The sequence below is a fragment of the Balaenoptera acutorostrata genome, chromosome 7, assembly GCF_949987535.1.
Source record: "Balaenoptera acutorostrata chromosome 7, mBalAcu1.1, whole genome shotgun sequence".
Taxonomy (NCBI): Eukaryota; Metazoa; Chordata; class Mammalia; order Artiodactyla; family Balaenopteridae; genus Balaenoptera; species Balaenoptera acutorostrata.
In genome coordinates this window covers 101,193,840-101,770,555 of record NC_080070.1, presented here as the reverse complement: position 1 = coordinate 101,770,555, position 576,716 = coordinate 101,193,840, and the positions used below count along the sequence as shown (strand labels likewise).

General features: G+C 38.0%; 9 protein-coding genes and 3 non-coding genes across 24 annotated transcripts; 4 read left to right on the top strand and 8 right to left on the bottom strand.

Moving 5' to 3' along the window:
• The first annotated feature begins 42,414 nt into the window (after positions 1-42,414).
• SLC26A3 (solute carrier family 26 member 3) lies at positions 42,415-71,837 on the top strand. The gene is made up of 20 exons (XM_007180898.2): positions 42,415-42,539; positions 43,051-43,190; positions 44,394-44,504; positions 44,757-44,929; positions 46,303-46,467; positions 48,195-48,347; positions 48,811-48,893; positions 52,907-53,054; positions 53,165-53,278; positions 53,385-53,462; positions 57,842-57,937; positions 58,932-59,038; positions 60,344-60,413; positions 60,505-60,597; positions 61,926-62,021; positions 65,289-65,522; positions 66,965-67,019; positions 69,669-69,811; positions 69,935-70,000; positions 71,814-71,837. Exons 1-20 carry the CDS (start codon positions 42,415-42,417, stop codon positions 71,835-71,837), a joined length of 2,274 nt encoding a protein of 757 aa, XP_007180960.2.
• Positions 71,838-78,039: 6,202 nt separating this feature from the next.
• Positions 78,040-94,765, bottom strand: CBLL1 (Cbl proto-oncogene like 1). Of its 5 annotated transcripts, none has more exons than XM_057550349.1 (6): positions 94,644-94,765; positions 88,673-88,840; positions 85,771-85,871; positions 85,279-85,362; positions 84,143-84,216; positions 78,040-81,559 (listed from the first exon to the last, which is right to left on the bottom strand). In XM_057550349.1, exons 1-6 carry the CDS (start codon positions 94,690-94,692, stop codon positions 80,524-80,526), a joined length of 1,512 nt encoding a protein of 503 aa, XP_057406332.1. In that variant the 5' UTR covers positions 94,693-94,765; the 3' UTR covers positions 78,040-80,523. The 5 variants fall into 5 exon arrangements, with proteins under 5 accessions (XP_057406332.1, XP_057406333.1, XP_007180959.1 ...); XM_057550350.1 differs by lacking the exon at positions 94,644-94,765 and adding an exon at positions 93,580-93,901 and having other exon boundaries at positions 85,771-85,868; XM_007180897.3 differs by lacking the exon at positions 94,644-94,765 and adding an exon at positions 93,580-93,900.
• A 27,028-nt stretch (positions 94,766-121,793) lies between these two features.
• Positions 121,794-170,040, bottom strand: SLC26A4 (solute carrier family 26 member 4). Its single transcript, XM_007180896.1, has 20 exons — positions 169,877-170,040; positions 168,290-168,429; positions 161,529-161,639; positions 159,664-159,848; positions 158,897-159,061; positions 153,607-153,759; positions 153,418-153,500; positions 149,062-149,209; positions 146,856-146,969; positions 142,942-143,019; positions 142,705-142,800; positions 141,115-141,221; positions 138,802-138,871; positions 133,867-133,959; positions 132,846-132,941; positions 131,986-132,216; positions 129,951-130,005; positions 126,202-126,347; positions 123,914-123,997; positions 121,794-121,830 (listed from the first exon to the last, which is right to left on the bottom strand). The coding sequence occupies exons 1-20, from the start codon at positions 170,038-170,040 to the stop codon at positions 121,807-121,809; spliced, it is 2,343 nt and encodes a 780-aa protein (XP_007180958.1). The 3' UTR covers positions 121,794-121,806.
• Positions 162,913-162,984, top strand: TRNAE-UUC (transfer RNA glutamic acid (anticodon UUC)). The gene has a single exon. It is a non-coding gene; the product is annotated as a tRNA-Glu (tRNA).
• A 25,987-nt stretch (positions 170,041-196,027) lies between the features above and the next one.
• BCAP29 (B cell receptor associated protein 29) lies at positions 196,028-236,958 on the bottom strand. Of its 3 annotated transcripts, none has more exons than XM_007180893.2 (8): positions 236,841-236,958; positions 236,247-236,353; positions 232,910-233,010; positions 226,846-226,996; positions 225,604-225,739; positions 220,453-220,585; positions 201,428-201,528; positions 196,028-197,155 (listed from the first exon to the last, which is right to left on the bottom strand). In XM_007180893.2, the coding sequence occupies exons 2-8, from the start codon at positions 236,336-236,338 to the stop codon at positions 197,120-197,122; spliced, it is 750 nt and encodes a 249-aa protein (XP_007180955.1). In that variant the 5' UTR covers positions 236,339-236,353; positions 236,841-236,958; the 3' UTR covers positions 196,028-197,119. The 3 variants fall into 3 exon arrangements, with proteins under 3 accessions (XP_007180955.1, XP_007180957.1, XP_007180956.1); XM_007180895.2 differs by having other exon boundaries at positions 220,477-220,585; XM_007180894.2 differs by having other exon boundaries at positions 236,751-236,878.
• LOC114237822 (small nucleolar RNA U109) lies at positions 216,584-216,713 on the bottom strand. Its single transcript, XR_003623306.1, has one exon. It is a non-coding gene; the product is annotated as a small nucleolar RNA U109 (small nucleolar RNA).
• A 2,561-nt stretch (positions 236,959-239,519) lies between the features above and the next one.
• DUS4L (dihydrouridine synthase 4 like) lies at positions 239,520-255,084 on the bottom strand. Of its 5 annotated transcripts, none has more exons than XM_028166156.2 (8): positions 254,981-255,084; positions 254,401-254,500; positions 249,274-249,410; positions 245,596-245,717; positions 243,196-243,313; positions 242,017-242,139; positions 241,016-241,242; positions 239,520-240,318 (listed from the first exon to the last, which is right to left on the bottom strand). In XM_028166156.2, exons 3-8 carry the CDS (start codon positions 249,387-249,389, stop codon positions 240,059-240,061), a joined length of 966 nt encoding a protein of 321 aa, XP_028021957.1. In that variant the 5' UTR covers positions 249,390-249,410; positions 254,401-254,500; positions 254,981-255,084; the 3' UTR covers positions 239,520-240,058. The 5 variants fall into 5 exon arrangements, with proteins under 5 accessions (XP_028021957.1, XP_007180952.1, XP_007180953.1 ...); XM_007180890.2 differs by having other exon boundaries at positions 254,869-255,072; XM_007180891.2 differs by having other exon boundaries at positions 254,985-255,072.
• Positions 255,085-255,115: 31 nt separating this feature from the next.
• COG5 (component of oligomeric golgi complex 5) lies at positions 255,116-540,279 on the top strand. Its single transcript, XM_007180888.3, has 22 exons — positions 255,116-255,250; positions 260,358-260,497; positions 263,956-264,013; positions 268,721-268,775; positions 268,875-268,944; positions 292,963-293,083; positions 394,381-394,511; positions 415,943-416,108; positions 422,725-422,837; positions 423,091-423,168; positions 439,971-440,052; positions 464,816-465,020; positions 472,009-472,170; positions 474,130-474,229; positions 501,810-501,920; positions 503,388-503,450; positions 512,158-512,261; positions 515,967-516,204; positions 521,944-522,020; positions 531,815-531,941; positions 532,373-532,452; positions 539,958-540,279. The coding sequence occupies exons 1-22, from the start codon at positions 255,157-255,159 to the stop codon at positions 540,070-540,072; spliced, it is 2,490 nt and encodes an 829-aa protein (XP_007180950.1). The 5' UTR covers positions 255,116-255,156; the 3' UTR covers positions 540,073-540,279.
• TRNAE-UUC (transfer RNA glutamic acid (anticodon UUC)) lies at positions 265,386-265,457 on the bottom strand. The gene has a single exon. It is a non-coding gene; the product is annotated as a tRNA-Glu (tRNA).
• On the top strand, positions 312,164-314,108 carry LOC103005639 (syntaxin-11-like). The gene is given in 2 exon segments (XM_057549908.1): positions 312,164-313,000; positions 313,003-314,108. Coding segments are annotated over 2 exon segments (936 nt in total). The 5' UTR covers positions 312,164-312,897; the 3' UTR covers positions 313,836-314,108.
• Positions 326,893-328,210, bottom strand: GPR22 (G protein-coupled receptor 22). The gene has a single exon (XM_007180887.2). It carries the CDS (start codon positions 328,193-328,195, stop codon positions 326,894-326,896), a length of 1,302 nt encoding a protein of 433 aa, XP_007180949.1. The 5' UTR covers positions 328,196-328,210; the 3' UTR covers position 326,893.
• Positions 540,280-541,002: 723 nt separating the features above from the next.
• On the bottom strand, positions 541,003-571,698 carry HBP1 (HMG-box transcription factor 1). Of its 3 annotated transcripts, none has more exons than XM_007180885.3 (11): positions 571,655-571,698; positions 562,429-562,612; positions 560,063-560,291; positions 557,075-557,213; positions 556,445-556,556; positions 556,244-556,356; positions 553,643-553,799; positions 552,812-552,956; positions 545,502-545,819; positions 543,215-543,356; positions 541,003-542,112 (listed from the first exon to the last, which is right to left on the bottom strand). In XM_007180885.3, the coding sequence occupies exons 1-11, from the start codon at positions 571,667-571,669 to the stop codon at positions 542,095-542,097; spliced, it is 1,572 nt and encodes a 523-aa protein (XP_007180947.1). In that variant the 5' UTR covers positions 571,670-571,698; the 3' UTR covers positions 541,003-542,094. The 3 variants fall into 3 exon arrangements, with proteins under 3 accessions (XP_007180947.1, XP_007180948.1, XP_057405887.1); XM_007180886.3 differs by lacking the exon at positions 571,655-571,698 and adding an exon at positions 571,498-571,517; XM_057549904.1 differs by lacking the exon at positions 571,655-571,698 and adding an exon at positions 565,762-565,782.
• Between the last annotated feature and the right edge of the window lie 5,018 nt (positions 571,699-576,716).

Sequence of the window (576,716 nt, the reverse complement as noted above, 5' to 3'; positions counted from 1 at the left end):
GTAAAGCAATTATACTCCAATAAAGATGTTAAAAATAAATAAACAAATATTAAGTGACTGACCAAAAAAAAAAAAAAAGGATACTCTCAGGAGAGTTAAAAGGCAACCTGCAGAATGGAGAAAGACATATATTTGATAACCATCTAGTATCCAAGATATATAAAGAATTCTTACTACTCAACAACAAAATGACAAACAACCCAGTTAAAAATGGACAAAGGACTTAAATAGGTATTTCTCCAAAGAAAATATACAAATGGCCCACAAGAACATGAAAACAGAAGATATTGAACATCATCGGTCATTAGGGAAATGCAAGCCAAAATGACAATGAGCACTTCATACACACTAGGATAGCTATAACAACAACAACAACAAAAGAAAATAACAAGTGTTGACAAGAATGTGGAGAAATTGCAACACTTGACATTGCTGGTGGGAATGTAAAATGGTGCACCTGCCATAAAAAATTGTTTGGCAGGTCCTCAAAAATTTAAACACAGAATTACCATATAACCCAGCAATTCCACTCCCATAAAATACTCAAAAGAATTGAAAACAGGCATTCAAACAAATACTTGCCAATGAAAATTCACAGCAGCACAATTCACAATTGCCAAGAGATAGAAACAACCCAAATGTCCATCAACAGATGAAGGGATAAACAAACTATGGTATATCCAAACAATGGAATATTATTCAGCCATAAAAAGGGATGAAATATTGATACATGCTACAACATGGATGAACCTTAAAAACATAATTCTAACTGAAAGAAGCCATACATAAAAGGTCATATATGATTCCAATTATATGAAATATCTAGAATTGGTAAATCCATAGAGACAAAAAAGCAGATTTAGTGGCTGTCAGCGGGGAAAGGGAAGAGACTGCTTAATGGGTATGGGGCCTCATTTGCGGGTGATGAAAATGTTTTGGAACCAGACAGAAGTGATGGTTGCACAACATTGTGAATGTACTAAGTTCCATCGAATTAGTATGCTTTAAAATGATTAGTTTTATGTTATGTGAATTTTACCTCAATTTTTAAAAAGTCCACCGAATAGACTTTTGGGTAGAGTCAGAACAAAGAGATAGTCCTGCCAGTTCCTTACTTCTACATTTTATGAAGAAAATATAAGCTATATTCTCTGGGCATTTAAGACGAGGGTAGAGCCCAGGGAAACACTGTATTTTACATTAGCAAAAGGACCTTTATGAAATGTTTTGCTTTGGAATCCCCAAATTTCTAGTTATACTGAGAAACAATGATGTCATAAAATGACACATGAATAATCTTAGGAAAGAATAAAGGGATTGAATAAGGAGGCTGGTACATATAAGAATTTGTTGACCGTACAAAGGAATGAGAGCATAATATTCCAAACTGGCAAGAGGTGGGGTGGCAGGAGAGGGGTAGTAAGTCTGCTTCTGTTACCAAATAGAAGTTTCATTGCTTAAGGGACTGAGGGGGCCACAGGGAAGAGGGATTGCTATAGAGGAGGGTTGGGCATTGAAGATAAATGCTTGTTTGGTTTGTTTTGTTTGTTTGTTTGTTTTGGCCATGCCATGCGGCTTGGTGGATCTTAGTTCCCCAATAAGGGATTGAACCCCAGGCCCTTGGCAGTGAAAGTGCAGAGTCCTAACCACTGGACTGCCAGGGGATTCCCTGCTTGTTTTTAATTCTATAATTTTCTCACCTGCTCCAAGTCAGGTCTAGTTCAGCAAAATTTTAAGAATAATACTTAGGTTAAATGCTCAGTCTGTTATTTACTGAGCACGTAAAGAAAGGACCAATCTAAGACATGATTTCTAATAATCCCTTAATTCATTATTTCTGGTTCAGTCATGACAAAGGGTTAATTGTGCCTTCAGCTATTTATTCTTACTAGTGAAAACTAACATTTACCAAGCACTTACTATACACTCAGGTGCTACACTAAACATTCTCCATATGATATCTTGTTTTACCCTCTCAAGTATCCTTTTATCCTTTCATCAATCATCCTCTCAAATATTGCTTACAAGCTCATTTTATTTGTTTTGTTTGCCTGTTTGTTTTTTAAATTATTATTGAAGTATAGTTGATTTACAATGTGTTAGTTTCAGGTGTAGAGCAAAGTGATTCAGTTTTATATATATATATATTCTTTTTAGATTCTTTTCCATTATAGGTTATTACAAGATATTGAATATAGTTCCCTGTGCTATACAGTAGGCTCTTGTTGGTTTCTATTTTATATACAGAAGTGTGCATATTTTAATCCCAAACTCCTAATTTATCCCTCCCCTGCCTTTCGCCTTTGGTAACCATAAGTTTGTTTCCTATACAAGCTCATTTTACAGGTGAGGAAAGCGAAGCAGAGGGGATAAGTAGCTTGCTCAAGGTCACAGAGCACTGTTTGGATTGGAACCTGGGCAGTGTGATTGCAGAGCCTTGCCTTCACTAGACAATCTACTCCTTACTTTTCAGCAATTTACATTTACTTGGCTACTTTAAAGAACATTAAGATATGTAATAACAATGAGAAATATGAGAAAATCAAAGTATCTTCTCAAAGATTCCTTAAAATTCTCCATTTCAAAATTACAATAGAAAATTATTTAAAATAATCAGTTTATTACCCAAAGCATAAAAGCATGTGAGTCTACACTGATATAAATAAACACGTGGATAAATGAATAAATGGAGAAGGACTAGCTCTTACCTCACAGAAGATTTCAATTAATAATCGTAGGAGAAATGAGGGAAATAGAAAATCATCATTAGAACACCAGAGTAATAAATGCTGTATGCAAGATCCACAAACCGATACTAAAATCAGTGGGTGCAAGTTTAAGAAGAAACAAAATATTTACGTAGTCTCAAATTATCTCTTTCCCAATCCCCCCGCAAAAAATTATAAATTACAAAGGTAAAAATAGTAATAAATAGTAACCATACAGTGGAGAAACCTGGCAGATACCACCTTAACCTCATGATCAAGCTTAACACCATCAGTAATAAGACGTATCTATTTCATGTACCCCAATATGATACACTAAAAGACATTACTTCTATGGTATTCTCCCCAGTAATGCATAACCTCAATCTAAGAATAATTTCAAACAATACTAGAAAATATCAGACAAACCAAACCGAGGGACATTCTGAATAACTGACCAGAACACTTCAAAAGTCTCAAGGTCATGAAAGACAAAGACTAACTATCACAGATTGAAATGAAGGAGACATTACAACTAAATGAATGCCATCCTGATTGGATCCTGGAACAGTAAAGGACAAGAGTAGAAAAGCTGGTGACATCCGAATAAAGTTTACTGTTCAGTTAATAGTATTGTACTAATGTCAATTTCTTCGTTTGGGTGATTGTACTGTGGTCATGGAAGATGCAAATTGAATGTTCCAGCAGAATACAAATGGTAAGCCATTGCAAGAATACACTGGATATTCCAAGCCTGGGCCAAGATAATATTTCTAAGGAACATATTTCCAAACAACCCTCCCTGCCACAGTCACCCCTTGGTTCATTGGCCGATAAACTATAGTCCACCCCAAAATACAACCCCCCCCACTGCAATCATGACAAAACATCAGCCAAATTCCAGTTGAGGACCATTCTACAAAGTATCTGACCAATACTCCTCAAAACTGTTAAGCATTGCCCTGCTTAGTTTTTTGTGTCAATTTGCCTGGGCCAAATTAACCCAATTAATTTTAATAATATATTTTATGTAACCTGATTACATTCTCATTTGGTATTAAGTTTTTAAAATCTAGTGCGTATTTTATACCCAGCAACACTCATCAATTCAGACAAGCCACATTTCCAGTGCTCAGTAGCCTCATGGGACGAGTAGCTCCCATACTGGACAGGACAAGCTAGTTAAATAACGCATGAAGTTTGGGTGTGGGCATTCTTAAATGGAGTTTTCTTTTTTCTTTCTTTTTTTTTTTTTTTTTTTAAACCAGGGATTGAACTTGTGCCCCCTGCAGTGGAAGCGTGGGGTCCTAACCACTGGACTGCCAGGGAATTCCCTGGAGTTTTCTTCTTGTATCAAAATACAATGTCTATGTGGTGAAGGTCAACTGGGAGTCAGCATTGGACGTTATTGACCAACATATCTTTAGACTGGATTCCTCAATGCCCTGGTGGAAGTTGATACTTACAGCCTAGATTTTCTCTTCAAATGGTTATTACTGACACTGCCTTTGGAGCTTCTGTACTTGACCAATTCCTTTTCTAAAGTCTATCCAAGCAGCTATAATGCCAGGCCAAATTTTGAACAAGAGGAGCTTGTCTTTCATGCCATCACAAGTTTCCCACGAATCCAGCTTTCCAACTCTTAACCACATTCTACATCACCTCTTTCCTCCTGAGAAAACTTAGGGTCCTCCTATGTTCTCTCTGTCAAAATCAACTAAGAATCAGAAATTTATCAAAATGCAACTGTAAAGGCTGACAACAACTAGAAGCATTGCATCCGCAGAGAAAATTTGTATCTTCTTGAAAAAGAAGAAATTTAAAACCCTAAGCAAAAAGATTCAAATATCCACTGTGGAATTACAGGTTTTTGGCAGAAGCAAGTAGAAAGATCCCTCAGTGTTTCTCTACTTCCATTGCATAGATCAGGGTTCAGTGAACTACAGTCCCAGGGGCTAAATCTGCATGCTGCCCTTTTTGTTCAGCCCACATTTTTAAACAGTTGGGGGGAAAAAATTCAGAGAAGAAGAGTATTTCGTGACAAGTGAAAATAACATGAAATTCAAATGTTAGTACTCATCAATAGTTTTATTGGCACACAGCCATGCTCGTTCATTTGCATACTGTCTATGGCTGCTTTCAGCTTCCACAGCCAAACTGAGCAAACTCTATGGTCCACAAAGCCTAAAATATTTACTATCTGTTCCTTTACAAAAAAGTGTGCTGAGCCCTGGTATAGGTGATTGTCCACATCACCTCCTTATAGGTATATAGTTGTGCATCTAAAACACTTTTCTTAGAGCTACAAAACAGGTCTGTGTTAGTCACAGAATCATAATTTCATGCCTGTTTTACAGAAGCTTGGGAAATCTGTTATGTGAATAAATTATGTAAAAATCTAAACTGTCCATTAAAGACACCCACAATAACCAGACTGGCTTCACATTATATGCAGAAGGATGTTTCTACATAAGGATTACAGCAGCTTTCATACTTGTCAGCCAAGCTAGAATCAAAGATTATAATAAGTGCTGCTGCCTGGGTCTCCCTCCTTTTCTCCTTCCCTCTCTCCCTCTCTTCCTCCTACCTCCTTTCCTTCCTCCGTCTTCCTTTTCTTTCCAATCTAGCTTCTCCACAGCTCAAAGAGGAGAAGGAGCACCTCCACCTGATAAAGAGGTCCCCAAAGATACAGAGATCTTATTTTGCACAGTCTGTAAGAATTGGAAGGAACTGTTAGAAAGTTAAATGCTCGACAAAATGCTTTAACAATCTCTGAGTAGTATTTTCTCACAGTATTGACTTAGTTCAACCTAAGCCTGAGCAGAGACTAAATGACTAATTCAAGAACAATATGTGTAGAGTCATCACACATATGTTCACAGGGTAAGTGTTTTACCGGGTGAGTATGTAAATGGGATTGGCAGGCATGTGATAAACCTATGCACTAATAATAATTATTACCCTCACAACAAATCTATAAGGTAGATACTATTGTTTTCTCTGCATAAAAAAGAAGTCAAAACTTAGAGCTTTTTACCTGCCCAAGGGCACACAACTCATAGGTAACAGAGCCACAATTCTAAGCTAGGTTTGTCCATGTCCTGGCGTAACCTTATTAAGTGTATGAATGTGCCCTTTTTTTCCCTCCCGCATATGTATTTTCATGTTGTATACTTTTCTCTCAGATGTATACAACCTTTCTCCTAGAGCGCCTAAGGCATATCAAGGACATGAATGAGGTAGGGAGCGGGTGAGAATGTGAGTTGGGATTGTTATAACAGGAAGGCCAAAAAAGAGAGAGAGAGAGCGAGTTAATATTCAGCTTCCAACATCCAAAATCAGATTTTTAATTCCTTAGCAAGACAACAGGCTTGAAAGTCAGGCTTTGTCAACAAAGAACAAAATTTTTCTAAATTCTCTTACCTCTTCCTTTGCCATATCAAGAAATGCTATTTGGAAGACTTGATCATAGACTTTCACAGAGGAGAGGTGTAGGTAAAACAGAAAAGCCTCCTCTCTCTTCTCTCAGTGGCCTGTGGCGAGAAGAGCAGAGTTGTAGTGGCAGGGAGAGATGTGTGTCCCAATCTTCCCTCTCTGTGCCAACGGCCTTGAGAGAAGAGTACCAGTAGATAGGGTGAAGGGAAAGCCCAAATCTGAGGGGTTTCCGCCCTGCTCTCTGCCGAGGGCTCTGGGGAAGAACCGCCTAGGAACCGCCCTGCACCTGCCTGGAGGCCGCCATGTTGAAGCAAATTCAGGAGGCAGCGCGGTTCGGCAGGGGGGTGGGGGCCCACTCCAGTTCCCCGAAGGGTATCAGTTCCCACGCGAAATATTGGGGTTGGGGGAACAGGGGTGTGTGTTACAGACATGAGTTTAAAGACTGGTTGAGGAATTTGCCAAAAGTGTTGGTGTGCAAAGACCCCTCAGGCCCAGTGAAGACCGAGGCAGGGCCCAGGTGTTGGCGGTGGAAAGGGCTGCCTAACCAAGCCGAGAGAGAACACCACAGCCTCCCTTCAGCCGTGGACACTGGTGGAGTACCCGGGGGTTGGTCTGTCACCCTTAGCAGTTGCCAATCCAGGATGTAGCTCTGAGGACCTCACCCTTCTCCACCACAGACACTCCATCACACTCCTCCACGCCCAATCCCCCAAAACGCTTAGCACCAACTGGAAGAGGGGGGCCAGAAATCTGACAGACTGAGCACTGTCCCCAAAGAAACAATATGTTAAGTCTAAAGAGACTAGTTAGTTAGGCTAAAATAGTTTTGCTGAATGCAAAATAGAATTTTCCCACTAACAAATACCATGGGGGGTTATAAAGGATCTCAAATAGGCTATCATTGTCCACAGTCAAAATCTGAGCATAATGTGAGTAAATTTGTCCAACCTCACAGCCTGTGCTCTAAACCATCACATTTTACTGCTAGCATATGCTAATGGTAAAACTTTGGTCAAAATCTTAGGAAAGTGAAATCTTTTAACATTCTCCAAGCATATTTCTGGGCTGAAATGGGGGCAGAGGGTATATAATGTGTTATAATAAATAATAACAATACCGTTCTCATTGAGCAGCTGTGAGAATTGAGGGCTTAGAACAGAGCCTGTCGGGAAGTGCTACATGTTTGCTATCATCATCGTTATTATTTTCTATGGTAACCATGATGGATATTGCTGGCTGACTCCCTAGCCTCTGTGTGTCCCTTTCTCCCACTGGGTAGCAACCACACAGTTTAATTGGGATTAAACCCAACCCCAGGCATGGGTCCTGATTACTGCATGCATCAGGGTAATCCAATCACACTTGTCAGAGTGATTGGTGTAAGAGTGAGCAGAGATCCTAAGTTGGTTCAATCAAAATAAAAGCTGGGGGGCTTCCCTGGTGGCGCAGTGGTTGAGAGTCTGCCTGCTAATGCAGGGGACACGGGTTCGAGCCCTGGTCTGGGAAGATCCCACATGCCACGGAGCAGCTGGGCCCGTGAGCCACAACTACTGAGCCTGCGCGTCTGGAGCCTGTGCCCCGCAACGGGAAGGGCCGCGATAGTGAAAGGCCCGCGCACCGCGATGAAGAGCGGTCCCTGCACCGCGATGAAGAGTGGCCCCCACTTGCCGTAACTAGAGAAAGCCCTCGCACGAACTGAAGACCCAACACAGCCAAAAATAAAGAAATAAATAAAGTAGCTATAAAATTAAAAAAAAAAATTCATTGGTTTAAAAATAAATAAATAAATAAATAAAATAAAAGCTGGGGCTTCTATCCGATGTTTTGGGAGGAACTCTCTCTCTTTCCTTTGTATAGGACAGTGAGCGAACTTGTGATTTAAAATTGCAGCAGCCAACTTTGTTACTATATTATTTAGGATACATTAGTGTTTCTCAAATTTTTATGGTTTAAGGATACTTTTGCATGCTTAAAAATTATTGAGGACCACAAACAGCTTTTATTGATGTGAGTTATATTTATCAATATATACTGTATTAGAAATTAAAACTGAGAACTCGAAAACTATTAACTCATTTGAAATCACAATAAAAAGACTTCTTTATATTAAAGAAAGTCTTCTTTAATATAAAGAACATAGTTTTAAATGAAACAAAACACTAAAATTTCCAAAAAAAAAATTAGTGAGAAGAATGGCATTGTTTTTGTATTTTTGTTAACCTCCTTAGTATTCAGTTTAATGAAAGACAGCTGGGTTCTCATAGCTGATGCATTCAGTCCGTGCTAATAACACATCATCTATCCTCTGGAAAACTCCACTGTATGCTTGGGATAAAGGCAAATAATGTCTAAGCATTTGTATTAGTTTCCTGTTGTTACTGTAACAAAATAAACTTAGCTGCTTAAAACAACACAACTTTTACCTTATATTCCTCAGTCAGAAGTCCAAAAATCAGCTTCACAGGGCTAAAAACATGGTGTCATCAGGGACGGTTCCTTCTTGAGGCTCTAGTGGACACTCCAGTTCCTTGCCTTTGCCAGCTTCTAGAGGCTGCCCACATTCCGTGACCCGTGGCTCTCTCCTCCCATCTTCAACGCCGGCAATGTTGTGTCATCATGGCTTCTCCTCTGACTCTGCTCTCTTATTTCCTTCACTGATTATATTGGTCCCACCTGGATAATCCAAAGTACTCTCCTCTCAATATCCTTAACTTAATCACATTTGCAAATTCCCTTCGCCATATAAAGTAACATATTCACTGGTTCTGAGAATTAGAATGTCAACGTCTTTGGAAGATCATTATTCAGCCTACAACAGCATTATTACAAAAATAGACTTGACCTCAGGGATCCCCTAAAAAGGTCTCAGGGACCCCAGGGGTTCAGGATGGATGCTCTAAATAATAGTGGTATAAACAAAATAGGAGTTTTTCTTTCCCATATTATAGTTAAAGCATAAGCAGTTCCAGACTGTCATGGCAGTTCTGGAATTCCCTGGCGGTCCAGTGGTTAGGACTCGGCACTTTCACTGCCGTGGCTGGGGTTCGATCCCTGGTTGGGGAACTAAGATCCCACATGCTGGTGATGCAGCCAAAAAAATAAAACAAAAGAAAACTGTCATGGCATTTCCAGTGTCAGGAATCCAGAATCCTTTTTTTTCTCTTGTTCTGCCTTAACATGTAGGATTCAAGATGGTTTTGTCCTCAAAAGGGTTGTCTTCATCTGTATAATTCAGTGTCTCATTACCTTGTCCAAAAATCTATCCAATAGGAAGGAGGATAAGGGTGGAAGGAGCCCGCCCCCCAGCCCCCAATTTCTAAAAGCAAGACTCAGAAATCACATACATCCCTTCTGCTCATATCCTGTTGGCCAGACCTGGTCATGTGGTCACACCCAGCTGCAAGGGGGCCTGGAAAGTTAGCCGTAGCTGAGCCATCATGGATCCAGCCAAAAATTCTACTGGAATCGAGTAGTCTCTACCTCAGTTCTCGTGAGGAAAAGTTAACCTGATGATGGAGGACAGCAGAGCCAAGAAATTGTCAAAGAAATGAAGCCAGATCAAACCTTACGTGAAACCTACCTTTGAACTTTTCAATTGCATGGGCTATTACTTTTTTTCTTTATGTCAAAACCTCTTTGAGTTGGGGTTTCTGTTATTTGCAGCCAAGAGCTGTCTGCTTCAGTAACTACATAGTATTTCCCCAACCAAAAAGTGGGAATACAGGATTTTACAAGTTCACGTGTGCTGCAGGGACAATGAGACAGGTGATTTAAAATTGGAGCCATGGCAAAAAAATTTGGGGGTGGGGGATGGGATGGTCACTAGTTTTAATACTAATTTAGAATTATTTAATAATAATTCTACTTGTAACACAGGCTCCTTATTAGCTAAAACTCCAACCATAAAGTTTTTTAAAGAAGGCTTGAACACTATGGATTAATGAATCAAACTCTTTTACCTGGATAAGCTGTAGAACTATAATATAAGGTGGCATCATTCAACACAAAACTAAGGATCTTATTGGGGCTGGTACAGAGTCTTCATGGTATCAGGAACCTGGCTTCTTCCATCTTACTCTACTTCTCTAGAGTGGTTGCCTGTATTCACGTGATCCAAATTAACTCACTATCACATCTGAAGTCTCATCAGGAAAAAGGAAAGGAAGAGCATTCGTTGGCCCTCTAAGGAGCATGGATTTTTGTGCAGGAAAATCATCTATCACTAATCCTTTAGATTTTACTGAAAAATACATAAGAACATAGATAAGGGTAATGGCTCACATAATGTCTTTTGAATTTTAAAATACTGTTTTATTCTCAAAGCTATAAATAAAACAAAACATTGAATTACCATAGATACGGGAAAATGTTGAGGCGAAGGCGCACTTTAGGCAGTCAAACCACATTGGATGATAAGAGACAAACCATAGCAAACTTATCAGAAAATTGCATTGAAATAGTGAGAGGCTGATTTCTGGTAAATGAACCAGGGATCTTGCAACTGGTACCCATGAAACTCACTATAGATACGGGAGTGTCCAATTCACACTCTTGGATGTCAAACTTTTCCCTTTATAGACACAGAGAAGAAAATGTCTAAAAACTTGAATATGAGAAGATGAGTTTTCTCAAATTAACAGGAAAGAAAGAATAAGAACGAAAATGAACATTTGCAGGCAGGAAAGGGTTAACAAAGGGTTCTTAGCCTTCATCCCTGAGCCTGGTCTCATTTAATATCTTAATAGCATGCTCTGGAAGAGGGACCACATAATCAAAACTTCATTTATGACAACATTGTGTTGGAGAGGGAAAAGACAACCCAGTGGGACCAAACACAATTTGGAGACTTTTTTCAAGGCTCTATAAGTGTACAAAGAAGTAGATGACATTTGGGCTTGATAACTCATTTAAATTAAATGTAAGATAATGGAGTGGAAACTTGAAGAATCCCAACATAGAAGTGGAGCCCAGAAAGGAGAATCCCACAGCAAGAGGAAAGAAAAGTAAAGGAACAGAGGTTGGCCTAGGCAGCTACTGGGAGGAAAGAATTTCTATTTTACAAGGTGACCAACCGTCCCAGACACCCACCTAGAAGTTAAGCCTCGCACCTGGTCACCTGGACACCTGGACACTTGGCATTAAGAGCCCAATTTGTCCAATGAAGAAAATGAGATTCAGGGAGATTAAACGTACTTGCTTGCTTGCTTCACCTCTGATGATTTTTTTGTTGTTTTTGTTGTTGTTGTTGCAAACAGGAGGATTAAATTAATCAACACTAAATAAAAGCCACCTGCACATGGCAACCCTGTAGACTCCTTGACCCCTGCGGTTCTGACCTGAAGCTGCCGCACATGTGAAGAATCACGTGTAAAAACGGGCTGTAAATAATTGAAGAGGAATTGCACCCTGTAATCAAATCTCTTGAAGGGCATTGAGGAGGATCCAATTTATAATTCCCAGCTGTAGCTCTAGTGACTCCTTTCTCTCCTCCCTAATTCCATCCCTGATTCTCCTGGGCTCTGCATTTATCACCCCCACCGGGGCCTCAACTCTCACCCAGCCCAGCTGGCTTTTGCTCCCCTATTCTCTTCTCTGTTTTGTATTCTTCTTGTCACTTAGACTTTTAAATTTTATACTCGCTGGAAGAGGTCTTTCAGGCTTAGATTTATGGCATGTGTAACTGTGCATACATCAAAAGGAAAATGTAAGCGAAAAAAAATCATTAAGATATGTTCCAGGCAGGGGGACTTCTCTGGTGGTCCAGTGGTTAAGACTCTGCACTTCCACTGCAGGGGGCACAGGTTCGATCCCTGGTCAGGGAACTAAGATCCCGCAAGCCGTGTGGCACAGCCAAAAAATAAATTAAAATGTGAAAAAAAAAAAAGATATGTTCCAGGCAACAACAACTATGTCATCGTTGCCACCTTCTGACAGCAATTGTAAGACATTCTGATGTCAGAGTAAAACCCCTGTGACCCGCCACCTTGCTGAAGCATTCCCAACACTATTGGAGGCCTTTGTGTCCACCTCCGTGACCACTTCTCCATCCTTTCCACCCCCAGAGGCAGCCATTCTCCTGGATTTTGTGTTTATAATCCCCTTGTTTTACCAAATACGTAACCTACACAATACATTGTTTGGTCTTGTTTTTGATCTGCTTCATTAATGGAGTTATATCATTAAAAAAATGTAAGGTAATGAATTTCTGAGCTAACAATTATGTCTCTGTGGTTCACAATAGCCTGTCCTCTGATTGGGGTTGCGTTACGCGCTGGGTTAGCTTGGATCAGAAAAGTGCAACAGTAAAATAGATTTTAATGTTACTGGAACAAAAGAGAAAAGCCTACAGGAATCCTGTTTCCTATTTTTAGAAGTAGAGCAATGCAGCAAAGTCAATTATTAATTAGTACTAGTGAATTTTGTCAAGAAAACGCCTCCATTTTCAATAAAGGAAGTCATTTTTCCTTCCTTTTCATACCCAGTTGCCCATGATTTATGTGTTCTTTCCCCCTCTGGTTCTAACATGTTGATTACCTGGTAAAGAACACAGTAAAGTTGGCAGTACTTGCCTATTCAATTGCTTCATAATGAACTCAAAAAACATCCAATCATTATAAATACTAATAATACTAGAAGCAGCAGTTCTTAAACTTACAATGGGTTGCATTATTCAAGACAGTATAATAAATCAGCAGATTGTGAATCAAATCTGATTTTCTCATAGGAACAATGCTGTAAGAGCAGGGTTATGTTTGTAACCAAATGCCTCATGCTATACACTATTTTTTTTTTTTTTTTAGAAATGACCACAGTATCGCATGTAGTTAATTCTGAATTATATGCCTATATACTACACAATATACACTTTTTTAATGTGTACATAAATCAATTGCCAATGCAGTCCAATAACCAAAGTATAAGAATTGTACTTATTCACGAAGCCCTATGGAGAATTTTGGCAAGACGAGCAGGGAGGCTCTGAGGGACCAGTTGAGCACGCCTAGAAATGATTGTGCTTGGGACTCAGGAGCAAAGAGCCTCCTGGGAAATGAGCTGTGTCCAGTGAGGTAAGCCTCACACAGTAGAATGGGGAGTGCCCAGTGAGGGCGGCATGAGGAAAGGAGAGAGAACCTGAGGTCATAAATACCTGGTCCCACCAGATGGTATCTCCTTTCACCCAAGCGTTGGTTGGTTCTGGGAACCTCCTCCAAGGCTTCTCTGCTTCACTCGTTTTCGCTGGGTCCTCTGTTGGGCGATAGGAATAGCAACGTCTGCCTGTCCCATGAGCACATGCGGAGGAAAAATGGAATGTTTGCATCACGTCCACGAAACCCTTTAAAAATCTTCAAAGGTCAGTGCTATTTAAACAGATACAAAAGGTAAAAGGTTATTATAGTTTCTCTTCTTATCTAAATCTATTGACAAAACCAAAAATTCCATCTTTACTATCTCTTGATTGGCTTTGCTGTTGACAAGTAAAATTGGGGTGGTGAAATGCGACTTGCATTTTTATTGTGCATATTTCCATAAAATGTAATATCTTTTTTTTTACAATGAACATGTGTAACTTTTGTGCCAAAAGAAATAAAAATAGAAAATGAACATTGGAAGGAGAGTATAGAAACTTGGGCCAAATTAAGGGAAAATTAAAAGAACATGAGGTAGCTATGATAGGGCAAGATCTTTTTTTTCTTCCAGTTTTATTGAGATGTAATTGACATACAGCACTGTGTGAGTTTAAGGTGTACAGCATAACGATGTGACTTACGTACATCATGAAATGATGACCACAGTGAGTTTAGTGAACCTCCATCATCTCGTGTAGATACAACATGAAAGAAATAGAAAAAATTGTTTTTCCTTGTGATGAGAACTATTACGATTTAATCTCTAAAAAACTTTCGTATATAATGGACAGAAGTGTTAATTATATTTATCGTGTCATACATTATGAAAGTTTTTCATACAAATTAAAGTTTGTACCTTTTAAACGCTTTCATCCAATTCACTCTCTTCCCACTCCCACCTCTGGTAATCACAAATCTGACCTCTTTTCCTATGAGTTTGCTTGCTTGTTTTTGAAGCATAATTGACCTACAACACTATGTTAGTTTCTGGTATATAATATAGTAATTTGATATTTACATACATTTCAAAATGATCACCATGATAAGTCTAGTTGTCATCTGTCACCATACAAAAATATTACATAATTATTGACTAAATTCCCCACATTTCAAACCTGTGATTCATTTATTGTGTAACTGAAAATTTGTACCTCTTAATCTCCCTCACCTGTTTCCCTCCCCACCAATTCTCTCCCTTCCAGCAAACACCTGTTTGTTCTCTGTATCTATGACTGTTTCTGTTTAGCTGTGTTTATTCATTTGTTTTGTTTTTTTAGATTCCACATATAAGTCAAATCATACAGTATTTGTCTTTCTCTGTCTGACTTATTTCATGTTGTTACAATGTCAAGATTTCATTTCTTTAATGGCTGAAGAATATTCCATTGTATATATGTACCACATCTTCTTTATCCATTCATCTACTGATGGCCACTTAGGTTGCTTCCATATCTTGGCTATTGTAAATAATGCTGCAATGAACATAGCGGTGCATATATCTTTTCAAATTAGTGTTTTCATTTTGTTCAGATAAATACCCAGGAATGGAATGCTGGATCGTGTTGTAGTTCTATTTTTAGTTTTTTGAGCAATCTCCATAATGCTTTCCCATAGTGGCTGTACCAATTTACATTCTCAGGAAGAGGGCATGAGGGTTCCCTTTTCTCCGTATCCTTGCCAACACTTTTTATTTGTTGTCATTTTGATGATAGCCATCCTGACAGGTGTGAGGTGATATCTCTTTGTGGTTTTGATTTGCATTTCCCTGGTGATCAGTGATGTTGAGCATCACTAATGGTGATGGGAGAGGCTGGGTCAGATCGCTGGCTATGGGGAGCCCAGGGGTCCCAGGGCTACTGCTGGCCTACTAGTGGGTGGGGCTGGGTCCTGGGCCCTCAGGTGGGCAAAGTCAGGTTCCCATGTGGCCAGGGAGGCTCGGGGAATCCAAGGTGGCTGGCCTGCTGGTGGGTGGGGCTGTGTCCTCATCCAGCTAGATGCTTGGCCTGGGACTAAAATATTCCCTCCCCTCCAGTATAGGGGTTATTATTTCCATTTTACATATGAGGAAATTAAAGAGTGATTAAGTGGCTTGCCCAGGTCCTCATGGGAAATAAGTGGCGAAGAACCAGGACCAGGGCAGAGGTTGCCTTACAGAGGGGAAAAGATGAAGTTGAGACACTGAAGAGAAAGAAGGGGATTTGGAGACGCTACAACACAGTTAAAAATGAAAGAGAAATCAAGGCTGATTCCAAACCCTCAAGCTAGGTTGATAAGGAGAGTGATGTGGACAAAGTTGGGGAAACCAGGAGATGAATTTGTGAGAGAATGAAGTCATTTTATTTTTTGTTATCAATAAAACTGTAAGTATTTTCAAAAAACTGGCAAAACAATATGGTGTATATTGAAATGTACAATCCTCAGGACTTCCCTGGTGGTGCAGTGGTTAAGAATCCGCCTTCCAATGCAGGGGGCACGGGTTCGAGCCCTGGTCCGGGAAGATCCCACATGCTGTGGAGCAACTAAGCCCGTGCACCACAACTACTGAGCCTGCACTCTAGGGCCTGCAAGCCACAACTACTGAGCCTGCATGCCACAACTACTGAAGCCTCCGCACCTAGAGCCTGTGCTCTGCAACAAGAGAAGCCACCACAATGAGAAGCCCGCGCACCACAACGAAGAGTAAGCCCGCACCCAGCAACAAAAACCCAACGCAGCCAAAAATAAAGAAATTTATAAAAAAGAGAAAAAAGAAAAGTACAATCCTCTTCCTCCTCTTCCCCATCTCATAGCCTCAGAACATAGTGACTATTAGCTGCTTCTTGTGTGTTCTTTCTTGAAAGTTTTTTTTTTCCACAAATATGACCATACTCTACCAATTCTTATTTACATTGCATTGAATAGTATATTTTTAAGACAGAGCTTTCCAGAGCTGCCTTATTCTTTGTAAAAGCTACATAGTATTATATAGTATTTCACTGTATGGACATACTATGTTTAACAAGTCTTTCCTGATAAGTATTTTGTCTGTATTTATTGGGATTGTTTTGGTAGGGTGTTGTTGCTGCTATTTTTTTTAATTTTATTTTATTGAAGTATAGTTGATTTACAATGTGTTAATTTCTGCTGTACAGCAAAGTAATTCAGTTATACATATATATATATTCTTTTTCATATTCCTTTCCACTGTGGTTTATCACAGGATATTGAATATAGTTCCCTGTGTTATACAGCAGGACCTTGTTGTTTATCCATTCTCTATATGACGGTTTGCATCTGCTAATCCCAAACTCCCAATCCATCCCTCCTCCCAATGCTGCTATTATTGTTTGCAACTACAAAACATTCCTGCAATGCAAATTCTTGTACGCAATTATTTTTACATATTTATGGACACATATCTCTAAGCTAAATTCTTAGACTAGAAAAGTTAGGTCCAATAATATGCTTTTAAAATTTTAATAAACATCTTTTAAATGTTGATAAATATTGCCAAATAAATCACATGCACTAATAAACATCTTGTACTCACGGAGCACAGACGGCCCTGATTCTCCACACTCTGATTAGAATGAATATTTTCAAACTTTTTGTCTTGGCAGACTGACACATGAATAATGTAACTGTATTATAGTTTTAAGTTGCTGCATGAAATTTTAGACATTCTGAGTTTGGGGACCTGCAGGGTCGCTTAAAGGGAGCATTCATGTAGGCAGCTACAAGTATAGGATCTGCATTTGAATGAGTGGGGAGCATAAATGCAGATTTTGGAATCACAAGCATGGAAAGAATAAAGTTCTCTCCAGACTTGTGGTTGCCAAGGGGGAGAGGGAGTGGGGGAGAGATGGATTGGGATTTGGGGATTAGCAGATGCAAACTGTCATATAGAGAATGGATAAACAACAAGGCCCTACTGTATAGCACAGGGAATTATTTTCAATATTCTGTGATAAACCATAAAGGAAAAGAATATGAAAAAGAATGTATATATTTGTATAACTGAATCACTTTGCTGTACATCAGAAATTAGCACAACATTGTAAATCAACTATTCTTCAATTTTAAAAAACAGCAAACAACAACAAAACAAAAAAAGAATAAACGTCCCTCAAAGAGTGACTGTATTGAAGTATAGTTGATGTACAAGATTATATGTTTCAGATGTACAACATACTGATCCACAATTTTTAAAGTTATACTCTATTTATAGTTATTATAAAATATCAGCTATATTCCCTGTGCTGTACAACGTATCCTGGTAGCTTATTTATTTTATACATAGTACCTCTTAATACTCTACCCTTATCTTTTCCCTCCCCCCTTCCCTCTTCCTCACTGGTAACCACTAGTTTTTTCTCTATGTCTGCGAGACTGTTTCTTTATTATTATAACAAAATTAAATTTAAAAAATAATAAAGTATACAGGAAAATGTGCATAGGTTATATGCAAATTCTACACCATTTTATATAAGAGACTTGAGCATCCACAGATTTTAGTATCTGTGGGGGAGGTCGGGGTACTAATCCTCCGTGGATACTGAGGGACAACTGTATATGTGGTTTAACAAAATATAATGGATATTTAGGGTTTATTTAAATAAACAAATAAATAAATGACTATTTGGAAGACCACACACACACACACACACACACACACACACACACAAAGAGTGAAGGCAGAGTTAGAAAAGAAGAGGAACAAAACTAAACCCTGGGGAACCAGAAAGAAGATGACGGAAAGAAGAATTGGCTATAAGGAGACTAATAAGAGACAAGAGAATCAAGAGAATTTAAGATGATAGACAGCAAAGGAGGAGAGTTCCAGGAAGGAAGTGAAAAGTATAACATGTTACATGAAGAACAAGGGAGATGGCCAAGTAGGAGCCCTCTGATTTGGCAGAGAAATGAAAATGGATTAATTCAGTCTTATTATTATTCAGATGTTGGGACTCTTGTGGACAACATCCATGTTAGAAACATTGACTGTTTACTAGAAAACCATCACCATGATGAAGCTGGTACAAAACCCAGCCAGCTCTTTAAACTCCCCCAAAGATGAAGTTGGCTCACTTCCAGAATGTTATATAATCTGACAATAAAGTAGAATGTATGACCAGTATGGTCATCCAATCCCAGTATACTCTGCACACTCATTCTTTTCCTGGAGTCCCACCTCTGAAATGAAGACCAGCACTGGGAGGGAGGCAGAGAATGATGAGGACAGAAGGTTGTAATGTTATATTTAAACACATAAAATGCAATCCTCCATTCCAATATTGCTATAAGAAATCTTATACTACTATACATAATAAAACGAGTTGAAATAACAAACAATAAAGGAAATGCGACTTATGCTTGGAATGAGAGTCATGAACTCTAGGTGACTGTTTTCAAGTTTGTACAAAGTGTACTTCCTGCAAATGTCTCAGAATCACCTCCCACTCCCTTTCTCAACCACCCCCCACCCCCCATTTATATCTGAGGATGACTTTGCCTCCTCTAGGTCACTCTAATCCATACTCTTCCGAAGGAGTATATTCTACAGGATGGCTTCTTCTTTCCCTTTGTACTCTTTTCTAAATCTGATTAGTAATTACTAGTTTGTTTACTCTTTTCTCTCTGTTCTAAAATTTGAATTTCCCTCTGGGGTCTGGTCTCATCTTGACTCCAAGAGGGATTAATAGAGGGATTCATATTAAATTAGAAATTATTTTCTATGATGGATTGGAATCCTTTGGGGGTCAGTCTCTATGAAATACAAAAGAATAACTGTCTCATTTCCTAACTCCTCAAGGAAACAGAAAAAGATGATCTAGATGGGCCAATTGGACCTTTGGAAAGGCAGCCTGGGTTCTATTAGAAAAATCAATATGATTTGACATCTAGACATAACGGTAAACCTCAGGGAGGTGAAATTTTGTTGTTCTCTCCATGACCAAGAGATTTGCCTCCTGGTATAATTTCTTCCCACTTTGTCAGTGATGACTGGGGATGCACCTGCATTATGCCAGGGAATTTGTTTTGATTTATTCAGGCAAACACTTGATTGGTCAACTTAGAAGAAGAAAAATCAAGTTAATTATTTAATTTAATGAATCAACTTACTGTTCTGCACAAATCGATATAACTGACAAATCAATGTAGCCACATTATTAAATCTGTGAACTCTGCTCTATAATTTTTCATATTTCTTGGCTTTTGAAAATCTGATGAAAACTGGACCATCTTCCCTGAAAAATTCACACTTGTACACTCACACACACATACACATTTTTGCAGAACTTTAACAGAGTCCCTGAATCCCAACCACAGATCTGGAGGTACCAGACAGGCACTGCTGGTTTCATTTAGCTTGAGTTTGACTCATGAAAATTTTATCCAGAGGCTTTTACCTCTAGTAGAGTTCAGTACAGCTGGAAGGCCATGCCTTCTGGTGTTGTAGAATAGGGTGATACGGGGCTACTAAATATAAAAACAGCCATCTCCAGAGGGTTATGAGTCAGGAGGTATCACACCTGAAACAACCTTGTGCCTAGAAAATTGGTGGTTTCAGAGAACACAAACATCAAATCACTGATTTTTTTTTTTTTACAAATGCTTATTTTCTTCTTAAGCAAATTTCTTTCACTTTAAATTAGAACTAGAATTAAAAAAGATTTTATCTCAACCCAAATATGTAACTGAGGTCAAATTATGATTTAAGCACAAATCTCAAATTGGTTTTCTATTAAAAGAGAGATAGGTAATTCTAGTCTTTCATATTTATGCTTTATATCAGTATGCTTATTTGTTTAAGCACTCAGCAGCCTTAACTGAGCGCTGGCTATGTTCCCAGCACTGTGCTAGGTACTAGGGATAGAAAGGCAAATAAATAAAAAACAGCCCATCTTCAGAAAGTGGGAGAATGTTGAAAAACCAAGAAAAGTATTTAATTCAAGGCATCAGGTCAGTTACGAGGATAAAACTTGATGGGAGGGAAAAAGATTGGTTTCCTAAGGTATATGTAAAAATCAATACATTTGTTATATTCAGGCTCAACTGTTACTAATTTTTTAAGAGTACCTCTAAGTTATAATCATATGATGGTCATAAAAATAATTTGCTAACATATACCACCAGAGCTTCACTCTGTAAACTTGGGCAAACCTTTTGAGGAATATTCCTTATTTTGTTGTTTGAGGGAAAAAAAAAATTTGCTTCTTTTTTTTTTTTTAAGAAATAAAACAAATACCCACCTAAAACTGAAAAGATCAATAATACCAAATGTTGGCAAAGGTGAGGAGTAACTGGAATTCTCATACATTTATGATGGGAATTTAAATTGGTCAAATCACTTTTGGAAAACAATTTGGCAGTTTCATATAAAGTTAAATATATTTCTATCCCCTGACTCAGCAATTCGCCTAGATTTTTACCTGATAGAAATTAAAAACATGTGTCCAAAAAAGACTTGTATGAGAAAGTTTATAATTGTCCCAGACGGGAAAAACCCAAATGTTTATCAAAAAGAGAATGTACAAACAAATGCTGGTATATTCATACAATGTAATACTATTGAACAAGAAGAAAGAATGGGTGACCGATACATGTACAACATAGATGAACCTTAAAAATATTACGCAATGAGACAGAAGCTACACACAAAAGAGAAGATACTGTATGTCCCACTTATATGAGGTTCTAGAACAGGCCAAACTAATTGAAGATGATAGAAATCAGAACAGAGGTTGCCTCTGGGTGTTGGCTGGGATTGACAACAGAAGAAAAGGCAGAGAGATGTAACATTGCTGGCTTTGAAGAAGAAGGAAAGAGTTATGAGCCAAGGAATGTGGGTGGTCTCTAGAAGCTGGAATAGGTAAGGAAATAGATTCTCCTCTAGAGCCCCAGAAAGGACCACAGACCAATCAACACCTTGATTTTAGTTCAGTGAGATCTATCTCACACTTCTGACCTATAGAAGTATAAGATAATAAGTTTGTGCTGTTTAAGCCACTAAGTTTGTGGTAACTTGTTACAGGATCAATCGAAAACTAATACTAATGGGTATATGCATTTGTCAAAACTCATCAAAATATACATTTTAGATCTGTATGTTTCACTGCATGGAAATGATGTCTTGTGATGAATTGAATCACGTCTCCTGAAAAGATATGTTCAAGTCCTAGCTCCCAGTACTTTAGAATGACCAGTATTTGAAAATAGGATTATTGCAGATGTAATTAGTTATGATGAGGTCATAGAAAATAGGATGAGCCCTTAATCCAAAATGACAAGCATCCTTAGAAAAAGAGGAGAAGACCGAGACACACAGTGAGAACACCATGTGATGACAGAGGCAGAGACTGGAGTGAAGCAGCTGCAAGACAAGGAATGCCAAGGATTGCCATCCACCAGAAGTTGGAAGAGGCAAGGGGGGATTCTACCAAGCGTTTCACACAGAACACAGCCCTGCAACACCTTAATTTTGGACCTTTGGCCTCCAAAACTGTGGGAGAATAAATTTCTGTTGTTTTAATTCACCTAGTTTGTGGTACTTTGTTAAGGTGGTGCTGGAAAACTAATACATATTTTAAAAGAAAAAAAGAAAGAAATCTGCAGTAAGAAAGAAAATATTACAGATACAGTTGAAGCCCTCTTCATAGTCCCCGCCCCCCCAGTTAATTTGCTCCCTCTCACCATAGAGGTAACCACTATCCTTAATTTCTTGTTTATCACTCTATTGCTTGTTTTTATACATTTGCTGTGTATCTATGAATCATAAACATTTCACATGTTTTTAAACCTTATATAAACAGAATCATGTTGTAATTTTTCTTTCATAATTTTTTTCACTTGATTTGTGCTTGTCAGATGAGTTCGTGTTGTCACATGCAGCTCTGATATATTAATTTTCATCATTGTACGGAATTCCATTGTATGAACAAAGCATAATTTCTTTATTCACTGTTTTGTAAATGGGCTTTTAGGATATTCTCCCCCACCACCCTTTTTTTTTATCACTATTACAAACATTGCTGCTATGAACATCTTGGAACACATGTCAACGTTTCTTAAGGATGTATACCTAAGAGTATTATTGCCAAGTCTTAGAAAACGTGTATCTCCAACTTGACAAGACAGTGCCAAGCATCTCTCTGAAGTGATGCCCCAATTTACACTCACACCAATAGTATGAGTTCCCATTGCTCCATATGCTCCTCTGTGACCTTTGGCATTTTCAGGCAAAAGAGATTTACCATGAAGCAAATGAAGCTTAAGGACATTTCATTAGCTTGGGCCCCTTCAAAAGGCCCATAGCTAACTTTGTATTTGTAATTTTGTATTCTTTTTCTCAAAATGAGCCCCACAAATTGCATAAGCTTCAGGGTCCACCAAATCTAGTTATAGTTTCATACCTGCTGAGAGGTGTGAAATGGATCTCATTGTGGTTTTAATTTACTTTTCCCTGATTACTAGTGAAATTACTTGGGTAAAAGTGCAGACATGCTTACTTCTATAGAAAACAGTACATTCTATTGGACTCACATAAGTAAATGCTTTTTCTGTATTCAAAAGCAAAATTTTCCTAAAAGGCTGTGGTTTTTTTAAAGTAACTCTTTGTCTTGTTTCTCAGCAATTACTTTGTATTTTAGAATCTAGCCATATAGCCAAATTTGGCAAGATAAGCCCCGTATGAAGAGCATATACACCAGGTTAAACCCTGCTCTCACACCGATCTTTTGGGGAGCCCATGCTGTGGGTCACCTCAAGTAAAGCTCACATTATGAAGTCTTCCTGACAGGCCACCTGGTAAACCTCCTTGGATAGGATAAATATGGATGCACTCCATTACATACTCTGGTTTACCATAAGGAATTTTCCAGCAGGCTATGCTTTATACCAGTGAGATATAGATATTGGTTGTGGGAATTACAAAAATGAGTGAGTTTGCCATAACTTTAATTTTCTGGGTTAGAAACATAAAAACATGAAATGCTATTATTTTAAGAGATATACCTATCCCTACAATAAGGAATATAACATGTCTGCCAGATCCGATTTATAAAAATTGAAAAATATTAAATATACTAGAAACTCAAACCCTTGGAAAGCACAAAATAACCAACTAATTCTGGATTTACTTGATATACCTAGTTCAGTAGTATTTTGTTGAAAAAAGTTAACATTGAATGTTCATTAAAATGTACTCAAATATACATTACAGGGTTTTCATAGTTTTTTCTTAAAGCAGTGACATTTTCCCAAATAATTTAAAAGTGATCCTCTTCCTAATGTAATGTAGTTTTCACAAGTAGTGTGTTTATTTGCTATCCTTACTATATTTCCAAATAGAATTAAAATGTTTGAGCATGTCCTTTTCAGAAAGTTATGAAACTAAACAAAAATAATTTTAAATGCTCATTAGAATGTGTCTGAATGCTTGTTATGCCCCTTTTTCTAGGATTCAAAACTTGAGTCATTATTCAGAAATGCTTTTTAATTTTAATTATCTTTAAATCTAGAATCAAGTGAAACATATTAAATACTGGGTCCAGTTTTCTTCCATCTTTCAGAGCTTCATGGAATAAGAAACTTACCTAGTACAAACGGATGATTAAATATTTCCGGGCAATGCAGAGATAGTGAATAGATTATGTATCCGTGGACTTCACATCAGTCCAGCAGAGTCGGAGTTCTGCACATTAGAAATGGAATGGGATCAGCCTAACATGGTTTGGGGTCGGTTTTCTTTTGCTGTATTTTTTTGAATGGGGATGGGGGCCCAAGTGTCCTTATGAAGCTGTGGTCGACAAGAGCTTGTGGGAGAAGCTCCAGCGTTCTGCTGCATTCCTGCATGTGGCAACACAACAGCAAGCACCAGTTTTTAATAGAGTAGCCCTCACATTAAATAAAACCATCATAGACTATATTGTACAGTTATGTTGCTAATTTTCCTTTGATATATAAAATATTTTAAGCTTTTTTTTTTCTTGGTCAAAAGTGGTAGCATCTTAATACAAATAAAAACCTTTTTGTGGTTGTAAGACTTAGCTTATAAATCATTCAGATTGAAGTGAAAGTTCACCAGGTCATTGTTAATGACTTAGTCTATTAAGAATATACGTATTTTTGTAAAGTAAAAGCACTTGTAGATATTTAATCAGTACTATATGTCGGTTTTGCAGAAATAAAATGCTGCTTATAGATTCTCTTTGAATATTTTTTATTTTTGTGCTCAAATGTGTTTTCTGTTGATTTATGGAATGTTCTGTACAAAGCTGTATGGTTGTACTGTTGGGCTAGATACTTTTGTTTTTTAAGATCTGGACTTAGCCAAGTATATGTGACCATGTTAAAAACAGTATCTTTGTTATTAAAAATGTGATTGCATAAAAAAATAGTCTGATTACTAGTGAAATTACTAATGAAATTACTAGTGAACATCTTTTCAGATGTTAGTTGGCACTTCAAGTTGTCTGTAAGTTGACAGTTTGTATTGAGTTTTTTTTTTTTTAAGGTAATTTTAAATTTATTTATTTATTTATTTATTTATTTATTTATTTTTGGCTGTGTTGGGTCTTCGTTTCTGTGTGAGGGCTTTCCCTAGTTGCGGCAAGTGGGGGCCACTCCTCATCGCGGTGCGCGGGCCTCTCACTATCGTGGCCTCTCCTGTTGCGGAGCACAGGCTCCAGGCGCGCAGGCTCAGCAGTTGTGGCTCACGGGCCCAGCTGCTCCGCGGCATGTGGGATCCTCCCAGACCAGGGCTCAAACCTGCGTCCCCTGCACTGGCAGGCGGACTCTCAACCACTGCGCCACCAGGGAAGCCCTGTATTGAGTTTTTGCCTTTTGTCTTATTGACTTGTAGGAGTTCTTTATATACTCTGGACATTAATCCTTTAAGACTTAATTGGGGCAAATATCTAGTTTGGAGCTTGTCTTCACTATTGTTATAAGTGTATTTCACGTTTTAATTTTAATGGAGTAGGATTTATCAATCTTTTTCTTTATGATGAGCACATTTTTTGTGACTTGTTTAAGAAATACTGTTAGCCTAAGGTTATAATGGTATTACTTTGTCTTCTAAAAGTTTAAAAATTTTGCTTTTTACATTGAGATCTTTAGTCAACTTGAAAATTTTTGTGTGTGTATGGTGTGAAATTGGATCTGTTTGATTTGTTCCGTGTGGATCACCAGTTCTCTTAGTACCAGTTATTGAATAGTCCATCCTTTCACAGCTGTAATGCAACATCAATCATATCTCAAATTTCAATATGTTTCTCGGCCTTCTGTTCTGTTCCGTTGGTATATTTGTCTCCCATAGCACAAATAGAGCACTGTCATAAGTACTAAAATTTTGTAATAAGGCTTTACATCTGGCAGAGTATGTCTCCCCACTTTTCCTTCTTCAAAATTGTCTTGACTTTCTTGGTTCTTTGTGCTTCCACACAACTATTTCCATACATGTATTATTTATGACAAGTATTTCCAGTCCTATACAAAAAAAAACTTTAAGATTTTTGTTGCAGTAGCATTTAATGTAATACATTAATTTGGGGAAAACATCTGCATGACACTGAGTCCTCACATCCATGAAGATATATGGCTTCATATTTTTCTCAGGTTTCCTTTCCATCCCCTAATGATGTTTTACCATTTTCTCCATAAAGTTCTTATATGTCTTTAGATTAAATTTTATTCCTAGTGACTTTGTCCCCACGGTGAGCCACAGCCACCCCCTGCCTCTGCAGGACACCCTCCAACACTAGCAGAGGGCAGACAGCAGAAGCAAGAAGAACTACAATTTTGCAGCCTGTGGAAGCCTAAACCACATTCACAGAAAGACAGACAAAATGAAAAGGCAGAGGACTTTGTACCAGATGAATGAAAAAGATAAAACCCCAGAAAAACAACTAAATGAAGTGGAGATAGGCAACCTTCCAGAAAAAGAATTCAGAATAATCATGGTGAAGATGATCAGGGACCTCGGAAAAAGAATGCAGGTAAAGATCGAGAAGATGCAAGAAGCGTTTAACAAAGACCTAGAAGAATTAAAGAACAAACAAACACAGATGAACAATACAATAACTGAAATGAAAACTACACTAGAAGGAATCAATAGCAGAGTAACTGAGGCAGAAGAACGGATAAGTGACCTGGAAGACAGAATGGTGGAATTCACTGCCACAGAACAGAATAAAGAAAAAAGAATTAAAAGAAATGAAGACAGGGGCTTCCCTGGTGGCGCAGTGGTTGGGAGTCTGCCTGCTAATGCAGGGGACACGGGTTCGAGCCCTGGTCTGGGAAGATCCCACATGCCGCGGAGCAACTACGCCCGTGAGCCACAACTACTGAGCTTGCGCGTCTGGAGCCTGTGCTCCGCAACAGGAGAGGCCGCGATAGTGAGAGGCCCGCGCACCGCGATGAAGAGTGGCCCCCACTTGCCGCAACTGGAGAAAGCCCTCGCACAGAAACGAAGACCCAACACAGCCAAAAATAAAAAAAAAAATAAAAATAAAAAAAATAAAAAAAATAATTAATTTAAAAAAAATCTAAAAAAAAAAAAAAAAAAAAAAAGAAATGAAGACAGCCTAAGAGACCTCTGGGACAACATTAAACACAACAACATTCACCTTATATGGGTTCCAGAAGGAGAAGAGAGAGAGAAAGGACCCAAGAAAATATTTGAAGAGATTATAGTCGAAAACTTCTCTAACATGGGAAAGGAAATAGCCACCCAAGTGCAGGAAGTGCAGAGAGTACCAGCAGGATAAACCCAAGGAGAAACATGCCGAGACACATAGTAATCAAATTGACAAAAATTAAAGACAAAGAAAATTATTGAAAGCAACAAGGGAAAAACAACAAATAATATAAAAGGGAACTCCCATAAGGTTAACAGCTGATTTCTCAGCAGAAACTCTACAAGCCAGAAGGGAGTGGCACAATATATTTAAAGTGATGAAAGGGAAGAACCCATAGCCAAGATTACTCTACCCAGCAAGGATCTCATTCAGATTCGACAGAGAAATCAAGAGCTTTACAGACAAGCAAAAGCTAAGAGAATTCAGCATCACTAAACCAGCTCTACAACAAATACTAAAGGAACTTCTCTAAGTGGGAAACACAAGAGAAGAAAAGGACCTACAAAATCAAACCCAAAACAATTAAGAAAATGGTCATAGGAACATACATATCGATAATTACCTTAAATGTGAATGTATTAAATGCTCCAACCAAAAGACACAAGCTTGCTGAATGTATACAAAAACAAGACCCATATATATGCTCTCTACAAGAGACACACTTCAGACCTAGGGACACATACAGACTGAAAGTGAGGGGATGGAAATAGATATTCCATGCAAATGGAAATCAAAAGAAAGCTGGAGTAGCAATACTCATATCAGATAAAATAGACTTTAAAATAGAGAATGTTACAAGAGACAAGGAAGGACACTACATAATGATCAAGGGATCAATCCAAGAAGATATAACAATTATAAATATATATGCACCCAACATAGGAGCACCTCAATACATAAGGCAACTGCTAAGAGCTATAAAAGAGGAAATCAACAGTAACACAATAATAGTGGGGGACTTTAACACCTCACTTACACCAATGGACAGATCATCCAGAGAGAAAATGCACAAGGAAACACAAGCTTTCAATGACACAATAGACCAGATAAATTCAATTGATATTTATAGGACATTCCATCCAAAAACAGCAGATTACACTTTCTTCTCAAGTGCACATGGAACATTCTCCAGGATAGATCACATCTTGGGTCACAAATCAAGCCTCAGTAAATTTAAGAAAATTGAAATCATACAAGAATCTTTTCTGACCACAGCACTATGAGATTAGAAATCAATTACAGGGGAAAAAAACATAAAAAACACAAACATATGGAGACTAAACAATATACTACTAAATAACCAAGAGATTACTGAAGAAATCAAAGAGGAAATCAAAAAATACCTAGAGACAAATTACAACGAAAACATGATGATCCAAACCTATGGGATGCAGCAAAAGCAGTTCTAAGAGGGAAGTTTATAGCTATACAAGCCTACGTCAAGAAACAAGAAAAATCTCAAATAAACCATCTAACCTTACACTTAAAGGAACTAAAGCAAGAAGAACAAAGAAAACCCAAAGTTAGGAGAAGGAAAGAAATCATAAAGATCAGAGCAGAAATAAATGAAATACAAACAAAGAAAACAATAGCAAAGATCAATAAAAATAAAAGCTAGTTCTTTGAGAAGATAAACAAAAATGATAAACATTTAGCCAGACTCAAGAAAAAGAGGGAGAGGACTCAAATCAATAAAATTAGAAATGAAAAAGGAGAAGTTACAACAGACACCACAGAAATACAAAGCATCATAAGAGACTACTACAAGCAACTCTATGCCAATAAAATGGACAACCTGGAAGAAATGGACAAATTCTTAGAAAGGTATAACCTTCCAAGACTGAACCAGGAAGAAATAGAAAATATGAACAGACCAATCACAAGTAATGAAATTGAAAATGTGATTAAAAATCTTCCAACAAACAAAAGTCCAGGACCAGATGGCTTCACAGGTGAATTCTATCAAACATTTAGAGAAGAGCTAACACCCATCCTTCTCAAGCTCTTCCAAAAAATTGCAGGGGAAGGAACACTCCCAAACTCATTCTATGAGGCCACCATCACCCTGATACCAAAACCAGACAAAGATACTACAAAAAAAGGAAATTACAGACCAATATCACTGATGAATATAGATGCAAAAATCCTCAACAAAATACTAGCAAACAAAATCGAACAACACATTAAAAGAATCATACACCATGATCAAGTGGGATTTATCCCAGGGATGCAAGGATTCTTCAATATATGCAAATCAATCAATGTGATACACCATATTAAGAAATTGAAGAATAAAAACCATATGATCATCTCAATAGATGCAGAAAAAGCTTTTGACAAAATTCAACACCCATTTATTTATTTAATTAATTAATTTATTTTTTAACATTTTTATTGGAGTATAATTGCTTTACAATGGTGTGTTAGTTTCTGCTTTATAACAAAGTGAATCAGTTATACATATACATATGTTCCCATATCTCTTCCCTCTTGCATCTCCCTCCCTCCCACCCTCCCTATCCCACCCCTGTAGGTCAACACCCATTTATGATAAAAATTCTCCAGAAAGTGGGCATACTGGGAACCTACCTCAACATAATAAAGGCCATATAGGACAAACCCACAGCAAACATCATTCTCAATGGTGAAAAACTGAAAGCATTTCCTCTAAGATCAGGAACAAGACGAGGGTGCCCACCCTCACCACTATTATTCAACATAGTTTTGGAAGTCCTATCCATGGCAATCAGAGAAGAAAAAGAAATAAAAGGAATCCAAATCAGAAAAGAAGAAGTAAAACTGTCACTGTTTGCAGATGACATGATACTATACATAGAGAATCCTAAAGATGCCACCAGAAAACTACTAGAGCTAGTCAATGAACTTGGTAAAGTTGCAGAACACAAAATTAATGCACAGAAATCTCTTGCATTCCTATACACTAACAATGAAGGATCAGAAAGAAAAATTAAGGAAACAATCCCATTCACCATTGCAACAAACAGAATAAAATACCTAGGAATAAACCTACCTAAGGAGGTAAAAGACCTGTATGCAGTAAACTATAAGACACTGATGAAGAAATCAAAGATGACACAAGCAGATAGAGAGATATACCATGTTCTTGGATTGGAAGAATCAATATTGTGAAAATGACTATACTACCCAAAGCAATCTACAGATTCAATGTAATCCCTATCAAATTACCAATGGCATTTTTTACAGAACGAGAACAAAAAATTTTTTAATTTGTATGGAGACACAAAAGACCCCGAATAGCCAAAGCAGTCTTGTGGGTAAAAAATGGAGCTGGAGGAATCAGACTCCCTGACTTCCGACTATACTACAAAGCTACAGTAATCAAGACAATATGATACTGGCACAAAAACAGAAACATAGATCAATGGAACAAGACAGAAAGCCCAGAGATAAACCCACGCACCTATGGTCAACTAATCTATGACAAAGGAGGCAAGGATATACAATGGGGAAAAGACAGTCTCTTCAATAAGTGGTGCTCGGAAAACTGGACAGCTACATGTGAAAGAATGAAATTAGAACACTTCCAAACACCATACACAAAAATAAACTCAAAATGGATTAAAGACCTAAATGTAAGACCGGACACTATAAAACTCTTAGAGGAAAACATAGGAAGAACATTCTTTGACATAAATCACAGCAAGATCTTTTTTGATCCACCTCCTAGAGTAATGGAAATAAACAAATGGGACCCAATGAAACTTAAAAGCTTTTGCAAAGCAAAGGAAACTACAAAGAAGACAAAAAGACGACACTCAGAATGGGAGAAAATATTTGCAAACAAATCAACAGACAAAGGATTAATCTTCAAAATATATAAACAGCTCATGCAGCTCAATATTAAAAATACAAACAACCCAATCCAAAAATGGCCAGAAGACCTAAATAGACATTTCTCCAAAGAAGACATACAGATGGCCAAGAAGCACATGAAAAGCTGCTCAACATCACTAATTATTAGAGAAATGCAAATCAAAACTACAGTGAGGTATCACCTCACACCAGTTAGAATGGGCATCATCAGAAAATCTACAAACAACAAATGCTGGAGAGGGTGTGGAGAAAAGGGAAGCCTCTTGCACTGTTGGTGGGAATGTAAATGGATACAGCCACTATGGAGAACAGTATGGAGGTTCCTTAAAAAACTAAAAATAGAACTACCATATGACCCAGCAATCCCACTACTGGACATATACCCAGAGAAAACCATAATTCAAAAAGATACATGCACCCCAATGTTCATTGCAGCACTATTTACAATAGCCAGGTCATAGAAGCAACCTAAATGCCCATCGACAGACAAATGGATAAAGAAGTTGTGGTACATATATACAATGGAATATTACTCAGCCATAAAAAGGAACGAAATTGGGTCATCTGTAGAGACGTGGTTGGATCTAGAGACTGTCATACAGAGTGAAGTAAGTCAGAAAGAGAAAAACAAATATTGTATATTAACGCATGTATGTGGAACCTAGAAAAATGGTACAGATGAACTGGATTGCAGGGCAGAAATTGAGACACAGATGTAGAGAACAAATGTATGGACACCAAGGGGGGAAAGTGGCAGGGTTGTGGTGGTGGGATGAATTGGGAGATTGGGATTGACATATATACACTAATATGTATAAAATGGATAACTAATAAGAACCTGCTGTATAAAAAATAGACAAAATAAAATTCAAAAAAACAATTTATTCCTACTTATCTCTGTATCTTTTGTTGCATTACCAATGGTATCTTTCTATTACATTTTTAAATTTGGTTATTGTTAGTATATAGGAATGCTTTTGATTTGTCTTTGTTCAGCTTGTATCCATAAACCTTTCAAAACTCTCTTATTTGTTCTAAAATAAATAATTTTTCATCTGATCAATGGTTCTGAAATTCTATTTTTATATGCAACGTTTTCCAGTTCTCTCAACAACAAACCTAAAAACACAATTTGATCAATGCACAGTAGGTCTGAATAAATGCTGTACTTTTCTTTATTGAGGTATAATTGATGTACAATATTATATGTTTCAGGTGTACAACTTAGTAATTCACAATTTTTAAAGGCTGTATTCCACGTATAGCTATAAAATATTGGCTATATTCCCTGTATTGTACAATATATGTATTGTGCAATATATTGTAGCTTATTTATTTCATATATAGTAGTTTGTACACTGTACATTTTTCTTTAAAAAAAGCAGTATTATGTACTTTAAATGATGACACAACTAATTCAGTTACACAGTTAGTACATGTTTGAGCCAAATTTAAAAATACAGGTTAGATTAATTTAGAATAAACTCTAGTGACTTGTCCTAATTCTTTTGGAATTTTGTTGTACCAAATATAATTCACTCATTTAACCGTCATTCAACCAGTTCTGTGGTAGATTCATTCTAGGTACTGGGGACAGAATAGTGAATAAGACAGTCAAGGTCACTGCCTGTATGGAGCTTTTATTCGAACGAGGGAGCCAAACATTAAACAAGTACTTGCAAAAATAATTGTTTATTTTTTAATTATGATGATACTTAGGAAAGTACAGGAGGCTATGAGAGAAATACCACAAGAGGAATTCACTTAGATTTGGGAGTCAAAGTGCTTCTCTCTGAGGAAGTGATATTGAACAGCCAGACAGAAAGGGAGGGAAGAGAGCATTAAAGCAGAGGAAACTATGCCTGGAAGGGGCGGGCAAATTCAGGGCTCTAAAGACGCCACTATGGTTGGAAGGAAGAAAACAATAGGCAAAGCAGAGCCAGATGAGGTTGGAGAGTTGGGCAAGAGGTTATCATGCAAGACTTTGGAGGTCTTTTATCCTACGTACCATCATTAGTTCCCTGAAGAGTCCCAGCATGAAAAGATCATTCTAACTATTGGGTGGTAAAGAGACTGGGAGGGCTAAGAGAGGAAGCGAGAAGTGCAGCAAGAGGCTCTTGCGGGAGATGGTGGTGACTTAGGCTAGGGAGGCAAAAGTGCGATGAAAATTTGCGATATATTTTGGAGGTAGATTCAGCAGGACTTGGTGATGACGCATTGGCTGGGGGTGGGGCGATTGTTTGTAAGAGACAGTGGCAAAATGACTCTCAGATTTCTGACATGACTTGGGTGGTGGGGTTCTTTACTAGAATGGGGAAAATTAGAGATGAAGCAGATTTGGGAGGAAAGATCAAGAGTTCAGATCCGGACGTGTCAAGTGTGAGAGGCCTGCGGGGCCTCTAAGCAGAGATATTGGGTACACAGTTAAATATGTGGATCTGGAGGGCTGGACTTAGAAATCTGAAAGTCCCTGGGAGCCACGGGACTCTTAGAGTAAGAAGATAAAGAGAGAGAATAAGATAGGCTGGGACCTGGGACCCGTATCTACCAGAGTGCTTGCATTTGCATCCAGACAAACGTCCCCTCTAGCAACAGAATACAAACTATAAGGGACTAAAAATAACTGCATGCACACGCAGATGGGGCAAATTATGAACAGTAAGATACAAAAAGGCCACAAACCAACTGCCACTTCCGAGGTGCCGGGAATAAAAGCAGGGTACTGCGCATGATCCCTGCACACAGCACCCCCAAGGGGATGGGCAGACCAGCCAAGCCACCCCTCCGGTCCGACCCAGACTCACCAACTCACCCCTATCCTTGTCCCATTTAAGGAGCCAGCCCGTCCTCCTCAGGGAGCGAGCAAAGGAACCTGTTACTTGTTTTTGCTCCCACATGCTGCTGCAGCAGGGGCCCCAGTAAAGCCTTGCCTGAATTTCTCCTCTGGCCTCATCAGTTTCTATTGAATAAATAGTCCAAGGACTGAAGCTGGTAGCAAGAAGAGAAGGGAGTCCAGGACAGAGGGGAATGCCTAAAAAAAAGAAAGAGTTGGATAGAGGAGGAGTTGGCAAAGAAGCATGAGGTGAAAATGGGAAGAGGTGTGATTTTTTAAAATTAACATTTTAAAAAGAGAGGTTTTCCAGGACGAGTAGTCAGCACAGTCAACTGCTGAGAGGTTAAGTAAGATGAGGATTCAAAATACTCATTGGAGTTAACACCGTAGGGTTTGCTGCCCTTAGCAGGAGTGGTGGCGTAGGGTTTGCTGCCCTTAGCAGGAGCGGTGGTCAGGGCAGAAATTAGAGGGAAAACAGAGGCCTGTGGCCTGGAGTTAGGAGAGCTTCCTAAGAAGGGCCTTTATCACACCATGAGTTAGCCTGTGCACTGCTCTTTTGCATCTCATGGGCGTTCTTTGGAGTGATCCAGCCAAGAAGTAACACCTCTCAACTCCCATCTAAACTGGTAGGTAAAATGTCAGGAAGATAACCCTTGCTGAGATTTTTTTTTTTTTACTTCTATATACACATAGGCTGTGCAAATCTCTGCAGACCAATGAAATCCACACACACACATACAAGTGCAATGAGAGGTATAATCTCACAAGGAACTTGAGGAAGCTGTTGCCATCATCCCATCTGCTGATCAGAGTCTCAAAGGTCAAGACCACACTGGAGTCTTTCCATTGTTGTAAAAGTTAATGAAAGTTAATTATTAAAGCTGACAGAAAGGTGATTTCCCCACTACCTTACATAACCTATATATAGACATCTCTATACATATGGATGCGTGCAGACCTAAGTGGATGGACACTGCCTCTTAGAACTGGGCTATTTTCCACCATCGCTGAAGGACCTCAATGAGTGTATATCAGGTAGGAAACAAATATATGATCATTTTACTCAAACTGGTTTTCTCTTGCAAATGTTATGTTTTTTGATCAAAGCCTATTCAAAAGTTAGGGTTGCATTCTTGAGTTTATTCCATGAGCAGGAAATTTTGAATGATACCACTAACAGTAGGCTAAAAATGTTAGTCTGGAGCCCTAGCAATGTCATGTAAATACCTGAGTAGATTTTGACATGACCAAGTAAATGTTTGTATGCACTGTTAGGGCTTAAATAGCCTTTTCGTTGATAGCAGGGTTTTTTGCATTCATTATTCACATATTCCTTTAATTCTGCACTCAAACCTGACTTTATTAGTAGACCATCTGTTCTGAAGTTTGGCAAATAAAGCAAGATTTTAGGAAAGGTTTTTTTCCAGGAGATAGAATGATCTGTTAGAAGGTATTGAGAAAAGACTTTTGGTCCAAAAGTGAGGGATTTAACTGCCAGACACTCCAGAAAGTCCAAGAAGGGAAAGCGGGGCGGGGTGGCCGGGAGAGAAAAGGGAAGAGAAACAAGTAGGACAGACAGTAAAAAAGAAAGAGAAAAAAGTTGCCACTGGAAAGTAGCAGAATGTCACATGCCATGAGTAATATCATACCAGCAGGAGTACTTTTCCTATGGATTACCAGTCCTAACAGGAAAATTTATTTCATTCTTTAAAGTGTCAGAAGAAGATTACAGGGAATTCCCTGGCAGTCCAGTGGTTAGGACTCTGTTCTTCCACTGCAAGGGACACGGGTTTGATCCCTGGTAGGGGAACTAAGATCCCAGATGCCATGCAGTGCGGCCAAAAAAAAAAAAAGATTACACAATATTCTTTAAACGTGAGTGTGAAAAACAACTTATTAAATCTTTGGATTAGATAGTTCTCTTTTCCAAAGAAAATGTGTCATTCAGAGAAACAGTGTAGTGAAAGTTGGCCACATAAAGATCATTCGTACTAAGAAATGAGGAAGCAACTATTTGATTTCAGACAAAAGTATTAAATAGTTTACAGTGGGTTAACACACACCTTGCCTCCTCCACCTGGATAAATGAATGAGTAGGTATATAAATAAATGAACAAATGTCTCAATAGCTACTAAATAGCTTATACTTCACCAAGGAACAAAACAGTTCACAAAATGAGAAAGGATGTTTTTTAATTACTAGAATAAATGAGTAATAACTTGGTCCAGCTTCTCTCCATGATGGAGGTCCTTGGTTATCCAAACAAGGAGAAAAGAGCCTTCCTCTAGCCTCTGTTCCAATTTGTTGAGTAACAAAGGGGAGAATAAACCAGTTCACTTCAGTGAGATTGAACTCCAGGCTATCCAGGCTCACATTTTGTGTATGTGATGTTGAGAGCAGGAGCCTGGCGGGAGGGGCTCTTCTGCACAAGGGCAAGAGCACTGTAGGTACCTCGTCTGGAGCTCTGTTCTCTTGTCTTGTCTCTCTTGGGGATCACGGCTCATGGGCATCCCCACATCAAAAGGCAGAGAAGAGTGTGGATTGGAGAGAATCATTTACAAGACCTGACTTCTTGTCCTGGCCCTGTCACTTGCTAGCTGTGAGACTTGGGAAGTCTTATATCTTTTCGGACCTCAATTTCCTGGTCTGTAAATTGGTGATAATAACGCCTACCTTCTCTGCCTACTTCACAGGATAACACTCAAGAGAGAAAAGTGAAAGTGCTTAGAAAGATGCAAAGCCTTAGAGAAAGTCAAGGGATTCTCTTTATTATTTTGAGAGCCTTGTGGGTCTGAGATTCCTTCCTCTGGCACACCTTAACATTTCTCTAGCAGTTCAGCCTTTTGGCCAACAAAATCTTCTGTTCCAGTATTTGGCTGCTAGCCTTTGAACATGATGTGTTCACCCCCCACTGCTTTTTCATCATCTCTTTCAAACTTACCTGTTCTTTAAGGTCTAACTCAAGACCCACAGTCCCTTGATGAAATCTTCCTCAACGCCAACCCACACTCACATCCCTTCTGCTTACAATTTGTTATCTGTACCAATCGTTTTGGGCACTCCTTCTATGCAAGTAAACTGGAATTTAGGACTACATAGTTTCTATATCTTTTGCTTATAGTTCAGTTTATTTCAACAAACCTTTCTGAGTAATTACTATGGTACAGGTACTATGCAAAAGGGAAAAAATGATTAAGATTTAGACCTTGTCCTTGAGGAACTGAGTCTTATTGGAAAGAGAAACTTATCAACAAATAATGACAATACAGTACACTATGGGAGAGAAATACACACCACATGTGTACAATAAGGAAATGATTAACTCTTTTTAGGGGATGCCATGAAGGCTTTACAGCATTGTCTTATCTTACACAGGTACGTTAGGAACAGAGTTCCTAACAAACAATAGGACGATAAATGCTTGTTGAAGGAACAAAGGAACAAATCAATGGTCAGGGACAGCTGAGTATTTTTAAGGATGAATTGGAATTTACCAGGTGTTGGAGGAGAACACAGATAAAGAAGACAATGCATGTAAAGGAATGGGGGGAGGGGGTGTTAAATATCATGGTTTGTTAAGAAACTGCTGTAATTATGAAGGAGGAGTGAAGAGTCTTGAGGTAGGCCAGAGCCAAGATATGCGGGGCCTTGTATACCATGCTAAGAAGCTTAGATAGGAGATGCTTTAACATTATGTTAAAATAAATGGGTGGGAATGGAAAAGCTCGAATTCTGGAGAAGTCCAGAATAAACACAAAATTGTAGAAAAGATGGTGGCACTAGCATTTTCAGACAGGTTCCAGCTGATTGTCATGTAAGGTCTACTCAGTTATTAAACTCCATCCTGAAACTATTATCTGTGCAATTAAAGCTAAGAAGTCTCTCCTTACATACCTCACTTTCAGTCTGGACAACAGTCCTACCAGGGAGGTAATGACATCCCCTTTCACCATGAGAAAAACTAAGGCTTGGAGCACTTGCCCATAGCAACACAGTGAAGCAATAACAAAGCAAGGATGTGAAGGCAGGTCTACTTAGCTGCCCAATTCCCAATCTTTTCTGTTGCACCTCCCAACTCAGTTAGGTTTGACTGAGTTTTTCAGCAGATGGTCAAGAATGATAATTGCCAATAAAAAGAATTGTCAATAATAACTATAGTGCCTGAACTAAGATTAAGATAAAACTGAGTTAAGTTCCTAGAAGATAAGACCACTATAAATCTGTGTCACATACACAGATTTCTTGAATAAGCAATACAAAATACCTGTTATGTTCTTGCCCACTATGGACACTGCACTAGAGCTGTGTGAATCATCCATATTATTGTGGCAAAAAAAAAAAAAAATCTTTGGGACTCTTTGGAGATACTGCCCCACACCCTCAGGATTCTCATTCCAGTCCCACCACCTTTAATTGTCTTCTATGTCCGCGCATCCCCTCTTCAGGAGAAGACTGTGACTTCAAAAGCAATCTGGAAGGGTTTGTGAGATGCTCATAGCTTTCCAAGGATCATGACTGAAGGGTGGAAGGAAAACAGGAGTGCTTTTTATGTTCTAAATGATACTGGACACATTTATTTCTCCCAAAGAGCTACCAGGTTCAACTTCACATCTATACCGTAGCTTAATTAATTACCTTACTGTGTTTCCAAAGTGGCTGAAGCACACAAGAACCACAACATTTAACTAGAAAGTACAGCCTTTCCCACCTCTGACCCTTCTGACCTTTCTTCATCAGGATCAGCCTCCGCCTCGAGCTCTCTTCACCCGCATCCTTCCCACTCATCCCCAGCCCAGTGACTCCTAACCACCACTCTGTCCCTTCTACGATTTTGATGCCGTTATCTCCCCGCTTCCATTCAGCTTGACATCATCCAGAATGTGGATCTACGTGCACTTGATTTCTGGTATCTTTTTGGCTGCGGAGTGGGGTCCCTCTGAAGGTGCTCACCAGAGCCGTTATTCTGCTTGTTCTCCCATCTCTCCCCCAGACGTAGCTGTCAAGACACGGCTGTTTTTCCCATTGTCCAAGGACCAATTCATGAAATAGGCCTGGCTTACCTCTGGTTTTCCACCGACTGGCACAGGGGTATTTTGAGATCTGATGGAGGGGTGGAGTCACTGAGAGCCAACCTTGTGCAAGGGTGGTAGAGGTTATCTACCGTGACTGGGGAGGGGCTGGGAAATATTCCGCACACCTGCTTCCCTCCTGGTTTCAAGTTACCACCAATTAAAGAAAAATACTAGCATTGCTTATGAGCATCTTGGTTCAAATTAGTTTCCCACAGAAGGGGCAGACCCCTGAAAGACTAGAACACTGAATGGATAAATGCTGAGACATGCAAAGGTCATGGCCATCGACACTGCTCAGGGGAGTGGGGCAGGCAGAATGGAGGTGCCCAGGTAGCTGGAAGCCAGGTGGTGACACTCAGTGCTGCGCTGCAGGTTGCAGATGGGTGGAGCTTAGGGGGGTTGGGGGATGGGTAATGCACATGACTATCCCTAATTCCTAGAAATATCAAAATGTTATTAATAAATCACAATACTTAAAATGGAAAAAACTGAACTTCAGAAATTAATCCCAGGACTAGATTTCTGCTCAGAAAAAAAAAAAAAAGCAGAGAAAGACAAACGTGTATGACTAAGTCACAGGAACAAGATATGTAGGTATATGTATGTATGTGCATGTGTCTATGTATGTAATTTATATGTAATAAAGGCCAAAAAATTAAAAAGAACACATCATAGGAAAGGAAGCAAGACTGGAAATGTACACAAACAAGGCTTAAAGTTCAAAAATTATTAAGAGGAAAAGTGCCTGAGAATGAATTTCAATCCCCCAAAAGCCACTGACACCCTAAGAAACCCAGAGAAAAATTTGAGGCATGAAGATAAAACAGAACATGAAAAGGTATACATTAATAAGGGTGTAATATTTGAAATTGGAATTGATTCTAGGAACCAAGAAAAAGTTTTCCAAGAATTTCTGGGGAAAAGGTAACATGTTCAGGTTTGTTTTCTTTTTTAAGTTAAGAAAAATCACTTTTGAATTCCTAACTAAAGTAGGTCATTCTCAAGAATCTCAGAAATGATGAACTGGAGAATGACATTAATTTATGAGTATCTGGAGCTTTTCTCAGCAGAGGCACCATTGGGGTGGTCGATTTAGTGGCTCAGATGGTTGGTTACATGCGGAATATTTTTTCTTATAAGCTTTTTTTTTTGCTGCACCACATGGCACATGGGATCTTAAGTTCCCTCTGCTTTGGAAGCATGGAGTCTTAACCACTGGGCCACCAGGGAAGTCCCTGGTTACAAGTGGAATATGAGGCAGTAGCTTTTGGGAGCAGTGATGGCAGCTAGGGGAAAACCACAAGATTGGAATTGTGGCCCTCAAGCTCTCTCGCTCTAAATTCTGGGAAGATTTCTTAAGCCACCCTGACGCCGGCCCTCGAGCACTCCCCTTGTAGTCAGCGCTTGGGCATGAGGTGGTGGCATTTCCCAGGCTGTGGCAGGATGGCCAGAGCTCAGGCCTTTGACTCACTAAAGAGCCAGGGCATGGTCATCCTCAGGGAAGGAAACTTCAGAGAGATGTAGTTATATCTGCCATCATTGTCACTGGCCAAAAAAATTAGACTGCGACTTAGCAGAGACAAAATGTACAGCAGCAAAAGGAAGAAAAAAAGCACTTTCAGGATCTTTCTTAAGGAAGAGAACTAATGAGTTTCTGTGAACAACTTGATGAAAATATGAGTAAAGTAACAAAATAGCAGCATCTTTTTTTTTTCTGTCCACGGCGGCATCTGCCAGAAATAGAATGCACAGTACCCGAGTCATCTTCATCCTAAATTGGCTACGTTGGGGAATTCCCTGTCGGTCCAGTGGTTAGGACTCCATGCTTCCACTGATATGGGGGCCAGGGTTCAATCCCTGGCCGGGGAAATAAGATCCCTCAAGCTGCTCAGCACGGCCTAATAATAATAATAATGTTGGCTAGGTTACATACCTCAAGGATTAAAGCTCTTCTTGAAGACAGCCTTTGCAAGAGACCTAAGGTGTCAAGAGTCACTAACGTGGGATAGATCTTGTGTAAACGTCCCAACCATATGGTTGGTAGTTGGCAAACAAGGACAAAAATCCGCGCTATGCACAGCAATGAGTAAGCCAACCCCCCCTTCACGTACAAGTTCTTTTGATAATGGAAAGTACTATATAGTTAGTGGGATATAACACCTGGAACTGAGTGTAGAGAGGTGGGAGAGGGAATAGAAATGAGAAGCAAGGAGGACAAGCAGCTTGGGGTTGGAGGAGGCTCAGAAAGAATAGCAAAGGCGGTCTCACAGTCATAACAAAGTTCACAGGGTCTCAAATGTTGGAGGTCAAGCCAGAGGCTGGGGCAGAAACACCACACTGTGGTCAGAGAAGGTCAATAGAAAGGACGTTGGAGGAAGCTAGGGAATGGGGTGGGGAAAGAAATGGGTGTCAAAGAGAGATCAGGTGGGGTCAGAAATTGAGGCCAGCATCTGATTCCTGGTTATAACTTGAGCTCTGCAAACATGCTAAAAATCTCTTGAGCTTTGGAAAAGCACCATGTAACCAGGTACAATCTAGTTTGAGATAATTCAATTAATAACTATGATACAGAACCAAGATTAGAGGGCAAAATGCTAACAGTTAGTCAGAAGGTTCTTCAATTCTGTTCACACTGGACAAAAGAGAAGCTGCATGTTGTAGAAGAAACAGCAAAGTCTGAAAACAGAAGTCCCATTTTTGACAGTGTACTAGCTGTATGACCTGAGGAAAAGATTCTTAGATTTTTATGGAGACTTTTCTGTGCTATTTATTATCTTCTCATTTGTAAGAAGATGACAAGAAGAATAATAATAATTGCCTCAAAGAATTGTGAGGGCTAAATAGATAATGTGCATAAAAAAACTTTTGCAAAACTGATCTTTTAACTGTAATAAAAAGGATTGAGATAAGAACCAACAAATTAACAATTTTGTGCAGAAAATGCAAATAGTTAAAATAAGAACTACCATTTAGTGAATGCTTGTAGTGTGCTAGATGCTTTGAAGCAATGCTAGATGCTGTGAAAACATTCTCATTTAATTTTCACCATCCCCTTGAAACGAGTATTATTATTCCAAGTACACAAGTGAAGCTCAAAAAGGTTAAGTAAATTGAGTAGTTTCCTCAACTACAAATGATAAAACTCTATTTAGTTCCCAGAAATAATAAGAAAATACCTTAAATGGGCAATATCCATGAATTTCACAAATTAAAAACATTTTATAATGTATTACAAAAATTCTGATGGGTCAAATGGAACAGCCTTGACTAGAGTTAGGGGCAATGAATAGACTTTAAATCTAACCTGTCCCAGTACCCCCAGTGCCATAACTTTGGAAACATTGCTGAAAAAAAATTTTTTTAAATAAATTCCTTTCTTGAGATCTCGCTTTACAAGTCAAAAATGCACTCACTGGTTAGTAAACTGAGTCAATTTCTATTGCTTTTTGGCAATCTTTTAAAAATAAATCAATCAAAGCCCTTGCTTACTTATCCGACGGAGCTGTGTCCAGCTCCTTGCAGTAAAAAGCGATTATCACAGTCGCAAAACACAATCTAGGTCCCTTAATCCAGCCTCTTTTGATCTCAAAAGGTGGTAACATTCAGTTCAGAGCTCACTCATCTGTAAATTGCATCACATTATCTCCGAGTTATTTAAGAAGCAAGCTCTGTTTGGTTTCAGGCATTTTTAACCTGCTAAAGGCAAGAAGGGTTTGCCACATAGTTCCAAAGGTCTTCCACTTACCACAACGGTCAGAGAAAGCAGAATGATCGAACCCATCGGGAATCAGTACGTCGTGGCCAGGCCAGTGTATTCCGCAAATGCTTTTGGGGAAGAACATAAGAAGAAACACAGACATCGTAAGACACTTCTGGATCACCTCAAAAAGTGGTTCCGGTAAGATATTTTTTTAAGGTACTGGCATTAGGAGTAAATGAAGCACTTTCTCTGAAATTTTTAAGCTTCCAAGCTCTTCTTTCTAGCCCACAGTCTCCAAAGTCTTTTTATCTTTGGTTTCCAAACCTCCTACTTCCTGCCAGGGCTGGAAAAGTAGTCTCTGAAATGAACACCAATCTCAGCTCTCAACACAATCTCTCCATATTAGAGGACTGATAGATGAGGACAGAGGAAAATTCTCCATCAGAGTGTTGTAAAGTCAAGCTGAGGATGACAAATAGTTTCTATTGTGGCTAAAGAAAAGCAACATTTTTCTTAAAAAAAAAAAATCCTTCGGTGGTGGTCAATCCTTTGGTGGCAGTTGATGTGGGTAGGGAGGTGAATGTTAGTGGGAAAGTTAGTGAAATGATAATATATTATTATCTTTACCAATTTTCCATTTACAATAGGTACTAAACTTAAAATTGGATATTAATAACTGAACGGTGGCTTTCAATGTTTTCAGCTGTTCTGCACAAAAGGCCAAGAGAATTGCCCTCTCTTTGTTCCCCATAGCATCTTGGTTGCCAGCGTATCACATAAAGGAATGGCTCCTCAGTGACATTGTTTCTGGAATCAGCACAGGGCTGGTGGCTGTACTGCAAGGTAACTTTTTTTTTTTTTTTGAGATATAATTCATGTATCATAAAATTCACCCTTTTAATGTGCACAATTCAGTGCTTTTTGTGTATTCACGAGGTTGTGCAACTATCACCACTAACTAATTGCAAGACATTTTCACTACAACCATCCCCCAAAATCTCTTGCAATCACTTCCCATCCTCACTCCGTCCATCCCTCGGCAACAACTTTCTGTCTCAATGGATTTACCTATTCTGAGCATTTCATGCAGAGTCACACAATATGTCGTCTTTTGTGTCTGGTTTCTTTCACTTAGCATAATGTTTGCAAGTTTCATCCATGATGTACGGGTACTTCATTCCTTTTTATGGATGAATAATATTCTACTGTATAGATATACCACATTTTGTTTGTCCATTCATGAGTTGATGGACATTTGGGTTGTTTCCACGCTGTGGCTTTTATGAATAATACTATTATGAACACTTGTACACAAGTTTTTGTGTGGACATGTTTCATTTCTCTTGGGTATATACCTAGGAGTATAATTGCTGTGTCATATAATAACCCACTAGCAATGGTGAGGGTTCGAATTTCTCCACATCCTTGTGAACCTTTGTTCTTGTCTGCCTTTGTTATTTTAGCTATCCTAGTGAGCATGAAATGGCCTCTCTTTGTGGTTTTGATTTGCATTCTCCCAACGACTAATGATGTTGAGCATCTTTTCATGTCCTTACTGACCATTTGTACCTCTTTGGAGAAATGTCTGTGTAAATCTTTTGCACATTTTAAAATTAGGTTATGTGTCTTTTTATTGTTGAATTGCAAAAGTTAATTATATAATTCTGGATAATAGACCCTTATCCAAGATACTATGTGCAAATAATTTCTCCCTTTCTGTAGGTTGTCATTTCACTTTTTTGATAGTATCCTTTGAAGCACACATTTTTACATTTTGATGGGGCCCTGTTTATCTGTTTTAAATTTGGTTGCTTATGCTATAGGTGTCACGTCTAAGAAACCCATGCCTGATCCAAGGTCACAAAGGTTTACACCTAAGTTTTCTTCTGAGAGTTTTATAGCTTTAGCTCTTACATTTACATCGTTGATACATTTGAGTTAATAAAATAATTTTTAAGTTACAATCTTAAATACTTGAAGAACCTAATGAAAACTTCTATGATCCCTTTGCATGAAATAAGGACACTGATGCTTGTGTATTCACAGGTTTAGCATTTGCCCTGCTGGTCACCATCCCCCCAAGCTATGGGTTGTATGCAGCCTTTTTCCCAGTCATAATCTACTTTTTCTTGGGCACTTCTAGACACATATCAGTGGGTAAGTGAACTACTGGGCTAATTAATGCTCACATTGCTTTTCTTTATGAATGCCATTAGCCACGCATTGTATCAATTCCAAATTGTGCAGAATCCAGGAGAGGAGTCATAGTTTCTTGTAAGAATTAGGACTGGGGCTTGGGGAAGTAGACCAGAACTCCAGACAGCAGTCTTTTTATATGCTACATTATGGCTGAAAGACAACTGTGCTATAGGGAGACATAATGATTACAACTCGCCCTCTCTTTATTAGGTCCATTTCCAGTTCTTAGTATGATGGTGGGAGCAGTAGTTGTGAGATTAACCCCAACAGCCAATACAGCTGATCCGACAGTCACTTATAGCTCAGTGGCTAATGATTCATCACTAGATGAGCATAAGGTGATGGTGGCTGCAACGGTCACAATTCTTTCTGGAATCATCCAGGTGAGTACTCTGTCACAGAATCTACCCTCCCCAATTTATGTGTCCTGACTGGTACACATCTTTGTGGTTTTTCTCCTTCCTGCCACCCCTCCCAACTCTTCCCATTAGTTTACATGCCTCCTTCAGTGGCCCATTGGAAATAATTTAAGAAGAGTCACTCACCACAACCAGAAGTGAAAAGGCAGATCTACTTTGCAAAGATGATTGAACGTGGGTCTAGAGAGAAGGAAAAACGAGAGTGGGGAGGCACATGTGGTGAAAAGTGAAATGCTGAGTTCAATAATATACCTGGGAATTTATATACTCACTAAACAGAACTCTATGCAATAGAGAAACTGGAAGCTTGGGAACTTTTTTCTTTCTAATTCCTCATTGACTATAGTCTATTTGGAAGGGATGGGTGCTTAGCACTTTGAATTGTCCGTGTCAAAGATTTGGAGAAAGCTGAAAAGGATTATGGAGGGGTTTAAAGCCTCACTCCCAAGCCACACCCCTGTCACCATGCCTGGATTATGAAAATGTCCCTATCCTCAAGGTGTTAGATAGTGAAAATGTCAGACTCCTCAAGAAATTGCCTAAGTTTACGGCTAATGATATTAGTAGTTAAGACCATTCCTTAAAGGAAAAGAAAAAAAGAGTCAATTCAAACCAAGACATAAGTGGTGGGTCTTCTTGACCAACAATGGGGTCAATTCAACAATGGGGTCCGAGTGCATCTCTGATCCTAGTGCCTTTGCAAACTCACAGCTCAGTTTGCATTCCAGGGACAGGAGTGGAGAGGTAGGCCAAGCATCTGTCCATTTACTTTCTTGCAAAATCCTGATGCTTTGGGGGAATGAACCACTTTTGCCCTCATTTAAAATCAAGCACTTTTGATGTCATTAGCAGTTACGTATTTCCTAAAGAAAGTCAAGCAACTTGTTTGAGGGAACCTGAATGCATGCTCGCCCATGCATGCGACAGCAGTTGTAAAGGGTAACTGAAAATTCCCTGGGAAAATTTATGAGGGCTGATGCTAGATAAGATTCTGCTATGAAAGGTTTATGGGTGAGTCTCCTAAAGATACCACGCCTTCAAAAGAGGGAAGAGAAGAAACCTGTTAGTTCTTGGGGGTATACTGGACTGATGTGATATGTGAACACCATGTAACATTCCACCTTGGGGTGAGGGGGGTGGTGTTGGGATGAGGGAGGGAAGCAGAGGGTGGTACCTTGCATGGGAGGTTTTCCAGGAAGCAACAACACTTGCTTCTTCAAGACACAGGAGTGGAGGCTGAACCTCCACATGTTGAATCATTACAGTAGCTGATCCTTCAGTCTGCCGAGGTGTTCTCTGAATCTACACTAACAAAGGCTCTGGCTCTCTCTTTGCAGTTGCTCATGGGGGTTCTGCAGCTGGGCTTCGTGGTGATTTATCTGTCCGAATCCTTAATCAGTGGCTTCACCACAGCTGCCGCTGTCCACGTTTTGGTTTCCCAGCTCAAATTTATTCTTCAGCTGACAGTCCCAGCACACGCTGATCCCTTTTCAATTTTCAAAGTAAGTATTCCTTTCGCTTAAAAAATATGGAAATACACGAAATTCACTATCATGTTTCCAGGAGAACTTTCCTTTCGTGCCTTTGCTGCAGGACTTACCTATAACTTCCAAGAAATCAATGGGCTGTGAAATGTATTCACATTAAGAAAAAGTGGCAAGGAGAACAACACTGAAAATCTACCACAGCTACCATATACCACATCAGCTGATGTGAATAACAGAAATTAACTACCACTTCTCTTAGATTTGAAACTTCAGTATGTTTAAAAAGAAAAAACATCGATGCCCATTATTAAAAGTTTGTCCCAAGTTTTAAAATCTTTCTCAAAATCTTATTTTGAAAGAAATGTGCTGATTGAGTGGAAGTGCTTCCCTATTTCTAAAAAGCAGGTCTTGTTCTCTTAGAATTGAAGTTCTTCCGACTCTTATGCATCCCTGTTTATAAAACAAAAGGAAATTGGCCAATATGTAAATAGAACAGTGGTTCTTTCTTCTCTCCTCTAAAGGATGTTCTGTAGAACGGAGAGTGTTCTTAGTGCCTCTGAATTTATGTATTTTTGTCCTCATTCTTTTTTTCTTTCTGAGGCTAGCTACAGGTTTGTCTCTTTTATCTTTTCAAAAATCCAGCTTTTAGTTCCATCGATCTTTTCTACTGTCTTTTTAGTCTGTGTTTCATTTCTTTCCACTCTGATCTTTGTTATTTCCTTCCTTTTACTGACTTTGGGCTTGTTAGTGCTTCTGTCAAGACAGTCTTTGGGAATCAGAGACAAACTCCCTCCAAATTGGAACCAGCGCTCTCTCACTCCCATCCAGAGCTATTCCAGAAGTGGAGCCTTTTGGGAACCATTTGGGATCCAGTTTGGACCTGCTTGAGCTGTCTGGATCCCACAGATATGGCACCCAACTGGCTTCGAGAATTGCACGGCTAGCCAGGAAACTAGTTTCCAAAAGTGACGGAGAGAGTCAACGAAGAAATATGAGGGGTCTGGGGCTTCCCTGGTGGCGCAGCGGTTGAGAATCTGCCTGCCAATGCAGGGGACACGGGTTCGAGCCCTGGTCTGGGAAGATCCCACATGCCGCGGAGCAACTGGGCTCGCGAGCCACAACTACTGAGCCTGCGCGTCTGGAGCCCGTGCTCCGCAACAAGAGAGGCCATGACAGTGAGAGGCCCGCGCACCGCGATGAAGAGTGGCCCCCGCTTGCCACAACTAGAGAAAGCCCTTGCACAGAAACGAAGACCCAACACACAGCCAAAAATAAAAAAAATAATAATAATAAAAAAAAAAGAAATATGAGGGGTCTGAACATTAAAAAAAAAAAAAGCCAGGAATTAAGGGGATACATGCTAAGAAAAACTACCAGAGGTCAAAGGTAATTCCCTGAACAGAGCAGTAGTGTTGATTGTGACGTAAAAAAGATGGCAACGAGACCTAAGAGCAGAAGAGACCAGTTATAAAAATGTGAAAAACATCCAAGAAAATTCAACACTAGACGAAGAGCATCCCTAAACCAGTGTGGTGACAATGCTGTGCTGACTTACCCTTCTCGTATCTCCATGCTAGTCTCTACAATTACTCATGGCTAACATGAGCAGAACAGGGAATTGCTATCCATCTGTCAGTCGTTTCACGTCTATGTTTATTTTTATCTATTTGGAATTAATTAAGCGTTATATCCAAATTACACATTAATGTAGCACTTGGGTGTTTTTTACTTTTATACTTTAGGTACTGATTTCCATATTCTCACAAATAGAGAAGACTAATATTGCAGACCTTGTGACATCCTTGATTATCCTGTTGGTGGTATTTGTGGTTAAAGAAATAAATCAGCGCTACAAAGCCAAACTTCCAGTGCCTATTCCAATTGAACTCATCATGGTAACTGATCGTCTCAAGAGTTTCTTTCATAATTCGTTAGTCTTGTGGTTTTATGTCTAAAGCCCTTCACCGTCTATAGATCAGGAGGTTTTAGTGGGACCGGCGACCTCTCTGCAGTTTCTGGGTATCATATTTAGTATGGTTTTCTCTTTATTCGGAATTTAATAACTTGCTTTGATGATTTGGGGTTTATTCTTTCCACGTAAGACAAGGATGGGGCAGAGAGCAGACCTCTGAGAATCCTAGTGAGAGACCCATTGGAATGGAGCTGTGGTTCTCAGCTTTGGTGGTACATTAGAATTGCCTCGGGACTTTTTAAAAAGTAGCCAAACCTGAGCTTGAGATTCTTATCTAATAAGTCAAGGGGAGGCTTTTGGCAATGGTATTTTTTTTTTTCAAAGTAAGACTCTTAGTTACATCTCCCATTTCTAACTTGCAACTTTTCTAATTTGCAACTTTGCAGACTGTGATCGCAACAGGTGTGTCCTATGGCTTTGACTTCAAAAACAGGTTTAACGTGGCCGTGGTTGGGGAGATGAAAAGTGGGTAAGTGTCTCTCTTATTATGGCATCTCCAAGCACTAATTAGAGAGTAAGCAGTAGTGACGAACGACTCCAAGCTGAAATGCATGAACCCAGCTCAGAACCCTCCCTGTATCTGGCATCCATCATGCATCCAGGAGGAGGTCTCACTACTCTCCTTCTAGGAGGGAGTCACAAAGGACATAGGGTCTGCAGTTCTTAACATCAGAAAGTTTCTCTGTGTGGAAGAACTCACAAACCAGAAGACAAGGGGCTCACATGCAAGAAAAGTGAGATAATGAAAGTAGAAAAATAGGCAAAGTAAACTTGCTCCTCCCCTTAAAAGGAACCGAGGGAAACCAGATTTCCTTGGCCATAAATTACTATAAACAATATGTAGTGTTTTGTTTGAGGTTACTGGAGCCAAGTTCCGACAGTTCAAAGGAGACACTGAAGGAATACCTGCCACACGCTGCTTGAGCAATCCAGATGGGCACACTCTGTCCTTTCTGAAGATCAAGTTCAAGACAAGCCCAGAGCAACTCTTAGCGCTGCAGAAGGATGGGAGGCACAGCTTGTACAAGGAATTTGAAAACGTATTCCATTGCATTTATTGGATTGAGGAGGGAGATCCAGTTTTCTGCTCTTTCCTCTCTCTGCCCTCTGGTCATAGCATCAATTTCTTCCAACTTGCTTACCAAGGAAAGGTGGTATTCCTGTAAAAAAAAAAAAACCCTCCCTCCCTCCCCATGCTTAGGAGTATTTGAGAATTATTCCAGGAATCAGCATTTATATGCATTGCATTGTTGACTTAAAACTAACTAAATTCTATTAAAAGCAAATATATAGGGCTTCCCTGGTGGCGCAGTGGTTGAGAGTCTGCCTGCTAATGCAGGGGATGCGGGTTCGAGCCCTGGTCTGGGAGGATCCCACATGCTGCAGAGCAGCTAGGCCCGTGAGCCACAAGTACTGAGCCTGCGCGTCTGGAGCCTGTGCTCCACAACAGGAGAGGCTGCAATAGTGAGAGGCCCGCGCACTGCGATGAAGAGTGGCCCCCGTTTGCCACAACTAGAGAAAGCCCTCGCACAGAAACAAAGACCCAACACAGCCATAAAAATAAATAAATAAATAAATAAAAATTTTTAAAAAAAGGCAAATATATATTTTTAAACAAAAAATATTTTTATCATCAGATAAAATTGTTACATTTGTAATATTTGGATCACAAATATCACTTTTAATTTAAATGGTAGAAATTAGGCTGAAGCTGAAAGACTATTTCTAGGGTTTCTCTCCACTCTGCAACTTTCAAGTGATTATGCTTTATTTAAACATCTTGGGAGACACAAACTAGATAGATAAGTAGATACAAAATTAAAGAGGATCTTGCCAGAAAGGTTTTGAAATAAAAGGTAAGAACACTGAGTTACAATCTTAGAGACATTACTTAGTAAATATATTTTAAATGTCAGTGGACCTCCCTCCATATTGTGTGTGGGTGGGGAAAGGGGTAACTCACATTTATAGGTCATTACACTCTACAGAGAGGCAGTGTAGCCCAGTAAGCAAACTCATGCTTTCTAGAGGCAGAGTGCCTAGGATTTACTTCAGACTCACTTCCTGATCTTGGGCAAATAAACTCTGTGCCTTAATGTCTTTGGCTGTAAAAATGGGGCTAAAAATAGCATAGGTTATTACATAGGGTTCTTGTAAGGATTAAGTGAGTTAATATGTGTGATGTCCTGAAGTGCCTGGCCTACTGTAAGTGTTCAAACTGCATTACTGCTGTTCCTAATTTAGCACCTAAATTAGGTACTAGGCACTTTACACGCTTTTTTTTTTTAATTAATTAATTAATTAATTTTATTTTTGGCTGTGTTGGGTCTTTGTTGCTGCGCCTGGGCTTTCTCTAGTTGCAGCAAACAGGTGCTACTCTGCGGTACGCAGGCTTCTCATTGCAGTGGCTTCTCTTGTTGCGGAGCACGGGCTCTAGGCACGCAGGCTCAGTAGTTGTGGCTGGTGGGCTCTAGAGCGTGGGCTTCAGGAGTTGTGGCGCACGGGCTTAGTTGCTCCGCGGCATGTGGGATCTTCCCAGACCAGGGCGTGAACCCATGTCCCCTGCACTGGCAGGCAGATTCTTAACCACTGTGCCACCAGGGAAGCCCCTACATGCTTTTTACAGGCCCATTTTTTCTGAGTGATAATCGAGTGAGCATTTTAAATTTCTGATGATTGCAAATAGAAGATAACTGGAAGGTAACAATTGCTAATTATTGCTAATCTGTTATTAATGAATATGACACCTTGAAGTGACTTTGTGAAGCCACATACACTGAATGCAAATAACTTGGCTGAAGGAAAGAGATCATTGAAATAGTAAAGGAAACACAAAAGATATATTCAGATTCCAGAGGGACCCTGTAATAGTAGCTTACAGGTACTTTGTACTTCACAGTGTGTCAACAGTAGTCACATTCATTATTTTATTTGACCCTCCCACAAAAATTATGAAGAAAAGAGAACAAGTGTTATTATCATCACTTTACAAATGAGGAACCAGGGTAAGTAGCAGAGCCAGGAAATGAATCAAGTTTTCAGATTGTAAATCTCCATCACACCACTCTGCCTATGGTGATTAGTGGCTAGAACAAAAGAATAATAGCAGGCTTCTGGTTATTTTGGTATAAAATGCAAATTATAATTGTACCACTGGTTTTAGATTATATATAATGTTCCAAGCTAACTTTCTGATTTATGAAAGCTGCAGAATATGAAATAATAGTACTTCTTCAAAATTAGAGCTAAAAATTTATTAACATTCACAAAACATGAATAGCAATTTAAAAAGAGTTGAATGGACCCAATTAACTTACCTCCAATAAGTTTTAGGTCAGAAACAGATGTTTATAGGAGCTGAGCATTTTAGTAAATTGATGTTGAGTTCGGGATATTTGGACTTTATAATACAATTAGTAAATATTATTTAACTGCTCTAAGTTCATGAGGCACAGGCACAGGAGTATCCTCTGTGACTTGAATGTTTCCCTGACACTATCTCACTTTAAATGGAAACCCGCCCTCCATCAGGGCCACAGCTGGCTCTAGAAGTTCTGTGGAGTGCGGGGCAGAGTCTAATGCCCATCTGTTTGCTAAGGGTTTTCCATGAAAAGTTATCATTATCAATGAAGGGAAGAATTTCTTGCTTTCCTTCTCTCAGAATTGTGTTTGCTCAAAGAGCCTTCATCCATGGATAGCTATTGGAGGCATAATGGGTGATACTTTGCAACCCAATGTAACAATACAAGTGGGATCTGAGACATTTTGCACAAAGCTTATATTGATCTAAGTATACACTATAGTGTGGCTATGCTAGCAAAATCATATCAGATTTATCACTATCACTGGACTAGATTTACACTCATATCAAATACAGGCAGCATTGCTTTTCAACAGTAAGGTAACAGATTCCAAGGTTTTCAGTGGTGCTAAATTCTTGCTAGTCATACTCCAAAGGCACAACTCAGCCTAGATTGCATTCATTCATTCGTTGACTTGCCCAACAATTACTGACCACCTGATATATGCTGTGAAGGACCATTGTTGGTCCTGGTCATAGAATAATGAACCAGTTACAGCCCCTGCTCTGGGTCTGGATGGAGAGTTGGGGGAGAGAGGGGCAGGGATGGAAACAGGAGGCATCAAGAACTGGGGAAGCATAGAGAATCTTGCCTAACCCTGACCTTGGGGGTGAGACAAGACTTTCTGGAGGGAAGGATAGGGACAAGGGGAATGGTTCAGGGAGAGGCAACAGCAAATTAGAAGCTTTCAAGGTGAGAGATGATGGGTGATGAGAAACAAAGAAAGCTTGGTATAGCTGGAGTATAAATTCTGGGAAAATGGTAGTAATTAATCAAGATGTGGAGGAGGGGTAATTGGGACCTCACTAAGGAATTTGGACTTTTCCTGAGAACAAATGGATACCGTTGAAGGTTTATAAGCAGGTTGGTGACATTCTGACTTGCTTAATTTCAATTTCAGGTTTCAGGCCCCTATCACACCTAATGTGCAGACTTTCCAAGATACCATCGGAGACTGCTTTGGCATTGCCATTGTTGGCTTTGCAGTGGCCTTCTCTGTGGCCAGCGTCTATTCCCTCAAATACGATTATCCCATTGATGGCAATCAGGTAAATATAAACCGACGCCGGGTCTAATTAGGCAACTTTATATACTATTCTGCATGCATAATATCAATGGTGCTGCGTCTAAAGAAGATTCTTCCTTGTTCTCCCATCAGGAGTTAATCGCCTTGGGAGTGGGTAACATATTCGGTGGATCGTTCAGAGGATTTGCAGCAAGTACAGCCCTCTCCAGATCAGGGGTCCAGGAGAGTACAGGAGGCAAAACCCAGGTATTGGAGGATGTTTGCTGTGAGGGTCATCCTTGCATGAGTCACTGGGGATGCGGAGCCCGGGGGGAAGTTGAGTCTGTGATGAGAATTGCTCTCATTTTCACAGATCGCTGGCCTTCTCTCTGCTGTCATCGTGCTGATTGTCATCCTAGCCATTGGATTTCTTCTGGAGCCTCTGCAAAAGGTAGCACTCCTCTCTCGGACTGCCATCTCTCTCCTTTGGGTGATGAATCAAGGACCCTGGTTCTTAAACTGAGGAAGCACAAACTAAACTAGGGAAAATGAGTATCTGCAAACTCTCAGGTACTCTTCTTAGCCAATACTCTGTGGGCCAAAACTATTTCTTTTTCTCCTGGCACTATCTTATGAATGTTAGGAATGCAAATATCCAACAACTCTACCCTTGCAACTCATACTCTGCCTTATCAACTCTCCTCTTCAACCGCTATGTTTGTAGCCCCAGATATAATTAATGTTTACACAGGAAGGCATCCTGGCACTGCAGCTTCGATATGGATTGACTAAAGTGAAGATTTTCTTAAAGGTTGAGGTCATCAGGGCCTCTACTGAATTCAGAGAATGGTGCTATCAGCCACACAACCTGCTCTTAGGAATACGCCCTGCAGCTCCCAGAGTTTGGTTTGACTCCAAGACCAAAGCTGTCAGATTGCTGGATGGGAGCAAACGGCTAGACTTTGACCTTGTACCTTCACCTCATGCTCCTCTGTCCATCTCTCCTGAACTGTAATTTTTGAGGGTGTACTTTAATGCTTTGTCCACAGTGGCAGCATCCAGGTTACAAAAATAACAGCGGGCCCTAGAAAATACAGGATCTGTAGGAAACCAGATGATGGTCAATACCTTGTTCTTTGTGGTGTTAATTTGACTTTGAGGCAGTACAGGGGGCACTGGCTCTAGTCCTGTAGATGTACTTCTAAGCGGCTCAGCTGCTTATTATCTGTGTGTTTTGGGCAGATTGCTTAACCTCTCTGAACCTCAAGTTGCCCATTTGTAAAATAGGGAGGGAAATAGTCCCCACCTCACAGAGTTGTTGCAAAAATTGAATGAAATAATGCACATGAAATATTTAGCCCAGGGTGTGGCACATGATAAACACTTAATAAATGATAGCCTTTTTTTGGTTAATTTTATTTATTTTTGTCTGTGTTGGGTCTTCGTTGCTGTGCAGGGGCTTTCTCTAGTTGTGGTGAGCAGGGGCTATTCTTCGTTGTGGTGTGTGGACTTCTCCTTGCATGGGCTTCTTCTTGTGGTGGCTTCTCTTGTTGTGGAGCACGGGATCTAGGCACGTGGGCTTCAGTAGTTGTGGCATATGGGCTCAGTAGTTGTGGCTCGCAGGCTCTAGAGCGCAGGCTCTGTAGTTGTGCCGCACAGGCCTAGTTGCTCCGCAGCATGTGGGATCTTCCCGGACCAGCAATCGTACCCGTGTTCCCCTAATTGGCAGGCGGATTCCTATCCACTGCGCTGCCAGGGAAGTCCCAATGCTAGCCTTTATTGTAAAGATTATTATTGTTGTTGTTATTCTTATTCTACAAACATCCTATTATACCTCTGACTACAAAGGACATAGAGATAGGACACAGCCCACCAAAGTCTGTTGGTTGTTATCTAGGCCTTTTTCCTTGTTGGTTGGTAGCTGGAACATGAGTTTTGTCCAAGGTTTCTGGAGTCCCAGTGCAGTTATCCCGAATGTGGCCAAGCAGAGCACAGTACTCTTTGCTAAAATTATGCGTTCTTCCTATGCTAACCTACTGATTTCCAGAGGAATGGCAATAAAATGGGTCAAAAAGTCACCACCAAAGAAATAATGTGTATAAGAATGTATATCTCAATAAAAATAAATGCACACACAGCTCCCCAACATAGAGAATTCTGCCCTGTGTGCTTCCTCCCATGTGTATCCCTGGGCTCTACCTCACCCACTTCAATTGGGAGAAACTAAAAAAACAATTGCCATTTAAAATCCTATCTCTTGGGCTTCCCTGGTGGCGCAGTGGTTGAGAATCTGCCTGCTAATGCAGGGGACACGGGTTCGAGCCCTGGTCTGGGAAGATCCCACATGCCACGGAGCAGCTGGGCCCGTGAGCCACAATTGCTGAGCCTGCGCGTCTGGAGCCTGTGCCCCGCGACGGGAGGGGCCGCGATAGAGAAAGGCCCGCGCACCGCGATGAAGGGCGGTCCCCGCACCGCGATGAAGAGTGGCCCCCGCTTGCCGCAACTGGAGAAAGCCCTCGCACGAACCGAAGACCCAACACAGCCAAAAATAAATAAATAAATAAATAAATAAATAAGAAAATCCTTTAAAAAAAAAAAAAATGACAGTAGACACATTGGCAGCATAGAAGCAGGTCAAAAATTTAAAAAAAAATAAATAAATAAAATAAAATAAAATAAAATAAAATCCTATCTCTTTCGTGAATAAACCACACCAACGACACTGTCCAGGATGCTAATCAAAGGCCCTACTTTGTAAAGGAACCATGTGACAATTCCTTCTTAGACCATTGTGTCTGTAATGTTTTTGTTTCATCTGAATAACTGGTCTGCTTCTTTTTATCATATAAGGACAAAATAACCCTTCATGATAGCTAAGAATGAACATTCCTTGAGCGCTTACTAAGCATCAGCAGAGTTCTAAGCATTTTGTTTACAATTAATCCTTTATATCAGTTACAGTATGGATACCTGGTTCCTGGTAAAATGATTCCCCTTTTCCTGTCTACGGCTTCTCAGGGCTCTGTAATCTTTATTTTTCTTTAAAGGGCTCTATTGTGTATGTATTTCACTGTAAATTGTTGCAATGTTTTTTTAATTTTTAAAAAAATTTAAATTGAAGTATAGTTAACTTATAACGTTGTATTAGTTCCAGGTGTACAGCAAAGTGATTCGGTTATACATATATATGTTGTTTACCCATTTTCAAGTTGTTTTTCCATGGAATACTGACCAGGTGGTAAATAATGCCTAATGAAAAGAAAAAATATGTCTCTTCTGCAGGTGGTACTTGACATGTTTTATAGTAAAGTCCCCCAAAGCAGCAGGCTTATTGCACAGAGTACTGTGAACCTTTCACACAGCTACCATGGCGGGGGGCAGGGCATCTACATAGCTACACTACAATATCAAAACCAATACATTCACATCAGTACAGTACTGTTAACCGGATTACAGACTTTATCCAGTTTCCCCCATTTTTTAACTGGCGTGCATTTGTGTGTAATTTCCTTTTTAAAGTCACTTAAGACAATATTTAGTCTTCTAAACAACAACCTCTATTCTCACAGTGAGTAAATGAGCTAGTCAGGCATTAAATTATAAACATAACTTGTGAAAATAAAAAATGTCTAGATCAGTTAAACTATATTTGAGATAGGAAAACACAAACTGTGTTTGGTTTTTCTTTGTACATTTCTTTTATGGTGTGAAAGTAGTCAGTATACAAACTCCATAGTCCATTCAGAATCGAACAGCTGAATTGGGGGCAGGGGTTGGGGGCCTGTTCCTACCATTGTGTTAAAACCCAAATAAGGAAGAGAGCGTGCCATTCAGCATTTTTCACCTTAATTATCATAATTCCTGCAAGACAAATTATCTCATTTTGGCATGCCACGAAACAGAAACTTGAGCTTAGCTGACCACCCAGACCCTTCTTTTGACTCTACCGTTCAGCGGTATCACCATCAGGCCTCTTAAAGGAGGCCATGTTACTGCCTCTTCCACTCATTAGTTCACCCACTCATTCGCTGAATAATTATGAAGCCCCTCCCACGTGCATTTACCACAGTAGGTTCTGGGGATCTAGCAGGGAACAAGACAGATAAGGTTCACACTGTCCCAGAGAGTCGGCCTCAAATCTTTGCGAACCTCTCTGTGATCTTCGGATTCCTCTTACTAAATGACATGATTACTGATCATCATCCAAGGTTTGAATTCTGATTCCAAGACCCCAAGCTCCCCAAGTTTTTTTTTTTTTTAAAGATTTTTTTGATGTGAACCATTTTTAAAGTCTTCATTGAATTCGTTACAATATTGCTTATGTTTTACGTTTCGGATTTTTGGTCCCGAGGCATGATCTTAATCTCCCCGACCAGGGATGGAACCCGCACCCCCTGCATTGGAAGGCAAAGTCTTAACCACTGGACCACCAGGGAAGTCCCCCCAAGTTTTTTTTTGAAACAAAGAGCAACCCCCTCTCCCTACCTACAGTAAATAGACATACACTAGACCACCTCTGCTTGGGAAGAATTTCTTTTGGTCATAGGTCTTCAGATCTGCCTTTCTCTGACCCAAGGTACAGGCAAGTAAATGCTATCAGATCATCTATGGCATGTCCCTGTCACTGTGGTGGGGACAGAATCATGGCTGGGGACAGCTCACAGTCCCGGGGCTGGTGTATCATGCATGGCATTGCACACCAGAAAAGGGTGTATCCTTTGATAGGCCTTGAGGCCCTTGAAAGGACTCACTTATTTACAACCTTCACCTTTGCTTCTATATGGTTACTGGATTATCTCAAAGTACATCTGCTCTTTATGTTTTTCACAGTCTGTCCTGGCAGCTTTAGCGCTTGGAAACTTGAAAGGAATGCTGATGCAGTTCACAGAAATACGAAGATTGTGGCGAAAGGATAAGTATGACTGTGTAAGTAGAGGCGATGGTATTTGAAAGAGAGGAATCAGAATGACATTTTAATGCCGATGTAAAATGCATATTTATATTGTAAACAAAGTGAAATTTTGTTTCTATCTATCTGTTCAAATAACCTGAGTTTGTTTTATTTGCTATCTTGAAACTACATACTCTAATGATTATTCTCTGGGATTTTAATGTAAAAGGATGAGCTACTTACAAGCAGGAAATGGTCCATGAAACACAAGGAGAGAACTTCTTAGATCTGTTCTAAAAATTCTTGCAGTCACCTCTAACACCACAGAAACTCTCTGAATCGTAGGGTATGCATTGCTTCTGTTCTTCATTACATCATATGTTAGTTTCCAGAGAATCTGTGAAGAAAAATTCTGAACATTCCTTTTGGAAACACTCTATAAAGGCTCCCCTCGCTCTCAACATGCCTTGCTATGAGAAGCCCATGTCCCTAATTATATCAGGGTCAAAGTCTGTGGTGTAAAAAGGCTTGTTAACATAGCCTATGGTACTTAACAAGCATAAAGTAATAAACCACACTTGGTTTAGTTTCACTGCTGATAGATCAGTGTTAGGGATTTTAACACTTTTTTGGCATGCTAGGAGTCTGGTAGAGACAGTAGCCTTTACTTAAATCAGCAGGCCAAAAGTAAGAGATTAGTCCAGGCTCTACCAATTAATTTGCTGATTTTGACAAAGAGCAGCTGGTTCTGGAATTTTCGCTGTGACAGATTCGATCATTTCCTTAACTGGCTCAGGGATGGGATTAGAAATGGATACACTCTCTTGGGATTTTTGAAAAGATTTGCTTGTGTTCCTGCAGCTCAGAACCCGAGCCAGCAGAAATGACCTCAAGGCAGGTCCCTTCTGCTGTGCACTCCCAACTTCTGCTTTGGGCCCTAGAAGTTCATGCTTTCTTATAGCTCTGGACCTAGGACACTGTACTTAAAGGAGAGTAAACTGTAGCGTATGTGTTGCCTTCTTTCGACAGCTAATTTGGGTCATGACCTTCATCTTTGCCGTTGTCCTGGGCCTCGGTTTAGGCCTGGCTGCTAGTGTGGCGTTTCAGCTCCTGACTATCGTCTTCAGGACCCAGTTGTAAGTGCTCATTGTGCTCTGCATCTTTGCAGGCTTTGACCTGCCCAGGTCGGAGGAGAAAAGAACCTGTCACTTGTTAAGGGAAAAGCAGTTTAGCTGATAGGTATGCAAATCTATCAAGATTGGCTAAGTCTGGGATTTCCCTGGTGGTCCAGTGGTTAAGACTCCACGTTTCCACTGCAGGGGGCGAGGGTTTATCCCTGGTGGGGACTAAGATTCCACATGCTGTGCGGTGTAGCCAAAAAAAAAAAAAAAAAAAAGAAGAAGAGAAGATGGGCCAATCTGTTCTGCCTCACCCCAAGGCCTGAAGGTGCAAGAATGGCCCAGCCTTAGAGCATCAGCCAGATCCCGCCAGTTTCTGGTCTGCTCCCTGCTTTGACACCAATTCAAAGAAGTCATAAATCTCTGAGTCTGTTTGCCCAGCTGTAAACTGGTGGTAATTCTATTCTGAGCAGGTTTACTGTCTTTGTCTCAGACTTGTTAAACGTGGGCAAGTGTTTCGGAGAAGATTCTGAGATTCTCCATGTCTGGGGGAGTGTTGTTGTTCCTCTGGATGGGTTGTTAGATTGGACTCCCACCTGAAAATCAAGGAGCTGGATTAGAGAACTTCTCAAAGGCCCCTCTCATCCCAAAATGCCACAAAAGCTACTTAGAATTCTTGATTTTTAACAGAATTCCAAACAGAATTCCAGTCCAAACATCTTTGGATTCTTAAATCTCTGCCATGTAACGTCACCACCGTGTGGTCACTCAGCCTATGTTGGATTACATGGCATGACAGAGAGATAAGGCTTGTTGGGATCTAAGGTGTTCTGGAACAGAAGGTGTTATCATAGTTAAGGTTGATCCTGGACTGATGGAACACATTTACATTGAAATGTTCCTGCACTTTTTTATTCACTTATATTTTCATTCATTTCTTGGGGACCCATCAAACACAGAGACAAACTGAGTGGTCATAGGCAAATCATAATACTTCTCCATGTCCTTATCTATACAACAAGGTGACTGTATCTGCCTTATTTCACCCACTAACTGATATTCAGAATCAAAATGGCAAAGCATATGGAAGTGCTTTGTAAACTGGATGTGGTAAATGGGAGGAGAGGCACAATTCCAGGAGCTGTGGGAGGGTCAGTCAAAGAAGGTGTTTGCCCTCCAGGGCATGATGGCGTGAGGATTCCCCAACCTTTAAAATTTGGAAAAGTGAGGCTGCTTTGGGATGCTGGGAAAACATCGACGTTAGCCTCATAGGCCTAACATATATGCATGAATGATTCACTTGGTGTTGGTTTTTCCCTACAGTCCCAAATGCAGCACGCTGGCTAATGTTGGAAGGAGCAACATCTATAAGAATAGAAAAGATTACTCTGAAGTAAGGAAAATTCATTTTTTTCTTTGATTTGCTAAATGATATTAATATAAATCTAATGGGCACCATCTAATATGACTTCTCTGCCTTACAGATGTATGAACCAGACGGCGTGAAGATTTTCAGATGTCCATCTCCTATTTACTTTGCAAACATTAGTTTCTTTAAGCAGAAACTTATCGATGCTGTAAGGTTTGGGGTTATTAATTTTTTTTTAATTCCACTGAATATCTAGGAAAGAAATGCTTGTTCTGTAACAGGAGTGTCATTCATTTCACATATGTTGAAGCTGGGTTGTGTTTGTGTTTTTGTATCCTATGTCCCAGGGCAGGTGGAACTACATTATAAGGGGTCCATTAATATGTTGGGAAATTAGACTCTTTGTATAAGGTCCAATATAGAGACCCTTTTTATTAAATTCTGCTATAAAGTAAAAAGATTTACCACAAGATTTTGGGCCACTGGTTTTTAATAGATGGTCTCCTACAGATTTTCTTTGGGAATCAACTTCAGAAACAACACAAATCCTTAATATTTGACTGCATCATTGAAGAGATTCAGGATAGCAAATGAATACTTATAAGTGAAATGAATAAATATAATATAAATGAATATTTAACACTAAATAACAACTAGTGTCCCTGGTGGACTGGAGAGAAGCTGACAAAGAAGCAGACTTTAAGGTTAAGAAACAAAAGCTCAGCACTCTTTCACATGGCTTCTGGTCCACTCTGTACCTTGCATAGAGCTTGTGCCTTAAACCCTAACGATTTTTACTCATTTGTTATGCATCAAATATCTTTCTACCCAACAATTTTTTTTTTTTTACAAAAATGGGATCATACTGTGTATCTGGCTTTAGATACTATCCTTTTCACTCATCTTTCCATCTCACTACATTTTTTTGTCAATGATTTTTTTTTTACATAATTTGATACTCCTTACTTATTACTCTGGAGCTAAATATTACCACAATAAGAACACATTTGTTTTGAAAAGGGGAAAAATGAACGTTACCCTCAGATCTAATACTAAAAGTATAAAATAAGATATATAATAGTAGATATTATAAAATATAATCATATAAATTTTAATAGGATAAAAAGTATCTAGAAGCAGGATACTAATTAGATGCCACTCATATTCAACAAATAGAAAAAATAAAATAAAATAAAATTCCCTAAGGGTTGTGTGGGCCAAAACCAAAAACAAAAACTTGAAATAGAATTTAGACCCATTAATGGATACTTTAGGGATAAAACCTGGATGGTACAGAGGTTTTTGAATGTTAACTGCATACAGGCTGAGCACACCATAGGTCTGATACAATGCTCTCAATGATGATGTTTGGACCACTTTTAAATTTTACTTCGAATATCTGCTTTATGTGCCCCAATCCCTCAACCCATCCCACTTAATTATGCTATATAAGTAGAATTATGCTATTAACTAGAATTATGCTATATAAGTAGCAGAATATTCAGCATTCTTGTAACACAGCAATGGGCTTTTCAGGTTGGCTTTAGTCCACTTCGAATTCTTCACAAGCGCAACAAAGCTTTGAAGAAAATCCGAAAACTGCAGAAGAAAGGCCTGTTGCAAGTGACACAGGTAAGCTTCTTGCCCACATTTCTGCGTATTATAGCTAAAAGCTTAGTAAAATGTAGTTCAAGAGGTTGGTACCATTCCTTTAAATGAAATGCCGGGTAAAAAAGGTACTTTGTGTGTCAATTAGTGTCATGTTTTTAAGGGTCTCCTTAAAATTGTATTCTCCTAAGAAATTTTTATTCTCCAAATAAAACAGTTTACAATCCCATCACTTGACCCAACTTTGAATCTATGCTTCAGAAATTCACTACTTATCCTTGACATACAGTGTTTTGTTTTGTTTTGTTTAACATCTTTATTGGAGTATATTTGCTTTACAATGGTGTGTAAGTTGTTGCTTTATAACAAAGTGAATCAGCTATACGTATACATATATCCCCATATCCTCTTCCCTCTTGCGTCTCCCTCCCACCCTCCCTATCCCTCCCCACCCCGCCTAGGTGGACACAAAGCAGCAAGCTGATCTCCCTGTGCTATAGGGCTGCTTCCCACTAGCTATCTATTTTACACTTGGTAGTGTATATATGTCCATGCCACTCTCTCACTTATTCCCAGCTTACCCTTCCCCCTCCCCGTGTCCTCAAGTCCATTCTCTACGTCTGCATCTTTATTCCTGTCCTGCCCCTAGGTTCTTTAGAACTTTTTTTTTTTTTAGATTCCATATATATGTGTTAGCATATGGTATTTGTTTTTCTCTTTCTGACTTACTTCACTTTGTATGACAGTCTCTAGGTCCATCCACCTCACTACATATAACTCAATTTTGTTTCTTTTTATGGCTGAATAATATTCCATTGTATATATGTGTCACATCTTCTTTATCCATTCATCTGTCAATGGACACTTAGGTTGCTTCCATGTCCTGGCTATTGTAAATAGAGCTGCACTGAACATTGCGGTACATGACTCTTTTTGAATTATGGTTTTCTCAGGGTATATGCCCAGTAGTGGGATTGCTGGGTCGTATGGTAGGTCAATTTTTAGTTTTTTAAGGAACCTCCATACTGTTCTCCATAGTGGCTGTATCAATTTACATTCTCACCAACAGTGCAAGAGGGTTCCCTTTTCTCCACACCCTCTCCACCATTTATTGTTTGTAGATTTTTTGATGATGGCCATTCTGACCAGTGTGAGGTGATATCTCATTGTAGTTTTGATTTGCATTTCTCTAATGATTAGTGATGTTGAGCATCCTTTCATGTGTTTGTTGGCAATCTGTATATCTTCTTTGGAGAAATGTCTATTTAGGTCTTCTGCCCATTTTTGGATTGGGTTGTTTGTTTTTTTGATATTGAGCTGCATGAGCTGCTTGTATATTTTGGAGATTAATCCTTTGTCAGTTGCTTCATTTGCAAATATTTTCTCCCATTCTGAGGGTTGTCTTTTCTTCTTGTTTATGGTTTCCTTTGCTGTGTAAAAGCTTTTAAGTTTCATTAGGTCCCATTTGTTTATTTTTGTTTTTATTTCCATTTCTCTAGGAGGTGGGTCAAAAGGATCTTGCTGTGATTTATGTCACAGGGTGTTCTGCCTATGTTTTCCTCTAAGAGTTTTATAGTGTCTGGCCTTACATTTAAGTCTTTAATCCATTTTGAGTTTGTTTTTGTGTATGGTGTTAGGGAGTGTTCTAATTTCATTCCTTTACACGTAGCTGTCCAGTTTTCCCAGCACCATTTATTGAAGAGGCTGTCTTTTCTCCATTGTATGTTCTTGCCTCCTTTATCAAAGATAAGGTGACTATATGTGCATGGGTTTATCTCTGGGCTTTCTATCTTGTTCCATTGATCTATATTTCTGTTTTTGTGCCAGTACGATACTGTCTTCTTTTTTTTTTTTTTTTTTTTTTAATTTTTGGCTGCGTTGGGTCTTTGTTGCTGCGCGCGGGCTTTTCTCCGGTTGTGGCGAGCAGGGGCTACTCTTCATTGCGGTGTGTGGGCTTCTCATTGTGGTGGCTTCTCTTGTTGCAGAGCACAGGCTCGAGGCACGCAGGCTTCAGTAGTTGCAGCACGTGGGCTTAGTTGCTCTGTGGCATGTGGGATCTTCCCGGACCAGGGCTCGAACCATGTACCCTGCATTGGTAGGCAGATTCTTAACCACTGCGCTACCAGGGAAGCCCAGTACTATACTGTCTTGATTACTGTAGCTTTGTAGTATAGTCTGAAGTCAGGGAGCCTGATTCCTCCAGCTCCAGCTCTTTCTCATGATTGCTTTGGCTATTTGGGGTCTTTTGTGTTTCCATACAGATTGTGAAATTTTTTGTTCTAGTTCTGTGAAAAATGCCATTGGTAGTTTGATAGGGATTGCATTGAATCTGTAGATTGCTTTGGGTAGTATAGTTATTTTCACAGTGTTGATTCTTCCAATCCAAGAACATGGTATATCTCTGCATCTGTTTGTGTTATCTTTAATTTCTTTCATCAGTATCTTATAGTTTTCTGCATACAGGTCTTTTGTCTCCTTAGGTAGGTTTATTCCTAGGTATTTTATTCTTTTTGTTGCAGTGGTAAATGGGAGTGTTTCCTTAATTTCTCTTTCAGATTTTTCATCATTAGTGTATAGGAATGCAAGAGATTTCTGGGCATTAATTTTGTATCCTGCTACTTCATCAAATTCATTGATTAGCTCTAGTAGTTTTCTGGTAGCATCTTTAGGATTCTCTATGTATAGTATCATGTAACCTGCAAACAGTGACAGTTTTACTTCTTTTCCAATTTGGATTCCTTTTATTTCTTTTTCTTCTCTGATTGCTGTGGCTAAAACTTCCAAAACTATGTTGAATAAGCATGGTGAGAGTGGGCAACCTTGTCTTGTTCCTGATCTTAGTGGAAATGGTTTCAGTTTTTCACCATTGAGAACGATGTTGGCTGTGGGTTTGTCATATATGGCCTTTATTATGTTGAGGTAAGTTCCCTCTATGCCTACTTTCTGGAGGGTTTTTATTATAAATCGGTGTTGAATTTTGTCGAAAGCTTTTTCTGCATCTATTGAGATGATCATATGGTTTTTCTCCTTCAATTTGTTAATATGGTGTATCACATTGATTGATTTGCATATATTGAAGAATCCTTGCATTCCTGGGATAAACCCCACTTGATCACGGTGTATGATCTTTTTAATGTGCTGTCGGATTCTGTTTGCTAGTATTTTGTTGAGTATTTTTGCATCTATGTTCATCAGCGATATTGGCCTGTAGTTTTCTTTTTTTGTGACATCTTTGCCTACAGTGTTTTTCTTGGTCACAGTTCTTATGCATATTAGTATCCTCTCTTGCAGAAAGGATATATATGTACTGTTGATGGCTTTAAAGATTCTGACGAAGAGCTGGACAATGATAATATAGAAGAACTGGATCAGCCCATCAATACCACAGACCTGCCCTTCCAGATAGACTGGAACGCTGATCTTCCTGTCAACATCGTGGTCCCTAAAATCAACCTCCACAGCCTCATTCTTGACTTTTCAGCAGTGTCATTTCTTGACATTTCTTCAATGAGGGGTCTCAAAACGGTAATTTCTTTTTTCTGAATGGAAACAGCTAATCAGTCACTAAAGGTAAAAAAGGTGTATTTGTGGAAGGATGCTCCTTTAGATAACACATGCTTAAGTAGAAGTAAATTTTAATCTTAGAATATTTCATGGAGGGAGTGTTCAGAGACCTCTTTAAAAGTGCATTTCCCATGAGACTGCGTATAATTTCTAATGTATGCTTATAGACAACACTGCTCATAATCCTATTAAATTCCAATTCTGCAGTGCCTTCAAATCTTTGCAGGTGTTGTATCTAAATTGTCCTGAAATAGAGAAGGTCTTGGGAAAAAGTGGAATAGTGGGCCTTTTGTTTTTATCCTCATCTGTCATAAGCCAGTGAGATTTCACTTGACTATATAACAATGTGTGGGTTTTTTAAAGTAGATATGCAAAAGAATAAATGTCACATGTGATTTTAAAACAGAACTTGTAACAATCAGGTTGAAGGCTGTTTGCACAGTTTCGTCAGCATTTCTAAAATAATGAGTTTCTAACAGAAATGCAGAAACAGATATCAAGAGAATTTAAGAATTCCAAGTCCCCCTCTTTTGCTTGTTTTGTTTTTTTTTAAATAGATATCTGCCTACATAAAAACTGACCTAAGATCTATTAAGTATAGGTGAACTGGATATAAAATTCAAAAATAGGATCAATTTTATTTCCTTCAAACTTATCTTTAAAAGAAAATCTAAACATCACATAACTTTTGAGACTGCTTGCCTTTTCTTTTTCTTTGCTTCTGTCTGTTTATTTTAGCTTTGGAGAAAATACACATAAAGTTTATGTTTTGATCTTGGCAGTATAGCACAAGGGACGGGGACTCTGCCTTAGGTTTCCTTGGTTTCCTTAAGGTCCTAATTCTTACTTCAGCCCAGTAGAGGCTCTAAAAGTGTTTACTGATGATAATAGTGATATTAATGATCGCTAAATTGATCAACAGTACAAGCTACTTTTCTTAACCTTATATGACCTTTCTCATATCACTACTGGCCTTTGTTCTTAGCCTAGAGACCAGGAAAACGGATAAAGATTCATTGGTGCTAGATACCTCCAGGCACTGTGGACAGGAATAATGAACAATGTGTATGGGTCATGGGGTTTTTTAACTTTTATATAGATAGAAAGCTCTAAGTCAAGATCATCCCATAGAAGAAACTTTTAAAATTAAATCAGAGTTCATCTTGTGAGTCAAGGCAGAACATTTTCCCATCATCCTTCCTTAGAGTTCTTTCCTTCGGATTTCTTTCTTTCTGTCATAGAGCCTTGTTATTAACTTTAGTATCTCTATACTATTGTCTCTTTTCAAAATGTAAAAGGCTCTGAAAGCAACATATCACCCTAAGACACAATTATGATAGTTTTCTTTATGATTCTGACAAGTGAAACTGTTCCCTAAGGAAGATCTACTTTCTTTTTAACAGATCTTGCAAGAATTTATCAGGATTCAGGTAGATGTGTATATTGTTGGAACTGATGGTAAGTTGTTTTGTTTTTATATTCTGACAATTTCTTCACTGCTAACTCTCAATCTAGACAGCTTCTCCAAAGAACAGGCACTTTTTATGATCACCAAGAAGGAAATCTAATTTGTAGATTTCCAATAGAAATCTCTAGGGAAACAGCATCTTTATATTTGAGTTGTGTCAATATGTAATTAACTTTACAGTTTGAATCCTAGTTTAACAGGCAGCAAAGGAGTGAATATGTAACCACTGTTTACCCTAAACTTCCTAGAAAAGTAGGCTTGTTTTCTCTTTTCCTCACCTCCCTTGATTCATCGGCCCATAATTACCTGGTTTCTGCTTCGCCTCACTGATGAGGTTGCCCTTGCCAAGGTCATCAATGATGTCCAGGTTGTCAAGATCAACCACCCCCATCCCAGCCTCATTCTCTTGGAGCTTACTTTAGCATTGACCCTTTCTTTAGCCTCTGTCTCCCTGACTTCTGCAAGACCATTCTTCTGAGTCCTCTCCCACCACTCTCAGAGCTCCACAGTGTCTGACATTGGTTCCTCTCCACGCCGCAGTCTTGCCCAAGGTTCAAACCTAAACCCTATAGTTCTAATTCTATCAACTCTTTCTAAGTCAATCTCTTAGCATGCTTATGACTGCAAGTATGTCTACAGGTTAATGAATCTGCTAACTACACCTTCAGCCCAGACCTTTCTTCTGAGCTGCAGACCCACATATTCAACCATCTGGATGTCCTCCAAGTACCTAAGATACATGTATTCAAAACTAAATATATTGCCTTCCCTCCCCAAACTACTCCTTCTCCTTTTCTATCTTGATCACTGCATCACCACATACCCACCCAGTTGCCCAAAGTAGAAATCTTGGAGCCGTCTTTAGTTTCTCCTCCCCATCCCTCTATATTCAGTGAGTCACCATAAATATTCCCTACTGAATCAGTCTCTTCCTCTCCATTTCTACAGCCTTAATCCAGATCCTTATCATTTCTCATCTAAGTCCTCTGCAAGAACTAATCAGTGTCTTTGTCCATGCCTAGAATATTCTCCCATCCCATTTTCTGACTCATCCCATTAATCTTTCTCATGAAACTTATAGTCTAGTGGGAAAGCCTGATAATAAACAAAACGATATTTCAGGTAATGATAAGCACTGTGAAGAAAAGAGCAGGGTTAAGAGACATAGAGCCACAGGGGTAGTGCTATATTAGACAGGTGATCAAGGATGTCCAGTAATGCGACATTTGAGCAGCGACTGGAATGAAGTGAGGGAGTCAAACTTGACAGTATCTTGGGGGAAAGCATTTTAGGGAGGGGGAGGACAAGTGAAATTGAGGGAGGCGTGAAATTGGCATCTTTAATTTTTTGCCCTCTACTGGCTCCTATCCATAAAATCTACAGATATACTCTAGTTTCAAGGCTTCCTTATAATTAAAAATATTCTCTTAATCTCAGTAACCCTTTAACCTCTTAAAACAATTTTATTCTTTCTCCATCATCCCAAGTTTTTTAAGATTGTCCTTTCCTGCTTCCTCTGCTGCCTGGCATCCCTCTTGGTCCTTAACTAAGATCATCACCTTCCCTCTCACTGCACACCACCACCCACCTGCATCCTGGATTCTGGCAACCACAATGCCCTCCTCTCTCCCTCTCCCTCAGACACTGCTAGGTCTTGTCGATGTTGAAAGTTTGCCTCCGAACAGACTTTCCCACCTCCACCCTTTCATACCTTCTCTTCATCCTTCTTTCTCCAGGTCCTAGGCATTCTTTTAAACAGTATCTGCTTCATCAAGTTTTCCCAGAATCCTGCCAAGAGGAAACAACCTTTACCCTTCTTTCTCTGAATTTCCATAGCACATGATCTGTGCCTCTCTTATTCATTCTTCAAAAATGTGAGGACCTACCTTGTGCTAGGCATTATTTAAGACCCCAAAAAAACATTAAAGAAAAAAATCAGATTGCTTCCTGCCTTTATGATTCTACAACAATCTCCCTTTCATTAAGATAGTATATAAGTTCTCTACCTTCACTCCAGGACAAGATTCATGTCTAACTTAGCTTTTGATCCTTCATATTACCCAGCCAGAGCTTTGCATATAGTAGACATGATGTAATATTTGCTTATCTGTGCAAACAATGCTGGTTAGTGCCTACAAGAACAGAATTCCTCAAAGATGACTGGAGAGGTAATGTACGGTGCCAAGGAAGATGTTTTCTGATAGCACCCAGCAGCTTTGGGAAAAGGGATTAAAGTAAGTAACTAGTAAATCCAGAACCATGGCACTGGTCCATGAGTATATGTTCTATTTTGGCAGAATCTCAGCTTTTAGTAATAAGCTACATTTGATGTTCCAGTCATTAACGAGGGAGATTAACTCACAAGGCTCCTGCCTAAAAGTTTTTCTCATTTGAACCTTTTCCTTCCTTCTTTTTACATGAACACATTATATGTGTAATTTTCTTAGAAAGGTGTCCTTTAGTTCCAGAAGACATTGTACTAATGGTACACTGGTATCGTACCATTGCAACCCCTAAACACTTAACCAAACATCAGTGAAATGCACATTTGCAAATGGAAGTTCAAATCCCCGACCTCAAGGAGAAACCCATAGCCAAACAATTACTTCTTCCTGTTATTCTTTCTTTCCTCTCTTCAGATGACTTCATTGAGAAGCTTGCACGGTGTGAATTTTTTGATGATGAAGTCAAGGACTCAATATTCTTCTTAACAATCCATGATGCTGTTTTGCATATTTTGATGAAGAAAGATTACAGTACTTCGAAGTTTAATCCCAGTCAGGTACCAGCTTTTTGGCGACTTTCACATTTGTATAACCAACCATCTGTGCTTCTTAAATTTCCCTTTATTTTTCAACATTAAAAAAATATATTCCTAATCCATAATTCCATCCTGGTTTTCCAGGAAAAAGAAGCAAAACTTGATTTCACCATAAACACAAATGGAGGATTACGTAATCGGGAATGTCAGGTAAGATTCCTCAGCAGGTTTACCTGTATCTAGACATTAGGACAAAAAACTTTTTAAAATAGTGAGGCCTCTTCCAGCACACTGCAGGAAGTCCAGCACCTGTTTGAGCCTCTGTGCCTCATCCCTACAAAACTGAAGCGATAACAAAAAAAAAGAAAAGAAAGAAAACTGAAGCATCGTCAATCTCATAGGGACTTTGGGGGGAAATAAGCTCAGACCAGTACAAAAAAAGGATGGAAAATAGTGATACTCGATCTCTCAGCACAATACTGAGCATAGAGAGAGAGAACGTTTTATGTTTTCAAAGTACTTACAACAAAGATCTTATTCTGGTCTTGTCAATCCATGAGGCAGGGAAGGAATCACTGTTTCCATCTACAGATGAATTCATGACGGAGCTGAGAAGCTAATGTACACCTCCTGACCCCCAGATGCATGGGAAGCCCCTAGACAGTGCCTAGCCCAGCACTGAAAGTTAGGTTCCTTTACTTGCTTACTTGAAAGAGTTGCCAAATCATCATTTAACTGGATAGTGCCATTTCATTCTAGAATATTCATTTCTAGAATATTCACTACTATAAGGGACTGTCTCTAGTTTGGGAAAAGCAGAACTACAAATCAAAATGGGTGTCTGCTGTAAGGCAAGTATATGGTAGGTGCATTACATTCATGATCTCAATCTTTACAACAATATGCAAAGAAGATATCTTCATTTCACAAATGAGGAAATTAGAAGGGCTCAGAGAGCTTAACTAATTTGCTTAAGGTCACACACCAAAGTGACAACAACAGGATTTGAAGCAAGATCTGTCTGATGTCAAGATCTATGTTCTGCACATTATGTTATACTGGCTGTATCCTTTGGTGAAAAACTAATGGATGTGAGGGTCCTGGGAAAGAATCTAATGATTGTCTTCAAGTACGGGAAGTGGCTGGTGGTATTTCTCTTATTTGAAGAAAGGTCTAAGAAGAATAGCAAAAAGGAATTTAAATTAGAAATGAAGCAATGTATAGCATAAGATAAGCCTGGATGATTATTAAGAGTTTTATCAAACAGAAAAAGGTTAGATGAAAAAGCCATTCCAGAAAATTAGACCTGGTGGGGGAGAGGAGAGCCATGATTCTGTTTCCCAGGGCTGTTTTCCAGAAAACCCCACATCTAGCACCTTGCCTGAGGCCCCCATAAACAGAGCCTTACCAGAAACCCTCTGCCCAGTTGTTGGATTCAGAATTGTCACCAAGTTTTAAAGGATCAAGTATAGGAACAGAATTTAAATCTGATGTCCAATCAAAGCTTTAGAACCAACTGTCAAACAGAATGTAGTAAATACCATCCTGTACCTGTTTCCCTATATTTAAAAAAAAGAAACATTTAACACGAGCTCTTTGCATTACTTAGAGGAAGATAAATCAGCAGTCGTGGTTAGGCCACCAGTGGTGATTCATGTAAAAGCTGAGTGTCCCTGACCAGCACACATAGCCCCTTGGAGTTTGTATGGTCCCTGTAACAAATGTGAAGAAATATATTACTACAACACATTATATTGTTATTTCGGTTAAGTTAAATTAGGCCTTTGAAAGTACACCTCTATTACAACATGGCATCACATGGTTCTATGTTAACCAAGTAGTCGTGAAAGGTATTTGATCATTAAAACTGAAGACAAAAAACTTGTTGGTGACTCTGGTAAGTTCTAGCTCCCAATTTTAATCAGATTGACCACATTTACTCTTTTTAAATACAAGATATGATTATTAAGAGGGATAGAACTTAACAAGTCTTTTAAAGCAAGAACTTTCTGTCTTCTTCCAGGTACCCATTGAAACAAAATTCTAATCAAAATATAATTCAGAGGGATCCTCATCTGACTGTCACATAAAGAACAACTTTATACCCAGAAAGTTATTGATAAGTTCATACATTGTATGAAGAATATTTTTGTTTGAAAGAAATTATGTTTCAAACTTTGGAACGAGATTGTTCTAGCATGGTATATTTTTCACATATCTAGTAGGCAATTATGTAAATACTCTTAATTTTATACCTTGTAGATTTATCAAAGGAAAATTATTTTGTTTGTACGTATTTTTATAGCACTGACAGATTTCCATCCAAGTTACTACCTTTGCGCATATTTTGCAGTGCATTTGCACCACTGCTTTGAATCTTGTAATTTGTATAGTTCATACTAATATATATCCATTTAAAAAAATCAATTGTATAGTGGGTATGTCTTGCTTTGTTAAATTTCTTGTTAGCTTTCTGAAACATGCTTGCTGTGGGTCCTCTTTATAGTGATCTGACTGGAAACCTGCTACATGAGAATCTTCTAAACCCTCTGCAATGAGACTTCTTTGCCCAGATTTTATGATTACTATAGCTTTTTAAAGCACTCAACCTCCTATCCAGATTTAGATACAATCCTTCTAATGCCCTATCTGTAACTATAACTAGTTTTTGACTCTTTCTTCACTGCTGGTCATTATTTGTAACTCACAGGGTAACAGCTCTAGAGCTCAATTCAACTGGAGAATGAGATTCAGCATGTTTCTCTTTTTTGCTGGAACTGTTCTTGGTGCAAATTTGTATTTATTTTATGTAATAGAAATTAAACATCATCACCAACAGAAAAAGATTCAGTGGCCTCTGTTCAACATCAAACCACTTTGTCAATGGGAAAAGTTGCCTCAATTGTTTTAGATCTCACCTTTGAATGTTTATTGTCAAAGTACCCTTCTATCCTTTGTTAATGTCTTTACTGAGAGGGCTTGTCTACTGGACTTAAAACCAATTACAGAAAAATAAAACAAAAGGCTTATTTGCATAGCTACTCTTAATTAAAAACTAGAATGTCAGCACTCTTTATAGCAACGTATCTTAAACTTTTTGAGTCATGGACACCTTAGAGAGCCTCATGTACCCTATGGACTTTGGGAAAAAAATACACATACACATATACCTTTGTATATGATGCCCTATGAATCTCAGGTTAAGAGCTCTTCCTTTACAGAGGGCAGGGAGTAGAAATTGAAAGCATGAGCCTATTTAGTTGGTCATTTGGCTTGGGGGTGGGGCAAAAGCCTTACATAGAATTGTCACTTATGTCTGCATCTTCCCAAGCAAAGGTGCCCTCTACCCTCTTCTTGCCAACCAAAATGTCATAGAGCAGGAAGAAGCACTCCAATTACCATGCCCCCATCACAATCCATTCAACCTTAACATCTTGAGTGAGGTTCACTTATCCTCATCCTTAAATGTTTTTTTTCTGAGGCCTCTAAGGTGGATATGCTTTGGGTAAGGGGTATGCATGGGGCTGGGCCTCTATTCGCCTGCCTCAGAGCAAATATCAGAAATTGACCAGGGCAAAGACTCTGATCCCTGATTTAGGAAGAGGCCAAGAGATTGCGTTGGAAGATAAAAATAAAACTTATGGGACTTCCTGGTGGCGCAGTGGTTAAGAACCTGTGTCTGCAGGGGACACAGGTTCGAGCCCTGGTCTGGGAAGATCCCACATGCCGCGGAGCAACTGGGCTCGTGAGCCACAATTACTGAGCCTGAGCGTCTGGAGCCTGTGCTCCGCAACAAGAAAGGCCGCGACAGTGAGAGGCCTGCGCACCGCGATGAAGAGTGGCCCCCGCTTGCCACAACTAGAGAAAGCCCTCGCACAGAAACGAAGACCCAACACAGCCATAAATAAATAAACAAATAAATAAATAAAAATAAGAGAGTTCTCTGTTCTGCACTCCCCAAAAGTGGAAAAAAAAAAAAAAAAAGAATCCGCCTGCCAATGCAGGGGACATGGGTTCAAGCCCTGCTCCGGGAAGATCCCACATGCCACGGATCAACTAAGCCTGTGCGCTGCAACTACTGAGGCTGCGCTCTAGAGCCCGCGAGCCACAACTACTGAGCCCGTGTGCCACAACTACTGAAGCCAGCGCGCCCAGAGTCCATGCTCCACAACAAGAGAAGCCACCACAATGAGAAGCCCGCGCACCGCAAAGAGTGGCCCCCGCTCACTGTAACTGGAGAAAGCCTGCGCGCAGCAACGAAGACCCAACGCAGCCAAAAATAAATAAATAAATTTATAAAAAAATAAATAAAACTTACAAAAAATAAAACTTACACAAATCAGAGCGAGACTGAAGGGGAGAAGATATCCAGTGATGAACTGGGAGACAGAACCACTTGTGAAGAAACATACATTATTGAAATTAAGACAGGTTGGAGCTCATACATACATGTTGAGTAGTTTATCTTCAAAATCATTTTCTAATGCTAATTTATGCATTTGATACATATTCTTGTTTAAACACAGTAACTTACCAGTTAGAAATGTAAATGAAATGTCTTAAATGCAAGCTGGACCACACACTGCATAAACAAGAGCAGAGAGAGGAATATTTCATATTTGTCTGCCATCTTCATCTGGACAACTACATGTTAAAACTGATCTACTGATCTTCTCCCCCTAATCTGTTCTACTAGCACCTTTCCACCTCAGTTAATGCCAACTCCAGCCTTCCAGCTGCTCAGGCTGAAAATTTTGTTAGGAAATTCTATTGACTCTACCTTTTAAATATGTCTAGTATCAACTCATTTAACTCTGAAAATAGCCCCCCTAAGATAGGTACTATGTTTATCCTCATTTTTTAGAAAAGCAAAATAAATCAAGGCTCAAAGAGGGTAAGTAATTAGTCTAAGTTATATATACTTGCTAGTTCTATAGGTAGTAGAACCAGAATTCAGTCTAGATGGTCTGACTCCAGAGCCCAGGCTCTTAATCATTAGGAAATACTACCTCTTCAAAGAAATAAAAACCTATCTAAAAACTGATCTAGCACAAGGCAGGACTAAACTCAGGAACAATATAGGTGCATTCTGCAGATTTGTTCCAAAGTCACTTATTTAGCATTGCACAATTAAATATACCCAGAAAAGCTATTAGGAAATATATTATTAATTTCAGAATCAAATAAATTATCTCTCATTATGGTTGTATATCTGTATACTTTTGTAATACATTTTTTAGTGCTTTTCCCCACCCTGGCCACTATACTTTGAAAAAGAACATAATAAAATCTTTTGAGGAAAATTCAGGGGTTACTATCAAGAACAATTCCTGGGTAAGTTAGAAATGTAAGCTCCTAATTAGCAGGGATCATATCTAGTTGGTTCATCATTATATACCCATGTCCATCATACATAAGTGCTTAATTTACATACATAAATTTTTATTATATGTATATATATCTCCATCCTTCCACAAGTCACCCACTTCTTTTTTTAAATATTTATTATTTATTTATTTATGCAGGCATGCGTGCATGCATGCCACGCTGGGTTTTAGTTGTGGCACCCAGGATCTTCGTTGCAGCATGCAGGCTACTTAGTCACAGCATGTGGGCTTTAGTTGCGGCATGCGGACTCTTAGTTGTGGCATGCAAACTCTTAGTTGCGGCATGCATGTGGGTTCTAGTTCTCCGACCGGGGATCGAACCTGGGCCCCCTGCATTGGGAGTGTGGAGTCTTACCCACTGGACCACCAGGAAAGTCCCTCACCCACTTCTTGATACTTATGTCACCACCATCATCTCTTGTGAAAATGATTAAAACAGCCTTCTGACTGGCCTTCCAATCTCTGCTTCCCTCATCTGTTCTCAACACACAGCCAGAATAATCCTTTTAAAAGAACCAGATCATTCCACTCCTTTGCTCAGAACCCCACAATGGTTTTCCATGTCGGAGTAAGGTCAAAATCTTTACAATGGCCTAGGAAGCCTGTGATCTCCCCATTCCCACTGTCATTACCTCTCTGACCTCCTCTTACTACTCACTCATTCCATTCCAATCTCCTTGCTATTTCTCAAATACGCCAGGTGCAACCCCCTCTTTAAGGCCTTTACAGACTGTGTCCTCTGCTTGGAAAGTTCTTCCCCACATAATATACGTGGCTAACTGTCACCTACTTCAAATCTTTGCTCAAATGTCATCTTTTCAATGAATTCTACCCAGACTGCTCTATTTTAAACTGCAAACCTACCAACACCCCATTATCCTTACTTTCCCTTTATTCTCTAGGATTTTATCACACTTCTAACATGTTACATAATTTAACGAAATTTATGGTCATGTCTCTAAAGACTTGTGCATCCAAAGTGATTAGAATGGTGTCTAGCCAGATATCATATTGCTTATATGCAGAATCTAAAAAAAATTAATACAAATGAACTTATTTACATAACAGAAACAGACTCACAGAGAACGAACTTTTGGTTACCAGGGAGGAAGGGTGGGGGGAAGGACAGATTGGGAGTTTCGGACTGACACGTACACACTGCTATATTTAAAATAGATAACCAACAAGGACCTACTGTATAGCACAGGGAACTCCGCTCAACATTCTGTAATAACCTAAATGGGAAAAGAATTTGAAAATGAATAGATATATGTATAACTGAATCACTTTGCTGTACATCCAAAACTAACACAACATTGTTAGTCAACGATACTCCAATATAAAATAAAAATTTTTTTAAATGGCATCTAGCATGTAAATGTTTATATTTCACATGGTAGGTGCTCAGTACCTATTTGAGTATAGGCCATGAAATACTACATTTACCATGGATTAAGGTGCTTAACCAGAGGATGGAGCCTATTACTTAGTTGTCAGCTCTGCAACTAAAACAATTCACACACCAAAGTTATAACATGAGTTATCTCTGGAAGGGAAGTGTTAATTGTGGTAGTGGTCAAGGGGATCTTTATTTGTAATATGACATATTTCTCCCAAAAGACTTACTGCTTGTATAATTGAAATGAGTGCAAATTTTAAAACAAAAAAATTAAAGATTTTGAAAGTAACACATAGGAAGAAAAGTAAAGGGAGCAAGATTTTTCAATCTGAAGGAAGACAAAGGGAGAACAATTTTAAACGTAGATTAATAGGAAATGGGCTTAAATACAATATGAAAGTTGGTGCTAACAACTACTTGGAATAGCAATGAGACATTCTCAGGACATAGATTAACATTTCAAAATGGTAGATTTTTAAAAAGACATGGTTCCACCCAAGTGTTAGAGCTAAACCCATGACCCACCATTGTTCATTTAAATCCTGTGATTCTGTAATGCCTAAAAATTCAAATTCTAAGGGAGATGAGAAAATTAAGGTTTGATACTAAAATGTTGCTTTAAAAATTCTGCCTTAATACTTTTTCCCTCAAAGATGGAAAACTGAAGGGGCATGAATCAAAACAAAAAATGTTTGAAAATTCAAATGTTTTTATTAGTATCATTACCAAGTATTTTAACTGGCTTACCTCTCTTTCCCCTTTAAACCTAGTATATCCAATATTGCTTTATTAGATTGTGCATATATTGTAATAAGTAAAGTCTGCTTGGTCTAGGCCACAATTGAACAGATTACACTTACAAAAACCAGTGAAGAAAAATAAATCCACTTCAGTCAGAATATAGTATGATTATGTCAAACCTCAGCTAACATCAATATACAAATTTGATGGCTGATCTAATAGTCAGAAAAGTTTTTGTTTCAGGTACTTGTGAGATTTTTCCACGTACTTGAAACGCTTTTTCAAGAATGTTACGATATGTCTATACAGTTTTTCCAAAAAGATGTATGAAAGATACTCTTCCAGTATGTTAGTAAGAACAAAGCGTAAAGCAGCTCTGTATACTTCATACAGTAAAGTCACCTATTTTGAGTTTAAAAATATGGTCAAATTATCCTTTGCATTTATATTTCAGTGGTAGTATTTATACGATAAATTGAGCAAGTGGTTTTTACAGGGCAAGATGGATATTAAGTAGTTTCTTAGTCTTTGCAACTGATATTTCCCCAAAATACTACAGAATACTCTGAACAATCATACCACTTTAGAAATATTAACGTTCAACTTGCTGGTTTTAACCTCCAAAAACATGAATCTATTTTACTGTAAAAGCTGTATCAACATGAAAAACTCTGCGTTCTCCCAAATGTGTCATCATTAGGTAAAAATTCATCTAGGCAAAATAGTATTTATGCTTTCATTTTATTGTTTTTAAGAATTAAACTGCCACCTCAGTAGTCTTAAGAGCAATATAATGAAATATACATACATTTAATTTAGACTTATGTCCATCATAGCTTCAAAGGCTTCCCTGAAATAAGGCTGGGATTCACATCTTTTTCCTTAAGGAAAGAAACACTAACAGTAATTTTGTTATCCTTCTACCCACCCACCCTCATTCAAACAATAACTGGATGAATTCAAGTCTAACACCATTTTAAAAAATTGTCTGCTACAACACATTTCATGTGATCTGCCTTCCTGCATAACACATATTTCTTAAACCTAACCAAAAAGAAATCATTTTTTAAAAGCCTACAAGAATTCTCTTAACATGTGGAATTTTATCATATTAATTTTTTTGTCCAATACATAGGCTAAGTGGTTTCATGCCACATTCAATTCTAGTGAATTTCATTAAAACAGGTGAGCTCTTCATAAATAGTTGAGAAGCTTTAAAGTGAATTCGGCTATTTCCTATTACATGAAACCAAAAAATGGTCCTGGATTTTCAACAAGAGTATTTTAACAGCTCCTAAATAGGGCCATGAAAAGGAATCAAGTTTGCACAGTCCAAGTACCTACAGTAATATGATAGACGCACTCACCACCATTTCATACTATTTCACTCCCATGCTTCTAATAACAATTTCTCACTAGAAATATTGCATTAACAACTGGACTCTCAAATTGCTAGGTGTGAAAAATCACGTACTTTCACTTAAAAAGAAGTGTATTAGTTATTTTCAGCTGGTCAAGGTTGAAAGGGCCATTTATATTAATTCTAACTTCAGCTCTAAGTTCATAGATGACTTTGCATCTGATTATCCAAGATGAGAAGTTGTTTTGCCTGTTCCTGACAGAATTAAATGGTAAATTAGCAATCAGTTCACCCTTTGTCAAAAAGAAATGTTCTAAATTTATACACTACAAACTATTTAATAAATGGCATCTGCATACTACACATTTCATGTTTATATGTTATGCACCATTTTACGGGGGAGGAAGTACTTCACAGGGGTTTATTCAAAGGATATATAGTAATATCCTAAGAGTGTTGATTTATACATATGAGTTCTGTATAAACTGTAAGTGGTCATCTCAGCTGGACTGTAAGAAGCCCCTATAATGCAAAAGCTGACTCCGAAGACACCTTATAAAGCACTGAAATTCACAATTGAGATTACTTTTCTTTTCTCCAATACAAAATCATCTGGTAGTCTTCACTGTTGACTCCAAGCTAAAACTTTCCAAGTTTTAGATGCTTAACCAATAAAAGAAACAGGAAATCATTAATAGTTTTTAAATGTCAAGTTAGAGAAAAAACCTTATCACACAGTAATGAAACCTGAGCAACACAAGTATGTGATTACAAGAATGTCCTTCATTAATACAGTATTCAAATTCCTCCATGGCATTCAAATTATAGTTTAAAACCCAATAAACAAGAACCCACTTAAGCACGGGATCAAATTCTACCATGAAATGAGGAATTACATAGAGCCTATTCAGCCCTAAATATTTAGTTTAAGACAATGAGTAGAGAGGAATACACTTCATCTAAAGCACACCATTTAAACAGTTCTATAAAATAATGTTACTTAAGATTAATCAGTGTGGTGCATCATGTGATTCCAACCATTCAGTAAAAAGCATTAATGGGTACCAGCATCCCCAACAGCTTGGAGCCTACAGAGTTGATTACTTTGGCCGTAACTTTCCAAGTAACGAACACTGCCTTTCAATATTACAAACATAAATATTTCTTAGTACTGGAATTCCAATGTATTTTGGTGTTCCTGAGGCTGCCTACAAATGAAAAGGCATCCAAGTGAAGTGCATTATACACCTAATATACTTCAAAATTTCAGTGCCTAACATGTGAAATCATTTCCTACCATTTAAGAGTCTGCCTTACAGTAAATTCTAATAGATTTTTACTTTTAGGATTTTATTATAACTTTGGGAAATTAGTGGTAAAACATATGGTTTAAAAAACAGTATGTGGCTGCACTTAAATTCACATAAAAATAGCATTTTTACAACCATATTGAAATTTAATCCTTTTACACAGGTTAACAAAATGTATCACAAGAAAAACTAAACATTGGGTTTAACAAAAGCAATACTTTTGAAAGTGGAACGACGAAAAAATTTTTTCAAATTTTTTACAAATGGTCACCTCTGGGTCAATTTACCACACTAGGGGAAGAAAGTTGTTAAAATATAGTTGTGCTCAACTGAGCCACTTATCTGCACTACAGTATAGTACTTGAAATCACTCCTAAGGTCAAGATTTAAAACCATTTTAAGAGACAAGACCCTAAGTGTTTTACAGCCACCTCAGTAAGAGGCGCTTTCCCTTCCCCAACAGTCAAAGCTTAATTAAAAGATTGACTATACATAAGTTTGTTTCCTCATCATATCTTCAGTTCAAAATACTATTATCATTGGTAATACGGTCTATATCTTGTCTGATCTGGATGATGTGGTCCAGGAAGTGGGGTTTGAGAAGGCGGACCCTGCATTCGTGGAGGAGGCGGCGGCCCTCTCGGTGCAGGCCATATACCAGGACTCATTCCCCCTGGCTGTGTAAATGGAGGGCTCAGAGTTCCTTGATCTTCAGTGAACTGGGGTAAAGAGTTAGGATTATAATGGTGAGGAGGGGGTGCAGTTACAGGTGGACCACCATGTTGAGGGGGGGGAGGTCCTGGAGGAGGATGATTCATATAAGGTGGCATCTGGGCAATAATATGTCCAGGGGGAGGGGTAATTGGTGGTGGAGCAGAGGTCATTGGTGGAGGTGGAGCTTGGCTATACACCAGGTGAGGAGTACCTGCGGCCTGGGGAGGATGTGGCATTGGATGGCTTATTGGTGGTGGAGGAGGTGGGGGTGGTGCGTAATGTTGCTGTGGAGGCATAATATGATGAGGGTGCGAGACCACTGGTTGACCCTGATATTCAGGATGATGGTGAGCAGGTGCTGGGGCAGGAGGTGGTGGTTCTCTAGCACCTGAATTTGAGTCATCCTGAATAGGGACAGTTATTAAATTGCTGTGTTTTCTTGTTGAAATACGAAAGGTTTCCTGACTGACCGAGCGAGGTGGAGGTGGAGCCATGGACAATTCTGCTGGAGGAGCACGAATATCCTCATGTGGCTGATTATAGTGCTCGTGGGGCACATGTTGCAAAGGAGGTGGTGGCATCATGATGTGCTGCTTTGGCGGAATATGGCTCATATGGTGCTTGTCTGGCGGCATTATAAAACGATCGGGGATTTCAGCTGGTGGTGGGGCAATAGGAGGATGAACATTTTCAAGTGAAGCACGGGTAACAGGTTTTCCAGCTCTCATATGGCGGTGGTTGATATGAGCCTGTAAGTCTCTCTGGGACAAGTATGTTCTCTTGCACCCTTGAACAATGCTACACATGAAGAGAGAACCTCGTGTACACTGCTCAATTCGCTGCACAGGATCACTACAGCTAAATTAGAAGGGGAAAAAAGTTTGATTTACTAAAAACAGACTGTAAAAGTAACATACTTAATTTCAAAGATATGACTAGTTTTAAATTTTGTTATGGAAAATACTACAAAAGTTCACAATTACAAGTTATAGTTACTGCAAGTGAACCTTTAATCTTTTCCACTTTGTGGTCTGTTCGCTATTAAGCATCAGCATTTCTTTCAACATCAGAGCGCTTAAGAAAAAAATTCAGTGTTTATCAAACAGAGTATGTTTTAAGAAAAGACCTTTTCTTCCCAAGACCTAGAATTTATCTGATTTTCTCAAACAATTCTATGCTTTGCATCCATTTGCAAAGAAAAATCCAGGAAGGGCAAACCAAAGCATCTGTCACAATCATGGAATTCAAACTTGTACCGTATTTATTGAGTATTATTTTCTGTGCAAATAATACTAAGTGGAAGACACCAAGTGGAAGAACTGTAAGAACTACAAAAATAGGATCATCCTAATCATCAAGGTTCTTAACATTAAACAACATAAACAAATTAAATTCAAACCCTGAACACCAAGAGTCCCTTCAAGAAGGGGTCTTTCTGAACTGTCAGACAAATTTACTACTACAAAGTATTACACACTCCTGCTTCTCTAAATTATAACCACTAAATTTAACTCAATATTTTCTTAATGAGTCAGGGTCAAATTGTAACTACTCTTCATTCAGTATTTTTAATCCACTCTTGCCTTTAGTCTTCTTGAAATAGCAGAAACAGGACTGAGCTAGGAATTGGAACTGGGATCTACTACTGGCTCTGAGATCTCAGTGAAGTCATTTAAACTTTGTTTCTTTATCTGTAAAATGGGGTTCAAACATCTAACCTAACTCACAATGTTTTTATATCTACTTCACCCTACTTAAAGGAGTATCTATAACATCAACGAAACAGTGAAAATGACAGGACTTAATGACTAGTTAAGCACTATACATGTATAAGCTGTTATCATTAAATACGTGTGTCAGGTCATATGACACTATATTACATGGCTCTATATTCTTGATTTTGAGTGGTGTCTGTTTTTCCTTCCTCACTGAAGGCTGGTACTCCTTCTTGATACTAGGAGGCGTCCCTTTAGTGGCCATTTGGCACACTTCTTACTTTTTGCTTCTAACTTGCTGTAAGCTCTGAAATATCACCACAGTAACGGGATGTGAGGCACTTCTTTTGGGTGATGCTTAAGCATTAGTATATAGTATTTACATTAATTTGGATTGCCATTTCTTCACTTTCTAACCTGGGTCTGTTAATCCAGATAGGCTTATGCTCTGATATACCTAAGGGCCAACCAGTGAGATGCTTACTGCAGTTACACTGAATACCCTGAAAACTAAATTCCCTTTTAAATATTAACATTAGAACACTTACATAAAAGAGAAAACCTTTTGATGTCCTCTACATGGTGTTTTACAACATCCAAAATCCCTTATCCCAATGAGGCAATCAAATTTACTATATAGTGGATGTACGCCGTGTTGGAAAATCAGGCATTACAGAAAATAAGGCAAACAGTGAATATGCATTTTTAATTTCGTAACTCTTCTGAATTATAATTCTAGGAAGGAAATACTCTTTGAACTCACACTATAAATTTTATAATCTGTGACTTTAAAGGGCTAATAAAAATATGCCAAGAGAATTAGTTGGCACTGGTTTGTCAATGAATCATCCATTCTCTCTCAGTGATGCCAATCTTCCTACACCATAAAAGAAAATTATCCCTTACAATTGTCCATAGCTTTGCTATCAACTAATACTACAACCCTTGGGATAGGTTCTGACATAGGTTATAAGGAATCTAGGAAGCCTACAGTTGTTCCAAAGAAGTTTCTCTCAAAGCTTTCCTCAAACCTTCTATCAGGTGTTCTAAATTGATATAAAAATTCATAGTTTATTCTGGATCCTTCAAGACCATCCCCAAATAGATCACTATCAACCAACACCTCTAGATTGTCATAACTTGTCTGAGTCTATCTTAGAACATGATGGTGTTTTAAGATATACTCAAGACATAATAATCAGATTTGAAGGTAATAATTAAGAGCTTATACTTACATAGTACTTGCTATATGCTACTATATATGTATTAACTCATTTACTTCTAATAATAACCCAGGGAGGTAAGTACTATTATTAGCTCCATTTTACAGATGAAGAAATCACCTATGTCACACAGCTAATAAATAAGAAAATAGAGATTTGAATCCAGGAATTCTAATTCGAGAGTCTTTGCTCTCAATCACTACGTGATCCTACCTCTCTAGCGTCCCATTAAAACAAGAAAATAACTATTTTTGGTTTATAACGCCAACTTTGTGATGGCAAATATACTCGTTATTTTGGTCAATTTGAATTGATTGATAATAGCTAATTAGCCCTATCTTAAGGAGAAGGCTAAGGCCAACTCTAGGCTCACAGAGAAACATGAGCCATGTCTACACATTTGATATCCTGCCACCGGTCTATAGCACACCCTGACCTTTAACCTAGATTATAAATCATTATATCACAAACTTTATTATTTAAAAATTTAATGATGATCTTACCCTGGACACATCTTATCTCCCTTTTTTTCGTGTAAAATAGCACAGTCATAGCAAAAAACATGCTTGCATGGAATCTGTGAACAGAGACATGTTACAGTTTAGCATACTAGAACAAAAATACTTCCATAAAAAAAAAAACAGTAAGCACAGTGACCTAGACATAAAAGGCACTTGAGAACTGTTTTGTCAAAATGAACATTTATTAAGTACCAATTACATAAAAGCAACAGTTAACCTTTTTCAGTCACAAAGCTCTTTGTGAGAATGTGATGAAAACTTTGGCCCTTTCCTCAAAAAACATATACATGCATATTTGCTTACACGTTCATGGTCCCTACAGGTTAAAAGCTCCTGAAGAATACTGCATAATGTTTAATCTAATCCTGTATCTCCTGAAAGTATTCCAAGGCAGGAAAAGAACAAATATCTTCTAATGTAATATAAGTAGCCTTCTTCCCTGGTAGTCTTAAGTTAATGAACTTACAAATATTTAAAAATAAATCAGAAGGACACAGTAAAATGATGTTACACCACTTTAAAACTCAGAGGCCATTACCATTATTTAGCTGTGTTATGTAGCAAAGCAACAGTGCATAATCCACACCCTCCACCATCACAGATATATCACTGAATTCAAATTTTTTTCCAACAAAAATGTTAAACTATCTTTTTATATGCCAAAATTACTATTAAATTACAGTTAGGGCTGGTTTTTTTTTTAACGTTTAGAATTCAATTCTCAGAAATCATAAATAATCTTTATTAATTCAGTTTTATATTAAAAATTATAGCCTTCAGAAATGAATAACTGATTTTATTCTGTTAACAAGGGAAAAAAAAAAACCATTTTTCCCTAATAAACTAGAATTAATGTAAACAGGTATCAAACAGTCCAAGGAAATTATTTAGTTTTCAGCATTAGTTTCCGTAATTAATATTTACAAGCAATTAAAGAATTTGTCAAGATAATTCTATTAAATGCATATTATTCCCAAATTTCCCCTAGCTATTTTATACTTATTTAAAATGTTATAAACTTAATCACTAAACAGCAATAAATCTATCTACTTAAATTTCAGAATCCTACCTCTACACAAATATTTAATTTACAAAATCAGAATTTAATTTATACTTACCATTCGCCCATAGATTTTAATAGGCAATCCACATTTGTCACAGAAATGAACTGGTGTATCATCCTTTTCACCTAAGATGTTTATCTGTTGAAATGATATAATTAAATTTTCCTTAAGCATTTCTAAAACTTATGTCCATAATTTACACAATGAATTGGTTAGTATTTTATAAAAGTTATTAAAACAATTAGAAATAAAGGTTTCTTGGTATAATCCCCACATATGCCACATTAGTTGGGCCACCATCAGTCTTGGGGGTTTATTCCCTTAAACAGTGTTAATGGTTATTGATTTTACTTGACTTTACTAAAAATTACTTCAGATTATCTTTCAAAACAGTGAAATAGGGCATTAATAAACAAATGATTTGTGAGTACTGAAAGATATAACTATAATAAAAGTTCATACCATTCTTTATGTAGTCTGAATTGTTCTAATAAAGTATTTAAAATATTTTATTGTTCTAATAAAATTTTTTATTTTTAGTTATACCTGAAAGTCCCAAAAAAGGTGTCCAGGAAATCTTCTTTGATTTCCAAACAGTTCGCCCCCTTTACAGTCATACCGTTCTTCTTCATTATAATCAAATCCTTCTGAGAGAAGAAAGTGTTACCTATTAACTTTTCACATCTCAATTTCATTTTGGAAGTACATGTACATGGTCAAACAGACCTATTCACTGACACCTTTCAAAGCTCTTCTAAGAACAAGATCATCAAGTCTAGTTTAAAGCACCATCTAGAAATGATCTTGGCAATCATGTAGTCTAACTCTCATGACTGAGAATATTGCAGTACTGGAGATCATAATAACTCAACCCAGAGAAGATCAGTGGCAGAGCTAGGAAAAGATCTCAGATCTCTTCACTCCCATTCAAGTGCTCTTATTAATTCACCAAACTATTTCTAGTATAAAATTACTAATTATCATCATCATGATTATTACACAAATAAAAGATATTTATCACCACTTATTCTGATCTATCTATAAAAGTGGTATTATGCTGTAAGAAACTGATATTATTGCCAAAGGATTAATGAAAACATAAAGAATTCTGCAGACTTCCTTCTTACGACTTAGTAAATTAGGTATCCTCTTCTTCAGCTTTAAACTGAGCCTGATTTTAGAAACATCCAACATATTCATACTTCATCCTTTCCATTGAAACCTCTCCCTGGTTAATCACGCAAACAGTAGAATTTATATCATATCTACTTACAAGTATCCTCCCCTACACTGCATATATCAATATCAATAAACTTAAAACAATATGAAGATCAAATGGGCTCAATTTCAATTTCTCTGGCCTAATTAAAAAGTTGATGGTAATCCTCTCATCTCATACAAAAGGAAAGAAAACCAGCAAACAGTCTTATGGGGATTCTAGATAGAATCCAATTACCTAAAGTAAAGCTGAGAAGACAAATCTATCCCTCCAAGGTGCCAGGCTTCTCACGACTCTTTTGGCCCTAGAACTGGTAAACAGAGTAGCCAAAGCACAGAAGTTTTAACTTTACCCACATGGCTACATTACAGCATCTGCATACAGACACACGGACACAAACAGAGATAGACACACACGCATAGATGCAAGAATTTTTTGAACCCGATACAGACATACATACCAGTGTACTGCTATCTAATTATCTCCAACACAAATGTAGAGTTCTTATAAGTTACATCTGAGTGACCCTAGGTTCTTATATGGTCCATTTATACCTTATAAAAGCTGCTGTCATCTAAAACTCAAAATAAGGAAAGTTAACTTTTCTACTTATTAAAACTCAAAAAATTATTGAGCAGAACAACAGCCAAGAAAGTTAGGAGCACATTATCATTTTTCATAGTAGTTCAAATTGTACTCCCATCATGAAGCTATATATATATTTGTATAGATAACATTCCAGCTGCTGCTGCTCTATCAGTAACCTAGTGTACCCCCGCTTTGGCCTTTTTGGTTTTTAAATACTTTTTTAAAACTACACAGTAATGTATAAATAAATTCTTGTGTAACAGTAAAACAATGCAAAAAAGCTAAAATCCCCTTTCTATCCTTTTCTTCTCAGTTATCTCTTCATTCCCTTCCACTTCAAGCCCATACCCCCTTTTTGTTTTAATACCCAAATACATATCTATAAAAGTTCCAAAGCAGGGGTCAGCAAACTTTTTCTGCTTAAAGGCCAGTTAAGTAAATATTTTAGGCTCTGTAGGCCATACCTGAAATTACTCAACTATGCCAATATAGTGTGAAAAGCAGCCATGGGCATGGATGTGTCCCAGTAAAAAACAGGACTGGATTTGGCCAATAGGCCATAGTTTGCAGACCCTGTACTAAAGGGTAAGATGGGAAAACTGTTTTATACTCATGAAATGGGGAAAGGCCTTTCTAACGATGACAAAAAACCCAGAAGTCACACTAGAAAAGACTGGATATCTGACTACATAGAATCGTCAAGGTTTTCTACAATAAAAATTTTATATATAAAACTCAAAAGACAAATGGAGTATACAATATATGACAATTGTATTAATTTACAAAGAAAGAACTCATAAAAATCAAGAGAAAGACAATCAAACAGAAAAAAAAATGGGAAAAGGAAATGAACAGGTAGATCCTAGGCAAAAGAAATGACGAGTACTATGAAAAGATATACAACCCCACTCATAATTAAAGAAATGTGTATCAGAACAAAAATTTGTAAAGGTTAACAGTACCAATATTGGTGTGGGAGTATAAAGTGATGTACTGTTTTTACAGGGCCATTTGGCGACATCTGTCAAATTTTAAAATGTACAAATTCTAAAATCCACCAAGTTCTAAGATGCCCAAATTCATGCAAAGTTTAAATTCTACAAAATATACATACTAAGGTACATATACAAGGATATTTACTACAAAATTGTTTTTAACAGCAAAAAATTATTAAAATTGTTAAATAAATTATGGTATATCCGTAAGTGAAATACCTAAACCTACTTTCTTAAATGAGATACAACTGTATGTACTGAGAAGGCAAAATCTCACATGCATCTTGCATGAAAAAAGAGCAGTTATAAAGTAACTATGAAAAAGTCATACCAGGGATTATTTGGGAAGAGAATAATTATGGGGGGAGAGGGACAATTTTACTTTTAATATTATGTTTTCTGCAATATTGTTTAGATTTTTTTTAAACAATAGGCAGTGTTACTTTCAACAAGAAAATAAACCAAAAATATTTATAAAGGGAGAGAAAAGTAAAATATGCCAAAAAGGGAAGTCAAAGGCTGAAGAAGGAAGAGAGTATAAAAGATAAAAAAAGAGGTGACTCAAGGTAAATAAAATCACATGGCTTATTTGGTGGAATCAGATATAAAAGAAAGACTTTTGGACCTATTAGTTTAAACAAATTACCTTCATCACCAGCTGGAGCCTTTGCAGGCATCCTGTTTATAGTCCTTGGAGTTCGAGGTGAAGCTTTGGCTTTGTTCCCTTGTTTGGAGATGAGCTTTATAGGAATTCGTCTTCGAACATCAAGACCACCCAATGATCCAGAACTATTAGTGCCTTGTAACTCATTGTCTATGTTAGAAAAAAAGTTGTAATTTCTTTTAGTTTTTCTTTTTGAAGATTATTCTGCCACAGGTATTAAAGCAACATACCCCACATTATCAAGGGTTGAATATCTGGTTTCTGATTTTAAATACTATGCTATATAAGTTCAAGTACTAATTTTCTCTATTTTGGACAAACCCTTAAAGCAATGCTTTTTGAGATATGGAACCTTTAAAGAGTTGACAAAAGTTACAGAACCTCTCCCTAAAAAAATGGACAAAAAAATTTTCCATTTTTCCAGAGGGATTTACAGAAACGTAAAACCCTTCATGAGCCTAAGATAAGAACCTCTGTCTTGGAACTATAAGAGATTTTTTTAAAAAAGAAAAAGAAAAGTAAAGGAAGAAGAACAAAAAGAAAGAAAACCATCACTATCTCCATCAAGTATGCAAAGTAGGCACTCAGTAAATTTAGTAATCTGCATCGATATCAGGACAATAATACTAGAAACACAAAACTAACACTGACAATGGTAAAATTAAATAAGTGTAAAATTGTTTTTCTAAAAAGCATTCAGGAATATAGTAAAAATTATTGCACCATTTAGTAGTAAAAACACGCACTAATGTACTTGTGCTATAACATTTCTAGATGTACACATGTGACTGTGTTACTCTTGGTCACCACTGTAATGGAAAATTATAGTTTAGGAGGATGCAAGTTTTCTGTACTTGGCCTAAATAACTGAAACTTTCTATGTCCCTGTCTGTTATTAGCTTATGAATTAAATTCACTCATATCCCATGAGTAATAGGAGCATTATTTCATAGAACTGACTCTATTTGAAGATTAAAAGCCACCTTTTCTTCAAGTCCATGACAAGATATTACAATCCAGAAAATATTTACCTTTACCTACTAAAGACAGAAAGGGAAATGCCCTAAAATAGGAAATGCAAATAATTTTTTTAAATAATAATGTTTTAAACATGACAATTAGTGAACAAGGCTGTGTAACTGCCACTGCATTAGACAGTACAATCCAGAGTGATAGCCAAACTGTCCACATTAAATTCAGTAAAGCCAAATTTGGAAGTAGTATCCTAATTAGTACTAATGATCTCCAAGGGTACTAGAATTACAGACACATGTTGAACTCACATCGATTTGCACTCTTTCTGAAGGACAGAACAAAATTCAAAATCAGTCCTTAATTATTAATTTAAGTATCTTTCAGTCTACTTTCTATCATTACTTTCATAATAGCTAACCCTCAAAAATAAAATTCATGGAAAAGGGATTTTAACTTTAACATGGATAACTTTAACATGGATAGTTAAAGTCAAGTTAGGATAAATCCAACTTGATCAACTCTCAACACTTCACAAAATGTATTAACAATTTGAATAACGTATTTCATCTGCTCTCACTCTAGTTGCTTATTTATGTAAAAATACCTACAAGCAATGTAATAGCAAAAAGAATTTTTTTTTTTTTTTTGCTCAATAGGTATTCCTAATTTTCCAATGAACTAAAAAAAGCAAGTTGTTGTAGACAGTTCAGTGCTGTCCTTCAGACAGTAAAAGGACTCTTAACGGTTTCAACTTGATGAATGATCAAAATACCAACACTTCATTACTACAAGTCCTTTTCACACCACCCTGGACACCTGTGGTCACTACTGTGGCTTGTTTAGCCTATTACGGTTTTCCAGAGCCTGCTGCCCTCTAACACCTTGCAGCCTGCCTCAGACTGCAAGTTCATAAGCAAAGTACAGCGGTTAATAGTGACATCACTCTGGGTTTGTCTTAGGGTTTTGGGGGTTTTATTAAGAATCAGAACATACAGCATAATTTCCTTTTGAATAAGACAACTACAAACATAAAGCCCTAACAACAAAAGTCTTTGGATATTACACAAAGTGAGAATTAAGGATAGAACTGGCCATATAAAGTGAAATCCACTTTAAAAAGGCGTAACACTTTTATATTATATTATACAGGTTTTTAAAAGATTTGTGTAGAATTTTATCTTGAATTAAAGGAATCAAGAAATATTTTTACAAAATTTAGGTTATAGTTACAACTAAGTGCTAATTCTTAGAATAGCCAAAGAATGAATCAAGTGATAAGTAGGAGTTTCCTGGGGTAATTTTTCCAGCAAAATTCTACTGTAAAAACACCACACGATAGCCTTTATTTTATGACTGACTTTTTCAACAAGATTACAAAACCAGTCATTTTTGCATAACATTAGAGGGTTTCATCATTTCCCCAAGGGCTTCTATTAATCCTTTGATATTAGAAACATCCTTTTGAGATGCCTATCCTGTCATAATGTCTTCAATTCACTGGCTAACTGGCATTTCCTCACTTGCCAATGACTTTATTTGTGATTCAAATAATTACCGAATTCACATTTACGAATTTCATGAAAATCGGAATCTTTTGTAATCACAATCAATGTACAGCATTTTATACCATTTCCTGATATGAAACACTAAGAACACTGCCGTATAATGAAATTAACTAAAAGAATAAAAAAGAAGCTGGTGTTAAGCAGGAATATCTGAGCAGGAACTAATTTTTTAAGTGGTCAGTTCATTAGTGAATATTTTCATGTTCAGATGACTTTTACTTACTTAGGCAAACTTTTAACTTAGAGAACTAGGATAATAAATATGGAGATACACACACACCCACATTACAATTTCCTAACATAACATTCTCTAAACTGTGGAAGCTGTTTGACTCCCAAAATTCCAGTAAGAGGCTCAAATGAAAAACATTTGCTAACGTGGCATGTTTGCTACCCTAACACCAAAATCCCAGGGTTTCGATTCTATAAAATTTCCAAACACTAGAGTTCCTTAGAGCTTGGTTCTAGGCCCTCTTCTCTTCTGCCTTAAGTGATTTGTGGTATTAAGTCCCAAACAAACTTCCCTCTGATCTCCACTTGACATCTCCCCTTGTATGTCTCAACACACATCTCTTACTTAAGCCCAAAATCTTGTTCCCAAATTCCAATTTCTCACCTCTGCTCCTCAAAAAAAAGTGTTTTTCTCCCAAGTCTTCCAGTAATGGACACCACTCAAACTAGAACCCTAGGCACCTTTCCTTTCTCTCACATGCTTCCAAACCAATCCACCAGTGCCTGTTTGAGTTCTATCACCTGAAGATTCACTGAATCTGCCCACTCCCTTTTTCACTAAACCAGCCACCTTCACTAAGCCAAGCCTCCCTTCTGATCTATTGCAATCACCTCCTAAATTTTCTATTGTCTATTATTCTTGCCTTCTCTTACACCATTCTCCATAAAATAACCTATTATGTTTTTAAAAAGAGATTACGTTCCTCCTCTACTTCTGTTCAATGGCTTCATATTGCACTTAACATAACATTCAAATCTTTACCATGGACTTCAAAGTCTTGCACGACCCGACTCCTGCCTTCCTTTCCAATCCCATCTTCCGGTTCTTTCCCTCTAGTTAACTAGGTGCAGCTGACTGGTCTTCTCTAAATTCTCCTCCCTCAGAGTCTTTGTACTTGCTCTAAATGCTTTCCTCGTGATTTATTCCACGCTGGATTCTTCTCATCCATCAGATCTCAGCTTACAAATGTTACTTTTCCAGAAAGACCTTCCCTGACCACCCTCTCTGAAGCTTCCTCCTAATAGTCTTTACCAGAGCACCCGTTTACCCTCTTCAAAGCACTCATCATAATCTGTAAACATTTAAGTATTTTTAAAAACTTGTTTATTGTCTTTCCCAATAGAACGTAACCTCCAAGTAGAGAGGAACTCAGTCCGTCTTGTTTACCATTCCATCTCCAAGCCTAGAAGAGTATGTATATATATCTATGTGTGTGTATACATACACACATAACGTATTTATATATAGGAGTATACATATATATATGAAATTAAGTAGACAGTTGATGACTGAGGAATCCTAAACAATACTTAATACTGGAAAAACCCTTTTCCCCCCTACTTGTAATATGGCTGATATAACTGAACGGAGCAGTATCTAACTCCAAATGCACTCATTCAATATCCAAAAACCACAAGGAAGCAAAAGCCAAAAAACACATAACAAAGAGTGAAGCCATTCTTACTTGAAGAAAGGAATGAGACTATCTTGATTTTAAGCTCAAGATTGATGGTTAAGGACCACAGCCGAAGCGCGGGGCATGCTTTGGGCTTAAGCAGAAAAGCTGCTCTCGGTATGATTCCGAAAACCGTATCTGACTCCCTTCTCCCACCTCTAGTCCATGAAAGACCGGAGAGACAAAAACGACAGGCGGTGACCACCGCAGCACCCGCCCAAAGCTGATTGAGACAGCAGGAAGTCTCCAACCCACTCTCGCGCATCGACTCCCAGCGTAATGAGGCTTCCCCGACTCCGAGATTGGAATCTACCCGCCAGTCCCCATAACGTAGGGCAGAGCACCCAAAATGAAGAAAAAAGGAGCCGGCGCTCTCTCCTCCCCGCGAAGCCCGCGCCGCCCGCCGTCCTGGCTCAGAGACCGGCAGAAGCAGAGAAGGAACGGCTGTTGCCGGCACCGAGGCTGTAGGTACCACACCGGAGGGTAGGCCAGGAAGTAGCAGGCCCTGGTCGGACACGCGGAGGGGTCTATGAGATTTCTTTCTCGCCGCCACACCCCAATGCTGTAGGGCGAGCGTAAACCCTCTATGCTCGCTGGGCGACCAGTCCCAGGCCGGCCAGGGGGCATGGAACCAGGACCCCCACTGCCTCCGCCTCCTTACCAGTGTGATCCATGATTCGGCTCGCAGGGCACAGTGGGAGCGGAAGTCAACCGCGCCGGAGTCGCAGGGAGCGCGTGCGCGATACCTTCCGGAGCCTGGGAGGCGGAAGTGCGACCAGGTTGCCCGGGTTGGGGCCTCCAAAGGCTTCCTTGTCTCGCGTCCGCTAGCCGACTCCGGTGAGGGAGTCAGGCATAATTCGAGCAGAGAGAGAAAGAACGAATACGCGGAGAGCTTCAATGTGGAGGCTGCTAAGGCTTCCTCTTATGTGCTTCCAAAGGAAGTAGCCTTTGACTGTGGAGAGGAGACCGACGGGAACGGGGGAGGGGGAAAGCCGGTAGTATCCGTAGGACTAAGCTCGCAGCAGGTAAGGCGGCTGCCGGCCCCGCGGAGCATTGCCTTCTGGGACTTGTAGTGCGCTGGGACCCTGGAGCCTGCCAGGCACACTGCGCAGGCTCGGCCCTTGGGCTGGCCCCACCTCGGCGGGCGGAGTAACGGTTTGGAATCCCCCAGAGTCCGCGAGCTACGGTCCCCGCCCCCCCGGTCCAGGAAAAGTGTAAACACGCGCGCTCTAGAAGGCGTCCTCCAGCGGGAGGTTGCCCGGGGGATGGTTGAGCTGTATGAGACTCCCAGCTAGAGAGAAAGGCTCTGTGCATATGGTCTCCCTTTTGCTTTGTCGTGACAAGCTGCATAGACCCAGGCAGAGCTGACGGGTATCTACCCTCGTTCCCATCTCTAAAGTTGCTAACAGTTGAAGCCCATTTCTAACGCTTGATTAGCGCTCATTTTCTAGGGCAAGCTCTAGAAAAGCTCTTGTGGCGCTAGAAGCCCTCCCCCACCAAGCACGTGCGCACACACACACACACACAACACCCCTCCTAAGGACTGGACGCGGGGCCAGGTGGAGGATGGATGCAGCGTAGCCGCGTCTTGTTAGGAGACAGCGGGGACTCCAGTGCAGAGCGGAGCTGAGCATGGGGAGAGCACGTTAGAGCTGGCCGCGAGGGAGCGGTGAAAAGAGGAAAGGCCTACAATGAGGAAGAGACAGTTACCGCCACGGGCAGTACCTAGTTCCAGTTCTTGGTCCCAGGGGTTGGTGGTTGCTGCCGCTTGCATCGTCCTCAGCCGAAACAAAAGGCAAATGCCAAAGAGTGATTCCTGAGGACCTTCAGGGCGGTCTCTACCTCGCGAGCCTGGCGCATCTGTGTCCACTCCCTTCTCCAGCCCTTCACACTTGATGCTCCCGAATGAGTAGGAAGGAGCACAATTAGTGGAAAACACAAGCTGGGGAGTCAAGGGATTTGGGTTCTATTCTTGTCGTCCCTCGGTGACGACATCATTACCTTGTGTTATGCACGCTTTCAGTGCCAGAGTTTCTGGATCAATCAGAGATTACTGTATTGACCTCTTAGAGAAGTGGTTTCATGGTGCTGAATTTCGAATAAAGTATGTGTAGCGATGTGCTCTATCTGTATAGTTAAACAGTAAGAGCTTTGAATAATAATATGATGAATAATCCTATAAGTGTTCTGTGTTATCTGCTGAATGTTTTACTGGGATCTTTTTAAAGACTTTCCCACTATATCTGCAGCTTTATAAACAGGTTTTTAGGTGCATTCACAACTAAGGAGAATTGTGAATCAACATTACTCCTGCTTTTGTTAAAATGTAAGTTTCTCTATTACTAAGTGGTTTTCAAGATGCTTTCAATTGCTGGGCATTTTTTGTTTTCTTTTGCAGGTTGGGGGAAGCTTAACCTTTCTCCCATTCCTCCCTATTTCTCTAAATACAGTGCTGATATGATCAGGCATTTTTCACCGATTTGGGGTATAAAAGAAGGTAGTTTTCACCTAAGAAGTGCTCTTTTTATTTTTTCCTATCCTCATATTTACCCTATCAGCCATACTTCAGATGATGCAAATCCAGGTTCAGAATAATAATATTAGTGTCTGCTGATGTTAATATTTAAAGAATTAGAATAAAAAAAGAGCCTGCAAACTGTGTTTTACATAATATAATATGTAAGTCAGAAGTTGTGTCAGCATTTTGTGGTGCATCAAGTTATGAAAATTTACTGAAAGGAAACTCACTTACTTTAGATTTCTTATTGATAAAATATTAGATAAACATTTGTTGAATTATTTGATTTGACCTCTGCTGCTTTTATGCATTGCTTTAAGCACCTGTGCTCCATATTCACTTTCCCCTTAACTGTAGTTGCCTCACTGTACCAGTGCGGTAGCAGAATGACATATTAATTTCTTCACCTAAATTGATAAGTGAAACTGTATATAGACTTATATTTTATTACTGCCCTCTGGTATCCATTGTTGGTAACCTGTGTACTGTAATCAGTCACAATTTCTTTATTGAAAGTCAACATTTATACTTATTTTATAGCTTGGTACTGTCCTAAGGTTTATAAAAATGAAACGTCATCATAGTGGACTATCGGAAGCACCAAGGTGCATATCATATTTTCATCTTACTGATAGACATCTGCTAGCCTATGAATTATAAGCTAATGCTCTTCAAGGTGTTTGATGACCTAGCATTTACATAGCACTGTTTACCTATAAAAAACAGAGGATGGGTATCAGAGAGCTTGTATGAGACTCCTAAATACCAGACCAGGGCAATAACCATCTCCTTAATGCTTTTTTTTTTTTTTTTGGCTGCACCGTGCAGCATGTGGGATCTTAGTTCCCCGACCAGGGATCAAACCCGAGCCCCTGCAGTGGAAGCACCGAGTCTTAACCACTGGACTGCCAGGGAAGTCCCTCCTGAATACTCCTTTAGTTGTTATCACCCTGTAGTGCCTGAGACTGCAGAAGGCAAGAACTTTATAAATAATGGTCCCTACATCCTGGACCATACAGGCTAGCATTTATAGAAATAATTAAAACACGGAATTACAGTCTGAGTGTTTCACGAGAATGCAGTGCTACCTACATTCAGAGCAGTAGAGCTGAGGGCAGTTAGGTAGGCTTTACGGAGGGCTTTAAAGTGACCCTTGATGAACAGGATAGCATTTGAAGATGAGAGCGATGAAAGAGGCACATCAAACAAGAAGGAGCAAGGGCACCGGTGTGAGAATTGTCATAGCTCTGAAAAGGACAGTGGTCAGCTTCACTTGGTACTGTTGATCCATGTTTGGGAGCACTGAAAAATAAAATAAGGTATGATTGTAGAGAACCTTGGAAAGTAAGCGTTCAGAGTAACAGTGAAGAAAGAGCATATAAACAAAACCTAGCATGATGTATTTATATAAACAACACAATCCAGCAAGATAGATTCAAAAACAATGAGCAGATCTTAAATTTGGGTAGGAGGGAATCAATACTATTACACTTAAGAATTGACCAAGAAGCCAGAGACCCCCTGTGATGGCCAAAATGCCAGCAAGTGTGAGTGAACTGTCAATAAGAGAACTGATCAGGACGGTGTCCACTATACATGAACAAGTTTGATAAGTAGAAATGGATGGGAAACATAGTAGACTATAGTGGTTAGATATGTGGACTTCGGCATTAAAAACTGGAGGTTCCAAGCCCAGCACAGTTGTGAGACTTCAGGCAGATTACCTAATCTTGTGGCTGACTTCCTTCATTTGTAAAATGGGGGTAATAATAGTACCTACCTTTAGGGTCGTTTTGAGAATTAAATGTTATTTTCTAGCTAAAGCACTTAGTACCTACTGGCACACAGTAAGCCCTCATTAAATGGTAGTTATTATTACCAGGGTAGTTACTATATTCATTGCTTCTTAAGTTAATAGTAAAGATTCAATGAGATAACAGCATAGCAGCTGGCCCATTATTAAATGAGTGTTAAATGTTAGCTACAATTTCATTATTACCTATAAATATGGGTTGGCGATTTGACGATAGGGTCAATGAGGCAATTTTGGACCTCTTAGCATACTGATGCACACACAAAACAAGCCTGATGTTTAGCCAAGACTCTTGACTTCTGGTTATTGGAGTCAGTTGTGTGATCGGCCTTCAAGCTTGATTAGCACTCCAGCCTCACACAATCCCAGCTTCCTCCTCTCCCTACCAGCTCTTGAAACAGCACCAGCATATTACCACAGCTAAACCTTATCAAGTATAGCAGCCAGCTTTCCAAACACTGTCAAAAACCGGGCAAGAGACAGATTCAGGGAATAAGAAGGAAGACTATAAGGACTGAAATTTGCTAATTAAAGGCATTTTCCCACTCTGTCCTTTGAGGCCTGGCGACATATTTACCCATTTGGATAGGAACCTTTGATCTAGAGAGGCCCTGCAGCCTGCCTTCTCTTCTGAGAAGGACTGTTTAGCCGTGAGTATCCTTCAGCTGGATAAGCCTGCTCCTCCCTGCAGCTCCTCTGCTAAGAGATCATTGTTTTGTTCTTTTCTCTCCACATTTCTGAAAGAATGCTTGGCAGTTTTAAACTGCTGTGAGCAAGCAGTCTGTCATACTGTTTCCTAGACTTGACCGTATCCCCAGCTGCCACTCCATGCCAGCTGGAAGGGGCTTTCAGGCCTCCCTGGTGTACTAGGTTTGTAAATAGGCCTTGTTACTGCTAAAGAAATGTCTGTCACTATCAGAAATATATTTTACATCATAGCCCAGTACATAAACACAAACACATAACTATGTGTCATGAAACTGTACTCACCCTTACTGTATGCAATGCTTTCTGCTATTTCTATTCGATTCTGTCCCTTTAAAACAAAAAAAATGGTAGGGCTTCCCTGGTGGCACAGTGGTTAAGAATCCGCCTGCCAATGCAGGGGACACAGGTTCGAGCCCTGGTCCGGGAAGATCCCACATGCCGCGGAGCAACTAAGCCCGTGCACCACAACTACTGAGCCTGCGCTCTAGAGCCCGCGAGCCACAACTACTGAGCCCACGCGCCTAGAGCCCATGCTCTGCAACAAGAGAAGCCACCACAATGAGAAGCCTGCGCACAGCAACGAAGAGTAGCCCCCGCTTGCCGCAACTAGAGAAAGCCCGTGTGCAGCAACGAAGACCCAACGCAGCCAAAAATAAATCAATAAAATAAATAAATTTATTTTTTTTAAAAAATGGTAGTTTTGACTTACTGAAATGTTGAAGTGCACTGATGGCATGGAATTTAAGTTTGAAAACTACTTTCTATCTCCCATGCTGTCTTGAAGAGCTTATACTATTCTAGAAATGTCCAAGAGGAAGGGTAAATCTTTGCACCTGGAAGCATTAATCCTTGTGTGTCTGTGTAGAGGGGTGATGAGGAAGTAGATATCCAAGATCACAGAATGCCAGGAAAGGGACTTCCCTGGTGGTCCAGTGGTTAAGACTCCGAGCTTCCAATGCAGGGGGCACAGATTCAACCCCTGGTCGGGGAACTAAGATCCCGCATGCCGCACAGTGCGGCCAAAAAAAAGAAAAAAGAATGCCAGGAAATTCAAGAACGAGGGCTACGTGGTGTTTCTTTCCAGTATTTGGTAATAGCTACCCCCTCAGAACTGGATCTCCAAATGAATGAGAAGTTTCTTGAAAGTAGATTTAAAACCCACCTGTCCCTCAGTTGAGAAAAATACTAGGCATGGATTTGCAGTTCTTACTCCCACATGGAAACCTACCTACGCATCAAGGCACCTGCTCATATGCCGCTTTCCCCATCAAGCCTTCTCTGACTCAAGCTCGCAGGAGGTAATATATGTAGCAGAGAAAGAGCATGAGCTTTGGAATCAGGCAGAACTGGGTTCAAATCTCAACTCTCCCTGTGTTATACTGGATGATTACTCAAGCTCAGTTTCTATATCAGTAAAATGGGAATAATAATAACATTCCTTGCAGAGTTGGTCTGAAGATCAGGAGATAACGTCTGTGAAGGCTCTTTATCCCTTGCCAAATAACAGGCCTTCAATAAATGTGCATTTCCTTCATTCCTCTTGGTAATTACTGCCCCTTCAGAACTATGTTTAAGACAGCACTCTCTACTTCATATTGTAGCAACATGCTTATTTTATCCGCCCTACAAGACAAGCTCCTAGAGAATAGTATCCATTAGTAATTCATATTTGTATAATACACAGTATTTAGCAGAAGGTACTCACAAAAATATCTGTTGACTTATTGAAGAATGTCATCAGAGTTAATATGACCCTGTCAAAAAAAAAAAAAAACATTTAAAACTTTTGAACACAAATGCACGTGGCGGGACTTCCCTGGCAGTCCAGTGGTTAAGACTCGGCACTTCCACTGCAGGGGGCGCGGGTCTCATCCCTGGTTGGGGAACTAAGAGCCTACATGCCGTGTGGTGCTGTGCAAAAAAATAAAACAAAAAACAACTGGATGTGGCTAACAACTGGATAAAAGCTTACAATAAAAAATAACTGCAATAGGAGGGCACTGGCTACTAGAATTGTAAAGAATTAGTGACAATTGATTACACCAGTATTCATAGTTCATTCAATAAAATGAGCAAAGAACATCTAATGCCAGAAGACAACAGCCCATATCTATCAGCATGAAGAAACTCAAGCAGCACAGCAAGCCTGAGCTTTTCTTGAGTGAGGAAAAAATCTGTGTGTAGGTGTGTGCTTGTTTAAACATATACACATATACCACAATGAAATCCAGCCAGTTAGGAGAGAAATTAAAATTTAAACTAAGAAAGTGAGTTACTGTGGTAAATTTATTCAACAAGTATTTATCAGTGCCAGACACTGTTCTAGTTGCTTTGAATCTATCAATGAACAAAGCAAATAGCCCAGCTTGGCAGTGTGAAACTTACATTCTAGAGAAATATAGCTGGTTTAAATATGTAACTTTACAAATACTAAGCAACTATGGAAATTATGGTTACAGAATAAAATGTGAATGTTATAAACAAAATAAAAACAATGTAACTAAAAAATTGTGAAGAGAAAGGTGACAGGAAGCACATGAGTACTAATTTTTCATGAACTGCCTACCTTTACTGTCTAAAATTGAAAAGCGGTTAAAAGTATTACAAGTAACAACTCTAACTTCTGAGAGGTTTTCATAATTTCTCTTCTTAACCTAGAAAGAGCCTTTAGAAAGTAATGCCCACATGTTAAAGAAAAAAATTTTCTACTTCATTTTCTTTTGTTGTATCAAATTCAAATAAAATTAGAATATTTTAATTAAAAATATCATCTATTGTAGAGCAGTCAGGGTCTAACCAGAAACTACGTCAAGTATTTTCAATGAGGGAATTTAGTGCAGGGACTTGTTATACAGGGAATGGAAGAGCTGGGAAGCCATGTATGGCAATGAGGTGACACAGTGGTTAGTGTAAGAGCCAGAAACCACTGAAGCCTGAGACTGAAGGGACAAAGGGAGAAAGCAGTGTTACCTGAAACACAGGGGCCAGAAAAAACCACAACTGCTGTGAAGACTGTACCCCTGGCTCCTCCCTTTCTAGTGGTCTCCAGTCTCCAATTAATTGACCCCAGCTGGATGTCAGCTGGCACAGGAGCCAGGGAAATGCAGGGATCAACACCCCCCCCGCCCCGCCCCCGCAGTGCTGATAGAACAGAGGCAGGGCAAGGAATGCCCAGGCACACAGGCCTTGCATTGAATATAGAGTACTGTATTGTCTTTATAAAAGTATTGCTACCGACCTATTAAGTATTGCCCAGATAGCTGGGCAAGCTGTTCACCTGGTGTTAATAATGATTATTTCTGTATAGACTGATTTGAGTGACTCTTAAATTTTTATCCTTGTAATTTTTTTTGCATTGTTGGAGAATTGTTTAGTTGGATTTTTAAAAATTTGTCATCCATATAGTCTGATGAGCTGAACGATTAATGAACATAAGTTTAAAACTATGGTAAATTTAGGCAGATTTCTAGAATTATGAACACACAGTGTTCTTCAGTATTATCACATATCACAATATGTTAACTACTGCACTTGATAAGCTTTCTGATTCCACTCAACTAGGAAGTTTAAATTAAATCTGAGGTCCATTTATTATGCACTGTATGTTTGTAACAGCATTTCCCCTATTGGTAAATATTTCTGTATAAATTCTAAGAGGTAATAAAGTCACAATGCCATTATCACACCTGAGTCTCTTCAAAAAGTCAAAGTCATGGGGAAAAAAGGGTAGGAAGACTTTTCTAGATTTATAAGACTAAAGAGCTATAGCAACTAAATGTAATACTTGCAGCATCATTGGATCCAAACTCAGGGGGAAACAGCTATAAAAGATATTGAGGGGAACTTCCCTGGTGGTCCAGTGGTTAAGAGTCCATGCTACCAATACAGGGGGCCCAGGTTCAATCCCGGGTTGGGGAACTAGATCCCACATGTCACAACTAAAGATCCCGCATGGCGCAACTAAAGATCCCACATGCCGCAAGGAAGATCCCACACGTGGCAACAAAGATCCCACATGCTGCAACTAAGACCCAGAACAGCCAAGTAAATGATAAATAAATAAAATATTTTTTAAAAGATATTGAGGAGGGACTTCCCTGGTGGTGCAGGGGTTAAGAATCTGCCTGCCAATGCAGGGGACATGGGTTCGAGACCTGGTCCAGGAAGATCCCACATGCTGCGGAGCAACTAAGCCCGTGCGCCACAACTACTGAGCCTCCGCTCTAGAGCCTGCGAGCCACAACGACTGAGCCAGCGTGCCACAACTACTGAAGCCCACATGCCTAGAGCCCATGCTCCACAACAAGAGAAGCCACAGCAATGAGAAGCCCACGCACCGCAACAAACAGTAGCCTCTGCTCACCGCAACTAGAGAAAGCCCACGCGCAGCAACGAAGACCCAATGCGGCCATAAATAAATAAATAGATTAAAAAACAAAACAAAACACCTCAAAAGGTTAATCTATGGACTGAAAATATAACATATTAAAAAAAAAAAAGATATTGAGGAAATTTTAATATGGATTGGCTTCAAGATGATATAAGGGAATTATTTTCTTAAGTGTAATAATGGTATTTTGGTTAGGAGTTGCATGCTGAGGTAGTTGGGGGTAGAATATGCTGTCAGCAAGATATTTTAAACAGAAAATATATAGCTAATAGGCATATAGACATATAGATAAGGCAGATGAGACGATTAATGAATCTAGGTGTGGTATACTATTGTCTCCTTTCAACTTTTCTCGTGTTTGAAATACTACATAATAAAAAGTTGGATAAAAGTTTTAGAAAGACTCATTTGCAATAAAAATAAATGTACACAAAAGAAATTAAATATCTGCTGCTATGGACTGAATGTTTGCATGTCTCAAAATTCATATGTTGGAGCCCTAAACCCCAATGTGATGGGGCCTTTGGAAGGTAATTAGGATTAGATGAGGTCATGAGGGTGGGACCCTCATGATGGGATTAGTGCCCTTATCAAAAGAGACAGCAGAGGGGCTTCCCTGGTGGCGCAGTGGTTGAGAATCTGCCTGCCAATACAGGGGACACGGGTTCAAGCCCTGGTCTGGGAAGATCCCGCATGCCACGGAGCAACTAGGCCCATGAGCCACAGCTACTGAGGCTGCGCGTGTGGAGCCTGTGCTCCGCAACAAGAGAGGCTGCGACAGTGAGAGGCCCGCACACTGTGATGAAGAGTGGCCCCCACTCGCCGCAACTAGAGAAAGCCCTTGCACAGAAACGAAGACCCAACACAGCCAAAAATTAAAATTAATTAATTAATTAATTAAAAAAGAGACAGCAGAGAACTTGTTCTTTCTCTTTTCACATGCATACACCAAGGAAAGACCATGTGAGCACACTGCAAGAAGGCAACCAGGAAGAGAGCTCTCACCAGAACCCAACCATGCTGGCACCCTGAGCTCAAGAGTTTCAGCTTCCAGAACTGCAAGGAAATAAATTTCTGTTGTTTAAGCCACCCCATCTATGGTATTTTGCTATGGTGGCCCAAGATGACTAATACAGAGTTTGGTACCAAGAAGTGGGGTGTTGCTGTAACAAATACCTAAATATGTGGAAGTGGCTTTGGAAGTGAATAATTGGAAGAGGCTGAGAGAGTTTTGAGGTGCATACTAGACATATAGACATTAAGAGAAATGAAGAACGTTATTGCAGGAACATGTTTACTGGAGGAAAGGCAGTCCTTATTATAAAGTGGTAAAGAACTTGGCTGCACTGTGTTTTAGTGTTTTGTGGAAGGTAGAACTTGCAAGTGACAAAATGGATATTTAGCTAAGGAGATTTCTAAGCAAACTGTTGAAGGGGCAGCTTGGTTCTTCCTGACTGCATATACTAAAATGCAAAAGGAGAGAGATGAATTGAAGAAAGAATTGTTAAGCAAAAAGGAGCCAGAACTTGAAGATTTGGAAAATCTTCAGCCTAGCCATACTGCAAAAAATGAAAAAGCTTGTTCTGAAGAGAACACTAAAGCTATGGCTGAACAACCATTTGATAAAGAGATTTACGGACTTAGTCCATCTCAGCAGAAGCCAGGCAGAGAGATGGGATTATACAGCAGAAACACTGCCAGTTTGAACTAAAGGGGTTAGAGAAGGTGGGAAGGAATGAAGGAAGGCTGTCGGGCTTCTTGGATTTCAAAGGATGGGAGCATAGAGCTATGTGGCTGAGAATATATGTGCTATCCTTCAAGGAAAGAGAAGAAGGACCCCTAAGGTGACTTTGGAGGTCATCAAGGCTGCTGCTCCCACCACAGGTCCAGAGCACACAGGCAAGGCTGAGCAAGGGGGCAAGGTTGCCTCCACCTTGGTTTCAAAGGGCAGGACTGCTGCTCAGCAGAGCTGCATGGACAGGGCCCTCACAGAGAGCTATGTGGGCAGGGCTGCCCCGCTGAGCTGTGGGCCTGACACTGCCACCTCACTGAGCATGGAGGGCAGAGCATCAAACCAAAGAAGGTGGTTCTCCAGCCTTAAGATCTAATGGAATTTGCCTTGTGGAGTTTTAGACCTACTTGGAACCTGTCACCCGTTCCTTCTTAACTGTTTCTCCCTTTTGGAATGGGAATGTCTATCCTATACCTGTCCCGCAATTTATTTTGGAAGCACTTGTTTGATTTTACAGCTGGAGAGGAATTTTGCCTCGGGATGAATCCTACCTAGTTTCACCTATATATGATTTAGATGATACTTAGATGAGACTCTGGACTATAGACCAGACCTGATGCTGAAATGAGTTGAGAAGTGCACTGAACTTCTCATTGAGAGGCTAGAGAGCGATATAATCTTACTTCATCAGGAAAAAAAGACTCCAGGTGGTAGGGTAGAGTCTGAGCTTTCTAATTGGATGTTGGGGGAGGGAAAGTGTCAGTCTTTACCCTACTTTAACTATCCCATTTATTGTGAATATTTGTTTATCTCTTGTAACAAAAGGCAATAAAAATGATGGCCTGGTCCACCTGTGTTCTTGCCTAGGGCACCAGAGGAGTTCAGAATGAATCCTGTCTGCCCAGTGTCCAGTGCAGAACATTTCTTTGGCCTCTTCATATTGCCCCAGGGGACAGCTGAGCTGCTTCCTTGGAACCTGTCACTAGGTGTCTTCTTCAGTCATCTCCCAGGTGCTAAATCACACCATCAACATCCGCTCACCTCCCAGTATGTTAACACGTGGACTCTGGAATTTATTTCCTGAGCAGCCTTAGGCAATTCACTTAAGCTTTCTTTGTCTCAGTTTCCATATTCTGCAAAATGGGGACAGCTGTTTCCACCTTTTAGTTTTGTTTTCGAGGTTAAATTAGCCAATGAATTTAAATAGATTAGCATCACATCTAATACCATACCTGACAAATAATAAGCACGTAATGAATGTTAGCCATCTTCATCTTCATCGCCACCTTTGCCAGGTAGATAAAAATCTGAGACTCAAAGCTCTTTCAGACATGATGTCCACTAGGTGGCACTAGCCACAGGTAAATAAAATCTCCCACATATATATACTGTTTTCATCAAAAGTTTGGAAGTCCTACGAAGAGCCAGAAATAAAACTGTCATGGTAATAAGGCAATGTGTATATACACATATAAACATATTGTGGCCCCCAAACCAAGCAGTTGATCCATAATAATTACTAAAGCAGTTGTCCAAAATAGTTACAAGTCACACATGTTCTGGTTTTTGATTCTCAGACTCCGGGAGATTCTGACACAGGGGATTAGCAGAGGAACAGAGAAACCTTCCTATTCTGTATCCTGGAGTGCTGGTGTGTTACTTGGTCAGTTTGGCTAACACCTGGGGCTTTTGTTTTGCAGAAATCTGTTTCTCCAGCTTTTGTTAGGCTGAGTAGGGTGTGATTTGGAGAAAGACCCTGCTGTAGGCCGGATATTTTTGTGTGCTGAGGGGAGGAAACTTTTGTAGGGAACAGACCTCTGACAAAGGGACAAAAACTTGGTTGGAAGTGTGAAAGGGTTCAGATGAAGGTTTTAGGAAGTTTTTCTATGTGACAAGGAATATCATCAGTGCTTTTGCAATTAGATGTGCTTTTCTGACATCTGTGAAGATGATCTCAAGGTAGAACAAGAACAAAATGGTCTGGACATTTGAGTTACAAAACTTTCTTACTTTTCTTTCTTATTCCTGTTATCCCTAAGCCGCAAATGAAATCTTGTTTAAAATATCTTTGTTAATATACACTACCAAATGTAAAATAGATAGCTAGTGGGAAGCAGCCGCATAGCACAGGGAGATCAGCTCGGTGCTTTGTGACCACCTAGAGGGGTGGGATGGGGAGGGTGGGAGGGAGGGAGATGCAAGAGGGAAGAGATATGGGAACATATTGTATATGTATAACTGATTCACTTTGTTATAAAGCAGAAGCTAACACACCATTGTAAGGCAATTATACTTCAATAAAGATGTTTAAAAAAATATCTTTGTTATATTTTAGGGAATTAAGAGAGAAGTTTGTGTCCATCTTTGGGCTGAATTATCCCAATTGGAACTGAGTTACGGAAGTAAGGTGATAAAGATTGTGAAATGTGAAAGCACTCAGTGGGAATCCTCATTAATACTTAGAGAAATCAGAGAAAAGCCTGGAATCCCTGTACTTTCTTAGGATGGAATGTTTTGTTGTGTGGATATCAAAGAGCAGGGCAATCCCGGAAGACTGGCCATGGTAATATACTAAACCAGCTGAAGATCTCGCGGCTGTAGGCGGATCCAGAACAGGTGGAGCTGACAAAGCGAAACTGGGTAAAAGTTAAGAGAAGACGTAAACAAATGGGGAACAGAATTAAATTGGTGAAGAGGAGAAATTGAAAAAAGCAGTTTGGGAAGTCAAGTTTCTGAGCTTTCTGTTTAGAAAGAAAATAGTTGCCACTCCTTCAGCTTCCTGAACCCCACTTCCAACCCATCTTTACCTCCTTTCTACCCAGGAGGAAAGGGAATTCTTTGTATGTTAAATCTTCTCTTGTCCACACACCATCAGTTAAATGTTCCCTTTCATACAGCTTCAATTCTTCTTTCATTACTGGCTCTATTCTCTAGACATATTAAACAAAAAAAAATGTTCAAGTCTCTACCTGTTGAAACAAAACAAAACTCTCTCCTCATTTAGCACCTTGTAGTTGCTGTCCTCTTCTTTCTTCCCTTTGCTGCGAAACTTCTAGAAAGAGCAGTCTCTCTGGCTCCACTTCCTCTCTTCTCTCCCTATTCCCTCCCTGTAGTCGGGCCATTTTGCTAACACCCAACTGCAAATGCCCGCCCGCAGGTTACCAGTGAAGTTCCTCATGTCAAAATCATTGGGTGAGGACTTCCCTGGTGGTCCAGTGGTTAAGACTCTGTGCTCCCAGTGCAGGGGACCCGGGTTCAGTCCCTGATCAGGGAACTAGATCCCACATGGCGCAACTAAAGGAGCCCGCATGCTGCAACAAAGATCCCTCATGCTGCGACTAAGACCTGGCACAGCCAAATAAATACATAAAATAAAACAAAATAAAATCATTGGGTGGTTTTCAGCGCTGATCTAATGAAGCTGGCTGCAACGTTTGCAGCAGTTAACATTTATCTAATAATGATTGAGCACCTGCTATACGTTTGACACTGTTCTAAGCACTGTGATGTACAGCTAGATGACACCCTGTCTCAAGGGTGTAGCCATGTTATAACATCCATCAGAGTTATCTGGCCCGGGGCCTGGTGGTGGTGAGCCCCACTACTTGGATTGGTGGGATAGCAAACTCTTATAAAGGTGCCAACCTTTGACTCACTTCTCTGCCTCTCAATCTGAATTTCAGACTGCTTGCTCAAATGTTATTTTCATCATATTATTAACAACCCTCCTATCAACATAGTATCTTAAAATTGCTGAAGATGTGATACCTTAGGAAGAAATGACCACTCCTTATGCTCCCAACCCACACCCCCTCCCCCAACAAAGATTTCCTTATATCCCCTTGTAACTTGCTTTCTAGTGGGGTGAAACTCACAGTATACATGTAAACAAATGATAATTTCAGAGAACTGTAAATACTGTGAAGGAAATAGAGCAGGGCAATGTGATATATAAAGCACTACTGTGGTCTGAATGTTCGTGTGTGTCGTCATCCATGTGTGTCCTCCTCCCGCCACAACCCGCCATCAAATTCACATGTTAAAATCCTTATCCCCAAGGTGATATTATTAGGAGGTGGGGCCTTTGGGAGGTAATTAGGTCTTAGGGTGGTACCCTTGTGAATAGAATTAGTGCCCTTATAAAAGACATCCCTTGCCCCTTCCTCCATGTAATGACACAGGGAAAAGGCACCTTCTGTGAACCGGGAAGTGAGCCCTCACCAGACAGTGAATCTGCCAGAGACATGATCTTTGACTTCCCAGCCTCCAGAACTGTGAGAAATGAATGTGTGTTGTTTATAAGTCACTGAGTTTATGGCATTTTTGTTATAGCAGCCCAAACAGACTAAGACAAGCACCTATGGCACTGGGAGAACTGCTTTACATAGTGTGGTCACAGAAGGCCTCTTTGAGAAGATGCCATTTAAGTTGAAACTTAAAAGATGAAAAAGAGTTAACCTTTAGAAGAAGCTGGGGGAAAGCCTCCAGGCAGAGGGAAGAGTAAGTGCAAAGGCACCGAAGAATTTGGAATGTTGGAGGACTAAAAGGAGAGCCATGTACCTAGAGCTTTGTGATATGACAGTGGCTAGAGAGGAGGTTGGAAGAGGTGGGCCTTGTTTTATCAGATGGGAGATGTCACTGGAGCATGTTTAAGTGCTAACAGAATTCAGTAGAGAGAGGAATTGAGGTGCAGAAGGGGTGGGGATCCATCGCGCAAGTGGAGGGGTTTGCTTTGATAAGAGCAGAAATGCAGACCTTTAAAAGCTTTTTTCCCTTAATTTTAACAATGTCACTCTTGATCCTCCCCCTTCCTCTCTGATTCTTCTGTCTCCTTTCCAGACCCCCCTGTAATTTTCATCGTCAGCAAGGTTCTGTCCACAACTGTCTCCCAGTCATCCTCTCTACATCTTCCTTAGACATTCTCATGCCCAACCACACCAGCCTAGACCACTCTCGTGGCCTTCACACGCTCATATCCAACTGCAGGTGTATATATTTTAATCTCCCAAATTATAGCTGTAGCCCAGACCTGTCCTCCAACCTTCTGATTCAGCTGCTTATTTGACACTTCCACTTGGATAGAAGCATTTTTAATTTAATGTGTCCAGAAGTGGGATTCTTTTTTTAAAAAAACAATTCTATAATTATTTATTTATTTTTGGCTGTGTTGGGTCTTCATTTCTGTGCAAGGGCTTTCTCCAGTTGCGGCAAGCGGGGGCCGCTCTTCATTGTGGTGCGCGGGCCTCTCACTGTCACGGCCTCTCTTGTTGCGGAGCACAGGCTCCAGACACGCAGGCTCAGTAGTTGTGGCTCGCGGGCCTAGTTGCTCTGTGGCATGTGGGATCTTCCCAGACCAGGGCTCAAACCCGTGTCCCCTGCATTGGCAGGCAGATTCTCAACCACTGCGCCACCAGGGAAGCCCCAGAAATGGGATTCTTGAATGTGTGGGATTCTTCTCCACACACAAAACACAGCACTAAACAGGGGGTAGGGGGTGTGGAGGGTGGTGGACGCTCACTGATGGCCCACGTTCTACCTTTCCTCCTAACCTCCACCCCCATTCTTTGATACAGATTTTTGAAGTGTTTTCATTCTTTTGTAAGATATCATAGTAAGCTTTACTAGACTCACCAGTACTTCTAGCCCTCCTTCCTTTCCTGGACATCTTATTTATTTATATAAGAGGATTATATTTATCCACCTCCCTGAAGGTAGACTTAGCTTTGGCTCTTACGTTGGCCACCGAAATATGAGTGAAAATTACACGTATTGCTTCCAGGTGGAAATATTTAAGATTAGGTGTACAATTCTCCTTGCTGTGTTTTTTTTCCTTCTTTGTTTTAAGGTTATCATTTGTTGAGATAAAGATGCCTAAGATCAAAGCAGCCTGGAATGCTGAGCCATCTCGTGGATAAATATTGCCCAGAGGGTCATTTGGACATCCAGCAAACTGAGCAAGAAGGAAAAAAAACAAAAAAGAAAAAAAGTTTGTTATATAAGTTCCTGAAGTTTTTCCTTTTTTCCTTTTTTTTTTTTTTTTAGTTCTCAGGTGTGTGTGCGTGTGTGTATCTTAGGTTACTAGGTATAAACAGACATATCCTGAGTGATATAAAAAAATGCTATGCAAAATCACTATTTAAGACAAATCTCTTCCAGTCACTACTTCCAACCATCTGGCCACCCCTAAGCCTTTTCTAATTAGAAATTCAGGAGCTGCCAATGCCCCCAAACTGTCCATCTTCAACTCTCCCCAGTTTGTTATCATCACCATCTACTTAGTCGCTCAATCCAAAATCCAAAAACAGGTCATCTTAATTCCTCCCTCTTCCTCGCTCCCACAGTCTGGTCACCAGATTTTTGTATGTCTGTCTCAGATTTGTCCTAGACATCTGCAGTAGCTTTCTCCCTGTTCCTGCGTCCAGTCTTAGAGTATATATAATACCTTCAGAATCAGAAGTGAATAAAGGGTCTACGGAACTTCTTCCTCCCACCCTTGCCTCCCACCCACCCCCACTTCCTCTTCCTGTAGGCAGCCAAGATGACCAGATCCTGGGTATTCCTAGGGAGATACTCTGCACAGGGAAACAAGTCTCCCAGAGCAGTCTTCTGGAAGCACAAAACTGGCCATATCTTTCCCAGTTTAAAGCCTCTCAGTGCCTTCCAGGTACAAACCCTCGAGTGTTCAGGACCCTGTGTTGGCAGCCTCCTCCAACCTGCTGATCTTCTTTCTGTCTCAAATGACCACTTCTCAGCTGAGATCAATCCTGCCTTTGGGCTTTTCCCTACCAGTTCCCTCCGCTTGGACAATTTTCCCCGAGGTCTGTGCTTGCTAATTCCTTCCTGAAGCATCCCCTCCTCGGAGAGACACAGTGTTCCCACGCAGTCATCCTCCGTGACAGAAGGCCCTTGGTCACCTTCAATCCTCTGCCACACGTAGAGTAGTCAGCCTGTATTTTCTGGGATGTTGGCTTGTTTACCGACCATCTCCCACATTAGACTCTTAAGTCCCAGGAGAATAGAGATGGGCTCTGTTTTGTTGACCGCTGACTGTATACCCAGCTTCTGGTTACGTGCCTGTCACAGGAAAGGCACTCGATGAACAAGGACCTGATGGAAAATCTAGTGCCCTGAAGAAAATAAAGGTGGATGATACTAAAAAGAGAAAGTAGCCTCAGCCCTTCTAAGCAGGCAGATCTGGCCTCCATGTTGCTTCTCCCGAGTGTAGGTCTTTATCCTGAGCGTCCTCACACTGTGTGGCCAGCTGTGTCTCTGGTTAGGCAAACCACCCAGTGTGGAGGAGAGGCGGTGAGGACGGAGGAGAGCAGGCTTCACCCCCGCAGCTTGGAAGCCTTCGGTTCTTTGGGAGGAGGTCACAGCAAGCACAGAGGACTTGTTTGCCAGGCCTCGTATTTTGTCACAGACATTTAATAACTGGTTTGAACAGAAATATTAAGCAATCACTTGTCCTTTGTTTTGGGGACCGCAAGTTCTGTTTTTTAAACAAGGAGGTAAAACCAGGAAAGACAGCGACTCCCGCATAGAAACAGCAACATGTTTATAAGGAAACATGGACTCCACGATCTCAAATCAGTATCTACTTCTGCCTTAAATGTTTTATATAGCACATATCTTCCTAATCATAAACGTAATGCCTCATATCATTAGAGAGAATAGAATACTGAAATTGTCTTAAAAGAATAAACTAAGGAAATAAAAATTACATCCGTAGAACAAGCTTTTTATTTCTAAATCACAAAAGCTAATTTTATCACCTGTTACTCCATCCTTGGAAACCAAACAACAAAAGCTTCATTCATCTCTACTTTAATTTTACCTTCTGAATTTATTTCTAGGTTTCCAGGTCAGCTGATGGGATTAGCTAGATAATGTAACCCAGCCATTTTGCCTTTATCTCTTACCAGAGTAGAGGATAAAATCCATGCTCCTTAATGTGGTGTACAAGGCCCCTTGTAATCTGGTCCCACTCCACCTGCCAGCCTCATTTCTCACCGCTTCCTTCCCTTACCCACTTGATGCGGAGCTTACCAGAGAAAAGTCATGGGTGCATCAGTGTGTTCTACTGGTCCAGACCGCTCCTATTCACCTGAATACTTCTGTGCCAGGGAATAGAAGGATGCCCAGGGCTCCTTTTGTGTACGGTATAAGCTTGGGGGAATGGGTTAAAGGATCCTGATATGCTACACTCACCACCAGTTGATGAGCTCGGAAGTGAATTCACCTGGAAGGAGTAGGGTTGACTACTTTCATTAACACGCAGAGATCAGAACCCATCCTCAGGTGTATAGCAATGCCACCTAGTTCACAGGTGCCTTGAGGGGTGCAGCAATGAAATGAATGTGTCCCTCCCCCAAATTCAGATGTTGAAACCATAATCCCAAAGTGATGGTATCTGGAGGGTGGGGCCTTTGGGAGGTAATTAGGTCAAGGGAGTAGAGCCCTCACAGTGGGATTAGTGCCTTCCAAGTAGAGAGCTAGCTATGTGAGGATTCAGCAAGAAGACAACCCTCTGAGTGCCTTCTATAAACCAGAAGGGGGCATTCACTGACCGTGTTGGCACACTGATCTCAGACTTTTAGCCTCCAGAACTATGAGAAATAAATAGAAGTAATTTTTTTTTGTTTAAGTCACCCCTTCTTAGCAGCCTGAACTGACTAGGACAAGAGCCATACCTGGTCTCCATCCTAAAGAGTCTCCACCAACTTGTAGCACTGGTTGGTCAAGGACCTGTATCATTCTTTTACGTCCAAAGGGTGATTTTTAGATGCTCCTGCTGTATGGCCTAGATCTCCTCCATGACTGGGATAGTAATGAGTAAAAATGGAGAAAATTGAGGACTTCCCTGGTGGCACAGTGGTTAAGAATCTGCCTGCCAATGCAGGGGACAAGGGTTCGAGCCCTGGTTGGGGAAGATCCCACATGCCACGGAGCAACTAAGCCCGTGGGCCACAACTACTGATCCTGTGCTCTAGAGCCCGTGAGCCACAACTACTGAGCCCACGTGCCACAACTACTGAAGCCCGTGTGCCTAGAGCCTGTGCTCCGCAACAAGAGAAGCCACCGCAGTGAGAAGCCTGTGCACCGCAACGAAGAGTAGCCCCCGCTCACCGCAACGAGAGAAAGACTGCACACAGCAATGCAGACCCAATGCAGCCAAAAATAAATAAATAAAAAATAAATTTTTTTAAAAATGGAGAAAATTGCAACCACATTGTAAAATGGAATATTAGGTCGTCAACTTATCCTGGCCACAGGAAATGTAATATCAGAGGTGTTCCTCCAACTCAGAATGTCTTTGTTCAGTCTTAATGAGTCTGGGAGTGGTGTGATGTGGAGAGGTGTATCTGCACTTGGCATGCTTTTTAAAAAGGGCCCTCAGGAGTCTTGTGGTGATGGTATAGCCATGCATCTTGATTGTGATGGTGTTTACATGAAGCTATATTTGGGATAAAATTGCATAGAACTAAACATACACACACACACACACACACACACACACACACGCAAATGAGTGGTGACATGTGAATAAGCTCTATGGTTTGTAGCAATGCCAATTTCCTGGGTTCTGAATTGTTCTGTAGTTGTGTAAGATGTTGACATTGGGGGAGGCTGGGTGAAGGGTACATGGGAACCTTGCTGTACATTTTGTGAATCTATAATCGTTTCAAAATAAAATGGTTTTGTTTTTGTTTTTTTAAGTGTAATGGGGAGGGATTCAGAATACTGGAGCACTTGGTCTAAAACAGTGCACTGGGGCAGGATCTTATACAAAAACAGTTCCCCTGTGTCTAGGCCCAAAGATATTCCTGAAGAAAGGGATGAAGTGGGCTACCTCAGCAGATTCAAAATTAGTGTAGAGTCTAGAAGGGCCTTCAGCTCCTTAGAGCTCTGTGAGTATCCTAGTGAATCCCCAGCTGCTTTTCTGGAGACCAGTAGGGAGAGCAGGCAGATAGGCAGTTGTGTAGGCCATAGGAAAAGGCTGGAAAACCCAGGAAACTCTGAATGTCTTGAATACTCAGATGACTGTTATGCTCAAACCATGGTGACCTTATTTAGCATCACTGCATCGTGATTCAGTCTTCCAACAGTATTAAGCACCTTCTGTGGGCCTGGCAATCTTCACTCCTCTAGTGCTTAGAATCTGTCCAGGAATAAAACAAAGATCCCTACCCTGGTGGAGCTTATGTTCTAGCGTAAGGGAGGAAGTAGGGAGAGGAGATAAATTGCATTAGGTGGGCTGATAACTATTATGGAGGAAAAAAATAGAGCCAGCTAAGGGGGACCAAGAACTCAGGGGTTGGCGTGATGTGTGGGAGAGGGAGTGCTGCTAAATTCTCTGAGTTCTCAAATGATATGATTGTATTGAAGTCAATCCTTTATTTGAATTTTCTTTTTCCACTACTAAATTCTCTCCCTCATCTTTCCTTTCTACTTTTCCCTGATGTCCTGTCTCTTCTTCTCTCCACCTTTTATTTTTACCTTCGTTTTCTTTCTCTTTCTTCAGTTAATTTCCCCTTTCTTATTTCTCTCCCTTCCCTGATGCCATTTTCCTCATCGTGGTTCTTTTTCTTTCTCCCTCCCTTCTTTGGCCCTCTTCTCCTTCCCCCTCATCACTTTTATTTTTCTCTCTCTCCCATTCCTTCTGGCTATTTGTCTTTATTTGGCTTTTTTATGGAACTGAAGTTTGTATGATTAAAATTCATGTGGTTTTTGTTATATTGTTTGCATGATAAGGGCTTTCTATTCTAAATGAAACCAAATTTTCTTCAGGAACCCAGCCTGATGCAAATGGAAAAGAGCCATAATTTACTGACTCTCATCTCATCTGTTCATACAGGCCTAAGCCCCAAATAAAAGACCCCTCAAATATTTCTGGAAGTTCCAGTGAGCGCCTGACATGTGTTCAGGAGCAAGTCAATCCTACCAAGGACTGCTATCCTCCATGCATTTTTGCAGGAGAAGACCTGAGGTGTCTCCAGAGCTGTAGGTGTGCCTGGAGACCAGGGCAGAATGCCTTCCTCTGCCTTGGGAATTATATTGTTAAAATGGTCGCCCAGAGCATTTCATGGGCCCCATCCTTTTATAGGGGTTTCAGTAAAGCAGCTCTTTTGGATTATATTTTTGCAGCTTCATTTCTTCATAGGACCCAAACATGAGTTCATGGATCTGTCTCTAGAACATACCCCAGAATGACAGACACTATATTATGCCACTCACCCTGTCCACCAACAACTCAGCCTTGTTACTGGGTCAGCTCTTTAAGTCTGCTCCTTCTTGCTTTGGAATAAATGCCTCTACAAGCGGCTCCTCAGTCATTACACAGACTCCTCTTTAGCCTGGCCCATCAGTGGCAGTGCCTGGACACATCTCAGTTCCAACTAAACACAACTTGACCTCAACCTGGGAGTCCCACCATGTAAGTTTATGAAGCACATGAGTTGAAATCTATATTTCTCTCTAATTAAGAAAAAAAACACAAAAATCATGGTGCTTTTATATTTTGTATCATCTAATAAGGCATAACCATGATTAATTTTGTGAGTTTCAGCATATATTTCATTTAATTTTTTAAATTTAATTTTTTCAGGGTCATCGGTCCCTTCCTGATGAAAATTTTTGCTAATTCTAGAAAATATATTAAGAATAATAATTGTTACAAATTGATAGGCTCTTCTAAAATGTAAATGGGAATGCAGAGGGCTAAGCATAAATATAGTAGGAAAAGAACAAACTGGAAGAATTACACTTCCAAATATCTAGAGTTACTAAAAACTATAGTAATTAAGACAGTAAAGTATTGGTACAAGGGCAGGAAAATAGACCAATGGAACAGAGAGTCTAGAAACAGACACAAGCATATAGAGTTAGCTGATTTATGATAAAGGTGACATTGCATCGAAGAAGGGGAAAGGTTGGTATTTTCTCTTTATTTTAATATTTATTTATTTATTTATTTAGGCTGTGCTGGGTCTTAGTTGCAGCACGCGGGATCTTTTAGTTGCAGCCTGCGGACTTCTTAGTTGCAGCACGCATGTGGGATCTAGTTCCCTGACCAGGGATTGAACCTGGGCCCCCAGCATTGGGAGCTTGGAGTCTTACCCACTGGACCACCAGAGATGGTATTTTCAATGAAAGTTGCTGGGTCAATGGGATATTCATTTGGGAACAAAAAAATGTATCTTTACTCCTTGCCTCACACCATACATAAAAATTGACTTCAAATATATTGTATATCTAAATGTGAGAATTAAAGTTTTTAGAAGAAAACATAGGAAAATATCTTGGGGAGGCACAATTTCTTAAACTAGACGCCAAAAAAAAAAAAGTCTAACCATTAAGGTAAAAGGTGATGAATGGAACTACAGGAACTACATTGAAATTAAGAACTTCTCTCGATCAAAAGTCATCATGATTAAGGGTGAAAAGGCAATCCACAGAATAAGATATTTACAGTACATTTTTCAAAAAGGATTTGTATCCTTACTACATAAACTCTTACAAGGCAATTAGGAAAAGGCAGATGGCCGGAAAAGAAAAATAGGCAAATGATTTCGGCCCATGACTCACTAAAGAGGATATTTAAATGTTAAATGATAATAAACATCTGAGGTGTTCAACTTCTTTAGTCATCAGAGAAATGCAAATTAAAACCACAGTATGATACTACTACATACCCACAAGAACAGCTTAGATGAAAATGATACACAAACCAAGTGTTGACAAAAATGTGTAGCAACTAGAACTCTAACTCACAGGTGACAGAAGTATGAGTTGGTACAACCGCTTTGGAAAAAATTCTTCCGTAGATGCTAGTTATCTACTGCAGTGTCTACTGAAACAGAACATATGTATATGACCCAGCAACTCTGCTCTTAGGTATATACTTCACAGAATTGTGTGCATATGTTTATCAAATAAATAAATAAATAACAAGAATGTTCATAGCAGCACTATTCATGAAAGCCAAAAACTGGAAACAACCCAAATATCCATAAACAGTAGGATGGATAAATAATTGGTGGTAAATTCAGACAATGGAATACCATATAACAGTGAGAATTAATGAATGATTGCAATATGCAATAACATGGATGAATCTTACATTTTTAAGATTTTTTTAAATTAATTAATTTATTTTTATATTTATTTTTGGCTGTGTTGGGTCTTCGTTTCTGTGTGAGGGCTTTCTCTAGTTGCGGTAAGTGGGGGCCACCCTTCATTGCGGTGCACGGGCCTCTTCACTATTGCGGCCTCTCTTGTTGCGGAGCACAGGCTCCAGACGCGCAGGCTCAGTAGTTGTGGCTCACGGGCCTAGTTGCTCCGCGGCATGTGGGATCTTCCCAGACCAGGGCTCGAACCTGTGTCCCCTGCATTGGCAGACAGATTCTCAACCACTGCGCCACCAGGGAAGCCCCATTTGTAATATTGAGTGAAAGGAGACAGACACAAAAGAGAAAGGGAAAAAAGAGAAATAATCTTCCTATTTTGATAGAAATCTTTCCATTTTGATTCCATTTATCCAAAGTTCAAAGAACAAGTGTTAGAAATCAGCACAGTAATTATCCATTGGGGCAATTACTGGAAGGGAGCATGAGAGGGTGTCTGGGATGCTGGTTATTTCCTGCTTGTTGATCTGGGTGCTGGCTACACTGGTGTGCTTGTTGTGAAAATTCTTCATGCAGTACACTATACTTTGTATCATTTTGATGTGTATGTTATACCAGAAAGAAAAGTTTGCTTAAAATAATGAAAATCGTTGCACAAAATAAGCTGGAAATATTTGGGTAAGAATTACAAGATTGAACGGAGATATTTGTAACATTGTTTATTGCATGAATAAGTCTTTACAAAAAGAAATTACACACAAATGGAAGTAAAGCTACGAAGAATACATCAAAATGATGACTGACAAAGAGTACTGACACACTGCACAGCACATGAAACCATCAACAATGAAAAGACAACCTACTGAATGGGAGAATATATTTGCAAATGATATGACCGATAAGCAGTTATTATTTGAAATATATAAACAGCTCATACAACTCAATATCAAACAACCACCCAATCAAAAATTAGGGAGAAGAACTGAATAGACATTTTTCTAAAGAAGACATACAGATGGCCAACAGGCACATGGAAAGATGCTCAACATCATTAAGTCATCAGAGAATTACAAATCAGAACCACAATGAGATATCACCTCACACCTGTCAGAATGGCTATCATCAAAAAGACCACAAATAACAAATGTTGGTGAAGATGTGGAGAAAAGAGAACCCTCTTACACTATTGGTGGGAATGCAAATTGGTGCAGCCACTGTGGAAAGCATTATGGAGGCTACTCAGAAAACTAAAATTAGAGCTACCATATGATCCAGCAATCCCACTGCTGAGTATATATCCCAAGAAAGTGAAAACACTAATTTGAAAAGATACACGCACCCCAGTGTTCACAGCAGCATTATTTATTATAGCCAAGATGTGGAAGCAACCTAACTGTCCATCAGCAGATGAATGGATAAAGAAGATGTGGTATGTGTTTGTATACACACACACACACACACACACACACACACACACACACACACACACATATATATAAAATGGAGTACTACTCAGCCATAGAGAAGAATGACATTTTGCCATTTGCAACAACATGGATGGACCTGGTGGGTATTATGCTTAGTGAAATAAGTCAGAGAAAGACAAAAACTGTATGTTATCACTTATATGTGGAATATAAAAAATAAAACGAATGAATATAACAAAACAGAAACAGACTCACAGATACAGAGAACAAACTAGTGGTTACCAGTAGGGAAAGGGTAGGGGGGAGGGGCAAGGTAGGGGCGGGGATTTAAGAGGTACAAACTACTATGTATAAAATAAATAAGCGGACTTCCCTGGTGGCGCAGTGGTCAAGAATCCTCCTGCCAACGCAGGGGACACAGGTTCGAGTGCTGGTCTGGGAAGATCCCAAATGCTGAGGAGCAACTAAGCCCATGTACCACAACTACTGAGCCTGCACTTTACAGCCCAAGAGCCACAACTGCTGAGCCCACGTGCCACAACTACTGAAGCCCACATACCTAGAGCCCGTGCTCCACAACAAGAGAAGACACGGCAATGAGAAGCATGCACACCACACCGAAGAGTAGCCCCTGCTCGCCACAACTAGAGAAAGCTTGTGTGCAGCAACAAAGACCCAACGCAGCCAAAAATAAATAAATAAATAAGAAAGAAAGAAAGGTATCATTAGGAAAAAAGTAATAAATAAAATAAAATAAGTAAGCTACAAGGATATATTGTACAGCACAGGGAATATAGCCAATATTTTATAATAACTTTAAAAGGAGTATAATTATAAAAATTTTGAATCACTATATGATATACCTGAAACTAATATAACACTGTAAATCAACTATACCCCAATTTAAAAACAAAAAAGTACTGGAACACTTAAATTTAGCATTTTTTATTATATTTAATAGTTTGTTCGGAAGGGACACATCAGAGTAGCTTAAAAGGCAATATTACTTTTCATAAAAAATATGTGCAAATATTTCCAAGTGTACATGATTTGATTTTTTTCACTTTTCATATACAATAGTGGAATCTTATCCTCAAGGTTAAAAACATAACAAAAGCTTTAATTTCAAGTAAAATTTCCATTGACAATATAGAATTAAAAGTCTGTTTACTATTCACAAAATGCATGAAAGAGACAGTATCACTAGAGTGTGCTTGGGAAACAAGTCAAAGACTGTGGTCTTATACAGCCACAAGTGGACCCAAGATTTTACAAAACTCTAGCCTTTAAAATGTAACTTTGATATTTCCTTCAACTAATAAAAAAAAAAAAGCAGTGCATATTTCCTCTATTGAACAGAGGTATTCATCCATTTTCTGCAAGACTATTATATTCACTGTTTAGAGATATGATTTGTTGCCATTATAGGCAGGTATTACTGTAAAAATGAGATAACATTATAATCCTGGTTATGCTGTACCCAACATGGGGAGAAATCTGTTCCACATCTATTAAAGACAGTATAACCCATGAGCATAAAAGACTATTATAACATCACAATCCACTGCAACTCACTGAAATTCTGATATGTAGTATGGGGGTGGAGGGAGGAAAATAATGCTTTTAGTCAACCAATTTGATATGATCACTAATGATATTCCTGCAGAAGTAGATAGAGACTTTATTTCTGATAGTATTTAAAAAGAAAAACAGAGATAAGACATGCTGCCTTTAGATAGCCAAACACATTTGGGAATTTCACACATCTGTGCCAAAGGCACAGTATCATTCTCTGTCAACTTAAGACATTGCCTCAGTTGAGGACCTGAGTATTTTTCTCTAGAAGTAAAACTTCATTCACTCCAGCATGAAATACATGGGACTAGTCCACAGGACCAAAGCCTAAATATTATATACAATGCCTAGAAAATTGTTGGCACTCAGAAAAGCTTAAGTAAAAAATATTTTGGGGCTTAACATATGGATTTTTAAAAACATATACTTTCAATGTGTGTATTCCAAACCAACTTTTTTCCTTTGATATTGAGTTCATTTAGAATGTTTTGTCTCAATCAGTATATATATGTAGATATATATACGTGTATATATACATATATATATAAGCAGTTCACTTTTTAGATGTTTTTTGGAAGGTATTTAGAATTCAGTTAAAGATCACTTCACGTAATGCTAAATTTTTAAAGAAAAACATAAACTTGTTTTAATCACCACGGTCTTATAAACATATCAAAATTGATTTTTGTTCAAAATAACACAAATTTTATGTTAGATTTTAAATAGACCATACTTAAATATACTCTACACAATGACCATTTCTATAAACTAAGATAAATTAAAACTGCATTTTTCAACTAGAGATAGTGTCATATGTTTTACTAGATCTTATTTGTGATCCTTGATTATTATATCAAAAAGTGATTTCTATAAACCACAGTAATCTTATCACTTCACTTCTCTGAGTCAGTGTTTCTAAAATGTATCAGCCCAATTCTATGGCTTTTAAGTGAACCATTTCCTTTATTCTGAATTCTGGTTACATATCTGGTCACATATAGTAATACTACATTACTAAGTACTAACCAAATTTGCATTTTTAAAACCTTTTCTTGATGCATTTACCAAAGGGGGTTTTTAAAGGCATTTATTGGTAAGTACATTAATAATTATATTTCAACCTTTACTCACTGTGATCAGTTTAGCTCATGGGTATCAAGGTCAGTCAGAAATAGATTTTTCTATAGGATACTCATTCCTGCCTCACCTGCCTGCCCACAGAGGCTGTTGGGTGACACTTGCCCCAGCTGCACAGAGGTACACATGTACCCACATGAACACTGTCGGCAGATCTGTCGTGGGGAACAGCAGCATAATATCCTCCGATCCTGGACATTGTTAAACTTTTTTCTTCACCATTTTGCACATTTTAGAAATAAGCTACTCATTTTATAAATAAAGCCTAGAAACAATCTTAGTGCTTTTCTTTCAGTGGTTAAGAGGTTAAAAAAAAAAATCAAAGATTTTAAAAAGTCTAATGGAAAAGAATGAGTGTTTCAAGTTTGAAGAAAATAGTCAATGCAGAAAATATTTGCATAGAATTACATGGTGGTAAAATTTGCCTTGCAGTCCTTGCTTAGAGCAACCTCCTGAGCCCAATTTCAGGATGCAAGTCTTCGCATAGCCTGTGGAGGCAAAGGGGAAACAGTGTTGATGCAACTGAGTTCTCCTGAAGTCTACCTTATCTTTTTTGCAAATATGTTTGTGTAGTGTTGGTTGCTTACATTTACTTAGGTGTATAGCATCACAATAAGAGTAGGGTAAAAACTTAATTTTGTACTTCATCATACTTTAATTGGATGTATTTTAAAAACAATAATTACTACTTCTTGAGTACTTACTATGTACAAGGCACTGTTTTATTCCTGTACATGTACCCGTTAACTGTCACAACTCTGTGAGGTATTATTATTTCTATTTTACATGAAGAAACTAAAATGAAGACAGGATAAGTAAATTGCCCTAAGCTACCCAGCTGGTAAGTTGCAGAATCAGGACCAGCACTCAAGTCTGTTGGTTCTAAGCCCAGGCCCTGAAAACCACTCTGTTTCCCTATCTACAGGAACCCTACCTGAATGATGCTTTTATGTGGCATCAAAAATACTTCTATATAGTGTGGCAACTTCTTAAGTTCCAGTTTTGATATATGAGTTTTCACTCAACTAAGTTGGCCCTATATCCGTAGTCATAAACTACTAAAGCTGGAAGGACTTCACAGCTCAGTACTGAAATTCCTGGCCTCACCAAGCTGATGGGCTAAAATGTGGAGCCCCTGATTTTCACTCTACTTAGTGTATTTCTTCCACAAAGATCTTCTCTGCCTGTCATCCTCACTGCCTGATTTTATCATTGGGCTTTGAGTGTTATCCTTTCCAACATTTTTATCCGGACCTGGAATACAGCAGAGAAGTCCTGCTTATTCAGATTTGCATATGGCACCCAGTGGGGTTACATCGTTACTATGCTGGATGATAGAGTTAGTGTTCAAAACGATGTCAATAAACTGGAACCAGGAAGCTGTAATCTAGCAGAAGAATGTGTAGGTCTGCATTAGGGCCAAAATCAATTATGTAAATATAAATGGAGAGCCCAGCTAGACCACAGTTCATGTGAAAATGCCCAAGTCTTTAGTTGACCCCTGCTCAGTAGAAGCAAAGATTTCGATGTGGCTATTATGAAGATAAACCCATTCTTAAGTCACGGTAATGTAAATATCTTGATGAAATCAAGGTAGGTCAGAGTTGACCCCATCTGGGGTTTTATGTCCCCTTCTTGACCAGGGAAGGATTACCAAATTTCATGTCTAGGAGGAACAGTAAAGGGAACTGGAGGAGTCTCACCCAGGATAGAGTCTGTTGGAAATGTGAAAGCTGCTCTCAAATATTTAAGGACTGTGCAGAGAAAGCAACCAAAAGGATCTCAGTCCACTGGATGATTATTAGAGAAAGGGTGAATCTAGTTTGTAAGCGTAGCTAACACTTGGAGAATTCAACTATGTAGCAAACTCCCTTTGCTGCTAGTTGGCAATGTCTAGAAATGTTCACACAAAAGCTGAGACAACATCCTTCAGGATGGGGTAGGAGAGATTTCTGCATGGCCGAGAATGTGGGGCTACCTGATTTCTAGACATCTTTCAACTTAAAAATTCTTTGATCTTCTTTTTTTGGTCCCATTTTACTGAGTGATGGAGCCACGAAGTTCGATCAGATACTGTAAGTGTCAGTCAAGTTTCCTAGGAATAGTCTGATGCCCCACTGGCATCAGAAATACACAGAATCAGTCTCTTTTTTAAGCCGTCATCAGTCAGATGAAGAAAAGTCATGAGGTTCCTACTGCTCACATTCTATTTCTGAAGCTTATGAAACTCCTGGTTTAAAAATTCCCTCCATTCACCTTTCTCCTATCTCACTGGCCTTGGGTCTCTGGAAAAGAAGGTATGAGGAGGCTTAGGTATAAAATCAGGACCAATGTGTTGGCTGCTTCCAGTTGCTGATCACGCCTGTATGCCTGGGACAAAAGGTCCCCCCAGGTACTATGTCTTCAAGGGAGAACCCTTGTTTTCCATTTTCCCCTTTCTATGAAGCCATCCTCTTGGTATTTTTAAAAAATTCTTTTCCCTGAATAGTTTTTATCAAGTAGTTTTAATACTACAAGTTATTATTCTATTTAATCCAAATTATTTTCTTTGAACGAACATAATGATCATACCTCATCTTGGACATCAAGTTCTTCTTCAATCAGCTCTGCTTCCATTAATTCAAGAGGATCTTTACAGTCTTGGATGAGGGTGATCTTGACAAAGAGAACACGGAGAATATTTATTGGAGGTGTAAGAGCATTAACCCACCTGATACTTCACTGAAAACGATTTGAAGCTTTGCTGGTGCCTCTCATTTATAATCTACATACTTCAACATCTTTTTCCACTTTCTTGTCCTTTTATATTTCCCACTTAGAATTCTCCCTATACCATTTTTTTCACATTCAAGTGTGAACTAGTATAGTTCTCCATTGTCTAACCTCCTTTGCAGCTTTCTTCCCCAACCTCTGAAGTGTATGCCTCTTAACAAATCACCCTGTCTGCCTAAATGATTCAGCAGTCAATAGTAGTTTTCTTTCAATGGCCAAGCTAAGCACACTTAGTACAGCATTGAGCATGCAGTGAATGCCCAGTGAAGGGCTCCTGAGTGATGGCCATAAACAGTCTCAAGTTGAATTGGATGGGAATTAATGTTACTGGAGATGGAAACCAACATCTATGAACCAAGTAGTTGTTTAGGAAAGTTCTGCTTTTTAGCTGTAGTATGTAATTTAATCTTCCACACAGAGGAAACCAGTAACAATCTGGACTTTGTCTTATGCATAAAGGGTATTCCCAAAGCCACTCTAAATGTATATCAAGGCAAGAGTGACATTTCAGAGGGCTTTTTTAGCTACTTTTAATCTCACAGATAAATAACCCAGTTCTTGTTATATGATCTTGCTTTGTTGTTACCTGTGGGTTAGAGAACTTTTAGATATTTTTTAAAAAAGGTTTATGAGTTTTCAAAGCTGAGCATCTTGCATGTAGTGCCTTTTTTTTTTTTTTGTATTTAAGATCCACATCTTGGTATTTAGGACTAGTATATTCTCTAGCAGCATTAAGCAGAACAATCTTTCCACTAACAATAGGTGAAAAGAATAATGTATTATTGTTTTCTAAATTAGTTTCACTTCAAATATTAACTTCCAATCTACAGTAAGAATCTGCTTATCCCACTCTTAGAAAAAAAGGGAAAGCAATTTAAAATACAGTAGTCTGTGTCACCAGAATAATTATTATTGTTGTTATTTTTATAGGCATTTGTTTTAGTTTCCCAAATTCACAGTGAGAAAGTCCATGAGAGATGAGGCTCTTGTACCAGGCCCAGCCCAATGACCCACATCAGAATGCTCAACTCTCCTGGGTGTTTTACAGGAGAAATGACAAAATAAGGAGGCCTGTGGAAAATCAGGGTCTATCCTGTTTTGTGAGGAATAAACTCTGGGCTGATTCATGGCTTTCATTTTTTTTTTTTTTTCTTTTTCAAAAATCACTTACGACCTAACGGATCCTATTTAAAGACATTGCTAGGGAATTCCCTGCTTGTCCAGTGGTTAGGACTCCACGCTTCCACTGCAGGGGGCACGGGTTTGATCCCTGGTCAGGGAACTAAGATCCCGCAAGCCGTTCAGTGCAGCCAAAATATATATATATATATATATATATTGATAATCAAGAGTTTCCAGACTGCTGAGAATTTAAATGGCATTTTAAAAAATTTTTATTTATTTTTGGCTGCATTGGGTCTTTGTTGCTGCACACGGGCTTTCTCTAGTTGCGGCGAGCGGAGGCTACTCTTCATTGCGGTGCGCAGGCTTCTCATTGCGGTGGCTTCTCTTGTTGTGGAGCACGGGCTCTAGGCGCACGGGTTTCAGTAGTTGTGGCACGCAGGCTCAGTAGTTGTGGCTCGCGGGTTTTAGAGCACAGGCCCAGTAGTTGTGCCGCACAGGCTTAGTTGCTCCGCGACATGTGGAATCTTCCCGGACCAGGGCTCGAACTCATGTCCCCTGCATTGGCAGGCGGATTCTTAACCACTGCACCACCAGGGAAGCCCTAAATTGCATTTTATACACAAATCACAGAAGATCCAAGATTCGGTGCCTATATTCTAAAAAGTAACTACAGCTAATGCCTACTTTTATTAGTAACCCCACACATTGTAGAACTAACATTGTACTAGCTAATACCAGGTGTTTTCCTATAAACTCTCACATTTAGTCTTCATATGTACCCAGCAAGGTAAATGTTTTTACTCCCATTTTACTAATGAGAAAACTAAGGCTCTGAAAAGTTAAGTAGATGGCTTAAAATCCCACCGGGCTGGGATTCAAACCTAGATTTGTGGAGTTTTTGCCATTTACAGAAATCATGGTAGTTTAGGAAAGATATATATGTAGAAAGATTCACTGTTTACCGTTTCTAAAATGGAATCTTGAACCTCTTGGGATTTCACCTGGTTCTGGAGATGGAGGACAGCATCGTGGACAGTCAAAAAGAATATGTCCTTTCTGATGTTATCATTAAAGAAACCACATTTCTCCAGCTTTTCTATCACATGATCTTCAAAAGAAAGAGATAATGTTTAGTTAGTCTCTAGGAAAAGCTATTTTTATAACATCAACCAGTGCTAAGTTTTGTTTTTTTTTTTTCAGTGCTAAGTTTTTATACCTCCTCCTTTTAATTCTTTTTTCTCATTTCCAAAATGTGGTCCTGCTCTAGACAGAGTTTCTTTTCCAGTAGCACATGGAATGGTGATACCATAACTGGTTGTGGTAGACGGTGGTGTTTCCCAGCCACATCCCTTTTTCCCGTCCTCCAGCTGCTATGAGTCTGGCTGCTAATGGTTCACAGCTGTGCCCTTCTCCGGAGAGCTTTCTTTGGCCAATGGGAGCTGTCTCACCTGAAAAGGCCTGGGAGGTTACACCCTCTCCCTCGGGTGGCCTGCAGCCACGGACTGACTGATACGGAGGTAAAAGGGCCGGCCAGCCCCCTTCCCCTCAAGGAAGGGTAACCACCTGGTGCTTTTCTTGTTGTGTGTTCCCTGTGAAGTCAGACTAAGTAGATTCTGAAGCCAAGTCTTTGTCTTCTCCCCCTGCCCTATCCTGTTCCCCTCACTCCTTCATGAATTTTCCACTGTACTCTCTCAATAAATCACTTATGCAAGAATCCTTATCTCAGGCTCTGCTTCTAGAGAACTCAGCCTAAGCACTAGTATTTTCCTACACACACTTGTACATAGACAGACACAGACTCATACCCTGGAAGTTCCTCTAGTTCTAAGGGGTCTAAGTCATCTCTAGCTCTGCTCTCCCCATGACAGTTTTTCTCCACTGATCCTGCACTGCTGTCAGGACATAGGTTTCCATGCATCACCAGCTCTGTGGCACAAATTGGAAGTAATCTTTCTAGGTTCAAAAAGGCCTTCAAAGTGATTATTTAATGGGTAGAGTTTCTGTTTGTGGCAATGAAATTTTTGAAAATAGATAGCTGTGATGAACTCTGGGGCACATGTATCTTTTTGAATTAGTGTTTTCGTTTTTTTCCAGATATATACCCAGGAGTAGAATTGTTGGATCCTATGGTACTTCTATTTTTAGTTTTTTGAGAAACCTGCATACTGTTTTCCACAGTGGCTGCACCAATTTACATTCCCACGAACAGTGTACAAGGGGGCCCTTTTCTCCACATCCTTACCAACATTTTTAATTGTAGACTTTTTAATGATAGAAATTCTGACAGATGTGAGGTGGTATCTCATTGTTGTTTGATTTGCATTTCTCTAATAATTAGCAATGTTGAACATCTTTTCATGTGCCTGTTAGCCATCTGTATGTCTTCTTTAGAAAAATGTCTGTTCAGGTCTTCTGCCCACTTTTTTATTGGGTTGTTTGGTTTTTTTGATATTGAGTTGTATGAGCTGTCTGTATTTTTTTTTTCAAATCTTTTTTTTTATTGAAGTATAGTTGATTTACAATGTTGTGTTAATTTCTGCTGTACAGTAAAGTGATTCAGTTATACATATATATATATATACATTCTTTTTTATATTCTTTTCCATTATGGTTTATCACAGAATATTGAATATAGTTCCCTGTGCTATATAGTAAGATCTTGTTGTTTATGCATTCAATATATAATAGTTTGCATCTGCTAATCCCAAACTCCCAATCCATCCCTCCCCCACCCCCTCTCCCCCTTGGCAACCACAAGTCTGCTCCCTATGTCTGTGAGTCTGTTTCCGTTTTGTAGATAGGTTCATTTGTGTCATATTTTAGATTCTGCATATAAGTGATATTATATGGTATTTGTCTTTCTCTTTCTGACTTACTTCAACTAGTATGATAATCTGTAAGTCTATCCATGTTGCTGCAAATGGCATTATTTCATTCTTTTTCATGGCTGAGTAGTATTTCATTGAATATATGTACCTCATCTTCTTTATCCATTCATCTGTAAATGGACATTTAGGTTGTTTCCATGTCTTGGCTACTGTGAATGGTGCTGCTATGAACATAGGGGTGCATGTATCTTTTTGAATTATAGTTTTGTCCAGATATATGCCCAGGATTGGGATTGCTGGGTCATATGGCAACTCTATTTTTTTGAGGAACCTCCATACTGTTTTCCATAGTGGCTGCACCAACTTACATCTTCACCAACAGTGTAGGAGGGTTCCCTTTTCTCCACAGCCTCTCCAGCATTTGTTATTTGTAGCTGTCTGTATATTTTGGATATTAACCCCTTGTCAGTCACATCATTTGCAAATATTTTTCTCCAATTTGGTAGGTTGTCTTTTCATTTTGTTGATGGTTTCCTTTGCTATGCAAAAGCTTTGAAGTTTAATTAGGTCCTATTTTATTTACAATAGCATGGAAGAAACCCAAGTACCCATCAACAGATGATTAGATTAAGATGTGTCATACACATCAGTGTAAAGAAACTATACTCCAATAAAAAAAAAAGATGTGGCATATATGAAATGAAATATAACTCAGCCATAAAAAAGAATGAAATTTTGCCACTTGCAGCAACATGAATGGACCTAGCGAATATTATGTTTAGTGAAATAAGTCAGACAGAGAAAGACAAATGGTTTATGATATCACTTGTATGTGGAATCTTAAAAAAATGCAAATGAGGGCTTCCCTGGTGGCGCAGTGGTTGAGAATCTGCCTGCCAATGCAGGGGGCACGGGTTCGAGCCCTGGTCTGGGAAGATCCCACATGCCACGGAGCAACTGGGCCCGTGAGCCACAATTACTGAGCCTGCGCGTCTGGAGCCTGTGCTCTGCAACAAGAGAGGCCGTGATGGTGAGAGGCCCACGCACCGCGATGAAGAGTGGTCCCCACTTGCCACAACTAGAGAAAGCCCTTGCACAGAAATGAAGACGCAACACAGTCATAAATAAATAAATAAATAAATAAAAGAACGTGAATTTCTAAAAAAAAAAAAAAAAATGCAAATGAATGTATATGCAAAACAGAAACAGACCTACAGATATAGAAAACAAACTTGTGGTTACCAAAAGGGAGGGGGAAGGGAGAAGGGACAAATTAGGGGTATGAGATTAATAGATCAATCTATTTTATACAGACTACTATGTGTAAAATAGATAAACAACAAGGACATACTGTATAGCACAGGGAATTATAGCCATTATCTTGTAATAACCTATAATGGAGTATAATCTGCAAAAATGCTAAATCACTATGCTATATACCTGAAACTAATATAATCTTGTAAATTAACTAAACTTCAATTAAAAAAAGAAATTTTTTTAAAACTCAAAAATTAACAACAGCAACAACAACAAAAAATGTGCAGGAAATGTAAAATACACACTGGATCCCAAAGATGTGAACAGAAGCAAGCAGTGCAAAATATCTCAGTAATAAATTTTATACTGACCAAAAAAAAAAAAAAAAGGAAAGAAAGAAAAGATAGTTGTGATGATTGCACAACATGGTGAATTACTTAATGCCACTGAATTAATTGTACACTTGAATGTGACTAAAATGGCAAATTTTATGTTATACATCTTTTACCACAATAAAAATTGTTTTTGAAAAAAAGGCCTTTGGACATCATGTACTCACATTCCAAGGTAGGAGAAAGGGCTTAAGGGAAAGTCTTATAGATAGATATGTACGTATATGCATTTACCTTGAAGTGATGCAAAGTACACATTTACATCAATTCTTTGGAATTCTTTGACAATCTAAAAATTTAAAAAGGAGAATTTGTAACAATGAGTAACTTTATCTGCCCATAATTCAGTAGCATTCAATTACTTGCTCGGGAGAAACTTCCAACACTTTCGTGGTGAATCAGGAGTTTGAAGAAAGTTCATTATTGGAAATTGGAAAACCATAGAGGTTTTCAACATACAGTCATGATGCTTAGGATGAAAAGACCATATCTCAAGAGGTGGCAACATCCAGCGCTCAACAGCACTGGATAGCACAGAAGTGCTCCATAAATATTTGTGGAAGGAAAGAAAGAAAGGAGTACAGGAGGCTTCCTAATGCAGCCTCTGCTGGTTGGAAAGAAGAGTATGAGTTTATATCTTTGAGTGGAAGCGATATGGGTGTGGATTTGTGGCCACCAGATGCCAAATGTAAAAACTGACCTCTGTATTTTGACTGTAGCAGTGTCAATACTCTGATTGTGATTTTGTACTATAGTTTTGCAAGATGTTAGCACTGAAAGAAACTCAGTAAGGGATACAGAGGATCTCTCTGTATTATTTCTTACAACTTCATGGGGATCTACAGTTATCTCAAAATGAAAAGTTTAAAGGAATCAAGACACAAGACCTATGGACAATAATAAAACAGAACTTGAAGTTTCTGGGGAAAAAAGATCAAGACCTCTATGCAAGTATAAAGTTTGGAGTTTTCACAATTGTCATTATAGCATTTGAAAGCAACTATTTGTTAGGTGCAGAAAATATTCTGGCATTAAATATCTTGACTTTTCCTCAAAGTAATTCATTAAACCCTTTGGTCAACACAATCTACGGTGGATCTGAGCCAATGCCTAGAGTGAAATGCACAAAGAAGAACAAGAGTGTGTTCTCAAATGAGCTAATAACCAGGTCTGCTAAGAGACCTGGAATAGAACCTATCAGCATATTCTCGCACTCTTGTCAATCACTCTTCTACCTGACCTGCCTAGTACCTGCACCCTGGAATCATTTCCTCCCCTTGCAGACGTACCAAGAAGCCCCAGCTAAGCTAAACCGCAGTTGAGGGTAGTTTGATATTATTATACCTGATTGTTACTCCCTTGAACCTGCCTACTTTTCTGCCCAATCCTCTTGATACCTACCTTCCTGAAGCTTCACCTAAACTTGACACTCCCAGTCAAGTTGACATCCAGTTAGTCTGCTTTGGAGGACTTAATGCAATTGTTATTTAAAAGATTACTTAACATTTGCCTTGCCCCTTAGACTGCTTAGTCCCATGAGGGTAGGGATTATGGCTATTTCACAATTAGTTTCTTGTGCCTGGCCAAGTGGTTGGCACACATGTGGCACTGCACATCTATGTGTTAGAAGAATCACTGAAGTTGAGCTTGCATACCTGGTTTCTGATAGGAATGTTTCTGTCCTGCATGCTCCTCAACTCTTTGACTTCCTAGATGCCTGACCTGCTTCCTGCCGATCTAACCTTGATAATCCCTGGCTTTTCCAGTCCTACCATGTTTCTCATTCTGCTGCTCTTCGCATAACAAATAAAAACATAATACTGAACACAAGATTTTGCCCATTTTTCTTTCTTTTCATATTCCATGTCGTATATAGTCTCAGAAAAATAAAACATAATAAATGTTAATATTTGCTGATGTGTGACTATGTGCCAGACACTCTTCACTTTTCTCATTTAATCCTCATCACAACTCTATGAAGTAGGTACCATCATTATCCCCACATTACAGATGGAGAAATTGAGGTACAGACAGATTAAGCAACTTGCCCAAAGTCACACCACTAGTAAGTGGTAGAGCCAGGATTCAACCCCAGGCAGTCCAGCTCTGCAGCCTGTGCTTTAAAGTAATACACTCTATTGCAAAAGCATTCCCCTAGAAAAATTACAGAGCCCATGCAATCAATCACCCTTTTGCAAGACCAGGAAACCCATATCATTTTACTATTGCCAAAGCTCCAAATATGTAATTCGAAACACCGGAACCTTACCACACGCAATGATCTCACTCCAACAACATCCAGGAAAGAGACAGCTCCACAGTCAAGCACGAGGCTATGGATCGGCACTTTAGGAACATTCACTTTGATTGGAAGCTCAGCGTTCCAATCCACTTGAATCTCTATTTCCTTGGTTGGAATATCAAATTCTTCTGGATTTTCGATGTCTTCATCAGGCTCAAAAGCATTATTCGATGAACCAGCATCACTTATAATGCCATTCTAAACAAAGAAAACACTGCCAGCTCAATTACTAATGATTTGGGATGTCTTTCAACAATTAATCTAAAAGGACTTAAAAGTTCTACAAACTGCTTGTTGGTAAGCAAAATATCAAGAGGATGAACTCTTAGGGAATAAGGTTTACCTCAGCCCAAATTCTGATGTTCTCTAGGAAGAAAAATGGAAGAGCAGTGGAGAGAGGAAATGTTTGATTTCTGGAAGATTGTAGAACTTAGCCAAGAGATACATTGACAAGAGAGTTTGAATAAAAGGTAACTACTGTAGCTCTAAAAGTTTATGAACTTATGACTGCCTTCTGTTGTGAGTAATTTTCTGGCATTGAATTAGCACTTGATTTGTTCCTTTCAGTAAAAATAAGGTTTATTTCATGATAGGAAAAAAAAAAATCTCACCCTTTGTTTCCAAGGAGCCCTGCTGATTTCATTTTATTCTCTCCCCTTCCCTCTTGCCTAAAAGAACAACTCAGCTGTTCTCCATCATACATATGTCATCTGCTTGTACACATCTGGGTACCAAAGAGGGTATATTTAATTGTAGACAGTCTAACTGCTTTTATTTCATCTGAGAAACGAGAGAATTTCAGAGGGGAAAGAATGATGTTGCCTCACCTTTGTTGCTCTTAATTGCCCTTTTTTGATGAGTTTCTGTATTTTCCTCAGTGCTTTCAACCTCTTATTATACACTCTAATGGCATCAAATCCAACCTTTGGAAAAAAAATGTCAAGTTAGTTAAAACGTCTGGTTCCTAATGCTCATTAATGGCAATTTTTATCTGGAAAGGCTATTTCTCAAGTGGTATTATTCGCTGATATATCCTGCCAGAAAGGAAATTCTGAGGTCCGATGGAGGTCTCCACTACCGGGCCACCCTAACCCACCCACCCAGAGACTCAGGGAAGGCAGTAGCATATTGAAGACTCCAAGACAATAAAAAATAAAAATAAAAAAAAAACAGCAAAAAATAACCTTTTTAGCTTTAAGTCTGTGTTTTCCAAATTTGCTTGACATGGCAAAGCCCTTGTTGTTGCAAAGTCTATGAACATTCCTTTGAACTTCAGGAAAACACTGATCTAGAGGCAAACTCCAACTTTGAAGCATAGCATGGAATTCAAGACCAGAATTTCCTGCTTATCTATTCCACTTATACTTTTTACCCTTTATTCCAACTGCCCCCTCCCCCAGCCCCTGCCCAATACACATTCCCACATTTTCCTCTCAGCTCATATAGTTCCCAAACACCTGCCATAATCTCCTTCCTTCTGCCCAACCGCCACGCAAAGCCTGATCAGTCCACCTAACTCGGATCACTCCCTTCCATGAAATCTTAACACTTACTGTCTATACTACTTAGTTGGAACTTACTCGAAGTCTGCCTGGAGACATCTCTAGTAGTTTTGTCCAGCATAGTTATTGCTACCTGAATTTTAACGTATGTGTTATTATTGTTTGTTCCTATTCCCAAATAGATTGAAAGTTATTTGAGGGCAAGGATGTTATAATTCTTAATGCCCTGTAAAAAGGGAACAGGGTATAGGACCTTATGCCCACGTTTGAGCCCCTTAAATACCTGTAGAGTGAATGAAGTCTCAAAGGAAGTTAGAAACTAGATTTCTAGGGACAAAATACTTACTGTGGACTTGATACATTTTTTTAAACCATCAACATTGCCGTAAAAAATAGGACTAGAAAATCTCAGAATCTTCACTCCTTCAGGTTCTTCAATCTAGCATTAAGAAAAAAAATTTTTTTTCTGAGGTTAAATCATTTCATGCCTTAAATACTCAGTTAAGTTTTTGGCTATTCAGCTAGGAGCTGAGTGACAATTGCTCAGAGAAGCTGGGCAGCAGTCCTCAACTTTCCTCTAACAGGAGTTTGTTCTTTTTCTAGTTCTTTTGGGTGTAAAGTTAGATTGTTTATTTGAGATTTTTCTTGTTTCCTGTGGTAGGCCTGAATTGCTATGAACTTCCCTCTTCGAACTTCTTTTGCTGCATCCCATAGATTTTGGAATGTTGTATTTCCGTTTTCACTTGTCTTAAGGTAATTTTTTATTTCCCCTTTGATTTCTTCAGTGACCCATTGTTTGTTCATAGCATGTTGTTTAATCTCTATGTATTTGTCATTTTTTTCAGTTTTCTTCTTGTAACTGATTTCTAGATTAACATCATAGTGGTCAGAAAAGATGTTTAATATGATTTCAATGTTCTTAAATGGGTTGGACTTGTTTTGTGACCTAGCCTAATATATTATCTATCCTGGAAAATATTTCATGTGCACTTGGGAAGAACGTGTATTCTGCTGCTTTTGGATGGAATTTTTATACTTTAAGTTTAAAGAAATCCCTTTAACATGTTTGTAAAGCCAGTTTAGTGGTGATTAACTCCTTTAGCTTTTGCTTGTCTGGAAAACACTTTATCTCTTCTTCAATTCTGAATGACAACCTTACCAGGTAGAGTTTTCTTGGTTGGAAGTTTTGTCCTTTCAGCACTCTGAATATATTATGCAACTTCCTTCTGGCCTGCAAAGTTTCTGCTAAAAAATCAGCTGATAATCTTATGGGGGTTCCTTTATACGTAACAAGTTATTTTTCTCTTGCTGTCTTTAAGATTCTCTATCTTTAACTTTTGACATTTTATTTATAATGTCTTGATATAGATCTCTTTGGGTTCATCTTATTTAGAACTCTGTATTTCCTGGACCTGAATGTTTCCTTCCCCAGGTTAGGGACATTTTCAGCCATTATTTCTTCAAACAGTTTCTCTGCCCCTTTCTGTCTCTCTCTTTTCCTTCTGGGATTCCTAAATGTGAATGTTATTCTGCTTGATGTTGTCCCATAGGTCCCTTAAGCCATCCTCACTTTTTAAAATTCTTTTTTCATTTTGCTGTTCTGCTTGGGTCAGTTCCAGTGTCCTGTCTTCTAGGTTGCTGATCCATTCTTCTGCTTCATCTAGTCGGCTGTTGAACCCCTCTAGTGTATTTTTCAGTTCAGTTAGTGTATTCTTCAGCTCTTGACTTCTGTTAGGTACTTTCTTATTATATTTTCTCTCTCTTTGTTGAAGTTCTCACTGTGGTCATCCATTCTTCTCCAGAATTCATTGAGCACCTTTATAACCATTACTTTGAACACTTTATCAGGTATATTACTTATCTCTGTTTCATTAAAGTCTCTTTCTGAAATTTTGTCTTGTACTTTCATTTGGAACATATTCCGCTGTTTCTTCCTCATTTTGCTTGATTTTCTGTGTTTGTTTCTATGTGTTAGGCAAAATGGCTACCTATTCTAGTCTTCTAGTCTTGAAGGAGTGGCGTATATAGGAGATGAACCTTATATTTCAACCTTGCCCTAGCTCTTGGGTGTCTCTCAAACCTTTGTGCTTGTCTAATTAGCCTGGCTTTTTTTTTCTTTTTTTAAAATTTTTATTTATTTATTTATTTATTTTTTGGCTGCGTTGGGTCTTTGTTGCTACGTGCGGGCTTTCTCTAGTTGCGGCAAGTGGGGGCTATCTTCATTGTGGTGCACAGGGTTCTCATTGCGGTGGCTTCTCTTGTTGCGAAGCACGGGCTCTAGGCGCGTGGGCTTCAGTAGTTGTGGCACGTGGGCTCAGTAGTTGTGGCTTGCGGGCTCAGTAGTTGTGGCTCATGGGCTCTAAAGCACAGGCTCAGTAGTTGTGGCACACAGGCTTAGTTGCTCCATGGCATCTGGGATCTTCCCGGACCAGGGCTCGAACCCATGTCCCCTGCATTGGCAAGCGCATTCTTAACCACTGCGCCACCAGGGAAGTCCCTAGCCTGGTTTATTTTTGATAGGCCCCAGTTGTTGACGGTGTGCCAAGACCTGTCAGTGTTCCAAGGGGAGGAACAGCATCTAGACTGATTGGAAGCCAGATCCTCAGGCAGCAGCTTTTAAAATATGAAAATATATACAGTCTTGTGGAACCACAATTACTGACCTCAGGAGACGTGGAGGTGTCTCCTGGGTGATGGTTGCAAAAATCGGAGCTTCAGATGAACTCCTTTCTGGGAGGTACCACAAGCTGTGGCGAGGCCAAGGGAGGGTGTGAGAATGACGTCTCCCTGCCTACACTGCCTGAGAGCATTTCTGTAGCCTCTATATGTGTGGCAAACCTGAAGGCTGTCACTCAGGTTAAAGCTCTGGGGTAAATAAATGGGCCTTTTCCACAGGTGGACTGGGGTATGTTTTGTCTGCAATCTCTGTAGTACCCTGGGTGTGGTAGCCTGCCCAGAACTATCTTTCCAACTGTTACAGTCCTGTGGGGCCCAGGCATGCAACGCCCTCGGGCCACCAGGGCCAGGCAACCGAGGGGTGTTCCTTGTGTGGACTGTGCTCACCTACCAGCTTTAGCATGGCTGCAGGAGAGTGCTGAGGGTGGGGCATGCTGCAGCTTTAGCAACGCAAGAGAAGAGTGCTGGGAGCGGAGCAGACCTGTGGCTTTATTGAGGTTGTGCCTGGGTGCACCCGCCTACACTAGCAAGGTACAGGCAGAGCGCAAAAATGGCACTTGCCAGTGCCTCCATCCCTGAAGCAAGTCCCAAGTGGTCCTTGCCCCTCTGGCAGATGCTTTAAGATTAGCAAATGAATCTCCTTCACATATAGTCCAGGGACTTTCAAACTGCTGCCTTTGTGCTGGGTCCCAGGATGAGTGAGCCCACATGTGAGCCCCTCCAAAGGAGTATCTCACATTCCCACAGTCCCCTCGGGGCCCCTGAATGTAAGCCGTATTGGTTTCCAAAACCAGACATTTTGGGGGCCTCGACGCTTTGGTGCAGGTCCCAAGGGATGTGGGGTACAAACCCCTTGCTCCTCAGGGAGTAGCTCCAAACTTAGGACATTCCTCCCTATTGTGGGACGCGGAGCCAGGGGTGGGTTTTGGCGAGACTGCATCCCTGCCTCTCCTACTTGTTTCGATGTGGCCCTTTTATCCCTTGTTGTGGAGGAGCTGTTCAGCTAGTTATCAGTTCTTTTTCAGAGAGAATTATTCCTTATGTAGCTGTAGATTTGGTGTGTCCATAGGAGGAGGTGAGTTCAGAATCTTCCTGTTCCAGAATCCATCTTGGACCGCCCCCTTGAATTTTCTTTCTTTCTCTGCTTTTTCATGTTTGTTCCTTCTGGTGGTCACTAAGCACTCTTATTTGCAGGGAACATAAGCCCATCCGTGGAATGTTTATTTTCTTCGTTTTTTATTTTCTGTATTATATATTATTTCTTCCAATTCCAAGGATACAGAAAAATGTCAAATAAGGTTCTTTGTGACAGAGAACATGAACGTGTCTTCTTAGAATTGAATGAAGAAAATCTTACAGGGATTTCAGACAGTGTCATAGAAGATAAGGATAACATAGCAGAGAAATAGAAATTTTTTTCCTCTTGCTGCTTAAAAAATTGCTGTTACAGGCTTCCCTGGTGGCACAGTGGTTGAGAGTCTGCCTGCCAATGCAGGGGACACGGGTTTGAGCCCTGGTCTGGGAAGATCCCACATGCCGCGGAGCAACTGGGCCCGTGTGCCACAACTACTGAGCCTGCGCGTCTGGAGCCTGTGCTCCGCAACAAGAGAGGCCGCGATAGTGAGAGGCCGCGATAGTGAGAGGCCCGCGCACCGCGATGAAGAGTGGCCCCCGCTCGCCGCAACTAGAGAAAGCCCTCACACAGAAACGAAGACCCAACACAGCTAAAAATAATAAATAAATAAATTAATTTAAAAAAAAAATTGCTGTTAACATCTTGGCTTTCAGCAGTGTTACTGTAGTGTTTCTAGGTGCGGATTTTTGTGTGTACATTAATTGGGTTCAGTGGGCATTTTGGATTTGTACATTGTGGTTTTCCTCAAATTTGGGAAAGTTTTGATACTTATTCAATATTTTGTCTGTTTTTTTTTTTTTTTCTCTTCTTCTCTTTTGGGAATGTTGTTACAGCATATGTTTTATTTTGTCCTAGAGGTCTCTGAGGCACTGTCTTTTTTTTTTTTTAGTTATAATTGACATATTAGTTTCAGGTGTACAACCTGATATTTGTATACATTGCAAAATGATCACCACAATAAGTCTAGTTAACATCTGTCACCATATATAGTTACAAAATTTTTTGTGTGATGAGAACTTTTAAGATCTACTCTCTTAGGAACTTTCAAATATGCAATACAGTATTATTAACTATGGTCTTCACACTGTACATTACATTCCCATGACTTATTTATTTTATAACTGGAAGTTTGTGTCTTATGACACCCTTCACTCAGAGGAATAGAATTTTGGTTCAACTTCTGTAAATAACTGAATTGCCTATTTTTTAAAAAATTCCCTGTACCATGGTTTGACATTAAAATGACATTTTAACTAGCATGGACAGAATTCACATAAGCCTAGGATATCAGAGGGCACACTGGATCGAACGTTTTCCTGACACCCCCCAGTGGACTTCTGGACTTTCCCAACAGAAGTAGCCTCCCTTTTTGGCTACCTTATCCCCAACATACTGAAGGAGAAATATGCAAGCCCTGAAAATCCAGCTTAGCAAACCCAAGTCCAGCCAATGTCTCACAAAGGCACTTACGTTTTTATAATTCTTGGTGCTTTTGTAGATGTCTGTGCTAGGGATACTTCCAAGGCTGTTCCATGAGGGACTGAAAGAAGAAAAATTAAGGTCAGGATTTTTTGGAACAGGCATATTTTGGAATAAAAAGTTAGAAGAAATTACAGATACTAAAGAGCCCATAATTTGGGTGTTTTTGGACTCTGTCTTTATCGCAGATGACATTTTCCGGTAGCTAACTCTGAAGGGAACAGCCGGTGTTTGTGTAGGATTCGGGGAGAAGGAAGTGTGCCTCATTTCTGATGCCTGCAAGAAGTAATGAGCACCATACTTTCATATGTGTAAGACTTTATAGGATAAGCAAAGAGCTTTCACACATGTTAAATCTTATTTGAGCCCTACCATAACCCTGAAAGATCAGCAGTATTATCCTCATTTTTACTGGTGAGTCAACTGTTTAGAGAAGTTCAAAAAGGCCCTGGAGGGAAGAGGAGCACAGCCTCTATCTTTAACCCATGGGTCTTCATTGCCAGGCATGGTGCCTAGAACTTACTTGTGAGTTATAGCAACTTTCTGATGAAGTATGGGGAGTCTGCACTGATCAAATTAGTCTCATTTCATAGAAATAGGAGCCTGGGAGGACCAGACATAAGTCCTTCCCATCCACCAGACTGTTGATTTCCTGTTTCTGATGCGACCACATAAATTCCATGATTCTTCAAGTGTGACTAGGGACATATGCTAGATACAATTCCTGAAGAAAGAGTGTCTGTTTAGGGTACTCTCAGCAATGTGCTCTCTGGATCAGCCTTATAATTACCGGAAATTAAATACTGTGGAGGATACTGCTTTTTGTTGGCTCAAAGCCTCGTTACCAAATCTGCAGCTAAACGGTGCCACCGATTTTCCTCAGCTTGCTGTGCAGTGCCGATTTTTAACTTAAAGCTTAGAAACTGTATAGTCTTTCTCTACAAAACCCTTCTCCCCCAGTCACACTCACACAAGTAAAAGTAAACACGGAGGCATCAGGGCACAAAACTCTCTTCCAAGGAGAGTTTCTGAGGTGTTTCCCAGTAGCACACTGGGTACTTTGGACGCTTGTGAACTCTTTCGGGCCCTTGGGCAACCATTTAAGGGTGCTGAGGCAGTAAACACAAGCGTTTGGGTAGTCTCCAACATGCCAGGGGAGGCAAGGAGGGAGGGAAGGAGAACTGGTTGGTGGAACGGGAAAGGTGGACTTATGCTAAGCTGAAGACACCCGTGTTGAGGTTTCCCCAGGTTTCGTATTCCTTCATGGCCCAAGCGCAGGCAAAAAATGGACCAGAAGTCTGGGGAGATAACAGAAGTTTTGAGGAAGGAGAGAAGCACGCTTCTGCTCTCTGTTCAGACAATTCCATAGACCCAGAAGGGCATCTACCAAAGACCTCTCAAGGGTCAAAACAAGGGAATGCCCTGGCGGTCCAGTGGTTAGGACTCCGCACTCTCACTGCCGAGAGCCTGTGTATCCCCAGTTGGGGAACTAAGATCCCGCCAACCTCGCAGCCAAAAAAAGATTTTTTTCAATAAAAAATTTTTTTAAAAGTCAAAACAAAACAAATGAAAAAACATACACCTTTAGGCTGCCTCACAGATTGTTTTCCATTACTTTGAACTGTGTCTTTGCTGCTTTCACTCTGCAGATGACCTAATTATGTCTACTTCGCGTAATTGGTATGGCTTATTGGGTACATACCTTATTTGGCAGATTTGAATGAATTTTGGCTACAGTCAACTGTTTTAAAGTCTCCTGTTCTGGGTTGTTACATAACTTCTGGGTTACTAGCTTCAAAAGAAAATGAGCTATAATATATTTAGCAGCTGTCTGGGCCCAAGGCTTGGGCCCAGTGCCTCTCAGACATCATCTCATTTTAAAAAGAAACTACACAGCAACTTCAGTCTTTTGCTGAATCATGTATCTTTTAGTCTTACCGTGACTTGGAGGAGAGCATAGCAGTAGAGCATGTGAATAAGTGCATAGATTTGGGGGTGAGATACATCTGGGTTCAAATCCTGTCTCTGCCACTGACGAGCTGATCTTGGGGAAGGTTCTTAACCTTTCTGAGCTTCAGTTATCTTACTAGAATGAGGAGAGTAAAACCTATTCACAGGATTTTTTTGAAGACTAAATATGATAATGTGTGTAAAGCACCATACGCTTAATTTGTAGAAGCACTCAATATGTAGTAACTATTATGAAAGGGAGTGCTTTTATTGTATTTATCACAATAAAGAAATATAAGAAATCTCAGGGTGTGTTGTCCTGTTTATAGATAACCTGGATCTTATATTACTCACAATTGAACTCTCAGGACCACAGTCAGAAATCCAAATATAAGGCCAGCTAGTAAACCGAGGTCCAGCCCCAGAATGATGGATGCTACGCACGTAAACACCCAGATAACCTAGGAAAACATGGAAATGAAAGGAATTATGTTAATTCATCAGATACCATCAGGTGAGCAATTACCTGTAAAAATAATAAGATCAATTGTCCACGAACAAATTACAGCTTTGTAAAATATTCTGACTTCATTGCATATTTTAAGTGGAAGTGGAAATTGCCCTTTCCGGTAAAGGCCAGCTGTTCCATTTAAATATTCTTAAATTTAATTTTTGAATAGGTAATATATTGACATGGTTCAAAATAAAATTAGTATTAAAAAGGTGTGCAGGGCTTCCCTGGTGGCGCAGTGGTTGAGAGTCTGCCTGCCAATGCAGACGACACGGGTTCGAGCCCTGGTCTGGGAGGGTCCCACGTGCCGCGGAGCAACTAGGCCCGTGAGCCACAACTACTGAGCCTGCGCGTCTGGAGCTTGTGCTCCGCAACAAGAGAGGCCGCGATAGTGAGAGGCCCGTGCACCGCGATGAAGAGTGGCCCCTGCTTGCCGCAACTAGAGAAAGCCCTTGCACAGAAATGAAGACCCAACACAGCCAAAACTAAATAAATAAATAAATAAATTTAAAAAAAAAAAAAAAAAAAAAAAAAAAAGGTGTGCAGTGGGACTTCCTGGCAGTCCAGTGGTTAAGACTCTGCACTTCCACTGCAGGGGCCACGGGTCTGATCACTGGTCGGGGAACTAAGATCTGGCATGCTGCGCGGCACGGCTGGAAAAAAAAGTGTGCAGTGAAAAATCTTGGTTGCAACTTTCTCCTTTCTCCATCCATTCCCAATCACTCTCCTTTCTTGTGTCCTCGTTTATTTCTGTGTGTGTGTGTGTGTGTGTGTACACACATGTGCACACTTTTCTCCAGCATTTATTTTGGCAAATACAAGCAAATATGACTACAAAGCATATATTATTTTCCCTTCTTTTAGTGTGTTATACACACTCTTCCATTTTGCACTGGTCTCTTTTTTACTTCACAATTTGTCTTGGAGATCTTTCCATATAGATATATAGGGAGTTTTCCCATTCTTTTTATCTGTTCTGGTTTAAATTAGGGCAGAACTCTGAAGGGTTTAGCTTCTTTTTTTTTTTTCCTAACAATCCCTCAGAAGACTTGTAAAGGTTACTTTAATCAAAATTATAATCAACGTGGGGTTTCGTATTTTGTTTTTGCTTTGTTTTTGTTTTGTTTGTCTTTCTAAATTAGAGGGTTTTTTTAAAAAATTGTTTGTTTTTTGGCTTTAGAAGGCCAAGGGTATACGAAGGAGCTCATATGGGATTCTTGCTGGATATTGATCTTCCCAGAGATACAGGACCTTCACAAATCACAGCTCATGTGGAAGACTTCCCAGCTTTGGCTTATCCACAAAATTCTAATTTCTGCTCTGGTTCCCAAAATGCAAGTAAGACGTAGGAGATAAGGGGATGTAATAATATGGCAAGAAGCATATAAGAAGCAACTCTTATTTCAGAGAAAAATGGATGGTAAGTGACTTACAGCATCAGTCTTATTCTGCCTCCACAGACGAGGAATGTCACACACCTGCATAAACATCCCCTTCAGGTTGGCGATTACAACAGCTGCCAAGACCGACTGCCAAGAGAGACAGGGAAGGCTGAGTTATTCAGGGGAATGGTTTTCCATGTGATGACTTCTAAATCCCCTGTTATTTCTCCGGTGGCAGAGCAGTGAAGGGGAAGTATGTAATCGGTGTGGCGAGAAGCAGGGTTATACCTTCTGCAAGGGTTCCAAAAACTTCCCCAGGGCAACGATGGCGATCATCACAATCCCAGCCGAGATGATGCCGGCAACCTGAAAGACATACGTGTCCCATAACAGGGTCCGTCCTGCCCCCTCTGGACGTGTGCTTGCTGGACACATGCGTGCAAGAGCCTGCTCATGGGCACACGTGACACTTCCCAACTTCCCCCCTTCTGCTCAATACTGTTGAGACAAGTGAGAATTATTTGCTAAAACCATATATTTAGTAGCTATGGCAGAGAAATTAAAGAAAATGTGGACCCTGAGTCTGCTAGAGTAAAGCCTGGATTGCACTTGGATACATTGCAGACCTATACTTTTGGTGTCAATTCAAGAGGCCAAACTTCTAGTCATTTGCCATTCGAGGAAACAGGGCCCATCCCCCTTCCCGGACAACAGATCCTTGTAATGTTCTTGGGAAATAAATTCTCATATCACATAACTGATTCTGCTGCATTATTGAGTCAGCAACCTGATAACAATTCAGATAATACTTTGTATACATGGTGGCCATGATAATCTCAGAGAAAATAAATTTACCAGTCTTTCTGCAGATTCAGAATGCCACACGAGCCTGCTGAGAGGTGGGACCATGTCTCCCGCATCCTCCCACAGCTGCACGGATGCAGGCTCAGAGCTTTGCCCCACAAGCAGCCCGAGTTAGGGTGGGCAGTAGCAGGAGTCAAGGAAGCTTCAGAAACTTTACCTTCGCTGGCAAAAAAGCTCTCCTAAGATCCGTAACTAGTTAGGAGAGAGGCTGAGGGGGTGGGGACTACTCTCTGTTGTGATTAGATGACCAATGGGTTCTCTGCTGAGACAGCTGGGGCCTGGCCGAGGTGAGGCCTAGTAGCTCTGAAACAAAGGAGAGAAGGAGACAGGGAGCCAGAAGCAAAGCGACCAGAGAGGAAGCAGCAGAGAAGGTTGCCCTGGGCCCAAGTACTGCCCTAGTGCAAGATGTTTGCCTTCAAGGAGACACATGAAGCCAATAGAAATTAAAACTCCGAAAACTTAAGGAAATTTCATATCCACGCTCATTCACTCCAGCTGGCAAATTGCTCAGTCATGTTCAGAGGATACGTAGGCCAGACTGAGGCAATATTATGTATGTGACTCACTGAAAAGTCTGCTCTGTCCAGCCAGATCCCCTTTTCTAGGCAATTTGTTATCTCCCAGCACCACACCTCCGGGTTCCCAGTACCTTGGTGAGCTTTCCCCTCTCCTACCTAAGCAGAGAAGCTGGTATCCTTCCTCCCTCCTTCCCTCCTTTCCTTCCTTCCTTTCTTCTACGCGATTACTTAACCAACATTCATTGTCTATCATGAGCCACTTGCATCTCACTGTGGATGTAGGGCTCTGTGGATTGGTGAGAGGGATGGAGATTTGGGGACAAGGACCACAGCCAGCTGCCCAACTCATGCCAGGAGGGTGGCCACCTACTCACTCAGGATAGGAAATAATTAGCCTCCAATTATGGGGACCAAGACTAATTTTGGTTACTATTTTAAAATCTGTGAGGGAACCCATTACTTGTACTTAATTTATAAAGGAAAATTACTTATTTTGCAGGAAATGCTGTAGATTTCATATCTATGAGCAGATTCAGTTACTAGAAAATTAATTCTTCTCTTAAGTGAGAGGGTAACCAGAGCTAGGGAATAGTTTGTCATCATAATTACTTTTTCATGAATCAGTAGGAGTCAGGTGGGGGTGAGACAAAGAACAGGTTGCAATGTTGAGCTCTTCTACAATCTGTAGATGTGTTGAAAACAGTTGATGTCCACTAACACTTATGATTCTGTTCATTCATTCAGCAAATACATGCCGGGTGCTTCTTATGTGTCAGGTACAATGTATGTATCATAGGTACTAAGGCACTATTCTTACCTTGAGAAGTTAATGACCGGAACCATCAACATTTACAAGTGAGTGCCAGGATTTTATAAACATTTTCTTATTTAATCCTCACAACATCCCTATGAGGCGGATACGATTATTATCCCCATTGCATAGATGCAGAAACTGAGGCTCCAACATGAAAAAAAACATGAGAAGCCACACAACAGGAGAAGACCTGCCAGTTCAGCTGGTCACAAGTCCCTGGATTTCAGTCCAGACACTTAGACTTTTAATCCCAGAACTTAGTATACATTTCAGTAATTAAATATCAAGCTATTTCTCTGCTTGTTTCATTCTTCAGTACTGAAATCCTGGCATCCTTCATTCCTAAATATAATACACGCCAGTGTGTTGCAGGGGGTATTAGCTTACCAGAACACCATTATCCCCAAACCCTCTGCCAAGGAATCACTTTACATGGGCATTCTTAGGAGGGGAGGGGAGGATGGACGGGACTGTGCCCATTTCAGCCTGGAAGTAACAGCAGAGAATGGACATCAGCACTTGCAGATCTGCCTGCACCCACTTACAGCCATGTGCCCTGGAGAGCTTGTCAGGGCCCCATCTCCAGTGGAAGCAGCAGAAAATTTCACTGCTGACAGCTACCCCCTGAACCACAGGTACAACTCTGGCAATCACCTCCAACCTCTTCCCCTTGACCACAGATCTCTGGTTATGCTTCCTGTTTGAGGCTGTATTGTTTTTTTTTTTTTTTGAGGCTGTATTGTTTTATTTGCTCTCACAAAGCTGGAAATGTTTGCAGAAAAAAGCAAAGAAAGCTCAATTTTAAACAGAAAAATTCTGAAAATTTAGACTAAATTTTTGTTGAATGGGAGCCAAGAAATTGGAAGAGGCCAGTTCTTCTGACCCTGTCACCAAGATCCTTTATAAATGGTAAAGGAGCATCATGGGCACCTTGGGGACAGTTCAGGCTCCCCCTGGGCAACTTCCTTGTTGGAGTCATTCATTTTCTCAGTTTCTCTCTTTTGTACTTATTTGTAAGTGTCTCTACCTTAAAAAACCCTATTTGAAGACTCTCTCTGTGTGTGTATGTGTGTATGTGTGTGTGTGTGTGTGTGTGTGTGTGTGTGTGTGTTACCCTATTCACCTTGGATTTGTTGTTCTCCTTTATAGTCTCAATGTACTTTTTACTCTTAAATAATAGTTCTTTCTGTGTTGGGATGAGAAAACTCTTCAGGCATAACAGAAACACAATTCCTGAGCTGCCCCTCACCCCCATCTACTTGGTTTGGCCTAGCTGACTCATGTCCTGCTGGAAAGAATGGCCTGAGAACAGCTCCTGAGCTTTCTGGCCCATTGAAGGAGGAGTTTTCCAGAGATTAACTTGGATGCTGGTTTGGGGGAAGGCAACAACTTAAAAACCACATTTAAAACGCAAGATGAAACCCACATTCAGAACTTTAGGAACAAAAGTCTTGCTCAGGAAGAAATGCCAAAATGTTACAACAAAAATATCCTTGGCTAGCAAACTTGTTCTGTGGGACCCAACGCCTCTGGACGAAGCTCCTGATCCTTGTAAAGGAAATGTAAATACACAGCTTTTCATTTTCCTGAAAATATAATAACTCACTAAGCCACAGAGTGCTCTTACTAGGCCTTCTCTATCCCCAGATAACAAATTGGTAAAAATCAGCATTCTTCATGACTGATTCCTTGTCAACTGTTATCGTCCCTGGAAAAGCAAGTAAGTGGAGCTATCTGCCAGCTGAGCACTGACACAAAATGGTTTGAGACTTGCTGCATCAGAAAACCATAAATGTTGCTGTGGAAGAGTTTATCAGGGAGGGGATGGATCACCGTCAAGGAGATGGAGAGATCCCGGGTGGAATCAGACCAGGAAGTACAAGTTTCTCTTTTCTCAAAGGCTAATCATCCTGCTGAGTTCTTGTGCAAGCCTTTCTGAGCCACCATTCCCCTGACTCATTCTTTCCATCATTCTAGATGGATATTACGACACCGCTGTTACATACCTGTGTCTTTCCCCCAGTGCTCTCCTGGACGGCGGTGCGGGACAGGGCAGTGGTGGCCACAAAACAAGAGAAGAATCCGGAGAAGATGTTGCTGATCCCAAAGGCAATGAATTCCTAAGAGAGAGACTGGATGGCAGTGATGCTACAAATCAAATCTTTGCAAGACCCTCGCCAAGTGTTTAAGGAAGAGCATTAAGAAAGCAAACTCTCAAGCCTGCCCTGCCTGGGAGTCCCAGTTTAATTCTTACCGTTAAAGGTGCTTGGGGCCCTTGGAAGACATGGGGGCTTCTGGCTCCATAGAGCCTAAGCGAGGCTTCACTGCTTTCAGTTGTTTTTAAGATTGACTGATCTTTTGCTCAAATGCTTATTTCACTTCCTGGTGAGTGGCATATCTGTAACTCTCACATAAAATATTTTCTCTGTGGTTGGCTATTTGCTATGAAGTGTATTATGATTAGGAGGGCTATTATTCTTATTGAGGACTAATCATTTAACTGCTGTAATTGCTATGCTGTGTTTTCAGAAACCAACCATACTTGCAGATTTGCAAGCAATGGAAAATCAGCTCACCTGGTAAATGTATCAGATGCTACAAAAAACGTCCTGTATCTATTACAGGTATCAGATGCTACAAAAACCGTCCTGTATCTATTACAGGTATCCCCTGCTTTTCAAAAGTTCACTTTACGCCACTTGGCTTTTACGAAAAGACCTATGTTAGTACCTGTTTTTGCTAACTGAAAGAAATCCCAAGGGGCTTTTCGCTTTTACAAAAAAGGGCGAAAAGCATCTGTTTTGTAGCGAGCCCTTATAGAGGCAGCATGCCCCCCAAGTAGGGAGAGTGACACCACCAAGCTCCTCCCCCAGGAACTACACTCAGCATCTCAGCATCGCGCCGCCATCGCTTTGAACTGTGTTGGTGAGCACCTGTGCTTCATCTAAATGGATTTTGTGCATCTGTTTGCAAGATGTGTCCTAAGGTAACTGCTTCTTCACTTTCCTGCCATTTCTGCTTAAGAAAGTTTTCATAGGAACGCTCTACTTTTGGGTAGCAGGGGAAACCTGCAATTGCACAATAAACCACCTCAATTTAAAGTGGTCACAACTATTATCATTGGTGTTTGTTGCACTGTTTTGCCGTATTATAGCTGTCATTAAAAAAAAATTACCAGGCGATACTAGATTACATGAAGAATTCTTATTCCAGTCTAATATGTCAAGCTTAAATGTTATTTATGACCTAACTGAATTAACTTTTTAAAAATTAGGATTACTTCAACTTATTTCTTAAAAAGTAAAGTGATGCATATACACTATTGATACTATATGTAAAATAGACAACTAATGAGAACATACGGTGTAGCATAGGGAACTCTAGTTAATGCTCTGTGGTGACCTAAATGGGAAGGAAATCCAAAAAAGAGGGGATATATGTATACGTATAGCTGATTCACTTTGCTGTACAGTAGAAACTAACACAAAATTGTAAAGCAACTATACTCCAATAAAAATTAATTTAAAAAAAAAGTAAAGTGATGCATACAGCACAGGGAATATAGCCAATATTTTCTAAGAACTATAAATGGAGTATAACCTCTAAAGCTTGTGAATCACTGTGTTGTACACCTGAAACTTATATAATATAGTACATCAACTATACCCCAATTAAAAAAATAATTTGTTAAAAAATGTAAAACAAAAGAGAGATGTATCAAGCTAATACAACACATGGAGCTTGTTTGGATACTTAACCAGACAAATCAACTGTTTAAAAAAATTCTTAAGATAATCTGAAAACTGACTAGATAGTTGATATTATCAGGGAATTATTGTTAATTTTTTTAGTTGTGATAATGATATTGTGGTTATACCTGAAAACTGACTGGATATTAGATGGTATTAGGGAATTACAGCTAGTTTTTTAGATATGATGATGTATCACGATTGCTTTTTACATGCTTATCTTTCAGAGACATATAATAAAATATGGATAAAGAAACAGTAAAATATATTTTAAAAATTAAGTGATACAACATGCATATTTCAAAATAATTTCAAATTAGCACACACAGGAGAGAAACCAGCTCAATAAAGATGGGTGGAAGAAACCAATCCCTTCTTTAGCAGACAACAAAAATCTTTCCCATTTATGTTTTCTTCTTATTTTCAGCCCTACAAGACCAGTTCAGCAAAAGAGTGACCATACCTGGTTCCCATCGATGGTGTAATCATACTTGATGGCGTATACTTTTCCTACAGACACTGCAATGGCATAAGCGACCACAGCGATGGAAAATGATGCAGTCAGCATCTCAGAAAACAAACTCACAGATGGAATCGCTGGAGGCAAAAACCTAGTGAGTTTTTAAATGAAAAATGCTGTGAAAATTTGACCATAATGCTCTTCCCCCACCTCACCAAATGCTCTATCAACCCAGCCACAAGTCAGAAATGAAAGGACTTGGTCCAAGAGGGCAAGAGGTACGTGAGATGCATAAGTGGTAGCACCTGCTTTTACAGGTTTCAGTCAGAAGTTGGTGCTATCTCACTGGCTGATTCCTTTGTCCCCTATTTGAGAGCCTACAGATGCTGCCTTATCTACGCTCTGACAAGAAAAGCCTGTCATTACTGATTTATTTATTTATTTATTTATTTATTTATTTTTGGCTGTGTTGGGTTTTTTTCGTTTCTGTGCGCGGGCTTTCTCCAGTTGTGGCGAGCGGGGCCACTCTTCATCGCGGTGCGCGGGCTTCTCACTGCTGTGGTCTCTCCTGTTGCGGAGCACAGGCTCCAGACGCGCAGGCTCAGTAGTTGTGCCCCACGGGCCCAGCTGCTCCGCGGCATGCGGGATCCTCCCAGACCAGGGCTTGAACCCGTGTCCCCTGCATTGGCAGGCAGACTCTCAACCACTGCGCCACCAGGGAAGCCCCATTACTGATTTTTTAATACCATACAATCCCATGCTGTGCCATTTCACACATTAGTGTTTCTCCTTACACGATTTCATCTTAAAGGTCTTTGAATTTAAGATATCCTAGCCATAAAATGAGGTTCACCCTGTACAAGGCGAGGTCAGGTCTGTTAAAGAGACAAAGAATGTAAGATGCTAAAAGAGCTAAGTGGAAAATCCATTCTAAGAGCCATGATATTTAAAATCTTCTTGAGTCCAAAAAAGATTAAATGTATGTAATTATCATAATGCTCCAAAGTCACAATGATTAAGACATCCCAACAGTTGCGAGATCAAACAGTTACTGTTTGACAAAACCAGAGCTACTCTACCAACTGTATAAAGAAATAAATCTACAAGTTTATAAGCCTGCAATTGTCCCCCGATATGAAAATCGGGGTGCGGGGTGGATTCCTTTCTTGTACCTATATCTTGATTACTATCCGTATGGTGTAATTCCAGAGGTCCCTGGCCAAAAAGCAAAAACAAAAGCCAATCTCCCTGACCTACCTCACACCTGAAGTTCCTTTAATAGGAAACTATATTTTTTTCCGCCTATAATTAGAGGGAAGTAGTAAAGTAGAAATAAGATTCTTATAGAAAACAATAGAAATCTAGAGCCAGCTAATATCCTAATATTATCCAAATTAATATCCTAATCTAATATCCTAGAAATTGTTGAATCTACCTCTCTTTTTGTTGATACCGGAACTGGGGCCCAGAAAAGTGAAATGATCTGCTCAAGGTCATTTAGTAGGTCCAGGTATGAATGTTAGATATTAGATGATTTCCTGGGTCACAAGATCTGACTGACCCTCTTAGAGCCTGCTGGTTAAGAAAAAGGTTAGTGATGGGACTTCCCTGGCAGTCCAGTTGTTAGGACTCCGGGCTTCCCATGCAGCGGGCGCGGGTTCAATCCCTGGTCTGGGAACTAAGATCCCACATACCCTGCGGTGCAGCCAAAAAGTAAAATTTAAAAAACAGAAGACAACAACAAAAAAGGAAAAGGGTCAGTGAGAGAATGAGGGCTCCTCGTTTAGGTGAATCCTAGTGGGATACTCAGAAGCTGACCGGACTTGCAGAAATTGTATATTTGGCCAAGCAAGGGAGTAGGGAAGTAGGGCAAGTGGTCATAGTTTTGGGGACAGTGTCACTGGGCACTGAGCGATACTGACATATGGCATTGGCCCTCAATGGGACAAAAGGAAGCTGCCGGCGGCGGCCGTGCTTTTACTCCCTTATTGGGGGATTGACGTGGGGAGGGGATGAAGAGGTGGGTAGCACAGTGTTTCTCTTTGTTCCTCCTCCTTTCGTCCAACTCATCTTTCTCTCCTTTCCCTGCCCTTCTCCAATCTCTCCACAGCACCCTTTCTTTTTCAGGTTTGTTAACGTTATTAGACTTGGTTCAGTGCTATCAAAAAGTTGCACAAGACAAATGGGATCACTGCCCTTGGGGAGGAGCTTTGAGTCCTGGGGGCCAGGCAGGTTAGGTCAGCTGACCAATCACACCAGGCGGTCTGTCAGAGGATGCAGCTTGACTAACCCAAGAGCAAGAGGCTAGAGATCCATTCTCAGCAGGAGAGCAGCCAGGAAAGCTCTGGATAGGGTCAGAAGGGATCACGGAGGGCGGGGGTCCCCAAGCCCCGGGCCACGGACCGGTACCTGTGCACGGAGCTGAGCGGCGGGCGAGCGAGCGAAGCGTCATCTGCTGCTCCCCATCGCTTGTATTACCGCCTGAACCATCCCCCGCCCCACCCGACCCCCCACCCCCATCGGTGCAAAAATTGCCTCTCATGACACCGGTCCCTGGTGCCAAAAAGGTTGGGGACCGCTGACTTAGGGCAGCAAAAATGAGTTCCCTAAATCTATTAATAGAACATGGACTTATGGGACAGGGCATTTGCTATGGACCTCCTCTAAGAGTTACACCCTAGGAAGCCTGACAGCAGGGATCTATAAAATATATTATTTATGTAGCTGTTTATAACTACTCAAATAATCTAATTGTTAGGGTGAAAACGCCATAACTCAAATAGCCACACTGCATCTTTTTATCACTAAATTTATACCAGCATTAGGATTCACTATCAAAATGTTGATCCTCTAATGTAAAGTTTCCCAAACTTACCTGAGCATTAGAATCACTTGAAGCCCGTTTGAAAAATATTAATTCCCAGGCCCCTCCTCTGGAAAGCCTGATTCCATAGGTTCAGGGTTGGAACTAGGAATCTGTGTTAATAAGGGCCTCATGTGATTCTTAAAAAAAATGAGTTTGAGAAACACCAGAAAGGATGATATGTAAGTTAAGCCCCATGTAGCCAGATGTAATTTTTCTTTTTCTTTTTTTTTTTTTGAACAGATTAGAAGAAATCATAAGATTAACCCAATGGCAAGGCAGCAGTTCCCTGCGGAATAAGCCCCGGGACTGAGCTGGGCTGAGGAGTTTCTATTAAGAGCATGAGAAACACTGTTACAGGTCCCTCAGCTGTTATTAAGGGAGGGGAAACCAGTACTTCCTAGTTATCTAACAGCAAGTCTAGTCATAGATGCTATAAGTTTATGTTACAAGTGTAATAAACATCTGGGTTTCTTTTTCAATGTCATATGGTCGAATTATACTGTAGGGCCCTTGGTCCACTTTGCACTTTATGAGCGATCTCATTGGTGCTTTACAGCAAGTTCAAGTTGAGATTTCGGTGGTTTGTCATTCTCTTTGTGTCACAGGAGAACCTGCCAGGGCCACAGGACTAGATGGTGACAGAAGTAGACAAAGAACCTTAGTTCTTTACTCTTTTACTTCATCAAACTATCAAATATATCAAACCTCCCTTAGAGATAATGCACTTTATTTACAGGCACAAATGATATAATTATTATCTAAGATGGATTAAACTAAATGGAGGAGAATTTAGGCCAGATGTCCCTTTTTCTTTAAGCAGATTGTTCTCAGTACAATAAATGTTACTAACCATGATTCTACAGTATGTATAGTATACTGTAATTGTATATGTGAGTTTAAATCAGGAATCTGGCGTTAAAAGTGCATGTCCTGGGCTTCCCTGGTGGCGCAGTGGTTGAGAGTCTGCCTGCTAATGCAGGGGACACGGGTTCGAGCCCTGGTCTGGGAAGATCCCACATGCCACGGAGCAGCTGGGCCCGTGAGCCACAATTGCTGAGCCTGCGCGTCTGGAGCCTGTGCCCCGCGACGGGAGGGGCCGCGATAGAGAAAGGCCCGCGCACCGCGATGAAGAGCGGTCCCCGCACCGCGATGAAGAGTGGCCCCCGCTTGCCGCAACTGGAGAAAGCCCTCGCACGAACCGAAGACCCAACACAGCCAAAAATAAAAAAAAAAAAAAAAAAAAAAAAAAAAAAAAAGTGCATGTCCTGCCACGTTTTAAGAACATAAAGAAAAACAGAGAGCATATGCGGGTCGCTTTTAAACAAATGGCTTGATCTTTATCTACACACATACTGTTTATCTGATAGTTTGCACAAATGGATATTTCTTTAAGATCACACACAAATAAGACCAATGAAATGAAGCTTAAGTTTCATTTAAACAGAAAGCACTGACAATATATTAGTATTGCCTAAGAGGAACTCCATACTCACCCACTTGGGATGGACTTAACAATGCCAGCGTTATAGTTTTTTTCCAGGTCAACTCCATATGAAATGGCAGTAGCTATTATTGTCTGAAATAAAACAAAAGAGGTTAAAAAAAAAAGTCCATTTGTTTTAACAATTCCTTTCTTATCAAACTAATTAATGCTGAATTTTCTAATTACACATTCTACTTACCACAATCACTTCTATAGGAATAGGGACTGGGATTTTGTGTTTAAATCGATCATTTAATTCCTTAACTGCCATACAGATGATAATGGTGAGTAATCCAGCAATGAAATCAGCAAGATTAGTGTTACCAATATTTTGAAAAATCTCAATTAGAGTCTGTAAAAAGAAATTTTTTTATATACTTCCCATATGAAAAATCATATCATCATCAAAGAGCACTTAATTTCATGTAAAATTATAAAAATGTGTTGGTTAATATACAGACCATTGACATCCAATCTTTGCAATATATATACCAAGTTATTAATGATGGTTAACTTGAAGTCGTAAAAGTATGGGTGATTTCTGTTTTCTTATTTTTGCTTATCTGTATTTTTTACAATAAGAATGGAATATTTTAAAAGAAAATATATCATTATATACTGTCTTTTGCTTGCAGAAGGGCTTTAAAAGTTTATGGCTTAAGTGGTTTTACAGGTGCTACTAAGTGACCTAATTTTCACCATGTTGATATGTATTATTGAGATTAAAAACTGATAAACCAAAAGTCCCAGTTAACCAATATTTTAGGTAAAGCTCTTCACTAAACCTGAATGATACAGGTGAGAATAAAAATCCCTAAAATTCTTCATATGTAGATACATACGGACTGATCCATTCTTTATGGCAAAGAAAAGCTATTGAATTGATATATAGGTCAAGTATAAATTTTTGGAAATTAATTTGGTACTTAGTTCAAACTTGAACTAAGGTGACTTAAATAAAACTAACTCTTTCCAAGTGGACAGACAAGACAGCTCAAGAAAAACTAGTTTTGTTTTGTAAATAGGAGGTTTCTGGGAATCAAGGGAGATTAGCAAGGAAGAATCCCGGAGGAGAACACTAATATCTTTGTTATAGGAACTTCAGTCCTGTAGAAGGCATGACTTTAGAAGGTATTCCTCAATTCTTCGAGACGACTAATCTCCCAGTGAAGGTTACCTTTCTTTGAATGAGTCCCTTTATGGATATATTTTTATATGAAGATAAAATATTACTTAAAATAATTATAACAACAATCTGGTAACAGTTATGTATAGTGCTCACTGAGTAATGTAGGAGTCATCTTGCCAGCAACCTCCACCTCTTTGGAAAACATTCAAGAGTAAGGGAATGAGAGGAGAAGCTACTGTGCAAGCAAAATACATGCCACCAAGTGCTTGAACAAGAGTTCGAGAATCTGACTTGTAGGAAGCCTCTTGGACTTTCACTGCCTATTTTTGCCCTTGCTTTAAACACAATACTAGCACATTTACTTTGTCTGCTTTCCAGAGTCAGTAAAAATTGCTAGAGGCAGATACATTGATAGTAACAAGATGACGCAAGTGATAGCAGGGTGAAAAAGGAAAAAAAACAAAAAACAAAATAAAACTACTACCACAAGCGGACACAACTCAAGAATTTAAGGCATTTACCATAGCAGTAAACAGCCCTACACAACTCAGAGTCTTGAAGGTATTGCTGTCTGGCCCTTTACATAATCAGTTTTCTGATGATGACCGTGATTAATTCATGAGCTAGATATAATACTTCAATTAATTGTCTATACAATAAAGGTTTACTCTCAACGCAAGATGGAAATATTCAAACTTAAGAACAATCAGAATACCTATCCCAATCCTAAAAACTTTCACCTTAACAAAAGTGATCACTACAGGATTGCCATGTAATCTTTGAGAGTCACTTAGACCTTTGAAGAAAAAGCACCTGTGGTGTATTAAAAATGTAATATGAGTTGCAAAAACCAAGATCAGTTTATATTACACAATTGCATCAAACAAGGCATATGAATATATTAATTGCCTATACTGAGTAGTTATTCAGAATCTTTTTTTTTAATTTTTATTTTATATTGGAGTATAGTTGATTTTATTCAGAATCTCTTATGAAAAGTTCTACAATAGAAAGCTTAATCTATGTGGAAATAAAATTCACCCATATAAACTGAAGTAGTCAGATTGTACTCAAAGATATAGAAATGAGACTTTAAGAAAGCACTGTAAAGTAATTCCAATTTAGTTTACTATTAAAGTACTTACTAAAATGTGTTTAAAATATGGATATACTTATGATTCCATATTTCAACCTAGTATTCTGACCAGTTCAACTCAAGGTAATGAAACTTTTCAGAATGGGTAATATTTTACTATATTTCCTACCATGCCTGGAGAATTTTAGAACCATTTCATTTACAGAATTTCTTCCTTCTGGGTATATGAAGCCTTAAGTTAAAAATTATACCTGATATTACATATGAGGAAATTCACTGGTTAACTTTTGGTGCCAAATTTATTTTAATTCATTTTATCTCTATGAATATAACAAATCCCTCATAATCAGCCCTTGCTGTCAGGCATTTCCTCCTACCAGAACTTCTGCTGCATATATAAGATCAACCATTAAAATGTTACTTTCCTTTTATAATGGCTTCATTTTTACATACTGAAATAGATTCGAAGTAATGAATCTGACTGAGCTTAGTGGTAGCTTTCAAAACTCTCACCATCTGGGCAGAACTTTTCCATGTGGTCTTCCTCCTCATTAGGGGAAGAAATGGGGAGGTAACGTCAATTTAGTCAGCAAGCAGAAAGGCTTCCCTTGTCTTTTGAGACAAACCATTCAGAGTGAACAGTAGCAAAACATAACCACTTTGAAATGGACTGTGTGATTTACTTACATGATTGAGTAGTTACCTGGTAGCTTGAGTATTACTAATTCTGAATTCTGCCAATTTTCCTTTCTGCCTCTTGTACCCAGCATCTCTGGCATTTGTAAACAAGTTTCTATTTTTCTTTCTTTCCCAATATTTCCTCCTCCCATTACTTGTATTCATTATTTCCTTTTTTTTGGAGGGAGGAGCAGGCAGGCGATCCAGAGCACAAGCTTATAACAAAAGGGATGTTAACTACATTCCAGGGACAGCATCTTACAACAATCTTACAGTCTTTCCTGGAGGAATCCACAGCTGCCCTGAATGTGTTGAAGGATTCTTTCACGAATAATCGCAACTGGTAATATCATAAGCAGAATTCTCTGTTCAGGTACTGAGTGGCTCATTCAACCCTTATGCAATTATTTCCAAACCTGCTGATTTTTTTTTTTTTTTTTTCCAGAGGAGCAAGCTTATATTCATCCTCACACAAGAACGATTGAAGTATCTTTATCCAACTTGGCTGGCCTGGGAGGAATTGCTTGCAGAATTCTGTAACACATTCTAACCTGAGGCTTCAAGAATAATGTTCAACAGGACATAAGTCACATAATAGTTTAAAAACTATTTTTGACCTTGTTCTAGTGTTTCCTGGTTACTTTGCTCTCTGTTGAAAGTGGGGTTATTTGCAGCAAGCTTCATCTTAAACATAGTCCTAGGAGACCAGAAGGACTATTTCTGTCCCCTGTCTGCAGAAGTCCAGCAGCGGCCAGAGACCCAGGTCACCCATCAGCCTAGGCCTCCTGTGATCTGTGAGGATGCAGTCCTAGTGATGTTTACACGACGAGGCGAGCATACTCAGTTGGGGTGTCTTGGTGGATTCAGGAGTAAGTGGGTTTGTACAGGGAGTGAACAGTGCCTGGCACGTGGCAGGTTTCAATAAATACTTATTGAAAAGATGAACGGATGACAATGAAGGAATAAATGAATGAACAGTTGATGGAGAAAGTAGGAAAGCAAAAAAAAATATGGTGTGTAGGGACTGCAAAAGTGAGACAGCCTCTCAGAAAAAGACAGTCAGAAGGTCTCAAAGCAAACCAAGGTCTTGGTAGGAAAAAAATCAACAATGACAGAAATAATGATGAATGAAAAAACAGCTGCTAATAGGCTCGGTCCTTGGGAAGTGAACAGTAAGTTCCATGAGGTCTGATCATCATGATCATGAAAATAACAATAATGAACTGAATTCTTACTATGAGCCTGGTATTGTACTAAGTGCTTTACACAAATTTTCATTTTTAATCCTCAGAGTGCTAACAAGCAGCTACTCTCATTATTCCCATTTTACAGCTGAGAACACTGAGGCTTAGAAAAGTTAAATATGACATGCCCAGAATCACATGGGTCATAGGTGGTGGAACCAAGACTCCAACTCAAGTCTATTGAAGTTCAAAGTCTATGATCTTAATCACTATGTTAAACTGCCTCCTCTACCTAGTCCCACTGCCTAGCACAGTATCTGGCCTGGAATAGGCACTCGGTATGTCTGTTGAATGGACAGAGTAATGTGGGATTATGGCACTGCTGTGAACCTGAGCAAATTCCTGTCCACCTCACTAATTTTTAGATATGTATGCATGGCCTTACATCAGTTTAGAAGCAAATACATGGGTCATTAAAGGACTCAAACTCATTCTTAACGCTGGCACATTGTATTTGCCTTGTATCATTCTCCCCAAGCTAGGGTGACATCATGTTACTATTACCACCATTTTTCAAGCACTGATAACATGCTTTATACAGAACATACATTTAGATCCAAGAACTTTTTCAAATCTAATTAGTGTGATCTACATCCTTCTTTTGCTTCTCTTTTGCATGTTGAATCATCTCTGAATCTAATGTTCCTCTTCATCTATAATTGCTGAGACATTTACATTATGCATTTTATGGACTCTCACAGTTAAAAAGGGCTTTAGAGATACATGTCCAATCATTTCACTTTATAAATAAAACAGAAAAGAAGCTTTGAGATGTGAAATAATAATTTCAAAATAACACTTTGTTTTTTTTGAGTACTTGTTATATGCCAGCCCCTAGGCCAAGTGCTTCTCATATATCCTTATTTAACTTAATTGGTAGATATTACTACCAACTCCATTTTGCGGAGTAGAAAGCTGAGGCATGGTGATTTGCTCATGTAATAGTGCAAATAATAAATAATAGGGTCAGGATATGAATCCCGTTCATCCAAACTGAGCTTTCAGCCACTGTCCTATACCACGTGTCCAAGGTCACTTAGCTTAGCAGAGGCAAAATTGAGAATGGGGTTCAAGTCTGCTGCCTCCCAGGCCAGTCTTCACTGTAGCACTTTGTTTTCGTTACTATTTTTAAGAGCAATGATACTTCTGATACCATTTTGATCAACTGAGAACAATGTTTTGCAAAATCTGCCTTTTTCAATGTCACCCCTGATTCTACTGCTTCTTTCAGAGAAGAATGTTTTCAGTGGCTCCCAAAGTATGGCACGGAGGAACGCACACTCTCCAGACTCAAGTTCAAGAGGAAAAGTGAGCCATCCCTGGATTAAGAAGCACCACTTACATAGATAATGGAGAGAATTCCATTATAGTTTTTGGTTGAAACATTGAGGACAATCTTTAGCTGTGAGACCAACACTTGGAAGGCAGCAGCTGTTGTGAATCCACCAACCAAAGGATCTGCCAGGTACCTCACTATGAATCCAATCTGCAAACCTCCAAATATCAACTAGAACAAGAAGAAGGAAAGAAAAATTAAATGTTTGCCTGGGAAAAGGATCAACCCTTTTGAACTATTAATGAATTAAACTTAACACCAATTAAAACTCTGGTAGCCTGCCGATAACACAAAAATACTTGTAGGAAAGAAATCTGAATTTCTTAATGCCCTCTCTCCTCCACCACTCTAAAATTTGAAAACCGTGTGTAGTACGAACCTTAAAGTATTTCTAGATATGTAATAAGAAAAGAAAAATTCATGTAGCTTATTTCTGTGACTTGCAGTTTCCATGGCTCTGCTCACCAGAACATTTTTTTCTCTTTGTGGGTTCTGGCACATTTCCCTTCTCTTATTCTCATTTGAATCACACATGTTCTTCTGCCTTTTTTTTTTCTGTCTCTGACTTTGATGATTAAGTGAGCCTTAATAAGCGGGGGCTTGCTGATTATTTTAGCACCTGACCTAAAACAATATAACTTAAAAAATAACTTTGAGGGGTCGGTAAATTGATTTGTTTTGCTTTTAAATGAATCTTTGAGTCCACATGCTTTACAGTTAATTCTTTCAAATACAAATCATGCCAATCTATATATTCCTTGTAAGCCCATTACCTGTATGATTCCAACCAAAAGAGTAAGGGTGCTCGCAATCAATACTCTTGCTGCATCTCTAGCTGCAGAGTCTATCATGGTGGTATTCAGTGTAGTTCCATTACTGCTGGATACGAGAAAGTGTTCATCGGGGGCCATGCTCAGAACAACAGATCCCACCATTAAACTGACCACTGGGAAAGGTCCTGGGGGAAAAAAGTCTCTTATCAATTAATAATTATTAATCACTTGTAAATCAACTATACCTCCATAAAAAACTTTTTAAAATTATTATTATTAATTGCAAATGTTTAGGCTCAACATGTCTACGTAGGATTAGAAAGATGTGTGAAGTAATTAGCTGTGATTGGGAAAATACTGTTTGTTCACCAAAAAAAGCTAAAAAGTAGATGCTTCAAGGCATTCATGACCCAGAAATGAGCAAGAGAGACATGTAGGTGGGTCACTGTAATACAGCTTTCAGGCTGCCTTGTAAGTACACAGGTAGGGTGTCTAACCTATCTGTGTGTCATCTTCATGTATATGGGTGGGGACATGGGTGGGTGGAGGGAGGAGTTGTAAAGAAAGTTTTCCTGGCAGAAATGGCATACTAGCTGAGTCATTACTTGTTCCATCTTATTTTTATTCCATGTAAGTTCATTTCCTAGAGCATCCAATGTCCTGATCTCTGTGGAGAGAAGGACCTTGATCAATATCACTTGCTCAAAATTAGGTTAAAGAAATAGCAAAGGGAGTATAGAGTTTCTCTTTTTCTCTTTCCAAGACAAATTTTTTCATATCAAATGCCAGTCTGTAAGATTCTACGTTTCAAAAGTACTTTTCTTTCAGCAGCTGCTCCATTCACTACTGATGTTTTTATCCATGATGATGATGATCCTATCCTTTGATCATGGAAGGCTTTAACAGCTGGGAGGGCTCAGTACCAAAATCCAGTAACCCGGAGTGTCTAAATGTATAGAACACCAAAGAGAAAAAAATCAGCTTCTGTGTTCCTCACCTCGTCATGCATTTGATACTGATCTACTCTCCCAGGTGAGAAAGTTCTTTTAGTCAATAACCTCATTCTGATCTCCTTTTATAGACAAGGCAATATGCCAGACACTGGGGGAAATACAATGAAGGATAAGGATATGGGTTGGGGATATAGTAGTAGATGGCTGCATTTGTTTCAAAAGGATTGCCCAGGTAGACATGTCTAGCCAGCAGATGGATGTAGGCGAAAAGTTATCTCAAGTGTAAATGTCAACGTTGCAAAATAGCATTAAAACACTCATTTACTAGAACATTTTAGCAGAAGAAAATTCAAATTTTAGGAAGTTCAGGAAATAAATCTATTTTGGGCCATACCAAGAAGGACAACCAAGCTCAGTTTCTAAGTTGTTTTGGCACGATTTTGCCAGTCTTCCAATATTAGTGACTTAAAATAAGTATGCTCTTTAATAAGACAATGAATATGTATTTGATGAACATAATTTAGTAAAAGCTAAGTTAATCTAGTAAAACAGCAGGTTCAGAACCTCTTGAAGATTTTTTTCCCTTGTCATTTTTTATTTTAGAACACTTTCTAAATATAGAGTCAAACTTATTATATTTTTGAAAAGCAAAACATGCTAAGATTTGAAGGTAGGCTACAATTTTTTAACAATCTTTCAATTTTCTCCTCTTCATTAAAAAAAAAGGGGATTAAGTGTAAAGCTTACACTTTACACTTAAGAACCATTGCATCATTGAATAGGAAAAGCAGGCAAAACACTGATGCCCTATCTCCCTAGAAAACATTAACAAAGATATGGAAGCAGAACACACATAATATAGCCCAAACACGTTAAATGTGAACAGATATAATTGTATATGCTTATAATTACCAACTGAGATGTGTCTTGATGTTCCGAAGATAAAGTAGGTCAGGATAGGAAAAAAAGCAGAGTAGAGACCATATCCAACAGGAACAGCAGCTAGTAGAGCGTAAGCCATGCCTGAAAGTACATCCAAAATGATCAAATTCAGAAACAAAAGTTATGCTTTATGTCTACTGAACAGAGAAAGGCCTTTTCATAGATCTCTTCAACTTACAGCTCATTCTGAGTGATTTCCTTACTACGCTAGGATGCAGAACATGATTCAAATCAGCTGGGATAATGATTGCAGCTCACATATCACCTGCTCAAAGGAGCTGACTCAACTGATCAGTAGTTCAATCATCAGGTGAGTGAAAAAAGAAAGTCAAGTCAGTTGTTGATTAAAAACTTGATCAATTCAGTTCAAAGGCTCAGGCTGGGTTTGTCTGAATTCAGTGTTTCAGTGTTGTGAGGAACACAGTCATTGTTGCCCTGCTCTTTCTCCTTTCTTGTGGGGGAACAGAAGTTAGATCCAAAGAAAAAAATCTGACCTTTGTACATAACATAGGCTCTCCACTAAGAGATCAACACCTTCGCTAGGCTATCCCAAGTGGCTTCTGGGTCCATGAATGTCACACTGTATGGAGAAATCTCAACCTTTCTGTGTACATGGCAGTGGAAGACAATAATGCGTTGGCTTTTTGTTTGTTTGTTTGCTTTTTGCCTTAAACAACAAACAACTATTTCTCACAGTCCTGAAGACTGAGAGCTTCAAGATCAAAGTACCAGCAGTTTCAGTATCTGGTGAGGGCTCTCTTTCTGGTTTGCAGATGGCTGCCTTCTTGTTGTATCCTCACATGGCACAGAGAGAGTGAGCTCTGGGCTCTTCCTCTTTTTATAAGGGGACTCTACCTGATTACCTCCCAAAGGCTCCCACCTCCAAATATTATCACACTGGGGATTAAGGCTTCAAGATAAGAATTTTGGAGGAACACAAACATTCAGTCCATAGCACTTTCCTTCTCCTGTGGGTTTTTTTTGATTAAATACTTCTTAGGTAGTCAGCACATCTTACTCTATATTACCTCCTTACATTTTACTCACTCACAGTGAGAGAAAATCAAGCCCTTTGACCTTTGGGTCATTAATAAAGGATTACATTTATAACAGTAAAAAAAAAAAAGTGGCAACAACCTAAATATCTTGGCCTCCGAGTGCCCAAAATTATTTATTGAATGAATGTCTCAAAACAGGGAAGTGGTTAACTAAATTATACTGTAATTCTATGAAATGAAGTTGATGTGCTGCATAGAAATAATTTACTACTAATAATTTACCTATCTCTAGTACAATAAAGTTCATATAAGAAATAAGTGAGAAAAGGCAGGATTCAAAATAGTGATCAGGGAATTCCCTGGTGGTCCAGTGGTTAGGACTTGGCACTTTCACTGCCATGGCCCAGGTTCAATCCCTGGTCGGGGAACTAAGATCCCACAAGTGAGTAGCGCAGCCAAAAAAAAAAAAAACAAAAAACACAAAATAGTGATCAGTTTAAAAATATGAAAAGATTTAACAGAATTCAGGTATGCAAAGACTATAATATAATAAACACCCATGTACCCAGCCTCTAGCTTAAGAAATAAATTATTGCCAGTACAGTTGAATCTCTCTATATACTCTTTCTCATTCACATTGTCTTTCCTCCCTCCACCCTCAGGAATCAACCACTATCCTGAATTTAGTGCTTATCATTCTCAGACATTTCTTTATACCTTTACATAGATATGCATTTATGTGTCTAGTAGGATATTTACTAAAATATGGGTTTAGTGGGTTATCTATATGCTAGGATCAAAGGAGACTTCTCATTTGTTGAAGAGGTATTTTTTTCGTGTTCCTATATGTATTTTCTAGTTTCCCACAATAAACATTCATTCATTCAGCAACTATTGATTATGTACCCTCCATGTGTCAGGCACTGTTCTAGGTTTGGGAGAATATGGGAGTGGACAAAACAAAGTCTCTGCCCTTAGAGAGTTTGCATTCTAGAAAAATCTGTATTACTGATGCAAATGTTTTCATATATAAATTACAACAAGGAATTGCAATAAACACTCATCCCAAGAGCATAGAGTAGAAAGGTGAGGCCACAAAGGGAAGACAAGAAAAGGAGCAAAAACAAAAGCCAAAAAAAAAAATTTTTTTTTAATATTCAAAAATAAAAGAAGGAGCAAGGAATGAAAACAACCTATTTCCTATGTATTTTTTTCAAGTCTTTCTCAAACTTCCACTTGCCTAAACTGGGCTCTGCAGTCCTTACAGGCCTGGAAAATGGGGGCTTTTTCAGTTTTCACATAGTATCCTATTTCGGGACAACTGCTACTCAGATATACTGTAATCATATTATAAGGGAATTTGGTACAACAGTTTTGAAATTATATAATTTGTAAAGAAATCTAAGCCATTGATTTAAACTATGGAATCTCTTGTGTTGGCACCCTTCCTGTGTAGGATGGTGGCATGTATTGATAAAGGTGGTGCTAGCAAACATTCGGAAGCATCTAGAAGGCAAAAGTATCCATAGAAAGTAGAGAGCAGGTTCCCCATAGGTACGAATAAAAATAGCACTAAAAGGGCTGCATTGATTTCTTGCTGCCTAGTGGGAACTTTTTTGTTAATAATAAAAGTAAAAAAGATCCCATGATCCTTAGCATTTCTGGCTTCTCAGTAACTCCGATGAGTTTTTCCCCACCCCTCAGCTGCCCAGCCAGCGGTTATATTGGTTATATCGTGGACTTTGCCATCCCTAGAAACTGCAGCACCACCTCTGAAATCTCAACGTTGAGCCTCCTGCTCTCCACCTACAGCCACCTAGCCTCTCCGCTCACCTACTCCAGAATCCTTACTGCAACATTTCTTTGTCCTCAGGAGGCTTCTAATCCATGAGCGGATCCACTATCCTTGGTACCCTCTCATCTTCACTTGCCTCCTTGTCCATAGAATTTTCAGAAATACTCTGAACTTCCTGGCTTCACTCTCTCTCTCCTTCCCCTGTCTTCTCTGGTAAAGCCCCAGTCTGGCCAAACCCAAGCATCACCCTATTGCATGCCAGGATTCAAGCAGCTGGATAACTGAACTAAAGTTCTCTACATTTGGGCTGGCCAGTTTCACATAAATTTCATGATCGCAAGCCCCAGATGGGAACTCCAAACTGCCTGGCCATCCAATTTCATTTCCTCAGGAAGTGTGCTTTTCCTCACCCTGAGATAGCTACTCAGACTTCCCCTACTTCTCTCAAACTCCCCATCCCCCTTCTCTATACAGACACTGTTTAGAGATGAATCCTAGACTTCATCCAAAACAGGGACTCCATGAGATGCCTATTGGCTTTTTACCAAAATTTACAGTCTCTCTGCATCTGCACAGTTTTGTCCGTTTTTCTCCTTTGAAAATGGAGGAAAAATACCCCACCTATCTTGAAGGAGCAGCCTTCCCACTTTTATCCTTGAACTGCTCTACACTTGCCCCTTCTTGTCACTTTTACTTGTTTCTCCTCTACCCCATGGACCACAGATCTCATGGTCCACTGGGTCACATCTGTGTTCTAGTACCTCCTATACTAAAAGAAAAATAAATCCTCCCATCACTTTATCTTTGCCTTTTATGCCTCTGGTTACAGCCATTTCTCTACTGTGCTTCACAGCAAACCTTCTTAAAAGTATTGTCTGTGTTCCATCACCAAGAGCATTCCACACTACAGACCCCTCTATCCTTAAAAAAAAAAAAAGAAAGAAAGAAAGAAAGAAAAGAAAACAACTCCTCTCTTGGCTTCTGACCCCACATTCCTCAGATTGTTCTTTTTCTCTAACTTCCTGAGCCCAACCTCCTCATGTTTCTTTGTGGCCCCTCCTCATCTCCCCGACCTTTAAGTACTCCAGCCCCGTTCTCCTCCCCATCTGCCCTTTCTCCCTAGGTAGTTTCAGGTATTCCCACTCCTTTAAATATCACCTCCAAAGTGATGCTTTCTGGACTTTTATGTCTAGCCCAGACCTCTCCAATGACCTTCACACTTCTAGTATCTCCAACTCCATATTTGGCCTCTCAAATGTGGCATGTCCAAAAGGAAATGCTTGGTTTTCCATCCCAATCCTGCTCCTCAGCCAGTTCCAATCCATCAGTATATTATCTGTGATTCCTGCTCCAAAATACATTTCAGGGGACTTCCGTGGTGGTACAGTGGTTAAGACTTCTCACTTCCAGTGCAGGGGGTGCTGGTTCAATCCCTGGTCGGGGAACTAAGATCCACATGCCTTGCGGTGCAGCCAAAAAATATATATATTTATTTCAGATCTGTGCAGCTCTCTCTAATCTCCTGCTTGATTGGCTTCAAGCGGAACCATCTATCCTCAGGGCTGGGACTGGGGAGAGGCAAGCGAGCAAGCGAAATGCCTGGGGCGCATTATTGAAGAAGGCCCCCAGAGAGTGACTCATTTACATCTTAATCCTGGCCCTGTCTAACCTTATCTCCTCCTGTTCACTGCCCCCAGCCCGCCCCCTCCTCCACCCACACTGGAATTCTTCCCGTTCCTCCCTTGAAAATACTATGCTCTTTTTGACCTCAGGGACTTTGCACCTGTGCCTGGTACACCCTTCTTTCTGCTCCTTACACGGCTGTCTCCTTCCCATCCTCCTGACCCTGATTAAATTTCACCCCCTCAGGAAGCCTTCCTTGACCATTCTAACTAAAATAAACACTCCATCCCAAATTCATCCCTATTCAAGCCTATTTAATCCACCATAATAGATATCACAATCTGTAATTATTTTTCTGTTTATCTGCTTATTTAATTCCTCTGTCTCCCACTTAAAATGAGCTCCATGAGGTCAGTACCCACACATGCCTGTCAGTAAACCACTGAATCCCCATGGCTGGCCTACATATATTATTAGGTGAATGAATGATGATGAATGATGAATGGACATATGAATGAACCAGGTTGACCTCCCAGAAATTCACCTTACAAAGATAACTTCATAGAGATAATGTTTCTAGAAAGCGTATCAGTCATAAAGTGAGGAACTGCATCGTTTATAAATTAAGATCCTAGGAATTAGACTATTAGACAAATTAGACAAATCCCAGCTCTACCACTTACCAGCTCCATGACCTTGGACAGGATGCTTAATAAATGAAACTAAAACTAAAGTTAATTCTTATAAGATACTTGTCTGTGAACACTTGGGGGACACAGCTTGAAATAGCATTTTTCATACATAAAGATGATTCATTATCAGGAATGCAATTCAGTCCTCTTTAGTAAATGTTAACAGGGCCACCTATTTTGTGCCAGTCTCATGCTAGGCACTGGCTAAACAATATGAATTAGACAGTTCCTGTCCCCCAGGAGCCACAGGGCATTGCCATGCCACAGCTATTAGAGTCCACTGTGTACACAGCACTTGGCATCATTTAACATATGGACCGCACCGCCCCATCCAACTCTCCCATCGACCTTTGTGATTGAAAACATGGTTGACCAGGCTGTGGCTCTGCACTGGGGCCACAGAACATCTTCCTTCTCTGTGGGAATCTCCCTGGCCTGCTCTGAATAATCCTGAGAGCTCTATAGGCAAATTTTGGCTCATGGCATTGCTCAACCACTATTACTAACTTCTGAAATAGCCATCTCTCTACACACATTTCTACCCCACCCTACTTCCCATCACTTGGCAAACTGAGACTTAACCTTCAGGGAAACAGCTCTGATGACTCCTCCTCTAGGAAGCCATTCCCAGTCTCTGAAGGCTGGGTTGAGTGCCCCTGTGTGCACTCCCTTCCCAAGCAATGTTACCCCTGCTACGGTTGGTCCTTCCATTGAATTGTTATCTCTCTCCTCATTGGACTATGAGCTCCTTGAAAGCAGGTGGTGCATCTTATTCATGTCAGAATACCTAGTGCCTGGCACCTACTAGATACTCCATAAAATGGTAATAAATAAATGAGATTTCTGTTTTCATGGTCCAGAAGCTTTGTAGAGTTGAGGTGAGGGCAGAAGCAAGATGATGGGGGTGGAGGACAAAGGAGAATGCCCATAATGCTATTCACCAGCTATGCAATAGATTTCCAAGATGTTCATGGAAATGCGGCATAAAGGCAGTTTAAAAAATGTCCTGTGTTGGGACATTTTGCCAGAAGATTAAAATACGGGGATGGATTTAAAAAGGGGAGGGGGAGGTAAGGGGAGAAAAAGCCACTTACGTGTAGTCCAGGCTAAAATACGTCCTTCCCTTTCCCTTAAGTCAGTTTCAAACTGCAGGTCAAGACCATGTATGCAATGTAAGATAATTTAACGGGCTACAATCATCATTTAAAAAATATAAGCAGAATAGAATAGGACAGAATAGAAAATATCAGAGTGTATCACCTGTAGTGAGGGTAAATATTATTTCACAAAACTTGAGATATGTGTGTATAGATCATGATGTAATACAGATTTCTTACTGTGAGTTCTGATCAGTGAAAATTGGGAAGCTGCTGCTTAGGTGATAGGGCTCTAGTTGGAGCCATGCAGCTAAAGAAGCAGCAGGGCTTCCCCGGAAGAGAACTCCAAGGAAGAGGAGAAAGAGGGGAATCTCACCACTAAGGGGCAGACTCTGGAGGAAAGATGAAGGCTGTGAAGGGTGAGCAAGCCTTTGTTGCAGACCCATGGGAGCGAGGGGAGAGTTAGGAACAGCTGCTGGAGACTGCAGTTCTCCATCACTTGGGAGCTAGTCCACCACCATCTTACCTTGCAGTGTCCCCACTAGCCCAGTACTAACTCCCGAAATGGTATCATTAAGCAGCCATTCCTTGATCCGGTATTTGGGGAGCCAGTCCAAGATGGGCAGGAGGGTCTTCAGCACACCAAGGGTTCTCTTTCTTGAACAACTGTCAAAAGGCAAGAAAACTGGACTTGCAATCCAATCTCCATCACAGCCCACTGCAAATCACAAAGTGCTTACCATGTCTTTGCCAAGAACTCTATTTACCCTTTTAAATGCACTGTACTAGAAAACACAGGATTAAGTGTTCCCTCCCCTCTCCCACCTTCTTAATCCTCTGAGAAAATATCCCTAAACAAGAACCCATTTTCTGGTCCAGCCCCAGATTGATCAATGTGGAGTCTTTAAATGGAGATTAATTTTTGGACTTCTAACCCAGGCACTTTCTTCTTCTTCTCTTTTTCTTTCAAGAAACATAAACAAACTCTGTATATTTTGGCAATAGGAGCATGGAGCCAGTTTTTACAACTCTTAACATGATGAATCTATATCTTGCTGCACCTTGCTATCTAGATTTTAAAATTCAACAACCTATAGGTAAAAGAAGAAACATATTAAAAGTAGGTGAACACTATTTGACTCCTGATTCAAATAAGTTATTTTAAAAAGTATATTTATGAGACAATTTAAAATTTTTGACTTAATTTTTTATATTAAGGAATTTTTTAATTTTTGTGTGTGATAATGGAATTGTGGTTGTTATTTTTTAAGAGTCCCTAAAGATATATACAGACAAAACAAAAAACAAAAAAAACAAAAAGAAACACCATATGGGACTTAGTTTAAAAAAAAAGTGGAGCGGGGCAAGTATATGGTGAAACAAGATTAACTTTGAGGTGATCATCTTTGAAGCTGGGTGATGGGTAAAAACATGGGAGGGGGTTCATTACACTACTATGCCTACTTTTGAATGTGTTTGAAATGTTTTATAATGAAAGGTTTTTTAACAGAAAGAAAATCTAGCAGCAGCTGATAGTTCCATTTTTGTTTGTGATATCTACTTACGGGTGTCTCGTTTGGGTTTAGAGATTGATGGAGGTTCTTCTCGGGGGGCCCTACTGCCTGACAGTGGACAACTTGGAGCGCAACGCGCTCTGTGTTCGCGCCTTCATTTCGTGTCTCTGAGTGGCATCCGTCCTAGACGAGTTTGGGGCTTTCAAGGATTCTTGGTCAGGTTACGGGTTACCCATCACCTCTCTGTAATCGAGCACCTTGCTCTCCCTCTCTCCTCAGCCTAGCCTTCACAAGAAGGCCGTAGGGACCCTCTGTACCCCAAGGCGCACTCCAGGTACCCTCAAGAGAGGAAAAGGAGATGCGGCTCCCCGAACACACCCTCTCCAAAGATGAGTTTCCGAGACTAGTGTCGATTCGGGCCGAGAATGATAGAGCCACCCTCCCAACGGGAAGGCCAGAGTCCGTGAGCTGACCGAAGCAGGGTCGACCCTGCAGGGCGGCGCGGCATCCCACACTCCGCCGCCGGGCACGCCCGCGGGTCGGCGCGCCCGGATTCCCGGCTTCACTGAGCCCCGCGCCCCGCCCGCCGCGGCTGCTACCTGCAGCCCTTGGCCAGGCTCTCCCGCAGCGTCTTGCGCTCCTGCAGGCGCCGCTCGTACTGCTGCTGGAAGGCGAGCTCGCTGTAGACCGGCCGCGACACCACGTAGCTGCAGCTGTACTCGGGGAGCGGCGGCGGCTCCAACCTGCCGCCCGGCGCTGCCATGACCTGCGAGGCGGAGGACGACGAGGAGGGAGGAGATGGAACGAGGGAAGAGAAGAGGAGGTGAAGACCGCCCGTTAGCCGCCCCCGGCCGGCCCCACCTGTTGCAGCCGATCCCCGAGAGCCTGGTCCGCGCGCTGCCGCCCTCTGCGCCCGGGCCCGCCGCCCCCGGGCGCGCACCTCCAGCCTGCAGGGGGCCCTGAGGACCTCTGGGTCCCGAGCCTGCACCTGCCGCCCGGCGCAACCGGACTCTAATAAGAGAGTGAGCCCGGCTCTGGGGGGCGGCGGGAACCCGACCCAGTCCCCTCAGATGGGCAGCCAGGGCGCTGTCCGCGTCCTGAAATCTCCCCAAACCCGGGCTGGGGCCCGCGGCGCGCAGGGGGCAGGAAGGGGGACCCTGCGAACGTCCCTCTCTCCCCGCACCCGACCCAGGGCGCAGCGCCAGGCGCGCCCTGGGAAAGAAGCACAACCCCCGGGGCCGGGCGTGGAACCCTCAGGCCATGCTCCCCTAGTCCCGAGGCTTCGCGCGCGCTGCAGGCAAATTCCAGCAGCCGGGCGCGCTCTCCCGGGGACAGAACTTTGGGCGGGTGGAGCAGGTCTCACCCCTCGGCCTGTTTTCCTAGCTTCTTTCTCGCACTCAGCTTCTCAGAAAGAAGGCTGTACTGTCCCCTGCCCGGCGGCTCTGTGCCCCCCCCCCCCACTAGTCCCATCCCCAACCAGCGATGCCTCCCCGGGAGTTAAGCCACGGCGGGGTGGGGTGCGCTGCATCTTCAGCGACGATCTCACCTGCTCCGGCTCAAGTCCGGCCCGGAATGCCCCCGGGACAGCCGTTCCGCCGCCTTTATAGCGCTCGCAGAAGGCAGTGAGACGTTTTATTTATGGAGCAACAGAGACACCTTAGTCCAAAAGAGGGACACACAGGCAGCGGTCTTTTCCCCACCTATCCTACCGGGAAAAAAAAAAGTCTACCCCTCCCGAATTCTTTCCCTTTCCCGAACCAGGAAGGCTAAGAATCTTACTGGCTGTCACCCAGAGGCCACCCGAATCCTCACTCGCGCCCTAATTACTAACGTGGGTTACGAGGTCAGGGGCGAGACAGCCCCTGGGGAATTTGTTACGGAGAGCAGAGCCCAGCATGGAAGAAGAGGTCAGCTATTGCGGGGAACGCTGACCTTGACCCCTAGGTTGTATGAATCCGGAAGCTCCAAGGTCTGGCACGCGGCTCTCATACCAGGTGGAGAGGAGGAAAGGAGCAGTGGCCAGTTTTGCATTTAGTAAGACTGGATTTCTAGAAAGTCTTTCTTTAGAAGTACCCAGTGGGTGGTGGTTATAGAGAGTTCATAATTTATTCATAAATCTTAGATACGAACTTTTCTGTGTTTGTGTGTATTTCACATCACAATAAAAATCAAGTGCCCAGGTGGTCCCTTTTCTTACCTGACTGACTCTTTGGTTCTTTTGATGTTTCTTCTCGTTCATCTGAACAGTCAAGGAGGGAATAAACTGGACTAAACAGGAATCAAGACTAGAAGAGAGTGAGTGGGGAGTGGGATGTATCCTGCCTAATCAACGTTTTGTCTTCTGCTGGGATGAGTCTTGCTAAAACCAACTAATACGGGTTAAGATGAAGGGAAGGAGAGTTTGGTAAACAGGAAGATTCTCTCCTGATTATCAGTAAATGCAGAAGACGCTCTAAAATATGGACCTTCTGGACACCAGCCTTCAGTTACCCAGTTGGAAAATTCAGACAGTGACCATTCTATAAGCAACAGGAAACAGAATCCTCACAGGAGAACCCTAGTGTAAATCCCCTGAAATTGTATTCAACATGGTGTGGTGGGCATGTGTGTGTTTTTCTGAGGGACGAATGAGTCAACAGCTTTCAGCAGATCTTCCAAAGCTTCCTTGACCATTATTAAGGTTAAGAACCCTTGAAGAAAGGACCTAAAAAGAAATCCAAGGACTTCCCTGGCCGTCCACTGCTTAAGACTGCGCTTTCAATTCAGGGGACACGGGTTCGATCCCTGGTTAGGGAATTAAGATCCCACATGCTGCGCAGCCAAAAAAAAAAAATCCAGGTCATGAAGTTTAGAACTTTTATCCATCTGCAGAAGAGAATACATACATATATATATATGTAGTTCATATGTAGTTCTTAAAACTAAGGGGCTATTTTCCCCCCAGGAGACATTTGGCAATGTCTAGATACATTTTTGGTTATCATACTGGGGGAATGCTACTGAGATGTAGTGGAAAGAGGCCAGGGATGCTACTAAACATCCCCCGATGAAGTTTTCAGTCCCTCTAAGTCTGTAGGTTATTCGAATGTACATTTATTAATAAGTTGTTATGTGTACTAAATATATGCATCTCTCTCCATATATACACTACACTGAAATAGAGGCAAGTTTTTAAAAGTAGATTCTGAATGTCCCCACTTATCACCCCCCCACACACACACACACCTTCAACGTCCAGTTAAAACAGTCTCAAGCATGAACAGTGCTTGAGTCTCTCAGAATTAATCCAGTTACTTCTCTGGATTCTCTTGGCACCTTATCTGGCCCTCTCTCTTTAAGACACCTCTCACTATCTACCTTAGTATCATAATTAGATTTACATACAGGTCTTATCTCCCTCACCAGACAAAAACTTCTTGAGGGCAAGTACAATGTCTCCCTCCAGTCATTATTACCTTCTATAATGTTTTCTAAAAAGATACAGCTATAGCCCAAACATATTTTTTTAAAAGAACAACTAAAAATTATGCCACATATTGGTCTACAACTTTTTTTTTTTTTCAGTTAAGGCTATGTTAGGAATATTTTTCCAGGTGAATATATATGGATTTTTCTTAACTTTTTAAATAGCTGCCTAAGATTTCATACTATAACTCAGTTCCACGGTAACTCACCTAGACGATTCACAATTCTTTATTGATTTAATTTGGAGGCATTCTGTGCAAATATAAATATAATCCATGTCCCATTCTGATAGGCATTTCTGCTCCCTGTCACTTGCTATTTTGAACATTTTTAGTCTAGTCCAGTCAGCTCTGTGGACCACTTTGTATCAGAACTTGGTGATCATATGGTGATGGTAGCAATTCAAAGGAACAAGGAGTGGGGTAGAGGTCTCAGAAGGACAGAGGAGAAAAAAAACTATCAAATAACACTAGGAGTCAATGGTGTAACTTCCCCTGGAGAATAGACAGAATTCTTTGAACTGCATCTTTCTAGATAAGGATTCGGTTTAACAATTATCACACTATAATAAGACTTACATGTACCTGGATGAATATATTGCCTTTTTTTTTCTGTTAAATGTTTTTTCTACTGAAGAAATAAATGGTGCATGGACAGAATGGCATCTCCCTTACAAGTTTCCGTAAAAGTATAGAACTGCTTTTCTCACTAGTCTGAATTTGGCCATCCTTTAAAAACAGAAACGAGTAGGAGGTGATAACAGCTGACTCTCCCCACCCAATTTACTTGTTATATTAAACACCTCAAATTACTCACTTTAGAAATCAAGCTTCACCTGTTTCACATAGAGGTGGGTGGTTCTTATTTACCAGAATTTAATCATTTCCAGGACTTCTTTCCAAAGAGATAGATGTGTCACTTCAAAAAGAAATGTCAGACAATATTATTGTTACTTCCCAGCACTTATTTAGCAGTTAATGCTGGTTAAAATGCATTTCCTTATTTATATCCTTTAGGCATTTGGAGTGTAAGACAAAGTCCGCTATTAGATCTGCACACTCACTTATTTGTTCATTCATTCATTCATTCAAGGATTTATTAAGAATTTATGAGTGCTGGCCATGATACAATGATGAACAAAGAAGCATGAACCCTGGTCTCATACCTGTGGGTGCAGCAAACATTCACTACATGGTCACAAGTTGTATATTATATTTCACTGATTCTAAAATGCAGATTTTTCACATTTTATCAGGACTCATAATTGATGGTGTGTTATAGTTCAATTGGCAGCATTTTTTTTTTCTTTCTTAGTGGTTCATAAAATAATTGTGAGTTTTACAATTAATGGCATAATAGAATTGATGAAATATGAATATATACAAAATCATAAGTATAGCTATATATTTGAGTGATTTCGTGTGTTACAAGAATGATTTAATTGAGTCCTGTGTTTACTTAAATTGAGAGAATTCAGTCTTGCTACCTTTTTCTGGTCTAGAGGGCAAATTTTACTTAGTTTCTTTTTCCTCTTTTTTTTTTTTCCAACTTAAAAATTTCTCTAATCAGAAGAATTGCAAAATAACAGAAATATGCAAATAATGCCCAAAAAGTCTGTTTTTAAAAGCAACCTAGATTCTGATTTTTATCATTTTCTACCTTTGAACTGTAATGTTTGTACCTTATTTCTTGCTTTTTTTTAAAATGTAGAATTGAATTGAATCACTTCTGTTTGGAGGCAGCATTTGACTCACTGTTAACATTTCAAACAGAAACACTGTCTACTTTTCAGATTGACATTGGTGAAAGACCAATTGCCAGGGAAAGTCATTTTCCCTGGGAATTTCAACTCTGATCTGTGAGCTTTATTTTTATTATGTTTGTTAATTTTCTCAAGACAATAGATGCTAAGTTTCTGCCATATTTAAACAAAAAGATAACTTTAACTTTCTCTTTTTCTGATCTCTCCTCTGAAAACTGATTTGGCTTATTTTCAGTAAGCATATAGTTTTGTACTCTATTGTTTTTTATTTCCTGAATGTTACTTTTTCCCCCCCTCCAGATATAAGATCTGCTCCTTAAAGACAGAAATAATATGTTATATGTCTCTTATGGTATTAAAAAATTAAATATGCCTGTAGTGAACAAGGTGGAAAATATATTAACATTGAAAATAGCAATCATTTCTTATCACACACATAATCTCTGTTAAGCTTTCTGTTTATTTCCTTCTTTTTTTTTTTTTTTCTATGCACACAAATGTATATATTTCAAGCAAGTAAGAGTATAATGCTAGTCTTGTTTTGCAACTCTACACAATACCTTGGCAAATTATGACAATGTAATAGATACTGGAGAAATACTTGTCAAATTGTTGATTGCTTGATCATTTAATGATGGGATCTTGAGAAATCATTGCCTCTTGAGGAATGAAACTTGTTTAAAAAGATGAGAATTTATTCTTTTTTAAGAAAATCATTAAACAAAAGAATTCTTTCCAAACCTGTGTGGCAGTCCATTCCAATTTAAGGCAATTCTCAGTGTCAATAAATATTCATTTTTATATAGTATAATTCAGTAAATGTTTCAGATAGTAGAGGAAAAACCACATTCTTTAATATAAATCCAAATTTGATATTGTCTTAGTAAAATTATCTCTCATGAGATAAATGAAATAATGGCACTTTTTTAAGGCAAATTGTAATTTGAGGGCCCACCCAACTATCTTATTACTTAAATGTATTTAACTTTTAAAAAAATTTTTAAGGTCTTTTTTTTCCCCTTTTTTTTAAAATTGAAGTATAGTTGATTTACAATGCTGTGTTAGTTTCAGGTATACAGCAAGGTGATTCAGATATATATATATATATATACTTTTTCAGATTCTTTTCCCATATAGGTTATTCCAAATATTGAATATAGTCCCCTGTGCTGTACAGCAGGCCCTTGTTGGTTATCTATTTTATATATAGTGTTGTGTATATGTTAATCCCAAACTCCTAATTTATCCCTCTCCCTACCTTTTCCCCTTTGGTAACCATAAGTTTGTCTTCTATGTCTGTGAGCCTATTTCTGTTTTGTAAATAAGTTCATTTGTATCATATTTTAGATTTCACATATAAGTGATATATGATGTTTGTCTTTCTCTGACTTACTTCACTTAGTTTGATAATCTCTAGGTCCATCCATGTTGCTGCAAATGGCATTATTTTATTCCTTTTATGGCTAATATTCCATTTTATATACATATACAACAGCTTCTTTATCTGATGTATTTAACTTTTAAAGTTATCTTTGCACACCTATTCCATGAACATGGTTTGTCAATAGAGGGAGAAAAGGGAAACTTGAGAGATGTTTCAAGTAAACAATGATGTGCTATGTTATCCTGAGTTGGATGTTTTTGTTTCGTTTAATATTTATTTATTTATCTGTCTGTGCCGGGTCTTAGTTGCAGCATGTGGGATCATCTTTGCCTCATGTGGGATCTAGTCCCCTGACCAGGGATCAAACCTGGGGCCGCTGCATTGGGAGCACAGAGTTTTAGCCACTGGACCACCAGGGAAGTCCCCTGAGTTGGAGGTTTGTGAGTATTCCATCCATTCATTCATCCATACGTACATCAATATATTTATTTATTTATTCAGTGAATACTTATTGAGCCCCCTACTTGTGTCAGACACCATCTTAATCTTGGGGATACAGCATTGAACAAGTCTGACAAAGTTCCTGCCCTCTAAGCGTTATCGAACCAAACTTGGGTCAGCTCACCTGCTCACAGTAAAGCCAATCTTCTGATGTGGGTTGTGGTGAAGGGAAGTGCAGTGTTTATTGCAGGGCACCAAGCAAGGAGTCCAGCCAGCTAGAGCTAAAAAGGCCTGAACTCCCCGAAGGCTTTCAGGGAAAGTGTTTTAGAAAGAGGGTAAGGCAGGGGCGCTGTGGGGTATGTGATCAGCTTATGGACATTCTTCTGATTGGTTGGTGGTGAGTCGACATCATCAACCTTCTGGTTCCAACCTGTCTGAGGTCTATGTGCTTGTGGGCAGCATACAGTTAACTTCTTCTGCCTGGTGGGGGTTTCAGTATCTGCAAAACAGCTCAAAGGACATGGCTTAGAATATTATCTATAGTCCTTGAGGAGGAACTAAAGGTCCTTGACTTTGTTTAATGGCTAAACTATTATTATTTTGCCTTGTATGACTGTTCTCCTTTCTTTCTTCATTTTCTCACTTCTCTGATGAAATTTATTCTTTGATTAAAGTTTTTCTGCAGACAAAAGGCAGGCAGAGGACATAGGTGTGTGTGTGGGGTGTCTGTTCTGGGAAGGCCCCATAGGGTCCTGCTCAGTTACAAAAGGACTTATAGGGCTTCCCTGGTGGCGCGGTGGTTGGGAGTCTGCCTGCCAATGAAGGGGACACGGGTTCGAGCCCTGGTCTGGGAGGATCCCACATGCCACGGAGCAACTAAGCCCGTAAGCCACAACTACTGAGCCTGCGCATCTGGAGCCTGTGCTCCGCAACAAGAGAGGCCGCGACAGAGAGAGGCCCGCGCACCGCGATGAAGAGTGGCCCCCGCTCGCCGCAACTGGAGAAAGCCCTCGCACAGAAACGAAGACCCAACACAGCCATAAATAAATAAATAAATATAAATAAATTAATTAAAGAAACGTTTTTAAAAAAAAAAAAAAGGACTTATAGTCTAGTGGGGGGCAGTGATATACACAAATAAATAAATCAGATAATATCCTGTGATGATAAACTGTATTAGAGAATCAGAATGATGTCAGGTAGAATTACTGGGGGTGGGGGGGAGGGCAATAACAGCAGGGGGAGAGGGAGGAAGGCTTTAAATAGGGTGGTCAGGGAAGACCTCTCTCTTTCCAAGGAGCTGACATTGTAAGAGAAATCTGTGAGAAGGAGACTGGCCTTCTGGAAGAGGGAACAGCAAATGCAAAAACCCTGAGTCAGGAAGGAGTTTGATGTGCTTCAGAAACTGAAAGGAAGGCAGTGTGGTTGAAATCCAGATAAGGCAGATCTGGAGATACCAGATTGAGAGACCTCAGCAGCATGTGGCAATTACAACCCGGCATTTAGGGGAGAGGATGGACAGATAAAACAAGGCCAGCACGCAGTCCCTGAGAGGTCACTGGAGGAGGAGGAGGGGACTTTCTTCCTCTATAAGATGCAGATAATCCTTGAGCTCAGGTGGAGAGGAAAAAAAAAAATTTAAAATACTTTGAATGCTTTGGAGAACTAGTCTCTGAATAAAATGTTTTTGGTAGCTATGTTTTTTAATGACACATGTCAAGTGAAAGAAAAACATCTTATTATTTAAAATGTACCCTCTTGTTTCTAATTATTACATGTGTGATTAATAATTTTACTTTTTTTGGTACTGGTAGTGCCTTATACTCTATAAGTAGTCAAGGTAACTCCTGTAGATCTGAGCAGAAATTGATCCAGGCAATCACACTAGATCCTTTTGGTGGAAAACAACAACATATCATCTGAGGCCATTTATTTTTCTTTTGCGGGGGCTGGCTGACAGCTACTTTGCTTTATAAAGAATAAGCTTTTTGGGAATTACCTGGTTGTCCAGTGGTTAGGACTCCATGCTTCCACTGCAGGGGGCACGGTTTCGATCCCTGGTCAGGCAACTAAGATCCCACGAGCTGTGCAGCCAAAAAAAGAATATGCTTTTTAAATTTGTTCATACCACCTCTATTGAACTACAGATTAGTAGCAACACAATTAATCCTAGAATCTACTGTCAAATTCTTCATTTAAAAATGAATCTTAAATATCAACAGAGAGAAAGCCTATCAAGGGTCAGACAGGTTGATGAGGAGAGAAAAAAGAGGGAAGGATGAAGCTGAGGGAGGCTGAAGAGAAAGAATCAAAGGACTGGGACAGGGAGAGAGACCAGGAGGGAGACTCATGGCCTTTTTTTCCACTGGATGTGTCATATTGCCCAGGGCAGTCCGATTTGAAAACTCAACTGCTTTTGAGCATAAGTATTACCTTGCAGTGGATATTCTTATTCCCATTATACGGATGAGGAGATACACACATAGGTTAAGTAATTTGCCCAGGGTCACACAGTCTGGCTGAGCCGGAATCTGAACCCAAGCAGTTTGACTCCTAAGCCCACTCTCATAACTTCTGTGAGAGTACCCGGGGCTTTAGTAACATCAGCTCACCTCCCCCCACCATAGCATAGAATTTCTACTTGTGTCTTAGTGCCTCAGCCCAGGCTTCATGTTCCCTCTGCTAAGTTTCAGCTTCTAATTCTCCTCTTTTGATATAATATTTAGAAGTATGATATACACAGACAATGGGATACCATGGGATACTAACAAAGTGGATCAATGTATATGAACATGGAAAGAAACCCGTAGGGTATTATAGATGAAAAAAGACAAGGTGCAAAAAAATGTGTAGAGTATGCTCATATTTGCATAAATGAAGGGGATATACATTTGCATATGATCTTAATCAGAGTCCTAGGTAGAGAGATAACACATTGAGATAGAGTTAATGAAGACACTGTTTACAAAAGTGCGGCAGGCTCAAGGAAAACCAATAAGGCTTGGTGAAGCCCCTTGGGGCTGGCTGAAGGGAGGTGTCAAAGGTCCCGAGAAAAGAGCAGTCATCAGTCCTAGCCTAAGGGGGTGGGGGGAGGGAGCTGGTACCGGGACCCAGAGTGTGGTTGGAGAGGGCTGCCAGACAGGAACTGGGCCTTCAGTACAGGAATGGGGCCTGCTAGTTCCAAGCCCAAGGAGGAAGGAACTGGGGGAATAAGTACCTCTACTTCTCCCCTCCCATCTGATGTCCTGCTGGTAAGTATTTTCATACCCTCCCTTCCTCCATTGCCCAAGTTCTACTGGAAGAAGCCAGAGGGCTGAGAAGCCTGTTGGCATTACCTGTAAGGTTAGTATTCAGGGCACAGACCAGAGTAGAGAAAGCTGCAGAGTGGACAGGGAGGGGACAATGGAGACTCTCTACATAGAGGCATAGAGTATTTCTGGATAAATTCACAAGACACTAGATTCTGATGGAAGAAAGGGATTTTTTTTTTTTTTTTTTTTTTTTTTTGGTCTTATCGCTTGGCTTGCAGGATCTTAGTTCCCAGACCAGGGATCGAGTCTGGGCCCTGGCAGTGCTGAGTCCTAAACACTGGACCACCAGAGAATTCCCTCAAGGGACTTTTTAAAAAATATACTTTATTTTTAGAGCAGTTTTATTTTATTTTATTTATTATTTTTTTTGGCCACACCACGAGGTGTGCAGAACTTCCCCACCAGGCATCAAACCTGTGCCCCCTGCAGTGGAAGCACAGAGTGTTAATCACTGGACCACCAGAGAAGTCCCACAGCAGTTTTAGATTTACAGAAAATTTGAGAAGATAATATGAAGACCTCCCATATTAACATCTTAAATTTGTATTATATATTTGCCACAATTAAAAAGCCAATATTGGGACTTCCTGGTGGTCCAGTGGTTAAGACTCCATGCTTCCAATTCAGGGGGCACAGGTTTGATCCTTGGTCAGGGAACTAAGATCCTACATGCCCTGCAGCATGGCCAAAAAGTAAAACTTAAAAAAAAGAAAAAAGAAGCCAGTATTGATACATTATTATTAACTAAAGTCAATAGTTTGTTCAGATTTCCTTAGTTTTTACCTAATACCTTTTTTCTGTTCCAGGATACTACATTACATTTAGTCGTCATGTTTCCTTAAGCTCCTCTTGAAACAAAGCAGGACACTGTGGGGCCCTCCCAGGTACAAAAAGCCCCTTTGTGTCCTCCATTTCTTCTTTGTAGAAAAAGACTTTGGTCTCCTAGGCCTTCCCTGAGTTCCAAAGAGCAGACTCAAGCAGTTACTACTTAGGGAAGGGAGGGAATACAGAAAGAAAGAAAAAGTAGGCAAGAAACAATAGTTCAAGGATAAAACAGAGTCTTAGATCCTCCTCAAGGGATATGCACAACAATTTAATGTACATCTTTGAGCTGTCATGCAGAAACTAAGACCACCCTCCAACTCCACCCCCCCCCCCCCAGGTGAAGAATGGTGACTACATGGGGACCCCAGACTGGTTTGAACCATAAAGTTGATGATTAAAATTCCTGAAACACCTTCATGTTACCTCACCACCAACCAATCAGAAGAAAGTCATGCACCCTGCATCTCTCTAGCCAAATGTTGATTTTAAAAAAAAACCTTCCCGCGGGGAATTCAGGTCTTTTGAGCACAAACCACCCGTTCTCCTTGCTTGGTACCCTGCAAATAAATGCTATACTTTCCTTCACTACAACCTGGTGTCAGGAGATTGGCGTTGTTGCACAGCAAGTGAACCCAAGTTCCCTTTGGTAATACTCTTGGTTGTGACGGTTTCCCAGACTTCCCTTGTTTTTGGTGACCTTGACAGTTTTGAGGAGTACTAGCCAAGTATTTTGTAGGATGCCCCTCTATTGGAATTTGTCTGTTTTTTCTCATACTTTGACTGTTGATATGATTTTTTTTTTAAAGGAGAGTTTTCCTTTTCCTTTGTTTTTTTTTTAATTAATTAATTAATTTATTTATTTTTGGCTGTGTTAGGTCTTCGTTTCTGTGCGAGGGCTTTCTCTAGTTGCGGCAAGTGGGGGCCACTCTTCATCGTGGTGCGTGGACCTCTCACTATCGTGGCCTCTCTTGTTGTGGACCACAGGCTCCAGACGCGCAGGCTCAGTAGTTGTGGCTCACGGGCCTAGTTGCTCTGCAGCATGTGGGATCTTCCCAGACCAGGGCTTGAACCCATGTCCCCTGCATTAGCAGGCAGATTCTCAACCACTGCGCCACCAGGGAAGCCCGGTGATATGTTTTTTGGGGGAGGAAAACCACAGAGGCAAAGAGTCATTTTCATCACATATCAAGGATACATAGTATCAACATGACATTGTTGATATTGACTTTGAGCACTTAGCTGAGGTAGTATTTGTTAGGTTTCTTCACTATAAAGTGACTCTCCCTCATCCCCATCCCCCTTTCTATGCTGTACTCTTCGAAGAAATTCACTGCATGAAGCCCACACTTAAGGAGTAGGAAGTTAAACTCCACCTCCTTGAGGACAGAGTATCTACATAAATTGCTTGGAATTCTTCTGCAAGGGAGATTTGTCTTCTCCCTTCCCCATTTATTCATTTATTCAATCATTTCTTTAGGTCACTATGGAATCATGAGTATTTATTTTATACTTTGCATTATAACCCAACACTACTTTATTTTGTTGATCACATTGTTCTAGCTTGGACATTGGGAGCTCTTTCAATTGGCTCCTGTGCCCCTTTGGAATGCCCCATCAATGTAGGGTGGTTTTGTTTTTTGTTTTTGGAGCATTCCCTTATTTTCTGGCACTACAAGATGTTCCAGTATATTTTCTGTGTCAGTCCTGAAATCAGCCATTTCTCCAAGGAACCCTGGTTCCTTTTATTGGGAAATGGTGTTAGAAACCAAGATACAGGCCAATAGGTGTGCTCTTTGTTACTGGAATGCCATTGCTTATAGGCCCTCTCAGCTGACAGAACAAAGAAATATATGTGTGTATATTATGAAATAACATTATATTATTATATATTATGAAATATATTATGTATATAAATTTATATATAATATTTTTATATGAAACCATCTGTATCTCTATTAAGCTAATGTAAGTTCATACTAATGAAGAGATTTACTTTTATTGTACAGTATTTTGTACGATTTGAGTTTATTTTCTTTTTCACTAGGTCCATATTTTAAGTTTTTCAATCATTTAAAAAGACATAATATGGTAATTCCCTGGTGGTCCAGTAGTTAGGACTCCACTCTTCCATTGCAGGGGTCATGGGTTCAATCCCTGGTAGGGGAACTAAGATCCCACAAGCCATGCGGTGTGGCCAAATAATAATAATAATAATAATAATAATAATAATAATAATAATAATATGTTTGAAGTTCCCTAGTGGTAAGATAAATTGTGTATATGTCTGTCTTAATAGTTGTGGATTACTAGATGCAAAAAAAAAAAAGTTCTATTGGAAGGGTCTGTATAATCAAAATTTTGTGAATCAAGCTTTTAAAAATATATTAGAACAAGGTGATTAAAATAACTTATGTGAGTTTTTCTTTTGTAAAGTAAAGAATGATCCCCTTTTTATCCATATGTTGCATGAGGACCTCCACACAGTCAAAATGGAATTAATTATCTTCTTTCAACCTCGTTCTTGAACCTGTTCCTCTTTCAGCATCTTCCATCTTGGTGAATGGCATCTCATCCATCCAGTTGCCCAAAGAAGAAACTTAGGAGGCATTCTGGATTCCTCCTTCTTTGTTACTTTTGATGTCATTCTACTGTCAAGTCTACCTTTAAAAAATATATATTTATTATTTTTGGCTGTGTCAGGTCTTAGTTGCAGTACGTGGGATCTTTTGTTGTGGCGCACGGGCTTCTCTCTAGTTGTGAGGTGAGGGCCCCAAAGCGTGAGGGCTCATTAGTTGCCCCGCGACATGTGGGATCTTAGCTCCCCAACCAGGGATTGAACCAGCGTTCCCTGCATTGCAAGACCGATTCTTAACAACTGGACCACCAGGGAAGTCCCCATCAAGTCTACTTTTTGAATTACTCGCCAGCTCCTCTGCTTCTCTCTATCTCCACTGCTACTGCCTGGGCTTAGGCCAGGATTACCCCCAAGGCAATAGCCTCCTATCAGGTCTCCCTGCTTCTCTTCTTGCTCTTCTCAAAAGTCATTCTCCAAACCAGCCAAAAACAGTTTTAGAAATGCAAATCCAGTCAGGTCCATCCTTAGCTAAAATCTTCTAAAATGACTCTCCATTGCCATTAGCCCTCTCCTTTTATACACCCAGGGTACTGAGCTCTCTTTTATTCCTGGGCTTAGAGGCCTGCTTCTTCCTCTGCTTGGAATTCCTTCCCCCTTTGGCCATTCCTAGCTTCTGCCTTGGTTATCTGTCCCTTTCATGGATCCTTCCCTAAGAGCCAAAAGCAAGGTTAGATGTTCTTCCTACATAGGTCCTTAGCAGTCTTACCACACTGAAGGGTACTTACCTGAATTCACTATTAGACTCTAAACTCCCTGAAGGTAAGGACTTTATCCAGAGTGTAGTGGAGTCAGACTGTCCGAGTTTCATCCCTGGCTCTGTCATTTTCTACCTTTGTGATGTTGGACAGTTATTTAGCTTCCCCTTGATTGAATCTCATAGTTTAAAAAATAAGGTTATGTGAGAATATAACCTAATTCATAATGTTAGTGTGAGAATTAAATGCAGTGCTTGGCACATAGTGAGCACGTGATAAACGTCAGGTCTTATAATTGAGTTCTGGAGCCTTGGGGAGCAGTTTCAGTTAGATCTTGGTATATTTTGAGCTTCATTTCGAAAAAAGGTACATGAGTGTATGTATATGTTATTTGATGTTGCCAGGAATAGCTAATTTTATCTGTCAAAAATTTCTTCCTAGCACACTCTTTTGAGTCACGGATTTTGGCTTTTAAGTAAGCTAAAGGTTGTTAATTGGGAGAACAGCCAGAAAAACTTACCCACGGCTTTTGAATCACACGTTGAGCAAACTTGGCATCACAAGCGTCAAGCTGCCTTCTGTTTCTGATCACTTTTCTTTCTAATTTAGTTTCTCCCACCAAAAGGGATTATAATTGATTTTCACTGCAGAGTCCATGGAAGATGTCACAAGATGTAAAGGCAATTATTTTCGAGTAGATGAAACCCATATTTGCTGAACGTCGCTGTTGGCTTCATCCCAAATGCTAAGCAGTGGCAATACTTCCCTAGATTGAGAGGACGTGCCACGGGTCTGGGGGAACTGCACACATCTTGGCTGAGAGAAAGCTTTCTTCTCCCCTACACCTCTGAAATTCTTTAAAAAAAAAAAAAAAAGTGGCAGCATCTTATTTATGAAAATCTCTCCAAGAGCATACAGGTCAGTGGTCTGGGCCACGAAGGCTTTGAATACAAGTCCTGTCTCAAGATAGACTTCCCTCAGAGAACTGCACTTTTTTTTGCTATACTCTGAATTTTCTTTTCTTCCCTCTTTTCATTTCCCAGCATTTATCCCTTCCCTCCCTTTATTCTAACCTTAAGAGAACAACCTCCCTCCTCTTGAGTTTCCATATTCTACTCTTCCGATCATGTTTTTTTTTAAATTTTTAAATTTATTCCACTCATGCTTCTTATCATTTTCTAAGCCTAGGCATTTGTCTGTGCTTTGAAATTCCTATAAAAAGAAAGGAATCTGGAAGTGAGTTTTCATCAACACTAAAGCCAATATCTTGTAAAATAATGAACATTTACAAAAAGAGTAAAACTGCAAGCAGAGAAAAGAACAATGCTGTTCAACCCTTCTCTCTATCTGAAATCAACACATCAAGTTTTTGCTCATCAACTTGCTCTAGGAAGTCTCCCAGTCTCTCCCTTGGATTGAACACTCCTTCTTGGAGATCTTACTGTATTTTTATTTCTACCACACATTTGACATCATCTGTAGTTGTGCCAGTTCCTTCTGTGTTTGTGTTAACTCCCAGTAGAAATAAGTTTCTTGAGGGCTGAACCTTATCTCTATGACTCTGGGAAGTTTCCTAACCTGTCTCACAAGCATGAGGAAGTAATAATCTTTCATCACATTGTTGTGATGGTTAAATACAAGAGAACTTTCTGGACCACGATAGTTCATTCCTTTCTCTTTCCTCTGTGGTTTTATGGTCCCCTCCATGGTGCTCATGCTGGAGGGGACACACAGCATTGATTCAGAGTATGGGGTCTGGGTTTGAGACCCAGCTCTGCCATTCCCTGAGAAATTCAGTGGATATACTTAACCTCTCCAAGACTCATTTTCCTTGTCTGCATATTGGGATAATAAAACTATTTACTTCATAGTATTCCTGCAATAATTAAATGAAGAGTGGGTAAAGCAATGAGAACTCAGCATACAGTGAGTACTCACCCAGTGTTGGCTGTTATTATTATCATAATGCTCAGTGTAGATTTGGTGCCTAAAAAAAATACTTAAAATAAATTGGGAAAAAATTCATAGCACTGTCCTTTTAATAAGCAGATCAGCAGAGGTAACACTGGTCACGGTTTTCTACCCAATGGCTGTCTTCTTTTCTATTTAGTTTGCCAATTTATTTTACACCTGGACCTTGTAAACCATTTGCTGGATCAGTTCAAACTGCCTTCATGTAATAAAAATCAAAAATTGTTTGGAAGACAAAAGCCAGAAGGAATTAGTAAGTGGAATTATAATCAAATAGGAAAGGTGTTTAACAGAGGGTGAATGAGAGATTCCCACCGGTATACATCTTCTTTAAAATCTTAATTAGAGTTCTGGAAAAGGCAAAGTCTTATGCTAATGTAATGTTAACCTAATTACACTAGGAACAAATGGAGATGCTAATACGGGCTGAGGACCAATATAAAGAAATCTAAATAAGGCTTTCTTTCTTCCAAAGAGCTCATACTGTATTGTTCTTTCTTTAAATTAATTTTTATTGGAGTACATTTGATTTACAGTGTTGTATAGTTTCTGCTGTGCAGCAAAGTGAAACAGTTATATACATATATCCACTCTTTTTTAGATTCTATTCCCATATAGGTCATTACAGAGTATTGAGTAGAGTTCCTTGTGCTATACAGTACGTCCATATTAGTTATGTATTTTATATATAGTAGTGGGCGTATGTCAATCCCGAAGGGCTCATAATGTATTATAAACCTCTCATTCATCTGAACAGTACTTCCAGAAAAGTGAAATAGATTCTTAACCTAGCAATATTGTTTTCTTTAAAATTTTTAAAAAATTTAATTTTATCAATGTTATGGTTTCAGGAATCGACTACTTCTACAAGGGTGAATAAGAACAGCAGCCCCTTCCCCCAGCTTCCCCTTCCCAGAGACAACCACTTTTAAATCCTTTAGCTGATTCTTTGATAGGCATTTCCATATCTCTAAATAATATTCATGCATTTTGGGTTTTCTGTTTTTTGTTTTCAGTTTTCTCACTCTGTGAGGTGAGAGTTTAACTCTCTTTCCTGTGTCCCCACCGCTACCAAACCATACACACTCCCTCTTTCTCCATCTCCCAATCCAGGGGCCAAATTTTGGTTAGATCAAGAGTGAGGATTCCCATTATTATAATCCTGTTTTCTATTCAGAATGGAGCTGTCTGGTAAGCAGCTATTACTTTTTTATTTCCTGGACTTTTTTTTTTTTTTCATGTTCCTTTGAGTTTTGATTGTCTTGGGGTTTTTTTGGTTTCTTTCTCTTGTGTTATTTGCTTAGTTTCCCATGACCACTGAAACTTATCTCCATGTAACCTCAAACCTTCCTCCAGCATAATCGAAATCTCTTTTCCATATGTTCCTTATGTCTAGTTTATTCACGTGAGGAATGTGATTAGCTACGTCTTCTTGTAAAAGCCTCTCCCAGAGTGGTCTGAGCCACTTCGTGGCTAAGAATCTCCCTTTACCATCCTCCTGTTGGGCCCCCTCTGTCTCTGCCCATGCGGATCTCCATTTTCCTGGCTCCTGGCTTCCTCCTTCTCGGTTTACTCATCCTTTAGGTGGAACACATCCTCTACCCGCAGCCCCCTGAGGAGGGGTGTGTGGCAGGTAAAAGTTTTGAGAACTTGCGAGCCTGAAAATGTCTTTATTCTTCCCTCATACTTGATTTATAACTTGATTGAGTACACAATTCCGGGTTGGAAATAATTTCCTCTCAGACTTTTGAAAGCCTTGCTCCATCGTCTTCCACCTTTCAGATTTCCTTTTGAGAAATCTGAACTCATTCAGATTCCCTTCGCCTTTGTGTTGTGCTTTCTCACTGGAAACCTGGAGAACATTCTCTTTGAACCCAGGTAATTTATGTGGGTTTATTTTCAGCCACTGTGCTGGGGATTTGATGGGCCCTCCTTCTAGTTTTTCCTAAGGGCTCATTTTTTTCTGAAAAATTTTTTTTTATAGCTTCCAGTTCTGATTTCATGGGTGTGTTGAAATAAGAATCCATGGTTTCTCTGAAGACATTAAGAGTTGTTGTTATTTTTCACTGTACTTTTCCTCCTCCAGCACACTTTGTTTTCACTACATTTTTTTTTTTCAGTTTGTTTTTTGGTCTCTATTTCTTCATATTAGAACTTTTTCTCAGGTCTCCTCAGGCTTGACTGCCTGCTTGTATTTAAAAGGAGGGGACCTCAAGAGCTGCCTGGAAGCTCTGGGTGAGAGGGTGAGGTGTCCTGTAGGGAGAGCTGGCCTGGCCGGGAACTCCTGATGTCAACACCCGTGGCCGTGTCAGAAGGTCTTTTCTCTTGGGTCTGAGAGAAACCTGCCTAGAAAAAGACTTGTTTGGTCTTCTGCCTGGAAATGAGGGACTGGCTGCCGTCATGGTGGGTTGAGGAGGAAGTTCTGCAATTAGTATGATACGTCATTTACTTAACTCACCTGTTTTCTGTTTCGGAACAAGACCTGCTTTACCCTCTTCAGAGAGATGAACTGTCTCTGCCAGGGTGAGGGAGGGCGGTCGCCGAGCACTGCAGGAAGACAGGGGCATCTAGGGATCTGCTTTTCACACAGCATTTCAACCAAGCCACCTCATTTCAGCACTCCTTTGCCGGAAGTAGCTGGTGCCATCACTTCCGGAGCCTCAGTTATTTGGTCCTTTAAAGGGACTTTGTTCTTGACTTGCCCTCCCTGGAGGAAGTAGAATTCATTCTTCCTCAGCTCCACCAAGTCAGTACCAAGTCAGTACTTCTAGAACTTTGGTGCTGTTTCTTCTCATACTCACTTTATCCTTATAGGTTTATGCCTTTAAAAACTCCCTTTAGTTTTAGTGCAATTTAGGAGAGAGTAAAAAGGTGTGTTCAATCAGCTATCTTTTTGCAATTCTGTTTTCTTTGGGTGAAAATCCTACACCTGATATCTTTAAGTGTTGGCAGAGTTTTGCAGCTGCCTTCATTTGGAAAAACCACAGGCAGCAGGCTTTGGGCATGCTCAGCTTGGAATACCCGCTCCCTTTCAGTTTTGAAATGTACAGTCGTGCTTTGGATTCCCTCACAGATGGACTCATTAAAAATAAAAATTCTCCAGGGACTATATTCAGTATTTTGTAATAACCTCTAAGGGAAAAGAATCTGGAAAAAAATAGGTATGTATGTATAATTGAATCACTTTGCTGTACACCACCTCAAAGTAACACAAAATTGTAAATCACATATACATCAATTTAAATAAATTAAAATTCCCTCTATTACCCCCCCCCCCCAAATTCTCCAAATGGAGAACCAATAAAATGTTATAGGAATCCGATTGCAAAAAGCATTTTCAAAAGTACTTGGCATTCAAGTAGCTTCTTCACTGTGGTAGACGGAACAATGGTCTCCCCAAAGGTGACCATATTCTAATCCCCAGAAACTGTTAAGTGTTTTCTTTCTGTTTTTTAAAATATTTATTTATTTATTTTGGCTGTACCGGGTCCTAGCTGTGAACTCTTAGTTGTTACCACTGGACCATCAGGGAAGTTCCTGTTAAGTGTGTTAAATTATGTGGCAAAGAGGAATTAAGGTAGCAGGTGGAATTAAAATATCAAAAGCAATGGTAGCAAATCAATCGTCTTTAAGATAAAGAGATTATCCTGGCTTCTCTGGGTGGACACAATGTAATCACAAGGGTCCTTAATGTGAAAGAGGGAAGCAGAAGACCAATGTCAGAGTGTGATGAGAAAGACTCCACTGACCGTTGCTGGCTCTGAGGATACAATGCAGCCAGAGGAATAAAGAGCTGGAAAAGGTGGGGAAACAGACCCTCCTCTAGGGCCTCCGGAAGAAACAAGCCCTGCCAACACTTCGATTTTAGCCCCATCACACTCATTTCAGACTTCTAACCTCCAGAATTGTAAGAGAACACATTTGTGTTGTTGTGAGCCACATTTGTGGTAATGTGTTACAGCAGCAATAGGAAACTAACATACTTACTATGAAATAAAAACGTGATTGTGATGCATGTTCCGTTAAATTTTGAAAAAGTTTTCAGCATGTTGATTACATTAACTTTGCCCTCCCATTTCTTCCCTAGAGGCAGATTTATATGGAGTTAAGGAGTCCCTTAGAAGAAAGGGATCTGGGTCTCCAAGTCTTTAGCAATTTGTTGTCATTTCTGTTCTTATTCTGAAGAAATTCTCATGTTCAAACCTAATTTTGCTTTCGTAATTTTATATTGTTTTTCTTACAGAGATCTCTACAAATTTTATCTAGGAACCCCCCTCCCCTGCAAACTGTAGATCTGCCCCTGCCCTTGCCTCTTTTCTTATTTTTCAGAGTTAGAAATATCACACACATACACAGCCACACATACACAAGTGTGTATATATTTTTAATCATTGGGAAAGGAAAAATGAGAGTTGCAATAAAGGTTCAAGTGGCTAATAAAACACCCCAGACACAGGCCCTTCCACAACATCAAATCTGCCAATGGGATTCGAAGAGAAATATGTTACTGGCCTGGAAAAGGGACTAATTAATATCTTTAAAAAGTTGGTCAAAATGGTAGTTGATTCTGTCGTAGTCTTAAAACAACAGGACATACCCTAAAGACGAGGAATGGGAAGAATCATCTGAAGAGAATCTGATGCATTAGAATTGAATTCAATCCAAATAAAAACATTTATTGCATTCCTATGCAAATTGGATGCTGGGCTTTGCCTGGGGCTGGAGGAGAGGTGTCAGGGGAATGACAGCCCAGAGTTGTCAGAAAAAGTCATCCAAAACTGCCTCATTGTACATTTTCATTATGTAGGACTAGGGGTCCATTTTTTTTTTTTTTAGGGGTCCATTTTTAAAACATATTTATAAATTCTCCTTTCAGATTATCTTTTTTCCTCTTCCTTTCTCTTTCTCTTTCTTGAAGGCAATTTACCATTGGGTACCAGTTTTTGTATAACGTTCAGAGTCGCTTTCTGCCAGACAAAAGTGTTTTACCTCATTTAATCCTCTCAGCAAGTCCCTGAGGTAGAGTCTTACTGTCACTTTAAAAATGAAGAAACTAGGACTCAAAGTGGGATTTGATTCCAGGTCGTCTGTGCATATAATCAGGATGCTCTACTGCTTGTAGAGCATTTTCTGCCAATAAAGGTTCTCATTAGATGTCCAACAGGGGCTAAATCACATATTGTGTGTCACAGGCCAGTGGCTCTCATCCCCCTTTTCTGTCCTCACACACTGGATGGTTATGGCGCAGTCCTGCTGCCTGGGTGGGTAATTCTCAATGGTGTAGTTAGTGGTGAATGGGGCATATGGGTACGTCTATATGTAGCTTGAAAAAACCCTGACCCCTCGGGTGATGGGTGATGTTTACATGACCTGTTGGAGGTCCTGTTCTAGAAAAATCTTTATTGATGTGGGGGAATAAAAGCAGGTCACAGAATAGCATGTACGGTATGATCTCACTTTTGTAAATATTCCTATGTGTATAAGTATTTGTATGTGTGTAAGAGCATTAACCAAACTGCTAACTGTATTCTTTTTCTGTGATTTTTGTCTTTTCTACGTTAGTTGTGTGTCAATTTTGTTTCAAGAGGAAAAAACCAAACTTAAAAAAAACTTTTCAGCAAGTAAACCCCCGTGGAAGGTTATTTCAGGAAGCCCTTGGCTGAGATGTGGCGGGAAGTCATTTGGGCTCCAGGAAATTGGCAGCCCTTGGAAGAATGAGAATGAAATTCTTTACCACGGTGTTGCTTCAGGGAGAACAAAGATCTCTGAAGGAGCGATAATACATTCTGGAGAAACTTGGCTGACCAGGAAGGCATCTGGCTTAGGGGGCAAAGCCAAAACTTCAAATACGTCCTTTGCCCAAATTTAGGAAAAGGGGTGATCACCAAGAACAAAACCCTGTAGGAACTTAAGCCTTTCCTAATTTTGTCACAATTAGACCTCAAGCTCTTATGTTCTGTGTGTGTATAAAGGTGTAACCGAATGCGCCTGTGTTTGTGTGCTTTGTTCTCCTTGTGGCGAAAGTCACAGTAAAGACAAAGAAGGAGAGACCAGAGATCTACTTTCCTTGCAAATTCCTCCCGTGTGAAATGCACAGACACTGTGGGGGGCACACTGCACGCTGTCGATGGACTAATAATGGTTAAGTTAAATATAATAAGCTGGACTGCAGAGAAAGTAGAGGATGTAATTTAAAATCATGATCCTAATGAAAATGGCAGGGAAGATGAAACCCTTTGAGTAGGAAAGAGAAAGGAAAAAAGGTTGATGGTTTTGTGTTAGAAGGCCAAACGTGTTTTTGGTTCTTTATCCATGTCTAGGCTGTTAAGAGAGACAATGCATTAAACATATCTGTTGTCATTTATTTACTGAACTATTTGGTGAGAAGCGATTCAGGAGAGGTGGGTGCTCTATGGTGGCAGGGACACAGCATCCTTCTGTCTTGTTGCTTTAGCTTGCACGGCCTCAATCTCAGGATCTCAGATGGCAGCGCCTGTGTTTCAGGCAGCGGAAGAAGGAAAAAAAAGAAACTGCCACCATGTGACATTCCTTCCTGTTTCTACCTACAAGGAGACTGGAGAATACTGTCCTTATGCTTGGCAGTTGTGTGTAAAAACATCAGGGTATCTCTCACCACAGGTGCATGAAAGATTGGTATTGGGGCACACCGAGTACCCTCGCTATAAGCATCACTGCAGGGTATCTCAACCTCGGCAATATTGACATTTGGGGTCAGAGAACTCCTTCTTGCGGGGGGCCACCCTGTGCATTGTTGAGTGAGTTTAGCAGCATCCCTGGCCTCTACCCACCCGCAGCAGTCCCTTAGTTATGACAACCCAAAACACCTCTAGACATGGCTAAGTGTCCCTTGGGAACATCTTCCCCACTGCCTGTTGAGAAATACTGTTCTACTGTGTGTAGGAACTGTGTTAGTCTCCGGGCAGGAGACAAAACCAAACCATAAATGAGATCATTTCAGACAATGATAAGTATGAAAATAAAATATGATAAAAATAAAATAGGGTAAAGAAAATAGGGTTGGGAGGAGGTACTGTGTATGTAAAAACGCTGAGAGGGGAAAGAACGTGGTTTGTTCTAAGAGGACTCTGAATGCAGCTGTGGTCGGCAGGGCAAGCAGACGGAGGTGAGGCTGGAGAGGAGGTAGAGGCCTGATGAGGTCTCTGGAGTCTCATCTGAGGGGCAGTGGGAAACAATTGCTAGACTTTAAGCAGGGAATGCTGTGGTTTCTGAGAGTGTGGACCTAGGGGCGGAGACGGGCAGGGAGTGGTGACAGCAGTCCAGGTGAGAAGGGTTTGGCAGTGGCAGTGGGGCTGGAGAGAAATAAAATTGAAGGAGGAAGAGAACTAAGAGGGGAGACGGTTAAGGCTATCTTTGGGGAAGCCCAGCTGGTGTCAAAGAGTGTCTGTTTTCTACCCGCTGTGAAACTCACTCCAGCCCATTACAGATTTGTCCTGCATGTTCCTGCGTTAGTTTCCTGTGGCTGCCGTAACAAATTACCACGTACTTGGTGGCTTGGAACAAGCTTACTGTCTCACAGTTCCGAAGGCCAGAAGTCCAAAATCAGTTTGGCTGGGGTGTGCAGGGTCCGGCTCCTGTGAGAGGCTCGAGAACCCGTCCCTCGCCGCTTCCAGCTCTGGTGGCTGCAGCGCTCTGCTTTCTGCATCTGTGGTCACAGCGCCTTCCCCTCTTCCAGGTGGTATTCTCTCCCATTGCCTCTTTCTTTTAAGGAGACCTGTGATGGCATTTAGGGCCCACTCAGATCATTCAGGATAATCTCCCCATCACAAGAGCCTTAAAACTTCATCACGTGGTTTGCCATATAAGGTAATATTCACTTTTTTGCCAGAGGAGAATATTCACAGATTCCAGGCATCAGGACATGGACATCTTCTGGGTGGCTGTTTTTAGTTTTGTAGTGTTGGAAATCACTTTTGGCTATACAAGGAAAGACGAAGTCATATGTTTAGAGATCAAGGTGGAAAGCAATACTGTGAAATAAATGCCACTTGGTAAATTGATTAGAGAAAGAAATGCTAAAAAAAGAAAATGGTATTTTCATTAGTGGTGTTTCAAGAATTCTAGGAAAGGAAGGCTGAAGAATAAAAATTCAAAAGGGCTTCATGGCCTTCAAATAACTCATTCTAGATATTAGTAAAGGCATAAAAGGACTGCTGTATTTACACATTGCATCGTGGGCCCTCAAACGTAAGGTGTGTCACGTGTCAGTTGGGCCTGGCATGGCCGTTCAGCTGTGGTGGGATGTAGATGGGAGGGATGGTGAGAAGGCAACGGACAATGGGATGGGAAGGCAGAACCAGACCAAGCCTGAGAGGTGGAGCAGGTGCATCCACGTGGCTGTGGCTCTGAGGTCCAAGGAGGCTGTGAGGTCTCAGCAGGCAAACAGAACAGCACCGGGACCACAGCATGGGTCTTTAGAGATCCAGGCAGGTTGGTGGCATCAGGACAGCACCATAGAAAGCAGTTAAATTCCAGGTTCTAGACTGGGGTTCCAGGTAATCTACTTACCAGTACTGGGGTCCAAAACAGAGCCCGGCAAGCAATGAGGATGACTAACGCCAAATTCTAGATGCTCAGCTAGAACTTCTTAAGTGCAACTTCCTGGAGTCTGGAACTTCAAGGTACATTTGCAAGTAGGGACAGAGTCTGACAAAACTCTTAAGCAATTGATAGCAAAGGGCAAGAATAACACTTCTGTGTTTGAACCTATAATACAGCCTAAGATATAAAGAAGTCATCACTGGGACTTCCCTGCTGGCACAGTGGTTGAGAATCCACCTGCCAATGCAGGGGACATTGGTTCGAGCCCTGGTCTGGGAAGATCCCACATGCCACGGAGCAACTAAGCCTGTGCGCTGCAACTACTGAGCCTGCACTCTAGAGCACGCGAGCCACAGCTACTGAGCCCATGAGCCACAACTACTGAGCCCACCTACCACAACTACTGAAGCCTGCCTGCCACAACTACTGAAGCCCGCACACCTAGAGGCCGTGCTCTGCAACAGGAGAATCCACGGCAATGAGAAGCTCACGCACTGCAACAAAGAGTAGCCCCCCGCTTGCTGCAACTAGAGAAAGCCCGCGCACAGCAACAAAGACCCAATGCAGCCAAAAATAAATACATTAAAAAAAAAAAAGTCATTACTGACAGGGGGAACATAACTTAATATGCAGTCTAACTAAATCCATGGAATACGTGTTTATTTATAATAATAGGATTTGCTAAACACCCTCACCGGCAAGGAGAGTCGTAAGAACTAAGAAGCAGAGCTCGAGAGGCCTTCAGTGTAGTATAAAATACACGACACGGGAGCCAGACTCTATAGTCCAAACCTTGGCTAGTACATGGCAATATTTTGTTTAGCAAATTGTAGCTAATTTGTGTATAAAAACTAGAGTAATATCTGGGGAACCAGGACACCTAAATTCTACACTCAAATCCTAGCCCTGGATCTAACTATCCATGTTAACTTGGGAAAACTGCATACACTTTTGAGGCCTCAGTTTGCAAACCTGGACAACTGAAAGGGTTGAGGACTAAGAATACTTAAATGTATACTTTAAAGTGTTTTCTGGGAATCTTTCAAATCCTTATGCTCTTCAAAGAGCACCTGGACTTTCCCCTTGCTGTACAGTCTGCACAACTTTGAGAATCACTGTGTTATCTTAGTTTATATAGTAACCCTGACCTAAATATTATGATTCCCATTTCGAAGGTGAGGAAATGTAAATCTAGCAAGTTTGAATAATTTGTACAAAATCCCATGGCTAAATTAGTGCTGAAGCTAGGATTATGACTTGGTTCTGCCAATTCTAAAGCTGTGTATTTTCTACTTTCTGTATGTTACTCTGTCATTAGACTTCATTTCTGTTCACCAGGCCAGGATCACAAACAGTATCTATATCCTTAACCAGGTAGATCGCACTTCGATATTTCTAAGTTGCTACTTGTTCAGTTCTCTCCTCTGTCAGCACTCCCTTGCCTTGTTATTTACGGTGCTGTCAGCCCATATGGTCTAACTCCCATTTCTTACTCTGCTAAATGTCTCCTACATGTCTGTTTTCTAGCAGTAACTCCTTTTATCTGAAATAAAATTCTAACGTACTTGCTCACTTCACCCACTTTACAGTGAAAAAAATTAAATATGCATGAAGTTGGTGCTAAAATGATAATAAATAACAAAGGATAAAACAAATACCAGAAAAGTAAAAACTCCAGTAGTTATTTTCCATTTTCTTTTATATTTAGGTCTTTATGAGACACAGAAGATGGTTTTTCAAGTCTAAACACTGGAACAACCTAAATCGCATTAATATACAATCATCCTCTCCTAAAGGAAACTAAATGAATATTTGAATGGAAAAACAGTATTTAATATTTAGCTTTCAGAATACAGAAACATCTTGGCAAAATTGTGACACCACTGTGTGTAGATTTGAGGTAATATTTGTATAATTAGCAACTCTCGCAGCAATGGGAAACACTGCTTTTTGGATACATTATACATTTCCAAGTCAAGAATTCCACGCTGTTATAAAATAATTTCAGTTCAGTGCTGTGGCAGTTATGCAAATACATGTAAACTCCATTCCCAGATGAACTTTAAAAAAGCAGAATCTTTACTAATTATGTGTTATTAACACAAATGTCAACAAAAATAATCCCCAACAGGTGCAGAAGCACAGTAACAAAAATATAATTATCAATATAGTTGTCTTATGACAGTCAACTGCAGTACCATCAGGCTTAAAAAAATAAAACTTAAGGTCATTGTTTTTATTTTTTGCTCTTTCTGACTCTTCCCTATAAATATAGTAGCTACTTCTAATCATTTATCCTTAGTTAATCTCTCTACGAACAAACTTGCTGATATTGAATACTATTTTCAAATACACCATCGTCTGATTAAGTAGATTAGTATTATTATTGGAAATTCATCAAAGCTTTTAAGGCTATTTAATGGTTTCATGCAACTTAAAAATCTAAGTTTGGAAGTAAGTGGCTAATGAATTTCTCCTTTTATTGGTAAACAGCCACCATACACCAGTGTTACTATCAGTATCTAGATAAGGTGTTTAACATGCTTATATTTCACTTGAGAGCTAGAATACAGACTTTACAATATATCTGAAACATCATCAAATATTGTGATAATGCCATTATGATAATAGCCTATGTGTGTGGCATTAAAAAAAATATTGGCTGGTCATAGACAGTATGTTTTTCTGAACTGAATTTTAAGTTTTCTAGAGGCTAACATGATAACAAATTTATCCTCCTGACATGGTGTATCACAGTCTTCTTTCATAAAGTTCACAGGCCTTTCTTATTGCCTTTCCCTGCACGATCCTGCAAAAAAAAAAAATGTGACAGGTAGTTATAGCAAGAGTGAGAAACACATTCATAAATATGACAAGGACTTTTAAAAAACATTCTCTTTTCTGTGTATAGTTATTAATTACGAGAATAATCAAATTAAAACATAGATTGAGAAAGTCTCAAATTTTAAAAAACTACAAAATGAGTAGTTTTACTTCAAAAAGTGCTTAGAGGGATAAAAAATAACACTCTTGATTAAGTTCACCTTTTCCCCTGCTTTAATCTATTTTGCTTTCATTTCACAGGTTATACAAGGAAAACAACATTTCTAAAATTTCCCTCTTGCAAACTTAATGAAGATTTTTGGCAAAGAAAGAATGAAGAGAACCAAAAAACCCACATGGGGTGGCCTTGTTTTTTTTATTCTTCAGATATTTGCCAATAGAACTGGCTTCTCAAATTATACTCTTTGCTGATCTCAAGACGACTATAATACATGATTTAAAACTGGAGGAAAATGGGATAGAAGTTAACCATAGAGATCATTTGCACGAAGAAGGCAGACATCTACACTGAGAAAAAATATCACAAACAATGGAGTTCCGGGGTTATTGTTGCACCCGGGAAGCTATCAAGCTCTCCATGGGGCTGAGCATTTCTGCTTTCAGAGCAACTTCAGTAACATCAACTTTAAGCAATCGAGTCAGAAGACAGCATTAGAGGAGGTATATGAGTAACAAGGTACCGCTTTTATGTGTTTACATTTATCTTACCACTTTAGATAAAAAGCACAGCTTTAATGGATCTGCTATTCTGGATAAGTCCCTTAAAGTGAAGGGTGATTTTCCAAAATGAAATTTAAAAAATGGCTAGTGCTGATGGGTTTGTGCTGCTAATGATCCTGAGTACATTCTGGGTTTTCTTTTCTAGAAGAGACCCAGGGCAAACAAGGAAAGGCAAAGACTACATATTTCGAAGGGACTATTTTCTAATATTTATTTAGTGCCTATAACAGGAAGGGGATCAGATGGGGAAATCCAACCAATTTAAAAGATGTAAAGTGGGATTTGTTTACAGTAAAGAAACAAGCTTTCCTCTCTTCTACCTGTTTCCTTAATGTTTTAACAGTCCTTTATTTTATGATTATTTTATTTAATCAAGTATATAAAACTGAAAAGTTTCCCAATGAACTTTATGATGTAATTCAATTATTGAGGTTGGTCTGACAATTGAAGTAAAATTCATGAAGGACAATTTGGTACAGCTTTTTCCTGTAGATGGTCTACAGCAATCTTTTGCTTCTCAGCTGGGTTCATAAGGTGAATATCAAAGTGTAAGAGTCACTTTTAAGAAAACGGTTCTCATTTAATGACACCTATATCTCAGAATCTTATTCAGGTTCTCCTACTGGACAATGGAGGGTTAAGTAGGTGGATGGGAAAAAAAAGTGTCCAATCGAGAAATAACTCGTAGCACCGTACAGTTGTAGAGAGTTTTTCTTGCTTAAATATATTTAAAGTGCTTTCTTGCCCAGGATCTGATTTAATGCTCATGAAATATTATAATCCTCATCTAAGTACTGAAGAAGCCAAGCTGCATGAATGTCAAATGATTCACCCGAGGTTTACAGAACTGGTCAACCATGGAGCTGAGAGTTTTTCTCATCAAACAGATACTTATCACAGGGAATTGGTTTTATAGGTGGTGAGAGAGGAGACACACCGCACAGGGTGGTAAGACACCTCAGGTATTAGCAATGGCAGAAAACCATTCTTTGGGCTGGAGGGCAATGGAGGAGACAGTGTTAACAGATCCCAGGAACGAGGTCCCACCAGGTGGAAGACGCCCAGTGGGAACTGGGACCATGGAAGGAGATGAGGCTGCTGTGGCAGATGCCACCCGAAGTGGAGAGAACAGGAGACTTTCTTGGCTTTCCCCCTCCTCCTGCCTTCAGTCTTCTACCAGTGCCTCCCTTTGGCTGAATCTGCCCAGAATCCAGAGAGCAGACCCCAGAACCCACAGTCCAATGACCAGCACAGGTGAAGGAGCATAGTGGTTAATGATAGAAGTTCTGAAGAAAGGTTTCCTGACTTTAAATCCAACTTTGAATGCTATCACTTTTCAGTTCAGTGACTTTGGGTACATTATTTAACACCTCTGGGTCTTGTTTCTCTCATTCACAAAATAGGGTATTAAAATATGTATTTCATCAATAATTTGATGGGCTATGAAGGAGAGAACGCAGATAACATATATGAAGCCATCAGCTAAGTGCTTGGTCCAGAGCACACCCTCAGTAAACGTCATCCATAAGTATTTCAAAAACCTGGATACAAGGCTTAAATGCACCAGGGCCCAACTCTTAGCCTGGCACCTGGCGTATCTGGGATGAGGACATTTTTTCAAAGACACAGGTATAAAAACTACTTTCTTGGGAAGGGATTACTCATAAAAACTTCTGAACACCTTTTATCAGGAATGCATGAGCTGCAAACTGAAGCTTTTTTTGGGGAAAGAAAAAGGGTTTGAGGGTATCTTACTATCACATACATTCTTGAGGGATTAACAGAATCATTGGCTGTTACCACAATGGGACATTCTCTGCTTCTTTCTCCATCCAGGGATCTAAACGTTTCTGATACCCAGGGCAGAGACCACCGGTGTAGATGCTCATCCTTGTTGACTACACCCTCATCTCACAAATGGGAGGGAAAAATAGTTCTATTTCTAGGCGAGAGGCTTCTAAAATGTTTCTCCACTTTCCATGGTGGATCTTTAAGGATGCAATGGAATAATTCTCATCATGCCATGGTGAAGTCAGCAATTTCGGGACCTCTGTTGTAGAGATGGAGAAAGGATGGTCCTGCTGAAAATCTAACTACCTACTCCAGAGCATGAGAACTGAGCTCTTGGTGTCCTGGGTCTGGAGCACACAGGATATCTATCCTTCTCTGGTCGCCCTACTGTCAAAGTAGGTCAGTTAAATCAGACATGCAACTCAGCTGGGAATACCAGATTACAAATGTGCATCAGATTATCTCTTGACTGGCTCTAATCAAGGCCAAAGTGGCTGGATGAGAATAAGTCATTCTTTCAGTAAAATTTCTACAGAGGAATTAATACTGGTAATAGTGATAATTATGATATAACAGCTATCATTCCTTGGGTGTTTACTATCAGCCAGGCACAACGTTAAGCACCCTACACATTCTATTTAATCCTCCCAACAAGCTAGTGAGCCAGGTGTTATTACTGTTCTGATTTTACAGATGAAGAAAAGTGAGTCCCAGAGGGGTGACATGACCTACTTGGGATCACAAAGCTAGTAAGAAAGTTACAGTTATTCCATGCCTGTCTGACTCCAAGCCTATGAATATCGTGCTTGCTTGTCTTGTGCCAGGCACAGTGCTGGACCCTGAAGATACAATGACCACTGACATGCAGGGAAATGAGTCCTGGGACTAAGGCTTCTAATACAGTGAAATAACTGTAGAGCTGTAATTGCTAAAAAGCCCTCATTGAAGGCCACAAATGCTGCCAATTTCTAAGGATAAGCCCAATCTGAAAGCAGAAGAGCAGAGACCCTCCATCTTGGGAGGAATTGAGAGGGCCAGGGTTGCCTCTAGAATGGTCTCTTCCCTGAATTCTCCCCACACGTGGTCAAAGCGGGCTGGGAAATCAAATCAGGTTAGGGGCTGGCAGCCCAAGAAGGAAGGGAAGACAAACCCAACATGGGTGAAGGTAGGGAACTGACTCTTGCTGGACTGAAGGGGAACAGAAAGAAAACCATGGCCCCTGACTTTGTGACTTCAACGATAAAAACGTTTTCTCCATTTCCATCTTTCAACTTAACTCTGGAGGTAAAACATAATTTGAATGCCTCAGGCTTTGTCCTAAGATATTTCAAACAGTGGGACAGAAGGAGTAGTGTAATGTGGGTCTTCAATTTTTGGCTTTATTTTGGCATGCATATGGCAAACATTCTAAATGGCAAAACTAAATTTTTCCAGAACCAGTCTGGTTTCCAATGCTGCTGTTTTTATGGCTCAATTCTTTTGCTTAAAACTTTACTCCAGCTAGAATGCTGTAAGTTAGCATGTCAGTAATTCTCTATGTTATGATTATTTTCATGCAATATCCCAACCTTCAAGTAAAAATTGGCTTATTTAATCACTCTGCAAAGTCAGGATTAACTATCAATACATCCTCTTAGCTTGCGAAGGGCAAATAACCCAAATAATTGACTTAGGTAATTAATTACTATTTCAAAAAGCTGAGGCTCATAAAATGGATGTCACCCACCTGAAGTTCTGAGTGTTCTTTCAGGAGCCGGTCATATTCTTTTGAAAGTCTCTCTGATTGCATCTTCATCATCGTCATGTCATTTTGTGCCTTAGAAAGGGCTAGAGAACATCGAATAGAATTGTAAAATTTTTATTTTAAAATAATTTCAAATTTATGGAAAACTTGCAACACTTGGAGAACTTCTTTGTAGCCTTTACTCAAATTCACCAACTGTTGACAATATGGTACATTTGTAATTGTATTCTCTATCTCCACACATGCACAATCATTTTCTTGAACCATCTGAGACTAAGTTACAGACATCATGCTCCTCTATCCTTAAGTATGTCATTGTGTACTTCCTAAGAACAAAGATATTCATCATATAGTTAGCAAATTCAGGAAATTTAACATCAATACAATACTCTTTATCTAATCTACCATCCATATTCCAGTCTTGGCACCTGTCCCAATTATGTCCTTTTTATCATTTTTTCAGTTCTAGTCCAGAGGTCCAGTCCTATATCAAAGATTAACAGTAAGTTGTCATGTCTCTTTAGTTTCCATTAATCTGGAATAGTTCCTCAGCCTTCACTCTGCCTTCTTCTCCCCTATCTTTCAAGACATTCACATTTTTAAGAATGCAGGACACTTTTTTTTTAATAGAATGATTTCCAATTGATTTTGTCTGATGTCTTCTCATGATTAAATTCAGGTTATGCCTCCCACTTACATACAAATATGACATAAATGATGCTGAATGTTTCTCAAGGTATCACATCCAGAGGCCCAACTGCCTCTCACTGGTTTTTCCATATTATAGTTATTTTCCTCCTTGTAACTAAGAAGCAGTGAGAAGACAATTAAGACTATGTAAACATCCTATTCCTTGTCAAAACTTCCCCCCTATATTTAGCATCTACTGATCATTCTTGCCTAAACCAATTTTTGTTGTGATGGTTGCAGAATGGTGATTTTCCAACTTCATCATTCCATCCAAATTTATCAGTCAGCATTGTACTATAAAGAAGAGCCTTCCTTTCTTCTCCATCCATCCATCCATCATCAGTATGAACTAATAGATTCCTATTTTTTCAATGACCTATAATTCATTACTATACTTAATTTCCCCCAGATTTGGCCAGTGGGAACTTCAGGCTGGCATCTATGTCCTTCGACTATGCCCCCAACAGTTTCTGGCACAAGATGTTCCAGGCTTATCTTAACACCTCCCAGGCTCAACCTGGACTCAGGCATTATAGAACAGAGTTTATCAGAAGGGTCTGCTTTTGAAAAAACTGAGGGTGGAAAAAATATTTTATCATTTTTACTAAGGGATGGGTGACAATATTTCCTTAAGAATAAAGACAATCACTTTCTTATACAAAGTTGAAAAATATGGGGTGTATTAAGTGGCACTTAAAGACTTTAACCTCAAGATGATACACAAATATGGCTACATACTAGTCTTTGTCTACCAAAGAGCAAAATCTAAGTCAGCAAATTAGGTAGAAGTTAAAAAAATACATATATGATAAACATTTAAGTCAACATATTGTGTAGAAGCTAATGAGCAAATGTGTAGAAGGGAAGAGTAGTGTAAGATGCACTGGAGAAATTCTGGGAATCCTGAACTAGCTCTACATACAATTCTGCACATGTAGCCTTCACAAGTTCTGCATTTGTAAATTTTTTAGGGTAGGATTTTGGGGAAGAAAGTGGGATTTATAAAACTTAAGTCACTTTTTTGGCAAAATGAAATTACAGGTTCTGTTTATAAACAGTTTGATTGCCTTCCCTCCTGAGAAGCCATCATATGTTATATATAAGTATGTAAGTCACTATCAACTGAAGTGCCTTTTGTATCAATACTTTCTAGACTATTTTGTCAAATTAAACTCTCTGCATTGTTCTACATCTGCATTGTCCAATAAATGTTCTAAAACTGTGCTGTCCAATATGGTAGCCACTAGCTTCATGTGGCTACTGCACACTTTAAATGTGGCTAGTGCAACTGAAGAACTGAGTTTTAAATTAAATTAAATTTAAATTTTGATTTATTTATTTTAAATTAATTTATTTTTGGCGGTGTTGGGTCTTCATTGCTGTGCGCGGTCTTTCTCTAGTTGCAGCGTGTGGGGGCTACTCTTTGCTGCGGTGCGCGGGCTTCTCATTGAGGTGGCTTCTCTTGTTGCAGAGCATGGGCACTAGGTGCATGGGCTTCAGTAGTTGTGGCACATGGGCTTAGTTGCTCCATGGCATGTGGAATCTTCCCGGACCAGGGATGGAACCCATCTCCCCTGCACTGGCAGGTGGATTCGTAACAACTGCGCCACCAGGGAAGTCCCTGAAATTTTGATTTAAATAGCCATATGTAGCTAATGGCTAGCCGTAATAGACAGCGCAGCTTTATAACTTCCTCCACATTACTTCTATAGATCCATAAATCTAAACTAGGTATTAAAAGTTGAATTTGACAAATTTTATGTGTCACTTAGTAAAGAAAAGCATGGGTTAGATGTGGAAGAGAGATTTTTGGTAGTTGGTTAGATTTCACAGGGACCACACTCACAATATAAAGATTTATATATTAGTTTTCAATCTGGGCATAAGGCCTTTCCTAGATGATACTTTTTTTTTTTTAATTAATAAATTTATTTTTGGCTGCGTTGGGTCTTCGTTGCTGTGTGTGGCCTTTCTCTAGTTGCGGCGAGTGGGGGCTACTTTTCGTTGCAGTGTGCGGGCTTCTCATTGCGGTGGCTTCTCTTGTTGTGGAGCACGGGCTCTAGGCGCACAGGCTTCAGTAGTTGCGGCACACGGGCTCAGTAGTTGTGGCTCGTGGGCTCTAGAGCTCAGGCTCAATAGTTGTGGCGCACGGGCTTAGTTGCTCTGCGGCATGTGGGATCTTCCTGGACCAGGGCTCGAACCCATGTCCCTTGCATTGGCAGGCAGATTCTTAACCACTGCGCCACCAGGGAAGCCCCCTAGATGATACTTGAAAATACAAAACATGGTGTTATCTTCAGTTCCTTCCTTACTAAAAATGTTTACGAGCCTGGACTTACTTTGGTATATAAAAAGCAGGGACTTCCCTGGTGGCACAGTGGTTAAGAATCCGCCTGCCAATGGAGGGGACACACACAGTTTCCATCCCTGGTCCGGGAAGATCCCACATGCCACAGAGCAACTAAGCCCGTGCGCCACAACTACTGAGCCTGTGCTCTAGAGCCCATGAGCCACAACTACTGAGCCCGCGTGCCACAACTACTGAAGCCCGCGTGCTTAGAGCCGGTGCTCTGCAACAAGAGAAGCCACCGCAATGAGAAGCCCACGCACTGCAATGAAGAGTAGCCCCCGCTCGCCGCAACTAGAGAAAGCCCGCATGCAACAACAAACACCCAATGCAGCCATAAAGAAAGAAAGAAAGAAAGAAAGAAAAAAAGAAAGAAAGAAAGAAAGAAAGAAAGAAAAAGCGAAGAAGATTCTACAACTTAATAATGTCTGAATAGTCTGTAACAGTGGTTTTAAAAATGTTGGTCAGGAGGTTGTATTGAACAGTTCATCTTAATGTTAAAAACGATTTATACTTAAATCTTTGAAAGGAATAAATTAATTAGGAAATTCAACAAATCTTAGATATCAACTTATTAGGTCCTTATTAAAAGATACTATTTTTCTCATGATTTGTTAGGAGAAAGAATGAGTCAAGTGGAACTACAAATCTGTAGAAGAAACTAGAAAACCACTTGTACAGTCTATCCTGAAGTTTCTTCTCATCATGACTGGTACGAAGCTATAACAAAACAACTGCAGGCAAATCCTGTTTTTCTTGCACTTACCGAGCTAAGGCATGAACTGTGTTTCTTATTTTATTTTGTATTTCAGTGGATATTAGTAAACCTAATGATTACTATTTTACTGATTTCACTCTAATTAGGAGAGGATGTTACTGTCTAGGAGCCTTTTGGACTGTTTCCTAGTCCTTTCTCTACCTCTCATTTTATAAAAATTACAATATTCTGTTTTGGTTGTCTTCTACCTCCTTCTGAAACTGCCTTCATGACTAAGGGATTATATAAACTTGTTATCTGACATTTGAATATGCTTGTTTTATTTTGAATCATGTTATTTTGGAAACAGCATATATATGGAAGACATCAGACAAGGAGGCTTGAGGTGATACATCTAAGTCACTATTTCAATTTTCTCATCTGCAAAAATGAGCTGCTATCATTTGCCAGTAGCATTATGGAAATGTTGAGATATTTCATGAGAATACTGGCCAGATTCATTTATGTTCACTGGGAACTTTTTGAGGCAAAAATCATTTATTAATATAAAGAATAACCCCAATTAATGTTACAGTGACGTGTAGTAAGCCAAAATGTTTGTGTAAAATGCCATGTAAGCAGGCCAAACATATTTGTGGTTTTCCAAGTGCCAAACTTACATTTATGGAGCTATTTGCACAGTAAGAGGAGTTGGTGAGACCGATGCACTGTGTAAATGTATTGTATCACTATGTTTTCTACCCAGGATAACAGACAATATCAGCTAAGCTCTGCCAGGAAATGTAAGAGAAAATTTTTAGACATATTGGCATGGCAGCTCAAGCTGGCTGCTGTACACTAGCTATAAGGATTGTGCCAGAGAAAGAAATTTTTCAAATTTTAATTTGAAAAATTTCCCTACATCTAGTGTTGATTTCTTTTCAGTTCATTTGGTTCTATTTTTGAGAACTCGAGAGTGTGACATACCAGAGCTCTTCAGTACTTAATCCTCACATGTACTGTTCCTTTACAGGGACCATCACTGGACCGTTAAGCTACAGTAATGCTTCCAAAATACTTGGAAAGTAGACACACAAACTTCTGTTCAGTAAGGGACATAAAATGTGGTTTTAATTATATTATGGTTATTTCTGTACAGGCCTATATTGTCAGGTACATGCAGGTAAGGTCTGTTTTATTTATCACTTCAATTATCACCCACTCTTTTTTAACCTCACATCCGTACGTTGATAAGGTGTATTGATTCTACTTCCTTTATATCTCTCCAATCCATCCACTTCACTCCATCTCTGTTATCACTGTCCTCATCTCTAGTTTAGATTACTGAAATGGATTCCTCACGTTGTTTCTTGGCTACTCTAATTCATTGTCCACAGTAATGTCAAAGTGATTGCTTGCTCCTCTGCCTAAAAACCCTCCAGCAGTGCTCCCCCCACCAAAATGTTAACATATAAACATGGCACATGAGGCCCTTTATGATGGATCCTAGGCTTACTTTTCAACTCTTACCACTACCTCCATCTTATTTTATGCTCCAGCCACAGTGAGCACCTTGCAGTACTTCAAAAAGGCATACTCTTTCAGTTACATGCTACTCATTTTGTTAAAACATCCTTGCCCATCGCCTTTAACCTCCCTGCCTGACTCATTCTCTCCCATTTCATCTGGCTAATTAATGTTTATCCTTTGAAATGTCAAGAAATTATCCTTGATCTTTTCTGTTGGCTTCTACTTCATCTTGAGCTTAATTTTATAGCACTTATCATGCTGAGGTATAACAACGTCCCTACAGGACTGTGGACTACTCAAGAAACAAAGCTGTGTCTTGTCTCTCTGTTCTGGGTACCCAGCACTGTGCCTAGCACATGGTAGGTGCCTAAAATATGTTCCCTGAAGGAAGGAAAGGACAGACAAATGAAAAGTCTAAGCTTTAAGCATCTGAAAAATTCACTTGTGTGGAACCAGTTCATTTTTTGAAAATATGATAAATGTCAGGTAAACAATGAGGTACCACTTTAGTCACTTGATAGGAATCTTGGTTGCAACTAAACCAAACTATATCTTTAATGGAAAAAAAAATTCAGGCTAACTGGAAGGTCACAAAGCAAACAGACCTTTCTTGATATTTTGATAAAAATATAATCACGTTACAAATATCTCATGCTAATTCAGAATTAAAAACAAAAAGCAAACAAATATTATTACAGAATCCAGTTTAGTTAAAAAAAAAAAAAGAAAACACTGATTCTATGAGGCAGGATATATACAAGATAAGCCTGGAGCACCACGTAGAGTCAAAAGGGTGTACTCAAAAAATGATAAAGCAAAAAAAAAAAAAATCCACAATGATGGGGACACGTCAAAGAGACACAGGACCCAACTGAAGGCGCTCCCAATGGCTAATGCTAAAAAAATGACTTGAGCAACAAAATAAATAAAAGAGTATTTTTTTCTTTTTTTTTACAGCCTTGTTTATTCCCAGAAGGCCTCAAAAAACTGAAGCAACAGTCATGCTTTATCCATCCCAAGATGAATCTTTAGGAAAAGGCAAAAGATTCATTTGATTATGAAGAGAAGCACAAGTATAGATTAAAAGAGCATTAAATTATAATCTACAGTATAAAATGAATACCCACGAATAAATAAATAAATAAACAGGGGTAAATAGACATATCTGTGCAGAAGAGTTCCAAAAATTTATGTAGATACTCTCACCTCAAGGAGGTAGGGCATAACCCCCACTTCTTAAGCTTGGGCTACAAATAGTGACTTCCTTCCAAAGACTACACTATGGGAAGAGGGGGAAAAAAGTAACTTTGCATAGAGAAACCTGACAAACACTAACCTCCGCCAGGCAATCAAGGTCAACATCAACAGTGATAAGTCATGCTGGTATGTATTTCTGGAATAATGTGATGAAAATAGCACTTTACCCTCTGTGACTTTCCTCTCCAGTCCCATAACCCCAGTCTGACCATGAAAAATATCAGACAGCTTCTGATAGAGAAACATTCTGTAAAATAACCAATACTTCTCAAAACTGTCAAGCTCTTCAAAAATAAGGAAAGTCTGAGAAATTATTATAGCCTACAGGAGGCTAAGGAGACATAAAGCTAAATGTAATGTGGTATCCTGAATGAGATCCTAGAACAGAAAAAAGATGTGAGGTGAAAACTAAGGAAATCTGAATAAACTATGGACTTTGTCAATAATAATATATCCATATTGGTTCATTAATTGTATAAATGAACCATATTAATGTAAGACATGAATAATAGGAGACACTGAGTGTGGGGTATATGATAATTCTCTGTACTATATTGCCTACTTTTCTATAAATATAAACTGTCCTAACATAAAGTTTATTTTAAAAAAGTACAGTGGGAAAAAACCCCACACAAAACACATGTATATAGGACAAGATATAATAAAATTCATTAGGCTATAAGTACTATCTTAGTAAGAAACTATCAAATATGACCCCTTAAGTTCCGTTGTTTTAAATAAACAAAAACTTAATTAAATTTTTCTTTTGTGTAAAATCTTCTGATGTTTTAAAATTATTATATTATGTAGTTAAAACCCTACCAAAGTGGTAATATTAAAAAAAGTCAGTGAGTAGGGAGTGAGGAAGTAGATAAAAGAAAAGCAGATATTCTAGTAAAGAAGCATGAACCTCACTATTTATGATAGCCAGGTCACGGAAGCAACCTAAATGCCCATCGACAGATGAATGGATAAAGAAGATGTGGTACATATATACAATGGAATATTACTCAGCCATAAAAAGGAACGAAATTGGGTCATTTGTAGAGACGTGGATGGATCTAGAGACTGTCATACAGTGTGAAGTAAGTCAGAAAGAGAAAAACAAATATCGTATATTAACGCATATATGTGGAACCTAGAAAAATGGTACAGATGAACCGGTTTGCAGGGCAGAAATTGAGACACAGATGTAGAGAACAAACGTATGGACACCAAGGGGGGAAAGCCGCGGCGGGGTGGGGTGATGGTGTGATGAACTGGGCGATTGGGATTGACATGTATACACTGATGTGTATAAAATTGATGACTAATAAGGACCTGCTGTATAAAAAAATAAATAAAATTAAATTCAAAAAAAAAATGAGGTAAGCCAGATCACAAAAGTGATCTAGATATTGCCATAGACTAAAAAAAAAAAAAGAAGCATGAACTTAATACATTTCAAGAATATCAAAGTGTAGGTCACTTAACCTTCATGAATAAATCTTATGTGTAAGAGGTTTAAGTTACTTAAGAGGAGGGTTGAGGGGCAATATGATTACAAATATCTTAAAAATATTTAAAGTTAGTGTTCATAAAAACAGTTTTTATGAAATCTACATTAGGGTCAATATGTACAACAAATACAGAAGTGCTGTGAGAATTAAGCTCCTTAACAGCGATGAGAAATCTTTACTGTTTTCATCAAGAATATGAAGAAGGAAACGTTTTTCCCAGTCTCTAACTGCTGAGAGTCCATGAAACATAAGAGTCCCTCCAAAGATTCCTACTGTTCATGACTAGAGAAGATGAAGCTGTTACACAGGTGAAACTGCCCTAAGACAAGGGAGTCATCCACTCATCTATCCATTCAACAATGTATGGAATGACTACTAGGCATCAGGCATTCTACTAAGTGCTGAGGATGAAAAGATAGGTAGGGTCTTAGCTCTCATAATACTCATTTTCTAGTCAGAGGAAGACGCACAATAAAGGAAGCAACCAACCAACTAACAGTGAGTGCCAAGTGTCATGAAGAAAGTTAGAATAGGGTGATGTGATAAAGAATGACCATGCAGCCACATGAGATGGAGTACTCAGGAAAAGTTTCTCTAAAGTGGTGAAATTTAAGCTACTATCAGTTCTGTCTGCTAAGGGCACCTAGAAGTAATGACACCCCAGTAGCAATGAGCACACCTAGGCTATAGATATTATTTTCTAAATACCATTCTCTACCTAAAGGCTCACTGGAGAAATGGTTGATTCAAGGGCTAGAGGAGGAAAAGTACAAGATAAGTTTGGACTATCTTGTTATACCAGAATGTATGTGCTTACAGAATGGGGGCATGACAAAATGATATGGAACCCAGCTTGAAAAGACTTCCACTGGCCAAATCTGAGACAATCTGAACAATAAACTACAATGCTCACAATGAATTATAACACAATGAATATATTACACAAGCAAATCAATAAGTAACTGGGGGAAAAATGGAAAGCTCCTCCTTTAACAATAGAATGGCATCTAATAAATGGAGAAGGAATAAGAGAATTAGAAAATCACCATTTGGAAAATATAAAAATAATAAGTGAGAGGAAAATATGAAGAGAAAGAAAAGGATAAGGAAGTGTAAGGTGTTATCATTTGGGTACAGGGCATTTTTTTGGGTATTATTTTTGCATCTCTCCTGTGATTTGAATTGTGTGATTTGAATTTATTATGTCTGAATAAAAAGTTAAAAGGAAAAAAAATAAATTGCTATGAAGTAGAGCAGAGAAATGGGGCAGTAAGTGAAGGAATATGAGACAAAAGGAAGTTTTTGTTTTTATTTTTTGGGATAGGAGATGCCAGAGGATGTCTGTAGGGTGATAGGAAGTGAGGAAGTAATTGCAGCAACAGAGTCCTTGAGAAGGATAGTGGGGTTGGGAGCCAAAGCAGTAGAAGAGGGATTGAAACTTAATCCACAGTAACCCAAGGACAGGTAGAGTTTGAGCCCAGCTGAGGGAGGACAGTAGTTTTGGTGGTGAGAAGATGACTTTTTTGATTAATTCTTTGTGCCCAATGAAGTAGGGTGGATTTAGAATTTAGAAGTGAGATGAGAAGATCTAAAGTAGTTCTGGAGAGTGAAAAAGTGAAGATTTTAGAGAAGTTTAATAGGACTGTCACAGTGTTGAGGGACCATCTGAATGCAGTGACCATTTATTTAAAATAAGAAGTTAGTTCCTTCAGCAATGCTGAGATGCTTGGGTGCAGGTACCAAGTGATGGATACCTGACTATCACCAGAGCTCGGTCCTTGAGAGAGGAGGGAAGTAGAGGAAGAAGGAGGGAGGGGTGAGGAAGAGGGGAGGAAGAAGAAGGAGGTAAGTAGTTTGCAAGAGCCTAATTATGATGAACCAGTGTTTGGGGGTGAGATTTACTCATATCTATTAGATAACAGGCCTAGAACACTAAGTATGTCCTGGTGACAAAGAGTTGACTTAGATGTGGCCCTTGCCTTCACAGCACTTACAATCTAGTAAGAAAGGTAGACAAATGAAAAGTAATTTCTACAGAGTACACTATTAAGTTAGTATCCATGCAGAACTATGGAGGTCCAGATGGAAGCCACTCAACCCAGCTTGAAGGGAGAGAGTTTCAGGGAGGCTCCTTAGAGGCGATGATACTGGAGCTGAAGGATGAGCACAAGCTGGCAGAGTGTGAAGGAAGAGGGCAGGAGAGGCAGACAGACCTGCAGTCCTGGGCAAAGGGGAAAGGTGATGAAACACCACTGTTAGGAGAACTACAAGCTCCCATATTTAATAGAGTAGGGGTGTAAAATTTAGACTGGACAAGGGTGGGGCAGGCAAAACTAGAGATGACGTTGGGGGGCAGATCGCAGAAGACCACGTGTGCCATCCTGAAGAGCTATAAAGGTAACAGGAACCAATAGAGTTTTAAGAAGTGAAGAAGCATAATCAGATCTGTGGTGTTGCCACTCTAGTGGCAAAGTGAAGAAGCCAAACTAATGGCAGGGCCATGCTTTAGAAGGAATGGAAAGAAAGCTGTCCAAATAATTATACTAAAGAGTAAACATTAATGCATGAAACCAATGATAGCTCTATTTGTCACATGAGCAAAGGGGAAATGAATGATTTTTTGTGTGTGTCTTAATTTCTCTACCTCTCGCTAGGTATGTTGGTGCCTGCCCCTACCCTCTGGGGGACTATGAACATGAATAAGGTTTATGGGTGAAGTGCTTTTGGGTTTTAGAAAAGACAGGGATGTAAGGCATGCTAATACTTATAAGGATTACTGGGACTTGGGGCCAAGGAACTGATGAGCAGGCTTTATAATTTAATAAATAAAATCAGCCCCACTGTTACGCTATTAGCGAATGAAACACCAATAAATGCATGAAGACTTCCTTCATTAATCTTAGCTGGGTTGCTAAGTAATGTATTTAAGAAAAGAATTTTGGCTCTGTGACTTAGCAAAGAATAATTACAAATTATATTAATATGCTGGCTTTGCACTTAAAAATCAGGGTGTACGTTTTAGGCAAAGTACTGTGTAGGTATAGCTTTATACAAACTGCTTTGAAAAGGATATGCTTTATAAAGCAAGTTCGTGTGTAAGCAGAAGCAACACGTGGAATCTAGAAGAATTTACAAACCATCATACACGAGAATTGAAGGAGTCAGTTTACTTTGACTGTAAACAAAGAACTAGTTTTACTATATATAAGCATATATAATTTCTTAAATTATCTGATCAACGTTCATTCAACCAGCATTTAAGTGCACAGCAAATTTTATAACAATATTAACAGCAGAAACCAATCTCTTCAACACCATTATTTATACTGAAAAAGGTGTTCTTCCTTATTTGACAATCCTTAATAGGGGTCAGTAAACTACTCCTGTAAAGGGCCAGACTGTAAATACTTTAGCTTTCTTTTTATTCTCTGGCTGCACCACTCGGCTTGTGGGATCTTAGTTCTCCAACCAGGGATTGAACCTGGGCCCTCTGCAGTGAAAGCTCAGAGTTTTAACCACTGGACTGCCAGGGAACTCCCTTATTTTCAGCTTTCTATGCCATGCAGACTCTGTCCAGTTTACTTAACTCCACAGCCACAGAAAATATGTAAACAAATGAGCATGGCTTTGTTCTAATAAAATTTAATTTCTAAAGTCAAGGCAGCAGTTTAGATTCGGCTCATGGGCCACAGTTTTCTGATCCTTCTCCTAAAACACACTTCTAAGTCTTACCACTTTTCTCTTAGATTATAAATTTACTGAAAAGAACTATAAATTGAAGTATCAGAGCATGAGAGGAGAGGAGGATCCAAATTATACTGGAAATTTTAAGAAACCTCCTAAGAAGTTCCCCATTTTATCCCTTCCAATTTTGCTTATAGAAAGAACAAAAGCTATACAGACAGTGGATGCTGCAATGAGATTTAGTTTTACGAAGAAAAGGTTTTTCCTTCTTTAATTTTCCAGCTCATTTTCCTAGCTGATAATTTTCCATCCATTTCAAAAGTGTTTTTAGAGCAGAGTTGTCCAGCTTAATTTCTGTACTGCACTTGGCAGTAAACACAAACCTGATACAAGCTGATCCAATCTATATGTCCATCAACATACTTGGAGAACTATGCTTGATTATATTCTTATCACCTGGAACATTCTGTTATTCAGTATGCGTTTAGCACTCTCCACTCCATGTTTTTTAGTAAACTAACTCATGTATCACACAGGGGAAGAAATAAATTGTAGTCACTTTATGTATATATGTTGGATCCATCCATCTGGGTTATAAAGCTCTTCAGGGAAGAGACTGTTTTCTCTTGCTTTAATGCCCCTCTGTAGAGCTAATCAAAACTTTTCCTCAGGTAGCATCAGTCATGCTTGCTGGTATTGTCAATGCTATGAAAGGTATCCTTGAATTTCTGTCTTCAGTTACTATCTTCCCTGTAGCTATTCCTCCTGGTCACTGGATGACACTTAAATAGTTTATTTTATATAGGGCCTGCAAACAGATAGGAAGCTCACAAAAAGGAAAACATCACAACTAAATGGGAATGTAACAGGGAACAGCAGGAGAAAATATCACCATGACATATTAGTGCCAGGAAAGCAGTCCACAGCAAGAAAGCCTCCTTCTTCTGGTTTGGTGGAGATAATATAAACTAATAAATGGCAATATATCTTTCATTTAAAAATAAAAAAACAACCTAAGAGCTAAAACCTGACTAAAATGGTGGGTCACATATTTTATTTGCTTTAAATAACTGAGGTACTATTAATTACATATAGTCTATTGCCACATCCTTCAAATAAACTATGCTATTCTCTTAAAATACGGACTTTTATTTTTCAGCTAACAAAGGAAGGGAAGGAGATGTTAAAGAAGCAGAAACTTCCAGATAAGTAAACAGAGGAGAAAATACATGTTTTTTATTATTCAAAGCATAGAAACTCATTAAAAGGTCATAAAACAAAAAACATGACTAAAACTACCAAATTTTTTAAAGCATTGCAAAATTTAAAGTAAGATGGTGGCTTTGATATAACTGCAAGTTAAAGATAGTTGAATTTACACTCACAAGAATTTGCAACTGTAAGATATGCTTAGTTTGGACTTTGAGAATTTATTTTTAGATAGATAGATGGCTCAAATAGTTCCTTTGTAAGGAACTCAAGAAGAAGGAATTTAGGGTTACTGATATACAGAATAGTAATTCCCTTGTAATTTTCTCTCTTATCTTGATCTTCAATTTCTCTTGTAAGGTACTTCAACTATTTTCACTCCCTGGTCCCTATGTTAGTATGACTTGTTTATTACTGGCATTAGAGGGTGATGATTTTTAAAAAAAACTTGAACATCTTTAAGGGTAGTGAAGTTGGTCTGTAAAAGGAAATGCTAGAATGCTAGCTCTTTTCAAGGTAAGCCACAGTGACAGAGAAGCATTTATCCAGGAACAGAGTTGAATAAACTAGTTGAGAGTGGAATAAAATAAACCTTCTATTTGGTAAAGGAGAAGTTTAAATAGGATTAGAAGATTCCATTTCCTGGTCCAAATCTAAGGTCCCTGTTATATGCTGCCAATACTTAGGGACACAGAATGGGCCTTTACAATCAGTTTCTGTTCTGTTTGTATATACTTTGTTTAGATAGCATTTAAAATTTGCTTTATCTCCAGCAATACCACTCCTGGGTATTTATCCAAAGAAAACTAAAACACTAATTAGAGAACATAAGATACATGCAGCCCTATGTTCACTGAAGCATTATTTACAATAGCCAAGATATGGAAGCAACCTAACTGCCCATCAAAAGATAAATGGATAAAAAAGATGTAATACACACACACACACAAACACAAGCACACGCACACATGCAGACACACGCACAATGGAATATTAATCAGCCATAAAAAAGAATGGAATCTTGCCATTTGTGACAACATGGATGGACCTAGAAGGGATCAATGTTATGCTAAGTGAGGTAACTCAGACAGAGAAAGAGCAATACTGTATTATTTCACTTATACGTGGAATTAAAAAAAATTAACAAACATAACAAAACATAAACAGAGTTTTATATAGAGAGAGAACAAACGGGTGTTTGCCAGAAGGGAGGGGAGGTAAGAGGAAGAAAGAAATAGGTGAGGAGATTAAGAAGTACAGATTTCCAGTTGCAAAATAAATGAGTCACAGGTATGAAATGTACAGTGTGAGGAATACAGTCAGTAACTATGTAATATCTTTGTATGGTGACATGGTAACTAGACTTGACTAGACTTATTGTGGTGATCAGTTTGAAATGTATAGAAACAACAAATCACTATGTTGTGTAAAAGGAACTAATATAGTGTTGTAGGTCAATTATACTTCAAAAACAAACACACTCATAAAAAAGAGACCAGATTTGTGGTTACCAGAGGTGGGGGGGTAGGGGGAACTGGGTGAAGGCAGTCAAAAGGTACCAACTTCCAGTTATAAGATAAGTACTAGGGATGTAATGTGCATCGTGATAAATAGAATTAACAATGGTGTATGTCATATGTGAAAGTTGTTAAGAGAGGGAATCCTAAGAGTCCTCATCACAAGAAAAAAAATTATTTTCTATTCTTTAATTTTGTATCTGTATGAGATGAAGGATGTTCACTAAACTTACTGTGATAATTGCTTCATGATGCATGTAAATCAAATTATTACTCTGTACACCTTAAAATTATACAGTGCCATATGTCAACTATATTTCAATAAAACTGGAAGAAAAATAAATAAAATAAAAATTTGCTTTATCCTCAATAGGTATGCTTTTTATTTTTTATTTTTTGCCTGCACAGTGTGACATGGGGGATCTTAGTTCCCGCATCTCCTGCACTGGAAGCACAGAGTCTTAACCACTGGACCACCAGGGAAGTCCCTCAATAGGTATGCTTCTTAAGGACAGTTTTAATTATGCTCCATGTTAAATGATCTTACAATGAATAAGTTATATGAATAGTTCCTAAAAAATTGCTGATAGAAAGAAAGAAAAAGAAAGGAAGGAAGAAAAGGAAGGGAAGGAAGGAAGAAAGAATAAGGGCAGGGTCAAGGAATTTGCCTCAATCACTTTTTTGTATTTTCTTCTTTTTCTTTTCCCTTTATGTAGGAGAAATGCACTACTACTCAACCTCTACTATTAGAATGGCAGCCCTGATAACTTTCAATGTAGCATGTTATGGGTATACTACTGCTCCTAAAGGAATGAGGAAGCGAGATGTCCACATGCAACTCAATCACTTTCAAAACTGTATCTACTTTTACCACCGCCTGGATGCACGCAATGACTGAATGGTATGTATTTCCTCGCAGTGGTTAAGAATCCGCCTGCCAATGCAGGGCACTGGTCCGGGAAGATCCCACATGTCGTGGATCAACTAAGCCCATGTGCCACAACTACTAAGCCTGCGCTCTAGAGCCCGCGAGCCACAACCACTGAGCCCGTGTGCTGCAACTACTGAAGCCCCCGCACCTAGAGCCCATGCTCTGCAACGAAGAGAAGCCACAGCAATGAAAAGTCTGCATACCGCAACAAAGAGTAGGCCCCGCTCGCTGCAACTAGAGAAACCGCAACTAGGCACTAGCCTGTGCGCAGCAGTGATGACCCAACGCAGCCAAAAATAAAAAATAAGTAAATAAAATAAATAAATTTAAGAAATTAATTTTAAAAAAGAATAAATACTGGGAAAGTATTAAGAATAAATACTGGGAAGCTCTCCTGGAAGAGTCTTTTAAAGTCAATCTCCTTGGATATCAGAAGGTTTTCCACTGCATACAAGGTCTATTTTTATTATGAGGGCTTGTGAACTTTGTAAATTCTTTAGAGCCTAAGGTCTCATTTTTCATGGCAGTGCCCTTTCCCAATTACTCCACACACTGGGACATCAGAGTTACCATTAAACAAATCATTAAAAATGACACATCAGGTCCTTACACCTGACTAAGTTAGTTCTGAGTGTAAATTGGGTGCCTGGGGACATGCACTCTCTCCTTTGGCTCACTAGGGTCATATTACTGCACTGAAGCACAGGTAATTTACTAACTGGTCAAAAATCTAAGCTGGTGGTTAAAAACTGATGGAGATTTTGGCACTACTGATAGAGTGAGTGCTCTTAATACCTGCCTTCAGAATAGCACTTTTCCAATTTGGATTGAATCAGTTTAAACAGACATTTTGTATTTATGCTTTACTTCTGCTAATATATTTGGAGAAAATATTTCACTTAGATTAAAGAAACACTAAGAGTTAGACCATACATATGGAAAATACTCTACCTCTATTAAGAAACAAACCACACTGCCTTTCTACTCAGTTTCCAAATATAAAAGAACTTGCTAAAACATTTCTTAAGCACTGTCAGCCTTAATACCCTCAATTTTTAGAAATCTATGAATATATTTGAATGGTACTATGTACAAAGCATTGTGCTGCTGAATTCATCCAAATCTTGTACTACTAATTTATTTCTTAGTTCTTGTCTTAATGAATTTGATTGGTATAGGTCAACAGAACATAGCCAGGGTTATACCTCCTTTAGAAATGGAACTTTGATCTTCTCAAGGTCAGTAACAATGTTATCTAAAATAAAATGTGTTCATAAAATACTACACACCTTGCAGGAACCAAACAGGACATACTCAAACAGGTAAAATCTGCTTTTACCTCAACATCGATTCACTTCGAAAGCAGTTTTGAAGTCTACACTTCAAACACAGAAGCTTGGCATCTCTTGTTATCAGACCATAAACAAAATGCCTGTATTATCCAAGAGTTCATTTTCTCCAAACATCTGAATTGTCTGTTAAAGAAATATTGAGTTTCTTGATATTACTCAAAATAACCCTGAGTTTAGAGTTATATATCAGACTTGTGAGGTTAAAGCTCAAAATATCTCAGAGTTGGAATTTTTAAAAGGCAAAGGGAGAAAAAACTAAGCTGGCCAGGGTTAGGAGAGGTGCAGCATGGCACACAACCTATTCTTGTCTGTCTTTTTATTTCTGTCCTACTCTGCTTACAACATAAGGGAAAGGATCCTTGGCAAATATAAAAAAAAGAAAGCAGAAATTTAAAATAATTTTTTTAAACTAATTAAAGGTATTTTGGAAATAGTCCCTTGCATTCTTCAGAAGGATTAGCACCAATATTTTGTGTTGGGTAAAAAAAGAACACTATTTCTCATTTGAAATGTCTGATTACTAAATTTATTTTCATACAAATGTTAAAACTTCAAGATCATGTTCCAAATTGTCTGGAATTGCAGAAAAGCCAACAGTACACCAACTATGAGAAGATTTAGAATTTTGAGTTATACTATACCTATCACATCATCTACCACCTTGTCTAGAAGAGTAAATGATTTTTTAACTTACTGCCTCTAAATGATTTTCTTTTTCTTTTTTTTTTTACTTTAAATAAGAAGTAGGAAAGTAACTATATATTTTATATCATATCATATGAAATATCCTACAGATTTTTTTTAAACAGAATTAGCTTTTATCTTCAGGCTTTCCATCTCAAATTCAAAAACTTTTTTTTTTTGTAGGTTTATTTATTTATTTTTGGCTGCGTTGGGTCTTCGTTGCTGCGCACAGGCTTTCTCTAGTTGTGTTGAGCGGGGGCTACTCTTTGTTGTGGTGTGCGGGCTTCTCATTACAGTGGCTTCTCTTGGCACGCGAGCTTCAGTAGTTGTGGCATGTGGGCTCAGTAGTTGTAGCTCGCAGGCTCTAGAGAGCAGGCTCAGTAGTTGTGGCACACGGGCTTAGTTGCTCCGCGGCATGTGGGAGCCTCCTGGACCAGGGCTAGAACCCATGTCCCCTGCACTGGCAGGAAGATTCTTAACCACTGCACCACCAGGGAAGTCCCTCAAATACATCTTGATGAACTCAACTCTACTCAAACAATGTCCATAGATAATCAACAACAGCAAATTATAGTACAGAAACTTCTATTATACTGAGGCCTATTAAAAAAAAAATCTAAACTTACAAATGGTATAAAGTAGGTCTTTGATTCAGTCACTGAACGTTCTCCAAGTTATTCTCAACACAAAGTAGTGGAAGAAATCTGAAACTGGAGAAGGTCTATGCATTGATCATTATCTTGACTCTGACTGAGAGGTTCCCCAGTATCTGGACAACATCAAGGACTATGTCACATGCAGGAATGTTGCTCAGGGGTCAAGCCATAAACTTTTATTCAGAGTTTCCTGGGATGACACTGGACTTGGGACTTTTCTGTGCTATGCAGCTACAGGTAATAATAATTTGTTCCGTGTCTAAGAAGAAGAAAATACTAACAGAGCTATTTTTCAAAAAACAAAAAATGTAGAAGAAATAGCTGCCTTCAGGAAAATGGAGTTGGGACGCCCTACCCCAAGTCCTCATTGCAATGTGTTTGGAATGAGACATTCAAGCTCTCAGATGGCATCCTAGACTGTGGCTTACTCTATCCCTATCCATCTCTTTCAAGGAACATTTTCCTTATATCTGGCAGGTAAAAAATATTAGGGCTTGAGATAAGCAACGTATTTTCTCATAACCAAAATAATAAGATAAGATAAATAATAATAATTATAAGATAAATAATAATAAGATAAATAATAATAAATAAGATAAATAATAATAATAAGCAATCCCCTGTCATTGCTTCTTTCAAAGAAGCAATATACTATGATGGAAAAATGTGATTCATTTCCAAACATGTGTTTACAAGCAACTTTTCAGGAACATAGCTCTTTTGCTAAGGGAGGAACATCTGTATTTACAACACAGATCTGAAACACCTACATGTTTGTATGTATAACAGAGCATGTTTCTCTTGGCTGAAACAGTGTTTTATCTCCGTATTTGAGCAGGAATTTATAAATAGGTCACTCTTGGTATTTTAGCCAGAAGAACATTTAGCCATGAGTTTTGTTTTAGGAAAAACAGTGAAGTGTAACAGCATAAAATATCACAATACTTTTCCTACTTTTGTGCATGCATGCAACGTTACCATCTGAAGCCTTCTTTAATTCAGTTTTCAGTTTTTCCTTATCTTCTGCTAGTTTTTTATTTTCTGCTTCCAAAATGTGTTCTTCTTCCTTGCCATGGTTTTTCAAGAGCTATCAGAAAAGAGAGTTATAGAAAGAAGTAACATTAGACTGCAATAGCCATTCTTTCAGGAAAAGAGCTGAACAATGTATTTTAAATTATTGGTCTTTATTTTATTCTTTGTCCTTTACAGTATTTTATACTTTTTTATAATGTAAGCTTCTGTTGGCAGAAACTTGATATTTGGCAAATACACACAAAATTTCTTCTATGATTGAAATCTCTGAAATGAAAATAACAAGAGTTTCTGGTTGGGCTACAATTAAAATTATATTTTCAGGGACTTCCCTGTGGTTAAGAATCTGCCTGCCAATGCAGGGGACCCGGGTTCGATCCCTGGTCCAGGAAGATCCCACATGCTGCAGAGCACCTAAGCCCATGTGCCACAACTACTGAGCCTGCGCTCTACAGCCTGCGAGCCCGCGCACTCTGGGGCCCACGTGGCACAACTACTGAAGCCCGCGCGCCTACAGCCTGTGCACCGCAACAAAAGAAGCCACTGCAACGAGGAGCCTGTGCACCGCAACGAAGAGTAGCCCCCGCTCACTGCAACTAGAGAAAAGCCCTCGCGCAGCAACAAAGACCCAACGCAGCCAAAAAAAAAATTGTATTTTCAAAGGTATTTAGATAAACAATGTCTTTTCCTTAATTGCGTGATGTTATTCTAAGGAAAATAAAATAGTTCTGGGGACAGTACTACTTGGAAAGCCATTATGTTCCAATTGCAGAGCTGTCTACTCAGACTAGTTCTATATAGACGAATTCATAAAAGAAGAATATAATGTTGTCAGGCTAGAGATGGGTAAGTGGAGAATAACAGGGCCATCTCTACACTTGGACAATTCTACCTAATTTTCATTGAACAGTCTCCAAATTACTTTATTCGGTTAATCCTTTACAACGTTCTTTATATTTTCAAATCTATTCTGGCTTTTAAAATGTTTATTTTATGTTTGTAGCTTATTTTTTCTTGGCAAGAAAAATTAAGATCTGAATAGTAAAATATTTGACTAAAATAAAAACATCATGGGGTAAAAATTTCATAATCTATATGTCAGGATGGAAATCATCGTTAATAGAATGAAGAAGTTGACTTATCAAAAAGAAATTGTAAGATGTTAAGTTACCAAGAAAGGCAAATTAGATTAATGTTTGAAAAACAGAACATGTGTATACTGGCATGAATTATTTGACCAGTAAAAGGCAGCAATTTGATACGGAAAGCTTCTGCAGTCAGGTAAAAAAGTTAACTCACGACAATTTAAAACAGACTGACACAGTAAAGAATTTCTACTGCAGGGTGATTCCTTTTCTAATGTAAGCTGATATATTAAACAAACAAAACAAATTTCTACTGAGCACTGCTACTACTACATGCAAATATTTTACAGTGCTATGTACTATAAGGAGTAAAAATGTAAGAGAAGTATGGTCTCTGCTCTCAGGTAACTTCAATCTAATGGAAAGGATGAGACTAGAGCATAGATACTGTAGCACAAGATCGAATACAATACTACCGTGTTATAACAGAGATTAGGCAGATCCAGAGGAGGAATTAAAGCTCAAATGAATATACTGTATAATTCCAAGGAATTTTTTTAGGAGATAAAGGACTGAAGTACCTACTAAAACCGAAGGAGCTTCGTATCTCCAAAATTAAAAATATATATATATATTTTTAAGAGCAGAAACTAGGGAAAAAACCCTCCAAATCTCTACAAGTTTGTTGACCATTTCAAGTTCAAAACAATCTTAGCTGTTACTTCACTGAATTCAGTTAACACAGCCTCCAGTGATTACCCAAATTGGAAGAGAACGACTGAGTTACAGGAATGTTTACCCTGCCTGCTTGAATTATTATTGCCACTGACTTGGAAAAGTTGGATTTGGTGTCAGTCTTGTAAATAAGCTTTCATTACTGCACCTGTCAACTTGTTCAACTTTATTTTGTGTAACTTGATGCTGGAGAAAGACCAAGAGCCCTGGAATCTGAAATTCAATAGCTACCAGCTACAATAATACACATGTTCACTGTCCCACCCACCTTATCCCACCTTGGTAAGTGGCTGGGAAGAAAACAAGTAAGAAGTAAAGCTCCGTCACTGTTGTTATACTAAAGCAGTTAAATTAAAAATTAATTGGCCTTTCATCATTATTTCTTTTCATTAACTGAATATCATAACAGAAAGGAGTCCCAGGCACCACCTGCAAGTCCTTTCATAGGTTAGCATACGATTGAAGGGCACAGAACAATGTGGTTAAGAGTGTGGATTTTAGAGGCAGCCTGCTTGGATTCAATCCTTAGGTCTGTCTCTTATTAGTGGAATGATCTTGGGCAAGTCGCTTAACCTTTCTGTGCCTCCATTTCTTCATCTATATAATGCAAATATTAACAGCACCAACCTCATAACATTGTTGCAACAATTGAAAGAGTTAATACCTTACTGTGAAGCATGTGAACAATGTTAGCTATTAGTTATAAACTTGAGGCCCAGAACAAATGAGGTGACTTGCCCCAGGTCACAAGGCTAATTACTGGTAGATTTGGGACTGGCACCCAAGTCTTTTGGACTTCAGGATAATGCACTTTCCATTAGATAATGTATCTCTGATAGAGAGCGAAGAGATGTTTTAGCAATTTTATCCTTCCTTAGCTGGTATTTCAAAACCTACATGAAGTATCTTGAAATAGAAGTCATCTTTGACATTCTGACCTATGGTTAATCAGTTACGCTTTGGGCACTGACAGTATTTTTATCCAGCTTGCAGACTTTCTCCCCACTGTGTATTGGCTTTAGCCCAGTATATCTATGCACTTATGATCTAGGGCCACTGACTGGGCCACAGATTATGCAGAAGCAGGGAACCAGGACAGCATGGAACCAAAGGAGAGGAGAACAAAAAAAGGGAGAAGCTGTGGCAGATCAAAGAATCAGTAATCATGAAATAAATTTCCTTGCAAGTTAGTAACTGGTTCTGAAAACAATCCCAAAAGAAATGTTTTAAGGAAGGTGCTTTTTCTGAAGGACAAGACTAATTTAAGTACATTAATTATGGTGTATATGAGAAAATTCATAGTACCAAAACTACAAAAACACTTTCCATTTTCTTGGAGTTCAAGAATAAGAGGAAAAAAGCAGTGTTCTATTAGTAGTTACAACTCACTACCATAACATGATGGGCATGGTAAATCAAGATAGGTACATGGTAAGTCTACAAATACAAGGCTGTGTGCTTTTGAGTTTAGCCACCATATATTAATAAAAGCCTTGAGGGTTTTGTTTTGTTTTTACCATTATGAAATGAGATCAAAGGATAGAAGATGAAGAAAATAATATTAAGGTACAAAATAAGGCTGATTGTGCTGCTGAAACACTCCAGTGACATGTATTGCTTGCTTCTGAATACAGAAATACCGACAGCTTGATTTCCCAGACCTATATTTATGACAAAGGGAAAGTTACATGACATCTATGGATCAATGCTTTTTCAAAACAGAACAAAGTAAAAATATAAACCAGTGCTTATTCTCTAAAAGTTTCCTTAAAAGATGCTGGTTATAATCTACCCAAAGAAACATTTTTGAATCCTGTTTTTGTAGTAAAAATAAGGTAGACATCATAAGTAAAACATGGGTTTCTGAATAGGTGACCATGACACTGTAGTATCAAAAAATTTTTTTTTGCAATGAGTTTTGACTTATTTCATAGGTTTTAGAAAGCTTTATATTGTACTATGTAACAGCTAACTCATTTAGCATTGATGAAAGGTGACGCTTATAGTTCTTTCTGTAAGAGGCTGGGCTTTAGAATTTAGGCTCACAATACTTTTTACATAAATATAATTTGATGTAATATATAATTGACTGTATACTTCATTAATTTATAATAGGGAAATAATCTTATTGCATTATACTAGGAATTCTTTCTTCAAGAAAATTTGTTTCACTTCTGAAGGTTCCACTGATTTTTTTTTCCTAAGAAGCAGAATTAGGAAAACTTATGGGGCTTAAAATGAACTGAAAACACTCAAGCCATGAGATCTGACTCCTAAATTTTAAACCTAAGAAAAAAAATACCCAAAGTAATTTTGTATCTTCCGTTTTGTATTTTTCCATCCGTTCTTCTTTTTACTTAACATGGAAAACATCAGTGTCTGATTTACGCTCTCCCTGAGCAGCCAGGGAAAGACAGCATAGGGTTCTCAAAGAAGAATTATCAGCAGCATAACCAAATTAGAGACTGAAAATATTATATGCAGTCATCAATGTGTATCAACTATTTTCGTCTGCTTCCTACATAATCATCATTTAAAGAAAACAACAATAACAACAAAAAAAACCACACCAAAAAAAAACAACAGGAATTCAACTGAAAGGGAAATGGAAACATAATAGAGACTTATTAAAACTTGCTTTAGGTTATAAAGTAACATTAATGGTAATGAAGGAATTAAAATTCATATTCCCAGGGCTTCCCTGGTGGCGCAGTGGTTGAGAGTCTGCCTGCCAGTGCAGGGGACGCGGGTTCGGGCCCTGGTCCGGGAAGATCCCACATGTTGTGGAGCGGCTGGACCCGTGAGCCACAACTACTGAGCCTGCGCGTCTGGAGCCTGTGCTCCACAACAAGAGAGGCCGCGACGGTGAGAGGCCTGCGCACCGCGATGAAGAGTGGCCCCCGCTTGCCACAACTGGAGAGAGCCCTCGCACAGAAACGAAGACCCAACACAGTCAAAAATAAAAAAAAAAAAAAAAAAAAAAAATTCATATTCCCAGAATACTGTTTTCTCCTTGAATCACAGGAAGTAGGTCCAATGGCATTAATCTACTATGGAGGGAAACTGTGAGAACACACAAATTTAAAGATAATAAAATACTTCTGAAACAATCATTTTGTAGAATATTGTTATTTATGGTCATTTTCTGCTTATATATTATGAAAATGCTCTCTTTGATGCTGAAAAATAATAAACCACCCCTGGGGAATACCAACAACACTTACACCAGTTTTTAAGAAGAAAATTTAAATACCCGTTTTAGTCTTTCATTCTCTTCCATGAATTTTTTGGCAGCCTGGTTAGTATTTTCTGCTTGAACTTTAAGTACTCCTTTGTTTGACAGCTCTTTTGCCAGCTGAGTAATAAGGGTAACCAGACGTCTCAACACTCTAAGAAAATGAAAAAAATGTCAGAGTAGTGTGCAACTAATCACCAGGAACTGTGACTTTAAGTAATAATTACCCAGTGACTCCCCTTCAGGTGTGGGCGTGGTGGAGGGAGGTGATGTTTACGGAAGGAAGATATATTTTTAATTCAAGTCTTCCAGTCAAAACAAGCCTGTGTCTCATTTCTTTGGAATCTTCGTTAGAAGATTAGCATTTGGAATGCAGGTTCAGTGGTACTTATTAATTTACTTATTTTCTCTGTAGAGGCCTTTGGCCAGGACGAGCAGAAACAGAATTCCAGACAGTGTGGCAAGGCCAGTAAGAGTTTTTCCCCCTCAGCTCAAAATTTAAAGAGCATTTTGTGAGGCTGGCCAAACCTAAAAACTGCTCATTCACTTCTACTTATGGGTAACTTCCTTTGTTAGTAGTAGTAATCGTTATCTTCATTTATTCATTCAGCAGAACTGCTAAGTGTTAAACACTGTGCCAGGCACTGGGGACATAGCAGGAAACAAGACAGAGGCCCTGCTCTCAAAGAGTTTAGGTTCTACTTGGGAAGGCAAGAATTAAAACAGTATTTAATTACAACCACGAATGACACTTGAAAGAAAAGTATATACATTACACATTCTATGGGAGTGTACAACAGAAGACCTTCCTGCTTTGGGGGAATGATGGTCAGAGGTCTCAGCTTTCCTGAGAAAGGGGCTAAAGTAGAAATTAGCCAGGGAGAGAGGGAAGGAAAGAGTATTCTGGCAGAAGGGAAAGCTGGTGGGAAGATCCCGAAGCAGGAAGGATCTGGGTACACAATAGGAACTCAATAGATATTTGTTGCAAGAATGGATGAATGAATGAGCAGCTAAGGGCAGTGTGGGTGGAACGTGGTGTACACGTCAGAGCAGCAGGGGCCAGATCATGCAGGGCGTTATGGGCCTATAGAACCTACAAGCCACGATTATTATTTGTTATTTGGATCTGTCATCTGAGTTCTTTCATAAAGATGTTAGTATGCTAAATAGTACAGAAAAAAAAATCTATAGTATAGGTAGAAAAAATGAGAAAGAGAAACACAAATCATGTTTTTAAATTGTGCTTTTTAAAAAACTTACAGCCAGAAAAATAATGAAAATCCAGTAATGTAAAGATTTCTTTGAGACCTAAAAAGTTTCATCTGTGTATGTTCATAGGCAGAAGGTCTGCTGGCTGAGCTCCTTTCAATGGCATGAGTTGAGGAATATTTTCTTACTTCTCTCACAGCATCTATCAGAGAAAAAGAGGGAATATTACTTTTGGCTTTTAAGAATATAAGGTTATTATTAAAACGGGAAGCAGTTTTAGCACAACTGACCTAACTTTTAGATAGTGGACTTTAGCTAGGGGCTCTCTTTTTGTCTTTCCTCTACAATACATGGGAGGGTACCATGCTCAAAATAGATGCTCTGTAAGTGGATACTGGTAAACTTTGAATGTTAACAGTATTTTGCTTTTTTATTATTCATCTAGGACTTACCGTCACTGCACTGTCTAATCTCTAGCTACATGGCAAACTATTATCCTTTACTTTTTTTTTTTTTTTTGGCTGCGTTGGGTCTTCGTTGCTGTGCACGGGCTTTCTCTAGTTGCAGCGAGGGCTACTCTTTGTTGCGGTGCATGGGCTTCTCATTGCGGTGGCTTCTCTTTTTGCGAAGCACGGGCTCTAGGCGGTGGGCTTCAGTAGTTGTGGCACGCAGGCTCAGCAGTTGTGGCTCACGGGCTTAGTTGCTCCGCGGCATGTAGGATCTTCCCGGGCCAGGGCTCGAACCCGTGTCCCCTGCACTGACAGGTGGATTCTTAACCACTGTGCCACCAGGGAAGTCCACTTTGTTAGTTTTTATGACTGAAAAATATTCCATTGTACAGATACACCACATTTGGTTTATCCATTCATGAGATGATGGACATTTGGATTTTCTCCACTTTTTGGCTATTAAGAATAATGCTGCCATGAATATTCATGTACAAGTTCTTGTACTGACATAAGTTTTCATTTCTCTTGGTATATACCTAGGAGTGGAATTGCTGGATCATATGGTAACTCTATGTTTAACTTTCTGAGGAACTGCCAAACTGTTTTTCCAAAGCAGCTGTACCAGTTTACATTCCAACAAGCAGAGTATGATGGTTCCAATTTCTCCACATCTTCATCAACACTTATTATTTTCTGTCTTTTTGATTATAACCATCCTAGTGGGTATGAAGTGCTATTTCATTGCAATGATAGTGAGTTTTCCAATTGATATTTTTATTTTCCATTTTCTTTAATTCCTTCCAGCAATGTTTCTGTAGCTTTCAGTGTTGAGATCTTGTACATCTTTTTATAAAGTTCTTTTGTAAGGTTTTTAGGTTTCTTGGTATATTTATAAAAGGAATTTTCAAAAATTTCATTTTTGAATTATTGATTATAGCATAGAAATACACTTCATTTCTGTATATTGACCTTGTATTTTGTGATGCCACTATATTTCTTTGACACAGTAACTTTCTCGTAGATACTTTAGGATTTTCTAAATAAACAATCATGTCATCTGCAAATGACTGTTTTACTTTTTAATTTGAAATCTTTATGCTTTCTAGTTTTTCTTGACTTATTATTATCCTGGTTAGAAAATCTATTACTTAATTGAATAAAAATAGTGAAAGTGAATATCCTTGCTTTGTTCCCCATCTTATGGGGCTAACTTTCAACATCTGACTAAGGATGATGCTAGCTCTAGGTTTTTGCAGATGTTCTTCATCAGAATGATGAAGTTTCCTTCTATTCCTAATTTGCTAATTTAAAAAAAAATTCGATGTTTGTGTATATTGTAAAATACCACAAGTCTAGTTAACATCCATCATCATACATAGTTACAGAATTTTTTTTCTTGTCTCTTAGCAATTTTCAAATATGCAATATAGTATTACTAACTATAGTCACCATGCTGTACATTACATCTCCATGACTCATTTATTTTATAACTGGAAGCTTGTATCTTTTGACTCCCTTTACCCATTTTGCCCACCACCCACCCCTGGCAACCACCAATCTGTTCTCTGCATCTATGAGCTTGATTTTATTTTTTAAAAGATTCCACATATGAGTGAGTTCATACAGTATTTGTCTTTCTCTGTCTGAATTATTTCACTTAGCATAATGCCCCAAGGTCCATGCATGTTGACACAACTGGCAAGATTTCATTCTTTTTCATGGCTTAGTCATTTCTCAGATTGCCTCAATATAGTAAGAGCATGCCAATCACTACAAAACAAGTGAAAATAAAACAAACATAACTCATAAAAATAATTCATAATACTGTGAAGATCATAACTCATTGGCAATTAAACAGGAATAATACTCCTGGATCCATTATGCAGAAATGCTAAAGATTAAGCACTATCAAAGAATAAATGTAAATAGTCATACAAACCCATTTGTAGAATGAATTGCTTGCATAATAATGAAGAGAACATGTCTGAAGAGTGGGATGGGGGCAACAATAAGGGGAGGGTGTGACAAAGTCAATTTTCTATAAGGCACATGGAGATAGTCTTTTTTTGGATCACTTGTGGAAGCTTTCAAATTCCCAAGATGCATTTGTGTTGACACTAAACATATTCTCCTGGGTTTCCTACTTCCTTTCTGCCTATTCCAACATGCTAAAACACACAAAGATGCACACACACTTTTCAGTTAGTATTGGCTCTAGGAATATTAACTTTGTAATAATTACCTTATTAGACCAACAAGAAAAAAAAATTCCAAAATAAAAGATGAATTCAAACCTACTGGGTTTACATTACTTACTTACACCAGTGTTGTTCTAGTGGACGAGAACACTGGACTATGTACTTTACATATGTAACTGCATTTTATCCTTCCGACACTTCAGTGAAGTAGGTGTTATCCCCCTGTTCTGAGATGAAAACACTGAGGCTTCACGGATAAGTCCCTATCTGCCTGTCTTTACCATCCATGGTTAAAGCCCCTGCATTAACCATCCATGATGTTCCTATTCTCTGGGAATTAATTACTCCCTCTGCCCACAGATGTAGGCTCCAGCCTGCAGTCATGATTCTGCTCTGTGACTCTGCCCCTGGCCATAGCTTCTCAGATGAGGATTGGATACCTGGTGCTAGCTGATCAGATTTTTTCCCTTAGAATTGGAATTGGGATTCAGAAATGGCTAGTTAGGGATTTCCCTGGCGGTCCAGTGGTTAAGACTCTGCACTTCCAATGCAGGGGGCGTGGGTTCCATCTCTGGTAGGGGAACTAAGATCCCACATGCCTTGCTGTGCAGCACGGACCAAAAAAAAAAAAAAAAAAAAAAGAAATGGCTAATTAATCCTTGCATATCGCTGGATTGACAAAACTTGGCAGCTGTATGGTACCTATTTTCTGCCGTGGGAATAGAGTATCAGAGTCCATAGAGGTGTGAAGTAGACCCAGTGAGAAATGCAGGGACACGAAAAGGACACTTCAGTTCCTAGGAGTTTGGCTTCCTTCCTTCCCTGGGCTGCTGTGGAACAACCCCATGTTTTACTTTAAATTCCCCTTTCTTGCTCAAGTGAGCTGAAGTTCGTTTCTGATATATGTAACCAAAAGAAGCTTGGCTAAAGTTCCCCTTCCTTATATGGATATGTGGCAGTTTTCAGTAGAAATTCTTGTGATAATTTTAGAGTTGGAAGGTCACAATACACTTCTAGAGCTAGCAAGAGCTGCAGGGATTATTTCCTCTCTCCCTTTATTTTGCAAATGGATAAACCAAACTCAGAAAGATGAAATGCCATTCCAAAGGTCATTTAGTTAGCTGGTGGCAAGTTGGTACCTGTTTTCCTTATTGCTTTTTACTCGCTTGGTGTTATTTCTTCTATGGCTGGAGATTCAATCAGTAACATTAATAACTTACCATGAGACAAATACATTTTGAAATGAGGCAAAAACCCATTCATACCCTGATACAATTACCTACTCATACCTTCTCACACGAGTTAATCCTGGTTTATAAAGAGGATTCCACCCCAGAGGTTGGTAATATGGAATGTGAGGAACATTTTCTCATAAGACAGTGGCATATGTGGTGGTTATGGCCCCTGTAAAACCTACTTAACCCACAACACAACTCTGAGGGAATTCTGAGGGAAAACACACTCTGCAATGGGTATCAAAAACTGAAGTGCCAAGAAGTAGCTGGGTGATCTCAGACAAGTTACTTAATCTCTCTGAGCTCAGCTACTCCTTCTAAAAAACATGGTAACTATTTCGATTCATGGAATTTGCAGTTCGATAAGAACCTTAAAGGTCTACTTTTAGAGAAAAGTCTTGTCTGGACGTCATAATACCTCCGCCAGCACCTGGGCAAATATAAAGGAGGTCAACCACCAAGGGACATGATCTGCACCCATGGCAAGAAGCTGAATCGCCCTGGCATCAAGAGACAGATATTCTGCTCATCAGTGTTTCTAGTGAAAGACCTACAATCAAAAGGGGAAATGATGGAAAAATCTGCACGTTTTTGAGATATTGAAACCCCAACCAAGTGGAAGAAGTTAACTGTATGCTGCCCACAAGCACGTAGACCCCAGACCGGTTGGAACCAGAACGTTGATAATGCTGACTCCCGATTACCTCACCACCAACCAGTCAGAAGAATGTCCACGAGGGGATCATGCCCTCTTTGAACCATTACTATAAAACTCCTCACTACCCCCTCCAGGTCAGGACACACAGTTTTGAGGGCATTAGCGCACTGTGGCCCTCTTTGCCTGGCAAAGCAATAAAGCTATTCTTTTCCACTTCAAAAAAAAAAGTCTACTTACGATTTCTAATTTCTAAGGTACTTGTTATCATGAAAATTTCAAACATGCTGAAAAACTAGTACAATAGGGCTTCCCTGGTGGCGCAGTGGTTGAGAATCTGCCTGCCAATGCAGGGAACACGGGTTCGAGCCCTGGTCTGGGAAGATCCCACATGCCACAGAGCGGCTGGGCCCGTGGGCCACAATTACTGAGCCTGCGCGTCTGGAGCCTGTGCTCCGCAACAAGAGAGGCCGCGATGGTGAGAGGCCGGCGCACCGCGATGAGGAGTAGTCCCCACTTGCCACAACTGGAGAAAGCCCTCGCACAGAAACGAAGACCCAACACAGCCAAAAATAAATAAATAAATAAATAAATAAATAAATAAATAAATAAATAAATAAAAGAATGTGAATTTCTTTAAAAAAAAAAAAAAACTAGTACAATAAACATCCATATTCCACTATCTAGATTCAACAATTAACATTTTGTCACATTTGCTTTACTTGTTTTTTTAAAACCATTTGAAAGTAAGTTGTAACTATCATGACACTTCTAAATATTTCAGCATGCAACTCTTAAGCATTAGGACATACTCCTATGTTACAGGTGTTGGTAAACTTTTTCTCTAAAGGCAAACAGTGAATGTTTTAGGCCACACCGTTTCTGTTTCAACTACTCCACTCTGCAGTTGTTCATGCATAGACAGTACATAAACAAATGGGCATGGTTATATTCTAATAAAACTTTATTTACAAAAATAGGCATTTGGTCTGCAGGCTATAGGTTGCTGACTTCTGCTTTGTAATAATAACATTGTTATCACAACTAAAGTTAACAGAAATTCCCTAAGATTATCTAACAACCAGTCCATGTTCAAATTTTTGCAGTAGTCCTCAAATATCTGTGCTGTAGTTGTTTTTCAACTAGGATCCAATCAAGATTCACAGCCTGCATCTAAAACTCTTTTTGAGGGCCTAGTGATTCTATTCCTCTGTTTGCCTCCCTAAGAGCTAAGCCCCTGGGTGCCTAGGACACCAAAATAACAAATAACTGTGTAACTGGTAACTCTGAAAACTAGGCTATGCATCACTGCATTGAAATCTTAAAACAACAGAAAAGAGACTAAGAAGTACTGCACTCTGCTGCAATTTATGCTTGTGCGTATGTAACGGTAATATCTATCAACTATTTATCAATATATCAATTACCTACTCCATTCACTATCAATACACTATGTAATACAAATTCAACTGTATACTAATGGCAACACCATCTTAATTAATTAAAAGTCAATGAATACGTTAATAATAATATAAAAACTAGAGTTAAGCTTAGTCAAAGGAGGAATCTAATACTTACCTAGAAACAGAACAATCAATAGGACTATAATAGTAAGGAAAGCCTTGTTCCAGAAAGTTGCAATTTTACCCCAGACGCTAAATGAAAAAATCTTCTGCCATCTGTAAAGCAATATAATTACATCAGGTGTAAAAAATCAAAGGGACATTTTGAGATACTTTCTAAACACTGAATTAACATTTTGGTAATTGTGCAGCGAGTGAAAATAATTACAGAAATTTAATTTTTTATGTCATACCAGAGAATTACCAATTCTTATCAATAAGAATGTCTCATGAAATAAAGAACAACTTCTTTCAAATTTAATAATAATCTGACATTTGATTATCTTCTGTCTGGTGGCTTAAATATTCTAAAGTAAAAATAACTTTTAAAGTAAATATACATGATCAAAACCTTAAGAAGGAATTCTTATAGTAAAATGTTAAATTGCTGATAGAAGTTATCACTTTATATCATTTCCCTAATCAGGATAGTAACTCAGAAATAACAAAGATCTATTGTTCTAACAATTAACAACATTTCAGGAGTAAGAGGTCCGACTCTGCACTATTTATTTTTATAATGAAAAAAAATACATGCACTTTCAACATCTACTCCAAGTAAAAAAGTTTCTCTACTTTTACCATAAGGAAATTTAAAAAATCATTGAGGTATTACACATATACAGTAAAGAGCAAAAATCTTAAATATGTAGCATGAAAGGGAATTCCCTGGCGGTCCAGTGGTTAGGACTCTGAGCTTTCACTGCCGAGGGCCCGGGGTTCAATCCCTGGTTGGGGAACTAAGATCCCACAAGCAGCGCAGCGTGGCCAAAAAAATTAAAAAAAATAAAAAATAAAAAAAATAAATTTATATGTGTGTATATATATTTAATATATATATAGCTTGATGGACTTTTATGTGTGTATATACCCATGTAATTACCACCCAGATCAATATTTGAACATAGAGAAAGTGAAATTAAAAAAAAAAAAAAGTCTAGATGGAATGAACAGTATAAGCAAAGACACAGAGGTAAGAAAGCATGGATTATAAATGGCAGAGTGACAAAGTAATCCATCACACAATTGAAAGGGTAACAAACTTTGCACAAGGGCATTTTAAATGAGTAACACATTAACTGAGTCCAAAGGAGACATATAAAGGTAATAAGCACTTAAGTAAATTTCAAATTCTTACAACTTAAAAAAAAAGGTCTTACTTTATTATGTTTTGAAAACAACTCTAATAACCTTAAGTTTGGGGCAGACAGAGATTGATACCAATGCAGTTTCTTTTGCCTCTATGCTTCCATCCAAGGATGCTATACAAATTTTACATTACAAAGATTTGTATTTTAAGAAAGAGAATATAAGTGGCAATACCTTGATCTAGGTCCAAATGTAAATTCACATTTCAAGTAAATTGACAGTATAAAAGGGAACACAAAAGAGACCCCCTACAGGGAACAATGAGCAGTTTATAATAAGGCTCCATTCAAGGAAAAGCTAATAATAGCTACTACATAGAGTCCTTACCATACTTCCCTTCTAAGCACTTGTACATGTTTTAGCTCATTTAATCACCACAACCACCATATGAGTTGGATACTAGTATTACCTCCATTTTACAGATGAGGAAACTGGCCAGAGATGGTAAATAACTTGCCCAAGGGCACACAGTAACTTGCAGAGTTGGGATATAAACTCAGGCAGTCTGATCTCTGAGATGTGTCTTTAACCAGTGGGTATGTGAGAAAAAAGTAGATAGCCAAATTAAATGAAGACTGAAGATTTTTCCTTGAAGAGTATGGTGATTACACGTATGAAAGGTAAAAAAAGATGTGGATACACACGTTAAGGACATATTGTAAATTATCTGTGTGCATATATACCATATTTTTCTTATGTATATTTGAAAAATGAGGATATATTTATATAATGTATGTACATATACACAAATCTAACAAATAGATACTTGCTCAGGATAGGAAAAAATTATATTTGGCAGGAAAAAAATCCATAATTTATGCACGATTTTGATGGAGAAGAGATCAACTGACAAAAATTTTTTTTGCAAATTCTTAAGCCTTATTTATAAGTCAGATGTTTATAAATAACATCTTTCTCTTGAATATAGGATTCTACTGTTGCAAGTATTACCAAAAAGCTTAACAGGATATTAGTAAGGATTTGAAACAAAATCAACAGGATAAGAGGTAGGGTGATGGAACAGAAAAAGCACTAGACTGAAAGGCAGATTCTAGTCCAGAATTTGCCACAGATCAGCTAGATGACCTCAGTCAGGCCACTTTCCCATAGAATGAATGGGTTGAATAAAATCATCTCAAAGGCCCCTTCCTACATAACAATTCAATTTTTCCTTTTGTAAGAAAGAAAATAGTGATGGTACAGCTGATAGACAAAAACAGAAGTGAGTAGAAATCCAGGTAGGTAAGAAGCAAGCTAAAAGTTGTGGAAGACTACTGGACCCTGAGTCAAGATAAAAACTTTCTTAAGTCTCTTCCAGTAGAGGAATCTTACTAAATTTCAGTGGGTTATCTCTAGGATCTCATTTATTTTCTTTTATGTGAACAAAGGTCTTGCAACATTTTTATACAGGTGTATTTTATCATTCACACTATCCAGTCCTGAGGTAAAACTGAACTCCTAATAAGTGGGTTATTACAGGGGTAAAGTGAGCCAAGGCTTCGATTGAAATAGTACTGAAAGACCTTCGAAGGTCCTTTACTAAGGAACTAATGCTAATGTATGGTTCTGATACTTTTCATATTTAGTACGTTTAATATATATTAATTCTGTGTGGGGATAAAGTAGTAAAATTGCCATTAAACGAACACTAATGAATTATGTAAGGCCAAAACTAAGAATCATTTTTTGGCTTAAGTTTCCAAATGGTCATTCCACTGCCCCACTGAAACATTTCTGCATCATGCTGTGCTGTAAACAGCATTTATGCGTTTACTTTTATTTAAGTTCACTGCTGTAATTCAGGGCAATAAAACGAAGGTAAAAGCTAACAGACAGGTGACAAAAGTATGACCACTGCTTTATTACATCTGCAATCAAAAGAACCGAAAAGACGAGGCCCTTCCTACAGAAGGGAGGGGGAAAAGTTATTCGTACATATAATAAAAAGTTTTATGTAATGTGATATTTTAATATGGTCATCATATATTACTTAATTGGTTTGTGAGTTTATTTCTAAACAGCGCCTTTTATATAAACAGCATTGAAACCTTTTTAATCTTAAGAAAACTTTTTCCGTTAACACACTAAACCGTCTAAAGAGCTCATCATATATTTATTATTGTAACGCTTGGGAGGTTTCCTACCTCTGAGGAGGAATAAAAGGTAGACAGAAGATTAAAATGAGTCCTATTTCAGCGTAAAGAAAAGTTGCAACTGCCGCCCATTGAAGTGTCATTTTTTTTCTTCACACCTAAATAAAGAAACACTTATTTTACTCTACCGCCTTTCCAAGAAAATTCAGTTTAAGGAAAGGCCCCGGGGGCGCGAGGTTTCCGGCCAGGAGGTTTACGGGATCCGACTTTCCCCTCAACGGGAGGCGCCCGGCAGTGACCCGGGCCGGGGAGTTGGGGGAGGGGAGGGAGCGGGTCGAGGCGGGGAGGGGAGGGAGCGGGTCGAGGGTGGGCCCGGAGGCCGGCATCTGCACCTCCCCAGCGAGCCGTGCGGAACCGGCCAGGCGGCCTGGGCGGCACCGCGGACGTGCTTTCCATCCAGCTTCGCGGCGTCAGCAGCCTAACGCCAGCCTCTGCTAACGCCCGCGCCCGGGGGGCCCTCCCGCCCAGCGAACGCGCCGAGGGGTCAGAGCCCACCTCGCGGTCCCACCGCGGCGAGAGAGTCGCGACCCCGCGCTCCACGCCGCCTCGGGGCCCGCGGCCCCCAGCCGTCCCGCCGGGCCTTACCCTGGCTGAGGCCGCCTGGCTCCCCGCGCTGCTTCGCGGCCGCTGACGCGTGGGACGTCACACGCCGCGGCGGGCTGAGGGGAGCGCGCCCCGCCCCCACCCGCAGCCCCGCAGGCTCCATCTCCCAATTCCGGTCTCGGGTGCCGGTCCCCCGCGACGTGCCGGACGTGCGAACAGATGATTAGCGATAATTGTTTTCTAATTGGTGGTGGATTAGAGGGTCCGATCCGGTGCTTGGGGCTCCCAAGTGCAACTTCTGGGGAGCCGACTTAACATTTCTAACAAAGTGTGGCTTGCGTGGGCGGGGTGAGCTTAACCGACGTTCTGAAAGGGCTTGCTGGGGTCCGGCGAGAAGGAGAGGCGCCGGGGCGGGAGGGTTAGATAGGGTGCTGCACACTCAGTGAACGTGGTTAAAACACTCCTTTCCTGGTTTGTATTCTACCGTAGACACAGTTTCGTTGTCCGGAACAAGCTGGTTGTGCCGCATTTTGTTTGGAGAATGTAGGAGGATAGGTAGCGTCCAACATACACTTCGTGTGAGGTTTTCTACTCTTGTCCATGGGCTGGGAAGAGGCAGTACACTTTCGGGTGATGTTTGGGGACTGACTGGAAAGGAGAACAACGTGGGTATGGGTATATTCTTTCAATTACTATTTTTCAGGTTTTCAAATTGCGTGAAAACACTCAAATTTTTAAAGCTTTCCCCCCTAATACTAACAACTTATCAGGAATGCATATAAAAGTATTCTCCTCCTGGAGACGATTATTTTGGGAAGATTAAACAAATGGTGAAAACAAGAGGTGGTTATTGAATATAAAAACACATTTAAGGGACTTCTCTGGTGGCGTAGTGGTTAAGAATCTGCCTGCCAATGCAGGGGACACAGGTTCGAGCCCTGGTCCGGGAAGATCCCACATGCCGCGGAGCAACTAAGTCCGTGCGCCACAACTACTGAGCCTGCGCTCTAGAGCCCGCGAGCCACAACTACTGAAGCCAGCCCGCCTAAAGCCCGTGCTCCACAACAAGAGAAGCCACCTCAATGAGAAGCCCGTGCACCGAAACGAAGAGTAGCACCCCCCTCGCCGCAACTAGAGAAAGCCCGCGAGAAGCAACGCAGCCAAAAGTAAATAAATACATTTATAAAAACAAACAAACACATTTAAATCAGTGCTTTCTCTTATCACAATTATACTTGATTACATAGAAAAGAAAAAAGACAACATAAATTAACCATAGGGAACTTAAAAAAAAAATCAGAGGCGTTTAGAACTCCTTGCCTTTCTACACTGGTTCCTTGAACGGCTGTGCACCTTACTTTAATTATGCTGCTGTCCTCAGAACACTGGTGTAACACTCAGAGTTTACAAACATAAAGATAAGTTTTGACTATAGCTCCCTATTTGCTAATATACTACTCATATTTAATGAAAAAGCCAGTTATCTTTAAAGATCTGTTAATTGAAAAATGAAAGCACAGAATGTGCCTTAAAAAAAAAATATGGCAACATAGTGCTTATGTTAAAACGTATTCAATACTCCCAAACCCTTGAATTAAGCAGTTTTAGATAATTGTCTCCTTGTAACAGTTTTTATGTTGGTAATATAGACCAATATCTTAATTATGGAACTGTTTTAACCTGAGATAATTTTTTTTTTTTTTGGCTGCGTTGGGTCTTAGTTGCTCTGTGCGGGCCTTCTCTAGTTGCAGTGAGCGGGGGCTAGCTACTCTTCGTGTGGTGCACGTGCTTCTCGTTGCGGTGGCTTCTCTTGTTGCAGAGCACGGGCTCTAGGCCAGCAGGCTTCAGTAGTTGCAGTGTGTGGTCTCAGTAGTTGGGGCACGCGGGCTCTAGAGCACAGGCTCAGTAGTTGTGGTACGTGGGCTTAGTTATTCCACGGCATGTGGGATCTTCCTGGACCAGGGCTCGAACCTGCGTCCCCTGCATTGGTGGGAAGATTCTTAACCACCGTGCCACCAGGGAAGTCCCTGAGATAATTCTTGCAGTGGCATATTCACCACCAACAAAATTCTGTTAGTGACATCCTCAAACCATGGAACTTTATTTTTAAAAATTTTTTTAGTTTTTTTGGCTGTGCCACGCAGCTTCCAGGGGTCCTAGTTCCCCCAACAGGAATTGAACCTGCGCCCTTGGCAGTGAAAGCAGGGAGTCCTAAGCACTGGACCGCTAGGGAATTCCCTAAACCATGGAACTTTAAAGTTAAAATTATCATCAACTGCTGGGAAGCATAAAAATAACATTACTATTAACAGGGTATGAAAATTAGGTTTTTAAATTAAAAATAAAACCTGGTTACTGTTCTCCAGGAAATAATATTTCAAATACACAGCTGTCCCTTGGTATCTGTGGGGCATTGGTTCTAGGACTCTTGTGGGTACCAAAATTTGTGGATGCTCCAGTCCCATATACAAAGTGGTCTAGCACTGAGGGCTGACTGTGTAATCATCTCCAGATTAGCTACCAAATTTTTTATATTTAAGATGTGGGGGACAGAAATTAATATCATTTTACGTACAGGTATATTTACCAAGCTCTCAATCTTCTAAAGATTTAGAAGGCTCGAAATGTAACAAATTTAATGTCATTTAAAGAATTTCATGGAATCTTAGTTTTAAATTATAGAAAACATCACATCTAATTAACTTCTATTATATACAATTTAAAAGAAATACCTTGAGGTGTGTAATTCATGCATTAGGAAGTAGCAGTTTGATTTTCCAATTTGAACTTTTAATTTAAGCCCTGAATGCAATTCTATACAGAATTTCTTGTTCCTTTTCATTTTATACAGATGTTGGAATTTGTTCACACTTCTCTGCTCTTATTTTCATTTAAAACATACCTAATGTTAACTTACGGATACCATGAGTCATACTTTTAGTATCAAAATAAAAAGTTTTATTTATTTAAAAATGTTAAAAACATGATTCCTTTAAGAAAAAAATTCTTACAGTTTTAAATCCATAATAGGATTCAGAGCAATGTTTGTCAATGTTTGAACCACCTGGGGTCTTCTTTAACACTAAATTTTGGGTCCACCCTAGAGATTTACTGAATTAGAATCTCTGAGGATATGGTCTAGGAATGACTTTTAAAAATTCTGTCAGGGCATTGTTTTTATACTAATGTTTGAGAGCCACTGATTCAAAGTGAAAACCAAGATGTGACCCTGGGTGGTTTCACTAAAGACAGAAAATAATTTAGGAAGTCCAGTCAATCCCATAATGGTCTGTAAGGTAATCTAAGACTGCTGACGTGCTTGACAAAGCATTAAATATTCTTTTTTCCTGCCTCGAAGTTATCTTTTCCATCATGTACATTAAATGTTGATGGAAACACATATAAGGAGTTCCAAGTTCAAGAGCAATGTCAACCCAGTCCCAGATGCATTTCAGTGGGGTTTCCTCATATCCAGCAAATATGGCCGGGTTGGCCAAGAGTCCTCTTGCAACCATCACACCTACAAATTAAAGCACATCACGTTTGTCCACACATTAAGAACTCATGGTTATGGGGTCAAACTCAATGAAAGAAACTGAGAATATTCAAAAATAAAGTATTATTACAAGGTTTCACAATGCCTCTCTATTAGACTAATTCTTATTAAAGAATTCATTTTGATATTTTTTATAAACCAATTAAGTATAAATGAACTCACAAGACTTTTTTCTTATATTTTAAAGACTTCTACATTAAAAAATTAGTTTTCCGGATTTTTTTTAGAGTAAATCTGGATTGTCATGAATTGGGTTTGCTTGAAGTTTACCTGATACTCTCATCCAGCAATAGGTATCACAGGGCTTGGTATGCCAAAGTTGAAGGGGATAATGAAACTGCATAGCAGTCTGGGGTTTCTTTGCCTCCTATGACCACTCTTGGATTCACGAATTCTACAGGCTCTAGTGGTCAGTAACTGGATGAGATGGTGGCAGAGAATTAACTGAACTAATTTACCCCAATTAAAATAATCTGTTGTTTCTAAGTAGAAGGATTAACATCATTTTAGTAAATTGCTTGGCTTAAATTGGTAAAACAGGAAAATATGGCTCCATATGAAAGAAAAATAATGAAAATCACATTAACATTATTCTCCCACCCCCACTTTTTAATTTTTCTGCTAATTAAAAAACAAAAAAACTAAAGTAATTATTTCTTACCATCTGTCCCAGTAATATGCCACACATTTTCTGCTTCTTTTAAGCTTCTGATGTCTCCATTAGCAATTACAGGTATAGACATACTTTCCTTAATTATTTTAATGGCCTCATAGTGAACTGGCTGATGTCTTTCTTCAACAGTTCTTCCATGGACTGTAATCCAGGAAACCCCTGTCGCTTCAGCCTTTCGACAAAGATCTACAGTTCTTGTAAGGTCATCATGGATCCTATAATGTCAAAATCATATCTATCTTTTCACAGCGCACAAATCTTAATGCTAACATCAATAAACTAAATAGAAAAATATTTCATCTGTTACATTATTTAGTTTAGCTAAGCTATATCATATTATCACCACGTGCTGCTATCAGTGAGGGTTTTATTCAGGAATCAGTTCCCATTCAAGACCTTGAATTTAGCTATTTCACTATTGACAACAATAGGATGACAAATAACTTTTACCCAGTGCTCCTCTCTTTTGGCTTTGATAACTGAAAGATTCATCGAAGTACTATCACAGATTCATTGAAAGGTGCTATCTTAATATTTGCTGTGTATGCTCCAATCTGCAAGTGGGAGAATTATAATAATTTATCTTGAAATATGTTTTTAACCTGTCACCAAAAGACTAATTTTTAGTTTATTTTCTTTTCACTGAAATTTTAGTGCAAATATCATTCCTATTTTCTACTCTTGGTATCAGGAATGTTTCTTAGCATTAGTTAATTAAATAGTACATGGAAAAAGTTGTTTCTCTTGGGAGAGATTTTTTAATAATAAAGGGATATTTTAATTTTTCTTAAAAAATACGAAGAAGAAATTGTTTTGGATTATACATAGAAATTATGGTATCTATTCATTTACTAAATGTTTTAACATTTTTATATACTAGATGCCTACTTACTAAGAGTAGACATCTCCACACCTTCAGACAAAAGGAATATTCTTTTATTTCCTTAGTAATGGACTATCTTGTCAGTAGATTAAAATATTATCTTTACCTTATTTTAATAGATACTGAAAATCTGGGGTTTTCCACTTGATTTCTTACTTGTTTCACCATGTCTCGAACAAGCTCTGGATTGTTTATTAAGCAAGCTCCATAACCTTCTGCCAATGCCCACCTTCATAAAGTAAACACAAAAACAAATAAATTGTTATCAGCTGGAAGAGAAGATACAATTCTAAAAGCACAGTAAGTGCATTTATTATTTCTCTACCTAGCAACCTGGAATGGAACCAGATTTTTAAAATTCATAGATCCAACATTTCTAAGTGTATCGAGATTAGGAAAACATGTTCCCAGATCAAGAAATACTTAGGGGAAATGGTTTTCACTGGCAAGTGAGAAAATTAAAGTTCATTCAACCAAAACAGATTTAAGTATTTGTAATTGCAATTACTTCAGATTTTTTAAATTCCAAATTTGATGTTTATTGTACATAACAAGAGGTTTTATTAATCTTAAGAGTAGAAAGATATTTTTGGCTTACAGCATTCCAATACCACTAAACAGCTTACTGAACTCTCCTAATGAGTATTCAAATATATCTAATCTGATTTGGATTATGCTATACATAAAACCTCGATCTTATTCTTTGAACACATTTTGAATTATTCACAGATAATCTAGTATTGTGCCAGGAAGGTAGGGATATTATCGTCAAAATAAGTACATCCTATCAACACCCAGTTACTCAGACTCAACCAAATAACTATGGTATAGGAAGAAAAGGTAATTATAAGAAGGTTTTCTTATAATTGAAATTAAGTAAGAGAAAACAAGTGATCTCCCAAATCATAGAATCATAGTGTTTAGAGCAAGTATGTCTGACATAGCAGTAAAAATACATTTTAGGGATTGCCATAAACATCAGTCTCACATAATTACTTATGGATGAGGTTCAAGGCAGATCCACACATAAAAAAAATTCTAGTGGTGAGGTGAGACAAAAACTTGTCAAGGGTCTATATATTGTTGTAGCCATCAGAAAATATCTTTGCATGTATGTTTCTAAATAATATTTCCTTATTTTTTCTTGCTTCTTATTTACAGCCCAAGTTCTTTATCTCTATTTTCCTTACTTTTTAATTTTTGGAATACCAGAATGATAGTTTACCATGTTCACATAGTTTTTCCTAATCTTTCTGAAAATTCTTCCAACTTCTTTGAGCTTTACCTCTGAGGACAACCACAGTTAATGTCTATTCCATTCGCATAAGGACAGACTATACGAGCAGCATCAGATAAAATTCTTGCATCATTAGCAGCAAACTGAACAATCAATGGGCAATCACCTGATAAAACGAATAGCTCAACATTAAAATTCACAGAAACACACACACACGTACACGAGATACCAAATTCTAATGTCTGTACAGGATAAAGTAACAATAACTATTTTTAGCCTAAGAAGCATCTGTTCAAACAAGATAGCATTAAAATAATTTAAAATATTTTAAATTACATGCAATTTAGATTTGGTACAAATTCAAATAGTAAAAAATTAGGTAAAATGAAAAGTACAACACTCTTGCCAAACAGACCCCTTTCCCAAAGGTGGGAATTAGCTTACTGCATTCTAGAACAATTTTATGAATACCTATAAAATTTAAGCAAATGTGAACATTCTATGTACGTTGCTATCCACATTGTGTTTTCCCCTGGATGTATCTGGGACCTGTATTCAGACCTATTTTCCTCTTTTTAGTGGCGTATTCCACTGTGATGAATGGACCATAGATTATTTTTCATTTGTGGCTCTTGCAAACAATGCTGCGATGAAGATACTCCATGTACATGCTTTTGTGAGTATATTCATGAAGTAAATTCCTAGGAGTATAACTGCTGGGCAGGCATCTAACATTTTGAAAGATATTACAAAATCTTCTTTCAAGAGTTTACCGATATAGATATACACCAATGTGGATGACAGTTTTGATTTCCTTACAACTTATCGTACACTGTATACCCAACAGCATATTTTTTTATTTGTAGCCTTTCTCTCCATATTCTTTGCGTAGTTCTCTATGTACAATTTTTCTTTTAGTTGCTCCTTTTTTCTTATTATTTAAATAAAAAAAAACAAAGAAATTAGCTCTGCTATCTATCATAAACATCAAAAATATTATAAATATTTTCCCCAGTTTTTCATTTGTCTTGAGAATATCTGTGCTCTTTTTTTATATATAAAAGTCTAAATTTTAACATAGCCAAATGTATCAGAGCTATCCTAGGTTTTAAAGGACACATTTTTCTCATCTTTGGGTGTTATAAATTCTGAATAGATGTATTTTAACTTTTCTAAAGTTTTTTTTGAGGACTACCTGTATGAGATTCACTGGTGTTAACCAAAATGCAGATTTCTGGGTATCGCTCTAGTTCTACTGACTCAGAATTTCTATGGCAATCCACTGATTTACAGGATTATCTAAGGGATAGGAGAATTTGCTTTTTCCTGAGGATGTAGGTAGGGTGCTTTCTCCTTTGTAACTCAAGAGAGTTATAAAATTTCAATCTAACAACCATTTATTGGTCAAATATATTTTCAATGCTGTGGTAGAAGCTGAGGATACAAATCAACAAGAAAGAATTCCAACCCTCAAGAAGCCCATAGTCTAGTGGGAGAGACAGGCATGTGAGAAGGAAATTACAGCACAGTAGGATTAAGTACAACAAAAAGCCAGGGCTTACGAGACAGGACATGAATGGAGGGTGATTAGGCAAGTTCCTTGGTCACAGTTTTAGAGCATTAAGAAGCACGAACTGTCCTTTCCCAGGGGGATAGGGATACGGGGATAGGCCTGACTAAGAAGGACATTCTAGGTAGAGAAGTGTGAGAGATTAGGGCATGTTCAGGGACTTAAAATAACAGTATTTTGAAGAATAAAGTTGGTGGGCCATGGAACTACTACTACATCAACTGATGGAAGATAAAGCTGCAGAAGACGTATTCAGAGGCCAGATCATGAAGAACTTTCTGTATTATCCACACGTGCTGGAATTTTACTCTTTATATCAGTGGCTCTCAATCTTTAGCAAGCTCAGAATCACCTGGAGAGCTTTTTAAAACACAGATTGCCCGACACATACCCAGAGTTTCAGATTCAGTAGGCCTGCGGTGGAGTCTGGAATTTCCATTTCTAACAAGTTTTCAGATAATGCTGATGTTAAGTGGTCTGGGAAATCACGCTTTGAGAACCACTGTTTTAGGCGATGAGAGGTCTAAGGAAGATTGTGAGCAGGGAGAAGAAGTGATCAAATTTACATTTTAGAGAGGTTACTTGGGGCTGTCTGGAGGGTAGTTTGGAATGGGATAAGACTGGAGGCAATGAGATAGGAATCTAACCTAATAGGCTAGGTGAGAGAATGGGGCTGACTAAAACTTCGATATATTATCCATAGTTTACAGGGTACTGAATAAAAACATATTGTAAAAAACTTATAAAAACCATAAGAAACTGAAAGATTTTAAAATAAAATCTCCAAATTGTGTTGTCTCTGATTAGACAAGAGTGTTGAGTTTTGTTGTTTTGTTTTTAAAGTTTTACAAAGGCAGCAAACTCTAGCTTTCACATACCTTGGTTTGTGGTAAATTCACTGTCTCTGGCTTTTATAGATCTGATAAAATCAGCAGCAACTATCATTGGCGTATAGCACAGATCGCAACTGTATTTTCTTACCAGTGTTCTAAAAGCCAACCTGAGAGCATATAAAACTTTAATTAGGCATTTAGAAAGCACCATAATCAGAGTTTAATTTAGTCAATTATTAAATATTTAATATTTATTAGAGAAAAGTTCTGCCTATGGGAAAGTGCAGTAGATGTACTCTTCCCTATTCCTCCTGCTTAGTATAACTAAAAACTCTGGATATCATATAGAAAACAAACGTAAGGAAACTCTGAAAGGTGGCGAGAAGAGAGCAGGCAGGCTAGTGACCTTGAACAGGACCTAAGGAACGACAATGGTGAGTTCCCTGGGTTTTCTTTTTGCCTCAACTATCCCAGATTTGAACCTGAAGAAGCTGGCAACCTGGAAATAGCAATGGGTGCAGACAAAAACAGCCCCAGCAAAAACCTACTCTCTCTAGCCAAAGCACCAAGAAAGGGGCAGCCTAGCAAGCTTTTAAATAATAATGGCTCTACTCCAGCCCAACACCAGAGAAAAAACTGTGGCCCTCACCTCCACAAGTGAAGGTCGAGTGGGGAGCTTACACTTGTACCGTTCCAAAGCTGTCACAAAGTTCTCCAACACCCCTCCACGGTGGTGTTAGAGAAGGCCAGGTAGGGAGCTGGGACTTTAATCCCTGCCGGCCAGTAACAAGGAGGGTATCAGTGGAGACCATGTGGGGAGCCTGGAATTCCACACCAACCCTGCAGCAGTGAGGTGCCCTTCTCCCTTCCTCTGGGAGTAGTGTTAGAGAACGCTTAGTGAAGAGCCAGGACTTTCATCATTGCCCAGCAGTTACCAGGCTACCCCCTGCATGGGGAGCTGGAACTCTCACCCCTGCTCAGCAGTAATGAGGAGCCTTGTGACCCCGGGGTGTCAAAGGAGACCAAGTGGAAAACCTAGGCTTCTTCCTCCACCTGAGAGTAATGAGGTGGTGCTTTCTCATCCTTCCCCTGCTGTGGTGGTGTCAGAAAAAGCTAGTTAAAACAGAAGTTTCAATATTCAGAATCAATCACTGTAATCCATCATATTAACAGGCTAAAGAAAAAAAAAAATCACATGATTGTATCAATTGATGCAGAAAAAGCACTGGACAAAACAGCATTCATGACTTAAAAAAAAAGCCTCGGGGCTTCCCTAGTGGCGCAGTGGTTGAGAATCTGCCTGCCAATGCAGGGGACACGGGTTCGAGCCCTGGCCTGGGAAGATCCCACATGCCGCGGAGCGGCTGGGCCCGTGAGCCACAATTGCTGAGCCTGCGCGTCTGGAGCCTGTGCTCCGCAGCAAGAGAGGCCGCGATGGTGAGAGGCCCGCGCACCGCGATGAAGAGTGGCCCCCGCTTGCCGCAGCTGGAGAGAGCCCTCGCACAGAAACGAAGACCCAACACAACCAAAAAATAAAAATAAAAAATAAAAAAAAAGCCTCTCAGAAAAACGGGAATAGAGGGAACTTTCTCAACCTGATAAAGAACATCCACAAAAAATTCTACACTTAATATTATATTAGGATTTTTATGTATACTTTCCGTAAGATCTTATGGAAAAACCCAAATGAACTTTTTGGCCAACCCAATTATAGGTGAAAGAATACTTTCCCCCCAGATCAAGAACAAGGGAAAGATGTCTGCTCTCATCACTCTTACTCAGTACAGTGCTGCAACTTCTAGTCAGTGCAATAAGGCATGAAAAAGAAACAAAAGGCATCTGATGGAAAGGAAGAAGTAAAACTATCTCTACTTGCAGATGACATGATTGTCTACTTAGATAATCCTAAGGAATTTGTAAGAGGGATGTCCTAGAACCAATAAGTAAACATAGCAAGTTCACATAATGTAAGATCAACACACAAAAAGCAATTTTACTTCTATACACCAGCAATGAACACATGGACACTGAAATTAAAAGTACCATAACTGAGTGTAAGCCTTACAAAATATGTACAGAATTTGTACGCTGAAAACTATACGACACTGATGAAAGAAATCAAAGAAGATCTAAATAAATGGAGAGACATACCGTGTTCATGAGGAGACTCAACACAGTAGGGAATTCAGTTCTCCCCAAATTGATATGCATTTTTCATACAATTCTTATGGAAAATCCAGCAGGATTTTTTTGTAGGTATAGAAAAGATCATCCTAAAAGTTATTTGGAAAGGCAAAGGAACTAGAATAGCTAAAACAATTTTGAAAAAGAAAAGTGGGATTTATTAAGTTTATTTAATTTCAAGACATTATACAGCTACAGTAATCAAGACTGTGTGGTATTGGTAGAGGGACAGACATATAGATCAATGGATTAGAACAGAGAATGCAGAAGAAGAACCATACAAACATGCTCAACTGAGTTTTGATGAAAATGCAAAAGTAATTCAATAGTGGAAAGATAGCCTTTTCAACAAATGGTGCTGGAGTAATTAGACATCCACAGGCAAAAAAACAAAAACAAAAACAAACAAACCTCAGCCTAAGTCTCACACTTACACAGATATTAATTAAAAATTATGAACTTAAATGTAAACCATAAACTAAAAGACTTTTAGAAAAAACATAGGACAAAATCTTTAATATCTAGAGCTACATAAAAATTTCTTATACTTGACAACAAAAGCACAATTTGCAAAAGGAAAAATTGATAAAATGGACTTCATCATTAAATAAAAACTTTTGCTCTGCTAAAGCCCCTGTTAAGAGGATGAAAAGACAGGCTACATGCTAGGAGAACACATATGCAAGCCACATATCTGACAAGAGTAGTATCTAGTATAGAGAATTCTCAAAACTCCAGAGTAAACACAACAGCAACAACAAAAAACCAAACAATCTGATTCAAAAATGGGCAAAGGGCTAGAAGAGACATTGTGCCAAAGAAGATATACAAATAGCCAATGAGCACATGAAAAGATGCTCAACATCACTAGAAAAATACAAATAAAAACCACAATGAGATAATTCACATCCATTAGGATGGCTATTAAAACAACAAAAAACCCCTGGAAGACAACAAGTGTTGATGAGAACGCTGAGAGACTAAACTCTTGTGTACTGCTGGTAGGAATATAAAATGGTGTAGCTGCTATGGAAAATAGCAGGGCAATTCCTCAAAAATTAAAAATAGATTTGTCATATGATCTAGCAATTCCACCTCTGGGCATATACCACAAAGAATGAAAGCAAGGTCTCAAAAAGATATTTATATATCCATGTTCACAGAAGCATTATTCCCAAGAGTCAAAAGATGGAAGCAACTCAAGCTGGGATGAATGGATAAACAAAATGTAGTTTATACATACAATGGAATATTATTCAGCCTTAAAAAGGAAGGAAGTTCTGATACATGGTACAACATGGGTGAACCTCGAGGATATTATGCTCAGTGAAATAAGCCAGTCTCAAAAAGACAAATACTGTCTGACCACTTAGATCATATACATACCAGGCAGTTGGCAGCATGAGGACTCCAGCCCGGATCCTGGTCCCAAAGCTAGGCGTTTGAAGATCCCATGTGGTGGGGTGGTCTTACTTTTAAGAAGTCAGAGCATAAAAAGGAAATCACACCTAAGCTCATTAACCATTTAACAATACTTACTTTGAATATCGCACCATTGGGGCGCAGACTTTTACCAGCTGCCCAGAATGAAGCATTTCTATTGGATCTTTTTTTCTTTCTTGACATGTTGTGGTTTGCATGCAGTCACTCTTCATAAATACAGATTTGTTTCAAATCTGAAAAAGATAATCAGTTTGCGTAGAGAAAAGGCACTTTCACTTGATGAATCCCATCATTCTTACAATTTCAATTGCCAAGAACACGTATTTTTCATCAGGTTTGTGGGCTTAGGAATCTTTTTAGCTTCTTTTCACAGTATCAAATGGGATACTACTGAATTCTGCCTCTATTTATAAATCACAGATAGTTTTCAGCACACTGTGCAATTATGACGTTTATATTCTGTACAAATTACCCTTGTTCAAGTCAAACACTAACAGTTTTGAATTCTATACTTAACCCACTATTGTAACATTTTCTGCTCAAATTTATAAATGCTCAGGATGTGGAAAACCACAAGATATCTTCCTAGGATACATATTACGATTTTCCATGTTACTTTTTAGATTTTCCATTTTACTTTGTTTGGCATTGATTAACCAACAAATTTGATTTGAATCATTTCGTATATAGTACTGTGTATGTCTGGCACTTCGAAATACCTTGTTTTATCCAGGAAAGTTAAATGGCAGTAACAGAACAACTTTAAGTAGTTAGCATTTCAAAAGATGTACTGGTTTATTTATTTATTTAACATCTTTATTGGAGTATAATTGCTTTACAATGTTGTGTTAGTTTCTGCTGTATAACCAAGTGAATCAGCTATATGTATACATATATCCCCATAATCCCTCCCTCTTGCGTCTCCCTCCCATCCTCCCTATCCCACCCCTCTAGGTGGTCACAAAACACCGAGCTGATCTCCCTGTATATAAGAATATGTTTATTCTTATGCTCAAATCCTATTCTTTTTATTTGAATCAGAAGGCAAACAAACCTTTAATTATTATTTTTAAGCATTTAAATGTTTCATGAACATCGTTTCATGAAAATCTCAATTGTAATCACATAATTGCATAGTAAATCACTATTATACCCAAAGAGGGACAAGTGATTAAATTAGGTAATTCCTGTGTTTTATAGTTGCTATACTGTACTTAAAATCCTATCATTTCATAGTGTTGGCTGCTTTCCATATTCCAATTTTGGCCTTACCAACTTAAAAACAAATATGGGCCAACTGTAGAAAGGTCTAATTGCTCCACATGCAATTTTTTGCCTGGCTAATCCTGAAAGTACTGTTATAACCTAAATATAAACCAATAATTTCAATTTCCTTAGGTAGAATGTACAGGTGGAATAAAATAAGCTAGTTTTGGGCTTCCCTGGTGGCGCAGTGGTTGAGATTCTGCCTGCCAATGCAGGGGACGCGGGTTCGAGCCCTGGTCTGGGAAGATCCCACATGCCGCGGAGCTACTAGGCCCATGAGCCACAGCTACTGAGCCTGCGCGTCTGGAGCCCATGCTCCGCAACGGGAGAGGCCGCGACAGTGAGAGGCCCGCACACCGTGATGAAGAGTGGCCCCCGCTTGCCACAGCTAGAGGAAGACCTCGCACAGAAACGAAGACCCAACACAGCCAAAAATAAAATAAATAAATTAAAAAAATAAAAAATAAAAAATAAAAAGGGGTTTGCTAACGTTTAAAAAAAAAAAGATAAGCTAGTTTTACTGATCACTGTTCATCACTTTATCACTGTTATTGTTTGACTTAATAAAAATTTATAGTTACTAGCTTATTTTTTTAAACAAAAATTCATGATTAGAAAGATGTAAGCCACCTACATAGGTAAAGTATAAAGCAAAAGAAAGGTAGTTGCCTTTTCATGAATCAAACCTGTCTCATCTCCCTTGCATTCCAGACCCTGGTTATGCCATCACCATCCATCCCTACGCACTCAAGTCAGAAACTTGGGGCTTGTCCTTCACTCTCCATCTCCTGCAGGTGTGCCAACTAAGTGGTACCTTTAATTAAACCTTGAGCCCATTTTCACTGGCTCACAGTCTCTGTACTCATAATCCCCCATCCTGATGACTCTGACAATCTTCTCGGAATCCCAGTTGATCTTGTTTTTATTCATTCAACAAATATCAAGTTTCTGCTACATGTTGGGAACACAGATGAAAATATATTTTCTGTGTCCTTGAAAATGTATTAGACAAACTTACACAACACAATCATGCTAATACACACACTCAAACACAATTTAAGCACTGTAGAAATAACTGTCTAGAGAAGTGAGGGAAGTCAACGAAGGATGAAGGAAATCTTGAGCTGACACTACATGGGAGATGGGGAAGTGTCCAGTTACAGAGAACACGTATAAAGCCACAGCAGCATGAAAATGCTTGATGTTTTCAGTGAACCATTAACAACAGTTCAGCATTACTTGAGTTGTAACTAGACTAGAAAGGGCATGAGAGGGCCTATACACCAGGTTAAGATATTTTAGATTTTAAACTGTAGGGCCTTGGTTCTCAGCCATTTTTCCTCCTCTGTGGGTGATTTTTACATATGCACTCAACATGTTAACTTGTGCAAATGACATACTTCCCTGGGCATATATTTTTGTGTAAGTTGTTTGTCTCTCCTTGTATACTAGTTGTAATTGAAAAATTTTAGCAGAGAAATGACATGGTCAGATTTCTGATTCAGAAAGATTTTGATGGAGGGGTTAGGGTTATTGGTATAATATCAATAAGGAGGCCACTTTAGTAGACCAAGCCGTGCATAATGAGTATCTGACCTGGGACTCCAGGAATGAGGATAGAGGAAAGGGAACACATTTAGGAGCTATTTAGAAATAAAAATAAACTAGCAAGACATTTAGGAGGTGGAAATCACCTGATGACAGCACGTGTTGTGTAATAAGAAAGAATTCTAGGATGATGTGTACACTTTTGGCTTTAGAGACTGGGCGGATGGCCATTCCAATCAGTGAGACAGAGAACTAGAAGGAGGAACAGGCTTTGGGAGGGAAATGAGTCCACACTTGGGCACATTGAAGTTGAGGTGCTCAGGGGATTTCCAGGTGGTGATGCCTCGTAACTGGTTATATAGATATGGTACTAAAGAAAAAGCTAGAGATAAGTCTTTAACCTTTAGGTAATATGTTGAAACTAAAAACATGGACAAAGTACTTATGGATGCCATATCTTGTAGAAATCCTTAGAAGCACCAACATTTAAGTAAAAGGGGGGAAAAAAAGAATGTAAAGGAGACAGAGAGATGAACTCTGGAGCTGGGAGGAATAAATCTGAAACGTGATATTCAAAAGTTAAGAGAGGGAATAGTATTACGAAGGAGGGAGGGGATAAACATCTTAAACGTCACGGAAGAGTTAAGTAAAGAGTAAAAAGTGTCCAATGGCAACTAGGTCATTGTGACTTTAGCAAGAATAATTTCACTCTTATTCATTCTTTTGTTGCTGTTGTTAAAATAATTTTTATTGTTCTTCTTCCTGCTGGTTATGCAGGCAGCCACAAGTGGTGCATACATGAGAGCTTTCCCTTCAGGGCTTCATGACTCGACTTTAAATGAAGTTTTCTTTATTTTCACATTTCCCTCTTTTGATCAAGATCTTTCCTCACAAGCATTGCTGATCGAGTCAGGTTGTCCATATTTAGTGGGTTTTGTCCCTTGGTACCAGGAAGAGCGTTTCCTGATTGTCATGTCCCACGTCAGAGGGAAAATGCATACCGACTGGAAACCACTGAAGCCACGTTTGAGTAACAAGGAGGAGCATGAGGAAGAACACTCAGGAATTTCCCATCTAAAGTCTATATTCCATCTAGGTTGTAAGCACTGGAGATCATCTTGAAGCACTGAGCTAGAGTCACCCTATTGGGTAAGCTGTTTCTACAAACGTTTAACAGGCAACAAATACAGAGCTTAAAAATAATTATGCAAAAACAGTAATTATGCAAGGCAGAGTTAAAAGTAATATGACAAGTCCAGTTTGTATGATGGTACCCAGCTAAATAGATCAAAAGACCATAGAGTATCAAGGGGAATTTGTTGTAACCAGTGCACTGTTCCCTGACCTTGTGTAACTGAACTTCTACCTCTCCAGAGGTATTTATCCATGTGCAACAGGTGGTACTTATTCATTCTTGTAGTCCCAGTACATGGCACAAAGAAGGCCTCCCTTAATACATATTTGCTGAATGAATAAATCAGTAGTTCTTAATCTTGGTTGTATATTAGAATGATCTGGTGAGATTTTAGGAAGCAGGATGCCCAAACCATACCCCAGAGCAATTACATGTGAATCTCTGGGCATAGGATGCAAGCATCAGTGGTTGTTAAAGCTCTCCAGGTGATTTTAATGGGCAGCCAAGCTTGGGAATAAACAAATCAACATCCTCCAAAGCACCTGGTAATACTGTTTGTTTAAATGGGTTTCTACCTACCTATTAGCTCCTTTGGGATAAGACAGGGATTGAGTCTAATGTTTGTACACTCATGCTGGTACATATAGTAGAGACTAAAAACTCTTCATTGAATGAATGAATATTGTGCAACTTTTCTGAAAATTTTCAATGTAAAAGCCAGGGAAGGAAAAACAATCTAAAATTCAAAGATAATGCTTATTCATCATTAATATTAAAAAATTATTAAAGTCAAATTTTGTGTATTATAGATAATGAAACCTAATGTGAATCTCAGCACACTGTCCTTGGCAATTTGTGAGACCTCCACTGAGAATATTCAATCCTATTCACACCGTGATTGAAATCAAAGTATATTAGGGAAGAACCTCTGTGACAAAGAGAAAGCATAATGCAGTGTACTGAGACATACTTGAGTTGTTACGAGCATCTAATATGTTCGAAAGGCGTTTGGCACAGCTAAGTACTACTATCACATTCTCGAAAATCCGTTAGCTGAATCAAGAAAAACTTTAGCTCTGGCACTGGGAAAAATAGGTTCCCTGCGTACATACTTACTGTACACGAAGGAAAAGTTAACGTTTCTTTTTACGTTAGAAATGCTTAACCTTCTTGCACACGTGTGGTTGACCTGTTAACTTACTAGTATTTATCGTGGGAGAAATACAGGTGAATACTGCCGATGTAACAGCGGAGAAGATATAACGGGAACTAACCTGATGATTTTACAGCTCCAATACTGTTAGTTGAGAGATGAAAAATCCATCAATTTGTAACAAGTAAAAGTCTGGCGTCGCCCAGGACACGTGGCTGAAACTAAGCGGTAGAAAAAGCCTAAGGTCACTGTCTCATGGGAGGGTAGGCAGAGACTGAGTCCCACTTATCTATTCCTGGTTCAGTCTTCCTACTTAACCGACTCTCGGCTCTCCCTAATTCTCCCCACTTTCATCCCTGGCAACTTTCCTCGCCAAGCTTTTCCCGCCTGCCTTTATCCCAAGAACGCGAAGCAAGGTATGTGATAGATACAGGTGGGTAGCTATTAACGCCCGCCAGCTGTGCTTGTGGCGTGCACACGAAGCTACCAGAAACCTCCGTTCTCTTCTAGTGCCTCCATCGAGAGGTCCCATTCTCAGGTTAAATACTTGCTTTAGAGGTGAGCGCTGCGGCCACGTTCCGGCGCTCACCTTCTCTTCCGCCCAGGGAACGCCGCCCGCCCCAGGAGTGCGGCGGGACGCGGAAGAAAGCGCCGGCCCCACGACCTCGGCTTCCCTGGTGCGCTGGGCCCTCAGCGCCCACCTACTCTGAGCCCCCACGCCGCTCCCAGACAGGATCGGTCCACCAGCTGCAGCAGAATGCAATCTCCAGAACAGCAGGGAGCCGCGGGCTGGGCGGAGCTGGCGGCGCCGGGATTCTGCGTCATGACCTGGGCGGGGCGCGCCGCTGCTGACGCCATCTCCCCGGCACCTGCCAACATGGAAGGTGGCGACGGCGGCCTCGCTCTGTCTGGCCGTCCGGCTCTGGGCTCCGGAGCGGCTGCAGCGACTGTCCGGGAGCTCCTGCAGGACGGTAAGGAGTCGGGGTCTGGCCGGGCCATGGGGTTGGGGGATTGTCCTGCTCCGCACCTGGGCCCAAGTGGTGGACTCAACCCTAAGCTTTGCAGAAAGTTTTCCTGTCTCGGCGTGACCACTCCCCTCCGCCCGGCCCCCTGGCGTCTGGGTGCTGGCCTAGCCAACCTGTTTCTCCAGGGACTTGCTGTCCCCTTCCCTTCCGGGTGTCCTGGGGACACCTGATTTCTGGAGGCTCCTCATTTCAACTCTGCCCTCCACGCTCCTGGGCCTTCGCTGATGTCCTGAGTTCCCGCCCCCGTTGACCCACTGCTACCGCAGTTCTTGACCAAAGGGTGAAGCGTTTGATTCCATGAGAAGTGTAAGACCTAGAGCAGATTACAAGCGCTTGATGAAGGGGGTCTCATTTGTAGGTAGAGTTGGAAACAACCCCCCTGTCAATAAATTTTTGGACTGCACAGGTGGCCCCACTTACAAGCTCGCTTGTTTTTTTTTTTTACAAGTCGTTTATCCACAGCCATACGTGGGGGAGGGTTCGGAGCATTCATTCAGGCTGGGATTAACTATATGTATTGAATATAGCAATCAAGTTTATTGATAGTTTTGGATAGAAGTTTCTAGAAATAAGGTAAGTTAGACATAGTACATTTGAGAAGCACATAAAATTGTATTAATGAAGTTAACATGCCCCAAACCTCTTTTCTTTCAGAATAAAGTTCAAATTTCTGAGATCCTTCTCATCTGTTCTTAATTTTCTTCCCTAATCTCCATCACGTTCAACCTTGTATTAAAATAATTAGTGTACTTAATCTTTTCTACTTCATTGTAAAACCCCTTTTTATATTCTGCAGAGTTAATAACAGTACTTTGCCTACAGTAGGTGCAGAGTAAGTGGTTTTTAAAAATTTGAACATCACAGTAAGGAAGCATACGCACACATATGTAGACCAAAATAGGTTATAAACGAATGAAATAAAATTCTAAAGTACTGTTTGGTTTCTGTGTTGTATGTTTTATTATTGCCCTTAATTCCTTGCTTTCTGATTATAATTTACATACTTTTGTCAAAAGTTACTATTGATGTTTTCTGAACTAGATCATATTCTGTAGGTTAGGATCCCTGGCTAATGCATCTTTGTACCTTAATTTAAATTCAGGTTAACCAAGTTTTGAGCTCCTGATATATACGCAATTCCCACCCTCAAGTAGCTCACCATTTTGGTAGGAGAAATAGTCCTGTAGAGTTATAAAGGTAGGCACTGTAATATAGTGTTGTAAGGGTAGCAGTAGAATTGTATACGAAGTAAAACATTACTACAAAAGAGGATGATAACTGGGAGTGGTTTAAGGGAGTGTCAGGAAAGGCTTTCTAGGTGGAGTTGGTTTTGAGGTGTAAATAGGACTTTCCCAGGTGAAGTGGAGGAAACAGTACATGCTGCGCATGGGTATTTATTTCAGTTGGATGCATTCCAGGAATTGTAATCAGTTTTTGGTGGGTAAACAGTCCCCAATTCTGCTTTCTGTATTTTCCTATTTGGTTCTCTTTCCCATCTTCCACAATAATTATTTAAATCTACTCTTTTCAAACCACTCCCTTCAAGCTCAACAAATGGTTTTCAAGTTCCCTAAAAAAAAAAAAAAAAAAAGAATCTATTAGATATGCCCTTCTTTCTTGCGGTTAAACCTACAAACTAAGCCTGAACCTGCAGTCATTCTTTCTTCCTTATTTTCTGTTGTATTTTCAATTATAAAAGAAGTGAAGTCTCCATTCCTTCCTAAGGACAGTCCCTCCCCTTGGTGCTCTGGATTTTCTTCCTGTCTCCTCAAGGACCCAGTTACCCTCATTCTATGCCATTGACATTGCTTTACCAAGGTCTCCAGTGACTTTCTTGTGGATAAATCAAATGGACACTATTTTGGTCCTTATCTTACTTGAACTTATGAAGGGTTTGAATCTTTTCTCGAAATACTTGCCTCCATGTGCCTTGTTCCATTTTTTTTTTTAAATTTCCTAATTCTCTAAATGTTCTTTTTCAGCTTTCTTTAGATGCTTGTCGTCTTCATTTCGCCCCTAATTCAGTGGTTCACTCCACTCTTCCCTCCCACAACATTCCTAAGGAATTAAACATTTCCATCAGTAACAGTGATCCACTGTGTCAGGGGTCTGCCAGTGATAGAGGATAGGATTGATAGGGTTGGTCAGCAGATGCGTAGTTTGAAATTTTGTGAGGTGTTTCTGATGTGCCTCCTGTAGGCATGAGAAAGCTAAAAGCGAAGCATGAAGGACAGTCCGTCTTCAGATGCCAAATCCAATGGCCAGTATTCAGCCTTCATTGTGTTTGATCTTTATAAGATCTTCGACACTACTGACTTTCTTTAAGCTGTCCCTTTTGGTTTTTTGCCATTCTCTACTGTTTTTCTTTCTCTCTGAACGCTTAATTTCTTTGATTGCTTTCATTTCTTCTATCTACCCCCAAATTTTGGTGTTTTCCTGCTTCTGAACTCTGTCGTTCCCATTTTCCTTTTTTTATGCATTCTAAAATGTCTTCCTAAATCATCTAGTCTTTTTTTCATAGTTTGAAAATTAATATCTATACAAATATACACATATGGCCCTTACCTCTCTTCTGAGCTATAGAACCACTCTCTACTGGACACTTCTGTCTTGACAGTGAACAAGCACTACTAATTCTACATGTAAAAATCTGCATATGAACAAATAGTGTAGGTTCTGCACATGAAAAAGTGAAATGAATTTTTTTTTTTAACCCCTCTCCTCTAACCTTTTCCTCTGGTAGTCTCTGTTAACCATTAATTGTATTAATTATTAATTGTGTGTGGTAAGTTAGATGTGTGCTTGTTCCCACGTAGGTTATCAGTTCCTTGGAGGCAGGGGTACATTCATCTTCATCTTTATACAAAGATTCCTGGTGGACTACTTCATGCAAAACTGAATTCCCTATGTCAGTTAATCAAGAAACTTGGGAATCATCCTTTAATTCTTGGTCTACCTAATCACCCATCTTTCAGCTTGTCTCTTTAAGTCCTATACATTATAGTGTCTGAATATTTGTCAAATTTGTCACTTCCTTGACAGTCTTACTGCTACTATCTTAGTCTTCATCCTGTCACTTGGGCTGTTAACATAGCACCTTACTGGCCTCTGTGGCTGTATTCCATGGGTGTGTTGGTAAATTAGCATCCTGGGAAAATAGAAGAAGCCCTGATTTTGTAGTGTATGCTAATTTTCATGGTGTAAATACCCTTACCATGGTCAATTTTAAGATACCTACATGTGATGTCAGCTGTCTCACACAATTCCTGAGGGATTAGCAGTTGGCTGTCAGGAGGCAATCCGAGCCAGCCCCAGCACACCACCGCGTGGCTAATCCCTTTTCAATCATCCTCCGTACAGCTGCCAGAAGCTGTTCTACAACACAAGGCTAAGAGAGCTCTTTCTTGGCTTTAAAACCTTAAATGGGAAATAGTCTGAACATTTTGGATATTTTACCAGCCTCTTTTCAAACTACACCCCAACCTTCCTTTGGAACCTCAAATCCTATCATTCTTTACCCTTTCTGCCCAACACACACTGTGATCCAGACATACTTAAGTCAGTATTATCCTTATTCCTCAAAATATGCCATTACATTTGCTGCCTCTAAACCTTCCCTCTTGGAATAGCCTTCTCCATTTATCTGCCTGACAGGATCCTTAATTCTGAGAACTACTTGGCAAACTCGAAGGAAATGGGGTTCTAAGAATTAAGGCCAAGTAGCAGTTTCCTTCTTTCACTCCACTACACTTTGAGAGTAGTCAAGAATGAGTCTTTGCTTTTAGCAGAATGATACTTGCAGCTGATACACAGATTAATTCATGCATTCAACCAGTATTGAACATCTGCCATGTGTCAGGCATTGTTCAGGCTCTATGGGTGTGGTAGTACACAAAACAAAGAACTTGCCCTCATGGAGTATACATTATAGTGGATATAGACAATTGAAGTTTTCTTATAAGTACTCTATTTTATAGCTTGTTAGTTTCATAATCTCTGTCAAGGCAGTCTTACGTATATCTGCCATATGACTAGGAGATAATTGTTTATACCTACATTGACTTCACTTCTGTGTATCTATTTTTCATTCATAATTCTCTCCACTTTCCTTCCACCCACAAATTTGTGGATTTCTGTACAGAAAGGTATCTTCTTAACATCTAGCATCACTTCTTGTTTTAAAATTTTTATTTATTTAATTTTTGGCTGTGCCACGTGGCATGCAGGATCTTAGTTCCCTGAGCAGGGATCGAACCCGTGCCCCCTGCGATGGAGGCACAGATTCTTAACCACTGGACTTACAGGGAAGTCCCTTTTTTTTCTTTCTCTTAAGGGTCTACTTTAAACATGGTTTCTCTTTCCATTTACTTATTTCACCCATAAATCCAAAATTTCAGTAATACCTGTAAGTTTGCATTTGCCTACTTCTATTAAAATTTGAGATTCACTTTATTATAACAGTATTTGTGCATCAGTCTGGAGATGCTGGAGACCATAATTATAAAATACAGTCAGTTTTCCTATTGTCATTGTCAGTGACCTTGTTTTCTTGTGTTAAAAGCTGTGGTTAGTAGTTTTTTTTTTTTTTTTTTCCCAATCTTTTGCTCAATATTTTCCTTTTGACTCACTGATTAAAAACTAGCTTTTAGGAATATGCATAGTAGTCCAGAGCGTGGGATCTGCAGCTACACTGCCTGGGTTCAAACAGTGAGGTTGCACAAGTTGCATGTCCTGTCTGTGCCTGTCTCTTCACCTGTGAAACGGGGAGAATGATAGTTCCAACAGGGTTGTGTGAACATTGAGTGAGTTAGTATGTATAAAGTGCTTATATCAGTACCTGACGCGTAGTAAGTTCTTAGTGAATTTTACCAGTCTCTTCTGCTGTTGCTACCGCCTCTTCCTTCTCATTTACAACAGAAAGCCTTTTCAGTACTTTCTGGTGTATAGAAAGACCTCAAAATGTGTTAACTATGATTATAATTGTTCTGTTGTTTAATATCTGTGGTTTGGTGCAGTGTAATTAATAAGGATTTTTTCTTATTTTTTTTCCCAGAGTGTTACAGTGATTTTTTAAATGAAGACTTTGATGTAAAGACTTATACTTCTCAATCTATTCATCAAGCTGTAATTGCTGAACAACTAGCAAAACTTGCCCAAGGAATCAGTCAGTTGGATAAAGAACTGCACTTACAGGTAATTCCAATTTTCTGGATCATACAATTTATTCAACCCAGAGTGATAATATATCATTTTTATAATCCTTTTATTATTTAATCTAAATGTGTATTTACATGAACAAATGTATATTTTTCCAAGTATATCTTTGAAAAGTTTTCTGTAAACTACTTTTTGTTATTTGAAAAATGGATATACCCATCTCTCCAAAACCTTTTATTCATACTTTGTTTTCATCATCTTAACTGATATGGAGAGAATATAGGTAGGCAAAAAATAGGATGTCTTTGATAAAGATAATAGAAAATGGAATTTTGGAAGCAGAACAGTGTGAATAAGAAAAACTGGGGGGCTTTCCTGGTGGCGCAGTGGTTGAGAATCTGCCTGCCAATGCAGGGGACACGGGTTCGAGCCCTGGTCTGGGAAGATCCCACATGCTGCGGAGCAACTGGGCCCGTGAGCCACAACTACTGAGCCTGCGCGTCTGGAGCCTATGCTCCGCAACAAGAGAGGCCGCGAGAATGAGAGGCCCGCGCACCGCGATGAAGAGTGGCCCCCGCTTGCCACAACTAGAGAAAGCCCTCGCACAGAAACGAAGACCCAACACGCCATAAATAAATAAATAAATAATTCTTTAAAAAAAAAAAAAAAAGAAAAACTGGGATGTTCCTATCAGCAGTTCACACTTTATGAGCACAAAATGTAACATTTGATGAAATTACAGAAAGTTGATAAATTTGTGGTGGATAGAACACAATGAGGGGAGTTAGGAGATAGGTCCGAATCTCAGTTGTGCTGTTACCTTTCATATCATGTAATGCCTTTGAGTCTTGCTTTTTTTTTAAATAAAGGAGAAAAACCTATGGAATGGGTTGGAGTGAATAAGGGGGAAGAGGAGATTGTAGTAGAAAATCTTGAAGGTTCCTTCCTCTTCTACAATTCTGTGATTTTTATAGGATGGTTTTATGGTGTACTTCCTAGTGTTGCCTTTCTTTCTGAGTAGGCACTTAAATATTTAAATGAATGAACATTTGCATGAATAAATGAACTATTTTCCAGGAAACCTAGATCTGGTATAACGAGACATGTTCCCTTAAGTTTTTCGTGTCTTACTTTATCAATTAAAAGAGCAGTTTGGGGCTTCCCTGGTTTCGCAGTGGTTAAGAGTCCGCCTGCAAATGCAGGGAACACGGGTTCGAGCCCTTGTCCGGGAAGATCCCACATGCTGTGGAGCAACTAAGCCTGTGTGCCACAACTACTGAGCCTGCGCTCTAGAGCCCACGAGCCACAACTACTGAAGCCCGCGCGCCTAGAGCCTGGGCTTCGCAACAAGAGAAGCCGCCGCAATGAGAAGCCTGCACACTGCAACGAAGAGTAGCCCCCGCTTTTCGGAACTAGAGAAAGCCTGCGCGCCGCAATGAAGACCCAACACAGCCAAAAATAAAATTAATAAAAAATAAATAAATTTATTAAAAAAAAGATAGAAGTATATATTATAGACAATTCTTTAAAAAAAAAAGAGCAGCTTGGTTCGGACTGGGATGACTTTTAAGGTCAGTTAAAATTCTTATTATATAATTAGCGATCAATACTTATTGAGGAACATTTATAGGACAGTTTTAATTGTCAGGCTTTGCTTTAGGCTGTGCGGATAGAAAAATGAAAACATTTCCTGGCTCTCCAAGGATTCACAGACCAGTGGCAGATACAGGCAGAAATAATGACAGGCAAGTGATGCCTGTTTTAAATAGAATAGTACAAACTGTCTGTGGGAGCAGGGGAAAATGCACTTAATTCTGCCTAGGTTTCTCAGGGGGTAGCTTTTTGCAGGAGCCACCTGAAATTCTTTCTGCCTTTTTGTGGTTGGCATTTTCCTTATTCTTTGCATATAGTACCTTCTCTGAAGGAATCAATAAAAACTTAAAATCTATTTAACATCTCCTAGAGGGGGCAAGTTATACTTACAGTGGTTCTGGATGTAGGGTGGAGGAAGTCTCTGATTCCTGGTATGAGATCTGAACCTGCTACAATTGTTTTTCTGCAGAAGCAAAATTGGGATAATGCTAACCAAACCAGTAAATAAAATATAATAAAAATAATTTAAAATATCATTGAGATGATTAAAATTACAAAAGATGTACCGAAGTATGTATTAGTCAGGGTTTTAGTGCAGGAAGCAGAAACTGCTCTAGGTATTTAAAGCGGGAAGATATTTAATACAGAGGATTGGATGGATAGCTAATGGAATGAGTTGAAGGATCTACCACAGATGCAACCAGAGACCTGGAAGCTCCTGCTGTTACCTCCCATGCCACTGCTAAAGTTCAGCTTCTGGATGCTTGGTAACTGAACTCTGGAATGATCTATAGGGCTATCTCAACTGTCTCTAAATCCTCAGGTCTCAGGACTTTGCTTACCAGCTGAAACAGTAATGGGAAGATAGTTTTCCTCTTTCTTCTGTCTTCTGAATCTCTTGGAAATTCATCCAGTTGACCGCAGGGGAGTCTATGAAATTGTAGTTTTAGGCTTTTCAGCCTTTCCAGAGTATCACAAGGGACAAAGAATAGAGAATTAGAAAAATATTCATCTTGTTAGGATGGACACATTAATGACCATATCAGTGGACTGGGGAGAACTCAGATGTCTTCTGGATAAGAGACATAGGAGACCAAAAGTAGCACTTATTTTAGATATGTGATAGAGGAACTTGCTAGAATGACAAGTGACATGTGAAACAGGACAAAGTAGAGGATTTAGGCATATCCATTGAATGACTCTTTGCTGATTGGGAGCTTCAGTTTACAGACTAGACATGAAACTTCTTATTCATTGTAATAAAGCATACAAAATAATAAGGATTCCTGCATTGTTCTAAAGATTTGCTTGATTTCTTGGTGTTTCTAGGACTCTCTTGCATGTAGCCTTTAACTCTTAACTTTTATGGTTTTGTTTTTTTTTTTGATATGACTATTCACACTGCCCTAATTTTCTTAAAAATACCAGTCTTCTGCAAGGAAGAGGATTTGCTGTGACATTAGGAAGCTGGAAGCAGAGAGATGTTTAGGGAGGTGCTGACTCTGCTTTATCTTTCCAAATTAGTATGTGGTCTTGATGCTGAATTAAATGCAAGAACTAAAAGAACCTGATGTTTGAAAACACTCTTTAAAAGGGAAGCATGTATTAATTAGCGTGGCAAGAATTAGCTGTGTTTTGTTTTTCAGTTTGGGCACAACTCCTTCTGCACATCCCCCTAGGAAACCACGGGGCTAATGAAAAGACGTCTTTGGCTGTGTGTTGAGCTGTAGCGTGTTTGTGTTCCCACCAGTCATTCAGCTCAAACACACCTTTATAACCTGTATTTTTTGTATTAGCATTTTCCCACTTTCCATAAAGAGAGAGACCTTCAATTCTACTTTGTGGTTACAAATTAAAATACTTAATACTTGCAGTGCTGATTATTCATTCTTAATTTTCAGGTCGTTGCAAGACATGAAGATTTATTGGCACAAGCAACTGGGATTGAGTCTTTGGAAGGTATATTTCCATTAACTATTATACATTATACAGAGCTAACCCAGGGCTTGGAAACTTCTCCTGTGAAGGGTCAGAAAGTAAATATTTTAGACTTTGAAGGTCATACCGTCTCTGTTGCAACTACTAAACTCTGCTGTTGCAGGGTGAAAGCAGCCAGGTAATATGGAAACGAATGTGTGTGGCTGTGTTCCAACAAAACTTTAATAAAACTTTGCTGATCCCTGAGCTAAACTCTCCGGGTTTAAATCCTTGCTTTCCCACCTACTAGAAATGTGACTTTGGACAACTTACTTAACCTTTCTGTGCCTCGGTTTTATCTATAAAGGAGGAGTATTAATATGTACTAATATGTTATTTAGAGGATTAAATGAGTTAACACAATGCCTGGAACAATTCCTGGCACATATTTAGTGCTTTTGTAACTGTTAGTTAATTAAAACAAATAAGCAGGGGAATTCCAGTGGTTACAGTGGTTAGGACTCCACACTTTCACTGCTACGGGCGTGGGTTCAGTCCCTGGTTGGGGAACTAGGATCCAGCAAGCTGCGTGGCGTGGCCAAAAAAAACAGAAACAAAAACAAAATCAACTCCACCAAAGTAGTGGAAATAGGCTTGAATTCTTTCCTTACGTTTGGCTTTCTTTGAAATGCTTTTCAAAAATGGAAGTATAGTAGACTAATAATACATTGGATTTTTATTATGAACTCTCTTATTTTTGTTTGACATCTTTTATGAATTTTTCATTCTCTCTTTATTAAATTAAATTACATCTCATAAATATGAAATGTTAATATTGTATTTTCCATTATCACTTGTGATTACTGTTGATCATTGCACATCAAAAGAAAGCCAAGTGATTCTTCCCTATGTTGATGAAATTCTTAAGGAAGAAGGATATTGTTTTCTGTGATGCAATATTCTTTAATGCTTCCTCTAGTATTTCTTATGTGCACTCAAAGATGTTATTTTCAGCATGTGCACTGTTTCTAAGGCATCCTGATAAAGAACATAGTATTTTGGAAATAACAGTTTGTTATTTGAATATTTAGGATAGATATCAGACTATGTTCGTGGGAAAATTAAGAGGCTCTAGGTACTGACTTACTACGGAAAATTAATTTTCTTTCATCTCACATTTTTGTATGTTTCTGGAAGCAAGTAAATAATACCTTGTTTTTAATGGTAATTTTTGTAAACAAATGAATAAAGGTTTTTTTCTTTTATAGAAACCCATAGGGATGTCACGGTAGTACGTTGATTTTGAGTGTATATAGTTGTAGGTGAATCATCACAACAGAAATACTTCTCATTGTGGTTTTCTTTTTCTTTTTTTTTTTAAATTGGCCACACCACATGGCTTGCAGGATCTTAGTTCCCCAACCAGGGATTGAACCTGGGCCATGACAGTGAAAGTGCCAAGTCCTAACCACTGGACCACCAGGGAGTTCCCTATATGTGTTTAGTTCTATAGTGTGCTGATTTTCCCCAGAGTGCTTTTCAGTGATTAAAATATTTAAAATATGCTGTTAGACTGAGTTAGAATGACTATCCATTGGGTGACTGTGTACAGTACAAAGGCTGACTTCTCTGAATTCCTATGATAATCTAAGAATATTCTCCAGATTATTTGAACATAAGTCAAAGTATGAATCAGTTAGTATTCATTTTAGCATGATGTGTATTTCTAATCATTTATTAAACTTTTTGAGATGTGTGTTATGTATTTGAAAATGAGTATTATCCCAACTTCTACTTCATCTGCTTTTTCTCCTATATATTTAAAATTTTGGCCATATAATTCATTTGGAGATATATTTATTTAGCCTATTTTATTAAAATTTACTCTCTATTCATTTTTTGTTTATTTATGCATTTAAATTTTAATTGAGAATTTGTTAGATTCCAGGCAGCTGTAACAGTATACAGAGTCCCTGTCCTTATGGAGTTTGGAGGTATATTTAATTAAGCCTATTTTATTAAAAAGAGATAGCCTAATTTCTTCATTTATTTGCTCTCTCAGTCAAATAGTAATTGAGAACTTGTTAGATACCAGGCACCTGTGAACAATAGAGTCACTATTCTCATGATATTTATGTTCTAGGTAGGGAATGAGACCAAAAAAAAAAAAAAATGTGTAAGTGGGGAACTTCAGGTACTTTTAAGTCCTAAAAGAAAATAAAATAGGTGATGAGGTAGAAGAATGGGAGTTCCTTACTAGCTAGGATGGGCAGGAGATGCTTCTTTTAGAAGATGACATTTGAACTGAGATCTGAATGATGAGAAAGAGCTACCACATGACTATCTGGGGAGGAGAGTGTGGTAAGCTGAGGGACCAATAAATGGAATTAGCGTGGCACGTTTGAAGGGCAGAAAGAAAAGGCTAGTATGACTAGAGTTTAGTGAATGAGGGAAAGAACTGTAGATGAGGTTCTTGGGAAGGAATTTTGATTTTCATTCTAAATGCAATGGTAAACAGTTGGAGGGTTTTAATTAGAGATGTTATGTGATTAATGCTCTAAAAAGTTTTCTCTGGTGGCTCTATAAGAAGGCAAGAGTAGAATTTGGGGTACCAACTTAGAAGCTATTAGATTAGTAGACATTGATGGTGCCTTGAATTAGTGGTAGATGTAAAGAGAGAGAAGTGAATGGGATAAAATGGGGGTAGAGCTGATAGGATTTGTTGATGGGAAATGAAAGGTCTGAGGGAAAAAAGTCACCAACAGTGATTCCTAAGATTTTAGTCTGAAAAATTGGATAGATGATGGTATGAGTAACCGAGATGCGTCACACTGGAGAGGATCATGGTGGGGCAGAAGTTATCTTGCGTGTCTTAAATTTGTCATAAGAAAGTTCAGGGCTAGAGATTTGTGTGTGTGTGTGTGTGTATAGATAGGCATAAAGAAAATCTATATAGATGTATGTACATATGTGTGTATATAAAATCAGTATTTTATTGAACAGATAGTGTTTAAAACATTGGGTTTGAATGAAATCCCTAAGAGAGATTCTAGATGGAGAAGAGAAGGTGGCTGAGGATCAAATCTTGGAGTACTCCAGCATGTAGAGATGTAACAGAGAAGGAGTAGGAGCAACCAATGCCATCAGAGGGAACCCAGGAGGGTGATGACTTGGAAGCCTAGAGAAAAAAATGTTTTAGGGAGGGAGTGGTTCAACGTGTCGTGAATTTCTGAGAGTTAAACAAGATCAAGACAGAACTGACAATAGAATTCGGCACCTTGGAGATTTCTGGTGACCTTGACAAGATCGTTTTGGTGGCATATGTGTGAAAGGTGTTGCGAGTGGGTTGTGGAGAGAATAAGATGTGAGGAAGTGATGATAACAAGGAAAGCCAGTTCATTCTTGGAGGTTTAAGGTCAGTGAACCATAATACCGGCAGAAATCCTTGGGTCCAGAAAGGATTCTATTGGACTGAGCCATATTAAAACATATTTGTATGCAGATAGGAGTATTAGTTGATTCTTAAATTACTTCATCTAATATGACAACATTCTATACTTAAATGTATTTAGAATGCTATGTTTCAAAACTGCAGCTATGCCAGTTGAATATAGAAACTGAGTTTTAAAGAATATAGTTCAAAATAATTAAATCTGTAATATTGGAAAGCCCATTTTTAGGCATATAAAAAAGTAAAATTTAAGATCTATCTTCCTGAAAATAATTTTACAATTTTATAAACAGTTCTCCATCATGTTATGTAAGTAGAGAGTAAAGGCAATAATATACTTGCTGTCCATATTTATTATTTATCTAGCATTGGGGGTTAGAGAGAGTATACCAGGAGGAGAGTACCTCATTTCCAGATCGTTCAGGGCCTTGTAGACCAAGCCGTGGACTTTAGTTTTAACACAGGAGCAAAGGGGAGACTGGGGAAGGGTTTTAGCAGATGAGTGTTATAATTTGCACTTCCAAAGATCACTCAGGCTTTTTTTTTTTTTAATATAATTTTTAAAGTAAATTTCTTTATTTATTTTTTGGCTGTGTTTGGTTTTCGTTGCTGGGCGTGGGCTTTCTCTAGTTGAGGCGAGCAGGGGCTACTCTTCATTGCAGTGTGCGGGCTTCTCATTGTGGTGGCTTCTCTTGTTGCGGAGCAGGGGCTCTAGGCGTGCGGGCTTCAGTAGTTGTGGCTCACGGGCTCAGTGGTTGCGGCTCGCGGGCTCTAGAGCGCAGAGTAGTTGTGGCGCACGGGCTTAGTTGCTCTGCAGCATGTGGGATCTTCCTGGACTAGGGCTTGAACCCGTGTCCCCTGCATTTGCAGGTGGATTCTTAACCACTGCGCCACCAGGGAAGTCCCATGCTTCTTTTTTCGTAATTGTAGTATAATACACATTAACATGAAATTTACCACTTTAACCATTTTAAACTATCTGAGTGCTATTAATTACATTTACAGTGTTGTGCAACCATCGCTATCCAGTTCCCGAACTTTTTCATCACCTCAAATGGAAACCCTGTACCCATTAAGCAGTCACTTCCCATTCCTTGTCAGACTTCTTTAGTGGAGCAAGGTTAGGACGGGGAAGACTAGTTAGAGGTTTTTGCAATAGTCTAGGTAAAAGATATTGGTTGGATTATGATGACGGCAGAAAAAAATGGAAAAATTTCTCTATTTTTTTCTTTTAACTTTTTACCCAATTTGAACCCTTGTAAATTTGTGAAGTAACGTAAGCTGTTATGTTTTCCTAGGTGTCCTTCAGATGATGCAGACAAGAATTGGGGCTTTACAGGGAGCTGTTGATAGGTACTGTTGTTCATTTTGTAAATAAATGAAATGGAAAGATTTTTATCCATTGACATTTTGAAGATGATTTTGTCACTCCTCTTTCTGTTTTTCCTTTAGGATGAAAGCAAAAATTGTTGAGCCATACAATAAAATAGTAGCCCGTACTGCTCAACTAGCAAGACTTCAGGTAGGTCCTCACTTGTCATTTCTTTGTACTTTTACTTCATTTTGTCTTTATAAGTGAGCAGATTTCAAGAGAATGAATTCTGAGGAAGTAAGAGATATGAGAGAAAAAGGGAAAAATACTAAAGAGCTTTAAAAGAAGATATTCAGTTTAAAAAATAAAAATCTAAACTACTATTCAAGTGAATTATTTTCACTCTTATTATTTCAGTGTATTACTATTTAGAATTCAAAATTATTTCTCTTAATAGAGAACAGGAAGAAACCTAACTTTTATCCTTACAGTTTGCTATGATCCAATGTAAGGAACCCAAACCTATAACTTCTGTAATACAGTGGTCCCCAGCCTTTTTGGCACCAGGGACCGCTTTCGTGGAAGACAGTTTTTCCGCGGACCGGGGAGGTGGGGGTGGGGGGATGGTTGGTTTCACATGATTCAAGCGCCTTATATTTATTGTGCACTTTATTTCTGCTATTGTTACATTGTAATATATAATGAAATGATTATATAACTCACCATAATGCAGAATCCGTGGGAGCCCTGAGCTTGTTTTCCTGCAACTAGATGGTCCCATCTGGGGGTGATGGGAGACACTGACACCTGAAGTGTGTTGCTTAGGTCCAGTCTACTCCGTAATCTCGTTTTGGTTGCTGTCACTGCAGAAAACCCTGCTTCACAAAGATAGGATGCTGGAAACGGAAGCAGGCTTTTCAGTGCTTTCGTGGCAGTCTCAGGATATCCCACCTTGACTTTAATCCAGAACGTATGGAGATTTAAAGTTGTCTCAAACATACTTTTAAGGCCACCGTCATTTACGATCTCAAGCATTTGATCCTCTTCTAGCACAAAGTCGATTCACCGGGCTTATTCACAAATGGGTCGCGGATCCATGCCTTCCCAGTTCGGGGGTCTTTTGTGGCTGGGAAGTAATGCTCAGACTCTTGAAAGCTGAGATAGGTGATCATGCACCAGCTGGGAGAAAGAAGGCCCTGGCTCAGCCTCTTTCAAAATCTCTGCTGATACTTGAAACATGTCAGAAATCCTAGTGTTCACTCATTGCCCCCATAATTCCAGTTTGGCCTTGAATGCAGCCATTTTATCTACCGACTTGAACACAGTTGTTGTTCTCCCCTGAAGTGACAGATTGAGTTTGTTGAGCAGGTTGAATATGTCACACAAGTAAGCAAGTTTTGCGACCCCATTCTGTGGCGCTGAAATGTGCTGCCAGTGGTGACTTTTTCTAAAAGAAATCTCTGGAGTGGCTCTCGTAACTCAAAAACTCTGTCCAGTGATCTACCTTTAGAAAGCCAGCTCACTTCTGTGTATAAGGGAAGACGTGTGTGCTCTGCGTCCATCTCCTCATAGAGCTGTGTGGACAGTTGTGAGTTAAGGGCATGTATTTTAATATGGTTGATAATTTTAATCACATCCTGCAAGACGTTAAGTTCAGGTGACATTTTTCAGCTAGCCAGCATTTCCCTATGGATGACACAGTGCGTAGACTCACATTCAGAAGCGACCTCTTTGACCCGAGTAGCGAAACCAGAAAGCCGTCCAGTCATGGCAGCCGCTCCATCTGTGCATATATCGACACAAAATGACCAATTCAGTTTTCCTGATGTGTAATCATTCAAAGACTTGAAGAGTTCTGCAGCTATTGTGTTGGTTGGCAGCAAAAGTGCACATAACATATCCTCATGCACATCCTCCTGAAAGATATATCGCCCAAAAACAAGCATTGTTGCCCTGTTGTCAGCATCAGTAGACTCGTCAACCTGGATTGCGTACCATGGTGACTCATTAATCCTCTCTAACAATTGTGCCTCAGTATCCTCTGCTATTTCATCAATTCGTCTAGTTATGGTGCCAGCCAAAAGAGGAACACGTGCCACGTTTTGAACTGCAGCCTCTCCTAAAAGTTCATGACAGATGTCCTTAGCAGCAGGCAGGCTCAACTCTTCACCAATGGTAAAGGGCTTTTTCTTAAAGATTTATTTATTTAGTTTATTTTTGGCTGCGTCGGGTCTTAGTTGCGGCACGCAGGATCTTCATTGAGGTACGTGGGATCTTTCATTGCAGTGTGCAGGCTCTTTGTTGCGATGCACGGGTTTCTCTCTAGTTGTGGCGGGCGGGTTTTCTATTCTCTAGTTGTGATGCGCAGGCTCCAGGGCGTGTGGGCTCTGTAGTTTGCGGCACGCAGGCTCTCTAGTTGAGGCGCGCAAGCTCAGTAGTTGCGGTGTGCGGGCTTAGTTGCCCTGCAGCATGTGGGATCTCAGTTCCCTGACCAGGGATCGAACCCGTGTCCCCTGCATTGTAAGGCGGATTCTTTACCACTGGACCGCCAGGGAAGCCCAGTAAAGGGCTTCTTAGCTTTAGCAATGTGGTTAGGCACTAAGAATGATGCTCTCAGTGCAGATACATTTGATGAAGTGGTGGCCTTCAGTAATTGCTTCTGTTCTTCGTGTTCACGTTTTTTTCTTTTGGAAAACTCCAAAGGCTTGTCTTTTAATGCAGGGTGCTTGGTCTCCATGTGGCGAAACAGTTCTGAAGGTTTCATGGCTTCCTCGGATAGCTAGTTGCCACATATTATACAGAGCGGGCATGGAGAATGTGAATCACCTGCAGCAACGAAACCCGTAATTTAAGTAGGACTCTTGGTATTTTCTTTTAAATGCAGCTTTCGTTTTGTTGGCAGTCTTAGAGTCTTCTGCTGTCTCATCATTGGGTCTTTCCCCCCTTTCAAAAAAGCTCTCCAGCGACGTTTGTTTTTTACTCATTTTGGCTGGGGTTAGCTTGTGGGCTTACCAAAACTGTGACTGAGACAAGTGCACAGTGCAGGAAAGAGGTGTGGACGGAAGTGGTAAATAAAATAATGGGCAGGCCATGCGCAGACTGAAATAAGTGTCAGTTTCTGACTTAAAGCCTGCCACCACATGCAGTTGTACAATCGAAGTACATCAACTCACTTGTCACTGTAAAGCCTGCCACCAGATGCAGCTTAATTGTCACTTTCCACTCACTGATAGAGTTTTGATATGAGTCTGCAAGCAGTTGATTTATTATGGTCTCTGTGTAGTCAAAACTCTCTGTTAATGATAATCTGTATTTGCAGCCACTCCCCAGTGCTAGCATCACCGCCTCAGCTCCACCTCAGATCATCAGGCATTAGATTCTCATAAGGAGCGAGCAACCTAGATCCCTCACATGTGCAGTTCACAGCAGGGTTTGTGCTCCTATGAGAATCTAATGCTGCCACTGATCTGACACGAGGCGGAGCTCAGGCAGCAATGCGAGCGATGGGGAGCGGCTGTAAATACAGATGAAGCTTCGCTTGCTCACCCGCCGCTCACCTCCTGCTGTGTGGCCTGGTTCCTAACAGGCCACAGATCGGTACTGGTCTGTGCCCTGGGGACTGGGAACCCCAGCTATAATAGATGTTTTAGTGTTTTAATCTTTGCTATTTCTGGGTCAGTTTTTCTCAATTGACCTTTCTTCTTGTTACGGGTTTTATTTTTATGCTTCTTTTCATGCTTGGTAATTTTTGATTTTATACTGTAAAGGTGTGTTTTGTGTTCAGGGGTCTGGATTTTTAAAAATTTCCTTGAAATGGTGTTGGACTTTATTCTTGTTCACAGTTAAGTTACTTGAAATTAGTCTGATCTTTTTGAGGATTGGTTTTAAATATTTATTTATTTATTTATTTAGCTGCATCGGGTCTTAGTTGCGGCTTGCAGGATCTTTGCGGCACGTGGGATCTTTGCTGCAGCATGAGGGACCTTTTATGGTGTGCGGGCTTCTCTCTGGTTGTGGTGCATGGGCTCATTAGTTGTGGCACGCGGGCTATCTAGTTGTGGCACGTGGGCTTAGTTGCCCCATGGCATGTGGGGTCTTAGTTCCCTGACCAGGGATTGAACTCACGTCCCCTGCATTGGAAGGAGGATTCTTAACCACTGGACCACCAGGGAAGTCCCCAAGGATTGGTTTTAAATCTTTGTTAGTGCAGGTTCAGAGCATCCTTTAGCCTAGGGATAGTTTAGCTGTGTTTACTACTAGGTCCTTCCACTATGAGCTCTGTGCATTGTTTCAGTGTTTCTTTCCTTGTGTTTCCTCTTACACATGCACAAGCTGGCACTTAGCCAGAGACTTGAGGCCACCTTTCTGCACATCTCCCCAACCTCTCCTTCCTGGCCAGTTCTCTGCCCATAAACTCTAGCTCCTTTCAGCTTTCCTGAAATCTGCTCTGTTTCCACACTTCAGAGAGACTGTCATGTTCTGTTTGCCTTTGCTCTGCTTCAGCTAGAAAATTGTCTCCCGGCAGTAAATTGGGATAGTTGTTAAGCTCATTTTCTTTATTTTCTTTTTCCTGTGCTATTTTTCAGTATCTGTTGTCTGAAAATTTTATTTCATGTATTTTGTTCAGTTTTCTAGTTGTTTAAGATGGGAGGGTAAATTCTGCCCTATTATTTCATCATTGTTAGAAGTAGAAATTGCCTTCATTAAAAAAAATTGAATTATAATTCACATACTGTAAAATTCACCACTTTAAAGTACACATTTAAATGTTAACTGAGTGATTTTTACTATATTCACAGGGTTGTGCAATCATCACCACTGTCTAATGCCAAAACATTTTCATTACTCCAGAAAGAAACGTATGCTCAGTAGTAATCATTCCTCCTACCCCCTTCCCCCTCCCCCCTCCCCAGCTTTCTAATCTGCTGTCTGTCTATGGATTTGCCTCTGCTGGATATTTCATATAAACGCATCATACATTGTGTGGCATTTTTTTGTCTGGCTTCTTTCACTTAGCATAATGTTTTCAAGGTTTATCCATGTTGTAGCATGTGTCAGTACTTCATTCCTTTTTATGATCAAATAATATTCCATTGTACAGACATACCACATTTTTGTTTATCCATTTATTTTGCTTGCCTATCAGTTGATAGATAGTTGTGTCCGCTTATTGGCTATTATGAATAAACACAGTTAACGAACATTTGTGTACAAGTTTTTGTGTGACGTGTTTTTTTCGGTTATCTTGGGTATATACCTGAGAATATATATGCTAGGTCATATGCTAACTCTGTGTTTAACATTTTGACGTATCAAATCAATATATGAACACCTTAAACTTAAACAGTGTTCTATGTCAATTATATTTCAACAAAGCTGGAAAAAACTTTTTGAGGAGTGCCAAACTGTTTTCAAAGCAGCTGTACCATTTTATATTCCTATCAGCTATATATGAGGGTTTTAATTTCTTTCTCACCAAGACTTCTTTTCTTTTTAATATAGCCATCCTATTGGTTATGAAGTACTATCTCATTGTTGTTTTGATATGAATTTCCCCAATGACTAATGATACTGAGCATCTTTTATTGTGCCTATTGGCCATTTGTATATATTCTCTGGAGAAATGTCTATTCATATATTTTGCTCATTTTTAAAATGAGTTATTTGTCTATTCCCTCTCCCTCCCTCCCTCCCTTCCTTTCTAATACTTGGCATATTGTGTTCTGGCTTCCAATTTAGTTGTTGAGAAGCTGTCATTCTGACCTGGTCTTTTGAAGGTAATCTGCAGGTTTCCTCTGGTTTCTTTTTTTTAATTATTTATTTATTTATTTATTTTAACATCTTTATTGGAGTATAATTGCTTTACATTGTTATGTTAGTTGCTGCTGTATAACAAAGTGTATCAGCTATACGTATACATATATCCCCATATCCCCTCCCTCTTGCATCTCCCTCCCACCCTCCCTATCCCACCCCTCTAGGTGGTCACAAACCACCGAGCTAATCTCCCTGTGCTATGTGGCTGCTTCCCACTAGCTATCTATTTTACATTTGGTAGTGTATATATGTCCATGCCACTCTCTTACTTCGTCTCAGCTTACCCTTCCCCCTCACTGTGTCCTCAAGTCCATTCTCTATGTCTGCATCTTTATTCCTGTACTGCCCCTAGGTTCTTCAGAACCATTTTTTTTCTTTTTTTTAGAATCCATATATATGTGTTAGCATACGATATTTGTTTTTCTCTTTGATTTCCTTCAGTTTCAGAATGGTTTCTTTTTATTCATTTCATGTGCAATTTGTTTTTCTTCCATCTGTGAGTTTATCTCTTTCATCATTTCTAAGCCGTGCTTTCTTCAAGTATGTATCATTCTCTCCTTTGTCTTCAATTCTGATTAAATGTACACTCAGCTTTCTCTCTTTATCATCTAAGTCACTTACCCTCTTTTCCTTACTTTACATTTTTTTCCTTTCCTTGCTGTTCTCTGGAGTTTTTTCTGATTGGTTATCTACTTCATTAATTTATTCCTAACCACTTCCTGTGGTTAAAATAGTCTATTATTATTTTGCTAAGTTTTGGTTATTGTATGTTTTATTTTTAGAAGTTCTATGTTTCTTTTCTTAAAGTGCTATATGACCTGTTTCTTGTTCCCTGACTTTGATTTCTTTGAATATATTCTGCTGAAGTATTCTATTGCCTGACTCTGGTAGGTATAGTATTTGTAGTCTTTGTGGGTATGTCTATCTTGGTGGTGCTTGCTGGTTCTATCTAATGGAGTCCAGTTTTCCTGGGTGCCTCGTTATTTTTTGCTGCATGTTGGACATTTTATTTGAAAAGTTATTTTTTAGAATATTTGAGTCCTTCAGACAGGATTTGTTTTGTTTTTCTATGGCAGCAGAAATCACTACCAGTCCAAGAACAACATTAAATTAAGTTTAATCAATTTTAACTCTCCTCCTCCACTTTGTCTCAGAGGCTATCAAAATGTAGGATCTAGTTTTCCAGGACTAGCAAGTGATCTCAGATTACAAGTGGATTTGCTTCTTTTCTCTTTGGGTTCACTCTGCTTTACTTTTGGCTTGGTGTTTGTATCCATACTATCATTTCTTTGATGCTTTTGAGACATTTTTACACTTTATACAACAGTTTTAGTTCTTAATGGTAAGCTAAAAACGTAGTCTGCCATTATTTTTTTTTATTATTAATTAATTTATTTTTTTGGCTGCGTTGGGTCTTCGTTGCTGCACGTGGGCTTTCTCTAGTTGTGGCGAGCAGGGGCTACTCTTCATTGTGGTGTGCGCGCATCTCATTGCAGTGGCTTCTCGTTGTGGAGCACGGGCTCCAGGCACGTGGGCCTCAGTAGTTGTGGCACGCAGGCTCAGTAGTTGTGGCTCGCGGGCTCTAGAGCACAGGCTCAGCAGTTGTGGCACACGGGCCCAGTTGCTCTGTGACATGTGGGATCCTCCCGGACCAGGGCTCAAACCCATGTCACCTGCATTGGCAGGCGGATTCTTAACCACTACACCACCAGCGAAGTCCTAGTCTGCCGTTATTGAAAATAAGAAACTTGCCTGTCTTCTCTTTTTTTATAAAATAAACATCAGATTATTTTTTTCCCCTGATAAAATTATTCAGTACTTCCTTAACACAAAAGAGAATGAAGTCTTAAGTCTTAAATGTGGCATGTAAGTCCCTTCATGTGTTTGCCTCTACTTGCTTTTTGTCATTTTGTCATTCTAAAATAATTTATTCTGGATACTAATCACACTGAACTACTTACTGTTCCTAAGTGTGCTGGAGATTCTCACATTCATTCCTTTGCACATTTTTTTCCCTAACTCAGAATGTTCTCGTCCCTCAGCAGATTCTAGTCAACTCTTCTGTGAAGTCCTCTCCTGCCCTTCTGACAGAGCAGAATATTTACTTATTTTATTTATTTATTTTTGGCCGCACTGTGCAGCATGTGGGATCTTAGTTCCCCGACCATGGGTCAAACGCACGCCCCCTGTATGGGAAGCGTGGAGTTTTAACCACTGGACCGCCCGGGAAGTCCCAGAATGTTTATTTAAAAAATTTTTTCATTTCTTTAATATCCTGTAGATGTTTCCATTATAATACTTTCTACATAGTTTTTCCCTTCCTCATACTCTCCTATAAGACTAAGCTCCTTGAAGGCTATGATAATATTTTAATATTTGAATGTCTAGCCTTAGTGTAGTGTTATGTACCATATTAAATGCTTAAGAAATGAGTTAAATAATTTGTTCCTTGGTCTGTGCCTTAGTTGTAATGTTTTTTAAAGATATGTAGCATATGTGACTCAATATATAATAATAAAAATTTTGTAATGGACTTACAAATGTCTCCTATAACAATCTGAGAAATATAGCATATGAGAAGAGTTTGAATGCCAGTCTTTTTCAGAAGGATGAGAGATACAGGTTATTTCAGAGATAACCACTTAAGGGTATGTGGGGCAGTGAGGATACATAGAAACCTGTCTTAACAGTCAAAGAGGTATCGTGGGACAGTGGAATATGGCTCGGCCTACAATAATATCCTAACAATCACCCTTTCCTATAACTCAGGTCCTGCATCTCTGTCTGCTACTTCTTCTTACTGCCACTATGGATTAACCCTCATTCTCCTTTTCACTTTCTCCTTGTTTCACTCTTGCTTTTTTTGTCTCAAGGCTTCTGCTCTATCCTGTACACCCACTTTCCTAAGAGAACAGTGTCTGTTTGTAACAGTTTTGGGCAGTTCTTGTGCGAGACAGTGTCATAGGTCACTGGTGATAGACTTTGTGGCATAGCATTGAGCTGGCATTGTTTCCCTGATCTAGTCAGCTGTGGCTAAGGTCACAAGGTCATATGACCTGAAATACCATGAACCACATATAAGGAGCTGCCCAAGCTACTTTCTGAAGAAAGGGTGTGGGCACTGCAAGTGCTGCTCAGAGCGTTGGAGCTAATGTTTTACTTTTATGCTAAAATATACATTAAAACATTACTTCCATAGTTAAGTTGGGATTTAAACATTGCTTTTGAGAATAACTTTTTCATTTTGTACTAAAAATCATGGCCTTAAGTTAACTGGAATTCTTTTTCTTACGAAAGAATAGACTAATATGTAAGGATGGTATTAACTAAGAAAAGTGATTTTGCTGCTTGTATCTTCTTTACAGACTTCTCTCTAATAAAATGAAATTTTATAAAACATTTTGGTCTTTTGGACAGATGGAAATTAACTTTTTGTTTAGTAAACTTTAAAATATTTTTGTATATGAAGACATAGGAGTGTTTTTATTAGCAGAACTGTTCAGGAGTATTAGTCTTCATGTGCTTCACACGATGGTTTGATTATAGATTATTGCTTAATTTTAAGCAATAAATTAAAATTTAATTTGTTAAATTAAACATTTAATTTAAGTTCACTTCTTTGCGTTCAACTCCAGATCTTAAACATGTCAGAATCATGCACTTCTTTTTTTCGCCTTTGTTTACTACAATCTTTTGACAGTAAGTTTTAAGAATCTTATTTATTTTTTACCACCTAGCTAGGTATGTATTCATGATAAAAAATTTTTTTTCATGTGTATGTGGGACTTTAAAATGTATGAAAAATTTTAAGTATTCTAATTCAATAATTATGTTTAGAAGTTACATATCTCATCAGTTATGGGTGAGTAAACTGAGGTTCTATGAGTTACTTGCTGAAGTTCATATAGCCATTATGCAGCAGTGTTAAGATAAAACAGAATTTCTTTCTCTAAATTTAGTATTCTGTGCTTTTGATTCATAAAAAAGTAGAAAATACAGTTCCTGTTTTTCAGAAACTTGCTTGCAGGTAGAAAAATTAAAATCAAATCTAGGTTGATGAAGCACAGATGAAAGCACTGGACTAGGAGTTAAGAGACCTGACTTCACTCTTCATGCTTCTAGCTGCATGGTCATGAACAAACTTTAGTTATCTTTTTTTCCGGCTTTGAGATACAATTGACATATAACGTGTACATTTAAGATGCATAATGTGATAATTTGGTACATGTATATACTGTGAAATGCTTACCAGAGTGAAGTTAGTAACACGTATTTCACTTTACATGATTACCATTTTTGTTGTTGCGGTCATGGTGGTTTAGTATCTTTTTACAGTGAAAGTTTGGACTAGATCTGTGAATTCTCTTCCAGCTCTAAAATGCTGCATTTCTATGAAGCTGTGATAGTTTCTTTTTTTTTTTAACAATTGGTACTGGAATGCCTTTTTTAAAAATTATTTATTTATTTATTTATTTATTTATTTATTTATGGCTGTGTTGGGTCTTCGTTTCTGTGCAAGGGCTTTCTCCAGTTGCGGTGAGTGGGGGTCACTCTTCATCGCGGTGCGCGGGCCTCTCACTGTCGCGGCCTCTCCCGTTGCGGAGCACAGGCTCCAGACGCGCAGGCTCAGTAGTTGTGGCTCATGGGCCTAGCCGCTCCGCAGCATGTGGGATCTTCCCAGACCGGGGCACGAACCCGTGTCCCCTGCATTGGCAGGCGGATTCCTAACCACTGCTCCACCAGGGAAGCCCGATAGTTTCTTTTTTGAAGGCTTTTATTTTTTATGGTTATGTAAGTGTGAGAGGTCAGGATTGTTTGTGTTTAAGATAAACACTTTTTATATTTATTATTGTTGTTAAATATTATTAATTTTAGCCCTAATATTAGCCCTAATTTTCTATACTCTTATTGTAAAAAATATTGCACTACTGTATAGGGGCAACTGAGTTGAATAACTTTGGTCAAATTATTATAAAGGAGGGGAGGGAAAAGAAAAAGAAAAATGTCTAGGTACATTTTGATATCTTTATTTCCAGTATTTAATTTTTCCTGAATTGACTCATATGCAGTCTTACCTTTAGGAAGGAAGTTCATCTTAGAAATTTGTTGCCATTCAAACTGCTTTGAAGTCTAAGGGCTCTTTGGAAGTTTATTTATGTTTTAACCATTTTTATTCTGTTCACTTTGACTAGACATTTTCATTTTGAACTTTGGGGAAACTTTAATGTTTCTGTTTAATCTTTTTATTCCTTGAGATCTTAATTCATTTAAATGCATGTGGTATAAGAAAGCAAGAAAGAAATAGCTATGAAGTTGTTTTTGCCTTGAACGTAAAATCCCTATGATTGTACCCTCAATTAGAAGAAAGTACTTCTACATTTAATTTCTTTTGCTTTTTATCCCCATTTCACTCTCTTTGCAGAAAGCCTTTTCTTTCTTTGAGCAGAAGCTTCTGACTTCATCTATATACATGAATACAGGAGTTGAATTTAATTATCACCCCAAGAATCATCTCTATCTTAGCTCTTTATAGTAACATTGTTTGCTTATGAACTGCCTCAGAGTTTTTCAGAAAGAAATTTTTAAGAGCTTATTATCCCTTACATAGAATATTTAAATTTTTTAAACTTCAACATTATGTAAGAAAATGAGTTTTTAAACTTTCAAATCTTATAAGTTTTTAACACTTTTAATCATACGTTTTCAAAAATATAACAGCTTTATTGAGGTATAATTCACATACCTACATACAAGTTTTTTTATCTTTTTAATATTTTTCACTTTTTATCATTTCACTATTTAATTTTTTAAGTCACGCACATATTAACTTTTCACTTTGAAGTGGTTTTTTCAATTTTATTTTATTTATTTTTTTTACAGCATCAGGTCCTTATTAGTCATCCATTTTATACACATCAGTGTATACATGTCAATCCCAATCGCCCAATTCAGCACACCACCACCCCACCCCCCGCCACTTTCCCCCACTGGTGTCCATACGTTTGTTCTCTACATCTGTGCCTCAATTTCTGCCCTGCAGACCGGTTCATCTGTACCATTTTTCTAGGTTCCACATATATGCGTTAATATACGATATTTGATTTTCTCTTTCTGACTTACTTCACGCTGTAAGACAGTCTCTAGATCCATTCACGTCTCTACAAATGACCCAATTTCGTTCCTTTTTACAGCTGAGTAATATTCCATTGTATATATGTACCACATCTTCTTTATCCATTCGTCTGTCAATGGGCACGTAGGTTGCTTCCATGACCTGGCTCTTGTAAATAGTGCTGCAATGAACATTGGGGTGCGTGTGTCTTTTTTTTTTTTTTTTTTTTTTTTTTTTTTTTAAAGGGTGGAATTTTTTTTTTTTTTTTTTTTTACTTGATTTTATTTATTTATTTATTTATTTATTTATTTATTTATTTTTGGCTGTGTTGGGTCTTCGGTTCGTGCGAGGGCTTTCTCCAGTTGCGGCAAGCGGGGGCCACTCTTCATCGCGGTGCGGGGACCGCTCTTCATCGCGGTGCGCGGGCCTTTCTCTATCGCGGCCCCTCCCGTCGCGGGGCACAGGCTCCAGACGCGCAGGCTCAGCAATTGTGGCTCACGGGCCCAGCCGCTCCGTGGCATGTGGGATCTTCCCAGACCAGGGCTCGAACCCGTGTCCCCTGCATTAGCAGGCAGACTCTCAACCACTGCGCCACCAGGGAAGCCCCGCGTGTGTCTTTTTGAATTATGGTTTTCTCTGGGTATATGCCCAGTAGTGGGATTGCTGGGTCGTATGGTAGTTCTGTTTTTAGTTTTTTAAGAAACCTCCATACTGTTCTCCATAGTGGCTGTGTCAATTTACATTCCCACTAACAGTGCAAGAGGGTTCCCTTTTCTCCACACCCTCTCCAGCATTTGTTGTTTGTAGATTTTCTGATGATGCCCATTCTAACTGGTGTGAGGTGATACCTCATTGTAGTTTTGATTTGCATTTCTCTAATAATTAGTGATATTGAGCAGCTTTTCATGTGCTTCTTGGCCATCTGTATGTCTTCTTTGGAGAGATGTCTATTTAAGTCTTCTGCCCATTTTTGGATTGGGTTGTTTGTTTTTTTAATATTGAGCTGCATGAGCTGTTTATATATTTTGGAGATTAATCCTTTGTTGATTTGTTAGCAAATATTTTCTCCCATTCTGAGGGTTGTCTTTTCGTCTTGTTTATGGTTCCCTTTGCTGTGCAAAAGCTTTGAAGTTTCATTAGGTCCCATTTGTTTATTTTTGTTTTTATTTCCATTACTCTAGGAGGTGGATCAAAAAAGATCTTGCTGTGATTTATGTCAAAGAGTGTTCTTCCTATGTTTTCCTCTAAGAGTTTTATAGTGTCCGGTCTTACATTTAGGTCTCTAATCCGTTTTGAGTTTTTTTTTGTGTATGGTGTTAGGGAGTGTTCTAATTTCATTCTTTTACATGTAGCTGTCCAGTTTTTCCAGCACCACTTATTGAAGAGACTGTCTTTTATCCATTGTATATCCTTGCCTCCTTTGTCATAGACTAGTTGACCATAGGTGCGTGGGTTTATTTCTGGGCTTTCTATCCTGTTCCATTGATCTATATTTCTCTTTTTGTGCCAGTACCATATTGTCTTGATTACTGTAGCTTTGTAGTATAGTCTGAAGTCAGGGAGTCTGATTTCTCCAGCTCTGCTTTTTTCCCTCATGACTGCTTTGGCTATTCGGGGTCTTTTGTGTCTCCATACAAATTTTAAGATTTTTTGTTCTAGTTCTGTAAAAAATGCCATTGGTAATTTGATAGGGATTGCATTGAATCTGTAGATTGCTTTGGATAGTATAGTCATTTTCACAATATTGATTCTTCCAATCCAAGACAGTGGTATATATCTCCATCTGTAGGTATCATCTTTAACTTCTTTCATCAGTGTCTTATAGTTCTCTGCATACAGGTCTTTTGTCTCCCTCTGTAGGTTTATTTCTAGGTATTTTATTCTTTTTGTTACAATGGTAAATGGGAATGTTTCCTTAATTTCTCTTTCAGACTTTGTCATTAGTGTATAGGAATGCAAGAGATTTCTGTGCATTAATTTTGTATCCTGCAACTTTACCAAATTCATTGAGTAGCTCTAGTAGTTTTCTGGTGGCATCTTTAGGGTTCTCCATGTATAGTATCATGTCATCTGCAAATAGTGACAGTTTTACTTCTTCTTTTCCAATTTGTATTCCTTTTATTTCTTTTTCTTCTCTGATTGCCGTGGCTAGGACTTCCAAAACTATGTTGAATACTAGTGGTGAGAGTGGACATCCTTGTCTTGTTCCTGATCTTAGAGGAAATGCTTTCAGTTTTTCACCCTTGAGAATGATGTTTGCTGTGGGTATGTCGTATATGGCCTTTATTATGTTGAGGTAGGTTCCCTCTATGCCCACTTTCTGGAGAGTTTTTATCATAAATGGGTGTTGAATTTTGTCAAAAGCTTTTTCTGCATCTATTGAGATGATCATATGGGTTTTCTTCTTCAGTTTGTTAATATGGTGTATCACATTGATTGATCTGCGTATATTGAAGAATCCTTGCATCCCTGGGATAAATGCCACTTGATCATGGTGTATGATCCTTTTAATGTGTTGTTGGATTCTGTTTGCTAGTATTTTGTTGAGGATTTTTGCATCTATATTCATCAGTGATATTGGTCTGTAATTTTCTTTTTTTGTAGTATTTTTGTCTGGTTTTGGTATCAGGGTGATGGTGGCCTCATAGAATGAGTTTGGGAGTGTTCCTTCCTCTGCAAGAAGGATGGGTGTTAGCTCTTCTCTAAATGTTTGATAGAATTCACCTGTGAAGCCATCTGGTCCTGGACTTTCGTTTGTTGGAAGATTTTTAATCACAGTTTCATTTTCATTACTTGTGATTGGTCTGTTCATATTTTCTATTTCTTTGTGGTTCAGTCTTGGAAGGTTATACCTTTCTAAGAATTTATCCATTTCTTCCAGGTTGTCCATTTTATTGGCATAGAGTTGCTTGTAGTAGTCTCTTAGGATGCTTTGTATTTCTGCGGTGTCTGTTGTAACTTCTCCTTTTTCATTTCTTATTTTATTGATTTGAGTCCTCTCCCTCTTTTTCTTGATGAGTCTGGCTAATGGTTTATCAATTTTGTTTATCTTCTCAAAGAACCAGCTTTTAGTTTTATTGATCTTTGCTGTTGTTTTCTTTGTTTCTATTTCGTTTATTTCTGCTCTGATCTTTATGATTTCTTTCCTTCTGCTCACTTTGGGTTTTGTTTGTTCTTCTTTCTCTAGTTCCTTTAGGTGTAAGGTTAGATGGTTTATTTGAGATTTTTCTTGTTTCTTGAGGTAGGCTTGTATAGCTATAAACTTCCCTCTTAGAACTGCTTTTGCTGCATCCCATAGGTTTTGGATCATCGTGTTTTCATTGTCATTTATCTCTAGGTATTTTTTGATTTCCTCTTTGATTTTTTCAGTGATCTCTTGGTTATTTAGTAACGTATTGTTTAGCCTCCATGTGTTTGTGTTTTTTACGTTTTTTTCCCTGTAATTGATTTCTAATCTCATAACGTTGTGGTTAGAAAAGATGCTTGATATGATTTCAATTTTCTTAAATTTACTGAGGCTTGATTTGTGACCCATGATGTGATCTGTCCTCGAGAATGTTCCATGCACACTTGAGAAGAAAGTGAAATCTGCTGTTTTTGGATGGAATGTCCTATAAATATCAATTAAATCTATCTGGTCTATTGTGTCATTTAAAGCTTCTGTTTCCTTATTTATTTTCATTTTGGATGATCTGTCCATTGGTGTAAGTGAGGTGTTAAAGTCCCCCGCTATTATTGTGTTACTGTCGATTTCCTGTTTTACAGCTGTTAGCAGTTGCCTTATGTATTGAGATGCTCCTATGTTCGGTGCATACATATTTATAATTGTTATATCTTCTTCTTGGATTGATCCCTTGATCATTATGTAGTGTCCTTCCTTGTCTCTTGTAACATTCTTTATTTTAAAGTCAATTTTATCTGATATGAGTATTGCTACTCCAGCTTTCTTTTGATTTCCATTTGCATGGAATATCTTTTCCATCCCCTCATTTTCAGTCTGTATGTGTCCCTAGGTCTGAAGTGGGTCTCTTGTAGACAGCATATATATGGGTCTTGTTTTTGTATACATTCAACAAGCCTGTGTCTTTGGGTTGGAGCATTTAATCCATTCACGTTGAAGGTAATTATCGATATGTATGTTACTATTACCATTTTCTTTATTTTTTTGGTTTGTTTTTGTAGGTCCTTTTCTTCTTTTGTGTTTCCCACTTAGAGAAGTTCCTTTAGCATTTGTTGTAGAGCTGGTTTGGTGGTGCTGAATTCTCTTAGCTTTTGCTTGTCTGTAAAGGTTTTGATTTCTCTGTCGAATCTGAATGAGATCCTTGCTGGGTAGAGTAATCTTGGTTGTAGGTTCTTCCCTTTCATCACTTTAAGTATATCATGCCACTCCCTTCTGGCTTGTAGAGTTTCTGCTGAGAAATCAGCTGTTAACCTTATGGGAGTTCCCTTGTATGTTATTTGTCGTTTTTCCCTCGCTGCTTTCAATAATTTTTCTTTGTCTTAATTTTTACCCGTTTGATTACTATGTGTCTAGGCGTGTTTCTCCTTGGGTTTATCCTGCCTGGGACTCTCTGCGCTTCCTGGACTTGGGTGGCTCTTTCCTTTCCCAGGTTAGGGAAGTTTTCGACTATAATCTCTTCAAATATTTTCTCTGGTCCTTTCTCTCTCTCTTCTCCTTCTGGGACCCCTATAATGCGAATGTTGTTGCATTTAATGTCCCAGAGGTCTCTTAGGCTGTCTTCATTTCTTTTCATTCTTTTTTCTTTATTCTGTTCTGCAGCAGTGAATTCCACCATTCTGTCTTCCAGGTCACTTATCCGTTCTTCTGCCTCAGTTATTCTGCTATTGATTCCTTCTAGTGTAGTTTTCATTTCAGTTATTGTATTGTTCATCTCTGTTTGTTTGTTCTTTAATTCTTCTAGGTCTTTGTTAAACATTTCTTGCATCTTCTCGATCTTTGCCTCCATTCTTTTTCCGAGGTCCCGGATCATCTTCACTATCGTTATTCTGAATTCTTTTTCTGGAAAGTTGCCTATCTCCACTTCATTTAGTTGTTCTTCTGGGTTTTTATCTTGTTCCTTCATCTGGTACATAGCTCTCTGCCTTTTCATCTTGTCTGTCTTTCTGTGAATGTGGTTTTTGTTCCACAGGCTGCAGGATTGTAGTTCTTCTTGCTTCTGCTGTCTGCCCTCTTCAGTTTGAAGTTTTAATTTAGTTTTTTAACTGAAACTATATAAGTAAGAAAGTTTGAGGAAATGTTGGAAAGAGGAAGGAAGAAATGGTTCATAAAACCTTTTCTCTTTTTTTATGTTCATGTTTTACATGTACGTGGTTTTCATCGTATACTTTTGTAGGGTCCTTTTTAGTTTTCAGTTGATACGATATCAAATAATTTTATTTACATTGTTCTATGGGATGATGACTTAGTTTACTGGCTTTATAATTATCCACCAAACAAATGAATATATTAGGAAGGAAGGAGGAAGAAAGATAACAACACCAGCATAAGTTGCCAGTGTTCCTAAACACTGCGAGAACATATAGAGCAACTACGATAGCAAAACCAGAGAACCCCTGCTGGTGGAAGTGATGCTGGGCTAGCTTGGGAGCTAGCATTCAGGGGGCATAGCAGCTTTTTTAAAAAAATTTTATTTATTTATTTATTTATGGCTGTGTTGGGTCTTTGTTTCTGTGCGAGGGCTTTTCTCTAGTTGTGGCAAGTGAGGGCCACTCTTCATTGTGGTGCGCGGTCCTCTCATTATCGCAGCCTCTCTTGTTGCGGAGCACAGGCTCCAGACACGCAGGCCCAGTAATTGTGGCTCACGGGCCTAGCTGCTCCGCGGCATGTGGGATCTTCCCAGACCAGGGCTCGAACCCGCATCCCCTGCATTGGCAGGCAGATTCTCAACCACTGCGCCACCAGGGAAGCCCCAGAGCAGCTTTTGTTTCTGCTCTGGGAAAGGCACTGTCCATGTAAGAAGTCCAGCCATTGTGAGACTGTCACGCTATGGAGAAGCCCATGCTGGCCGTGGGTAGATGATAGGTAGCGAAGCAGTGAGGCAACCAGAAATGGGAGTGAATCCTGGTGTTAGCTGAGTGCAGCAGAGTGAGTAATCCCAGGGATACCACACGGAGCACTTGAACCCTGCCCAAATTCCTGACTCACAGAATTGTGCGGAAGAACAAATCATTTAAAATCACTACGTTTTGGGCTGGTTTCTTATGCAGCAAAAGATAATTGATACAGCAGCCAAACTGATTTTGACATAGAGACAGCCATCCTCATAGAATCCAGGGACTATTGCTCCTATGACCCTTTCTTTAGGAATCTGATAGACAGTGTACTTGAGACAATCAAAATGAGTAGAGAAACAGCAAAGTAAAAAGTAGTGATGAGCATTAGAACTAGGATTAAATGAGGGAGATAAAGTAGTGTGGAATGGCTGTATGTTTTGACAAAGAAATAAAATTCAACTGTAAAACATTGTGGGCAGAGTATGTGCAGAACAGTTTTTTTAAACTGTCTTCAGCAGTCATATTTGTGTTTCTAGTATTGGTTTTTTTTTTTTTTTTTTTGGCTGCGTGTTTGGTTTTTGTTGCTGCACGTGGGCTTTCTCCAGTTATGGCAAGCGGGGGCTACTTGTTGTTGCGGTGCATGGGCTTCTCATTGTGGTGACCTCTCATTGTGGAGCATGGGCTCTAGGCGCTCGGGCTTCAGTAGTTGTGGCATGCAGGTTCAGTAGTTGTGGCTTGCTGCCTTTAGAGTGCAGGCTCAGTAGTTGTGGTGCACGGGCTTAGCTGTTCTGTGGCGTGTGGGATCTTCCCAGACCAGGGCTCGAACCCATGTCCCCTGCATTGGCAGGTGGGTTCTTAACCCTCTGCCACCCGGGAAGCCCTGTAGTGTTGGTTTTGAATTCAGGTAGTGTTTTGTTTGTATTGTGTAGCAAAGCAAATGAATAATTTTAAATACTCTAATTCTGTTATCTCTTATGTCTCTGGAGCCAGGAGTCTCTGTGTGGAAGAAATAATTTATAGATGTAAGTTAGAAGATTAGGTAAACACCCTGTGCTCCTGATTTTTAAGTGCAATTATCAGTATGAACTCATGAGATATTTTAATTTTATCTTAAAATGGTATATACATTATATGTGTATATTTTTATACATATGTATATATATAATGTTAATCTGAGACTGTTTTATGTGTATTGTGGAATCAAGCAAATGAATATTTATGTGATATTTTAATTTTGACATTTCCTAACTATGTCTACCAAAAAGTCTCAGAAATGAGCAAACCTAGTTCCCAGAATGTGGTCTTCAAATGCTGCTGAATTCTAAAAGAAATCAGGGATTCTTTGATAAATCTTTGATCCCAGATCTGGGGCATGAAATATGCAAAATGATCCTGGAATATTTTTATACCATATACCAAAGCAAGTATCAATAACTATTAACTAGAGTCATGATAAAAGGCTTCAGGAGCCAACTTGGAGAGGCCCTAGGGTAACCAACTATGTTAGTTTTAGCACTGCAAGTCCCATGTCCCAGGAAACCTCTCAGTCTCAGGCAAATCAGTACAGGTGATCACCCTCAGAGGCTCCTACTGGCCAAAAATGGTACAATGTGAGCATCTATAAGGATAAGAGCTACAATGGATTGGAATCTTACATTATGTTTAAATCTATGAGTTCATAATGATATCCAAAACAATGAACTAATTGTTCATCTTTGGTGGCTATTAGGAAAGCAGTCCGCAATTTTGAAAACTGATAAACCAATGGAAAGAATCTGGTGTTTATTCTTACTATTCTGTGTGAACAGTACCACTGGGTAAACTAATATAGATGAGGTAAAGTTTGTTCTCATAGAGATGTTTTATAAGCTAGCAAATAAAGGCAAAATGACGTAACTGGAGTATCACCATTTTGTATTCATTATGTTTTAATAGATTTTGCCATTGAGTATCATGGCTGCTAACTACACAGAGAATCATACATATGTTATAAATACCCTACTACCTAATGAATAAATTTGCCCAGAATATTAAACCTGTATCTGATGAAGCTCCCTACATCCATCTACTAAGGTATAAGGAATGTAGAAGACAGAGGGACTTGTTAAACTAGGGGAAGGCAATCAACTAAAACCAGTCTGTGGGAAACTGTATAGGACAGATGATCCCATATATTCAACAGATTGCAAAGGACAAAAAAGAGATGCTAAAGGAACCCATTTAGATTTAAAAAGGGCAAAATTAGGACTTCCCTGGTGGTGCAGTGGTTAAGAATCTGCCTGCCAATGCAGGGGACACAGGTTCAATCCCTGGTCTGGGAAGATCCTACATGCCACGGAGCAACTAAGCCTGTGTACCACAACTACTGAGCTTGTGCTCTGGAGCCCACGAGCCACAACTACTGAGCCCGTGTGCCACAACTACTGAGCCCACATGCTGCCACTACTGAAGCCCATGTGCTGAAACTACTGAAGCCTGCGTGTCTAGAGCCCATGCTCTGCAGCAAGAGAAGCCACCACAGTGAGAAGCCTGCGCACTGCAACAAAGAGTAACCCCTGCTCGCCACAGCTAGAGAAAGCCTGCACGCAGCAACGAAGACCCAAGGCAGGCAAAAACTAAAGTTAAAAAAAATAAAAATAAAAAGGGCAAAATTAAACTACAGCATTTAGGTATATATGCTTAAGTGATAAAGCCATAAATGAAAGTAAGGAAGTGATTACCACAAAAGCCAGAATGGTGTCTCTCTTGGTTAGGCTGGGGGAGTAGGGAGGATGGCTGGAGGGTGTCGTGATTGGTAGTGGGTACATGGAGGGCTTCTGTAGTGGCAGACATGGTTTTGTTTCCTGATCTGCATGGTAGTTCCAAGTTCATTTAGCTATAATTTCTTTTTTTTTTTTAAATAAATTTACTTATTTATTTTTGACTGCATTGCATTTTCGTTGCTGCATGTGGGCTTTCTCTAGTTGCGGTGAGCAGGGGCTGCTCTTCATTGTGGTGCATGGGCTTCTCATTGTGGTGGCTTCTCTTGTTGTGGAGCATGGGCTCTAGAGTGCAGGCTCAGTAGTTGTGGCGCACGGGCTTAGTTGCTCCGAGGCATGTGGGATCTTCCCGGACCAGGGCTCGAACCCGTGTCCTTTGCATCGGCAGGTGGATTCTTAACCACTGTACCAGCAGGGAAGCCCTAGCTATAATTTCTGTATGTAGTTTTCTGTATTTGTAATATCTAAATCTATATTTTTAAAGACTTAATTTTTTAGAGCAGTTTAGATTCACTGCAAAATTGAGACGAAGATATAGATTTCCCATATATTCCTTGCCCCACACATGCATAGCCTCCCCCTTAATCAACATCTGCCACCAGAGTGGCACTTTTGTTACAATGGATGAACTTACATTGACACATCATTATCAAAGTCCGTAGTTCACTCTTGGTGTACATTCTGTGGGTTTTGAAAAATGTATAATGATATATATCCATCATTATAGTATCATATGGAGTATTTTCAGTGCCCTAAAAATCCTCTGTACTCTGACTCTTCATCCCCCCAACTCCTGGCAACCGCTGATCTGTTTACTGTCTCCATAGTTGTGTCTTTTCCAGAATGTCATATAGTTGGAATCATATAGTATGTAGCCTTTTCAGATTGCCTCTTTCCCTTAGTAAAATGCATTTAAGATTCCTCTGTGTCTTTTCATGGCTTGATAGATCATTTCTTTTTAGTGCTGAATAATATATTTGATAATAAAAGTCTGAAATGAAAAATAAGGAGGAAAAGGAAATTGATTGGAGTGGAAGCAACTATATTAGGAAATGGTGAGAGTTGCTGCCTTACAGATTATCTAAGACGTGTTGACTGAGGATTTTTTTTTTTATATATAAATTTATTTATTTAGCTTTGGCTGCGTTGGGTCTTAGTTGTGGCAAGTGGGGGCTTCTCATCATTGCAGTGCGTGGGCTCTAAGCACGCGAGCTTCAGTAGTTATGGCACGCAGGCTCAATAGTTGTGGCGCATGGGCCACAACTATTAGTTGCTCCACAGCATGTGGGATCGTCCCGGACCAGGGATTGAACCTGTGTCTCCTGCATTGGCAGGCAGATTCTTATCCACTGCGCCACCAGGGAAGCCCGACTGAGCGTTTTATTAAATGCTATTCTAAGATGATGTAACATGATCTGTTAGTAGAGAGCCACTGAGGTTTATTAAAAAGGGGGCTGGAGTGCTGAAATCTGTTTCTAAGAAGGTAAATCTGGCAAGATGGATTTCAGTAAGAGACTGGAAAGCTAGCCAAGAGACAACAGTGTTAAGGTGAAGGTGATAAAGATTTGAATTAGGGTGATGCTTGTAGGAATAGAGGTAAAATAGCCATTGTGTTATGCAACAGAAGAATAATCAGTAAGACTTGGTGACAGATTAAGTATGGTTAAACAGAAAAGCATTAGAAATAAACTCAAAGCTTTCATGTTTGAGGGCATATCCTTTATTGGGTAGGTACTGGGAATTCTGGAAGGACAGTTCTTGGTGATTAGATCTGTTATTTCTCCTCATGATGTATTTAGAATCCAAGAGGAATGATTGCTTGGGATTCTACATTCCAAATGGTACATCTAAAAATATAATTCTGACAAGCAAGAAACTGATAACAGTGGTTGTTTTTGGTGAGTGCACAGTTGAGACATAAAAATATGAGGATGACTTTTTATCTTCTAATCTTTTGAATTTTGAATCATGCTTCTATTACCTATTCAGAAAATAAATAAAATTTAATTAAAGATTAAGATGTGCAAATCTTCCAGTTTACAGGGAGAAATTCTTATTTGACATTTTTATTATTTTAAGTACTTCAGACTACAGTTACTCAGAAAAGCAGTCAGTAAAAAGTAAACATGTTTAATACTTGGCTGCCTTTAATATACATATGTTTGTAAGTGTGTATTTGATTGTATGTTTGTGTATGTTGTGTGTGCATGAGTGTGGCTGTGTGTGGCTCTGAGGTGTATGTGTACTTCATTCAGAAAAAATGTTTATATTTGAAGCCTCAGGGACCCTGTCTTCCTAGGGCTTTTAATTTTTATTGCTACCAGTTAGGATTTTCCTCCTTACATGGGAGATGTTCTTGCTTCTCAACCAGCTTCAGGGCCATTCAGAGATGGTGGTGATGCAGCAGCATAGACTGTCTCTCTTTTCTTTATTATCACCACTGAAGCTGAAGGTCACTATATATGTGTTACTCCATCAGTCTCCCTCTTCATTCTCCCCAGGCAATTGCCCTGGATTGCCTCTGTAATAAAGTATCTTGAAATACACAAGTCTTTATTTCATGTCTTAGTCTTTTGGATAGGTTAAGACCCACTATTGGATCTGGAAAAAAGGGAATAGAGGTGACATAAATGATAGGGTTTTTTTGGTTTGTTTTAATAACTTTATCTTTTACAATTTGTTATTAATGATAAAAAAATTAGGAAATATCAGTAAGGGCATGCTTATTCTTTAAGATCTAGTGAAATTGGGCATTTTAAGTCTGTTCCCCTAGGGACTTGGGAAAGAGAAACTAGGACTGGAAACAGTAGTAGGAAGCTAAGCAGCCCTAGCACAGTGGTTGTCAACCTTGGCTACACACGGACTGCATGAGGATATTAAAAGAAATACTGATTCTGCTTTAATTGGTCAGGGCTCTGTCTTGCTTGGGCATTGGAACTTCTTGAACCTACACACTTGAATTTTTTTTTCTCTTTATTTTTTTGGCCGCGTCGGGTCTTAGTTGTGGCATGCGGGATCTTTCGTTTCATCACGCAGGCTTCTCTCTAGTTGTGGTGCTTGGGCTTCTCTCTGTAGTTGTGGTGTGCGGGTTTTCTCTCTCTAGTTGTGGCACGCGGGCTTAGTTTCCCCGTGGCATGTGGGATCTTAGTTCCCCGAGCAGGGATCCAACTGGCGTCCCCTGCATTGAAAGACGGATTCTTTACCACTGGACCACCAGGGAAATCCCCCTACACACTTGAATTTAATATGAAGTCAAGACTGAGAGCCACTGGCCTAGGGAAGAAAACTGGTCTATGACTGAGGAGAAAAGTGCTTAGGTTTCATAGCACCTCAATCTCAAATTCTCTTTGGGATAAATTGGAGCTTATTGTAAAATGCTGCTTTTTAAGACTTGTGATTATTTAGATTTCTGATGGGTGGAAAACAAAAAATACATGAGTGAATTTTTAGCATCTGGAAAGAAGAGACAGATTCACATAGTAATAAAACTTCGTGGATTGACTTTACTTATTTAACATTGCACAGGTCGCCTGTGATTTGCTTCGGAGAATCATTCGCATCTTGTATCTCAGTAAGAGACTCCAGGGACAACTGCAGGGGGGAAGTAGAGAGATAACAAAAGCTGCTCAGAGTCTCAATGAACTTGGTAAGTCCTTTTGTTTATTGATTCACTGGTTGAAGGAAATTTGGTTGTTTCAAGTTTTTGGTGATTATAAATTGAGCTACTTTAACATTTGTATACAGGTCTTATGTGAACTTAAGTTTTCATTTCCCTAGGAGAAATGTCCAGGAGAAATGCTGTTTTTTAGGTGACAAGTCTCATGTTGGCATGGTGCCTAGAAGATCTGTTGAATTCATTTCTTCATTCGTCATTCTTAAACATTTAGAGCAGCCTCTTGACATTCAAGGGTGTAGCAGTCACAGCTTTGACTACTGACAAGTTGCAAGGTCCATGATGAAGCAGTTCATAATTTTTCAGGCAAAATTTTGAATACCTACCAAGTGCTTAAAGAACTACCTAACACCTGCATTTTAATGAGGCTTTGCGGTTTTCTTCTTTTCATTGGGTACCCAGTAATTTTTCTGAAGTGGATGTGTTTAGTGGAATTTGTACCTTTTTAGGTTCAGAAGGTCTTTGATTATATCCATCTCAAATATCAAGAGTCTCCTAACGCTTAGTAACGTGCTTTGAAAGTAGTTATGCCAAAAGAATATCAAAGATGTGCATTACATGTTCTTTTTGAATTTTCCTATCTTTGATATTTCAATTACATAGTCATACTGCAATGCTTATTCCCTGTTTTGACTAAGGAAATGTAATATCCTTCACAAAGCATGCTTCAACAACATTTCAATTTATAATGCTCAAATACATTGCTTAGGCACATCATGGGAATATATTGAACTTGTGATTTAGTGTGCTCGGAATATATTATATAAAAAGTTAATTTTAAAGCAGTGAGTAATGCTTCACTGTTTTTTCACAATATGTGCTAAATATAGAAGTGTAAAAATCTTAGTATCAGCTGTTATTTTTTGCTTTATCATATTTAATTTCTGTGCTCCAAAAAATAAACTCTCGAATAATAGAATCATTAAAAAACAAACACAAATTATTCCAAGGTTTATTATGTATACTTGTCATCACTGATACTCTTCCATAATAAAAAATTGCTAGATTTTGATTATGATTATCATCTCTCCTAGAAATAACAGATGCTGTAATGCAAATGGTGATATCTTCTTTTTCTAAAAAAAGGCACAATTATTTTATTATTTATTTTAACATCTTTATTGGAGTATAATTGCTTTTCAGTGTTGTGTTAGTTTCTGCTGTATAACAAAGTGAATCAACTATATGTATACGTATATCCCCATATCCCCTCCCTCTTGCGTCTCCCTCCCACCCTCCTTATCCCACCCCTCTAGGTGGTCACAAAGCACCGAGCTAATCTCCCTGTGCCATGCAGATGCTTCCCACTAGCTATCTATTTTACATTTGGTAGTGTATATATGTCAATGCTACTCTCTCACTTCGTCCCAGCTTACCCTTCCCCCTCCCCGTGTCCTCAAGTCCATTCTCTACATCTGCGTCTTATTCCCGTCCTGCTAGGGGCAGGAACCATTGTTTTTTAGATTCCATATATATGTGTTAGTATACGGTGTTTGTTTTTCTTTTTCTGACTTACTTCACTCTGTATGACAGACTCTAGGTCCATCCACCTCACTACAAATAACTCAGTTTCATTTCTTAAAAAGGCACAATTATTAATCATAATGTTCTATGTTGGTACAATGCAGAGTATAAACTCATCCTTCCAATGAGGCTTTGGCTTTACCCAAAGTTTTATAAATGTTAAACGATGACAAGTTGTTGAGAAAGTATAGTAAATTGTGGAGTTATCTCAAAATGGATTGTGTTAATTTAAATTTTTAAAGCTTTGCAGATTATGTGCTATTCAAAAATTTCAAAGGCATCATGTCTTCATCATTCACCACTGTGGTTCAGTCTTGGCCAGTCCTGGCATTGATAGTAAGGAGAAGCCAAGAGGGAGATAAAGTTTGTACATTTGGAATTAATGTTTTAATAAAAGTAATAATTTGGTAATCACTATTACAGTTACACATGTATACTAAATGCTATTTCTGTGATTGGAGCATCTCTGAAATTATCAATGTCTATATTTGTATGGGTCTGGCTCTCACTAGAAAGAATAAAATGATGAAGAGTAGCAGGCCCCTGAGATTAACTGAAAACCAATCTCTCAAACTTGAAAGGTCTTGAGGCTTGAAATGTAGTGACCAGATGAAATACATTGTCATCTGAAAGTTAATTATATTCTGAGGGACTTGGGGGGGAATGTCAGTGGCTGCTAATGGATACCACTCTTTAGAGTGGTGAAAATGTTCTGCAATTAAATAGTGGTGATTGTTGCATAACCTTGTCAATATACAAAAATGCCTCTGAATTGTATGCTTTAAAAGGTTGAATTTTATGCTTTGTGAATTATGTATCACTTTAAAGTTATATATCAATTTAAAAAGTATATTCTGGTGCCTAGTGATGATTATGCTGGTACCTTTTCTTTTTTTTAAAATTGAGGTCTAAGCGATATACAGTAAACTGCAACATATTGAAAATGTACAGTTTGGCAAGTTTTGACATGAAACCATCACCAATATTAAGCTAGTGAACATAACTATCACCCCCCAAAAGTTTCCTTATGCCCCTTGGTAATCCCTCCTCAGGCATTTATGGATCTGCTTTCTGTCATTATAGATTGGTTGGCATTTTAATGAACTTTATGTAAATGGAATCATACAGTTTGTGTTTTTGTTTGGCTTCTTTCAGTCAGCTTAATTATTTTGAGATTCATCTATGTTGTGTGTATCAATAGCTCATTCCGTTTCATTGCTGAGTAGTTTTCCATTATATGGGTATCCCACAGTTGGTTTATTCATTCACCTGTTGATTGATATTTGAGTTGTTCCTAGTTTTTGGCTATTACAAATCAAGCTGTTATGAACATTCATATACAGGTATTTTTATGGACATATGCTTTCATTTCTCTTTGACAAATACGTAGGTATGGAATGGCCAGATCATATAGTAGATGTATGTTTAACGTTGAAAGAAATTGCCGAGGTGTTCTACCTGAAGTGTATGAAAACTGCACTTTTTCTGCATCCTTGTCAACACTCGTTATAGTCAGTCATCTTAATTTTAGCCATTCTAATAAGTGTGTAGTAGTATCTTGTTTTGAGTTCACAAAAAAAAGTTTATAGAACTAATACAGGAGTTTAGCAAGATTTCAGGATATATGATCAATATACAAAAATTAGTTTTATTTCTTTTTTTTTCTTTTTTTTGTTTTTGGCTGTGCCGCGTGGCTTGCGGGAATCTTAGTTCCCCAACCAGGGATCAAACTCATGCCCCGTGCAGTGGAAGTGTGGAGTCCTAACCACTGGACTGCCAGGGAATTCCCTTTATTTCTGTATAATATTAACAAGCAATTGGAAGTTGAAATTCAAAAATACCACTTATAATAGCATTGAAAATATGAACTACTTAGGGTTGAATTTGACAGAAGATACACAGTCATAAACTGACAACTAGAAAACATTGTTGAGGACAATTAAAGAAGACCTAAATAAGTAAATAAACATTGTCTGTGAATTGGAAGACTTTATAGTGTTTATTAATATGCCCATTTTCCCTAAATTGATTTGTATAGATTCAGCACAGTTACAACCTGCATCCCAGCAGGCTTTTATTAAAAATTGACAAACTGATTTTAAAATTCATATGGAAATGCAAAGGATCTAGAATAACCAAAACTTTTTAAAAAAACCATAAAACAGGCACAGTTGGAGCATTAACTATACCTGATTTGAAGACCTGTTACAATGACTTATACTAATCAAGACAAAAAGATAGACAAATAGGTCAATGGAATGGAATAGAAAGCCCAGAAATAGACGCGCACATGTAAGAACAACGGATTTTTGACACATTTAGTGGAGAAAAGATAGTCTTTTCAACAGATGGTACTGGGAAAATTGGATATCCATATGTATAACAGTGAACTTGTATTTATACCTTACTTCATATAAGAAAAAAAGAAAACTGAAAATGGATCATAGTCCTAAATATAAAACCGAAAACTATAGAACTTCTAAAGGGAAACGTAGGAGAACATTTTTATGTCTCTGAATTAGAAAATGATTTCTTAGATATATAACCCAAAGCACAATTCTCCCTGCCACACACAAATTGGTAAATTAGACATTATCAAAATTTAAAACTTCTGTGAGCGATGCTGCTAGAAGAATGAAAAGACAAGCAAGCCATAGACAGAAAATGTTTGCAAAGTATATATTTGATAAAGGACTTGCTTTCAGAATATATAAAAAACTTTCAACATTGGTAAGAACACAAACAACCCAATTAAAAAATAGGCAAAAGATTTGAACAGACACTTCACCAAAGAATATACGTGAATGGCAAATATGCATATATGATACTCAGCATCATTAGGCATTAGGGAAGTAAAAATTAAAATCATACTGGTGTCTTATTGACAGAATAAGCAGAATTTTTTTAGTGTAGACTTATGTGTAATTTTTCATGCATATTATTATGTATGATTAAAAAATGAAACTACATAGTACAGATTTCAGGATTAAATTATATCACATTGATTTATGGTTTTTCTTCAAGAAAAGTCTTGGCACTAGATGAAAATTTAGATGGGCCTTACTACAAATTAGTAACATTTTTTTGAGCATTAGTTAAGATGATACACTTAAGTCACATTTAAGTTATACCATGGTTTATATATAGTGAATGTATTTTATGTTGCGTGGTGCGACAAAAAAAAAAGGAAAGTATATCCTCCATTAATTTTTACTGTGTATTGTCTGTCCTCTGAGATTTATAATTTTGTTGCTAAGCTGCAACAGAATGTTTTCTGATGATATATGGTGATACATTAACACCATGTATCATGAGAAAATATTTTTCAAATTTATCATAGAAGCATTTTATGAAATATTTTTTATAGAAGGAAGGGATAGTCTAAGTTTGTTTTATCCACTAATGTTCTTATTGTAACTGATATTTTCTCAATCTGATAAAACAATACTTATATGCAAACATTTTTGATTTATGCATAGGTGGGAAAAAGTATGATTTACATAATCTTTGCCACGTAATAGGTGATCGATAATTAAGGAACTAATGAATTTTTTTTGAGATGTCTGTAAGATGATGTAGTTGGTGAACATTTTAGAAAATTTTATTTCAAGCTTTTAAAAATTGCTTATTGATAGGAAAATTTGTAAATATGCCATGTAACCGTTTCCAGTATTAAATTAGGTCTGAGATGACTTCTTTTTTAATTGAAGTATAGTTGATTTACAATGTTGTGTTAGTTTCTGCTATACAGCAAAGTGATTCAGTTATACATATATATGTGTATATATATATTCTTTTTAATATTCTTTTCCATTATGGTTTATTGCAGAATATTGAATATAGTTCCCTGTGCTATGCACAGTAGGACTTTTGTTGTTTATCTGTTTTATATATAGTAGTTTGTATCTGCTAATCCCAAACTCCCAATTTATTCCTCCCCCACCCCCTTTCCCCTTTGGTAACCATAAGTTTGTTTTCTATGTCGGTGAGTCATATAAATGATATCATATGGTATCTGTCTTTCTCTTTCTGACTTACTTCACTTAGTATGATAATCTCTAGGTTGAGATGACGTCTTAAATGCATTTAAAACATACATAGGTTTTTGTGACAACTTCAGCGTAGCAAATTCAGTATGCCTTTTTAAACGTACAGTGTAATCATATATGATGATAAACATCTTCAGTACCTATGTTTGATTTAGATAGTCTCTAAATTACTTACATATGTGACCGGATTCAGCTACCACCAGGTCAGGGTGATGCTCTGCTCAGATCCAGAATAATGGGTTTATGCTTAGGTATGGGATTGCCAGTTGTGGAGACATAAGCATATTAAAATTACACACCCACAAACCCTCTTTTTTTTTTTTAAACTAATTGAACTTAATGTTATCCAAATTTATATTTAACGCATAATACCCATACAGCATTTATGATCATATTTTTTTGGTTTTATCTTTCATCACATAGTGTCAGAAAACGAGGATTAATATCCAGACAAAAACAAGCAGCTTACTTTTTGTAAACTTTAGTATGTTATTTTTCATACATTTCAAAGTTACAGTAGTATTTTTGGGTATATATTTTATTCCATATGGTCAGGTAATGTTTATTGAAGGTCTGTAGTTTACCTTACTATTTGTCACCCCCTGCTGGACCATTCATCATTGTTTGAGAAAAATTAATTTAGTGTAAGGTTCTTCAAACTAGTAATGTATCAAATTTCCAATTTCTCGGTTCTAAGGGCTTTATTTTCTAGTTGGATGCTTAAGCCAGTACTTCTCTTTTCCATTCCAGTACATGTAAGTTTTAAAAATTGCAGTGTATCTTAAATGAATATAAACAATGCTCCAAATACAGGCTTCTTATTTTATTGACTTTTTACTGGTTATTTTATTGATTGTTCCTAAAAAATGGTGTCAGCCTACTTCTAGTGAATTACAGCTATGAGTCTCTAAGTCTAATATTTTGGGGGAGCATTAGGTGGGCTGTTTTTCTTTTTATTGCCATTTACTTGATTATATATAAAAATTCTAACTAAAGCAGTTTTTATCAGTCTTTGGTTTAGTAGATTGAAATTGGCTATAGGCTAAGTTAAAAGGGTTCAATGTAAATTTATGATTATAGATATACTTATAGAACTTTACATTTTAATACCATGTAAACAACAGGGCAGGTAGGCAGGCATGATCTTTTGAGAGACATGTTCAGTAAAATAGGAGGCAGTTTTAGTCACTTGTTTTAATTTCTGTGTTAGGGACTTGAAATCTGTTTCAATAAATCAGAAATGTGTTTTTCTACCATATCTAATTGGAAGATAATGCTGATGTTTCAGTTGTATTGTCACAACTAGGAATATATTCAGAGGTCAGTGGTGACCCCCGAAAAGTTGTCTTGTGCCTCTCTGAGTCAGTCCTCCCACCTCCAGCACGAACTTTTGGTTACTAGAGATTTCATTTTGCTCTTTCTTGGATTTCATATATGTGGAATCATACAGTATACATTCATTTGATGAGTAGTATTCCAGTGGATGTATTCCACAATATATTTATCCATTCAGCTTTTGATACATACTGGGTTGTTTTTAACTTTTGACTATTGTGAATAAAACAGCCATGAACATTTATTTTCAGTGCCCTTGGGTAAATACCTAGGCGTGGAATTGCTGGGTCATCTGGTAAGTGTTATGATTAACTTTTTAAGATTTGCTACACTGTTTTCTTTCTTTTGAAACTAATAGGTAATTTTATTTTTACAGTAGTCTTATATAGCAACAGTATTAGTTTGCTGGGGCTGCCATAACAAAATTATCATAGACCGGGTGTCTTAAACAACAGAAATATATTTTTTCACAGTTCTGGCAGCTGGAAGTTCAAGATCAAGGCGTCCATAGGTTTTTTATTTTCTGAGTCCTCTCTCCTTGACTTGCAGATTGCCACTTTCTCCCTGTATCATCACTGGTCTTTCCTCTGTGCTACACTTTTCTAAAATGGTTGTAACATTCCCACCAGCAATGCATAAGAGTCACATTTGCTTTACATCCTTCAGTGCTTGTCATTGTAAATCATTTTAATTTTAGCCAGTCTCATAGATGTGTAGAGGTATCTCTTTATGATTTTAATTTGCATATACATGATTACAAATCATGCTGAACCTGATTTTGAATATTTATTTCCCACTTCATTTATCTTTGTGTAGTGTCTGTCCAGATCTTTTGTCTTTTTTTTTTTTTTTAAAGACAGTATGAATTTACTTTAAAACTGTGGAACAAATATTACTAAATTACTCAATTCAAACTGGAGTCCATTTTCACCCCTAAGTGCTTCGGGACTAAGCTATCCCATCTCATTTTATTAACTCTTGTCTCTTACAATGTCTAATGATGGCAAAAGGTTAAATTTGTGTGCCTAACCCAAATGTGTGGGATAAGATCTGAGCCTTGGATTGAAGTGCATTTGATTTACACAAAAATAAAAAATGGCTAACAGGGTTCAATAAAAGACAGTCTTGTGAAATATAGGGTAACTAGACTTTTGCCCTTGTTTTAAACTGGGTTTGTCTTCTTATTGAGTTGTGAGAGGTCTTTTTATATTCTGGATACAAGTTTGTCAGGTGTGTGTGTGTGAGTGTGAATGTTTTTTGTGAATATATGTGCATTGTCTTTTGATATTCCTAGTGGTGTGATTTGAGCAGAACGTTTTAATTTTGATGGAGCCCAGTGTATCTTTTTCTTTTTTTTGGTGGGGGGGGGGCGTGTGAGTTTTGTTTTATAGTTTGCACTTTTGGAGCCCTATCTAAGACAATCTTTTCCTATCCTACAGTTGCAAAAAATTTCTTCTACATTTTTTTCTGGAAGTTTTAAAGTTTTAATTTTTGTGTTAAGATCTATGATTCATGTCAGGGTAATTTTTGATATAATGCAAGGGAAAGGTTGAAGCTTATTTTTTCCCATGAAGATATCTAATTGATCCAGTTCCATTTCTTGAAAAGACCTTCCTCTCTCCACTGAATTACCTTGGGACTTTTTTAGAAAATCAATTGACTCTATATCTGTAGGTGTATTTTTGAACTCTATTCTGTTCCATTTATCTATGTGTCTGTCCTTATTTCACATATCTTTATATTTTGATTACTGTAGCTATCTTGAATTTGCATTTAAAGTCTATTTCTTTGTAGATAGAGTGTTCTTGAGTCTTGCTTTATTATCTGTTCTTATAATTTCAGTTTCCTTTTGTTTGGAGTGTTCATATGTATTTTTACTAGTTATTGATATGGTTGGATTGAGTTTGCCATTTTGCTGTATTCTATTTTTATGATCTTTTTTCTTTTGTTCCTGTCTTTCTTTCCTGCTTTTTTTCTTTTTGTCCTTTTTTCATAAACCATTTTTAAGTGTAAAATTCAGTGTTATTAAGTACATTCACAGTGTTGTGTCACCTTCAACACTATTTCCAGAACCTTTTCATCATATCCCAAAGAGAAACGCTGTGTTCATCAAGTAGTAACTCCCCATTTTCCTGTTTCCCCAATCCTTGGTAACCTCTGTTCTACTTTTTGTCTCTATGAATTTGCCTATTTTAGGTACTTCATGTAAGTGGAATAATACAGTATTTGTCCTTTGGTGTCTGGCTTATTTCACTTAGCATAATGTTTTCAAGGTTCATCTATGTTGTAGCATGTATCAGAACTTCATTCCATTTTTTATGGCTGAATAATATTGCATTGTATATCACTTTTTTGTTTATTCATCTCTTGATAGACACTTGGCTAGTTTCCACTTTTTGAAAAGGCTGTTATAAATAATGCTGCTATGAACATTGGTGTTAGAGTATCTGTTTGAGTCCTTGTTTACAGTTCTTTTGGGTATATATCTAGGTGTGGGATTTCTGGGTCACATGATAATTCTGTGTTTAACAGTTTGAGGATCTGCCAAACAGTATTCCACCGTAGCTGCCTTTTTAACATTCCCACCAACAGTGCACTAGAATTTGAATTTCTCCACATCTTCATCAACCCCTGTTATTTTCCTTTTTGTTTTTTTAAATAATTGTCACCCTTATAAGTGTGAAGGTAATATCTTACAGTTTCGATTTGCATTTTCCTAAAGACTGGTGATGTTGAACATGTTTTCATGTACTTATTGACCATTTTATATCTTATTTGGTGAAATTTTTTTAAGTCTTTTATCCATTTTAAAAACTGAGTCGTTTGTTTTTTGTTGTTGAGTTCTAAATATATTCTGGATACTAGTCCTTGTCAGCTAAAATATTTTTTCCCACAGATATTTTCTCCCATTCTGTGAGTTGTCTTCCCACTCTCTTGATAGTATCCTTTGATGGAGAATTTTTTATTTTGATGAAGTCCAGTTTATCCAATTTTTCTTTTGTTCTCTGTGCTTTTGGTGTAATACTTAAGAAACGGTTGCCAAATCTAGCTCAGTGAAGATTTCCCCCTTGTTTTCTTCTAAGAGTTTTGTAGTTTTGGCTCTTCAATTTAGATCTTTGATCCATTTTGAGTTAATTTTTATATGTGGTGTAAGGTGGGATCTAGCTTCATGCTTTTGCATGTGGATATCCAGTTTTCCTCATGCTGTTTGTTCAAAACATTATCCTTTCTCCACTGAATGGACTTGGCACCCTTGTCAAAATTTAATTGACCATTTATGTAACTCTTTATTTCTGGACTTTGTCTTCTATTCCATTGGTGTATGGAATATGTATCATTATGCTGGTACCATACTGTTTTGATTACTAAAGCTTTGTTGTAAGTTTCAAAATTCAGAAGATCAAGTCTTCCAACTTTGTTCTTCTTTTTCAAAAGTATTTTGACTATTCAATATCCCTCGAAATTCCATATGAATTTTAGGATGAGTTTTTCTATTTCTGTAAAAAAATGCCTTTGGGATTTTTATAGGGCTTGTGTTATGTCTGTAGATCATTTTGGGTGGTATTGTCACCTTAAAGTATTAAGACTTTTAGTTCATGAACACAGATGTCTTTCCATTTATTTAGATCTTTAATTTCTTTTGGCAGTCTTTTATAGTTTTCAGTGCACAAGGCTTTCAGCCTCCTTAATTAAATTTATTCCTAAGTATTTTATTCTTTATGATACTTTTGTAAATGGAATTGTTTTCTTTATTTTTGAATTGTTCATTGCTAGTATATAGAAATACAACTGATTTTTTTAATACAAATATTTAGACTTTTATTTATTTTATTTTATTTTTTTTAACATCTTTATTGAAGTATAATTGCTTTACAATGGTGTGTTAGTTTCTGCTTTAAAACAAAATGAATCAGTTATACATATACATATGTTCCCATATCTCTTCCCTCTTGCATCTCCCTCCCTCCCACCCTCCCTATCCCACCCCTCTAGGTACAAAAGCACCGAGCTGATCTCCCTGTGCTATGCGGCTGCTTCCCACTACCTATCTATTTTACATTTGGTAGTGTATATATGTCCATGACACTCTCTCACCCTGTCACATCTCACCCCTCCCCCTCCCCATATCCTCAGGTCCATTCTTCAGTAGGTCTGTGTCTTTATTCCCATCTTGCCACTAGGTTCTTCATGTCCTTTTTTTTTTTTTTCCCTTAGATTCCATATATATGTGTTAGCATACTGTATTTGTTTTTCTCTTTCTGACTTACTTCACTCTGTATGACAGACTCTAACTCCATCCACCTCATTACAAATACCTCCATTTCATTTCTTTTTATGGCTGAGTAATATTCCATTGTATATATGTGCCACATCTTCTTTATCCATTCATCCGATGATGGACACTTTGGTTGCTTCCATGTCCTCCTGGCTATTGTAAATAGAGCTGCAATGAACATTTTGGTACATGACTCTTTTTGAATTATGGTTTTCTCAGGGTATATGCCCAGTAGTGGGATTGCTGGGTCGTATGGTAGTTCTGTTTTTAGTTTTTTAAGGAACCTCCATACTGTTCTCCATAGTGGCTGTATCAATTTACATTCCCACCAACAGTGCAAGAGTGTTCCCTTTTCTCCACACCCTCTCCAGCATTTATTGTTTCTAGATTTTTTGATGATGGCCATTCTGACTGGTGTGAGATGATACCTCATTGTAGTTTTGATTTGCATTTCTCTAATGATTAAGGATGTTGAGCATTCTTTCATGTGTCTGTTGGCCATCTGTATATCTTCTTTGGAGAAATGTCTGTTTAGGTCTTCTGCCCATTTTTGGATTGGGTTGTTTGTTTTTTTTACAACTGATTTTTGTGTGTTGTTGATTTTGTGTCCTGTAACTTGGCTGAATTCATTTTTTAGCTCTCTGTGTGTGTGTGTGGGGGGGTCATTAGGGTTTTCTACATATAAGATCTTGTCATCTGTGAACAGAGATAATTTTACTTCTTCCTTTCCAGTTTGAATGCCTTTGATTTATTTTTCTTGCCTGTTTGTGCAGGCTAGAACTTTCAGTACTTTGTTGAATAGAAGTGGTGAAAGCGGACATCCTTACCTTGTTTCTGATCTTAGGGAAAAGCATTCAGTCTTTAATCATTGAGTGTGATGTTAGCTGTGTGTTTTTCATGTATGACTGTTATTATGCTGAGGAAATTCTCTTGTATTTCTAGTTTACTTAGTGTTTTTATTGCAAAAGGGTGTTGAATTTTGTCAAATGCTTTTTCTGCATCAGGATGACCATGTGGTTTTTTTTCCCTGTTCATTCTATTAATGTGGTCTCTTGCTTTGATTTTTGTATGTTGACCTATGCTTGTATTCCAGGGATAAATCCCACTTGGTCACAGTCTATAATCCTTTCAGTTTGTTAGTATGTTGTTGAGGATTTTTGCATACATATATATGGGTTTTTTTTGGCTCTGCCGCATGGCTTGCAGGATCTTAGTTCCCTGACTAGGGATCAAACCTGTGCCCTTGGCAGTAAAAGCATGGAATCCTAATCACTGGACTGCCAGGGAATTCCCGCATCTATATTTACAAGAGATACTGGCTTGCAGTTTTCTTTTCTTGTAGTGTCTCTGTCTGGTTTTGATATTAGGGTAATGCTGAGCTAATAGAATGAGTTAGGAAGTAAGTGTTCCCTTCTCTTCAATTTTTGGAACAGTTTGAGAAGTTTTTGGTGTTTATTCTTCTTTAGATGTCTGGTAGAATTCACCAGTGAAGCCATCTGGTCCTAGGCTTTTCTTTGTTGGAATTTCTTGTTTTCTTTTGTGTTAATCAGATAGTTCTGTGTATGCCATTTTATTTTGTCTATGAACTTTTTAGCTATAAGTTTGTATTACTTTTGTAGGAATTCCTAGGGATTACAACATGCATCTTTAATTTAGCACAATCTACTTAAGTGCTTATGTTGAATTACTTCAGGTGAACTATTAGCTGTTTTGAAGTCATTGTCTATTAAGTCCCTTGTATGAGTCCACTTGCAGAGTCAATTTCTTTGATCTGCCTTTAAAATTTTTTTTTCATGAGTATGGGTTATGTACATCTATTTCTTTGCATGTGGAGTAATTTTTTATTGAAGTATAGTTGATTTACAATATTGTGTTAGTTTCTGGTGTGCAGAGAAATGATTCAGTTATACATATATATATACATTCTTTTTAATATTCTTTTCTGTTATGGTTTATTACAGGATTCTGACTATGGTTCCCTGTGCTATATAGTAGGACCTTTTTGTTTATTTATTTTATATATAGTACGTAGTTTGTATCTGCTAATCCCAAACTCCTAATTTATCCCTCCCCCACTTCCTTTCCTCTTCGGTCACTATAAGTTTGTTTTCTGTCTGTGAGTTTGTTTCTGTTTCATAAATAAGTTCATTTGTGTCATATTTTAGATTCTGCATATAAGTATCATATGGCATTTGTCTTTCTCTTTCTGATTTACTTCACTTAGTATGATATTCTTTAGGTCCATCCATGTCGCTGCAAATGGCATTATTTCATTCTTTTTTACCAAGTAGTATTCCATAGTGTCTATATACCACATCTTCTTTATCCATTCATCTGTCCATGGACATTTAGGTTGCTTCCATGTGTCGGCTATTGTAAATAGTGCTGCTGTGAACATAGGGGTGCATGTATCTTTTTGAATTATGGTTTTCTCTGGATATATACCCAGGAGTGGGATTGCTGGATCCTATGGCAACTCTATTATAGTTTTTTAAGGAACCTCCATACTGTTCTCCATAGTGGCTGTTACCAACTTACATTCCCACCAGCAGTGTAGGAGGGTTCCCTTTTCTCCACACCCTGTCCCGCATTTGTTATTTGTAGACTTTTTAATGATGGCCATTCTGACCGGTGTGAGGTGATACCTCATTGTAGTTTTGATTTGCATTTCTCTAATAATTAGCAATGTTGAGCATCTTTTCATGTGCCTGTTGGCCATCTGTATGTCTTCTTTGGAAAATTGTCTATTTAGGTCTTCTGCCCATTGTTTGATTGGGTTGTTTGTTTTTTTGTTTTTGAGTTGTATGAGCTGTTTGTATATTTTGGAAATTAAGCCCTTGTCGGTCACATTGTTTGCAAATATTTTCTCCCAATCCATAGGTTGTCTTTTTGTTTTGTTTATGGTTTCCTTTGCTATGCAGAAGCTTATAAGTTTGATTATGTCCCACTTGTTTATTTTTGCTTTTATTTCTATTGCGTTGGGAGACTGACCTAAGAAAACATTGATACGAATTATGTTAGAGAATGTTTTGCCTGTGTTCTCTTCTAGGAGTTTTATGGTGTAGTGTCTTATATTTAAGTCTTTAAACCATTTTGGACTCATTTCTGTATACGGTATAAGGGTGTGTTCTAACTTCATTGATTTACATGTGGCTGTCCAGCTTTTCCCAGCCACTTGCTGAAGAGACTGTCTTTTTTCCATTGTGTATTCTTGCCGCCTTTGTCGAAGGTAGGTGTATGGGTTTATTTCTGGGCTCTCTATTCTGTACTGTTGATCCAACATATGGAGTAATTTTTGGTTGAAAACTGGACATTGTGAATAATATATTTGTCATTTGAGATTCAACTGTGTTCTCTGAGGATTGTTTTTTGTTGTTATTGTTCCAGCTGGCAGTTAACTTGTCTGATCTCAAGCTACACATTCTTTCCCCTGTACTGTGTGGTCTTCATCTCTGCTCAGTTCTTCTGGCTTATAGCTATTGCTTTAGTAACCTGGTACCTGATAGATCAGCCCTGTACCTCTGTAGTTTAGATGACACCAAGAATTTTCGCAGAGTTGATACTAAGATCATGGGCCTCAGGTTTTGTGTATCTTTTTTTCCTTTAGAGTTTCCTTCCTAAATTTCCAGCTGCTCTTTCAGCTCTGAGCTCTGTCCTGTGACACCTCAAGTTATAGTAAGGCCCCAGCTTTCTGCTGCTTGAGCTGTGTACTGTTTGGGGAAAACCATCAGTCTAAAAAAAGCAGTAAACTCACATGGCTTGCCAGTCTTTTAAGGGTAGACACCCCTCTGACTTTTGCTTGCTTTTCCCCATCCTCCTGGATCCTCCCATCTCCCCCTCCTCCTGGGTCCTCCCTTCTGTCCCATGTGTGTATTTTAATGGTAAGCCAGGGATTTGGGTCTTGCTCCTGCTGTGGCTCTATTCTTTTTAGGATTTTTCTTTCTAAATTTATAGTTACTCTGCCTTAATTCATGTTCTCCACCATCTCTGGACTGTAAGTCTGTATTTTTCTGCTGCAAGAACTGTGGGCATTGGAATGGGAGTTGATGGCAGTAATGGTGGTCAGTGCCCTTAGGCAAAAAACCCCAAACTTGGAATCCTTACCCATTGCAATTTATGTATTTCAAGTGTAACCCTTCCTTCCGTAGGTTCCTGCCTTTGATCACTTTCCAGGGCCTTCAAATAAGTGTGTTTTTAAAAATGGCTTATCTAGGTTTAGAAATTATCTGCAGGAAACTATGCTTGACCAATTTACTCTGCCATTAGTGGAAACTAGACTAAAATAATTTGTATTTGCCTTTTGCGCATATGCACTCAAAGTCCATAAAATCAAATGAGCATTGTAAATTTGAATCGCTTTGATAAAAATTTCTGTAGGTTGAGATTCCAAACTAATTTTAGTTTTAAAATATGATTAGAGGTAATGTTCAGTGCAGACTTGAATTTTATGTATATAAAATCTCTGTATTCCCTAAGAATGAATGGATACAAGAATGTTTCATAGAGTCTAAGTAACCTTACAGACTTAGAACAATAAATTTGCCAAGGCACTTTAATTACTTTGCCTTTTGGAGTCTACTAGTATTAAAAGTTATTACTTTGTTTTGGAAGAATGACATTTTGTGGAAATTTTTACTTAAAGATTAAAATCAGTTTTATGGGATCTTTTTTCTCTTTGTTCATCTGTTCTCTAAGGCAAGTCTTTCGTTTACTTAGAAGAGCAACAGAAAAATTATACCCATAGAAGTTATTCTTTCTCTTTGCCAAAACTAGTTTAAAGCAGCAACACCCTTTCTTTAGTCTTCAGATATATTTAATATGGGAATTCTAAGATTCTGGCTTGTTGTCTTGCACTCATGGGTCTTATTACCATTTTAGCAAATTCATTTTTGTTTCTGTGATATAAAAAGTGTCATGGTTTTCAGAAGACCTCATCTAAGCCTGTGTGTCTTCCAGTGTGTCTTTAGCTTTGTGAGAAGCTTTCTTCCAGATAAAGATTTGTGGAACATAAAGAAAGTGAACAGAGAGAGAGCCTAATGGTAGAAACTAGTGCTATTTTACAGTGAGAAATATAGTTAGCTTTGAGTAAGTTGTTAATATATTTAGGTGTTTTTCCATTTAAAAAGTAAGGATTTAATGATAATGTCTACTTAAATTGATGGATTCTCTGATAATGGTAGTATTTGATGAAGATTGCTTAGCATTTTGAACTCTGTTTTATCCTAAGAACTTTTCTTCTTTAGCCAAAAGGTGGTGACATGCTCTTTTGTTCTTCGCTTCAAGTCAGTGCAGCTCAGCATGTGGTGTTGTGTGGTAAGCACAATAATGCGCCCCCTCAAGGATATTCTCATCTTAGTCACTGGAACCTTTGAATATATTACCTTATGGGGCAGAAGGGACTTCACAAATGTGATTAAGGTTATGGACCTTGAGATGGGAGATTAGTCTGGATTATCCAGATGGGACCATTCTAAATACTTGAGTTTTTAAAAGTGAAAGAGGAAGGCAGAAGAGTGAGCCAGAGAGCTGCAATGGTAGAAGAAGAGGCAGGAGAGATTTGAAGCGTGAAAGTACTTAACCTGCCATTGATGGCTGTGAAGATAAAGGAAGGGACTCATGGACATGCAGATGTCCTTTAGTAGCTGGGAACTGTCCCCAGCTCACAGGCAGCAAGGAAATGGGGACCTCAGTGCTACAACCTGAAGGAATTAAATTCTGCTAACAAATTGAATGAGCAAGGAGATGGTATCTCCCTTAGAACTTCCAGAAAGGAATGCAGCTATGCCAACACCTTGATTTTAGCCCACTGTGACTCATTTTGGACTGCTAACCTCCAAAACTGGAAGATAATAAATTTGTAGCTTTCAGGCCTCTAAGTCTGTGGTAATTTGTTCTGGCAGCAAATAAGAAACGCATCTGTACCATATCAGCTACATGGAAGGGAGGATTCTTTGTGTTTTGGAGGAAAGAGAATGGCTGATCTGTAAAGTTCTGCCCTAGAAAGACATTAGAGTCATAACAAAATAAAATACACACACAGTGTTTTAATGTGTCCTGCTTTTCCTCAAGAAGAAAGTGCCAGAGTTATATGTCTTTTTATTGGCAGGAAACATACTTTTTTTATACACAGATATGAAATGTTAACTGATGTTTTTAAAGTAAACAGCTGTAATGGGATAGGGCTTATAAAATATCCTGCATACTCTTCTGATATCATGGCTAATTATACATTTTTTCTCCTGTTGCTCTTAAGAAACAAATAATGGCCTCAGGCCAATTTAAGGTTTTACAGGTAAATAATTTGGGAGTAAAAGAAAACTATTTTTTATTCTAATCAGGTTTACATATTCAATTCTCTGCTGATACCTATGTTTTAAAACGCTACTGTGTGCTTGTCTCTAAGACTGTTTCTGTTTTAGAGTTATGCTGATTAATAAAGTTCATTCTTGGTCTTCTGGATACTTGTAGGATGTTATTCCAGATCTGGTTATAGGCATGTGATGGAGCCTGGTTATGAGCCATAGTTACTTAACTTCTAACAGAAATAAGAATAATATTTAGTCAGGATCTCAATACAGGAAGAAAAATGTGAACAGGACATTTTTCATAGAATTTCCTAGTAAGGTTAGTAGTTCAAAATCTTGTTTGTTTTTAAACTGTGTTCTGAGAAATTCGGCTTGGTCTTCTCCATAAATACTGAACAGTGGTAATTGCTGGACAGAGGGTGGAGAAGAGAGAGAAGGTATTTTTTGTTTTTTTAAAATAAGGTTTGGGGATACTTAAGAACAGCCATCTAATTGATGTGGAGACTTTCTACCTAAAAGGAAGTAATGAAATTGATATTCTAGAGTGGGTTAAAATGTAGCAATGAAAATAAAAACTGAAAAGGAGTAGCTGGGAAGACTTCTACTGAGATAAATGATTTATAAATGATTTATGATTTCTGAACATTTTTGTTGAATGGGCACTTGCAAGCTAGTTATTTTAATGTAATAACTAGAACAGCACAGTATTCACAAACTTTTCTTTCATCAAAGTAATACTTTATTAACATTTTAGAGACTTCAAAATGTCATAAAATTATAGCATAAAATAATGTAATTGTTCCTGCTATGTAGTTTGTGATTAAGAGATAGGAGAACATAGGCTTTGAAGCCATCTAGAGCTTGCTTTAAATCCCATTTGCATTGCTCCTGCTAACTGTGTGAATATCGACAAGGTAAAGGTAAATTCTCTCTCAGATTTCAAAGGACTGTTGGGTAGATTTAATGAGACAAATTTATAGATTGTTTTCAACCTTGCCTAGCATATAGTAGGTCCCTCCAATATTGCTTTCCTCTTATCCTTCTTTCTTTAGAAATAGAACTAAAGGATGAATTTATATATTTTGAAGGTGACATTGGTTATACATCATCATCTGTGGTCGTGTGTTCTACTCTTATGTGTACAAAAATGACATCTTTTTTTGTTTTTTCTTAAAAAATCACATAATATACATTTCTTGTGTATTTTTTCTGGTAACAAAATACTGAGGTATTACTATGAAGATTTTCAAGTTAAAGTTGGGCACTGACGTAGAATAAACACATTTAAGTGAAAATCAGGTCTCAAATACTGAGACAAGAAAAAGTACTTTTTTGAGGAACTACAGTAATCAATACATAGTGATTTTTTTTGGAACTACATGACATAATTGAATTGAAAATACATTAAAAAACATAAAATTTCAGAAAAATGATAAAAGCTGTCATTGTTTGCTTTGTGGCAAGTACTGTGCTAAACATTGTATATATTTTATCTCATTGAGGTTTCACAACAGCCTCTGAGGTAGATGTTATCATTTTGCAGTTGGGGAAGCAGAGTCTGGATGAGACAAGTAACATTCCTAGGATCACACAGCTAGTAAGAAGAGGACTTCTACTTGCACTTATTATTTATGTCTTCCACTTGTACTCTGGTGGAGGTGCTAATGAGAACCAAAGTGCTATAAGACAAAAGAATTGTGTGAAGTTGGGACTTTTGTAAATTTTGGGTAGAGGCTGTAACAATATTATTTGTTAGTGGAAGTTGAAGGACTTGTACAGCTTAAAAGCAATTAAAAAAATTTTAATGTAATGGTTAAAGTGGTGGGGGGCGGTGGTGGTGGGATGAATTGGGAGATTGGGATTGAGATATATACACTAATATGTATAAAACAGATAACTAATAAGAACCTGCTGTATAAAAAATAAATACAATAAAATTCAAAAAAAAAAAAAAGAAAATAGGGTTTCAAGAAATCAGATGGAGCGGCCTGCTTTCAACACCCAGAGCTAGTGACGCAAGGCCATGTCAGCTCCTACCAAGGATTCCTGCTCACACTGGGATACGTAAGGTAAGGAGCTGTGGACCTGAGAGGAACATCTGTCAGCTTCTCCTAAGTCTCCTCAACAAGATCATCATCCCAAAAGCAGGTATCCTCAAGGAAAAACTGTCCATTGAATCTGGTCAGGAAAGAATGCTGGTTGTGGTCCATGAACTCACAGAAATTATAAACCATCTTTGAGGAAGGAATCAGTCCATCTGAAGAGTGTGTTAAAGGGAAAAATAAGACAAATAAAGACATGGAGCTGCAGCAAGGGGACAAAATGGATGAAGAGGAAAAAGAGAAGAAAACCACGTCTCAACCCCAAAGCATAATGAAGGACCGGCTAGTAGAACTTGTGGAGTAACCAAGCGGTATGAACAGCAGTTCCCAGACAAGGACGATGAATTTGACTCGCCCCCTGAGGATATCATGTTCAAGATGCACCACATCCTGGAATCCTTGTACCGAGACATCCAGGACCTTCAGGATGAAAACCAGCAGCTGACTGCCGACGTGAAGCGGCTGGGAAAGCAGAACACCCGCTTCCTCATGTCCGTGCGGCGCCTCAGCAGTGTCAAGCGCCCCATCAACTCTATTGCCAAGGACATCAAGGCGCAGGGCGAGAGCATCCACTGCAAGCTGAGCGCCATGAAGGCGCTGAGCGAGGACGCCGAGTCTCAGCACGATGTGCACTCGGCCGTGGCGCGCATCGCGCGTGCACAGTACAGCGCTCTCACCCGCCATTTCCAGGCCGCCATGCACGAGTACAACCAGGCCGAGATGAAGCAGCGCGAAAACTGCAAGATCCGCATCCAGCGCCAGCTGGAGATCATGGGCAAGGATGTGTCGGGCGACCAGATCGAGGACATGTTCGAACAAGGCAAGTGGGACGTGTTCGCAGAGAACCTGCTGGCTGACGTGAAGGGCGCGCGGGCGGCCCTCAACGAGATCGAGAGCCGCCACCGCGAGATGCTGCGGCTGGAGAGCCGCATCCGCGACCTGCACGACCTCTTCCTGCAGATGGCCATGCTGGTGGAGCAGCAGGCGGACACCCTGGACGTCATCGAGTTCATCGTGCAGAAGACCCTCGACTGCACCGGCCAGGCCAGGGTGCAGGTGCGCAATGCCATGCAGTACAAGAAGAAGAATCCCTGCCGGACCGTCTGCTGCTTCTGCTGCCCCTGCCTCAACTAGCAGGGGGCCCAGGCCGCCACACCCCATCCCCGACCGGAATGGGCCGGGAAGCACTTTGGGAAAGATTTTGAGGCTGTCTGCACTGGGGTGAGTTGCCCTAATCCCTAGGGACCTCAGTCTTTGGAGAAGGAAAAACTCGAGGTCCCAGAATTCCAGTCCAGCTCGTACTTGGAATAAGAGTTGATCCCACCCGCTGTTTCATCTGTAAGGACAGATGCCTACTGAAGTTTTGTGAGGTCATTATATGACACATAGCACCCTTTCCTCTTAAACGAAGCCAAATAAGGAACAGATGTGGTAGCTTACTCTGTAATACATGTCCAAGGCATGTTTGTACCTGGACCTCTAGGAGGAAGTCAGTTCTGCATCGGCTCACAGTATGAACTTCTTAACAAGACTTCATTTAACCTATCCTGAAAGTACCTCGGTTGTGTTCATTTTCGAGTGAACTGACCTTGGGAAAAACTGCACATCTTCCATTTCTGATTCTTCATCTGGTTTACGCTATGTGATTCCCGCCTGGATGTATATCTTCTTTCTGCTCACCTCCTCTACTTATTAAAATCACATTTAACACTTAAAAAAAAAAAAAAGGAAAAATAAGTGCTTGGGAGAGAAGAGAAAAAAATTTTAATGTAATGGTTCCTCTTCTCCATTGATGCTGCCTGCAGTTTTTTCTTTTGAGATATGAGATTGGTTTGGGATTTAAATGTGTTCATTTTGAGCATTCTAAGAAAATAAAAAAAATCTTAGTCTAGGGTTTGTATTTTGCTTTTGATTATTTAAATGCATTCTAGAGAACATTTAAGAGCATTAAACAGGCATCATTTAAATAGATGTCAGGGCTTCCCTGGTGGCGCAGTAGTTGGGAATCTGCCTGCCAATGCAGGGGACACGGGTTCACGCCCTGGTCTGGGAAGATCCCACATGCCGCGGAGCAGCTATGCCCGTGAGCCACAACTACTGAGCCTGCGCGTCTGGAGCCTGTGCTCCGCAACGGGAGAGGCCGCGACAGTGAGAGGCCCGCGCACCGCGATGAAGAGTGGCCTCCGCTCGCCACAACTGGAGAAAGCCCTCACACAGAAACGAAGACCCAACACAGTCAAAAATAAATAATAAATAAAAATTAAAAAAAAAAAAATTAAATAGATGTCAGTTTTATTTTTAACATTTTATTGAAGTATAAAAAAGGTGCACAAACTCAAGTATACAGCTTAATGAATTTTTTTTAGATTTGATAACCTGGCCTAATTAAAAGTACAAGATAATATCAGAAAACTTATAAAAGGAAGATACCAAGGGGTGGAGAAATCATAATTAATATGCTGTGTTTATGGAGTTGCCCAGGGTTTTTAAAATGAAAAATGTTATGTTTCATATATTTAATATTTTAACTTTGGGAAAATATATATAGTTTTGAATGTAAGAGGAAGAAAGGAGAAAAATGCTATCTACTACTACTTTGGTTTAAAATAAACCAAGAAAATTAAATAACTATGATATGTTTTCATCTTTTTAAATTTCTACAAAATATGGCAGAGAAATGAGTATTTTATAAAGTATGCTCATAAATGAAAGGTCACATAAAACTGAACAAGACCTGAATATTGACAAAGCAGTCTCAATGTGGACAGTACTTTTGTGGAGAAAATGTCTATTTTAAATACGTCCTAGTGACTAATTAATTTGACTTTCAAAGGCTCAGTTTTACTTGTATAAGTTTCATTTAATAATATAATTTTATACTTATATTTGGTGACTATTAAGTTCCTAAATGTAGCTGAGGGAGGAATTTTCATAAGGCCTGCCATATGCTATATATTTTAATTTTTTCAGAATAATCAGCTCAATTCTAGTGTTATTTAAAAAATTAAGTACTACTGTCATACTACTATCAGTGGTTTAATAGGATAATTTTTTAATTTGTAAAATTATAATATATGTTAATTGTGCAAACTAGAAAATTCAGGTATGTATTAATTGCTGAAAACTAGAACATGTAGGTAGGTGTCACCTACGGATTTATTTTGGGAAGTCTCTCAACTGTTTCCTTGTACATTACTATATCTATTGTACATATTCTTTTGCACTTAATATTACATTATGGACATCCTTCCATGTTAATAAACATAAATCTATATCATTGTAATGGCTGGGTAATATTCAGATGAAAACTTTCCAGTAATTTATGTAAATAGTCTACTATTGTTAACTATTTTGGTCATTTTAATATTATTTACTAGTATAACTGTCCTTTTATGACCATGCTTGGAGATACATTTTTGTACAATTATTCCATTGTTTCCTTAGGATAAATTTAAGAAGTTGAATTTCCTGGTCAAAGGTTATGTTTAATGTTTTGCTTAATATTTCAAAATGAAATTTCTTTCTAGTACTAATGTGAGAGAGTATACCTACAACTTTGTCATAATTAATAAACATTAGCATTTAAAAATTATTTGCCAGGTCGCATATGTGAAAAACAGTATATTAACTTGTTTTTTAACTTACTCTAATTTGCATTTTGTTTTTGCTGTGTGTGTCATTTGTTTTTCATTGATGAGTTACTTGTTCTTGGCCCATTTTCCTATTGCTGTATTGGTTGGTAGGTATGTATTCTTTACACAATAGAGGTAAATTTGCTCTGCTTTATAGACTGTAAGTATAATTCCCAGTTCATTTTATCTTATTCTTTGATTTCTTTTAGTATAATTTTTACAGTTTTATAGTTACACCTGTTACTGGCCATCAGCCAGTCTTATTCCTCAGTCAGAGTTTATTTCAAGTGTCATTTCCTTTCAGCAGCTTTTCCAGGGACATGTGCTCCATTGCTCTTCATTTGTACTCTTGTTGTAGTTATATTTTGCCCTGTGATATTGATGTTGACATTATTTGTCTTATCGCTGCCGCTTTTGTACGTGCCTACAACCCAAACCTTTTATGAAATGTTCAGATTTGGGCAAGTGAGGGCCAAGTGCTATTATAATGAGCCTTATAAAAGTGATTTTATGATTTAAAAAAAATGCTTACAAGATAACAGACTTATGTTGGTAACTAGGATTTTATGGTTATTGCTGCTTGCCAATTTTGTCTGGGCATTTTGTGATCTGCCTACTAGATCCTGTGACATACATTACTCAATAAGATTTTAGAAACATTTACGTATTTTGAGAAGTTAGTTGTGTTGTAGAACCAGTAAGTGTATTCGTTAATATAAATGATAGTGATATCTTATTTCTTGTATTTAACAACAGTGATAAAATATTTATATGGTGTCTTTTATCATGTAGTTGAAAGCACAGGTTTTTTTTGGTGTTTTTTTTTAGCTCATTGTATCTGTTTAAACTGTGTCTTTGAATCATTGATAGGTAGAAGATGTTATAATGAGGACTAGAAATTTAGGACAAAGTAGATTTATCTTAAAATTAGTAGATGAAAATTCAGTTCTTTAACTTGTCATTTTTGAATTTGCTAGAAGCGATCTCTGTCAAGTGTGGAGTGTAATTCTCCTGATGTTAGTCTTTGCCTCAGCTCAGGTGGCTCTTCAGGTTTAGGGTTTTGCAATTAACCATTTCTCTGCCAATGAGTTTTTCTAGAATTTCATTGAGAAAGAATATTTATGGAAGATTTTTCTGAATGCTAATCACTCTATCCGTTTCTGTTAATTAGTAATCTCTGAAAGTTGGGGAGTGAGGAGGATGAGAGGAATAATTACATCAGAATTACCTGGGTGCCTTTTTGTTTTGTTTTTAAGAACATCTGTCTTCTTGTCATCTGGAAGTGCCATTTCTCTCTTCCAACCAGTCTGATCAGCCCTGTAGATGTGTACCAAGTGGTTGAGATCCACTGCTTTAGTATTCTAGAATCTGTCCTAGGATTAAACCAGAATTGCAGAGGGTTTTATACCTGGACAATGTTATATTATTCATTCCCATATAATTCGTTTTACTGAATTTTCTTTTAGTTTGATGCCATTATAGTACATTGAGGAAAATTATAACCATCAGCCTTAAGAAACTTCTTGTTGTCTTTTCTGTAAGGTTGTTGTAGCCATTTTTGTATTTTGAAGGACCTAAGAAACAACCATATGAGACTTTGGTTGTCTTTAAAGTTGTTGTAGAAACATTTATACATTACATACCTTCTGAGAAGATCCATGAAAGGCACTGCTTTCTGGTCTCAGTATTAAGAATAGTTGGTACTTTTGAACAGCTAGAGGATTTTTATTTTAGCAATGCTGAGTTGTGTATTCAGGTTCTTTTCTCTCTATCTGACCTAATGGAAAGCACAGGGAACAATTTTTGACTCATCTCTTGTAAGAATGCAAGATAATGATACATGTTTTACATTTTTATTTCAAACCAGGATTAATTTTAATTTAACTTTTCTCATTCTTTTCAGTCTGTTTGCTATGATTTTATTATATTTATTTTCTCATTTAATTTAATTGTATCTTAAATTAGATGCTTTTAAAAGTTCTTATATTTTCCTTAGAATAAGGCAGGCTATAAATAAATTATGTATAATATTTACCAATTTTGCTTTCCTACTTTCTTCCTAACACTAAGAATAATTTTTGTTTTAGGGACTTCCCTGGCAGTCCAGTGGTTAAGACTCCACGCTTCCACTGCAGGGGGCGCGGGTTCGATCCCCGGTTGGGGAACTAAGATGCCGCATGCCGCGTGGCGTGGTTAAAAAAAATAATAATAATTAAAAAAAGAATAGTTTTTGTTTTAGTTTTCGATGACATGCTCTTGTGAGGATCTTTTTGAATTTGTAGATGTTTGCTCCAGAGAAAAACACGCATACAGATACACATTAAATTTTGCACACAATTTCAGGGGATTTATGAGACTCCAGGAAACCTACACCAAAGTCATTGTTTATCTGAAATGTATTTTTTGGCATATGTTTTTCTGTAAGGTGGCTATATTCAATCACCTAAACTGTTTTCTTTATGTATTTAAATTGTATTCACTAGCAGCCCATTTTCAGTAATACTAGCTCACTCTATAGTTCTGTTGGTTCTATGATTCAGTGAAAATGCTAAAAAGCAAAAGAATTACAACAGAAGATAATATCAATGTTGTTGGAAAGAATTCTTAGTGAAAGGGTTAATAAGAAATGTGCCCAGAGTAGTGCTTCTGTAATACCATTTGAAGTATTTAAGTAACACTGAATATCAGTGTTACTTAAACTGTTATAAAACAGAATAGGAAATTAAAGTTGTCATAAATTACCAAAGAGTAGCTGAATATTTCCTAAATTGTGTTGATGGCACAAACAAGAGAAATTACAATAATAAAGGAAAAATGTTTGACTCAAACCATCTACCTAACTTGAGTGACATCTGTTCAAAAGATACACAAAACAGAGTTTTTTAGTATTTTCCCTGTGAACTTATTTTAGAAGTAATAAGTTTTGTATTGAAATGAGCAAAAATATGCAAGTGTAGTGCTTACCTTCTGGTCAAAGTAAGATAACATTATGATAAACAGTAGTTGTGCAGTTTATAATTAACAGAATATTTTGGCTGAATGAAGTGAAAGTAACACTTTATAGTGTCATCTTCTTTATGTTTAGTACTATTTTATCTTCTGAGTGTATGATTTTTTTTTTTTTTTTTTTTTTTTTTTTTTTTTTTTTTTTTTTTTTTTTTTTTTTTTTTTCAAATTCCACTTATTCATTGCTGGCATATAGGAGAGTGATTGACTTTTGGTTGGTAACCTTATATATTTATTTATTTATTTATTTATTTATTATGTTTGTCTGTATTGGGTCTTCGGTTCGTGCGAGGGCTTTCTCCAGTTGCGGCAAGCGGGGGCCACTCTTCATCGCGGTGCGGGGACCGCTCTTCATCGCGGTGCGCGGGCCTTTCTCTATCGCGGCCCCTCCCGTTGCGGGGCACAGGCTCCAGACGCGCAGGCTCAGCAATTGTGGCTCACGGGCCCAGCTGCTCCGTGGCATGTGGGATCTTCCCAGACCAGGGCTCGAACCCGTGTCCCCTGCATTAGCAGGCAGATTCTCAACCACTGCGCCACCAGGGAAGCCCCCTGAGTGTATGATTTTTAAAGGAAACTTTTGCCTAGGTAACTTCTTTTTAGAAAATAGAATTTTAGTTCTTAAGGAAACAGATGTCCTGCTGAACTATAGTATATATGGTTCAATTAAAATTTTATTAGTTAAAATGAAGTAAGCTTAAAAATTTTTTCCTTAAGAAGGCACTGTGGCCTGAATTGAGTTTAGAGCTGCTTCTGTATCTTTTCATTTATTAGTTACTTGAATGTCTGTCACTTTGATACACAGTCTGTCTTCTGTGTGTTATATAAAGTAATGGTTCTTAAGCTTTAGCACACAAATCACCTGAGGGTACTTATTAAAACTTATTATTCAGGGCTGCAGCTATAGCGGTTCTGACTCCTTACGTAAAGGTGGGGCCCAGAAACTGCAGTTTCCAAACAGACACCATAGAGGTTCTGATACAGGTGGGCTATAGTTTGAGGAACTCTCTCCTAAACAAGGTTCCATAGGGTCAGAAGTTTAAAAATTGTTCCTTTCACAAAATTTCACAAATATTTTACTCATCCATTAGTATTTATCACTTTTTTGGGGAAGCATTATGAAAGGTTACGTTAGTATTACAGACCATTATTTTATTGTGTGGATTAAAGACAGTTTTATAAATTTAGGTAGCTACAGTTTGCTAGCATTTTGTTGCTTGTAAGAAGTGATACTTGGAAAAAATTCATTAGCAAAAGAAAGACTGCAGCTTTTTAAGAATTGGGAAGAAAATTGTTTAAGTGTAGATTATGTAGTTTGATTTTTTACATTTCAGACTGTTCTGAGTGAGGCATTAACAATATTAGAGTGAAATACATATCTTTGGTTCTTCTCTACCCAATCCGTATTCCACATACCGTATGACATATGGGATTGTGTATAATATTAAAGGCTGCTGTTTATATATATCAGTCCCATATATATTTCTCATTCCTACAGTCCGTGTCTCATACGGCCAGAACTCTCATTGTTAGCATTGACATTAAAATTTTTTATGTTAAATTAAAAATTTTTCATTTTGCATCCCTTATTAGTATTATATGTCCAAAACTGTCTGAGTGGAAAGTGATTCCTCATAATGTTACTATCTTCTCTTGCTCCTTTTTCTTTTCTCCCTGAAAAATTGATGGATGTGTTTTGGTAGTCTGTCTTGCTTAATGTCTCTCAGAAATATGACATAATTGCTTTCATGGAAGCAGGGTGAGGAAAATGACCTCAATCCCAGACAGACTCAGCTCTCCTTTTTTATCTTACTTGATGCTTCATAGTTTGATAATGGTATGGAGTTGATATTGGTGGCCCTGATAGGAATGACAGTGCTTTTTACCACTTGCTGGTGGAAGTACAAAGCTGTCATGCTTGAAAACCATGGATACAGCTTATAGAGGTCTGTAAAAAAAAAAAAAAAAAAATGTGTGAATAGAAGGGTAGGGATACTTAGGGTTATTTTCACACCTAATTTTATCATGAGCCGGGGAGAAATATTACTGTGTTAAATTTGCTCATCTCTTTTTCTCTCATAAAAATGAGTATTCTTTCGAAGGTGATAGCTTTCGTATTAACGATGAACCCAATTTTCCTTTTGTTTCTACATCTCAGTACTACTCTGTTCCAGATGTTTGTGAATTGTTATAGTATTCTTTCATTCTACTTCTTATGATGTAATATATGTTATCATATTACTAATCTGTCCAGTCTATCTGTTGTCTGGGTTTTATTTTAATCCTTTCATTGTTTGGAATGCTTCTTAGCAAAAGTCTTCAAATTAGCTTTCTTTTGTGAACTCTCTAACCCACAGTTCTATGTTCTCTTTGTATTTCTCTAAGAGTTGAGCATCTCTGAGTATTTTCGATCTTTTTCCTGCCTTATATGGGTTTAATTATCTCCTTATATTTCTTGTTTATATTGTGATCTGAGCTTCTCTCTTTCCTAAGATTTATTATTAGTCATCTCACGTTTAGCTTTCTTTGACTTCACCCCAGTCCCATAGGGATCTCACACAGGTGTCTATCTTTGAGATGTAAAGAAAATAGGTGTCAAAAGTTTTCTCTAGTTTTTATATTTCTTACTGAGTGGAAAGGAAGAAAAGAAATAGATTATTTTATGGTTTTTCCCTTGCTTTTAACTTCCATTTAGAAAAAGAACCTGCTTCACAGTTTGCTAACTTACCTTTCTTACCTTTTTGAAATGTAGCTTGAAGCTATTTAATTATAATAGAAAAAGGTTTAAGTATTTGATATTTTATCAATATTATTTAGAAACTTTGCTTATATGATTTTTTAATTTTTAAAAATTATTCTTGGGGCTTCCCTGGTGGCGCAGTGGTTAAGAATCTGCCTGCCAATGCAGGGGACACGGGTTCGAGCCCTGGTCTGGGAAGATCCCACATGCCGCGGAGCAACTAAGCCCGTGAGCCACAACTACTGAGCTTGCGCGTCTGGAGCTTGTGCTCCGCAATGGGAGAGGCCGCGACAGTGAGAGGCCCGCGCACCGCGATGAAGAGAGACCCCCGCTCGCCGCAACTGGAGAAAGCCCTCGCACAGAAACGAAGACCCAACACAGCCAAATATAAATAAATAAATAAATAAATAAATAAATAAATAAATAAATAAATAAAATAAAATATTCTTATGCAGCCATTAACAAAGAATGAAGGTGATATGTATATAATGAGTTGGATGGATATTTATAATAAATTATTAGGAAAGAAGCAAAGGATCATATTTATATTTTTTGCTTTGTATACCTTGGAATTTTGCCATTGTTTATAGTTTTTTATAATTGAAAAAATTACCAAAGAAGAAAATAATGCGTTTAATGGAAAAACTGAATAAACCAATATGTGAAATATAAACTAGATAATTTAAACATCAAATAGGAATTTTCATTTTGGCTATTTGTAATAACTAGAACATTCTTGAATAATGTTTATTTTACTTAATTGAATTTTCTGCTTTGCCAGAAATTCTTTTTGTTTTTGCCCTTGTTACCCATGTACTTTATTCAAAGCATAATTTAAAAAGTTCTTAGATCATTGAGGAAATCTAATTTCTTGTGGTCTTTTTATGGCCATCATTTTTAATTCTTCACTCTCTTAAAACAGTTGGCTTTCTAGTTAGTTGGATACCCTATTGATTCTGCATTGACGTTGCCTGTCACATCTGTATGCTCCTTTGTAGAGCTACTGCCAGCACTTGTTGCCAGGCCTTTCATTACCTATCAGGGTGATGGCAGTAGCTTCCTATCCTGTGTGTTTTCTTTGCTTTCTCAGCTTCCCATTTCTGTGTCTTACTCAATCAACTCTTTCTACATATTGCTGTTTTTGTTGTTTTTTTTTTTCTGTAGCTCATTTCTTATCACGTTATTCCCCTGCTCAGATTTCTCTGCTGGCATTTAAGGCCTCTGTCTTTTGGTTCTAATTTAACTTACCATATCAACTTCTCACTACTGTATTATTTTTCTTCTAAAGAGAACAATTTACTGTTTCCATGATATGCTTTAGTAGCTTTCCTCAACAATGCTTTTGTGTGTATTGTTCTTAAATCCAACATAATTCTTTTCTTATTAAGTTTGCTAAGAACGTTATTCTTTTTAATTTACATTTGCCACATTCTGCTTTTTTAATAGGTATTACCATACTTTTTACTACCTCGATTCTAGATTTTAAGCTCTGAGGGTAATATATGAGTTTCTGCCATATAAGTATCAGCTACAATGCCTTCTACCTTGTAAGGATTCAAATGTTAATTGAATTACAAAGCTTACTTAAATGTACAATCATAAAATATAATAAAACCAAAAGTTTTATTGACTTTGGAAAGTAGTCTTGAAATTACTATGTTGACTAAAGCCCTACGAATAAGCACTTGCTTTCTTATACTTTTAGGTTTTTACGTTTAAGTCTAATCTCAGTGAAATGAGGAGTTTGATTTTTTAATGTCCAGAGAGCTGAGATTTTGCTATTATTTTATTTGGGGGATTAAAAATAGACCATATACCTAAAAATTGACTTATTATGGGGGAGAAGTATAGAATTATTCAGTGCTATGAATGGCATTTTTTAATAAAGCATCATTGTAAATAATTCTTTTTTAATATGTCTGAACATCAGTTGGGTACTAGTTGGTAGAATAACAATGACCTTAAATTAGGAAACAAAAGAGAAAACAACAGTTCCATATCTTGTTGAGCTCATTTTTGGTTAGTTTTTAAAAGAATAGTTCTTATTTCAGTAGTTTTCAAGAACTAACCCAGTTAGCTATATAGAAATTGATATTATTTGTGGCCTATGGATAGAAAAATATGATTTTAAGAAGATCCCATATTGAATGTATTGTTACCTCTATTGCTTTTGCATTTAAAAATTTCATTCTAACATGAAAAATTAGCATTAATGCTTTTTTGGTAAAATTATTTGAAATAAAGTAAAACATTTACACATTGTGTTAAGGGCCATCATAAGAAAAATAAAAATATTTCACCTTTTCATTGAACAACATTTAAATAAAAAGTTATCTAAGCTTCTCATTCTCTCCTTTAAGCTGAGATCAGTAATTGCAAACGTATTTGTGACTTGTTTTTAAAAGCTGAACTTTTAACATAAATGTTATTTTGGTTTACATATTACATATTATTTAACACTGAAAAGCTACTAGAGGTTATCTGGTAAATATGAATATTCTTTGTTGTAAACCGGTGGTTGTACTTTTGTATGTCTGAAAGATCATTACAGGTGGACAGAAATGCTTGTTAATAGTTCCAGTGTCAAGTGTAGAAGTAGTAACAGCTTAGAGGGCAACATTATAATATTTGCTATTTATTTTTTATTTTGTTAGATTTCTTATTACAGAGAACAAGAGGGCATGAACGCAGTTTAGGCAGATTTATTAGAAAAATGTTTTTAAACTGAGTTCTTTGGCATGTTTATAGACTTGAAGATGAAAAATATTTAGAACACAAAGGGTTTTTCTTAACATGAAGACTTTTCTAAAAATAGTCTAATTTTTATTAAGATTATAAAGCTAGAGATTAAAATATTTATGCTCAGAAATTCAAGTACAAAATTATTTAAAAATTTTTAAATGAATATATTAGGAGATATTCTGTGCTAAATATATTTGTCGAATGAAAATTTTCTTAATGTCTTTATGCAATCCTAATTTCTCTTAAAGTTTTCAAAAAATAAGTCTTAGTTGTTTATGCTACATTTTGTCAAATTGAAGCATTCTTTAATTCCATAAAAGAATACAAAGTAAGGCAGGAGGAAACTGCTTCTTTGCCAAGATTTGACATTATGTCAACATAACATTATTATCAGAAATATATCACTATTAAGTTTGTCATGTAAACCTCAGTGAATTCCTTCTATTGCATGGTGCTCATTTCCCCAAGGGATAAGGTATTCAGTAAACTAAATTGGATGAATTTCATTTATTTACATAAAAGTGGTATATTATTGAATTGGTTGTTTTCTTCACAGTCCAACATTTAATTTTTAATTATAGAAGACCACCTAATGAAAACATGTTTCTTTCAATGAGAGATTATTATTGAATTGTTTGACATAAAAATTTTTATTTAAAAATGAGTTGTTACTTGATTTAGTGAATACAGTATGAAAAAACAGAATAAAGAATTGTCCAGTTAACCAATTACAAGGGAGCAAGTATTTGCCTACTTTAAATAACTTATTGCTGTTTTTCAGGTACAGTGATAATTAGCACTCATCGATAGATTATTAGATTATAACAATTGGAAAATACTCGTTTGATATGAGATTCTCAAACCTGATATCTAGAGTTAGGATTAGTAATTTCACAGTTTTCTAACATGAATTGGGGATTGGAGGCAAAATGCTTTAAATTTAATTAAGTGGTGTAGTGGAAAGAAATTCACAAGATTTATTGCCACTTTAATGATTTTGAGAGTTGAAAAGGACTACTATATTTTGAAACACTTGGGAGCTCTGATAGTGTAGGAACATTGTGTAAATTGTATTACTCTAAAGTTGCTATGTTTCTAAAATTAGAAATAGTTGGCTTTTCTATAATGACATAGTCTTTTTTTTTTTCCTTCCTTGTATTCAGATTTTAGTAGTTAACTTCTGTTATACAAAAAGGCTGACTTGAATAAAGTTAGGATGTCTGTTTATTTTAATGCACTGGTTTTTGCCAGTATACTGTATTAATCCAGAGCATTTGGCTTAACTCAACCAAAGTGAGGAAGGAGGAAAGAAGCCTTAGTTTTCTTCCTTCCTTTTATTGTCAGTTCATTTGTATATTATAGGCATAGTGCCCTTGATCTTAGAAAATCAGTCTCTTTTTCATAATAATCTTGAATTTCAAAAGTTCCCCTATCGTGATGTGCATATACATGGTTGTTTGTTTTTTGGTTCTTGAATTTTAAAATCCTGATAAATCCTACAATTTCCTACATTCCAAAAAGGATAAAGTTTCATATATAGTTCATTATTTTTGATGCATCAAATATTATAGCAAGTAGACTATGCTAGAAAACATAATATAGTGGTATAGAAAATCCTGGGTCATTTTGGTTGCTTGGAGCCCATAATTTTGGTTTTTATGTTAAAATGCTATTCCAGTTGTTAACATATAAATATATCTATAGTTTGTGGCTTAGAAACAATACACTTTATAAAAAAAAAAAGCAAGGATACCTGCGTCAGTTATATTTTAAAGTTATACAGTGTTTTAAGGCTATGTATTTATTCTTTAGAAAATATGACTCACATAAATATCTTCTGATGGACATAATATTGACAAAATATACACATGATATTACCTTAACAAACTGCCATGCAACAAATACATTAAGAATGAAGAAATTGAATATATATGACCTAATCTAATCTTGACATTTACATTGAAAATTTACAACATAACCAGTACTTAAAATGTTTTTCTTATATTTGGCAGTAATTTTTTACAATTTAAATTTAAAACTTCTGAATGTGGGTTTGGTGAAACTTAGCCTTTTCCCTAGTCTGTGACAACCTGAGGTACTAAACATTTTCCTCTTATTTCACTATCTTCAAAGGTAATTTTTTTGTTTCTTTTAGGATCTATCCAAGAATTGTGTATTACAGCATTATTAGGCATGGGATCAGCTTCTACTATGGAAACAACTCGCTTTTTCATTTTACTTTTCAAGACCTTTTGAAATTTTTGTCTAGTAAATGCATATAATAGAGGATGAAATATAGTTGTTCCATAACCCATGACTAGAAAACACAACCTTAATTTTACTAAAAGGTCACTTGGGCCTAAACATAAAATAGTGGTATTTAAAACAGAAATTGGTGTCCAGCAGAGAAGAAATGTAGAAATAATCAATAAAGACATTTTGAAGACTCTCTTTTGCCTTTCTCGTCGTTCACGATGTCGTTTCATAGCTCGCCGGAGGGCAATTATTACAGAGACTGAAGTTCTAACACCAAAGACTACATTTCTCCCACCACTGCTTTGTGACATGTCTGTAGTCTCATGTTGTGTGGTTAGAGAAATTGTCTTTTTCTTTCTTGCTTTCTTCTTCTGCCCTGTTGAGAATCTTGTGCCTATTCGAATATTGAGAGCCTGAAGTATTTTGGTGTATGTGATTAACATTACTATGACAGTGAAAAAGAATATTGGGATCTGTACTAGCAGGTGATAATACATTCCCAGTTCAGTGTAGTATTCATTCGTACTGACACACAAAAGTGTCTTGTTTTCCCATGTATTTCCACTTTGAAGGCTGAAAAAATTTACCTCAATAAAGGGAATCAGGAAAGAGAAAAATGAAAAAATCCAAATGGATATCATTAGCATTACAGCTCTGCCCATTGTCAGAATTCGGTTTGCAGGCTTTACAGAGATGTCATATCTGTCCAAAGTGATAGCAAAAACGTTGATTGCTGTTGAGACACTTGTAAAAGATACACAGGCCTCATGGAAACAGCAGATGAGAGCAGTGTTACTCTCCAGTGAAAGCAGAAGGATAACTATAGTTAGAGGAATACATCCCACACAAATGATTACATCAAGTACATGAAGATTCATCGTAATAATGTTACTGACAGAGTTGATTAAGTTGGATTTCATGCAGTAAAGTACCAGTACGGTGAGGTTGCTGCCAAGTCCCAATACAATTTCTAACATAAGAAATCCGGTGAGAGACACTTGAAAGCTTAATGGATATGATAGTGGTTGGTACATATTGGTGTTGATGTCATCAATGTCATCTCGCACTGTAATGTTAGATTCAGACTGCATGTTGATTTCCAGAATGGGAGAAAAACACATTCTTTTGGAGCAGTTGGTTTTTTCCCTAGAAAGTGAAATAGAATAAACTATTTGATATTTGGCAATTTAAAGGACGTACAAAACCTGTGTTCTTTGTAAAAAAATTTTTTTATTGTGTACTTAGTTTAATTTTTAAATTTATAAACTATTAATGGAAAATGTAGAATTAGGAAACATCAAGGTTTGCATTGTTTTGATGTACAGGGAAATTGGGTTCCCCATCTGAAGAAATAACTGTACTGGGGATTGCTCCTATATAGTTCAAAATTGTTTAATAAACTAAAAAGGTTTTCCTTATTTGGGTTTTTCAAGGTTATTATTTGAGATACAGTATATTTTTGTATAATAAAACTACCCAATATGCAAAACTAATTTTAGCCCAGTGTTTTAAGATTTCATTTTAAAATGTTGTGAGTAGGTGGAAAATAAACGCTATTTTAACATGTTGTAGCACAATTAGTGTAGGTGTAATTATTCCCATGAGATTTCAAATGAACAGGACAAATGTTCACTTAAAATGACAAGTGGCACAGAGCACTAGTTTGTTTTAAATCACTTTGTCCGTGCTCTGGATTGAAATTCATATTCAGCAGTCAACAGTGTGTTTGGGGATATCTGGAGTTATTTCCCACTGAAGTAGGCAAATGATAAATATTTCATATTTCTCAGTGAAAGTGCTCACTGAACTTTATAACAAGCAAACTTATAAAAATTGGAAAAAAAGGACATTATTTTGAAGTAAAACACCACAGGCCTTAGTAAAAGAGCACTAATCACTCTTATGAATGAATGATTTATTTTGTGACCACACCCTTTCATATCTTGTAGAAGGAGAAAATTGAAATTTAATATCATATTAAGAAATAGCCATTTTTAAGGTGGTTTAAAAGAATGCATCAGTTGATTTTATTAAACAGAATTTTTAAAGCAAAAAATGAAATTTTAGGGAAAAGGAGTATCTGAAGCCCATTTTCTGAGCAATCTATTAAAGTTACACATTTCCTGTGAAACCTTTTGTGTAAATCACGCAGTGTGTATCATTTTGAGGAAAATTAAAAGAAAAAAGCCAAACTCTTGCTAATTCATGCATATCTATGTTTTAATATATAGAAGTTTAGAGTAATTTATAAAAATAATGTCTGATTTGCTGGGCTAAAATGTCAGTAATTAGTATATTTAGTTAAAATATAAAATCATACAACCAACTATATTTCACATTTCAAATACAGCATTTTGCCTGCAAAATCATGACAAATTATAAAAGCTAATAATTTTCAGAACTCATGTTAGCCTTTCACTTGATGTAACCTTTGACAAGTTTTAGAATATAGTTTTATTTATGCATATTATTTTAAAGGTTGTGTTTCAGAAACACAAATGCTAACATTATTAATTTCTTTTGAGCTTACTAAAGGCATATATTTGAGTAAGTGAAGGTCTTAGCCAGCATTGAAATCCTATAAAAATGGAAAATTTTAAAGTGTGCCAAATTTTCTGAACTGACAGATTAAACATCAGGTCTTTGTCACATCAGTTAGATTTAGAATTAAATAAAGCAGAAGTGTCAGTTTAGATGATAATTAAGGAAAATGCATCTACTCTAGAGCAAGATTCTTTTCTCTTGTAAATGTTAAACAGTGTCCTGGGGTGCATGCATCTTCTGACCTACCTGTTTGCTGTTGCCTTATGGGCCTTTTGGCTCACTATAGCAGTTTTTCACAATATGATACATAATGTCATTAACAGATTTGGACATGAGTTTTTACCTGACAACAGTGAAGTAGCTGTGTTTTATTTCATGTCTTGTAGGAATTCTTTCATTTTTCTCTCCAATACTTCAACTGCATGAATTGTGAGATTTAGTTGGCTGATGAATTTCTAAAGACCAGTACAAAATACTTGTGTTTGTTTTGCCTTAAAAAGTCACGACCGAGAGAAACTTCCTCAAATGATAGGAATTGTTTCCCTTTGAGAGAATATGTGATGATGTCTCTTTATTTTCCAGAACATGTGAAAACAAAAGAAACATAAGGTTTCTAGCTTCTAAAATGTACTTAGACATCCTTTTGTTACAAATGTAAATCTGTTTCTATAGCAGTCCTCATTATTTTGAAATGATTTCTTGGTCACATAACTTGGTTATAAGTCCAGTCCATGTTCTCTTGATAAAAACCATCTGCTATTTAATTTGGTTTGTTTTCATTAGAAGAGTATACATAATTGGTCATAAAACTCAGATGGAAAAATCCTTTAGTAATATCAATTGATACGAATATCTGAATATTTAGTGCAGAAAAATACTTGCTAAAGCTTCATTTAGCTTGCTGGTAATGTATGTCATTCTCTTGGCAATCCATGTTTCATTGTTTCTTCAAGAATCGGTGGCTCCACAATTTTGGGATGTTGCAGTATAAACTCCCCCTTTAAAAACGCTCACCATTTTGTTTTCAGGCTTTTACAGTTATATTTTCATTTTGTGGCTGTTTTATATAGCATCTTCTTAGGATGATTACTGTCGATGTGTTATATCCCAGCAGTAATGTAGACCTGTATTCTCCGGTTTTAACTCCTTAATGTCTTAAAATCATTGTTGCAAGAATATCCTGCAGCTTGTGGTTCAGACAGCTAGGGAGGTGATGGGTCAGATGCATTCTTCATATTGTCAGTTGTAAATACTGAATTAGCTGCTTTGGGCCCTTGTGAAAAAGAAAAAAAAAATGGTTAAGGAATAGGGTTCCTAATAATTTCCTATTAATTGAAAGTTACTTTAGTTGTGTTGATTTAACACCATACACAGTATTTGTTATCAAAGTAAGCAAACTGTATTATTAGAGCCATAGCTTATGCATAAATTTAACGGTTTCTTTAAATATTCTCTTTTCCTAACAAAGACTGTAAGTATAATATTTAGTAATAGAGTTAACATTACAAATATTACCATGAAAGAAAAGCTGTATTTTTTTAAACCAATTTCTGCTCTCATTTTAGAAGTTAACCTGTATTTTCAGAGATTATGAGCAATTAGCATACATTAAACATACTGTCATTCCCTCTTATCTTTATAATAAATTTTACAGTATTTCCTGCTGTAAAATATTGTCACTTGCTTATTAGCACATGGTTTGACTTTTAACTGATTAAAACAGATTCCATGATAAAACACTATAAATTTCCATTGATGAACTGTTAGTGTAATTGAAATGTAAAGGGTGATGTAAAAGGTGACTGCAAATTAAATAATTTTCAATGAACATGCCCAATAGTAAACCTAAAATTGAGTAATAAATAATAGCTAAATAGTAAACCTGATTCTTTCAAGAAATACAAGCATTTTTTGAACACTTCAGAAAGACTACTGATGACATTAAGGATATTTAGTATATCTGAAGTAACTTAAAAAGCTGATATCTATCTTCAGAGTGATTCAACAAAGAATATTCTTTGTATTTAACATTGCATCCTAAAAAATTACGTTTAAAACATATCATGTCTTAAAATAAATAGATCTAAAAGATACATGTTTAGCAATAAGTAGAATTAAGCAAATAAACTCTTAAAATTTAGGCTGAAATTTTTCAAAGTAATTTTACCCCACTATGCTGGTTCAAAAGCAACTGAATACTATAATAAGGAACACATCTTACCTCTGCTAAAGATTTGATAAATTCTTGATGTAGTTGAAGCGTTTCCAGTTTTGATTGATTCATTTTGTTCACTGGTTAGTAGAGGACTGGGGGAAGAGGGTCATAAACACCTCTTCGCAAAAGACCTTAATGAAAATGTGTGTCTGCACTGTGCCATTGTTTCAGCAGTACTGCTCATGTATGGAACATGTAGTGCTGCTTGGAGGCTGCTGCAGTCTCTCACTCTTCCTACTGTGGAATCAATAAGCATCTGAAAATACATAATGAAAGTAATTTAACATACTGAGGGCTTCTTGTCTCCAGAGACAACACTTAGATTCAGTCTTTCTAAAAAGGAATGGCACTGCTTTTCAGAGGAAAGCCTGTTCTGGGCAGCTTTTGCAGAATGACAGCCTACCTTGTGGCTTCTCTCCACTGCAGAGAGATGCAGTGCATTCACTAATTTTGATTGGTCAGTTGTATTGGGCTTAAATTGTGCTTCATATGTATAGCAGGGATTCCCCCCACCCCCCACTGTTTTATATAAGGATGCTCTTTTAAAAGGCTATAGTTATAAGTGGTTGTGTGTTGCTCTTAAATAGAACAGGAGTAAATTAGTCTTTAAAAAAATGCGTATTCTATTCTGGTTTGTTGTTCACTTATGCCAAACATTAAAAAGATATAGGGTGGTGGTGTTGGGGGGGGGCAAGAAAGAATTACATAGTAAAATGTATATATTCTTTTTAAAGCCTTGGATAATTGCACTTGAAAATATTTTAGTTGTATATATGTTTTTGCTTGAGATTCTTTGTTCTACAAATAGAAAGGCACTGCATCTTTACTGTGAACCACATTGAATTTCAACCAGTTTGTTTGTATTCAAGTCATCTTCTCTGTGTATTCCAAATTGTGAACATCTCAAGGTGTTAAACGTTATGACTGCAGTAGTCATTCATTCAGGTATTCACTTCATTCATTCATTCAAAATATTAATAAAGCTTGATTTAAGGTGATTACACCCTACAATTTTTTTTTTAAATTCCACTGCTATTAGTAGAGTCTCAGTATGAAGAGATTTAATCATGTGCATTACTTCTGATATTACTATTCAGTCTTCACCTCTGGTAACCCGTTTTGCTCAGTAGATATGTACCGATCTTGTGCTATCATATTTTATTTCAGCTGCTGTTTCTGTTTCTAACATGGGTACTTTTAGTGGATTGCTATACCCTAATGTCGTATGCAGCTGTAGGCTAATGTTATTGGGTAAATATATTGGTAAAGGAAAAAGGAAGCTAATTACATGTCTTCATAAGTTACAAAGCTAAATTATTTTAAGATACGCTGTCAAAATAATTAAAAACAATGGTGTAGATAACAAAATATTACTTTAAATTTAAATTTCTGTTAATTTTGGTTACTTACGAATAATTTTCTATTTTCAATATTGAGGAACACATTGAGGAAACCTTTTTTTTTAGACTTGAGTATATAAAGTGGCTGGATTCTGTATCTCTTAACAAAACAGAAGACATATTGCAAATCACTGAATTATTAGAATATTGATTACCTATTTCCATGATTTTAGGAATGTTAGTGGTGTGCATTTTTTAAAATATGTGCTAGGTTTTTAATTTGTAATTGAAGTTATTGTTTATAATTTTGAAAATCAGTATACATTTTAATAATCTTCCACTGCTAGTGTTTAAGCTGCACAGGGGGCTGGCTGAATAGTATATGAGCTGTGAGTTGCATTTCCACAGAAGTTGAGAGTAATGTGGTGGAAAATTTTGCTGTGAATTTCTACAGTTTTCTGCAGAGCTTTGGGTGGCAGGGCTTTGATAATGATAAAAATTAAAATATTGTGCTCCTTTTCATGCATTTTGAAAATTGGAGAAAAGGATCTTAGAATGCCAGCCACGTTGAAAGGTAGCGCAGGTGTGCCTATGCACACATATAGTGTTGTTTGCAGCTTAAAACTAAAACCAAAGAAAAGATATCAGTTGAAACTTGTGGTACAGATGAGAAGTTATTAACATAGTGAAATACATACAGTGCTTTTCTGCCAAAGAATTCAAGTATTTGCTTACATTTATCGTCAAAATATCACCATGAAGTAGAGGAAACAAAGGCACAGAGAAGTTTAATGACATGAGAAAGTGTAGGTAAGTTAGTCAGTCTAGGTAAGTTAGAAGTCTGCAAACCCCCTTCTAACTATATAGCTGGCCCTCTCTCTTTGGAAAATTCTGAGGGTAGTTTTGACTTAAAATTGGATGATTTGGGTTCAGTCACTACTTATTAGTTACATGCCTTTTGACAAGTCAAGCATTCTCTGGGTCACGATATAGCTTTGACTTTTTAAATTGATGTATATTTCTGTGTTTTGTTTAGCTCTCTGTGCGACAGTATTTCCAAGTTATACTCAGACTGTTCTGAAAAAATAAATTCTGGGATCTCTGTAAGACATAATGACAGCAAGAAAGTTCAGGTCTAGACAACACCTTTTATTCCCTGTGACTTGTGGTTAGGGATACACAAGATATTACAAATAATAGTTACTTCTTACTGCATACAATGCTTAGTATATTTTTCTTTCTCTTTCTTATTTTATTTTATTTTTTGGCCATGCCACGCAGTTTGCAGGGTCTCAGTTCCCCGACCAGAGACTGAACCTGGGCCATGGCAGTGAAAGCCCGGAATCCTAACTACTAGGCTACTAGGGAACTCCCCTATAGTTTTCTTTTTTAAAACCACAAATTGGTTTGATGATTATAAGGTTCTTTGATCTCTTAGCAGGATAATTCTAAATTCCTTTGTTTTTAACAAAGAAGCAGATACCTAAACCCCTTGAGTGAGAATCAGATTATATTCTTTTCATGAAAAAAATTAATATCAAATTATAAACATCAGAATTTACAGATTCTTACTTCCATAGCAACAGATTTTCAGTTTTGCATTTAATGTATTTTGTATTCATATAGGATACTAATTTTGAAAAATGCTGCAATTAGTGATTTAAAACCAAATGTTACAAAATCATTTTATAGATTACTTATTAATTAGTTAATAATAACCTGGGAAAACAGTTTAAGTTTCCTAATAATAACTAAGCAACAGATGTGAATCTAACCCTCAAATATCTCTATTAAAATCCCTCTTCACAAGCTGTGTTTTTCTTTAAGTTAAAAACATTTTGATTTTTTTTAGTTTAGGAACTAAAATTCCTGATATGGGAGTCCTTGACTTTTAATTTTATATATTTGCCTCCTTAAGTTTGGACAACTTTGAGTGTGAGAGAGTAATTTACTGTTCACATTTAAATCTACTGTTCGTATCAGATCATTCTTATCTAGCTTGTGTCTGGCTCTAATGCTACAGAATTTTTGATGATTTTGAATTTGTAAATAAAAAACCCTCAACTTTGTGAAATATTGGAATTAACCACAACTGACAGTGCTTTGAAACTATTTGCAAAGTATATATGCGAAAACAGTTTCTAATTGCTGAAAAATCACTTTTTAAATTGTATTGCTTCAAGAGTACTTTTTCAGTGAATACTTAACATAGCTAACTCTCAACTCTCTCTGATACTAGAGGCCAAGGTAGAAAGGATTATTTCAGTTTAAAGCCAATTCAGAAATTTCATTTGGCTTCTCAACTTTAAATTTCTATCACAACAAATGTTTTACCAGAAAAATAGAAATGGACCATCTGCTGAAACCTCCGTTAAGTGGGGAGTAGCCAGGGTAGTAGAGAGTCAACAATATTGGTGATTCATTGCCTATAAAAGAGGATAATTGAAAACTGATTGTAATTGGATAAGTACATGCATCAGAATTGTATGTCTTAACCGAAAAACTCCACAGAGCATTCTTCCCCATCCTTCCCTATCTCACCTAAGTTGGGCATTTAAAATTTTTCATTTTTATTTTTCACAGTATGTGATTGTAAGTCATTTGCCAGCATCTATTACAACAATAAATACATGGCATTTCTTTCCGTTTTTCTCATCCAAACCTCGATTTTGGACCCTGTGACTATTACTACTTTTTAATCTCCGTCTGTTGTCCTACTGTTGGCATGTTGTTTGGGGCCCTTGTCCAAATTATTACGATCCCTGACCCTAATTTTCTGGCATGCTCTTTTGACTGCCTTATATCCCTTTTTGCATTTTTAAGTATTACAGATTTTGTTGGTGTTTTTCTCTTGTATTTCCATCAAAGAATTACACAAACCTGTTTATGCTTTTTTTTAAAAAAATTGGTTTCTCTTTGTGTTGCTGCTTCATTTTTCTTATAATTCTTCTATTGTAGGTTATTCAGAATCAAATTCATTTCTGTGTTCTGAAACCAAGTCAACTGATTAACTAGATTATATATTTAACAAAGCTGTGGCAAATCCCTTCTTATGTGCTGTTAGGAGTCCTTTGCTTATTTATTATCCTTGTTTATTTTTAGTAGAGAGAAATATTGATACAATTATATTTTGTATATTGACCTTGTATCCTGCAACTTTACTAAACTCGTATATTAGTCTTGGGAACTTTTTTGTGAATCCCATGGTATTTTCTGTACAGGCAATTAACGTCTGCAAATAGAGACAGTTTACTTCTTCTTGAACCATGTGTAACTTTTATTTCTTTTCTTGCCTTATGCTACTGTGTAAGACCTCTGGTATTAGATTTGATAAAAGTGTGTTGGGAGAAGCATTCTGCCATGGGCCCTGAGCATCTCTGAAGGTCCTAGGGCATGCTGGGGATTGCTGGCCACGAAGAATGAAAAGACCTGACTGTTCTTTACCTGTTCCATTTCTCAGGGTTGTGTTGGAAGCTAGCCACTTTGAGGGATGCAATAATAACTCCCCAAAGAGCAGACTTGCTTCTGCTTGTTATAAAAATGGTAAATTGTCCAGCACAGTTTCTTTGGCTGTCATGCAAACCTATTGTATCCAGAGTATCCAACCAGGTCCCTCTGCCAGGAGGACTTGGATAGGAAGGTGAACTGTCAGAGTGACATGATCTCTCATACTGCTTGCTGTGTCTTGAGTCCTTTACCTCTGATCGAGACATCTTAAGTCTTCTGCCAGTATACATGACAGAAACAAGCTAGCTTCATAGCTTGCAAATAGGGTAAAATCCTAGACCCTTCACGATTTCTGACAATATTGGCAACAAGGACATGATGTTGACTGAAACATGGCTTCCTACAAAAGAGAAGACAAGGGCCCTTGTGGGCTGGTTTAGAGAGCATGAGATGCAATAGCAAATGCTCTTGTTTAAGTGGTGGGCTAGTAGATCTCTTACTGACTTACCTGTTAATGAGTTTTTAGAGGCTAAGCAGTTAAATGAAGCTGCCCAAATGGTACTATGGTTGTTGCTCAGGCTCCAGGCTATAGGAAGAAAGAATGTAATTACATCAGTGAGGCAGCAAGCCTCTGGGCCTCCACAGAAGGCAGTATGACTGTACCTGCTGAATCAAGGGCTCCCCGGAGCTAAAATAAAAGGCGTTCAGCAATGAGGATACAGAGCTTTGGGTAGACTTAATACATTATAAGTTCATTTGTTGAGTCCAGGTAGGCAGCCGCTTGAGATTGAATGTAGCTGCAAAGTCTTGCTTATTGGTGCAGAGCTTCTTTTTCCCTTTGTGCCCTCTGATTCCTCTCCTCCTCTGCTCTAACCTCAGCTGCTTAAAATAAAAGCCAAGTATGGCAGGGGAGCGCAAGGAGAGGGGAGAAATTCAAACTTTTATAGCTCTGTTGGATAGAGGTGCCCAAGCACACTCCAACCTGGTCCTGTGGGGAAAAAGCACAGTAGGTGGCAGGGAGGCTGAAGACACCAGGGCTGCAGGGTGGAGCTGTCGCAGCATGCGCGTGGGCATCTCAACAGCCCCCAGGCCCAGGGGCTTAGAGGAGTTTGGAGGTATGTGGGAGGAAGCAGCGCTGACCGTGGGGTGAGGAGCCAAGCAGGAGAAAAGCCTCCCACCACCTCAGCCCTCTTCTACAAGCTAGCCCCCCACTACTCTGTACTCCCCACGCTCCTGGTCAGAAAATAATGCCGTCTCTTGGCAGCTATGGCTAGTCCCTTTTGTGTGTGTGTTAAAGTCCTTAGTTTGTGTTCCTGCGGCGGGGTGGACGGTGGGGGGCACTCAAATTCAAGAAAAGCTAAAGTGTGGGTGGAGCCTCTGGGCTTATTCATGTACTGTTCTTCTGGCTTCCCCTGGCAAATGTGTATTTGGTATTGATGTTTTTTACATGCTTATGTTGTGAAGGTTATAAATTCACAGGAGATTGCCCCATTCACGGGCTCCTGCATGTCCCCTCCCCGGTGATCTAGCACAATGTATCATCCCAGGAGAAAAGAAAAAAACACAGCTTTAGTTAAAGACTTTGTGGCTGCTAAAGTGCTCAGGCCATTTCTTAGCACAGCAGTGCCACCTGCCTGACCCAGCTGCCAAGTGCACCTCTTTTGAACAGGCCTACTGCTACGGTCTTGTTAAAACCAGTCACCTGACCCATAGGTGCCTTGTGACTCTCTGGCCCGATGTCACTTGGACTTGATGACTAACAAGGAAAGGGCCCAGTAGACTTCATTGAAAGTCAAATGAACAAATGAAAATGGTTTATTCAAGGGTGCAGCTAGCCTCGCCTTAGTGTAATCTTGGTTTTGCATGAAGGGATGGAAGTGAACCCTTTTGGGGGAAACCTTTTCTTTCATTCCATCACCTGAAGCAAACCACTGGTTCACTGGGGTCCTTGATGCACAGAAGTTCCTGTGAATACCTAGACCTGGTTGACTGATAGTTCGGCCAAGTTATAAGCTGATGGTATCCATTGTGCTGCTGCAGCTATTCAATCTCAGTGCCAGCTCCAGAAAACCGAGAGTGGATATGATCACTCTGTTCCATTCTCATAGCTCTGACCAATACTCCTCTTGATTAACGTTGTTGTATTTTTACTGAGTCTTGGGCTGTTGCCTATAACATAGCCTTCAGATGTACCTGTTGGAAGACAGGTTAAAAACATCTCTCTTTGGGGCTGCAAACTGTGGACCAAATCGCAGCCACCGGTCAGTTTGCATCACTCAAGCCTGTACATCCCAATTGCTGCCATTTCCACTTGGATCCATTATCAAAAACAGCAAGATACCCACCATAGTAGACTGGGTAACAGTGGTGTCCTAAGTTTTAGGAAAGGGAACTTCTCAATGTATGTCACCCACTCCCACTTGTAGTGGAATTCCTTTTCCTCCGCTAGGCGTATAGGGTTTTTTGCTGCTTCCTTTTCGTAGCTCAAATGGGTTTTCAACAGTGTTCAGAAAATCACAGGGTCTGTTGCACTTCCCTCAGTGGTTTTAGGCTTTTATTCTCCCATGCATTAGAGATGGTAGAAAGGATCCAGGCTGAACTTCATGCCTTTCTCTCAGTGGTTGCTCTTCTCATCCCCAAGCATGAGGGATGCTTTCTCAGACCTCTCACTCTGCACCTGGTCTTTGTGTGTGTGTGTGTTTGTGTGTGCAAACCTGGTGAGGTCTCTGAAGAACCTGTGAATGGGTGTGCCTTCCCTTGTGTTGGTGGCCTCCATGGGTTCTATATTTTCTTGCTAGCACAAACTCAGCCTTTAGGAATTCATTAACAATTTTAGCTGAATTACTCTTTCTGGTGTCCAGGATTGTCTTCCCCAGGTACTCAAGTGCTCATGCCCCCATTTGTCCTTCAAGGTACCTGTTTTTCTTTAGAGTTTGGGTTGGTTGGTTGCCCTGTAATCTCAGGTCTCCTGGCAGCTATTTACCTTGATAATATAGATTAAATTCATGACCCTACTTGGTCATAGTAGATTACCCTTTTAGATATTGCATGATTTTATTTGCAGTTATTTTGATGAAGTATTTTGCCTATATGTTCATGAGGGATATTGATTTGTCATTTTCTTTTATTGTATTTATTTATTTATTTTTTGGTCTGGTTTTGGAATCAGGGCAATAATGTTGGATTCATAATGAGTTGAAAATGTTTCTTCTTCCTTTAGTTTTAAAAACATTTGTGTAAGATCGGTACTGGTCCTTCCTTAACTGTTTGATAGAATTCAGTAGAGAAGATGAGTGAGTCAGGAGGTTTTATGTTGTTTAAAGCTTTTAATTATAAATTCAAGTAATTTAGTAGATTCAGATTTTCTGTTTTTCTTCTGTTTTGGTGATAAGTATCTTTCAAGTAAATTGTTATATCACTTAATTTGCCAAATTTATTGGCATTAATTTATTTTTAACATTTTGTCATTATATTCAAATATTAGCAGGATTGTACTGGTACCTCCCCTTTCATTACTGATATTGGAAATTTGTGTCTTCTTTTTTCTTGGTCAGTTTGCCTAGAGGTTTATCAGTTTTGCTAATCTTTTCAATAACTAGCTTTTGGTTTCATTGGTCTTAATGAATAGTGTTCTTATAGTTCTTTTTCTATTTTATTGATTTCTGCTCTTACCTTTAGTATTTCCTTCCTTCTACTACTTTGGTGAAAGTTTCTTTAACAACTTTAAATGTCTTTTTGTCAAATATTTGCTCAGTATAGCTTTACCTACATTCCACAAATTTGATTGTTTTATTTTATAATCACTCAGTATGTTCTCTAATTTTCTAATTTCCATTGTATTTCTTTGTTGACACAGGGGTTATTTAAAAGTGAGTTTTTCAATTTCCAAATATTTGGTGATTAAAAAAAATTTTTTTTGTTAGTGATTTCAAGTTTAATTCCATCATGATCAGAGAACATACTTTGTACAATTTCAGTTTTAAAAAATTTGTTTTGGTTTGCGTAATGACCCAGAATATGGTCTGTCTTAGTGAATGTTCCGTGTATTCTTGAAAATAATGTGTTTTATCCCATTGTTGGGCATAGTGTTCTATAAATGTCAAATAGGTCAACTTGATTGATAATACAGTTCAAGTCTTTTCTTGCCTCACTGATTTTCTGTTTATTTGTATTATTAGCCTTTTACTGAAGGTAACTTTTTACTGAAAGAGGAGATATGAAGTTCCCAACTATAATTCTGAATTTATCTATTTCTCCTTTCACTTTTTCCAGTTTTTGCATCATGTATTTTTATTGAATTCATGAACATTTAAGAGTGTTATGAATTATATGTCTTTATCCCTAATAATACTGCTTGTTCTGATGTCTGCTTTGTCTGATATCAATGTAGCTACTCCAGGTTTGTTTTGATATGGTTTACATCATATATATTTTCAACTCTTCTGTGTCTTTATTTTTTAAGTTGTGTTTTCTGTGGATAGTAATAGTTTGTTTTTGCTTTTCTTCCATTTGGATTTCTCTCTTTTAATTGGAGTGCAGAGCATTCACATTTAATATAATTTTCCATGTGATTAGGTTTAAGTCCTCCACTTGGCATTTGTTTTGTTTTGTTTTATGTCTTCTTTTTTCATTTTTCCTTCCTTTTCTACCTTCTTTTGGATTAAGTAACTTCTGCTATTCCATTTTTACTATTCCAAATGATGGAATAGGAAAAATTACTATTTATAGTAATTAATGATTAAATAAAATGGAATAGTAAATAGTCTATTGACTTACTAGCTATATCTTTTAAATTTCTTATTTTAGTGGTTGTTTTAGATTTTATGATATACATGTTTAACTTAAAACATTTTTTTTTTTTACAAGTAATAGATCATATCACATATAATGTTAGATCCTTACTATAATATCACTTTCTTTGGCCTTCTTCCATCTTTTGTGCTGTTTTTTTCTATTTTTAAGAGTTTACTTTCATTTATGTTGTAAACTTCTTAATAGATCATTACTGTTTTTGTTTTAAACAGCCAATTATCTTTTAAATAAATTTTAAAGGTAAAAAATTTATATTTATGCATAGATTTATAATCGCTGACACTTTCTTTTTGTACATCAGATATTCTGGTATTATTTTCCTTCAATCTGAAGAACTTTGACTTTTTTTTTTTTTGTAGTACAGGCTGTCTGGCAACAAGTTCTTTCTGCTTTTGTCAAAGATGTTTTCCTTGTGTCTTCATTTTTGACTTATTTTCACTGTATATAGGGAACTATATTGACTTTTTTCTTTTGTCATTTAAAAATTATTTTGTTGTTTTCTGTAGGCATAGTTTCTGATGAGAGGTCTGTGATGGATCTTACCTTTGTTCATCGCTATGTAATTTGTCTTTTTTCCCTCTGGCCATTTTTAAGATTTTTATTTCATCGTTTCCATAGTTTCATTATGGTTTACATTGGTGTGGTTTCTTTGTGTTTACCTTCCTTTGGGCTCGCTTATATTCTTGAGTTTGTGTTGTTGCTGCTGCTTCTTCAATTTGTTGTTTGTTTGTTTTTTCTCATCAAATTTGAAAAAAATCCATTCTTTAAGTACTTTTTCTTTTTCACATCTTTCCTCTTCTTCTGGGACTCTGATAACATGTATTTTTGGCTTTTGGTATTTTCCCATGTATCATTAAGGCTCTGTTCGCTTATATTTTGTACCTTTAGTTTGGCTCTGGTTTTAAGTTCATCAGTCTTCTCTTTTGTAGTGTCTGATCTGTATTGAGTGCTTCCAGTGAATTTTTCAGTTCAAATAGTGTTTTTCCAGCTCCAAAGTTTTTAAAAAATATTTATTTAATTAATTTATTTATTTGGCTGTGCCGGGTCTTAGTTGCGGCACACAGGATCTTCGTTGCTGTGTGCGAGATCTTCGTTGCGGAATGCGGGATCTTTTAGTTGCGGCATGTGGGGTCTTTAGTTGCAGCATGCGAACTCTTAGTTGTGGAATGTGGGATCTGGTTCCGTGACCAGGGATCAAACCCGGGACCCCTGCATTGGGGGCGTGGCGTCTTAGCCACTGGACCACCAGGGAAGTCCCTCAGCTCTAAAAGTTTTATTTGATCAATTTTTATAGTTCCATTTTCTCTTCATTGTGTTCATATTTTTCTTTAAATCTGTGGACATAATTATAATAGATATTTTAAGATCTTTATCGCTTAATTTCATCCTTTTTTGCATCTTTGTATTTATAATAATTTTTGATTGGATACTGGCCATTGTGTTTGAACACTGCAAATGGATTTTGTTGTCTTCTTTTAGTGGATGTTGTATTTTGTTCATTCAGGTAGTCAGGTTACTTGTGGATCAACTTGATTCTTTTGAGGTTTGTTTTTAAGCTGTATTGAGTCAGTTTTATAGGAACCTTTCCTCTGAGACTAGTTTAGCCTTACCATTAAGGCGTAATCCTTCATAGATCTGTAATGATTTCCCCTGTGTTCAATGATGTGTCTTCATTCTGGCTTTCCAAGCTGGAACATCTTGCAGTGCTCTCTCTGTGAGCTCCTAGAGTTGATCAGTTTGCAGGCTTTCTGGTAGTTCTTTGCCTGGCCTCTTTGAGTCTTACATATGTATTCATAACATAATATTCCTTTTAATATTCAAGAAACCCTATATAGAAATTTCTGGAATTGTGTCTCTGCTTAGCTTACTTTTTTCTGCCTCAGCTTCTGGCTGCCTCAGCCTTCCTTAACTCACATTCGTCCCTTCAACTCATCCAGACCATTATGCTTCACTAGAGTTTTCTCTTGTGTTGTAGGGGAAAGCATATTTAGGCAGAAAGCCTGGAAAATTATAGATTTCACTTCATTTGTTTTTCAGGGATCACAGTCTTGCATGTGCTGTTGTCCAGTATCTGACAATGGTATTTTCATAAATTTTGTCCAGTTTTCTAGTTGCTAGGGTAAGCACTGTACTAATTACTCTTTTAGGTTGGAAGCAGAAGTTCCAAATTTGTTTGATGCCTAATAAGAACATGCAGTATAAACAAAACAAACAAAACAACTAATAGTAAACTTTCATTGGGTTATTTGTATGGAAATATGTTAATATAAATGTTTCAGACATTACATGAAATTTCTAAAAATCTTATATGTTCTGGTATAATGTTATAAGTCATAATCCTAGTTATTACTTTAAAATGTATATCTCAGAAATAACTAACTTTCTTGTCAACTGCATTATTATGAACTTTCATCAAATCTTTAACTGTGGTCATTTTTAAGTCTTTTGTCATTTACAGACAGTTCTGGGTGTACTCTGATGGTTTTGCAAATATGTTCCTATAAAAGGGTTTCATCTTCAAGAAATTCATGGAAAAGACTCTGACAAGTACAGGTTTCTGGTAACTGACTGTACTGCTGAACTGAATGAATAAGCATTTTCAGAACTCTAATGAAAAACTGATGAACTCATAAAAGTGCTAACAAAAGATCAAGATGAAAAAAAAATTAATTACATGGGACTGAGTGAACTGATGATGATGAGTATAATTTTTGTGACTTTCTGTCTGAATTAAAAAAAAAATCCCACAAGCACTCATAGGCAAAGAACATACAAATCAATTTTCACTGCAAAGTAAAGGAGCTGTTACAGTGGAGGATTACTGGACTGAATGTCAATATTATGACATAGTATGAGTGTGTTTCATGTTTGGTAATTGCAATCATTGTTGCTTTTGTTGTGGTCATCCATGTACAATGCTTGGTGTCAGTCTATTTATCTCTTGTAAAAAAAAAAATTATCATTGAGTTTCTTTTAGCAGTTGATTATGAACCATCTTGTGGCATTCCTCTTATCATGGTCTTAAAATTATTAAAATCTTTGATTTTACTTTTTATGCCTAGTTTCTTAAGTTACAGTCTAATTATAGGCTGGTAATATTTTGTATCATGTAATTCAGATTCCTTGCATTTAAGATATCTGCCCTGCACAGTTTTCTTTTGTGTCTCTGTTAATTTTCTCCCTGTTGGAGAAAAGGATAACACTGATGCTTACTGAGGTTGATGCTTTTGCAAATTTATGTTTTCTAACCTCTAGTAATTTCTCCCCTCTCACAGGTGCTATTTGATAGACTAGGGATTGACAGACTTTTTCTGTAAAGGGCCAGATGGTAAATATTTTAGGCATTTGGGACCACATACAATCTGTATCACATATTCTTCTTTTTTTTCCTTGCTGACTCCTTTTTTTTTTTTTTTTTGGCCTCGTGGCTTGTGGGATCTTAGTTCCCTGACCATGGATCCAACCCGGGCCCATGGCAGTGAAAGCGCCGAGTCTTAACCACTGGACCACCAGGGAATTCCCTCCTTGCTGACTCTTTAAAGATGTGAAGACCATTCTTAGCATGAATGTTTGGCCCATGGGCCTTAGTTTGATCACCCTAGACATAGACCATCACAACTTTGTTCAAGCAGTCTTCCCCTCTCTCTCATTTTTACCAGAAGACCTTACTTCTTACTTCTTCATTGAAAAAAAGAGGCTTGAACTTTGTCAGCTTCTTGCTCCCTATATATCCCATGTAAAAGCCTATCTAGATCTTCAGTTATTTGTCTACCCTTCATTCTGTGTCAAGTGAAGGTTGTATACATATTCTTTCATTTAAGCTTAAACCTACTATGCGGATTCCTGTTTCATCCTCTTCCAAGTTCATTTATACCTTGTTCCATTTTGCGCTCATATATATTATCTTCCCTTGTTCTTCCAACTGTATTCTATCAATATGTGCATATTTGCTACTTATCCTGCTGTTTTGAATTTTATATTTATGATATCTTAAAATGTTGATTTTTAAGGAAAAAATCCGAACCACTGGAATAGTTTATCTTAGGTACTTTTAGTTGAATTTAAATTGCAAATATAAAAAAATTGCTTTTAAACTGTAATAAAGTATATAGATATAAGGTATTTTTAGGATACATTCTCATTTCTGAGTTGATTTTGGCCATGTTTTTGTTCATTTTGTAAATTAATAGCTCCTCCCCCATCCCCCCCTTGACAACATAATAAGACTAATGAATTAGAACATCTCAGGCAAAAATGTTCTGTCATGGGTAGGGATATAGTTCTCTAAAAAGCAAAACATCAAGTACAGAATTTTTTTTAAAGTAAAAAAATTTTGAAATCAGACTAGATCTAGGCACATTGTGTTGCAAGCATCACCTCACAAATCTGCCAACGCATGTCCTTTCTGAGATTCAACACAGCTGCTGTCCCCACCAGTCTCTCTTCTCTCCTCTTCTTGGTAGTGGCTTGCATTGGTGTTTCTGGTTTATGGTAGGGAAAGAAAACATACAGAAGAATCCCTTCCTCATTTTTCTTATGATACTACGGGTTTTAAAAAAGCTATAATGTGAGTTAATTAGCAGTGACTTCTGGATCATTCTCATCCTAAGAAACATGAAGGGCATTAGGTGTTTTAAATATAGATGAGTCCATTTATATAAAAAAATAAACCTTAAAGAATAAGATTACTTGTAAAGAATAAAGACACATTTAAAAACTACATGTTCTTACAACAATTTGTTCTATTCTCTTTTCTGTAACACAGTTATTCCTCCCCCGCTCCCCACACAACAGATTTGTAATGTAAGAATAGAATCGTGGTTCAGCCTGCAACTCCCAGAGGTAAAACACACAGTACTAGACTTCCATCTGTAGATTTTACTTTTCAAATTTCATGTCATTTTCTGAGTTAAATTCAAATTTGAAATTATCTTAAGCTTTCAAGGACTGTATTTATGTTAGGTTGTTGTCTTAAGTGGCTACCTCATGGAGTAGTTATTTATACTCTGTATTAAGACTTTATATTTGTTAGATGCAGTTATTCATTGATTAATCTTTTTCAGTCATATATACTACAATTTGGCAATGCTTTTTGTCTTTTGAATTTTAATTCCTTGCTTTTGTCTTATTTGATTATTTTTATAATGGTCTTCTACTCTTGAATTTTCCTGTCGCTCCCTCTCTTTTTTTAAAAAAATAAATTTATTTATTTATTTATTTTTGGCTGCATTGGGTCTTCATTGCTGCGCACGGGCTTTCTCTAGTTGTGGCGAGCAGGGGCTACTCTTTGTTGCGTTGGCTTCTCTTGTTGTGGAGCACGGGCTCTAGGCACGCGGGCTCAGTAGTTGTGGTTCGCGGGCTCTGGAGCTCAGGCTCAGTAATTGTGGTACAAGGGCTTAGTTGCTCCGCGGCATGTGGGATCTTCCCAGAACAGGGCTCAAACCTGTGTCCCCTGCATTGGCAGGTGGATTCTTAACCACTGTGCCACCAGGAAGTACCCCCCCCACCTCTTTTTGCTGGATATACAATAGCAGTGTTTATGAGCATTTTATCTATTTGAGTAAACTTCTAAAATTTGCTTTAAGTTGGATGTTTTAGATATGTAAATATAACTCAGAGTTATTAAAAATTGAAGAAAAGTTTTGAGTGACCTGAGAGGATTTATAATACAGTAATTTAATATTTGTAAATGCATGTTTGACATTACACTTGGATTTGAGAGTATTTGAGCCTAGAATAAAGAAACATAAATTTATTGGTATCATAATAGATGTGTCAGATATTTAAATCGGTTGAGTCACAGATGAGCTCTTACACTAGTAGAATCAAAATTTATGCTGTGCTGTTACGCTCTTTTTTTGAACATCACATGTTCATTATACGACTTGTGTTACCTGGGGAAATTGCTCCATGAAAACATTAGATGACTTAACACTTCAGGTTTTAAATGTTTTTCACTTGTCTTGGAAGATTCCTTGACTTACGCTGATTTGTTTATTTATTGAGACAGGTGTATGAAACACACGTTGTAGTTGCTGATGTTCAGGGAGTCATTTAGTTAATACGTGAGCCTGGCCCTGCCCAACTACCCGCTCTCATTCTGCTTAGTTCTTTATATTTGTCTGATTTTCATTAATGATGTTATATGTAGTAACTTTCTTAAGAGTCATATTTAAAAACTAGGGAATTGTTAAAGTTTTTATCATTTATATCTTTTGAATGTACTATATTAATATGAGAGGTTTTACTCTTGTACTTTCAGCTGTAATTCTTACTCTTAGGTTGTTCAGGAGGTTATTTTATATTTTTTTAATAAATTTTATTTATTTATTTATTTTTGGCTGCGTTGGGTCTTCGTTGCTGCGCATGGGCTTTCTCTAGCTGCAGCGAGCGGGGGCTACTCGTCGTTGTGGTGCGTGGGCTTCTCATTGCGGTGGCTTCTCTTGTTGCACAGCACGGGCTCTAGGCATGCAGGCTTCAGTAGTTGTGGCTCGCGGGCTCTAGAGCGCAGGCTCAGTAGTTGTGGCGCATGGGCTTAGTTGCTCCGCAGCATGTGGGATCTTCCTGGACCAGGGCTCGAACCCATGTCCCCTGCATTGGCAACCATATTCTTAATCACTGCACCACCAGGGAAGGCCCAGGAGGTTATTTTAAATAATATCAAAATCACCATAGGAAAGTCTGATCACTCAGTTAGTCATTTAACAAATATTATTTAGTACATTCTGTGTGTCAGATAGTACATAAAGTGCTAGGGAAACTGATAAATAACAAGTTTGTAGTTTAGTAAGAGAGACAGACAAATAAATACACCGTGGCAGTATAGAGTAAGTGCAGTGCTAAAAGTCAAGTATGAGGTGCTGGGAGTCATAAGAGGGGCAGTAATCTAGAGGGAGATGATGAGAGAAAGTTTTCCAGAGGAAGTAGATAGGCTGAGGTATGAATGATGTTCAGGTATTAGCCAGATCAAGGGAATGGGTACTGGTCCAGATTGGTGAAAGTATACCAGACAAAAGAGACAGCCTTTCCTAGAAGAAGTTAGAGGAAGAGAAGACAAAGGAAGAGGACAGGGAAGTTGTGAGAGATAAGGCCAGATAGTAAATGGTCATGCAAGCCATGAATTTGAACTTTTACAGGGGAGCAATGATGACTCCAGTAAAGGCCTTTGAGTAAGAGAATAGCATGATCAGACTTGGCAGTGTCAGATGGATTAGAAGGTTGGGAGTGTAATCAGAGACAAGGAAACCTAGTATATTAGGCAGGAGTTGATGGTAGTAAGAATTATTGGAGTATTGAGGATGGAACAAAGTAGTAGGATCCATTTTAAGGAGATATAGAAGCATTGAGATTTGGTGGGAGGAGTAGGGCTATCTTGACAAGTTAGTTGGGTAGTAGGGCTACTCAGTGTGTTATGACTCTTGGTTTTGTGAGGGGTGATTTTAAGTGTACATTGGGACATATTGAATTTGAGGTGCTTGTCGGACACCCAAGTGTAGGTATCTAATAGGGAACCATGTATGTGGATTTGAAGCCCAGGAGAAGAAAAGGGGCACAAGATACAGATCTGAAAGTTATTTCCACATATAGATGGTGATTGAATATGAAGAAGTATGGAGCTGGATCCCCCAAAGGGAGTGGAAGTAGGACTAACCCCTGAGAAATTATAATATGTAAGGGGTTGATATAGGAAGAGAAGACCACAGAGGAAACAGAGGCCATAGCTGGAGAGTGGGAGGGTATGCTATGATGGAAGAAAAGAAAAGATAGAGTTTTATGTATGTATGTATATATATATGTATGTATTTATTATTTTTTTGGCCATGCCGCATGACTTGTGGGATCTTAGTTTCCCAACCAGGGATTGAACATCGGCCCTTGGCCGTGAGCATGCAGAGTCCTAACCATTGGACCACCAGGGAATTCCCAAGATAGGGTTTTTTTTTAAATAAATCTATTTACTTTATTTATTTATTTTTGGCTGCGTTGGGTCTCCGTTGCTGCATGCAGGCCCTCCCTAGCTGCGGCGAGCGGGGGCCACTCTTCACTGTGGTGTGTGGGCTTCTCGTTGCGGTGGCTTCTCTTGTTGCAGAGCACGGGCTCTAGGTGTGCGGGCTTCAGTAGTTGTGGCACATGGGCTCAGTAGTTATGGCTCATGGGCTCTAGAGCTCAGGCTCAGTAGTTGTGGTACACGGGCTTAGTTGCTCCACAGCATGTGGAATCATCCCGGACCAGGGCTTGAACCTGTGTCCCCTGCATTGGCAGGCGGATTCTTAACCACTGCACCACCAGGGAAGCCCCCAAGATAGAGTTGTGTTTTTTTTTTAATTTATTTATGGCTGTGTTGGGTCTTCATTTCTGTGCGAGAGCTTTCTCTAGTTGCGGCAAGCGGGGGCCACTCTTCATCGCGGTGCACGGGCCTCTCACTGTCGCGGCCTCTCTTGTTGCGGAGCACAGGCTCCAGACGCGCAGGCTCAGTAATTGTGGCTCACGGGCCCAGTTGCTCTGCGGCATGTGGGATCTTCCCAGACCAGGGCTCGAACCCGTGCCCCCTGCATTGGCAGGCAGATTCTCAACCACTGCACCACCAGGGAAGCCCCCAAGATAGAGTTTTAATGCTAGAAGTAGTCAATGTTGTTAGATGTTGTCGAGACCTCAAATAAGAGAAGGTTGAAAAGTGTCCTTAGGATTTAGCCCAGAAGTAGTAGCTGATGACACCTTTGCGAGCACAGGCACTGAGATCAAGGGAACACTGGTGTAAGCCTAACTTCCATATGACCCTTCCAATGGAGAAGTAATTTCAGTTGTCAAGTGCAGTTATAAAGCATTTCATGATTTTGGGGAGCGCTGTCGGAATAAAATAAATTTGTGGAAAATTATTTTTGAAAACTTTAGAATAAAAATCTGATTCTTGAAATGCTTAAATTCAAACCTTTATAAAAGAGAAAGAGAAATAGGTGTCATAAATATCGTTTAGATTTGAAATAACTGGGGTTTAATCTAACTCTACCAATTACTAGGGCTTTCATTTTGTAGATAATATATGATTATTGACAAAATTTAGTTAAATAATATATGAAAAAGTGTTTAGCATAATGTCTGACCAGGTGTATATGTGTGTATATAAATATATGATATATTGAACACCTTATATGTAATGATATATACTGGTTAGTAATTTCAGGGCACTTTATCTCTGTTACCTGCTGTGTAATAAATTAGCTAAAAGTTTAAAACAAGAAACAGTTATTAAATTACACTGTTTCTGGGGATGTGGTAGGCAGAATAATAGCCCCCTAAAGACTTTTCATGTTGTATTTCCCAAAACCTGTGAATACATTGCATTACGTAGTAAAAGAGACTTTGCAAATTTGAGTAAGATTATGAACCTTGGAATGGGAAGATTATCCTGGATTATCTGGATGCGCTCAGTTTAATACACGAGCCCTTAAAAGTGAAGAACCTTTCCCAGCTGGAGTCAGAAGAGATTCTAAACCATCCGTGTCCTGCTTATTCCTTTTTCAGAGACCAGATGCCTAGTCCTTGAAATTGTGCAAAATTTCCTTTCCTTACCTACCGGATATCACATTTACTCAGTTCATGGGTCATAGTTTGGTATAGAAGGAAAGAATCTTATTAAATTAATATAACTAACTGTAGGCTTATAATTTTGAGGAGTATTTTGAGTTTTTAAAAGTTCACTTATTTTACTAAATAAATCCCTGATTGATGGAATTCAAAGTGTTTTAATGAGTGAATAACTTTGGGCAGTGGGGGAGATTTTTCAGCATTAGTCATTAAAATTTAGCACATATGGTTTAAGTAAATGCCAGAAGAAATGCAAGTAATACTCTGAAAATTCAGAAGATAAATTATTTACAGTTTGGGAGAGTAGAAAAGATGTGTGTAGTTAACACTAAAGACAGGATTTTACTGGGATTTCGGAAATTGCGAAGGTGCAAGCATTTAGGGTTAGAGGGGAGTAGTTACTATTGTAGTTTGGCTAAAATGTAAGCTCTAGATTACTGGTCAAATATAGTGGATTGAATGTGGACCTTTATTTCTGCCTCCTTAAAATTCACTAAAATGACAGTAAAGGACTAAAAAGGTATAAACTCACAAGGACAAAGAATGCAAAAAGAGATATAGTAGATGAGAGAATAAAGAATTTTGGAATATGAAAAGCAGATAGGTGAGGGGTAATTGAATTATTAAAGTGTGTAAGGTGGAAACGTAAATACCTGCAAAGGGTGAAGCCAGGGAGAAGCATGTCAACCCACGGAATTCTGACAGGCTCAGAATTAGAAGCGTCATATCTCGAAGCTGGAGTGAGGGATGGGACTAAAAAGAAGGGGGTATGCTGAATATCATGTAAGCTGTCCCTTAGAACTTTGAGGAGAGCAGTTTGGTGTTGGAAAATAGGTGCATTGACTGGTAATATTCTCTTTATTAACAACTAAACACTCCCTAAGATCTATTCATATGGTCATTTGGAGGTTAACAGGACGGATCAGGAAGAACTGTGAAATAGATGGTTGCTGTAAATCTAGGGAAGATAGAAGAAAATGAGGTAGCATTCTGGCACTCTTTAGTTCCCTGTGGGTAAATCTTTTCTCCTCCTTAATGGAAAAGCCCTCTTAGTTTTAGCCCTGGGTTTTCTCTTCTCACCAGAATCTGCTTTGAATGAAGTGTTTGCATGGTGAGTTTCCTCTCTAATTGTGTGGTATAAGACTGTCATCTTGTTAAAGCAGTTCTTGGCTCATCTGTTATGATAATGGCTACAAATATATTTCTGTCACTTTGTGTGTGTGTGTGTGTGTGTGTGTGTGTGTATGTGTCTAGTTAATAAGGGAAACTTTGTTTTTTTTTCTTTCTTTTTTTTTGGGTGGGGGGGCTGTGTTGGGTCTTCGTTACTGCCCATGGGCTTTTCTCTAGTTGCGGTGAGCGGGGCCTACTCTTCTTCGCGGTGCGCAGGCTTCTCATTGCGGTGGCTTCTCTTGTTGTGGAGCACGGGCTCTCGGAGCATGGACTTCAGTAGTTGTGGCGCACGGGCTCCAGTAGTTGTGGTGCACGGGCTCGGTAGTTGTGGCTCGCGGGCTCTAGGGCACAGGCTCAGTAGTTGTGGGGCATGGGCTTAGTTGCTCCGTGGCATGTGGGATCTTCCCAGACCAGGGCTCGAACCCATGTCCCCTGCATTGGCAGGTGGACTCTTAACCACTGTGCCACCAGAGAAGTCCCAAAACTTCTATTTTCTTCCTACTTTTCTACCCTGTTTTCCTCTCTGCTTCATACTGAGGATATGCATACACGTACTCCTCTTTGTTTCTTTTAAACAAAGGAAGAAGAAGGAAGAGCTAAAGCTAATCTGTCTTGTAGCTGCCAGAAGTTTTAATTCTTTTACTGATTTCTGTGGAAGAGTTCAGAATTAAGACTTACCAGAATTAATTAATTCAAACAATTATTTATTGAAGTTCTCCTTTGTCTTAGATATTGCCCTAAGCACTAGGGATGCCACAGCCAAATTTTTGCTCTCAAGGAGATTACAAGAATGTTGTATGGGGCAGTTTGATAAGTAAATACATATGTGGTGCTATTTACTGATGTGGAGAATACTGAGGAGCAGGTTTATGGGTAAAATAATAATTCATTTTAGACATATTAAATTTAGAATGCCTTTTAGCTACCCAAGAGGAGATGATTTGAGTCAGGGAATTCATGGGGGAGATTGGGGCTGAGAATATAAATTTGGTATCAGTAGTGTGTGGATGGTAATGACCCTAGAAACTGAGCTCTTTCCCAGTGAGAGCAGAGGCCTCTTTTCTCGTTCCCTCATCCATAGTCTCTCCCCTTTGCACTTCACTTTATCAGACTTAGACCCCTGCTCTCGTCCTCCCCGTCTCCCTCCTCTTTCTGCTCCTCTTCCTCCCCCCCTTCCCATCTCTTCCTTGTTTCCAGCCTATTTCATTTTGAATTCATTTTGGCCCAGAACTTCCTCTTTTGCTCAGTTTTTCAGATTCTGGTAAAGTACAGCCCATTCTGACTATACTCTCATCCATGCTCCTGTGCCTCATAATTTCCAGTCTATTACCACCATGGTGACTTAATCAATGCCTGCGTTCAGAATGGCATTTTCTCTGGTCTCACCACTATAAGCCTCTGTAAGCCTCAATTTTCTGGAAACCTTGTGGGTTAAGGAAAGGAACAACGTTCTGCCTGTGTTGGAGGACTTACTCATGGATACTTGATAACCCGGAAAACTCTGTTCTTGGGGTAGAAATCTTGGAAACCGTGACTTTGAGAGGGGAGTGAGAGGGAGAATAGTGAGGCATCTAGCAATGTTTAAAAAGGACATAGCGTGAGGGGAAAGTGGAGTTTGAGGACTGAGATTTTAATTCAGTGTTAGAAAAATCAGTTAATTACATTGACAATTTAAATGACAAAACATTCTATATAGATGGAGAAAAACTATTCAGTATATTCACATCTTTTTAAAATAAAAACTTATGGTAGCAAGAAATAGTAAGGGACATCCTTAATCTGATTAGGAATATCTATAAAACAAATGGGAGGACAGCCAGGTTTTGGTTGGAATAAGAAGGTATAAATTTGTTTTCTTCATACAGTTTGTGACTCACTAATCTAAATTGTATTTCCTCTTACGGTATTTTTTTTTAAATACTTAAATAATAGTTATAATTATTTAAATAATAGTTATAATTATTTATAAGTACCTTGTATCAACACTTTGTTTAGCTGTGGATAACATAAACCCTGCCATACCATGGCTTAAAAGTAACAGATGCAGGGCTTCCCTGGTGGCGCAGTGGTTGAGACTCTGGTTGCCAATGCAGGGGACATGGGTTCGAGCCCTGGTCCGGGAAGATCCCACATGCCGCGGAGCAACTAAGCCCGTGCGCCACAAGTACTGAGCCTGCGCTCTAGATCCTGTGAGCCACAACTACTGAAGCCCATGTGCCTAGAGCCAGTGCTCCGCAACAAGAGAAGCCACTGCAACGAGAAACCCACAGAACTAGAGAAAGCGCCCCCGCTCGCCGCAACTAGAGAAAGCCCGCATGCAGCAACGAAGACCCAACGCAGCCATAAATTTAAAAAAATACTACATTAAAGTAATAAAATATTTTTTTAAAAAAGTAACAGATGCATCTTTCTCATGTAGTAGTTCAGGGGTAGTGTAAAGGATCTATGGATAATGTCAAGGAACCAAGTTTCTTCTCTTTTTCTACTTCACCATTCTTATTTTTATCCTTAGGGCCTCAATAAGATTATTGCACCTCCAAAGCAGAAATAGAGACACAGATGTAGAGAACGGACATACAGATACCAGAGAGGGGGGAAGGCGGGATGGGATGAATTGGGAGATTGGGATTGACATGCATACACTACTATGTATAAAATAGATTACTAATGAGAACCTACTGTATAGCACAGGGAACTCTACTCAGTGCTCTGTGGTGACCTAAATGGGAAGGAAATCCAAAAAAGAGGGAATATATGTATACGTATAGCTGATCCACTTTGTTGTACAGCAGAAACTAACACAACATTGTAAAGCAACTCTACCCCAGTAAAAGTTAATTTGAAAAGAAAAAGATGAATGCACCTCCAAATATCACATCTAGGTTCCAGGTAGGAAAAAGAAGTCCACAAAGGAAGAGGTGTTACCTATCTGAGGAAGTAAAACTCTCTCAGAATTCCTCTGGGTAACTCAACTGCCCTGAACAAAATTGCAGTTCTGTTAGTAATGAAGAAGGGAAAAGTGGATATTGGTTTGGCAACTTGCAGTGACTGCAGTTAACAAATACTTAGTATACTACTGTTATGGGAAAGCAGGAATTGTTTCTATGAGGAATATCTGATTCTGTTGTTGCTAAAAAAAAAAAAAGTGTATTAGGATACATATTAAAATGTGGCTTTTAACCTAATAAATAATATATTAATACAAAATAAATAAAAGTAAATAAATATGCATATAAAATCATGTTAAAATCTTACAGTTCCTATCTCAACAGTGAGATCTAGAGGAGCAACTGTCACACAGTGGCTATTCAGTAATAATTGTCCAGCAAAAGGGAAGACATATTCAGTTCTGTTCAGGCACCAGCATTTTTGATCTCTAAGGTAGAAAATATCACATAAGCAAGAATAAAAGTTACAATAGTCTTTTGTTTAAGATACCCAAACCTTAGGTTTCAGCTAGTTGTTTTAAAATAACACTACAGGCTGTGTGCACATATCCTAATACAGTAGATTAATGTCAAGCAGGGGCTAGATATTCACATTTTTGGAGCAGAGTGGGTAGAGGAAAAGGAATATGGTAAAAGTAAAGGAGGAAATTTATTGCCATGTGGCAATAAATCCCTTTGCTTCCAATGTTTAATAAAATTTCTGATTATAATAACTTGTATTTGTATAAAACATTAACATTTTCTAAGAGATTTCACAAATACCTCATTTGAAACTCATACTGATCCAGAGAGGTGATCCCAATTTAATAAATGAGCAAACTGAGGCTCAGAAACTTCCTTGTCCAGAGTTTATTGGCCTATAAATGGTGAAGTTGAGATTAGATGTCTGTGATTCCTGACTTGCAGTCTGGTTTTTGTGTGATAATGCTGTTGGAGCACAGATTGTGTCATTGGGATGTCTTCTCTTAATTAAGACAGATATTATTGTAAATGGACATTCACTTTTAAAAAAGGTAGTTTTGGGTAATATTTGCATTATAAATATATCATACTAAATGATTTGCTTTAATTATTTAATAATAATTTTTTTTTATCTTTAAACAGGGAACAGTGAGTTTGATGTTTGCTGAGCCACCCGTAATTCAGCTCTGCTTTAATTCTCTCTTGCTTTCAGTGTTTCATTGTGTGAGCCAGTGAATTCTTTTCTCCCCCTTTTTAGAAATCAGATTTAGTTTTCTTCCTGTCAGTTGCAAGCAAAAACAAGCAATATTTAAAATACTTGACCAATATAAATTGAATATTAATACTGTGTTTAAAACAGAAAGGGTATTTTTTGTGTTAAGTTATACATAACAAAATTTGCCTTTTTAACCATTTTAAAGTGTATAGTTCTTTGGAATTACATACATTCGCATAGTTGTGTAACCTTCACCATCATCTCCAGAACGTTTTCATCTCTCAACCTGAAACTGTACCCAGTCAACACTAACTATCCATTCTCCCTGCCCCCAGTCACTAGTAACCACCGTTCTACTTCCTGTCTCCATGAGTTTGACTACTCCAGGTACCACATATGTGTGGAATGATAGAGTATTTGTCCTTTTGTGACTAGCTTATTTCACTTAGTATAATGTCTTCAGGGTTCATCCACATAGTAGTATGTGTCAGAATTTCCTTTTTAAGGCTGAATAATAATTCTGTGTATATAGCACATTTTCTTTATCCATTCATCTCTCTTTGAACACTTGTGTTGCTTCCACTGTTTAAATATTGTGAATAATGCTGCTGTGAACATGAGTGTACAAATATCTGTTCAGGTTTTTGCTTTAGAATCTTTTGGGTATATGCCATAGTTGGTCAATCATATGGTAATTCTAATGTTTAATCATATGAGGAACTGCCCTACTATTTTCCACAGAGACTGTCCCACTTTTTCCATGTCCTCTCCAACACTTGTTATTTTCTGGGTTTTTTTCAAAGTTGTGGTAAAAAACGTGTAACATAAAATTTATCATCATCAACATTTTTAAGTTTACAGTTTAGTAGTGTTAACTATGTTCACAGTGTTGTGCAAGATAAAATTCTATACTCATTAAACAACTTATTCCTCTCTCCCCCAACCCCTGGTAACCACCATTCTTCTTTCTGTTTCTATGATTTTGAACTGTAAGTGGAATCATATAGCATTTATCTTTTTGTGACTTAACTTATTTTAGCATAATGTCTTCAAGCTACATCCGTGTTGTAGCATGTGACAGGATTTCCTTCTATTTTTGAGACTGAATTATATTCTAGTCTATGTACATGCCACATTTCCTTTATCCATTCATCCATCAGTGGGTATTTGGGTTCCTTCCACCTCTTGGCTATTGTGAATAATGCTGTAGTGAATCTGGGTTTGCAAATATGTTTTCAGTTTTTTGGATATATTGCCAGAAATTAGATTGCTGGATCATATGGTAATTCTGTTTTTAATTTTTTGTGGACTCTCCATACCGTTTTCTATAGCAGTAGCCCCATTTTACATTCCAACCAACAGTGCACAAGGGTTCCAATTTCTTCATATCCTTGCCACACTTATTATTTTCTGTTTTTTGATAGTGACCATCATAATGGCTGTAAGGTGATAGCTCATTGTGGTTTTGATTTACATCCCTCTAATGATTAATAATGTTGAACATCTTTTCATACGCTTGTTGGCCATTTGTATTTATATCATCTTTGGAGAGATGTCTGCTTAAAGTCTTTTGCCAATTTTAAAATTGATTTTTTTTTTTTTGGTTGTTGTTGTTGAGTTGTAGAAGTTCTTTACCTATTCTGAATAATAACCCCTTATCAGATATATGATTCACAGATTTTTCCTCCCATTCTGTAGGTTGCCTTTTCACTTAGTTGCCGGTCCTTTGATGCACAGAAGTTTTAAATTTTGATGTAGTCAAATTTTGTTTATTTTTACTTTTCTTGCCTGTGGTTTTGGTGCCATATTGTAGAAATCACTGTCAAATCCAATGTCATAAAGCTTTATCCTATGTTCTCTTCTAAGAGTTTTTATAGTTTTAGCTCTTACTTTTAGGTTTTTAATCCATTTTGAGATAATTTTTGTGTATCATGTAAGGTAGGGGCCCAGCTTCATTCTTCTGCATGTGAATATCCAGTGTTCCCAGTTCCATTTGTTGTAAAGACTGTTCTTTTCCCACTGAATGGCCTTGGCACCCTACCCTTGTCAAAAATCATTTGACCATATATGCAAAGGTTTATTTTGGGCTACTTTATTCTACTGGTCTGTATTTCTGTTGTTATGCCAGTACCACACTGTTTTGATTATTGTAGCTTTGTAATAAGTTTTGAAATCAGGAAGTATGAGAACTCCATCTTTGAAATTCTTTTTCAAGATTGTTTTGGCTATTCAGAGTCCCTTGAGATTCCATTTGAATTTTAGATGACCTTTTCTATTTTTGCAAAAAGTGCCATTAGGATTTTGATAGGGATTGCATTGACTCTTTAGATCATTTTGCATAGTATTTATACATTAACACTGTTAAATCTTCCAAGTCATGAACACCCAGATGTCTTTCCATTTGTTTTGTGTCATCTTTAATTTCTTTTAGCACTGTTTTGTAGTTTTCAGAGTATAAATCTTTTTTCTCCCTCGTTAATTCTTAAGTAATTTTTTTTCTTTTCGATGCTATTGTAAATGGGATTGTTTTTTAAATTTCCTCTTCAGATTATTTGTTGTTAGTATATAGCAATGCAGTGATTTTTGTATGTGAATTTTGTATCTTTGAAACTTTGATGAATTCATTTATTAGTTCTAACAGGTTTTTTGTGTGAAGTCTTTAGAGTTTTTTTTATTGTATAAGATCATGTTGTTTGTGAGCAAAGATGATTTTACTTCTTCCTTTCCAATTTAGATATCTTTTATTCCTTTTTCTTGCCTAATTGTTCTGGCTAGGACTTCAGTACTGTGTTGAATAGAAAAAATAGAAATTTTTTTGTAGAACTTCTACTGCAAAATATGATGCATCCTTATATTTTTTTGGTACATGGTAGAGTATATGTAATAAGGCATACCTCATTTTATTGTGCTTTGCTTTAGTGTGCTTCGCAGATACTGTGTTTTTTTAAAAATTGAAGCTTTGTGGCAACCTTGTGTTGTCAGATGATGGTTAGCTGTTTTTAGCAATAAAGTTTTGTTTTGTTTTTTAGTTAAGGTATGTACATAACTTTATATGCACTGGAAAATGAAAAAAATTGTTTGACTCCCTTTATTGTGGTATTCACTTTATTGTGGTAGTCTGGAACTGAACCCACAGTATCTCCAAGGTATGCCTCTATAAACATTATATGACTTAGAAATCCCTGTTTTTCTAGTTTGAATTGTTTGAATTGTTATTTAAGGAGGAAAGGCTGTTTATTTTCATCAAGAGGCAGCTTTTCTTAACAAGGCTAGTTGGATACCTTTTTTGAGGGTAATCCTTGATTAACTGAGATGCTTAACACTGAAACTGTTGACCCTTAGTATACGTATTATAGTATTTGCCTTCTGGGCTATCCTGAAGTTATATTATTTCAGTATTCTAAGATTATACCTCCATGGATTTGATAGTTCCATCTTGTTTACTCCATTTGTGCATGTAGGCACACATGTGTGTTTGTGTGTGATACGTCAGTTTTGAATTGCCGTAATGTTTTCTGGCCTGGTGTATTTTATCAGCGTAAATGTTATTTTATTCTAGCAGTGTTTTGTCTGCTCTTCTTGTGCTTAATTTTTCAACTTCCGTTAACTAAAAAGCAACTATTTTTATAGCATACTTTGGGCTTTTCACTTGACATGTTCTCCTTGATAATTCTTTATGTACTTAAGATTTAATGCTTATGCTGAAGTATATATGGGGTAAATAACTTGATTTCTGAGATTTGCTTTAAAATGCTCCAGCAAAACAGACAGTGGAGTGGGGTATAGACAAAATAAGATTGGTTAGATGATGAGAGCTGTTGAAACAGGGGGTTCATTATGTAATACCACTTTCTCTTCTTTTTAAAAATTTTCATAATAAAATGTTAAAGAAAATCCACAGGATTGCTGTACAAAATAACAGGATTTATGTTTGGAGGCTGACCTTTATTTAAAAATCAGTATTGCAAATAGTAGGACTTTTCTAATAAATAACAGTACCTCAATGGTAAGATAATTGAATTTGATGATGCCCAAAATAAAAGTAGACTCTCTTTTATGTATTATATTCTGTGTACTTCAGTAATTTTTTTCATCTTACTATTTTAAAAATTTTCAAACTAGAGAAATGTTGAGAAAATAGTAAAGTGAGTACCCTTTCACCCATAACCTGAATTTACCAATTGTAAAAATTTGGCCATGTTTGTATTCTCTCTCTCTCTCTATAGACATCCATACTGATTTTCCATCTGCCTAGTCTGTCACTTACTGAGAAAAGAATATAGAAACATCTAAGTGTAACTATAGGTTTTTCTGTTTCTTTAATTTTTACTAGTTTTTGTTACATGTATATTGAACTTATGTGCAAAAACACTTAGTATATGTTAGGTGTGTTGGTTTATTAGGACTGCTGTAACAGATTACCACAAATTTTGTAGCTTAAAGCAGCACAAATTTATTCTCTTACAATTCTGGAGGTTAGAAGTCCAAAATGAGTGTTCTGAGACTAAAATTGAAGTGTTAGCTGGCTGGTTCTTTCTGTAGGCGAAAGGAGAGGCTCCATTTCCGTGCCTTTTCAAGTTTCTTGAGGCTCTCTTCATTCCTTGGCTCATGGCAGTGCATCCCATCACCATTTCCTCCCCTTGCTTCCATTCTTACATTGCCTTCTTCCGTAGTCAAATCTCCCTTTGCCTCCCTCTTATAAGGACACTTGTGATTACCTTGGGACCACCCAGATAATCAGGATAATCTCCCCATCTCAAGATTCTTAATTTATCACATTTGCTTGCACAGTCCCTTTTACCATGTAAAATATGTGAAGTAGCGTATTTAGAAATGCTACTTGTAAACTACCATTTAAAGTAGCATATTTACAAATTGTGAGGATTAGGATATGGATATCCTTGAGGCACCACTGATGGTCAAACTCCCCAAATTAATCTACAGATTAAATGCAGTCCCTATCAAAATCCTAACTGGTGTTTTTGCAGAAATTGACAAAATAATCCTGAAATTCGTCTTGAAATGCAAGCGACCCAGAATAGCTAAAACAAGTTTGAAAAAGAATAGTCAAAATAAACTTTGAAAAAGAACAAAGTTGGGGGACCTAAACTTTCTGATTCCAAAACCTACTACAGAGTTACAGTAATTAAGATAGTTTGGCACTGCCATAAGGATAGAACTACAGATCAATGAAATAGAATTTAGAGTCCAGAAATATACTCTCACATTTATAGTGATGTCTTTACAATGCTGTGATGACAATTCAGTGGGTAATGAATAGTCTCTTCACCAAATGATGTTAGGACAAGTGGATATCTATATGCAAACAAATGAATTTGCACCTCTTTCTTATACCATGCAAAAAAGGAACTCAGTATATCGTATACCTAAATATAAGAGCTAAAGACAAAAACTCCTAGGAGAAAACATAGGAGTAAATTCTCGTGACCTTGGTTTCTTAGATAAGACACCAAGAGGATAAGTGAAAAAGAAAAAATAGATAAATTATACTTCATCAAACTTAAAAACTTTTGTCCATTAAAGGACATCATCAAGAAACTGTAAAAATAAGACACCATCAAGAAAGTAGAGACAACCCATAGAATGGGAGATAATATTTGTAAATCATGTATCTGACAAGGTACTTGTATGCAGAATATATGAAGAACTCTTTCAACTCAAAAATTAAAAAAGACAACCCAACTAAAACATGGACAAAGGACTTGACGTTTCTTGAAAGAAGATACGCAAATGGCCAATAAACGCATGAAAAGATGCTCAGCATCACTAGACATTAGGGATATGCAAATCAAAACCACACAGAAATACCACTTCATACCCACTGGAATGGCTAAAATTAAAAAGACAGACCATAGTTAAGTGTTGGTGAGAATGTGAAGAAATTGGAACTCTCATATCCTGCTGATGGGAATGTAAAAAAGTGCACCCACTTGGGAAAGGGTTTGCTCATTTCTCAAAATGCTAAACATAAGTAACCATACACCCCATCAATTCCACTCATAGTACCTAAGAGAAATGAAAACGTAAGTCTGCACAAAAACTTATACATGAATATTCATAGCAGCATTATTCATAATGACCCCAAATTGGAAACAGCCTAAATGTCCATCAAATGATAAATAAAGAAACATGGTACATTCATATGTGGAATATTATTTGGCAATAGAAAGGAATTAAGTACTGACACATGTTGCATCATGGATAAACCTTGAAAACATTATGCTAAGTGAAAGAAGCCAATCACAAAAGACCAAATTATTCTGTTTCTGTGAAATATCCAGAGTAGGTAAATCCATAGGAACAGAAAGTAGATTAATGATTACCAGGGGCTGGGGCAGAGTGGGTTGGAGGGGAAGCAGAAGTAGGAAGTGACTGTTAATAGGCATGGAGTTTTTTTTTTTGGTGGTGATAACAATGTTCTAAATTAGATTGTGGTGTTGTACACCTCTAAATATGTATATATATTTGATATATATTCTCTATATTTCTCTCTCTCTATTCTCCATATATACATACAGTTTACATGGGCGAATTTGATGGTATGTGAAATATATCTCAATAAATAGGAAAAACAAAACCAAAAATGCCTAAGAGATTTTATAAAATCATCTGGAAACCATGCCATTATTATACTCATTCTTTAAATTAGAGGAATCATTAAAATATTTTGGTTTTTGAATTTTCTCTACCTTTTATAATGGGTAACAACTTGTATACATAGTTTATGTGATATGATCATGGTTTAATGTATCATCTAGTCACCCAGAATTCCCTGGGACTATTTGAGGGCTAATTCAGGACTTTTGTAATTAGAAACTTTCCACTCATTCAAAGCTATCACTTTCATACTGTGCTTACCAGAGCTCTAGCAAAGATCCTAGTTTACTTAATCCCTTTGAGAGTTTAACTAAAATGTGGTAGTTCCATAAAAATCCTGTGTAGTAAAATCTGTATTTGTATTTTTAAATATATAGCTAGTATATTTTAGGTAAAATTTTGAGCAGTACTCTTAGTAATATTCTAGTACTTAGTATCTTTCATTGTTCAATTGGTTTTTCATGCATAGTTCTTGCATATTTTCTTGTAATGTGGAGCAGATGGATAAGAAATGCTAATGGTGGAATTGACATCATGATCTCCATTTTATTTAGCAAAAAGTATCTGATTCCTGTGCTTTAAGCCTAAATAGTTTTCTGTTCGATTCTACTAACTCCTTTTTACAAGTATAATTCATTCATTGTGAAAATTGTATTCAGTAGCTCAAGAGCTCTTAAGCTAAGAGAATACGGGAACTTGCTGGTAATGGGCCAGTGAATGTTGTATAGAAGATTAAATGGCTCATCCTGCAGCTGCTCTGCTTGTGGAACCTTCAAGGACTTCAATTCTCAATTAACTCTTTTGGTCTATAACTTCAGGCCTAAATTGGGGGTTGATTAGAGATGGAAAAAAGTGAATCTATTGGAGAGAAGATGTATTAGTTTCCTAGGGCTACTCAAACAAATTACCACGAACCGAGTGACTTAAAACAACAGAAAATTATTCTCTCACAGTTCTGGAGGCTAAAAGTCTGAAGTCAAGGCTCTTGGCAGGGCCACAGTGTCTCTGAAGGTTCTAGGGGAAGAATCCTTCCTTGCCTTTTCTAGTTTTTGGTTGGTGCTGGAGATCCTTTGTGTTCCTTGGTTTATAAATGTGTCATTTCAATCTTGGCCTCTGTCTTCACATGGCCTTCTTCCCTGTGGGTCTCCGTCTTTACATGGCATTCTCCTTTCTGTGTCTGTGTTTAAATTCCCCTCATTTTATAAGGAGTCCAGTCATTGGAGTAGGGCCCATCCTAATCCCGTGTGACCTTATCTTAACTTGATTACATCTGCAAAGAACCTATTTCCAAATAAGGTCACAGTTACGGGTACTGGGGGCTAAGGCTTTAACATTTTGTGGGACACAATTCAATCTATAATAGAAGAGGGTGTGTGTTGTGTGTGTTTTAGTATACTTAACTGTCAAGTTGTGAAATAATTTGTGGCTGCAGTGTTTTCACAGGGAGTTAACATGAAGTGAACTTGATTAAGAGCAATGAAAGACCAGAAAGAGAAGCAATTATCAACTTTGGGCCATTGTCAACTTTGATGTATAGGAAAAGCCAAGCCTTAACTCTGATATCTATCTCCTCTTTTGAAGCCCCTGGTAGTTTGGACTCCTCCATTATTCTCCATTCCTCTCTACCCTCAACCTCTCAGTTGGTCTATGTATACATAGCCTTGCTTTTGGAGAGAGGTCTTCAAGTGTTTATGGTCAGAATAGATGAAGCGCTTTAAGAACAGAGGAACTAATTTTTGTGACCAGGTTGTCAGGTAGGCCCTTCACGACATCACTGCAAAACTCAAAACCCATATAACAAGTAGTAGTTAGAGATCACTTCGATATTTTTCTGGGTCTGTAACCGCTGCCAGATTCTTTAAGTACTTCAGCTTTCACCAGCACTCCAGTTCCTAACTGGAGATCTCCTTATTTATCAGTCATGATTCCTTGTTGAGCCTAACTGAATCTACTTCTGCTATTTTAAGCAGAAAGGAATAATTAGAAGATTTTAGAGAGTGTGTGAAGAGAACAAAGCTTTAGAGGGTCAGAGAATCAAACTTTGATGTTGAAAAACCAGACAGTTGAAATATTCTGCCACACTACAGGACTGTTCTATGCATACCACCATTTGTGTCACTTCTCAAATCCTGCCCTAGAAACCTAATAATTGTGAACTTGGGCAAGATAATTAACTGCTCTGTGCCTCAGTTTTCTTGTCTGTAAAGTGGAATAGATGAAAATACCTAACTAAAGGGTTGTATTAAATGAGTATTATACAGGTTCTTATAACAGTGTCTGGACACCTGGTATATTAGTTTGCTAGGGCTGCTGTAACAAAGTTCTACGAATTGGGTGACTTAAACAACAGAAATTTATTGTCTCACAGTTCTGGAGAGAGAAACTTTTCCCTTCTTTCCTTTTAGGTTCTTTGGCTGGTCTAATAATTAAATTGGCATAGAACAGATTTACAGGAGAAAACCAAATTTAATTTCATATGTAAGGGAACCCCAAAGGTAAGAGGCTCTCAGACAGTCAGGCAGTCGAAGGTTATATGCCATTCTGAGCTAAGGAGAAGAGAGTAGGGTCTAGGACTTCACAGGAGGAAGGCAATTCACAGGAAGATGGGAAGAGCATATGTTTGCTAAGCAAATGTTTGCAACGCCATGCATGTAAGCCTTTCTGATGTAAAAAGTTATGTCTGGTATTAGCTCTCTTCCTGGTACAGATTTTCTACCTAAATTCTTTGAGGCAGTTAAGGGAGAGGGTAAAACAAACTCTTCCCTAGTCTGTTAGGCTTTGATCGCCTTCAGCTTAAAATAATCCACATGCCTAGTGGCACATTTTGGGGTCACGTGTTCTGCTCCCTCTCAAGTCCAAAATCAAGGTGTTGGTAGGGTTCATTTCTTTTGAGGACTTTGAGGGAAGAATCTTATGTGCCTCTCCCCTGCTTACGGTGGCTTGTGGCAATCCTTAGTGTTCTTTGGCTTGTGGAAGTATCACCCTGATCTTTCCTTCATTCTCACATAGCATTCTCACTGTGTGTTGGTGACTATGTCTAAATTTCCCCTTTTTGTAAGAACATCAATCATGTTGGATTAGGGACTTCATTTTAAATAATTATCTATGAAACTAGACAAGGTTATATTCTGAGGTACTGGGGATTAGGACTTCAATATATGAATTTGGGTGGGGGAGCATAATTCAACCCTTAACACATACTAAGCACTATGTGACTGTTAGTAATCACTGTTTTTGTTATTCTGATAACTAGTCGTATTACGACTCTGCAATGTGCTGCATCTATAATAGATACATATTAATAGATAAATAATAAATGGAATCCTACAATACGTACTCTTTTTTTTTGTCTGGATTAGAGAGTAAATATTCTTAGTGGAAACTTTAATTTTGTAAACCTTAGTAATTACCATTGATAAGCTTCATGTCGTTTCTTCACATAAGGACTCTTCATAGTATGTTTTTTTAAAAAAATTTTCATGTAGCCATATGATGTTTCTTGTGCTTTTTTAGTAAAATTCGGATATGGGATAAAAACTAATGTGACTAGAAATTGTAATATCCATGTCCTATATATAGAGAGAGAGAGAGGGAGAGGGAGACGGAGAGGGAGATTTTATTGATTCTACAGTCATGGATATTTATTTAATAGGTACTCTTCATACAAGAATAAGATGTATGGATATATGTCTTCCTTATTCTTTATATTATTGCTTCTTGGTGCTTTATACTATATAAATAAGATTCTTTATTGAGATTTTTAAAGGGTAAACAAAAGAGTTCTATCAGTGGATTTAGGTGGATTTTGTTTCTTTTAGTATTGTACCTAAACCAGCATGGTGTAGTTACTGTGTTTTCCTAAGTGTGTTCCATGAGTGCTAGTCATATTAGATCTTCTGCAATTTGAGGGGAAAAAATGAGAGAGAAATAGATTTGGGAGATATTATATATTATATACCTCTTTTGGATGATTGTAGTGCTTATTAATAGTTCTGAGGAGTACTGTAGTAAAGAAACCAACTTTATTTTGTGTTTAACCCAGCATTTCCTAAATTTATCGTAACACCTACTAATATACTGAAGTCAGTGTCCACTAAACATTTAATCTTTCAGAGTGCCAGGACCCCAGAGAAGCAGTCCCTCTTATATCTATAATTAGGAATTATATCAATATAATTGTTTTCAGCTGGGACAAGAACCTTTTACTGTGTAAGTTTATTGTTAAACTTTTTGGTTAGGAGGACTGCCTGGATTATAATTCTGTTTTGTAGTTTGTCAGCAAAGCTATAATATAAATTTTTTGAAGGTAGGATTGGTGTCTGTTGTCTATGTATATAGGCAGTACCTAGCATATGGGAGGCATTTAGATGGCCATTTGAGGGAAAAAACCAAAGTTGTACAGATCCTTCTTGGTGTGTTTCATAAGTATGATTAAGAGGGAAAATGATTTTGTTGTTGTCGTTGAATAAGCCCTATAATTATGTTGGATGTATTTCTGTTATAGTTTTTCTTCACTAAAAAGAACAGCTTTATTGAGGTATAATTGGCATAAAATAACCTGTGCATGTTTAAAGTGTACCATTTGATAGATTTTGACATATTTATATGCTGAGAAACCATCAATACAATCAAGGGAACAATCATATTCATCACTTCCAAAAGTTTCCCTATATGGCTTCCCTCCCACCCTCTCTGAAATCCCTTCCCATCCCCAGGGAAACACTGACCTCCATTCTAACTTGCATTTTCTAACATTTTATAAATAGAATCATACAGTATGTACACTTTTTTGGTCCGGTTTCCCTCACACAGCATAATTATTTGACAGTCATCTATATTGTTTGTGGGGTAAAGTTATTCATAATATTCCTTTTTTAACCTTTTAATATTGGTAGTTTCTTTAGAATGATGTTAGCTCTCTCAGTCCTGATATTTGGCAATTTGTCTGTTCTCTTCTTTTTTATTACTCATTTTAGCTAGAGGTTTTCAATCTTACTTATCTTCTAAAAGAACCAGCTTTTGGTTTCGTTGATACTCCCTAAAGTTTAAGTAACATTTCTACTTTGTTCTTTATTATTTACTTTATTCTGCTTGTTTGCGGTTTTGTTTGTTCTTACTTTCCTAGTTTTTTAAGTTGGAAGCAGAGTTCATCTATTTAAAAACTTTCTTCTTTTCTAATCCAGGTCTTTACTGCTGTAAATGTCTATCCAGTTATTGCTTTGGCTATATCCTGCAAACCTTGCCTTATTGTGTTGTCATTATCATTTAGTTTAATATAGCTTCTCATTTCTATTTTGATTTCCTCTTTGATCGTGAGTTTTTTTAAAGAAGTTATTTTATTTTGAATATTTAGAATTTTCTAGGAATCCTTATGTTTTTGACTTCTAACTATTCCACTCTGTTCAAAAAACATACTTTGTATGAACTGAATCATTTTAAATCTGTTGAAACTTGATTCAGGCCCAGAATGTTGTATTTGGCAAATAATCTTTGTACACTTGAAAAGAATGTGTGTTGTTCTATAGATATCAATTGGGTCAAGTTGGTTAACAGTCTTGTTCAGATCTTCTAATTCTTTGATTATCTTCTTGTACTATGAACTCTTGATAGAGAGGTGTTGTAATCTCTCACTATATTTTTCAATTTGACTATTTCTCCTTGCAATTCTGTCAGTTTCTTGCCAGGTATTTTGAATCTCCTTTATTAGGTGCAAAAATTTTAAGATTATATTCTCTTGATGATTTGACCCTTTTGTTGTCATTAAATGAAACCTCTCCTTGCTATGATCCTTTGCCTTGAAATCTACTTTTTAAAAGTTGTATTAATGTAACCCTGGTGTTTTTGATTTGTATATCTGGTGTGTATATAAATATAAACATATATATGTTAGCTTATATTAGCTTTAGGTATTAGCTTTATATATGTATTTTTCTTTCTTTTATTGAAGTATAGTTGATTTATAATATTGTGTTAGATTCAGGTGAACAGCATAGAGATTAATTTTTTTTGTTTGCTTGCATGTTTCAGATTATATTCCGTTATAGGTTATTACGGGATATTGGGTAAAATTTCCTATGCTATGCAGTAAATCCTTGTTGCTTACTTATTTTAGGTATAGTAATGTGTATCTCTTAATCCCATACTCCTCAATTTGTCCTTCCTCCCCTACCTCTGCCCTTTGGTAACCATAAGTTTGTTTTCTATGTCTTTAGTGTTTCTATTTTGTATATAGATTCATTTGTATTATTTATTAGAATCCGTAGGTAAGTGATATCATAATAGTATTTGTCTCTGTCTGACTGATTTCACTAAGGATAATTTTCTCTAGGTCTATCCATGTTGCTGCAAATGGCAATATTTTATTCTTTTTTATAGCTGAGTAATATTTTATATGTATATATATAAATTATACACATACACATATATGCCACATATTCTTAAGCTGGTTGTTTATTGCTGGGCCCTTGGGTTGCTTCCATGTCTTGGCTGTTATAAATAGTGCTGCTATGAATATTGGGGTGCATGTATCTTTTTGAATTAGAGTTTTTGTTTTTTTCTGGATATAAACCCAGGAATGGGATTGGTGGATCATAGGTAGTTCTATTTTTAGTTTTTTAAGGAACCTCCATACTATTTTCCATAGTGGTTGCACCAACTTACCTTCCCACGAATGGTTTATGAGGGTTCCCTTTTCTCCACATCCTCTCCAACATTTATTATTTGTAGACTTTTTGACGATAGCCATTCTGACTGGTGTGAGGTGATACCTCATCACAGTTTTGATTTGCATTTCTCTAATAATGAGTGATGTTGGCATCTTTCATCTGCCTGTTGGCCATCTGTATGTCTTCTTTGGAGAAACGTCTCTTTAGGTCTCCTGCCCATTTTTCGATTGGGTTGTATGAGTTTTTAGATATTGAGTTGTATGAGCTGTTTGTATATTTTGGATATTAATCCTTTGTCAGTTGCATCGTTTGCAGATATTTTCTTCCAGTCCGTAGGTTGTCTTTTTATTTTGTTTCCTTTGCTGTACAAAAGCTTTTAGGTTTGACTAGGTCCCGTTTGTTTATTTTTTATTTTATTTCTTTTGCCTTGGGGGACTGACGTACAAAAATATTGCTATGATTTATGTCAAAGAATGTCTTGCGTATGTTTTCTGTTCTTTTCTAGGAGTTTTATACTGTCATGTCTTTTATTTACATTTAGGTCTTTAAACCATTTTGAGTTTATTTTTGTATATGATGTGAGGGAATGTTCTAATCTCATTGATTTACATGTAGCTGTCCAGCTTTGCCAACACCACTTGTTGAAGAGACTCTTCTCCATTGAATATTCTTGCTTCTTTTGTCATAGATAAATTAACTGTGGGTGTGTGGGTTTATTTCTGCGCTCTGTATTCTATTCCTTTGATCTATGTGTCTGTTTTTGTGCCAGTACCATGCTGTTTGATTCCTGTAGCTTTGCAGTATAGTCTGAAGTCTGGAAGCGTTATTCCACCCTTTGTTCTTTTTTCTCAGGATTGCTTTGCAAGTCTGGGTCTTCTGTGGTTCCATATAAATTTTAGGATTATTTGTCCTAGTTCTGTAAAAAATATGTCCTGGTTATTTTGGTGGGGATTGCATTAAATCTGTAGATTGCCTTGTGTAGTGTGGCCATTTTTAACAATATTAATTCTTCCAGTCCAAGAGCATGGGATATTTTCCCATTTTTTGGAATCATATTCAATTTCCTTTATCAGTGCTTTATAATTTTCAGTGTATGGGTCTTTCACTTCCTTGGTAAAGTTTATTCCTAGGATTTTTTTTTCACAATTTTAAATGGGTGTATTTTTTAACTTTCACTTTCTTTCTTTTATTTATTTATTTATTATCCAGCCCTTTATTTATTTATTTATTTATTTATTTATCTTTAATCAGTCATCAGTTTTATACACATCAGTGTATACATGTCAATCCCAATCGCCCAATTCAGCACATCACCATCCCCACCCCACCGCAGTTTTCCCCCTTGGTGTCCATACGTTTGTTCTCTACATCTGTGTCTCAACTTCTGCCCTGCAACCCAGTTCATCTGTACCATTTTTCTAGGTTCCACATACATGCGTTAATATACGATATTTGTTTTTCTCTTTCTGACTTACTTCACTCTGTATGACAGTCTCTAGATCCATCCACGTCTCAACAAATGACTCAGTTTCGTTCCTTTTTATGGCTGAGTAATATTCCATTGTATATATGTACCACATCTTCTTTATCCATTCATCTGTCGATGGGCATTTAGGTTGCTTCCATGACCTGGTTATTGTAAATAGTGCTGTAATGAACATTCGGGTGCATGTGTCTTTTTGAATTACGGTTTTCTCTGGGTATATGCCCAGTAGTGGGATTGCTGGGTCATATGGTAATTCTATTTTTAGTTTTTTAAGGAACCTCCATATTGTTCTCCATAGTGGCTGTATCAATTTACATTCCCACCAACAGTGCAAGAGGGTTCCCTTTTCTGCACACCCTCTCCAGAATTTGTTGTTTGTAGATTTTCTGATGATGCCCATTCTAACTGGTGTGAGGTGATACCTCATTGTAGTTTTGATTTGCATTTCTCTAATAACTAGTGATGTTGAGCATCTTTTCATGTGCTTCGTGGCCGTCCGTATGTCTTCTTTGGAGAAATGTCTATTTAGGTCTTCTGCCCATTTTTGGATTGAGTTGTTTGTTTCTTTAATATTGAGCTGAATGAGCTGTTTATATATTTTGGAGATTAATCCTTTGTCCGTTGATTCACTTGCAAATATTTTCTCCCATTCTGAGGGTTGTCTTTTCGTCTTGTTTATGGTTTCCTTTGCTGTGCAAAAGCTTTGAAGTTTCATTAGGTCCCACTTGTTTATTTTTGTTTTTATTTCCATTACTCTAGGAGGTGGATCAAAAAAGATCTTGCTGTGATTTATATCAAAGAGTGTTCTTCCTATGTTTTCCTCTAAAAGTTTTATAGTGTCTGGTCTTACATTTAGGTCTCTAATCCATTTTGAGTTTATTTTTGTGTATGGTGTTAGGGAGTATTCTAATTTCATTCTTTTACATGTAGCTGTCCAGTTTTCCCAGCACCACTTATTGAAGAGACTGTCTTTTCTCCATTGTATATCTTTGCCTCCTTTGTCATAGATTAGATGACCATAGGTGCGTGGGTTTACCTCTGGGCTTTCTATCTTGTTCCATTGATCTGTGTTTCTGTTTTTGTGCCAGTACCATATTGTCTTGATTACTGTAGCTTTGTAGTATAGTCTGAAGTCAGGGAGTCTGATTCCTCCAGCTCCGTTTTTTTCCTTCAAGACTGCTTTGGCTGGGCTTCCCTGGTGGCGCAGTGGTTGGGAATCCGCCTGCCGATGCGGGGGGCGCGGGTTCGAGCCCTGGTCCGGGAGGATCCCGCGTGCCGCGGAGCGACTGGGCTCGTGCGCCACGGCTGCTGAGCCTGCGCTCTGGAGCCTGTGAGCCACAACTACTGAGCCCAAGTGCCACAACTACTGAAGCCCATGCGCCTAGAGCCCGTGCTCCACAATAAGAGAAGCCACCGCAATGAGAGGCCTGCGCGCCGCGATGGGGGGTGGCCCCCGCTCGCCGCAACTAGAGAAAGCCCGCACACAGCAACGAGGACCCAACACAGCCAAAAATAAATAAATAAAATAAATAAATTTAAAAAAAAAAAAAAAAAAAAAAAGACTGCTTTGGCTAATCGGGGTGTTTTGTGTCTCCATACAAATTTTAAGATGATTTGTTCTAGTTCCATAAAAAATGCCATTGGTAATTTGATAGGGATTGCATTGAATCTGTAGATTGCTTTGGGTAGTATAGTCATTTTCACAATATTGATTTTTCCAATCCAAGAACATGGTATATCTCTCCATCTGTTGGTATCACCTTTAATTTCTTTCATCAGTGTCTTATAGTTTTCTGCATACAGGTCTTTTGTCTCCCTAGGTAGGTCTATTCCTAAGTATTTTATTCTTTTTCTTGCAGTGGTAAATGGAAGTGTTTCCATAATTTCTCTTTCAGATTTTTCATCATTAGTGTATAGGCATGCAAGAGATTTCTGTGCATTAATTTTGTATCCTGCAACTTTACCAAATTCATTAATTAGCTCTAGCAGTTTTCTGGTGGCAGTTTTAGGATTCTCTATGTATAGTATCATGTCATCTGCAAACAGTGACAGTTTTACTTTTTCTTTTCCAATTTGTATTCCTTTTCTTTTTCTTCTCTGATTGCCGTGGCTAAGACTTCCAAAACTACGTTGAATACCAATGGTGAGAGTGGACATCCGTGTCTTGTTCCTGATCTTAGAGGAAATGCTTTCAGTTTTTCACCCTTGAGAATGATGTTTGCTGTGGGTTTGTCGTATATGGCCTTTATTATGTTGAGGTAGGTTCCCTCTGTGCCCACTTTCTGGAGAGTTTTTATCATAAATGGGTGTTGAATTTTGTCAGAAGCTTTTTCGGCATCTATTGAGATGATCGTATGGGTTTTTTTCTTCAGTTTGTTAATATGGTGTATCACATTGATTGATTTGCATATATTGAAGAATCCTTGCATCCCTGGGATAAATCCCACTTGATCGTGGTGTATGATTCTTTTAATGTGTTGTTGGATTCTGTTTGCTAGTATTTTGTTGAGGATTTTTGCATCTATATTCATCAGTGATATTGGTCTGTAATTTTCTTTTTTTTGTAGTATCTTTGTCTGGTTTTGTTATCAGGGTGATGGTGGCCTCATAGAATGAGTTTGGGAGTGTTCCTTCCTCTGCAATTTTTTGGAAGAGTTTGAGAAGGATGGGTGTTAGCTCTTCTCTAAATGTTTGATAGAATTCACCTGTGAAGCCATCTGGTCCTGGACTTTTGTTTGTTGCAAGATTTTTAATCACAGTTTCAATTTCATTACTTGTGATTGGTCTGTTCATATTTTCTGTTTCTTCCTGGTTCAGTCTTGGAAGGTTATACCTTTCTAAGAATTTGTCCATTTCTTCCAGGTTGTCCATTTTATTGGCATAGAGTTGCTTGTAGTAGTCTCTTAGGATGCTTTGTATTTCTGCGGTGTCTGTTGTAACTTCTCCTTTTTCATTTCTGATTTTATTGATTTGAGTCCTCTCCCTCTTTTTCTTGATGAGTCTGGCTAATGGCTTATCAATTTTGTTTTATCTTCTCAAAGAACCAACTCTTAGTTTTATTGATCTTTGCTATTGTTTTCTTTGTTTCTTTTTCGTTTATTTCTGCTCTGATCTTTATGATTTCTTTCCTTCTGCTCACTTTGGGTTTTGTCTGTTCTTCTTTCTCTAGTTCCTTTAGGTGTAAGGTTAGCTTGTTTATTTGAGATTTTTCTTGTTTCTTGAGGTAGGCTTGTATAGCTATAAACTTCCCTCTTAGAACTGCTTTTGCTGCATCCCATAGGTTTTGGATTGTCGTGTTTTCATTGTCATTTGTCTCTAGGTATTTTTTGATTTCCTCTCTGATTTCTTCAGTGATCTCGGTTATTTTGTAACGTATTGTTTAGCCTCCATGTGTTTGTGTTTTTTACGTTTTTTTCCCTGTAATTGATTTCTAATCTCATAGCATTGTGGTCAGAAAAGATGCTTGCTATGATTTCAGTTTTCTCAAATTTACTGAGGCTTGATTTGTGACCCAAGATGTGATCTATCCTGGAGAATGTTCCATGCGCACTTGAGAAGAACGTGTACTCTGCTGTTTTTGGATGGAATGTCCTATAAATATCAATTACATCTATCTGGCCTATGATGTCATTTAACGCTTCTGTTTCCTTTTTTATTTTCATTTTGGATGATCTGTCCATTGGTGTAAGTGAGGTGTTAAAGTCCCCCACTATTATTGTGTTACTGTCGATTTCCTCTTATATAGCTGTTAGCAGTTGCCTTATGTATTGAGGTGCTCCTATGTTGGGTGCATATATGTTTATAATTGTTATATCTTCTTCTTGGATTGATCCCTTGATCATTATGTAGTGTCCTTCCTTGTCTCTTGTAACATTCTTTATTTTAAAGTCTATTTTATCTGATACGAGTATAGCTACCCCAGCTTTCTTTTGATTTCCATTTGCATGGAATATCTTTTTCCATCCCCTCACTTTCAGTCTGTATGTGTCCCTAGGTCTAAAGTGGGTCTCTTGTAGACAGCATATATATGGGTCTTGTTTTTGTATCCATTCAGCAAGCCTGTGTCTTTTGGTTGGAGCATTTAATCCATTCACGTTTAAGGTTAATTATCGATATGTATGTTCCTATTACCATTTTCTTAATTGTTTTGGGTTTGTTTTTGTAGGTCCTTTTCTTCTCTTGTGTTTCCCACTTAGAGAAGTTCCTTTAGCATTTGTTGTAGAGCTGGTTTGGTGGTGCTGAATTCTCTTAGCGTTTGCTTGTCTGTAAAGCTTTTGATTTCTCCATCAAATCTGAATGAGATCCTTGCCGGGTAGAGTAATATTGGTTGTCGGTTCTTCCCTTTCATCACTTTAAGTATATCATGCCACTCCCTTCTGGCTTGTAGAGTTTCTGCTGAGAAATCAGCTGTTAACCTTATGTGAGTTCCCTTGTATGTTATTTGTCATTTTTCCCTTGCTGCTTTCAATAATTTTTGTTTGTCTTTAATTTTTGCCAATTTGATTACTATGTGTCTAGGCGTGTTTCTCCTTGGGTTTATCCTGCATGGGACTCTCTGTCCTTCCTGGACTTGGGTGGCTATTTCCTTTCCCATGTTAGAAAAGTTTTTGACTATAATCTCTTCAAATATTTTCTCTGGTCCTTTCTCTCTCTCTTCTCCTTCTGGGACCCCTATAATGCGAATGTTGTTGCATTTAATGTTGTCCCAGAGGCCTCTTAGGCCGTCTTCATTTCTTTTCATTCTTTTTTCTTTATTCTGTTCTGCAGCAGTGAATTCCACCATTCTGTCTTCCAGGTCACTTATCCGTTCTTATGCCTCAGTTATTCTGCTATTGATTCCTTCTAGTGTAGTTTTCATTTCAGTTTTTGTGTTGTTCATCTCTGTTTGTTTGTTCTTTAATTCTTCTAGGTCTTTGTTAATCATTTCTTGCATCTTCTCGATCTTTGCCTCCATTCTTATTCCGAGGTCCTGAATCATCTTCACTATCATTATTCTGAATTCTTTTTCTGGAAGGTTGCCTATCTCCACTTCATTTAGTTGTTTTTCTGGGGTTTTTTCTTGTTCCTTCATCTGGTATGTAGCCCTCTGCCTTTTCATCTTGTCTATCTTTCTGTGAATATGGTTTTTTTCCACAGGCTGCAAGTTTGTAGTTTTTCTTCTGCTGTCTGCCCTCTGTTGGTTGAGGCTATCTAAGGGGCTTGATGGGAGGCTCTGGTGGTGGGTAGAGCTGACTGTTGCTGTGGCGGCCAGAGCTCAGTAAAACTTTAATCCACTTGACTGCTGATGGGTGGGGCTGGGTTCCCTCCCTGATGGTTGTTTTGCCTGAGGCAACCCAACACTGGAGCCTACCTGGGCTCTTTGGTCGGGCTAATGACAGACTCTGGGAGGGCTCATGCCAAGGAGTGCTTCCCAGAACTTCTGCTGCCAGTGTCCTTGTCCCCACGGTGAAACAGAGCCATCCCCCGCCTCTGCAGAAGACCTTCCAACACTAGCAGGTAGGTCTGGTTCAGTGTCCCCTGGGGTCACTGCTCCTTCCCCTGGGTCCCAATGCGCACACTATTTTGCGTGTGCCCTCCAAGAGTGGGATCTCTGTTTCCCCCAGTCCTGTTGAAGTCCTGCAATCAATTCCCACTGGGCTTCAAAGTCTGATTCTCTATGAATTCCTTCTCCTGTTGCCGGACCCCCAGGTTGGGAAGCCTGACGTGGGGCTCAGAACCTTCACTGCAGTGGGTGGACTTCTGTGGTATAAGTGTTCACCAGTCTGTGAGTCACCCACCCACCAGTTATGGGATTTGATTTTACTCTGATTGCGCCCCCCTACCGTCTCATTGTGGCTTCTTTGTCTTTGGATGTGGAGTATCTTTTTTGGTGAGTTCCAGTGTCTTCCTGTCGATGATTGTCCAGCAGCTAGTTGTGATTCTGGTGTTCTCGCAAGAGGGAGTGAGAGCACGTCCTTCTACTCCACCATCTTGGTTCCTGTCCAAAATAGCACTTTTGATTGAGCAAGTGTTGCTGGTGTGACCAAGGCTTCAGTCTAACTTTCACTTTCTGATATTTCAGTTTTAGTGTATAGAAATGCAACAGATTTCTGTATACTAATCTTGTATTCTGCTACCTTGATGAGTTCATTTATTAGTTCTCACAGTTTTTGTGTGGGGACTTTAGGGTTCTCTATATACAATATCATGTCATCTGCAAGTAGTAACAGTTTTACTTCTTCCTTTCCAATTTGGATTCCTTTTATTTGTTTTTCTTCTCTGATTGCTGTGGCTAGAACTTCCAACACTGTGTTGAATAGAAGAAGTGAGAATATACGTCTTTGTCTTGTTCCTGAATTTAGCAGTTAGGCTTTCAGCTTTTCACCATTGAGTATTATGTTGGCTGTGGGTTGGTTGTAAATGACCTTTACTATGCTGAGATATGTTCCCTCTCTTCCCACTTTGGTGAATGTTTTTATCATGAATGGATGTTGATTTTTGTCAAATGCTTTTCCTGTGTCTATTGAGACGATCATGTGGTTTTTGTCTTTTTGTTAATGTTGTGAATCAGACTGATTTGCATATGGTGAACCATTCTTGTGACCCTGGAATAAATACAACTTGATTGTGGTGTATGATCCTTTTTATGTATTGTTGGATTCGGTTTGCTAATATTTTGTTGAGGATTTTTGTATCTGTATCCATCAGAGATACAGGCCTGTAATTTTATTTTTTTGGAATGTCTTTGTCTGGTTTTGGTATCATGGTGATGGTGGTGGCCTCAGTAACTTTGGGAGTGTTCCCTCCTTTCAATTTTTTGGAATAGTTTTTAGAAGGATAGGTATAAGTTCTAATTTATATGTTTGATAGAATTCCCCAGTGAAGCCATCCAGTCCTGGGCTTTGTTTGCAGGGAGTTTGTTTGTTTGTTTGTTTTTACAGATTCTATCTTACTTTTAGTGATTGGTCTGTTCACATTATCTATTTCTTCTTGACTCTGTGTTGGCAGGCTGTATGTTTCTAGAACCTTTCCACTTCTTCCAGGTTGTCCAATTTGTTGGCATATAGCTGTTCCTAGTATTCTCTTATGATATTTTGTATCAGTGGTATTAGTTGTTATTTTTTCTCTTTCTTATTTTGTTTATTTGGGTTCTCTCTCTTCTTAGTGAGCCTGGCTAGAGGTTTGTCAATTTTATTTATCTTTTCAAAAAACCAGCTCTTGTTTTTATTGATCTTTTCTACTCTTTTTGATCTCTATTTTATTTCCTTTCTGATCTTTATTATTAACTTCCTTCTGCTGAATTTGGGCTTTGTTTGTTTTCTGATTCTTTTAGATGGTAAGTTAGGTTATTTATTTGTGATTTTTCTTGTTTCTTGAGGAAGGCCTGTATCGCTCTGAACTTCCCTCTTAGAACTGCTTTTGATGCATCCCATGGATTTTGTACAATTGTGTTTTCATTTTCATTTTTCTTAAGGTATTTTCTGATTTCTTCTTTGATTTCATCGTTGACCCATTGGTTTTTTAGTAATGTACAGTTTAGTCTCCACGTGTTTGTTCTTCCCTTGTTTTTCTTACTGTGGTTGATTTCTAATTTCATACCATTGTGGTCAGAAAAGTTGCTTGAAATAATTTCTATCCTCTAAAATTTGTTGAGGCTTGTTTTCTGACCTAGTGTGTGATCTATCCTAGAGAATGTTCTATGCATGCTTGAGAAGAATGTATATTCTGCTTTTTTTGGATGTTGTGTCCTGGACACATCAATGAAATCCAACTGATCTATTATGTCATTTAGGACCTCTGTTGCCTTATTGATTTTCTGCCTGGATATCCATTGATGCCAGTGGAGTGTTAAAGTCTCCTACTATTATTGTATTATTGTCAGTTTCTCCCTTTATGTCTGTTAGTATTTGCCTTATAGATTTAGGGGCTCTATATTGGGTGCATATATGTCAGTGAGTGTAATATCCTCTTCTTGTATTGATCCCTTTCTTTTTCTATAGTACTCTTCTTTGTCTTTCTTTATGGCCTTTGTTTTAAAGTCTGTTTTGTCTGATATGAGTATTGCTTCGCCACTTTCTTGTTGTTTCCATTTGCATGAAATATCTTTTTCCATCCCCTGACTTTCAGTCTGTGCATGTCTTTCGCCTGAAATGAGTCTCTTGTAGGCAGAACATTCCAGGTTCTTTTTCTTTTTCTTTTTAAATCCAATCTGCTGCTCTGTAACTTTTGATCAGAGCATTTATTCTATTGATATTTAAAGTAATTGTTAATAGGTATGTATTTATTGCCATTTTAAGCCTTGTTTTCCAGCTGTTTCTGTAGTTCTTCTTTGTTCATTTCTTCTTTTCATTTTTCCTTTTGTATTTTGATGATTTTCTTTTGTAGTATGCTTGAGTTCCTTTTTTTTTTGTTTTTTTGTTGTTTTGTTTGTTTTGTGAATCTTTTGTATGTTTTTGATTTGTTATTACCATGGAGTTCAAGTACATTGATCTGTAACTAAATCAGTTTGCTTTAAACTGATAGTCATTCAAGTTCAAACACATGCTAAAAGACCTACATTTTTATACTCCCCTCCCCCAAATTTTGTGATTTTTATGTCCTTTATTTAAGTCTTCATGCTTATCCTTTTACTTTTCATTGTAGTTACAATAGCTTTTAGGGTTTTTTTTTACTGTGTACTGGCTTATTTAAGTGATTTTTCAGTCCTTACTATATTTGCCTTTTCCTATTGTGATTTTCCCTTTTCTATAGGTTCTTGTCTATTTTCTATTTAGAGAAGATGCTTCTGTATTTCTTTTAGGGTAGGTTTAGTATTGCTGAGTTTTCTTAGTTTTTGCTCATCTGAGAAGTTCTTTATCTCTCCTTTTATTCTAAATGATAATCTTGGGACTTCCCTGGTGGTCCAGTGGTTAAGACTCTGTTTCCACTGCAGGGAGCGTGAGGTCAGTCCCTGGTCAGGGAACTAAGATCCCGTGTGCTGTGCGCGGTATGGCAAAAAAAAAGAAAAGAAAAGATAATCTTGCTGGGTAGAGTATTCTAGGTAGAAGGCTTTTCCCTTTCAGGACTTTGAATATATCATGCCACTGTCTTCTCACTTGCAAAGTTTTTGCAGAGAAATCGCTGACAGCCTTATGGGGAGGGTTCCCTTCTAAAGGACTCTTTTTCTCTTGCTGTCTTTAGAATCCTCTCTTTATTTTTCACTTTTGCCATTTTAATTATGATGCAGCTTGTTGTGAGTCTGTTTTGACTTATCTTGTTTGGGACCCTCTGCGCTTCCTGTACCTGGATATCTGTTTCCTTCTTTAGTGTTGGGATGTTTCCAGCCATAATTTCTTTAAATACATTTTTGATCCTCCCTTCTTCTTCTGGAACCCCTATTATGCGTAGCTTGGCATTTATGTCGTCCCATAGATCTCACACATTGCTTTCTTTTTTTTTTCCATTTGTTTTTCTGTCTGCTATTCTGACTGGGTGATTTCCATTATTCTGTCTTACAGATCACTTATTTGTTTGTTTGTTTTTTTGTTTTTTTGTTTTTGTCCGCACCATTTGGCTTGTAGGATCTTACTTCCCCGACCAGGGATTGAACCCCAAGGGCCATGGCAGTGAAAGTGCCGTGTCCTAACCACTGCACCACCAAGGAATTCCCCACTTATTTGTTCTTTTATGTCATTTATTTGGCTGTTCATTACTTCTAGATTGCTTTTTGTCTTGGAAATTGAATTATCTATCTTTGATTGTTTCATCTTTGTAGTTTCTAGTTCCTTGTTACAGTGATCTGCGTTTCTGTCGATAATCTTTCTTAATTCAGTTAGCATTTTTATTACCACCTTTTTGAACTCATGGTCTGGTAGACTGGTGAGCTCTGTTTTATTATCTGTTCTTTCAGGGTATTTCTCTTACTCTTTTAATTGGGAGTAGTTCCTTTGCCTTTTCATTTTACTTAACTTTCTGTCTCAGTGAATTTAGGAGAAACAGTTATCTATCGTGGTCTTGAAGAGGTGTTTTTATGAGGGAGCTTTATGTGTAGACGTGTATGTCCAGTGTCTTTGGTGCGAGGGCTGGTTTTGATAGGGACACCAGTCGTGTCCTTCCTCAAGGTGTGCTGGTTGTTATCACCTTGATAGGGAAGGGGTGTGGTTGATGTTAGGGGATCTAAAACCTGTGAAGTGGGATATCCCCTCTGCTTTGTGGCTCTCACCATCCTGTCAGGTGCAGGGTCTGCTTCCCAGTTGTTGGAGTAGAAGCTCTGAGAATCAGGCTCGATCATGTTCCTTTCCCCTTTAGTGCCTGTCCTGCCCCAAAGGAGCAAGTGAAGCAAGTAAAGCCCCTTCACTCACGGAGAACTTAGGTACCACCTGTATAGGTGTCTGTGGCTCTGTTCACATGCAGCTCACGTCCGCATCCCTTCCCCTGTTGTATTTGTCCCAGATCTAGTTCAAGCCTTTGGTGTGGAGTGGGCAGGGCTGGAGAGTTCTCTAGGCTGGGGCTGGGGTTTCAGGCATTGTGACTGCAGGCATTGAGGTGGCTGTGCTGCTGCCAGAGATCTAGATTGCCTCGGTGGCTGTCTTCTCCCAAGACCTGTCTGCCCCAGATCCCGTGCTAAGCTGCAATGTGGAGTGTGGTGGGGACTGGAGCATTTACTCCGGTGGGAGATGAACCATGGCATGTTCACAGCACCACCTGAGCGTGCGTTGACCATAGCCGCCACTCGCCCCACCTGGATCACATCCCAGGCACCCCCCCGCCCCCCGGCCCCACTGCCTGTCTGTGCATAGCTAGACCAAGTGTTTTCCCAGGGCCTGGTTGGCTGAAATCTTGTACCAAGCTGTGGTGTGGTAGGGCTGAGGTGTTTGCCTCGTTCGGATTAGGGGGTGTGGTGAGGCAGCAGCCTCCAGTGCAAGGCTCTCTCTGTCCTGACTCTTGGGAAGCCATCATGTGCGTGCTCCTTGTGAGTAGAGTCTAGGCATCTCCAGCCCTTCATCTGTCCCAGGGACCTCCCAGCAGCCAAGGGGGTTTGTCCTCCTCTGTGCAGGACCCTGGGACTCTAATTCCCAGATTGTGGCCTGTCCTGCTCGCTCCCCAGGGTGGGTGAGTGCCTGTGTGGACCTTTTCTTCCTCTCAGATCCCTCTCACGGGTGGGAGTCTCAACCCTATGCCTTTTTCCGTCCTACCCAGTTACGTGGAGATCTTTCTTGCAGCTTTGGTGGTATAGGAGTTCTTTTGCCAGTTTCCACGTAGTTTTCTGTGAGAATTGTTCCACCTGTATAGTATTTTTGCTGTGTTTTTGCGGGGGGGTGGTGGCCAGCTACACGTCCTCCTATTCCACCATCTTGATGATAATTCAGCTTTATATATCTTTTTCTATCTTTTCCCTTTTAACTTATTTGTGTCTTCATGTTTTTTATGAGTTTTTAAATGGACTATCTATAGTTCTTTTTTTAATCCAGTTTTATAATCTCTGCATCATATTTAGGATGTTTAGGCAGTTTAGATTTCATTGCATTATTGATGTGATTATATTTAATGCTACCATCTTGCTATTTATATTCCGTTTGTATCGTCTTTTCATTGCTTCTCATTTTCTCTTCTGCTTTCTTTTGGAGTGTTTTTCATGACTACAGTTTACCTCATTTGTTGGCTTATAAGCTGTAAAGCTGTTTGTGTTATGTTTATTTATTTAAGTTTTTATAATAAACATCTTTAAATTATCAAAGTTTATTTTCCATGTATTCTAAGAGGAAACTCCTATTGGTCATGATGTATTATTCTTTTTATATATTACTAAATCCTATTTGCTAAAATTTGGTGAGGATTTTTGCCTTTGTGCTTTTAAGGGAGATGGTTCTGTAGTTTTGTTTGTTTGCTAATGTCTTTGTTTTTTTAGCAGGTAATCAGATTTGCTAATATTTTGAGGATTTCTGTGTCTATGCTCTTGAGAGATAATGTTTGTAGCTTTTTTTTTTTTTTGGTCTAGTTTTGAGAAGTGTTCCTTCTTCCATTGTGTAGTATTGGATTGTTTCTTTTTTCCATGATAGTGAAACCATCTGGGTTTGTAGATTTCTAATTCAGAATGTTTTGAATTACAAATTCAATTTCTTTAATAGTTATATTTTCAGGTCATCTTGTATGAGTTCTGATAATTTCTTCTAAGTTGTATTCCATCATACTTTTAATGCTGTGAGTTCTGTAGTGGTATCATGTTTTTCACTCCTGTAATTGGTAATTTGTCTTCTATCCTTTTTTCTTTCTTGGTCTTTCTGGGAGTTTATTAACTTTATTGATACTTGCGAAGAGTCTACTTTTGGTTTGATTGGTTTTCTGTTATTTTTGTTTTCAATTTCATTGATTTTCTGATATCTTTTTTAGTCCCTTTCTTCAGCTTGTTTTGGGTTTATTTTGCTTTTTTTCTAGTTTCTTGAGGCAATAGCTTGCATTATTGAGACCTTTTTTTCCCTAATAACACATCTTTTTCTAAGAACGCATCTAGTGTTATTAAATTTCTTCCAACTCTTGCCTTAGTTGAATCCCACAGATTTCGATGTTGTTTTTCATCTTCGTTCAGTTCAATATTTCTAAAAAAATTTCCTTTGAGATCTTTTGTGATCCAGTGATCATTTGGAAATGTGTTGTTTAATTTCGAAATGTTTAGAAAATTTATAGGTATTTTTGTATTGCTGATTCTTAGTTTGATTCTATTATGATCAATTGAATTGTATGATTTCTTTTCTTTTAAATGTAAGATGTTTGTTTTGTGACCTAGGACATTCTCTCTCTTGGTTAATGTTCCGTGTGTAGTTGAACAGAATGTATATTCTGTTTTTGTTGGGTGGAGTGCTCTGTTGATGTCAACTAGTTTCCCTTGTTTTATGGTGGTCATTTTTTCTATTCCTTGTTGATTTTATTTAGTGCTTCTCAGTTGTTGAGGGAGAGGTATTGGCTCTTACTTCTGGTTAGATAATGATTGGAAGGTAGGCACTAAATATAGCATCTGAAGTATCTTCCTGGAGGGGAAAAAAGGTTGGGTTTATATAAATCCATGTTTTAAAATTATAATGTCATAGCAACAGCACCATGGCTAGAAAGTAAAGGGAAGGGGGAAAAGAAAACAAAACCCAACTGTGCCCAAAGGAAAGATAGAAAATACACTGTCTTCTTCTTTTTTTCTGTATTTATCTATGGCCCTGGGCAATTTTTTTGTGCTCACTGGAAAAAAGTAAGACTTAGGAAAGGAAAACGAATCCCCTTTTTTAATAGTAAGGTTTTTCCCCACCCTAAAGTGAGAGCCAGAAAAAAAATAAAGCTTTTGATGCTAAATTTTCACGAAGCTTTGAAGAACAAGATCAGCATGCCCTGAGACTTTGGACTTGAAGTATAAAGATTTCACACAAAGGAGTTTACTTAAGCCTGAGGCTTATTTTGTGCATAGTTTAAGCAGTAGCATCAACTAAGGATTGGTTAGAAAAGTACAGATTTTACCTTTATGTTTTTTGGGTTTTTTTTTTTGCAATACTGAACTCCTTAAGATTATGTTTTTCAAGGCCCTCTTCCTCCCTCCATTTAAAAAAAGGGGGGGTTAGTAACTAATACCCCATTTATGAAAATAAGAAGTTACTTACATGCTTTTGGTGGTTTACAAAACGTTCTTCATGCATATTATCTCATTTGATCCATACAGCCCTGTGTGATTTGTAACACAGGTTTTTTATTCTTTACTTATGGAATCTCAGAAAGGTTAAGTGATTTTTCTCAGGTGATAAAATTGAGTAGAATAAAGTTCAGGTATTCTCATTCCTAACGCAGCCTTCTTTCTGTGATATTCTGCCTTTGAAAGGATATACCTGTTTTCTTGAATAGAATTGACTTTAAGGAAATGATATTTTTATTGATTTTTATAAGTGCTCCAGTGATCATGTACTATTATATTTTACATAAGGATAAATTTCAAAGATTATTAGAAAGCTTTAATAGATTTTCAAACGTTGACTTAATCCTGAATTTTCTCTTATATGAACTTTTTTAATGTCCTTTTGATTAGTTACCCACTGATAACTATAAATTCTTTATATGTTTTTAATGGTAATACCTTTATGTATTTAATTTACTTCAAATTATTTTTATTCTTTTTCTGATTTTATTTTTATTTTTTCATTAGAAGACATTAGAAAATGTATATATTAGTAGTTGTGAAGTTTGTCTTATAGTTCGTTTGGTTAAGGAATTATTTTCCTCTGTAGTGGGAATAAGTATTTTATATTGTTTAAATTTTTTTTCTATGATTGGTTTTATATATTGTGAGATGCTTTTTAAAAATAATTTTCCCTACTTGTTTAGTTATATTTTGGTTATTATATATTAAAATCTTATACCTTTTAAACCCGTTATTTTGTTCTCGATTCTGTCATTTTTACTTTTGTGCAAATACCACATTACTTTTTAAAAATTTTGCTTTATAATTGCATTACATTTTCATTTATTTTATACATTATTGAAATCACTCTGCAATTTTACAGAAACATTTTTCTTGAAGATATTTTTTCCTATAGGCTGTTTTCTCATCAGATTCAAGATATCTACTTGAATATGATTAACGTATGTCAAATATAAACAAACTTTTTACACCTAGAATAAGGAAATGAAAATCAGTATGTATATGTAGTTGTCATTATTAAAGTTTTCTTGGGGTTTTTGACTTTTACTTTTTCTCTAACTTTATGTGTTTTCTAAGGTTTCTTTAGTGAAACAGTTTTTTTTTTTTTTAAAGGAGCGGGAGGGGAATTTTTAAAATAACCCTATCTTAGACTTAGCCATTTGTTACAAATAACAAATAAGTATTCTGTGATGATGATGATGTTGTTGTTTTGATGATGATGGTGATGATGCCACCTTCAGTAACTGGACACTTAGATCTCGTTGACTGGGTGAATTAATTTTATCAATATTGTAACCCTTCGGCATCCATGTTGTTTGGTGATGTTTTGTGGTGGTGGTTTGTTTTGTGTTCATTTACATTTGTTATTGAGCTCAGTATTGTCTAGGAACTGTGTTTTTATAAAACATATGATAAGGTGGCAAGGAAGATTGATGTTGCAGAAGTAGTTAAAATGTAGTCGTTGTGATAAGCCCTGATCTTACAATATTATTTATTTTGATTTCAGGTAAACTTTTTGTTGAATGGATTCTACAATGACAGCTTTGCTCTCCAGATTATTATTCATCAGTTTGCCAGCTAATCCTTTATAAATCACAGACTTACATTTTGCTGTTTGCTTTTGTAAAAGACAGGCTTTAGTCTGAAGTTTCTAAATAATCAGGGCTGTGTAGAAAAATCAGATGTGGAGCTTTTAGATAATATAATTGTATGACTGTATTCTGGAAATGGCCTTAGGAAGTAATGTATAAGTAAATAACTAAAAATGAACAAACCAACAGACTGGGAAAATACTCATAGCAAATATGATAGGTAAACAGTGAATATTATCATATAATTAATACAAAGTGATATAAAAATGACAGGGAGTAAAAATGATGTAGAGATTCTCAAAAGGAGATACAGATAGTAAAAGTTATTCAGCCTCATCATTTAAAAATTCATGTCAGACCCTCAATAAGAACGTACTTCTTCTAGCAGTGTATAAAATATTCAATACAGGAATAACATCCAGTACTATCCATGGTTAAGTAACTCCCATAGATTATTAGGAAAATGTATAAAGTAGTATAGTCATTTTGAAAAGTAGTTTGATCATTTGTACCAATAAGCTTAAAATTGTTACTTTGATCTGGTAATTCTGCTTTGTTTCCCAAGGAAATAATTATAGATATTTAAAATTCTTATATGTATTTATGATAAATAATTATTCCATTTAGGCAGATGGTTAAGTAATTTTTGTTCATTTATTTGATGAAATACTGTCAAAAACATATAAGTACTATCATAGTATGGGTGAATGCTTATAACATTGTTAATAAAGAAGACATTGTAAATAAGTATAATTACAGATAAAAACATAAAATAACTCATGGGTAGTTTAAAAAGTAGGGTAAGAATTTAAAGGAATATAGTAGACACAAACAAGATTTTGAGTATTTTAGGAATATCTGAAGGTTGCTTGAAATTTCTCTGAGGCACTTATCTGCACTGTGCTCTTTGCAAAGTTGGTGTGTAGGAGGGAGTCACTTTCTTCAGTGTAGCCAGCTGCCCAGTCCCTGTATGTCAATTTTTGCTTTTTCTGCTCTTTCTCACATAAGTATCTAAGGGGAGGATATATGCTGTTTTGGTACTGCTTGAGAATTTGAAGATTCACAAATTTGTCAGTCATATTCACATATATTCCAATAATCCACTTGGCAGTTGTTGCCTCTGTGTTGTGGGTTATATAAGTTCCCTTCTTTGAAGTATTTTTCTGATTTTCAAAAATGAGCATGATATTTTTAAAAGGAAAAGAAAAGCCTTTATTCAGTTACCAGTTAATAATCCTAGCATGACACTCTTTTTCATTAGACAGCGTATTCTGTTTTTCCTACAGTGGCTCATATGCCATTAATCCCATCTAGCGTTTGTACTTCTTATCTCTAGAAGTTCAATTTGTGCCTTACTTTATTACCCATGTCTTTACTAACGTGTTTAGTCTTTTCTGTTTTGAACACGTGAAATTCAGTTATAACTTGTAATGTCCTTGTTTATAATACTATAATCTGTGCCATTGGTTCATACTTATTTAATATTTAATGGAAAAATATAAAAATGCAGAAACATTTTTAACATGTGTAAACTACAAATACTACCTACCAAGTTTAAGTTTTAGAATATTATAAGCATGTTGTATCGCCCATCTCTATAACTTTTCTAAATGTTGTTATTGTTTGTATGTATCCCTAAATAATATATTGTTTAATCATACATGTCTTAATATAAATTACCTCTTGCTGTGTGTATTCTTTTGAAACTTGTTCTTCTTCCTTAACATTGTTATTGAGAGACGTCATTATTGATGTGTATACTTCTCATTGTTTTTACTCTTCTGTAGTAGTATTTTGAAGGAATATATTTTTGTTTATCTGTTCTCCAGTTGATGGTCATTTCAGTTATATACAGCTTTGTTTTGTTTTTTACAATGCTTTTATGAACATTCTTGTATACGTCTTCCAATATACAAATATGAGAATTTCTCTGAGTTATGTGCCTAGGAGTGGCATATTTTGGTCATAGGGATATTCATATGAAATCTTATTAGATTATCCAAATTGATTTCCAAAGTGTTTTCTTCTCATTTACAATGTTTCTCTTTATATATATATATACACACACACACACAACATATACATACATACACATATATACATGTACACATATATTTATATGTATGTATGTATTTACTGTTACAGTTAACATTGTAGAAAATGTCTTTCCAAATATATTCACTTTTTTCTTCTTTTTAAATATTACTTATTTTAGAAACAGAATCATTGATTTAGAGGATACAAATTTTTTATTAGCTAGCCACCTTATTTTAATTTTTATATTATTATTTTGACTTCCCATGTACTCTTTAATTTGGTTTTATTTGTTATGAAAGTATGCATGTATAACATACTCAAGTAGTTATCCAAAGTTTATTGTTAAAAATAGCAAGTCCCTGCCCTTTTTTCTGCCCCGTTTACTTTTCCCTAGAGGCCACCATTTTCACCATTTTTGCTGATTCTTTTGATATTTACCTCCATAGCTCTAAATCACTGGCCTATATTTCCAATTCGTAATTTTTAACTTCTTTGGCTTCCCACTTTGAAGCATGAAGATTTAGCCTCTTTCATTTCTTCCAACTTCCAGCACCATCCCAACTTCACACCTGTACTCTTCCCTCATCTCTTTTATCCTAAATAAATAATGTAGTGCTAACATTATTGTGAAAAGTATATGCATAGCTGAGTCACTTAGCACACTATAATTACTCTTCTTTTTTTTTTTTTAAATAGAGGAGGATGCTAGTAAAGGAAGAGGCAGTGAGGATTTTGAAATCTTAAGGGGAATTTGTATCGCAAAGGAGGATTTGTGGAAGGAGATAACATTAGTCAACAGGAAGCCATAGATGCCATGAATGGGAGAGGAATATGATGAGAACGTTTATTCTGGTAGCCATGTGTAGTAACAACTAGAACATTGAAAGCCTATGAAAATGACTGGCATGTATTTTTTAAATTTTATTTTATTTTAAATAAATTTATTTATTTATTTATTTTTGGCTGCGTTGGGTCTTCGTTGCTGCCCACGGGCTTTTCTCTACTTGTGGTGAGCCGAGGCTACTCTTCGTTGCGGTGCGCGGGCTTCTCACTGTGGTGGCTTCTCTTGTTGCGGAGCACGGGCTCTAGGCGTGTGGGCTTCAGTAGCTGTGGCTTGCGGGCTCTAGAGTGCAGGCTCAGTAGTTGTGGCGCATGGGCTTAGTTGCTCCGCGGCATGTGGGATCTTCCCGGACCAGGGCTCGAACCTGTGTCCACTGAATTGGCAGGCAGATTCTCAACCACTGCGCCATCAGGGAAGCCCATGTATTTTTGTTATAATTTTTATGACATTGAGGTTTAAGTTTGAAGACTAAAGAAAAAAAAAAAGGGCAATCCTGGGAAATAATACAGTAATCAATCACTGAGATCAAGTGACTGCTTGGGGCAAAGTGTAAGAAGTTTATTCTAAACTTTTAGTAATTTGAGACCAGGACAGTGAAAGTGGGGGAAATCAGAATTAATTTTTTAGTATCTTAAATTTCAAAATGGAGTACATTTGACAAAAAAAAAAATTACGTTTATCTTACCCATCCTCTTGAAAAATTTTTTTAATTTTTAAATTTAATTGTATTAAAAATTTTATTGGAGTATAGTTGATTTACAGTGGTTCAGGTGTACAGCATAGTGATTCAGTTATACACATACATATATATATATATATATATATATATATATATATATATATATTCTTTTTCAGATTTGTTTCCATTATAGGTTATTACAAGATATTGAATATAGTTTCCTGCACTATACAATAGCATCTTTTTATCTATTTTATATACAGTAGTGTGTATCTGTTAATCCCAAATCTGTTAATCCCAAATTCCTAATTTATACCCCCACTTTTCCCTTTGGTGACCATAAGTTTGTTTTCTATGTCTGTGAGTCTATTTTTGTTTTGGAAATAAGTTCATTTGTATCTTTTTTTTAGATTCCACATATAAGTGATACCATGTGATATTTGTCTCTCTCTGTGTGACTTACTTCACTTAGTATGATAATCTCTGGGTCCATCCTTGTTACTGCAAATGGCATTATTTCTTTTTTATGGCTGAAATTGTTTATATATACCACATCTTCTTTATCCATTGATCTGTTGATGGACGTTTAGGTTGCTTCCATGTCTTGGCTATTGTAAATAGTGCTTCTCTGAACATTGGGGTGCATCTATCTTTTGAATTAGAGTTTTTTCCAGATATATGCCCAGGAGTGGGATTGCTGGGTCATATGGTAAGTCTGTTTTTAGCTTTTTAAGTAATATCCATATGGTTCTTCATAGTGGCTACACCAATTTACATTCCCACCAACAGTGTAGGAGGGTTCCCTTTTGTCCATACCCTCTCCAGCCTTTATTATTTGTAGACTTTTTGATGATAGCTATTCTGACTGGTGTGAGGTGATACCTCATTGTGGTGCTGATTTGCATTTCTTTAATAATTAGTGGTGTTGAACATCTTTTCATGTGCCTGTTGGCCATCTGTATGTCTTCAGAGAAATGTCAGTTTAGGTCTTCTGCCAATTTTTTGATTGGCTTGTATGTCTTTTCGATATTGAGTTGTTTGAGCTGTTTGTATATTCTGGATATTAATCCCTTGTCAGTCATATTGTTTCCAAATATTTTCTCCCAGTCTTTTCATTTTGTTGATGGTTTCCTTTGCTGGACAAAAGCTTTTAAGTTTGATTAGGTCCCATTTGTTTATTTTTGCTTTTATTTCTTTTGCCTTGGGAGACTGATCTAAGAAAATATTGCTACAATTTTTGTCAAAGAATGTCTTGCCTATATTCTTTCCTAGGAGTTTTATGGTGTCATTTGTTACATTTAGGTCTTTAAACCATTTTGAGTTTATTTTCATATGTGGTGTTCGAGAATGTTCTAATCTCACTGCATAACATGTAGCTGTCTAGTTTTCCCAGAATCACTTGTTGAGGAGACTGCCTTTTCTCCATTGTACATTCTTGCTTTCCCTGAACAATTGAGTCTGATGTGATTTTTACATTTTTACCCTTTTACTGAGCAAATGGGGAGAGTGTAGGAGGAATAGTCTGTCCTTTGAATGTAAAGCTGTCTTCTCTCTGCAGTTTGTGGGATTGGCCTGGGATGATCTAGTGAGAAGACTGAGGTCAGGTAGACCTGGATTTAAATTCTGCTTTGTTGGTTACTACCCAGGTGATTTTGTTCCTAATATGTTAGTATTGCTAACACAGTTGTTGAGAATATTACATATAATATTAAAAATAGTAAGTGCATATTTTGTGTCTAATTCAGTGCCTTCCACATGTCAGGTCTTCAGAAATTATAGTTATTATTATTGGAATCATCACCATGTTTTTTTCATCAATACCAGCCCCTATATGTGCTTTACAAAGAACAAATGTATAAAGACTTGGAACACTGATAGCGATTGTATGCAGCAGATAAACAGGAGGGAAGAATTTAATATAATCCTTACTTTCTCCTGGGTGGGTGGGTGGTGTTACTACATTTTTTTTTTCCTGCCCACCCCCCCCCCCCCCACCCTGCCATCTGTTTCTACCTTTATCTCTTTTATTGAATAGCAGGTTTTTGGAATAATCAGTAAGGAAAATAATATGGTTCTTTCTTTTTCCCAGCTGATAGAACCCTTTGTACTCCAAATGTAGCATGTCTTGGTAATTTCTTTAAATGAGTGTTTTTTAAATATAGTGTGGATAAGCATGGGATGGGGAGGTGGGAAAGGAAGGTGGTTAGATAATGTGATGAGGGGCACTGTTTACCTTAGAAAGTATTGGAGTTACTCATTTATATGCTCTACTAGATTGTAGACTTTGTGGGGACATAAGCTATGCTGACTTTTTCTATTTGTGCCAGCACCTGGCACAATACATTGTATCTTTCAGTGGTTATAACTTTGTGCTTTTCCTTCCTGTCTTTGACTTTTCTACTTGGGGTCACAATTTATGTCTGATTTATTTCTGTATGTTTGTGACTTATAAATGATTGGTACTCAATAAATGGATTGAATGAATGACTTGAATTGTCTCCAGAGTTACAGATCAGCATTCATAAGAATAAAGCAACTGTTAGCTTTGCTTATCTATAGAAATTTATTACTGGAAGGAACCTTAGGGTTTATGTAGTCTAGCTCTTCACCTTTCAAATAAAGTAACTGTTACCAAAGATTGCAAGACTTTTATTGGGAAACCTATGTGGCAGAAGTAGAGTTAGAACCCAGCCAGATCTCTTATTCATAGTGCCTTTTCCTTTCTTAAACTTAATTGTGATATTTTTCTTCCTTAGATAACAGAAAAAAAGGAGAAAAAAGTTGGTAACCAGCTTGAAAAGAAAATATTTATTTTCTGTTCTCTGTATGTCTGTAGTTATGTCTGTACTTTGATTCTATATTGTCTAGTCAGCATTTTCAGGGTGAACATAGCATTTACTCATTGATCATTGCCACAACTTAGGTTAAACATAATTTTCTCAAAATTTTCTGAAAAGTAAAATTTAAAAATCAGATTAAAAAGATTTTCTCTGGATTATAATCCACCCTACATTTATGTGATAGATTGGTGTATAAAGTACTTTGGTATTCATGAACTTATTTTGATTCTGATGATAAGAGTTATGTAGGGTGTGAATTATAAATTATTGTCATTTTACAGATGAAAAAAATTGAGACTCAGTGAGGGTATATCACCTGATTATGATCACCTAGTGAGTAAATTATGAGGCTGAATGTAAACTCAAATGATTTAAAGGCATTTTCAGTACTCTTTCCACTGTAGAAAGCTCTAAATCCCTTTAGATAGACACATTTAAAAATGCTTATGGTTGAAGGACAGTTGGCAGTAACCACTGTTAGGTGCCCTTTACACTGTTTCCTTCTGTCCTCTAGTGTAGAACTAACTATACTGTGTGCAATCAGCAGATATTTGAGTGCTAAGTGGTTAGTTAGCATTGTACTGGATGCTTTAATGTAGTTTCACCTAGGCAGTACGTTGTGACCCAGCTGAAGAAAAATATGACAATATGTAAGTGCTAGGGATATATTTTAAGGCTTAAAATTTAAAAATTCTAATTAGAGAACATAGTGAAAAACACATTTGATATTCTGTTGAGTAACTGGAGAACAGTCATCTTCTATCTAAATCATTTTTGTTTTTTAGAAACAATTTTTCTTGTTAAAATAGAAAATACATATTTTAGAACTGTGTCTGAGATGCATAATGAAACCTTGACCTTCATTTGTAACATTTTAGTTACCTCAGATATGTCTAAGATTAAGCCAATAAATAAATAAATAAATTTCTCAAAATCTAAATGTGCAGACAACTGTTGTTAACTTCTTGGTGGATACCTTTTCACACTTCTTGCTCTGTGTATATAATTCTCTAAGTAGAATATATATAATTCTATGAATAGAGTTATAATTCTGTAAACTAAATTCTATAATTCTCCTTATAGAAAATTAAGTTTATAGAATTATATAGTATATAATCATATTTTATATGTAATTATATAAATGGAGTTAAGTTCTTTGTGTAATTTTTTTCATTCAGTCATATCATGAAAATCCTTCAGTGGAAGTAAGTAAATTAGGTCTATTGTGTGATCATGTAAAGTGGTAGCGTGCTAAAGTTTTTCATAATTTATTTATCATTGTCCAAGTGGTGGACATTTGTTTCAAAAGTTTTGTTACTGTAGAATAATTTTTAAAACTGTCCTGCAACTTGAGAAATTTCTAAGATCATCAGGATCTTTATTTATATTAAATTTGGCACACTTTTTTGGTAACTTGTTGACATTACTTTGAATTTATAATAATCATAATTCTACTCTTGCTTTACCAACTCTGTAATGTTTGGAACTTTTTCTCCAGAGTAAAGTTACTTATTAAGTAGAAAATATTTGGGTAACTATGTTTTTTAAAATACAGATTTTGAAAGGGAATAGTGTTCAACAGCAATTCTGTAATATTTCAATGAAGTTAGACATGATGTTTTGATACCTTGATATTTATTCAATATTGAAATATTTAAATGTGTGTAATTTTTTTAATAGATTATCTTTCTCAAGGAATAGATCTTTCTGGAATAGAAGTAATAGAAAATGATCTACTTTTTGTTGCAAGAGCTCGACTTGAAGTGGAAAATCAAGCTAAGCGCCTCCTGGAGCAGGGTGTGGAGACTCAGGTAATACAAATAATGTCACTTTTTTAATGTGAAAAATATGTCATAATACAGATGAACATTTGATTTTGTGTTGAAAAAAGTAATGTATGTCCTTATTTTATCACTGAAGAAATATGTCTACAATTTGATCGGAGAGTAGGGCATAAAGTAAGTACAAGGAAAATTTTTAAAATATATATTTACTAAATTCTACTGAAAATGGATTCTAAGATTTCTAATGTATAATGTATATAATATGAAATATATTTTAATATAATGTGTATATGTAGATAGATAGTTAACAGATGTTGCGTAGGCTTTCTTTGTCCAAGTCACTGGTACTCATTTAAGCTTTTCAGCAACCCAGTAAGGATGGTATTACTGCTATTTCCATTTTACAAATGGCGAAACTGAGAGCTTAAATAATTGGTCGAAGATCACACATCCAGTAAATGATGTAGTTTGGCAAACATTAAGTACTCTAACCCCAGAACCTTGCACCCTTAATAATCACTGTGCCAGCATTTTTTTTTTAGAAATTGACTCGAGATTTCTCCTAAGATATCATTTTCCTGATGCTTAATTTTCTGAATTACAAGAAACCTAGAGGTGTTGATGTAGTAGAATCAACAAATTAGATGTAAATCTCAGTTTTTCTACATTTGTATTGCACCCAGATATTTTCTCCATTTGTACTGGACCCAAATACCATTATTTGTATCCATTTTAAAATTCATATTCTTTAAACCAGGAATTTCATTTTGTGCATTTGTATTGGACAAAACCAATTTTATAAATATTCAGTTCTTTAAGTAGTCTCTGAATCAGGAAGGTATTTATTTGACTTCCAGTTCTTAACTGTTGTAATTAAAAATAACTGAATGTCAGTTACTGTTTTGAATGAATTTTTAAAGTTGATTATCATATATATAGTGAAAAGTGAACAAATTATAGACATACATGTAGAATGAAATACCGCAGTGTGAACATACCTGTGAAATTAAAACCCAGGTCAAGAAATCGGACATTACCAGCATTCCTGGAGTCTCTTAACTCCCTCTCACTATCACTCCTCTCTCCTTCTTTCCCAAAGGTAGCTTTTATTCTAACACTAGAGTTTAGTTTTATCTGCTGCCAATCATGTTTTAACTCGCAGTCTCACTGTGAAGATAAAATGCTTATACTGTTTAAAAATAAGATACTTGTCTACATCGAATAATAGAGGATACTTTATTTTCAAAGAAATATTTAAGGAATTCCAAGTCAATTTTGAATTAACATGAATATTTCTATAGAAAATGGCTTCAGCCCAGCTCATTTAGTTGCAGGAAAGGAAACAAGTAACATTTCAGAAAGTGCAGTATCACAAGATTTTTGTATTTGTCTAATGTTCCTATTATCACTACATTAGAGATTTAAAACTTCATAAATACTGTTTTTACCTGTGAAGTTTTTATTGCTATGTATGTATGTATATGTATGCATATGTCTTTAATTTATGCAATTCTTAATAATTTACTGTATTTTGGAGTCATGGAAATGAAAACCGATAATGGTAGAAAGGAAACAATATCACAGTTTGTAGAATTAAAATACTATTTTTAATAGAGATGGGGGATTTTAACACAAAGAAATGGTTACCTTTAAAGGCTTATTTTTTATTGTATTCTCATATATTTAAAGTGGGAAAATATTTTCTAGGATAGTTGTTCCTAAGCAAACTTTATTTTAGGTATGTTGCTATTTTGTGTACCTTTTTTTTTTACATAAATTTATTTATTTTATTTTATTTGGCTGTGTTGGGTCTTCATTGCTGTGCGCGGGCTTTCTCTAGTGCGGCGAGTGGGGGCTACTCTTCATTGTGGTGCGCGGGCTTCTCATTGCGGTGGCTTCTGTTGTTGTGGAGCACGGGCTCTAGGTGCGCGGGCTTCAGTAGTTGTGGCACGCATGCTCAGTAGTTGTGGCGCATGGGCTTAGGTGCTCCGTGGCAGGTGGGATCTTCCCGGATCAGGGATCGAACTTGTGTCCCCTGCATTGGCAGGCGGATTCTTAACCACTGCGACACCAGGGAAGTCTCATGTGTACATTTTAATAGTTGTCAAATATGACTTTGCTTCAGTTTTTAAATCATAGTGAAATTAAACTGTTAAACTTTTAAGGAACTAATATTCCCGAAATATTGATAGTGTTGTTATATTTTCAGACTCTAAAATTAGTCAAAAGATTATTTAAGTTGGTGACTGTTGTTGTTTAGCCAGTGGCCTGTATGTAATCAATGAAATTAAGTTAGAAAGATAAAGAAGAAAAAAATTTAAAATATTGTGTGTCTACATGGGTAGGTGTGAAATGATCTGCACAGAACCAGGGAGCTTTAATTTTGTTGTATGTTTCAGGGTGGTTTAGAGGAAGGTAGATTCTGCTCAGTGGATGGGAATATTGTCTCTTTGTAAGGCTGTATATATTATTTTATCATAGTTTGTTGACATTAGCCATTAATATTTTCCAATTCATTAGTCTTGTTAAATTCCATAGGTATAATGTAACCTTCTGAGTCTAATTTGGCTTCCTCCATAATTTTCCGAAAGGGAGAAAATGTACCGATTTGCCAATATCAACATTTTGGTTCATTTCACAATTTTTACAATATTTATCATGTGTAAATTGATATTCGTGTTTATAACATCATTTATTTCTGAATTTAGTCATGTGTGTCTGTCCCCCTCGAACCTGGGTCCTCTGCGTTATTTTCACAAAGTCAGGTTTCTGGCTTTGCAGAGCTGAAGAGATTAAACCCTTATCAGTAATGATGTCCCTGAGATAATGTTCTTGGGAAGCAGGATGTTTTAGTGGAAAGAGCCTGTGTTTTCGAGCCTCTTTCCTTTTCCTCTTAGAAAGCAACAAGTCAGAGGTGTCATCCAGCTGTGTCAGCAGGCAGTTTGGGAATTAAGGATGAAGCTAACCTTTATTGAATGCCTCTTCTCTGCCAGGATTTGTGTTAGTCACTTTACATTTGTTATCTCAGTCACAGTGACAAATATGTGAGGAAGATATAATTATCCACTTTTTATAGTTAGGGAAACAAAGGCCTGGAAAGGTTAAGAAATTAGCTGTAGATTACTCAGCTAGCAAGCAGTAGAGTCATGGTCTGGAGTGCTTGCTCCCCCCCTTTCTTCAATAGAACCAAGCAGTTTATTCTAATTTTGTTAAATAATTACATTTTAAATCATTTGACAATTTGTGAAGCAATTTATATTGAAAAAGGAATTTTTAAAGTGTTAAAATTTCTTTGGGATGACTCCATGTGATGACTAATCTAAACCAGTTCCTCAGTATTCCTCAAAATTTTTATGTTTCTCTGGCCAACTTTCTTTTTTCCATTCTCTGAAATGACTGTTTTAGACTCTCCACTTTCCATTAACCTTACCCTCTCACCCCACATACCAACTAAGGCGGGTGCCCTTAATTTCTGCTTCACAGAGGTGCGTCTCACATCACCTGTACTCTGGATCCCGTTTTCTTATTTTGTTTATATTTCTGTCTCTCATATCTTTGTCCTGTGTCTTTTACTTTGTTTCTTCTCATCAGCATGTAAATATACACCTTTTATGCCACTCTCCCCTGTGTTCTCTATTTCTCAGTCTCACAAGCTTTCTTTTAGTTTTTCACATGCCCATTTTCCTTCCTCCTTTAGGGCTTTCATGTTCTTTTTATGCCTGGAATACTGTTTCCACTTCCCATTAAAACAGATGCTGCAGCTTATATCTATTTGATTCTCGAAATATATTCTCCCATTTATAAGAAATAATTGAAATAGTTAAATATATTGTTAATATTTATTATATATATAGACTAAAACAATTATAGTATTTTAATTTTGAAGTAATATTGCATTCATGAAATATTACACAATTTCATAGTTTATAGGCTCATAACCTGAATAGAGATGTTCAGTACACAAGGAACTTTTGAAAAATTAACATGTCCTCACTTGCATTTAATAATCAACTTCTGACATTAATTTGGTTTCTCAAAAATATTAGTGATCTTCTTTTACTGAGTATATAGTTGGGACCATCATTTTCAATATCAATTAATTGTAAAACTTAAATTTACTAAAAGAAAATTAGTGTAATTTCTTTTTGTAGCATTCTTTTTCCGAAACCAAAAATTTTTAAATAAATGCAGATAACTTGTTTTTGATCATTACTGTTTTTTCCCTAGTTAATTGCTTAAATGTGCTGTATTCATTTGTAGGTTTTAATAGCTTTGTAGCCTTACAAAGTCTCCACTACAGTATTACAAAATTTATGTCTTGGAAGACATAAACTAAATAATTATTTAGATACTAAGGAACTGTTTTTTCTTCTTACAGTAGAAAATTATAAGTAAACTTATGACTTCACAAAGCCATATTATGTCTATATGGAAAAGGTTTGTAGTGATACCACTGCCACTTTCTTTACACAATGTTTGGAAGGATTGATGACCCAGAGTTCATCTTCTGGTGAAGCATACCATTATCATCACATTAGAAAAGCATTCGTCAATTCGACAGGCAATGTTTGTCCCAAACATTGGGACCATCTGCAGCTCTTCCTTGATTCCTATTTCTCTTTTTTGCTGATCCTGAGATTCATTGAAAGAAGCCAGACAAAGAAAGAGAGAACCTTACGGTATTTTCAAGATTGCAGCAGACTCCATTACCTCAAGCTGTAACTAGCTTTCAAAAATAGGTGACAGAGATTTTGATCTGGACGAGTTCCTGCATCACCATAGATACCAGGCCCCCACAGTGAAATGATTACATTTTAATTAGAAAGATGGCTTTAACTTGTGAATTATAAGCTTTTCCAATAAACAAGTGCAGGACTTTCTGGAGGTTCCAGGATGGAGGAAGATGATGTGCTTATATGTCTTTAAAAGTCAAGGAAGAGGGTCTTTCAGCTCTGTGCTGGGCTGTAATTTCCCCTGTTGTAATTGTTGTCAGCACTGGGAGGCAAACATCCACGAACCTGCCTTTTCCCTAAGTCAGAAAGCCTCCTCTGTCTGGTCCACACAGAGTACAGGTGCTTATCAGTTGTCAGCTAAAAGTACCATGATAGCATGATCTAGACAGAGTCTCTCTAAGTTGACAAAGTAGAATTGAAGTTCACTAAATAAATGCCTACATAGCATATAGGAAGTGATTATGATGTTATGAACCCTTTTTACTTTTGTAGTTAAAAATTCGGCATTGTTTCTAGCACAGAGAGGGTACCAATTCAAATGTGTTGAAGATTTATGGAAGTTAAGCATTTTCTCAAACTCCAAAAGGAACTTCCTGGCTAAGTTGACCCTGTTGATTAGTTATGGTAGTTCAGCATGCAACAAGTCTTTTGTGATCCTTTTCTTCTCTATGTGCCCAACAAACACCAATAGTAGACTCAATGTCAGTTGATTTGTCAAGCTGAATATCTGCTTTAAGAGGTCCAGCTTTCCTATTGTTAGCTGCTAGTTTTCCTGGCTGGTCTCATGAATTCTAGAACAGATCTCATCATTTGAATCTACAGAAACTCCTTTTGTATATTTGGTCCCAGTGTTTTTGCATTTACTAAATATAAAGTTCCAGTAATTTTTCAACTCTTATACGAAGCATTTTTCCTGACACGCAGTAAATAATTTGAGGGGATGGGTGAGATGGGTGAAGGGGGCCAAAAGATACAAACTTCTAGTTATAAAATAAATGTCATGAGGATATAATGTACAACATGGCGACTATAGTTAATAATACTGTGTTGTATATTTGAAAGTTGCTAAGAGAATAGATCTTAAACGTGCTCACCACAAGAAAAAACATTTTTGTAGCAATGTGTGGTGAAAGATGTTAACAAGACTTATTGTGGTAGTCATTTTACAATATATACAAATATCAAATCATTATGTTATATACCTGAAACTAATATAATGTTGTATGTCAATTATACCTCAATTAAAAAATATGTAAAGGGTGATTATAGTAAGAGCTCTTCAAGTTACACAGATCTAAAGGTTTCATGTGTTTTCTTTATTTTACCAGCCTCAGTGGATAATTTGCCACCTGCCCCTCATCTGTTTGCTCCTATCACTGTTAGCTTTCCTCAGATTTTAAACTGATCATCTAAATGTTTTCCCTAAAGCTTTATTAGTCTTGTTTAGCATGTGCTTACTATTTTTTTAATATTTTTTTTGAGTGGGAATTAATTTGAACTCTTATTTAACATTCTAAATCAAGGATTGGCAAAAGTACAGTCTGTGGACTGTTTCTGTATGGCTCAAGTGCTAATTGTTTTTACATTTTTATATGGTTGGGGGAAAAAAACCGAAAGAACAATATACAGCAGAGACCATATGTAGCCTATGTGGCCTCCATAGCCTAAAATATTTGCCATCTTGCCCTTTAAGGACCTTAAGTGTGTGCTTTAAATGGTTGTATTTTCTTCATGGTGGGCACTTTACCATTTTCCTTCCTTCCATCCTTTCTTCCTCCCAGCACCATTTCCTCTTTTGCAATATTTTAATTATCATATGGTGGTTCTCTGTGTTTTTGTTTTATGCCGAATGTAAAGTGGTAATATTTTTCTCGTTTCTATATTATACAGTCATGTTATTTTCTTTCTTTTTTTTTAAATTAATTTATTTTATTTTTGGCTGCGTTGGGTCTTCGTTGCTGTGTGCAGGCTTTCTCTACTTGTGGCAAGCGGGGGCTACTCTTCGTTGTGGTACATGGGCTTCTCATTGCGGTGGCTTCTCTTGTTGCAGAGCACAGGCTCTAGGCACGTGGGCTTCAGTAGTTGTGGTACAGAGGCTCAGTAGTTGTGGCTTGTGGGCTCAATAGTTGTGGCTCGTGGGCTCTAGAGCGCGGCTCAGTAGTTGTGGCACATGGGCTTAGTTGCTCTGCGGCTTGTGGGATCTTTCCGGACCAGGGCTCGAACCTGTGTCCCCTGCATTGGCAGGCGGATTCTTAACCATTGTGCCACCAGGGAAGCCCCAGTCATGTTATTTTCTTTTTCTTTGATATAGTCTCTTTCATGAACAATCCACAGTAACATTAGTTGCTTCGTTACTTTATTGCTATCTTGCAGTGTAGATTCACATCTAATTAACTGTCTGCTTTCAGCCTTAAGGTCTTTTGGTGTTATTGCTTTCCATAGTTTTTCAGGTCACTGAACTGTGAATAATTTTTTCATTAACTGACTGAATTTCCATTGTATGTCATATAGAATTCTGTCACTACTCTTTGGTTAAAATTTGGTAATCACTCTTTAATCTATGTGTAAGTTGTTTTCCGTTTCTCAAAAATTCAGAACTTTTGTACTTGGATAACTCTATTTTATTTTACTCAATTTAGATAATCTTATGCTGGCTTTTTATTAGAATAGTAAATACTAAAATTTTTATTTTGTAGTTTGGAAAAAAATGAAGAACCAGGCAACCACTTTCCATCACTATGGATTAATTTGCATTGTCCATAGTTTTATATAATTGGAGTCAGTGTGTTCTTTCTTGTGTGTGGCTCTATCCATTCAACATAGTTATTTTGAGATTGATTCATGTTGTGTATATTGGTAGTTTGGTCCTGTTTTTATTGGTAGCTAGCATTACATTGTATTGAAGTACATTTATCTATTCACTTATTGACAGGCATTTGGGTTATTTCCAGTTTACGGATACTGCAGACAAAGCTGCTATGAACAGATACATGGCTTTGTGTCAGCATGTTTCCTTTTTCTTGAGTAAATACCTAAGGCAAAGAATGGTTGGGTTTTTGCAAAGAATGATATGCTTACTTTTTATAGAGGCTGCTAGTTCCAAAGTGGTTCTATCATTTCACATTGCCATATCAGTAGGTTAGAATTTTTGTTCCTCTAGATCCTCACCAAAATTTGATGTTGTCAGTCTTTTAAATTTTAGACATTTTAATGGGGGTATAGTAGATTCTCAGTGTAGTTTTAATTTGCCTTTTCTTGATTGCTGATGTGACCAACTTTTCAAATGCCTAATAGTGAAAGGTCTTTGTCTTCTTATTGATTTGTAAGAATTCTTAATGTATTCTGGGTACCAGTCTTTTGTTACTAGTGTGAATTGTAAATATTTTCTCCCATCCTATGGCTTGCCTTTTTTTCTTTTAGCATTGTTATTGAGGTGTAATTTACATTTGTGCATTTAAGCATATAGTTTGATGAGTTTACTAAATTTATACATTTGTGCAACCATCTCACACCCCAGATTTATTTTTTTTAACTGCTATCACCACAAAACATTTCCCTTCTTCCTGTTTGCAGTCAGTTCTTCCTCCCACCCCCAAACCCAGGCAATCACTGATTTGCTTTCTGTCTATAGAGTTGCTGTTTTCTACAAGTGTCATATAAATGGAACCATACAGTAGGTAATCTTATGTATTTAGCTTCTTTCATTTAGCACAGTGTTTTATTTAGGTTCATCTGTGTTGTTGCAAGTACAGATAGCCCTTTTTACTGCTGAGTAATGTTCCAACCTATGGATCTACTCACTTTGTTTATGTCTTGATAGGTTGATGGACATTCAGTTGGTTACAGTTTTTGGCTATTAGGAATAATGCTGCCTTGTTTTCCCCCTTGACATCATCTTTTATTTTTTATTTTTATATTTTGGATCGTTTCTTGTTTGTTTTTAAAAAATTTTTTTAAATTGAAATATAGTTGATTTATAGTATTGTATTGGTTTCATGCATGCAACACAGTGATTCAATATTTTTATAGATTATACTCTATTTAAATTTATTGCAAAATAATGGCTATATTTCCCTATTCTGTACAATGTATCCTTGTTGCTGTTTCTTGTTTCTTGATCAGTCCTGCTAGGCTTTTATTAACTTTATTAATTTTTTTCAAAAGACATCATCTTTTACGAAGAGCAAAATTTTTTAGTTTTGCTAAAGGCCGGTTTATCCATGTTTTCATTTGCATGTTTTATAAGAAATTTTTGCCTACCCTAAAGTTGGAAAGCTTTCCTCCTATGTTTTCCTTTAGAAGTTTATAATTTTACGTTTTAAGTTTAATTTTTATGTACAATGTAAGGTTCATTTTTTCCTCATAGACATATTCAGTTGTTCGAGCACCTTTTGTTGAAAGAGATTATTTTTTTCCTTCACTGAATTACTTCATTGTGAATTTGCATATATTTTGGCACCTTGAGAATATTTAATTCTCTGTCAGTTTTTCTCCTAATGGTTTTAACATCTGTTGATGATTTTTGCCTAAATCTTTTTATTTTTTTCAACAGAGATTGTGAAAAAGTAATTTTCTATTTTTATTATTAGTTTATATTTGTTAGCCGTGATTCTTTTGCAAAGAAGAATTTTCACTCATTAATTAAGGATATTTGGTTACCCTGAACTGCAGTTCCTTTTTAAAATGATGGATAAATGTTTAAATTTTGCATTTTTTATTACCAATTTACAGAGTAATGAGTTTATATAATAAGTCACCACCCAAGGTAGCAAATGAGGCATACTTTTGTTCTCATTTGTTTTTCTTTTTTTCAAAGTATTGTTATAGATTCATGTTTCTGTTCTTTTTTTTGTTTTTAGAATTTTTTTTTTTTTTTGGATGTGGACCATTTTTAAAGTCTTTACTGAATTTGTTACAGTATTGCTTCTGTTTTATGTTTTGGTTTTTTGGCTGCGAGGCATGTGGGATCTTAGCTTCCCCACCAGGGATTGAACCCGCACCCCCTGCATTGGAAGGCAAAGTCTTAATCATTGGACCACCAGGGAAGTCCCTCATGTTTTTTTATATATTGTGTTTTAATCAGTTTGGTACTGGATGAGACTGCTAGTGCTATAACAACAAGCTAGACCAACAGTGGCTTAAATAGATAGGGATTTGTCTGGATGTGGGTGGTGCTAATATTGTTTCAGCCTACTTCACAAGCATGCAGGTCTTTCTTTCCATTCTGCCTTTCTTAGTGTCCCCTTGCTTGTCATGTCACGGTCACAAGATAGCTGTCACACTGCAGGCATTAATCCACGTTCACGGAGTGGAGATGGGGCAGTGCCAGCTACCAGCCAAAAGGCAGCGTTACAAAATCCTTTTTCAAAATTGCTCCAGTGGACCTATCCTTATGTCTCATTGACCAGATATGGGTCTTACGGTCACCCCAACTGTCAGGAGGACTATGAAAGCAAGTATCTGGAAAGAGGAACAGAATTGTAAACATTGGCTTAAGCTACTCAAGAACTATTGCCTACTGCAGTGCACACTGCCACCCCTGGAGAAAATTAGGATTTTAGTAATAAGAAAGAAGGAGGGAATGAATTTTAGGGAATACCTAATAATGCCTGCCATAAATATCTTTGGTAAAGCACGGAATGACTAAAATTATTATATTGTATTGCTTTATTTAAAAGTAAGCCACATATATACATTTAAGTTAAAAATTTATATTAACAGAGTGAGATTTGGGTGCTTGCAACATTAATGTCTCATGATTACCTTTATTTTCCTATAAAATTCATTTTATTATTAAACACATTTTTAGTGTCCTTGAAATATTATCTGCTGTTATCTTATAGGATGGGAATATTATTCTAAGTATTGGCATCATTTAAAAACTTTTACTTAATACCAAACTGTAAATTCATATAGACTATGCTCTCAAGATTCATTTTATAAAGAATTTGGAAGTTAAAAGAACGTTTTTCTGTATATTGATCATCTCTTTACCTTCTCCATTTTTTAGGCTCTTTGTGTTATTACTTCTTTTTTTTGTAGAACCTTCCTCTTCCAATCCATGTTCACTTTCATTCTTTTGTCTCCTTCTTTTTCTTTTTCCTCTCATTTTCCCCATGCCTTTTTATAGCTCTTCTTTTTTTCTGCTGCTTTTCAAAAAGGGCTAGAATAAAGGTGATTTTTGGTTGATAAGATCATACTGCGCTATTAAATGTTCTTCTTAGTTTCTTAATTTCATTTGGGTTTTGCACTGTTGACTGCTGATTGTTAACAGGTTCTGATATAATCATATTAGGTTAGCTGAGAAGTACATATCAAGCATTAGTGGGCTCCATGCTACTGAATCAGAAAAGCCACTGGTAAGCTCTGGATCACAACCGAGGTAGCTAATATAATTCTTGCCTTTAAATTACGTTATTTAATGCGATTCTCTCTTCCTTCAGTACTTGTAATCTCCCATGGGGCTCCATAAAGTCTTCAGTGTTTTAGACATGTCATAGCTTCAAAAAAAGTGTCCAGTGTATGTATCATGTTAGGGCACACAGTTACTATAAACTGCCTTAAATATTTTGGCCTATTATATACTTGTTATGTATAAGATGTTGTGAATTTATTAACACTATTCTGGAGAAATAAAATATTTGGATCTTAGAATTCCTCAGTTATTGTGCATGATTAAGGTGCTCTGCTTTTTGTCTTAAATTTACCTGAAAACTAGCCTAATTTTTTTAAATACGTAGTCTTCGGAGGTAGTGGTTTAAAGAATTATCTTCTCTGTGATAAAAATTCTTAGATCTGTATCCTTTCTATGCTATAAAAAAATAAAATAATAAGCTTTTTTTTTCCCCCAGCAGTAAGGATTGTCTATATAGTGGAAGATACCTGTTCTTTGAATTTTTGCTTGAACTGACTTTGCATTTTTCTCACTATAACCTCTATGTTTTTCGGGAAGCCGGGTTGGGGACTTGTAGATCATTTCCCTCTCCATCTCCCTCCCCACCTTTCTCCATCACTCCCCCCTTTGGGGGTACTTATTTTTTGTCTTATTTTAATTGAGTATGAAATGGATTACTAATCAAACCTTGAGGAAATACTGTAGTCCTGAAACCTCCTAATAACCAAAACAGCAGAATAGCAGCAAGAAATTTTATTTCCTTTTATTTGTCCTTTTCCTTCCCTTGGCTCATTGTATTCTTTTATATATGAAACCTAAAGAAAAAGAATTTAACTGTTAAAGAATTAGTTCATTAGGGGAAAAAGTAAAATGTGATCGTTAATCTTTGTGATACAAGGATTATTTGATCCTTGCAGAGTGGAATCCTGGTCTTGAACATTTATGTGATTTTTGCACTTTGTTTCTAATTAAATCAAATTCTGTCACCTTTTCCATTTCTAATTTCAATTATATGAAGTTTTTAAAATCCTATCAAACTTTTGACTTAGTACTGTATTTATGCTCACAGAGGTCATCTCTTATTTAAACAATTTTTTTTTACTAGCAGCCTTTTATTTATTTATTTATTTTAAATTTTATTTATTTATTTATTTATTTATTTATTTTTGGCTGTGCTGGGTCTTCGGTTCGTGCGAGGGCTTTCTCTAGTTGCGGCAAGTGGGGGCCACTCTTCATCGCGGTGCGGGGACCGCTCTTCATCGCGGTGCGCGGGCCTTTCACTATCGCGGCCCCTCCCCTTGCGGGGCACAGGCTCCAGACGCGCAGGCTCAGCAGCTGTGGCTCACGGGCCCAGCCGCTCCGCGGCATGTGGGATCCTCCCAGACCAGGGCTCGAACCCGTGTCCCCTGCATTAGCAGGCAGATTCTCAACCACTGCGCCACCAGGGAAGCCCTATCTCTTACTAACTATAGCTTAGTTACCGCGAGAACATTGCTTGCTATTTTATGGCACAATCGTTACAGCAGTCTTGCTCTCTCTGTGTTCCCTTAGCTGAGTGCCAGCTGTTGCTTTGGATACAGTGTTCCTGTTTTGGCAAGCTTTTTAGGGATCCTAAACAACTGTGCTTCTTTTCTGACTGTATTCTTGTGTGGTTTTATTTTCCTCCCGTGTATGCTACAGAGTTGTGGGAAAAGAAAGAAAAAAATGACATCATCCATATTTGTTTCCAAAGCAAAAGAAATAATTTTAGTTTAATAAAGCAAATGGTTGTGCCATCTCCCGAAATGTTCTTGAAGACGTAGAAATCTGTCTTGATCTACTTATGAAGTAGATCTACTCTATTACCTGGTCTTTCATCTCATTTTATATTACAGTTTCTGAAGTTGGGCAATTTCATATATGGTTAAGTGATTTATTGAAGGTCACAGTGACAATTTGTAGAAAAATTGCTCCTAGAATATTGACTCTCTCATTTAAAGAGAAGACATTGTCTAGAAGACATTGCTACCTTTTCAGTAGTTTATCTCTTTCTAGAAAGCGTGGTCTTTTTCAAATGTGGTTACTTTGTTTTGAGATCTCTTACAAATACCTGCAAAACTGGTATATCTGGAGATGTAGAGACAAGTGGTGACAGGATGACCTGTTGCAGAGTATAGAATAGGGAGTGAAGGGGCCGAGGCCTAAAACTGGCCTGCCGGTAACCAGCTGTGGGCCTGTCCTCTTGGTACCTTAGTTACCTAACTGTGAAATGAGCATTGTAATAGTTATTCTACTTATGTTCTGTTGACAAAAGAAAATTAATGGATATGAAGGCCACTTTAAGCATTACTGTCTAGGGGAGAAGGCATCTCCATATAGTATACTGTTTCCACAGATCAGGATGGGACATGGCAATGAATGCAGACCTCGCAAGGGCACAAAGTACCGAGAATGGGTCTGGTTTTGTAAAGAGGGGCGGTTGGGTAGGTGGTGTAAGGAAACAGAGAAGTCCTAGAGCTGATCCTGGAGCACTGAGAAAATAGGCCCACAAAGCAGGCAGTTGCAAGATGAGCAGTGAATTGAAGTGTTCACATTGTATTTGCAAGGACTACCTGTGGGATGAGAAAGAGGATCCTATTAAGGGCAATTTATGATTTTACTGATTTAAACTCTGCTAAAGTTGGGATTTGCAGCAGAGAGTGGGGAGCCAGGTGAGGCAAGGAGTTGATTAACTGTTTGCCACTGAATTAAAACCATTAAACTTCCCAGAGAACACAGTGCCCCAGGGTACTAGGAAAGAAGGAATTTCTTCGTGGGCAGTTTTCAGGGAGACTTTAAACTTGAGGATATTGTATGCAAGCAAGATTGGCCAACCTGTTTATTTGTACAGAAAGGTAACATAAGTACAGGTTTCCCGACACTGACTTGTAGGTTGGTAGCAATCATGCTGAGGTTTTATGAGTTCTCATTAAAATTCAGAATAAAAACAAGGTAGTGACTTACTCTGAGAACTTCCCCCCTATTTTTCTTGTTATTTAAATAACCTTTCTTTTATGAAGTGATGATAGTAGATAGTGAAGTTTTAAAAAAATGTCCTTACTTATTAGCAAAGTAAAAAGATAGCATTTATTGGTCATTCTTACTTACTTTTAAACTTTATTTTACTGCTTAAAGAAAATCAGACTTTAATTGGTACTAACGGTTATTTGCAAATAACCATTGTTATTTGGAAAAAGCATGAACTTTAAAAGCAGACATTTTAATGTTTGAATCCTTGCTCTGCCATTTATTCTTTGTTGTCTTGGAACTTTGGCTAACTTCTCTATTCCTCAGTTTCTCTGTCTTTCAGTAGAGAACAGTACAACTATTTTGAATGTTTTGTTGGGGAGGATTAGACCTCATGTGTATAAAGCCCCTAAAATAATGCCTGGTTCATAATAGGGCCTTACTGGATGACTACAGTAGAAAAATTAGGTTTATCACAATTATCCAGATTCCTTGGCCTCATTCCTAAACCTATCAAAGAAGATGAAATCCAAGCATATGGGTTTTTTTAAATTGTGATAAAATACACATAACATGAAATTTACCACCATCAGGGTTCATTAGTGTTAAGTACATTCACATTAATGCTCATCCAGTCTCCAGAAGTCTCTTCATCTCGCTGGACTGAAACTCTGTGTCCATTGAACAACAACTCCTATTCCTGTCTGTCCCTCAGCCCCTGGCAACCACTGTTCTACTTTCTGTCTGTGAATTTGTCTTCATATAAATAATATATAAATAATATTATCTTCATAAAATGTAATCACACAGTAATTTTTTGTGTGACTGGTTTATTTCACGTAGCATAATATGCTCAAAGTTCATCCATGTTGTAGCAGGTGACAGGATTTCTCTCCTTTTTAAAGCTGAGTAATATTTCATTATATGAATACGTTTTTTCTTCATCCATTCAATGGACATTTGGGTTGCAAGCATATATATTTTTTCCCTGTTGCTCTTAACCCTCTGTATTGATTTCCTAGGGCTGCTATATCAAATTACCACAAACCAGGTAACTTTAAACAACAGAAATTTATTCTCGCATAGTTCTGGAGGTTAGAAATCCAAATTAAGGTGTTGGCAGGGTCAGTCTCCTTCTGAGGGCTCTAAGGAAGAATGATTCCTTGTCTTTTCCTAGCTTCTTTTGGCTCCAATCAGTGCTTGAAGTTCCATGGCTTGTTAACTGTGTCACTCCATTCTCTGTCTCTTGTCAAGAGACCTTTTTCACTGTGTGTGTCTCTGTGTATGTTATTCTCTCATAAGGACATCAGTCATTGGATTTAGAGCTCACCATAATCCAGTATGACCTCATCTCAACTGAACTGACTACACATGCACTTAAATAAACTAATGTTACATGAACTCTGTATCAGAATTGAAAAAGAGGCAACGCTTACATGATTATTTTATAAAGCCAGTATAAAGTTGAAATCATGATAAGGATATCATGAGGAAGAAAATTTAATAGCTATCTTTCTTGAAAATTGATGCAAAAATACTAAACAAACTATTAGCAAATGTAAGTCAGGGATATCTAAAAAGGGTAATTTATCATGACCAAGATAGCTTTAGTTTAGAAGTGTAATGTAATTTCTTCAGTAAAGGAAAAAAATTGATGATCTCAACACATAAAAAGAGAGAAAACATTTAATAAAGTTCAGCATCAATCTGTGTAAAAATACTCTTAGACCAAGAATAGAACTTCATTAATCCACTTTTATCACTTTTACTCAGCAGATTACTGACTCTCCTAACCAGGGTTATAAGAAAAAGCAATAAAATGTAGAAGGACTAGAAAGGAAAAAAATAAAGATTATTCAGAGGTAACATGATCTTATGTATAGCAAATCCAAAACAATCTACAAATAAACTAATTAATGACTGAGTTTTGAAAGCTTGGTAAAATTCCATTTAGAAAAACCAATGGTGTTTTTAATATAATAGCAACAGATAAACAGAAAAATTTTAAATTACTATTTATAATATCAAAAAACATCAAATGTGTAGGAATAATAAAAATCAAAGATATGTAAAATCCCTTTACAGAAACTATAATAATATTAAGAGGAATTAAAGGGGACCTGAATAAATGAAGAGAGATAATATATTCATGGATTGGAGAGCTCAATATTACAAAGACTTCCATTTTTTCTAATTTTATATGTAGACTTAGTGCAAACCCATAGTTCCACAGGCCTTTTTTTTTTTAAATGGAAATTGTCAAGCCTGTTATAAAATTTATATGGATGTACCATGAACCAAGAGTAGCCTATAACAAATTGATAAAAACAGAGGCAGAGGACTATCAAAACTTACTTTAAAGCTACAATAATTTACACAGGTGAATTAGTGTAAGGACAGAGAAATGGCACAGAATTGATGGTCCAGAAACAAAAACACATAAATGGAAACTTGACTTATTGCAGAGGTAGCCCTTGAGATTGAGGAGAGAAAGATTATCATTTGCTTCTTTGTTTTCTAAAGTAAATTGTGCTGGGTCAATCGGATATTCATACAGAAAAACACTAATCTTGGCTCTTGTCTCACATTATGCAGAAACTAATTCCAGGTGGATTGTATATCTAAATGTGAAGGGTAAACCGATAGAGGTTCTGGAGGATAACTTCATGAAAGAAATATATTTTCATGATTGAAAGACATCTTCATGAATGTGGAATGGGAAGGTTTTTCAAACAGGATACTGAAAGTGCTAACCATGGAGAATAAGGTCAATAAAATGGCCTGCATTCAAATTAGGAACTTCTCTGCCTTAAAGGACTTCTGAAGAGTGGGAGAACATATTTGCAGTATATACAGTCATCAAAGTGATTACACCCAGAATATATGAACAACTTGTACAAATATGTAAAGGACAAAAAAAAAAAAGAGAAAAGTAGACAAGAGAGATGAATATGCACTTCACAAAAGAATATATCCAAATGGGTAATTAACAAGCAAGAAGGGATAACTCCTTAGCCATCATGGAAATGTAAATTAAAACAATAGTGCTCACTCAAAAGTACAGATAAAATTAAAGAGGATGATAATTCTAAATTTTGGCAGGATTGGGGAACACATATTTCTGGTCAGGGTATAAGTTGGTACAATCACTTTGGAAAATTGGCCGTATCTACAAATACTAAGCATACAAATACCATATGATCCAGCAATTCTACTCTTAGCCAACAGAAATGCATATACATACGTTCACTAAAAGCTGTGCGCTAGAATGTTCATGGAGGCATTATTTAAAATACCTAAAGAATGGAAATAATGCAAATGTACGTTAACAGAAGGATGGATACATAAACTAAAGTAAATTTCTACTCTGGAATACTCCACAGTGGTGAAAACGACAACTGCTACATACAGCAACATGGATGAATTTTACAAATAAGATATTGACTAAAAGGAGCCAGACACAAAATAATACTTTATGGTTCTATTTATGTAAAATTCAAAAACAGGTAAAACTAAAGAATGGTGTTAGAAATTATGATAGTGATAATATTTGGAAAGATGCAGTTGGGGAAGCCACAAAAGAATCAGAGGTTCTGCTAATATTTGGTTTTGTGGTCTAGGTGGTAGTTATATAGATATGTTCACTTTGTGATATTTCATAAAGCTATGCCTACATAATGTGCACATTCCTCTGTATGTTAAAGAATTTAATTTTAAATTCTCATTTTTATAGTTTCCTAACTAAAAAATGATGTTTATATTAAACTATGAATATAAATAGCTGGCATTAATAGAAAAAGTGGTCATGTTAATTAGAAAGCTTAAAATTACTTCTAGAATTTTTATAAGTAGTTTAAATTATAGTTATTATAAATATTGTTAGATGCTTTTCTATTGAAGTATGGTTGACGTGTAATATTATGTTAGTTTCAGGTGTACAACATAATGTTTTTTTTTGTTTGTTTTTTTTTTTTTAGAGTATTCCCTTGCTTTTTTTTTTTTAATGGCACAACTTTTTTTTTTTTAAACTTTGGGTTTATTTATTTATTTATGGCTGTGTTGGGTCTTCATTTCTGTGTGAGGGCTTTCTCTAGTTGTGGCAAGTGGGGGCCACTCTTCATCGCGGTGCGCGGGCCTGTCGCGGCCTCTCTTGTTGCGGAGCACAGGCTCCAGACGCGCAGGCTCAGTAGTTGTGGCTCACGGACCTAGTTGCTCCGCGGCATGTGGGATCTTCCCAGACCGGGGCTCGAACCTGTGTACCCTGCATTGGCAGGCAGATTCTCAACCACTGCGCCACCAGGAAAGCCCCCAACATAATGTTTTGACAATCAGATACATTACTAAATGATCATCACGATAGGTCTTGTTACCATCTGTCACCATGCAAAGTTATTACTGTATTATAGACTGTATTTCCTATGCTATACATTGAATCCTTGTGACTTACTTATTTTGTAACTGGAATTTTGTAACTCTTTATCCCCTTCACCTATTTCATCCAACCCCTCAATCCCACTCCCCTCTGGCAACCACCAGTTTGCTCTGTGAGTCATTTTGTCTTTTGTTTGGCTTGTTCATTTGTTTTGTTTTTTAGATGCCACATATACATGAGATCATACAGTATTTGTCTTTTTCTCTCTGACTTATTTCACTCAGCATAAACCCTCTAGGTCCATCCATGTTGTCACAAATGGCAAGATTTCATTCTTTTTTATGGTTGAGTAATGTTCCATTGTGTATACCACATCTTTTTTATCCATTAATCTGTTTTTTTTTAAATTTTTATTTATTATTTATTTATTATGTTTATTTTTGGCTGTGTTGGGTCTTCGTTTCTGTGTGGGGGCTTTCTCCAGTTGCGGCGAGTGGGAGCCACTCTTCATCGCGGTGCGCGGGCCTCTCACTATCGCGGCCTCTCTTGTTGCGGAGCACAGGCTCCAGACGCTCAGGCTCAGTAGTTGTGGCTCACAGGCCCAGTTGCTCCGCGGCATGTGGGATCTTCCCAGACCAGGGCTCGAACCCGTGTCCCCTGCATTGGCAGGCAGATTCTCAACCACTGCGCCACCAGGGAAGCCCCATTAATCTGTTGATGACACTTAGGTTGCTTCCATATCTTACCTGTTGTAAATAATGCTTCAGTGAACATAGGGGTACATATATCTTTTTGAATTAGTATATTTGTGCTCTTTGGGTAAATACCCAGAAGTGGAATTGCTGGATTGTATGGTATTCTTTTTAATTTTTTGAGGAACCTCCATAGTGTTTTCCACAGTGGCTGTACCAATTTACATTCACACCAACAGTGCATGAGGGTTCCCTTTTTTCCATATCCTTGCCAACACTTACTTGTTGTCTTTTTGATGATAGCCATTCTGATATTGGATGCTTCTTTAATAATGCACTGTACATGTTACTGTTTTGAAAGTTTTTGGTAGTCAATAATTTTTGGAGTAGAAACATACAAAGACTGCTCCATTTTAGCTAGATCTTTCAAGTAAAATATGACTTTAAATGTTTTCAATTAACATACACATATAACTTCCAGTGTACATTCACTGTAAGCTATTGAAGTTACAGAATTATTGTAAGTTACTGAAACTCTATATGTTGAGAAGCTGTGCTTTTCAGATCCTTTGAGGATAATAAAGGCAGTAAATACAATTTTACACTATGTGTCTATATTCTAGTATTATAAGGTGAAGATATTCTTTGAAATTGCTCAGGTAATGCTTTCTTAGATTATATAGACATTTGAATAGTGATAGGGGAAATTTCTTTACAGCTGCCTAATTTTGATTTTTGATATCTACTAAAAAGTGAAAAAAAAATCACTATGGATGGAATGGAACTAACAACAACTAAAGTGCTATACGCCATATTTTCAGTTAATAATTTTGTATGAAATAGCTTATTTTCTCCCCTTTTCTTTGTTAGTACATTGATACAGAATTGACAGTATATATTAGAATAAAATTCTATTATAATCATACAAGTTAAAATTTTTTCATTAAAACATTTTAATATGAGACAATGTCCATTTGCTTCTCTTTCTTGTTTAATATTTAAAAAGTCTAAAATGGGTATCGGTATTCACCAACCATGTTTCCTGATATTGTCTTTAAGCTGATTCTGCTCTGCCTCTGTGTGTGTGTGTGTGTATCTGAGGCATGTACTATTACTAACACCAATAGATTTCAGAAATAACATTTTGTGTTGTTTATAAGCTTAACAGTCAAGAAAATGTTAATGAAATAATCTAACTTTTTAACTATGTGCCTTTAATAATAGACACTGAATCATAAATGAAAGAGGAATTTCAGCTATTTGTGCCTGGACATATATGTTGGTGTACAAGATCTGCCTTGTTAATTCAGTCATTTACTTAGTGACACATCCAGCAACCTATTTATATCACTATGGACTTAATCTACTCATAGATGGTGTTTCTACTCCCCGCCTCATTGCTTACCTCTCTCTGCTTCAGTCACTCTTCTCCAGCCACCATTATGACCTAATTGCTGTTTCAATAGCTACCAAGCACATTTCTACCTCTGCACTTTCACTGATACCTCTGCCCAGATCTGTATTTCCCCATATCCTCCATAGATTTCATTATATGTAGGTCTCCGTTTAAATACCACCCTGAGATGCATTCTCTGACTCTTCCCTCCATAATAATCCACATCATTGTCTATTCTTATTCCCTGCCTCCTTCTTTATAGCGTTTATCACTACCTGATATTCTCTTACATTTACCTTTTATACATTTCTCAGTAAATGCAAGATCCATGCGGGCAGAGATTCAATTGGTTTTATTTACTACTGTATTTCCAGCACATAGAAGCAAGATAGACCCATAGTAAGCACTCTATAGATATTTGTAGTTTCAGTGAATGAAGGAAGGAAGGAAATATAATGAATAATAGTATCAGTCTGCTTAGCTCAGCCCTCAGTTGACTCTGCAGAATTCATTTATTTATTCTCTAAACAAATATAGGGTTGTTGTTAGTTCCAGCATGGCTCTCTTCGTAGGGATTGGGGGTAAATTTTAAGTAAGCCCTAAAAAATATAACAGATTTTTAATTTTGTTATTATCCTTTTAAAGGAGGAGGAAAAGGGAAAGGGAGGAAATCATACACATGGTATTTAACTTTGTCTTTTAGGAAATAAATAATGACTAAAAATGATATTTGTTCCAAATGCATTGTCTTTGTTCTTATCTGTAATAATTTAAAAATATTGTAGTAACTGCTCAAGTACCACTTAAAGTTGTAGAGTTATGTTGTTTGTGTTTGTTTTCCTATTTATATCTGTTCCCAACTCACCCCCCCACCACCTTGTTAAAGAATCCAACCCAGGTCGGAACAGCTCTTCAGGTTTTCCATAATCTTGGAACTTTGAAGGATACTATTACCAGCGTCATGGATGGATATTGTGCTGCTATAGAAGAAAATATCCACAGTGCATTAGACATCAAAGTTTTGACTCAGCCTTCCCAGTCAGCTGTGAGAGGTATGGATGTGGGTTATCTTTAGCTTCTTTATTTATTTATAACTGAAAAGTCCTTTGAATAGTATGTGAAGCATTCAAGTAATCTAACGACTCATTTTTTAGTAGACAGAAAATGAGAGAAGAAATTATGTTTTAGAATTTATTTATAACTTTTTTTGTCTAATCAGTGAGTTGAACTGGCCAATTGGTATATTCAGAACTTCTAGATAAAATCTGTAAACTATGGTTTCATTTAGTTCAGAGGAAACAGATGCAAGAAAAAAAAAAGGAACATATTTTTCTTTCTGAAATCCTTATCCTCACATGTACTTCTTATTGAGGCAGAAAATATTTTTTAAGGAAATACAGTCTCTACTTTATCTTTCTGGGCTTTTGTATAATTCTCGTACTCAGGAGCAGTAACGGGTAAATGTGGAGATAGAAGCTGATAAAAGCTTTGGGAACATTACAGCTATAGCAAAAGCTAAAGAAAACCAGAAACAGGTAGATTCAAGGTAGCAGTCCCAACCCTTTTCCTGCCAAAAGATACCCGATGATGACATTCACATATATAACACACTTCATAGACATGAAAGACTACATGTTCTGTGTACCTCTCATTTTTCTAAGCAACACCAACTCTGCATTTGTCTCCTTAAAATCTTTCTTCTCTCCTGTTAATATGGATGGACTGTACTTGCTCCTAGCAGAGACCAAGTACTCTGCTTTTGCCTTTGATCCCATCACTCAAAGGTGTTGCTTTCACAGATCCCCTCTCTCTACCATATCATCAGTTTTTCCTTCATTATGTCTCTTTCCCATCACATACAATCGTGCTATTGTATCTTCTGCTTAAAGACAGTCAAACAAATCTATCTTGACTCAATTTCTTTCTTCAGTTTTACCACCTTATTTTATTCAGACTATAGAAAAATTCCCCAAAGTGTTGTCTATACCACTTGCCTCCAGTTTTTCTCTCATTTTTCTATTGAACAAGATACTCTAATACCACAGAGTTGTCCTTAAGAATAGATAATACATGTAAAATTAATAACAGTTCTTGATATAGGGCTAATACTAAAAAATATTTGCAGTCATTGATTATTATTTTTATGTTTGCTATATAAACATAACCTTAAATAACACAGAATATATGTCCCTCATAAATAATTTGCACTAGATAAAAAGAGATAAAAGAATTTTAGATCTTAAAGGGATTTTTAAAGGTTAGCCCTAGCCTCTGAATAGGTCTGTATTAAGACCATCCCAGAAGGAGAGCTTTGAAAAGAAATTGCCAGAGGAGATTTTACTCTCAGCTTTTCCCAGCAGTTATTCTCAAAAAGTTTGATCTAATGTTTAAATTTCCAGAAGCAGTTTAATCTCATTCCCTCTTGTGTTGTCAAGAATAGGAAAAAAATGAAAGCAGTTATTCACATCCTGTCAGTGCTAATGTATGCTCCCTTTTTTTTGAAAGAATAAAGAGTTTAAAAGCCTTATTATCATCTGTTGAGGAGTGGATACCATGATTTAATGTAGAAACCCTACTCTTCATTATTTTTTAAAAGAATGATCATTGCTATTTTTATTTTTTAAAATGTTACGTTGGCAGGATTAATGTTAATTGCCTGATCTTGTTGGTTATATTGAGATTATGTAGTAGAATGTCATTTTTGTTGGAAATACACATTAAAGCCTTCAGGGGTGATGGGGCCTCATGTCAGTAACTTATTCCCAAATGATTCAGGGAAAAATATTTTTTACTATACTTTAAAATTTTCTATATGTGTAAGATTGTTTCAAAACTTACAAAATAAATAACATTATTATAATTATATGGGAACACATGTTACCCAAAATGTATCTAAAAGTTTATAATTCACTAAGGAAAAGATAAATAACCCAATTGAAAAAAATAGATGAATATGAATAGGCAGATCACAGAAGAACATATCCAGTAAACATGAAAAGATGTTCAGCCTCTTTTTAGAGGATATGAACTAGTTATTAGGGAAAAACAAATGATGCAAGATACTATTTCTCAGTCATGAGATTGGCAAAATCTAAATCTAAAACAGAACTAAATGTTGGATGAGGGCAGAAACTCTTGTACTCTGACTGTAGGAGAATAAAATGTTTCAAGCATTTTATTCAGTTTTATCAAACTGCTCACTGAGGTTAAAAACGGGAATACCTTATGATCTTATAATTTCTCTTTTAAGAGTAAACCCTAGAGAAACTCTGGCACATACGTATAAGAATTTTTATTACTATTATTCATAATAGTTAAACATTGAAAACAATCTTTCCTTTATTGGAAAAATGAATAAACTTGCTTATTTATTAAATAGACTACTATACAATATTTAAATTAATAAATTTTATCAGTATAGATAATTCTCAGCTCCCTTACATGAAAAAGCGAGTTGCAGAAAGATACAGTATCATACTGTATTTAAAGCCTAAGAACGTGACAGACGGTGCTATGTATTGCTTTACATACATACATATGTAATGAATGTATAAATATATGCCTTGTAATAATAATCATTAATTTCAAAATAACATGAGCTCTGGGGAGAGAGCAAGGAAAATGAGACCAGGAACGAAGGGGTATATTTAGGGACCTCCACTTTATTCATTCATCCTTTTTAAAAATTTTATTTTTTAAGACTATTTTTTTAGAGTATTTTTACGTTCACAGCACAATTAAGAGGAAGGTACAGAGATTTCCCATATACCCTCACCCCGACGCGTGCCCAGCCTCTCTCATGATCAGCATCCCCAGCAGAGTGATACATTTGTTACAGTTGGTGAACCTGCATTGACATGTCATAACCACCCAAAGTCCATAGCTTACAATAGGGTTACTCTTAGGTTTCTACATCTATGAGTTTGGACGAATTTATAATGAATGACGTATTTCCATCATTATAATATCAAACAATATTTTCATGGCCCTAAAAATCCTCTAAGCTTTGCTTATTCATCCCCTCACTCCCAGCCCTGTCAACCACTGATCTTTTTATTGTCTCCATAGTTTTACCTTTTTCAGAATGTTATATAGTTGGAATTCTACATCATGTAGCCTTTGCAGATTGGCTTCTTTCACTTAGTAATAAGCATTTAAGTCCTCCATTTCTTTTCATGGCTCGATAGCTCTTTTTTTTTTTTTTAGTACTGAATAATATTCCACTGTATGGATGTACTACAGTTTATCCATCCACCTAGTGAAACATCCTGGTTGCTTTTAAGTTTCGGCAATTATGAACAAAAGCTGCTGTAAACATCTTTGTGCAGGTTTTTGTGTGGACATAAGTTTTCAGCTCCTTGGGGTAAATACCAAAGAGCACAATTGCTGCATTGTATGGTAAGAGTATGCTTAGTATTGTAGGAAACCACCAAACTGTCTTCCAGAGTAGCTTTACCATTTTGTGTTCATGCCATCAGTGAATGAGGGTTTCTCTTGCTCCCTATCCTCACCAGCATTTGGTGTTATCACTGTTCCAGATTTTGGCCGCCTAATGGATATGTAATGGTATCTCAGTGTTGTTTAAATTTGCATTTCCCGGATGCTGTATGATATGGATCACCTTCTCATATGCTTATTTGCCATCTGTACGTCTTCTTTGGTGAGGGAGGTGTCTGTTAAGGTATTTGGCCCATTTTTTAATTGGGTGGGTTTCTTACTGTTGTAAGAATTTTTATTTTGGGTAGCAGTTTTTTCAGATGTGTCTTTTGCAAATATCTTTTTTTCCAAGTCTAAGGATTGTCTTCTAATTCTCTTGATTATTTGTCTCTCCCAGAATAGAAGTTTTTAATTTTAATGAAGTCCAGCTTATCAGTTACTTCTTTCATAGAACATGTCTTTGGTATTGTATCTAAAAAGTCATTGCCATACCCAAAGTCATCTGGGTCTTCTCCTTTGTTATCTCCTATGAGTGTTATAGTTTTGCATTTTACTTTTAGGTCTGTGACCATTTTGAGTTAATTTTGGTGAAGTATGTGAGGTCTATGTCTAGATTCATTTTTTTGCATGTGGTTATCGAGTTATTCCAACATGATTTGCTGAAGATTCTACCTTTGCCGAATTTATTGCCTTTGCTCCTTTTTCAAAGATAATTTGACTGTATTTATGTGGGTGTATTTCTGAGCTCACTATTCTGTTCCGTTTATCTATTTGTCTTTTTTGCTAATACCACATTGTCTTGATTACTGTAGCTTTATAGAATGTCTTGAAGTTGGCTAGTCAGTCTTCCAACTTTGTTCTTTTTCTTCAATATTGTGTTGGCTCTTCTGGTTCTTTTGCCTCTCGATATAAACTTTAGAATCCGTTTGTTGATATCCAAAAACTAACTTTCTAGAATTTGGATTTGGATTGCATTGAATCTATAGATCTAATTGGGAAGAACTGACATCTTGACAATATTGATTCTTCCATCGATGAACATGGACTATTTCTCTATATATTTAGTTCCTCTTTGATTTTGTTCATCAGAGTTCTGTAGCTTTCCTCATAAAGATTTTGTACCTATTTTGTTAGATTTACTTATACCTAAGTATTTCATTTGGCCGGTGGGTAACGTACATGGTATTTTGTTATCAAATTCAAATTCCACTTGTTCATTGTTGGTATATAGGAAAACAATTGACTTATGTTCATTAACCTGGTATCTTACAACCTTGCTATAATCACTGATTAATTCCAGGACTTTTTTGGTTGGTTCTTTCAGATTTTCTACACAGATGATCGTATCATCTGCAAACAAAGACAGTTTTATGTCTTACTTCCCAGTATACACCTTTCTTTCCTTTTCTTGCCTTATTGCATTAGCAAGGACTTCCAGTATAATGTTGAAAAGTGGTGGTGAAAGGGGACATTCTTGCCTTGTACCTGATCTTGATGGGAACATTTCTCATCATTAAATATGATGTTAGCTGCAGGCTTCTTATAGATAGTCTTTATTAAGTTGAGAAAATTCCCTTTATACTTAGTTTATTGAGAGTTTTTACCATTAATGGTTGTTGAATTCTGTCAACTGTGATCAAATGTATTAATGTGATTTTTCTTTTTTTAGTCTGTTGATGTGATGGATTATGTAAACTGTTTTTTTTTTAAATTTATTTATTTAATTTTATTTTTGGCTGTGTTGGGTCTTCGTTGCTGCACACGGGCTTTTCTCTAGTTGTGGTGAGCAGGGGCTACTCTTTGTTGTGGTGCGCGGACTTCTCACTGCAGTGGCTTCTCTTTGTTTTGGAGCACGGGCTCTAGGTGCGTGGGCTTCAGTAGTCATGGCATGAGGGCTCAGTAGTTGTGGTTCGCGGGCTCTAGAGCGCAGGCTCAGTAGTTGTGGCGCACATGCTTAGTTGCTCTGCGACATGTGGGATCTTCCTGGACCAGGGCTCAAACCTGTGTCCCCTGCATTGGCAGGCTGATTCTTAACTACTGCACCACCAGGGAAGCCCTGTAAACTGGTTTTTGAATGTTGAACCAGGCTTACCTACCTGGGCTAAATCCCATTTGATTATGGTGTAAAATTCTTTTTATACATTTTTAGATTTTATTTGCTAATATTTTGTTGAGGCTTTTTACATCTATGTTCATGAGGTAGTGGTCTCTAGTTTTATTTCCTTGTAATATCTTTATTATCTAGAATAACAATTCACCATTTGTTATTTCCTTCAACTTCCGGAATGCTTCTTTCCTCAAACTTTGAACGCTTCTTTTGCTCTCTGGCCCAGTATGCACCAGGTTCACCTTCTATTTTTACCGCTCCAGGTATGGAATCACTTTTTTCTTCAGTAAGCTTTGGTTTCTTTTATTGGGGAATGGTGCATAGAGATTGAAATTTGGATATCAGGCATGCTCATTTCTATTAAGGAGTTGTCGTCTCTCTGTCTTTTAGTGAATAGAATTGGCAAATACCTCCAATCCCCATTACACATTTGTATCTTTGTTCTGTTTATAGTGAGAACCTTCATTTGAGCCATTCTAAAATAGACTTAGTTTCAATATTACTATCAAGCAACACATCTATTAAGTAAAGTACAGTATTTCTTTGTGATTCTTTTTGCCCCTAAAATATATCTTACTAAAGTTAGGACACTGTAATTAAAAATTACTTGAATTAATTATTTTCCTGTGTGTGGTGGTTGTATTATTAATTTGAAGTACCATTAGTTTTATGTGTTTCTGTATTTGTTTATATTTAGTTTTAGAGTTTGCTTTTTTCATTCTTTTAAAATTTAAATTTATTTTGAAACATCAGTATATAAGATGTTTGTATGGTCCACAGAGACTCACCGCTTCTATCCCTGTTCCTTTTACCTGATACTACCTCCCACCTCTTCAACTCCCCTTCTAGGAAACCTTTCTTATTAATTCCTGTTTTCTGTATTATCCTTCCTGGGTGTGTGTGTGTGTGTGTGTGTGTGTGTGTGTGTGTGTGTGATCGTATTTTCCTTTCTTAGACACAAAAGGTTAAGATTCTTTTTTATGTCATTTATAAGAAATAATAATTTCTTCAAAAAGGAACTTCTCATCTTTTAGCCTGTATGTGATTTTCATAATAACATATCAGTACATTTTATTATATTTGGAAATTTTTATTTTTCATGTTTTTCTGTTGCTCATAAACAGGGGCACCTGGACGATCTACCATGCCAGCCCCAGGAAACACTGCAGCGTTTCGTGCTTCCCTTTGGACCAATATGGAGAAACTTGTGGATCATATTTTTACTGTTTGTGGCCAGGTAAATATTTGAGAGAGTGAAAATAACATTAATTATGGGTTAATTCCTGGTTATTCTAAATTGTGTGACCTTGGGCAGGTTTCTTAAAATCTCTGAGAGTTCAAAATACCTACATTAGCTAATTATAATATATGTAAGGGCTCTAGCAAAATGTCTTTTCCCTTCCCTTTCTGTTTCTAATGCCTATGCTTAATACTTGTTTCATTTGAAAATACTCAGTTATGTACATTCTCCCTCTCTTCCCCCTTTTTAGGTACAACATCTGCAAAAAATATTAGCCAAGAAGAGAGACCCTGTCTCTCACATTTGTTTCATTGAAGAAATAGTTAAGGTATGTTTAAATGAAAGTATTTTTATCTCTTTATGAAAGAATGCAGGAAGATAATGAGCCAGCATTATTTGTGTTCCTGTCTGACAGAGAGGCTACATGTCAGAGAGCTAAAGGGAAGTATGTTTCTTGACAACCACAAATTTTCTTTGCATGTTTGTTTATTGAGTAGATGCTACTAATACTATTTATAGAATAATTTCTCAAATGCATATAGTAATTTCCCATTTTTTAATAATATAAATGATTTATTGTAGAAGTGTTTTAAAGTCCCGATAGAGAATAAGATAAAAATTTTTGGTATATAAGAGATTTAATTAGTGGTTGTTATAATGCCTTATAAAGTCTTCTCTGAAGATGGTACAATTCATTCAGTTGTTAATTTTTCCTATAAAGCACATTAATGTATTATTTTTTCATATTCTAAAGTCTCCCTTCTGTCATCTACCAATCTACTGGCCTCGTGGGCCACAAGAATTCCTTCCATGCATAAAAATCCCTGACTCTACATTTTATTCATTCATTTTGATATGTTTTTGATAGTGATGAATGGAATAACTAGAAATTCTGTTCATTAAATCTTAACACCTAGTGCTCCAATGAAAAAGATTCTTTAAGTTTCTATCATCGTGGTGTAGATAGTTTACTTTGTAGTTCAGAATTTTAAATATTTTATTTCCTGTGTTGGGGATCTCCAAAAGCACCCCCAAGTTTGGTGATTTGCTAGGAGGATTCATAGCACTCAGTACATAGTCCTGCTTGTGGCTGTGATATATTATAGTAACAGTATATAAACCAAGTCAGACAGAGAAAGACAAATACTGTGGAATCTAAAAAACAAATGAACAAACGTAACAAAATAGAAATTAAGTTATAGATACAGAGAACAAGCAGGTGGTTGCCAGAGGGGAGCCCGGAAGGGGAAATTGGATGAAGGCAGTCAGAAGGTGCAAACTTCCAGTTACAAGATAAATAAGTACTAGGGATGTAATGTGTAGCACGATGAATATAATTAATTAATATAATTAAGACTGCTGTATGTTATATATGAAAGTTGTTTTGATATTGCTGCATTGGGCAAAGTTTCTACATAAAAACTCACATATCAATTCTTGTCAACAATCAGTTACTATACTGGATGAACACTGGGCCAGGTTTTAAATGCATGTGAATTATTTCTAACTAAAAAGGATTATGAGGAATAGGGATATATGCTTTCATTGTATTCGTCCTTTTCATTTACTTAAAAATATTTCTTATTTAATTAAAATAAAGCCAGTGAAGATTGATCTTCCAAACATTCTTCTTATGTTTTTTAAGACAGTAGTCATACACAATACACACATACATATTTACATTTATTATAAATTTTAATGTAACTTTACAGTTTAGTTGATGTTTTTTCTTGTAAGGTGATATTTATGAATAAAAATTTAGTCCCTCTTGGGATTCAGTGTACTCATCTATATTCAGAATAGATCAATCTTCTTTGGAAAGTCCAAAATAACTCATGACCCTACAATTTTGGGAACTCTAGGACAAAAGAGAAGTAAAAATACTCTAAGGAAAATATGTCATAAATTACAAAGATAGCACATAAAATTTACTATATTTGCTATAATTTCTTTAGTCTTTTCCTTCGTTATAAAGCTGTAAACAGGTATTTTTGCTAATTATATAACTACAATGTAAGAGTATTATTTAGTTAAAATAATTATCAGTGGCAGTAGAACCTTTATAAAAAGTATAGGATTTTTAGAATGATTTGAGGCCCAAATAATAATCCTTAAAAGCTTCATAAAATTTTAAACTTGAGTAGGTGATGGTATATATCTTGGGTCATTGAAGAGCAGTTTCTGAATCAAGATCTCTAAATCATTTTGTGATCTGTTTTTGAGGAAAATGTTATAAAGAGAATGTTCTTACACTACTAGGTTTTTTTTGCAGCTTCAAGATTTTTAAGGATATATCCTGGTATTGAAAGTTCTTTCTAATTTAGTGGTTTAGCCTTTTAAACCTCTGAATATATTTTTTTAAAAATCAAAACAGTGTAAATAATTCAAAATGAAATGATTTAGAATTTATATCATATGCTTTCTACAATATCTATTTAGAAATTAATGCTTTTTTCCTAGGAAGATAATTTCTAGCAAATAATATTTTTTTAGATTGCAATCTACCAGAACAGATTTTTAAAATTTATGTATTAAATTTTTATAAGTTGTAGTCCACATTTTGAAATTCACTGAAAGCTAAATTAATAGATATTTTCTCTTTGGTTTATAATTTAAATACAAATGAAATTACACTATTAATTTCATGTCAAGTAGGAAAATTAAGAATTAATTTTCCAGGTTTCTTTGCTTTTAAACCACTTGATTCTAATGCTTCTGTAATTAACTATAAAGTGTGATGGAATTTCCATGTTTGACTTCTTGCCAACTTGTTTCTTTTCTACAAACAAAACAAAACTGTACTTTGCATTTTCCTCTGTTAAATAATTTTTGTAATTTATTATTCTTTTGTTGTAGTTCAATACCTGTAGATTTCTTTAAAAATTAATGATTTTTATTTTTTAGAACAGCTTTAGGTGTACAAAAAAATTGAGCAGAAAATACATCTGATACTTGCTAGGTTATCATAACATCTCTTGTGCATTATACAAAACTTATAAATGTACTACACAGTGAGCTAATCCTAATGTAAACTATGGACTTTAATTATTAATAATATATCAGTCATGGTTCATCAGTTGTAACAAATGCACCACACCAATGCAAGATGCATAATGCATTATGCAAATACATAATTTCCTGCGTCCACCATTTATAGTATCATGCAAAAGAGGTTCAGTAGTTTTACTTCCTTAAAAATCCTCTATGCTCCACCAGTTCATCCTTCCCCCACTTATCTCCTTAACCCCTGGCGACCAATGATCTTTTTACTGTCTTCAGAGTTTTGTCTTTTTCAGAATATCATAAAATTGGAATCATACAGTAGGTTGCCTTTTCATACTGGTTTCTCTCCCTTAGTAATATGCATTTAAGGTTTCTTCATGTCTTCATTGCTTCATTGCTCATTTTTTTTTTATCACTGAATGATATTTTACTCTGTGGATATACCTAGTTTGTTTACCCATTCACCTATTGAAGGACGTGTTGTTGCTTCCATTTTTTGGCAATTATGATTTAAATTGTTACAAACATTCATGCACAGATTTTTGTGTGGATATAGATTTTCAGCTCATTTGAGTAAATACCAAGGTATGTGATTTCTGTATCTTATAGTTAGACTATGTTTAGCTTTGTAAGAAACCACCAAACTGTCTTCCAGCATGGCTGTATTATTTTGCATTCTCATTAGCAAAGAAACAAAGTTCCTGTTGTTCCACATCCTTGTCAGCATTTGATATTGTCAGTGTTTTGGATTTTAACTATTCTAATAGGTATATAGTGGTATCTCATTGATTTAATTTATATTTCCTTATGGATTTTAAAAAAAAAATTATATTTATGGGAGAAACTTGATTAGTTAAGTTTCTAAGACTTTATCTGTAGGCAAATGAACTGCCTTGCCATGCTCATTATTTAAAATTTATCTGTTACAGTCAATCCAAGTGCTTAAAATATCTTAAAATATTCTAAAGTAATTTTTATAGGTTTAAGTATAGTTTTTTTTTAGCATTTGGACAGCCAAATAGTTTCAAGGTTACATCTCTGAATATCTGTTCAAATAGTGTTAAAGGCAGGATAGTACGGTGATTAAGAGCTGGGTCCTTGGGCCCTGGTATCAGACAGAGCTAAGATTTCCTACATTGATTATGCAACCTTGGATAGGTCCTATAATCTTTAAGACCATCAGATATCAAATGGAGGTGGTAATATTACCTATAGAGCTGAGGTTTTCTGAAGGAAAATTAGATAATGTAGACTTAATTCAGAGATTGGCTCAATAATTTGCTATCATGATTATTATTTCAGTCTTTTTTTTTAAACTTTGAAACTTTTATTTAGGGGTCATAAAGTTACCATGTGCATGGTAATAAAGAACCTTACTGTGTGAGAAGGTCAGTTTTTTTTTTACCAGTTCTAATAACATGATATGCATGTATATTCATGCTGAGAATTAGAAATTTAAGAAACCATGCTTCCTTAAATAAGACAGTATCAAGGATTTACTATGAATGTGTCATGATTATATGTCTCACTTTACTGAAGAATCATGGGTTTATGATCTAACATTTGGTAATTCTGTAGTCATAAAAACAACAAGGATGGTTTTCCTTCATTCTGTTCTGTGAGGTCTTGTGAGAATTGTTAAATCATTTATATTCTTTTAGTAGGCAAAAAAATGGGTTTACTTTAAAAATGTTTAGTTTTGGTGTTAATATTGCCAAATCTGCCTTTGCTGTTTGTTAAGATATCTGATTTCAGATGATAGAACTGTACATATTAGTATTCAGAGTCTGATCTTAGGTATGTACAAGAGGAGAAAAAAATCCTACATGTTGATAGTTTCTGCAACGCTTTATTAGTTCAGGAGGTTTTGTAGTAGATGTTTATCATGTTATAAAGAATACATCATAGTGTAAAGAGGGCATAAACGGGTTGAGTATAAAATAAAACTGGGCCAATTATATCAAGTATAATAAATCTTAAGAATACAGTGTTAATGTAAAGCTTTTTGAAAACTTTTCCTTAATTAAGATAACTAATGCTGCTTCTGCTTAATTTAATAAATGTTCTGGCTAACTTGTAAAATTAGCCTGTTATTTTCAGTTCATACTATAAATTTGCAGGCACCTTTATACCTATCATATTAATTCTTTATGGCGTTTAAATTTGGGATATACTTCTTTCCCCTTTTTATATTGTATTTCCAAAGATTACTTGAATGGATAAATCTTCTCATTTTAAATTAGATTTCTAGACTGTTTATTAGACATCAAAAATTCAATTTTGGTATCTTTTAAAACCTGTTAAAAGTTCTAGTATCACTATAAAATCATCAATACTATATGTAACACTTTGAAAGTGAGTGTAGCAAATTATTGACAAGTTTTTCAGGATCCATACAGTGGAAAACAGGTTGTAGATTCTCATCTGCAGAATTAAGCCAGTTTAGCTATATGTGGGAGTGTAGATATGATACTTTCATTTTCTAAGCCAGCATTTTTTATCATTGAACAGAATCTTATAATTGTGTGTAGGATGCATTAAGCTATATTTGGAATGTGTTCAGCATTTTGCACAGCTATAGTACTAACGAGGAGTTTAACTATGAAAAAGAATGTTTTCTTTTGCCCTTTTAGATGTATCAGATGATTTGATTATAGCATTTAAGATTCAGAAAAAAATTGTAGGACACCCAAATAAGGAATCTTTTTAATATTATGAGAAAAATGTTTAAGTTATTTATCAGTGGCATCGCAATTTGATTAAAAAAATCAAGTGGCAATTAGCCAGTTACATGTCTAAGGTATTATCAATAAATACTCTTATCTATAAAGGTTAGAAGATTTTTGCTTTACTAGCATGGGGACCAGTTATTTTTAAGGGCCCTCTCCCTGCAGTAAAACAAATTTTAGATAAGTTAGAAAAGCATAATTTTTTTTTTAAATTTATTTTTGTCTGCGCTGGGTCTTTGTTGCTGCGCACGGGCTTTCTCTAGTTGCAGCTAGCAGGGGATACTCTTTGTTGTGGTATGCAGCCTTCTCCTTACAGTGGCTTCTCTTGTTGTGGAGCACGGGCTTTAGTAGTTGTGGCATGCGGGCTCAGTAGGTGTGGCTTGTGGGCTCTAGAGCACAGGGTCAGTAGTTGTGGCACACGGGCTTCGTTGCTTCATGGCATGTGGGCTCTTCCCGGACCAGGGCTCAAACCCGTGTCCCCTGCATTGTCAGGCGGATTCTTAACCACTGCGCCACCAGGGAAGCCCCAAGAAAAGCATAATTTGTAATGCACTGTTGGCCCTGTAAAAAGTAAGAGAATCTCTGAGGGGCATATGCATATACAGATATACATAAGCAGATAAAGTAGTTGAAACTGTAGTGGAGATTTGTGAGCTCTAAGTCATTGCAAAAGCTAGAGTTGCCCTGCAGTCAAACGTCCATGTCAATGATGGGATCAGTCCACTAAGCTCTAACAAGGTGGAAGAATGAACCTGATAGTCTTGCATTAAGCTGATACCTGAGACTGCGGCAGACATGGTCCTTGGTTAGTAACAGTACCTACTCTCACAAACAAACGCAGATCCCCTGAAGAGGAAAGCACATCTAGTTTTAGCTATCAGGATTCTCCACATGTTAAGGTCAGCCAACTATGAGCTCACAGTTAAAAATCACCAGTCCTATAAATAAACTAGAAGCTATGATTGAGAGTCAGCAGGAAAAATAAACACAATTCAAAAAGGTTTTAGACTCTGAAAGAACTTCTGAAGGACACTATGGACTTCAGATGTTAGAATTAACTGACAAAGAATCTAGAATACCTGTATATGTTGTAGAAGTAAAGAATGGAATAAAAAATGAGAAATAAGTGACTTAAGAAATGATCAAGTAGGTCTAAAGAAGAACCAAATAGAACATTTGGAAATTAAAAATTAAATCATTGAAATAAAAAATTCAGCAGATAGGTGAAACAGATGTTACATAAAACCAGAAAATGAATTAGCCTGGCAGTTAGAATTGATGATATTATCTAGAACGCAGCATACAGACAAGAGTATGGAACAAATGAGAGGCTGAAAATTATGGAGGATTGAATGAGGCTTTAGTATGAGGCTAATTGGAAAAGGAAAGTCAGCAAACTAAAAAAGAAAAACCACATGACCATCTCAGTACATGCAGAAAAAGTATTTGACAGAATCCAACATCCATTTCTGATAAGAATTCTCAGCAGACTAGGAATAGAACTTTCTCAACCTGATAAAAGGCATTTAGGAACAATGAACAGGTAAAATCGTATACAATGGTGAATACTGAATGTTTCTCCCTTAAAATTTGGGAGAGGACAAGGATTCTTTATGCTCTCACTACGTCTGTTGAGCATTTTCCTAGCTAGTGCAATGAACAAGAAAAAGAAATAAAAGGCTTCCAGTTTGGAAATGAAAAAGTAAAATGGTCTTTATATACAAATGATAAGATTATCTATGTTAAAAACTCGATGGAATCTACAAAAAGGCTACTAGAGCTCATAAGTGATATGTTGCAAGATTACAGAATACAAGGTCAATATACAAAGATCAGTTGTACTTCTATATATTAGCAATGTACTATTGAGAATTGAAATTTAATAATTCCATATATAGTAACATCAAAGAATATGAAATCTTAGGAGTAAATGTGTCAGAAGATGAACATCTGGAAGCTGAAAACGGTAAATATTGCTGAGAGAAATTAAAGAAGACCTAAGGAAATAGAGATACCTTATTTATGTGTTGATAGATTTGCTGTTGTTAAGATGTCCCTTCTTCCTAAATTGACCTATAATCCTAACAGGTGTTTTGGAGTGACTGACAAGCTGATTCTAAAATTCAAACAGAAATACAAAGGACTTGGGGTACCCAACACAACTTGGAAAAAGAAAAGCGAAATTGGAGGGCTAACAATACCTGATTTCAAGACTTAACTACGATATTCAAGAAAATGTGGAATTGGCATAAAGTTAGAGACATAGATCATTGATGCAGAATAGAGGGTCCAAAAATATACTGACACATATGTGGAAAATTGATTTTCAAAAAAAGTTACAAAGGCATTTCTATCTTGACGCAGTAGTCTTTAACAGGTAATACTGAAACATTTGGATATCCAGATGTAAAGCCTAAAATTCTAAAACTTATAGGAGAAAACAGAACAAAACTTTGTGACTTAGGGGTAGAAAAAGATTTCTTAGATGCAACACCAAAAGCTCTATCCATAAATGAAAAAACTTGATATTTTGGACTTACTCAAAATTAAGAATTTATGTTCTGCAAAATACTCCATTAAGAGAATACAAGATAAGGAATAAACTGGGAGAAAATATTTGCAAATCACATATCTAATAAAGGGCTTATGTCTAAAGAACTCTCAGAATTCAATAAGAAAACAAAAAAAGCCAGCTTAAAAAAATAGGCCAAAGATTTGAATAGACACTTTAGAGATAGATGTCAATTAAGCACATATCTAAAATTTAAAAGACTTGACCATACCAAGTGTTGGTGGGAATATGGAGCAACTGGAACTCTCATATACTGCTAAAGGGAAGTGTAAAATTGTACAACCACTTTGGAAAACAGTTTGGCTGTTTCTTAAAGAGTTAAACATACATATATTATATGACCTAGCAATATACCCCTAGTTATTAATCCAAGAGAAATGAAAGAATATATCCATACAAAGACTTGTATGCAAATGTCCGTAGAGCTGTCTTCTCCCTGTGTCTTCACACCATCTTCCTTCTGTATGTGTCTGTGTTTCAGATTTCTTTTTCTTATAAGGACCTTCTAATGACCCCATTTTAATTTAATTACTTCTTTAAAGACCTATCTCAAAATATGGTCACATTTTCAAGTATGGGGGGTTAGGACTTCAACATATGAATTTTGTCGGGACAAAACTCAGCCTATAACAGTAATTTACATTGATGCCAGTGAAAATGGAGAGAATTGCAGTGATTTGAGAATTATTCAGGAGAGAAAACTGACAAATCTTAGTGATGGATTAAAAGTGGTGAGATGGAGAAGAAGGTATCAAGGATGATATCATTGGTTCAGGTTTGACAGGGTTCTGGTAGATAGTAGTAACTTCATTTGAGAGCATAAACCGAAGAGCACATTTAGAAGGGAAGATAAGCTCTGTATTCAGGTGCTCATGGGACGTCCAAGTGAAGATGTCAGTTAGGCAATTTAATACGGGAGTCTGGAGCTCAGAAGAGAGGCCTCTGCTAGAGACATAAATTTGGGCGATATCAGCTCATATTGGCAGTCAAAGCCATGGTAATGGGTAAGACCGGCTATAGAGAGAAAAGAAACCTACCTTGAAAATGCAACATATAAAACTCATGTAGAACTCTGGTTTCCAAAGTGTGTATACATTTTGACATGGAAGAAGATAGTTATAATTTCTGCCTGTCCTTTTTACAAGTTTTATCCTTTAAACTATTTTCGTACATTTTATATTGCACTTATTTTATTAATACAGTGGTATTTGTATATAATTTTAAACAAATAAGTAAACATATATTAGAATGTATAGTTAAAAATATTTACATTCAGTGAGTTTGGGAAACATTGTAACAGAGGAGGCCACAAGGAATATTTCAAGAGGAGGATGAAACCAAAGAGAATATGGTGAGGGAAGCCAGGGGAAAAGTTTGAAGGAGATTGTGGTTCATACTAAATCTAATTTGAGTGACAGTCTATTTAAAGTACCAGTCCACCATGCGTTCTCAACAAGGGCAATATTGACCCCAAGAGGGAGAAAAAGTTGTTTTTTGGAGGGAGGGGGGAGGCACAAAAGATCTTATATATTACATTGGCTTGTGGTCTCCAGAGTTCAGTCCTACCATACAAAATCTTACTCCTTAGTATTTAGCATCTGTCATCAGGGAGAAACTAAGTTAAATTTAAATTTAAATTAAGTGCAGTTATATTATATAATTATATAATATGTATTATGTATATGTATAATTAATTATTTAGTTTTCTTTTTGGAGGGGCAATATGAAAAGAAAGGTTGAGAAACACTACAGTAAACTCTATAGAAAGGGTTTTAAAACCCTTTAACACTGTAGTTTAACAATGATCTCTAGGGAAAAGTGCGGGATAAGGGATCTGAGTTTGAAGAGAAGCTTTACATTTTTTTTTTTTAATAAATTTATTTATTTATTTATTTTTGGCTGTGTTGGGTCTTCATTTCTGTGCAAGGGCTTTCTCTAGTTGTGGCGAGCGGGGGCCACTCTTCATCGCAGTGCGCAGGCCTCTCACTATCGCGGCCTCCCTTGTTGCGGAGCACAGGCTCCAGACGCGCAGGCTCAGTAGTTGTGGCTCACGGGCCCAGTTGCTCCGCGGCATGTGGGATCTTCCCAGACCAGGGCTCGAACCCGTGTCCCCTGCATTGGCAGGCGGATTCTCAGCCACTGCACCACCAGGGAAGCCCAGAAGCTTTACATTTTTACCATGTATTCAGTATTGAATTTTTTACATCAAGAATTTATTCTTGTCTTTAGAATTAAATTAGATTATCTTAATTACTCTTCCAAAAAATTAAAAAGAATAAAGGAAACATCATGTTTAATCCTATCACCCAGAAATAATTTCTTTTTTTTAAAATTAAGTAATTTATTTATTTTTTAGCTACATTGGGTCTTCATTGCTACGTGAGGGCTTTCTCTAGTTGCGGTGCGCGGGCTTCTCACTGCGGTGTCTTCTCTTGTTGAGGAGCATGGGCTCTAGGCACGCGGGCTTCAGTAGTTGTGGCTCACGGGCTCTAGAGCACAGGCTCAGTAGTTGTGGTGCACGGGCTTAGTTGCTCCGCAGCATGTGGGATCTTTCTGGACCAGGGCTCGAACCCGTGTCCCCTGCCTTGGCAGGAGGATTCTTAACCACTGTTCCACCCGGGAAGCCCGAGATAACTTCTGTTAACATTTTGTATATGGTTTTTCTATAATATTTAGCTCTATACATTTTAACAAGTCCTATCTGTTCTATCATCAAAAGGTATCTGAAATCTGACTACTTTTCACTTCCTCCCACTATCACCTTATCTAAGCCCCCATTTTTTTAAAAACAAGTAGACCGTACTGTAAGTATTCCTTTATCTTTGAACAATATACATATAAAAGCCAATATTTTGATTTTAACTGAAATTCTTTTGGTTGTATAGGCTTTATCATTTTGTTCTGTGATGTTCATCTTGAAGTCCCTTCTGAATTTCTGTACCTTCCTTCTTTTGTAATCAGACACAGCAAAATGGTTCTCCCAGAAGGCTATTTTCCAGTAAAGATAACTTTTTTCTTTGCTTTATATTTGCTTCCCCAGGATCCCTCTGCTTTTATCCAGAAGATGATTAAAAGCTAATATAAAATTCACATCTGTTTGGTTTCTTTGATCAAGTCTGCAAGCTTTCTTATTCACAACGTGATCTCTCCACAGAGATCTCTGGCACAGACTTGTTGCTAAATCTTTTACTTCCTCTTCTGTTTTGATCGTAATTTAGTTACGTCTGGTTCCCTCTGACCGTGTCTCTCTAAGTTCACTGTCTTATAAAATCTTTATCTGAACTGATCCTCACCTTCCCCTTCTGTATCAAAGTTAGAGGTTGATTGTATCTTCTCTTTTCTCAGACTTACCCCTCTACTTTTGTTCGCATTCTACATCTTATCGTTGTCTAGGACATTCTCTGCTTTCTCCAATATCAGCCTTTCCCAGTTACTTCCTCCCAGGGATCTACCATCTAAAATCAAAACCAGAACAGAATCCTTGGTCCTGTATCTCCCTCAAAGTATTTCTTCCCTTCATGCCCAGATTTCCATTAGGTACTTTGTGTCTCTACTTTTTTGTTTCAGTTTTGCTCCAAACCACTGAAATCAAGCTTCTGCTCCCCTGAAACAGTTGTTACTAAAGGAATTTTAATGACCCAGCTACCAAATCCTTCTACTCACTTCTAAGATTCTTTTACTTCACTCCTTAGAGGTAATAACTACTTCTAATACTGGTTTCCTCCTTCACAGATACTACATCTCTTCAGAATCCTTCACTGATTCCTCCTTCTCCACCTACCCTTCCTTTTAAAACATTTTATTCATAAAATTTCAAACAGAAGCCAACATACAGAACCAAAGTATAGAACAGTGACTCTCTATGTACCCATTGTCCAGTTTCAGCAATCACTAACCTGTGACCAGTCTTTTTTTTTTTTAATAATTAGCTCCACCACTTCTCTTTCTCCACTCTAAATTATTTCTTCCCCAACCTTTAAGTAGTGTTTTTCCCCTGGGTCCTATCCTCAACGTTCTTTTCCTCTCATGCCACATGCAATCTATGGAAAAGCTTACACATGTTAATAGCTTCTACCACCTCTAAATGCTGATAACACCTAAATCTCTTTCTCCAGCTTAGATCTTGTTCTTAAGCCAGAGATTTGTACGTATTTAGTGGCCTAGATCGTCTTCGCTCAGATGCCCCACAGGTTCTAGAAGTGGTAGAGACTGGATCTGAACCTTAATATCCTACTTTCAGAGTTCCTCTCCTTAACCACCGCTCTTTTCCTATATTTAAATAGGAAAATATAATTATGGTGGGGAACATGGGATGCTATAGATGTATATAACAGAGTGCACCAAACCTGGGGGAACCAAGAGAAGAGACACCTAAACTGACTCTGATGAAGGTGCTGGATTAAAAGCTGGTAACTGGGAGAAACTACAGAAGAACCTTCAGCAACCTGAAGGAATTTGTGCTGGTTGGATCTTGACCTCAGTGGTATGTAACAAGAGAAGTAGGCTGGGACAATCATATCATATAAGGCTTTGTAAGTCAGGTTAAAGGGGACTAATACTTTAATATATCAGTCAAACAAACCTTAGATCAAATCCCAGCTCTACTACTTTCTGTACTACTGTACTACTTTCTGTGTAATTCTAAGCAAGTCACCTTTTCTCTTTGGCCTTTGTTTTCACTCTAGAAAGGGACTAAAAATGTCATCTTATAAGATCGTTCCACTCATTTTTTCAGTAAATATTTATTGTGTGCCTATTATGTCCTGGTCACATTCTCGATGTTGAAATTAGAGTGGTAAGAAAGACAAAATGGGACCTCTGCTGTCATGGAGCTTACATTCTGGTGGTTGTTGTAGTGCTTAAATGAGATAACATTCAGTGGTGCCTGTTACATAATGGACATTCAGAAAATGTTAATTTCCTAGTCAACGTTCACATACTAATGCATGGACACTTTGTCTGAGTTCTTCTCTGATTAAGTTAAAAAGTACATACTTCTTGGCTTAGGAGTTTTGAGTGACTTGTCACTAAAAAGGAAGAAGTAGCCAGATTATCTGGGACCCTATGTTTTCTTTCAAAAGTTCATGTCTAGGACTTAGAATTTTCTTGTTTACTTTGGCAATTCTAAAAAGCCTTGAAGAATTCCTGTTATTTCTCGAAATCTATTTCAGTAATTCTGTGAATTACAAAGATGATTTGCATCAAAGGAATTTATGGTTAGTTGTAGGAATAGATAATGACACATCCAAAAGAAATAAAAGAAAAAGCCTCTAGAGAAGATAAAAGCTAACAAAAATAATCCACAGACCAAAGAAAACACAAAGAAAGCATAAAATGAGATGATAAAAGCAGAAACAACCTATTAAACATATTTGGTTTGTAATTTCTTATTAAAAGATAAAACAGTGTTTAAAAATAGAATACGTTGTTTATAAGAGTCAAAAAACAGTGACATGACAAGAATAAAAATAGACTGATAAACATTTCTTAAGTGAAAGCAATTAATTAATTTCAGATAAAATATTAATTTTAAATATTAAAGTATTAATTTCAGGTAAAATAAGACAAATAATGGTATATAGAATAAAGAGGGTCACACAAACTTTATATTACCAGTCTCTTCAACAAATGATGCTGGAAAAACTGGATATTCATGTGTGAATGAAAGAAATTGGACCCTTACCTTAAACCGTATTCAAAAATTAATTCAAAATGAATTAAAGCCCTAAATGTAAGACCTAAAATTATAAAACTCAGAGTAGAAAATGGGGAAATCTTCATGACATTGGACTTGGCAGTGATTTCATGGATATGACACAAAATCACAGGCAACAGAAGTGAAATTGACAAATGGCACTACACCAAACTTCAAAACTTCTGTGGGACAAAGGAAACAATTAACGGAATGAAAAGGCAACCTACAGAATGAGAGACAATATTTGCAAGCTATATATCTGGTAAGGGGTTGATGTCCATAATATATAAAGAATTCCTACAACTCAACAACAGCAAACCACCCAACTCACCTAAAAAAATGTGTAAAGGACTTGAATAGACATTTGTCTGAAGAAGACATACAAATGACCAACAAGCATATTAAAAGATGATCAACACCACTAACCATCAGGAAGTACAAATCAAAATCATAATGAGATATCACTGCACTCATTAGGATGACTATTTCCAAAACAGAAAACAGGTGTTGGTGAGGATGTGGAGAAATTGGAACCCTTGTATATTGTTAATAGGAATGTAAAATCATGCAGCTGCTAAGAAAAACAGTGTGGAGGTTCCTCAAAAAAATTAAAAACAGAATTAATGTATGATCCAGCAATCTCACTTCTGGAGATACACAATATATCCAAAAGAATTGAAAACAGGATCTTGAAGAGAGATTTGCCCAGTCATGTTCATTGCAGCATTATTCATAATAGCCAAGTGATAGAAGCAATCCAAATGTCTGATGATGGATGAAGGGATAAAGAAAATGTGATACACAGACACACATGTATATACATACATGCAATGGAATATTATTAAGTCTTTAAAAAAGAAGGAAATTCTGTTACATGCTAAAGATGGATGAAACTTAAGGACATCATGCTAAATGAAATAATCCAATCACAAAAAAACAAATATTGTGTGATTCCACTCACATGAGGTATCTCAAGTAGTCACAGTCTTAGAAACAGAAAGTAGATAGGTAGTTCAAGGGCTGGGGGGAGAAAGAAAATGGGAGTTGTTGCTCAATGGGTATAGAGTTTCAGTTTTGCAAGGTGAGAAAGTTCCAGAGATCTGTTGCACATCAAGGTACATAGAGTTAACACTGCTGTACACTTAAAAGTGGTTAAGATGGTAAATTTTGTGATTTTTATCATAATTTTAAAAGTATAAGAATCATTTCATGCATTGTTTTCTACGAACTTAAAAAATATGAGGACTGGGTATTATTTTGTTAATTAAAGGGTTTAATTGCCTTTTATTGACTCAGCTAAATGATCCTGTAGATTTCCTTCTGGAGACATCGGGCTATTAATAAATTTCCTAATATTTAATGATAGGTACCTTGCTGACATAAATCCTACTTGTTTAGGTAGATAATTCAAATACTGAAATCAATTTGCTGTTATATCTGAGAATTTTGTATTTGTATGCTTAAGCAAGATTGACCCAAGTTTACTTTTTTAAGTGTATGTATTTGTGTGTACGTAGAAGCATATATATTGTCACCAAATTTCCCGCATCTTAGACATCTTTCAGATTTTTACCATTATGTTGTTACCTGTGGACTTTTCATATATGACCTTTAATATGTTGACGTAATTACCTAGCTTGTTCCTAGCTTGTTGAGTGGTTTTATCATGAAAGTGTGTTGAATTTTGTCAAATGCGTTTTTGTGCATCAGTTGAGATAATCATGTGGTTTTGTCCTTCATTTTGTTAATGTGATGTATTAAAATGGTTCTTTAATATGATGAAAAACATTCACTTTTTTTTTACTAAAGTATAATTGATTAACAATGTTGTGTTAGTTTCAGTACAGCAAAGTGACTCATTTATTTATATATGTATATATATTCTTTTTCAGATTCTTTCCCATTACAAGTTATTACAAGATATTGAATATAGTTCTCTGTGCTGTAGGTCCTTGTTGGAAAAACATCCACTTTAAAGTGTATGATATACAATACACATAGTGCATAAAATCTTGGTAATCTGAATCTATTTTGTGATCACTGCATAAGAAATTAGCAATTATTTGATTTGCCTTTTTATGATACACAATACCCATTTGAATTCAAAACAAAACTTATTAAAGAAACAAATAACAAGGAAAATAGATATGTGCATAGGCATAAAAGTGAGAAATCAGTATTTTTCACTGCTCATTTTCTTTCTTATAACCTTGAAAAGTAGAATTTCATTCTTTGCAAGTACAAAACTAAAGCAGAATGAATGAGTTTCCTAATTATTTTTTATGACAGTAGTCATATTTGAACATTATACATATTTATGTTACTAGGGTGAACCATGTGAAATTGGCATTGTTGTACTTCAAAAATAGAATAAAGGCAATTTGATATAATATTACCATACATGTAGAAGTACCTTAAAGGGCTTGGTAAAATTTCTGTAAGTGTCGTTTTCTTTTAACAGTATTAAAGTACTTTGTCTGGTTTTAACAATTGACACTTAAACTAATATTTATCTTTTCTTTTTAGTAATTACTTTCTAAAATATGTATTAATAGTTGAGTGACAGTATCCTGCTAAGATGAGTAATAGTAATTCCTGTGACTTAAAAAAACAAAAACAAAATTGTGTCTATACTTCAGGCAGTTCTCTTTTGTAATTGGTGAATTGTATCTTGGTGGTCACTCTTGGTCTAAGCATGCTTGTTCTTCATTTTCTTATGGTAACAAAAATTGCCTTCTGTATATATAATGATGATGATGATAATAATTGTAATAATAATAACATTCACTGAAGATTTATTATATGTCAAGAACTGTCCCAAGAGTTTACTTTTATAAACTTTTAAAATCCTTGTAATAATCCTGCAGTGTGGGTACTGTTATCATCTCCATTTTACAGAGGACAGGGAGGCACAGAATGATTTAGCAACTTGCCCAAGCTCACACAGCTAGTAAGTAGCTGAGAGGGATGATGACATGAGACATGATTTGACTCATCTATATATTTCTACTTAGTTACTTAATAATTCCATTGTTTGATAGACTTAAGTACATTTTTAATACATTTTCGATGCTATGTCTTATCCATTGCAATTTTTAAAAAATAATACATCCCCTTTTTTTGGGTCATAGGATGGACACGCTGAAATTTTATACACATTTTGGAATTCAGTTACTCAAGCACTTTCTTCTCAGTTTCAGACAGCAACAAACTGTAAGTATAGTATTTATTTTGCAAATTGATTTCACAGTTTTTCAGTTACTTTAAAATTTAATATCAAGTTTTTGCTCTATTAGTTTATAAAACATATCTTTTAAAAACTCCTGGCTAATTGTCATTTCTTATGTTACCTATATATTCAGTTATATAAGCAATAAGTTCTTTTTTTACACTTTTAAAATACTTAGGATGTGAAATAAAATGCTCCAGAAGAATAAGTTAATTCTCCATAATTCAGTCAGAGGAACCTGAATTTTTCCTATGTAAAGGGTGATTGATGTTGAAGAATTTAGTTAAAGCTTGTAGAGTATTTTAATTCCGAACAAAGAGATATTAAAATGCAGAGACCTTATAGCTTTTCCTTTATTGTTAAAATGAAGATTTGATGAACGAACAGCTGAAACACCCACATCATGAATTAAAAGTTGCTTAACCAAGTATAATCCAACAAATTTTTCTTAGTTTGGTGTTGTCATGAAATAATGGCACAGGGTACTTCTAAACAATGAAGTATACAAACTAGCTAATATCGTATAAGTGTTTTTGTCTAATCACTGAATGTAAGAGCATTGAATGTACCTAGGCCTTTTAAAAGTGTTTTGAGAGTTTGTACGAAGTTAAGTTTTTATTCACATTTACTGAAAGTACCTAGTAATGTAAACATTATTTAGTCCCTGACAACTCCAGATTGAATTAACCACACTACCTTGCTTCCCTACTTCTACTTCTAAAGGAGTGTGTGGCAAGGCAGTGACCACAGAGAAGGTCTTCATTCGTGTGTGGCCAGACAGAACTTAAGCAGAGGGTTTATTTAGGACTGATTCATTCTATTTACTTCTACAAATCACCCTACTCAAACAATACTGTGCTTCTCCCTGCTTTAGGTATCTGTTTTGGTCAGCTTTTTTGAGATGTAATTTACATATATAAAATTCACCAACTTTGAGCAGAGAATTCTATGAATTTTTGACAGATGTTTACATCCTTATAACCACCATCACAATTAAGATACAGAACATTTCTATCACCAACACTCCACCCCCCATGTCCCTAATGTACTCTTATAGTTAATCTCCTATCCCTACCTCTTGGCTCCTGGCAGCTAATGATAAGCTTTCTGTCTGTATAAGTTAGCTTCTCCTAGATTTTCATAAAACTGGAATCATGCAGTATGAGTTCTTATATAGCAACGTAGTTATTTTAAGGTTTATTCATGTTGTTGCATGTACCAGTAGTCCATTTCTTTTTATTGCTGATTAGAATTTCATTGTATAGATATACACAATTTATCTATTCTCCAGTTGGGGGAATAACTGGTTTATTACAGTTTGGGGTTATTATGAATAAAGCTACTACAGTCATTTACATACAGGTCTTTTGTAGACATATGTCTTCATTCTCTTGGGTAAACACGTAGAGTGGAATTTCCTGATCATTTGATAAGTATATGTTTAACTTTAAAAAATTGCTGAACTGTTTCCCAGGATAGATGTACCATTTTTCATCCCCATCAACAATGTATGATAATTCTTCTATATTTTCATCAATCCATGATATTGTCATTTTAATTTTAGCCATTCTTGTGAGTGTTCAGTGGACTTTCATTGTGGTTTTAACTTCCACTAGCCTAAAGACTAGTGATGACCAGATTTTCATAGGTTTATTTCCCATCTGTATATCTTCTTTGGTTAGGTGTTTGTCAAAATTACTGACTTTTTAGTTAAATTTTTTAGCTTATTGCTTGTCCTCTTATTATTGAGTCTTAAAATATCCTTATATATCTGATTCCAAGTCCTTTCTCAGATGTATGTTTTACATAGTCCCCTGTCTGTGGTTTGCCTTTGCATTTTCTTAACAGTATCTTCCAAATGACGAAAGTTTTTATTTTTGAAAAATGTCCAATTTATCAATTTTAGGAGGTAGTTTTTCAAATATTCAAATATAGTATTATATAAATACAGCCTTTCAATAGTTCCTTACTCCATGTATGAAAGTAATGGTTTTTCATGAAACCAGTTATCATGATGAAGTTTTCTTTAATATTTAACTTTCACACTATAAGCCAGTTGTGGAATACATTTACTCACATACCAGTAGGAAAACACAAAGATGTAAACTGACCTACAAAATATATAAGCATAATTACAAAATTCATTAAAACCTCAGTTTTTAGAATAAAAGAAAGCAATGTAAAAGCTCATTGTTGCTGTTTTCAAGCATTCATTAAAACTGTACTTTCTCACTTCAAAGCCTTTACAAAACCTTGGAGTTGTTGTAGACAGTATTTTTTTTTTTTTTTTTAGATTGGTATATTCCTACTCTCTCTTTTTTTTTTTAATTTTATTTATTTATTTTTGGCTGCGTTGGGTCTTTGTTGCTGCACGTGGGCTTTCTCTAGTTGCAGCGAGCAGGGCTACTCTTTGTTGTGGTGTACGGGCTTCTCATTGTGGTGGCTTCTCTTGTTGCGGAGCACGGACTCTAGGTGCACGGGCTTCAGTAGTTGTGGCACACAGGCTCAGTAGTTGTGGCTCCTGGGCTCTAGAGCACAGGCTCAGTAGTTGTGGTGCACGGGCTTAGTTGCTCCGCGGCATGTGGGATCTTCCTGGACCAGGACTCAAACCCGTGTCCCCTGCATTGGCAGGCGGATTCTTAACCACTGCGCCCCCAGGGAAGCCCTGTAGACAGTATTTTATTTTCTTTCTTTAATGAGTAAACTTAATTGGCATTTTGAATACTTTTTTCTCTCAATATGGTAGGAACGTACCAAAGAAATAACCTTAGCATACTTGAAATATTTCAAACCTTTAACCGTTACATCTTCCAATATTGTTTATTATTGGTTGATTTAGCACATTTTTAGTAGAAATTGTATAAGGTAAACCTCATCCCAACAAATCACACAAATATTAAGAGAGTATAACTCTAGGGAGTGGGACTGGAATGGAAATGCCCTTGTCTCTAATTCAGTCCTCTCTGTCAATTCTGGGTCTGGTTGATTGAATTTTCTTCTTCCTCATTGATATTGTTTCCTACTTTTTTGCATGTCTAATAATTTGTGATTCAGTATCACACATGAATTTTACCTTGTTTAGTACTAGATACTTTTGTCTTCCTGTTAAGTATTCCCACTCTCGGGTACTGTCAAGTTACTAAAAAATAATTTGGTTCCTTTGAGTCTTGCTTTTTAGATTTATTGGCAAAACCTGAGCAGTGTTTAGTCTAGAGCTAATTATTTCCCACTACGGAGGCTAGACTCTACAAAATACTCTGTGAATTGTGTGTTTTTTTAGTTTGGCTTTCAGGAACAGGCACTCCTCCCAGTCTTGTGTGAGGAACAGGTATATTCTCTCTAATCCTTTTCCTTGAGGAAAAATATTACAAAATTAAAATAAAGTGATAAACACCTGAGAAGCTGTCGGGCTGCACCCTACACACCTACAAGGCCTGCATTTGCCCAGCTTCAAGACTGGAAAAAGAGGCAGAGTCCATTTATATAGCACATATAGTCCCTGGAGTATACTGTAGTAATTGTTTAAAATTATAGGCAGGCAATATAAAGGAGATGCAACCATCTGCAGAGTTGAAGATTATATACGGTGTAACAGATTGTGTTAAGTAAGTAATATTTGGCAGAAAATATCTAAAGGAAAAATTTCCTAGTTAGGAGCATGTTCCTTCTGATTATAAATGTTCATGCTTAATAAAAATAAGTTCTACTAGATATAATAAAATATAATCTAGGGGTTTGACAGTGAATTTACTTTATTTAAAAGGAAAGGGGCCTGAACTTGTCACCATGAAGATTCAGAGTAGCTTCTATAGGAAGTGTGCTGCTTTAATTATCTATGGCTGATAGTTATTTCCAAGATGATTTCTAAGCTTTATGTCTATTATTTCTCATTGTAGTTTCCAGATAATAATGTTTGTTCACCAACCTGATGGGTTATGATACATATATTTTTCAAGTCTCAATAGAAACAAGCAAAATAAACATTACCATTTTGAACTCTTTGAAATGACTTCATAATTCTTCTTTGTAATGTGATTTTCCCAGAATGTCTTATCCCCCTTAGTTTTCTCCATAGCTCTCATCACTTACTAATACACTATTTATTTATTTAGTCTGAACTCCTCCCTCCTCCCACTAGAATTTAATTCCCCATAAGACATGGAATACTATATTGGTCATGGTAGTAGTATCTTCAAGGCTAAAAGTGTACCTAGCACATAGTAAGGCTTCAATAAATGCTTGTTGACTGGAAGGAAGGACGAAAGAAAAAGAGGAAGGAAGCAAGGAAGAAAAGATGCCAGTGCCCTTTTATAAAAGCGTAAGCACTTAAAAACATTTTTTGAAATATGCTTAAAATGTTCTGGCAAGTCAGTCTATTTTAAAAATTTAAAACCCTTTGTGCAATATTAATCTATCAAAACTCTTAAGCAACTCGAGTTGATTCATACAATTCATACAATTAAGAAAGCTACATGGTACATATCTGTAGTGCTTTGGAAAATCAAGTGTGAATAAGAGAAACACTTCAGGAGATACGCACATTTGAAGATATAGAAAGCTTTAAGACTTAAAATATATGCTAAAACTCATTATCTTTACCTTTTTAAAGATACAGTGGTAAATCAGGAGTCCACTCTTCCTTTGAAATAGGGAGACAAACAAGCTATACAATTATGAATACTTTAATGTAGATTAAAAAAAAATGTTAGAATGGTGTCCATGTTAAATGAGATTTTACTGTGATGCATTTCTTTTTTTGGGGGGGGCTGCATTGCGTCTTCGTTGTGGCGCATGGGCTTTCTCTAGTTGCGGTGAGTGGGGGCTACTCTTCATTGTGGTGCATGGGCTCCTCATTGCGGTGGCTTCTCTTATTGCGGAGCACGGGCTCTAGGCGTGAGGGCTTCAATAGTTGAGGCACGCGGGCTCAGTAGTTGTGGCTCGCTGGCTCTAGAGCACAGACTCAGTAGTTGTGGTGCATGGGCTTAGTTGCTCCGCGACATGTGGGATCTTCCTGGACCAGGGATTGAACCTTTGTCCCCTGTGTTGGCAGGCAAATTCTTAACCACTGCACCACCAGGGAAGTCCCTGTGATGCATTTCTTAAAAGTTAATGTACAACTTAAATATATATACTTAGGAGATAGATCTCACACCCTCATTTTAAGTACCTTTTAGAATTTTGATCCCTGCAACTGAAGCATTCTTCTGCTACAGAGCTCTAATGAGTTTACAAGGGACCATCCTGAGCACCGTGTAGCACATAAAGAAGAAAACTTGGAGCTTGCTGAAAAAGAGAAGTCACTAGATTTGAGAACTTGAGATGAGTGTTTTTTAAAAGTACTCAAAGTTTGTATAACCTGGCAGAAAGTAAGTCTAGTCATCAAGCAAGTTTTTAGAAACTTTCTTTGACAGGACAAATTTGATCATATAATTCTCTGATAAAATCTTCCATTGATCATATAATTCTCTGATAAAATCTTGCAGATATATCAAATCATTATGTTGTACATACTAATAAATGTTATGTCAATTATATCTAAATAAAACTGCAAAAATAAATTTTAAAAGACTTTAAAAGTCTTTCATTGACTTCTCTTTTTAAAAATCATTCATTAAAGTATAATACAGTTGACCGTTGAACAGCAAGGGGGTTAGGAGGACCGACCTTTTGTGCAGTCAAAAATCCATGTATCACTATGGTTGGCTCTCCAGATCTGTGGTTCCGCACCTGCAGATTCAGCCAACTGCAGATTGTGTAGTACTGTAGTATTTACTATTGAAAAATCCACATGTACGTGGACCCACACAGCTCAAACCCTTGTTGTTCAAGGGCCAACTGTACTCATAAAGAAAAGGTATGTGTATCATACTTATATACCTAAATGAATTTTTCAAATCTCAATACAGCTGTGTTACCAAGATCAAGAACAGCGTCAAGATCAAGAAACAGAATATTACCTGAACCCAGACGCTCCCCTCATGTCCCCTTCTAGTTTCTGCCTCTTCTTCTCCTAACAAGAGTAACCACTAATTTCTGATGGTAGAGATGGGGGGTTTTTTTGCTTTAATTATTGCTATTTAAAAAAATTTTTTTTTAATTCATTTATTTTATTTTTGACTGTGGTGGGTCTTCATTGCTGCATGCGGGCTTTTCTCTAGTTGCGGAGAGCAGGGGCCACTCTTTCGTTGCGGTGCGCAGGCTTCTCATTGTGGTGGCTTCTCTTGTTGTGGATCATGGACTCTAGGTGTGTCGGCTGCAGTAGTTGTGTCTTACGGGCTCTAGAGCTCAGGCTCAGTAGTTGTGGCACATGGGCTTAGTTGCTCCACAGCATGTGGGATCTTCCTGGACCAGGGCTCAAACCCGTGTCTCCTGCATTGGCAGGTGGATTCTTAACCACTGCGCCACCAGGGAAGCCCAATTATTGCTATTTTATGCAGATAAAATCATCCAGTTTTAATCTTGTATTTGTTTTCTGACGTCTCTCACTCCATGTTTCTAAGAGTCCTCCATGTTGTTGCATGTCCTTGTAGGTCATTCCCCATGTTGTAAAATAAACCATTCGGTCAATATGCCATATTATATTTTATCCACCATATTATAGATGGGTATTTGGGTGGTTTCCCATTTTGAGCTATTTTAAATAATGCTACCTGTGGCAATTCTGTCCTTTTTTATTGGGAATAAACCCAGGAATGGAAAATAGGTAGGTGTGGTAGACAGAATAATAGCCCTCCCAGAAATTTGCATGTGTTACCTTACATGGCAGAATGGATTTTGCAGATATAATTTATGGATCTTGAGATAGAGAGATTATCCTGGATCTTCTGAGTGGGTGCAGTGTAGTCATCAATTGCCTTAGAAGGGTAAGAGGGCAGTAGCAGAGTCAGAAGAGGAGATGTAATCGTGGAAACAGTGATCGGAGTGATGTAACTGCTAGTAGGGGACCATAAGCCAAGGAATGGAGGTAGGTGAAAAGGTCAAGTAAAAACTCCCTTAGAACCTCCAGAAGGAAGGTAGCTCTGCTGACACCTTGATTTTAGTGAGACCAAATTTGTACTTCTGACCTCCAGAACTGCAAGATAATACACTTATATTGTTTTAAGCCACCAAGTTTGTGGTGACTCGTTACGGCAGCTATAGGAAATGAATATAGTAGGTGATAGAGTATGCATATGTTCAGCTTTAGTAGACACTGCCAAAAAGTTTTCCAGTGTCGCTGTACCAATTTAAACTCCCATTGACAGTATATGAGAGTCCCAGTTTCTCCACAGCCTTGCATCTCTTGCTATTTTCTGTTTTTTGTTCTAGCCGTTCTGGTGGATGTTTAGTCAAATCACATTGTAGCTTTAATTTTTATTTCCTTTGTGATTAATGATATTATTCATTTTTCCATATATATATTGGCCATTTGCATATGCTCTTTTACACGTCTGTTGATTTTCTATAGAATTGTATGTCTTACTGATTCATAGGATTTTATTTGCATATTATGAAGTATTTTGTTGGTTTCTTTTCTCTCCCTTTGGCTGACCATTTCAGTTCACTCAAGGATTGGGTTGGCTTGGAGTAGTTGCACTTTTAATAGGACTCAGTATATCTCTAATTCTTCCCTTTTTTTTAGACATGCTTCTCCCAGGCCTTTAATTGAGAAGTTGGAGGATCTTTGTCTGCTTAGCCCTGAAATATTGAGGTTATCTAGCTCTGTCCTCCAGTGGCTTCCAGACAAGCTCTTTAGCCTCCCACCACGTGAAACTGCACAATCTGGTGAATGTCTTCATGGAAAGGAAGACCTGCCTCTGTTGGTAGCATGTTCTCTCCCCCCAGGTGGTCTTTGTTTCCTAAGATATGTTTCCACAAATATGAAGGATATTTTAACCTGTGCTCTTTGAAGCTTAGACCTAGTTCCCCAGCTTCCCTTGCAACTGTGTAACTAAGTAAATCTTCCATAGGATGCTTGGGTTGAGAAGCTTTAAGTTTAAAAATTGTCACTCCACGAACCACTAAAAGCTTTTCCAGTTTCCCTCTTCTCCAGCAGAGGTTCTCTGTATGGGGCAAGCTTGAATTTTAAACAATATCTCTGGCTTCTTTAGTTGTTAAGATGGGAGCACTGGTCTTAACAACTCTTCTTCTTCCACTCTTCTTACCCCTGTTACTCTCAGGATACGGTCCCAACCTGACTTCTCTGGTCCCTTCCTCTCTTTAGCAATCATTTTTTTCCTTTTTAATTTTTTAAATCTCTGTCCTTGAGCTTTAGTTCTTGAATGAATCACCCTCCTTCTTCTCAGTATTTACAAATACCTGAAACACATGTCTATATCCCCCCTTCATCTGGAAAAGTCACACTCATCTTTCCATTCTCCGTTTAGAAATAAAGTGTTCCTTGACGCCTCCTTCCCCATACACACACTCAAATATGGGTATGATATCCTCTATATGCTCCCACAAAACTCTGACATGTTCCCAGTTTCAATCCTTACCCCACTGCATTGTACTGGCTCACCTCCTTGCCTCGCTGTATCTCCCACTAGGCTCTAGAGAAAGTGTACTTCTATTCCATATTACATTCCTATCACAGAGCACAGTGCTTAATACAAAATAAACATCCTGTTGAAATGGATCCCTAAAGTGTTAAATTAATATTCAAGGCTTTAAGTATTAGGAGGAAATCTGAGGAGAAAACCAAACTGTGAAATAAAAATACTTCTCATTAAAAAAATAGTAAGCACTTATAAGGTAAATGAGACCCTAAAATATGAAGTACTTTTAGAACACAAACAACAGTATGTATATGTGATAAACAGGGATACAAAAGCATGGTGAAAAAATGTTAGCATGATTATTATAGGATAATAGGATACCAGGTAACTTTTAACTTTTTTCCTTATGCCTTTATTTGATTTTTTACAGTGAGCATTTTATATCATTAGTTATAAACTATGAAGCAGTTTTCACTGAGGTAAAAGAAGAAAGCAAATATGAGACTAAGATATTTAATTAAATCTTCCATGGAGATTTGTTGAATGGATAAAAGTGATCCAGTAGTTATGGAAATGAATAAAGTGCTCAGAGTTGAAGAGGAGATGAGATAAAAAGAGCTAAGAGAAAAAAAATCCCCACTTTACTCACATAGCAGGGTAAATTCCAAGTGGATCAAAGAATTAAATGTAAAATATGAAACCATTCAAGTGCCAGAAGAAACACAAGTGAACAAGCAGCTTCTCTGATTTAATATCCAGGAGCAGTGATGAAAAGATTGATAATTTGACTATGTTAAAAAATTTGCATGGCAAAGAAACTCTTAAGCAAAATAAAACGACAATGACAAACTAGAAAGATACTTATAACTTACATCAAAGAAAAGGACTTAGTATCACTAATATATAAAAAGCTTCTAAAATAAGAAGAAAAAGGCCAACAACCCTACCAAAAAAAGTGTAGGTATCTCAAGCATTTGTAAAAGATGCTCAGTGTCACCTATAAATAGAAAGATGCAAAATAAAAGTATACAGAGACACCATTTCTCATCTATCCAACTAGCAAAAAAGTAAAAAAAAGTTTGATAACACATGGCAAACTTATGAGGAAATAGTCACTCTCACGCAATGCTAATTAGCATACAAACCTTATAGAGGGGAGCGTCTAACAAAATTATCTAACAAAATATATAAGTATCTAACAAAATTATGTAAGCAGTTGCTTTTTTACTCGGCAGTTCTACTTCTAAGGATCTATTCCATAAATGCACTAGCAAAAGCATGAAGAGACATATTCACAAGGCTGTTCATTGCATCATTATTTGGAAAAAGAGCTGAAAACAGCCCAAATGTTCATCACTAGGGGATTAGGTAAACAAACTATGGTGCGTCCATAGAATGGAATGCCGTGCAGCTATAAAAAAAAATGAGAAAGAAAAAAGGAATGAGGAATATCTTTATATACTACTATGGAGCAATCTCCAAGTTATAGAGAAATATGTCTACAGTGTGCTAATAAGAAAGGGAGTGGTATAAGTAAATACACATTTTGGCCCATATTTTTAAGAAATACAAGGATAAACTGTAAAATCCAGAACAAAATGGTTACCAGTAGTTGGGGGAAGGAGTGTGTGAAGAATACATAGGAGAGGACAGGGATGAAAGCTAGACTTCTATGAGTATACTTTGTTGTGGAGATTTAGTTTTGAAGTTATATAAATATTTTATATAGTTATAAAACAAAATTAAAATGAAAGAAGAAATTACTAAAAATCAAAAGTAAAATGGAAAATATTAATGCAGTTATGTGTCCAGTTGGTGGCATAACCAGACAGAGAGGCAGTCTTTAATTTGACTTTTTACTTTACTCATTTGACTACTTTTTTTTTTTAAACCTCTTTTTTAAATTGAAGTATATTTAAATTATACAGTTGTGTTAGTTTCAGGTCTACAGCAGAATGATTCGGTTATATGTATATAACTGAATATATATATTCTTTTTCAGATTCTTTTCCATTATAGGTTATTACAAGATATTGAATATTGTTCCCTGTGCTATACAGCAGTAGTAGGTCCTTGTTGTTTATCTATTTTCTGACTACTTTACTTTTAAACACAGTAATTTATTTTTATAGCCCTAGTGGGATATACTTACAGGATAACAAGAACCTCCCAAAAAACACATTTCCTCTTTTCAATAACCATGTTATTTTTAGTATTGTTATTGTTATATTCAGACAGTTGTTTGTGTGGTGTGGTGTAAATAAATAATTATGTTGGTATCAAACTGAATCTGGATTTTCAGCATAGGTGAAACAACATATAAAAATGGGTGAGATCAACTGATAAGGTATTTTTTCTTTAAAAATATATTATTTGGTGACGAGTTGTGGCAGGGATAGAAGAGGATGGGGGCAACGGCTGCTTCTTCTAGACGCTAGGGAATGCAGTTGCACCTAGATCCAAAGCAGACTCTCCATATTGACCAGGCACAGAGGACAACGCCTGGCTGGAAGACCGAGCGGAGCACAGAAGTCTGGCCACCCTGTGCCTTTGGATTGGAGAATTTAACCAACTAACATGTAAGCCGTGTGGCTGACATGGTCTTGGTGCTCCGGCCAGGTGTCAGGCCTGAGCCTCTGAGGTGGGAGAGCCAAGTTCAAGACATTGGACCACCAGAGACCTCCCAACCCAACGTAATATTGATCGGCGAGAGCTCTCCCAGAGATCTCCGTCTCAATGCTAAGACCCAACTCCACCCAACGACCAGCAGGCTCCAGTCCTGGACATCCCATGCCAAACAACTAGCAAGACAGGAACACAACCCCACCCATTAGCAGAGAGGCTGCCTAAAATCATACTAAGTTCACAGACACCCCAAAACACGCCACCAGATGTGGTCCTGCCTACCAGAAAGACAAGATCCAGCCTTATCCACCAGGACACAAGCACCAGTCCCCTCCACCAGGAAGCCTACACAACCCACTGAACCAACCTTACCCACTGGGGGCAGACACCAAATACAGTAGGACCTATAAACCTGCAGCCTGCGAAAAGGAGACCCCCAAACACAGTAAGTTAAACAAAATGAGAAGACAGAGAAATAAGCAGCAGATGAAGGAGCAAAGTAAAAACCCACCAGACCAAACAAATGAAGAGGAAATAGGCACTCTACCTGAAAAAGAATTCAGACTAATGATAGACAAGATGATCCAAAATCTTGGGAATAGAATGGAGAGAATACAAGAAATGTTTAACAAGGACCTAGAAGAACTAAAGAGCAAACAAACAATGATGAACAACACAATAAATGAAATTAAAAATACTCGAGAAGGAATCAATAGCAGAATAACTGAGGCAGAAGAACGGATAAGTGACCTGGAAGATAAAATAGTGGAAATAACTACCACAGAGCACAATAAACAAAAAAGAATGAAAAGAATTGAGGACAGTCTCAGAGACCTCTGGGACAACATTAAATGCACCAACATTTGAATTATAGGGGTCCCAGAAGAAGAAGAGAAAAAGAAAGGAACTGAGAAAATATTAGAAGAGATTATAGTTGAAAACTTACCTGATATGGGAAAGGAAATAGTTAATCAAGTCCAGGAAGCACAGAGAGTCCCATACAGGATAAATCCAAGGAGAAACACTCCAGGACACATATTAATCAAACTATCAAAAATTAAATACAAAGAAAAAATATTAAAAGCAGCAAGGGAAAAACAACAAATAACATACAATGGGATCCCCATAATGTTAACAGCTCATCTTTCAACAGAAACTCTGCAAACCAGAAGGGAGTGGCAGGACATATTTAAAGTGATGAAGGAGAAAAACCTACAACCAAGATTACTCTACCCAGCAAGGATCTCATTCAGATTTTATGGAGAAATTAAAACCTTTACAGACAAGCAAAAGTGAAGAGAATTCAGCACCACCAAACCAGCTTTACAACAAATGCTGAAGGAACTTCTCTAGGCAGGAAACACAAGACAAGGAAAAGACCTACATTAACAAACCCAAAACAATTAAAAAAATGGTAATAGGAACATACATAACGATAATTACCTTAAATGTAAATGGATTAAATATGCTCCAAGCAAAAGACATAGACTGGCTGAATGGATACAAAAACAAGATCCATGTATATGCTGTCTACAAGAGACCCACTTCAGACCTAGGGACACGTACAGACTGAAAGTGAGGGGATGGAAAAAGATATTCCATGCAAATGAAAAAAGAAAGCTGGAGTAGCAATTCTCATATCAGACAAAATAGACTTTAAAATAAAGAATGTTACAAGAGACAAAGAAGGACACTATATAATGATCAAGGGATCAATCCAAGAAGAAGATATAACAATTGTAAATATTTATGCACCCAACATAGGAGCACCTCAGTACATAAGGCAAATGCTAACAACCATAAAAGGGGAAATCGACAGTAACACAGTAATAATAGGGGGCTTTAACACCCCACTTTCACCAATGAACAGATCATCCAAAAGGAAAATAAATAAGGAAACACAAGCTTGAAATGATACATTAAACAAGATGGACCTAATGGATATTTATAGGACATTCCATCCAAAAACAACAGAATACACTTTCTTCTCAAGTGCTCATGGAACATTCTCCAGAATAGATCATATCTTGGGTCACAAATCAGGCCTTCGTAAATATAAGAAAATTGAAGTTGTATCAAGTATCTTTTCCAACCACAATGGTATGAGACTAGATATCAATTACAGGAAAAAAACTGTAAAAAATACAAACACATGGAGGCTAAACAATACGCTACTAAATAACCAAGAGATCACTGAAGAAATCAAAGAGGAAATCAGAAAATACCTAGAAACAAATGACAATGAAAACACAATGATCCAAAACCTATGGGATGCAGCAAAAGCAATTCTAAGAGGGAAGTTTATAGCAATACAGTCCTACCTCAAGAAACAAGAAACATCTCAAACAACTTAACCTTACACCTAAAGCAATTAGAGAAAGAACAACAACAACAAAAAACCCCAAAGTTAGCAGAAAGAAAGAAGTCATAAACACCAGATCAGAAATAAATGAAAAAGAAATGAAGGAAACAATAACAAAGATCAATAAAACTAAAAGCTGGTTCTTTGAGAAGATAAACAAAATTTGATAAACCATTAGCTAGACTCATCAAGAAAAAAAGGGAAAAGACTCAAAGCAACAGAAATGAAAAAGGAGAAGTAACAACTGACACTGCAGAAATACAAAGGATCATGAGAGATTACTACAGGCAACTATATGCCAGTAAAATGGACAACCTGGAAGAAATGGACAAATATTAGAAAAGCACAACCTTCTGAGACTGATCCAGGAAGAAATAGAAAATATAAGGAGACCAGTCACAAGCACTGAAATTGAAACTGTGATTAAAAATCTTCCAACAAACAAAAGCCCAGGACCAGATGGCTTCACAGGCGAATTCTGTCAAACATTTAGAGAAGAGCTAACACCTATCCTTCTCAAACTCTTCCAAAATATAGCAGAGGGAGGAAAACTCCCAAACTCATCCTACGAGGCCACCGTCACCCTGATAACAAAACCAGACAAAGATGTCACAAAAAAGAAAATTACAGGCCAATATCACTGATGAACATAGATACAAAAATCCTCAACAAAATACTAGCAAACAGAATCCAACAACACATTAAAAGGATCATACACCATGATCAAGTGGGGTTCATCCCAGGAATGCAGGCATTCTTCAGTATATGCAGATCAATCAATGTGATACACCATATTAACAGATTGAAGGAGAAAAACCATATGATCATCTCACTAGATGCAGAAAAAGCTTTTGACAAAATTCAACACTGATTTATGATAAAAACCCTCCAGAAGCTAGGCATAGAGGGAACTTACCGCAACATAATAAAGGCCATATATGACAAACCCACAGCCAACATCATTCTGAGTGGTGAAAAACTGAAACCATTTCCACTAAGATCAGGAACAAGACAAGGTTGCCCACTCTCACCACTATTATTCAACATAGTTTTGGAAGTTTTAGCCACAGCAATCAGAGAAGAAAAAGAAATAAAAGGAATCCAAATCAGAAAAGAAGAAGTAAAATTGTCACTGTTTGCAGATGACATGATACTATACATAGAGAATCCTAAAGATGCTACCAGAAAAATACTAGGACTAATCAATGAATTTGGTAAAGTAGCAGGATACAAAATTAATGCACAGAAATCTCTTGCATTCCTATACACTAATGAAGAAAAATCTGAAAGAGAAATTAAGGAAACACTCTCATTTACCATTGCAACACAAAGAATAAAATACCTATGAATAAACCTACCTAAGGAGACAAAAGACCTGTATGCAGAAAACTGTAAGACACTGATGAAAGAAATTAAAGATGATACCAACAGATGGAGAGATACACCATGTTCTTGGATTGGAAGAATCAACACTGTGAAAATGAGTATACTACCCAAAGCAATCTACAATCCCTATTAAATCCCTATTCAATGCAGTCCCTATTAAACTACCAATGGCATTTTTCACAGAACTAGAACAAAAAAAATCACAATTTGTATGGAAACACAAAAGACCCCGAATAGCCAAAGCAATCTTGAGAAAGCAAAACAGAGTGGGAGGAATCAGGCTCCCTGACTTCAGACTATACTAAAAAGCTACACTAATCAAGACAGTATGGTACTGGCACAAAAACAGAAATATAGATCAACAGAACAGGATAGAAAGCCCAGAGATAAACCCACGCACATATGGTCACCTTATGTTTGATAAAGTAGGCAAGAATATACAGTGGAGAAAAGACAGCCTCTTCAATAAGTGGTGCTGTGAAAACTGGACAGCTACATGTAAAGAATGAAATTAGAACACTCCTTAACAGCATACACAAAAATAAACTCAAAATGGATTAAAGACCTAAATGTAATGCCAGACACTATCAAACTCTTAGCGGAAAACATAGGCAGAACACTCTATGACATAATTCACAGCAAGATCCTTTTTGACCCACCTCCTAGAGAAATGGAAATAAAAACAAACAAATGGGACCTAATGAAACGTAAGAGCTTTTGCACAGCAAAGGAAACCATAAACAAGACAAAAAGACAACCCTCAGAATGGGAGAAAATAGTTATAAATGAAGCAACTGACAAAGGATTAATGTCCAAAATATACAAGCAGCTCATGCAGCTCAATATCCAAAAAGCAAACAGTGCAATCCAGAAATGGACAGAAGACCTAAATAGAAATTTCTCCAGAGAAGATATACAGATTGCCAACAAACACATGAAAGGATGCTCAACATCACTAATCATTAGAGAAATGCAGATTAAAACTACAATGAGGTATCACCTCACACCCGTCAGAATGGCCATCATCAAAATATCTCCAAACAGTAAATGCTGGAGAGGGTGTGGAGAAAATGGAACCCTCTTGCCCTTTTGGTAGGAATGTAAATTTGCACAGCCACTATGGAGAACTATATGGAGGTTCCTTAGAAAACTAAAAACAGAACTGCTGTATGACCCAGCAATCCCACTACTGGGCATATACCCTGAGAAAACCATAATTCCAAAAGAGTTATGTACCACAATGTTCATTGCAGCACTATTTACGTTAGCCAGGACATGGAAGCCACCGAAGTGTCCATCGACAGGTGAATGTGTAAAGAAGATGTGGCACATATATACAATGGAATATTACTCAGCCCTAAAAAGAAACGAAATTGAGTTTTTTGTAGTGAAGTGTATGGACCAAGAGTGTGTCATACAGAGTGAAGTAAGTCAGAAAGAGTAAAACCAATACCATATGCTAACACATATATATGGAATCTAAAAAAAAAAAAATGGTTCTGACGAAACTAGGGTCATTACAGGAATAAAGACACAGATGTAGAGAATGGACTTGAGGACACGGGGAGGGGGAAGGGTAAGCTGGGACAAAGTGAGAGAGTAGCATTGACATATATACACTACCAAATGTAAAATAGATAGCTAATGGGAAGCAGCCGCATAGCACAGGGAGATCAGCTTGGTGCTTTGTGACCACCTAGAGGGGTGGGATAGGGAGGATGGAAGGGAGACACAAGAGGGAGGGGATATGGGGATATATGTGTATACGTATAGCTGATTCACTTTGTTATACAACAGAAACTAACACAACATCATAAAGCAATTATATTCCAATAAAGATATTAAAATACATATATATATTATTTGATTTGCATACATTTCACAGCTCTGTCCACTGAAAAGCCCTAGAAATAGTGACCATTTCATTAGTACTGAACCCTTCTAACAGTGATGCTGTGGTTTTAAAAGTTGATTTCCCATTAAAAGAAATTACAGGTCCTTGGAGAAATGACTGATTTTCGGTCTGGGGCAAGAAATGTGCAGGATAATTTTGTAACCCCATATACTAGAAAGCAAGGAAGATATGAAGACCAAGACTATTAGGTTTGAATTAATAGGACTCAGGAAGTAATTTGAATAGATAATCTACCAGAGAAGGAATAAATTTAACATCAATAAGGATAACAATCACAAGTGATTTAAATCCATCACGTACGTCTAAATTCATGAATTCATAATGATGTAGGTAAAGAAATACTTATTGCTTACCCTTGATGATACTACTCCTTACTTTGAATAGTGGTAAATAAAGGGAAAAGAAAATCATTTTTCCTGCCTTTCCTACAAACGATATCTCAGAGAAACCGAATAATTGATTTCATAAGTTTTTATTTATAAAAATATCACCTGTAATAAATGTACAAAGAATGTGTACAGCATCTTCATTTTGCAGTCTCTTAGTAGATCTGGGCAATGATTATTAATGGACTGTTAATATGAAAAAGGTAAATGGTACACAAGTTCATATGCTACATATGCAGTAGGCTTACCAGAAATTATTGACCCTGGAATCAGATCAAATCTCTTATATATTGCATTGGTTTTCAACTTGGTTGCACATTAGAATCACTTGGAGTATGTTTAAAAATCTGATAGCCTAGACTGCAATTACATTAAAGTCTCTGGGGTGAAACCCAAGCACCAGGATTTTTTAAAGCCTCCAAAGTTGTTTCAATATGCAGCCAAGGTTGAAATGTACTGTTTTAGATCCAGCTGATAATCTACAGTAAATACAGGGGTCAGAGGGTGCAATCAGCAGAATCCACACTGTGGGAAGCTGTATAGGATATATGACCCAGTTTCTTAAATAAAGAATTGAAAGGAATAAAAGGAAAGAGAGGAACGATAGATGGGGCTTGATGATATATCAACTAATTATAATATATGGGCTATTTATGGGTCCTAAATCATACAAACCAAAAAAAAAAAAAATCACAAGTCAATCATGTAGATGCGATCGCTGATTGTTAATTTTTTAAAGTGTGATAAGAGAACTATGGTTTTTTTTTTAATTTTTATTTATGTATTTATTTATTTTTGGCTGTGTTGGGTCTTCGTTTCTGTGCGAGGGCTTTCTTTAGTTGCGGCAAGCGGGGGCCACTCTTCATCGCGGTGCGCGGGCCTCTCACTATCACGGCCTCTCTTGTTGCGGAGCACAGGCTCCAGATGCGCAGGCTCAGTAGTTGTGGCTCACGGGCCTAGTTGCTCCGCGGCATGTGGGATCCTCCCAGACCAGGGCTCGAATCCGTGTCCCCTGCATTGGCAGGCAGATTCTCAACCACTGCGCCACCAGGGAAGCCCGGTTATTTTTTTTTTTTAAATAGTCTGTACTATCAGAGATACATGCTGAAATATTTATGGATGACATGATGTTTGTAATTTGCTTCAAAATAACTGGCAGTAGTGGAGGAGGATTGGGTAGGGTTATAGATAAAACGAGATCAAGTTGATAAGTTATGGATATGTAGAGGTTCTCTTCATATTATATGTTTGAATTCTATAGTAATAGTTTTTTTAAGTTTCAAGGACAATATTTAAGGCAGAGGAAAGAAGTCAGCAAAGAAGAGTAAGAAAAACAAATCAGTAGAGTAGAAAACCCCAGAGAGAATGGGATATGGAGAGTTTCACAAAGGAGAGAGTGATCAACGGTGATCCAGTGAGAGAGTGATCAACAGCGATCCAGTGAGAGGAGATCAGAAAAGTACCCACTGTTTTTGGCAGTCAGAATGATACTGTAACTTTTCCCAAAACAGTTTCCATGGCACTGTGGCAGTTGGAAGTCTGGTTGCAGCCTGGAGGAGGCAAGGAGTTGTGTGTAGACTACACTTGCAAAGGGTGACAGGGCAGCGGCTACAAGTAAACTGTTAAAGGGTCAGGGGAAGCATTTGCCATGTTATTTGTATTTTTGTTTTTTTTAATACAATGAGAGCATGTTCAATCTTTTTTTTTTTAATTGGTTGGAAGCTGAAAATACAGAAGAGAATAATAGTCTTGGAGGAGATGAAATGGGGTGAGATTAAGCGTGGAAGTTGAAGAATTGGTCTTGTATAGAATGGACAGTTGTTCCTGTGAAGAAAGTTGAAGACTAGAAACATTTATAGGGGAATAGAGGGTAAGAAGTTGAAGGTGACCTTTATTTTTGTTGTGACTGTTATTTTTATTGTGAGATAACGAGGGTGGTCATCTTCATATCATAAATGCATTCAAGGTTAACTAGTTAAGAAGCTGGAGGAGAATGTGTATGCTTTATATTCCTGCTAAAAGGAAAGGTTGTGGTATAGAATGCATACCCAGTTGGTATTGGATTCCATGACTTTGTGCTGCTGCTATTATGAAAAAACACAAAACAAAACAAAAACAAAACCTAAGAAACCTCCTAGGGACCATAGCCAGTTATTTTCAGACAGTTACTCCATCCTAATTATGTGTGTGTGTATATATAATTTGTGTATGTAGTTCGCAAGTGGCTAATCTTAGGTTGTGTGTGTGTGTGTGTTTTAACTCAGATTCTTCATTCAAAGTTTAATGCTTTAGGCTTTGATCAGATTTTCCATTTAAAACTTGAATTTTAATATCTGTTCATCTTAAATGGGATTTCTTTGAGTTTTAAAAAGGTCTCTTTTCTATTCTGATTTTAGTTTTATTAAATCATAATTTTAAAATTAAATCAGAAGGCATATTAATCCTCAATAAAATTATTTACAATCAGTTTTAGTTCATATAAACATTCATTTGCTTTTAATATATGTCTTGGACCATAGTAGATTTCCGGGACTTGGTAGGAAAAGTTCTTTTTATGAGTAATAGGAAAACTCATTAACTTGGGTACAACTGACTTACTCATATTTCACTCTGGTACTTTAATTTACTTCTGAACTATTTCTGTATAGTGTATTTGGGCTGTTTTTTCAACAATACTTTAAACAGGTTTTTTTTTTAATATGAAACTGTCTTAATTAGGAAGGAGTAATTTAGTCTATAATATATTATTTGAAAAGTATTTATATATTTGAAATATAGTATTTGAAAAGTAGCTGTTTATCAGACTGCTGTATGGCCGTCAACATTTGACTTTTATATAATTTTTGTTGATGTGAATAAAGTATGGTTCATTTTATTGGAGCAGGTAGATTCTGAGATGGTCCCCAGTGATCCCTGCCTCCTGGCGTTTACACCCTTCTATAATCTCTTCCCCTTGAGTACAGGTACAACTTGCTTAGGTATACCTTCTATAGGTATAGAATATGCAAAGGGGATGTCCCTTGTGTGATTAGGTAACATAAGAGCATAACTTCCATGTTGCTAGCAAGTTTTCTCTATTGCCTTCTTGGATTACAAGCTTTGATGAGATAAGCAGCCATATTGGGGAGGTCCACTTTGGGAGGAACTAAGATTGACCCCTTGCCAACAGCAAGCTAGGAACTGAGACCCTAAATCCAGTTCAGTTCATAAGGAACTGAATCCTGGCAACAACCACATGAGCTTGGCATCATATCCTTCCCCAGTTGAACCCTCAGATGAGACTCCAGCCATGGCTGGCAACTTGATTACAGCCTCATTAGAGACCCTGAAGCAGAGGACCCAGTACGTCTGACCCACAGAAACTATGAGATAATAAATGTGTGTTTTTAAAAATAAACAGCTACATATGTGGCAAGTTCTTATGTAGCAATAGATATCTAATTCAATTATGAAACAGATAATATTTTCCAAGACATACTAAACCCAGTATACTACTAGCCTCCTTTACTTTCATAGTGCTAGGTGATTTATGTGCAAGGCTGACAGTTGTTATTGGGAATTGAGCCAGTTAGGAAAGGAGTGAACTAGAAATGAGTAGCAATGTACTTAAAAAAGAGGGACTCAACCTAGGTGTGGAGGCTGACCCTCTCAGGCCAAGGTATCTAAAGAGCTTGGCAACTTGCTAAAATAAGAGCAGCGACCTCTACTGGGATAACCTACCTAAAGTCCTTTGCATTTGCTGTTTCTTCCATCTGAATCATTCTGTCCCCAGATATCCAGATGGGTCATATCCTTGCTTCACTTAGAGAGGCCCTCCCTGTCTGCAATAAATAGACTACGACTCCCTATCACTATCTGTTCTCTAGCCTTGCTTTATTATTCTTTAAAGCACTTAACACTGCCTGACATTATGTTACATACTGATTTGTTTATTGTCTTTCTCCTTCACTAGAATATAAGCTCCTCATGGGTAGGAACTCTGCTTATTTTGTTCACTACTGCATATGCAACATTTACAACAGTACTTGTCATATAGTAAATGATCAGCAAATATTTTTTGAGCGGATAAATCTACCTTCCAGTTTTTACATTGACCAGAATTTGGTTGTCTGAAGGTTGGTGGGAGTTTTAAGGAGTGATGCCTATTCTTGGTCAGGACCCCAGTTAGTGGCTGAGAGATGAGGTATTCAGTCTTCACACAGGGAGATGCAGTGGCAGAAGCATATATACAGGCTGATATTTAGCACAACTGCTCAAGACTAAGGCAAGAGCTGTGAGTGCTGCAACTCTGGGATTAAGCAAACATCAGGGTTGAACCAGGGGGTCTGGGGGTAGTGAGGCAATTAAGTCTAAACTGTTAGAACCTGGAGAAATGATTTAATTCCATACCTAGACCCCTCTTCATTCTTTTTTCAGTTCGTTTGTTCATGCAGTAATTCAGTGCCTTGTGTTATTCTAGGTAAAGGAAATACAGAGACAAGTCAAATAATATCCTTGTTTTCATTAAACTTGCATTCTAAAGGAGGAACATGGTCAACACAAACTAATAAATAATTTCTTATAGTGTTCATTGCTATGGAGAAATCATCATAAAAGAAGGTACCGGAATAAAGATGAATTTCATCTCCATGTTAGTGCTGTGTTGGAATCACTAGTTATTACTCAAAAAGAAGAGTTGCTCACACGGGGCATGCTCTGAGTAATGAATTACTAAGTAACTGGGAATTAGTAACTGTCATTTTCTATCTATAAATGATTTCTTAGATTATTAAGGTGTGCAGTGTGTGTTCTACATTTATCAAAAAAATAATTGATTATAATCAGGTTTATAAGTAATTGATGTGAATACTTGATAACCACTTATGAAAGAAAGTAAGGTAGAATTTAGCTTTGGGATTTGCCACAATATTTATTTGTGAGCTTTAAATATATTTGACTTAAGTATCTTTGAATTGATTAGTCAGTCACATTTACTGAGACAGTATAGTCAAAGTTCAGCTCTCTGAAACCCTCAACAGTGATTTGTTCTGTACAGATAAGATTTCTGTGAAAGTGAGTATGCTGTCCATTAAAAAGCAAAACTTGGTTTATCATTAAGAAATATTTATTTAATTTCTACTATTTCAGGCACTGTGTTAAGTACCAAATATGCATTGAAGAAAACAAGTATTGTCCTTGTCCTCATGAGTTTGCGGTCAAGTAGGGGAAGCATACTTTAAACAAGTAAAATTAGAAATTGTGGTAAATGCAAAGAAGACAAAGAGCAGATTGTTATGAGAATATAACAAAAGGAATATGATTTAGATTAGAGGAGTTCAAGAACCATGAAGCATCTGAGATTTTAACCCTACTTAAAAAGGCTAGCCTGTCGAAGTGTTCTGGATATTGTCAGAAGACATGAGACTCCTGGGTCAGAGCAGAACTTTATTACTCACAGCACAGCAAGCTGCGTGAGTATGGGCATATCTGTATGTTGGTTCCCCGTGCCTCCAGGCCTCCTGGGGAGACGCAGTTTGGGCCCATGTGAATGGTACGTATGCTGTGAGTTTGTGTCACAGGTGAGAACTTTAAGCTTGGAGAATGTACAGCTTTTGCCGTAAGCAGTAAGCAAGCCTGCTCTTTGTGTGCAGGGCAAAGTTACCTCATGTTTCAAGGTTGCTTGCTACAAATGCAAACCTGATAAATGGCCTGGATAAAGAGCAACCAGGGCCTCTCATTGGCATAACTTGCAAGAATGTGTGGGGACACTCAGGCCATGGTGAATGACCTCTTCATCAGCAAGGAGAGATTTCACAGAAGTCCTCTCCAAGATTTTTTTTTTAAACAGCTTTACTAGAGTATAATTGGTATACAGTAAACTGAACATAAAGTGTACAGTTTAGTAAGTTTTGACGTATGTGCACACCCATGAAAGCATCACAAGTCAAGATCAATGAATGTATTTCTCACCCGCAAAAGTTTCCACGTACCCCTTTGTAATTCCTCTCCCCGCCATCTCCTTTCTTCTTCCCCAGGCAAATTCTGACCAGCTTTTTGTCACTATCTATTGGTTTACCTTTCCTAGAGCTGTGTACAGATTGAATGATACAGCATGTATTGTGTATTCTTATTTGTCTTTCATGCTGCATGATTGTTTTTAGATTCATCCATATTGTATTATGTATTTACTTCTGGATAGTATTCCATTGTGCAGATATACTATAGTTTGTGTATGCATTCACTTGTTGATGGACATTTGGGTTGTTTCCAGTTTTGGGCTATTACAAATAAAGGTGCTTTGAATGTTCATATAGAAGTCTGTATATGGACATATACTTTTTTTTCTGTTGGCTAAACATGTAGAAGAGGAATAGTTTGACCATATGGTGGGTATGTCTTTAACAGTTTAAGAAAATGCTAGGCTGTTTTGCAGAATGATAATACAATTTTTCCATTCTACCAACAGTATACAAGAGTTTCAGTTCCTCTATCCTCACCAATATTTGATTTTTTTAAAAAATTTTTGCCATTCTAACAGGTATATAGTCATATCTCATTGTGATTTTCTTTTGAATTTGACTCCAAAAACAAAGGCAACAAAAGGAAAAATAAACAAGTGGGACTATATCAAACAAAAAAGCTTCTGTACAGCAAAAGAAATCATCAACAAAATGAAAGGGCAGCCTACTGAATGGGAAAAAATATTTGCAAATCATATACCTGGCAAAGGGTTTATATCTAAAATATACATAGAACCCATACAACTCATAGCAAAAAATCAAACTATCCCATTAAAAAATGGGCAAAGGATCTGAGTAGACATTTTTCCAAAGACAACATATAGATGGCTAACAGGTATGTGAAAAGATGCTCAACATCACTAATCATCAGCAAAATGGAAATCCAAACCACAATGAGGTATAATCTCAAACCTGTTAGAATGGCTAGTATCAAAAAGACAAGAAATAACAAGTGTTGATGAGGTTGTGGAGAAAAGGGTGGGAATGTAAATTGATGCAGCCACTAGGAAAGAGTATGGAGGTTCCTCAAAAAAATTAAAAACAGAAATGATCCAGCAATTCCACTTCCAGGTATTTATCCAGGATTTTAAAAATATTTCTGTTACTGATTTCTAATCTAAAACTGTTTTGGTTTTCATACTTTGTATGACTTGGAACCTTTTAAATTTATTTAGACTGTTTCTTGGCATCAGAAATCGTTGATTTTGGTAAATGTTTCATGTGTACTTGAAAATAATGGCTACTTTGCTGTTTTGGATAACATATTCTATAAATGTCAATTACTGATTTTCTGTGTACTTGTTTTATCATTTATTGAGAGAAAGAATTAAAATCTTCAACTGTAATTGTTGATTTGTCTATTTCCTTATAGATTAAGTTTCAAAATATATGGTCCACATATCACGTGCAGTAAATAGTCTGGGAGGAAAATTACTGTTACTGGCATTATTTTGAAAGACCTTATTAGAACACATCTTTGGTTTGTCCTATAGTATAGGCTATTTCTGGCACCATCTTCACATACAAAAGAAATTTTTATTTGCTACATTTTATTTTTTCTCATTTATCTAATCCATTTTATTGTTTTGCTTGGCAGCTTCTATGTTTTTGAAACAGGCATTTGAAGGAGAATACCCTAAATTATTGCGTCTTTATAATGACTTATGGAAGCGTCTTCAACAATACAGCCAAAGTGTTCAAGGAAATTTTAATTCAAGTGGAACTGTAGACCTCTATGCTGAATTACAACACATGGAAGATGATACACAAGACCTATTCATACCAAAGAAGCCAGATTATGAGTATGTTTGTTTAATCAAACCTGTTTGTTGGCCTGTTAAGGATTTTGTCTTTTATTTTTATTATAAGTTAGAAAATGGGAAAATGCTAATCTTTGTGAATACTTGTAATGATTACTATTTATTTATTTACTTTAAAAGACTTCACAACACTTTTAACTGAAGAAGTCGAAATTTATCCTTAGTTGAGCAGCCTGGTTCCTGATTAAGATTCGTTTTAAAGTATATCACCAATTAAGGTGAATAGAAGCTAAGAGATGAGCATATGTGGTCATTATCATTTAATTGATATTATAAGATAACCTGTAATTACATCAGACAGCATCATTATTGATGGACCACTGGCATAAATGTGATATAAAAGGAAATGGTGTGTTCAGGAACTATAGCGGAAATAAATCTTATTCTGGGATGGATTCTCTGTCTGGTGGGAAAAAACTAAGTACAGTCAAAATTAAACCTGAAAATCTCTTAGATTATTCATGAAATACAGTATATGTAGCCATATTTATAAGCCACATCGGAAAAATTGTACCATCTCAATAAGCTTAAACCAGCCAGCTTTCCTCCTAAATTGAAAAAGAGTATTGTTTTCAGATTTCTCTTTGAGCACCAAATCAGTTGATTGGCTTGCACACCATCTTTAAACACTAGAATCATTTATTGTGATGAGACTGACTCAAGTAGCAGTAGATTCTGATCACTGACCTTGTAATAAAAAGGTTAGATTTATGAGTGCTATTTTAATGTTTATCTAAAAAAATTTTTCTCCTGAATACTTATAGCTGAATTGTATCCACTGTAGTAAGAAGTTCTGACTGGTAAAATAGAGGAAGTTTTGACTGGGAAAACAAGTGGCGTAAGGGTAGGCTGGTATGATAGAAGGAGACGCTGTTGTTCTCTTCAGTTACTCTTTCATGCTAAACATGGAGATTAGGTGAGGACTAATGGAAAGAGGGGACAAGAAGACTGAAAATTTATCTGTTGATATTCAAAGATCTTGTAATGTATTAAGGTTTTTTTAAGTATACAAAATAGCATATATATATAGTATCATTGTATTTCTGGCTTAGTTTTATTTTTAAATTCATATGTTGGCACTGAAAAGCTCTGGAAATGTACATAGCACAAGGTAATAGTGTTTTATGTCCAAGAGGTAGAATTTTTATTCTGTATTTTCTGCTTTTACTTAAAATGAGCATATGTTACTCGTGGGGATAGAGGAAAGGCAGTAAATGCAACGTAGAGAAAAAAAATCAGAATTAAAAAAAACCACTGTGTTTTGGGACATCATTATCACCTTTTGGAGACTGACTTCAGTAAGGTGGGGAAGAGGACTTATGACCTATATTCTTCTAAGAAACCAAAAAATAATGAGGATATAATAAGGAAACAATGACAATATGATTTATATATTCTTTTGTGAAGTGAGGCAAGAAACAAACATAAATTTGACCATGGTAGCTGAGCCAAAGGAAAGTTTTGTTTTTTTTTTTTTTAATGATAGAGGGAAAGCTGAGAGTTTTTATAGATAGAAGTAACCAGTGGAGAGAGAAAGTGAAGAAAAGAGATAATGAATGGAACGAGACCTTAGAATAATCTGAATAGAATCAAGGCACAAATAACCAGGTTAACATAACATTTTTCATCATCGAGTATTCATGCTGAATTTTTGAGAGCTGTTCTTGCTATGAAGAAAACAAAACAAGATAATGTGACAGTGTTTTATATAGGGTGGTCAGAGAAGACCTCTATGGAAAGGTAACATTTGACCCAAGATCGAGATAATGTGAAGAAATCAACCATGGAAGATTTGGAGTAAGATTTTTGCAGGCAGAGAGAAGAGCAAATTTAGAGTCTGAGAAAATTAAGATGGGGAGGTTGAGAAATAGAAAGCTGAACACAAAGAATGAGGGAGAGTGTGGGGTAAAAAATTGGGTCAGAGAGGAGGGGCATGTAAGATCATGTAGGGCTTTACTCACCATGATATGGGGTTTAGAGTTTATTCAAAACACTGGAAACCTTTGCTTTTAAACAGAGGAATGATAGGAACTGATAAACATTTAAAAATTAGCATGCTGGCTTCTTTGGGGACAACTAAGGGGGAGCGTCACCACATTGAAAGAGAAGCTGTTTTGTTTATCCAGACAGGAAATGATAATGGCTTGAAGTAGGATGAGTGGATGAGATGGTGAGAACTGGTCAAATTGATTCGAGATATAGTGTAGAGGGCAAGCTGGTAGAAATTGCTGGTAGCTCGCATTTGAGAGGAAAAGAAGAATCAAGGATATGTGTGGACAAGTTGGGAGAAGCCTAATGATTGGAAGACATTGTTGCATCGAGTGGTGGTTTTTTGTTTTGTTTCGTTTTTATTTGTCAGTGGGGGTTTTTTTTTTTTTTGGCCATGCCACACGGCTTGTGGGATTTTAGTTCCCTGACCAGGGATCGAACCCAGGCCCTCCACGTTGAGAGCGTGGAGTCCTAACCACTGTACTGCCAGGGAATTCCCCATCGAGTAGTGTTAAGGTTTTTCTTTTGAAACTGTTGAATCAAAGATGCAAATTGAGTTGTTACAGAGTTGTTGAAAACGTAGTTGAATGTGAATCAGGGCTAGAAATACATATTTGAGAGTCATCACTCTGCAGATCTTTAAAAATCATGGGACTGGAGGAGATTCCATAGGGAAGATACATATAAAGAGAAAAGGGAACTTTGGCCCAAGATATGCACTCCAAAATTTATAGATTGTGCAGAGGAGTGGCAGCCTGCAAGACTAAGAAGAAAAAAAATGGTGAGATACGAGGAAAACTGAAAGTTATGTGGAGCTCCAAAGAATGAGTTCATTTCAGTCAGAGGAGGAATGGTTAACTGTGTCACATGCTGTTGAAAAGCTGAAGAAGCTTAGGACTGAGAAGTGACCTCTTGATATATACCAAAATAAGGTTGTTCAAGGCCTAGATGTGGAATGGTGGATCAAAAGCATTATTAGAATTGATGAAAGACAGAATGGGAGGAGATTGACTTCTGGGATGACAGCCGTCCCCACTCCGCTGACCCACCCCACAGTGAATCTGGTGAAAACTATTAAAAACCAAACAATTTGAAGTGTCTGGAAATGGTTTTAAAAGCAAACAGCAAATTAAAAATCACCGACTCAAGAAAGTCTATGAAAATTCGGTAGAAAGAATTCCGTAAGAGCCTGTGATATTAGAACCAAGACTGTGGTTCCTCCCTCCCTCTTCCCAGCTCAGCAAGGCATAGGCTCCACTCAGGACTGTGACAGCCAAGAACAAAGGGCTCCCTCCCCCGCCACTCCTAACTGGAGGGCTTTCTTTCTAAGAAGAGCAGAACTGCAGCATTTCTCATCCTGCCCTCAGTTGCCAGTTAGCTGAAGTGAAGCCTCAGACAGATGAGATCAATAGGTGGGTGCTTCCTTATTGTGCACAACACCCATGTGTTATGTATATGTTATCACGATAAAAACAAAGCATATTAAGCAAATTTTAAAAAATGTGTTCACACACAAATTTGTAATGAATGTTTATAGCAGCGTTCATAATCACCAAAAGATAGAAACACCCAATATGTCCATCAGCAGACAGATGGGTAACCACATGTGATATATCCACATATGAATGAAGGAATGAAGAACTGACATGTGTTACAACAGGACTGAACCTTGAAAAAATTATGTTAAGTGAAAAAAGCCACATATAAAACCCATATATGCTGTATGATCCTATTCCTATGAAAGTTAAGAATAGGGAAATCTATAGAGATATAAAGCATATTAGTGGTTGCTTAGGGCTGGGGATGGGGTGAGGGGGGGTAAAGGGTTAAAGCTAAAGGATATGAGTTTTCTTTTGAAGGTGATAAAAATGTTCTAGGATTGAGCATGGTGATGGTTGCACATACCTGTGAATATACTGAAAACCATTGAATTATACACTTTAAATGGTTGAATTGAATGTAAATTAAATCTTGATAAAGCAGTTTTAAAAAAAAGAGAGAACGGGAAAGAAGGATGTAGGTAATTCTTCTGAGAGGTTTTGATATGAACAAAGGAATAAAGCTACTCTTTCTTTGGGATAAGAGGAAAATCGCCGAGGGTAGGTGAAGTTACAAAGGAAAAAATAAGCTAGCATCAGGTTGATGAAGATCATTGCCAGTGGTTTTGGTCTTAGTGTAAAGTTGAGGCAGATGGTCAGCTGTGGAGAGTGAAGGGCTGCAGAAGTAGAATTTTAATACCTTGAGCTTCGGGTCTTCTTGGAATTAAGAGGTTTGCATAAACATTTAATACAAACAATTTACTTTTTCTCTGCAATACATGGAACGCTTAGCAGCAGATACAGAGACCATCTAAATGAGATTTTCTTCGTAAGAGCTTTGAAAGGAAGGTAAATTAGAAAAATCAGGATGCTAATGAGAGCACCTTGAAGTGGTGGGCTGATAGAGGATGAGCGTAGGGTTCCGTAGCGCTGATCACTGTAAGGTCAAAGAGGAAGTTCTTTTGAGTAAAATCTAGCACTTTTATTGATATACAAAGCCCAGCATGATTTGTTCCATCTGTTTTCTCTTAGACCTCATCTTGTACTGTTCTCCTGTCACTTAAGTGCTCTGCTTCTCTAACTTTTTGTCAAATGCAGCCAGGTCTAAGTCCCTTCTCAGGGCCTTTGCACTTGTTCTCTCCCTATAGAAAGCGCCTACCCTGGAAATCTATATAATTTGCTCCCTCTTTTCCCTCACATCTTCTCAGGAAGCTTTCCCTTGCCTCACCCTATGTAAAATTGGATTTAAAAAAAAAACGATCTCTGGCTTCCTTACTTCCTTTTTCTCTTAGAATTTTTTACTCTCCATTGTATTCCGTATTTAACTCATTTAAAAATTTTATTTCTTTTTTTGTGTGTTTCTCAGAAGTCTTTTTTTTTTCTTTATTAGTTTTTATTGCAGTAGAGTTGATTTACAATATTGTGTTCTCAGAAGTCTCTTTAAGGGAACAGGGAGTTTTTTTTAACTGACTTCATTGCTACATTTCCCGCATCTAGGAAGTACCTGGCAAATTGTAGACATTTGAGAGAATTTGTAGGCGGGAAGGAGATAGCGGCAAGTGGGGGCGTGGAAAGTTGTCTTCGAGCTTGGAGACGTCAGAGGTAGAGCAGTTCAAAACGATGACTCAAACATGGAAGCTCCATAGTAAAGCTAAAATGAAAGTAGACTTCTAGAACAGGACAGGTTTTAGAAAAGTTGTTTGTTTTGACATTGTAATCACCAAGGATCCTTTTTTGCCCGCCCCCCGAGATTCTTCAGGTTTTCCAAAACTAACGGGGTGGAGTAAGGTAGGGAGCAGGGGAGGCCGGCAGCCGCTGGAGCAGGGCTGGGGTGAGGCTGTGCTTTGCCTCCACCTGCGGCCGGCCCCCTGCCATGTCGTTCTTGTGCTCCTCCTTCATCTCTGTGTCAGCAGGCTGGTCTCCGGCAGCGACCGCAGCCTTGGTCTTGCTCTCCTCTTCAGCCAGCCTCTCAAACATGTTGGCATAGAGCTGCTTCTCCCCTGCGAGCTGCTTGAGGGTTGGCTGCTGGCAGATAGCCAGCTGGGCCTTGGCAGCTTTGGTGTTGGAGTAGAGCTGCAGGACCTTCTGGAAGGATCCTTGGAGAACAAGGAGAATGTTCGTACTTATAATTTAGTGCTGAAATTTCTGCAGAAGAGAGAAGAGGCTTCTTAAGGTCAGTAAATGACCAGAGCAAAAATAGGAAAGACATTTAAATAGCTGGCGTGGACTTCAGTAGAGGATTGCCTCAGACACATTTAGACATCTTCCCTGTTCCCATTGTGGTCTTTCTCTCATCATGTTATGGAAGTTATTACAGTTCACACTTTACCTGCACATTTCTTCACTGGACTGTAAAGCAAATTTCATCTCTTATCTTCCCAGCACTCAGTGAGGGCTGGCACATAGTATTCTCAGGAACTCTGTGTTGAGTGAAATACTTATTGAATGAGAAAGTGTTAAGAGATAAGTATGGAATTGTCATGTAGGAGCCAAGAGCGTTCTGACCTCTAGGTCTTGTCAGTTGACCAGCGAAGGTGGAAAAGGAGAAAGCCAAGTTTCCTATACCTGAAGGAGCAGGTCAGATGTTTTAAAGATGAACATTTAGGGTGAAGGGGGATTTGTTTTTGTTTGTTTGTTTAAGATAATGGAAAGGCCAGTAGAAGGATCATAAACAGGGGTGATGTGAGAAGATAGAGTTAATTATATGGTTATAGGTATTTGATAGTAATTGTCAGAGGTAAAATATAAGATCCAATAGTTGGACAAGTAAATGAAAATCAACAAATAACTGAAGACATAGGAGGACTGAGGAGGAAAGAAGTGTTTAGTAGGTTAAATTTTAGTTTGTGAAGAATGTTGTAAAACAAATTAACTTAGAACTACGATTGGGAGTATTTGGGTGACTGTGGGACTTGCACAAGCACTTTTTATTTTGTCCTCATTCTTGTTAGTATCAGTTTTGGCATCAGAAGGCTGATAAAAACCTACACCTGTATACTTCCCTCTTAGGCACTGAGCTTGTGAGAGGGCAGCTGTTGTGTGTGAAAAGAGTTGAGGTGGTGGGAGCAGGTCTCTGCAGACTTGCCTCTCTTGTATGCTCTATAGAAACATGCTAAGTGAAGGCATGGCCCCATTAGAATTAACAAGATTTTACAGTGTTACTCTTTTAGTTTCAAGCGACAAACTTACTGCAGTAGGTACTGGTGCATATTATATAACATTTATGCCCAGGAATTATGTATAAATTAAAATGTTGAGTTCTTAATAAGCATTTAATTATGTAAATATATTTATACATTTTTAAACAAAATTTTTTCTTTTCTTCATATAGAGTTACATTTTATATAGGAGATATGTTTTTAAGAAAGGCATTTACAACCTGATACACTAGCATTTAGTTTTGTATAATTTAAGTTCATTTTTAATAAACTTTGTTCCCACAGTCCAGGAAAGGCTTTGAAAGACTCATTACAACCCTATGAGGCTGCTTATCTATCAAAATCCTTATCTCGACTCTTTGATCCTATCAACTTGGTTTTTCCCCCTGGTGGTCGTAATCCTCCTTCTGCCGATGAACTTGAAGGTATCATTAAAACTATAGCAAGGTATGTATTTTCATATAATGGCATGCCATAAAATGCCTGCCACATTTGTTAGTCATGTATAATGGCAGTACATCTTTAATTTATCTCAAATTATTCAAATAATTAGTCTGGAAATTAAATCAAGAGTTTTGCATTGAGGTAGTGCACATGTAGTAAATATCAATACTTGAGATTCCAATTAACAAAACCATTTAAATACAGTCTAAAAATAGTCAATTATCATTATTCTGTATTTTGTCAAGGATACAAAGTAAAACAACCTAATTCTTTATGCCATAGTAAATTTCTAATATTACATAGGAAAGTTAATATAAAAATAATTTTACAAATTGAGAAGCTAAAGCATGGAGATCAACTTTTTTTTATCTTAAATCCAGAAAGTACTTCATGGTGTACAAGGATTATAATCCTGATTAGTCTACTTGCGTTTGCTATTTTAAGCTTTCTAAGTGAATGTGACAGCTTTTAAAACTCTCAAAAGGGAAGATACGCTAGCAGAGGTGCCACCTGAATGGTTGTGGACGATGTATTATACTGTTGCTTTTAGACATTTTACTGACCCCCCAGGTTAATCTGCAGTTGAGACTATCTCAGTTCCTGTCATAATAACAAGTTGTCATAACAGTAGGTCTATACATTTATAGGTGAACATTTTGAGGAGTAAAATTAGTAGTTAGGCAATATAGAACCAAGGTATAAAAGTCTAGATTCTTTTAGATGACAAATTTGAAGATGGTGATTCTGAGGCATGTGAGAGTACGACTAAAAAGCCACAGGTATAATATGCGTATCTATCTAAATACAGCGTCGAAATTGCCTAGCATCTTGATCCCAAATCTTTCCACAGCTATCTTGATTTTCCAAAGTCCTGACTATAGATGATTATACCCTAATGTCTCCGTTATTTGTTTCATATGGTAGTGGCAAAACTGGTCATGGATTGAACTTGATCTCTTTACCTGTTTATGGACATGTTAAAGAGGTATCTCTCCCATTCCCCGGTGCAGTTTGACAATGGTGTGATCGATTGTAAGGTGGGACTTGAAGAAGCATACTTATGCCATTGTTTAATAGAATGTGAAAGTGAACTTTAATAAAATTATGTCTCACTGGTATATGAAAGGGCATTTTTGTCACACATAGTAAGCACTGATGTTGTTTTAAAGTCCTTCACTTTCTTCATAAAGGCAACCTGGTAAGTGCCAAGATTTATTCTGCTACTTGAGAGACAATAATTACTTTTCTTGCTTTCTACTTGTATATGCATTTTCATCCAATTTTTAACTCTTAATTAAAAGTTAACTTTTAAAAAGTTAACTTCCCGTGGTCTTTGTAAATACTTTTTTTTTGCAATTACCTCAAATGTCCCAATTAATCCAATGTTAAAGTTGAAAATAAGCATGACAAAGAAATACTTTAAGAATCCAGATTTTTAAAATTTCAAGTTAAATCCTTGTTATGCTTTTGATATATTTAAAAAGCTATTTTATCAAAATAGCATGAATTGGCATAATTTCTACAGAAACTGAGTATCTTTATGTATCTTGTAATTTATATTTTTAGCCTTTGTCCTTCCAAGGTCACCATTTCCATTCAAGAGCTGTCATTTCCTTGCAGATGTCTGTGACATGCAGTGTCTCTAATTGCACTTATCAGTATTAACAAGAGTGCTACTTGAAAAATCTGCACACAATTTACTCTTAATCACAGCCTGAACTCACACATGACGTGCTTTTGTTAATGAAAAACTGGTCATTAACCAGACAGTCTTAGAGCACTTTTTCCTAATGCTGTATTTAGGAGGGAAAATGAAACAGTGCAATCAATTCTTAGAGGCAACCAGTGAAATCTATAAAAAAAATCACCACATTGTTTATTGGGATTAGGTTTATATGTTGCTCTTTACTTTGTTGATGAACTGTGTTGCTAATAATTAAAGTCTGTTTTTGTTTTCTCTAGTGAACTAAATGTAGCTGCTGTTGATGCAGACCTCACATTAGCTGTGTCAAAAAACGTGGCAAAGACCATCCAGTTGTATGGTGTAAAATCGGAGCAGCTGGTAAGTGATAATCCCTTCTGTAAGCTTTCATGATTTTGTTTAAAATTACTAATTACACAATACTTGACTAACTATAAATATTGAATTGACTGAATATTAATTTACTGGAAAATTTTATAGTGAATTTTTGAAACTTTCTTATGAATTTAAACCAGAAAAAAATGTTACCTCTTAAAAATTGACCCTCCTACCATTGCTACACTTACAAAATGCAGGCAGGTTTTATAAGACTTTTTAAAAAATGCATGTGCCACTTTATGGGCTAAATTATGTATATTTTTAAGTATAATTATTTCAAATTGATCAAATTTCCTGTCATGAGACCACTCACTCCAGGTATCATTCATGTGCTGTTACCTAGTGTGAAATTGACTTGAACCATCAGAAAATGATTGGAGGAAGTGAAGTGCTTAAAACTGTAAAAGAAAAATGTTGATTTACTTTCTAAAGGTTCTAACCCTAGACTGTGGAAGTTTAGCTCCAAAATTACTCTTTTCGAAACAGCTGTTTGCATATATTTAAAATAATAGCTGCATGCCTGAATCATAATCTTAATTCTCTACATTAATGTTTTAAAGTTAAGCATACATATTTAACTAGTAGATATGTATGCTAACTGAAATCCAAGGAGTAAGGCTTTAGTACATCTTTAACTGTCATTGATGGACTAATTTTAGAGAATGTGCCAAAATGTGGTATCTCTACTGTCATTATAGGGATAGCCAACCATGTTTTTTTGTTGTTGTTTGGCTTCCCTGACTGCTCCAATTGTAACATCATAAAATGAAGTACAGTTGACCCTTGAACAACTTGGGGGTTGGAGCACCACCTACCCTCCCTGCAGTCAAAAATCCATGTATAATTGATAGTCAGCTCTCCGTATTCGTGATCTCCTTGTCCTCCCTTCCGCGTCGGTGGATTCAACCAACTGTGGATCATGTAGTACTGTAGTATTTACTACTGAAAAAAATCCGCATGTAAGTGGACCCTCCCAGTTCAAACCCATGTTGTTCAAGGGTCAATTGTAATCTGGCTTTACCTATATCCTAGTAGTTCTACCTGGTTCTGGAATAATTTTTAGAGTAGGTTGGTAACAGATTGAACTTAAGGAATTTGCATAAAATGATCCTTGGTGCTAACAGTCATTTCATGAGACCTTCCTGCTTTCAGTTCCAATGGATGGCTCCATTGTATTTGCATATTAATATGGTGCTATTTTCTACTCAATTATTCTTGCAGCCTTGACAAATAATTTAGAAGCATCTTTTTTTTTTAACTTTGTTTATTGAAAACTGGCCCTACAGAGACCATGGAAGCTCTTTGTAGGTAATTAGATGACTAATTTTTCTCTCAAACTTTTTTTATAGAAGCTTTATTATGATACTTATTACTTTTAAAAACATGGTTTATTGCTATAAATGAAATTCGGTATTATCTCCAGTAGAGTTCAGCGTAATTACTGAAAGTGTCAGGAAAAAAATATCCTTATGAGATAGTCCCACCTAAAAACAACATTATAAAGAAGAGCCAGCATATATGTGGAAAATATATCACTCTTCTGTGTCAGGCGGGGGCAGTGGTAAATGTAACATGTGACTTCAGTTAAGGCAGTGGCGGCAAAAGGCTTTAACAAAATTAAAATATACCAAAAACATTGGATTGAATTGATGCTGTTGGTCAAATAGTCTGTGACCCTAAATTACTCAGGCCTATCATCCTACAGTGCTAAAGGGTAACAGAAAGTCACTGACTTAAATTTTTTTTTTTTTTAGACAGTAAACATGGTCTATTTTTGCTTCTTTCCAATAGAATACATATGATCACTTTTTTTTTTATACAGCAGGTTCTTATTAGTCATCCATTTTATACACATCAGTGTATACATGTCAATCCCAATTGCCCAATTAACACCACGACCACCACCCCCCCACCACTTTCCCCCCTTGGTGTCCATACGTTTGTTCTCTACATCTGTGTCTCAGTTTCTGCCCTGCAAACCGGTTCATCTGTACCATTTTTCTAGATTCCACATATATGCGTTAATATATGATATTTGTTTTTCTCTTTCTGACTTACTTCACTCTGTGTGACAGTCTCTAGATCCACTCACGTCTCAACAAATGACCCAATTTCGTTCCTTTTTATGGCTGAGTAATATTCCATTGTATATATGTACCACATCTTCTTTATCCATTCTTCTGTCAATTGGCATTTAGGTTGCTTCCATGACCTGGCTATTTTAAATAGTGCTGCAATGAACATTGGGGTGCATGTGTCTTTTTGAATTGTGGTTTTCTCTGGGTATATGCCCAGTAGTGGGATTGCTGAATCATATGGTAATTCTATTTTTAGTTTTTAAAGGAACCTCCATACTGTTCTCCATATTGGCTGTATCAGTTTACATGCCCACCAACAGTGCAAGAGGGTTCCCTTTTCTCCACACCCTCTCCAGTATTTGTTGTTTGTAGATTTTCTGATGATGCCCATTCTAACTGGTGTGAGGTGATACCTCATTGTAGTTTTGATTTGCATTTCTCTAATAATTAGTGATGTTGAGCAGCTTTTCATGTGATTCTTGGCCATCTGTATGTCTTCTTTGGAGAAATGTCTATTTAGGTCTTCTGCCCATTTTTGGATTGGGTTGTTTGTTTTTTTAATATCGAGCTGCATGAGCTGTTTATATATTTTGGAGATTAATCGTTTGTCAGTTGATTCGTTTGCAAATATTTTCTCCCATTCTGAGGGTTGTCTTTTTGTCTTGTTTATGGTTTCCTTTGCTGTGCAAAAGCTTTGAAGTTTCATTAGGTCCCATTTGTTTATTTTTGTTTTTATTTCCATTACTCTAGGAGGTGGATCAAAAAAGATCTTGCTGTGCTTTATGTCAAAGAGTGTTCTTCCTATGTTTTCCTCTAAGAGTTTTATAGTATCCTATCATACATTTAGGTCTCTAATCCATTTTGAGTTTATTTTTGTGTATGTTGTTAGGGAGTGTTCTAATTTCATTCTTTTACATGTAACTGTCCAGTTTTCCCAGCATCACTTATTGAAGAGACTGTCTTTTCTCCATTGTATATCCTTGCCTCCTTTGTCATAGATTAGTTGACCATAGGTGAGTGGGTTTACCTCTGGGCTTTCTATCCTGTTCCATTGATCTATGTTTCTGTTTTTGTGCCAGTACCATATTGTCTTGATTACTGTAGCTTTGTAGTATAGTCTGAAGTCAGGGAGTCTGATTCCTCCAGCTCCATTTTTTTCCCTCAAGACTGCTTTGGCTATTCGGGGTCTTTTGTGTCTCCATATAAATTTTAAGATTTTTTGTTCTACTTCCGTAAAAAATGCCATAGGTAATTTGATAGGGATTGCATTGAATCTGTAGATTGCTTTGGGTAGTATAGTCATTTCCACAATATTGATTCTTGCAATCCAAGAACATGGTATATCTCTCCATCTGTTGGTATCATCTTTAATTTATTTAATCAGTGTCTTATAGTTCTCTGCATACAGGTCTTTTGTCTCCCTAGGTAGGTTTATTCCTAGGTATTTTATTCTTCTTGTTGCAGTGGTAAATGGGAGTGTTTCCTTAATTTCTCTTTCAGATTTTTCATCATTAGTGTATAGGAATGCAAGAGATTTCTGTACATTAATTTTGTATCCTGCAACTTTACCAAATTCACTGATTAGCTCTAGTAGTTTTCTGGTGGCATCTTTAGGATTCTCTATGTATAGTATCATGTCATCTGCAAACAGTGACAGTTTTACTTCTTCTTTTCCAATTTGTATTCCTTTTATTTCTTTTTCTTCTCTGATTGCTGAGGCTAGGACTTCCAAAACTGTGTTGAATAATAGAGGTGAGAATGGACATCCTTGTCTTGTTCCTGATCTTAGAGGAAATGCTTTCAGTTTTTCACCCTTGAGAATGATGTTTGCTGTGGGTTTGTCATATATGACCTTTATTATGTTGAGGTAAGTTCCCTCTATGCCTAGTTTCTGGAGGGTTTTTATCATAAATCGGTGTTGAATTTTGTCAAAAGCTTTTTCTGCATCTACTGAGATGATCATATGGTTTTTCTCCTTCAATCTGTTAATATGGTGTATCACATTGATTGATCTGCGTATATTGAAGAATCCTTGCATCCCTGGGATAAATCCCACTTGATCGTGGTCTATGATCCTTTTAATGTGTTGTTGGATTCTGTTTGCTAGTATTTTGTTGAGGATTTTTCCATCTATATTCATCAGTGATATTGGTCTGTCATTTTCTTTTTTTGTAGTGTCTTTGTCTGGTTTTGTTATCAGGGTGATGGTGGCCTCATAGAATGAGTTTGGGAGTGTTCATTCCTCTGCAATTTTTTGGAAGAGTTTGAGAAGGATGGGTGTTAGCTCTTCTCTAAATGTTTGATAGAATTCACCTGTGAAGCCATCTGGTCCTGGACTTTTGTTTGTTGCAAGATTTTTAATCACAGTTTCAATTTCATTACTTGTGATTGGTCTGTTCATATTTTCTATTTCTTCCTGGTTCAGTCTTGGAAGGTTATACCTTTCTAAGAATTTGTCCATTTCTTCCAGGTTGTCCATTTTATTGGCATAGAGTTGCTTGTAGTAGTCTCTTAGGATGCTTTGTATTTCTGCGGTGTCTGTTGTAACTTCTCCTTTTTCATTTCTAATTTTTTTTATTTGAGTCCTCTCCCTCTTTTTCTTGATGAGTCTGGCTAACGGTTTATCAATTTTGTTTATCTTCTCAAAGAACCAGCTTTTATTTTTATTGATCTTTGCTATTGTTTTCTTTGTTTCTATTTCAGTTATTTCTGCTCTGATCTTTGTGATTTCTTTCCTTCTGCTCACTTTGGGTTTTGTTTGTTCTTCTTTCTCTAGTTCCTTTAGGTGTAAGGTTAGATTATTTATTGGAGATTTTTCTTGTTTTTTGAGGTAGGCTTGTATAGCTATAAAATTCCCTCTTAGAACTGCTTTTGCTGTATCCCATAGGTTTTGGATTGTCGTGTTTTCATTGTCATTTGTCTCTAGGTATTTTTTGATTTCCTCTTTGATTTCTTCAGTGATCGCTTGGTTATTTAGTAACGTAGTGTTTAGCCTCCATGTGTTTGTGTTTTTTACATTTTTTTCCCTGTAATTCATTTCTAATCTCATAGCATTGTGGTCAGAAAAGATGCTTGATATGATTTCAATTTTCTTAAATTTACTGAGGCTTGATTTGTGACCCAAGATGTGATCCATCCTGGAGAATGTTCCATGCGCACTTGAGAAGAAAGTGTAATCTGCTGCTTTTGGAGGGAATGCCCTATAAATATCAATTAAATCTATCTGGTCTATTGTGACATTTATAGCTTCTGTTTCCTTTTTTATTTTCATTTTGGATGATCTGTCCATTGGTGTAAGTGAGGTGTTAAAGTCCCCTGCTATTATTGTGTTACCGTCGATTTCCTGTTTTACAGCTGTTAGCAGTTGCCTTATGTATTGAGATGCTCCTATGTTGGGTGCATACATATTTATAATTGTTATATCTTCTTCTTGGATTGATCCCTTGATCATTATGTAGTGTCCTTCCTTGTCTCTTATAACATTCTTTATTTTAAAGTCTATTTTATGTGATATGAGTATTGCTACTCCAGCTTTCTTTTGATTTCCATTTGCATGGAATATCTTTTTCCATCCCCTCACTTTCAGTCTGTATGTGTCCCTAGGTCTGAAGTGGGTCTCTTGTAGACAACATATATATGTGTCTTGTTTTTGTATCCATTCAGCAAGCCTGTGTCTTTTGGTTGGAGCATTTAATCCATTCACATTTAAGGTAATTATCGAGATGTATGTTCCTATTACCATTTTCTTAATTGTTTTGGGTTTGTTTTTGTAGGTCCTTTTCTTCTCTTGTGTTTCCCACTTAGAGAAGTTCCTTTAGCATTTGTTGTAGAGCTGGTGTGGTGGTGCTGAATTCTCTTAGCTTTTGCTTGTCTGTAAAGCATTTGATTTCTCCATCGAATCTGAATGAGATCCTTGCCGGGTAGAGTAATCTTGGCTGTAGCTTCTTCCCTTTCATCACTTTAAGTATATCATGCCACTCCTTTCTGGCTTGTAGAGTTTCTGCTGAGAAATCAGCTGTTAACCTTATGGGAGTTCCCTTTTATGTTATTTGTCGTTTTTCCTTGCTGCTTTCAATAATTTTTCTTTGTCTTTAATTTTTGCCAATTTGATTACCATGTGTCTCGGCATGTTTCTCCTTGGGTTTATCCTGTATGGGACTCGCTGTGCTTCCTGAACTTGGGTGACTATTTCCTTTCCCATGTTAGGGAAGTTTTCGACTATAATCTCGTCAAATATTTTCTTGGGTCCTTTCTCTCTCTCTTCTCCTTCTGGGTCCCCTATAATGTGAATGTTGTTGCGTTTAATGTTGTCCCAGAGGTCTCTTAGGCTGTCTTCATTTCCTTTCATTCTTTTTTCTTTATTCTGTTCCGCAGCAGTGAATTCCACCATTCTGTCTTCCAGGTCACTTATCCGTTCTTCTGCCTCAATTATTCTGCTATTGTTTCCTTCTAGTGTAGTTTTCATTTCAGTTTTTGTATTGTTCATCTCTGTTTGTTTGTACTTTAATTCTTCTAGGTCTTTGTTAAACATTTCTTGCATCTTCTCGATCTTTGCCTCCATTGTTTTTCCGAGGTCCTGGATCATCTTCACTATCGTTATTCTGAATTCTTTTTCTGGAAAGTTGCCTATCTCCACTTCATTTAGTTGTTTTTCTGGCGTTTTATCTTGTTCCTTCATCTGGTACATAGCCCTCTGCCTTTTCATCTTGTCTATCTTTCTGTGAATGTGGTTTTTGTTCCACAGGCTGCAGGATTGTAGTTCTTCTTGCTTCTGCTGTCTGCTCTCTGGTGGATGAGGCTATCTAAGAGGCTTGTGCAGGTTTCCTGATGGGAGGGACTGGTGTTGGGTAGAGCTTGGTGTTGCTCTGGTGGGCAGAGCTCAGTAAAACTTTAATCCACTTGACTGCTGATGGGTGGGGCTGGGTTCCCTCCCTGTTGGTTGTTTGGCCTGAGGCAACCCAACAGTGGAGCCTACCTGGGCTCTTTGGTGAGGCTAACGGCAGATTCAGGGAGGGCTCACGCCAAGGAGTACTTCCCAGAACTTCTGCTGCCAGTGTCCTTGTCCCCACGGTGAGCCACAGCCACCCCCTGCCTCTGCAGGTGACCCTCCAACACTAGCAGGTAGGTCTGGTTCAGTCTTCCCTGGGGTCATTGCTCCTTCCCCTGGGTCCCGATGTGCACACTACTTTGTGTGTGCCCTCCGAGAGTGGAGTCTGTGTTTCCCCCAGTCCTGTTGAAGTCCTGCAGTCAAATCCCACTAGTCTTCAAAGTCTGATTCTCTAGGAATTCCTCCTCCCGTTGCCAGAGCCCCAGGTTGGGAAGCCTGACGTGGGTCTCAGAACCTTCACTGCAGTGGGTGGACTTCTGTGGTATAAGTGTTCTCCAGTCTGTGAGTCACCCACCCAGCAGTTATGGGATTTGATTTTGCTGTGATTGCACCCCTCCTACCGTCTCATTGTGGCTTCTCCTTTGTCTTTGGATGTGGGGTATCTTTTTTGGTGAGTTCCAGTGTCTTCCTGTCAGTGATTGTCCAGCAGCTAGTTGTGATTCTGGTATTCTCACAAGAGGGAGTGAGAGCACGTCCTTCTACTCCGCCATCTTGTTCACAGTTTATTAAAATTTTTTTAAGGGAATTTTTTTTAAGGGAATTTTACTTTTCTACTTTCATTTTAGTGTTTAAAGAAAGCCTAAGCATTAAATAACAGTTCGAAGAGCATCATATGTTTATTGTTTTAAATATTATTGAGTAATGACAAGTAACGTTTTAATGTTCATCTCTTCTTTTTTGGCTATTAATAACACTATTTCTGCCACTCCTCTCTGTTTTTAAATTTGACAAGTTTTTGTTCTTTGATCTTGCCATATTCCTCTTCCTTTATAATTACTTCACTGAAAACATTTAGAAGAAAATAGCCAAGTGTTAAATCTTTAGTGAGAGCAAGATTGAAACGCGTTTTAAAGTAGGATATCTACTCTATCTCTAAGTGGAAATGTTGACTTGAAATTTGGTATGTCTGTAAAGGGAGAATTCTTTTTATAGGTGAGATGTTTAAGTCTCAAGTCCACAAGGTTGAAAAGTGACAGAAATCAGATCATTAATGAATGTTTAAGCTGTGAAATAAAGGAAAGCTAGAATTTTAACAACAGTGTGTTTTTTAAAAGGGCGACCTGAAAATACAAAACTTGAAATGTAGAATGAGCAGCTTTCCAGAATCCTAAATTTATTTTCCTAAAGGTTAGTTGTGGAAGTTTCTTTGCTATCAGAACATTTTAGCATGCTTAACTATAGCTTTAGTTCACATCAGGAGAAAGGGTGGTAAAAGGATTTCTCAAGTTGATCCTTTGTGTGGACCATCTTTATGGCCATCGAAACTCACTATGTGTTTTCGGATATATTCTTTCATATGCCTAAAAAAGCTATATGTTTTTCTTTTCAACCTTATTATTTGAATGTCTTAGGATATAGTAGAATATAACATATATGAGTTATATACATAGTACATATATTTGCTTATAATAATCTGAAATTATTTTATCATTACACATGTATTTTTTTTTCTAAGTCTTCTTTGTTATTAATCACCAGAGTTATGTGTCATAAAAACCTAAAGCTCTATAGGGACAAATCCTTACATCCTTCTTTCTGACTCTTAAATGGTACCAGAGAATTCATTTTTTAAGGTTAGGATAGGGCCATAAAAATAACTACCATTATTATACATCTATAGTGGCTTGGATTGTGCCAAGGCATTAAAATGTATTATCTAATTTATCTCACAACAACCCTTGAAATGGAAGTATCAATCCGCCACTACAAAATGTGGAAATTGAAGCTGAGAGAGCTTAGTAGCCTGGCCGATATAGACTGCTAAAAGTGCAATGCCGGCAGGCAAGTCTTGAAACTAGCATTCAAACTCCAATTTGAGTCTAGACCAAGCTTTAAAACTCTCTTGTACCACAACACAAATACATCTTTCTTTTTTACTTAAGTAGTATTGTTTTGTGATTTACTTACCCACTTTACAATATAACATAGAGATCTATATCTGCTATTTTAATACATGCATAGTATATTTACTTCTTTATTCTTAACAGATAGTGTCTTAGTCCATTCGGGCTACTGTAACAAAATGCCCTAAACTGGGTGACTTATAAACAACAGCAATTTATTTCTCACAGTTCTGGAGGCTGGCAAGTCCAAGATCAAGGCATCAGCAGATTTGGTATTTGGTGAGAGCCCCTTTCTTGGTTCATAGATGGCTGTCTTTATTCTGTAAGCTCACAGTGTAGAAGGGGCAAGGGGGCCTTCTCAAGCCTCTCTTATAAGGGCACTAATCCCATCCATGAGTGCTCTGCCCTCATAACCTAATCAGCTGCCAAAGACTCCCACCACCTGGGGCATTAGGTTTCAACATATGAATTGGTGGGCGGAGGGTACGAACATTCAGATGGTAGCAGATATTTAGATGGTTTAGTGATTTAATTTAGAAATAACAGGGATTTAGCCTTGAATTCGCACATATGAGTTATAAGTCTTAGGGTTTACTTCCTTTAACATGTATTTAATTTAGTATGTTTCCAAGGTGCTCTTTTGTGAAAATGAGATCAGTGTTTTTTTAGACTGTCTTCATTTAAGAATTCTTACTCATTTGTCTTGACAGCAACTGTGAAGTTATAATTAATTTACTAAGTAGAATTTTATGTTCCAAATACACACACACACCTATAGATGTATATATCATAATATTTTGTGATTGAACAAATTGATTATATAATGGTGATATATTGGTAATTTGTATAGTTCTGAAATGTGAACTTTAGTAGAAAATGTCACTAGACCTTGCTATCACAAATTTGAATCAGTGTTTTCCTTGTTCTCTATATGTTAAAAGAAAATTAAAGTATTATTATCTAAGGGAATTATTGTGATACCTTGATAATATATAAGCTTACAAACTATTGTGATAACAAAATTATAGGCAAATAATACTAGTAAGTATTCCTTTTAAAAGGTAAATTGTTAGGGCATTTTCTAATAATAACTATTATCTGATGGTTTCTGGGCATGACATATAGAATCCCAGTATAAATGTCAAATGTTATAAATTGTGAAAAAGTAGATTGGCATTTCATTAGGTTGCAGACCATTTGAAACAATAATAAGGATGACATTTAAGGGGAGGTTTCAGCTTCAGTGCAGGCCAGTAGCTGTGTATGATGAGGTCAGTAGCTCTAGACGACCGTAGGGTTTTTTAAAAGCTTTGTAAATATACACTTTATTCTTTGTATAATTAACAAGTAGTTTAGAGACTTGACATTCTTATAATGGAAGAAAACCTGCATGTGTGATATTTAAATGATGATATAGAAACATAGGAGTTTAACTTTTTTAGTTTTAAAAGGATTGTTCAATGCAGATTTAAATGTCGTCTACCTGGATACTGCTTCATATAATATCATATGGTAATAGTCTGTGTTACTAACATTCAAGTAGAAGATTTTTTTTAAAATATGAAATCGCTTGGAAGAGTTTTTATGTTAGGCGCAAGCAGAGGAAACGTATCAGTAGATTCTCTTGAACCAAACGCGCTTTAGCTGTAATACAAATACACAGATCCCTTGGGTTACCTACCCTCTTGATTCTTTAGACAGCTTTCCACCCTTTCTTACCTCTCTTCTTACGTTGGTGTATTTTAGGATTACTCCTTCTTTTCGTTAAGACAGCTCTGTGACTTGCTTCCCAGGCTCGTAAGAGCTTGATTTTCTGGGGGCTGTTTCAGGTCAGTAGTAAGTAGTCATGCTGTCTAAGATTCAGTAGGTCATAGTGAAGACAGAGAAATGTCAAATAATGATGTTGTAATTAGGAAATATTTTCAGCAGAAAGTTAAAAATGCAGTCATCAGTTAAAGTCTGTGAAAGTCTGTTTAACTGTTGCCAGAAAATTGTTGTATAATAGCTACAAAATCTGAGTTGCATGCAATAAGCATTTATTGCTTATACGTCTTGGGGCCTGTGAGGGGCAGCTAGGTGACTTTGCTGACTTTGGCTGGGTTTACTCCATACCAGGCTAGCTGCTGATCTAGGCTGGCTTTAACCATAGTTAATACTCTGTTCTTCATGTCTCTAATCCTGCAGCAGGCTATTCTGACCTTGATCTCACTGTGAAGACAGAGGCACAAGAGAGAAAATAGCCCCGTAAGTCTGGCTCACCAAAGCAACCCAGCCACAGTGCAATATTAAGTAGCAAAGGATATGGCTGCAGAAAGAGATGAAGGATTGGAGCCAATTATGCCATCTGTCACAAAGCCAAGTTGGGAACTTGGCAACAGAAAAAGAGAGTTAATGAGCTTTTCTTTTTAATTCCCAATGGCCTAATCTCCCTACTTGAATCCTAATAGTGTGTATTAAATTTTTTAAATATTTGTTTGTATATATGTATTGGGATATAATTGATACATAACATTAGTTTCAGGTGCACAACCTAACTTTTTTTTTTCTTGTGATGAGAACTTTTAAGATTTTCTCTTTTAGCAACTTTCAAATATACAATACGGTATTGTTAGCTGTAGTCCCCCTGCTGTACATTACATCCCTGGACTTACTGTCTTATAACTGGAATTTTGTACCTGTTGACCATCTTCACCCATTTCCCCCACCCCTTACCCCTCACCTCTAGCAGCCACCGATCTGTTCTCTTGTATCTATGAGTTTGTTTTGTTTTGTTTTTTAGATTCTACATATAAGTGAAATCAAAGGGCTTTTGTTTTCCTCTATCTGACTTATTTTACTTAGCATAATGCCCTCAAGGTCCATCCATGTTGTCACAAATGGCAGGATTTCCTTCTTTTTTTGTGGCTGAATAATATTCCATTATACATATACACCACATTTTCTTTATCCATTCATTTGCCATGGACCCTTAGGTTGTTTCCACATCTTGCCTAGTGTAAATAATGCTTCAGTGAACATAGGGGTGCATATATCTTTTCCAGATAGTGATTGCATTTTCTTCAGATTGCTGAATCATATGGTAGCTCTGCTTTTAATTTCTTGAGGAACCTCCATACTGTTTTCCACAGTGGCTGTACCAGTTTACATTCTCACCATCAGTGCACAGGGTTCCCTTTTCTCCACATCCTCACCAGTGCTTGTTATTTCTTATCTTTTTCTTACCAGCCACTTTAACAGATGTGAAGTGATACCTCTCTATGGTTTTGATTTACGTTTCCCTGATGATTAGTGATGTTGAGCACTTTTTTATGTACCTGTTTGCCATCTGGGTATCTTCTTTGAAAAATGTCTTTTCAGATCCTCTGCCCATCTTTCAGTCAGACTGGTTTTTGGCTGTTGTATGGATACATGATTTGCAAATATTTACTCCTAAGTGTATATGAAATTTTTATGGCATATGACTATCAGCTTCATAGCCCAAAGAAGTTAGAAATTCATTACTATGATAATTTACTTAATGATTTTAATTAATGTTAATTTACTTTTAAAAATTATGAGCCTTTTTCTGTATGGCCTTATTTGATGACATATATTTTGTTCCCTTATCATATATTGTATTTTTGAATCTTTGTTGTCCTAAACTTGTTTACATTACCACAAGCATATAATATTAATTTTTCCCCTCTCCTATTTTTCCTTATGTCTTTCATTACAAAATATACTTTCATTTATCTCTTCCTTTATTTCAGAATGTGAACAAATAAAACAAATAGAATTTTCCATGTCAACTCCAGAAAGTACAAGAAGTAATTAGAGACTTGAAAAGAAACTGGGTATTTGGATCAGGCCCCCATGAGTTTTCACTGCCATGTTAGCACTTTGATACCATGAATGTTTTTTAAATATATAATTCAGCTTTTCTAGGTGTTGCCATTGACAGGATTAGTCTGAATTACCTGGTCCATTTTTACTGGAATTGGAAGTGATCTTAAAACTGTAGAGCTTTTATATCTTTTCAAGCATCTTAGTGATCAAGAAGGTATAATCTTATCCCTGTTTCAAGGTATAGGAATATAATTTAATTCTCTAATGTATACTTAAAAATTATACTATTTTAAAGTATGTTTCTGGGAGAGAAAGTTGGCAGCATTTAGTCAGGGTTAGGCTGTGGTTCACTCAGAGTACCCTATTCCCTAGTACGCACAGTCATACAAATACGTAAAATGACAAAGATACAGCTACACTTACAAATAAAATAGAAAGAAAACCTATATTTACCTCCTAGGGCTGCCATAGGTATCAGCCTAGTGTGACACAAGGCAAGATGGCCTTGCAAATGGAACCAAAGCCAAAACACGCTCAGGGATTGGCTCTTGCAATATCCAGTGTGATGGGATCTCTGAGCCACAAGCATTAGAAGTGATTTTGAATTGCAGAACTGTGGTGGTAGTGGTCGGGAGGGAGGCATGGTTGAAAGGGCAACTATAAAACCCCCAGGCAACGGGGACAAACGGAGTAACCGTAGAGGAAGACAATTTTCACAGAGGAGCCTCTGAGAGCTTTCAAGGTACTAGGCTAGTTCTTGTATTTCTTCTGAATTTTATGACATATTTGTAACTTAAAGGTGCTGAAAAGCTGAAAATGCATTGCTGTCTACCTGTAGATTGTGTGCTCCTGCTCTCTCTTATCAGCAGAAAAACAGCAGTCTTGATTTGAAAAAAATGACAAACAAAAAGACACTTTCTTTTAAAAATTAGGATGCAAACTAAAATTCACTGCATTTTAGTATAAAAGAACTCATTTGCATCTTAGAAATTATTGATTGTCTTTCCCCTTTACTATATCAAGCACATAGAAGCTAACTTTTTGGCAGCCAACTTTTACTAAACTCACTAGTATGAACTTGTGCCAATTTAGATTATTTTCTGAGACATACCTAAAAAAATGGTACATATGGAAAGTGTTCTCTCTGTGATAGGGCTCCAGAAAATCTTCTTTCTCCTTTGTGGACAACCTTTTTTAAAAATCGTTTTTCAATGTCTTAGGGTAGGAATTGCTTATCTAGGAGTTCTGTGAAGGGTTTTCAGGGGATCTGTGAACCCCAGGAAATTATAAAATGTTATTTTATATGAGTTTTTTCTGGAAAAATGTAACAGGTTTCAAAGAGGTCTGTGACCCCTCCCCTCAAAGTAACTGAAAAATATCTGGAAAATCTCTCAAATATTTGGAAATTAAATAACATACTTTCAAATAATCTCTGGGTCAAAAGGGAAATGTAAAAATATATTTTGAATTAAATAAACATGAGAATATACCATAGCAAACTTCCTGGGATGCAGTTAAATTTCGGGAAATACATAGCATTAAATGCTTATATGGGGGGCAAAAAAAAAAAAGGTCCCAAATTACTGTTCAAATATTCCACCTCAAGAAACTAGGGCAAAAGAAGACAAATTAAATCCATAGCAGTTTAATTTTCTTTTTTAATTTTCTTTATAATTTTTTTTGGCTGTGTTGGGTCTTCGTTGCTGCACGTGAGCTTTTTCTAGTTGCGTTGAGCGGGGGCTACTCTTTGTTGCAGTGCACAGGCTTCTCATTGTGGTGGCTTCTCTTGTTGTGGAGCACGGGCTCTAGGCGCGTGGGTTCAGTAGTTGTGGTGCGTGGGCTCAGGCAGTTGAGGCTCGGGGGCTCTAGAGCACAGGTTCAGTAGTTGTGGCGCATGGGCTTAGTTGCTCCACGGCATGTGGGATCTTCCCGGACCAGGGCTTGAACCTGTGTCCCCTGCATCGGCAGGCGGATTCTTTTTGTTTTCCCCTAATTTAATTAATTATTTAATTAATTAGTTAATTTATGGCTGCATTGGGTCTTTGTTGCGGTGCGCAGGCTTCTCACTGTGATGGCTTCTCTTGTTGCAGAGCACGGGCTCTAGGCACGTGGGCTTCAGTAGTTGTGGCACACAGGCTCAGTAGTTTGACTCGCAGGCTCTAGAGCTCAGGCTCAATATTTGTGGCACACGGGCTTAGTTGCTCCGTGGCATGTGGCATCTTGCCAGACCAGGGCTCAAACCCATGTCCTCTGCATTGGCAGGCAAATTCTTAAGCACTGTGCCACAAGGGAAGCCCCCCACGCCCGCCGCATAGCAGTTTACAGAAGGAAATAATAAAGGTGAGAGCAGAAATCACTCAAGTTGAAAACGAAACCAATAGAGAAAAATCAGTGAAGCCAAAAGCCTGTTCTAGAATTATATGTGACTTTTGTAAAATCAGTGTACATGTAGGGGAAGAAAGACTTTCCCTCCACCCTTCTAGGTTTGATGGCTGGGTCTATGAAATAAACTGACAATAGACAAGTTAACAGGAGAAAAAGAATACAAATTTATTAATTTTTTAATATTGTGTACGTGCATTAGGGCATCACAGGATAAAAAAAGTGAATTCCCAAAAAGGGATGAAATTTGAGAGCTTCTATACCCTCATAATAAGGAAGCCTATTCCCCATGTTGTACAATATATCCTTGTAGATTATTTTATACCTTATAGTTTGTACCTCCTAATCCCCTACACCTATATTGCCCCTCACTCCCACTGGTAACTATTAATTTGTTCTCTGTATCTGTGAGTCTGCTTCTTTTTTGTTACATTCACTAGTTTGTTGTATTTTTGAGATTCCACATATAAATTATATCATACAGTATTTGTCTTTGATTTATTTCACTTCGCATATAGATGTTTCACTTCTGGTAATTCAAAACGTATATAAACCCTATCTTTGCCAAGAACCCTATTTAGTTGGGAAATCTAATTTCTAACTGTAATCATTCTAATGACCTTCAACGAGTAACAGTAATGACAAGGAATATTGCACTCCGGGGAGTTTAGATCCTCTTCCTTCCTTTCTTAAGCATACAAATAAAACGCTTCAAGAAAATATTAATAGTTTGGAGTTTAGTTACAAATCAGTGAGAGAAATACTTTGTAGTCTTGTGAAGATTTCTGTGTGCTCATTTGGAAAAGTCTCAAGGTATATTATTAGGCTAGAAAAAGAAGGTGAAAGTATTACATTTAGTAGTCCCACCTGTAAATAAGATAGATATATAAAATGAATGCTGTTTTATAAAGACTTTTCTATTTCCTTTTCCTTTTTTAAATAGAAGACCACAAGAAAGTGTTAGTGTATGACCCTGGAGGATTGGACTAAGGATGTGCAGGGAGAGCTTTTGTTTTTCAGTTTATACTTTCCAGTTAGCTCTGTTTCACTTTTTACTATATGCGTTTTAAACAGAAGAAAGAATTTAATTAGCAGCCAAAGGGATTGATCACAATCAGTGGGGCTGAGGAGGCAGGTACAAGTGGCTTAAAAGCCAACAGAAGTCTGGTAGATGTTTGAAGCAGTTTTAGTTGTAGACTTTGGTTATATCACCGGGAAGTGGCACCTTCTTCCCAGGGCCTCAAGTTCTAAGCACTCTGCCTTTTCAGCCTTGCTTATATGCCCGGATTCCTGGATACTGGGAGACTAGAGACTGACTGAATGCTCTGGCTTTCCTAGAATTCCTGTGAGCCCCTCTAATATCCTTGAAACTCTAACCTCAACTCTAGATCATGCCAGCCCTTGCAGGATGTAGTGAGGGCTTTGGCCTTCACTCTGAGTGAGAGGGAAGCCCTTTCATGGTTGAACACTGAAGGAGGAAATCTAACTCTAAAGGAAGGATTGAAATGCAAAAAGGAATAGTAAGCACAAACAATTGGTAAATATGTTGGTAATTCTAAGCCTTAGTTGCATAAAATAAGAAATAATAGTGACTAGTTTGGGACATGCAAACAAAAAAATAACCCTAAAATACAAGTCCACATTAAAGCTTACAATGAGGAAGGGATAAGGAATTTGAAACCATTCTAAAATGCTTGTGTTATTCAGGAGGACTGTAAAGCCATAGATACTTTGACTTAAGTTGAGTGTGAATTTTAACAATTTAATTATGGCCACTGAAAGAATAGAAATAGAATGTATAAATTCTAAGTTAATTGATGGGGATAATGGGTTAAAAAAAAAAAGGTACCAGTTCAGTAAAAAGTTGAAAGGTAAACAGAATAAAAAGAAGCAAAAAAAAATCATATAAAAAGTTCATAGTAAGGTGGATTCCAAATATATCATTGATCACAGTAAATGTAAATAGACTAAACTGGCCAGTGACATTTCTCAAGTTGGATAGAACTAATAATTAAATTTAGCTTTGTGTGATATACCTAGAACATAAGGACATATAAAGAATGAAAGTAAAAGACTGGAAAAAAATATTTCAGGCAAATAGTAATTAGACAAAAGCTGATATAACTATATTTAACAGCAGGCAAAATAGACTCTAAAGCAAAAAAGTATTATTAGGGATTGGGGAGAGGGTGGTCATAAAATGAGAACAAGAACAATTTACTAGGAAGGTATAAGAATTATGATACACCTTACGACATAGCCTCAGACTAATAAGACAAAGTGGACGGAATTTCACAGAGAAATTGACAAATCCACTATCAGAATGGGAAGTTATGGGGTTAAGGAGGTCAATCAGGCCACCGCAGAATGGCAGAACTACTTCCTTAAGACTTCTCAAGACGCAGGAGGGAGGAGATATGGGGATGAATGTATATGTATAGCTGATTCACTTTGTGATACAGCAGAAACTAACATACCATTGTAAAGCAATTATACTCCAATGAAGATGTTAAAAAAAGAAAAAGACTTCTCAGACAATCATAGTCATTTGTGGCAAACACAAACATAGAATGACATTGCCAGATTTTGCAAAATAAATTTGTAGTTTAGATAATCATTGCTCTCAATCAGGTAATTAACCTTTTTTTTTTTTTCTGGTTTGACATTATAAACAATGCTATTAAGATTAATTTTTAGAGAGAGCCTCATTAGCTTGGAGCTCAATAATATATTGGGTTGGCCAAAAAGTTCGTTCGGGTTTTTCTATAAGATGTTACAGAAAAACCCAAACGAACTTTTTGCCCAACCCAATAATTTTATATTATTAAGACTAGTTAAATTGAAAGTTACCTTTAGACTATATCTAAAGAACTTCTTTGCTATGAAAATTAATAATGCATACAAGATTATAGGTTTAATTGCATTAGAGTTTATATCTCAAAAACTGTGTAAGTACTAATCTATATACAAATGTATAAACTACTAATTATTTTTTAAAATTTTATTGACTAGCTTAGGCCTTTATAGCGGGATTCTGAGATTTTAGTTTGTCTATATCCCTAAGGGTAATAAACTTATTTCTTTTGGAAATTCTGTGGTTTGAAATTCAATCTGTACGAAACCTAAATTACCTTGAGTCAAAGGGGTCTTATTCTCTATAATATATGTATATGCAAAGAGTTTTCCTGTTGATCAATAAATTAGTCTTAGTATTCATTATTGGAAAATGGGAAAAGGTCAGTATACCTGACAATGAACCGTTCTCTCTCCTTCAAAGAATTAATATACAGACTTATGACTCTAAATTAAATTAACAAGGCCAGTGTTTTAGGAGCCAGTGATCAGTCATGGGTAGGTGGAAACTCCATCTGTTGTTCAAAAGCGTAAGGTTCTTTGAAGAAAAAAAAAGTAAAAACTCCAAGTGATCCATTCCTAGCAAATTGTGTTTGCCTTCCCTACCCACAATCCCCAAATCCCATGTGCCAGGTGGAGTTTTTGACATAAAGGACAGGAGCTTGGGAAAAGATCTAGAGGAGGTTGATGAGAAAGGTAGGTTGATAAAAGGGTCTTCTAACAGTAATACAGGGTGTCTCAGCAATACAGCTTTGAATTACAAAGCTATATGTGATTCCTGTGTGCTGGTTTTACTCACCTCTTGTCTGTAAACAAGATTTGCTTTCAAACTTTTTAGTTATATGTTAATTGTCCAAAAGGGAACCCATCTCAAGTTGTCATCTCTTTGATATCAGATCTGTGTGAAGGTTTAGTCTGATGTCAAGATGTAACTTTACCATTGAATCTATTCTGTAGTTGAATGTACCTGTCCTTATTTTTAGTTAGACAAATATGTAGTAACACCTCTTTTTTTTATCAAGTAGTCAAATATTTGACAAATTCAACAGTCTGAAATATAAATAAGAACCAGGAAAGAACTAAAAACATCCTTTGAACTTCTAGAATTGATGTCACAGTGTCCATGCACTAAAGTATAAACTTAATTTATGGGGAAATCTCCTAGCTTGAATGTGGTTAGTCCTCTAGCTTCCCACTTTGCAGCAAGTTAGACCAAGATGAGGGGAGATAAAATCAAAAAGAGGAGACTGACACCTTAAGAATAAGATTAGGATTCTTAAAATCATCAAAATTTAAAGAAAAAGGAAAAGGAAACACAAAATTTCAAAAGATATGGTAACCTAAAGCTGTTTAATGAGTGAAGGGGCAAGCAGCGATATATACCCTACGAAGCTCTGATAGAATTACTTTTAAAATAAAGATGTGTAATAGCACAAAAACACCACTCACTAGTGAACATATACAAAGGTTAAGTAGAATTTTACTTCTTAAGGTATAAGTTCAGTGTGTCTTATTTATGAAACCAGAAAAGTATTGACATACAGTGTAGCAAGATTTTCGTGAAAATATTTTCTGATAGTTTTAGCACCTAAGAAAATTAATTTTATTTGTCAGGGAAGTTTAGTTAGGTTGACATGCCAGGAAAATGAAGAACCGCTGTGTAAACCTGTGGCTTTTTCCTCTGCTATATACATTTGCAGAAACATCCCTATGTCTGAATTTCAAATACAATTCAATTTCTAATGTATTACAAACTGTATTTAGTATTAGGGATGTTAGATAGTAATTTAATTGTGAATGTGTGTGTGTATATATTTTTAATGCGATTAATTGGCATGTTATAATAAGCTAAGTGATATTTAATTATAATTCTTTTATTCTTTACTCTAAACCAGGTAACCTATGATGAAAGCATTTGATAAGTAAATATAAATAAAAATCAGTTATTTTAATCTGTGTCACAGATTAGTAGATAAAAAGAGATTATCTTTTCCAAAAATCTTCTTTTGGGGAAGTAAACAGTTACCAAAGCAGTTTATTTTCTCATATTATCTTAAATCTTTCAGGGATGGAATTGTACATCTTTCATTTTTATAATGGAGGAAATTATCTTGTATAACAATTTCTAAGTGTGTTCTACAAATGAACCTTTTAGATTGTATGGAATTCTACAGTGCTTTTTACTAGTATTCTGGTAATTTTGCATATTATGTAATGCTTCACACTATTTTTTAATATTTTTGCTTTATTTCTTTCCAGTTTTTTTTCTGAGACAAAACTGCTGCACAGACAAATCTGCTTTCTTTTGTTTGTTTGTTTACAGTTAACACTATAACGTAAGCACCTCCCATTGTTGTTTGTTCCAGCATGTGACTTGTTTCATATACCCAACTATTCTCTTATTCTTAGACGTGTAGTATTTTCCAATTTCTCTGTTTTATAAGTAACATTATCCTTGTGCATATAGCTTTACTATTTTCTTAGGATGCATTTCTGATAGTGGGTTATGAAAGGATACAGCAGTTTTGAGGCTCTTGGAATATATTGCGTATCAGCGTCTCTTGACTTATAAAGCGTTTAGGTGAACCATAGAATACACTTAGAATCATTAGCCCAGATGTCCAGGAAAACTCATATGGCATCACTCAGGGATTACAAATAGATTTCATCTCCTGTGTCTAAGAGATTTGTAGTCACTACCTGGAGCACTGTGTTACGAGGCCATAACAGGGCCACAGTTGATTACTGATGTTGTCTGTGTGTGTGGGCGGGGGGGGGGGGGACAATCGGAGAGTTAGCTATTTGCCCTTTATACACTCCATTAGAATAACAACATTGATAATACTTTGCCTTTTGCGTGTAATTTTTTTTTCGCTGTGAACTCCAAAATTGGATAAAAAGCATGCATTAGATCAAAAGAATTTGTTCTAATATAAATTTGACATTACATTTTAAAATTTGGTAATTGTAATCCAAATACACTCACCACTTTCAGAAAAATAAGCATAGATATAACCATAACTGAAGGTTCATCAGAGCTTATTTCAAAGTTTTTGTTAAAATATCTGATTCCATATAAAAATGTTTTGACTTGTTTTTATTCAGGAAGCATTGTAGATTAGTATACATTTTGCATTGTTCTGTTTTAAACCTATGAAATTCTAATACATACTTTTTTCCTCGTTTGTTTTACATATGATTGCAAAGAAATATTTAGAAGAATTGTGACCAAATCCATATAGAAAGGAGTTATCCTGTACCCTTGACGTTTCCTTAGCAGTAATGGAAACTACAGATAAATAGAACACTAGTGGTATTTCAGTAATATCTGGAAAGTAACTTAACCGTATGTAACTCATAACTAATCCATAATATATTTTCTTGTTCTTTTTAGACATTCTTCTAAATCACCAACTTTATAATTTCCCCAAAAGTAATTTTCAGTAGATTATCTGAATAGAAATTTAAAGCTCTCATCCAACTCATCTCTTGAATCATCAGTTTTATTTCTTTTACTTGTAGCCCTCAGCTGTGATGTTAGGGCGATCTTGGGGTCATTTCATCTACAAATTAAAAATTATATAAAAACATTCTTCATGTTAACAGTATAACTTATCATCGTTTCAGGACTTTAATCTCAGTCGTTTCTCATGCATTGAATTCACACAAAGTTCCTAGTGAGCAGATGTACAGAATTAGAATTTGTGAAAAATACTTTCTTCAGATAATTAAACTTAAAAAGGAATAGTAAGTCTTGTTGTTTGCACATAGGAACCATTTTAATTATTAAGGATTCCTTTAGCCTTTGGAGTTCCTTTCTTTTTGTGTGTGTGTGTGTGTGTGTGTGTGTGTGTGTGTGTGTGTGTGTGTTTTAAAACTCAAATGCTGCTCTTTTGCTTTCTGACATCTTTCCAGGCTATATTAAATAGTGTAACGTGATGCACCAGTATATACATTTCTCATAGTTTAGAGTATTGAATCTCTTACTGCTTTTACCTTTCTAGTTCCCTAGTTCCTAATGCTTCACAGCCAAAACTGTGTTTTTGCACCTCCATACAATTTTATTCATCTCAAATAAGGTGGACTTTGAAAAAGCAGCAATGAGAAACCATTATTCTGGCCCTTCAGTCATTCAACAGATACCTAATGAGCATCTTCTACTTGCTGAACGTGCACATGAATTCGTGAAAAGTAAGTTTTAAGGAGATCAAATGAAGGAAGTAGCTTGAAACAGTAAAAGTTAAAATGGCTGAAGATGGGTGGAGGCTTCTGAAATAGAAAATGCCTACTCTGTGCAAGATGCTTTGTTACCATAACCAAAAAGGAGCCAAAATAATTTAGCCTGTACCTCTAGATAGTTTCAGTGGCTTTTGGTTCCAATTCCTCGGTCCTAGTCTGTGCTTGTAGTCCCTCGCCAGTACTGAGATAGGTGGAGCTTGGAGGAGTGGATTGTAGGGGAGAGGACGAAGCAAAGGAGAAGTGAGAAGAAAATGAGAACCAGACATAGAATTGTCTGGAGATAAAAATGGTAATGCCTTGGGGCTTTCCTGGCGGTCCAGTGATTAAGACTCTGCACTTGCACTGCAGGGGGCACAGGTTCCATCCTTGGTCGGGGAATTAAGATCCTGCAAGCCGTGCAGCCAAAAAAAAAAGGTAATGCCTTACATTGCTAAGGCATTTTACAGTTTACAAAGCATACTTTGGTATTGACTATATTGTTAGTTTCATGTTACAGATAAAGAAATCGAAGCCACAAGTTACTCAGCTAGCAAGTGGTAGAGAAAAGTCTAGATTCCTAAGTCTAGTGTTCATTTTATTGCAGACATTCTAGGAGCAATAGGAGAATGGGTAAAACGAACTCAGGTAAATTCATACAATGGAATATCACAGAGCAATAAAAAGGAACAAACATGGGTGAAAACCAGTAACCTTATGCTGAGTGAAGAAAGCTTTAAATTCATATACCCAAAAAAACTTTATGTAAAGATATAGAATAGACAAAACTAATCAGTGAGATGAAGTCATTGGTAACAAAGTGATGTCTTCAAGTTATTTTGCGATGCATCAAAAATATAAAATGGGGGCTTCCCTGGTGGCGCAGTGGTTGAGAATCCACCTGCCAATGCAGGGGACACGGGTTCGATCCCTGGTCTGGGAAGATCCCACATGCTGCGGAGCAGCTAAGCCCGTGCGCCACAACTACTGAGCCTGTGCTCTAGAGCCTGTGAGCCACAACTACTAAGCCCACCTGCCACAACTACTGAAGCCCCTGTGCCTAGAGCCCATGCTCCGCAACAGGAGAAGCCACTGCAATGAGAAGCTCGTGCACCGCAACGAAAAGTAGCCCCTGCTCACCACAACTAGAGAAAGCCCGTGCGCAGCAATGAAGACCCAACACAGCCAAAAATAAATAAATAAAATAAATTATATATAAAAAAATAAAATGGATAGAGGGATGGATAACATAAGCAAGTGTTATAAAATGTTATTATAGAATCTAGGTGGTCAGTATATGGGTGTTCACTGTACAAGTCTTTAAGTGTTCATAATAAAATGTTAGAAAAAATAAATTGTGCCTTACTTTTAGTGGTTTTGAAAATATGTGTGAGCAAAAATAAAAATTTTTTCCCAAGAAGAACACAGCAGGAGGCAGCAGGAGCTGGTAAAAGACTGAATAATATGTGAAATACTGTCTTTGGAACTCGTTAAAAATATCTTTCCATATTGTCTGTGAATGTAGCCCCACTTAAAAGCCAAGACTTATCAAACCAGAGGAGTGGGGTTGAGTGGGAAGTGGGATGGAGGACCTTTCTGGAGTGATGTGGTTAGCGTTACACAAGTAAAGCATTTTACCAAATCTCAGTGAATTGTACACTTCATGTCTGCATTTCATCACATATAAATTTTACCTTAAAAGTAAAAAAAAAAAAACCAGAAGTAAATATTGAATTCCAGTTAATTATACACTGCTTAAGTGTTTTGGGGTTAGGTATACTGATGTCTAAAACTTATTTTGAAATGAATCAAAAATATAAAATGAGTTGAAGATAGGTGATAGGTATGTGATATAAAACAAATTGTAGAGTGTTAATTGTGAAGTCTAGGTTATCAGTATATGGGAATTCACTATATAGTTTTTATAACTTGAAGGGGAAGAAGACAAGGAGCTAAATAAGAGTCCAGGGTATTGAAGCAATCATCTATATAAATATTGAATTGATTAAGAGTTTTTACAGGAGTAAGTAGCAGTGAGCACACCTAGGGCCCAGATCTTGGTCTCTAATACCACTTCCCACTAAAAGAAACCAGAACTTTTTGGAAACATGGCCGATGCCAGATAAAAGTATTGTTAACAATGTAAATTTATGAAGTCGATGACTGAACTGAGGTTTCGTAAAAGAGTAGTGCTATGCTTAGGAAATATCCACTGAAATGGGGCAAAGGGCCATAATGTATGTATGATTCAGAAAAAAAAATATGCATATACGTGTGTGTGTGTGTGTGTGTGTGTGTGTGTGTGTGTGTGAAAGAGAAGGAAAGACTACGAATAATAAAGCAGATGAGATAAAATGTTAACAATAGGTGAATCTGAGTAAAGCATAAATGGGTGTTCCTTGCACTATTTTTATTTTTGTAACATTTTGTAAGTTTGAAATTATTTTCCCCAAGAAGTTTATGACAGGAGTGGTGCTGGAGAGAAACAGGGTGATCCACTTAGCTGAGGTGTTGGACAGATTCTATTCTGTGCTGTCAGGCCAAGATGAGCAGCATATTATTTTTGTTTCCAGTCTTCTAGTGTTATATTTTCACTTTGATGTTTAAATTTTGTTCTTTGTTTTTGGCACAGTGATATTTCATTTTTAGTTCTTTTATATTATCATTGTTTTGCTCCTGTAACTATAGTATTTTCTTCATTGAACTTCGTAGATCTATTTAACTGAGCCATCTAATCTTTTTTTTTTTTTAACATCTTTATTGGAGTATAATTGCTTTACAAGAGCCATCTAATCTTAACCTTAGTTTTCACTAGGCTCTCAAGGTATTCACTGATAACCTTTGTAGTGTGGGAATTTTTATTTCTATACTTTTTAAAATCAGCTGTATTAAAATATAATTCACCCATTTCAAGTGTAGAAATCATTGTTTTTTAGTATATTCACAATCAACTTTAGAACATTTCATCACCCCAAAAAGAAACCTCCTACCCATTAGCAATCACTCCCCATTTACCCCTCTTCCAATTACTAATCTACTTTTTGTCTCTGTGGATTTGCTTATTCTGGATATTTCATGTAAATGTAATCATTTAATATGTGGCCTTTTGTAAATGGCTTCTTTTTACTTTCAGGGTACTTCCATGTTGTAGCATGTATCAGAACTGCATTCCTTTCTTTTTGCTGAGGAACATTCCATTGTATGGATATACTACATCTTATTTTTATTTATCCATCTATCAGTTGGTTGACATTTGGGTTGTTTCCATTTTGAGGCTGTTATGCTATGGAATAATGCTTCTGTGAATAGTTGTATACATGTTTTTATTTCTTTTGTGTATATATCTAAGAGTCGAATTGCTGGGTGTATTTTCACTCTGTTTACCTTTGAGGAACTGCCAGGCTGTTTTCCAGAGCGTCTACTCCATTTTAAAATCCCACCAGCAGTGCACAAGAGTTCCAGTTACTCTACATCATGGCCAACATTTGTTATTATCTGTCTTTTTTATTATAGCATCCTAATAGGTGTAAAATGGGCCTTCCTATACTTTTAAACCCTAAAACTATGATCAGTTATTATCAATAAAATAATCTCCATCCTTTTCTAGCAGTGAGCCTGTCTCTTTATTAAATATGGAATACATAAAATAAGTGGAAATAAGATAGTATCAGAAAAATTCTTTTCTTTTCCCATTTCTTTGTTAGCACTTCAAAATTATTTGGAGAGAATCTCAAGAGAAGTAAAAGAGATTGGATTTTTAAAAATTGTACAGCTAGAACTCATAGTTTTTAAATGCCTATTATAGACAGGTACATATTTAGCATCTAACCCCTGAGTCTACCATAACCGTTGATGCCACTCACCATTGCCACTGAAGTCTCCAAAGTGGCTTCAGGAGCTTTTCCCCACCTTCACCATAGCTCGGAGCCCATCATCTGCTGTCTCCTGGGAGCTCAGAGCTTCTATTAGTATTAGTTTACCACATTATAGATTAAACTGGGCTATATGGGCTCATCTGAGGTCTAACCATTGATTTTTAACATAGTTTCTACAGGAAAAATACGACTTTTTTTTTTTTTTTCAGCCTACTAACTTACAAATGACCATTTAGGACACAACCCGATTGTAATTTGGTAACTATCTGTCCATGAGGAAAGGCAAAATAAGTTGAAGTTATTTAACCTAATGTCAGAAAGCTTTATGTTGACTTAAAGCCATCATCATGGATTATAACTTCAGTGAAGGATTATTCTCTTTATTTTAATTGCAGTTTTTTATGTTTTTAAATTGTATTTTGTTGCCATAAGTAGGAATTGATAAAGTGGGAGTTGAATTTAATTTTGAATATTTATGTGTGTGTATCAAAGGAGAGTAGAAAGAAAAACAGTATTTCTTTGTCTCATATTTTATTTTTATCACTATATCAAAGGGAAGATGCTCTTATTTTCATCTCTTCCCTAAAAGGCCAATTTTTCATGTTTGAGATGTGCATCCATATATATAGTTACTTGCCTCATGTTTTATTTTCCTGATCAAGTTTAATTGACCTTTAAATAATAATTGTTATAGAGGATTGGATTAAAACCTGATTAATATGAGAATCGTTTATAGGTGGATTTTTTTCTTAAATGGAACTATAATAGTTTTAGATTAATTCAGTAAAAATTCCATGTCCTTTTCCCTAAAATGCATGCATTAATACCACTCCTACTGATCATCCATACACGGTATAATCCTAAGCAACTTCCTTTTTAATCTACGAAAAAATGAGTGTAATACCCTCTTTTTACCACTCATTTCATTAGGCTATTATGATGGCTGTCAAATGTACATAGGATGTAGGTTTACTTTTATTCCTTCCTCCCTCCCTTCCTTCTTTTTTCCTTCCTTCTCTGCTTTCTTTTTTTGGATGGCTTATTTCTCAGTTTTTTAATAGAAAAACTGTTGGCAGAAGGTATTCCCTAGAAATACTATGCTGATGTATCAAAATAACAGCACATCCTGGGCTTTTAGGTCGCACTTGCCTCAGGAGTCCACCAGCTATGAAGTACTGATGAAGGATGTTCTTCCTGTGCAAGACTAATTAGGCTTCCAGGTCCATGGTGTTAAATCTACAGAGGTACCTGGCTATGCCTAAAGTGCAAAGCTTGACCTGAATATTTCCAATTAACATTTTCTTTTTCAGGGGACCATGAACTTCCCCCCAGTAAATATGAACTGTCATTTTGGTAATTTCTTTTTGTGTTGAATTCTTACAGCTCTCCACCCAAGGAGATGCAAGTCAGGTGATTGGACCTCTTACCGAAGGGCAGAGAAGAAATGTGGCAGTAGTGAATTCACTATATAAGTTGCACCAATCGGTAACAAAGGTAACCTTTATTTTTATTAAGTTTTTTTGACTTAATTTCAAGTTCTTCTTTCTTCTTGCCTTAAATTTAGACAATAATGAATTATTATTTTTTTGCAGAAGAATACAATGAAAATGTGATTGTAAAATAAGCTGAGGCATGAACTTTTTCTAGACAGTCTTTGATCCTGGCCTCTATTGTTTGTATGACTTTTTGTCTGTACAGGTAGTTTAAAACACATGAACTGTAGATCCTCAAGGTTGCTTGGTATAGTCAAGTTTATTGAACAGATGATTTAAAGGTAAATTATTTGTGTTTTATACCCATTAAACCACATAATTTGGTATCATATGGGTGGTAGTAAATTATAGCAAAGCTAGTAATAGTAAGAACTCGTAAGCCCTCTAACATGTCAGAAAGGTTCTACCTTTGTACAAAAAAGTGGGGGAGGAGATGCATTAAAAACAGTGAACTCGTATGATATAATCATTGAAGACTATTTAAAGTAAAAAATATTTTTTTTGCTATTGATCTACTAATACTTCTTAAAAAAATGACTGAATTTTAACTTGTTTGCCTTTATATATTATGTCTAAGATGAACTGTAAACATAATTATTAGGAAAGCAACACTTTCAACCCCTTCTTTGATTCTTGAGTTGCTTGTGTTTACTCTCTATTAATGATTTTCAAAATATTTGGTAAGTAGAGAGATAGTTAGAAGACCTGAAAAAGCCAAAGGTTAGATGATGTTCTTAAAACCTTGACCTCTAATATGAGCTTTTATATGCTAGATTGTATTTTAGAATAATTATAAGTGACAGTTTTTCATTTACTTAAATTTTTTAACATGTCCTTTTATCAATTAGGGGTTTCCAAAATTTGTATTTTGCACACTAAACAAAATATATTTAAAGGGTTATTAACAGGTAAATCTCAGAAAAGTAAATAACAAAAGTAAGTGAAAAGAATATATGATATATTTTCCATTTCCTTTAATTGTTACTCTAAAGAACCACAAGCAATGCAAAGTTGTATTTATATAGCCTGATTTAAATGTCTTTATTGATCATTTCAGAATTTTCATAATGTTGGTATTGATTTGTAAAAAGGGAAACATTTGACATTTACTTGTTAAAAATTATAGCCAGCCTACAAAGGGCGATTTTTTTTTTTTTAAGAAGTAAGTAAATATGGCTTTAAACTGACTTTTTCAAGTTAAAGCTTTATAATTAAGGAAAGCTAGCTTTTAGAAGTCTTAATGTTTCAGTTATTTGAAGTAGATATTTGTTTTATACGGGAAAACATTTTTAAACCTATCCTAACTACTAAATACTAATGGATTTTTAAAACATGTATGAGATACTACTCTAAAGTAATGATAATATTTTATATGTGGCTTGTGGAAACAGTTTTATCATGTGATGATCAAAATTAGTATTTATAAAAATAAATAAGTTAAGCAAAACTATAACTGGATTTGTTCTAGGTTGTTTCAAGTCAGAGCTCATTCCCACCAGCAGCTGAGCAAACTATAATTTCAGCCCTAAAGGTAAAAGAATGTAATTTAATCTTTGACTCTGTAGATCGGAATAGGTTTTAGAATTATTTGTTTGGATGAGTGGGAGATGTCACATTTTAAAAATAATTCAGAATCTTCTCCATATGCCAGAAGTAGCATGTTGATGATTATCCTAAAGAGAGAGGCTACATGTGTGTTTATATTTTTCTAGAATTTAAAAATAGACTCTGTTGGTGTCTACAGATTGTGTTGCACTTATAATAATTGTATCATAAGCAAGAGAAGCAAGAGAGTTATAAGTATTCACTGTGTCTTAGGGCAGTGCAGCCCAGTATTATCCCAGTAAAGCAGTGGTTCTCCACCAGGGCGATTTTTGTCGCCTATAGGACATTTAACAATATCTGGAAACATTTTTGATTGTCATGACCTGGAGTGGGGTGCTCCTGGCATCTAGTGCCAGGGATCCTGTCAAGCATCCTGCATTGTACAAGCCAGCTCCCCACAACACAGAATTATCAGGCCCTAAAATGTCAGTTATGCCAAGGCCTGGAAACTCTACTAAGGCCACATAGTAAAATAAAGACTCTGGAGCTCAACTGCCTGTGTATGAATCCCATCGCAGCTATTTAACTAGCTGTATGACCTCAGACAAGTTAATAAGTTTTCTCTTGCCTTAGTTTCTGCATCTATTGATATAAAATGGTACAGTATACCTACACAAAGGTAGTAAATGTCAACTATTAGATTGAATTTAGATCACTTGGGTAGAGTTAAGAGAGAGAAAGAGGGAAGAAGAAAGAGAGATAGTCTACCACCAGTAAACTCCAAGGAGAAATATTTAGAGAGTAAAGAGGATACAAAGAAAGAACAATCATTGAGGAAGAAAATTGGGAGAGGACAGTGTCACAAGTCCTGAAGGAGAAGGGAAATTCCGAGGTCAAGTGCTGTCCATGGGAGACATGGATGGGGATTTAACAGGCTGCAAAACTTAAGGACACTAAATTCATATATGAGGTAGGAGGAGACAGTCTGTTTTCCTCCAACATAGAAAAAGTACACTTGGATGTTTTCTCTGAATCCTTTTCTTTTTCCCAGTGTGCTTATCTCATTATGATGAAGTGGTATTAGAGCTGCCATAATAAAAATAATTGTTTTTAGTAAGAGTTGTCCAGTTTATTGACAAAAAATACTGTAAAATCGGGCCAATAAGACAAACCAAAAGGTTTGTTTTATTATTACTTCCAGGCAGGGAATACATGTAGTCTTTTTTTTTCAATATATAGTTACTCATTTGTCTTTATCTTCTGGCCATAGCTGTCAAACATTTTTTGATCACTACCCAAGATAAATAACATTTTACATTGTACCCCATACATACTATATAAGCATTTATAAATATTTACACATATATAATTGTGTATGTATAAAATATGCATCTATACACATGGTTTGAGAAAGTCCATTCTGTAGGTTCAGAAAGAGTTGCCTACACTTTGCCTGATGATAAATGTCTCCTGGACAAGTCAAAAATAGAGGTTCTTCAGACACTAATTCAGTGTTGGGTAGACTTTCTGAATTTGTATTTTTAACTTACAATAAAGGTTATTCCTCGTATTAGTCACTTTAGGCCGGGGGTTGAGGCCAGTGCAGGGGAAATTGCCCTCATCTTGAGCTGTGGCCTTCACTCTGAGGTTTGCTCACCAGGACCGGTGTCCGATGTTGCTGGGCACCGCAGTTTGCTGAGGCTTCGCCAGTTTTGCCTTTGAGAACTGGGTAAGAGAAGACTACCGGTCTGTTCACGGCCCTCCTGCAGTGACCCTGTCAATTTGAGACCGAATTTCATATGTTAACAGACCTCAGTGAAACAGTTTTTAGCCTTGCTTTTTAATTAAATTTCATTAAAAATCTTTATGGCATAAGTGAAGAACAAACAGAATCCTCTGACTCAAAGAAAAAAAAGAGAATTTTGAATTTTCATAAAATTGTAGGAAACTTAGTGCATCACTTTGAATTAGGATGTTACAATGCATAAGTGCAACCCAAGAACCAAAAATCTGTATGCTTTTATTATTTGATGGAAAAGATATTAAACATACTTCTTTACTTACTAAAAAATATAGGTAGACACATAATAGTCTCCTCTACCTTGTTGAGATTTTATCCAAAATTAAGTGTTACTTTAGGTTCAAAGTTCATCATCTCATATTACAAGCATTATCTCCTGTCATGGATGACATAATTAATATTAATGATTTTACATTTAGAGTCATTTCATTATAACCACCTCAGCTATAAGTAGCATTTAAACACCTTAGCCCAATAATTCTGATCCATTTGTTACTGAGATCATCTTGTGCAGATAGTATATTATGAAGTTTATATATGACAGTTCTCCCTTATTGTGTGGGTTTGATGTTCTATATATGGGAATATTCTGCATTGTTGAGGCTTCAGTATTTTTGTAATCTTTGCTATTTCAGGCAAGCACTTCCCTGCTTTGTAAAGAGCTTATGAAATATAATCTAGTATCCTTTCTCAGTTTCCTCTGGTAGTTATTAATCCTCTACCCATCCTTTACATGAAGGCATTCCCCCCAATGCTCTCTTCTCTGTTTTATATTTTCCATAAGTGGGAAACCTCACCCAGCTGTAAAGTTCTCTGTGTACACCATCATTATCATAATACAGATAGAGGCAGTTTTATTTCTTCCTTTCTGGTCTTTATGCCTGTTTACCATGCCTTGTTTCACCTGCTAGGACCTCCAGTACTATGTTGCCTAGAGCAGGTGAGAGTGGACTTGTCTACTTGTTCTTGACCTGGGGGAAAGCACTCAGTGTTTATTTTACTACTTAAAGGAGGATATTTTAAACAAGTTCTTTTCTATTCCTGGTTTACTGAGACTTTTTAAAATTGTAAATGGTGGTGTTTCATCAAATAGCTTTTTCTGTATAAAATGATCATATGGTTTTACCTCTTTATTCTGTTAATAAAATACAGGAATTTATTTTCAAATATCAAACCAACCTTGATCATGATGTATTAGCCTTTTTATGTATTCTTGGATTGGATTTACTTAATTTTTGTTAAAGTTGTCATAAGGATATTGGTATATAGTTTTCTCTTTTGTAATTCTTTGTCTGGTTTTGGAAGTGTTTCCTTCTTTTCTATTTTCTGAAAGAATCTGTGTAGAATTTGCATTGTTTTCTCCTTAAATGCTTAGTAGAATTCACCAGTGAAGCCATCTGGGCCTGTATTTTTTTGTAGGAAGTTTATAACTACAAATTTAATTTGTTTGATAGATGCAGGACTATTCAGGTTATCTTTTTTCTGGAGTGAGCTTTGATACTTTGTGACTTAAGGTATTTTTCTATTCATCTAAGTTATCTAATTTGTCAGAATAATGTACATAATATTCTCTAACTGTCCATTTAATGTCTATAGGACCTATAGTGATAACCTCTTCTTCATTTTTTTATACTGATGATTTGTGTTCTCTTACCTGTTTTTTTTCTTTATCAGTCTAGCTGTGGGTTTATCAATTTCATTGCTCTTTTCAGAGAACCAACTTTTGGCTTTATTAATTTTCTCTACTGTTTGTCTTTCTATTTCACTGATTTCTGCTTTTGTCTTTTTTTACTTTTTTTAAAAAAATTATTTATTTATTTATTTATTTTTTTCTGGCTGTGTTGGGTCTTCATTTCTGTGCGAGGGCTTTCTCTAGTTGCGGCAAGTGGGGACCACTCTTCATCGCGGTGCGCGGGCCTCTCACTATCGCGGCCTCTCGTTGTGGAGCACAGGCTCCAGACGCGCAGGCTCAGTAGTTGTGGCTCACGGGCCCAGCCGCTCCATGGCACGTGGGATTCCCCCCAGACCAGGGCTCGAACCCATGTCCCCTGCATCGGCAGGCAGACTCTCAACCACTGCGCCACCAGGGAAGCCCTTTTTTTACTTCTTATTTTGGATTTTCTTTGCCTTTTTTTGTTTGTTTTTTTTGAGACCTTATACCATTGATTTTTAGACCCTCCCCCCCAAAAAAAATTTAAAGTTGTAAATTTCCCTCTAATTTTGTTATGTTGTGCTTTTATCTTCATTCAGTTTGAAATATTTTCTGTTTCCTTTGTGATTTCTTCTTTGATTCATGGTTTTTTCTTTTAATTTCTAATTTTTTGTGGTATTTCTAGATATCTTATTGTTTTCTTTTTTTTAATCACTCTTTATTGAAGTATAGTTGATTTACAATGTTGTGACATTAATTTCTAATTTAATTCTGTTACCATCAGAAAACATATTCTGTATGATTTCAGTCCTTTTTATTGAGTATTATGGCCTAGCATGTGGTCTGTCTTGATGAATGAACCATGTGTGCTTGACAAAAACATGTAATCTTCAGTTGTTTAGTATCATTCTGTAAATATCAGTTAAGGTGTAGTGATGTGTTCAGATTTTATATGCCTCTACTGGTATTTTATGTAGTTCTATCAATTGCTGAAAGATGGGAATTAGAATTTTCTATGATTGTGAACTTGCTTATATCTCCTTTTCATTCCATTGATTCTTGACTCCTCCGTTTTGAAGCTCTATTACTAGTTGTGTTGAAGCTCTGTTATATAAGTATTTATCATTTTTATGCCTTCTGATGAACACCCTTTGTCATTTTGACATATCCTTCTTTAGCTTTAATACTTACTGTCATGCATTGTTTTATCTGATATTAATTTAACTACTCTATCTTCTTCTGAACATTTACTTTCAACTCCTCTGTGTCTTTATTTTTTTCAATACATCTCTTGAAGACAGTATACAGTGGGTCTTGCCTTTTTTCTGTTCTGATAATCTCTGCCTCTTATTTGGAGTGTTTAATCCATTAACATAGTATAATTATCAATAAGGTTTTATTTAGGTATATTGTTTTATTATTTGTTTTTTGTTTGTCCCCTCTGTTTTATTTCCTCTTTTCCACCTTTGCTGCCACCTTTTGGATTATTTGATTATTAATTATTTTTTAAAATTTCATTTTAATTTATTTCTTAGATTTTCACCTATACCTCTTCTTCATTTTCTTTTTAGTTGTTCTTGTGTGGATATATGCATCCTTAACTTTCCACAGTCTTTTAGAGTTAATATTGTACTGTGTCACATAAAATATAGAAACTTTGCATTTACTGAAGTACATTTACATCTAATTGCATGTAGTGTAATTTTTTTAGTTTAACATTTCCATTTTGGTTCTTCTTTACATTTTCGGTCACTCTGCTGAGATTTCCTATTACTTTATTTATTATGGGCATTTTTTTCTCTACCTCACTGAGGTTCTTGCCTGATAATTGTAGAGTCTGGATCATTTCACAGTTGGCAGCTATTGATTGTCTTTTCCCTTTACAATTGACATCTCCTAGCTTTTTGTATGAGTCATTTTAATATATCCTAGACAATGTGAGCGTTGTGTTGTATAGACTCAGTATTTTTATATATTGCTCCTAAAAATGTTGACCATTGCTTTAGCAGTTAATTAGCTTGTTTAGACTCAAATTGTGCACTGTCAAACCTGCAGTTGGCTGTGTCTCAGATCTCAGCATAGTTCTTTAAGCCTTAGTTACAAACCATTTGTAGTTTGCCTTGCACACGCATGGTCAAGCCAGCTGAAGACTAGTGCTGAGTTCACACATAGAAAAATAGGCTTTCTTCTTCTCTGGCTCTCTCCTTTCTGAGGTTCCCCTGTCACTCTCCAGCAGCCCTGGTTGAACCAGGGCTCCTTCCCCTTGTTCCTTTGACCTGAAAGAATGCAGGTTTGGTTTGGTTTGGTTTGGTTTTTCTCCCAGAGTTTTAGCCACCCAGCCTTGCCACTACCACGACTATAGTCACTCTCAGGGCAGAATCACAAAAAAGGGAAGACTCAGTCTCTTCTGGTTGCTATATATTTATACACCCCTCTAAAACTAATTGCATTTTTCCATCTCCAGAAGCCTCCAGTAGGTTTTTTTGTTTTGTCTTTGGTATTTTTCCATGATTATTTGTAGGAGGATCTGTAGTTAGGTACTCACTCCTTCATACTAGCGTAGAAAAGTTGCCCTTCCTTCTTGAAATCTCCTATTTATTTTCACCGTATTCCAGGATCTCTTCCTACTTCTCTGCCCAGTGGCAACGTATTGATATAACCAAAAGCTCATTGGAGTCGAATGCACCTAGAAAATCCCAGCTCTTCTACTTGATGGCTTTGGACAACCTCCTTAACTTGACTTTAGTTTCCCTATCTACAAATTACTTTAGGTTCCACATCTGTAAGTTAGAGATTTTTGTAATTCTTAGAGGAAGGAATAATTGAGTTTTCAGTGGGATGATTACTTGCGAAGCCCATAGCACAGTATCCAGCACATGACCTATACTAAATACATGCTATTACCCCTCTTAATCCGTCAAAGGTTCCTCTTCTGGATGACCTTAAAATAGCATTTGGCCTTATTCTACAAATCATCCTCTGGGATCTCATTGACTCTTTTGGCTTCATCTCCCTTCTTAAAAGCCAAAGACAACCATATCTAGGCAAAACTTGCCAGAAACTACAGCTGTAAAGATCTCAGCACCTACTGGATAGCCCATGTGGATTTCCTCATAAGTCCTTCAAACTCGTGTCCAAAACTGAACTCATTATTTTCTCCCTCCGTCCCTAAATCAGCCAGCTGCTTCTGCATTTACACATTCAGTTGATAATGCCACCAAGTCATTAAAGAAAAAAAAATCTGAGTGTACCCTTCAGTCTTTACATTCCGTATTTCTCACATCTGATTCCCAAGTCCTCTGTTGCCTTTCCCAGTGTCTCCACCCTGTCTCCTCATCTCTGTTCCTGCTGCCTCTGATTTGGTTCAGGCACTCACCACTTTGCATCTATACTCCTACTGTATCCTCCTGACTTTAGTCTAATTTATCTACTCTGCTGTCCAGCATGATTTTTCCCCAATTCAAAGCTTTAACCACGTTTTTTTTTTCATTGCTTAAAACCCATTGTTGGTTTCCTAGTCCCTTCAGGATATATTCCCATCTCCTTAGCAGCCTGCGCAGAGTACGTCTGCTCTCTGTCTCTATTCCACATAGGCAGCCAACTCATACTCTGTCTGTGTTGAACACCTGCAGTTCCCCAAATGCGTCAACTTCCCCAGGCTCCTGTGCCTTTGACATATGGATGGCCCCCACCAGCCTCCCACCCTCCCCCAACACACACACTTGGTTCTTAACCCATTTTGATCTTTGAAATTCAGTTCACGCAACACCTTTTGTTTTTTAAATCCTTTCAGTATAAGTTGGGTGTCTCTCCCATGTTCCCATAGCACTCTGTAGAGCACTGATATCACTACAGCTTGTTACCTTTTGTCACTAGATTGTGAGCTCCCTGAGGGCAAACTGTAAGTGCATATATACACACACACACACACACACACTCCTCTCTTTTTTTTTTTTTTTGTTTGTTTTTGTTTGTTTGTTTTCATCCTTTATTTCAGTAAGGAGAGCCAAGGGATTGAGGGGAGAGGGCTTAGAGAGAAAATGCGGAGCGCACGTCTCCCTCAATCCTGTATGCATGTTTATTTTTATCGGAGATTAAGGGCTGGAGATGACGTTTAGGAATTTAATGAATAAGGGTCCTATTTAACCTTTTCTCACTGATTTCAGTCATTTGTATGAGCCAGAGTCATCCATCTTCATTGTATGTAATCATGACTGAAGCACATATAATATACTTAAAATTTAGATTTTGAATGTTTACTGAGGCCCAGTCATATTTTCACACTAAAAACTTATAACTAAGGCCTAGGGTCTTATATAACCTAATTGATAATTATACCTCACAGGAGAACAGTTTCTCAACCTTAGCACTATTGATGTTTTAGGCTGGGTAGTTCTCTGTCGTGGGGGACTCTCTTGTGCACTGCAGGATGTTTAGCAGCGTCTCTGTGCTCTGTCCACTAGATGCTAGCAGCAAACCCTTACCCCACCCCGGTCGTGACAATCAGAAGTGTCTTGAGACATTGCCAGATGTCCTCTGGGGAGCAAAACTGCCCCCAGTTGAGACTCACTGCTGTAGAACTCTAAATAGAAATCTAATCCATGAAAAGGCTAACTGTTTTGCCCTCTAAGAATCACTGATATATTTATTATATTCAGTCTGGTCAAAAGCATATGATGTTGTTCCAATTTTGAAGAATTACTTTTGGTCTTGCCTCAGTCTTTTCAGAAACTTTAAAAAATGTGTTCCGCAAGAGGGAGGGGATGTGGGGATATATGTATACGTATAGCTGATTCACTTTGTTATACAGCAGAAACTAACACAACGTTGTAAAGCAACTATACTCCAATAAAGATGTTAAAAAAAATAATATAAAGAATAAATGAATGGAAATTAGAAAAAAAAAGTGTGTTCATGTGATCTTTGCTTTATAAGTGGCACTACCCCTCTCTTCTTCTTTCTCCAGGGGTTCATTTGAGCATTAAACTTTTTGAAAATATGAGAAAAGTGGTGGAGTTGAAATTTTTCAGTGCCATGTTCTACATATTTTAAGCTTTAAAAATCATTACTGACAGCAGTTAGGAGAAGAGCAGACTTCTGTTGGGTATTATAGTTAAACTGTATATAGTTTGAATTTGATATAATGTGAAAACTTTTAGTCAAAATGCTTCTCATATTTCAGATTCTTTTGTGTTTGATCTATTTAAAGTTTGCCTCTCCTTAATTTAATCTTCTTTTCAGGAGGTCCATGTTCTTATGGGAAATGCTGTGCAACCCTTGCTGACTTCCGTGGGAGATGCTATAGAGGCCATCATCATCACTATGCATCAAGAAGATTTTTCTGGGTAATGACTTCCAACCAAAGTTTTCACTAACCTTCAGTACATTTGTTTTTCATTCCCACCTCCACCTCTACTCCCTAAGTCTCTACCAATCTAGAACCTTGTTCCTGTTGTGATGGGATTGGCCTCCATCCTTATCCTACTTTATTCGTTGAGCACCATTAGCAGATTAAATTTTTTCAGTTCTTCTTGTCATCATTTCTCTCCTGTCATTGAAACATGGAACCATTAACATCTGCGGGACTCAGCTTGGCACTTCAGGACATTTGGTACCATCTCCTCTTTGCAATTATATCTTTTTCCTTACTTCTCACAAATAGGCTGTACTTGAGCCTCTGGTATTGGCATGGTATTCCTTGTGTAAAATGTCCTGCCTCTGTCACTCTGCTAGTCCGATTCCTGCTCTGGTTTTGAGGGTAAGGTCCTGCCCAACCCCCTGCAAAGATGATTTTCCTTTGTCAGAGTCTTGTGGCAGTCTAATCTGGTCATGTCACTCCTAGCCATAAGCACTTTGGTATTATTCCACAGTTCTTTCATATGTGTACTGCTTATCCATATCATGTGTGTCTTGAGAATAAGAATCATAGTTCCTAGCTTAGTGTTTACTGAAATCTTTTTAAATAAAGTAAAATGGTTTTGACTTAGTGTATTAGAAAACTGTGGAGAATTTGAAATAGTTATTTGCACATGCTTAGTGTGATTTTTTAAAAAATCTTAACCATACTCTAGAGTTAAATATTCATATATTAGTGTAGATATGTGTTTTTTATTCCTAGTTCATAGTTAGTTACTATTTTTTAACTGCCCTGTTTCTTTATGTTCATGTTGTTTAATAGTGTATCCACTTTATTAAATTTCTAGCCACTAGTCTAGCTGTTCGTAGAAAAATTATGTGATTATTACACTGTCTTTTAATTTTTCAAATCATTTATTATTTCATTTACAAAGTATCTTTTGAAAGGTGAAAAGGTCAGTCTCTGTTTTTAATAATGGTATGAAGCACAGAAGGGTAAAGTGGATTCTACACAAAAATGCTGTAGTATTTGGAGACAGGAATATAAAACTGCTGATTACCAGTATTTGGGAGGAAATGAATTTTGTTCAGAAATGATCCGAAATGTCCCAGTTAGACCAATCATCAGTGCCTCTGAGAAGGAAGCAGAACTGGAGTGATTTTTGAAGGCTTGTTCTAATGAGTGGTCAGGTACTTACTTGCGTAATTGTATTGATGAGCCACAGCTGGTGCCTGCAGCTAACACATTAGACATTAAAAGTTAGTTTCCCAAGTAGATATGTTTTTATTAGTTTGCTTAAATACTAGTGAGCCAGACTGGTTCTTTAACTGACAGGTTGCCACAGGTATGCGGCATTATTTTAAGAGGTATAACATTGTCCTCAATTTTTTTCCCCAAATGGCCATTAATGGCTCCACTTCAGCTCACTCTCTCTGTACAGCAGACATTTGAGGTTCCACTGAAAGTCATTTTCCATACATGGCAGTACAGGAGTGTGGAGCATTCATGGCAGGAATTTTCCCACTTTCTAGAACCTTGTTATTAGTAATTCTGTCATGTCATTTCATATATGTATGGCTTATATGAAATATAAGATGACATTGGATGAAACTATTCAGCAAGTGGAATCACTTTTATAGTAGGGCCATCTTCCGGGATCACACTTGGAAAAATAATAATGAATACCTGCCCCTCCAAGCCCTTCACACCTATTCATGGTAAAAGGAATAAATCAGGTTTCCCTTCTAGGCCAACCTTATTTGTAGTATGATTACAGAATCCCCTGCTAATTAAAAAGTAATCCTCAACACACTTTCCTGGTATTTTAAATGTATTTAGTGGGACCTGTGTGTTTCTTTCCAAATTAGATAAAGCTTAAATTGTAAATGTCTGACATAGTACATTGATTGAAATTCTGTTATTTAATGTAAAATGACTCGTGTCTGATATCAGCTTTGAATGGGAGAGGGAAGTCAGTAACAGTAGGAGGACCCTAGATCCTTGAAGTGGTGGATGAGCACCTCTGAGGAGGGGAGAACACACACTGACCCCAGAACAACTGGTGCCGCTTCTCAGGCGTGTGTTTGTTTAGTCCTTCTGCCTTCTGCCTCTGTATGCGGGCTCTCATTACAAAGACCGTGACATCTCTGCTCACTTTATCAGTTGAGAACCTCTTACTAAAAGGTTTGACATAACTGGGAAAACTGAGCTTTAGCAATTGCCAAGCAAGGTTTATATTCTAGTAAATTTAAGTCAAACTTCTAATCCATGCTGAGAATTGATAATACATATTTCAGAATTTTTCTAATAGATCATTTTAGTATATCATTTTCTAATCCTCAAGGAAATCATATCACCTAACCAGATTAGAATTCTTGAAACAATCCTCCAGAGTAGTACCAAGATAATGACAGTGCTTTTGATAAAGCATAAGATTAGAAAGGGATTGGTACCTTTTTTTTTTTTTTTTTAACCTAGCCTTTTGGACTGACAAAACCTGAATAAAGATAGGCCATGATGGTCTGAATCTGGCAAAACCAAACCCCACGTGAAGATTGCCATCTCTTACTAAGGCTGTCCCTGTACTCTGTACCAAGCAGCATTCCACCCTATGATATTGCAGACAGCAGTGTTCCACCATGCCCCCCTCAATGGCCTTGCCATAGTTAGGACATTCTTTCTTACACCTGAACAAAGTCTCTTCCTGCTGGAACGTAGCATGCTTTCTCTATTTCTATCTGCTCTCTGGATGTGGAAGACCTTTGGTTAGCGTCCCATTTATAATAACCATTGCTGTATTTTAAAATAATTAAGTTCACCTCATTCTCTTGCTCTAGGCATTTGAATCATATCTGTTGTTCTTCCCTAGACCATTGCCAATTTCTCTGCATCATTCTCAGAGTATGATTTATTTTTTGAAAAAAGATTCAGCATTATATAGCCAGTGATCTCACTGGCTCGCTAATTAATATCAGGTGATTTCTAATTTTGGCATAACTCTTCTTTCCTATAAATATTGCACATTCTTTTCATATATTCTTTAAAGAGCAATTATAAACACTTATAAATTATAAATAGTATTTCATGGAGCATCAGCTGGCATCATCTGTTGATCCAAATTAAAGCCTTTCCAAACATCATCTGGGAGGAAAAAATTGCATACCATGTGTATTGTTACATAACCAGTTCCACAGTCAGAATTCTACTATTGGACTGATTGGATTAAATAGCACAAGAGCAGAGATATCTTTGCCAAGAATCTGTTTGGGGAAGGCAGCATTTTCTGTTGCTACAAAGTGTAAGATCCTATTTCAGTATCTAATATTGATTTATTCACTAACCAGGCAAACCACGTGAGTGGATGGAGAGTCGTAAAGCTGGAAGAGACCTTGAGAGGTCAGAGTGCATAAGGCACTTCTGCAAATCATCCAAGACAGATGGTTGTCTGTTTCATTTTTAATAGTCTTTTGGTACATGGATTCCAAGATTCTTTCAGTCATCTTCCTAGCATCCTAAAACAGTCTTTAGAATATAATCTAAACATTGTTTTATGCTCTTTAACTTTTAACAAAAATAAACAATGCCTTTCTTACCTTTAAAGTAAAAAATTGCTTAGGAGTGAAATAGCAGGCAGAGGGGGAGACAAATATCAAATAGTGCCTTTTAGTGTACTGGCTGATTTTTTCTTTTGCAGATCATTACCCAGTTCAGGAAAGCCTGATGTTCCCTGTTCTCTCTACATGAAGGAGCTTCAAGGTTTTATTGCCAGAGTTATGAGTGACTACTTTAGACACTTCGAATGCTTGGATTTTGTCTTTGACAACACTGAAGCTATTGCCCAAAGAGCCATTGAACTTTTTATCCGAAATGCCAGTCTCATAAGACCTCTTGGTGAAGGTGGGAAAATGCATCTTGCTGCTGATTTTGCGCAGGTAAATTGATGCATAGCTACAAAGGGGAAAATGTTTCAGCCTCAGTATTATCCATTAAATAAAAGACCATCTATGGTCTTCAGTTTTTTAACTGAAGAAACTTTAACATGAAAAAAGTAAATCTAAACCTAATTGGTAAAAAAGGAAAGAATTTAAAGATACTTTCATACCAGCTTTTTTTACTTTGTCTTTAACAAAAGGATCATCAGTCATCTTTGATATTTCAAGGTTAAGCCAAGTAGTTTGTTCCACAGTAGAGCAGCATTTCCCATTTTTACATAACATGGGGCTTTCTCACTATTTTATTATCCCACCAGGTCAGTATTGATACGAATAGTTGATTCACCTTGTTGGAAAATAATATAGACAATGAAATTTATCCTTCAAACAGTAGAAAGGGGCTGTCTGTTGTCATGTAAAGAGAAAGATCTCTGACACATGCATGGTCCTCCAGGGCGGTGTTCTAATTCATTTAGAAGCACAGAGGACCAGGTGAATTATTTGATCCCCCTCTGTTAAATAAGAGTACCTTTCTTGTGCATGGCCACCTTGAAGTCATTCCACGCTATCTGATGTGAATGAGGTAGAGTCACATTAAAATAGCAGAACCATAATCAGCTCTTATAGAAAGGTTTTTTTCTTTGTCCTTTAGACAGACTTTTTTTTTTTTTTTTTTAAATGATTTATTGATTGATTGATTGATTGCTATGCTGGGTCTTTGTTTCTGTGCTAGGGCTTTCTCTAGTTGTGGCAAGCGGGGGCCACTCTTCATCGCGGTGTGCGGGCCTCTCACTATCGCGGCCTCTCTTGTTGCGGAGCACAGGCTCCAGACGCGCAGGCTCAGTAGTTGTGGCTCACGGGCCCAGTTGCTCCGCGGCATGTGGGATCCTCTCAGACCAGGGCGCGAACCCGTGTCCCCTGCATTAGCAGGCAGACTCTCAACCACTGCGCCACCAGGGAAGCCCTAGACAGACTTTTTAAAAGCCTTATAAATATAGTATCAGAGGCAGATCAAAAACACCTCATACATCCACTTTCATTAAAAAAAGATTTAGAAACAATTCATATTTACATAGCATGTCAAAGGTGAACTTATTTTTTAAGCCTTTGAAAGCTGTTAGCTTTACTAGTCTAAATAGTTATTCGAATGGATTATTCCTAGCGGTGTGCCAGATCCTTCCTGTTTGTAAAGATAGACAAACTATAGTGTCCCTCTTTATTCCTGTGTGTATCTGGGAGCAAGTCTTGGTTCATTATTCCTACTCCGAGGAAAGGATGTGGCGGGCTGCTTGTACCAGGCGGTGGTTGTAGGCGCTCCCTCATACCTGACAGTTACAATGAGGAACAGGTACATATCATAATGTTTCAGGAGCCAGGCTCTTTGCATATTAACAGGTCTCGAATTAGTCATTTTCATCCCCAAATGATATGCCTGAGACCACTAGGTCAGAGTAAAGAGCCTTCCTTTGTGAAATATGCCTTTAGTAACCTCAGCATGAAAATTGAAAGTAAATGTTGCCATTCGTGTGGCTCCTTTTACCCTTCCTGTTTTTATCAACTTAGTTCTCAGGCACCTGTACGTTCTGTTGTTACAGGTGAATTCTGTATATTGTCGTACTTGTCCCTTTCTGGGATTACAGGCTGCTTATCAAAGTGAAAACACAGTGATGTACCAAGACCTGCTCTTACTTGTTAAAAACACTGTGAGCTGAACTCAAATGGGTGTCTGTTCTTCTTTCCCCCTTTCCTCCTTCATTTTGTTTTTCTTTTTCTATCCTCTTCTTTCCCTGGGCTCCCTCCCCCACTCGTTTATTTGCATTCTGCTCCAGCTGGTTCTTGAGTCACTTTCCTGGAGGCAGCACTTCAAGTCCAATTAGAGTGGCAGCCGAGCAGGAGATGGCCAAAATGAGAGTGCTGTGGGAAGAAGGCTTTTTGTTTTTGTTTTTATTTTAATGCTATGTGACCTTGTGAGTTTTGAAAGCTGGAGAGCATTGTCCTGTGACCCTTGCTACCACAGCTGGCACCTGTTCAAAATACGTAGCATCCAGGGGCAGGGTTGAGCTCCCACCTTCCTTAAAACCGCACATTCAGGATTTTATTTGGCATTCCTTCTTTCTGAAGATGTGTTGCCTATAAACCAAACTTTTCCCCAGGTCCCTTCCCTTAAGGTAAATGAAACTCATCAGTCAATATCACTAACTTATGCTCCAGGGCAGCCTCCGTTTTCCATTTCTTACTCGGTGTTAAGAGTATCCTTTGTAGGCCGGCAGTGACACTGGTTGCTGCAGCCTCCGTGGGGCTGAGTCCTTGGTTCACTTCGGGATAGTGTCCCTGTTTCAGAACCTCGTGCCACTCACTCCGCGGCTGCTTCCCCGGCCCTGTGGGTCGTGGGCGCAGGAAAGACAGGTGCCAGCACTTCTGAAGTTAGTCATGGTCGTGACCAGTAGCTTTGGCAAGTATTATCCAGCTGTTATATCTTCCCCCCCATATTTTAAAAACATTAAAGTGAATTGAGGGCTTTTGTTTCATTTGATGTGGTTTCTTCCCACAACTGCAGTTATGTGGCATTGTACCTCGGGATTCATACTTGGTTGCATTTTTCTGGGGTGAATCAAAACCCTGAGATGGCATTGCCCTGATGTTTATATTCATGACGGGCATCACCTGGGACTAGAAAGCCTTTTGGCTGCCTCATTACTGAAAGTTCTACCGATTTGTATTCAAAATTAAACAAAGCCATTGAGGCCATTGGAATCAAGACCACACAAATCCTCTATGGGTTTAAAAAGAGTTCTTGTGATAAAAGTGCCTGCTATTGTGGCATAAATAACAGAAAGAGAAAGAGCTCAGAAGATTCCAGTAGGGTAGGTTTGGGAATACTGATTATTTGGCATAAAGTCCAGTTGCAAAGACAGATGATGATATGTTTTAAAGATATCTGTAGGAATCCTAACTTCTCCCCACTGGCGGCGTTGCACAGGTGAAAGAGTATGTATTTGCAGGGAACCATCTGGGGGGGCTCACGATGAGGGAAGTGCCCAACGCACACCCCCTAGGAATCAGGTCACGGGCATGAGGCGCTTTCCTCCTGGTAATTAATTCCCTACTGTGACCACATGGTCTCTGTGTTTACACTAATCACACAGCACTTCTAAAGCACTAAGCTGGTCCAAGGCCACTGGGGTTCTGCTGATTCAGAGTCTCTCTGGGGACTTGTCCATACTGCCCTCTGAGCCACACATTGCCCTCTGCCCCTCAACTGTGTTTCTTTCCTGAGGGAGAGGATGGCTTTTGACGTTGGCATTAAATCATTTACTCAGTGGCACTCTGAGCAGTTTCTCTTTATTTCTGGTGCCCTTTAAATACTATACATTTATATATCTATTTTGCTTTTTGCCTGGAAGTATAAATTTAGGGAAGAACCCCAAATAATCAAGATTCTAATTCCTATTGCCTTTTCTCCTGAACAGTATCAGGGCAGGAATGCCCTGGGAGTATCCAAAGATGCCCTGTGGTTAACCAAATGTCTGCGGTGGGCACGGAGCAGCTATGTAATTAGTTCACCACGCCTGCAGCTGACTGTTCGTTCCCTCCAAACAGAAGAGCTGGAGAGAGGCAGTTGCAGATGCCATTTTTGTATCTACAGCTAATTGCAAAGTCACCTCCTCTAAAAGGAACATTCCTGCCCTTCAGAAACATGGCCTTTATTGTTTAATGGAACTCTGGCAGAAGAAGATGGTTTTTAGTACCCTAGAGGTCCTTGATGGATGAAAAATTTATTTTGAACATTTAACGTTTTGAAATTGTCCTATGGCATAGAAATCTGCAGTCATTTCTAGGTGACCCAGCCATTCAAGGTCATATTTTCTCATACCGTAATTTTTTCCTAGCCACTTATTTGTCTTAACATTCAATCCTGCTCAAGTGCTAAGGCAAAGGTTGTTTGGTTTAATCTTTGAAAATGATGAAGCCCACTAGGGTAACTGAAAAAAAAAACTGACAGAAACATTTCATGAAAAATACTTCACATAATTTCAGTGTGTAAGAAACCGTTACATGCACACGTGCACAGAGACACACACACAGTCATAGGTACGTGATAGCACATTTGTACTCTGTGCTGACTATAAAATAAATGCCACATTCTGTAGGAAACCAGAAGCTCCCACTGGGTGAATCAACAGGTCCCAGGGAACAGCCCATCACCCAGTGCCTTCGAGAACACTGGGTCGAGGCCGCTCTCTTCTGCATTGTTGGCAAGAGTCTGACTTTTCTTCCTCAGATTTCTCTTTTTATTTACTTATTCTTTTGTATTTTAGAGACTTTGCTAATCATGTGAGGTTGGTTTCCCTCTAGAACCTACAGGGTACATACTGCGTCCTCTGTATGCTAGGAGAGAAATTCACCAGTCACGACTCGCCCTTGAGACCATCTGAAGAAAGAAAGCTGCCCTGCAATTCTCCCCGACACTCAGTTCGTACATTTGATTTCACACTTGTCATTTCTCTTAATAGTAATCAGTATGTGTGTATGTGTGTCTATGTATACACACACATACCTCTCTTAAAATTTAGATGAATAAAAATTATATTGTTTAAATAAATATATATCCCCTTCTTTGATAAATTTGAGAGAGCTCCTCAGAGGCAAGACCATCTAATTCATCTTCTTATCCCCATGTCTAGCTTGGTGCCTGGAGTCAAAAATGTTTCTCAGATGAGTGAGTGATTAGGTCGCCATGGTCTTCCAATGTCAAGATTTGAACAGTTTTTCAGAAAGATGGCCAGCAAGACAGAAACCCCATTTTTCTTTCATATATTTTTCCTGAAGAAAGATGTTGATTTACCAGGGAGCAGCCTTTTCTCAGTCATTTTCTAAATTATTCTTTACCAGGGTCCTGTTTATAGCGAGTATAGAGAGATGGTTTATCATCTGAGTACCACATATGCAAAAATTTTGCATATGCGCTTGGTGGATAAAGAACAGGTAGCCTAAAACTCCAATTAATGACAAAATTTCCAGTCAGAGGAGGAAAATAAAGAGAAGTGAAAGTAGTAGTTGCTAAATTCTTCAGTCAGGAAACAAGTTAATTCACTAACATTTAAAAGGGGGAAGTTTTAAAAATACGATAATAAGTGCTGACATTTAACAGGCACTTACTATATGCCGTGCACATAGTGCTTTGTGAAATTATCTATTTCACTTGCATAATTTTATGATAGGCATTACCTTCATTTCACAGATGAGGAAGTTGGAATGTAAAGAGGTTAAGTCCAGGGCCACACAACTAGTCGTTGTAGAGCAGAAATTCTGACACAAGTGTGCTGCCTCCAGAGTCAGTGCTTTTAACCCCCTGAGCCAGCCTGGTGAAAACGGTCATCATTTATGTTAATGTACAAAGGCTTGTGATGTCTGCTTAAAGTATAGCCACACAGGCAGGCTTGAAAAGCTTACTTTTTCTGATTCTTCAGTGGAGCAAAACAATCTAAACTTTCTCCTCTTACATAACAAAAAATGCTTTTCTCTTCTTGAAGGGAATTATCTTATGCCTCTTTAGTAAATAAATGCAGAAGTTATCTAAGCTCTTGCCTTTCAATAAATTTGACTTTCAAAACCTGCCTCACAGTGAAGATAAAATTTAAGTTTACTGCAAGCTACAACCTTCTGTGATCCAAGTGTGTCCCCAATTCACTTCAAGATTCTGATGTAAAAAGCCGGGGATATCTTTTAATATTTCAGATGGAGTTGGCTGTGGGTCCGTTCTGCAGAAGAGTATCTGATTTAGGAAAGTCCTATCGAATGCTGAGGTCATTCAGGTGAGACATAATTCTGTTATCGCTGTTAATATAGCCATATCCCATTAGCAGATAAATCCTCTCCTATTCATGTCGATCTGTATGAAATTGCCATTATTCAACCATTTTGTGATGTACAAAAGTGGCATTTGAAAGTTATTCTTCAAACCAGAAATTTATATAGTGTTATATGCGATGACTAGTGTATGTATGTATGTCTGTGTATGTGTTAGTTTTGAGTTGCAGTTCATAAGATTGAGCTGGTAAATTTTTTATTATGCTCTTTCTAGGGGGATTTTTTTTTTTTATTCTCCATTCTTACAGAAATATATTGAGTAGTAATATTAGGCAGTTCATAATTTATAGATGTCTTTTTCTGAAAGTATTATTGGTTCATTTATCATTTCCAATCCAGTCTACTTCTAAAAAGGTCACAAGTTGCATTCCCTAACAAAACTATTAAATAGAGTATTAGAAGAACTGAGTTTAGTGGTGAAATGCAGGGAATGACTGTAAATGTAGTAGATAATTTAGGCTAAAGATGGCTAATGCAATTGAGCACAAAATTTGGGATTGAGCTTACTAGAAACCAGTTCAAAAAGAAAAACAATGAGTTAATTCAAACTCATGATCTAAGAATATACCAATTTAACAGGAAAATCCTTTTCAGTGCTGAATACTTAGATAGACCTTTTACCAACTCAAATTTTAAAGACTTGAATAGCTTAATGACTAGGTCTTAAGTATCAGATTTTAGAAGATAAAAGGATGTTGTTCATACGGCTGTTTATTCAATAAGCCAAACTTCCCAAACTTTTTCACATCATGGCACACATAGAAAATATATACATATAAAACGATGACCAACCCTGAGGGCCAAGGGGATCAACATAATACTTATAACCATTTTCTGACCACAGCATACCAGATGGGAAACCTTGATATCAGCTCTCCATAATATCCAAAAGCATAATGGTTTTTGAATGTTTCTTTATAAAGATAGGTAAGAGAGTCCAGGCATGTGGCTTTCTATAAACTGACTCAGTACTAGAAACTAGAGTAATCAAGAAGCAGTATGTTCTTTAAAAGATTGCTTCACTCTCTTATGTCATCCAAGATTTTGGTAGAAAATTCAAGTGTAATGAACCCAAGGTTGTTGATTGAAAGGGAAGACTTATCCTTTACTTTGCCTGTGAGTAACTGGCAGTGATTTTTTTTTAATGCCAACACAAGAGTCTGAAATATTTTTCTCAGATGCCCATCTGAGTTGGATTTCAAAAAAACTTAAAGTGGGATCACAAGTGTTTTCAGATACCTTCTTTGGATTAGCTCAAACCTTTTATAAAGTATTTAAATATTTTGGAAGCCTTAGGGTTTGGCACTACCAAATATGGACAAGTCAAAAGATTAAGAGGTACTAAGTAACCGATCCACCAGTCACCTGTATGTACCATAAAAATAACCTTAATAAAACTCTTGTAAAGTCACTTACTTTGAGTATGATGGTAACACGGCAATCCTGGTTGGATGATCAAATACTGCCCTGAGTAACAGAATCTTAGCATGTTAGTTATTTTAAAAGGCATGGGAAAAGCTGTGATTAGGGATTTGCTATTTTAAGATTAGACTATTATTTTTGATAGTGCTGGCTCCCATGTTTAGTTGTTTATTCCACGTGTATGTATTAAAATAGTGCTTATCTTATTTGCTGAGGCAAGACGGCCTTTATCCAAGTGCTTTTTTTTTTTTTTTTTTTTTCCAAGTGCTTTTAAAGTTGTGTCACAGTATGGAGATACACATTCTAAGGTTTCATATAAGAACAGTTCTATTTTAATTCATTTAAGATTTTCTGTCAACCCTCCCAGTTTTCACATGAAAGAAGGAGTCTTCAAAGGAGCCTTTAAAGTTTGAATAGTGACACCTTCTAGTATCTATTTATGGAATAAAAAATTAATGAAAAAAAAATTAATGATTGGTTAGTGTATAATTTTTTAAAATCCTTTGTTTTTTATAGCTAGCTTCTCTCATGGGGCAATGGTCAGTCTTAGATGTGTTTCCAGAGTTTCACCCTGACTCACATTAAGAGAGATTTTATGTTACCATCTGGCATATACTTGCATGCAAGTACACTCAAACCCAGGCACACACACATGCACACACACGTGTGCCATGAAACACTAATTACTCTCACTTCATGTGATATTCTCTGACATTTCTTTTTCATTTGGTTGGTTATTTTAACCCATTTAATTGGTTTCATGACCCACTAATGTTTTGCATCCCATGGTTTCTCACCTTTTTCACAGGGCCCTCTATTGTTGAACTTCAGCTGCTCTAGTGATAGGGGCAGAGTTTTGTCCCTTTCTCCATCTGTAAAGATTTATGCCCTTTTCTCCTGGGATTCTGGTAACCCTGAGCTTCCTCCCGCACCCCCCTCAGCTCCTAAGGCCTTGGCACATACATAATAAGAGTAATTGTGCTTTGCCTATGAAGACTTCTCCATATCTTGAATTCAGTGAAAAATTCTAACAGAGATTTATATCTATCAGCATATTCCTAAAGATATATTGAATGTACAGAAATCTCTCTGATTGATCCTAGAGCTTTCTCAGTTGTTTGAGAGGTCTTGGACACGATTTGATAAAGATTTTAAGATTAAGTGGATCAGGAAATAAAATGAAAGCGTAGTATATTCTGGGGTTCAAATCTAGCCCTAGTCTGAAAAGAAGGTTTCAGGTCCCATCTTCGGAGAAAAGGGATGTCAGTGCCCCCTGCGTCTGCCTGTATACATGGCCGGGAAAGGCCCCGGCTCCGCCAGCTTCTCGGCAGTTGTCGTGATTGACTTAGGACAGCTTCCCCATGTGGAGGTCCTACAGAGTCCCTTCCTAGAGAGGAGTGAGTCAATACAGAGTTGTCTTTATTCTCGTAACCCAGTTCTAGGCACTTTATTTGCTACCTGCAAAAACTTGTTAAGACATCTGTCTCTTCTCTAAAATTAGTCCTGAGCAGTTGCAGTGGCAGGGCCCATTCTTGTTAACCCTGCCATCTGTGCTGTGTGCTGTGACAAGGAAAAGGTGTCGTCCAGTGGTCGTGTGCGTAATTGACCTGGGCTCTTGTTCATGGGTCTCCTGCCTAAAGGTTCCGAGTCACATCAGCACCAGCTCAGTGGCAGTCAGTAGGAGATTGGCTAAATAAAATATGCCACATTCATAGGATCAAATATATGCAGCCGTTAACAAGTTATGTAGTTAGTTAATATCTAAGAATATGAAAAGTACTTCCTAATGCATCACGAAATGAAAAAGGCTACTAAACAGTATATATGGTATGGATCCCTACTATTTTTAAAATAATAGCATGTGTGTTTGGAGAGGAAAAATCAAGGATAAACATCAAAATGTTACCTTGGGAAAGTAGCATTGTTACTAGTGATTTTTCCTTTAGAGGTTTCCTATATTTTTCAAGTTCTTTGCTTTGGTTGTTTTATATTTGTAGTTAGAAAAGTCAACAAATATATTTAACAATCCCTCTTGCAGTGTTTCATCTATTTAAAAATAACAAGGGAGCCTAAAAATAATATAAAATATACTAAAACGTTATACAGTAAGGGTCGGGGGGCAAGAAAAACAGGCAGCCAAACAACCAAAAGCCCAGCAGGTTCAGAGGCAGGGGCTGCAGGAGGGGGCAGCAGGCCCAGTGCAAGGGAGGGTGACGGTGCCAGGCAGGGCGTCTCCAGCCCAGACCCCGGTGCCGCCTCCCCTGCCCCCTCCCCCCTCCCCGGACGCCCCGGCCTTGGCAGGCGCACCCTCCCCTCATCCGGCAGCCACCCGCCACAGGGCACTTCTCTTGGACGTAATGTCAGTGGGCTCTTTAATTAGGCTGGCAAGCCTCTTGCAGGCATTTACCTTTTACTGTCTACATGAGAGTTTCTCAGGCAGCGGGAATCTTTTACCCCGGAGAGAATGCTGCCTCAGAAAGCTGCCGACATTAGGGACTTGCCCCTGGGTGGTTTGTATTTGTACACAAGACCCACGAGGCCCTGTCCCTGTCCAGCCCTCCGCAGCATGACGGTGTCCCCCAAGAGGTGTCCGTGAGGGAGGTTACCTTCGCTCCACCTGGCCAGGGGCCTGTCAGTGCAGATCGTTGTGAGACAAAGGACAGAGAGAGCCACAGGCCCCTCACCGCCCGGGACACAGACCCTGCCTTCAGGCAGGCCCGCTCCCAGGGAACAGCCTGGTCCCTGAATTATATCCACAGCCTGCTCTGCTGGAAGCTTCCTTGGGTTTAGTGGAAGAGCACTGAGAGCTGTCAGGAGATAGGGGCTGTTCGGATGGATCTGTTAGCGTGAGGGGCCCGGAGAAGGAAGACCATTAGTAACTATAGAGCGTAGTGTTCTTCACATCAGCAGTTTTCAGTTGGAGGAGTGGTGAGGGTTCCCGTGTCTACAGTTACCTCCGTGATCAACTGCCACTTGAGGTTCCGCGCAGGTCCCTGCCTGCAGGTCTGCAGACCTGACGGTGGCCGTCTCTGCAGCCTCCGTGACGAGCACTTCCAGCCCCAGGACCCCCAGATGTGTTCTGTTCCTTCTTTGCACTCAGTCCATCCTCTGCAATCACGACTTCCCCAAGGTTTCTGGATTCTTAATTCCAAGTTTCTGACGTCAGCGTTGAAGACAAAAGGCAGCCAGATCTGGGGCTTGGTGCGCTTTGCTGTCTGCCAGTACTTGGCAGTGCTAGGAGCACCCGCGTAAATGTGGAGGGCTGGGTAGTTCATTTATTGTCGTTTTTATTCTAGCAGTCATTATTTGATCATTATAAGCTAAGCCTGTGCTGAGCGTTGTCCTGGTACTTTCTCCTTCCGCCCTCCCACGATAGATGAGAGTTAGGGATGACCGCCAGGCAGCAGTCAAGGCTGAGGGGTGTAAGCTTTCGGGGCTGCACATGTGAGAACTGTGTGTGAGCTGCAGGGCTGCATTTCAGACCCAGGACTGCCTGTGCTCGCAACCAGCGAGCCCCTCGTCTTATCCCAGAAGTCCCCGCTTGTTTGCACTCCAAAGGGTCCTAGAGCAACATGTGCACGCTTATATGATTCATCCAGGAGAAGTCAGAGAGTGTTAAAGAGAATCTAAACTCCCCACTTTGGCGGTGACCTCCTGCTCTGAAATGCCTCATCTCCCATCTTCCACTGCAGACAGCCTTCCAGGAGCTGCTGCAGGAACCTTGAACCAAATGTGTGCTTTTATCGTCAGAGAACGTCTGCCTGAAACCCCTGCCTCCTTTCTGTTCTGGTCCCCTGAGACTGACAGCCTTAGACTCCAAGACAGGAACCCCGGGGGCCTCTCACCTCTCTGCTCTGAGCCCGGACTCACCCCCAGTCATCAGCCTCCTGCTCCGTTCTCTCCTGGGACACACGCAGTCCCTCCTGCCACCGTATCTGGGCCTCTTCCCATCTCTCCGAAGCCCTCACTATGTCCAGTGCAGGGAGGAGTTCCGTGTCCTCCCCTCCTGCCCCGCTCATTTCTCTGCTGATTCCACGTCTCAGTGCACATTCTCAGTGGTCTGGGCTGCCCTCACCAAAAGGAGCTTTGCAGTGCGGGTGGCAGCAGGCAGCCCAGGACCCCTGGATGCTGGCTGTGGACGCGGGACAGCAGGACTCGAGTCTTGTTCCGCTCCGTAATTGGCCTTAACAGAAGACTGACAGCTACACAGCTATGGATCACTTAAATGTGGAGATCTTCTACTAGAAGTATAATTTTTTTCTAATGGGACCTAATACTTGATTAATTAAGACTACCAGCTGGGGACTTCCCTGGTGGTGCGGTGGTTAAGAATCCGCCTGCTAATGCATGGGACACGGGTTCGAGCCCTGGTCCAGGAAGATCCCACATGCCGCGGAGCAACTAAGCCCCGTGCGCCACAACTACTGAGCCTGCGCTTAGAGCCCGCGAGCCACAACTACTGAAGCCGCGCCTAGAGCCTGTGCTCCGTAACAAGAGAAGCCACCGCAATGAGAAGCCTGCAAACTGCAACGAAGAGTAGCCCCTGTTCGCCGCAACTAGAGAAAGCCCGGGCGTACCAACAAAGACCCATCGCAGCCAAAAATTAATTAATTAATTAATTAAAATTTTAAAAAAAATACCAGCTGCCTGTAAAGTTTAACCTTGAAAGCACTGCTACTTAGAGTGTTTTCTCTAAGAGTGATTTTGTGGCATTTGGGGAATCTGCGTTTTATAACACCTTAATTAATTTCCTTTTGTTCCTTTTATCACCTCAGATGGTGATGTATTTTTTTGAACTTGCCGGTATTTCAGATTCCACCTGGAATCAGGGAGAAGGGAGGTTCTCATTCTGTGTTCTTTCAGCTCCTTAAAACAAGCACCAGAAACAAAATGTCTGCATTCAGTGTTTACAGGTAATTATGTCAGTGATGCATAATACGGAATCAAATCCAGTTGTGCTTTCCATGGCTTTTTTGGCAGTCCTATTAGTGGCTAGAGTGGAAGATTTGGTCTTGGCAGAAAAATAACAGCTGTGACTCAGAGCTCCAAAGGGACAGGTGATTGACCAGAAGATGCTATTTCAAAATGAGCTGGTTTCTCTCAGGCCTGCCCTGTGCAGGTGTTGCAGTCAGCAGCCTCGTGTGTGGCTCGGCTGGGCTGCCGGCTGTGGCACGTTACCGATCGTTCCTCCCTCTCCGTCTCCCTCCCTCTCCCCTTCCCATCCTTCTTCCCTTCCTACCCTTGGATTGTTTGCAGGTTGCATCAAGAATATAGAAGGAAGACAAAGAAAAACACAAATAATCAAACCATAAAACTAATTTAATTGTGGTAGATAAGTTTCAAATTTGACTTTAAACTTCCTGAAGCCAAAGATGAATGAGGAACAGAATCAGCTATGTAATTCTCACTTTCGGGAGGAAGGCAGTATATCAATTCTTAGGAAAAAGTTCAGTGTTTCTTAGTACTTAATTCTAAAGCATTTGTACGTGGGACTTCATATAGGGAGCACTGCGAGAGAGTGGGGACCAAAATTCTTGGTCATCTTTTTGTCGTAGAGGCAGAAAGGATTCCATGTGGCTGCCCTTCAGGAAGTGGAGGACTGTCATACAGGACCGGCCCCCCCCCCCCCCCCCCCCGCGTCTCCTCATGTCATGAGCTAGGGTTCAGGATGAAGCCTACCATGTCACATGCTGTAGGCAAAGATTGGGCTTTACTGGGGCAGGGGAGGACTCTCACCAGACCAGGGGCAGCCGGGAGAGAAGTGAAGGCACAAGCTCCCCTGTCTGCCCACATCCTCAGGGTGGCCTTTCAGGAGCGCCAGACCTGCAGGATGAGCCCGTGACCCAGTGGAGGAGCCGCCTCCCCACTGGCTCTTTGCCCTGTTACAGCTCAAACACGCGCTTGGCCCCAGGCTGACTTTGAGTCTGGGAATGTCAGCTGCTCAGCACCCGGTGACCTTGGGCTGTGAGATGTTTCAGCTTCCCCTGCCAGGACAAGGGTTCTCCAGGCTACGGGAAGTGGAGCTGGGGCGCAGTTTCCTCCCCTCCCCGCCAGAGTCAGCTTCCAGAGGCCTCTGAGACCGTAGCACTCATCGCCGCCCCCGCCACCCCCCTAGAACTTCAGGTCATGCCGGGTGAAAATAATTCCAAGAGAGACTGTGATGATATGGTTCAATTATGTGGGTGACTGGAGGTCACTGACCCATGGAGAGAATTTGGGGATACCTAAAGAGATAATAACTGCATGGCCTTCAAACGGTGTCCTGGAAACATTACTTTACTCAGGTTACCATATAGGAGTTGTTAACAGTTTGAAGTTGTACTTTCTCCAGGGGTCTTTGTTTCTCTCTGAGAATAAGTCTATCTGTTCTAAAAACATGATGAGTAGTTGCCACAGTTGATATCCTAAAAGAGGCTGCCTGGCAAAATGAAGAGCCAGGCTGCACAGGTTTGAGTCCATGTTCTGCCCTTTCCTAGCGTTTACTTGATTTCTCTTCCTCTCAGTTTACCTATCTGTAAAATGGGGATGTAACAGTGCCTACCTCATAGGGTTGTTTGGAGGAATAAATGAGTTCACGTTTCTAAAGCTTTAAATAAGTGTTCTGTGTGGTAGCTATTGCTGCTGCTGTTAAAACTAGGAGCTTCGCCTAGATGGAGACAGGGTCTTCGACACACAGAGAAGGACTTAAACAGGGATGCCTCCAGGAAAACCAGAATTCCCTCAGCAACGTTTTCATACCCGCGTAGGTGCTGGACTCATTGCCTAAAGCTCTGCAGTGTGGAGCTCTGTGAGATGAGTGCCCTTGAAAGTGTTCAAGGCAAGTGTACCGCCCACAGCTGTGGGAAGACCCTAGCCCTGCTCCCGCGGAGGACCTGGTTCAGAGCTTCGTGGAAGTCTGGTGACAGGCAACACAGATGAACTAAAAAGTTTCCACAGTAGTTAAAGACAACAAATTATAGAATAATGTTGTTTTACAAAACAGTTGAAATTAGAAAAATCCCTACCAGGGATAAATTTTATGGAATAGTTAATATAAAGACATTTTTTCCAATATATTCTGGATCCAGCCAGAACCAACTATCTTTTGAGAGCACTGCTGACTCTTGAGTGTATCATCAGTGTGATGAAGAAGCTCGTGTCTCTGGTTCGTTCAGGGCTTCAGCTGTAGATTGGAGTAAATAACGTGGGGTGAAGAAAGAGCCCAGGTACAGAGCTATTTTACATACTTCAGAATCGCTGCTCAGTCAGGAGATGTTGCTGCCATCTTTCCTCTTGAGATTCAGCCTCTACAGCTTGGCCTTTAATTAACTCTTATCCATCAGAGCCCAAAGCCAAGGAAGAGTCAATACAAGTTTCAAATTATTTTTGCCAGCCTTTGACAAGGGGGTAGGTGGTTGGTAACGGGATAGATTTTCCTGCAGGCTCCTGTAAAATGCAGGTGTACCCCAGAGATATTACAGGTTCGGTTCCAGACAACTGCCATAAAGCAACTCTCACAGTAAAGCCAGTCACACAAATTGTTTGGTTTCCCAGTGCATATAAAAGTTATGTTTATACTATAGTTTATTAAGTATGTAGTAGCATTATGTCTAAAAAAATTGTACCTATCTTAATTAAAAATACTTTATTGCTAAAAAATGCTAACCATCATCTAACAACACAGGGTTGCCACAAACCTTCAGTTTGTTAAAAAAAACACCAAATCTGTGAAGCACAGTAAAATGAGGGAGGCCTTTCGTGGATGGTGACGCCCAGACACACTGTGTCAGAAGGGAGGAGGGATGGTCAGTGAGGTAATAATTTCGTATATGCAAGGACGTAATTGCCCTTTGAAAAGTTGTATAGAAAATGGTTGAATTTACCCACATTAGACTATAGCCCAAGGAAGGATTTTATATAAAATCTGAAAATTTTGACCAAACCTATTAGTTATAGCTGCTTGACAGCTTCAACTAAGTGCTTTGATTTTAGCCTGTTCATCAGATGAGCTCTAAGAGGGGATTTTGCTGAGTCACCTTGAAGTAAAGTCAGACCCAAAGGCAGTGAGCTGGGGGTCAAGGAAGGAGCTGAAGGGCAGGTCCACCTGCCAGAGTGTGTGGGTGTGTGTGTGTGTGTCTCTGGGCTAAACAGGGGGTTAAGAAATGGTTAGGAATTAGCCAGTGTAGGAAGACTGCTGTTATTCATTCTTCTACTGCATATTATGCTATTACGCTACTGTGCAGTTATATTCTACTAATATGCTATTATGATTCTTCTACCAAGTCACCTCTTTCTGTATCGAATAGCATTAAATAACTTCTGCGTTTCCCTCTTTTAGACCACTGCTCTTCCAGACAAGTGAACACGTGGCCAGTAGCCCTGCACTGGGGGACATTATTCCATTCAGCATCATTATTCAGTTTTTGTTCACAAGAGCACCCCCTGAGCTGAGATCCCCCTTCCAGGTAAGGAAGTGAAGAATGTGCCGCTGCCGCCCCTTCCCCCAACTGAAGGTGCCCGGCCTTCTCCTACCTTACTAATCACGGATTCCTGTCTTGGCAGCAAATGCCTAAGGAAGGAAGAAAGATTCCCACTGCCCAGCCCCTACTTTCTCAGCAGTGTAAAAATTGCCTGCTGCATCTAGAATTAGCCCTTTAAATAATAGTGACACAAGTAATTTATGTTCATAAAGGAGGCCCCATTTACTTTTCTGACCCACCTTCAATTGGCAAACCCAAAAGGCTCTTTGGGAGTCAGGAAGGTGCACCGAGGGCTGTGCCGCCTGCCTTTGGGCAGGTGTTTGACCCCGGGAATCCCTGCGATCCTCCTGAACCTGCACGTGCTGTCGCAGGACGGGATTCACCCTCTCTCCTCTGATCGTGTTTCCACCCTGCAGAGAGCCGAGTGGTCCCACGCACGCTTCTCCCAGTGGCTGGATGACCATCCCTCGGAAAAGGACAGGCTCCTCCTCATCAGGTAGGGCCGTGCGCTGCAGGAGCAGCCGCGCGCCCAGGGCCCGGGGGATGCGGGGAGGAGGAAGGAGAGGGCCCGGGCGGGCATGTCCACGTTGTGCTCCCCGGGGCAGGCCCCCACCTGCTGGAGTGCCGCCAGGGCGGGCGCGTTGCTGGGGGGCATGTCAGGTTTTGCTTTCCGTGTCCTTCACATCCCCTCTTGTGCTGTCCCGTGCCTGATGCAGCCCTAAGAACCATGCACTTCTGTTTTGAGAACCAACCTCAACGATGAACGACTCCTTGCCTTGGCTCCATTTTCTGCTTCATTTCCACGTGGGGCAGTTACTGAAGTCATGGAACACAGATGGGAGTAAACGTGATACTGTTATTAGTAGAAAACAAGGACACCCAGCAGCCTAGTGCCTCTCAGGTGTATTTAAGCACGTGTGCGCACACGTGCAGACACACCCACCCCCACCCCACCCCCCCGCGTACACCCCTGCCATGCCCAGGGTGGGATGCTCGCACTGTCACATACGGCTTACTAAGCATCTCTCTTCCATCAGCACTCGCCTTTGAAATTTCCCTCACCAAAACCTCCAGAGACCTCTTAGCCACCAAATGCAGATGTTTCTGTTCTCACTTTATCACTCTGCGGCTTTAGCTAGAAGTGACCACCACTTCCTTCTTGACACTGCTCATCAACTGACCGATTCCACTTATTTTTATTGATACTCACCATGTGCCAGGCCCTGAGGACACAAAGCAAAGCAAGACAGGCCCTGCCTTCTTGGATCTTCCATGACACCTCAGTCATCTGTTTCTGTTCTCACCTCCGTGGCCATATTTTCCCTCAGTCTCGTTTGCTGAACTGTCTTCTTCTGTCCACTCCTTAAAGGCCATCATTTCCCACAGTGTGTTCCTGGCTCTTTTCCCTTCACGTTCGATCTGTGCTTTGGTTCCCAGGTGAGCTCACCCAGACCCGTGACTCTAGTGACCTCTTCTGTCCTGTGGCTTCGGGTCTGTGGTTCATCTTGGTTGCCCAGGGCCTCAGGCCAGCAAACTTGCTGTCACATGTCATCACTCAAAGTCCCACAGAAATCTCAACCCCAAAATGCTGAGAGTAAATCATCTTTCCTTTCAAACGTGCTCATTCTCTTAGACTCACTGTCTTTTTCTTTTTTGTTGTAAACTTTTTATTTTATATTGGAGTATAGCCTGTTAACAATGTTGTGATAGTTTCAGGTGCATAGCAAAGGGACTCAGCCATACATATACATGTATCCATTCTCCCCCAAACTCCCCTCCCATCCAGGCTGCCACATAACATTGAGCAGAGTTCCCTGTGCTATACAGTAGGTCCTTGTTGGTTATCCATTTTGAATATAGCAGTGTGTACATGTCGATCCCAAACTCCCTAACTATTCCTTCCCCCCATCCTTCCCCTGCCAGCCCTGTAACCATAAGTTCATTCTCTAAGTCTGTGAGTCTGCTTCTGTTTTGTAAATAAGTTCATTTGTATCATTTTTTTTTTTAGAGTCTGCATATAAGGGATATCATACGATATTTCTCTTTCTCTGTCTGATTTACTTCACTCAGTATGACAATCTCTGGGTCCATCCATGTTGCTGTAAATTGCATTATTTCATTCTTTTTAATGGCTGAGTAATATTCCATTGTATATATGCACCACATCTTCTTTATCCATTCCTCTGTCGATGTAGACTCCCTGTCTTGGTTGGGGTGTCCCTGTCACCTATATCCAGCCAAGCTAGAAAACCTTGAAGCCATCATTCAACTCCTCTGTCACCCTCATTCTCCAAAGCCAGGCAGTTGTACCTCTTAAATCACTTTGGAAGCCATTCTCAGCTCTTCCAGGGGACCGTAATGCTCTTAGCCTGGGGACCAGGGCACCAAACCAGCCTTCGCTTGAGCCTAAGAGCAGGGGATGAGTTGGGTTCTCCAGAGCCAGCCTGGGGCTCGTGTGCTGAAGTGGTTCTCCGCTGTGTTTGCACCCAAGAGTCATTTACAGAGCTTTGAAAAATCCAGGTGTCAAGGCCACACCCTGACTGCCTCGGAATCTCCAGGGCTGGGAGCCAGCATCCGGGTTTCTTAAAGCGGCCGGGGCGGCTCCGCAGCACAGCCGGGGCCGAGGCTAGTCGCCCAGGGCGAGCCACCCCCCTCCACGCCCCCTGCCGCCGAGAAAGGAGGCCGTGGGGGTCGTGGAGGAGACCTCAGCCCGCCAGATCCGGGAGCGGCGCCCAGGGGAGCGCCCGGCCCTGCCAGTGGATAAAGAGGAGGGTGGCCCGCGCCCCTGCTCTTCTTCCGTGCTGGCCGCTTGTCCTCTCAGCTCTGAGTATCTGAGCGAGGAGCGGGGCGGGACGCGCGGTGAAGCTGTCACCGTCAGTGCGGCGTCTGGTTAAACTGCCCTCAGAAGAGGCCCCAGGTGTGGACGGGGGACTCTGCCGGGGCCGGTGTGGGGCTTTGCGGTGCCCTCCCCGAGTCCCGTCAGCTCGCTCAGCTGCAGCCCACTGGCTAGTGCCAGAGCGCGCAGGGCTCAGTTGATGGGACAGGGTGCGTCTTCGTCCCCTTAACGAGTTGGACGGAGCTCATCTACGACAGTTGTCCTGCTGTGGGCACATCACAAATCTGCTTCCTTTTGCTTCTTTTTAAAAATGTCTCCCGAGTGATTTCATCAGCAATGCTGTTGCTGAGCCTATATTTAGCAACCGAAAACCATGCTCAGAAATGCTGTCAAGCTTTTTGAATAAGGCCTGCCCATCACGCCACACATGGCTGATACCAGAGCCTTCGGTGCTGAGCAGGGCATGGAGCCCTCCTCGGGGGACTGCAAAACACCGTGCCCCTGCTCCAGCCCAGGCTGCTGGCAAAGCAGGAAGCTTTGCGCTAGAGAACGTTCTTTCTTACCTGTTACTGCAAAACTGATTTCCTCCCTGCATACTGAAGCACCACTGGATGAATTTCTTGCCCCTGTAGATAAACCCAGGGTGAGTATTGCCCTTTAAATGTCAGTAAATTTGTTTTAGCTTTGGGGGCAAACCTTGTTGTAGACTCATCTCCTCCCGGCGCAGTGTGTTAAGTTGTCAGAAGTAGGGCAGATCGAGGGTATAGCAGCCACTGCTGCGGAACAAATGGCAAGCAATGACCTCTCTTCTGCCTTCCTTTCTGCTTCCTTTTGACACCAGACATTTCTCTAGAGCTTGAATGGATCCTAGTCAAGTTAATTTTAAAAGTGGAGTGATCAGTGACTCCTGGGGCCGAGTGGGGTAAGTGGGGAAGATGGTACCTCCCGGCCCCTGCCAGGCAGGCATGTGCGCCCTTGGGGGCGGGGCGGCAGCCTGGGGAGCTCCTGGGGGTCTGCAGGTATTGAATACGTTCTCGGCAAAGATGAAGACTCAGGTTGTGATGGAAAGATTTCTCAAGTTCTGCAGAAGAGGTAGGATTGGCCGCATACGCACCAACTCTTGATATTGGCAGTGGGACAGCAACTCTTCTGACTGTGGCCGCTTCTCCTTTGTTTTTCCTGAGTCTCAGTAGGGGAACACCTTTATGGTGTCAAAACTGTTTACAGACTTTATTTGCTTATTGGTACTTTTCATCTATACAATCGTCAGACAGTTCTCAGTGCCCCGTGCATCCTTGGACCCCTTGCCCTCCTCTGGGCGTCCAGGGCCCACAGGCTGGGAACCATTCCCTCAGCTCCTCCACTTCTGCGGAACCACGGGATCCCTGTTGTTGGAGGGTGAAGTTTGGTCTCATAGGAGCTGGTGTTCCTATGGCGCGAGATCCCTTCCAGTTCTGGGAACTGGGTGCCTGAGGTGAGACCCAGGGGAGGATGGAGTCAGGGGAAGGCCTGCAAAGGCACATGGTAGTTTTTTAAGTCATTTAGGTATCTCAGTACTAAGCACACTGATGGGTCCTGCCTGACAAAAATCAATTTTGTGTGTTCCGTAAAATCCTCCACTTGGTTAGTTCATATCACATTGGGCAGTGTTGCCATGTTACCACAAACCCTCCCTCTACTAATTGCACAATTCCTATACTAATTTATTTTTTCAATAAGGGTAACTTTAATAATCTTCCTATTTTGGATGCAAACCAGAGTTGAGACTCTTACATAATGCTTGGCCCGACTTCCAAGAAGCTGATGTTTTGCTCAAGCAAATGAAGTAATGTAATAATTGCTTGAGAATCTTGCTCTGATTTTATGTGGGAGGGCAGCTTTAATCTTTTTTCTCTCCGTAGTTCTGATGGTGTTTTTGATGAAGACCAAAAACACTAACCAAACTCATTTCTGAACTTTCTTCCACATATTGTCTAGTTTTAGGTAATATCTTATCCTTTTGAAAGCAGATGAAACTGCTAAGTGGATTTTTGTCCATTGATTAGATAAAAATGACTCTAACCCATTCATTGCAGAATAATTACAGTTTCTGTGAATTTCAGTGCATTAATTTCTTAGACTGATACATCACCATTGTCTTGAAGACAGTTGGAGCCTTTGGGGGTTTCTCTGCTGTGTGTGAATCTGCAGGGACTACACGTTGGGAGTGGGGCGTTTGCCCAGGATGCCATAGCAACTTGAATAGCATTACTAAAAGAAACAAGTTTTTTCACAGAGAAACAGCTTCATCTAAGGCTCAGCCCTGACACGAATAAGGCATCTCACAGGACATTGTTCTTTAAGGGCATTAAATTCCATTTTGCTTGCCTGTACTTTTGAGGATCCCTGCACTCATGCTTCTCTTTTATTTACTTTCTTCATTGCTTTTGTCTTTTTCATTACAGTTTTCTGTCTTCCTGTATCTAATTCACTTTTTTTAATTCATTCACCCTGCATTTGGCAAGCACTTAGGTCCTGGGGCTACATAAACGCAGAAAACAGCCCCAAGCCTCAAAGTTGTTACATATTAAGAGGGAAACTAACCAACACACAGATCCTTACATGGCAATGTGGTCATGCATGGTAGAAGTGTAAACAACTTGGTCCTTACATGGAGAATCTGAGGCCATCAGAAGCGCGGTGGGGAAAACCGTATTTGAGTGCTTCATAGGTTCATAGATGTACTTGGAAGAGAGCCAGGTTCTTCACAGTACGATCCTTTAACTCTCATAACTAAATCATGCAGGTGTTCTTCCCACTTTGCGGATGAGCAAATAGGCTCAAAATGTAGCCCAGATCACACAGCTAGGTCGGGGCGGGGGTGGGGGGGGGCGGTGGGCAGAGCCTGAGGTACCAGCGGTGCTTCTGAACTAAGAGCCTGCCAGGCCCCTGCAGAGCTGGTTTCTAGTTTGATTACTTTAGCGTGAGTAGTAAAGTATTACTTCACTTGAAGCCAGCCTTCAGGGATCCGTCCCCAAATGCTGGGGTCCGGCTAAGCCACGCTACTGGTGCAGAAGCCCCAGACCTGTCCACAACTTTATGTGACTCCACAGTGGTTTCAGCTCTGTGCTGCCTAGAGTTAGGAAAGGCTTTATCAAAAACAAGGCATTTGGGCTGGTCCTATGTTAAAGCTCTACAAGGAAGAAATCGGGGAGGGGCGTTCCAAAGATAAGGACGGTTAACGAGGAAGCTTTGTCTCACTAACAATGAGACAAACCAGTGTGGTTGAAGGGAAACAAGCCCTTTCTGGAGCCCGACCTTGTTAGGCAGAGACGTCTTTCTTTCAGAGTGGTATTTGCACAAGCATCCAGGTCTTTCAGGGTTGGGCTGAGAGTCACCAGTGAGCTGGATGGAGCTGCTCTGCCTGTGTCGGTAACGCAAACAACGGAAACTAATGATTTGAGGGTCTTTTTAGGGCACAGCAAATGGTCTGGAACCCAGCAGTCGCACAGCGCTGGGGGAGGTTGTTGATGAAGCTGGTGTTCGGTGGGGTTGTGAGCGGAGACGTTGTCCCGATGGCGAGAGGGCACGGCAGCTCACGGACCTCAGGCGGCCGTCTCTGGCTGTAGTGTGGCAGGTCCTTTAGTGCAGGGCTGACGGCACCAGGGTGACCACCACCTACGAGGCTACAGCAGCAATTAGGGCACAAGATGGCAGGGTTCAGACTGAAGCTAAGGGGAGAGGAGGGACCGGATGTGGTAACGTGTGGGGTAAGTTAAAAGGACTTGAGAACTGGTTAGGTGTAGGACTAAAAGAATTTTAGATACAGACCTTGGGGAGATGATGGTGTCCTTTGCTGAAATAGGGGAAGGGGCAGAACGCTACCCTTCGCTTGGGTTTTTTTACCCTAGGTTTGTTTTTTCCTTTTTTTGATATTTTTTAGAGCAGGTTTAGGTTCACAGCAGATTTGAGAAGGCACAGATTTTTCCCTATGTCCCCTGCCCCCATTGCACAGCCGCCCCCATTATCAACACCCCCTCCTCCACAGTGGCCCATTTGTTACAGCTGGGGAACCCACACAGACATCACGGTCACCCAGCGTCCATAGCTTACACTAGGGCTCACTCTCAGTGTTGTACATTCCATGGCTTTAGACGGCCCTAGGTTTTTGACAGGTGAGTTTGAGGGAGACCTGGAAGGAATCAGATAAAGATGTCCAGAACACAGAGATCGGGAGGGAGGTCAGGGCTGGAAATAAGAGATTGGAGATTCAGTTGTGTATGAAACCATGACAGTGGATAGCAGGGTTGAAGGGTGCTGTGGTGTGAGCCCTGAGCTGGACACGCTCCTGGCAAGTATATCCCCTGTAGTTAAATGAAAATAGTGACCAAACCTGACAGAGGATTAATATTTTCAGTGTTTGGGAGCAAACAGTTAAGAATTACATATTAGATGGGACTTGAGACAGTATGTGAGCTGAGTTATGGTATTAACTTACATCTTTATGGAAATGCTCTACTCTCAGGAGTGTGAAACTTAATGATTATGACAAAAAATTGTTTTACTTGGAACTTAAATAGACCAATATTGAAAAATATGCATAAACGAACAAGCACAGGGCTGGACTTGACCTGTGGGGTGGTTTGCTGACCCCCGGGTCTAATTCATGAGAACATCATAATCATACCCTTGGCTAAATTCAGACTGCCTTCTTATCGCCTAATAGGCCAACAATTGGAGCCTAAAAACAATTTATCCTACTTGTGATAACAGGAATACAAAGCCCTACCAGTGTCAGTGTGTGCTGAGCGAGGGCCCCGCCTCCGGCAGTGCCGTGCCGGCTCCACAGTGCAGGGCGCCCCCTTGTGAGCTCTGTGCGTCGACACAGGCTGCACTTGGCTCCGCAGACGTCTCTTCAGTAGGAGAGACAACGAAAGGGAAACTGGGAATCTTAGCCGCCAGAGAGCCTCCGATCGGGTGATGAGACCACGAAGTGCGATGCAGGCTGAAAACCGTGCACAGCTCTGCACCTTAACCACAGGAACACCACCACCAAGTGTCTGAGGGCTGGTCGACTGGGCACAGCAGTTCCAGAAATGGACTGCTTTTAGGTGTTGGCGGCATCCTCCAAGCTCTTTTATTTCATTTGTATCATCTTCTGATCCTTGTTTTCTTTTGGTTTTCAGGGGCGCCCTGGAAGCTTACGTTCAATCAGTTAAAAGCAGAGAAGGCAAAGAATTTGCACCAGTTTATCCCATAATGGTCCAACTGCTTCAAAAAGCTATGTCTGCTCCTCAGTAATAATGTGAAGTATATCTTAATCTCCATTTTGTACTAACCCATCCAAGGTTTGCAGTTAAACTAACACATACTCTAAAGGACAGCTACCATCTACTATTTTAAGAATGTAATTGAATTTTTTGTATTTCCTGTTGATCTTTCCTGTTTACCTCTGAAGCCCTTCTACCTTAAGTAGCATAAAATGTCAAAACTGATTCATCATCACCACCTTCTGTGTGGACCTGATTTTTTCCAGAAACATACCGAACTCTTGTCTCTCCTCTCAGGCTTTTCTGTGAGGCTATCTAAAACTTCTTTCCCATCACAGAGTCCCCACTGCTTCTTAAGGGATTCGACCAACTTATAGTAAGTACACTGCTTCTCCCCAGCTGGCATCCTTCCTCACTGGATAAGTAGGTAGCCCAGTGGTTTCCATATTTGGCTGCATATTAGACTCACTGGTAGAAGCTTTAAAAAACCCTGATGCCCAATTTGTACCCCTTATTGACACGTATGGGGGTAGGAGCCAGGCATTAGTATTTAAAAAAAAATCCTGAAGTGTTTTCAACGTGCAACAAAGTTTGGGAACCACTGGCATATCCCAAAGCTAAGATGTAGGGCTAAATGCTGTTTAACTGTGTCTTACTGTATCTTTAATAAAGATAGAGCAAGGCTGTCTTTACAGTCTTGTGTGTCATTTTATTAAAAACAGACTTTCGGGGCTGTTCAGCTTTGTAACAGAGATGCCAAGTTAAAAATAACGTTTACTCTACAAGGTTTAGTAGGTAATCTAGGTCCTCAGTTTTCTATTGCCCTTGCCCTGTCATTAACATTTTATTTTAAATTTAATGTTTAAAATCCCATAAGCCACTTCTAAAGTATTTTCCATCTCCTGAACCTGTTTTTCTGATGACTCATTCATAAAGTTCAGTCAGGATCAATCAGCAGAAGTCAGAGATAAACAATTTTTTTTCATTTTATTTGAAATAATATACAAGAATATAGTGTGCAAAATTTAGGGGCAACATCATGAAGAAGTGTAATGAACTGAAATTCAGTTTTACAGCTGTGATTCCTAACCAGAAACACCACTTGGTGAGTAACATGAAAAGCCATGATTGTAGCTCAGAGCATAAGCAGCTGTATTGCCAACGTGTTTGCTCTCACTGTAGACAGCTGGAGGAAAGTAAAGTGCACGTGTTGCACTGCGTAAGTGCAAAGTCTGCCCCCACCATAGAGATACGATGACAAATACGATATTAAGATATGTGGCTGAGGAGATACAGGACACAAAGTTAAAAATACAATGGTGTCAACCGTTAACAGCACCATTACAGTGACTATACCCCAATGCTACTCACTAACTTTACCTTGGCCTGGGCTGTCGCCATCGAGCAAGGGGTGGGTGCTGCCACCTGGCGCGTCCACTCAGCATGCTCCGGGAGCCGCGGCAGGTGGCTCTCAGGCTGTGACACTGACACCATCCACCTGCCCCCCGTTCCGGCAACCTCTTGGCACTGGCCAGACTAGGAGCCCCCGTGTTTGGCACAGATGCTGAGCCATATGGTGGTTGCTCAAGGAAAGGCCAACTCCCGGCTTCTGCTTCACTCCATTATGTATACAATACAGATTAATAAGCAGTAAGGAGCCAATGTATAAACAGCAGTTACATATTTTTAAATTCCCCCTTTGTACAATTTAAAATAAAACATGTATACACTTCTCCTCTCTTTCTACTGTACTTTAGCACCACAGGATATCAATTTTCAAGCCTATATTACCTGATAGACATATATGAAGTTTGGAAGAAAATAAGGCAATTTGGTTTACAATGTTGATAGTTTTAGCTTACTTAATGCTCTAATGGAGAAAGCAAATCCTCACTCATATTATTAAATCATTTCAAGACTCAAGACTCAATGCTATCAGTATCTTACGGTCACACGGATTCGGGACAAATGGTGAGACCTTGATCTTCTTAAGTCTTTCCATCAACAGTCAATGTTTATGCAAATACAGACTTAAGAACATAAGCATCTTGGTTTAATGTTGTTGTGAGCCCTGTGGAGATAAAATTAATAACTCAGTGAATGTTTACAAATCAATACATAGTAGTTCTACAAATGAAAGCTAAGATGGATAATATAATGTTAATAACCATACTATTAAAAACAGATCGCTTTCTCAAAGGTGGTGATTTTTTAAAGTCTGATAATACCTGATGGTCCAAGCATCCAGAAAATTTATGAAAATGCTGAGACAAGAGAGATCGACTAGGATGAGCAGCCATGAAAGGGGATCCAGGCAAAGTCCTACCACATGGAATCCTAAAGAACTTCAAAAATCTAGTTCAGTCACCCTCATACTGGAATCTGACTGCCGACTGCTTCTTTATAAGAAATTCTTATGCGGATGAGAACCGCATGTTACTATACAGAAATAGACAAATACAGAGAATGAATTAGAACGTCCTTGGCCAGCCGTCCTGCTGCGAAGTACTGATGCTGTCCCTTTGTCTTTAAATGATATTTCAAATTGAGCTCATTCTGTTCTATCAATCAGTCATGTGACGTTTTCTTGTAATTAATCGAAAACACTTACTTAAAAGATGCTAGTCTAGTAATGGAAAAGTTTTAAGAATCAGGTCTATCCAATACAGCATTATTATGGTGCAAACTTGTTTACTAGCCTTCCCGGGCCTTTCTATTTCTTCTCCTTGCTGAGATATTTAACCTAGAAATTCTGTGCAAATGTCACAAGTCCCCATGAAGGCTGGTTATTTACCCCCACCTCCACAGCCCATCACCAATTAAGAAAAGAAAGGCTGTTGAGACATACCACCCCAAATTAGAAAATTCTTCTGTGGTAGTAATGAGTTAATGACCCCCATCTTTCAACCCAACCAGAAATACTCATTCCAGATACTTCCAGTTCAGCATCTGTAGCAAACATTCCTACTTTCCATGCTAAAAGAGTAAATGGCACTAATGACGAAAGGCAACCTGCCTTATACGATGGTGTGCAAACATTAGGTTCTGAAAGATAAGAAGGCTGAGAAACAGCATCAACGCCCTTTTAAAGCTTCTAACAACTGCTCCAATACGCTAGTACAATTTTGGAGTTAAGTCAAGATCACTTTAAGCAACTACTTGTTGAAACATACTGAATTGGTTCTTTTCCTTTTCCAACAGTCAGGATTTAAACGTTTTTGTTCTTCAGCCAAAGCCTTTGCTTCTAATGTATACATTCTCCTCTCTTCATTCTTCATTTTCTTCCACCTGTCACCAAGGATCACACTTATGGCTCTGTAAAAGAAACATTTACACAGTGTTGAAAGCAAGAATTTTTCAGAAAACTCATGTCAAGTGCTGCTACTTTAGGAAGAAATAGAAAGTTGAAAGACAAAAATCTCGTCCAACATAGAGAAGGGGAAAGGTCAAGACTACTGTACTCATTTCCAGTAAAAATCTGAAGTCATATGGTCCATTCATCATAATCTTGGCAATTAAAGCGTCCTGGAATAGGGCCAATATCTAAAATGGCTAAAAACTGGATATTTTACACAGCTTAGATTTGAAGAAAAAAGTTAAATATTTCAAAGAAGTGGTTTGTTTGAATTACCATTGGGTACATCGGTCTTCCAAAGATGTTTAAGATTATTAAGGCAGACAATGTTTAGTATCAGCAGCATAAAGTATTCACCTTGTATTGAAAGGTATTCTTACTTTGTTTGTGCCCATAACCCATCAAATAGTCACGATAAGCCTTTTTTCGTTCATGCAGCCGCAGTGAGCATGTGGTGGCGCTAACTGTGCACACTTACCACTCATCTCTCCAAAGACAACACCAAAAAAACCTCAGGCAACATTTACACTTATTAAGAAAACTGGATAAACTCAAAGGGGAGAAAGTCAAACTGGTAAGACCCATCATGATAGAAATTTGAAGCTGTTTCCTATTTATTAATTTGCTCCCAAACCTACTAAAATGGTCTCATCCAGAACAGGCAGACACAAACTGTTTCCCTTTTGTGAAGAGCTTCACCCTTAACCCTGAATTTCATGACACTCATACGAAACAGGTGGTCTGGAATGACTGCATGAAGTACATACAGAAGATTTCACAATGGCTGACATGGAAGCTAGAACACAGGCATCTGAGCTTTAGAAGAACAGTCACCACAGAAGCTCTACTCCTTAAAAAGAAGTTTAAAATGTAGTAAATGTATATATTTTTTAATCCAGTAAGTCGATGCAATTCAACATTGCACTGCATCTTCTTTTATTAAAATAAAAACCAGTTTTTATAGTCTCCGAGTTAAAGGTACCATATAATGGTTGACACATTTACTAGTGAAATTGATTAAAAAGTATTCACATTTGTATCAACTTGCAAGTCAGAGATGCACTTGGTATAAGAAGCTTCTCTTTTTAAAATGGAAGTATTTGGGGTGGGCAAAATGGGTGAAGATGGTCAACAGGTACAAACTTCCAGTTATAAGTGATGGAGCTGTAATGTACAGCAGGGTGAGTACAGTGAATAATACTGTGTGGTATATTTGAAAATTGCTAAGAAAGTAGATCTTAAACGTTCCTATCACAGGAAAAAAAATTCCTAACTATGTATAGTGATGGATATTAATTAGACTAGTTGTGATCATTTCTTAATATATACAAATAGCAAATCATTATGTTGTGCACCTGAAACTAATATAATGTCATATGTCAATTATATCTCTCATATATATATATATATATATATATATATATATATATATATAAAATTAAGATCACGAGTCATTAAAACCGGAATTCAAAGCTGAATTATTTTATGTGCATAATCATTTGACTTTTCTCAGAATATCAAGGGTTAAGGGACCTAGGAAGAAGGGAGAAGATAATTTTAATTCGTGGAGAACTTGGTTGGTTTGAGAGGAAGTGGGCCGTAGAGGCTTCTAAGAGGTGAGGTATGGGACAAGCAAACAGTAGGAAGGACTAGCACTGTTAATTTTTATCCCTGGGCTCTACTGAGGACACCTCTTAGTCTTCTGACAAATCTGGCAGTCATTACAAACTGCCAATGCCTGCACATCCCATAGTATGACACAGGTGTAAAATAAGTACATCCTTGAGATCTGACACAAGAAGGTGCTAGTCTTTTCTATAAAGATGGAACAGTTGTTAGAACTGTGTCCTCTAACAGGCAAGTGACATTTAATATTTTAGAAGGCAGATCCTTACCTCTTAGCTAACCTAATTATCTGTCTAGGTATTATAAAACAGTTACACATGACCCTAAAAATTCCACTTAAAACATTTTACTTTAAAATCAACCTGGAAAACAGAATTCAATAATGAAAGCTATTGAAGAATAACTTAACTATCCCAGTTCCTATGAACTGCACAGAAGTGTTACTGGATTATTATAGTCAGAATTATCACTATTTTTACCTGTTATCTTTCCCTGGATACATCTGAGTATATTCAACTCTGTATTTTTTGGCAAAAAGCATGAAGGCATTCATTGGTCTTTTGCACTTGTTAGGAGAAGTGGCACTCACAGTCCCTGAGCTGTGGGTTTTGACAGCTTTAGCGTACAAGGAATTGGAAGAGAGCTGTGAGGATCCCGGGGAGCCACAGTTTTTACTGAATCCAGATCTTTCAAAGTCTTGACCTCCAGGTCCTCCACAAGACAAAGATGCACGACGCTGACGAGCCATACTACTTAACACATAGACTGCAGAAGAATCCATAGGCGTGAAGTCATAGCTGTAAATAAATATATAAATTCATTAACAGGATTTTAATTCAGTATAGTTATCTGATTTGTGAAAACAGGATTAAAAAAAAAATAAGACCCTTAAGATCTGATTGGAAATTTCAATGTATTTTACCTTAAATAATGTTACCAACACTACTTTAGCAACTTCACCATTGATAGTTGCTTGTAAGATGAAAGCTTATGTATGCATTTACTAAATTTATTTTTTTTATTCTCAAGAGAATACAAAATGTTTTTATAAACGACTTCCAAGCCTCCCCACCCCAAAGGAATCTGTTACAATCCACATACTTTATTCATAGCAAACATCTTCTTCAGATCCCATACAACTCACTTATTCCTACTTTAGATTCATTTTTGACAAATGTGATAATCTAATTTGTTGACCTCTAGAAGCCTGAAACTACAAAATTAAAACAGAGTAGCAAGCATATACCAGGCCTAAGGACTAACTACCACAGAAGACAAGATGTTGGGTAAGGACAGACAGAAGTGGTTAAATGCAGCTAAAGGAACTTAAAATGCACAGGAGCCTGGGTCATTCGTTTACAATGACATGTAAATACAGTCATACATGCATTAGTCTCCCCTAAAGGCTATCCATATATTATAACAGCCTAATAACTTAAAACCCCACATTGATCAGGAAAGGCCACATTTTGTTAGGTATGTTCAGTTTATATAGGTATATAAGCTCTCCACATCATCTCATTTTCTCAACAAGCTTGCGTGGCGATTATCATTATCCTCTCTTTATATGAAGAAACAGGCTAAAAAAGATAACGTATTGTTCACCCAAGGCCTCACAGCTACTAGCTCTCAACCCAGGTCTGTTTGTCCAGCTCCAAAGCCCCAGGTTTCATCACGAGTACCATGGTACTCTGCACTGCTGTTGGCAAACCTCAAGGTGAATCATCATCAGATTAACTGAAAACATCATCTGAAAATTAGAAATAACGTAGACCACAGCCTAAAAGTATACCTGTCAAGAGAATTCTCTTGTTCCAACTCTGTTAACTTCTACTGCTTACACTGGTAATCTCAGCAGAAAATCTTTCACTTCAACCCCAACTCCTCTTTCTCTCCCTGAAACAGAGATTCTGGCAGTCCATCAACAGGTTGATAATAGCTACAGGAATAGTATCCGCCTACAGGTGAAGCAATGTGCGATTATGGATGATTCTGACATATGGAGAGCTACGTGAGTGAGGTGCACGCCATTCACTGCACACAGTAAAAATGACTTTTACCAATTATCAACCACACAACATCTGCTTTTTTAAAGGTATTACATGAAATAAATGTACTTACGAGTATGACTCCAAAATCATCCAATAAATGCTTAGCAATCAGTATTATGCCAGAGAAATAATTTTTGCTATCTGAAGCCCCTCTCATATGTAATTTAGAAAAATAGCAAACTTATGCATTTGTAAATGAACCTGACACAAAATTATTAATTTCTACTGCAGGAAAATAATAATTTGAAATACCGAAAGATTTAAAAATAGGGTAAGCTAATTGACTACTGAAATTTGAAAACTCCACCATCTAGTGGTACAAATATAACCGTCATCCATTTCCATTATGGATACAATTTAAAGTAGCCTGAAATAGTCAATCACAGAATTCAGATTTTGACAGGACTACAGCATTATATTACATAAAATATCTTTTTAAAAAAGCTTGATTTTTTGCTATACTGAGCATTCGCTCTCTTTGCTATCTGTTCCTAAAATGTGCCTTATTTCACCTCACTTCTTTTCTACATGCCATTCCTCGAGCTTAGGATGCCCCTTCCCACCGTCACTGTCTATTACTCTTAAAGAAAAACTACAATAGTATAGTGTCTATTAACCGAATCAGAAATATTAACTCACTTAACCCTCCCTTCAATATGATCCACATTTTACAGCTTTTTTCTTTTTTCTGAAGACCCGTGGAAAAATTAACTTACCCCAGTTTCCGCAGCAGAGCTATCGCAGAGCCCGGCTGCGAATCCAGGCGGTCCGCTGCAGAGCCCTGTTGCTGACCAGGCTACACTGCCTCCCAACCAGCACCTCCACCCGGTACCCACGGCCTCATCCATCCCCTGCTCTAGACTGCAAGCAAAGAGGCAGGCCTATGTCTTAACTGATCTTCAATCCCCAATGTCGGCACATACTAGGCTCTCAAAATGAATGACGACTGACCGAGAGAGTAAAATAAATCATTCTGGAGAACATAATAATATAAAATTTTAATTGGGCTCAAAGCCCGTCTCTGCCACTTACTAATGGTATGACCTTGGGCAGGTAACCCTCTAGCCTCAGCTTACTTAGCTCTAAAATGAAGATAATACATGCTATGCAGTGTTGCCCAGCTGGAAGAACAGACTATAAAACACTTAAGGCAGAGGTGAGCACACAGCAGGTACTCAACTGGGGTATCAATTATTACTGTAGAAGCAGTCTAAATTGGTAAAGTGACTGTCCTAAACCTGTGTGATGCCTAGAAGATTGGCCTCAATACCCAATGTCTCAAATGGGCTTCTTCAACTCAAGCTCTCACTTGGAAGCTTCCTTTCTACAATAGAGCCACCTATTGTGTTTAAGAGCTCATCAGGTTATTGCTGACTTCTTCTGGTCCTCAGCAAGCTAACATCTACTCCAGTGCCCTTCCTAGACCAGCATGACCCAAGAGCACCTACTGTGTGCCAGCTGGATACTATAATTTCTAGTCCTCACAACAAGGAGTAGAGTTAGGCAGGTGTTATCACCTCCATTTTACAGTTAAAACACTGAGGCTTGCATTTGCAGCAACATGGATGGGCCCAGAGATTATCGTACTAAGGCGAAGTAAGTCAAAGAGAAAGACAACCATATGATCTAAAATACGACAGAGAATTCCCTGATGGTCCACTGGTTAGGACTCCATGATTTCACTACCAAGGGCCTGAGTTCAATCCCTGGTCGGGGAACTAAGATCCTGCAAGCCACGCGGTGCAGCCAAAAATAAAAATAAAAATAAAAAATAATACTAAAGTAAGATAAAATACGACACAAGTGAACATATCTATGAAACAGACTCAAAGACAGAGAACAGACCTGTGGCTGCCAAGGAGGAGGAAGAGTGGGGGAGGGAGGGATTGGCAGTTTGGGATTAGCAGATGCAAACTACTGATATTATATACAGGATGGATAAACAACAAGGTCCTACTGTATAGCACAGGGAACTATATTCAATATCCTGGGATAAACCATAATGGAAAAGAATATGGAAAAGAATATATATATGTATAATAAAATTTTTAAAATAACAAGGAAATAGGATATCTCTAATATCACTAAAGTTCTACATTTGCCACCCCCAGAAGTAACCATTCTCCTGAACTATTAATCATTCCCTTAATTTCCCAACAATTTTATTATAAAATTCATTCATAAATACGATAAAAACTGTAGTGACATTAATTATGTTAAAATAGCTATTATATTAACATATAATGTTTCATTGTGCAGAAACGAGTTAACATTGCAGGCTTGCTGTCCTTTCAAAGGGTTACTTACAGGCTGGCCCTTGACTAGCATCTGGAACTTGGATTTCGGGAGGGTTCCCATCATACCCACAACTGATAAGAGTGGCTCACTGTTCCTAAACTGTATGTACAAAAACTACGGTTTACCCTAAACACCTGCTTTCCTTTTGGAAGCTTTTGGTGTATGCCAGGCAGAGGCAGCCTATGCAACCAGCTGCCAATAAAATCCCTGGTGCTGCATGTCTAGTAAGCTTCCCGGTAGATAACGATTCATACGTGTTGTCGTAACTCACTGCTGAGGGAAATAAGCTTGTCCTGTGTGACTCCACCGGGAGAGGACTCCTGGAAGCCTGGCTTCCCCAGACTTAAGCCCACGTCTTTCCTGTTCACGACTTTGCTTCATATCCTTTCAATGTAAGGTATCATAGCTGTGCGTATGACTAAGTACTAAATCCTGTGAGCCCTCCCAGTAAATCACTGAACCTGGGGGTGAACTTGAGGATCCCTGGCATAACTGTATAATGTGTATTTTATATACTATAGAAAGATTATATAAGTGTAATTAGATTTATAATTTTATTAGATATATTTCCAAAGAACATCTGATTCCAGACTAATTTTTACTTAACATTATTTCTAAAGTTGATCCATGTTTTAAAATGTATGGCTACGGTTCATTCATCTTCCACTGACAGAAAGAATTCCATTGTATGATTATATCACACTATATGCATTCAGTCTCCAGTGAATGAGTACTGATACTGTTTCCACGTTTTTGCTATCATGAGCAACACAGCTTGAACTTTACACATCGCCTAGTGCATGTCTACAAGCATTTACTTCTCTATGGTGTACATACAGAGGAATGGAACTGCTGATATTCACTGGTAGACAATAAAGCGAAATTATCTTCCAAAACTTTTTTATCCATTTACACTCTCACCAAACATTAGAGGTATCACGGATATGAATCCTAAGAATACTCTGAGTACTGGACCTTAACAATGTCTTGTTTTTCAAAAAAGACTGTGTAAAAGAGAGTCAAACAGCATTTACATGCCAATCTTGCAGATGTTTATTGAGCATATAGCCTGTGCCAGGCCCTGTGCTGGTTGCTTTTTTAAAATGTTTTTTAAAAATAGTCTTACTTATGCTTTCAAAATAAAAAAACATATTAACCTTCTATTTTATTATATTAAACTGAATTTATTTAAAATCTTCAGGCCAGCAGAAGTTCTTGAGAATTCTCTACTTAAAGGCCTATGGATTTGATAATTATCTTAAAGAATGGGGCTTGGGGCTTCCCTGGTGGTGCAGTGGTTAAGAATCTGCCTACCAATACAGGGGACATGGATTCGAGCCCTGGTCCGGGAAGATCCCACATGCCGCGGAGCAACTAAGCCTGTGCGCCACAACTACTGAGCCTGTGCTCTAGAACCCGTGAGCCACAACTACTGAGCCCATGCACCACAACGACTGAGCCTCAGCACTAGAGACCGTGAGCCACAGCTACTAAAGCCCGCGCGCCTAGAGCCCGTGCTCCGCAACAAAAGAAACCACTGCACTGAGAAGCCCATGCACCGCAACAAAGAGTAGCCCCTGCTCGCTGCAACTAGAGAAAGCCCACGCACAGCAACGAAGACCCAATGCAGCCAAAAGTAAATAAATAAAATAAATAAAAGCTAACTTTTTTTTTTTTTTAATAAGAAAAAGAAAGAATGGGTCTTAAAATCCCAGATATCATATACTTTCTCTGGGTTCCTTCTGGGAGGAGGGTGACCAACTGCCCCCGTTTTCCCAGGACTGAAGGGTTTCCAGTGCTGCAGGACTTTCAGTGCTAAAACCAGAAAAGTTCTGCACAAATTCAGACAGTTGGTCAACTTTCTTGAATGTCAGCACACATGGGTTCTTGTCCTATTCTACCACTTAACTAATAGGGTGATCTCAGGAAAAATCACTTTCCTCTTTAAGTCTTTCCAAATGTCAACTTTTTGCTGTTTTTACAATTTTTAATCCATGCAACTAATGCCCTTGGTCAAAATGAATAGTAAACGAAGACACAGTTAACTAAAAAAAAAAAAAAGATACAATTAACAGACTTATGGTCTGGTTTAAAACAACTGGCCAGATTTAGCAAAATTTTTTTTTCTTAACTATCAAAGATGATCTATTTAATTCCTAGACATAAGTGGTATTTTCCTAATCTAATCTTAAATGTTTTATGAAGTCACTTTTCCTACATCACTACTCCATGTAAAAGTCTTTTTTTGAAGTATAGTTGATTTACAATATTGTGTTAGTTATTGGTATACAGCAAAGCGATTCAGTTATATATATATAATATACATATTCTTCTTCAGATTCCTATCCTTTATAGTTTATTACATACGTCCCTGTACTATACAGCAGGACCTTGTTGTTTATCTATTATGTATATAGTAATTTATATATTAGGATCTGTTAATCCCGAACTCCTAATTTATCCCTCACTACCCCCTTCCCCTTAGGTAACTATAAGTTTGTTTTCTATTTCTGTGAGTCTAATTCTGTTTTGTAAATAAGTTCATTTGCATCATTTTTTAGATTCCACATATAAGTGATGATATATGGTATTTTTCTCTGACTTACTCCACTTAGTATGATAATCTCTAGGTCCACTCATGTTGCTGCAAATGGCATTATTTCATTCTTCATAAAACTCCTCTTGAGGGACTTCCCTGGTGGTGCAGTGGTTAAGGATCCGCCTGCCAGTGCAGGGGACACGGGTTCGAGCCCTGGTCCGGGAAGATCCCACATGCCGCGGAGCAACTAAGCCCGTGCACCACAACTACTGAGCCCGTGTGCCACAACTACTGAGCCTGCGCTCTAGAGCCCGCAAGCCACAACTACTGAGCCCGCGAGCCACAACTACTGAGCCCGCGCACCTTGAGCCCGTGCTCCGCAACAAGAGAAGCCACCACAATGAGAAGCCCATGCACCACCACGAAGGGTAGCCCCTGCTCGCCACAACTAGAGAAAGTCCGCATGCAGCAACGAAGACCCAACTCAGCCAAAAATAAATAAATTAATAATAAAAAACTCGAACTATTATTTTACTTTAATTACCAAGTACTTTTTCATTTATTCATATACAGTTGACCCTTGAACACTGTGGGTTTGAACTGCATGGGTCCACTTACACATGGATTTTTTTCAATAGTAAATACTACTCAGTCCATGGTTGGTTGAATCTGCCTACACAGAGGGCTGGCTGTAAGTTATATGTGGATTTTCGACTGTGTAGAGGGTCAGTGCCCCTAACCCCTGTGTTGTTCAAGAGTCAACTGTATATACCTCTTCTAAGTAGTCCTTTTATAATTCTCTGATCTTTAAAGGTTTAACCTCCTAAACAGCAATCATTAGGAAGATTAAGAGTAAACTTTAATTTTTTTTCAGAGAGAAAAAAAAGGAATTCAATATTACCTTTTAAATGTATCAAAAACACCTGAATCATCAAAATTAATGGCATCAGGGTGTCCAGGAGGTAGACATACATCACCAACATGAATTTCACAACATGGAATGCCATGCTGTACCACAGTCAAGCTTGGATAAAATGATGACCAACCTAAAGTTAAAGCAAACTATTGTTATATAAAGGATGGAGACTGACAGAAAGCATCCAAATTATTTATTATATGATAGATATGTCACTTCTGAGTCTTAAAAATAAAAAGTATGTGATAGATTTATAACACAAGTCATGTATCTTTGCCACAAAGCAAATCCAAGTGTTTTATTTAAACAATGCAAAAGCCCTCCAAAACTAGTTTAATTCAGCATTTTACTAATATATCAAATTCTATCAATCAGCACTTCCACTGACCTACAAGATAGTAAATGATAAATGATGATGATTGAGACCATGAAATAGTCTCTGAATCATTACGTATGACAAGAGTGTTAATGTGATTCAGGTGTAAAGCATATTTGGCCTCAACCAAAATTCAATTACCAGAATACTCCATTCCCCAAACTATATCAAAACAACAGAGAGCTTATTATAGTATGCTACATGAATCTACAAGTTCATACCCACAGGAAGTAGAGCTCCACCTGACTACTGCTAAGACATTTAAACATCATTAGGTATTATTATAAGGCATTTCCTATGGTAGTATTAATTAGTTTGAAAGAAGTTTTCCCTTCAAAAATTTTTTTCTTAATCATCAAAGAATTATGCCACAAGACATAATTATAGATTTAAGAAGCTTTCTTTAAAAAGTTACTACAAATTCAAAATTGAAGCCCTACCTTTATTTTTAACATAGAAAGGGTGGTCCAGTTTACACTCTACAGTAAGTAAACCATCTTCTACTGTACCAGGATCAAAAGTCAACTTCAGTACAGACTCGCCAAATGATATACTTTCTTCATGTGATAACAACTTCAGACCATCAGAACCATAGCCCTGGAAATACATGCATAGATTAAATAAATTGGCAATGTTCAATTCAACATGGAGTGAAGTTCCTATTATGTGTAAGACTTTGTGGAAAAGGTAAAAATAAACAAGACAGGATCCTTGCCATTAAGGAGCTTTCAACCCAGTAGCGAAGAAAGGCAGATATTACTACAATATAAAGCCGACTGGAGTAAGTGCTTCAATCCAAGTACAAATAATGCTAACGGAGTTTAATAAAGGGAGATATTAACTCCAAGAGAAAAAGATTGGGGGGGGGGTTTCGATTCCCATTTGAACTGGAATCTAAAAGAAGAATGCAATTTAGAAAGGTACAAGAACATGCCTTACACCAGGAATAGCTGTGACTAATAACTTCTTTGTAGAGTGCTGAGTATCTGCTAAAAATACAAGATTAGTTCAGAGTTGGGGCAAATAAGACTGCAAAGGAGGGCCCAGTTAGTAAGTAAGTAAGTAAAGGGATCTTAAAGACAGGCAAAGTGCTTAAACTTTCCTTTGAGAAGGTTATTAGGAAGTCAATGAAAATATTTTTATTAATATAATTGTTGATTTTAAGGTGATGACAAAGACTACAGATAAAAGGTACCTCTAATATTCAATTTGAAGATATAACGAGAGAACCCCATTACAGTCTTGAACTGACAAGTGCAGTGGTGGTAGAACCAGGCTGAATTTAAATTCAACCAATATTTATTGAGCACTTAGTACATGCCAGGTGCTAGGCTCTGAAAACACATGATCCCTACCCTTAAATTCACAGAAAAACGAAGGAGACAGACATGCCAACAGCTAGCTACAGTGTCCAGTCAAAGTAACTAATGAAAGAAAAGGATAAATGTAAAAAATCTTTAAGGAAACAGAAAGGATCAACTGAATACAAAGAGAGGAAACAGTCAACTTCATTCATGTTTTGAATGAAGCAATCAAGAAAAGGTCTTGAGGACTTCCCTGGTGGTCCAGTGGTTATGAATCTGCCTTCCAATGCAGGGGACACACGTTCAATCCCTGGTCGGGGAACTAAGATCCCACATGCCACAGGGCAACTAAGCGCGCGTGCTCTGGAGCCCACGCGCCACAACTAGAGAGAAGCCCGCGCGATGCAACGAAGAGCACACGTGCTGCAACACAGCGAAATAGATACATAAATATTAAAAAAAAAAAAAGAAAGAAAAGAAAGAAAGAAAGGTCTTGCATCTGGCAATCAAGAAAGGGTAGTAATACTCTTAAAAGGGGAAAAATGGACCTGGATGGGGAAGAAAAAGGTGAATCCAGTGTTGGCTACACTAATAACTAGATTACAGAATCTTCTAATTCTTAGAGCTGTAAGAACTTAAAGCTAATCCCAGTTCCATCTTACAGATCAGGAAGGCAACACCCAGTGGGGCTGACAGACTGCCCAAGGCCAGTCATGCAAATAGCTGCTGGCAGAGCTAGAAAGAGCCCAGCTTTCCTGACTCCAAGACCAAAGCAGTTTCCACGGGCCACCAAAGAGCTGCTGTCGACATTATCATCAGAGAAAAAGTGAAGAGAGTGAGGAAGGGTAGAACCTTATTAACATTCAACATCATGGGCAGACAAGCCACCAGTCGAAACAGACAAGACATCAGAAGGAGAAGCAGGGCACTGCCATGCTACGCAAATCAAGGGAAGACAATCCACTATGTCAAACACTGCAGAAATGTCAAAAAGAACAAGCAGAAGTCTCTTTAGAAATCAAAATAAAGCTAGTAACCTCTGAGACAATTTTAGTAGAGCAGCAGAGGCTGAAGTCAGACTACGGTGAACTTCACTATGTAATGCTTACAGCAAGAAGGGGAGACTGAAGGCAGCCAAGTCAGGACTGCTGTTCTCAAGAAACTCACTAGTAGGGGACAGCAGGAGCAAAACAGGAATTTTACACAAGCACACTTCACATGCCCAATTTCTCTGCCCACAGTGGAGATGGAGAAATTGAAGATTTCAAAGATAAAGGTTTCATCCAACATTTATGCTACTGCTGCCCACTACTGCCTTTGCTTATCGACTTAGAAAATACCAGCATTTTAATGGGTCATTTTAAAAGTAACTCAATCAATTCTCACTTATCCATAGGAGAATTAACCACTTTGTAGATTACCTAAGATAAGGCTTTGGTTTGCTTATTTATTCATTTTGTGTTTAATGCCAGTTTAATTTTCCCCAAAATAAAATGTGTAAAAAGTGCTAAGAAATACACTCTTTTTCCCATCTAACAAGCTTCATTATAAAGGTAAAACCTAAAGTCACTGCTCCTCTCCATCAGGCTAAGCAACAGAGTAGTCACAAAAGCTCCTCCCAAAATGTAAAATGTCATTTAAACATGGAAGCAAATGGGAGGATACACCTGTAGATTAATAATAAACCTATGTTCCCTTTTGAAAGACTTGCAAAAGTTTGAAGAATTTTAAATCAACCTTGTGAGTGCCCATCTGGAGATCTTCCTCATTATCGCAGCCTTCAGTTCTAGCAAAATCTTCCACATCCTGCCATTCCTTATTGCTTCCCTTATGAAAACACAGTCGTGTGCCTACAGTTTAAGTAAAAAACAAGTATTAGATATGTGACTAGTGTGCTTGCTACACAAGTAAACTGTAAAGAATTCAAGCATTTTTTACCTTTCAAAAAACAGTGCCAAGCAGTCGAAGGCCAGGAATTGCACCACCCCAAGTCGTCATCATCCGAGAGGGAGGACATGCAGAAAATGCCAGATTCTGACTCACTGTTTGCCTGTAGAAAAAAATATTACAAATTTTCTAGGTTTTTTTTTTGTAAGATGTATTTTGTTAATTTGTGTCTTCAGACTATCTATCTATCTATCTACCTACCTACCTAGCTAGCTAGCTATACCGGGTCTTAGTTGTGGCATGCCGGATCTAGCTCCCTGACCAGAGATCGAACCCAGGCCCCCTGCACTGGGAGCACAGTCTTAACCACTGGATGGCCAGGGAAGTCCCCAGACTTTCTTATTAGTGGATAACTTAATCATTCTAAACTTAGGGGAAAAAATCGCCTTTGAAAACTGAAGTTCTGGGAAGTTTTAGTTAAATGCATGTTCCCACTGGTAACAAACTTTCCTAACAGTTAATAGAGCTGTACATAAAACTGAATCCAGATCAGTAGGAGAACAGCGAGCGAGACTATTTCCCATCTGCATGTGCTTCAGGAGAATTGCTTAGAGAGGGAAAGTTAATGTCTTTCAGCTGCTGTACGAATTTCATGAAGTTTAACCTCATGAATAAACTTACCCTTTCGTGTCTGACTGGCGTTTGCTCCTTCCAGTGGTGATGAGGGAAGGCTGGCTCACCCTTAGAAGAGGACACCGGTGGAGGGCGCGCATAGGAATGTAAACTTTTGCTAGTAGCTATGATGTGTACAGGAGATGATCTAAAATAAAGAAACCGTCTTAAGCACAAAGCAAAGGTCCTTAAAGTAAAGCTTTCCTTTTGGTGAACTTCATATTCATAACACCAATGTTATTACATATAAGACACCTATGGGAAACACTAATAAAGCCATCAGGGTTTCATTTATGTTGTTCATCTATGTTGTATGTTGTTCCTTAACATCTTCCCCAAACCCTCTTCACACATTTTAAGCACTGTTTTCAGATTAGATAATATACTTTAAATTCCAAATTACTGTTTCATTTACTCATTCACTCATTTTTACATCACTAAGTACATACAAGTGTGCAGTTTCGTTCATGAAGGATGATGCCCCTTTATGCAGGGCTCCCGATCCCTTTCTCTCTCCTGCTGTGATGTGGTCACCAAATCTCGGCCCTCCAAGCTCAACGTGACCAACACGGAACTCTTTACCTACCAACCACCTGTATCACTGGGCAGATACAGTGAACTACCTGAAGCTAAAACGTTTAAACTTTTTATAGTAGAAAACAGCCTATTTGCAAAGCATCTACACATAAAGCCAGTTACTTCTGCCCCCAGGATCACCTTAAAAAGTAAGTTACCTCTTGCCCCGCTTTCCCGTCAAAAGTCTCTTTACCAGGCAATGCTCCCTTCAGAGTACACGGGGCTCCCCAGAACACACTAAGATCCTTCCCCCACAAACATGTAAGAGGGGTAACAGTAAGCAGCAAGCCCATAAAGGATGACCAGTAAGGTATACTGACTCGGGAGTTTGGAAAGCAGCAGAAAGGAAAATTTCAGGGTCTAAGAAGTAAATCTGAAGGTCCCAAATCAGGACAATTCTCTGAGATGCCAACTAAGGATTTGGTCCTTAACAGAAAAATGTTTACACATGTCTGTACTAATCCTCTTTCTAAAAAAAGGAGGGACATCTTACTTTCCAATTCTTCCCTTATTCTCTGAGAAATCTGATTAGCCCTCATTTTTTAAACTTAATTAACATTTTTTATTATACCTTCGCAGAAATTAATTTTTAAATGAGGATCTATATATAAAACCGTACGTTGCTTTCATGTTCATAACACTTCTTAAGTAAAAAGCCCTCAAATTTCCATGCATTTTTAGCTTACTCTCCAATCAACTTTGGATTTCAAAATACAAATACTTAATATTTCATCTTTGCCCAATTTCTTCCTTTTATTACACATTTACATCTTTATGAAGTATAAGAGAATGGCTAAACTGCTAAAAATTCCTTAAGCTCATTTCTGCCTTCGTGACTAGTAAAAGAAAATGAGTTTATCAGTTCTTCTGTGTAACCATTTAAAAGAGAAGTAACAATGTAATGTTCTAAAATGTATATGGCCTAAATGTTCTGTAAAAATTAATATGCTGCATGTGTTTGAATTACTAACACCATGGTCTCTTCATCCCTCTATCTATGCAGGGATAATATAAATTTTACCTGTCCTCAACCCCTTGGTACTGTACAGTTACAACTTCAGGCATCCCAAGTTCAATAACTAACATAGTTTAACACTCTACAAGAAGTCACAAGAACAGCCACTGACTGTGTTAGAAGGCAGGCAAGACAGCAGAGCGTGACTTTTGGTCTTGTTCCCTAGGAAGAAGGGAAGCATAGAAAATGCAGCAGAGAGTAATCTACATCTTTAGGGAGCTACTCCTTTACTTGTTTTTTTTTTTTTAACATTAATTTTCTTCTGAGGGTTTTACTCAACTTTCCATGAACTAAATTATTAATCCTCATGAGTTTACTGTGAAAAATGAAAAGTACTATCTCTAAACTAAAATTGGGGAAAAAAGAAAGTCCAATAGTAAAATCAGGGTTTTTTTTTTTAATTGTAAAACAATTTTTCACTTTTTGACTATTAAGGTTACAATGAAAACTGGGACAATAAAGGAAGTAATACTCTGAAAGGCAACTTTTCATTCCTGTGGAACTCTTCATGGATTAAACTGAAGTTAATTAAATTGAATTTGCTCTAATCAAAACCAATTACCTTGCTGAATAGAAGAAAAACAGTGTAACTTGCTGGGCTTCACACCTAACAAGTTTATTCTTTAGCAAAGAACTATACTAACTTAGGAACACTACCAAAATTCAGTTATTCCTACATCACCTATTATGGACTCTGGTCTACCCACCCACATGAGTGCAAACCTGGGTATTTCTCTTCCCTACAAACTATCATATTTATCTATGTCTTTTTACATAGCCAATTTTATAATTTGGGGGATAATTAATAAAATATTATTCATTTAAGTCTCTCTAGGAATATTAGTTGGAAGCTTCCATAATTTCATAGCACCATTAATTCATTTTCTTAAACTCTGGTCTGGGTATATGAAACAGTGGTTTCTACCAATAGGAGTCTACTTTTTTAAGTTCAACATTTTAATATTAGCAAACATATAAATAACATAAGGCCACATACACTGTGGAAAAAAACAAACCTAGACCAAAAGGAACCAAACTCAAGGTTGATAAAAGTTTAAAATATGTCTATTTTAATTATGATTCTGTAGACAAATATAATTTTCATCTAAGTAGAAATATATAATAAAAGTATTCTTGGTCTGATGTATTTTTTATGACTTTAAACCATTTACAAATATTTCTGACTCTGCTGTTCTCATATCGCTTTTATCTAATTCTCAAAATATGAAATCATGACATTGGGTGAAACAGCTCTTTGATTATTTTAAGACAAAGAGCTTAATTCTAATGACTTTGATAAACCACTCATGAGATGGTCAACAGCATTATTACTTTTAAAACTAGAAAAAAAAAAAGCATTTTGTAATGATAAAAGTTTTCAATTAAAATACAGCCAACATTCCCACCTGTTGTAAAATGAGCACTGCATAAGTGGGCTTTGTGGGCTGGTGGCGATATTTGCTAATTCTGTTAGCCAATCCACCTCATTTTCACGGTAAGTGTTTTCTGATATTTCTGAGGTATTTTGGTTCCAAGAAGGTCTTGGATATTCTTGATGTGACACATCTGAACTTAGCTGGTATATGGCAGATTGAGCAGGATCACTCTGAACAGCCTGAAGTTCAGGAAGATCATCTGCAAATAAGCACACTCAAGATTATAAGAAGGAAATTACTAATACAGGGATCAATTCTACAATCACAGTTGGAAGAGAGGTCCTCAAATTTAGCTAATTAATTTTGTGAGAGGAAAAGTATAAACTCAAAATGTTTTCTTGAATGAAAACAAGTTTCAACTGAAAAAAAAAAAAAGACATCTTATACATTTAAGGGCCAACAGAGTCTGACAGAAAAGTAAACCTAGCGCATGTAAATGGATTAATGACTTCACTACTCAAACCATGTAACTACCACAACTGTTCACCAACTGTTCTGTTTGTGTTTTCTGACTTTTTCCACCAGTTTTTTATAGCTCACCTGGGAATAATCCATATACCACTGAGACATTTTTATGTTAACATGTTAATGAGGAAAAAGGCGTTTTATGGGTACACAGATGTACTTATTGTTCACACACTTGAACCTGTTCAACAAGATTACTGCAATAAATGAAAACAACAATTTTCAAAGATGAAACCTAGATCATATTATATATTTTCAGGTACTACTTGTTAGACTTTATCTATGCTAAATTATTTCTTTTTAATGAGAAAGTCTGAACTCAGTAATATTCATTATTTTTTCCAGAAAGTGTGTTCCCGAAAGGTAGTTCATGACGGACTCTCAGCTACCCAAGAAAGAAAACTAGAAATAGTACCCAAGGACCACTCATGTACATGCCAAGGCTATGAACACTGTTAAGATAGACTGAATTCTAAAAAATTGAATTACAAAAAAAAAAAAAAGGAGGGGAGAAAAAGCATCTTGCAGGCCTTAAAAAAGAAAAAGAAAAACAACAACCAAAACAACCCTCTTTGAAACACATACCTACAAACTCTACAGATCCACTGGGTCTCTTCAATATGTAAGTCAAGAAACTCTTCTAGTGTTGAGAGTTGTCCTGAACTGTCACTATAAAAGTACATACTCCTAATTCCTATTCAGGGGAATATCCCAGAATAGCTCACTAAAAGAGAAATGTCTTACAAGTACTGATTCAAGACATCCATTCATAAAAGTGACTAGAAGGTATCCCCCCCTTCACAGAGCAGCTAAAATATCACAACAACTTATGATAATTCCACTCTGTAATTCTCATGGTGGTGGAGCTGTTTCCCTTCCCTCACTGCCAACACTGTTCTTTGACTATCTTTATTTACTGTTAAGGGTTCATTTCTGTCTTTCAAGTTAAGGAAACTACTTTTAAACTGAAGTCATGAGGGGTGGTACAAGTTTTTGACCCCCTGAGCCCTAGGTTCCTGATTTCCTCCTGAAACCTAAAATGTGACAATGGAGGAATCAACTACCTGATTGAACTGGGGCTTCTTGCTCAATAGTAACCACTCCTCAATGAATATTCGGGCCCAGCAATCTCTCAGCATTCAAACAGGTTATGTCCCAACACCTTTAAGATCTCCAAATTCCCAAAGAAGACTCCAGCATATAACCTCCTCTACTTCATCATTTATAAAATGAGGACACTCACATCTCAGATTTTTGGGAACATCAGAGAAAAATGCACATTAAATGGGGACAAAGCCAAGATGAAAAGTGGGCAGCAAGCCAAGATCACTCATCACCTGTTCACTGTCTTCAACAGCGACCTCAAAGCAATACAATTCAAAGTCATACCTCAGCAAACCTACACACTTCTACAGATCACATATCTTTGGAGTAGCTCAGCAGCAGTGATAAATCACAAATGTCAGATCCTCAAATTTCAAGGGTCCACTGTAATTTCCCCATCATACCAAGAAACCAGGCGTGAATAGTGGCCAGCATAATTTGCTGAGCTCACATGGATATTTCAAAAGTAACATCTTTTGAAAAGCCACACAGCAAGGTTTTCGTAAGGTGGTCAAAGGCTCATCTTTATCCACAAAGGCAGTTTAGTTTGAAAATTTGTAAATGAGTCTCTATGATAACCATAAATAGCCCCAAGTTAGGTTGGTTTTAAGTAATACCTCACAAGCAATAATAAGAGAACACTGAAAACTCCTAATGTACAAAAACTTGCCATACTTTATATCAGTTCAAGGTAGGTGGAAAAGCTAGCTAAACATGAAAATTAATCTGAATCTCAGTGAGCTTCCTAAAAACTTAATTTTGTTTACCAAGCTCCATGTGCTCATCACAAGAGTTGTATCCAGGTGAGGATGGCAAATTTTCATTACACTGCAGCAACTCCAATGAGTCATTCATTCCTGAAGCTCTCTTGTCCATTACTAGCAGGAGTTTCTGTACTGCATTAGGCACCTGATTTGTCTTCACTTCCCACACCATGTTATGGTGCTCCGACTTAAAAATAATATAAGAGAAAAATGTCAAGTCATGTGATTTGGAAATAATGTAAGTATAAAATCAATCAGAGACATCACAATGTTGTATCTTTAATCACACATTGCTATCTGTATCCCCCTCAAAACCTTTAGACATGGATGACTGAAGGTCTATTCTATTTTGCACATTTTTTGGAAGATTCTATTTTAATTTCTCTAGTATTTATCAACTGTGTTATTTTGTTTTCTCATCTTCTGAAAGTGAACAAGATTAACAAACTTAAAATTACAGTCTCTAACAAATATTTTAAAAAGAGTTTCTTGGGACTTCCCCGGCAGTCCAGTGGTTAAGACTCTGGGCTTTCCACTGCAGTGGTCGCGGGTTCGATCCCTGGCCAGGGAACTAAAATCCCTCATGCCGCGTGGCAGGGCCAAAAGAAAACACAAAAAACAAAACAGACAAAAAAATAAAATAGAAAAGAGTTTCTTAAAATGGCCATATACTATACTTCTTATAAAAATAAAAATGTTTTCTTGATGAGAATTTGGGACCTAACCATACTAAAAAGATACCTGACCTTCTGAATCGGCTACAATTTTTACAAAGATGAATAATATAAAATGTGGTTATACCTTTTACACTCTTGCCTTTGGACGATGATCAAATTAGTTATTTAACATGGGTGACAGAAGCAGCAAGATTTCCTGATTTCTCAGGCTCTACTCCAAATCTCATTTTTAAAAAGTTCTAATGAGTTAATATGAAATACATATATAGTTCTTTTTTCTCAAAATAAAACAGAATATACTGCTATTAAAAGTCACCAAAAGTTGGGAACTCCCTGGCAGTCCAGTGGTTTGGACATGGCGCTAACTACTACTGGGGTTAGCCGAGGCCCGAGTTCGATCCCTGGTCAGAGAACTAAGATCCCGTGGTGTGACCAAAAAAAAAAAAAAAGTACCGTAGAAGTCAGGTACCCTAGCCCAGGCTGATCAAAAAATGCAGTGAAAAGACATTTATACCAGAGCTTTCTAAGCCATGTCATAATCACCAACAAACACTGACAGATTTTTTTTCTACGAAGGCATTTCCCCATGAACTTTTAAATTATGAAATGTTATCCTGACTATAAAATATATGACCACTGTGGCAAAAAATGAAAAAAGCTTTTCTCAAAAAAAAAGGAATATAATAATTCTCTCTCTTTTAAAAATTTTATTTATTATTTATTTATTTATTTATGGCTGCATTGGGTCTTCGTTGCTGAGTGTGGGCTTTCTCTAGTTGCGGTGAGCGGGCTTCTCATTGCGGTGGCTTCTCTTGTTGCGGAGCACGGGCTCTAGGCACGCAGGCTTCGGTAGTTGTGGCACACGGACTTAGCTGCTCTGTGGCATGTGGGATCTTCCCGGACCAGGGCTCGAACCTGTGTCCCCTGCATTGGCAGGCAGATTCTTAACCACTGCGCCAGCAGGGAAGCCCCTGTAATAATTATTTCTAATCCCACCAACCCGAGTTAGATACTATGACATTTTGATGTATTATCTTACAATCCAATCTCTTTTTCATGCACAGACCTATGTTTTACCTAAATAAAATCATTTATTTTTCTTCATACTTCATACTATATATATTAATAGTTGAGACCTTTTCCTTAACATAAGTTCATAAGCATTTTCCTATGTCACTAATTTTTTCAAAGATCTATTTTAAATAGTTAAATAATATATATCATCAGGATGTACCAAAATTTATTTATCCCTCCTATTGCTAAACATGTTCCCAGTTTTTCCAATCTTCTAAATAACAGTGAATTTACATTCTTTTTTTTTTTTAAGTATTTGCTTATATCTGGTTATTTCTTTAGATTCCCAGAGACAGATTAGTTGGATGGCAATTAAACATTTTCTTAAGGCTTTTGACACATACAGCCAAACTGCCCACTGCCTTACTTTATTTCTAATATTTTATTTCAGATGCTTTCTGCCTGTACTCCTCAAATATTACCCATTTCTTGGGCACTTAGAGCCTTACACAATACTGACTGTGAGATGTAGTACGGAGTAGTGAAAAGGGCACTGGGGTAGGTGGAAGGAAACATAGGTTTGATACCAGCTTAATCACTTACTAAATCTATGACCTAAAGTGACTGAGCTTCCATATCTCCATCTGAAAACAGGGCTAATGACTCCTGCTCTTTTCTTCCTGGAGCAGTTGTGAGGATGAAATGAAACAAAGTGAGTAAAAAAAAAAATGTAAAATGACTTAAAAAAAAAGTTTTTTTATCCCTAGACTGACATAGGGCAATATTATGCATACTATGGGCACTTTATGTTCTAAACAGAACAGTTATTGAAAACAGTTAACAACAGGAGACCAGACAACTAGCTATTCAGCTTCGGTAATTTCCTCCCTGGGAAATCTGACAAGTTATCCAACACATCTCAATAAAAGGTCACAGACCATACCACTACCTTAAGCAAATAACAGTTTATCTAAAAGATGTCTGAAGCATTCCCAACAAATGAACACTTTTCCAGTAGGAACAAGCTATTATGTAGTGATTAGTCACACTCTTATGATATAGTTACAGCAAATCTGCTAGGGTATAACAAATAATTTCCTACAAAATTGGTGGCTACAGGAGCTGTGGTAACACAAATCGACTTCTCAAGCCAAGTCGCCAAATCCTGATGCTGAGCCTCCACCTTCTCATTGCAAAAGCCAAGCAAACTTAGCTTGATCTGAGATTCTCGACCCTGGTGGCACACAGAACCATGCCTGCTTCAAACCCGTGAGGCCCAGGCCCCACCTTCCTTCCGAAGCATGTGGTTTATTTGGTCTGGGGTACAACCCTGGTGCACTGGTTTTTACTTGTTTTCTTTCAAAAGAACCCCTGGTGCGTTGTGAGAACGAGCAGGCTAAAAATGATTGCCACATTCCTTTTTATCTAAATATATGTGTGTGTGTATATATATATTCATTTATTTAATACATATTATGTACAAGGCACTATACTAGATGCACTGATGAACAGTTGATCATGAATCTCAAGGAATCTTCACTTAAGTGGAAAGATATAAGCAAATGACCATAGTTCTACAGAGCCATGGCTTGGCTATGAACAGGTAAAAAGAAAGGATGGGAGGCTCCCAATGAGAGAAACTCACATGAGCAAACTCACAGAGTTAGCAAAGTACTGGATGAAATCAGAAGAACATAGAAGCCAGGAGGCAGGATGGCCTGTGTGTCTCCTGGTCATCCATCAATACTAAGGCTGGAAAGGTAGGCTGGGATCAGAATCTTCAATCCTAATTTAGGAAAACTGGTTAGTTGGTTTGTTTTTTGTAGACAAGGATAAGGACTTTGAAATTAGACTACTGAGTTTATATTTGCTACTTGCCAGCTATGTGCCCTGGACAATTTATTTAAAATCTTTATGACTTGTTTGTAATATGTAAATAATAAAAGCATCTGTATAGGTTGTTGTAAAAACTCAGTGAACTCATAAATGTCAAAAGCTTACAATAGTGCCTAACAGAGCAAACTCTCAATGTAGACTGGCCAGTATTATTATTAGCAACTAGCAGACAATGGGAACCACCGCATACTTTTGAACAGAGGTCTAACATGATCAGAACCACACTTTAAACATTTTTTTGAGTCTACTTAAAAAACCATACTGAAACACGACATGAGTATGCAGGAACATCTAAAACAAATATTTAAGGGAGAGTGTATTAAGAGTAGAGTATATTCACATTCCCAATTTCTGTCTATGCCACTCGCTCCCAGCCTCCTTTGAGAGTCCTTATGAGGGACTTCCCTGGCGGTCCAGTGGTTAAGATTCTGAGCTTCCACTGCAGGGGGTCCGGGTTCGATTCCTGGTCGGGAAGATCCCGCATGCCCTGCGGTGTGGCCAGAAAGTCCTCATGAAAGAAACGGTAATTGGTAGTATCAGTGCAGACTCCTTGTTTAGTAATGCCCCAAACGTGAGAGGAGCTAGTTATTCCGTGTAAGTTCTTGGAACAGCCAATATTAAGTTTAGATAGCAGATTTTAACTCTTTCCACAGAAAACTTTTCAACATCTTAAGTACAGAGAACACAATTTATCCTGACTTAATGACTCAAACTCCAAATGAACATCTGTACATGCCTCATATACAGATGTGATCAGCATAAGTCAGCCCAAGTTGCAATCTTAAACTTGAAAAATTTCTCACTTTTCCCCTTTATTATGAAATTCAGAGTTGCGCTATACATATATACCTCTTCTCAGAGCTCTCCTTACGGGTAGGAAGCAGAGCTGCAGTTAGTTTGTGGTGTCCTCCCCTCCCTCTGCAGGGCCCTTTGGTTTCTCATTCTTCCCAGCTAGGTTTGCTCTCCCCCTCAGCAGGTCCCGGGTGCCCAGTCACCATTCACTCTGCACTCATATCTCCTTGCAACTTCTAGCATTTCTTCAGCACTCTGTCTTAGTAATCTACCAACATCCCATCACAATACTGTTTAAATGAAGTTGGAAAAAACCATTTTAGTTTCAAAGCAAATAACAAAAGGGACCAAATAAGTATTTGTTGAACTTGAGTTCTGTGTGTTTTCACCTCTCATTGCTCAAGGCTATCAAAAGTTTGGTCTTGAGATAGTGGAGGTTTTCCTTCTGTAAACCTCCTGTACAGTAAACAGGAGCCTAGACTTCAAGTCAACAGACTTGAAATTCACCTGCTAGCCAGGTAACCTGGGGCAGGTCGCTTAATCTCAAGGTACCTCTACTTATCTCACAGGGCTGTTGTGAGAATTAAATAAAATACATGAAACCAAAATTCAAGCCCATACACAAACGTAAGTTTTTTGTCTCTCAGTTTTCTGTCAAACTATAGTATTTGGGGGAAACAAGGCCTCTGATACCGTAAAAGAACACCAGAAGAGTCCATACTCAAAAATAACTCCACACATACATTACACCAATTAGATATTCATTATGATAAACAAGCCTCTCTTTCAAATTTCTCCTGGTAGAGCTAACGCTATTGTTCATTCATGCTTTTGTATACCACTTTGGTATTACAGGATTGGACATAGCTCATCTTGTGTTTTAGTTAACTCTGGACACGTCAACTCTTCACTAGATCTGTGAATTCTCAAAAAGGAAGAGTAAAATTCTCCAGCAGTTGTACTTTGAAATGTCATGTTCAATATTACAAATTTGTATTTTATTGGGTGGGGATGAGAAGGCCCTACTGCATTTGTTTTGCAAACTTTCAGAAGTAAATATCCACAAAATCTCAGGAAGAGGAGAGGAAGAGATGCCTAAAAACAGCCAAGTCTCACTGAATGAAAAAGAAGGAAATTAGGTTTTACTAAATGCCTATCTACTGTGTGCCAAGCATTTCCACATACTTCATCTAATTTTGTATAAACTTCAAAATAGCTCTGAACAAAGTATTATTCTGGATGAGGAAGGACTTCCCTGGAGGTCCAGTGGTTAAGATTCTGCGCTCCCACTGCAGGGGGCACGGGTTTGATCCCTGGGTCAGGGAACTACGATCCCGTGTGCCGTGCAGCACAGCCAAGAAAAAATATATACATCATAATAATACTCTGGATGAGAAAAACAGGGCTCTAATGACTGAATGGGACCATTTTCTCTTCAAAAAAAAAAAAAAAAGAAACTGAGAAAAAGGACAAAAGGGATAGACCAACATAAGTTAGACATTCTAACTTCAACTACGATCAAGTGCCAATTCTTCCCTGACTCCTTATCTTTCCATCCTCATTATGGACATCAAGGAAAGGATCTTCTACATGCCCTCCCCTAATCCTGAAGAACTTCTATATCAAGCTCAAACTGTTTGTGGGGAGAACGTGAAGAGACAGTAATCTGCAATTACTTTATAACTCTAACATGAGGAACTGAAGTGGTATTTAAAATGGATTACATGATTCCAAGCTAAAATAAGCCTCCATAACAAACTATATTAAACATAACTTTCTACACCAAAAGCAGTTGAAGGCCTTAATGTAGTTCTTTCAGAATATTTTCAATGAAACTTAAAACAAAAGATTTTAGAGAAATATTTCTGCAACTCTAGTTTGCCACAGTGCTGAGGTAAAAAAAAAAAAAAAAAAAAATCCACACCCCAACAGTGGGTGGTATTCTTTCCATAAAATATATTACTGTAGAATATCACTTACCATCTATATGACTCTGAACAGTTTAACTTCTGTGCCTCAGTTTTCTTCTTCCTAAATGGGACCAGCACCCATCTACCTTTCATAGTTATTGGAAGTATATAAGACACTATACATCACACACCCTTACCTGGTTCCAAAGCATTCTCCTACCTATCAGTTGCCCAGTGCCAAATACATCTATATAAGCTCTTATTAATTTTGTGCTGACTTGACACAAAATACTGAAATTGATGAAGATAACAGAAACCCCTAATACACCACTACAAGCTATCCACAAACCTGTTAAAGAGTACTGTCAATTCACATAGTACTCAAGATGAGTCACTGTATGAAAAAACCTTGAAATCATATATGAAAGAATTCATATATGAAATTTATTTTCCCAAACTTGATTGTAACCGTAAAAAATTTCACATTATGTATAACTTGTGGAAAAAGCTTTTCTAAACTACTAACAATAACTTCTAAAAATTCAATCAACTATATTAGAGAAGAAAATTTTATTTCTATTCTGTTTATAGAAAATGACAGTGTAAACTATGATATGAAATACGAAAGTAAATGCAGATCAAAATATGAAGGCATATGACTATTATTGATGGGTCAGGCATAAACAAGAATATACAAGAATATCATTGTTAATAAAGAATATCATTTTCCTGAATTTTGTGATATACAAAGGTATTTGTCAGCTTAATAAAATTAATTTGTTGTGATTTATTTTCTCATTCTAGATAAATGTTCACCTTCATACTCAAAACATAATACATGTAAAATACCTGGTATTGTCTCATTAACATGGTAGTAACTTATAATTTATGGCAAAAAAAAGTACTAATATTTTCATTTCAAACAGAAATACAGCAGACCAGCTAGCAATTCTCCCTCAAGGGCCTTCAAGGTCTAGCAGTTTATTCATTCATAAAGCCCGTTTGCCTTCATCACGGAGCATTTGGATAGTGAGGAAAACGTCCAAAGAAATTAAAATACAGTGGAGGAGACAACTCTTAAAGCGACAGTACCATGTTTGAAGTCTGAGAAACAGGCACTGTGAAGCATGGGAAATCGTGGGAAATCCCGGGAGAAGCTAACTTTTAAAATAACGTATGCAGTAGAAGTTTGAGAAGTGAACAAGGGGGAAGAGTTTTCAAGGCTGAAAAAGGTAATGGGGCTTATGAAACTAAATAAAATGGAAACTAGAAAGTGAAATCAAAATTTCATTCTATAAATAATATATTAAGTTCGAATAAACAAAAACTATTGTTTTAAAGTACTTTGCAAAGTGGCTAAATGGCTTCCTCAAAAGTATAAAGTAGCTCAAAAACTTAATGAGTGTATTTAATTCTTTTGAATATAATTCAAACTTTCTTAAAACTTTGTCAACAATTACCTGCTTAGCAAGAACTAAGTAGTTTAATCATGGAAACTCAACAGTTGACCCTAACACTCCCGTTAGCAAGCTAAAGCAGAAAATATTAAAAACAATAACAAAAAGCGAAGACTGAAAGAACTAGAAGTACATCACAAATGTAGATGATTATCAGTAGTTAAACAATAGAAAAGTATTTACAAATGTTAAAATTATTTTAATTCTCAAAAGGTAACTTTAATTTCAAAACCACTGCTGGGAATCACCTGTTATTGCTAGTTAGAGGGAAATAAATCTAAAGCGCTTACTCGAAATTGTTGGGAGGACTCCACAACTCCCTTTTACCCTCCTCCCTTCTTAGCATCACTGGCTCCCAGAGCTAAAGAGTCTTTGAGTATCTCCCTGCAGTCAGAGCTCCTTTTACAAAAAATTCTTGCTGAGAACTCCTGAAGAACGAACTCTACATGGTGTAGAACGCACCGCGGAGAGTGAAATCCCCTAGACAGCGTGCAGCGTTAGAAGCAGCTACAAAAACCGGGCCCCGACTGTCGATTTCGCCTGGATTTTTTGTTTTGTTTTAATCTGCCTGGGGCAGCAGTATAGGTTGGACGGCGGAGACTGGAATCGCCTGCCAAGCCTCGCTCTCGGTCACACAGAGGCAGTGCCTCCCGGTTCACGCCAAATCCATCCCCCACCCTCTTTCGCCATTCATCGCGTTCCCCTCCCCTCCCCCCATCATGTGACCGCAGCCTGGACTCCAGGCTTGTTTTTCCCCTCAGCTCAGCCCCACCGCGCAGGCGCCAAGGAGCCCATTCATTCGAACTGCGTAACAATGAGCCCCAGGGCCCAGCGGCTCCGCGAGCTTCCCAGCTCGGCCCGAGCCCCTCTCGGCCCCTAAAGAGGCGGCGCCTCACTGCAGTCCCCAACCCGCGGCCGGCCGCCCACCCCGGGCCAACCTCCGACCCTCCGCCCACTCGCAAGGAGTTGAAGTCAAACTTTCCGGGGCAGCCCCGGCGCCGCGTCGGCCCCCTTCCCCCGCCCAGGCCCGCCCCATCTCCGCACCCGGCTCCGCCACCCACCACGCCACCCCCGGAGCGCCGTTCTCGCCTACGCCTCCCAGCCCCCGCCCCGAGACGCCCACGGGCCGCGCCGCCGCGAAGCCCAGCTGAGCTTGCGGGAAGCGCCGGTCCGGCGGGTTCGCCTCGGGCAGATATCGGACGGTTAACTGCCCCCGCCGTGAGGAAGAGGAGCGTCGACCCGAGCTCGCCCGGCCGCCCGATACCCTCGGGATCCTGCCCCTCCCTTCCCCACCCCCACCCCTTCCCGAACAGAAAGACAACAAACCCGCCGCGAAGTGCGGGCAGCCCCGGCGCGGGCCGCCCTGCCCGCGACAACACCACCAGCAACTCGTGTACCCCTCTCCGACTGACGCCGGCTTCCCCGGCGCACGTTAATGCTCCCGCCGCCACTCTTAGCCCTCAACCGAAACTTTCCTACTTACCAAACCCGTCGCCATTACCAAGTCTTTCAAGCTTCGTCTTCCCCCTCCCCTCAAACCCCCGGAGGTTGAGCCTCCTCCTAGCTCCTTCGCCCTCTTATTGGTCTGTGGAACTGCCATTCGATCCTTTCCCTTTCCCATTGGGTGATACCGTGGTCCGTCTAGGGGGGCGGGCTTGTATTGACTTTTGTGTTGTGTTTAGTGGAGAAGACGGCGTGTCAATCACTAGGGTGAGCGCTTCGGATTGGATTGCTGCCGAGACTGCCGGGACCCGAGCCAAACTTTGCCCGCGAAATGGATTGTGGGTTAGTAGTCTCGGCCTAGCTGCGTTCCTCTCGGGAACTGCACGTCGGAGGAACCGGTTGGACTACATATCCCAGAAATGCGTGCACAGTGCAGTCTTGATAGTAAACAAGAGTCATAGGGACACGTGTATTAGCTCGTTTGTTTTGGTGTCTGGGACAAAAGGGAGGGGGCGGAGGAAGTGAGTGTTTTAGAGCTTTGGCCTCTTCTCTTCCTCTGCTAGCACTTGAGAGCCGCCCCAAACCTCTCGCAGCACCCATTCCGGGCCATAAACAGCCAGAGTCGCTCGCTGCTCAAAGTTTGGCAGGAGGCCAAGGTATTGTTTTAGTGCGAGGGGAAGGAGATGACTGCACAAGCGGAAGTAGCGCTGCCTCGTGGGGGACCCAGTCACCCACAAATCACGGCCCCAGGCATAGTGGGGATAATAAAGGTGGTGCTGGGCTCCAGTGGGAAGACTTAGCATTCTTTTATCCTGAGCCTGGCCTCGCCCCTCCCGGGACAGCAGCTTGAGATTTCTCTGCCAACTCTGTTCAGTTCACCCGAGATTTTTTGAATGCCGGCTACGTGCCAGGCACCGAGAGGCTTGGGGATGAACTGTGAGAGAGAAGCTCGGGGTCTGGAGAATTTACAAAGCTTGGGGCGGGAAGGGCGAGGGGCGATTACTATTGACTTTGGAATTAAGGGAAGTCAAAGCGATGTTTTCCATATTGACCAGCTTGCTCGTTGTTTAAGGTAATACAGAGGGGTATAATGTGTGACTTAAACTGATTTAATTTGTGAATCGTTATCTGAATTTCTCTGGTGAGTTTTTGTTAACCAGTTTTCCTCTCCAGAGGTCTTCCCATTGATGAAAGAAGAATGTCTTCCCACTTCGTTTTCACTAGGAGTTCCTCAAGTTACTGATGCTCTGACTCACGCGAGGAGGATGGCTTCTCTGGCTTTATAGTTACCTTCTCTTTAAATAAGGCTGTCCAGTCCCCAGTCTATAATTGATGTTTTTACCATTCCCATTACAAAGGCATTATTCACCTTTTTTCCTTTGAACCTTTAGTGTTTAGCCATTTAAGCTATGATTTAGGTTTTATGTCTTTAGATCACTATATGTATGCTTAAAATTAAGAGCAGGAAACATATTAGTGAGAAATCTATAAAGTCAAACTTTTGGAAAGGAGCCTTAAATCCGAGCTGGTTATTCCTTTAAACCCCCTACATTTCCTGAATTTTTAAATCTATCTGAAACCCACATAACAAATCTGGAAATCCAAAATAACTTTCCCATATTGAAACAAGTTTCCAAATTCTCTTAGGGAGTCCCTGTTCGAATCCTTAAAGGGAAATTATGGAATAGTCCTCCCTACCATGTGATCAAAGATTCACTTTCTGTATTCACAAATAGTAATCAAACATTTTTTTGTAATTCAGAGGACCAATAAAATGCCTAAATTTTTCCCTGAGTAAAAAGGACAAGATTTGTATTTACTATCATTCAGAGGTTAATGGAGTGACCCCAGGACTCGAATGTGGCCCTGCTATTCTGTGTATTTTTATTTTCTTCCTTTTTTTAACGGTGGAGGGTCATTGTGCCCCAGAATTGAAAAATTGAAAATATGAACTCCAGTGTTTAATTTCTTGACAGAAAGAAAAATCCATGGAATTCACCTGATCACTGAAAACTAAAATCTGAGCTATTTATGAGTAACGCTCTCCAGGAAACTAAAAAGCTTTCCCTCCCCCAAAAATGAACTCTCAAGAGCTGGTGCCACTCCTTTCTCCCCTTCACTGTATAAACCATGAGATCTACTTTTGGCTGAACCTTAACTTATTTTAAAAGGTTTTTTAATTGAAAGCGTTTACTAAAAGCCTTAGTGGAGATATTTTTATTTGTGGAATAAATGGGATGATGGGAAGAATAACTTCACCTACAGAAGGTGGGAAGAATAACTTCACCTACAGATCAAGCTATTGTACATTATTAGAAATGATTATCTTTTAATAGCCCTGTAAAGGTTTTTCCATCCATTCATTCAAAAGTATTTATTTAGTTCCTACTATTGGTTGACCACTGTGCTAGTTGATAAGGATACAAAGATATAAAATATTTTCACATACTCTCGTTTTTGTCCAAGTCATTAAATAGAAGAGTAAAATTCTCATAGTTCAGTCACAACTGATTAAATATCAGTGTTAGAATCTCTATACCTCTAAGTGGACAATTAGTCCTGTCTTCTGACTCTCCTGGGAAACTAAATGCCTACATAGGTACCTTATGTATATTTAACAGGAACACCGTCATTCATCCTTGGATGGCTAACAAAACCAGCCCTAAGCCAGAACAAAGATCAAAGTACAAGACCAGTAAGATCTCCTTAGAAATCTTTACATATGTAAATTCTACTCTTTCACTAAAACAGATATAATTTTTGTATCACTTATATATTATATATAATAAAATATAAAATGAGGTTTATATTTTATATAATAGAAATCTTTATATATATATATTAAATAACATCTGTTCATAAGATACTTCCATGATAAAACTGACATTAAAAAATCAGTTTCTTTAAATAGCACCTACTTTTGGTTAGACAGATACCATATACACACACACATATTACACATAAACTATGCCCAGATAGGTCAAGAAGTTGTCTACTAACATCCAAATGTCTTTTCAGCAGTTTGTAAAATACTTCTGTCTTTATAAAGAAACATCAAGTTCTAATTTGTTCGTTAAAAAAAAAAAACTAGATAAATCCTATTTAGGGGTGAAATTAAACAACATATTTCCCTGGATTCCACCACATTTGGTACACCAATGACTACTTTGCTGGACTAAGAAAGGTAGGAGGTAAAGCACATGGCACTGCTTAAATATTGAAAATATTGCTGTTGGGGGAATTCCCTGGTGGCACAGTGGTTGGGTCTCCCGCTTTCCAGTCCTCCGCACTCCCCACCCCTCCCTCTTCCCCAAGCCTCTCCGTGCGGCCAAAAAAAAAAAAAAAAAAATCGCTCTTCAAAATGTTAAAAGCTAATGAAATCATTCAAATCAAGTACTCAAATTAGAAAATGGAGCACATAGATGGACTAAAGTAGTTAAGTGCCCAAACTTCAGGTAGTATCTTTCTTGGCAGATTATTTAAACTCTTATACAAATATCCTTCCATATATCTTAGTATACTTTATAAAATGAGCTAATTTTATAATTATCTTAGTTCAAAGTACTCAGGTAAACTCAAATTGTAAGGAATTGCCTGGGAACTAAATGATGAGGGCCATTTCAGAACTGAGAAATATATGTCTCTTGTGTTTGTAATTTTTGATGCAATTAAAAGTTTAGATTTTACTCAGATGACTATAAAGCAAGACCTTTCTTCAGTGGTTGATATGTGGGTGACATAACGCAATCACCATTAGGAGGAAGAATCAAGGATTGTTGGAACACATAGATACAGAGAACATAGTAGTAGTTACTAGAGGGAAAGGGGCACAGTGGGGGGAGGGAAAAATGGGTTAAGGGGATCAACTGTATGGTGACAGATGGAAACTAAGTTTTTGGTGGTGAGCACACTGTAGTGTATTCCGAAGTAGAAATATGTTGTACGTATGAAACATATAATGTTATAAACCAATGTTACCACAATAAAAAATTTAAAAAGAAGAATTGTTGGGTTTCTAAGATGGGTAGGGTTTCTGACTGGGATATTTGTGGTGTGTCAGTGCTATTGTCAATGCTATTGACAGAGATAGGGAATGTTGGAAAGAACAGAGATGGGCACTGGGAGAAGGGGAAAGGATGGGTTCAAGTTCAGATGATGAGCTTGCTGTGCAGGCAGGAAATTTGTGTACACAGTTCCTGTAAGCAGCTGAACATATTTGTCTGGCGTTTAGGACAGCCAAGTCTAGAGAAAGAAACGTGGGTGTCCTCAGCCCTCAAAAAGTTTGTGTAAGTTGTGCAATTTAGTATTACTGAAAATGTATTAGAGAAGGCAACAATTCTATTAAAAAAAATTTTTTTTTGATGTGGACCATTTTTAAAGTCTTTACTGAATTTGTTACAATTTTTTTTTTTTAATGTTTTGGTTTATTGGCCAAGAGGTATGTGGGATCTTAGCTCCCCAACCAGGGATTGAACCCGCACTCCCTGCATTGGAAGGCGAAGTCTTAACCACTGGACCGCCAGGAAAGTCCTGCAACAATTCTATTTACTCCCACTTCCACTTTATAAAATCAAGAAGCAGAAATATAACGGTTTTCATCTGCTCAAAAGACAGTTCTCAGGTCTTTCATTGCAAATTTTCTAGAATAGATAATTCCTGTATCTGCACTGTTTAACACAAACTCCCACACATTTTCTTTTCTGTCTGTTTGGTATCCTAGGCCTTTCTCTAGGTATTGATATTTTCTTTTAGTTGCCAGTAAGATGTAGCTCATTTTAGAGACAACTCTGATAAAAAGCAATTAAGGTCATAGGAGTAATATGTATTTAAATGTGCTACACTTAACATTTTTGCTTACATTTAGCTCCCCCCAAATTCACATTATTTCTTCCTTCCATATTTCTTACGCATCCTTCTGTCTGGTCCATATCGTATGCATCGTTTTGTCCAGGCAAAAAGAGATACCTGCTGAACAGGTGAATAAAAGAAAACAAGCAGCGTGAATTTTCTTATTAGTATATAGTGTATCATATGTTATGCTGTAGGTCATATGTTGTTTTGAATGTTGACCCTGTTAAAAAGCTTCCGTGTGCTGTATGTTT

Coding starts and splice junctions, on each gene's coding strand:
- SLC26A3 (XM_007180898.2), top strand. CDS start 42,415: ATGATCGAACCCATCGGGAATCAGTACGTCGTGGCCAGGCCAGTGTAT. Junction 60,598..61,925: donor AGCAGAAACTTATCGATGCT/GTAAGGTTTGGG, acceptor TGGGCTTTTCAG/GTTGGCTTTAGTCCACTTCG. Junction 65,523..66,964: donor CAATGAGGGGTCTCAAAACG/GTAATTTCTTTT, acceptor TCTTTTTAACAG/ATCTTGCAAGAATTTATCAG.
- CBLL1 (XM_057550347.1), bottom strand. CDS start 93,183: ATGCGCGAGAGTGGGTTGGAGACTTCCTGCTGTCTCAATCAGCTTTGG. Junction 85,872..88,672: donor GGCTCCAGCTGGTGATGAAG/GTAATTTGTTTA, acceptor TTCTTCTCTCAG/AAGGATTTGATTATAATGAA. Junction 85,363..85,770: donor ACCTTTTTTGGGACTTTCAG/GTATAACTAAAA, acceptor TCATTTCAACAG/ATAAACATCTTAGGTGAAAA.
- SLC26A4 (XM_007180896.1), bottom strand. CDS start 170,040: ATGGCAGCGCCGGGCGGCAGGTTGGAGCCGCCGCCGCTCCCCGAGTAC. Junction 153,501..153,606: donor TTCCTATAGAAGTGATTGTG/GTAAGTAGAATG, acceptor GTTTTATTTCAG/ACAATAATAGCTACTGCCAT. Junction 123,998..126,201: donor AAGATTCCATTTTAGAAACG/GTAAACAGTGAA, acceptor CTCTTTGTCAAG/ATCACCCTCATCCAAGACTG.
- BCAP29 (XM_007180893.2), bottom strand. CDS start 236,338: ATGACACTTCAATGGGCGGCAGTTGCAACTTTTCTTTACGCTGAAATA. Junction 226,997..232,909: donor ATTGATTGTTCTGTTTCTAG/GTAAGTATTAGA, acceptor TTTCTCTGATAG/ATGCTGTGAGAGAAGTAAGA. Junction 220,586..225,603: donor AGAATGAAAGACTAAAACGG/GTATTTAAATTT, acceptor CTTTTCTGATAG/CTCTTGAAAAACCATGGCAA.
- DUS4L (XM_028166156.2), bottom strand. CDS start 249,389: ATGAAGAGTGACTGCATGCAAACCACAACATGTCAAGAAAGAAAAAAA. Junction 245,718..249,273: donor CCAATGGTGCGATATTCAAA/GTAAGTATTGTT, acceptor ATATGCTCTCAG/GTTGGCTTTTAGAACACTGG. Junction 243,314..245,595: donor TGAATTTACCACAAACCAAG/GTATGTGAAAGC, acceptor TCGTTTTATCAG/GTGATTGCCCATTGATTGTT.
- COG5 (XM_007180888.3), top strand. CDS start 255,157: ATGGAAGGTGGCGACGGCGGCCTCGCTCTGTCTGGCCGTCCGGCTCTG. Junction 512,262..515,966: donor CATCAAGAAGATTTTTCTGG/GTAATGACTTCC, acceptor TTTCTTTTGCAG/ATCATTACCCAGTTCAGGAA. Junction 531,942..532,372: donor AGCTGAGATCCCCCTTCCAG/GTAAGGAAGTGA, acceptor TCCACCCTGCAG/AGAGCCGAGTGGTCCCACGC.
- GPR22 (XM_007180887.2), bottom strand. CDS start 328,195: ATGTGTTTTTCTCCCATTCTGGAAATCAACATGCAGTCTGAATCTAAC.
- HBP1 (XM_007180885.3), bottom strand. Junction 552,957..553,642: donor TTTCTATGTTAAAAATAAAG/GTAGGGCTTCAA, acceptor CTTTAACTTTAG/GTTGGTCATCATTTTATCCA. Junction 543,357..545,501: donor TATCCAGGGAAAGATAACAG/GTAAAAATAGTG, acceptor TTTCTTTTACAG/AGCCATAAGTGTGATCCTTG.